The 567149-nt window shown below is 40.1% G+C and overlaps 71 protein-coding genes across 117 annotated transcripts; 37 read left to right on the top strand and 34 right to left on the bottom strand.

Moving 5' to 3' along the window:
• Positions 1–23079: 23079 nt before the first annotated feature.
• On the top strand, positions 23080–24314 carry ac (achaete). The gene has a single exon (XM_018111224.3). The coding sequence runs from the start codon at positions 23166–23168 to the stop codon at positions 23949–23951; it is 786 nt and encodes a 261-aa protein (XP_017966713.1). The 5' UTR covers positions 23080–23165; the 3' UTR covers positions 23952–24314.
• A 47633-nt stretch (positions 24315–71947) lies between these two features.
• sc (achaete-scute family bHLH transcription factor scute) lies at positions 71948–73680 on the top strand. The gene has a single exon (XM_018107847.3). It carries the CDS (start codon positions 72368–72370, stop codon positions 73445–73447), a length of 1080 nt encoding a protein of 359 aa, XP_017963336.1. The 5' UTR covers positions 71948–72367; the 3' UTR covers positions 73448–73680.
• A 23878-nt stretch (positions 73681–97558) lies between these two features.
• l(1)sc (lethal of scute) lies at positions 97559–99012 on the top strand. Its single transcript, XM_018107867.3, has one exon. The coding sequence runs from the start codon at positions 97744–97746 to the stop codon at positions 98611–98613; it is 870 nt and encodes a 289-aa protein (XP_017963356.1). The 5' UTR covers positions 97559–97743; the 3' UTR covers positions 98614–99012.
• A 35366-nt stretch (positions 99013–134378) lies between these two features.
• On the bottom strand, positions 134379–135864 carry LOC108655984 (pepsin A). The gene has a single exon (XM_018107834.3). It carries the CDS (start codon positions 135812–135814, stop codon positions 134531–134533), a length of 1284 nt encoding a protein of 427 aa, XP_017963323.1. The 5' UTR covers positions 135815–135864; the 3' UTR covers positions 134379–134530.
• Positions 135865–137644: 1780 nt separating this feature from the next.
• LOC108657879 (lysosomal aspartic protease) lies at positions 137645–138904 on the bottom strand. Its single transcript, XM_018110531.3, has one exon. It carries the CDS (start codon positions 138860–138862, stop codon positions 137747–137749), a length of 1116 nt encoding a protein of 371 aa, XP_017966020.2. The 5' UTR covers positions 138863–138904; the 3' UTR covers positions 137645–137746.
• A 1516-nt stretch (positions 138905–140420) lies between these two features.
• On the bottom strand, positions 140421–141626 carry LOC108657880 (lysosomal aspartic protease). Its single transcript, XM_018110532.3, has one exon. It carries the CDS (start codon positions 141577–141579, stop codon positions 140458–140460), a length of 1122 nt encoding a protein of 373 aa, XP_017966021.1. The 5' UTR covers positions 141580–141626; the 3' UTR covers positions 140421–140457.
• A 53343-nt stretch (positions 141627–194969) lies between these two features.
• ase (achaete-scute-like protein asense) lies at positions 194970–197242 on the top strand. Its single transcript, XM_018107845.3, has one exon. The coding sequence runs from the start codon at positions 195061–195063 to the stop codon at positions 197011–197013; it is 1953 nt and encodes a 650-aa protein (XP_017963334.1). The 5' UTR covers positions 194970–195060; the 3' UTR covers positions 197014–197242.
• Positions 197243–205248: 8006 nt separating this feature from the next.
• Cyp4g1 (Cytochrome P450 4g1) lies at positions 205249–207179 on the bottom strand. Its single transcript, XM_018110163.3, has one exon. It carries the CDS (start codon positions 207043–207045, stop codon positions 205387–205389), a length of 1659 nt encoding a protein of 552 aa, XP_017965652.1. The 5' UTR covers positions 207046–207179; the 3' UTR covers positions 205249–205386.
• Positions 207180–209652: 2473 nt separating this feature from the next.
• Positions 209653–218625, bottom strand: ebo (exportin ellipsoid body open). Its single transcript, XM_018108820.3, has 11 exons — positions 218404–218625; positions 217645–218168; positions 217373–217528; positions 216195–216577; positions 215890–216089; positions 214535–214965; positions 213912–214461; positions 212040–212209; positions 211731–211940; positions 211188–211638; positions 209653–210465 (listed from the first exon to the last, which is right to left on the bottom strand). Exons 1-11 carry the CDS (start codon positions 218404–218406, stop codon positions 210388–210390), a joined length of 3156 nt encoding a protein of 1051 aa, XP_017964309.1. The 5' UTR covers positions 218407–218625; the 3' UTR covers positions 209653–210387.
• Positions 218626–218921: 296 nt separating this feature from the next.
• Positions 218922–225483, top strand: UbcE2H (ubiquitin conjugating enzyme E2H). Of its 2 annotated transcripts, none has more exons than XM_018108839.3 (2): positions 218922–219223; positions 224370–225483. In XM_018108839.3, exon 2 carries the CDS (start codon positions 224651–224653, stop codon positions 225200–225202), a length of 552 nt encoding a protein of 183 aa, XP_017964328.1. In that variant the 5' UTR covers positions 218922–219223; positions 224370–224650; the 3' UTR covers positions 225203–225483. The 2 variants fall into 2 exon arrangements, with proteins under 2 accessions (XP_017964328.1, XP_089119094.1); XM_089262968.1 differs by lacking the exon at positions 218922–219223 and adding an exon at positions 221623–221852.
• A 3651-nt stretch (positions 225484–229134) lies between these two features.
• Positions 229135–232571, top strand: yellow-h (L-dopachrome tautomerase yellow-h). Its single transcript, XM_018108825.3, has 3 exons — positions 229135–229518; positions 231294–231966; positions 232025–232571. Exons 1-3 carry the CDS (start codon positions 229274–229276, stop codon positions 232517–232519), a joined length of 1413 nt encoding a protein of 470 aa, XP_017964314.1. The 5' UTR covers positions 229135–229273; the 3' UTR covers positions 232520–232571.
• A 1836-nt stretch (positions 232572–234407) lies between these two features.
• On the top strand, positions 234408–240405 carry LOC108657988 (calaxin). Its single transcript, XM_089264752.1, has 5 exons — positions 234408–234536; positions 238043–238455; positions 239639–239762; positions 239827–240186; positions 240252–240405. Exons 1-5 carry the CDS (start codon positions 234528–234530, stop codon positions 240369–240371), a joined length of 1026 nt encoding a protein of 341 aa, XP_089120878.1. The 5' UTR covers positions 234408–234527; the 3' UTR covers positions 240372–240405.
• A 5454-nt stretch (positions 240406–245859) lies between these two features.
• Positions 245860–250920, top strand: Ldsdh1 (Lipid droplet subset dehydrogenase 1). The gene is made up of 4 exons (XM_018108832.3): positions 245860–246015; positions 249543–250053; positions 250163–250345; positions 250401–250920. Exons 1-4 carry the CDS (start codon positions 246002–246004, stop codon positions 250662–250664), a joined length of 972 nt encoding a protein of 323 aa, XP_017964321.1. The 5' UTR covers positions 245860–246001; the 3' UTR covers positions 250665–250920.
• On the bottom strand, positions 247919–339107 carry LOC115565071 (solute carrier family 7 member 14). Of its 2 annotated transcripts, XM_089263107.1 has the most exons (15): positions 338772–339107; positions 337677–338206; positions 332600–332725; positions 331059–331212; positions 330857–330988; positions 330692–330790; positions 330265–330473; positions 330007–330178; positions 329279–329462; positions 328636–329219; positions 328134–328299; positions 327543–327759; positions 327373–327469; positions 325877–326610; positions 247919–247940 (listed from the first exon to the last, which is right to left on the bottom strand). In XM_089263107.1, exons 2-14 carry the CDS (start codon positions 337710–337712, stop codon positions 326363–326365), a joined length of 2424 nt encoding a protein of 807 aa, XP_089119233.1. In that variant the 5' UTR covers positions 337713–338206; positions 338772–339107; the 3' UTR covers positions 247919–247940; positions 325877–326362. The 2 variants fall into 2 exon arrangements, with proteins under 2 accessions (XP_089119233.1, XP_089119234.1); XM_089263108.1 differs by lacking the exon at positions 338772–339107 and having other exon boundaries at positions 337677–338578.
• LOC108656623 (dynein intermediate chain 3, ciliary) lies at positions 251997–254356 on the bottom strand. Its single transcript, XM_018108824.3, has 2 exons — positions 252623–254356; positions 251997–252542 (listed from the first exon to the last, which is right to left on the bottom strand). The coding sequence occupies exons 1-2, from the start codon at positions 254153–254155 to the stop codon at positions 252078–252080; spliced, it is 1998 nt and encodes a 665-aa protein (XP_017964313.1). The 5' UTR covers positions 254156–254356; the 3' UTR covers positions 251997–252077.
• LOC108656632 (N(G),N(G)-dimethylarginine dimethylaminohydrolase 1) lies at positions 254649–256637 on the top strand. Its single transcript, XM_018108834.3, has 5 exons — positions 254649–254835; positions 255103–255425; positions 255499–255596; positions 255664–255888; positions 255953–256637. The coding sequence occupies exons 1-5, from the start codon at positions 254801–254803 to the stop codon at positions 256076–256078; spliced, it is 807 nt and encodes a 268-aa protein (XP_017964323.1). The 5' UTR covers positions 254649–254800; the 3' UTR covers positions 256079–256637.
• On the bottom strand, positions 257234–263368 carry Remo (Remoulade). Its single transcript, XM_030388271.2, has 4 exons — positions 263005–263368; positions 262726–262944; positions 262445–262658; positions 257234–262377 (listed from the first exon to the last, which is right to left on the bottom strand). The coding sequence occupies exons 1-4, from the start codon at positions 263208–263210 to the stop codon at positions 257626–257628; spliced, it is 5391 nt and encodes a 1796-aa protein (XP_030244131.1). The 5' UTR covers positions 263211–263368; the 3' UTR covers positions 257234–257625.
• p115 (General vesicular transport factor p115) lies at positions 263687–266802 on the top strand. Its single transcript, XM_018108821.3, has one exon. It carries the CDS (start codon positions 263926–263928, stop codon positions 266428–266430), a length of 2505 nt encoding a protein of 834 aa, XP_017964310.1. The 5' UTR covers positions 263687–263925; the 3' UTR covers positions 266431–266802.
• On the bottom strand, positions 267589–268903 carry RpS6 (ribosomal protein S6). The gene is made up of 3 exons (XM_018108835.3): positions 268744–268903; positions 268321–268525; positions 267589–268247 (listed from the first exon to the last, which is right to left on the bottom strand). The coding sequence occupies exons 1-3, from the start codon at positions 268747–268749 to the stop codon at positions 267712–267714; spliced, it is 747 nt and encodes a 248-aa protein (XP_017964324.1). The 5' UTR covers positions 268750–268903; the 3' UTR covers positions 267589–267711.
• Positions 269114–270897, top strand: bys (Bystin). Its single transcript, XM_018108826.3, has 5 exons — positions 269114–269350; positions 269414–269531; positions 269587–270385; positions 270447–270566; positions 270633–270897. Exons 1-5 carry the CDS (start codon positions 269222–269224, stop codon positions 270781–270783), a joined length of 1317 nt encoding a protein of 438 aa, XP_017964315.1. The 5' UTR covers positions 269114–269221; the 3' UTR covers positions 270784–270897.
• Positions 271163–271920, top strand: Tim9b (Translocase of inner membrane 9b). Its single transcript, XM_018108842.3, has 3 exons — positions 271163–271353; positions 271424–271519; positions 271580–271920. The coding sequence occupies exons 1-3, from the start codon at positions 271333–271335 to the stop codon at positions 271817–271819; spliced, it is 357 nt and encodes a 118-aa protein (XP_017964331.1). The 5' UTR covers positions 271163–271332; the 3' UTR covers positions 271820–271920.
• Pstk (Phosphoseryl tRNA kinase) lies at positions 271956–272919 on the top strand. The gene has a single exon (XM_018108833.3). The coding sequence runs from the start codon at positions 271956–271958 to the stop codon at positions 272829–272831; it is 876 nt and encodes a 291-aa protein (XP_017964322.1). The 3' UTR covers positions 272832–272919.
• Positions 273271–274026, bottom strand: LOC108656634 (coiled-coil domain-containing protein 86). 3 transcript variants are annotated; one of them, XM_089264564.1, is made up of 3 exons: positions 273945–274026; positions 273695–273824; positions 273271–273634 (listed from the first exon to the last, which is right to left on the bottom strand). In XM_089264564.1, exons 1-3 carry the CDS (start codon positions 274024–274026, stop codon positions 273343–273345), a joined length of 504 nt encoding a protein of 167 aa, XP_089120690.1. In that variant the 3' UTR covers positions 273271–273342. The 3 variants fall into 3 exon arrangements, with proteins under 3 accessions (XP_089120690.1, XP_089120691.1, XP_017964325.1); XM_089264565.1 differs by having other exon boundaries at positions 273695–273818; XM_018108836.3 differs by having other exon boundaries at positions 273695–274026.
• Shawn (shawn) lies at positions 274358–276298 on the bottom strand. 2 transcript variants are annotated; one of them, XM_018108829.3, is made up of 5 exons: positions 275967–276298; positions 275656–275858; positions 275088–275591; positions 274966–275026; positions 274358–274820 (listed from the first exon to the last, which is right to left on the bottom strand). In XM_018108829.3, the coding sequence occupies exons 1-5, from the start codon at positions 276091–276093 to the stop codon at positions 274519–274521; spliced, it is 1197 nt and encodes a 398-aa protein (XP_017964318.1). In that variant the 5' UTR covers positions 276094–276298; the 3' UTR covers positions 274358–274518. The 2 variants fall into 2 exon arrangements, with proteins under 2 accessions (XP_017964318.1, XP_017964317.1); XM_018108828.3 differs by having other exon boundaries at positions 274945–275026; positions 275967–276132.
• Tyler (tyler) lies at positions 276095–278108 on the bottom strand. The gene is made up of 5 exons (XM_018108827.3): positions 277879–278108; positions 277621–277820; positions 276967–277512; positions 276587–276908; positions 276095–276134 (listed from the first exon to the last, which is right to left on the bottom strand). The coding sequence occupies exons 1-5, from the start codon at positions 278039–278041 to the stop codon at positions 276115–276117; spliced, it is 1251 nt and encodes a 416-aa protein (XP_017964316.1). The 5' UTR covers positions 278042–278108; the 3' UTR covers positions 276095–276114.
• Positions 279051–286213, bottom strand: LOC108656636 (heat shock protein beta-1). 3 transcript variants are annotated; one of them, XM_030388272.2, is made up of 5 exons: positions 285684–286213; positions 281835–281864; positions 280308–280389; positions 280139–280234; positions 279051–279562 (listed from the first exon to the last, which is right to left on the bottom strand). In XM_030388272.2, exons 1-5 carry the CDS (start codon positions 285860–285862, stop codon positions 279368–279370), a joined length of 582 nt encoding a protein of 193 aa, XP_030244132.1. In that variant the 5' UTR covers positions 285863–286213; the 3' UTR covers positions 279051–279367. The 3 variants fall into 3 exon arrangements, with proteins under 3 accessions (XP_030244132.1, XP_017964327.1, XP_089119688.1); XM_018108838.3 differs by lacking the exon at positions 281835–281864 and having other exon boundaries at positions 285684–286211; XM_089263562.1 differs by lacking the exons at positions 281835–281864; positions 285684–286213 and adding an exon at positions 280492–280645.
• Positions 290158–292022, top strand: LOC108656629 (sin3 histone deacetylase corepressor complex component SDS3). The gene is made up of 4 exons (XM_018108831.2): positions 290158–290389; positions 290491–290683; positions 290843–291590; positions 291809–292022. Exons 1-4 carry the CDS (start codon positions 290314–290316, stop codon positions 291893–291895), a joined length of 1104 nt encoding a protein of 367 aa, XP_017964320.1. The 5' UTR covers positions 290158–290313; the 3' UTR covers positions 291896–292022.
• On the bottom strand, positions 293422–294477 carry RpS10b (Ribosomal protein S10b). The gene is made up of 2 exons (XM_018108840.3): positions 294320–294477; positions 293422–294076 (listed from the first exon to the last, which is right to left on the bottom strand). The coding sequence occupies exon 2, from the start codon at positions 294073–294075 to the stop codon at positions 293593–293595; it is 483 nt and encodes a 160-aa protein (XP_017964329.1). The 5' UTR covers position 294076; positions 294320–294477; the 3' UTR covers positions 293422–293592.
• On the top strand, positions 296398–299911 carry LOC108656622 (nose resistant to fluoxetine protein 6). Its single transcript, XM_018108823.3, has 9 exons — positions 296398–296714; positions 296782–297139; positions 297217–297290; positions 297352–297554; positions 297639–297751; positions 297987–298203; positions 298266–298438; positions 299057–299519; positions 299594–299911. The coding sequence occupies exons 1-9, from the start codon at positions 296441–296443 to the stop codon at positions 299822–299824; spliced, it is 2106 nt and encodes a 701-aa protein (XP_017964312.1). The 5' UTR covers positions 296398–296440; the 3' UTR covers positions 299825–299911.
• LOC115564218 (uncharacterized) lies at positions 301158–301740 on the bottom strand. Its single transcript, XM_030388270.2, has 2 exons — positions 301428–301740; positions 301158–301369 (listed from the first exon to the last, which is right to left on the bottom strand). The coding sequence occupies exons 1-2, from the start codon at positions 301720–301722 to the stop codon at positions 301158–301160; spliced, it is 507 nt and encodes a 168-aa protein (XP_030244130.1). The 5' UTR covers positions 301723–301740.
• LOC115565480 (nose resistant to fluoxetine protein 6) lies at positions 304201–307047 on the bottom strand. Its single transcript, XM_030390672.2, has 9 exons — positions 306668–307047; positions 306248–306602; positions 306118–306191; positions 305846–306048; positions 305662–305774; positions 305390–305603; positions 305148–305329; positions 304585–305047; positions 304201–304516 (listed from the first exon to the last, which is right to left on the bottom strand). The coding sequence occupies exons 1-9, from the start codon at positions 306960–306962 to the stop codon at positions 304241–304243; spliced, it is 2175 nt and encodes a 724-aa protein (XP_030246532.2). The 5' UTR covers positions 306963–307047; the 3' UTR covers positions 304201–304240.
• On the top strand, positions 313244–316680 carry LOC115565072 (nose resistant to fluoxetine protein 6). The gene is made up of 8 exons (XM_089264561.1): positions 313244–313539; positions 313602–313977; positions 314057–314118; positions 314755–315061; positions 315147–315363; positions 315612–315799; positions 315875–316346; positions 316413–316680. The coding sequence occupies exons 1-8, from the start codon at positions 313269–313271 to the stop codon at positions 316635–316637; spliced, it is 2118 nt and encodes a 705-aa protein (XP_089120687.1). The 5' UTR covers positions 313244–313268; the 3' UTR covers positions 316638–316680.
• LOC115565073 (uncharacterized) lies at positions 319217–320869 on the top strand. Its single transcript, XM_089264801.1, has 2 exons — positions 319217–320252; positions 320314–320869. Exons 1-2 carry the CDS (start codon positions 319592–319594, stop codon positions 320742–320744), a joined length of 1092 nt encoding a protein of 363 aa, XP_089120927.1. The 5' UTR covers positions 319217–319591; the 3' UTR covers positions 320745–320869.
• A 6573-nt stretch (positions 339108–345680) lies between the features above and the next one.
• meso18E (Myb/SANT-like DNA-binding domain-containg protein meso18E) lies at positions 345681–352538 on the top strand. 3 transcript variants are annotated; one of them, XM_089263884.1, is made up of 7 exons: positions 345681–345956; positions 345992–346199; positions 346825–346852; positions 347252–347427; positions 349250–350343; positions 351164–351232; positions 351301–352538. In XM_089263884.1, exons 4-7 carry the CDS (start codon positions 347425–347427, stop codon positions 351869–351871), a joined length of 1737 nt encoding a protein of 578 aa, XP_089120010.1. In that variant the 5' UTR covers positions 345681–345956; positions 345992–346199; positions 346825–346852; positions 347252–347424; the 3' UTR covers positions 351872–352538. The 3 variants fall into 3 exon arrangements, with proteins under 3 accessions (XP_089120010.1, XP_089120009.1, XP_089120008.1); XM_089263883.1 differs by lacking the exon at positions 346825–346852 and having other exon boundaries at positions 347255–347427; XM_089263882.1 differs by lacking the exon at positions 346825–346852.
• Positions 352539–352935: 397 nt separating this feature from the next.
• On the bottom strand, positions 352936–354981 carry LOC115564290 (putative RNA-binding protein CG14230). Its single transcript, XM_030388458.2, has 4 exons — positions 354679–354981; positions 354329–354615; positions 353166–354264; positions 352936–353109 (listed from the first exon to the last, which is right to left on the bottom strand). The coding sequence occupies exons 1-4, from the start codon at positions 354869–354871 to the stop codon at positions 352940–352942; spliced, it is 1749 nt and encodes a 582-aa protein (XP_030244318.1). The 5' UTR covers positions 354872–354981; the 3' UTR covers positions 352936–352939.
• Positions 354982–355270: 289 nt separating this feature from the next.
• Positions 355271–357907, top strand: LOC115564293 (Golgi resident protein GCP60). The gene is made up of 4 exons (XM_030388462.2): positions 355271–355507; positions 355583–356010; positions 356558–357115; positions 357183–357907. The coding sequence occupies exons 1-4, from the start codon at positions 355414–355416 to the stop codon at positions 357606–357608; spliced, it is 1506 nt and encodes a 501-aa protein (XP_030244322.1). The 5' UTR covers positions 355271–355413; the 3' UTR covers positions 357609–357907.
• Positions 357908–358196: 289 nt separating this feature from the next.
• Positions 358197–361782, top strand: Tcs4 (Threonyl-carbamoyl synthesis 4). Its single transcript, XM_030388463.2, has 2 exons — positions 358197–358440; positions 358499–361782. The coding sequence occupies exons 1-2, from the start codon at positions 358259–358261 to the stop codon at positions 359532–359534; spliced, it is 1218 nt and encodes a 405-aa protein (XP_030244323.1). The 5' UTR covers positions 358197–358258; the 3' UTR covers positions 359535–361782.
• On the bottom strand, positions 360832–364154 carry Cdc42 (Cell division cycle 42). The gene is made up of 3 exons (XM_030388464.2): positions 363997–364154; positions 362173–362488; positions 360832–362096 (listed from the first exon to the last, which is right to left on the bottom strand). Exons 2-3 carry the CDS (start codon positions 362458–362460, stop codon positions 361809–361811), a joined length of 576 nt encoding a protein of 191 aa, XP_030244324.1. The 5' UTR covers positions 362461–362488; positions 363997–364154; the 3' UTR covers positions 360832–361808.
• Positions 364155–364228: 74 nt separating this feature from the next.
• Positions 364229–365407, top strand: LOC115564296 (uncharacterized). Its single transcript, XM_030388465.2, has 2 exons — positions 364229–364392; positions 364602–365407. Exons 1-2 carry the CDS (start codon positions 364370–364372, stop codon positions 364915–364917), a joined length of 339 nt encoding a protein of 112 aa, XP_030244325.1. The 5' UTR covers positions 364229–364369; the 3' UTR covers positions 364918–365407.
• A 472-nt stretch (positions 365408–365879) lies between these two features.
• Positions 365880–369731, top strand: Mer (ezrin/radixin/moesin family protein merlin). The gene is made up of 5 exons (XM_030388456.2): positions 365880–366879; positions 366946–367048; positions 367415–367624; positions 367689–367925; positions 368003–369731. The coding sequence occupies exons 1-5, from the start codon at positions 366326–366328 to the stop codon at positions 368810–368812; spliced, it is 1914 nt and encodes a 637-aa protein (XP_030244316.1). The 5' UTR covers positions 365880–366325; the 3' UTR covers positions 368813–369731.
• A 1529-nt stretch (positions 369732–371260) lies between these two features.
• Ubqn (ubiquilin) lies at positions 371261–375061 on the bottom strand. The gene is made up of 3 exons (XM_030388459.2): positions 374743–375061; positions 372873–374373; positions 371261–371929 (listed from the first exon to the last, which is right to left on the bottom strand). Exons 1-3 carry the CDS (start codon positions 374836–374838, stop codon positions 371853–371855), a joined length of 1674 nt encoding a protein of 557 aa, XP_030244319.1. The 5' UTR covers positions 374839–375061; the 3' UTR covers positions 371261–371852.
• A 317-nt stretch (positions 375062–375378) lies between these two features.
• On the top strand, positions 375379–383974 carry LOC115564288 (cytokine receptor domeless). The gene is made up of 4 exons (XM_030388453.2): positions 375379–375746; positions 375873–377050; positions 380097–381154; positions 381504–383974. Exons 2-4 carry the CDS (start codon positions 375873–375875, stop codon positions 383021–383023), a joined length of 3756 nt encoding a protein of 1251 aa, XP_030244313.1. The 5' UTR covers positions 375379–375746; the 3' UTR covers positions 383024–383974.
• Positions 383975–386356: 2382 nt separating this feature from the next.
• et (eye transformer) lies at positions 386357–390218 on the top strand. The gene is made up of 2 exons (XM_089264418.1): positions 386357–387628; positions 388730–390218. Exons 1-2 carry the CDS (start codon positions 386439–386441, stop codon positions 389634–389636), a joined length of 2097 nt encoding a protein of 698 aa, XP_089120544.1. The 5' UTR covers positions 386357–386438; the 3' UTR covers positions 389637–390218.
• A 379-nt stretch (positions 390219–390597) lies between these two features.
• On the bottom strand, positions 390598–395019 carry Zw (glucose-6-phosphate 1-dehydrogenase Zw). The gene is made up of 5 exons (XM_030388461.2): positions 394569–395019; positions 392691–392821; positions 392470–392616; positions 391993–392210; positions 390598–391924 (listed from the first exon to the last, which is right to left on the bottom strand). Exons 1-5 carry the CDS (start codon positions 394570–394572, stop codon positions 390847–390849), a joined length of 1578 nt encoding a protein of 525 aa, XP_030244321.1. The 5' UTR covers positions 394573–395019; the 3' UTR covers positions 390598–390846.
• Positions 395020–396003: 984 nt separating this feature from the next.
• Ssu72 (Ssu72 CTD phosphatase) lies at positions 396004–397605 on the bottom strand. Its single transcript, XM_030390019.2, has 3 exons — positions 397245–397605; positions 396900–397158; positions 396004–396820 (listed from the first exon to the last, which is right to left on the bottom strand). Exons 1-3 carry the CDS (start codon positions 397469–397471, stop codon positions 396719–396721), a joined length of 588 nt encoding a protein of 195 aa, XP_030245879.1. The 5' UTR covers positions 397472–397605; the 3' UTR covers positions 396004–396718.
• Positions 397606–398629: 1024 nt separating this feature from the next.
• Positions 398630–404025, top strand: LOC115565053 (uncharacterized). Of its 4 annotated transcripts, none has more exons than XM_089263891.1 (3): positions 398630–399172; positions 401594–402627; positions 402902–404025. In XM_089263891.1, the coding sequence occupies exons 2-3, from the start codon at positions 401802–401804 to the stop codon at positions 403768–403770; spliced, it is 1695 nt and encodes a 564-aa protein (XP_089120017.1). In that variant the 5' UTR covers positions 398630–399172; positions 401594–401801; the 3' UTR covers positions 403771–404025. The 4 variants fall into 4 exon arrangements, with proteins under 4 accessions (XP_089120017.1, XP_030245878.1, XP_089120018.1 ...); XM_030390018.2 differs by having other exon boundaries at positions 401586–402627; XM_089263892.1 differs by lacking the exon at positions 398630–399172 and adding an exon at positions 399290–399314.
• A 454-nt stretch (positions 404026–404479) lies between these two features.
• On the bottom strand, positions 404480–412342 carry Elys (AT hook containing transcription factor 1 homolog). The gene is made up of 7 exons (XM_089264806.1): positions 412049–412342; positions 411848–411975; positions 410505–411773; positions 409712–409902; positions 408820–409650; positions 404728–408751; positions 404480–404661 (listed from the first exon to the last, which is right to left on the bottom strand). The coding sequence occupies exons 2-7, from the start codon at positions 411960–411962 to the stop codon at positions 404612–404614; spliced, it is 6480 nt and encodes a 2159-aa protein (XP_089120932.1). The 5' UTR covers positions 411963–411975; positions 412049–412342; the 3' UTR covers positions 404480–404611.
• A 152-nt stretch (positions 412343–412494) lies between these two features.
• Positions 412495–420209, top strand: Ranbp21 (exportin-5-like protein Ranbp21). The gene is made up of 2 exons (XM_030389293.2): positions 412495–412957; positions 413665–420209. Exon 2 carries the CDS (start codon positions 413703–413705, stop codon positions 417420–417422), a length of 3720 nt encoding a protein of 1239 aa, XP_030245153.1. The 5' UTR covers positions 412495–412957; positions 413665–413702; the 3' UTR covers positions 417423–420209.
• Arp10 (Actin-related protein 10) lies at positions 418999–420720 on the bottom strand. The gene is made up of 3 exons (XM_030389297.2): positions 420501–420720; positions 420269–420421; positions 418999–420206 (listed from the first exon to the last, which is right to left on the bottom strand). The coding sequence occupies exons 1-3, from the start codon at positions 420569–420571 to the stop codon at positions 419315–419317; spliced, it is 1116 nt and encodes a 371-aa protein (XP_030245157.1). The 5' UTR covers positions 420572–420720; the 3' UTR covers positions 418999–419314.
• A 206-nt stretch (positions 420721–420926) lies between these two features.
• On the top strand, positions 420927–423241 carry LOC115564690 (pre-mRNA splicing factor CG9213). Its single transcript, XM_030389294.2, has 4 exons — positions 420927–421091; positions 421147–422196; positions 422265–422987; positions 423055–423241. Exons 1-4 carry the CDS (start codon positions 421053–421055, stop codon positions 423181–423183), a joined length of 1941 nt encoding a protein of 646 aa, XP_030245154.1. The 5' UTR covers positions 420927–421052; the 3' UTR covers positions 423184–423241.
• Positions 423242–423378: 137 nt separating this feature from the next.
• On the top strand, positions 423379–424536 carry RpS19a (Ribosomal protein S19a). Its single transcript, XM_030389300.2, has 3 exons — positions 423379–423487; positions 423806–423876; positions 424006–424536. Exons 2-3 carry the CDS (start codon positions 423806–423808, stop codon positions 424403–424405), a joined length of 471 nt encoding a protein of 156 aa, XP_030245160.1. The 5' UTR covers positions 423379–423487; the 3' UTR covers positions 424406–424536.
• Positions 424537–425264: 728 nt separating this feature from the next.
• Positions 425265–425943, bottom strand: SNRPG (small nuclear ribonucleoprotein G). Its single transcript, XM_030389301.2, has 3 exons — positions 425785–425943; positions 425565–425712; positions 425265–425503 (listed from the first exon to the last, which is right to left on the bottom strand). The coding sequence occupies exons 1-3, from the start codon at positions 425814–425816 to the stop codon at positions 425453–425455; spliced, it is 231 nt and encodes a 76-aa protein (XP_030245161.1). The 5' UTR covers positions 425817–425943; the 3' UTR covers positions 425265–425452.
• A 474-nt stretch (positions 425944–426417) lies between these two features.
• Positions 426418–431047, top strand: mbt (serine/threonine-protein kinase PAK mbt). Its single transcript, XM_030389296.2, has 3 exons — positions 426418–427588; positions 427677–427948; positions 429274–431047. The coding sequence occupies exons 1-3, from the start codon at positions 426505–426507 to the stop codon at positions 429748–429750; spliced, it is 1833 nt and encodes a 610-aa protein (XP_030245156.1). The 5' UTR covers positions 426418–426504; the 3' UTR covers positions 429751–431047.
• Positions 431048–431392: 345 nt separating this feature from the next.
• On the bottom strand, positions 431393–439103 carry LOC115564693 (uncharacterized). The gene is made up of 3 exons (XM_030389298.2): positions 438765–439103; positions 432239–432759; positions 431393–432180 (listed from the first exon to the last, which is right to left on the bottom strand). The coding sequence occupies exons 1-3, from the start codon at positions 438779–438781 to the stop codon at positions 432035–432037; spliced, it is 684 nt and encodes a 227-aa protein (XP_030245158.1). The 5' UTR covers positions 438782–439103; the 3' UTR covers positions 431393–432034.
• A 2879-nt stretch (positions 439104–441982) lies between these two features.
• Rok (Rho associated coiled-coil containing protein kinase) lies at positions 441983–458134 on the bottom strand. Of its 2 annotated transcripts, none has more exons than XM_089263187.1 (11): positions 457246–458134; positions 457093–457145; positions 456427–456565; positions 450153–450298; positions 447185–450067; positions 446837–447111; positions 446602–446768; positions 446354–446538; positions 445862–445967; positions 445560–445784; positions 441983–442331 (listed from the first exon to the last, which is right to left on the bottom strand). In XM_089263187.1, exons 3-11 carry the CDS (start codon positions 456447–456449, stop codon positions 442214–442216), a joined length of 4128 nt encoding a protein of 1375 aa, XP_089119313.1. In that variant the 5' UTR covers positions 456450–456565; positions 457093–457145; positions 457246–458134; the 3' UTR covers positions 441983–442213. The 2 variants fall into 2 exon arrangements, with proteins under 2 accessions (XP_089119313.1, XP_089119314.1); XM_089263188.1 differs by lacking the exon at positions 441983–442331 and adding an exon at positions 443150–445158 and having other exon boundaries at positions 457246–458133.
• Positions 458135–459258: 1124 nt separating this feature from the next.
• Positions 459259–467014, top strand: LOC108656273 (CKLF-like MARVEL transmembrane domain-containing protein 4). Of its 4 annotated transcripts, none has more exons than XM_089264833.1 (4): positions 459259–459413; positions 459737–459923; positions 465992–466159; positions 466256–467014. In XM_089264833.1, exons 2-4 carry the CDS (start codon positions 459765–459767, stop codon positions 466451–466453), a joined length of 525 nt encoding a protein of 174 aa, XP_089120959.1. In that variant the 5' UTR covers positions 459259–459413; positions 459737–459764; the 3' UTR covers positions 466454–467014. The 4 variants fall into 4 exon arrangements, with proteins under 4 accessions (XP_089120959.1, XP_089120957.1, XP_017963783.1 ...); XM_089264831.1 differs by having other exon boundaries at positions 459259–459446; positions 459714–459923; XM_018108294.3 differs by having other exon boundaries at positions 459263–459413; positions 459714–459923.
• A 698-nt stretch (positions 467015–467712) lies between these two features.
• On the bottom strand, positions 467713–469362 carry Ant2 (Adenine nucleotide translocase 2). Its single transcript, XM_018108281.3, has 3 exons — positions 468787–469362; positions 468539–468666; positions 467713–468293 (listed from the first exon to the last, which is right to left on the bottom strand). Exons 1-3 carry the CDS (start codon positions 469102–469104, stop codon positions 467819–467821), a joined length of 921 nt encoding a protein of 306 aa, XP_017963770.1. The 5' UTR covers positions 469105–469362; the 3' UTR covers positions 467713–467818.
• An 850-nt stretch (positions 469363–470212) lies between these two features.
• On the bottom strand, positions 470213–476531 carry sesB (stress-sensitive B). Of its 2 annotated transcripts, none has more exons than XM_018108282.3 (4): positions 476370–476531; positions 471082–471382; positions 470862–470989; positions 470213–470793 (listed from the first exon to the last, which is right to left on the bottom strand). In XM_018108282.3, the coding sequence occupies exons 2-4, from the start codon at positions 471376–471378 to the stop codon at positions 470319–470321; spliced, it is 900 nt and encodes a 299-aa protein (XP_017963771.1). In that variant the 5' UTR covers positions 471379–471382; positions 476370–476531; the 3' UTR covers positions 470213–470318. The 2 variants fall into 2 exon arrangements, with proteins under 2 accessions (XP_017963771.1, XP_017963772.1); XM_018108283.3 differs by lacking the exon at positions 476370–476531 and adding an exon at positions 473643–473798.
• A 135-nt stretch (positions 476532–476666) lies between these two features.
• LOC108656278 (translation machinery-associated protein 7 homolog) lies at positions 476667–477326 on the top strand. The gene is made up of 2 exons (XM_018108299.3): positions 476667–476827; positions 476889–477326. The coding sequence occupies exon 2, from the start codon at positions 476892–476894 to the stop codon at positions 477084–477086; it is 195 nt and encodes a 64-aa protein (XP_017963788.1). The 5' UTR covers positions 476667–476827; positions 476889–476891; the 3' UTR covers positions 477087–477326.
• A 155-nt stretch (positions 477327–477481) lies between these two features.
• LOC108656281 (ribokinase) lies at positions 477482–478791 on the bottom strand. The gene is made up of 3 exons (XM_018108302.3): positions 478604–478791; positions 477999–478544; positions 477482–477926 (listed from the first exon to the last, which is right to left on the bottom strand). Exons 1-3 carry the CDS (start codon positions 478657–478659, stop codon positions 477614–477616), a joined length of 915 nt encoding a protein of 304 aa, XP_017963791.1. The 5' UTR covers positions 478660–478791; the 3' UTR covers positions 477482–477613.
• Positions 478792–478976: 185 nt separating this feature from the next.
• LOC108656263 (delta(3,5)-Delta(2,4)-dienoyl-CoA isomerase, mitochondrial) lies at positions 478977–480458 on the top strand. 2 transcript variants are annotated; one of them, XM_018108280.3, is made up of 4 exons: positions 478977–479148; positions 479292–479448; positions 479517–480141; positions 480202–480458. In XM_018108280.3, exons 1-4 carry the CDS (start codon positions 479097–479099, stop codon positions 480298–480300), a joined length of 933 nt encoding a protein of 310 aa, XP_017963769.1. In that variant the 5' UTR covers positions 478977–479096; the 3' UTR covers positions 480301–480458. The 2 variants fall into 2 exon arrangements, with proteins under 2 accessions (XP_017963769.1, XP_089120955.1); XM_089264829.1 differs by having other exon boundaries at positions 478984–479148; positions 479223–479448.
• Positions 480339–482459, bottom strand: LOC108656256 (xaa-Pro aminopeptidase 3). The gene is made up of 3 exons (XM_018108272.3): positions 481886–482459; positions 481015–481825; positions 480339–480950 (listed from the first exon to the last, which is right to left on the bottom strand). Exons 1-3 carry the CDS (start codon positions 482216–482218, stop codon positions 480538–480540), a joined length of 1557 nt encoding a protein of 518 aa, XP_017963761.1. The 5' UTR covers positions 482219–482459; the 3' UTR covers positions 480339–480537.
• A 132-nt stretch (positions 482460–482591) lies between these two features.
• On the top strand, positions 482592–484560 carry LOC108656266 (TIP41-like protein). 2 transcript variants are annotated; one of them, XM_018108284.3, is made up of 5 exons: positions 482592–483052; positions 483124–483343; positions 483623–483781; positions 483864–483952; positions 484298–484560. In XM_018108284.3, coding segments are annotated over exons 1-5 (813 nt in total). In that variant the 5' UTR covers positions 482592–482708; the 3' UTR covers positions 484299–484560. The 2 variants fall into 2 exon arrangements, with proteins under 2 accessions (XP_017963773.1, XP_017963774.1); XM_018108285.3 differs by lacking the exon at positions 484298–484560 and having other exon boundaries at positions 483864–483953.
• On the bottom strand, positions 483991–487288 carry AnxB10 (Annexin B10). The gene is made up of 5 exons (XM_018108278.3): positions 486985–487288; positions 486608–486668; positions 485780–486491; positions 485495–485676; positions 483991–484360 (listed from the first exon to the last, which is right to left on the bottom strand). Exons 2-5 carry the CDS (start codon positions 486617–486619, stop codon positions 484304–484306), a joined length of 963 nt encoding a protein of 320 aa, XP_017963767.1. The 5' UTR covers positions 486620–486668; positions 486985–487288; the 3' UTR covers positions 483991–484303.
• A 143-nt stretch (positions 487289–487431) lies between these two features.
• Positions 487432–495736, bottom strand: LOC108656247 (cytoplasmic dynein 1 intermediate chain). Of its 28 annotated transcripts, none has more exons than XM_089264807.1 (10): positions 495579–495736; positions 494868–495157; positions 494647–494793; positions 494434–494561; positions 493800–493925; positions 493422–493442; positions 491609–491656; positions 489636–489812; positions 488529–489451; positions 487432–488468 (listed from the first exon to the last, which is right to left on the bottom strand). In XM_089264807.1, the coding sequence occupies exons 2-10, from the start codon at positions 495020–495022 to the stop codon at positions 488115–488117; spliced, it is 2079 nt and encodes a 692-aa protein (XP_089120933.1). In that variant the 5' UTR covers positions 495023–495157; positions 495579–495736; the 3' UTR covers positions 487432–488114. The 28 variants fall into 28 exon arrangements, with proteins under 28 accessions (XP_089120933.1, XP_089120934.1, XP_089120935.1 ...); XM_089264808.1 differs by having other exon boundaries at positions 489636–489791; XM_089264809.1 differs by having other exon boundaries at positions 489636–489788.
• Positions 495737–498724: 2988 nt separating this feature from the next.
• Positions 498725–501162, top strand: obst-A (obstructor-A). The gene is made up of 4 exons (XM_018108286.3): positions 498725–498945; positions 499692–499892; positions 499983–500186; positions 500291–501162. Exons 1-4 carry the CDS (start codon positions 498894–498896, stop codon positions 500575–500577), a joined length of 744 nt encoding a protein of 247 aa, XP_017963775.1. The 5' UTR covers positions 498725–498893; the 3' UTR covers positions 500578–501162.
• Positions 501163–504210: 3048 nt separating this feature from the next.
• Positions 504211–508693, top strand: Peritrophin-A (Peritrophin A). The gene is made up of 4 exons (XM_018108288.3): positions 504211–504523; positions 507119–507334; positions 507416–507610; positions 508031–508693. Exons 1-4 carry the CDS (start codon positions 504472–504474, stop codon positions 508258–508260), a joined length of 693 nt encoding a protein of 230 aa, XP_017963777.1. The 5' UTR covers positions 504211–504471; the 3' UTR covers positions 508261–508693.
• A 1458-nt stretch (positions 508694–510151) lies between these two features.
• LOC108656246 (uncharacterized) lies at positions 510152–512700 on the bottom strand. Its single transcript, XM_018108242.3, has 2 exons — positions 510911–512700; positions 510152–510838 (listed from the first exon to the last, which is right to left on the bottom strand). Exons 1-2 carry the CDS (start codon positions 512618–512620, stop codon positions 510419–510421), a joined length of 2130 nt encoding a protein of 709 aa, XP_017963731.1. The 5' UTR covers positions 512621–512700; the 3' UTR covers positions 510152–510418.
• A 274-nt stretch (positions 512701–512974) lies between these two features.
• On the top strand, positions 512975–515512 carry Rab10 (RAS oncogene family member Rab10). The gene is made up of 4 exons (XM_018108290.3): positions 512975–513418; positions 514152–514351; positions 514434–514523; positions 514616–515512. The coding sequence occupies exons 1-4, from the start codon at positions 513292–513294 to the stop codon at positions 514811–514813; spliced, it is 615 nt and encodes a 204-aa protein (XP_017963779.1). The 5' UTR covers positions 512975–513291; the 3' UTR covers positions 514814–515512.
• Positions 514996–518793, bottom strand: LOC108656260 (N-acetylglucosamine-6-phosphate deacetylase). Its single transcript, XM_089264827.1, has 5 exons — positions 518692–518793; positions 518319–518546; positions 517623–517891; positions 516849–517389; positions 514996–516784 (listed from the first exon to the last, which is right to left on the bottom strand). The coding sequence occupies exons 2-5, from the start codon at positions 518530–518532 to the stop codon at positions 516603–516605; spliced, it is 1206 nt and encodes a 401-aa protein (XP_089120953.1). The 5' UTR covers positions 518533–518546; positions 518692–518793; the 3' UTR covers positions 514996–516602.
• Positions 518794–527323: 8530 nt separating this feature from the next.
• Positions 527324–529516, top strand: LOC108657861 (microtubule-associated protein Jupiter). Its single transcript, XM_018110516.3, has 3 exons — positions 527324–527548; positions 527607–528032; positions 528724–529516. The coding sequence occupies exons 1-3, from the start codon at positions 527542–527544 to the stop codon at positions 528852–528854; spliced, it is 564 nt and encodes a 187-aa protein (XP_017966005.1). The 5' UTR covers positions 527324–527541; the 3' UTR covers positions 528855–529516.
• The last annotated feature ends 37633 nt before the right edge of the window (positions 529517–567149 follow it).

The following is a 567149-nucleotide window of genomic DNA, read 5'->3' as shown; positions in this document are numbered from 1 at the left end:
ATGGCTCACAACGAATGCTGAATGCACTGCAAAAAATCGAAGTTAAATATATGGAAAAATAAACCAGAGATGGATGATTCAATTTAATTTATACTACGAACCGAACTGAAAAATACTTTTATGCCTTGTTCTCAGGGGGAATAAAGTATATTGGTTGTGTAGACTGTCCGTCTTGCAGTCCATATGTTCGTCTGTCTTTCTGTCCGTTTGCCCATTGAAGTTAGAGACTTGAAGTATGGAACATATGCTTGTCTATATTCTATATATATTGACTGTTTGACTGACTATTGTCGAGGTTTATCTGATCTGCCCACTTGGGGCGTGGTAAACAGTTAATTTTCCTGTATCTCAGAAAACATGGAATTTCTTAGAGAGAGATGAAACTCGGAATATATGTATACTTGGGTTGAGAGAAAAAAATCAAGAAAGTATTAATGCTCATTTGGGACTCTGGCGAATTGGGTAAAATTTTATCATCTAAAATTTGTTGAGCTATAAACTAAATTACTTTTAACATTCTACATTAATATGCAGAAGATATATAATACACAAGTATTCCCATTTGGGGCGTGGCTTATTGAATAATATAGCTGAATGCATCCAAACTTTGAATGGGTATGCTGCAGTCGCCTGCGCTCGAGTTCCATATTTCTAGAGAATGAGTTTTGTATAAGCCCAAGTTTTGTATAGCTAATATGCCCACAATGCAAAGTGTATTAATCATCATTGACGGCAGCGGCGGCGAAAGATCAAACAGATTCTGGGGTGCTAATAAAGTTGCCGTGGCAACAGAGCGGCTATTGTTGTAGCTGTTTGTTGTTGTTGTTGTTGCTGGTTGCTCTGTGTGTGTATTACTCTGTGTGTGCGTGTGTGTGTGTGTGTGTAGGTGCTAATTTAGCGACCCCCCGCACAAATTCACAGCGACGCGACGCGACGCGACGGCAGCGGCGACGCCCAGCGTCGACTTGGGGCTGGCTAAGAGTTTTGCATTTTCAAAAGAAATAAACTTCAGATAAGAAACTAAATGTCAAAATTATCTACACACATGAATTGAACGCATTAAAAGAAGGACGCGACTGTCAATGTGTACGGACCTATGCGCGCGGCAGTGGGACGCGGCTGTGCGGAGGCCGAGCAGCCGCCTTTCAAGAGCAACCGCCTGACGGAGGATGGGTAAGTTGGGTTAGAGCGCTGCCTTATGCCTTATGAGTCGCATCGAGGCAGCGGCAGCAGCAGCAGCGGCCAGCCAAAGTGCAAATATGTGTAGGCACCACAAAAACCACAAAAAGCCAACCAGACAGCAAAAGCAACAACAACAACAACGAGAGCAGCAAGAAATGAACGAATGACTGCCTCGCCTTACCTCGAGATGCCAAAGTGCATCAGGCAGTAAAATGCAGAAAATTGAAACTGGCTTTTAATGAAACGAAAGCGCCGCACAGGATCGTAGGGGAGCAGCCGCTGGAGCAGCAGCAGCAGCAGCAGAGCCACAAGGAACAAACACAAAGAGTCAATTAATTAGTAGATGGAGCCATGATTATCGCTATATTAACATTGCAGTGCAGTGCAGTGCAGTGCGCGAGAAGAGCTCAAGCCAGACAGAGAAAGACAGACAGACAAGCAGACAGACTGTAAGCCCCCAAAGGCTGCCATTTACTTAAGATAAAGGCAAACGTGTGGCACTGCGGCACTGCGGCACTGGCAGCGGGCCAGCTGCATCATCAAATGGGAAACGACGCAGAGCTCAAGATTAAGCTGCAAGTTGAGGCTGCTATCGCGGCTGGGGCGTTCATTAAATGATAAGAACGGGCGGCGGCAACTGCCAAATGCAAATGCAATTGTTGCCACAATGATAACGGTAGAGCGGCAGACACACAGAGAGAGGGAGAGAAAGAGAGGGAGAGGTAGAGAGAGATTGAGTGAGAGTAGTGGAACTCCTTTGAGCCGCCGCTTCAGCATTGCTACGCGAGGCAGTAGTTCAAGCAAGGCTATATCAATTTTATTGAAATGGTTGCTGATGTGAGGAAAGACAGGGAAAACCAGGCAGAGAGAGAATGAGAGAGAGAGAGGAAAGGAGAGTGAGAGTGAGAGAGAGAGAAAGCGAGAGAGTGAGAAAGAAAGGAAGGGCGAGGGATAGAGAGTGAGAGAAAGATAGAGAGGGAGAGGAAGGGATAGTGAGAGACAGAGAGAAAGAGGGTGAGAGACGCAGGAAGAGAAAGGAAGAGAGAGAGGAGAAAGATAAAGGGCGAGAGAATGAGCATGAGAGAAAGGGAGAGAGAGAAATGAAGTTGATGAGAGATAGGCAGAGAGAGAAGAGAAAGCAGAAAGAAAGAGACATGGAGAGAGAGAGAGAGAGAAAGAAAAAAAGAGGTATATGAGAGAGAGAGAGAGAAAGAGAGAGAGAGAGGAGAGAAAGACAGAGAAAGAGAGACATGGTGAGTGAGAAAGAAAGAGAGAGAGATAAATGAGAGAGAGGGGAGAGAGAGAGAACGCAAGAGAAATGCGTAGAGGCAAATGGACGGTCCTATGTTGACCACAAGCGGCTGTCAATGGATGAAAGCTTGCCTAGCTTTTAAATTGTCAGTTGAATATAATATATATGTATATTAATATGTAGCTACAACTTTTAAAGGGCAGCTGGAATTTTTATTTTATGCTGCATAGTAATAAAAGAATATTAAAAAAAAAAAAACAATTTTGTAGATTTAGTTTCTTGATTTTTAAGATTTTTACAGTGCTTAAAGTTTTGCCAATTAATTCATATTTGATATTTATTTATTTTATTTTTAATTTTTAATATAAACTGTACATTAATATAATAAATTTCTAGCACATTTGGTTTAATTCTCTTCAGTCCAAACCTCTTCATTTAGAGAGGATTTTTATATCTATTGTCTCATGGCCTCTTGCCGAATAGGAAGTAAGCTCCTTCGTACTTGATATTTCGCATAACAAAAGCTGTCAAACACGAGGTTTTTACTTCGTAACTTTTTAAGAATGGGAAAGTTGAACCAATTTTGTAATCTTTGTGGCTTATTAAAGAGATTTTACAGCTAAAAATTTGGGCACATTAAATTTTGAAATAGCTCTAAGATTTCAAAGAGGAGTTTCAGGCCACGCATTAGGTTGTTGGCCCAGAATGAAGAGGGATTGATGCACTGCAAATGAATTATATATATATATATATATATATATATATATATATATATATAAAAGAAAAAATAATAATAATGATAATAATATCCAAATCTAAAATCTAGTTGGAAGTGCTCGACTAGAGTACACCCTGTCCCCAAACCGATTTGCACTTTCAGCTCCTATAACCTATATATGCATGTATGTAGCATACACGTATGAATATTAAATATTGAAGCTTTTATTAAGCTCTTCAAAATGTTACTCTGAAATTGTAAGACAAAGGTTTATCGATCATTCGGAGCAAACTCGACATACACCTATACAAATATTTATACTATAATATGAATAAATCGACCCAGCTCCCTGCTTCTTCAGCCACTTCTTCTTGTTAAGTTCATTTTGAGAAGACAATTATGCCCGCCACTCCCATTTTCAATTCTAATAACGCCAAAGGATACGCCTTTCGAATAGCTACAAATATGTGAAGCCTGCTTTACAGCGAAAATCAATTCTATGCTGCAAATCAATATCAAATAATTAATAGCTACTTTAGTTGGTTCTTAATGTTTTAAATGAAGTTCCTAAAGAAATTATCGGTCCGTAATCATGACAGCCATACATTTATATATTAATTCATTACCCCAACTGGAGTCATATGACTTGTGTGGAAACGTCCAAAGATATGCTTTGAGTTTACAATTTCGAATAGAGAAAAATTTGCAAAGCCTGCCTTACAGCGGTAGGTAATTCAACGGACGGACGGACGGACGGACGGACAGACCGATATGGCTAGATCAGCTCTGCTAGTCATCCTGATCAATAATATATATACTTTATGGGGCCTGCTAGGTCTCCTTCAACCTGTTACATACATTATCATAAATTCTAATTTTTCAGGGTAAAAAAAAAATAAAAATAAAACTTGTTCCCAGGACTTAATCCAGCTCGATCTCCACAGGCTAAAGCATAATTTTCAGTGTATCTGCTAAGCGAGCAAAGTAGGTGCCACAAATGAACACTAGAGGGCGTCCACACTGCGCAGACACAAATTTTGTTGCATACTTTTAGGCACACGGAAAAAAGGTTTTTAAATGCAGCAAGTCTCACACGCTTGCTGTTCAATAAAACTGTATCTATTATTAATAGATTAACATTTAAAATATTTAAATATATGTACTTGCTTTATAAACCATTTCCATTCATTCATGCAGCAGAGAGAATAAAAATAAAGTAAAGGAAAATGCAAATCAAACTTTGGAAACTTGTTTCGTCTGCGTTTGGGTCCATTCATTTGCATGCACACGACGCTCGTCAATCTTGTGAGTGGACGGGGAGGGGAGTGGGTGGGGCCCGGGTATTCAAAAATGATGGCTGTGCCAAAATTCACACATAATTACAAAGTGAGATCGAGGCTGGGAATATGAGATGGGCTGCTGCCATTCGCCCCTTGCAGTTTATGCGCATGATTTATATGTGCAGCCAGGGCCTGCGCCAGGACGCCAGGCCCTTGTTGGCTGTCCGCTTGTGGGCGTGGCAAGCAGACCGCTTGTGACTTTCGCAACGAAAAAACAACAAAAAACAACAACAACAACAGGCAAACGAGGCGAAAGCAAGAGGCCAGGACGCAGCAATCGTTGACGGCCGGCATTTATTTACTTTTTGATTACGAATACACGTAGCTCCCCCTCCCTTCCGTTCTTTGCCCTCCGCCCGCCGTCCGCCGCAGCTGCTGGCTCCTTGACTGCTGCTGTGCGAAACACTTAACGCCAAAAGTGAGCAAAACAACACTTGCTCTATTAACGCGTCTGCGTGGACCAGTTCGCCGAGCGGTAACCGCGCGAGCGCGCGACCGTCTGAAAATTTATTGAAAAGCATTAAGAGGAAGCCGCCGCAGTTGCCGCCGTTGCTGCCGTTAACGAGAAACGACGTCAGCAATCGCCGTTGCCGTTGCCAGCTTAGCCCAATGCATACGTGTGGCTAATTTGCGGTTGCCCGAATGATGATTTACATAGGAGCAGCAACTCGCACTGAAAGCGAGAGCTACCAACAGAACCCAAAATCAAACCAAAAAAACAACAAAAAACAAAAGTTGAAGAAGAAGCAGCAGCAGCTTGAACTTTGCACATGCAAATTATAGAAATTTCATCGCGGCGCTGGCAGCTTAAACAAATATTGAGATAGTCTCGCGATATCTGGCCCGTACACTATCATTAGGTCAGCTGCCTCGCATATTCAAATGCAATAAATCGCTAAAGGTTTTCAGCTTATTTCAGCCTCTTTTTTCAATCAAAAATAAATAAAAATGCCAAAGCCACAAATGCTGGTTGGGCATTATTGAATCACAGCTGGCAAATATTGAATACACTTTCAAAATGGGCGAAATTTTTCGTACTATTCGATATGCTAGATATCATCTGAATTGTGGGTTCGGTAGAAAAAAGAAAATCGTTCTCGATAATTTTTGATAATTTCTGTATAAATCGAAAAATAAAAACTAATTTCCTTAACACTCCGATATATTGGGACTCGACTTTATATAGATTTTGATACACCTATGTATATATTTTATATGGCAATCCCTCGATTCATCTGAAATACTTAGGTAGCCTATGCCAATTGGTCGATTTAATTGATCGGATGAGCTCTACTTCAGCGACTTCTTCTATCGGCTATACTGTCTATGCTTTCATCATCCTCGTTTACATCTTGGCTCACCGACTAAAAGTATCTAATGATAATCAAATTTCAAGCATATTACCCCTATACGATCGATTTCAGCTTGCTTAACCAAAACTAAAATGTTTCTAACCCAAAGTAAGTATTTTTTTCTTATTTTCTCTCAAGATATTCTTAAGGCATAGATCAAAATTCTTTGCTTTTTGTCTAATTAATATGTAAATATTAAAAATATTTTGATAAAATCTAAAAAATATTCTAAATTGAAACAAAAAAGATTGTAAACAAAAATAATAATAATTAAACCATATTGAAGTTTTGGGTAAAATTCTAAAAAAAAATTCATTCGCTGCAGCTAATAATATTTTCCAGACGATGAAAATTAAGTTTTCTAGATTTTGTTGGCATGTTGCGAGAAGAGATTATATTATAGGTATTTAAAACATATGTTTCATAAGGAAGATTTTCACTAAGGCGTATGCCTCGCAGAATAATATTCTATATGATTCCGAATATTGTTTTATAAGGTATAAGGCAGCTATAAGCTATAATATATAAAATATATATGCATATATAATATGATATGTAGACTGATTTGTCCGTATATTATAATTAATTTCTATAAGTTTCATATATAGAAACAGACAAAAGTCGTTTTTAGCATACGCCAGCTGATGGTACTCTCTTAGCTAGTGTATTGTAAATCCTAAAAGGGCTTTACGTGTTTTTTTCGAACGCATGGAATGCAACAGGAAGACGAAGGGAACACAAAAAATCGCGAACACTTTGCTAATTTTATGCTAGACGGCGTTAATATCAAGCTGCCATTTATGGCTTCCGTTTTGGCAGTCCAGCAGTCGCATTTAGCTGATGAGCCAAACAACAGCTAGTTCAAGGGACAGACAGACAGCAAGAGAGAGAGAGATAGAGAAAGAGAGAGAGAGAGAGCGCGTCAGATTGGGGCTGCCTGCAAATAGAGCTACTTAATTGAGGGCGCCAATAAGCAGCGGGCGGTGGTATTTGGGGCGTGTGGGCGTGGCACTGGTTAAAGTCTATATTGCAATTGCTGACCTGCTGTGCAGCTGTCGGCTGTTAACAAGGCGAGCAGACGATGAAAAAAAAAATTGAATTGAGACGATCACAAGTTCGAGTTTGTTGCTTAAGTCATTCGCCGGTGAAGTTCGTTGCTTAAGTCTTTCGTGGCGAACTTTTTGCTTCATTCGTTAGCGCGTTTTCAATTAAAAGCGACGCTAATTTTATCGAACAATGCAGCAAATTTTATGCGCATTTAACAAAGTCGTAATTGATTGTACAAAAGTGAAGGCGTGAAATGCCGCCAGCAGGCAGTCCGCCAGACGGACAGACGGACAGCTGGACAGCTGGACCAGTTGGCCAGTCGAGCAGCTAAATTGACAACGAGTACGAATGCGAGTACATGTAAGAGTACGAATGCGAATGCGAATGAGTACTTTACTCATTGCAGTACTCTCCGCGCATAATTCGCATTATCCCAGACGCTGCGGCACAAAAAGAAAGTGCAGGTTAATCGCTCAATTCACGCGACAAACGGCGAAGCAGACGATGAAGATGAAGCGGATGACAAAAAAAATGGCAACAAGCAAATGTTTTAAATATTTTTGGTGCATTTCGTTTTGGCCCCAGCCAGAGAGCGAGAGAGTGAGCGAGTGAGAGAGGAAGCTGCGAAATTATCTTGATTGACATTTTATGTCTTTTTAATGAAAGCCAACTTCAAAAGGACAACACGAAATCGTTCGCATCGCACAGCCCACTTTTGCCCCGCGGCCGCATTGTTGGTGGGCGCGCATAAAAATTGTTAACAGTCAAGACAATCAGACAGACAGAGAGAGACAGCGAGTAAGAGAGAGAGAGAGAGAGAGTGAGAGAGAGAGAGAGAGCGGGCACAAGAACAAGTGTGTAGCGTGCGTAGAGCCACACAAAGAGCCCACGAGATACAATTGTATCTTGCGCTATCTTTGCGGCCAGGTAGAGCTGACAACGCAGCTGTGCAACTAATGTACTTGTCCAGCCACAGAGATGAACCAACTGCAGAGAGAAGGACTAGCTAGCATATACCACGCAAAATAAGCGAGAGTTGTTAGGTAGTTCATATGTGGGAATATAATATGCTTCATGAGTAAACATATTAGATTTTAATGGAGTAAAAAGATGCTCTGGTGCCTCCTAATAAAAATTAAAAATAGAAATCATATTAGACTCTTCTCTTTTCTGTTCTTCTTTTCTAGACTTGCCAACTCTCAAAGAAATTCCTTAATTTCCATATTCTTTGAACCATTATAGAGCTCACCTTCACTCAAGATGCATTTGACAGAAGAGTTAATGGATCCTCAAGTATTTGCTCGTGAGTTACTTGATACAAAATGTTGGCCTTAACTAGTTCATTAATACAAAATGTTGGCTTAAATTAGTTCATTGATTCTATTCCATAAAATACCTAATTTGCTGTTGAGTCACTTGTGAACCATCTGTGAACCATTTATGAAACACTTTTTGTATAGCTTGAATAAAATAAAATGAAATAAAATAAAATAAAATAATAAACCATTTATGAACCACTTTTTGTATAGCTTGAACAAAATAAAATGAAATAAAAAAAAAATAAAATAAAATAAAATAATAAACCATTTATGAACCACTTTTTGTATAGCTTGAAAAAAAAAATAAAATAAAATAAAATAAAGTAAAATAAAATAAAAAAAATAACATAAAATAAAATAATATAAAACAATAAAATAAAATAAAATGAAATGAAATAAAATAAAATAAAATGTTTTTTTTTTCTCTTCTTCTTATTAAGAGTTTTGTCATATAATGAAACTAGATCTCAGCTGAACTGCGAGTTCAATTTGAATTTATTATAAATAAATGTGCCATAAGATTAAACAGATTTTTTTTTTCACAGCAATCCTTTAGCACTTTATGCATTTTCTGAGCTAGTTCATTGGCATTCGAACTGCTAAGTCCGGGTTAAAACTATGTTATTCAAAAACTACTTAAGTTGAGATGCTGCGCCATTTGTGAACCATTGAGCGAACCACTTGTGATTCAATGGAACATTTATTAGTTCTTTGCGCCATTTGTGAACCATTGAGCGAACCACTTGTGAACCAATGGAATATTTATTAGTTCCATTCAAATTATCTTCATTATACGTCTTTGGTATGCCATATTATATTTATAATTCAACGAATGCTGCTAGTCAAAATCTACGACCACACAAGCATACCTATTTCTAATGCCCGCTGGCACAGGGTATGCAGTCAAATGCAGCCAATCTAATCGTTGCTGCATTGGCAAATGTCAAATGACCGCAGTCTCATTCATGAGAGAATCGAGCTCGGGTTCTGCCTTGGCGAGTTTCATTGATAAATAATAAAAAAAAAAACGACAAGAAGAAGAGGAGGGAGGGAAAAAGAGCTGCAGACGCTGCGTGCGAGCGATAAGGCGTGGCCAGTTGGCCGACTCGGATACGGATGCGGATAGCATTTGGGTACGTACGACGATTATCGTGTACGGGTTCGGGCTTGGGTTTGGGCTTGAGTTTGGGTTTGAGTTTGGGTTTTTGCGATATGACGAAACACGCGTGAAGAGCGATGAGTGTGGAGCGTCAAACGATTTTGTTATCGTTGTCGCCAGTAACAGTTGCATGGTTTAATTAAAAGGTTATTCGTGTATGTCGCCGTGCGACTGGACTCTAACCCGGATAACCATGTAGATAACACCTGAACAGCAGAGGGACTACCAAGAGATAGACAAAGAGGGAGAGAGAGGCAGAGAGAGAGAGAGAGAGCGAGAGGGCACACACATGCATTCAACTCATTTGATTGAGTTGTTTACAGGCAGCGATTGCTGGCTTATCTTAAAGACTTTTTTTTTTGTTGAGCTCGTATTAAGAGCCGCGCTCCCTTCGCCTCCCTGCCGTCCAGCAGCGACCTTGACTGTGGGCTGGCAGTTGATCAAAACTGAAAGTTAGCCGCAAAGAAAAAGCTCATCATCCACGCTTTGGGGTCAGACCACAAAAATGTGCCCACGTTCGTCAGTTGGCCAGTCGGCCGGGCAGCCGCCAGGTAATTGTTGCTCCACTCCGGCCAGGTGAGAATTGACAAATTTCCATTTCGTCAATATAATCAATAAAGCAACTACCGCAGCGGCGGCAGCAACATCAACTCGTGTATTAAAAACAAGTAAAATGAAGCTAATTGCCAGTGCATGGCTCACAGATACCCTAGAATTAACGTCGCTGGCTTTGATTTGCAGTGGAGAAATTCGAAGTTGAATTTATATCTTCAATCAAGTTTAACTCCTTGTCAGATCTTCAGAGCTTGAACAGTTTCATCAAGAATGTTTCGTGTGGTTTTTCAAGAATGTTTCATCGATATTTATCGTTTTTTCATTAAATTTCTCAGACAAACTAATAATTAAATAGATCCATTAGTGAGCTCATTGTTAGTATACGTACATATGAAAATATATTATAAGTCCATGGGAACTGGGCATGGTTTCTCTCGCTCGATTTGTCTCTCTGTCTCTATATCTCGAAATATGTCGATGTCTCTCAGTATCTCTCTATATATCTCTCTCGATATCTCTTTCTATAGCTGTATATATCTTTTCCGATCTTTATTGATATCTCCCTCGATATATCTCTAAATATTTCCTGATAACTCTCTCGATATCTGTCGATACCTTTCCCGATATCTATCAATATCTTTCCCAATATCTATCAATATATTTCCCGATATCTGTCGATATCTCTCCCGAAATCCGCCGATAGCTCCCTGGTTAAGTGACGATATATCTCTCCCGAAATCCGGCGATAGCTCTCTGGATAACTGGCGATATATGTCGATAGCTCTCTCGAAAATATATCTCTCGATATTTATCGATATCTGTAGACATCTCTCCTTAGCTCACCTTAGCTCTATAGATATTTTGGAGCTTCCGATTTAGAGTAAACAGTATCTGAAACCGTAAGTATTTAAAATCTCTATATTTTATATTAATATAGGTATTTAAACGAAAAGTAGCTATAATCGATGTCTCAGATTAACCTAGAAATGACTCCGGAGTCAACATAGATAACATATTTTGACAATCTACCATAGTAATACTCCTATCACTGCTTAATTAAGTACAGGGTATGCCAGCGATTCGTACATTTAAAACAAGTGCAGCCTCTGATATAGAGCTCACACCTCGAAGCATGCACAGTTATTGTTGTAGTAGTAGTAGTAGTAGTAGTTGTTGTTGTTGGCATCAAGGCCGTTACTTGAAAACCGCTTTCAATTAAACTGGAGCACACTTTTGCCTGCGGTCGAATATAATTATGATCAAAGCAGATCATCATGAGGATCCCTTGCGGCTGCGCCCAGAGTGAAAATGAATTTCCAATGTGGCTCGCGGCACCAAACCGATTCGATTCGAATCGCATCGCATCGCATCGCATCGAAGCACTTGCTCATCCCAAACGAAGCGAAACAAAATGCAAAAAAAAAGCAAAAAAAAAAAAAAAAAAAAAAAACAGGTAGTTATTCACTTTTACCCAGATCGCTGCAATCGTCCAATTGCCACTGTCGCAGCGCAGCGTTTTAATATTGAAATTGAAACTCTTCTTAATGGAAAGTTATGGCCCCAACAGCATTTATGAATATTGGCACAGAGCGGCTACTGCTGCTGCTGTCGATGATGATGATGATGATGATGATGTTGATGTTGATGTTGATGTTGATGGTTGCAGATTATGGGTCCACCGGCCTAGCCATTGATAACATACTTACAGCCAACCTATAGGCGCTCAATTAGCGCAAAGCCTAAAGAGCTGAAAGCATCAAAAAAAAAAACGAGAGCAAGAAAGCCAAAGGGGTAGCTGCGTATGAAAACAATCAGCTGCTTGGGTAACATAAAATACGATTTTTGGGTAGTAGAGCAACAAATTTCGATTTAGTGTACTTGGATGGATATGAAGGGCAGCTGCTGGAATGATAGAGACGTGCAGGAAGTGGAGAAACTCAGATAGACATTCATTTGTCATACATATCAAGTGATTTATAATACTTGAATAATCTATCAAACAGATCTTCAAACAAGCATAGACTATCTTAGTAAAAGCAAATACTTAATGTTTGTTCTATTATTAATAATGTTTATTAAAGCCATACGAGGCACTCCAGTAACCCCTTCATGAGCTTATTGTTTGTTTTGTTCAGGGAATACTTTTTATAGACACTACTTTCTTCAAGTCGACGAGTTCTACTGACTTTATAATATATATACTCTATTGATATCTACATGTATTGGATTAAATTTGAAAGGATTCTTTGGTTCAAAATGCTTTAAATGAACTAGAGTTATTAGCTGACATTCTTTAATTAAAATTCAATGAATAAATCTTATTGTTATTGAATTTAAGGAACAAATCGTATTTTGAACTTCTATACATTACATTGTGAGCGATTCTCTATTAAAGATCAAAACTTGTTCTAGCTTATGATCACATAAAGCTTCAACTCTACTCATATTACTAGAGGATCATGAACTCATAGAGCTATCAATTCTATTAATAAGAAAATTCAATTTCCTATCTCAGTTTGTCTCAAAGCCTTTTTCCAACACAAATGAGACTTCAGATTTATATTAAATTCTGATTCATATCATTGATGATTTAGAGACATAAATCCAACAATTCGAATTTGAATCCTAAATTAAATTATTATTCATAATAGTTCATAAACGCATTTCTAAAAAATCAAGTTCTAACTCAAATTTACATTACTATTCATATCATTCATAATTAATTAAAAAAAATAATTTATATTTATTTTTAATTTACCTTCAGCTAGTCTTAGAGCTCTACATAGCTCTACGCTCAGCTCTAAATTAGAAGTTATTCATTATTCATATTCATTCATTTATGATTCATTCATGATATGTGTATATATCTCTCCTGCCACTCTCTTTCACTGTATAACTATAACTATATATACTTATATATTTCTCTATCGTCCTTTTTATAAGCCCTATTTCACTGTCTCTCTCTCTCCCAATTTCTTGTCCTCTCGATTGCTTTTGGTTTTTCTCATGATTGTAATTCATTATTCAAACTCATTCATAATTGTAATTCACTCTTCAAACTCATTCACTTACCAATAGTTCCCACGCGCTTTGTAGACTCGACTGCAAGAGTGCTAGCGAAGACGGTTTCAGATAATGTTTTACACGTGGCCTCTACCCTCTGAAGGCTTTTTATATCTTTGAATTGCAATTGAGGCAACTTTGTTGTTGTTGTTGGGGTAGAGGGCAGGGGGCAGCGGGCTGGGCAGGAGCATCTAATAAAAGCCAGCAAGCCGCCAGCAAATTGGCCAAGATTGCAAACGTCTCTGGCCCTGCTCTGCTTTGGGCTACTGTGCAGGGATTCATTTTTTTTCAGTTTTTTGCCAGCTGCAGTTGCTGCGTGTCGTGACCCGAAGAGTCTTGTATTGTAATGGATTTTCAGTTACGCGCGGATTGCGTGTGCACCAAGTTTTTGAGGCTCCGAGGCTCTGGTTACAGTTTGCGTGTCGTTGGCATTGCCAATGCCATTTGACTTGGTAGCTGGACAGCGGACAGGGGGCAGGGGGCAGGCTCGTTTCACTTGCAGTTGGCCAACAATTTGTTAACAATTAGCGCGCCAGCCCCACAGGTTCTCCTGCATCGACTGCTCCTGCTCCTGCTCCTCCTGCTGCTCCTCCTGCTGCTGCGGCTGCTGCTCCTGCTTTAACTCTAAGCACGCTGCTACACTTGTTGCCCTTTTATGGAGCCCAAACATTAAGAGCCGCATTCCACACAATGGCGCACAATAACAACGCCGGTGGTCGAGCCAGCTTTTGGTTACTGCCATATCATATCATATCATATCAATCATACGCCGTCGTTTCCATATGCTAATGATGGCAATTAATCAATGGGAATCAGTTAAGACGACTCACGCAATCAGCTCATTGAGTGGAAGAGTCAATGTCAGCAGCTCAGTTCTGTTCCTTGCTCCTCGACTTCGACTTTGACTTCGATTTCGATTTCGATTTCGCCTTCAACTTCCACTTCCACTTCAGTTCTTCTGCTTCTTCTTCGACATCTTCTAGTTCTAATGATGTGCTAAGCTGCAAATATTACGGCTCGTTGCAATGAAAACTAATTGCATTTCGAGAGCCGCATCTAATTGCCAGTTGCCAACGCCTCGCAGCGGCAATTCGAGTTTTGTGCATTGACCAGCACCTGAAACTATTTTTAATGCCAACTATTTAGCTGTCTGGCCTGATCTTTCCTTTTTTTTTTGGTCTAATTAACTTGGCTGCCCCACCCACGGCCGTGCTATTTGGCCGTGCACGTGGCACCGCGTCTCGGACGAAACCAGTTCCTGAGTTTTTGCGACCCGTCGCCAGACTCGTGGCCAGAGTCATGCAAATAATATATAAGTTACTGTGTCAGCAACAGGTGAAATTGTCGCCGTGTGCCCCAAAGACACCGCCCCTCGCCCCTCGCCCCTCGCACTTGCCATCCCCAGTCACCGCCATGCCATATAGGTAGCTGCCCAGCCACTGCGCAAGTCCAAGTCAATGTCAAAGTGTTGCCTGCTTGCCTTACAACAAAGTTAATTGCGCTGCACGCGCACGCCAAGATCCAGCTCTCAGCTCTCAGCTCCCAGGGCTCGACTCGACTTGACTCGACTTGGCTTGGCTTGGCTTGACTCGACTCGTGTGTGCCATATCAAGTTTCCCCCGTGTCAATTGTGGAGCCCAGTCGCACAGTGGAACGAGTGTGAGAGCAGAAAGGCATTCATATAACTCTTTGAAGTGGGCATCGATTAGTGAGATAGTTTTAGATTTCACAGAAAGTTGATCTTATGCAAGGCGCTTTCTATTCTATATTCCACTAGGGCTGAGTTCTTATTGAGGAATCAAAAGTTATGAAGTGCAGTATAGTTCAGACATACATAGCTTTCATTTTTCTACCAAACCCCAACAAATGGCAAGCATTAATCTGCTGTAATTATTATAATTTGTTGAGATTGGTCTGGCATTTTATTAGAGAGAGACTTTGAGAAAAGAAATGTTTGCAAGTTGGTTGAGCTTGTTAGAGTGAGTTGTCAATTGAAGACAAATCAAAGTCAAAATTTAGGAAAATCATTTTTTAATTAATCTCATAAAATAGATATATATATTATAATATAATATAATATAAAATATATATTATAATATAATATAATATAATATAATATAATATTATATAATATAATATATAGTCATATATAATAATATGTATAATACATTCATATTTATGTTGCTTGAAATGCATCTTAAATTGGTAAATTATCTAAAAAATTTTCACATATAACTTACCTATAAAATGTACTAAAACTTAACGCAAGATCGATTGCATTTATCATATGAGCTCCTGTTCTCTCTCCAACCCAAAATTTCTTTACTTTTTTATTTGAGTTAACTTTTTCAGCACATTTCTAAGATAATCTGAAATAAGATATAAACTCAGTCAATAAAAAATATTTTGCTAATTTTTAAAATAAACTAAAATAAAGCATAATTAGTCTATATAAAACTCTCAAAATGTTTTAAAATATTTTTACATGATTTTGAAAAATATTTTGGAATATATGTATGGATGTATTGGTATATGGAAAAAGCAAAAAAAAAAAAAAAAATTTTTTTAAGACTTTTGGAGGGTTTTTGAAGAAATTGCTGACAAAAAATTAATATCAAAAAAATTGTAAAATATTTAGAATATTAATCATAAATGTATAGGGTAATTGTCATAAACAGGAAATTCCCAAATATTGACTTAAATTTTGTTAATATTCAGTCAGAAAAAAAAACACGGAAGGCAACTTATGTTGATGTCTTGTCATATTGAATATTTCAACAGCTGATATTCAGCTATTTCACATCAGCTCTTTAAGCTATCGCTAATAAATCGATAACATATCGATCACTTAAATAGCTGCTGTGGTGTAGATATCGGAAATGGTACAACTGTTCTTTCATCAATTGAATGCCCTGACTTTATCTAGGAGATTCGATGGGCACAGAGATCATTTATTGGCAATACTTGTCAATCGATAATTCTATAAATTCAGTGACAATTTGCATGTGGCTTGCACCACTGTGCGCCTGTGACTGCCACCGTCGTTGTGGTTGTCATTAGTCCGCTGCACTTGCTGTTGTAATTGTGACAGGAGCAACGAGCACGGATCGCCGAGAGGGCCAAGAGACAGTGGGCAGCTGAGGGCAACTGAGGGCAGCTGAGGGCAACTGGGGGCAACTGGGGGGCACTGGCAGCAGCAGCAGTGCACGGCTGGCAGCGCGATCGTCGTGAGTGCCAGAAGCTGATTTCAGCGGCGGCGGCTACCGATAAGCGGCAACTGCAGCGACTGACAGACGCGTTGATTGGTTTTGCTGGCAGAAGCGTGCAGCGAGACATGCAGAGCGAACGTGTGGGGAGGTGGCAGGGGAGCAGGCAAGGAGAGATGGATAGCTGTGGTGCACAGCGACATGTAAATTGCACGCGAGTGCAATACACTAAAAAAATAAAAACTGGTACAATTTTCGGTATTTTTTTTTGAGTTAATTTTTGTAGCTCAGTTGTCAGCTCCCGCTCCTGCCCCAGCTCCTGCATCATCTTCATTGCTGTTGCTGCTGCTGCTGTTGTTGTTGTTGTTGTTGATTATATTTTGTTGATAGTTACAGCATGGTAACGCCCCGTGCTGCGCGCTTGTTTGTAGCCGCATTTGACAACTTTTTGCATAATTACAGTGCCTGGCGGCAGTGCTCGGCTCGATTGCTTAATGGATTTGGGGGCCATTCATAAATTGTTGGCCCAAGTATCGATACTGGCGATGTATCGATATAGCAGCAGCAACAGCAATAACAATGGAAGGTGTTGGCCAATTCAATCACACGAGATATGAAGAGCAGGAGAGGCAGAGGAAGACAGCAAGCTTTTTTTAAGTGCTGCTGCACACTGATTTAATGCAATGCGAAAACAAATTGTTATGTTTTGGCTGCCGCAACACGGCCGCAATTAATCAAAAGCTCTCGCATTACAATTAATCAAAAATGCACTGCAAATATGTTGGTACGGCTCCAGCTCCTGCTGCTGCTGCTCCTGCTGCTCCTGCTGCTACTGCTTGTGTTGGCCATAAATATCACTGCGAATGTGGCCAATAGAATTGACGGCGGCGTCAAAATGCGCACCTTAGAAGTCCAACAGCCGCTGACAGCCGCCCATAAATCAGTGAAGCGAACCAACACACAGCGAACCAGACGCAGAGCCAAAGAGAGAGACTGAGAGAGAGAGAGAGAGAGAGAGAGAGAGCGAGCGATCGAGCTTGATCTTCATCAGAGTGGGTGTCGAATGGTTCAGCTTGCGAACGGGAGCCGAAACGTGACCTGGATGGAGCTGAGACTTGAGATGGACGCGGCTTTTAGGCTTTTATGTGCACATCAGGCGGCAATTTGATGGCCATGAACGATTGACAGTTGCTGTCAAAACAATTGATGATAGCCAGCGAGAGAGGGGGAGGGAGAGAGTGGGAGAGAAAGGGGTGAGTGAAATGAGAAGAACAAACAGAAGCATGTGAAGCGATCTATAATCATCAAAGTTTCATATATAATAATCAATTTATATATATCCATACATAGAGAGATAAATGTAGGAAAGGGACATGATGTAGAGATTCAATGAAAAGGATGCAAACAGAGATATACTTGAAGAGAAGGAAAGATGCTGAGAGAGGGGTATAGAGGGAAGGGAAAGGGAGAGTAGAGAAACGGAAAGAGAAAGGGATATACTTGAAGAGAAGGAAAGATGCTGAGAGAGGGGTATAGAGGGAAGGGAAAGGGAGAGTAGAGAAACGGAAAGAGAAAGGGCTGGCTGACGGCCTGAGACACAGAGAAACTAAGACAAGGAGAAAGGTGAGATATATAGTGAAAGAGAGAGAGAGAGAGAGAGAGAGAGACAGAGAGAGGCAGACAAGGAGAGTTAGATAGAGACAGAAAGAGACAAGGAGGGATAGAGAGAGAGAGAGAGAGAGAGAGAGAAAGACACAAGGAGAGAGATATATATAGAGAGAGACAAGGAACGATAGATAGAGAGAGAAAGAGACAAGGAGAAATAAATTGAGAGGAAATGAGAGAGATAGAGAGAGAGAGAAGGAAAGGTGAGGGAATAGTGAAACAGAGAGAGATAGATAGAGAGCAGGTGACAAGGAGAGATAGAGAGAGAAGGAACAATAGATAGAGAGAGAAAGATACAAGGAGACAAAGATTGAGAGAAAATGAGAGAGATACAGATAGAGAAGGGGAGAAACTAAGGAAGAGAAGCTGAAAAAGGAAACCTCAGAGAATCAAATAAAAAGGTAGATGACCAGAAAGTCAAATAGCGGAAATGCAGAAAGTGAAACAGGGAAGGGTAATGAGACAGAGAGAGAGAGAGAGAGAGAGAGAGAGAGAGAGAGAGAGAGAGAGAGAGTGCGATAGACGAAGAAAGAGAGGACTGCTTATAGAAATATAGAAGGCTTACACGGTTTTGCGAGAAAAATGTCAAATGAATTACATAAAAAGACAGAGATGATATGAGCAGAAGAAGCCCAACAAATAAGTATAAGTAGTACTACTAACGATTGCAGCTTTATAATACGCGCTAAATAGCAAGAGGCTATGCTAAGAGAATTATACAAAATTCGACCAACACTATTTATGAACATTGAGGATCCGGGATCAGCACCCAATGATGATTATTATTAGGCATTTTTGCAGGCAGTTGTAGTTGCTAAAAGCTCTACATATTTATTTATGATGAGTACTCTAAGACTTCTGTTCAATCTATGTTCAGACTTTACCTGATTAGCTTAGCATCATCTAGATACAATGCTATCAAATGTAAATATTCCTGATACATATATAAAATGCATGTATGTATGTATATAATACTTTTAATTCGCAGACAATACAACATGCTAGACATATCCTTTAGAAATACCATCCTCAGCAATGAAGACAATAATATAGTCTAAACTGAATAAGAATTACAATAGCATTTATATGATATCAGCATACCATATATATATCTACAGGATATTACAGCTTCTTTATTTTTTGCCCAAATATTTTGGTAACTCTCAAGTTCACTCTGGTTCTCAGTAAATAACTTTCGCCTTTACCCTCAACGTTATTAAGCAGCGAAAAAAAAAGACATCAAGATGACACCGTCGAATTTTGATTAACATTAAACTTATGCAAAGTGCAAGAGCAATAATGAAAATGACAACAACAACAGCTACAACATTAAGGGTTAAAAAAAGAGGCCTGGACAACAACAAATACCTGGAAGCTCGACCTTGGCTTGGGGCGCGTCAAAAATCGTAACGCCAAGTGTCTGAAAGTTGGCAAGCTAAAAAAAAAAAGCGACAACAGCAACAACAAAGTGGAACTGCGAATATTCGAATGATCGTCGCCGTCTGACCGAAAAGGAGTTCCAGGAGCTGCGCGAAAAAAAACACAAACACACACACACACACACACACACAGAGTAAAAATAATAATAATAAAAAAAAAAGGTAGACGCTGGCGATGGCGAAATGATGATGCGATGTCAAGTTATTGACAGGCCAGAGTCGATATTAATGACGACTTCATCTCGCGATTCTGGCACCGTTCCGCCCTGTGCGAATGCATTTCGGATTGCCATTGCGGATTCGGGCGGGATTCATATTTCGTATTTTGTATTTCGCATTTCGCATTTGGGATTGTGAATTCGTTTTGTTGCTCAACGTGTCTTACTAGCAATTATGAGAGCGGGCACAAATATTATTCAACTAGGCTGCATCTCTCTCTCCTTCTCCTTCTCTCTCTCTCCCTCTCTCTCTCTCTCTCTCTCTCTCTCTCTCTCTCTCTCTCTCTCTCTCTCTCTCTCTCTCTCTCTCTCTCTCTCTCTCTCTGCCTGTCTCCCTCGCTCGCATATTTATAAGCCAACATGTCAACATAATTTATATTAAATTTTTGTGTCAGATAATGATAGCGCCTGCTGCCGATCGCTAAATATATCTGCATGCTGCATACATACATATATATGTAGATATATATGTGAATATATACATACATATATGTTGTTGCTCGACCTGTCTCCAGCTCAGTCTCACCTGAGCCACCGAAAAAGGCTTAAAGCCCCGCAACAACAGCAACAAGAGGCTTTGCCAACGGTGGCGGCGTCCACAGAGCTGGCTGCTCTTAATGCCAGCTTTGGGAACTGTGGAGTCCAACACCTAAGTGAGCAGCTTTGTCTACGTAATCATATTATTCATATATTATTTAGAAAACTCTCAAATGCAATTCTTCGTATTAGGTGCTAGGCTAAGGAACACTGCTTAGAGAGCATAACTAATGATAACGATATTTTAAATCTATAAATTCCGAGTTCAAAGGCCTAACAAAAATAAGTAGTTCAAATTATTATTTAAATAAATATTAATCTCAAACATGGAAAGTTTTAGGCCTTTTTGAAGAATCTATCTCAAGCTATACTCAAATCTAGCCCTTTTCTATTATAAACGAAATTAATTTTGCAGTCCATATCATATCATCTGTTTACTTTGTTTCAGAACCACTTAATTCCTAAAAGATGATATCAAAATGATTCCAAAATGATTTCATAAAATCTACTATCAGAAGTAAATACATTGTATAGTACTTATCCATTTCTGTATGTTTCGTTTCGGCACCAATAATAAACTAGTTCATTACGCATGCCCAGAATTATTTAATGGAATCCACACTCGGAAGTAATTTTCTTGTATATGTGTAGAACATTTATGCATGGCTGCTTACTTCGTGTCGGAACCACTAATGAACTAGTTCATTACGCATGCTCAGAATCCACAATCGGAAGTAATTTTCTTGTATATATGTAAAACGTTTATGCATGTCTGCTTACTTTGTTTCGGAACCACAAATGAGCTAGTTCATAACGTATGCCTAAATTGTTTTTCATAAAATGTACAATTGGAAGTAGTCATCTTGTATACTACTAAACTTATGCATTTCTGATTAGTTCGCTCCGGAACCACTAATGAACTAGTTCGTAATGTATGCCCAAATTAATTTTCATTCATATCATATTTAGGCTTATATAGTGTCGGAACCACTTGTGAACTTGTTCATATTGTATCATTCAAAAGATACATATAGATATTAACTGCTTTTTGCTGCTCATGGCGTTAAACTTTCAACTAAACTATCAGATGTATACTTGGGATCGGAATCTGGTATAATACTTATGAACAAAACCCGAAAGCTAGAGCTTTTGAGCTCTGTCTGATCTTACTTCATACAATTTGATGAATTGAGCTTGATTAGAATTAAATAATATACATAAAATATAATAATATAAACAAATATAATTCGATTCAGAACCATTTACATATATAAACTAGTTCAATTGATTTAAATCTTTGCTCAGTTTTATAAATATTGCATATGATTATATGATTAACTGAACTAGTTCACATAAATTGTTCACCTGGCGACTTAGGAATTTCTAGATATTAGAATCTTATTCAGCATTTAACACATATTAGCTCATGTAAATTCACTTTCAATAGATGGGAAATTCGAACTGTAGAGCATTTGCTGATCGGTCTTGTCCGGTTAACCGTTATTGTGGCCTGTTCAGGCGGCATTAAGCGTGCCGAAACGCCGCGAACCGGGGCCGGTTAACGTTCGAATGGAACGCGAGCAAGCAAAAAAAAACAACAATAAACCAAAAACAACGTTAAAAATAATTCACAATTTATATATGAACGATGCGAGCACGCAAACCGTCTCAAGAAGCGGAAGAAGAGGAAAACCAATGCAGGCAGGCTAACTAAAAATTGTGCAAAACGAATTTCTATTGCGCCAACAGAGGAGCCGATGCGAATCAAATGTTGAGCAAAACAGTTTAACCAAAGCGAAATGCAATACGAATTGAATTCGGCCCTCGGACTGGGCCTCAACTTTGACCAGATGTTCGACTGAATGCAATCCTATGCAATATCCCGCTGCTGCGGCTGCTGAAGTGCTAAATGAGGCACAGCGTGGTCAGCGCTGTCCGCTCTGGTACGGCACGGTATGGCACGGTATGGCACGGTGCGGTAAGGTTCGGCTCGCTATTGGGCCATTGAGGTGCGAATGTCAAACGCTTTGACACGGTTGCGGCCTGGCGTGCAGCCAGAGTTGACTCCGGCTGCGTCAATGGCCAACAATGGCCGAGAATGGCCAAGATTGCCAAATGCCAAATGCTAAATGCTTTCGAGTGCGCGCCGACCTTCGTTGACAACGGGACGTTGGCCATAAAGGACTAACGGGCATTAGCAGTGGAAGTGTTAATAGTTAAATGCAACCGGGCGGGGTGTTAATGTGAGCTGACCCTGACAGCTTGCCGAGCTAGCAGCAAGCAGGCAGCCGGGCGCAATCGGCCAACATTTGTCTCCTAGGCAAGGCAGCTCACAGGCAAATGGGAGCAGATGGGAGCAACTGCTCCAAAAAGCAAGGCACACGAATGGCCAAGCAACCGGTTCGCAGCCGGCACGCGACAGCGGCCAAAGCAACAGACAAAGAGAGAGAGAGAGAGCGAGAGAGAGGGAGCGAGAGAGAGAGTGGGAGAGGGACAGCGGGCGTCAGGGAGTGAGAGATAAAGCTGAAGAGCGGCAGCCAGTCAATGGACACAGACATATAATCAAAAGCAGCTGCCCGAACAGCAACAACAACAACAACAACAAGAAACCAAGAAGAAGAAGCAGCAGCAGCAGCAGCAGCCGCCGCAAAGGAAGCTGAAAAACAACTCGAATGAAGCAAGCAGGAAAACAAAAAACTCTTCCCAGTCTCAGACTCACTCAAGACTCTTCCCAGCTCAAAGAGAGCGAGTGAGTGCGTGAGTGAGTGTGAGAGTGAGTGCGTAAGTGAGTGAGTCGTTTGACTTTGAGTTCATCTTCACATTTGTTTAGTTTGAGCGCAATGTGATCCTTGAGCGGATGCTGTCTGGTTGGCTGCGCTGCGCTGCGACGTTTGCACCTTTTGTCTGGAACACAGGTAGCTGCTGCCACTGCTGCCGCTGCCACTGCTGTAGCTGCTGCGGCAGGTGAGAATTGCGGCTGCGCGCTGCCCTATAAATAGCGCGCACGGCGCAGGGAAGGGCATCAGAACAGCGACAGAGCTCGCAGAGCCAACTACCAAACAGATCAGCTCAAACAACTAAAACTAAAGAACTACAACTAAACCAAAATCAAGATGGCATTAGGCAGCGAGAATCAAAGCCAGAGTCTCTCTCTCTACCATCAGCAGCAGCAGAAGCAACAGCAGCAGCGGCAGCAGCAGCAACGGATGGCGCCCTATGCCAAGCCGAGCAGCTATGTGCAGCAGCCGTTCGATGACGACGATGAGCCGCTGCAGCTGCTGGGCGGCGGTTCGGTGGTGCGTCGCAATGCTAGAGAGCGCAATCGCGTCAAGCAGGTGAACAATGGCTTTAGCCAGCTGCGCCAGCACATACCCGTTGCCATCATAGCCGATCTGAGCAATGGCAGGCGCGGCATTGGACCCGGTGCCAACAAGAAGCTGAGCAAGGTCAGCACCTTGCGCATGGCCGTCGAGTATATTAGGCGGCTGCAGCGCGTCATCGATGACAATGATCGGCAGCATCAGCAGCAGCAGCAGCAACAACTGTTGCTGCCACAACAGCAGCAGCAGCAGCAACACCACCAACAGCAACAGTTTGCCCAACAGCAGCAACACTTTAGCTACCAGCAGCAACAGTTGCAGCAACAGCAACAGCAACTCTATGCGCTGCAACAGCAGCTGCAGCTCATCTCGCCCAGCTCCAGCACGTGCTCATCATCGGCCGGCTCGACCAGCAGCTCCAGCTTCGATTCATCCTATTTCGCTTGCGCTCCGGCTCAACTGAAGCAGGAGGAGACGAGCGCCGGCGGCTACGAAGATTATCCAAATAACTCCTGCAGCTCGGGTGCCGAGGATGACGACATACTCGACTATATATCGCTCTGGCAGGACGATATGTAAGCAATAGAGATACAATACCCTACAACAACAACAACAACAATAACTAGTCAAGTTTTAACCACCTCAAGTATTACCTCAGCCAACGCTCAAGTATTTATTCTATTATTAAGCACAATTTTTTTTTTCAAACCTTTTTTTTTTTTTTGTTTTACAAACACTTTGTACAAATTAGTTTTAAGTGCGCTGAATGTGCCTGTTCTTTATATAGTTTATAAGACTGCCTACTCCTAAGAACTAGCTTAATATGGAAGACAATTAGTTGTAAGAAATTCACCATTTTTTTTCCTTAAGCCTAAGCAAACACATGGAGGACACTAAACTGATATTTATAGTAAAAAAAAGTTATTATAAAAAAAAAAACAATCTTTATCTATTTATTTTTGGGAAGGGAAAAACATGGGAAATGTTGCCAAGAATTTAGCTGATTTTTGATATTGGCTTCGAATATATGAATGAACTCAGTTGGGGACTCGAATAGTGAATATTTAATTATGAAACTCGATTAAAAGAAATGATAAATTTAATTGAATTTGACTTTAGACTCAAATTTAAGAAATGAATCCTAATGAGGATAATTATAATAACTGGCAAACAAAACTAAGCTAATATTATAGAGTCCTTTTGACTAGTATTGTAGAGCTATATGCTAGAGCTAGCTATATCAGTTGATGAAACTACCTATGATATGGTAAAGAAATTAGCACTACCGGATTCTCCAGTCAGATATTCCAGGACAGTACTCAAAAAATGGAGCTAAAATGAATCAGAGACCAGACCTAATTATTACAAAATTATTCAGTCTTAGACAGACTACGCTATTTCATTGAACACCAAATCTATTTGCCTGACCGAGTAGAGGGCTCTGCGAGGTATATATTTCTGAGATAAATGTATTAATATTTTTGATGTTGCCAAAAAAAAAAAAGTAGAAAAGAAAAAATAAATTAAAAAAAAAAAAATTAAATAAATAAATAAATAAAAAAAATTAATAATAATAATAATAAACAAATATATATAATAAAATTAAAAATATTTTTTTATATTGTAAATAGTAATGTTACTGTACTTTTTGTTATTATAGAAAACATGAAATTTCATATAGCTTTACGGATTAAATTAATATTACTGATACTGAAACTTAGGTTAAAAATAAATATTAAAAAAAAAAAACAATTACTATATCTTTATTTGGAAAAGAAAAACTATATAATGTTACTAGTTGCAAGAAATTGTATATTGCTTTAGGATAAAATTAATATTTCAATGTGAAAAGCTTTATTTATGCTGCTTTCCCAAAATAATTGCTAAGCAATATTAAGACATTTCATATAACTTTATACATAGTAAAAACTTTAATATTTGAATATGGAAATTTTTTTTTTTTTTATTTTTGATTATATTTCAATAAAATTAAGTCAGAGAACTTATATGCCCTATGGATTGCGAAAAAAAAGTAAACTTTATTTAAGGGCACTCAATGAATATTGACCGCAAAATAAACACCCTTCGATTACCGTTACGCTGCGTTCTACTGGCGACAAATTGTGCCGAAACGAAAAAAAAAAAAAAAAAATTACTGCGCAGATTATGCAAACGATTTGGCCCAACTAAAAGAGCTGAAAGAAGCGCAACGGAGCAGTTAAATTACTTGTTGCATTTTTGCATATGCGAAGGTTAAACAAGCAAATTGTTTATATGCCGCCAATTCCAGAAGATCGATCGATCGCTCGCTCGATCGATGCTTTCAATTGAACTAATTTTGAGATATGCGCAAAATGCAGCAACAATTTAGCATACGGTGAGGTATACATATGAGGTACATATATGAGCATAAGTGTATATATGTATGTGTATATGTATATATATATATATGTGTGTGTGTGTGTGAAAGATCGCCCCCGACAAGCGAGCCAAGCAATTGTCTTTGGAGCTGAGCTGTTTTGGGGAGCAGAGCTTGGAACGGAAGCTGGCTTTTACCATTCGCGATGCTTCAAAGCAGATAAGCAGCAAAGCAAAGCCGACAAGCTGGCATACATACACACGTATATATATATATATATATATACTTAAGGGTATGTACATACATATATTTGCACAGATCCGGGCTAAGCGGATGCGTCTGTTCTAGTCAAGAACTTTTGTGCTTAAGCAACAAAAGACTCCCACGCGCATTTCCGTTGCAGCTCTTCCTATCTCCCTCACTTACACACACATACACTGTCTCTCTCTATCTCCGCCTCTCTCTCCCTTTGTCGCCATCTCTGTCTCTGTTTACGGCTGCCATTAATAGATAAATGAATTGGCTTACGCATTTCCGTCACTTGCCGTGGGGTCAATTGTGGGTCAAGCAGGGCGCAGGGAACGCATTGTTTTTTAATGCCAATTTCGAGAGTTGTTGCCGTTGTTGTTGCTGTTGTTGGGGTCTCGTTGCAATCAATTCGCAACACAGCCAGCAGCTAAACGAACGGTTTCCCAGTTCATGCAGCACAGCTTCAGTTTTCAGCCTCAGCCCCAGCCTCAGCCTCAGCTTTTGCTTCGGTTTCAGTTTCTGTTTTTCATTTTTTTGGGGCCGCATCTTCATGGCGCATTTATCGAATTGTTATTTCCGGTTTTTATACCCTGAACCCATTGAAAATGGGAAATCAGGGTATAATGGTTTTGTTAAAAGTATGTAACAGGCAGAAGGAGGCGTGGCAGACCCCACAAAGTATATATATTCTTGATCAGGACGACAAGCTGAGTCGATTTGGCCCTGTCCGTCTGTCTGTCCGTCCGTCCGTCCGTCCGTCCGTCCGTCCGTCCGTCCGTCCGTCCGTATGTATGAACACGTCGATTTCAGAAGATATAAGAGCTAGAGACTTCAACTTTTTTTTAAAATGTCCGTATATATCACGCGCAGATCGAGTTTATCACTAAAAAACGATAACTCATTCCGATATTTTTTTATCGATAAAAACCTTATCGAAGATCACTTAAATAATTATATCTCCTACATCTTTCAAGCTAGAGTCTCCAAATTTAAAATGTGTATTAAGATGAATTTTATACAATTTCGGTTTTAGTTAAAATTTACCCCCCACACCTAAATCCACCCCCTCACCCTCATCTTTGTAAAAGTCGTATATCAAATACTAGAGACTTGAGCTTCGGTATACACATACATTTTAACATTATGATTACGTTCTGAAAGTTTCATTACGATCGTACGTTTAGAAATTAAATTATTAAATAAGTTTTCATTATATTGCCAATACTGCAGCGCAACCCAAGCGCAATCGCCTGTATATGTGAGTGTGTGTATGCGTGTGTTTGTTTGTATGCGTGTGTGTGTGCGTGTATTTGTATGTATGCGTGTGTGTGTGCGTGTATTTGTATGTATGCGTGTGTGTGTGTGTGTGCGTGTGTGTTTGCTAATTATTTTTGAAATATCAGTTGCTTGTAGGGTTCAGGGGATCTCGTAGTCGAGCAGTCTCGACTAGAGCTTTCTTACTTGTTGTTTTTGCTTTTCTTTTCATATACCCTGTGCATATACGAAAATCTTCACTATAGTCAAACAACACAAAATGCATATGGATTATAGAGAATATTAGGCAATTTTATCTGTCTCTATAGTCTTCCAATTGGTATGCACTTCACGAGTTTCAAAAAGAATGGAAATATAGAGTAAAGTATCGATTATTTGTACCTCGGCTAACCGAATAAAAAAAATTTAAAAATTTCTATCCCCTTGAAAAAATCGATCTCGATAATTATCGATAATTTGAATTTCTGTGTAAATCGAAATACGTTGATGGCTTTGCTTTTTGAATTATCGAGACTCGACGGTTTTATAATATATGTGGATTATTTTAATACAATAATCAATTGGTGTAACTTGAAAATTTTGCATTCAATTCGAAAAGAGCAACAAAATGTTAAATATCTTCCTGTTAAAGATTTTTGTTACCATCGGAAAGATTAATTTTAGTTAGTTTGTGTATAGTTGTTGTACACCAAACAATAACAGGTTGCTAATCTATAAATCTATAAGACTTAAAATGTTTAAATATAAACAACGAAATTTACATAATTTTTTAAACTTAGCTTGAGAGCTTAAGGAGCAAAAATATAAAAAAAAAAATTCACAAACAGCAATTTTAAATATTTTTTAATATATACAAAAAATATTGTTTTAAGGAATTTTTATTTTAAATCCAACCAGACTTTAAATAATTTTATAATTTATAATGAATAACAGTTTTCCTGCATACCGAAATCAGAGAGGTTCAAAGCGGAACCTAGATGTCTAGCCGCAACATTATGACTCGACTCGACCCTTGTTGTACCCTGTATCGTAGACATGTAAAACCTTCTCAGATAGACCAATCATATACTTCAATTTTCACTAACATTGGCACAATTTGAATTTAGTTCTTTCATAACAAAATATGCATAAAAAATTTCACAAAATTTCCATACAAATGCCAATAGAAAATTCCCATACCACAACTCTACAGGGTAACTGCTAGTCATGCCGATATGAGCACAACTATATGCAACACTTGTTGCACTTGTGCTGCAAATAATGTATGCAGCAAAGGCACAAAATCCGAGCCCAAAGATGAGATACAACAACATCAGCAATAAGCTGACCAAGGGTTTAAGGCCGAGGCCAGCGGCCAGAGAGAGGGAGGGAGGCAGAGGCGGGGAGGAAACGGATTTGGGTCTCTGGTGGCGGTCGCATTGGGCGACATACGACAAAACTGGTGCAAAATCGAACGCTCTTTGTGTGAACTTCATAAAATGTTTGACAACGAGCGAGTCGAGCACGAATGTACATGCATACATCTATATATATATATATGTATATATATGTATATGTGTATGTATAATGTATATGTATGTATGCATGCAGAATTGCAGGCAAACAAATGCAAGAGGCCCTGCCTGCGAATCTTTACATGCGCCTGCAAGAGACCCCGAATAAATTTATGATTTATTAAGGATGCTCTGATTACAACACGCCAGCCAGCCAGCCAGCCAGCAGCGGCAGCCCAGAGAGCAGAGAGTGGCAGGGGGGGGATGCAAGCTTTGGGTGCCTGCAAAAAGGCAGCCTGACTGATGTCTCGTAAATAACAGTCGCATAAACAACAACATGAAGAAGAAGCAGCAGCAGCAGCAGCAGCGGCAGCAGCTGAGGCAGCAGCAGCAGGAGTTGAGGCAGCAGCAACAAGTGAGTTATTTGTTTAACATGAACAGCGAACACGTTTTTGACTCACAAATGTTGACAAAGAATAATGTAATTTATGTTCAAGCCCTATATGCTGACATTTTCTTACCCCCTCTCTCTCTCTCTCTCACTCTTGCAGCTCAAGATTTCACCCATAGCCAAAGACAGGCAGAGAGACACGCAGAGAGAAGGGGAGAGGTGGAGTGCGAGCACTTGTGTCACCTAGATTCAACCGCATTGCAATTACAGATATTTTGCACCGATAGCTGGCCACGGCCACGCCTACCACCCCAGCACTTGTACGGGCGGCAAGATCTGAGCAGCGATCTGAGTTTCTCAACAGTTTCGCCCGAACAAGTGCATTTGCACTTGTCGCTCTGCTCGTGCTCGTAAATTAAACGCTTTGCGTTTTATCTGTCTGGCTGCATCCATTGTTACAATTTTCCACATTTTCCAGCCATTTCCAAATCGAACAACACAAAAAAGGAAAAAACGAACGCCCACAAAATGAACATGAAATAATCAAAGGAAATAAGATGAAATTGTTAAGGACAATTGCGTGTTGCGTATATTGCGTGATCTCTCACTCATTCTATGTGTGTGTGTGTGTGTGTGTGCGTGTGTGAATTTCATAGTTAGGTTAGGATAGTTTAGGTCCTTCGATATCTTGGGACAGTATAAACTATAAAGTTGCTCTTCTTCTTCGTCGTTCTTCTCGCAGTTAAGCTGATTAATTTTTAGTTTTTTTTTTACATTTTTCTTTTCCAGCTGAAATGTTAATAACAGGAGGGCGATTGTCGTTGTTCCAATTGTGAATGAAGTGAGCGTAGCTAAGTGCAATTAAATTTACTTAACGATGCCTCCTTGGGGGATTAGACGAGCGATTCGAGCGATTCGGGCGCAGTGAGCGAGAATTGTTTAGGGCACGATTTCTTAGTAGTGTGACAATCAAATTAGAGAATGATGAGCATTAGTTGAGGTCTTCAGAGAGTGCTTGGGCGGTAGGGAATTAGAGACAAGTGGAAAGTGAGATTATAAAAGTTGGAGAGGGGCTAGGTGGTCAAGAAGAGAGGGAGAGTGGTATGTGTGAAGATCTACAAACAGAGAAAGGTGGAGATAAATCAAGATAGATGGCAATATAGTGAGATAGAGAGAGGAGAGAGACAAAATAAGAGAGATAGCAAGAGGAGGAAGGAGGAAGAAAGAGAGAGAGAGAGCGAGAGTACTAGACAGAAAAAAAGAGAGAGGGAGAGCGAGATGGAAAGAGAGGGAGAGATTGAGAAGGAGGGAGATAGAAAGATTGATTGAGAGAATGAGATTGATATAGAGATAGAGAGAAAAGATATGGACAGAGCTAGAAAGCGAGGTACAGAAAAAGAGAACTATCAATCTATCCATCTATCCATCTCTCTATCCATCTATCTATCTATCTCTCTCCATATATCCATATATGGACATACATAAAAGAGATAAGGAAAGATATGTAGAGAGATAGAGATATAGGAATATCTATATTCTTAAGAAGTGAGTTGATAGTAGAGGAAGAATTAGGCATAGAGAGAAGCAGAGTAACAAAACTGGAAACAGACAAGGAGAACGACTGAGAGTTTGCTCCCCATTCTTTCGTTTACCTCCTCTTTCACTTTCATAATTCTTGCAAGTCCCGTTATATCCTTCCTTGCAGCTCACCTTCTCTTGCACTCATCTTAATCTCATTTGTTTAATTGCATTCAGCTCTGCCTTAAAATTCCCTTTTACATTCCTTCTTCACACTTGCTAAAACATGACAAATATCATTCTAATTCCCCCTTCTGTCCCGCTCTTCATCTTCTCTATTGAATGCAACGCAGCGAATTTAGTTCTGTGCTTCAGTCGCTTAATTACCGAAAGGGCCGAGGCAAATGTCTCAATTTGCTTGGGGCACTTTCTCTTGCGCCTTCTTTCATTCTGAAACAATTTGGGCCAAGCAAATTATTTTAAATAATTACGGCAAAAATAAAAAAAACTGAATGTTTTATTTAATTTCATTTGTTCTCTCTCTTTTAATTGTAGACTGAGCAAGTGAATGTTTAATTGCGACTTCAGACATCGCCTGGGCAGATACATTGTATTACTCGAGTGAAATTTAGTTCAAGCGAGCTAAAGGAGAGATATGAGAAATGTTCCTATCCTAGGCAGGGATATAATAGCAGAAGAGAAGAAGAGAGAGAGAGAGAGAAATAGTCTTAGTCAGGAACATGATAGCAGAAGAGAAGAGGAGATAGAGAGAGAAATAGTCGTAGTCAGGAACATGATAGCAGAAGAAAGTGGGAGAGCGAAATAATCCTAGGCAGGGATATGATAGCAGAAGCGAAGAAGGAAGAGCGAAAGAGGGAAAGAGAGAGAGAGAGAATTTGCAGTTACTGGAATTCTTTGGGCACATCAGACAGAGCTAAAATATTTTATGAATAGAGTTCTGAATCGTGCTCTCAGCTATGATTAATATATAAATATTATAATTGAGAGCAATTCATGACACATGGGCTGACGCAAAGCAAGCGAAGATATTCATTGGCTCAGGCTAAATGTTAATTCTCTCTGTTTGTGTGTGGCACTGCCCGTTGAGTGTTTCTAGTGCGTGTTGATTTCGCAGCTTTGAGCTTCAGTTTTTTGTTTTTAAAGGATTTTATAATGAAATTTACAATATTTAATTGCCAGAGACTGAGTGCCGCGTTGCCCGCAAGGCAGCAAATTCCAAAAGAACAGAAGCAGAAGCAGCAGCGGCAGCAGCAGCCTAGAAAATGACGTGTGTCATCAAGGCACAGTCTGGCCATCATCATTCCATTATATATATTGAGAGAGAGAGAGAGAGAGAGAGAGAGAGAGACTGACTATAAATGTAAGAGACTGCAATGCGCTGCGTGACTGTCCCAATTAGTCGTCTTTCGGACTCTCCCAGTTGCTGGCGATCTGTCGTAATTCACTTTTGATTTCATATGCATTTCATCAAATTGCCGCTGCGCACGCGCAGTTCGCCTCGAGTGCCACGGACAGTGCCAGACCTTGGTTTGATTTGAAAATTACTTTAAAATAAAACTTAAAAAACAAAAAATATAAAGCAAAAATAAGCAAAAATATTTACAAACTGCGCAACGGCCGCAATGAGCAGCAACTCTCCTAAACTGGTTCATTGTGGCACACACAATACCAAATCCGCATCCGAATTCGAATCCAAATCTGAAACTGTAACTGAATCCAAGAGTCAAAACTCAAATCTTAACAACAACAATGCTGTAGAGCTACCTCTATCCTCTCAACCCCCTCTACTCTCTTTGCCTCCTCGTCCTCTGCGCTAGCCCCTTCGTTTAGCTTTTGCCATTCTCCTCCAGTCAGGTTGTCATTGCCGCGCATCGTCCATTTGAAGTGAGCCGCGGCGCGCGCGCTCTCAACTCCAGCGCCAAAATTGCAATCTTTTTGAAAATTTATGATGAGCAAGTATGAGGCGGCAATAGTCGATGATTGCTCGACTAGCTAGTTACCCATTGTACCGACGGCTGACGGAGAAAACATCAGCTTCTAGTATCTATACATGATATATGCCACTTTAGCTACATTCATATATCTATCTATATCTTAGCTATCTATATCTATCTATCTATATCTACATATATCTGATCTTTCCAATCTATTTGATATATTTATCTCTCTGTTGTAAATATGTCTCTAGGTAGATAAAAGAATAATAACAATGTTCTGGTGTTTCTTGATAAAAATATAATTTATAAAAAAAAGAATGTATAGAATATATAAAAATATTATTAAAAATCTATCGTATTTATCCAACCTATCTTATATATTTTGTCTATCTCATCTATTTTAACTCTTGTAGACTTCTTGTAACAGAAATATCATAAGTATTTGGATTTATCTATCATATTTTTCTTATATATCTTATATATTCTGACTATCTCATCTATTTTAACTCATGTATGTATATATCATATTTATAATATCTAGCAAAACTATCATAACTATTTGAATTTTTCTATCACATATTTCTTATAAATATGTATATCTTACATATTTTGTCCATCGCAATTCTATTAACTATCCTATCTAAAATATCTAACTAATGTATCATACTTAATTGAACTACTTGATTTATGTGATCTATATTATCTATTTTGCTTATACCTTCTATCTCATCTCTGTCCCTTCTGTCGCATCTCTATATAACTTTCAATCAAATAGTTCAATTATATTTACATACTTCCCAATCTATCTAGATCTTTCACTTTCATCGATTGTATGGCAATCTATTATATTTATTCTTTATATTTTTTCAAATCAGAATCACACTAGGCAAAGTCTTCGCTATCTTCACTCATATTGAATGCACAAATCTTTTGCTCTTTGTTTAGCTTCAGTCCAAGTCCAGCTACCCCTTCAGCTACCTTTGCTACAGGATATAAAAAATGAACACTGTCGCTTTTTTGAACATTTTAATTATACACAGCAAGCCGCAGCGAGTCGCCCAGTTCCAGCGATTTCCACAGACGATACAAACAAACGGCGCCCCGTTTCCATTCGGAACCGGTAGCCCAAAGCAACGGCTACATACAATATATATCAGAAAATATATATATGTATTTATACACATTTTTTGTTGGTGGGGTAATTAATAAATTCGAAACGCTGCCACAGGATATTTGCATAAGAAATGATGGCAATGAAATGCTATGACCACACCGCGCCGTATGACAGACGATGACGAGCAACTCAAACTGGAACTGGCACTGGAACTGGCACTGGAACGGCAACGGGAACGGAAACGGCAACAGCGAACTGGTAGCCAATTTCCATGGAACACAAGGTCAGGGCAGAGTCTCTGTCTGTCGGTGTTTAGTGCTTTGAAGGCGCTTCCGTCGAATCGAGATCCTTTGAAGGCTCCGCATTGCATAAGGCAAACATTTCTGATTCAATACTCCACATCTAGTTCCAGCTGTGGTCAACATTTATGCATATAATTTAACGCCTGCGGGTGACAAAATGCAAACAAATAGTAGCATGGGCCAAAACAAAATCGAATGCGAAACAAAATACCCAAAAAGAGAGAAGAAGAAGAAAATATACAAATACAAATACAAATACATATACAAATTTTGGACGCAGCGTGTGGCAAATGTCCGAGAAACCGATTCGAACAAAACACCGTGGGCACATCCTTTTGCCAGGATGAGGATCCTTAGGACGTGCTGCGGTGCACGTGTGTCTGGCAAAGCTAAACTACTACAATGGGCATTGGGCCCAAAATCAGGAATCATGGCCCATTGTCCATTGTGACAAACTGACAATTGACAATGATGATAATGAAAAGTAGTCGACGTAAATTGCATAAGGATCGTCCTCGCCTTTTCATTCTTTTCATTATTCCAGCAAATGCACCTACCTTCTAGTGCAAAACGGCTAAGAATGTAAGGCGTTTGTAAGCCTCTTCAGAGGTTGCGCCCAGAAATGTGTTTCTAATTGACCCAGGAGCTACCAGCGCTGGTACTCGCTGCTCTCCTCTAGCCCCGGGACTGACACGCGGCAGGCGCAGTAGCCGTAGTCCTGTCACCAAGCGCAATACCCGAAAGGAAACCTTTCAAGTTTGGCGCGCATCTTACATGGAAGCCAGTGGGTCGCCCCTCAAATACAATTGCCGTTTGGCAATTCGCTTTAGCCACCCTAATGAACGGCACGATAAAAATCCACATCCACTTGATGACGACAGAATGGATTTTGAGAAATGATCCTGTGTTGGGGCAGACCTTAGTTGGCGGATAATGGCTATAATGATTCCATGATACCTACTCCCAGTAATGGTTCCTTACTTTTAGCCATTGTCAAGCGATTTACGTCTGGAAAAGTGACCAAGGGGACAGAGATTGTTCCAATAACTACGGCTAAGTGTTCTTTTGTGCAGCTCCTCTGTGAACTACTCAGCTCTTACAGTTTGAAGTAGTCGCCGATCATCAATCATTCAGTTTTATGATTACTTGTTTCTGCATGAAGTTTGTTGTATTCAATTCTAGCTAATCTTGCATGCATTCAATCAGTTGATCAATCATTAAGCTAGCGATAGTCAACTGCCAACAACGAACTCCTATGTTATATAATTTATTCAATCCTTACTAGTCCATCAGTCGTAGAATCGGAGTTAAGATAATCAGATATTCATTCAATCAGTCAATCAATCACCATCAATCAAAGCCTATGGTAGTCTTTTATCAGTACTTTACTCCATGTCAATCAGTCATACTTTCAATCAATCTTATGCCTATTTATTCAATCTGTCAATCAAACAAAAAAGCTATATAGCTGCATATTTAATTAACCAATCAACCATTCAATCTTCATTTTCTTCTATCAGAAATTTATTCATATATGCCATTAATCAATCAGTCAGCAATAATCAAAGTTAGCTACATTATTGTTCAATCAATATCAATCATACAGTTGAACTCTCTCAGTCAGTCAAACAATCGTGAATATATAGAATCATAACTGATCAATCACTCACATCTGACCATCAACCATCATCAATCAAGGCTTGTGTTAACCTCAACACATTTACTAGTTAGTCAATCATTCAGTCTATATATCAATCACTCAGTCATCATCTAACTTATCTTTACCTTACTAAAATCATTCAGTCTACCTCTAAGATCTTCAAAGATCTCTAGCAAATCCATTACTAACCTAAACTATTCGAAAGAATCTCATTTCTACTATCCATATGCAATTTCCAATCTCATTTTAGGATTTTTTTCAGCTCTGGAACCTTCTGATCTATGCTACATATGAGAGTAGATCAAATGAGATTCAAGTATACAGTTCTGTAAATAAAATCTGCCCCTCTTGCAGCATCCCTCAACATTCCTGTTGCTGTTGGCTGATCCGTGTGGCGTGCGTGTGAATCTATTTAGAAGGCAGCCGCCCTCGATCGATGCATGGATCGAACCTCTAAAACGAAATTCAATTAAGCAAATCGAACACATCCGAATCGATTTGTTTTTGTTGTTGCTATTTTGTTTTTCTGATGCTGATGCGTTTCTACGAAAAACGTTCGGCTGCGACTTAACGAGGCTGAGCCTAGTCCGTATGCGAGGCACCTGTGCGGCATCCACTATCGATCGGGTGTGAAAAATGGAAGCGAAGCGCAAAAAACGATTCCATGTGAAAGAGCGGGAAGTGGCTAAAGGGCTGCCACTGCGTGTCTCGATTGTTATGCTGATGAGTGGAAGAGGTTTTATAGCGAGGCGAGGGCGTTCAAATCAATTTCCAGTCACTCAGTCAGTCAGTCAGTCAGTCAGTCAATCAGAGAGCGGCAAGAAGGGTAAGCGGAAGCCGCATCGATATGAGAATCTGTTGATTTTATTGATTTTGAATTTGATGTGGGTTGTCGTTGGTTTGCCTTTTAGTTGGCCTTTTTATCGGCTCAGGCCGCAAATGTGTCGTGCGGTACTTTGCGTGTTTGTTTAGCTGTTTTACAGCTAAAAACGGGATTTTTCATGTGTGGGAAAATCTAGGCATTCTAGCGTTTTCCGGTTTCCGTTGCGTTCCGTTCCGTTCGCCGTTTTTTGCCGCATGCAAATATTTGGCCAGCATTTCGCTACGGCCTGTACGCACATCCTGGCCAAGGATGGAAAGCAATTGCCCAAACGATTAATGGACATTTGATCGGAGCGTGAAGACAGCCGGCAAGAGAGTGTGTGAGAGCGTGAGAAGTTGTGGATGCTGCGCAATCATTAGTAGAAAGTGGGGCGTGCTGTGTTGCAATACAAAAGAATCGTAACGCATCGCATCGAATCGAATCGAATTGAGTTTCTTTTATTTCAATTCACTTGATCTAATAATAAGGCGGCTGATCAAAGGGCCATGCCGCGTGCACCTGATCGACACACTGAAAGGTGCTAAATGGGGCGTACTAATGAGATCAGTGCACACAGGACAAAGCCAGGATGCAGCGATTAGAAAGCGATTTATGACAATTCACCACATACCACCACTAGCTGAACAATCGCCTACAAATTTCCAATTGTCTAACAAGGATCTCCTTTATCAAAGGACTCGCGCTGCAACTATCACGTTTTATTAGCCACGAACAATGCCGGCAACAATACAATTGTACATCTTGAATAATGACTTTTATTAAAGCTGACTTACTTTCCAATGGAAAGTCAAGGTGAAATGATCTATGATGTAAATTTAGATAGAGTCATAGCCGAAGACTGTGCCATGGCATTGCCTTGGCATGGGAGTACAGGGATATACTCTAGCACGTAGAAGGCGATGGGATCGACGCTGATGTTATCGATAAGAGTGATAAGTATAGGAGGATAGGTTAATCCGGGTTCCAATGATAATGATATGATACGATGTCTATATCTAACTATTTCCTCATCATCCCTCGGTTTATCTGTGTTTCTGTCTGTCTGTCTATTTATTTATCCGTCTAAATGTCCGTCTGTTCGTCTATCTATGCTTGCTTGATCGATTCAACAAGTGGAGTCGATCTAGCTCTAACTCCACGTCTATCTGTTGGTACATCTATCCCTCCATCGATCTGGTCGTCTAACATTCCCTTCATATAGAAATTTCGTTCTTATAAGCTAAAGTTTTTAATATATATGTACATGTTTTATAAACAGTAGAGGTTTATCATATATTTTCGCATTTTCTAGTTATCGATTATTATCGATTTCTTTAGCCTAACCATAACATAAATAAAGCACAACAAAACAAATACATCAAAATTAAGCTGAACGCTCTACTAACATCATACATATCAGAAGTATGATCGATTACAAATAGTTGTCCCAGAAATCGAAAGAATACAAATATTTCAAATAATGAATTTTCCAAGTACTCTTGGCAAATGGAATGTGAAATATTATAGATTAAATATACAGAAATTCATATATGTAAAATGAAAGTTATTAAATTACTCAGTTCATATAGTGATAGTAAGCTGTATTCCCATTTTAGCCAAGGAATAATTTCAGGCCACAACCATGTACCAGATACTTAGCCTAGTCGTTCACTCCCCACAGGAATACACTCACACAGCTCAACTCTACAGCTGTGGACGCTTCGCCACTTGTCACTTTTGGCCACTCAGCGCGACTCGATGCGATGCTGTCAGTAATCGGATCTGTTCAGGATTAGTGTCGCTCACTTCTCAACGTTGTAAGCCGCACGCATTTTGGAGCCAGCCGATACACTTTGGCTGCGCTGAGCATGGCCACCACCCAGGCAGGCAGTGCAATAAACTGCGAATGCCATGCAAATGTCTGCTAAAATAATTTAAATACTAAATTCTGACAAAGGCGCACCGATACCCACATGCAAAAATACACAAACACACACACACACACACACAGGCGCACTGAGTGCATTACAATGTCAATCCCCCAACTTAGGAGTCGAAAGCATATCGACTTTACGCTGCTGTCAACCAACATGTTGGCAACTGCTCAAGCGGGATTAATTGCCATTGTTGTACTTAGATGTGTTTGAGGCAAAGCTTTCATGTGCTGGCAGAGGTTATATCATATACATATATCTTGTAGATATGTCAGTGGATTAGAGACACGATGAAAAGTTCTACTAGAGCTTGGCAATTGTGGATTTTAGAGATAAAACTAAAGTTGATTAAATATCATTTTAAAATATTACTATAAAAATATTTTTAAATAAGTTTGGAAGGTTCTAAAGAAGAAAGATCCATATGTTAATTTTACAGAGCTTAAAACACTCATATCTGAATTTTTCTGACTCTTGCAAAGAGCAGGCTAAGAGTTGGTATTAAGAAAAAAAAGCAGAAGGCATATCATCTATAAAGATTCTTGCTTCATACTCATTCACGTCAATGAAATGAGCATATTGGTTTTGTGCAATGCCCTTGCTCTTGCTGTCCCCCCGTTCATCTATCTATATGAATGTAAAGCGTTTCGTATCTATTGCACATAGAGACTAGAAATTAGGAGTTATATAGCATATAGTCTCTCCCGCTAGGGGGCGTGGCAAATCCGAAAATCATTCTGGATGCGTTTGAGCCTTGAATGAGTATTCTGTTGTTGGTAATACCCGATTGTATTGCTCCTACTTGTTGAAGCCTGAATTTGCTCGCATTTATATATTATTACAACGATATATTATTATATTTATATATCGTTGCTTCATGTAGTATAGTAATCCTATAAGATCTTAACTTACATAGACGTATATAGCTATACGCTCGATTCAATGTGAGCTCTATTCGTATTTTTCAAGTACCTCAAAAGCCAATCAATTGCATAGAGTGAACTTCACTTGGGATCAACTCCTGAGACGACAAACATCAGACAAATTCTTCATATATAGATACTATAGTCCACAGTCAATCGTCTATATCCATTACAAATTGAATGGAAAAAACAGTCCTAGACTCGACTCTCTTTCAGAATTGCTGGCAAAGTCAGGAAGCAGTTGCAGCATCGACCGGAGGCCGGAGTTAGTATTTACAGAGGGCGCGCAAACGTTTGTTGAATTTGAGGTCGAGTTTTGAGACGGCTCTCGAGTATGTTTTACTTTTGCGTCGAGTCATCGATGGAGGTGCTAGAACGTTTAACGCCCAGACGGCTAGAGTTTTGTAGTTGTTAGCTCGACTTCGCGTTAATTGGGCAATGTTTGTGCCCGAGACACGGACGGCTGCAAACGATTCGTTAGCACATTTGCGGTTGCGCTGGCCAGGATAACAAGGATACAAAAACAACAGTGCAAGAGGAAGACAAACTAAAACTCGCGACTGGCCAGTGGCGACGCCACAACTCCTACTACTCCTACTCCTGCACTCCAATTTGTAGTCCTGCTGCTGTCCAGCCACGTACTGTCGGCACGCTACAAAGACGCATTTCGGCGATCTCTCGGAATTTGAACATTTTTGGAAAAAAAATGCAATATAATTGCGCTGATTATGAGATGCCGCCACAGCAACAAGGCCTTCCAGGAAAACCGCAGAGAAAACCCTTTCGAAAGTCTACAACTAGAGATCGACTAGAGATCGTGATCACAGCGTGTGCTGTGACTTGTTTAATACATGTTTACCAAATGTTTTCTTTTGTTTCTCTTTACTCTTATCACACACAGACACACAGATCATCTCTATATAGGTTTGGTGGGCGTGTGACTATTTTTATTGTGATTTGATTGGATCGAAACACTTTCACCCAAATAGAGCAATAAATTCTGTTTGCCGCAACGCCCCCTCGACACAATTTATGATTTAATTATTGTCTTTGTGACTGTGTCGTGCTGTGCGCTAATCGTTGGCCTAATGCATTGCGACATTTATCAGTCTTTGATCGCGGTTTGACAAAAACCCTAAATAGAGCCGCTCAGCTTGCCGATGCCTAGCCAAAGTCAGGCGGCCAGGCGGCCAGGCGGATGCATAAATCGATATGAAAATCACCAATTATCTTATGCAATGCAACAGATCAGACACAGGCCAGAGTGACAGAGACAGAGTGAGAGAGATGGAGAGAGACAGGACGGAAGAGACACGCACACAACTCATAAGCATTGGCAACTTGTTAAGCGCCCCGCAAAACCAGGCCGCAGCACCGGCTCAAATATGAGGGGAACGTCTTGGCAACGTCTGCAGCATGATGATATACAATAATCGAGCAGAGCTCGCGATCAGAACATTGCCACAAACGAACCAGGCGACCACTAGAGTACAACTACAAATGGTCGAACTACAAATGCGCTTTAAGATATATAAGAGATACGTAAACTGCTCTTAGACTTAGTTAAATAGAAGAAATAGATTATGCAAACAGCATAGGTATACCAAAAGCCTGAGCTCTTCTTGAAATTGGGTAAACTTAACATACAACAATTTATATTTATTATAAAGGAGAGTGTTTTAGCTAAAGTGAATTTCATTTCCTTAAGGTTTTATATATTTGAAAAGTTGAAGTTTTTTCAGTTGTAATTCGTGTACAAATCTCAGAAAAATCTTAGACCTATGCATATCCAGCTAGACCTTTAAAAGTTAATGAAGAGAACTAGTTTTCGGATATCTATTTGTATAGGAAGTTTTTCTGTACTTAAAACTTAATATAATATAGGATTTTTATATGATAAACAAAGAGTGAACTGCTTTGCCTGTTCTAAGATCCTAATTTATGTGCTTATATATTTATATAAAGAAAAACTTAAGATTGTTAGACTTAAGTAGTAAAAGTTTATTAGAGCAATAGAAAACCTGTAGTGGTTCCTCTTTTGCTCCCATTTTAGACTTATATCTATTTAATATACATAATTCATTTTCAAAATCTAAAGCAGCTTAGACTTATTTTTAGCATAGTCCTCGTGACTTTACATACAAATTAATTTTCATATTTTTTAATATTTATTTTTGAGAAAGATTTGAGAAAGATTTGAGAAAGATCGAAGATTTGGACTTGGATTTTTATTCGATTTTAAATGAAAATCCAATCGAATTAAAAGTGAAAGCTTTTTACTCATTTACTCTTCTTGGTATATAGCTTATAGAATAAGTCTACCTTTATCATATGATCTCTAATCTAACAGTAAACAAACTGTATGCATTTTTCTATGGACTCTCTTAGTTCATTCAGTTGATTTGAGCTCAGCTCTGGCAATGATGCAAATGCTGCCAAGCTCAAGTCCAAGTCCAAGTCAAAGATGATGACCGACGCTAACGACGACTCCTACAAGAGCTTGTTAGTATGTGTGTGTGTGTGTGTGTGCTGGAGCTGTGGCTCTGTTTGGATGCTGGTTCAGCGCCCTTTGTGTCGGTCAGCGAAGGCAGCAACAAATGCGTTCATTTCCCTCTCAAGTCAAATATACAATGATATAATAAATTGAATGACATTCATAAATAAACAATATATAAGAGCAACAGCAGCAGCAGCAGCAACAACAACAACAACATGGATGATGATGACAACGTTGGCCCAGGCGTAGGCTGAGGGTCTTCAATGCAACTGCTGTTGCTGCTGCTGCTGCTGCTGCTGTTGCTGTTGTTGTCGAGTCTTTGGGGAAGCAGCGTAATGAAGACATTAAACGACTTGCAAAAGTCTGCAAAATGAACCGCTTTCTCACAGCACAGCACAGCACGACAACGACAACGTGAGAGGGAGAGTGGGAGCGGAGGTGTTACATGCAACAACAACCAATACAACAACATCATTATTAACAATAACAACAACATATCGAATGGCAAGTGCATGGCGATCAGCTAAAAAGAAAGAAAAAAAAAACCGCTAACCGGTAGCTGATCTCTGTTAGCTGGAAGATTCAATGCCAAAGCCAGGGCCAACGCCAAATGAACACATATATATATATATGCAAAGATCTCGTCATCAATGTTGATGTCTCATTTAACTAAGCAGCGGGGCAGCAGACGTCACAGCATCCAGAACGAGCATTTGCCCAAAATGCAATCATAATAAATGCGCTGCTTGGGTGGTTAAAGTGGACGATCCCAACGATCGCTGCACGGCTCATCGTCATCATCAGCATCATCAGCATCATGATGATGTTCATCAGCATAGAGGCGAAGCAATGCTACAGTTGCAGCATCTCCATTTGATTACTCGGGCGGCCACACACATTAACATACATACATAACACACAAAGGCGTGCGGCCAGGGGGAGGTTGCCTTTTGATGAACCTAATTGACAACTTTTTGTCAGCACTGTGTGGGTATTATGATTGCTTTTATGTTAAACTTGCGAATCGAACAGACGAGCTCCCCCTTAAATAAAGTTTCTGCTCGATATGAAATGGTCCCCTCTCATCGACTGCTGCTGCTGCTGCTGCTTTGTTAGTTAAATATTTTAATGCCGTTTCGGGTGCATTCGTTATATGTCGTTGATCTGTCCATCAAAGCGCATCACTTTGATTGATTTGATGTAGAGCAAGTCGCATCGCAGAGGGCGGGACACAGACAAACAGGACGGTGCTGAATGCAAAATTAAGGCAATGTCTGCGAGCAGAAAGCCAAATGACTGAGGCAACAAACTGGATTGTGCAAACAAATGACTTAGGCAACGAACTTGATTGTTGAAACAAATGACTTAGGCAACGAACTTGATTGCTATAAGCATAGCTTTCAGGCAGCCAACTTCATCTAGAGCTGGTGCAACGCAACCTTTTGAATCACGAAAATGACTTAGACAACGAACTTGATTGCTTCAAGCAAAGGACTTAGGCAACGAACTGGGGAAGAAGATTTGCGAATAATTTTGGTCAGATTTTGACAAAATGAAACTGGATTGGAAAAGCTAAGGAAAGGAAAGAAGATTAGGCAAGAGAAACTAACTTGCATATTTGGCAAAAAAGACTTAAGCGACAAACTTGATTACGCAAGAAAATATATGTAAATACAAAAGACTTAAGCAGCAAACTTGGCCAGCTTAACAAATGACTTCGACAACAAACTTGCTCGCTCAACAAAATGACTTGGGCAAAAAACTCTAGCAAATCCTACATTGTTCGTATAGCTGCTGCTGATTAACTTTGACCCTTCGAACACCCGAGAAACTAAACCGATTTCAACAAGCATCAAGCAGACCAAGCGGCTTGCGATTCACACATGCCATGGTGACAAAGTCAAGCAAAGATCTGGATCTAGATCAGTAGATTGTGAAGATTGTGAAGATTTCGTAGATGCTGACAAAGATGATGTTGACAAACCACGCCGAAGGCTGACAATGAGTGACAATTCGGTCCATAAATTGGCTCAATTTCTCTGCTGCTAACTAGAGCGATGCAGTGGTGCGACGCAGATTAAAAAAGATAACCACAACCACAATGACAGCGACAGCCACACACTCACACTCACACTCACATACGCAGCATTCGCAGCGTGTGCCGCCGACACAAAGCGTTTTGCACGCCTCCAACACACACAATGGTCATCTTAATTGCCTTTGACAAACTAGAAGAGAGTTAAGACGATTTGCTCGGTGTCCGCCCCTCGAGCAACGCCCACAGAAACGCACGCGAGCCTCGAGACTCGAGTCTGGGCTGCCTGCTTGCCGGCTGCCTCTCAAGTGTCGCCTGGACAATGGTCGCCCAAGGCAAACAAAGGACAATGCAACAGCAAACACACATGCGACAATTTCTACCTAATGCACAATTGAAACGACTCTCCTCTTGTTTTTAGTGCGAAATATAAAAGTAATCGAAGGCGTGCGAATCGATTAGAAGAACAATTCAGAGTAGAAATATTCCGAAAAAAATTTGTTGTAAAATCTATATAAAATTATGATACAGAAATGAAAGCACTTAGAGTTTAATATGGAGCTCCTATGTGCGCATAATCCAAGTAAATATATATAAATATAATTCGTATATGGTCAGATCGGCAGCAGAGTTGCACATGCACCGCTGTCTCCACTCAGTTGCCCGAGGCAGTTGGGGCTCTCAGCTGTGCGACAGCTCCTGGAATTCGCATGCGCACAAATTCAGCGGCAAAAAAACTCAAATGAAATGCAATAAAAAGAATTTAAAAAATAAAATAAAATAAAATAAAAATAAAATACAATTGTAATTATGTGCGCGCCCCAAAAAGTGGGCGTTGCACAGTAGTCCCCGGCTGCCAACGCCGTCAAGCCGCAGCGACAGACGCAGACGGACAACAGTGAAAGCCACATGCCAAGTGCAGCGCCTGCCGCCAGGACAGTGGGACAAAAGTTGATCGAAAAGTTTAAATTCTTCCTTTCTTTCTCTCGTTTCCTGTCTCTAACATTCTATAGCAATTTATCGCTTACTCTAGCACTCTGTCTCTCTCACTCAATTAGATTCTCTTGCATTTGTTCTCTCTCACTCTCTCTCTGTATCTCTGCATTGATCTCTCTAGTATTCTCTCCGTCACTCCCTCTCTCTCTCTCTTTTACTCAATTTGATTCTCTTGCATTCTCTCTCTCACTCCTTCTCTCTCTCTCTCACTCAATTAGATTATCTTGCATTCTATCTCTCACTCCCTTTCTCTCTCTCTCACTTAATTAGATTCTCTTGTATTCTCTCTTTCACATCTCTCTCTCTCTCTCTCTTTCAATTGATCTCTCCTGCATTCTCTACCTCGCTCTTTCTCCCTCCTTATTGCTCTCTCTCTCTCATTATACCTCTTTATCTGTTCTTATCTCTCTCCCACTCTCTGGAATTCGCTCATTCACTCTGTTTTTTCTTATTCTGTAACTTACTCTCTCTATAATTCTCGCTCGCCTTCATTTTGGTTTTCCTCTCTCTCTCTCTCTCTCGCTCTCTCTCTCTCTCTCCCTCTCCCTCTCTCTCTCTCTCTCTCTCTCTCTCTCTCTCTCTCTCTCTCTCTCTTCCTCTATCATGACTTCCTCTTCTCTCTCTTTTTCTCTTTCTTTTCTCTCTCGCTGTATCTCATTCTCCTTCTTCTATTACCTCTACATATCCCTCTTTTTCAGTCCTTTTCTCTCTATATATCTATCTCATGTACGCTTCTCTCAACTTTTTTGTTGCACTCAAATTGCTTTTGTTGCACTGTGCGAGCGTGTCGCATGATGAATGCCCAGCTTCAGCTTTGGGACAGTATTTGATGCTTTTCTCACGCTGTGTGTGTTTGAGGCGTCGTCTCGTATGTTAAACTGTCGCTCGCAGCAAAAATGGCAATTAAACAAATTGCGTGCCACTAAATAAGTAGCAGCAGCAGCCGCAGCAGCAGCCGCAGCCGCAGCAGCAGCAGCAGTAGCAGCAGCAGCAGTAGCAGCAGCAGCAGTAGCAGTTGAAGCTCCTGCAGAACATTTCAAGTAAAAGTATTCAGAATTATTTAATTGTTGGCGAAACGACTTAATTATTTTGGCAGCCGGCCCCAGAACTAACTGCAGGCATTATATATGAATATATATAGCTGGCAGACATGCCACAGAGATGGATTCAATATGCATGTGTCTGTGTGTGTGCTTGTGTGTGTGTTTGCAGTTGGCAGCTTATATTTGCCCTGGGGGCTTGCCTGCTAAGTTCTGACTTTTTGCTTTAAGCCGATGTTTATCGCCTGCTGCTGCTGCTGCTGCTGCGACTCGTGTCGACGGCTCAGGTTACACACAAGTTACACATATGCACACACATATGCATACACATACACTTGCATAAAGTACACATTACACACGCTCTTATTTTGCATGTAAACAAATCCTAACATATCCTGGCAGCAGCCCTAAAACTAACTCATTGTTCCTTTGTGTGTGTGTGTGTGTGCCTTGCGTGCATTTTTCCCATTTCACTAGAAAATTTTCAGTGGAAAAACATAAAATTGTATTTGAAATTTTGCCGACAACAAATCTCACGCCTAACAAGGCTCTAAAGCCGCATTTAGCTACGGCTAAGCCACAGGCTCAGCAGCATCTCTCTCCCTCCCTCTCTCTCTCTCATGCTCTCTGCCTTTCTCTCTCTCTCTCTCTCTCTCTGCTGCTTTCTCTTTCACCTCTCTAATCTAAGCGGCATATCTTTAAGAACATTTTGCATAATTTGCGGCTAGCGTAATGCAAATCCCATTTGCATTGCCACCACAAGCAACAACAACAACAACAACAACAACAACTGTACCCACCCAATTATGACATCTAGCAACCGAAATGATAATATAGTTTGCATCGCAGATCTTAACTCATAATAGGTAAGAACCTGTAATACCTGAAGAAAGAGAATTGAGACATCAGACATCCTCTGCTACTGTGTTGGCTCTGCACTGTTTCCTAATCCATTTGTCATCTAGATCATCTATTTCTGCATAGGATTGCACTGGACCACAGAGAAGCTTCCATTCTATCTTGTACGTAGTAGTGGTAGGATCTGGTATTTGCATATTATTTAGTATTTAGTTCTATTCAGTTTGATTTGAAAATTTTCAAGATTCAAATAAGATTTGTGGTCTTAATCTCATCTGAAAACAAACGGTAAAAGGCTTTTCAGGTGAAAGTTTCACCATATATCTTAATTTAATTTTATTTAATATTAAATATATTTTAATTTTTCATATATACGAATTTTTTTATGGTAATCTTTTTATTGAAATTTTAATCTATTTTTCATTTTTCTATTATTCAAGTTTTCATGGTGCTCTTGATTTCCAACTCGTTCTATATTTTTGTCGGTAAAATCATGTAGACAATTTGTTTATATGATATGGTATTCGAACTTTTGATTAAGAATAAGCTCCTATCTATTGCTCTGGAGGTAGTTTGATCTTACGTATTATAGATAATCATCTATTGAATGATTGATCAACATATTACATACCGATATTTATCAAATCTAAGTCCACTTCTATTATATCATTATCTACTATTATATTCTGTAATGAAAATTCAAAATATGTTCTTCTAGAGTATGTGGATATACTGACTCTATACATATCGAGGTTTACATTCGTCACGCCAGCATCATTTCGTTTATTTTAAGGAACCCTAAGGACCCAAAATTGGAACTGACAAAATATTCGAAAGATCTAGAGTATTCCAGACATAGCTAAGAGCTAAGGCTTCTAAATTAAGCCAAAGAGTAAAGTAGAGATGAAATACGTGGACTTAGCAGCTAATAGGAATACTAAAAGACCAAAACTAAATCCTTCCAGATCTAAAAGACTTTGACTAGTCCATAGCCTAGTAGTATTTCTACGCCTAGTGCTAGCCAGCTTCTATTGTAAAACTCTTGCGGTTGCCGTGCAATTAAGTCAACTTAATGTCACGACATTTACAAGAACTACTAAACTAGTTCCGTCTTATGGCTGCGACTAATTGGCTAATGTTCGAGCAGACTTCAGATGCAAAACTCTTCGAGCGGTTTTATGTCTCTGGCAACAATGTTGCGGAACAACATGTTGCCAGCGGCTGATTGTGTGCGTTCACTATGTGCATATCCGTATGTGCCTGTGGCATAATCATAATAATCATCAATGATCCAAGCTGCAAATGTGTTGCACATGTCGGGGGCGTCGCTTGTCAACTGCATTCATTTTGGTTGTATTTGATTTCGTTCTTGATTCCATGAGGCAAGGTGTTCGCGGCGCTTCCATGTATGTGTGTGTGTTTGTGTGTGGTGTGTGCGATGGGGTTAGCCGAGTGTCGTATTTGCCTGGCACAGGACGTGGACGTGCCTTAGCTGCAGATGCACCTTGATTGTCTGGCGCGCAATCCTTGCAGCCCTTTTTTTCTTGTTGTTTCCAAGCAGCTGATACATTCAGCTACAGCAACAACAACAACAAATCGTGTAAATTAATATTTTCTTGGTGTCGCACAGTCCTTTTTCTCCCCCACTCCCCTACGGTTTCTTATCACTTGAAACGAGGACCTCAACGCACGCGTTTGCACATTTGCTCGAACGTCTTCCTGCCCCTGCCACAGTCCGTGCCCGGCGTAACGGCTCTTGCTTCATATTTTGCAGCTTGTCTATGGCCTATGGGCTATAGCCTAGAGCTGTGGCGGGCTGGCGCGTGTGCGTCGTCCTGTGTGCTCGTCCGCCTGTCTGTTTCCTTATAAATATTTATTTATTTGTTTGCATATCCTTCAGGTTCCTCGCGCGCGCTCCTCCACGCTGTTTGCACAGCTTTCAATTGACATTTGGCTTGATGCGTTCCACGTTGCGGCGAGGATTTACATATGAATTGATCGAATGGGAAAGAGCAAGAAGGCAATGTGGAAATAAAAATAGGGCAATGTTGGAGAGGTCTACCCACTATGGATATAGAAATTGATCGGAATAATTGAGCTATTATTATAATGATGACTGATGAGTTATGACTGATGACTTGTGACTGATGACTGATGAACGATGAGCGGGGACTGATGACTGATGTCTGATGGACTGATGACTGATGATTGATGACTAATGATTGATGACTGATGACTGATGACTGGTGACTGATGACTGATGACTGATGACTGATGACTGATGACTGATGACTGATGACTGATGACTGATGACTGATGACTGATAACTCATTGACTGATGACTGATGACCGATGACTGATGACTGATGATTCATGACTGATGACTGATGACTGATGACTGATGACTGATGACTGATGACTGATGACTGATGACTGATGACTGATGACTGATGACTGATGACTGATGACTGATGACTGATGACTGATGACTGATGACTGATAACTCATTGACTGATGACTGATGACCGATGACTGATTGACTGATGGGCTGATGAACTGATGGACTGACGACTGATGACTGATGACTGATGACTCATGACTGATGGACTGATGACTAATAGCTGATGACTGATGACTAATGACTAATTGACTGATGGACTGATGGGCTGATGGACTGATGACTGATTGACTGATGGACTGATGACTGATAATGAAATTTAATAATCACGCGCAATTCAACGAACTGTAAACTCTCAAACATAACTTCTCATTACTCCACATTTCTAGTCTAGTATTATCCTTTACAATTTGCATTCATATTATAGAAAGACAAAACCAAAGAACTTATATAATTAGATAGCGTCATAAGCGACACCCGAGACAAGCTTTCCGTCAAGTATTTAGTGCCTCTTCAGCCAGTTATTTCGGACACACTATGCATATGTGATAGTTACGACCTTGTGACTCGCTAATGATGCTGTTGATAATGAGCGTGATCTTCATAATGATAATGGATATGCTGATGGTATCGCGAGAAGCTTGATTGATATGCGGCTAGGCTGACTGGCTGACTTTAGTATTTAATTTTCTGTTGCTTAAATATTGAAAATTGATAACGTTCATTAAAATCAATAAATTTATAATTGAGTATTTAGTGGTGGACGCGGGGAGCGGGCAACAGACACGGGGCATGGATGGATGCGTACGTACGTACGTACGTACGAACTGGCCCAGTGACAGGCCAATTACACGCTAATCAAACAAGCCTGACAACAATTCCCATTGCCAGGGAGTGGTGCTCCTTGGATGCTGTATGTAGAAGATGAACATGATGAAGAAGCAGCAGCAGCAGCAGCAGCAGCAGCAGCAGCACCTAATTGCAGTCAGTTATGTGTCCTTGCGCTTGACAAATTCCGCCTGGCTGCCAGAGGCCACAGGCCGAATGCGGGCTACAAAATTAAGTGCACTTCAAGAAATGTTATAGCTAGAGTTGACTTGTACTTCGTAAGGAGTTTCTTTCAATTTATAGGTAACTAAATTTATGAAATTTTGTATGCATTGAATTCTGTGAATCCATATACCAAAATGTTCAGCTCTACCATAAATAGTATTTGAGTTCACATGGATAGAACTCGAGTACTCTTAACGCTATAGCTAAAAGTTTAGGCATGTGAATCCTTTAAACTAAAAAATATTTAAATACTAAATCGATTTGCTATACTCTATTCTTATTTTTCATCAAAGATTCATAGAGCTTCACATGTTTAGATCTCGAGTACTATTAATGGTGAAGCTAAAAATTTGGGCATGTGGATTCCTTAAATTAAAACATATACGAATATTAAATCGATTTCCTATACTCTATTCATATTTTTCATTAGAGCTTCTAGAACTCCATAGAAAATATTTCAATTCTTCGTAGCTCTTAAGTATCCTGAAACTGAAATTACTGTTTTGAAATTACTCTCAGTGTACAGTTAGTAGCTATAAAATAGCTAAATAGACGCGCAAAAGAACCCCGTGGACATTGTTGGGAGTCGGTAAAATGCTTTTGTACTGCTGCATTGGGTGGGACGACAAGTGTTTAATCGTTGCTAATTATACCAACTAGGCAGGAGTCAGGCCAGGCCGACTGTCGGCTTCAAGCTGGCGGCGACTGCGCGTGTCACAGTCACAGCCCCACTGGCTCCACTCCAACTGGAATGAGCTACAGGTGGGGCAGCAGTCTGGGGGCAGCACTCTGTGCTCTCTGAGCACCGGAATGCCAAGCGTCAATTTAATTATGCGAACAATACAAATTGCGGCGCACAAAAGAAATGTTTATGTCCGACGCAACTGGCTCAATGCAACAAATTGCAGCAACCGCTTGCCACAACTTGCCCTCGAAAATAATTACAGCTAGCAAAAAGTCGGCAGAAGCACAATAAGGAAACAGTTAACTGAGAGAGCTACTTACACATTGAATACTCTAGAAGCTAGACAAGGAAGCTTCAAGAAGCGAGTGATAAATTGTTCCATTGATAATGGATATAGTCTGATGAGACATGGTCTTATAATGATCTGGCTTATGGTAATGGTAAAGAGGAACACATATAATTCTTAGTCGAGCTTTCATATCTATAAAATGTAATGTAAAGAAACGTTTCTTGTGATTAGATATTAGGTATATAATATATATAAGTATATTAGGCCTTAAGAAGGTTTCAAAAGAGCAAAGTATGTTTTATAAATATATATAAAATATATGGGCTTAGATAAGAAATTTTCATTGCTCACAACTGAAATGTAAAGCTCAATCAATTACCAAAAGCTTTCTGTGTTTAGCTCCTTTTACAAATATCAAATTTTATAGTTAGAGAAAGTCCTCTGTAAAAGTATCTGTATTTACTGGTCTATTAAGTCCCCAATAATGCATTATTCAATTTATAGCTCTGTCCATTAGATGTCTTGGCAGTGATTTGTCACGCTGTTGTCTTTAGCTTATGGATTCTACTTGTTTATATATTACACTCTGTATTTAACTATAAACAAAATATAGATCGAAAGATCATAGGCATACATATATAAATCCATGGTTTTTAAATAGGTTTTATAATCAATCCAGAAATACAAGTGTTGTCTTCTTATTTTCCCTCTTACTTTTACATCTTGTTATATATCTGCAATATTCTCTATATCGATCTTTCTATCTTCCTTCCTACTAACTATTTTATATGACAATAAATCAAGTAGGGATTCTGATCAGTGAAGTTTTCTGAATTACAAATGACTATTAAATCAACCAAAGCAAACTAAAGCATATACATATACATATACATAAACTCGAATCCAAATTCTCAATATCTCTAACCAAACGTCTCATCTTTCATATCATATGCAAGCAACTCATTCCGTTTCAGGGCATTCAAAAATAAATCAACAACTCTTGGCGGCGCGACAAATTAACACATAAATTCTAGCGCATTTATGAATCCAGACTCAGATATAGACTACATATGCTGCTCAGCTTCTTGCCCAACCGCCCCTGACCCCTGCGCCAGCTGTTGCTTCCCTCAGTGCTTCCCCCATTTCTATGGGGCAGCCAATTAATAATATGCGAGGCAACTGACACGATGACAACGCCAGATATGCGTAATGCATGGCGCATTACATGCCGCTTATAGCAGTAACTGCCCAAGCACCCTCTCCCTCTCGCTCTCTCTCTCTCTCTCTCTCTCTGTGTGTGTATAGCTGTGATCTTGATCACGTGTCGGCGTCGGCGCTGCGATCATTGATCATCGTCAGCAAACAAGAGAGGGGGAGGGGAGAGGCGACTACGAAACGCATTGGCTTTTTTTTTACCTTCAGCTTTGACTTTGGCCGCTCATCTACCTCCCTCCCCCCCGCCATCTCGCCAATCCACCATCCCTCATCCTGCTCTGATCTACACTCTTTGGAGCTTTGCAATCGGGCAAGATCAGTTGCGGCAGCAGTTGCCATTGCATTGCTTGGCATTGCAGTCCCCTTCAGAGATTCGAAAATTTCATTTTAATTAAATTGTTGAATGCTCAAGTGCAACACTAAGTTGCCATTTAGCTGCACTCTATATCCCTCTGCCCCTCTCTTCCGCTCTCTCTGTCTCCCTCTCTCTGTTGAGGACGCGATCATATCAATGCAACGGTTTATTACTCGCTCGCTTAAAAAATAAAACAACAAAAAATAAAATTTAAGCCAAAAAAAAGGCCGCAAAACGCAAAACATTTCGCGCCTCAAATTACATTTTAATGAGCTGTGAAAAATATTTGGAGCAATACGTGAAAAAAATATGAAAAAAAGTAACCAGCCGAAGTGAGAAAACAGAAGATAACCTCAAAGCGATTACAGATTTGGGATTTGCTGCTAAGTGGAGGCAAATTGCAGCCAGCCGAAAAAGGGGAAAGTGCAGAAAATGCAGCTTTCAAGTATTTATTATTGGACGAAATTTAATATGTTGTAATTGGACTGCTTATCGGACATCAGAAGTCCCAAGGAACTGGGGAGCTGTATGTGGTACAGACCTAAGATTCATTAAGTTGCGTTAGCTAGGTGTGTAATGAGATTTAAAGTTGGTATGTTGGCTCTAGTATAGGGGAAACCCTTAAATAACTCTAGATCTTTAGGTTGAACTGGAATTATAATTTAATTGATAAATATTTGACATTAAATGCTTAAGAAACTTGTGCACTATGTATGTGGCAGCGAAGGTTTAAGGCTTTGTATAAATTTCTTATTCAATTGATATAGTTAAATAACCTATAAATATCATTCATCTCAAGTAACTCGGGAATGGCATGCTTAAAAGCTATCAAATTTTATATGTAGCTTTTGGTAGATGCAAATTTGTGACTTCTATATTGCAAACTATGTTGCTTCAGAACTATGAAGAGTCTCAAGGAACTCGGTAACTATACACGCTAGAGCTATCTAATTTTGGTGTTTCGTTTGTGCTAGTTAGTCATATAAATATATTATTTAATATTGTCAATAAGTTCTCATTTCACACAAGAAATCTCAAAGAACTCTGGGATTTTGCACAAAATATCAAACTTAGTATATAGATCTCTAGTATATATATTCTAGGATGACTAGATATCCCAGCATATTATACATATTTTGGAGTATCTATTAGACTAGATCAAATTGATCTTAGAGTTATCTTCATAATCTAGGGCATCTTTACAGCGAGTTTTTATGAATTCCATATATATGTATTTAGGTTCTAGGGCATTGCAATGACTAGCTCTCATAGTTTTACAGCCAACTTGCGGTTGATGAGTGTTTAATGGACTTCATGTCAGTTCGATTGGTTCCCAAGGAATGCAGTTTCAGTTCTGTTGTCTTGCAAATGGAAGGATGATCATCAAAAGGATGCCACAAAGGATCAAACAATAAGCTGATGAGCCCCAAGGCAGAGAACAAAGCACAAAGCACTTGACTTGGCCGCCAAAAAGCACACACACACACACACATACACACACACACGCACACACACACAGAAATTGTAGACTGGCGTTTTTCATACAATGCCACTTGTTGCGCCAACAACGGCAGCAGCCACAACACTCGAACTTGCCACTTGGCATGATTGACTTATCAAAAGGAGTAGTTGACTGAGCAACAACAACAACAACATCAGCAGCAGTAACAGCAACAGCAACAGCAACGACAACGAAATGAAGTGTTGACAAGTGGCAAGCAAAAGGAATGTGTGTGCCCCGTGAATCAATGAGCCAAAAACTGGCTGGCAACGTTTGGGTAGGCGGGCAGGGGGCTGCTTGTCAGTTATTGCATGAATGAATGAGCGCGCTTCAAGCAACAGCAGCACCAGCAGCCAGAGTCGCATCATGGGGCGGCGTGTTGCATGCAACACACAGCAAAAGCTGGCAACAGACTGAATTATGCGCACGCATTGTGCGCACGTCATGCAGCCAAACCAAGCCGTAGCCGTAGCCTTAGCCTGGCCAGGCCAAGTCGGGCACAGCCTGGCAGCCGTTGCAACATCAACAGCAGCAGCAGCCGCAGCAGCAGCAGCAGGAGCCGGAGCCGGTGGCAACGGTGGCCGCAACACTTGTCCGCTCTGCGTTTTCTGACGAAATTTACAACAAGTGCGCGCGCGCGCGCTCGCTCGCACGCTCGCAAAATGCTAAAGAGATGTTGACGTTGACGTTAACTTTGACGTCGACTTCGACGTGCGCGCTGACGTTGACTTAAACTTCAACTATGCTTCGATCTCTCTCACTCAACTTGCGCTCTCCATATGTGTATGTATGTGCGTGTGTGTGTGTGTGATTTATGATGTGCTTCAAGCAGCAGCCCGCAATTCGATGGGCCGGCGAAATGGCATTGATTGCCGCTAAAAATGCTTTTGTGACAAGTTCAACCGGCAGTCGACTCGACACTCTCTCTCTCTCTCTCTCTTTCGCTCAATCGCCCTTTGGCTGTTTTTTAATTAAAATGTGAAGCGCAGTCATGTAAAGCAGCAAAACGCAATTACATAACTCAATCAATTTGTAAGCAAAGTTGTCCCCAAGCACCCTGACCCTCCCTGCAAGAGGATGCCTGCAGCAAATAAGCAACATGAACATGCAACATGAACATGCTCTAGCTGAGCGCATGCGACTAGGCATATACCCTGTAGCTAGCAGAGTTTAAAGATGATAATCTGCGGCTTACCTAGATGTAAAATATTATTGCAAAGCAATAATTCAGATCATGATGATGCTAAAGCACAAGTCTCTAGTCTTAGAGGGATATGGAGGATGCGGTGATTTATATTGAAAATCGAAATTCTATAAAATTCGCATGAATCTGTATTTAAGATTTGGAGCCTTTAGCTCTAAAGATGTAGGAAAAAAAATTTTACAATTAATTTTCAATAAGAATTTTAATCGATAGCACAATAACGGTAGAGTTAGAGAGTTTTTGGAATAAACTCGATATGCTGGTAATACACACGGACCTAGGTAAGCAAATTTCAATTCTCTAGCTCTTATCCCTTCAGAGATCGTCGCGTTCAAGCATACGGACAGACAGACAGGCGGACAGGGCTAATTAAACTCAACCGCGTCGGCCAGATCAAGAATATACATACTATATGGTGTCTGCCACGCCTCCTTCTGCCTGATACAGCCTACGTAACCATAATACCCTAATATTCCATATCCGATGGGTTGAGGGTATAAAAATCCGTGCTTATTAAATAAATTCCTTATGCGAATAGGATTAGTAATTCATTTTCCATGTTTTAAATTTCATTTCCTAGTTTCATGATGCTCTACAACTTGTACTACAATCAATTCAGTTACAATTCATGAATTTATTTGGACGCTCAACCTTTGAGTGCTGGGTATATGTATGTGTACATATATACAAAACCAAAATCAATATCAACGACCCATAAAACTTTGCCAATCACTTAATCTGAACTAAAAAACATATAGCTATACATGAAAAAACAAAAAAAAAAAACGAGAGAGACAAGCCAAAACTGATCGCTTTTAAATGATTTTGGCTGCTGTAGCTGCGGCGATAAACGAATTTATTGCAACAACGCACACAATAATTGGCTGAACTCTACAAGCCAAGTCAGTGAGAGAGAGAGAGAGAGAGAGAGAGAGAGAGAGAGGGGGTGAGAGACAAGCACTGCAAGCGAGTGAGAGAGAAAGAGATCCTTAAAGTTTATTATTGCCGACTGCCCGCTGCTGTTGAGCCGCTTTTAGCTGCTCCTTGGGTGTGCTCGACTGCTGCTGCTGCTGCTGCCCCCATTGTTTTGTAGCCAGGCAGCTATAACAATAAGCCAGGCAAGCGATTGAAATTAAGTTGCTCCATTGGCCACCCAAACGAACGAACAGATCGCTTCATTTCCGATGAGGCCACGATGCAGGACGATGGGAGGGGGAGTGCAGCTGCGGCACCGACCCCTCTCAGCCCATTTCACCAGTCCAATTTCCAAGACTTTGTGCGCAATTTATCACGTTCTTTATTAGCGACAAAATAAGGTAGCCTTCGCTACCAGTTCGATGCACAAATAAGACAAAAGTGCACAGCTTCCACCACGGCTTAATCGATTAACGATCGTTGGCGATCTTACAAAACCATGAGATCCTTCTGCGAGTCCTGCGTGTTTCGTAAATTAGTCCATTGTCAAATGGCTGACAGGCGCAGATCTGAAAAGCCCCCACGAAAAACAAAAAACACGCAGATACACACACACACACACGCACGTGAATACATCAAGTGTAGTACATGCATAGCTGCTAGGCTGATCGTAAAATATGCCAACAACATAATCATCGATCGGCCCAGCGATGCCACCAATTGATCGCCTATCGCGACAATGTGGCTGCCTATTAAAATCGGCAAAGTTTTCACAAAAGCCCAAAAGTCGCAGGTTATATACACTATGTATTGATTGGTTGTACGGTTGATCAGTTGATCATGATAGATGGTAGCTGCTCGAGTTACTCACTGGAATACTAAACACTATTTAGTATATACTAAATCAATATACTGTTCATAGATAAGCGAATTGATCGTAGCTGTTGCGATCAGTACTGAGATTTATTCAAGCTTTGGTAGCTGATGATTGTTGAGTATACATACATACATATATACATGTATATCATTAGCATATAGCGAGCATCTTGAACTCTATGCAATAGAACGAAAATGCATGATCGTAGAGTCCACATGTAAAGTCCATTGTTGAAGATCACCGATGATCAATTGAAAACTTATAAATTTGGATTTTGGATTGTGTGAAACTCTCAAGGGAAGTGATGAATGCTGAAGAGGCAAAAGCAGGGAAGGAGTACCATCACTTGTCGTGTGATCACCATCAATATCGCTGATCAGTAAGCAAAGTTGGCATTTATAGGTGCGTTAGGAATAACCAATGATCGTATTCTTCCAGAAATCCCCAATTCTCATTCATGCTGAGGCAGGACATAAGCTTATCACAAAACCCATTCTGCATGAGCGCAGCAAAAACTTTCTCTGAGGAGGACTTACTCAGTTCACAGGAGAAGAGCTGACTACAGCTCCATCAATTTCGTTAACCTGTTCAAATAGTGTTAAGGCTTCATTGTAGAGCATACAAAATAAAACCCAGTATCAATATAATGAAGCTCATAAACTGACACTCGCTGCACTGCAAGAGTTAGCCAAAGGGAGTTGAGGCTGTAGCTGATGCCGCTGCTGCCGCTGCTGCTGCTGCTGCTGCTGCTGCTGCTGCTGCTGCTGCTGCTGCTGTAGCTGTGCTTAAGCGCCGAAAGCCATGATCAAAGTCATGATCGGCGACGACAAGCGGCGCATATAAAATTCATCAAAACATTATTAAAATGTTGGCAAAAAAAAAAGCAGCAAAAAAAAAAAGTTGTAAATTTTTTAAATACAAATACAAGGCAGACGACGGCAGTGGACGTTGAGCGAACGCATCGATCGACGCGTCGATAATCTGGCCAAGGATCGGGCTGAGCTGTTGCCTGACCCTGGCATACTTATTGGCTAACGCTAATTTAAACGATCCGACCAGGCGACGTTTCGTTGGAAACAACAACAGCAACAACAACAACAACAACAACAACAAAATGCCCCATCGTCCGACAGACAGGGCTGGCATAATTTGCATATCAGCTTAATGTAAGGCGTTGGTGATCCGCTGCGAGCCAGGGTTTGTAAAGCGCATCTTATCGCAATCGGCGATCGTGTACCGATGCTCGACTACAAAACTGTCCACGCAGCGATGGTCAAACTTTAATTTTCATTGCTGTTGTTGTTGTTGTTGCTGTTGTTGCTGTTGCATTTTTGGCTTAAAGGCGTGCCCACAGTTTTGTGGCTGTTGCATTAATGAATGCCACAGGCTGACACTTTAATTTTCAATTACAACAAATTGCCTATAATGTCTATGCTTATCGCCCCGCACACCACAAAGATCTCGCTGTGTGTGCCTGCGCTTAATTGCGATGATCGCGTGGCGCGGCCTGGCGAGGATCAACGGCGTTGGGGCGGTGTTCTAATGACAGCTTACAAACACACGGACAACGTTTGCAGTGCGTCTCTTATCAATATCTACGCAATCTCAAATCAATTCATCAAACTCAAAGATTACAATTGATTTCGTTTCTCTTGCAGCGTGCAGGCTGGCCCGACGAGCCAGCCAGCGAGCCAGCGAGCGATCGGCAGGCGGATCCATAAATAAATGTAGTGCATTTCAGCTTGTGCGTGTGCAGCATATCCGGTCCCTGCTTTCAGCCAGCTTCAGATACAGTTTCTGTTCCGTCAAATGCGCAAAAAAAAAAAAACGAGAGCAGCAAAGCGACGATCAGCAACGATCTGCTGCTGCCCTATAGTAATGAAATGCTCTGGCAGCGGAGACCTCTTCAACGATCTCTGTGTCTCCGACTGCGACTCGGACGCTGTGTGTCTCTGCCCAGTGATCGATGTGGCAATAATTTTTAAATAAATGATCGCCGCTGCCGCTGTAAATGATCGTCTCAGTGGCAGCTTCCCTCTCTCCGTCTCACTCACTCATGCTGCGCCAGACAGCTACCTAAGTGCCCAGCAGAGCTAGACTCTGTTGCTTGCTGCGATCAAAAGTGTTCTTCTGGTTTTTTGTTTTTGCCATCATTTCGATCTGCTTCTTGTAGGTGTTGTCATTAACTTCTTGGTTAAGTAATTTGCCATGTACACCAAAAACCATTAAACAAAAAAAAAAACAGCGAGGATACAAATAGGCAATCGAAATAGTGGGCAGTTCACGTTGTTGATGGATGTTCGAAAGGAAGTCGGGCAGTCATTAGAAATGCAATTTAAGTAGAGCTGAGAAGCGAACAGAGCAGAGTCTTTACAACTGTAAAAGTGTTAATTCGATTCATAGAGAGAATAAAGTTTAGTTCGAAGAGGCCCAAAGATCCCTTGTTTTAAAGGTGTTGCATACGAATTTACTAGAGCTACTAAACATAATCAACAATTTCATATTATTCAACAGCTCGTATACCCTCTATGAGCCCACGGAGAACAGGGCAACAAATAAATGAAAGGCCATGCAAAATGTAAACAAAGTATTTGTGGCATCTCAACGTTTTCATTTCTTTCTTTTTTTTTCACACCTTGAAACTTGAAAGCCTGAGGCGCTTGGACCAACTCAACGACGCCTCCGCAACTTCACGGGGACTGTGAAACCGCAAGGCGGCAGGGCGCGGGTGTATTGGCTTTACCACATAATCCAATTTAAGCATATAAATTATGAGCACGAAACTGAAATAACAAATCGCTTTATTAACCAACGCAAACATTTATCGCAAAAAGTATAAATATTTGTTATTGCATTAGTCCACCAAGAGCCACAAAACAAACGCATCCTGTCTGCCGTCCCACCATACCAGAACACAAAGGACGCACAGAGTGATGAGAGGGGGAGAAAGAGAGAGAGAGAGAGAGAGAGAGAGCGAGAGAGAAATATAGGTAGAGTCTGTGCAGAGCTACCAAGTCGCGTTTCGCTGGTGCTGATGATGACAATCTCAAGTGCAGACAGCTAAACGGAATTGTGGACCAAAGCGGGGGCGTCAGAGACTGCAGCTGTAGCGGGTGCAAAGAGGCAGAGGCATTGCGTGCTGCCATTTGCTTGCATTTGAATAAAGTGCCCAATGGCCAATGGGATGGGATGATAGAGGCAGAATTATTGAGAGTGAAGACTGAATTGGGAGAATTATTGCGAACCCAAATGGTTTTAGAAAAATGCTTAATATTCTATAAAAATTTTATATAATAAGGAAAAGACGGACTAAACATTATTATTGTGCAGAAATTTTCTTTTAAAAATAAATATATATTTTTTTTAATTTTTTCATGATTTTATTTTATAAAATGATGAAGATCGACATACGAATCCGGTTATAGCGACGTTATAGGTAGTCATTTAACTTCTTCCATTCTATCTACGCTATAGGTCGTTATAACCAGATTCTACTGTATGTTAATTAGTAAAAAATATTATTATTATTGTTGAGAAATTTTCTTTTAAATATAAATAACTTTACTTAATTTTCTTTAAGGATTTTGTTTTATAAAATTAAAAAAAGCTGATATAGTATAGTAAATTGAATGATAAATATTTTCTTGTTCAGAATTTTTTTTTTATTTATTATAGATATATAGGCCCTTGTAGACAGTAGCTTATTCAATCCTTTACCCTAGCTGGTCGTATAATGGAATACACAGAAATCTAATCTAGATTGATATCTTTCTCATCATGTTCTACTTTACAATATTTTAAGCTAATTTAAATTCCATCAAGTTCAGCTGGATGCTCCACTCTCTTGGTGTTTCTCAAGCTCTGTCGACCATGAGTTCTGAGACTACAGGAATCGCTAGATCTTCTTTACACAGAACTGTGTCAGTCTACTGCATTTGAATGTTGCTCTTTCACGATACTAAATATCAGTTACAGAAGTCTACGATATACAAAATTTGGGCTGCCTTTTCTTACTAAAATGTTATACAAGATATACTCCACTTGGGAATTCACCTGAATATATATACAAACAATTTATTATAATTTTACATAGAGCAGAGATTGATCACATAATTATATGCAATATTATTAGAGCCAGAACTAGTCTATAATAATTAATCTATTATAATTCATAAGCTAATGCCTTTGTCGCATTTTTCTAGAGCCTCGACACTCTATTTCGCATTGGGCACTTCAGTTGTGAATCCCAACTAACGCCTTAATTATATATGCAAGAAACGCAATGGTAGATATATCACCACAGTGCGAGAATGAGATTGAGAGAGAGAGAGAGAGTGAGAGAGTGAGAGAGGGGGAGAGGGAGGTTTCTACAGCAGTCAAGTCTCCATTGATCAGGTTCAACTGTTGCTATAGCGCTAATCAGAAACAATTTAAAGGCAGCCAGACGAGGAGAAGCCAACGCTGGAATTCAACCGAGCCCGCCATAAAGATTTGAAAATCTGTTGCGAAGGTGTTGAAAGTTTTATATTACGAGACGCTACACCCGCGGGCAACAGTTCTGTGTCTTATTGCCCACCGATTCACACACACACACACACACACACAGTCGATGGTCTGTGTCGTAATGCTGTGCCTCATCCAAGTCGCGGGGGCTGCTGTAGCTGAATAATGCTTTGCATATAATTCATGCAATTTTATTAGTAACAACTAAGTGTGAAATGAGCAGAAATGATGTGCTAGGAAATACCCTAGAAACGCTAATATAAATATTTAGCCATTTAGACTAAATCTGGCTATAAATTGAGGGAAATTATCGAATATATTAAATAAATTGGACTTTAACATTTTTCAAGTAGATTATAAAATCAACATTCGCATGAATACGAGTTTCGAATACATGAAATTATCGATTATATACAACTATGGGTTATGAATAAGGCTATCGCAAAGTTACAGTTATGATATAAATACAGTTCCTAAAGAAAAAAATCCATTTGCTTGAAGCTATATTGTATATCCTATGGACCGAATTCAACCATCGAATATTATGCGATAACTTATCGAAAGAATGAGTATGTCAGAGAAGTAAAACTATGATATATCATTAGTTATTGAATGCATGAAGTTAGGCATTGAGATCTTGTATAGATACTTTATAAACAAGATGAAGGTGCCTTAGGTATGCAGCTCTCTAGTATCCATACCTTAACTACCTAAGCTAAAGCTATATACCTATATCATTTCATAAGTCAGAAACTATTTGATTTATTACTAATGTATTTCCGAAACAGAAGATTTATATTTGGAATGCAATGAAGCTGTCTCTGAATATCTACATTCTTATACAAAACCATGCTCCAATATATGATATATATCCTATATATACTCATATATGCCCCACATTCTCAGCAGCTATGCTACCCACACACTTTGAACCATTTTTAATGGTTTCTAGGGTATCAAAAATATTGCAAGAATTGCATTTTTGGCCTTCGAATTTTGATTGCTGGACTTGATGCTGTTGTTGCTGTTGTCTGTGATTGATGGTCAGCCGCTGTGGGGAGGGCATACGTATATCTGGAGGGAGCAGGAGACAGGCAGGCAGGAAGAGCGCTCTTTGAAGGATCCTCGGCTATATAGCCAATCACTTAAAACTATAAAAAGGCGAACCGCATGTCAACATCGTTTTGGGCATTGCGTCAACGAGCGTAACGTTTTAATTTCTCGGCAATCAAACGCAGCAGCAGACACCCCAGAGACCCGATACCTCCAACGGCATCGCACCGTCCCCCTCCCATTCACGGCCAGACTATGAGCAGGGCATCAAGTGCTTCTTCTTTTTGTTTTTTTGCTCTGTGAGTTCGCCTCACAGACACAGAAATTGGCAGAGAAGTAAATCACCCAGGACTTTGACATTTTGTGACAAAAGTTTGTCTCGTTTTTTTACTCTCTCTCTTGTTCTCTCTCTCTGTCCTTCACACTGTACCTCTGCTTAGGTACGATGCTGTTCTTGTCTGTATTTTTATGAGACTGAGGTCTGCTGTCTTAAAATTTATAATGTGTGGTCGTTGAATAATTTGAAAGGCGTCTAAATTGGTGCATGTCTAGATTTAATGGCTTAATTGGAACCCAACAAAAACCTAACTAAAACAGAAACAAAAGACCGACAGTTCCTCAGGGCAAGACAAACTAAACTCAAGGCTGACTAGAGTCTGTTACGAATCAGATGTGATACAATATAAAATATAATGCGAACTCTAGTTAGAGTCGGGCATAAGTTAATTGGATCTATTGTAAATGTTTCATATCCATACATATATAAATAAACATATATAATTTGCCAATAAAAAAATTATTAAAAAAAAACTGAATGATATAATAAAACATTTAGAAGCCAAAGATCTAAAAACTATTTGGATGCAGAGCTAAAGCGAGCAGAGAGAAACAGTGAGGAGAAATGAGGGCTGTAAGGAAGAAGGGAGAAGAAAGAAATGCAAAAATAGCAGCTAAACTATTTGAGAGGAACAGGAAGATATCATATATGACAGATAACAGAAAAATGAAAAGATAGAGAAGACAAAAAGAAGATAGAAACGAGAATAAAATATAGAGTAGTTATAGATAAAGGATAATTGAGGGCGATAACAGGAAAAGGAGGAAATTGAACTTAGTATATGAGAAAAAAGAGGGATATAGTAAAAGGAACAAAAATTAGTATGTGGGGGAAACGAAAAGTGAAGGGAGAAAAGATAATTAATATATGTGAAAAATGTAAAATTGAATGAAGGAAAGAATTCAAAGTGTGTGAGAGAAAAACGAATAGAAAGAGGTGAGAAACAGAATATAAGAGGAGAAAATAGAGCACAGCATCTTAAGAAAGATGAGTGACGCAATGTCAAATATTAGAGGTGAGATGAGATGAGAATGAAGAGAATAGAGGAAAGTTAGATAAACTTACTTCCCACAACTACTAGAGGGAATTCAGAAAGCAGAATACTCTCTCTATTGCAAGTGCAAGGCGTGAGCATTCTCAACCTCATTCTAAGGCTAAGCCATCTATGTATATCCATATATATCAAACGTTCCCAAAGGCAAAGTACAGAGTATGATCTATAGCACGATATTAAAAGACTATGCTAAAAATCCAAATTAATCTCTGTCCATGCGCTAAAGGAAGCTTTTCAACATGTTTGGTAATGGAATTGAAGAGCAGCTGGATTTTTTGTTTTATGGCCGTTTCCGAGTCCTTGGATGAGTGGTTAGGCCTGGCTCTACGACTGATGTATGATCCATTAAGTTGGCGCCGCGCCATGAACAGGAACAGGAACAGCAATAAGGCGCAGACAATTTTGTTTTTTGTTTTTTGGTTTTTTTTCGTTAAAGGTAGGCGTGAAATTCATAGAAAAACACGAAACGGCAACTTGGGCTGGGCTCGAGGGCTCGACTTAAGCGTCTGTCGCTGCAGGACGAGTTGCGGTCAAGCCTCGAACTGGGCAGGGCCAAAAGGCAGATACTTAACGCTAAGCAAAAGGGACTTTTGCCACGTCGAAGGTGCAAATTGGTTTGCACCTTTTTTTTTTTTTTGCGCTCGCAATATTTGAAATCGATCTTGTTAAGGCGACGACTGCGACGGCGACGGCGAATGCGATTCGTGGGCTCAGGGGCATAGTTAAGCGTGTGATTAATGAGTTTTTAAAAGGCTCACTTGGCATTTTAGAGAACTTTAATTGGAACATGCTGATGCCAGCGTAAATCAGACTGAAAATTGCCACTAATAGGCGCACGGCACTTCGATCTGTTAACGACTGATTCACAAAAAGAAAAAATTATAAGAAACGAAGCAGCAAAAGGTGTCGATTTTGGCACTTGCAGCAAATTAGAATGCCGATCAGTCAGTTTGATTGATGATTTGTTGTCTTTCACCTTGCCAAATATTTGGCTAGACAGGATGTGCCCTAGAAGAAGAAGCCGAAGAAGAGATACGCACACACACACACACATACACTTATATATATGTGTGTATGACTTGTGCTATATAGATAGTCTCGTATGCTACTGCTGCCGCTGCCGCTGCAGATCTCTTTCGGGTTTCTGGATCACATCAAAAGTGATCGTTGCTTCGTTCGCTTCATTAAAAATCAATAAACGGCTGCCGATCGGACAGATCGCACAGTCGCATTCGCAGCCATTCGCCCAGTTGCAGTGGCGACGGGGCGTGGCAGCGGCTAGTAGGGCGCATAAACAAGTTTCAGCCTGAATACCCAGCAATCATTCCCGAACTTTGGGTAGCTTGATCAAATGATCTGAAATTTCTATATGTGCGCATTTCGATCTACTATATATGAGATAGAGATTAGAATATCCTAGTTTAAATTTGATAACTGATAAAAATATAATATTCTATTGTGTTGCAATTTGATTTATATAAGAGAGAATCTATACCAAGTTTCGATATACCAATAAGTGTAGATATTTCTAGAAATAAGTCGAGAACTATAAGAACTATAGCTAAGAAATTAAGTATGCTTCTAAGCAACAAGTACAACAGGCTAGACGAAATAAAGTTGCTTAGAGACTCTCTTAAAATTTTCTAGAACTAGAAATTAGTCTTAGAAGTACATAGACTTCAAGTTAACACTAGCTTCAGCTCAAGTGCAGCTCAGCCTCAATTTACAGGGTATCTTCAAGTCAAATGCTTGACAGCAATTCAGCCCTTATTGGCTTCCCATGCGGTTTTTGCAAGTCCTTTTTTTTTTCGCTTATCTGGCGTCGTTAAAAGGCGCAAAATGTTGAACGCTGGGCGCATCTTTCTAGGCCGATCGCATTCGCATTCGCGTTCAGCACCGTCTGCCTTGGCGGAGAGCGAGAGACATTGTTACAAAAATTTTATGCGTTTTTAAAATTAAACGTTATATGCGCTAATCCCGAACTAAACTGCGATTTACGATCGCGCCACGCAACGAAAAATTGATTAAAATTTAATGAGCCGCAACTGTGTTGGCCATCAATTTTAGTGGGACACAGCAAATGGCTTCATTTGCATCCAGTTCGCTTTTCGTGTTGCCAACTTGATTTGCCCGTCTCATCTGTGGCGATATTATTATCATTTGTGTCTTATTCTTCTTCTTCTTGTTGTTGTTGTTCTGCTTCGTTTACGCTTCAAAAACACTTTTCCTGTGGTTCTTGGAAAATGGCGTGCGCCACGTTTCACTGCAAGCCAAAGATACGTCTAGCTATTGACCCCAAAAAGACTCTGGCATATAATGCACACACAGACAAAGAGAGAGAGAGAGAGAGAGAGGGAGATAGATGGAGAGTTTTGTGCGAGAGAGCTGGCATAGAGCAGATGTTTTCATGTTGACCGCATCTAATGGTGCGTGCTACTGCCGTTTGTTCTTGCAACTTGCCCCTTGCCCCTTGCCCCGTGCCCCGTGACTGTTGCCTGTTGCCGTTTGCCTTTGCCTTTGCAGCACATCAAAATGGATGATGATCAGACGAGGCAGGCTCATGTTCAGACCGCAGAATTGTAGCCAAATACAAAAACAAAAGCCAAACACACACACACACACACACACACACATTGTCGCTGCGGGTAATGATAGTTATCAGCTGTGTCTGTCTTTGTGGGTTTGTCCCTCTGGCCCGCGACTACTCATAAAGCAAACCTCCAAAAAAAGCAAAAGCAAAAGCAAAAACAAACCAAGAAATAAAACAAAACTAAATTTATTCCAAAACTTTTTTCTATGCCAAGCGAAAGCGCAACTTTGATGCTCTTTCTAAGTCAGATTCATTTCATAGTTGTTCACTTAAACTATAAAGCTCCGAACTAGTTCAATAATTAATAGTTCATAGAGCGCACTCAAGGTTTATGTGAACTTATTTTGCACAATTTTTAATATATACAATATATAATACATATGAAATTGCAAAATTATCAGTTCATATGAACTATTTCTTTTTGTAAGTAGCATGAACTAGTTCCACAATTTACACATTTCCTCCAGGGCCTCAATTAATTACTAAATAATTGTAAAACATTAAAAGTCAGCTTCAGTTCTCTTTAAACACTATTTGTTCGCTCTTATGAACTAGTTCATCAACTGAACTTTCTCAAAATCGAACATACTTTTAAGGCTTTTAAGTAGTTTACAGAAAAAATATGATATATGTATACCTTTTAAGCACCATTGGTTCTTATGAACCAGTTCCGTAAGTTTAATACACGCCTAACATAATTTGTGGAACAGAATTACGTCATATTAGGTGAACTATGCACACACTCAAAACAAATTATTGATATACCGACTTGCTGTATATATCATGAACTAGTTCCACTACCAGTTCACAGCATTTGCACACGGCAGATCGGCAGTTTCCAGTGTCCTGCCCTAGCCAAGCGACTGGCATTTGCCAGGGCAGCAAAAAGAATCAGAAAGCTGAACGTCGATCTCAGCTTGGCAAAGTTTGGATTTGGGCGTCGTGAACTTTTGCGCTGGCTGCGCACACAAAGTTCAATGAGCCGCTCGCACGGTCGCGTGGACGCTCCGAGGGCTCAGCTCAGCTCCCCTATTTAGTGTGGCTGTTTCTGTGTGTTGTTGTTTTTTATTTCATTCCCCTGTGTTATATTTTTTTTTGGATACGAGACAGGCAACCCCTAGCCAAATGGATTTGTGTGCGTTCATTTTCAGCTGCAGCCGTAGACAGAGATAGAGCGACAGAACGAGAGAGCGAGAGGGCTGTCTCTAAGCCCGTGCCCCGTTGCCAGCGATCGCGCAGCGATTCGTGATGTTTGGTCGCGTAAATACACCTGCCACGCGTCAGCTCGCATTCGAGTCGGCCGAGTCCTGTGCCTGCATTTAATTAAAATATTAACTACGAAAATGACTGAGGGATAAACAACAGCAACAACTACGAGTCGGTTGCCTGGACTACGCCGGAGCACTAAGCATAGAGAGAGAGAGAGAGAGCCCAATAAAGAACAGGAGCTGGCGCAACGGGCAGAGACAGGAGCAGGGGCAGGGGCAAGGGCAAAGGCGTGGCATGGCCAGCAAGGCTCAACGGCAGGTCCTGACGGAAACTTGTTTCAATTAACATTCATTTTTTGTATTTTTTTTTTTTGCTTTTTGCATTTCCAGTTTCATTGGAAAAACGCGCCCCAGTTTCAGTGCAGGATATGCCAGTCCAGCTCAGCCTATCGCTCTATCTCCCTCTCTCACACTGTCTATCCAACTCGCTCGCTTGCAATTAACGCACGCGCCCTGCCACTGCAGTTGCCCGGTTCTCGCGTCTCCCGGAACTATGCATCATATCAAAATAATTATGCATTTAAATCTTCCAAGCGTTGCAAAAGGATATGACGTTATGGCCAAGGCGGAGGCTATTATTGTTGTTGTTGTTGTTGTTGTTGCTTTCAAATGCCAGAGGCTAGCAGAGCCAAGTCAAAGTCTGCCAAGTCATATGATCTGCAGCTCAACATTTTGGCCAAAGATCAGTTTGATCGGCCATAGATCATAGCTGTTCAGTTATGATAAGTTATCCTGTTTCCTTTCGGCCACAATCATATTTGTGCTCGCACCAGCATGCAGGTAGAGCTGACATACGATCAGCGATCAGCGATCAGTCCAGAGGTCAAGTCTTTCGTTTTTTTTCTCATATGTAAAAGATTTAACTTCTTGATCGCCGAGTGTTTCTTTGATCTGCCGGCAAAATATGAGCGCACAAGGATATAAGCTTGACCATACGATCTCTCGATCTGTGGCATAAGCTGTATGTAAGATCAGGCCTGCCAAGAGGCATTCTTTTTGGTTTGCCTGTTGAGTTTAGGATCTTGCAGAGATTTAGCTAGTTGGCTAAGTATAGCAACGTTAGTCTGAGCTCTTCGTACAATATATAAAACTCTCTGGTATGTACATGAGTTTCATATACGAAACAAATCAAGGGATATCCAATTGTTCCTTAGAATTAATGTGGATCACTAAAACTACAATTTCACCTTGAACCTTCAGTAGTTACAGTACTAGCATATTTTGCTAATGATCAAATCCTATTAGATGATATATCCGATTCAGAATCTCTCTCTCACAATAGTCACAGACCAATGCTCATCCATATGGACACGCTTTATATTTGAGGCATAAGCCGATCCTCTGTCGATCCCTCAGTTGTGTATGTAAACAATTGTCGCACTTTGGCTAACCATTAGGCGATCTATTGACACGATCTATTCTCTGGCATTGACAATCATTACGCAAATGCACTTGAAACCCAACAAGGTAACATATGCCGCAAATGCTATATTGAAATTCTCTCTCGCTGAGCTACAACAATGGGCGCCATCATCAGCGAGCCAGGCAGCTAGACAGCCCGAAAGCATTCTACGGGCTAGACAAAAGCCAAGCCAAGCCGCACAAACAAACGAGAATCGGCAAAACTATTCTGAACATTTCAGCAGGAATTTCAGATGTCAAGGGTGGAGAGAGTTTTGCATTTATCAAAATCAATTTGAATAGCGGCAAGCGGAAAGGAAAGGAAAGTAAAGTAAAGGATATGTCAAAGGACATGCGAAAAGTGAAAAGAGAATGTCGAACAATGCAAGTGTTAATGATGCCAAAATAATGGAGCTCCCTTCGGCATTACAATGCAGAAAAATGGGAGAGAAAATAGAAGAATTGAATCCGCCGCATGCAAACAAGAAGCGAACGCTACGCAAATTGTCAAAGTAAACAACGACGGTCGGAGGATCACTCGATCGCTCGATCGGTCATGGCTGTCAAAAAGGGTTTTTCGGTTTTTGGCAAATGGAAAATGGGAAAATGGGAAAATTGACACGGCTACCGTTTCGATCGATGATGGTTCAGCACAAAATTGTGGCCAAAATAAACAATGGGAACGAGTTGAAAGAGTGAAAAACAATGCCAGAATAAAACCAAATCGACGGCAGCAGCAGCACCTGGCCACAGATCGCACTGATCAAACGTTCGATGAGCAGGCAAAAAGAAATAGCGACAGACAGAGAGAGAGAGAGAGAGAGAGGGAGTGTGTGTGTGAGAGGGGGAGGTAGGTATGGCATGGCCGGTAGGTAGGTAGAGTGTCAAACGGAAGTTTGCAGCATGCAGGGAAAAACTTGTGATCTTGTTGATCGTTTAATTAGAGGGGCATATGTGAAATTGTTCGAACACCTAACTCAAGCCTCACTCTGCATAGCTAATAAGCAAGGCGAGCCAGACAGTCCTGGTGACACGCGCATGCCAAAGCGTTTTGGGGGCGAGTTGACTTGGCTTCTTTGCAGTACGTCTGTTCTGTTCTGCTGATTCTGCTTCGGGTTCTGTTGCTGCTGCTTCTTCTTCCTCATCTTCTTGCACTGGCGGCGCTAATGAATAGGGGCGTGTGCGTGAGCTGCACATGAAATGGGCTGCTAAAAACGGAGTGAAGACGACGACGAGGACGGCTACGATGACGACGATCGCGAGTTTTGCTAAGTTAATTAACACGGAAATCAAATTGCTGGCATGCCAACTCAGCCTCGGCCTCAGTCTCAGTCTGAGTCTCCGTCAAAAAGCCATAAAGACACACGGCGCAGGACAGCCAGCTGCCAGCTCAATTCACAATTGCTCAAACGCAAGCTACTTGATCCTCGCAGCAGCTCAAAATCAAATTGAGCTCAATCACTGGCACTGGGAACAGTTTTTGTCAGCTCGAAATCAAAGCCAGCAGCTCGAGCCATTGAAACAATCAGACCGTCAAGAAAACACACTCAAAGCATTCAATTAATATGCACAAACACATGAGGTGGTGCTTGAGGCTTTGAGTCACTTGATCCTGGCAGCTCAAGCGGCAGTGAAAATGCTCCAAAGCTCTGAGAGCAACAGCCAGAGCTGAGTGACTGACCTGAGCTTGAGCTGATCGTTGAGTTTTTGGCAACTCTGCTCTGTACGATCTGAGGATCACTGTGAGCAGAATGCTTTAAATACGGTTTAAGAAAGTCATATATGCATGATCTATGATCCTCGCTTTGTGATCACCAGTGAGAGAGATGGAGCTACTGATCATTTAGTCATGCGAAGTCAGCTCAAATATGCTTCACATATAGTTCAATAAAGTCATATAAAGTGATCAGAGTCCCGACCTCAATAAGAATAGAGCTAGCATTCCTTACGCTCGCTTGTGGCACTTAAAGTTATTGTCAGATCTTATTACAGATCTACCATGATCAACCTCATGTAATCATATGATATATTTTCAAGTGATCCTCGCCTCGTTCTCAATCAGAAAAGTTTTAGCAATGCCCGAAAATTTGCTTCAGATAAAGCTGCATAAAGTTTCGTAGGCGCGCATAATGATCCTCTCTTTCTCTCTCTCGCTCTGTTCCTCTCTCGAAACCACTCAAATGATCCTCAATCAGAAAATGAAAAGATAAAACGCGCTCAAATCGTAGCCCTGAGTGCAATTGTTGCTTATTGCCCGAGTGGGAACAGTTCGAGTGCCTTATCAACGACTCAGGCCAAAGCAGGAGCGAGCAGGCAGCCAGGCAGATGATCGACAGAGAGCAAGCGAGAGAGAGAGAGAGAGAGTGAGAGTTGAGTTTGGGAGAGCTCAATGCGCAGCGCTGTTGCTCTTGCTCTCTGCTGCGTCTACCTGTGGCTCAACGACGCCGACTCAATCGCCAGGTGGTTGCAGTCGCTGCACAGGTAAGCGACCGAGAGAGCAAACGAATGCGAACGCGAACGCGAACGCGAACGCGAGCGCGAGCGCATGAGCGACGCTTGAGTGAATACGCGGTGCGCCGTTTGCTTAATGCGAAAGGTACAAAACATGAAGGTTTAGGACGAAGGGACTCATTCTTGTGCAAGGTGTCAAACGATCAACTTGAGCTACGCTGAGCAAACAAAAATAACAACAAATTTTACGTTGCCAACGAAAGAATTGCACTAAGGACAAAAACAGTTTAAGAAACATATAATAAAACAGCAGAATATTTATTTTTTTTAAACGTGTGTGTGTGTGTGTTCGAGAGAGAGAGTGAGAGAAAGAGAGAGCGCAATGTCAAGTGTGGTATTCAATGCAAGCGCCGTCGGCAAAAACGCCGCCGAACTATTCCCCACAACGATCGGAGGCGCAACAAAAATGTTTCGCTATCAGCACATAATGCCCGCACCGGAGCTGAAGACGAGCAACGGCGGCGGTGGTGGTGGTGGTGGCGCTGCGCTGATCAAGACACGCAAATACACGCCGCGTGGCATGGCACTGGCGAACGCCTCATCCAGCAATAGCAGCAACAGCTCCTCCTCATCCTCCAGCTGCTCGTCGCCCTACAATGTCGATCAGTCGCAGTCGGTGCAGCGTCGCAATGCCCGGGAACGGAATCGCGTCAAGCAGGTGAACAACAGCTTCGCCCGCCTGCGTCAGCACATACCGCAGTCGATAATCGCGGATCTGACCAAGGGCGGCGGTCGGGGACCGCACAAGAAAATCTCCAAGGTGGACACACTGCGCATCGCTGTCGAGTATATACGCCGGCTGCAGGATCTTGTCGACGATCTGAACGGTGGACCGAGCACGAACAGCAGCTGCACACCCACGGCAGCCCAGTTCAATTTGTGCCTGGACGAGACCAGCAGCCAGAGCTCCAATTCGAGCAGCAGCTCCACGGCCAGCTCCAGCGCCAGCCAGCAGCTCGCCCAGCAGCTCTACTACAGCAGTGCCCTGTTGACGCAAGCCACGCCCACAGCGCTGCAACAGCAACAGCAACTGCAGCGCCAGCAGTATCCCAATCATCCGCTAACGCCCATCACACTGAACGCCAACAATGCACAGACAGCAATTGCAGCGACAACAGCAACGACGACAACGTCAACGTCATCGATGATGAGCTCGTCGACGGCCACAACAAATATCGCCGGTGGCTGCCATTCGCCCACATCCTCGTTCAACTCGAGCATGTCCTTCGACTCGGGCACCTACGAGGCGCAGCCGCAGCAATTGTCGCCACCAGTGGCCGCCATGGATGCCCAGCTGCAGCTCAAGTTCGAGCCGTACGAGCACTTTCAGCTCGACGAGGAGGACTGCACGCCCGACGACGAGGAAATTCTCGACTATATATCGCTCTGGCAGGAGCAGTAGAAAAAAAAACTGCAAAAAAAAAAAAACAAACACATAAATTTCAAAACTTCAATTAATTCCTGCTGTTTTGCTATCTAGTCAAATATTTTGAGTTGAACCAAGTGCCTCAAATTGTAAATAGACTCAGTTCTTAGACCTAAGCCACAACAATTTTTTTTTTCGTCTTCAGTTAAGTTTATATTAAAAAATATATTATTTTAAAAAATATTAAACAATTTATGCGTATAAAATTATCTTAAATATTTTTTTTTTTCTTAGCTTAAGCACAATTTTTTTTTTTTTAGTTTAAGTTGAAAATATTTTAAGCAACGCGAGACCAGTTCATAAAATATAAGATACAATTTTTTTCTATTATTACTAATTATTAAATGTTAATTAGTTGTTGTAAATGAAATAAAAATAACAAATTCGTAAGCATAAAGGAAAACCTTTTTATTTTTAATCCATATATATAGGCACCATTCCAGACCTGCTCTATGGCTAACCGAAGCGAAGCTCTTAACCCTTTTCAGCTCGACACGCGCCTCATTATCAGCAGGAAAACATCATCAGGTAGCCAGGGATTAGGCCAAAGTAAAAGTAAAAGCCCCTAAAATGTGGCGCGTGGTTGAAAACGAAAAATACAAATTCAAATTAAACGTATAAAAAAAACTCAGACACTCTCTGCGAGGGGGAGAAAAAGCGCAGGTAGTATATCTTCCAGGTTCAGAGGCCATAAGAGCTGATAAGTAAAAAAAAAAATAAAAATAAATGACGCCCTTGACGCGTGCTCTTGAAACACTTGAGCGAGACGGCGTCTAAGACAGAGTTAGATATATGTATGTATATATAGAGCATGAGAGTTAGGGAGAGCGAGAGAGGGAGTGGGAGAAAGACAGTACGGAGAACTCTTATCGCCAGCAAATTCAAATAAATTCCACACAGATATGCTATTTCGATTGAAATTCGAGCATTTCGCAAAGCGGAAATAGGCGGCAGCCACTTCAAAGACTATATCATAACCATAATCAGATAAAATCAGTCAAAATATATGTACACACATACATATGTATGTAGTAGTGAAAAAAGGCAAACATTTTGAACATTTTCTGTATTTCAATCGAAATGATTTTGACTCAATGCTATTTCATATGCAAATTGAACTTTAGAAATACTTTGGGATATATACCCTAGCTATGGAGTTTGCCGAAATATATGTAACAGGCAGCAGGAAACGTGATAGAACTACAAAGAATACATCTATGAATCTATAAATATAATAGAAATCTATATATAATCTAAATATAGAAATGTGGTAATATCCTAGGGTCTATGATAATTGCTTTTATAAATCTTTGTATATAATATATATATATATATATATATATGTATATGTAGTTATATTTTTATATGTACGTATTCCTGATTAGTATCAACAGGAACTTTTCGGTGTTATACTCCTTCAAAATGTGGAATTTCTGAAGTCTTCATCTATCCGTCTGTCGCATAAAATATAAAGTCCATTAATCTCAATACGTGCAGCAAGAGAATTACCAACGTCAAATCCAGTCAACTGCATCAACTTTATGCGAAAAATATATATAATGCACTTCTTCAACTGAACAGGAGGCTAAGTCCTACTCGTAGATCAGTTCAGAAATAAGTCTCAAATGATATCAGTATATATTATCATAATAGAACTCAATTTCAACTTTTAGATTATCTCGAATGAAATGTAAATCTCATAGAATTAACATCCATGGTTTGAACTTGAAATATATTCGAGATCACTCTTGATTTTTGTTCCACTTTTCCAACTCTGCAAAGCGCATCCACTCTAGCTCATATTGAAAAACTATTTATTTAACATTTTCCCTGCTCTCAACGTTTTCAGTTTGCATTTCAATTCAAATCCTTTTTGATTTTCCATCTAGAGAGAGGAGAGAGAGAGTTGATTGTTCAAGCGATTGTTCGCTCCCACGCCCCGCACAATAAATCACTTTTGCATTACAAAAAAACACTCGCTCTTGGACTATATTTTGACACATTAAAGAGCAGCAGAACAATGGATAGATACTTTTATAAATAGAAACTGAAAGAAACAGTTTGTAAAAAAAAAACCTTTGTCACCCTTTGGATGCCCATTTCCCATAGAGCTGGCCCTCGCCTAGCCCTACTTTTCCACTTTTATGCCATTCTTTCAATGTCAACGCTGACACTTGACAACTCAATGCGATTGTCTTGGAGTTAGGGTATTTGGGGCTGCATTTGTATTAGAATAGTAGGCAAGGATTATTATTATATGATAGAGATACAGCGCCGGAAGAACTTTCACCTTTGTAGGAGCATAAGAAATGGGCATTTGATAAACAGCAACTGTCAGACGGCAGCTGTTCAGCTGCTCCTTAAATACATATGTATATTTGTACATACATATACACACACACACACGCATATATTTGTATTTTAAGTGCATTGAAGGAGTTGTTGTTTAATAGATTTTTTGGCGCGCCGCTTTCTTGGTCAACTTTGTGGCAAGACAAAACGCGCCGCCGTCGCATCAATCAGTCCAACAAATTTGTACAAATTATAGGCTAAGGCTCGAGCCAAGGCGCTGTCTCTCTGCTCCTCCCTCTCTCTGTCTGTCTTTCTCTCTAAGGATGCACATATTGATGGCGACTCTCAAGTTATGCGGGGGCTCAGCACTCGCTCGCATGTGGCCCATAATTCAGCTCTTTAAGAAGTTGTTACTTTAAACATTTATTTTTACACCTAAGGCGTGATGCGAACACCGCGATAGTCCCGAAAAAAAAAGAAAGGATTTAAAATAATAATAAAAACAACAAAAACACAGCAAACTGGGTATGGGCAGAGCTTGGTTGACTATTGAATGCTCTGTCGATCGAAGGAGTTTTCTGAACGAACTGAAGCTGATGCTGCTCAGAAAATGCCAGCAAAGAATGCTGGAAAAACTCAAGTAATATTACTGTGATTTGATTATGTATATATACATATATAAACTCAAGTAATATTAGTATAATTTCATTATATATATAAGAATTGATCCATATGAATCGAATGCTGGTTTTGAAGGGTTCTCTTAAAGGGCTCTAAAGGGCTCTAAAATGAACGAAAAGACTAGTTAAAGTCATTATTGACTTCCTTGAATTATATTATATTATTTGTGAGGTTTTCGGAGTTTGCATTCAGTTTTTATTTAGGCTATATATAATATATAGTTTAGCTTAGGTTAGCTTAGAGCTAATTCTCATCTTGTCCAGGATCCTTTAATACAAGCAAGTTTAGTTATATAAGAAATGTTCCATAGTATTAAATATTTTGTGTTTTCTAAAAATCTTAGATCTCAACATGATGCCCTAGGCAAAAAATGTATTTCCGTAGAACATTTCTTATATACATACTTATATATTGTAATATAGGTGTCACATAAAATAGATCATAAACAGAACTAGAGCAAAGACAGATATATGTACATACATATACACATGTATATTCATATACATATACCTACACATCCATAGCATATATATATAAACTCTTTTACCCATTACATCCTTCACAACAAACCCGAAATACTCTTCGCTCCACAAACCAAATCTCGAGTAGTGAAAATCCCCCACAAACTAAAAGTTAAAGCTGAACGCAATCAAAAAACTCCTTCGAAACACTGAGAGAGGAAGCAAAAGGAAGAAGATGGAAACGAGGTTTATTTGAATTTCAATAAGGCATTGGGCATTGGGCAATGGGCAATGGCAGCAGGGTGATGCACGGGGGTCCCAGTGTGGGCGTGGTGTCTCGAGTTCATTATCCTGTTATGTGCATAGGGCGGCATTTTTGGCTTTCATCTTTTGGCTCGCTGCGTTCAGCTCTTGTTTGGGGCACGCAACATTTGAAACGGGGCGTTATTAATTAGCGTTATGAATTATTGATGCGCTTCTCGCAACGGCAGGAAGAGAGGGGGGAGTGGGCAGGGGCATCTACAGCTGTACCCCCCAGGCAAGACTACGAATTTCGATAGTCCCAACTATTTGCACTTGCGACAAAGAGAGCGGCCTCGAATATATTTATATATCGTCTGATATCTTCATTCGGCTGCAGAAGGATGCATAAATCCCAAACTGAGTGCGCGTACATCATGCCGTAGATCCCCAGGCCGGGGCCAGCTCAACTGTTGCTGCTGATGCAGCAAAATATGTTCCAATTAGCGAAACTCAAATGCTTGGACAGCTACAGATACCACAAGGCACAGCAAGAGAGGCGAGAGAGGCAAGAGTTGTCAAGACAACATCGCAAGGATGATGGCCGTTGGGCAGGTGCTGCGGGGTAGCGGGCTTAGTCCCGGGCAAAAGTTATTCGACTTGTCATATTAGGTTGTGATAAATGTAGTTACATACTCAATGTGATAACTTTGCTCGCCGTTTGCTGCCGCCGGCGCTTAGGTAGAGCCACATGCGAGTCGGCCCTAACGCCAAGTGCCAACTCCCAGCCTCATCATCATGATGATGATCTTCTTTGCCTTCTTTTCCCAGATTTTGGAATCATTCAAAATGCTTTTACAACACTCGGGAAATTCCGAGAGCTGCATTTTTTTCTGCCACGTCTCTTTGTACTTTTATGACTTTAACGACCTTCGCCTTTGACCCTGACTTTACAATTGAGACTCAAATACATCGTGTAGAAAATCCCGAATCCAGATCCAGCTCGCTGATCTACCTGTCGAAGCTGACCTGTTTAGGCTGCTTAAGATTCCACCTGCCCAGAGGGCGGCTGAGCTGGTCAAAGCAAAGGATTAAAGCTCTACCTGTGCTCATTAGCAGGCCTATTCGCACATAATCTGGACAATTGGCACGAGTCCCTCAAACGTTTTGTTGAGGATTGGGAAATCAATAACATGTCGAGCACATAGAGATGATGAAATTCCAGTACCTACTACATATACTAAGTATGCTAGTTATATTACATATACTCTATATACTAGATTTATGTATTGGGGTACATCATATTATTTCCTGAGACTTCCTTAATCGCTGCTTCGACCACCCGTGCTGCCTTGCCTTAATTAAAGACCTGAGTGTGTTTATTTTATGGATTATTATTGCAACGGCCAGAGTCAAGTAGACTTTAATCTCAAATATCAACAACAACAGCTTCGCCTAGTGCTACTGGGCGTCTCCACTTTCGCACTGCAATAACAAATTGTCAATTTCTCACTTCCAATTTCCAATTCCCAATTTCTCTAATATATTGTTTTCGCTCTTGAGCATATTTTGGCCCTCTAATTGCCCAGCACTTGAGAGATTTTTACTATGAACCATGACAACGGGAACAAAACATCAACAACATTTGCCAACACGTGCCCCAGTGCCCGTTACCAGAGACGCAAGAGCTGGCACGTAGCACAGGGGAATATATAAAAATATATATATAAGACAGACTCTATACACACACACATATATGTATATGTATATAAATGCATGTCTGTGTTGTTGTTCCTGTTTTTTTGCCAGAGATCTCGCATTGAAATTCCATAACACGTACTGCGAACGTCTGAGATGTTCTTTGATGGATTATATGGATTTTGCTCATAAAGTTGAAGTAAGGCAAAAATTAATATCGCAAAAGCGGCAAATAGTTTTTGAAGTAGACAGCGAATAAAATGCATATCATTAAATGGGGTATACCAAGCTGGAAGAGTGTGTATGTGACAGACAAATGGCATATAGTTTTAGATAGATAATTTATATGAATATGGACTTTCAAATGAATCTGGGCTCATTGAGCGATTATCCGATTGTAGTATATTATGGATATGGTGGGAGTTATATCAAGACTTAGACTGCATAAATATTTATCATATTTATTCTAGTATTACATATGTATAGTATAGTATTCTTTATGACTAACTCTATGTGCTATCAAGAAGTTCCTTCCTTTTAAACTGTATAGTTAGTAACTAACGTAGTATGAGAAGAAGAGTTACGTCAGACTAAAATATGTTTTCAGCGTGTAACACTCAACAGCTTTATTCGAATGCAACATGTATTGAAATATACAGCCTAATTGAACTGAGGAACTGTAAGACCTGTCAAGAAAATATTTGTTTTAAATACATTTCTGTAGTGAACTCTATATATTTTTAATTTGTATACAAAATAGTATAGTAAATATATATATTTTCAAACCATGTGAACTCAGGAACTATGAAAGTTAGCTTGAAAAAATTTTATATTTAGCTCCTACTAAGTTTTTCAATACTTCAAGTGTATTACATATTTATAAAATTTGTTTGGGTTTCTTGTTATGAACTGGTTTGCCTATGTGAACTCGGTCACTACTGAAGCTATTTATAGATTTGGCATATTGCTGGTTCATACTATGCATATATTACATATATTACTATTAGTAACTATAATGAATATGCTATTGACTGAGACCTACTTAGGAATCTAAATATAATACGAAAAAATACTACGTAATTGATCTATAATTATATCTGTATTATTTTTATCTACATGAGATAATATGTATATACATATATCATCCTCTAGATGCTACAATATCTATCTATAATATAGCTCTCTCTAAATATATAGTTTTAATAGATATATGTATATATTTCTGGACCCTAACTTGTCTACAGAGTAGCTGCACTTCGAGCATATGCAACTAGAATTCATATTTTTGCTAGTCTTCAGTGTTTCGTATTTGTGTCTAGACTGCGATTCTCATCTCATTCATATCTCTCTCTCTCTCTCTCTCTCTTCTCTCTCTCTCTCTCTCTCTCCTCTCTCTGTCTCTTGCTCTCTCCTGTCAGCTTCTCTCGCTTCTTTGTCTGTGCTGGATGTCATCAATCTGCGGTGGCGGTTGACGCTTTGCAGCGAGTTTGTCAAACACTCGGCAAAAATTTCACACAGGGCAAGGGCAGCGGGGAAGCTGCGCTGCGTTGCGCTGGGGGGCGGAGGGGTAACGCGTGTATTTGCATAAAAATCACCAAGACGCATCTGCAATGCGTTTTATTGTTGGTGATTTTATTTTTGTTATTTTTTGGAGCTGGCCAAGTGAGCGCCCAAAGGGGCCAAAATGGGCGGACAGAGCTGAACTGATCGATCGATTGTTGTTGTTGTTGCTTGCTTGCTCAGTCTGCGGCTTGGCCAAGTTGTTCGAGCCGTTGCCCGTTGCCCGTTGCCCCATAAATCATGCGCTGTAATTACCCGTTGGCGCAGGATGCAACGCATAAGCCACGCGCAGCACCAGTTCAAGAGTTTATCGCGTAATCCTTTTAACTGCTGCCCTCTCTCTCTCTCTCTCTCTCTCTCTCTCTCTACCACAGCTGCCCCTCAGAGCGCACACAAGTAAACACACAAGCGAAGAAGAGTAAAAAAGGATTGCGCCACGCAATGATCAAACATTTAAGCAGAATCCCTTTGAAGTGCGCCCACACAATAAATATATATACATACATATATACATACATATATGGTTGTATGTCTGTCCTATGTCCATATTTGTTTTGATATGCATGCAAGTGCCACAACTCATCTCACTTATGTATATCTCGCACTATAATGTGACTCTACCCATATAAAGATGTCCTTTATCCTTTGGCCCTCATATTGCATTGTGATTGTATCCTTTCATCGTGGTCAAACACTTGAGCGCCGCAAATATTATGAAATGCAACCTCATATCATGCATCAAGGCACCGACCGGCACTCACACAAATCCATCGCCATAGATGCAATATAGATGCACCGTCTCTTGGACAGTTCTCGGAATACGTCTATTGACCTCTTCTCTAACTGATTCTTTACGCACTTGAAGTGCCTTGCCTAGACCGCGCCTTGCCTAGCCTTGCCTTGCCTTCTGCCAAGCTGGGCAATCAGCGCAACGCAACCGCAAAACCTCAGCGATAAACTGTCAAATGAAATCAAGTCGCTGCACTACCTCTGTCAGCATTCTGGTTGGGGTCTCTTGGCTAGGTCTCTCAGTCTGTCTATTTATTGATGCTTAGCTAAATATGGATTAGACTACATAGCTACTTTTTTTACTTCGTAGAAATATTTTTGTAAAAAGAAAACTTTCTAGGAGCTAGAACTTTCTGTTAGATCATATAGTATCTAAAATTTTAGTATCTATAAATGACTTTTAGTTAAGAGCACGAAGAAATACCTCTTAATTGATCTATAATTATATTTGTATTGTTTTCATCTACATGAGATAATATGTGGTACTCCTTCTGAAACATATGCCTATACATATATCATCCTCCAGTTGCTACAATATCTATCTGTAATATAGCTCTATATTAAATTTTTCTATACATATTTTTATTTTGTATCTATAAATCCATTTTCATCAACATCTATATGTACATAAAATGTCATCTTTGTATCTGTATATATTCATTTATTTAGTTCCTTAACTATTTCTCTATCTATTTACCCACTGCAAAGATAACAGAGTTATATATGTGGATATGTTTATATATGTATATGTGTATATGTATGCATAGTCGATTTACTTATCGAAAAAAAATCTATCATCTTTTGATCTATCCATCAGATGACTCATATATATGTTATCTATCTACATATCTATCAAATTATATATCTTTCCTAATCTTTTTATACTCATTTTTATCATCTACTATATATATATCTATCTCATGATATATCATCATATATATGGTTCCATCTATTTGTCATCTCTCAATATTTCTATACATCAACATATCGATATCTATAATATATAGATACATCTATTCATATATCAATACATCTATAGTCACATACTTATATATTTTTCTACTTCTCTTTTGATCTTTCAATTCATATCATAGTATTCACGTAGCTCTACCTCATACATTCATCTATTACTCTATCTATTCAGTTCGTTACCCTATCCACAACAACTCTTTTACTTCTCTTTGCAGTGTATACAATGTAGACTTGTTATTTTATAGCACTGGCATTATTTTATTCCTGTTTTAATTTTTCCACTTCCCATACGGGTTTGACCAAAAATAAAAATAAAGAAAAAACTCTCCAGCAAAAACGAAAAAAAAAAAAAAAAAACGTGAAAGAAGATGTTGATGATGATGCCTGGGCTCGAGTGCTGTCAGGTTTTGTCAATTATCAGGTGCAGCAGTTGCTGCAGCAGCAGCCGCAGTCCTCCAAGCTCCACTGCACAGAGCTGGCAGCTTGAAGCGTGCGAAATTTTCATTCATAAATGTTGCATTCAACTTGTTGCAGTTGCTGCACTGTATCTCTCGCTCCCTTCCTCCCTCTCACTCGCTCACTCTCTCGCTCTCTCTCGCTCTCGTTCTCTCCTTCTGTATGTGGAGCTAAACGGGGCAACACTGAGTGCATTCAAATGAGTTTCGAATGAGTCTTTCATGAGTCTTGGATGAGACTTAGATGAGCCTCTGCACTGTGCCAATGCCTTGTGGCGCCATGCAGCGCAACTGATGCAACTGCAACTGCAACTGCCACTGCCACTGTTATTCATGCTCAACTGTAGCCAAATTAATTTCACATTTTGCATTTGTTTTGTGTCAATATTTGGACTAGCCATGAAATTTAATGACCACATCGAAATTCCTTTGCAACTGAATTGCATTTAGTTCTGGTCGCAAGGTCAAGTTTTGTCCCCGAGTTGACATCTGCAGCCATCTGGCCGAGAAAATCTCTCTTTCTTTACTACTTTTTTTCTTTTTGCTTGGCTCTAGCTGGCCAGCTGTTTGACTACTGCACTCGCATTCGTTGCACAGTAGCCCGACCACCGCGTGCTGCTACCGACTCGACTCGCTCGTCTCCTATTGCCCTATGTGCCGTGCCGAATTTGTAGGGTAATCGATGCCAATGCCAAATGGCATGTGCCTCCGTGCAGCTCATCTTACGCATTGTCTCCTTGCAAATGCACTTGCGAAAAAAAGCGAGGAGAAAACCCAGACATATAAATGGGAAATCCAACATTAAAAACATGTTTATACATATATATATTATACTTAGAAAACCTGAGATCATTAGAAATCTTACAAGTAGCAACGCAGGCTCTCGCATTTATAAGAGTACATACCTATCGAACTTCTATATACCAAAATGTTTGGTATTTAGTTATATATCGAGCCTGAAAAATATGAAGATAATAAAATTAGGAAATTATCTCAGTTATCTATCTATCAAGCACAGCTATACAGCTGCTCAAGTTTTCTGTAGCTCAAATAGTTCAAAAGTTAGAAAGGAAAACAAATGTTTCATATAGATAAAAGTGATATTGAAACAAGTAATAATGTGACAATCGGGCGTTATCGGGTGCAGAATACGCGATGCGAGTTGACATGATCCATATTTAATATATGTAATTTAGCTTAAGTTAATAGTGAATGAACAGATTTTAGCTCTAAAACTGTAAGATATATAATTTTGGCGGATTTATCACACCGTAATATCTTATTGATTTTAGACTGTCAGCCCATGTATATATTCCAAACTTCAGCTCTCTAGCACTGACAATGAAATCAAATATATCCAGTCGATGCTCGATAATTTGTATCCCGCTAAATCAAAAATCGCGATATATCGAAAAAAAAAATTCGATCCCCTTGAAAAGACTAGTTCTCCATAAATCTCGATAACTTGAATGTCTGTGTAAATCGAATCATAAATCCAGTTAAAGTGGACAACAAACAAGTAAACCAAAAACTCATCAATTTTTGGCTATTTTCTATTCAGCTATTTCTCATAGAGAATATCGCTAAGTGTATCATACTTTTGCACTTGTCCTATCGAATTTCCATTAGCGAAAACTGCTGCCCGACCCTCGCTGTTAATATTTGCGTGATATAATGTTTAATCTCACTGTTGTTGTTGTTGTTGGATTGGAATTTTAGCTGCATTGTTGCTGGCCCATAGCCATGATGCGAGTTAATTGAAATCCAGCACCGAAATCAATTGGCCACCCAAAAACCAAATTGCTGGCATAATTTTGATTTGAATTTAATGACTTTATTTACCAACGATGCAGAGCGAAGAAGATGAACGACGAAGATGAATCTCTTCCATGATGGCGCATCGATGAGTTGTGGATTTCTGCAGCTGTTCCAGGAGCTGGACATTGGGTGCGTGTCTTGGCTGCGGCGCAGCAACAATTGAAAATTTTGCCTGTTTTTCGAAAATTGCATTTTAATCAAGTCTAATTAAAATGAGTTTAGCGCATTTCCTGTGAGGTCTGCCAGATCAGAGGGATCATTTAAGGCTGTCTGTCTTCTTGGCTTGTTCGGTACGAGATCTTAATAAGATTTTAACTAGCCAGTTCCGTCGCACAGCATTGGCAAATCGTGAGAGTTGAAATAAAGCTATCAACACTTGGCCAGAATTGACCCGCAATCGCCAACGCATATTGGCCAGCTCTCGCCATCTCTCTCTTCCCCTCTCTCTCCCTCTCTCTCTCTGTCTCTGTTTCTCGTCACGCGTGTCCAGTCAATCAACAATCGCGCGCGGGCATTCAAAATAGCAGCCATGCACGCAAATTGCGGCCACAGTGAAAGTTTAACACGCGTCAAGCAGATGTCTGCCGAACAGAAAGAGATGAAGGGGCTTGAGGTAGAGAGAGAAAGAGAGAGAGAGAGAGGAGAGGAAAACAAGAGGCACCCAGCAGCACGGCTTTTATAAAAAGTTACTTAAGCCGATGCTTAACAACTTCCTGCACTTCCGCTGCAATATATCTTGAGATCTTGCCGCAAGAAATATACAGGGAAGAAAAAGATTTCTGCCTGAGACTGAAATATGATTATATGAATTATATGAATTTATATAATATATAATATATAATTATGGTATATACATATATAGAGCTTTCTGCCTATGCGAATTAGATCAAGTGTAGTACTCAGTTCAAGTGTTCTCTCTAGGACTTACTCAGCTTAGCTCTCTAGCAACGAAATATCGTCCAGGCAGTCTTTGAACTAAGCATGTCAACAGGACTATCAACTGAGATCGATAGTCTGATGAGATCGATAGTTAGATGAGATCTATATAATGATTTGGCCAGCTTAGTGCCCAATTCCAGATTCGACGAAAAACCTATAGAAACTTCGACAAAAGCAGCTATTGAGCTAAGCAAAGCTCTTAAACTATTTACAGAGGCGTGCCACCATATTCCACTGAGCTAAACAGAGAACTTCATGTGAAAAATGATGATATTTTGAATTTAATAAAAATTATAAGTAAAGTATAAAATTTGATTAAATTTGTTTATTTTTATGAACAATTAAAAGCTGGTAATTGTTTTATAATTTAAAATATATAATTTATAATGTTTTATAATTTTTTTTCTGCTAAAAAGATTTTTCCTAATTAATAGCTATTTCAAATTTCTTTCAAATTATTGCGTCTATCACTCAATATCGTTGGCCTGTGGCACTACGATATTTCGGAGCCCAACTCTATCTCATGTATATTTTGCACTCTGCCTTATCTAAATCCCATTTTTAGCTTTCCAAAATGCACTTAAAGCAGGGCCCAAATTGGATAATTCTTAGATCATGAGATCATTAGAACGCTTAAATGACAATTTAAAGAGCTAAGCGACACGTTCCAGCACTTTGCTAACCGCTGATCTATCACGCGGAGGAACCGAGAGAGGGCGAGTGGAGTGGAGATGGCGGGTCATAAAGATCATAGTTGCGATAGAGTCTGGTGTAAATTTCCACAAAATGCGATGACCAAACACAAAAGGCACAACGCCAACAATGAAATATGAAAATTATTAAAACTACACCGCAGGATAACGATGCCTCCTGCCAGATACCAGAGAGATAGGCAACACGAAATGAAACGCGAAAGGAAAAACTAAATGGAGAAATAATAATAAAGAATAAAACACTAGTAAAAAAAAAAAAACTATATTTTCTGTTTTCTCTGTGTTCTCTTGAAGGAAATTAATGCGCTATTAACGACCGCAGGATCCTGGGGGTAAGGCATCGAGCCAACCCTCAGGATCTCTCCGAGGAGCGCGCACACAAAATGCTTTGTCATTCGGCTTAGGTAAAAGTAGCTAGCCGAACATGAAGTTGTTAGAAGTCCGAGTGCTATTTGTGCCGCGGCGCGTTAAGTAAGTCATAAATTTCATTGACTTTATCCAGCGCAAGCAATCAAATATATATAAGATATATATATGTATTTCATATTTAATTCTATTGTTCGATTTTAAGCCTTTCTCGAGTAAGGAAAAATCATGCGGGGCATATTACTTACACATTTCAACTGCCCCAACTCTTGCTCAATTTCATTTGCAATTGTCAGATTCTTCTCTACTTCTTCTGCTTCTCATTTTTTCGATGGAATTATGTGACATAAATCGTGTTGACTTAGACAACCCAATCGATACTTATCAGTGGAGTAGTTTTGGAGTACATTAGTTGAACTTTGTACTTGTGTTGTGTGGTCTTATGTGGGTGTCCTGACCGTGAATTGTCCTGCATGAGGTCTTATAGCCTAAGACGCTTATGATCTTACAACTCAATTGTCAGCTGTGCAGGGGCGAGGTAACTGCTGCTGCAGCTACTTAGGGCCGCTCTTTAGCTGGCAATTGAACTGAAGTTGGAGCAGAATATAATCGATAGTAAGAGTCTTTTACTGACTAGGCTCTTAACTCTTAAATGATTGAGATTTATAGAGTCATCAGGCTTAAAGGACAGATTTTCTGCTTATGGTATATTTGAAGAGACAGTTTGTAGGACATGCCTCCCTTATCGACTTTAAGCATTTATCTTCAAAGGGACTAAGCTCATATTACTTTTGTTAAGTATACTATTCAGATAGAGTAATTCAATTGAAATAGCTTCACTGAGCATTAGAGTACAAGCACATATCATATAGTACTTTATCATATAGTACTTTATCATATAGTACTTTTCCAATGTAAGACTCTTAGGTTATATCCTAAGCCTATTCAATGGTTGATTTCGAGCTAGAACGACTATGCAATAGACAGAAAGAAGCGTTTCATGTCGCCAAAAGATCGCCAGCTTATGAGTAGATAGAACTGTAATACGAGACAATCTAGTCCTGTCCGTCAGTTAACCAATCTATCCGTGCGTCTGTTCAATTATCCGCCCGCGTATAGTTCCTTAGTCTATTTACCAGTACGTCCGTTTATCCGTTCGTGCGTGCGTCCGCTCATCCTCTATTCAGTTCATCCGCCTATCTCTGGTTCCGTCTGTCCATCCGTATAAGCTCAACGATCTCTGGAACCACAAAAGCTAAAGGCTTGATATTTGATACATGTATTAAGCTATAACATACAGTACGAGTTAACCAAATTTGCACTCATTACATCCATAAATAAGCGCATGAATTCAGTTGTTAATCTTTAACTCTCTAATAAAAAGATACCCAAAATCTGATTATGGTTTATGGTTTGATTATAGAGCTCAGTTACTCACAAAAAAAGTCTTTTGATTAATATAAATTTTAAAATTCTTTAAAGAGTTTTCGTTTAAGATTTCTTATATTCTTCCCTTTTGATAACTCTTTAAGGAATTATAAAACTATATCTATTAAAAGACTTGCTCTCTGAATAACTCAATTGCTAATCAAAGTTCCTTAATGAAATTTCTAACACTATTCTACAAATACTTATTAATAATAATATATAATATTTACTATTGCTTAAGCTTAACTAACATTAGTCCTACGGTGCTAAGAAAGACCTAAGATGTTCCCGCCTATTTAACTATGTATCTTAAGCAACTACACTTTAACTAAGTACCCTCAACCAATGCGAAATGAGCTCGATTTCAGTTTGAAGTCAGTTGGCTTTGAGCTCGATTCAAACATCGCGCAGAGCGTCCATTGCGTCCATGCCTGGAGGACGGCTGCCCGGTCAGTCAGATCAGGTAATATGGCTCAACACCAATTTAGACACTTCATGCATCTTGTTAGCCCCGCTGCACAGCCGTAATGTGATATGCTGCCCAAAGGGCAAAGCCCAGTCGAGAGGATGGAGCCGAGTCCATGAAGGAAGTGCTAAGGGAGCTGCAAAACAAAAGGCTGTTAAGCGTATTGATTTCAATATTAATCGGCTGCACATTGGCGTATATCACCAGCCAAAAGATGCAGCTCAAGATACAGATGCAGCTACGGCTACAACAACAGCTACAACAACAGCTACAGATACGGATACAGTCTAAAGACTTTTTGCTCTGTGTGTAATGGTCCTTGCTGCGCTTTGTCTTATAATTGGATTTAGATTAATTGCATCTGCTTCGCATCGACAGAGAATGAAACGAAGAAAAAAAAAAGCAACGCGCATGAAAAATTACATCAAAAAAAGGCAAACAGAAACAGATAGCAGAAAAAAAAAAATGAAAGAAAAAACAAAATAAAAATAAATTTCGCTTTGTTTTCTAAAGAAAATTGAAATTGTAACAGTGAGCCGCACAGTGGGCTATACATATACCACAATTTGTGTTATATATTTTTCAGCGGAATTCGATATTTGTGCGCTGGCGTGTGCTACTCGTCTTCCACCCGCTGCGCCTGTCGCTCCATCACCACGAACCGCAAATTCATTAACTTTGTTTGTTTTCCACCAAAGCAACGCAAATCCCTGGAGCTATCTTTATTTATTTATTTTCGTTTGGTTCCTTGGTTTTCTCTCATTTATTTTGCATAATTTTGCGGGTCCAAAGCCATGGGGGCACCTATCATTAATTAGGCACAGATCAATCTGAAGTGAATAGATTTTCACTAGCTCTCACTCGTGCTGCCCTCTCTCCAACTCTCTCTCTTTCTCGCTCTCTCTCTCTGTCTGTGCTCTGCGGCACTTGAGCTGTCATGTTACTTTTAATGATAATTGCTGCCTCACAACTCATTTCTCACTGTGATAAATATGCTTCGCGCTTCAGCCAAGATCAACCAAACAGCAACAGCAACAAGCAGATCTTGATCATAATCATGATCACAATCGCGTTGACATTCATGTCGTCCAACTGGCTTCCTCTCTCATTTGTCTGCACACCAAAAGACTGTCAACACGCATGAGCTTTAAGCACTCCAGCAAGGTATGCCAATGCACTGCTCCAGATATATATACCCTATATACTCCCTATATATGTCGCCTATATACCACATACTGTACAGCTCATACATGACCTAGCCCATAAAAGAAATCTCTCTCCCTCTATATACATATACATATATGTATATATGTCACATACATGTGGATCGTCACGTTTGTCAGTTCCCCAAAAAGATCTCGCCCAGCTTTATGTCCAGCCAGTCTCGCTGCACTGAAGCTGCCACAATTTGTCTTTATGGCAAAGGCCCAAAGCGCTCACAGCATCAACTCTGTGGCCATCTCCATCCTGCCTTGCAGCCAGCCAGCCATAAAGCATTTAAACATTTTGCGACTTGTTAGCAATTAATTAAATAGATCGCCGCAGCCAGCAGCCAGCGCAGCAGCCTGTGGCAAGCACTTGAGCTGCGTCTAAAGACGCATCTTGTCATTACTCTTCGGTCAGGGCACTCACAAAATGTCCCCATCGATACATGAGGGGGCAGAGCAGACACAAAACACCTCCTTGATGCTGCCCAGGCTTAATTACCGCAACACCGCATTCAATTTTTATGGAGGACACACGCCCCATACGGCGGCATTTGCATGCCAAACGTAACGATCTGGCAACGCTTCAGGAGCTTCGGCAGCCGCTGCCGCTGCTTCTTCTTCTTGAGCGCGCTTCAAACGTGACCGCTGAATAAAGTTTTTGTTCAATACTTTTGAATACGCTGCATGGAGGTATTCAACTTTTTTCATCGATTCTGAAAGTTGTTCGAGTGCTTATAAAATTTTATAAAAATTCTTTAATAGGAAACTAAGCTCTGTTCTTCTTAGATATCCTCATAAAACGTTTTTGAGATTGTAGCTATAAGAAAGGCTAAAAGAAAGAATCTTAGACAATCTTTTGGAGAACCTAATCCCCTTGGTAGATCGTCTTATGGAAGAGCTTTAACAACAAAATATGCTGAGGAATAGAAATCATGGATTGTATTCTTTAAAAGGTTCTCTCCAGGGTATGATCTTTGATGATAATTGATTGGGAAAGGAAACCATGAGAAGCCGAGGGAATTATCTTTAAGGATTCATTATTAGAGAGGATCCTTAGGAAAACATTTAATTTTATAAATTTACTAAGGATAGATAGATAGATAAGGATAAATTGTTTTAGCAAAGTAACTTTGAGTACACCTCCAAATGATGATTGGATAGCTCCTTGGCAATGAATTCTTTAAAGATTATGAAGGATACGAAAAGTAATGCCTTAAGCATAAGCTTTTGGATAGAACGGTGGAAAATATACTTCAAGTATAAACAATTTGTTGGTATCTATTTGATATTTTGTATCTTACTTTCAAGGTAGTAAGCTCTCAACGGAATCATAGTCCTCATAGTACAGTCTCTAGCATAAATCCCTCAGCAGATGAAACTAAAATATGGCAAATGCATGAGTGTATTTCAAGTTCGGCTTGCAGTTGCTAAGTTCCTGATCTCTCGCTCACTCTCTCTCTCTCTCTCTCTCTCTCTCATTCAACTCCCTTTGCCTTTGAAAGAACGGAGAGAGAATGGGGGGGGGGGGGGGGGGGGGCACACGTACCTCTAGCTATCGTAACTCGGCTCTGGGCAGCGCTGTCTCTGGCAGTTTGAAAATTTATTTCGCTGTTTTTGCAATTTAAGGTAATTATTATGTACCTTTGGGGTAATTTTAACACCTCGGACACCATCGACAAATATCATCTTCGTTCTGTGGTGTGGGGAGCCGCTGCTTACCGCATCGATGCCGTACTACAGAAGTAACGCGCCGCTTCTCATATCAACCAGCCGAAATCACAACAACAACAACAACAACAGCAGCAGCAGCAGCCGCAGCAACAACGACAAACGTTTCTTAGAAGCGCAAAGCTTTCAACACCTTCGATGCGTGCCCAGGAACAGGCTTCAGGCCCGGCCTCCCTCACCTGAACCCCTCCCCCCAGTGGCTGGACTTGTTGTTGCTGGCTTGGCTACCTGTGCCCAGTTATTTTTCACACCTCGACAACATTTTTTAAAGCTGCGATTTTGCCGCTGTTGTTGTTGTAGTTGTTGCTGTTGTTACTGCTGCTGTTGCTGTTTTTTTTTTTTTTCGCACTTGGCGGCGTATTCGGTTACTGCAACGGCAGCGCGTAGAGGCAGCTCAAACATCGCCGCCACCGCCGCCGCCGCCGTAGCGTTTTTAATAACTGCTGCGGCACTGTTATCTCACTCAACTCATCAGCAGCGCTCATGGGAGCACTTCAGGCCGGATAACTCTCTTTGACTTTTTTTCCGTAGTTTTTTCGTTTGTCTCTTTTTTTTTTTTTTTGTTTAAGCTAAGCCTGGCATATCCTGTGCCCTCGCAATTATCGCACGACGAGTGGCGTGCGTGTAAATTACCGTTATTAGGTGTGATCGTGCGAATCGCAAATCCAATGCTCCCCAGTTCAGCGAGCACACACACACACACATACATACACTCCTGCGCACAGTATCCAAATCCCTTTTAAGGCAAATCTCTCGCCACACGCTCAAAACTTCTTCCTTTTCCTCTTTCTCTTCGTCTTAATTTTTGTTTTTTTTTTCACTTTTACATCGCACTACACTAACAATTTCCGCTTGATGTTTCTTTCATTTGATTCCGACTCAATAACAGCCATAAAAACTCAAATTAATGTGTTGACAATCGACACGAAGACGAAGAGGCAGAAGGGCAAAAAAAAAATAACAGAAAACGCTGAGCATAAGATTTGCGATAAGCCAGAAACACCCTTAACACCCTACATATGGTTAGAAAGTCGTGCTGAACTGGTAGCTACCCTGTAGTTGATTAGTTATCGATAGTATGTATATCGATCAAATGATCGATATTGACAAATTCCATTCAGTAAGCTTATATTATCGCAAAGATCTGCATTTTTATAGCTATAGTTATATTCTATATGCAGAAAAGAAATTATTTTCAATCAGCTTAATCGATAAACAATTATATGACAAAAGTATGGTATCTCTGTCCTTTCTAGATCTCGAGAAGTGCTGAAAATATCAAAATGATGTTACGAATATATATTTAGTAAGTATAGGATATAAGAATATATCTTATCTAAATGTATGTGGAGTATCTATGGTATATATGTATGCATACATCATGCCTCTAGGGGCTAGATCTAATAGGGTAAGGCCTTTTATATATGTATGTATGTATATACATATATAGAAGATACTACTTATAAAATACATCCTATATCCCATCCATTCCATACTCCTACCATCTTTCCATACGCATTATTTGTCGCAGTCTATAATACCCACTCAATACCTGTTTGAATGGGTATCCAAGGGGCGACAGATTTCACGCTCATGATATCGTTATCATGCGAATTGACCAACATCGAAACCGAAACTGAAACCAAGATCAGAGAACAAAATCATGTCAAACTGTAAATGTCTGTAAATATGCTGACCTACTCCATCACGTCTTGCACTTGTTCGATGCGTACGTGCTGCCAGCGGTTTCTTAGAGTTGGGCTCCGTCCGTGGCTGCTGTACGGAATCTCAATTAGCCTTAATGAACTGAACTGTCACATAAAGTGCGTAATTAATTGTCATATCGATATCGTTAGATAGCTACGATAGCTCGCCAGAGCGCCTACAGAAGCGAAAGTGTTGACACATAACGTGTGCTTCCGTTCTACGTGCAGTAAGTAAAAGTGACTCGGAACAGATGTAAAGGCGCTTGCCAGAGTTCTCAGAAGGCAAGAGGGAAAATACGAATGAAAGGCAGCTGTAAAAATCGAAGTTAAACAAGGCTGTCGATAACAAATCAATCAAGTTAAGTACATATTCTAAAAGCAAAATATGTAATATTAAACTAATATTTTGATATATATCATACAAATTAAATGCCTAAAAATTAGAGAAAAAAATCTGTATATATTTTATATAAAAAATATTAAAGTTCGAATTGAAGAAAAAAGGAATCACCTAGGATAGATTATCAGTACCAGAATGAGGACTGTGAAATGAAGAAAACTAATACATCTTTTGATCTAGAATCTAGAAACTACTCAAACATACATGATACAATCTGGAATACCCGAAAAAAAAAATATACAAAAATTAAACTAATATTTTGGTTTATATCATAAAAATTAAATACCTAAGACTTGAATTAAAAAATATTGAAGTTTAAATGGAAAATTTTAGGAATGAACTAGGACTTGATGCTGAGATTGAGGACTGTGAAATGAAGAAAAATAATACAATTTTAACATATTTTGATTTAGAATCTTGAAATTTCTTAAAATATAATGTAACTTAAAGGAGCTGCTCTTCATATATGCATAAGTATGTATATGTCCTTGAATTATATTAAAAGTATGGCGAAAATCTTTTCTTATACCTTCTATATCCCTATCCTCATACTTCCCTTAAGCTTTATTTAAACAAAAATAATTCACTTACTCAAATTTCTCTTACCTTCTCATAGCCCTTCCACACATTTCTCCCAACCAGCCACCAATTGGATTTACAACATTCCAATTGCTGGCCAAATCAAACGCTAGAGGGCGCTGCAGCAAATACCAGCGACTCCCATTACATCCAATTGGAATGCAACCGAAATGGGAATGTGTCATAGATGCCGCCAGCTGGCAGTCGAAATGGATCAGCCTGACAACCCTGGCAATTGATCCTGTTGACTCCTGGCATACCTAAAGGAACCCGAGAGCTACCTGTTCTCGTTCACACAACCCTTAGGCATTACATGCACTTTAATTAATCAAAAAAGAACATAAATGATGTAATCGAAATGCAGAAGCTAATTAAAATGCTACCAAAACATCAGTTTTTGTGGGTGTGTTGTGGAAAATGGAAAATAAAAGAGTTGAAAATGGATTTTCATATACAATTTTGGGAGAGAATGCTATGCTCGCTGGGCGTGTAGGCGATGACGCAAAGCATTTGCCTCTGCAGTATATTAGAAATGCATTAATGGAGAACAAAACAGCAGCACGAAGAAGAAGAAACAAAATCGAATCGATGGCAGCTTTTAAAAAACGATTAAACAAACCGCGCAGAGCGAACGCTGAAGCGGCCGAGACCCGCTGAACCTGAAAAAAAAAACCCTTGAAACAAATTGCATTCGTTGAGGCAGCTGCCTGCTTAAGGTTAATCAACGTTGTTATTCACATTTATGCATTTATTGGGGGGGCGCAATCTTGTTACCCCTGCGAGTGCGGTTGCAACAACTGTAACGGTATTTGAAAATCAACCTAAACTGACGAAGCTGTAGCCGTGGCCCTACTGGGCCTGATTCTGATCCTCGTCGATCGGCAACATTGTTGCTGCCCATAACAAATTTATGAGTGTGCTTTATGACGGGGGGGCTTCACTTCACTTGTTGCGGGCGTATAAATAGCCAGCGAGACGCACGTGGCCACGTCTCTGGCTAGCGCCAAGAGCTTAAGCATGACCAGAGGCCCGAGAATCAAGAATCAACTCGAACAAACTGTGAAATCCAACTGCAAAGATACTCTGTAAGATGAGGCAAAGCGGCATATTGAATGAAAAACTTTACTATCGGGTATACACAATGTTACGGTCACGGTTATAGTTATTTGATCGTATATATATCATATATTACATATATCGTTTGTATATCATATCATATATATCATACTTATGTATGAATGGATTTTGCTAACGATTTTTGTTAATGGATCGGTTATGAACTATGCTATAGATTATTACTTATGCAATGGGCTCTTAAATATAAGAAAGTTCTTATAGCAAAAATAGCTTATATCTCTTATATGCTCTCATAGTTCCATGGTTCTTAATAAAGACTGAGTCAGGTAGGCAAGCTTAGACTGCGTCTGAAATTTTGTTAAACTAGGTATATAATAAACAATCTAGTGTTCATATTCATGGATTAGTATAAACATTAGCTTGATAACTAATTTTTACATATATAAACGTAATAATTATACTTTGAAATAAAAATATAAATATATAAAATAATAAAAATATATTCAATCTCAAAATGAACTTGTAAATATAAAATTTTATAAAAAGTCGTAATCGAAACACTAAAGATTAAACAAAATATTAATAAGAATAGTAATAGAATACATATGTATCTTCAGCAAATATCTGTCAGCTCAATTCAGTCCAATATAATATATAGCAACTATACCTTAAGATCCAGAGCTTTATAAATAAGCTAAAATAAACATAAAGGTTTCACTAAACCTTATAAGTAAAAGTATGGGAAAATTGGAAACTTACTATCTATCACAAGCATAGGTTAGGTGCATAGGTTATTATTATTCAAAATTATGATCAATGAGAATCTCTAAAAGTATGGGAATATTGGAAACTTACTATCTAGGTGCATAGCTTATTTTTATCCAAAATTATGATCAATGAGAATCTCTAAAAGTATGGGAATATTGGAAACTTACTATCTAGGTGCATCGCTTATAATTATTCAAAATTATGATCAATGAGAATATCTTACCAATTTGCTCTAGCTCTAGAAACTAGTAGAGCTAGTTTCTGAGTTCTTTGAGATTAGAGTGGTCTATGACCTGTATACTTTGCATACAAATAAATTTTTTAATTGAATTTCAATTTCGTACCACTAAGATTACAATGTTTAAAAATTTTAAGAATTATAAATTTCTCAATATGTAAATTTAGTGAGGTTATAAGATGAAAGTAATAGATTTTTTATAGTTCTATATACTTCAATATATACTTCTATATACTATCTATATACTTCCGAAGTTTAGTGAGCTAGGTAAAGATCTAAAAGGTTTATAGCTATCCTACGAATATGAAGAATCTAAAGTTACGCTAAAAGGGAATAAATATATCAACTGTTTCACATGCATATATCCATGGCACATATCATATCAGAACATCAGAACATATCAGTTCTAATTAGGCCAGTGACTGACCTCACATAGTTTAGTCCAGCCTATATGCCCTTGCCATATGCTCCCACTGTCTTATATAGAGTATTGCAAATTCAACAACAAGCGTTGTCCACATCTCAGACAGTGTCGTGGCTTACGTGGCTGTCCGGCTGCCCGGCTGTCCGGCTGTCCGACTGTCAAGCACGTCAAGTTGCAGCTTCGTGACAAAGCTTTAAGCAAATGAGTTGCAAATGCAGCCAAGGGCAGACGCCCCTTTCGCACTTGATATGCATGAGAGGGCAAACACTTGTGGGATTTGTTGTAGTTACCGTTGTTGTTGTTGCTGTTGTTGTTGTTGTTGTAACTTTATGTTAATCAGCCTCGAATCGGAAGCACGTGTCAAATGCGGCAATGCGGCAAATGCTTAATGCTAAAGAACAGTTGCCCCCGTCTGCTGTCCAAGGCCAACAGCCTAAACAGATCACCGAGTGCCTGCTCCCAACTCTCTAGCCAGGCAGCGAAAGTGCCAGCCAGTGGCGCACACATGATGGATCACATCGCGACACAGATAGAAAGAGTGAGAGAGAGGGCGTCTGTATGAGAGAGAGCGAGCCGGCGCATAGTGCGCAGTAAATTTTCTTATTTATTTCTTTTAGCCTGACAAAAAAAAAAAAAAGTGGAAGTGCATTGAAAAGCGAGTTCGCTTCTTTCTCATTTCTTACATACATATATTTCTTCTCTTGTGTGTACTCTGTGACAAGGATCAGCAGTTAGGATCATTGTGCATAAGATTTAAGTCTCGATTTCGATGCAGTTTTTCCCAAAAGAAAAAAGGGAATTGTGACACACACACACACACGCACACAAAAGCAGACAAGTTGAATGGGCTGAGCGAGAGACAGAGCGGGAGCGAGAGCGAGAGCGAGAGCGAGAGGCAGAGGGAGAGTGAGTTAGCACCCACACGGGTGTAAGAGCAACCCCTACAGTCGCAACCCCTATTGATTGAGCGAGAGAGAGCGAGAGAGCGAGATAGGACAAGCTAAGGGCAGGCCGAGAGAGCAGGCATGATCACTTGTGCTCGCTGGCTCTGACTGTGTGTGTGTGTGTGTGTGTGTGCCTGTGCCCTCGGGCAGGTAGCCTCAGAGATCAGTTCATGTTCGCGCAGTCGTCGCGCAGTCGACAGCGCTGCCGCCGGCAGCTACTTAAGGGCGAGCGTGCAGGACGAGGTTTATCATTGCGGAATTTGATTCCACACAGTCAACAACTCAGCTCAACTCCAGCATTCGCATACAGTTCAGGATAAACATGACGACCGTCTGCAGCAGCTATTCGCACTTCCAGCTGAGCACTGGCAACATTATGTTGCAGCAATTGCAACAGCAGCAACAACAGTTGCAGCAACAGCTACAGCAGCAGCAACAACAACAACAACAGCAGCAGCAGCAGCACCAACATCAGCTGATTGCACCCAAGCCACAGCCGCTGGGCAACAGCCAACTGCAGAATATGCAACAGCAAACAACACTCGGCCCGATGCTCTCTAAGAAGAAGTATCAAACCTTTGGCCATCTGCCATACGGCGTAGGAGCCGGTGGCGAGCAGCAGATGCCATCGGTGGCACGTCGCAATGCCAGGGAGCGCAATCGTGTCAAGCAGGTGAACAACGGATTTGTCAATTTGCGCCAGCATTTGCCACAGACCGTGATCAACACGCTGTCGAACGGGGGACGCGGCGCCAGCAAGAAACTCTCCAAGGTGGATACGTTGCGCATTGCCGTCGAATACATCCGTGGCCTGCAGGACATGCTCGACGATGGACAGCCGCGGCATCAGCTCTTCAGCAGCAGCAGCCTCAACGACGACATCAGCAATGATGGCAGCTACGATAGTCTCGACAGCAGCAGCTCGCCGGGACCGCAGGGCATGCAGTACGCCGGACACTCGTATCACTCGAGCAGCTCGCCCACGCACTCCTACAGCGATGCCTCCGATCTATCGGCCAGCTATGTGAAGCAGGAGCTGCCCGATCAGGACCAACAGCAGCAGCAGCAACAACAGCAACAGCAGCAACAGTTGCAGCATCAATTCAAATTCGAATCGTTCGACAGCTTCAGCGATGAACAGCCCGACGATGAGGAGCTGCTCGACTATATCTCCTCGTGGCAGGAACAGTGAGTGAGATATAGGAGCAATCAAGATCCAGTCAAGCCAAAAACAAAACATTCATCAGGATGCTGTACAAAGTGTAAAAAAAAAAACAAAACAAACAACTGTTGCCTTAGTGAAAACAAATGGAAAACAAAAACCAATCAAGTCCCAGATTCTAGAAGTTTCTTAGTCGTAAGCCCCACCTTTTTTTTTTGGAAGACAATGATTTAAAAATTCTAGGCTAAATACTTTTTTTTCATAATCTAAGTTTTTGTTATAAGCATGGAAGACACTAAACTAGCTACTAAGTATTATTATTATTATTATATTATTATTATTATTGAAATGCAATAATAACAAAGAATTAAAACAAAATCAATTTAAAAAACAAACTCAAACATTTTCTTATTGAAAAAAAAAAAAACAACAATTTCTTAAATATTTCAGCAAATGTTCTTGATTAAGAATGAAAAGCAAAAGGGTGAGAGAGCAAAAGAAGCAGAGAGCGAGAGAGAGAGAGAGTGTGTGTGAATTACAAATAAATATATAAATAATTTTTCCAAAAAAAAAGAATATTTATATATTTAAAATTTAAGAAATATCTGTAATAAAATTTGAAATGTATTAAGGCAAGCACGATAAGAGTTAAGGATCTAAGTTAGAACAATAGAGTGGAAAGAGCTAAGAGCTGGAAAGATATCGAAAAAGAGACCTAGAGAGGCAGAGAGTGAAAGAGACAGAGAACAGGCTAATTCTTCAAAAAATTCTTTATTTAAATATATACAGTCAATCCTTAAAAAACATAATATATTTTCAAATAGTAACCAAAGACTATGGACTATTGACTATGGACCGCATATGAAACTAGTCCAGTATTGAAAACTACATTTTGACTATTCAACGAGCTCTTTAGTTAACAGTAAATATGTTTAAGGAGATTACACAAAACATTTAAGAATACTCAAGCATGAATAAATTGCTCATTGAATATTTGAATAGTTCAACTATCTTATCCACATTATGATTTATGGAAGTTCTACACATTCAAGTGCCTTGAAGTATTACAATAGATGAAAAAATAAACTTCCATAAATAGATGTGAAGAGCTCTAGATTCAAGGACGGTTGCAAAGAGTCCTTCAAACATATCTAAGATATGCATCTAGCTAGCTATACTGGGTAACTGCATAAGCAATATTTTACAATTATTATATGGAAGAATCTTCTTAGAGAGTAGAGATTACATCCAAAAGTAGAAGCGAGCCAAATACAAAGCAAATTAACTCTATTAATTAAATTTAGAAAATGTAGAAATGAAGTAAATAAGTAATACCGAAATGTAATACAATTTTCAGTGATTTCTTTTATGCATATAGGAAATATTTTAAAGGTATCTCCATTAAGCATCCCTTTGCGACTCCGGTGAATTGCTCATGAAATGTTTTTCAGCAAGAATTCGCTATAGAAATGATCGACATGTGCTTTATGGATAATGAGTCATCAGGACTTTGGGCACTTCCTGGCTGCCGGCCTGAGCTTGCCTAGGGCGACCATGGCAACCCACTCATGACGCGCACTAATCAAATGCTCGACCGGAAGTAACAGCAAATACATTTCTTGATATATAATACGAATATACGGTCTGCTTTTGCTGTAGTAGTTGTTGTTGTTGTTGTTGTTGTGTTGTTTAACGAGTTTTAACAATTTTTGGTCTTTGGCATTGTTAATGGCGCATAAATTGCCCGACTGGGCCGCCAGCGGAAATAGGCAGTCACGCCTGAGAGACTGAAGCAGGACCAAACGCAACAGCGACGCAACTAGGCGCTGCTAGGCAGGCACTCACGTGTCTGGCGCACCCCAGCGAGGAAAAAGCTGGACGTAATCATATGGCATAAAATGCACTTCCGGGGTAAGAACTTGCGCCGCGCCGCGCCGCGCCTCACCTCGACTACCCCTAAATAATTGACGCGTTGCCAGGCCAGACGATGAAATTGAGTAAAGGATGAGCTTGCATGCTCCTAGGCGTGTGCCAAGACGCAGGACATTCCAAATATTGAGAAATAATTATGTTAAATGCCCAGGTGGTGGGCCGTGTGTGTGTGTGTGTGTGTGTGTGTGTGTCTGGGTTTGGGTATGCGATCTAGGGAAATGCAAATTGCGACACGCCCACAAAATATAGTTGATGCAAATGTGTCCACAGCGGACACGTGCAGGAATCAAAGGAAGTGCTGCTGGCTGAGAGGAGCGTCTGTAGGGTGTTGCTCCGCATATCTGACCCGCCCAGCCAGCGGGCCGAGAGGACAGGAAACCGAAGGAAACGCCGAGCCAACTTAAATATTTTTTCAGATTTTTTCTTTTTTTTTCAGCTAGAATTTGCCTCAAAAGACGCTGCACAACAAAGGACGGAAGGAAGGAAGGAAGCTGCTGCTGCTGCTGCTGCTGAAGAGCGAGCGAAAAAGGGAGGCAGTGCCAAATGCTAGGTAGTTAGAGAATGCGCGAGCAGTACGTACGGTAGCTATATGGCAAGGCAAGGGCAAAGGCAAAGGCAAAGCAATGCAAAAAAAAAAAAAAAATCATAAGAAAAGGACAATGCGAAATATGATTGTATGTCAGCTTAAGATGCGACCAGGAAACGAGCGAGGGCGATGACTGAAATCCGTGCATTGTTAAGCGCATATCGAGAGGAAGCTTAGACCTGCGCCCGGCTCGGCTCGGCTCGGCTCGGACAAGGACTTGCTGCTAGGTGTCAAAATACGAGACTAAGCCAATGTCCCTTAATAGGACTCCGGCTGAGCTGACGTGCGCGCTGTCCATTCCGTTTGAGTTTTTATGCAATTTTAGCTAAGATTTCCGATTTCAGCTTAGCCAATGCTCAAATAACTGAACATGGACGGACGGACAGACAGCAATTGCAATAAATTCATTTGAGCTGGTCCTTTTCATCTTCAATGTTTTCCCTCTCTCTTCTGCTTCTTCTTCTTTTGCTGCTGCTGCTGCTTCTTTTAGCCAGGAAGTAACTTCTTTTGTGCGCCACTTTAGATCGAGACATGTCCGCCGTTTCGAACGTCGCAGGAAGTGCGTATTTGTTTTGCATCCAGAGACGCAGACACACGAGTCCTTGGCTCCCATATACACACACACACACACATGTACATCTATAGACATTGTCCTGCGCGGCCCTCAAGTGCTTGTCGTTTATTTATTTTTATAATGCGCCTGTGTTTTTCTACATACATTCATATCATCCATATACATACGTCTGTCTGTCTGTCTGGGCATGCATATTGCTAGCATTGTTGGAAATTTGAGTCTCATGTTATTTTATCGTGTCGCAATTCAAAGGAAAACTGGGCGCAGCCCCGTCTTAGCTCCTTAAGGACACTTGTCCTGCCCGCTTGCACGAGTAGAGTCGACTTCCATGGGTTATGTGAGTTATGTGACTTTATGACGGGCAACGCATCGCTGGACAAGATTTATGAGCCATGTGTCAAAATACGAGAGCGCTTGTTGCGCGCTCCACGCGCTGACTCCTTTCTTGCCCATTTCCATTTCCAGAGCAGTTCAAACTCGAGAGTCCAGCATCGATTGTAGCCATCGATCAATGGCCACTCGAACTTATTCTTGTCAGATTTCGCACTTAGCGCAGGCGTCAAGTGCCAGTCGGACAGTTGTCCACTTTCCTAGTAGCTCGTTAATAAGGCGACGCCGAGTGCTACCAGACTGGTCTCAGGCCAGAGCCATAGCCTGGGCCAATCCAATTGAGTTGTAGCCGCGATCAGCTCTAGACGTGGCGATCGTTTTGTCAAGACTACCAAGAAAACTCATTAAAGTACCAACAACACTCTAAAGTATTTAGATATTTGAAGAACAGAACTGTTGAACTAATTGAGATCAAAAAATATTTAATTTCAAGCTGAGATCAGTTTATTGAGAAAAGAAATCGAAGTAGTTAAGCAAATTAAAATGAGATTAGTTAAAGATAATTGCCAGTTGGGATCAGCTTAGAGAGTATCAATACATAAGACAATCAAATATTTCTCGATCTCCCACTCAGTGCAGTCATAGACAAGATCAGTTCATCAATATAATCGAATCCCTACAATCTAGGCTTATAATTTCAGATGTCAAGAAACTTTCTTACAGTTGACTCAATTTAGTGATCAGGTCAAGTCGCGATCAGTTGAGCGAGCGTAAATAAAATCAAAATCAAATAAAATCAAAATGATAACGAAAGAAATATATACAATATAAATGCATATATACAAGATAAATGCTATCGATCGACAACCACAAAGCCTTCATTGCACGATCAGCTGACCAGATGGAACCCTGTATTCTTCTATATAAAACATCTTCTCGAACAAGATATCAAGCAGAGCTGAACAAAAATTCCCTACATATTCTCAAAGAAGATATCGAACAGAGCTGACATTTCATCGTCTGCTTGTTTCAGTTGATCTGTATCTACTCAGACTTTACTTTGATCCGCTAATCTGCAGCGCTGATCATTTGCTAATCATCTTGGGCGAGTTCAACTTTGTCAAGATTAAACGAAAATTTCCACTGAAATCGCAAAAATATCTGGTGCAAGCGATTGCTGGAACAGCATGACAGGATCGTTGGGCTCGATCATTAGAGTCGCTATCGCAAACGGCACAGCAAGAGCCACCCCCGAACCGTAGTACTATCTATGCCAGCAGCAGCAGCAGCAGCTAAAAGGTAATCTATGATATTGCATTTCACTTTGGTATCACATTTTTTTTTCTCTGCTATTTTATTGAGGCTCAACACACGCTACATTTAGCACAGTGTGAACTGTCGGTAGTTAAATGACTTTACAGTGCGTACAACCCTTCACAAAAGGCAGTCAGAGCAGAGAATGATAGATAGATAGATAGATAGAGAGGGGGAGGGAGAGAGTGAGATAGAGAGACTAGATGCGGGCTCTACTTTGACTTGATTGTTGACATGATGAAAACTAACCGCAGTTAGACTACAAAAGCGCCCAAGCACAATGCCAGGATCAATCAATGTGTAAACGTGAAACGCAGTTGCATTCAACACACTCACACACACACACACACACACGTGTTCAACTCCTGGCCATGCAGGTTCTCATCGTGGCAGGACTCCACAATAAGAAAACATAACACAGGCAATCAATGTCAGCTAGTTTTTATTTTATTTTATTTTTTTTTTTTTTTTCGAGCAGAAGCAAAAGCCATATCGAGCCATAACCATCCCGGGCTAGACAATGGGGCCAAAGGCGAAAAAAAAGAAACGTAAAATCGAAAAGCAAAATCCCATTGAAAACAATTTCACTGGAATATCCTGAACGAGCATTGTCTATGCGCGCTCTCATCGCTTCAATCGCATGAAAAGTGATTTCTATTTTCCTTTCGATTTTTATATTCCTTTTTTTTGATCACGACATTCTCGTTCTCATTTACGAAATTGTTCATTGATGCGTGCCTCTCGCTCTGGCTCCGTCTCGGGCTCTTGACAACCCCCGCAACTCCAAGCGAGCTCCCATTGTGCTCAAGGAATTTCGTTTCATCCATCAAAAGGTCAACTTCAGAGGTTAAACTTAAAGGGCTGCGCAACTTGATCGCTGAGCTCAGCGAATTGCGCAGCATTTGCAACAGTTCGAGGCGACAAACTGTCTTAGGGTTTCCCAATTTCACAAAATTTTGCCAGACGGCGGGGCGGCTCTCTATGTCTGGTCATTAGCATTACGAATAGCATGCATGCCCTCTACATAAAGGGCATTCGTCACGACACTGAAGCGTATCTAAATGCATAGCAGTCGCTGTCATTTCGTTACTACCTGTTCCGCCCATGTTCTAGCCGTGCAATCCTCGGGGTTTCCCTGTCGCTGCGTTTTTGGCAAGTGAATTTTCAGCATTGGCAAGTGGAACCGGAACCAGTCAGAAATTAACCAAAATTCCCGAACGGCGCACACATGTGTTTCGCTATTCACAAAAGGCGCGACAATGTCACGGGCCACGGCTCAGATCAGCTAGCGCACTCTGTGCCGTGGCCCGCCAAACAATGAGGAAAACAAATATTACAATAGGTCGCCATAAGCATGAATCCTTGCACACAGATCATGAGCCAGAACTAAACAAATTTAGCGAATTTTTTTTACAATATTTTTAGCTCAAGATATGATAGTTTCTTTAAAGATAAATTTCGAGATTTTTTTATAAAATTTTTTAAAGTATTTCATATGTAGTACCTTTTGAAACAGTAGCTTTCATATACAAAAGTATCTCAACATGAATTATTTGAATAAAGTTTTGATGCCACAATTAAATTTAGCTAACTTAAGTTAAGCTACTGCATCAAAAGGTACTACATATGAAATACTTAAAAAAATTTTATAAAAAAAAAATCTCGAAATTTATCTTTAAATTTATTATTCAACAAAAAGATACAAAAGTAGCTCAAAAATATTTATTGTCGTTGACGAGGATCATTATCCGATATGCATAGATACAGCTATAGCCCACAGATACGAATGTATCTGCAAAAGCATACAGATACAAATATAACTCTTCTCAGTCTGAGTTCTCAGCTATTTTTAAATGTGTATTGTATGTAGGTACATATATGTGTAAATATAGTATTTTAATAATAGTTCAATGCTATAGATACAAATGTATCTCATAAATGCATTTCTTCATGGATACATACATACATACCACAAATATTTCCCATACTACAAAATATAAAATATAGATTGCAATCCAAAAGATACAAATGTATCTTGTATTCTCTTATTTGTTGGCTAGTAAATTTCTATATATATTTCAATCATTATATTGTAGAATCCCAATATTTTGAAATGGCAAGGGGTTCCTTTTTTTTCGATTTACACAGAAATTTAAACTATTGAGAATTTTCGAAAATGAATTTCATTGAAGTGGCTAGAATTTTGTTCGATTACTCGCTATCTGCGACTTAGTTGGGTTCACAATCTCGAGACTCGACTGTATAAGAAATACTTATGCAACAAATTTAACTGCAATTTCAACATTTCTGACCAATAATTTTCCGTTGTTATACGAAATGAATGTATTCATCTAGATAAATGTATCTCATAGATACAAATGCTATAGATTGAAATATTTCATATATATATGTGACTGAGATATGTGATGGATATGAGAAGGCAGCAACGAATCATACGTGATTTAAAGCGAAGCTTATGATTCAAGACATAGATATCTATAAGATACAAGAACTATACATATGTATGTGTATTCAAGATGCCAAGAAATCAAGATTGCTCAAACAAGAAAACATATAATAGCTAGCAAAAGTATCTGCCGTGTGTATGCCTTGTATCTAGAGATACAAAAACTATCTCACAGATATGCATAGATACAAATGTATCTGAAGGCAGTGCAGCTACATAGATCCACGCATATCCCTCACGTATGCACGTGTGAAATACTTGAAGGCGGCAAAAAAACAAGAATTGATAGTAAAACTCGTGCAGAGCTGCGTTGACGCCCACTAGATGGATTTTTGCTCTTTCAACTTCTTCTTCAGTTTGCCTGTGGCCACAAGTGGGCGTGGCAAGCAGGGCAAAAAGTAGTTGTCGGCGAGCTGAATAGACGGCGAATCCTCTATGCGAATGCAGTCGAAAGATTTTTGGTTTCTATCTCCCTTTGCTACAGTATAGTGTATATATGTATGTATATGTATATGTGTATGACATTCTATTCACATGACTTTTAATGCTGTCAACGCGCAGACCGCCGACTGATGCTCTCTTTGCTGTCGCATGTGGGCCGTTGCATGCAGCACAATGCTCAGGACAATGATGACAATTTCACATCTTAATGCACATGAATGCGCGTTAAAAATTTGCCGCCCTCTTTGACCAAGCCGAGTCACACAGCAAAACAGCGGCGGCTACTTTTGCTTTTCCTTTCATATATTTATATATATATATATATAGAGCGATTTGTGTTGTTGCTGTAGATTTTTTGGCAAAGCGTATTTTGCTTTTTTGATAAATCGATTATCGCATCGTAGGAGGCAGTCACAAAAACAATGCGATGCGCAAAATAGAAAAGGTAACCCCGAATCGATTCACAATGCAATCAGAATGGCCATCGACAACTTCTCAACCTCAGACTGAACCACAGCCGCAGCCGTAGCCTCAGTCTTAACCTCAACCTCAACCTCATTATCGAGCTGATCATCATCATGGAGTTCAGTCTTTGTGGTCGCTGAATGCAGATCCATCGATCGATGTCTCGTTGCCGCCGTTTTGTGGTTGACATTTTCTTCTTTCTATTTTTATTTTTTTTTTTTTAGATTTTAGTTTCTTAGTGTGGGTTACGGTCGGTGACTTTGCTTTGATGCCCGGCATGGGGCAAATGTCTATAGTGCTATATATGTGTGGCCGACCCCAGCCCAATTTTGACTACGACGCGGGCTAATGCCGTTGCCTCGCTTTGTTTTGCTTTCGCTTTTCTCATTGTCTACTTTTTTTTTTGTCTGATTGCTCGATGCGATTTTTAACTAAATCTTTCTGTTTCTGTTTTTTGTCATGCTCTGATTTTTGGCCATAGAACTCGCCGATATTCCCATGGGCCATGGCCCAAACAACAAACCGCTTAGACTGGTCAAGCGTTGAGAGCTCTAATGCTTAATGAACGCAACATTGATGAAAATCTGTGGCTATAGTAAAGGTATTAATCTAAGATTGGCTTAATTCATGTGGAGTCTGAGAATTTTCGAGGGAAACTGGAAATTCTTATAAAGTAGTTGTCATATGAATGAGTGAAGAACGAAATATTCTACGTATATATTAATATCTTACATTGTTTTGATTTTTATTCTACTTCATAGTGGAAGCTATAGATGTAAAGATCATTAGATCTTCAAAGTTTGATTTAAATTTGTCTTTTCTGTCAGGTGTAGATTGAACCTATTGCATTTGCATATTTTCCTTAACAATTAACAATTCTCTATCACATATTTATAATTCATCTGCTCACTTTTTGCCAATCGCAGCTCGAGAACAATTCGTATACATATGTGAAGCTTTTGAGATACATTTGTATCTTTCGCTTAATATTAACAGAAACTCTGATCAAGTTAATCATATATCATAGATCCCATGCAGATCCCACAAACGCTACTAATAAATGCCATCAAAACTGTCCTCCGCAAGTGCAGGCTAAAAGATTCATTTGTATCTTCAGAGCGTACTGCATATAATTTAGACATCATCTCATAATTGTTCCCTCAGCATGAGTTATATATGTACGTATTTGTATCTTATTTTTCTGCATATCTCTGAAACATGCAGAATCGCTGTTCTGACACTTTGAACAAACCTTTAACTAATCAAAATTTGTATCTCGTTTGCCGCTCAGCACGTGCAATCCAGCAGATACATTTGTATCTGCACAATATACATCGTCTTCGTGTCCTTATCATATGTAAACAGTTTTTCGTTTGACACTCGAGAGACAAACCTTTAGCTAATCAAAATCAGGAATCACAATCCCCACAGCACGTGCGTGTCCCAGCAGATACATTTGTATCTTTGACCGAATGCGGGCCAATCTTATCTCTGTGAATGTTGTCCACGCTGGTTTTTCGCCAAAAGGCCACAGCTCTGACCTTTGGCTAGGTGCAGCTACAGATACCGAGTATCAATTTCATTTGCTAACTGCAATTAAGTACAAACAGCGTGCAGCATGCAGCGTGCAACCTCGACCCTGTGTGTCGCTGCGGCTCTCAAACTGAACGCCGAAGCCCGTCCGACCCTGTCCGCCTCGCTCAGCGGGCCCTCAATTTATGTTTTTCTAGGGAAATCAACCCACGCCCGTCGTTTACCTTCTGCGCTTCATCTATTCTCTGCTCTCTCCGATTGCAATTCGGCGCCCGATTTCCGATCAGGACGCACGCTTCAGCGTTTAGCGTCGCTTTGCATAGGAGCCACACAGCGCAGGCAGCCAGAGGCCGGGCAGGATGTGTGTGCGAGAGCAATTAATGTAGGCCAAGAACGCCGGCGCATCAAAGTGTCTCTATTGCGCGGCCAAGGCGTGAACAATTATGGCCTAAACACTTGCCTCAAACACGGGCAACACCCCCAACTAGACGAAAACAGAGAGCGAGAGAGACAAGGAGAGATAGAGAGACAGAGTGTGTGTGTTGCATTGAATAGTTTTCATTCTGAATCATTTTGCTTCCGCCAATTTAATGAAATTCAGTGCAAGCACAGCAGGATCTCCTTTTAATTGAGGCAGCAGCAGCAGCAGCAGCAGCACATCTTTTTCTATTCGAACAAGTGCCAAGCGGTTTCATTGACCATACCGAAAACGCCCACAAAATATAGGTAGGGGCGTACTTGTAGTCGAGCAATAACATCAAAGGAAACTAGCAAAAAAAAAAATAAAATACTTTGCATAGAAAAATTTGGAAAATGATTAACTATTAAATATTTATAATTTGAGCATTTGAATAAATGGAAGAATATAACATTTTAGTATAGGGTATAATATCATATAGAATATAATTAACTTAACACAATGCTTCTAGTGCAAAAGTATTGATTAGAATATGATTCAAGATTGTTTTTGTAACACATTCAATTCCCTTTTATACTCGACTAAATACTCCTTTTATACAGACTAAAATTTGGTATACACACTCGTCGGTACCCTTGCCTTGTAGTACTTGTATCCTACGGATATGACACCTATGAGTGTGAAAAATATATGTATATAATTTAGCAGAGATGCTTTGATTGAAGCCCTTAAGACCACGAAATTTAGAATATTTATACTCGTATTCACAGTTTTTAATGAATTATTTATATAAAAGATATATCTATGCCCACTGTTAGTATGATAAGTCGCCTCAGATTACATGCTTTACAGTTACAGCACTAAAATATAGTACTTTTTTATTAAAATAGGTTTATTTATATCTATATACAGTCGCGTCTCGATAATTTGTACACCGCAAAAACGAAAATGACCATAAATCGAAAAAATTTGGTACTCCTGAAACAAATTCGATCTAGATAAGTCTTGATCATTTTCATTTCTGTGTAAATCGAAGAACAACTGATCCACTTGCCGTTTCGAATTATCGGGAATGACTGTATGGAAATATTGGAATGGAAATTCAATAAATATTGAGCAAAATTTTGTGAAAAACACCTTGAAATTTGAATTTACTTTTAAAAAGTCGCATAGCAGGCGTGGCATGCATTAGCTGTTATGGTTTTACATGGTTATGGTTTATCAGGAGACATTAATGTAGTCAATATTGCATTCTAATATTTTAATATAATAGCAATATCAAGTGAGAGTCTGAAAAAAAAATTGGAAATACTGAAAGATAAGAAAGAAACTGGCTTTTAAGATCAAGCAGAGTGAAAGTATTCATAATAGAGATCTAATAAAAGAACTCATATTAAGTATCAATAAAATTGATTACTTACATAATTGTGATATGCTTAAATCCAAATCATAAGTAGAGTAAGATATTCAGTAAGTAAGATAGAACACGGTTAGAACGACTCCGCTTATAGCATCCGTATGGTCATTGCGACGAAAATTCTGGTCCTCAAGCAAACTTATATGAGCAAACTTATATAGAGTCTTCTATAAAGACGGTTCCTTGAGCGTCGCTAAAAATAGCTTATAGCTTCAAGTCTCACTCTTTTGCTGCATTTACTGCGATAGAGTCAAAAGCCTTATCTCAGTTACTTCCTAAACCAACTTAGTTATTGTATATAATATAATAACCAAACTTATAAACTGTCTCAGAGGAGTCAGAGAGTAAAAACAAAACAGTTTTAAATACTCGAAGCAAGTGCATGTGCCACATAACGTAATGAAAGATATCGAAGCGTTGACTGACGCACTTGTAGATACTCGCTGGCTGGATCGATCCACACACATACACACACATACACGCGTGCATACAGAAGCAGTGCCTTAGGTATATCGGCGGCAGCTGAGCGTGTGACGCGTGTCTGGCGTTTTGGGTTGTGAAAGAGTTTTTGAGCTGTGGTGCATATCGTGACGTGTAATTGACAGGCAACAGGCGTTTAAATCCAGAGACTCGCCAGCCTGTCATCGCCTCGAGAGCGCAAACAAATTTAGATATCTCCATGGACACTCGACTGACAGCCAAATGGAGGGCAGACGAAGTAGAGGCGGAACAAGAAGAAATAGCAGCAGAGCAACAGAGCAGCTACCAGTCGCTCTCTAAAGTGGATCAGCCAGGCACTAAGTGCGAACAAACTACTTTAGATAGAGATAAGGAGAAAACTACGTAGTTTTAATTGACGTTTGAAATTACAAGCAAAACGGAAGGAAATGCGACAAAAAAAAAACCTATATAGAAAAAGAAGAAGAAAACTGTGAAAAATGATGAGAAAAACCACAAAAAAATAACATCGATAAATGGATAGAATACTGATAGAGAGACACCTCGAACAGGATATGCGTACAACAACAACAACAAACACAAATTGAGATGTTTCCTGTCACGGCTTTGAATTGCAAACTCACCTCGAATGGCGAGAAAAACTGGCGTGGCGTGGCGTGGCAAATATGATTATGATAAGGAAAATTGTGCCGGACGAATTGGAAATAGTAGAAAAAGAAGAAGAAAAACTGACATATACTCGCATTACACATCATGCTGTCTTAAATTACCAGCGTAATCAGAGATTTCCAACACCTTTTCGTCGAGGATTTTAGCTAATTAATTTTCACCAAGAGCCACAGCGAGAGAAATGGGAAATTGGGAAACGGGAAAAATGGGCAAAGGACGTGGGCGGCATGCGCGTCGAATGCGCTTAACAGCTTTGCGTGCAGCTCTGCCTCCACCCAGCACCAGAGCGAAAGTGGGTGAGCGAGTGACTGAGTGAGAGAGCGAGATAGAGAGAGAGAGGGCAGAATGAGTGCTGATCCGTCTGCTAGTTAAAATCTCTTGCCTGAGCATGGATATGCTTGACGCTTGGATTAGGCTGACGTAATGAGTTCTGAGCCAGGGGCCAGCACGCGCTCACGTTGTGGGCGTGACAGCTTCGTAAAAGGCAACGAGAGTTTTACAAAAATTTCTATTTCTAAATAGTAATGTAGATATCCCAAAGATACTTTGCTATCTGTCAGCTTAAAGACGAAAATTTCATAATTATCTAAACGACTCCATGGATTTGAGGATATAGAAATATGTTTGACTGAAGTTTTTTTCTGGGGTAAAGTAATTCACTATGGTATATAGTGAAACTAATAGCATAATTTTATTCTCCCCCCCTAGATTTTGTTCAAATTTGATTAGGATTCGCACGGAAAATTGGTTTTAAAGCCAAAAAATTTTTTTTGATTGATCATATCATATCATATATCATATAAAACCCGTTCTTATAATTGATCTAATGCATACATATGTTTATTTTGCTGCCAAAAAATGTAGTTTAGCCAAGTTCCAGAAGTATATTGCAATTGAGAGCTGGGTTCACATAGAACATTTATGATATTTCATACAGAGCCACTGAAATTTTTGTTATTTTGATTGAAAATGATTTAAATATATCTAAAATACTTGAAATTTTGACAAACAGTTTGAAAAATAAGAATTAAAGCTTCGCTTTTAAGACAAGAGTTCATAGTTCAATATATGTTTATTTCTCTATATATCTTAATCCAACATAGAACACCCAAAAACATTTATTTGACGACTGCAATTAAATGGCATTTGTATGAGCTAGTTGAGCGTGGGGCTCTTTTTTGTTGTACGAATAAAGAAAGATTCGCTGGAAGAGTCCGTTCCATCAATATATCCCTCGAGGCCCAAAAGAAAACAAACAATTGCAAATGGGAACAATGCGGAGAAAAATGAATTTGCGGTCGTTAAAGGGAAATCAGCTACCGCACACAACGCCTCAAATCACGCCTCAATTGTCCATGGGCCAAGTTAATGCAATTTGCAGTAGCAGATGCACAAATCACACTCAGTGCCAAGAATAAGAAGAAGAAGACGAATACGACGACGACGATGATGTTGAGAATGTTATCGCTGGAATCGAATCTCGATCTGCTAGCCGAATGACAGCGAAAGAAAACAATTGACAATTGCCAAGGCTCGGCTCGGTTTGGCTCGGTTTGGCTTGGCTCAATTCAATTCAATTCAATTCAATAACAATTGACAAACGCCCACCACAAATGAGTTTGAAACTCGCCAAGAGCCCTGCGCCATAATAGAGACAGATAGCAGATGAACAAGAAGAAGATGTTGTAGAAGAAGACCGAGTCTAGCTGTTATATAGAGATGTCACGCATATAAAAACGCGTTTTCATGTGACACAAACACCAAAGCCGGGTGAGAAACAAAAGAGCATCGAATTAAGGACCACCACAGAGTTGAGATTTTATGGCCCTTTTTTGTCAGTGGACAAACGAATATCTCTCTCTCTATATATATACATACATATATATACATATATATATCTGTAATATATATGTATGCATGTAACTATTTTGGTATTTGGCAAATGCGGTCAAAACATTGTCTATGAAAACAATGCTGGCTAAGACCGCACAGCGCGCAGCAGTTCGCTAAAAATACCTTGAAATGAGCATTTGGGCTCTTAACTGTTATTAGCATGCTGAGCCGAGCACACACACAGACACACACTGGCTCAGACTCTCTCACTCACTCTCAGTGTGCTGAACAAAGCTAAGCAGTTTCTAATTGTCACAACATGAATAGAGATTTGTGTCATCTCTCTATCTCTCTCTCTGTCTCTCTCTTTCTATCGTTCTGTTTGACTATAATAGAGTTGCTCATTTGGGTCAACTGTGCCTCGACTCTGGTCAAAATATTTACACACAATTAGCGCAAATGGCACGAGAGAACTGAACCCGTACAGCCAGCCGTACAGCTGTGCAGCCTTGACAGCGACAGACAGAGCCACACCACAGCACCACCACCAGCACCACCTGGCTGATATTTAATTTCTCTATTGGGACTTGTTGCGGTTGCAACGGCCTCGGCCTCCTACCAGCATTTTGGCAACAAACAACACGCGCCAGACACAAGCCAGACCAACTTGCATTTATGCTGGTCTATGCACACAGTCAACATACATATATATGTATATGTATATATGTATATTTTAAATTCCTGCTAAGACGCCAGTAATACTATAGCAGCTATACATACTTCCTGCTCCTTACTTGGAACTCTCTGGAGACATCAATCTCTAGCCCTCTATCTCTATCTAGCGTGTGCTCAACTCTTCCGTTTTCTATTGAAATATTATTCATAAATATACATACATATACATATATTTGAGTTTTTGTGGTCAGCTTCTGTTCCGCCCTCAATACTCGCCTTAAGCAAATAAACAACAGACTTGAAACCCTTTTTCCCATCTTTTTTTTTTGGTTTCTGTCTTTCTATGGAACTGCTTGGACAAAATGCTTTGCTGTGTTTGCCTGGGCTGTGACCACTTAAGTGGATTTGCATTGTACTTCCCCACACACACATACACACACACACTCACACACAGACATACATTCATATACATGTATAGAGCCCTCTCACACACTCGCACTCAACTCAAATTCCAATTCTCGCGCCGCCTTCATATAAAATTTAAGGCCCAACTCCAACTGTCGCCCCAATAAAAATTTACGCCTAATTTTCTGCGATTGCTTCCGCGCATGCGCAGACACTGCCCCTTGGCTGTCCTCGCTCCTCCCCGGACTCAGGGAGCTGCCACGTTTTAACTACGCTCTACTCGTCGTCTGCCTGCTGCAGCGTTCCATTTGGCTCGTTAGCTTTTGCGATTGCCGATTTCATTTTTGATTTGTGCCGGCATATTTTGCATACAGTTAAGGAATGCGTGCAGCAAGTGGCTAATGCGAGGTGCGCCACAAAAGTTCAGAGAACTGATCTGGCCTTGGCCGAAGTAGGAGATTTCACTCAACAGAAGATGTTGAGTGATATATAAAAATTATCTAGTTCCATATTAATTTGTTTGACTATATATCCAAATATATATATATTTTTTTTTAAGGATATTTGTAGAATTTTTTTAGGCTTTACCTATAATTCTTCTTCTCTTTCTTTAGAAACAAATAATTTTTTGATAAAAAAAAGCACTAATAATATTTCTATGCGCTACAATTGTACAGACATATGTTTATATCCTTAAATATATTCACATAGACGACGAATGTCTCAATTTGACAGAGAAAGATATCATATTATATTTATATATCAATTATAATTGGAACTATCTTTTGTTATTTTCATACTGCATTCATTTTGAGGTTCAATTCCCGAATCCAGTATAAAAAAAAACATGAATCTATAGTTGAGAATATTTTATGCATGCACAGAAGGTTCTTCCACATTTAATTGTAAATTTAAACATATTCAAGTTAAATTCTTCCCAGTCATATTTCCACTTTTACCTTAAAAATAGAAAAAAGATATATACTTCTTGCTAGGTGTAAATGGAATCCACTTAATATTGATATTTGTATTACTTTGCTGTACTATATTCCCATTGAGGATCAGCTAGAATCGACTTTACTTAAACCTAAAAACTATATTAGATATTTCGCATTCCATAAAACCAAATCTCATTCAGATGACTTCCATTTCATATTATTTTAAATTAAATACTATGCCTTTTCTCTTTCAGTATTACTCTTTTACTTCACTCTCGCATATATTCAAAACTTCTTTCAATTTTTTGCTAATAAACAATTTGCAATCACCTCGTTGCACAGCTGCTCTACTTCCCTGTCACCATTTCTCTCTCTCTCTCTCTCTCTCTCTCTATCACACTCTCATTGTCATCTTCTCTCAGTTTAAAAGTCGCCGACCATGTGAGTTGGAGCCAATCAGTTGGGTACCCGCAAAGGTGGCACAAGAAAATTATTTAACAATCAATTTCAATTTCAATTTCTTGCAGCGGCATTTTGCCATCTAATTATAAAGAGTCCCAGACACAGCCAAAAGAAATATCAAAGGAAATGCACCGACTTGACTAACTAAAATTTAAATTACCAAAAAGGAAAACTAGAAAAATCCGAGTTAACCTTAGGAAAAAAAATGAACGAAAAAAGAAAATTGAGAGAAAAATTCCAAGCCAAACGTTGCTCTAATAAAAATTGAAATGAACTGTTCGGCATGCGAACGGGCAATAAGAAGGTCCTTTCACACACACACACACACACGCACACAGGGACCTTCTCCTGGCTGTTCTGGGCAGCAATAAATTTTGGTATCTGGGCACGCGGTTCTTAAGGGTGGTCTCTTGACTCTCTGCTTAGTGCGGGATCTCATCTTGGTTTTTTTTTTTTTTTTTTTTTTGCTTGGCACGTTCGTTATTTAGGCTCTCGACTTTTACATAGATCTGCTTCTCTTTGCTTTTTTTTCTTTTTTTGAATGTCGAGCAATATTACAATAAAAAACGCATTTGTATACCCTGCATTTATGATGTATGCCGAGAGGTAGGTTCGATGAGTGAAGCTGTAGGATTATGGAAATTCAAGAGAGTTTTTTTTTGCTGAAGGGCATTGAGCGACTGCATAGAGACTAGATTTGACAAATTTCCAAACTCTTGCACTTCTGAGCTTTCTCATAAGCCCCTCTACTTTGTTTTTTCATTCAAACTCTTTGCTTTAAAGCATAAGAAAAGAAAAATGCAGTCGCTTAATACTCTCTCACTGTTTCTAGAACTTTAAAGTAAGTAAAGGAATAAAGAAAAGAAAAGAAAAATTGTGCAATGGAGAATTAGAAAGGATTCTCTAGTAACTAAACTGAAGCAGCTCCAGCTCGAAAATATTGGAATTGTTAAAGTCACATGAGTATGATCTCAAATGCAAAGGAGTTGGAAGTCTAGTTGGAAGCTCCATTAAAAAAAAAAACATTGGAAAATTGTAACTTTTCCTCGATAAATTTTTACTTTTCCTCAATAATTTTCCACATTTTCCACAGTATTTTCTAGTTCAGCCACACAGCTAAGCTAGCCTGTAAATATTTATATTTTTTCATATTTTTGGTTTTTTTGTTTTTCTTTTGATGCGTGTGATCTTCTTTTTGATGCTCGTTGCATTCGTTTCATGGCGAAATGCATCAGAAAAAAAACAAAATTAATCCAACGCTGGCGCAGCCCACACACGTCTCAAAAACGAATGCAAAGGATTAGCATGCAGCATTCCATTCGAATGCCCTTTGGAATGGGTTTGCTCTCAGCTTCTCCCTTTCTCTCTCCATATATATATATAAAGTATTCTTATTATTATTGCCATGGCGAATCGCCGCAGCACAATGGGCGACACAATGGGCCAAGTGTGAGGGCCCGAAGGATTAGTGTGCGAGACCTGAGGACTGCAGACAATCGAAAACAATCGAGCAATGCGCCACATTTGCCATTCAAATGCAATTGTGCGCATTAATCGATTCAGTTTCAACTTGAGAAACTTTTTCTTTGTTGTTGTTTTCCTCCAGTGAAAACTAATTTCATGCCTGCTTATATCACACAATGAAGAAGAGGCGAGCACCTACCGGTTGTTGCATTACTATTATCATTATTATTATTATTATTACAGCTGCGATTAATTAAGCAAACAAATCGAGAAGCAACTATTAAATACGGTAGCTGTAAAAACAAATCATCCCCAAAGGCGGGCCAAGCAACAATCGTGTTGCATCAGAGCCAATGCTCAACGATTCAACGATTCAACGTTCATTGGACTCACTCGATCGCATTTCGTGGCCTAATTAATTGCCAATCATAAAGGCGAGTGCAATGGGCTCGTAAAACGAATCACTTTTAAATGCCCAATGCGCCAATGCAGCAATTATTCAAGTTTGCGCCTAAAGTGATGATCGCCAACTTGGAGTCTTCATTTTAGTTGTTTCACTGTCTTCTGTGTTCCTGGTCTTCCTGGACAGTGAAACATTTTATGGGAAATCTTCTCTGTGTGTTTGGCAATTAATTAAATTAAGTTTTCAGCGAAATGCCAAAGGCGTGAAGCAAACAAGCGAACGCAATGCAAATCAATAAAACACCGAACTAGCAGATACACTCAACAGATCATTGAGTTAAATAAATACAGCAGCAGATGAACTACTAGTTCATGGAGTGAATCATTCTTACAGCTAAGTCATTGGTTCAGCGATCTTTTCTTGTTAACTATTCACAGCTTTATAGATCATTGAAATAAATATTACAGCAGATGAGCTACTAGTTCATGGAATCATTCTTAAAGTAAATCATTAGTCAGCAAAATTTTTTTGTTTAACATTTATACAGCTTTTACGTACTTGAACTGGTTCACAGAACGGTCTACACTTCAGATTCACAGCTCTTAGAAACTCCAAACATTAACGTTTATCTATTTTCCCTATCAGAATAACTAAAGATGAATAATGAAGCACTTAATGAACTAGTTCATTTACACTTTAAAGGCTAACCTTGTCAATATATAAGTTGCAGTCGTATGCCCTTCTTATATATTCATATAACACCTTCTTTGTCAATAAAGAACTGCCTCATAATTGCTTTTGATCTGGTTCCCGAAGAGTATGAGCATACAAAGAGCTAACAAACTGAACAAATAAAGATAACTTTTCAATGATCTGCAGTTCTTATCATAGATGTACAATATTATAAATAAGCATCTGCTGAAAATTTGACTAATTTAAGATCTAATTGAGTAAAACTTCTACAAACCTCAAAAGATTTGACAATTCGAAATAGAAATGCATACAAAGCACTAAGTAAAAGTATCTTAGACTCCATCAATATATTATCTATGCTTCAACAGTAATTCTAGCACTTTTCACTTATTGCAAGTGCAAGACCCAGTGGACAATTCCCTAATTGGGTGAGTGTATCCAGCGGCAGTGGGCATACAGGAAGTCGAGGCAACTCGCTGATCGCCGACATCATCAGCATTAACAACAAACAGCGATAACAATTTTAATTGCGCTGATCTCTGCTGATCGGACGCTGATCAGAGATCTGATCTGTTCTGTACTGTTCTGTTCTGTTCTGTTTGGTTCTGCTCAGCTCAGCTCAGTTCAGTTCTTTAGCTGCGCGTTGCCGGCAGTTTTGTTAATGTCTTTTGGCAGCAACAGCAACAGCTTCGGCTTAAGATGCGGCTATCAATTGGCAATCGTGTTAAGAGGCTCTAATAAAGTTGCACTCCACTCGCCGAGCGTTCAACGATCAACGATCAACGAATCGATCTGTTTCTGGCACTGTTATTTATCTCTTAATATATCTTACATCAACTTATGGGCCCCGGCCGCTGATATGGAAATCAACTTTGCCACTTGGCTAATCTTAAAGTTTGCCGTTTTATTGCCTCCATTCCTTGCTGCCACCCTGGCCCCCGTTCGTCTGTCCGACTGTCACCGCGATCGATAAGCGCGGCAACATAAGAAATCGATTTAAGCCAATTCTCTATAGGTAGCTGCCTGGCTGCCTCTATATCATTGGCCCCCATCTGCCAGTTACATGGAAGCTTATCATCTCACAATGCCTGCTTACAATCGCGCTTGTGCTTAACTCAACCAGATAGCCAGATGCAGCCATAGATAATTTGCACACAGCATGCGGGATACTTAAAATATCAACAGCATCTCACATTAGCGTAAGTTGTAGTTGTAGTTGAATGTACTAATATGCTAGTAGCACTAATCAGGGTTCAACCAGAGAGCAGTCAAGAACGGAGCTTGAGCTGAATTAATTTCGGAATTCGCGGACTGCTTAAAAGTTAATTAACGTCTTCAACAGAGACTTTACATATGTAAAAGTGTCTATTATATTACATATGTTATTCATGAATCTACAATAATTATCAACCTTACTCTTCTCTCTTTTCTCTTAGATATCCAAGACTAGAGTAAATAATATTAAGCCTTTTATTGAATATTTTTTCTAATATTTTGCATTCATTGCTATTAGATACTATAGCTTTCAGAGCTATAGATCCTTTAAGCCTTGGACACTCAGTATTTAGGTTCATCATATCTGAATTTTTTGATAGTTTAATAGTTTGTTTTCTAAGGTTTGTTAGATAAGTTACTAGATATCTAAAAAACACTCACAGCTGCATTGAATTTTGCATTCTCAGCTCTCTTAATCTTTATAGCTAAAATTCCTTTTAATTTCATCTTTTTAAAAATTTGAGAATCACTGTGAACTCTTTGATTTTGAAAATATCTGCTCTTTTGATGATCATATGATATCATCTCCTCATGATATATCTTCAAATTATCAAATCGTTTGGCACACTTTGCATATGTCTATAGATTTTCATATGCTAGAAGCCCTAGATCATCTGATCCAAAAATCTAATATTAAGTGTTTAGATCATTTTATAAATGTTTAGCATTTAGTCTTAGACTTTTAAATCTCTTTATCTCTACAGTCTTGTGTTTAATGCAACATCTTGCTACAATGTAAGTAATATATGATCTTCAACAAGTTCGTTATGTTAGTAGTAGTAGATCTTTTGTTAACAGTACAACCATTAAAGCGCTCTCCAATAATCTAAACTCCAACTAAGACGAACGAACTCGCCTGCTCGCTCTCTCATTACCATTCAAAGAACTCTGATGCAATCATCGGCCTAGTCTAGGCACAATCTGTGCCCAACCTCACATACGAGTTGCAAATCTTCAGGTACCTGCTGCTTATAGCTATTCCCTAGAGCATAGCACGTGCAGAAACTTCCTTCAAAGATGCTCGCTGACAAAGATCCAGCATGCAGTGATCTCCAAAGATACGTGGCAACATATTCTTGGCATAAACATTAAGGCACATTAGTTTACATGGACAGCGGGTCTTAGGACACTTCATTAAATAGCTATTTTGCATGTCTCTCCTCTCCCTCTTTCTCTCTCTGTCTATGCTACCTGCATATGAATAGCAAAACAATGCGTGTATGACCGAAGATCGATGATGGATGATCAGATGCACTGAGATGACTCAATCATTGTGCAATGCAAAAGCGAATGCGAAACGTGCGATCGCCTCGCTGATTATGTGAGATCTATGCATGCAGATAGTTTGCGCTAAAGGAAACTGGACACACATGTCTAGATCTGAGATCGTGTCCCATATGCACACGTGTGCTAATTACCTTGAAGAGAGTATGTCCAAAACTACAAAATACGAAAATCGATCGCAGCTGTTGATGCAACAGTTTCGTTATAACAGTAAATGCAAACGTACCGGAACCCAAAATCGAACAGCCAAAAACAAAAGACTGCAAATATATTCATATGTGACTAATAATATGCATGCATAAAGCTAAAAGCAATCAAAAATCAATTCATAATCATTTGCAAGGTGCAGACAAAGACAAGACACACTGAATGACGTTGGCTGGCTGACTACCATCGATCGAGGCAACCGGGTAGGCAGGCAGCCAGGCAATTCAATCAAATTTGTTATAAAACTGTGAAAGTCTGCGACAGCGATCGGAAACAGGACTCAAAGTCACATAAAGGAGCCGTTCAGTCAGCAGTCAGCGAACAACCTAGAGAGAGAGAAAGAGATTTGCATGCCAAGTTTCAGAGTCGAGAGAAGAGTCAACCATTATGCAAAGCGCTGATCGTTTTGAATACCAAAGCAGAGACGATCCGTTCCATGCATACACACAGCCATGCATCAATATCAATGCAGCAATATCAATGTCTGGCGATCAGAGGACGGGCGACTCACCGTGCTCCGTCTGGCCAACTCACGCACTGCACTGCACTGCACTGCATTGCATTGATCGACAGCAAGACACAATTCAATCATTTCAGCATTTTGGTACGTAGGACGACGATCCTGGTCTGATCTTTAGCGCTAGATTAAACGATCACAGCGCGCAGACAGTCGAAGCTTCAGAGAGCTCCAGCTACAAGTTGTACTTGATTTTTTTCTGCCTTCTTCTTCTTCTTTTAGTTTTTGTTGTGGCAGCTACTGCAATGTAAGTGTGTGTGCGTGTGTGTGTGGGTCGATCGGCTTGCTGATGATCGTGCATCTCTTTGAACCCCGTCTTCCAGCAAATTATTTCACTTGCGCCAATCGCCTGGTGGTCTCCAAGTACAACTTGATTTCTGTTTCCTCTGCTGCACTGGCAGTTTGATTTGTTTAAATTTAATTATGCATCAATATCAACGATTGCCGATCATTCGATCGTAGCAGCAAGTCGCATTGCGCGTAGGTAGCTACAAACTGAAAGACCCAAAAAAAAAACAAAAACAAAAAACAACGAGAGATCCAAAAAGACAAGACGCACACACACACACGCACACACACAGGTGAAGGTTGAAGTTATGATGGTTTGCTCCTTGGCCCTGCATCGAGTACACAATCACAATTTCTCGATCTGCCTTTGATTTGATTATCAACAACATTTGTTGACGTTCGCTGAGAAGCTGCGATCATTCAAAAAAAATACAAAGACCACAAATATGCACCGCCAAATGATGATCGATGCCAATGATCCTGCCTTATATATATACACATTTATATATATTTAACTTTCTGTGGTTTGCTGCATTTACATTTTGTACTCTCATTCCTTTTGCTGGTACGGTATAAAGCGATCAATCAAAAATGCAAACAGATCACAGAATGAAAATCACCGAGAGAATGAGAGAGAGAAAACCTCAACAACAAATTCAGAGAAGTTCAATGTTTCTTTCTTATTTTTTTTTACCTTTGACAGCAGACAAAATAGTTTACGATCGCTGTGTGTATATGGTATGTATATATTTGTATAAATCTATATGTATATCGCCAATGATCCTTGCTCGATCCTCAACAACAACAAGACTGTCACTTAGATGATGAACAGTTTGTTAGAATTTGAATTGTGCGGGGCGCATCGTAAATTGTCGCTGACTCGGCCAAAATAAACGCGGCTTTTACATAGAATATGCGCAACCAACTTATGATCGCTTGATATTGTGTTTCCCTTCCACACAAGAGATCCCAAAAGCCTTTGAACAAACATGCGATTCAATACATGTATATTGCAATATATGAGCATCATTATTTGGTGCATGAATTGATTTTCCAATTGATGGAGGAGAAGAGACTTTAAACATATATCATTGGGAATAATATTTAAATCGTACGTATATAGAATTAAATATCGCAATATGCCGATCGATCGATTTGAAGTATCGTACACTTTTTTATCTGTAATGAGAATTTTAGCAATATGTATTTAGGGTTATCCAGCTATAGATCAATTGAAGATTATAGATTATATAACTTTGTATGGCCCCGAACACTTCTGAAGAAGTTGCGCAACCTTCATATATGTTATGTTTGTTTCTTCAATAATTTCCGCTATGTAGATCACACTTTTCTCTAGAATAACACTCTTTAACACGCTCTATCTCTCTTTCTCTCTCTGTCTCTCTCTCTCTCTCTCTTTCTCTCTCTCTTTCTCTCAGTTCAACAAAATGACACAGTTTTATGCGTTTGCCTGGTTATCTGTCATTTCCGTGTGCTAAAACCCAGAGTAATGTAAATCACTTGGTTATGCAAATAAATATGAACCGGCTATAGATAGATACATATATATGATTAGAGATATGCACACATACATATATAAGGAGAGCAACAACGATATATGTAAGTGCCAATAGATTATAGATTCCTATATAGACGCATAGATAATCACTCCTACACATTCACAATTCACTTGAACAAAGTCAAGACTGAAAGAGAGGGGGGATTCTTAGATATGCATACAAATCTATATAGATATATACACATATATAGTTATATACATGTTTATATGACGCTCGTTTATTTAAGAAAGATTTTGGCGCGCGTTATTTGCTTTTTCCCTTCGGTTCGTTTTCTTTTTTTCCCTGCTTCTTCTTCTTCTCATTTATGATTTTCAACTGATATCGCTTGGTTATTTTATTTTTTTTTTTTTTTCAGGGGAATTGTTTGCACACAAATTGGTTCGTTGTCGGTTTCTTTGTTATGTAAATATCAAATATATCGCAAACGAATCGATTCGAATCGAATTGAGCCGGTTAAGGTAGTGCCCCGAGCACTTATTTCTTCCTTTCAACTGGCTGTAATGGATTGCGTGGGTGTTGTGTGTGAACAACTTGCATAACTGTGTCAGGCGTCCTCAGTCAGACAGTGACGATTACGGTACGTTCAACCACAACAACAACAACAACCACTCAAAACAGTCAAACAGTCAACCAGGTAAGCAACCCACCGGGCGCTGTGTCAACATTTGCCGAGTGTGTCAAACGCGCGTCGTCCAATAAGCCGCAGCACAATTTAAATCAATAAATACTCGCATAACATATATCTACATATAGTATATTTACATACATACATATACATACATATATGCATATATTGTAGATATACATGTGTACAATATATCGAAAAGGAACTCTCTGTGATAAGCTGCTCAACTCTATATCCTCACTCTTTCGCTCGCCGTCTCTGTTTGCCCACCTACAACAGCACGTCATTATCATTAGGACACTGCGGCCATATATCACATTGAGCGACAGACAGGGCCGAGCGGACTGAACTGACCAGACTGGGCCAAAAAGTCAGTGCCAAGTCTCGTAGCTGTCCCGTCAAGCGAGCCAGTGCCAGTTGATATATGGCTCACCCGCGCCTAAATTATGGCCCAAACTGTGCAAATAGCCGCCAGCAGCTCGAGGCTATAGACAGACGCAATTGCAATGCGGGGGCGAGACGGCGATTGAGATGGCAGCATACGGTTCTCTTTCCGAGAAGGTGTCTAGATGCAAACGCTTCCAGTCTTCTGAAACACTGCAGATCGATCAATTAAGCGATCGTTGGCATCGTTCGCCTTATTTGGCTGATCCGCAGATATATCGCCATAATGACGCAACTTCATCTAATGCAGTTCGCCCCTGCTGCGACTGATCGTAATTGAAATGATGATCGCCAAGCAGACAGCCACAGAGAGAGAGTGAGAGAGAGAGAGAGAGAGAGAGTGCGAGATCAAGCCATGTGGCACAGTGGAGCCAATATCATATCATATCATAGCTCAGGATATCATTTAAGGATACAGATCAGCAGATTTACAACTATACACGATCAATTATTTGTCTGTAAAAACTAGACCTCCAGGGATCCACGAAACTTTTTGAAGATCGACTTAAGGACCTAAGAAAATAAAAACTTTTAGTCTTAGTTTAATTTTCCTTAAGAAGTTATTCTTTTTAGACCATGGCTATATATCCATAGATCCATGAAACTTCGTAAAGATCTACTTAAGAACTTAAGAAACTAATTATCGAATATTCTGCTTTTTTACATAAAAGTAAAACTTTTGTCTTAGTTAGATTTTCCTTAAGAAGTTATCCTTTTTAGATCATGGCTATAGATCCATGTATCCATGAAACTTTGTAAAGATCGACTTAAGAGCCTAAGAACCTATTAAGCGAATATTCAGCTTTTCTTACAGAAAAGTAAAACTCTTAGTTTGATTTTTCTTAAGAAGTTATTCTCCTTAGATCATGGCTAAGAGTTATAATCAGTGATTATAAGCTGTTCATATAAACATCGCTTATCAGAAGAGAACCTGCTTTTTCATATCAATAGAGCTCCCAAACCCATCTACTCTCACTTCAATCGTTTCTCTTTAGGTTTCATGATTACTTAGCTAAGCTTAAAGCAAAATCTTTCACAGTCGAGGCTCATGGCGAGTATCTGGTGCACATCATCTTAATTAAAGCGATCTGTAAGAGTTTGTGATCATTTGTTACTTGCAATCAACTCAGACCTCAATCGCTTTTTAGTTAACACCATTTCTAAGCGCGATCGATCTCTCGATTCACATCTCACTTGTAATCAATTTATAGCTAAAGCGAAACGTGCACGATCCATCGATCGATCACTGAGCATTGGCAACGCAGTTTCCACTAGCTTCACAAAAATAGATCATATGCGAACGGTGTGCGTCGATCGCTAGGGATTAAATTTATAATTAGTTTGACAAAGTACGGACTTAGCAGCAGCCCGATTGATCCGCAGCCATTGTATTGAGAGAACCTGTTGTCCTCTTTGGCTTGCGTGCAGCCAAGTGTATGCTATTTATTCCAGATCACTTGATCGTGCACTACAATAGTTTTTGTTGTTCATCTTGCTGATGTTCTTGTTGTTGTTGTTGTTGCTGTTGAACTTTGTTTAAGCTTATGCCTTATGATATTCATTATGGTTATATTATTGTTTTAAGCGCTCATTCTCTGTGTGTTTGCTTTGTACGCCCACTGTGCCGCCCTTTTGGCAAGAGAGAGGGCGAGGGCGAGGCGAAGAAGACAGTGGACTGACAGACACAGCGTGTCGTCGCCTGAAGCTAGTACAACAACAGAGCCATTCGTCTGCCGTCCATGGCTTGTCCTCCTGCAAAGAGATCTATCATCAGAGCATTGGCATCGGGGCATCGGGGCATCGGCTTGACGGCATAAAGGTATATATGTATGCATGCTGCACCGATCGACGTCGGCGACATCAACCGTCCGATCGAGAGAGCCAAAACGGCAGTCAAAACTCTGTCAGACAGTTTGTAAACAGTTTTCAAAGTCGAGCACATCACATGGGGGCAACACAACACATAACATCGCGATAAAGATGCGCGTTTTTGCTTTAAGCCTAAGACGCGTCGACTTAGATCAACAGCCAGATCAGTAGGCAGACACAGGCACAGACTCTGCGCTGGCCAGTTCAAGTAGAAGGAAACGGAATGAAAACTGTGTCCAACATTTGCGCCATTATAACTTTATCGCTTTTGGACAGATTGTTGGCCATGACGGCGGCCTATGTCCACATCTCACCGCAGTCTGCAAGTGAGTGATGTACCTGCTGCCAGCCAGCCAGCCAGACAGACAGACAGTCAGACAGACAGCCAGCGAGCCATATTGCCAGCCTGTTGCTTTCCTGATGCCTGATGATCATGAAGGCTTAATAGCATTAGCCTTCTTGTAGCTTTTGTGTCTGCAGCAAGCGCGCTATGCTCTGGCTAAGCGCACAGCGGGCATTGTCAATAAAATTTGAAATACCCTGTAAGCAATTGTAGTGCTTAGACAAAATGATCGACTAGCGAGCTATATATAGAGAGAATATCGTTTAAAATATGTACATTTACAGAGACAGGGACTTCTATGTTGAGTAATTATAGGCGCTAGAGTTGACCAATGAAATATGGGAACTTTAAGCGCTAGACTTTATAGAACTGATGAACATGCATATGTACTTGGTATGGATATAAAAGAGATATATAGACCCACTATAATTGAACATGATATCTACTACTAATAGAAACGAAATTTTCACAACATAGTAATAATAATTCATTGTTGATTAGTAATAAGAGTTATTCCTATTTTATAAAAAAATAAAAATAAAATAAAATATTAAAACAAATGAAAATCTTATGAAATTTAATTTATAGCTTTTTTTAAGCCATTGAAAAATCTAAAAAAAAAAATTGTATACATCAGCATATATATGCTTGATATAAAAACTATGAGCGCTATGTGTTAGACTTTTTATTAACTCTTCATTTCACATCAGTCTATGCCATATAACTCCATTCCAATAATCCTCTCCCTTTACAGGATAGCTAGCTAGTCCAACTCCACTCGTAGCTAGCGCCGTTTTGGCTCATCTGTGTTGGGGTTTGTTTCTTTTTTCTCTTTTCTTATTTTTGTATTACACTGTGCAGCCTTTTGTCAGGTTTCCATCAACAGTTTTCAATCTTAGGGAGCTACTTGTAATTGCTGCCGTTGCTGCTGTTGCGGCTGCTGTGCAGAGATTATTAACAGTGGCTTTTAGACTGTGGCTCAAGCAGCGGCAGCTCTTTAAAAACCCATTTAAGCTTACAAGCTTGTTAAGCTTGCCCCAAATCTTCCCAGGCAGCAGGAAGTGGCAGCAGCAAAAGCAGCAGCAGCAGCAGCAGCAGGAGGAGCACAAATGCTTTGGCTGCTGTTTAATGCAATTTCACGTTCGGCTTTTTATCGCCGGCTAAGTAGCCACTAAACGGCAGCTCTTTAATCTCAACGAGTTGGCGCACGTAAAGAGCCACAAGCTTTGAAAGAAAGGCTCACTTTCTTTACAGAAATATGAGCAATATCGCCTTCATTTAATTTTTTTTTTTTTTTTTGTGTTTTTTGTGTTTTTTTTTTTTTTTTGCCCTTTTGGCTGCGTTGCGCCTACCTTGTTAAGAACTGGTCCACTGGTTGGCAATGAGTGGTGCAGCGGTGCGTGCCGCCAATCGAACATGCCCACAACCTGCTGCCTGGGATGCGGCTGCCGCTTAACAAGGTGAGATTCCAGCATCCATTGAGCTTTATTTTTAGTTTAACGCTAAATTAAACCATAGCCCCGCCGTTCGAGCACGGCCAATCAACTGAGCACCTAAACCCCCCTCCCGGTTCCCGGATAATTGTGGATTAAATGCATCGAACGCTGCGAAACCAAAATCTGATTAAGAATATTTCAATTAGCAGCGTTGCCTTTGGCTGCACCCAACCCCCCAAGCCCCAATCCGCTACCATAAGCATGAGACTACTCCTCTCATTATGGAGGCTGGCTGGAAGAAAGTTGAGCCCGATTCCGCACAAAATGTTCGTCTCATATAATTTCGTTGTTAACTCTTCGCTTATAACCTACATATGCATGCATACACACACACACATACTCATACATATATACATATATTTTTTGATTGATTCCCAATGCATTTTTGCATGCTAATTAAGTCACTAAGATGAATCCCTTTTTTGTGCTCACTGAGCTGCCCCAAATGAGTTTATTTGATAAATTGCTAATTTATGTTGGAAATTTCTTATGAACATCGATCTAGATCTTGGCTTAATAGATTTTGTTTTTAGTTAGCCGAAAGAATCGATAATATCTTGAGAAAATGATCGAAAAAAAAAATAAAACAGAAATATGAGATATTCGCAGAGATAAGATGGGTTGAGGAATTAAAGAACTTACCGGTTGTAGAGAGAAAGAGCGCATTAGACTGCAAATTACAGGAAAAAAGAAACAGAGAGACATAAATGACTGGCAGATGCTCTATAAAATAGTCAGTATATATATCATATATATATTTTTCAAATATTTATTTAAATAAATGAATATGAACATATTTTTGATAAGGCAACTTGACTGAGTCAAAGACGATTCATCGATTTATCTTGTAAGCTAGAAGCTTTAGATAGAGACGAAATATTTGAAATATTTTAAACAAAGCAGTAAACATACTATAATTGATAAAATTTTGGTTCAATTGCGCACATGCTGCCATATTCCAGATTATAGCTAAGTTAGATTATATTTACTTTTGAGGATGTTACTGTATTTTTACATTTATTCTACAGCGCCCAACTCTAGCTTACAGACTTTAAATTAGTGTCAAATCATATCATAATATTATCTTAAAATTATAAAGAATTTGACGGAAACAAATTGAAATTATACCTCAACTTTATCTCAGATTTGGTTTTAAAAGAATATTATGTAAAATATATTTTAGCGCTTTATTCAAGACAAATCGATTTCATAATACTCAACAGTTATGAGCTATATAATCAAATATATATATACATATATATATATATATCAAATTTCCTGTGTCTTATTAAGGCTAGACTCAATGTTTTTAATTCCTAGTTATATCTGATACATATTATACACATACACATATAAAAACGATTCGAAATAGAAATCCAAACTTTCCCTTAAATTAAAATGGTCCTCCGCATGGGTTTTTATCATTTCCATTGCATTGGACCCTTGGGGCTGACTTCTGACAGGGCAGCCGCAGCAGCTACTGTTGCCTGCCCATGCCAGCTACTATATGTATATATATGCATATATATATAATCAAGCTGATCATCGTGATCATTATCATCGTGACTTGTCCAAATGATGACCAAAATTATGCCATAAATGCCAAGGCGAAATATAAGACCCAACAAAAAATATAAATAAACACAACCAAAAATGTAAAACTTCAACAAAATCATGAATCCTCGTCGCTTTCAACGCGCTTTCGAGGTTACAGGAGTACCGAATGAAAAAAAGACTCGTAATCGTAGTCGTAATCGTAAACGTCATCAAAATCGCGCACTGATCTCTCAACTATATCATAATCCCAGTGTCTGGCAATCAAGCCATCAAATTCCGAGCAACGAAAAAGAAAAAAAAAAAAAAACATTAAAGAAAAAACACTTTCATTAAACTAAATTTTTATTGTGCCACCAAAGGCAAGTTTATTTAGCTCCATTATAAATTTGCAAACGGGTATGCTGTTTTTGTGGAAGTCTATGCAACAAGCGAAGAGTCTCCTAATTTCTCATTAAAAATATATAAAAATCCTTCTTATATTGCAGTGAACTGAAAGTGCGATATATATAAACTCATAATTTCCCAAAAATCGATTAATATCGATTTTTTTTGTTCGTAGTATAACATGACTATTCGAGGTAAAGATAATATATTTGAAGATTTAGATTTTTCGATCAGTTTTTCCGTGTTCAGGGTATCTCGTAGTCCGGCACTCACGACTAGAGTCGCTCTGTGAGTTGTGCATCTTTTTGGCATATTTTTGGAGTTCAGATGGCGGCTACCATTTATGGCGGTCAACTATAAAAGTTTGACCCAGTTTCGGACGGGACAAAATTGCTACAAATTACACATTTTTTCGGGGCGCAAAAGTGTGCCGCACACACGCGCGACAAGGCAGGGGAGACGAGCAGACAGAGACGAGCAGAGCGCGAGGTAGAGGTTTAAGGCAGCGACAGAGGGAAGTGCTGGGGGGACATACACTTTTACTCATTCCAATTAAGTTGCAGCGCGATGCAGCAGATTAAAGTAAATAATATCAATAATAATTACAGCAGCGGCAGCAGGCAACAGACAACAGCAGCAACAGCAACAACAACAACAGCAGCAACAACAACTTCAGTAACAGCAACAATAAGTCATAAAGTGTAATCACTTAAAGACGAAGAGGAAGACAAATGAAACGTGTTATCGTTTATCGAAATGCTACAGTCGGGAAAGCTCTGTCCAATTCGCGTCGCTCCTTATCGCTGTTATCCCTTTGATTTATCTCCCCACTCACACGCCGCACTAATTGCATTCATAATAAACAATTTCACAATTATTACAGCTACAACAACCGTAGCGAGACAAGTTGGCAGCACTGGCCCGCAATTTATCGATTGTTCCTCCCCTTTATCAGATGCTACGTGCTTCTTATTAGCTTTTCGGGTATACGCTTCGCACGAGTCTCTAGATTATGACAAGGAATGTAAAACACCTGGAATAGGCGTGTATCCCATATCGCGTATCCCATATTCCATATTCCATATTCCGTATTCCGTATCCTATATCCTTTATCCTATATCCTATATCCTATATCCGAGAGCCTATATCCTAGATCCGATCTATAGCCGATCCGAGAGCCGAGATCCGAGAGCCGATGAGCCGATGAGCCGAGAGCCGAGAGCCGATGAGCCGAGATCCGAGAGCCTAGAGCCTAGAGCCGATAGCCGATAGCCGATCCGATAGCCGATAGCCGATATGCCGAGAGCCGATATCCGAGATAGCCTAGAGCCGAGAGCCTATATCCTATATCTATAGATCCTTTCCTATATCCTATATCCTATATCCTATATCCTATATCCTATATCCTATATCCTATATCCTATATCCTATATCCTATATCCTATATCCTATATCCTAAATCCTATATCCTTATCCTATATCCTCTATCCTATATTCCACCTTATCCTATATCCTATATCCTATTATCCTATAGCCTATATTCCTAGATCCGAGATCCTATATCCTATATCCTATATCCTATATCCTATATCCTATATCCTATATCCTATATCCTATATCCTATATCCCATATCCTATATCCTATATCCTATATTCCACATTTAATCAGTTTCCAGCCCTATATCCGGAAGACTATATCCTCTTTGTCTCTTCTCTAGATCTGTCTTCTCTTCTCTTGTTGCCCCTATTCTGGCTGCTTCTTTTTTTCATCCCTCTGTTTTCGTAGGCCAAGTGGATGAGGCGACTCTTATCTGTCCACTGAGAACTGCGAAATTTTACAATACAAAAAGTGCAACAAACAAGTTGGTAACCTTATCAAGGCATTAACATCTGACAACACAGACGAAGACGTACGTTCTGACCGACTGAATGGATGATGCCAAAGAGCTTTGCCGAATAGTTGCAAGCTTATTTACATTTAATTTGCATATTTTAAAGGGTATCAAGAGAAACACACACACAGAGAGTAAGATAGGGAGTGAGAGAGGGTGACATGAGTGAGAGAGAGCAGGATATCGTTTAAGGATTTTGCATATTTAGCTGCCAATATTCGAATATATTAAAGTCGAAGCTGCGTTGCCAAAGATTTGCCAAGTGCCTAAATGCAATGTATACCAGTTGCAAAATGTTAGTTAAGAATTCTAAATAGATATATGTACATATGTATCATTAGAAACGAAAATGAGAATCGTTATAGAACAGCTTTAAATCATTTCGTGTGTGATTAATGAAATTATGAAGAGAACAACTATAAATTATGTAGCACTTCTCTATTATACTAGTGTTATACATGTGCTGTACTATTATACTACCATTGAAGATAAGTTGTATTACTTTTATACTATTACAGTACTATTATACAACTGTTATACTACTTTTATATTAGACTACTGTTGTAAAACAATTTTAGGCTAACTACTATTACTAATATAATACTGTTATATTATTATTTGTTATACTGTTATATTATTATAGAACTTTTAAGCCATCATTTTATTGCAGTTATACTCCTAATAGTGATCTTTTATTATACTAAGCAATTACTAAAGAAAATACTATACTACTGTGCTAATACTTTACAGCGACTTTTACTCCCCATCTTCTTGCATTACATCTTTGTTAATAACTATTATTTCCAGCTATAGATTATAGCACTTATGTATACTAACATTTTTGCCAATGGCTATTGCGTAGCCCAAGAACTAACGAACTATGCAAATACGCACAATTTGCAGATCAAGCAAAGCGACAAAGCCGTTATCAAAGATGTTTTCATTTGTTGCACGTGTGTGTGTATGTGTGTGTGTTTATGTCCATGTATGTGTGTTTATATCTGTGTTTGATTGCTGCAGATCTTTTGTGGTCTCGCGGCAAAAAGTTGTTGCATTCGCTTATCGAAAATGTTGTTCTTGGATGTTTCTGTTGTTGCTGGCTGTTGTCCTGCTGTTGTTGTTGCTGTTGTTGTTGCTGTTGTTGTTGTTGCTTAAGCACACATTGATAATCATTAGTTAAGTTGTTAACTGATTTCGTTTAGAGATTTGTCAAGACCAAAAGAACCAGCCAAACGGTGTCTGGCTCAGCTCTTCTTCTCCACTTAACTTTTTCGCTTTTAGCAAATATTTTAATGTGATTTATCGACAACAGCTACAACAACAACTGAGCCGAACAACAATAAATCAAGCACTCTGGCAACTCTAATGAGACAGATTGCTCCAAGAAAGAGACAAGAGAAGAGAGAGAGAGAGAGGGTAAGAGCGACAGATCATAATCTCAGATCCATGCTACAGAGCTCAACTCGATCTTCTGCTAAAGCTCGGCAGATATAGGGCCGCCTGGTGGTCCCCTCAAATTACAACAAATGATATTTTATTGCTATTTGATGAGCTTCGAACTGTGCAATTGCTTGGCCAATAAATTTTCCAACAAGCTGACCGAGCATCCAGCCAGCTAACCAGACCGGCAATTGCACTTATTAAAACCCCCAACGCTCATTAAAGTTTTGCTCGTTTGTTCTTTGGCCCACCAACAACGTTTTTCGATCCATAAGATATATATGTATATATATATGTATATATTGCATTTTTTGTTGGGTGTGGGAGCTGCGAGTGTAGTTCCTAATCCCTGACAACAGTAAAAAGTGAGCTTAAATGCGCAGAGTGCACGACTAGACTATACCCTGGATGCAATATGCTGAAAACGTTTGCAGCATCTTTTAGTTGAAGCTTTTACAATCTTTGAAAGAACTTTAAAATAAAGTTCGATTAATCGACATTGTTATCGAAATATCAAAATGGTACTAGATTAAATACAAATGTATTATATTATATTTATTTATCTATAATCGAATTGCTATCTGCTATCACACATTCTCAGTGAACTATCGAACCGTTGCCAACTGACAATATAGGGTATCCAAATAACAACACATAAATAATGCGTACATTTCGAAGTTCAGCAACTGCAAAAATTCATCTCTTACTTTGCTCTTCTTTTTTTTTTACAATAAATCACGCTCAACGGCGGCCCAATTAAGCGCCACAAGAAGATGAAAAGAATCTGCAGTCCTCAATTTGTTCTGGCTTCAGTTTCTTTTTTTCGCCCTCTTCATTCGTGTGCAACGGTTCCCGTTTCCAGATGCAACTCAATCAGCTGACGATTCAAGAGCAGATCATCCCAAAAGCCAACAAAAAGTGATAAAAATTATGGCAATAACTCAAGCAATAAAAGTAGCTCTAGATATTATTTAAAAAAAATATTGATTTTTTGCAGACTAAGCTTTTAGATCTTTGAGGTCTTTTGTATCTAATGATTCTACATAAGATTTTACGCAAAGATCAATTGATCTTAAGGTTCATCTCCTCATACAAGTCATCAATGCCCATAAGCGTCTATTGATATCTTTCATTTCATTTGCTTAGCATATGTAAATACTTTATTTCAGATCGATATTACTGCATATTAGATCAGTACAGAGATTTATGATAATATTTTAACAAAAAAAAAAGAAAAAAAGTCGAATAATTAGATACGTAATACTCTTTCAGTTGATGCAGTCCAAGACCTTCCAGAGCACAGCTAACAAAGCAGCGAATTCGAGGAGACGCAACTGCTTCAGGCTCGACGCCCCACCGCCCATAGTATAGTTCATTCCATTGACTGAAGCGAATCCAATGCGATTTTTGCCCAAATCAAATTCCGAGTAATATTGCCCCAGAAATACATCGCCCAGAATCCAAAACTGTGTCTCCATGCCGCTAATGCCGAGTAGACAGCCGTCCTCCATTGGAACGATATACGCCGAGTTGGGCACACCAAATACCTTTCCGCCAATGCTAAACAGAAGAGTTGGCATATTCGATGTATTTGAGCAATCAATGGTATCATCCGAATTGACACCCAGCAAAACTTTAATCCGTTTATAGATATCCATGGGTGCCATTAACAGTGAGGTGCCCGTATCGGCAATAGCCGCACAATTGGTGCACAAAATTTGACCATTTATTGAAGCACTATCCACATTGAATTGCCAGTAATTCTGTTCGGTAATATCCGCATAGGACATGCTGCCTTTATATAGTGATGGATCCGATCCACCAAATATCAATTCACCGCCCTGCTGTGAGGTGCCGTTCCTTGCCAAATAGAACGAGAATACGGGATTTGTGATCAGACCCTGTGTCAACATATTGTAAAACGGCGGCACCACATTATTGATGGCCAAGCTCGCATAGGCCAAACCAAAAATGCCATCGAAGCCGTCATACAGAAATGTATTATTCTGTTCAGTGGTGGCTAGGCCAAATGTCTGATTCGTTACCACCAGGCCACTCACATTGATCACATCGATTCCCAGAAAGCCGGACATGCCACCTTTACCGTATTTCAATGTTATCATCTCATTGGTATACGTATAGGTGGTCGACAATGTCGGATTGAAGCTCATGTGATCCTGGCAAGCTGGGCTCGCGCATTGAATCGACGGCACCCACAGATTCGATGAGCCCGTATCGAATAGTACATTAAAGGTCTGCGGTGGTGTTCCAATTGTTATAACGCCATAATACTCCATATTCATGTCGTTCACTAGCTGCTCCTTTGGCGCACTCGTCGTGCTCGTCGTTGAGTTCGCTGAGCTCCCACCATTTGCGGGTGCCGTGGAAATAGCTGACACTGCACTGTATTTGGTACGCACATACGCCACCTCGGCCCTAATGTTGCCTCGTGTCTTCACAAAATTCTTTTGCCTATAGATGGGTATACGATGCAGGTGGGCGCCGGCTTGCACCAGCACCAGGGCGTACAACAGGAGCATTAGCTTCAGCATGCTGTTCCAATTACTATTTTATTTGCTATACTAAAGTTGGAATGCCAGATACCACGCACTTTTATATGACCGGCGCTTGTTTGCTTATCGCACCGGGCAAATCAATCAAATCGCTGAAAATCTGTGACATAGATAAGATTGCCTATATCGTAAAAACTTAAAAGAGAAACTCGTTGATGGCATTTTAAGCGCCCCAACAAAGTCCCCCAAAAATGAACTAAGAGAGTTGGAGAGAAAGAGAGAGAGAGAGAGTGTCAAAACAAGTGACTCGCATAGATACCGCGTGCCTAGGCTATGAGTGGATATAAGAAGCTAGATACTATAAACTTCATTTATGAATATAGTCAGGCAAATTTATGATTGACTGAAGGCCAATCTGCTGCTTTTATAGCTAATAGGAGTAGGTAGACTGTCTATGTGACTGTATTTCGATTGAGTGATTGATTAGTTAAGTGATTGACCGATCCATTTATTGACGGACTGAATTACAGAGTAATTGAATTTGTGTTTAAGCAGTAAATGAGTAATTGATTGATGTTTGATCGATGATTGACCGGTGACTGATTAATGATTGATTGATGATTGATTGATGATTGATTGATGATTGATTGATGATTGATTGATTAACGATTGATTAACGATTGATTGATGATTGATTGATGATTGATTAACGATAGATTGATGATTGATTGATTATTGATTGACGATTGATTGATGATTGATTGATGATTGATTGATTATTGGTTGATCGTTGATTGATGATTGATGGATGATTGATTGTTGAGTGGTTGATGATTGATTGATGATTTATTGATTATTGGTTGATGGTTGATTGATGATTGATGGATGAGTGGTTGATGATCAATTGTTGATCGATTGATGATTTATTGATGATTGATTAGTGATTAATCAATGATTGATTGATGATTGATCGAGAATTGGTTAATGATTGATTGATAATAAATTGCAAATTGACTTATGATTGATTGTTTATTGATTGATGCTTGATTGAGCAGCCTAAAACTGACTGATTGATGGATTTAATTATTCATAAATGATCTTTAGACAGGATTGATTGACTGATTGAAAACTGTATTGTCTACATGATATTACTTTTTATCCGATTGAACAATAAACTGACTCATTGAATGGATGAAAAACTAAATTACTAATTGTTCATATAGATTTAAAAAATTTGATTTACATTTACATACACAAGTGTAGCTCTAATACACCCTTCATCTGGGCCGCTCACAATACAGGGTATCTTTCATATCTAGTAGCAAAGCAATTAGACAACGGCACTGCAAACGGTCAATTCAAACTGTGTTTGTCATCATTGATGACGTGGCACTAGAGGCACAAGACACTGCAGGGAGAGCTTACTCAGAAGTCTTCATAAAACTGAAAACGTTACAAAAGTTACCAAGGGGAAATCATTTGGCACGGAAGCCAAAAAAGTTTTTTGCAGTTTTATGTTAAATGCTCAATAAATAATTTATTTCCGATCACAAATATCATATAGCAATGCAAAATTTGATAAGGATGAATCGCATTCGATTTGGTTAGCGAAAAGGCTGAGTCGGAAGGCTATAATAAAAAATTAGATAGCATTAGGCCTACAAAATTAGAGACCAAAGCCAACATTAAAAGATAGCTGGGTAGGAAAACTCGTATAGATCAACTTATATTTTCATAGATAGAAAATTATCTATAAAAAAAATAAACCTGCTTGATTCACGAACAGCAAAACGAAATACAGATTAAAGCAACATTTTTTTGGTTTTTTTTTTTTATAAATTAAACGAAAAAAAAAAATAGAAACAAAAATTGATATTACAAAATATTATAGATACACGTTAGTCCAGACTAACTGAATATAATGCTCTATGATATCACTTTATTTGCTTTCACGGAAGGTTCGTTTACTGTTTAAGCGACTGGGGCGAAGCCAATGCGGTTGTTGCCCAAATCGAACTCGGTGTAGTACTGTCCAATGAAGACATCGCCCAAGATCCAGAAGTCGGTGCCCATGTACTGGAAGCTCGACATGCACTGGCCGTCGGTCTGGATGATGTAGGCCGAGGGGCTCAGGTCGAAGTTAGTGCCGCCAATGTTGAAGGTGATCACGGGCAATGAGCTGACGGTGGAGCAATCGACAAGACCCTCATCATTGACATTGAGGACAGCATTCAGCAGCTCGTAGGCGTTGGCTGGAGCCACCAGCAGAGAGGTACCGGTATCGGCAATAGCCTGGCAGTCGTCGCACAATGAGTAGCCCTCAACGGAGGCACTGTCCATGGTGAATTGCCAATAGCCCTCCTGGGAGATGGGCACATAGGTGAAGTCGCCGCTGTACAGAGAGGAGTCGGAGCCGCCGAAGATCAGCTCACCGCCCTGGCTGGAGGTGCCATCGCGAGCCAGATAGAACGAGAACACAGACTGATCAACCAGACCCTGGGAGACCATGTTGTAGAAGGGTGGCACAACATTGTCCTGAGCAATGGACTGATAGCCCATGCCCAAAATACCATCGAAGTTGGCATTGTTGAAGTTGGTGCCTGGCTCATTGGTGGCCTCGGCAAAGGTCTGCTTCTTGATGGACAGTCCATTCACATCGACAGTATCGATGGACAGGAAACCGGAGAGGCTGCCGGAGCCGTATTGGATGGAGAAGGTTTCGCCATTCGACTCGTAGGTGGAGGAGGCGCTGGAGTCATACTGGTTGTGCACCTCGCAGGCATAGCTGGGGCAGTTCTTGGATGGCACCCACAGATTGGAGGAGCCCGAATCGAACAGTACCTTGAAACTCTGTGGGGGAGTGCCGATGGTGATGGCACCATAGTAGGCCATGTTCAACGAGTTGGAGAGCTCCTCCTCGACAGCGCGACCCACTGGCAGGCCATACTTGGCACGCAGATGGGAGAGCTCAGCCTTGATGTTGCCACGTGTCTTCACGAAGTTCTCCTGCTTGAGAACGGGCACGCGGTGGAGCTCGGCGCTGGCCACGGCCAGGACCACAGCAAGGACTGTGATGGATTTCAGCATATTTTCAATTGGTGTCTACTAAATTTCGACTAATTCTAGACGGGTGCTTAGTCGGGTATTTATAGCAAAACGAATTTACTATCTATCCCACGATAAGATTGTTAATATCTTTAAGCTGACGAATTGCAAATACCAGCAAACAACAAAATTTAATAAAATCGATTGCCTTCACTATCTACCAGATTGCTCACTCAACAAATGACACTCGATAGCTTCTGCGGCTCTCTGTATCACAAAATATATATTTGTTCTAAGAGGGCATTAGTTAAAGGTCTCGGCATTATCGCAGGGTCTTTCTAGCACTCGAATGATGGAAACTCCGCGGCACTTGAGCCTACACACGTCCATGGACTACCACCAATCGTTCTAGTATAACTTGTCAAACTCTTCATTTAGTTTTCGCAGACAGTCTAATCTGATTTCTCACATAAATGATAGTCTATTCTGATTTAACGTGCCAAAAATTATATTATTGATTTGTATGTGTAAGAAAATATGTAGTTAGTTACATTTAAAACTATATAGAAATTTACCCATTATTAAAATTTGCTTACATAATAAACAAAAAATAATTTCTATACTTTTTCTTGTCTAAAATAAAGATCAAAATTATAGATCAAAATTATAGAATGATTTTATACAATAATTTTTCTGCATGGAAATATTTGAGTGAACAAAACACTCATGAAAGAGAGAGAGACATAACCTGAAAATAAATACTTATATAATAGTTGGACTGAAGAATTCATTGTCTAAATTAAATTTTTTTTTTTTGCATAGCCCTCAAAGCCCTTTTCTTTTCTCTTAAGATTAGCAAACTATTGATTTTTCTGATACAATGCTCAAATAATGTTTATCAAGACAGAAATTGCTGCAGAGCTAGGAAGGATAAAAAAAAATTATGGCCTACAAGCTTGCATCTTAGCGCTCCCCCATTACTCCACTACAATTCTCCACGTATATTGAAATTAAATAACTCGTAATGGGGAGCTCTACCAAGAAGTGTTGAGTTCCATTTGAATTCAGATCTTTTTCGAAAAATTCAAATTCAATTCAGTAAATGAACGCCCCAAAAGTTATGTGAGGTATTTTTTTTAATACTCTGTTATGGAGAAACATTTATAGTAAAGTTTAATGGAAATTTTTTTACTCAATTGAAATCATTTTAATGTATATACCATTTTACAAGTGTAAGCTCTTCTAATTAATAGATTCATATATTATAAATATAAAATAATAAAAATAAAAAATTTTACATAGACCAAAAATGGCTTTTTATAAGCAACTTCTTCCATGAACTGTTCACAAACATTCCCAGACTTACTACAAATGAGGGCTCTCCTTTTCTTTAACCCCATTCAGAACACTCTAATCTTACAAAATATACGACGCAGTATATGATAGAAATATAAACAGAAATTCAAGTTGTTTTCAATCACGTCTAATATAATTTTGCAATATTAATAACACATATTTACAGACAATATAATTTCTTCCATTAGTTTTTTCTATTTACTAAATCAAGTCAAAAAAAAAAAAGTGTACACATTTAAAAATGTTTTTTTTTGCATTTCGGGATTCGTTTATTTCAATTCTTAGGCAACTGGGGCGAAACCAATGCGGTTGTTGCCCAAATCGAACTCGGTGTAGTACTTGCCAATGAAGACATCGCCCAAGATCCAGAAGTCGGTGCCCATGTACTCGAAGCCGGACTGGCACTCGCCATCGGACTGGATGATATATTGAGCTGGCTCCAGGGTGAACTTGGTGCCACCAATGTTGAGGTTGAGCACGGGCATTGAATCGACAGCGGCGCAATCGACAAGACCATCCTCATCAACGTTGAGCAGATTGTTCAGGATATCGTAGGCATCGCCAGACACAACCAGGAGAGAGGTGCCGGTGTCAGCAATAGCCTGGCAGTTTTCGCACAAGGTCTGGCCATCAATGGAAACGCTGTCCACAGCGAACTGCCAGTAGCCCTGCTGGGAGATGGGCACGTAGGTCAGTTCACCGGTGTACAGAGAGGAGTCGGAGCCACCAAAGATCAGCTCACCGCCCTCGTTGGAGGTGCCATCGCGAGCCAGATAGAACGAGAACACAGACTGATCAACCAGACCCTGGGAGACCATGTTGTAGAAGGGTGGCACAACATTGTCCACGGCAAGGGATTGGTAGGCCATGCCCAAAATACCATCGAATTTGGCGTTGGTGAAGCTGTTGCCTGGCTCAGAGGTGGCCTCGGCAAAGGTCTGCTTCTTGATCACCAGGCCATTGACGTCGACAGTATCGGTGGACAGGAAGCCGGAGAGGCTGCCGGAGCCGTACTGGATGGAGAAGCTCTCGCCGTTCGCTTCGTAGGTGGAGGACTTGTCGTGATCGTACTGGTTGTGATTCATGCAGGCCACATCGAAGAACCAGCAAGTGCTCGATGGCACCCACAGGTTGGAGGAGCCCGAATCGAACAGAACCTTGAAGCTCTGTGGGGGCGTACCGATGCTGATGGCGCCATAGTAGGCCATGTTGATCGAGTTGGAGAGCTCCTCCTCGTTCAGGCGAGCATTGGGCACATTGTATTTGGCGCGCAGGTAGGCCTTCTCGGCCTTGACATTCTCACGGGTCTTCACGAAGTTCTCGTGCTTGAGAATGGGCACGCGATGGAGCTCGGCGCTGGCCACGGCCAGGACCACAGCAAGGACTATGATTGATTTCAGCATATTTTCAATTGGTGTCTACTAAATTTCGACTAATTTGAGAGAGCTACTTAGGCTGATATTTATACTAAAATCGGTTATCAATATTGGCCTAGGCACTGTACAATCAAATCACACCACAGATCTGTCTATGATACTGTCTCAACAATTTCGATTGACTACTTATCACAGTTTGCTTGAGCTGATATCCCTCAATTGTATTATATATATACATACCTGATTACATATATATGTATTATATATATTGTACATTTTCAATTGCCTTTCTATTAAGCGTCATTGCATAAATCTAACCCAACTCTCGGGAAACTCAAGAACCCTCCAGTACAATTGGTACTCCAAAGCCGATTCTGATAACCCTAGTGATATTTATGTCTGACTTGTCTATAGATTATAGCATTCCTGTTCTATTATTACGCATTATTGTTTATTAGTTTGATTTTCAATTGTTTATGTTTTTCCCAGATTACTTAACTTAGCTAAGTCAAGTTACTTTGAAGTAATCTATAGATCTTTAGTTATAGAAAATCCTTTATTTAGTGGAAGTTACTTTGAAATTATCAAGAACGCTTTCCAGTTTCATCATTTGACTCATTTGTGTTACGCGTTTGCATTAGATTTCCTATCAAGTCAATATAAATTAGTCATATTACAATTATTAGTTGGTGTCTCATAGCCACAGGAAATATGGATATTAAAGTTAATGCACCTCTATTTCTTTGATTATTTGTGTAGAAATTTATTAAATAATTTAGTTAATATACATATTTATTTATTGTATAAATAAATTAGTAACTTATTAGAGTTGAGTGACATAAATAGTTCGATGTAAATGTATGTATATATATAGCCTAAAAAATAAACAACCTTACTCCAATTTTTCTCTCTTCCATTGTTTCGTTCTCTCTTTCTCTAGCCTCTCTCACTCTCTCTGTTTCATTCAAAATATCTTCCTCTCTCTGTATCTCTCTTTCCTTTTCTTTTTTTCCTTGCCTACCTCTCTTTCCTTATTTCTCCTTCTTTTCGTACAATCTTTCTCTATCCTATCCTTTCTTTCTCTATCTTTGTCTCTTTTATTACTCACACTATCTGTTTCACACTGCTCTTTCTCCCTTTCTCCATCTGCCCTTTCTCCATCTTGATTTCCTTCTCACTCTCTCACTCCTTTTTTGCTCTTTCTTTCTTTCTCTTCCTCTTCTCATTCGATGTTCATTGCATACATTTTATCTATTCTAGTCTTCCTCCAGTCTCTTCGGTCGGCATTTCAAAAAGTCTTGGCTTAGTTCAATACCTCAACAAGTGTAAGATTAATTTAGTAAGTGCGTCTATCAGACACACTGTAAGTGTTTGCTTGATTCAATTCCTTTAACTTTTTTCGTGCTAGCACAATTCATGGAATTCATTAACAAATTGTTTACCCAAAGCTTTGCTAACCTACTTTAGCACATTTGGTGACCGCCTCGTGCCTCCATGCCTTATCTCGAATTGTAAAAGTTAACACTATTATCTTCTTCTTCATGAAATGAATTAATGTGATTTTTTTTATCGGTAGTTGACAATTTGTGTAAATGACAAATCATTGTTTTGATGGCTTACAAAGTGCAATTACTGATTACAAAATCCAAGGTATCAGTGGATATTTTTGCTAGGGACGCAAAACTAAAAACAAACGTTTACATTATCAGCACTATCAAAAAAAAGTTGAGCATTTATTTTTATCAAATTATGCTATATATTTTATATGATTTCCTAGAGTTATAGAAGAGCAAAAAACTTAAATTTAATCGATTAAATCACTAAATCGATTCATCGCAAATTCACACAAAACTTTATATAAACAGTTAATCCGAAATATCATTCATATGATGAAAAAAAAAAAACATAAATATCTCAACATCCAATGTGTTATCGATAACTTAAGCAAGTGCTCTCATATGGTTATCGAAAATAGTAGCACGCTTGCTTGGTCATTTGCCCTATTTAAAGAAAAACAATCTATGGGGAGCTTAACCAATATCAGTTACCTAACCTACGTGCCTAAACTTTGCTCGTATGGCCAACTAATCATAGTCTGAACTCAGATCTTGCCTGATATACGAGATGTTTTTCATTCTTATTAAAGTTAGAAAAGTTTATCGGCCCATGACACGTTTCTTTCGTAGCCAAACCAAAAAAAAAATGCTATTTATACAAAATACGCACTTGAGAGATATGGTGCTATCTATCAAGGGAGAGATATAAAATATGGGCGCATGGCACAAGGCGATTCAAATTCGAACAGATAAACAAATAAATAAAGGCCGAAAAAGTGCAGGTCGGGTATACACAATTGCGTAATACACGTTCGATTTAATTTCAATTTATTGAAAGCATTTTATGTTAGTTTTGAATAGTTATTGAGCCAAGATCATAAACATATTCTCTGATAAGAGTAAGATATATAAGTTTATCAAGAGAAAGCTAGAGCAACCGCAAGCCAATATACTCTACTTGTAGAAAGCCGTTGAAAATATATTCCCAGAATAACGATTATAATAATCACTATTTATTTTAATTTCTATATAAGAAAAACTTGAAGTGCGATTCGATGAGGGGATCGCATCACAGTATCATATGACTTCTACATAATTGTAATTAAGATAAAGCACTCCAACTTAAGAAAGCAATTGAGATTATTTAAAGTGCAAATGCTCGAATAGAAGATATCCTAACTGTAGTTTAAAGTTTACAATCAACAGCAAAGGTAAAGCACATGAAGAGTAATAATGAGAGTCGAACTCTAAACAATTAGAATGCTAATAACTTTCATAGTTTTTTGATAATTGTTATCGATTTTGATCGATATGCGGCTTGTAATATGACAAGTAAACAAATATTTGAATTTTTCTAAAATAAACTAATAATGTATAATACATATATATATAACGAATCTTAAGACTTTGACTTTTACATTTTATATATTTTACGTTCAAAATAGGATGGACAATATACCCCCTATGTCTAAATATTTAAAATCTAGTTTAATTCAGTTTAAATTTGATTTAAACTTAATAATTTGATCAAATAGCTAATGCACAAAAATATATACAGCTGCGAAAAATAAAATAGCACCACTTGCATATTCAGAGTTTGAGGAGTTCTCCTGGACACATTTATCAATGTATTGATGTAATTTTTTCACTCACGTATGCAGAAATTAATTAGTTATTACGGCAAAAAAGAATTACCACAAAAATATTCATAGTTTTTATATAATTCAAAAAATTCTCAAAAAAGCCGAAAAATTGACGAAAAAAATAATAGCACCACTACTCCTTTTCGAGTGAAAACCTGTATTTTTAGCAGAGTTACATATCTTCAAAAGCACCACTTATTGATGAGATTTGTTGTTTATATACCTATTTTAATTAAAAAATTTACAAAATTTGTAAAAATTTGCAAAAAATGGGTCGTGGAAAGTATTGCACCCCCGAACAACGCAATCTAATCAAAAAGTTGATTTCGGCTCGAAATTTTCACAGGAAAGTTGGTCGTTTGATGGGTTATTCACATAAAAAGATCCACCATGCATTAATCCATAAAAAAAAATTATGAAAAATGCGGACAGCGTTGAGTTCTGACCTAGCAACAGATGACTTGACTCATTCGCGTGAGTAAAAAAGATCCTTTTAAGTCGGCTACTCAACTGAAAAAGGACCTAAACATATCAGCAATAGACCAAACAGTACGGAAATACTTAAAACATTACGATTTAAATGTTTTCCGTTCAAGAAAAGTACCACATTTGAATAGAAAAAACATTTATAAACGGATGGCATTGGCAAAGGATCACAAATATTGGTCTGCGCAGGAATAGAGCAACATTCTTTGGCTTGATGAAAGTAAGATGATAATGTTTGGTGGAAAGGGATCGCGGTCCAACGTTAGAAGTCCACAGAACTTGCAATTTAACCCTAAACGTACAACAAAAACCATTAAAGGTGGAGGATCAAATTTAAGGGTATGGGGTTGCTTTTTGTACTATGATGTAGGCCCAATTCATTGGATCAAAACCATAACTGACCGACATGTTTATGTTGATATATTGGAATAAGTGATGCTGGATACAATATACCACTAAAATGGGTCTTCCAGGAAGACAATGACCCCAAAAACACCGGAAATAAAGCGAAGGAATGGTTCCAGGAGAACTCAATCGACTAACCTGCATAGCCGGCGGACCTAAATCTAATTGAAAATTTGTGGGCAGATGACAGAAAATAGTTTCTGAATGTAATACAAGCAATGCAAAGAAGTTTTGGGAAGTCGTTCAGGAGTCCTGAGCTAAAATTCCCTTTAAACGATGTCAGGGCTTGGTTGAATCCATGTCTGGGCGTTGAGCAGCCTTAATTGCTAACAAAGGCGAAACAAACAAATGCTAAACTTAAGGGAGTATATTTATTTTCATTTGTCATTAACAATAAATTAAAAGTTTTTACTCATTTTAATGTTTTAAATAATTTTTAGCGCAAAATGAAAAAGTGGTGCTATTATTTTTTTCGGCATTTTTTCGGCTTTTTTGAGAATTTTTTGAATTATATAAAAACTATGAATATTTTTGTGGTAATTCTTTTTTGCCGTAATAACTAATTAATTTCTGCATACGTGAGTGAAAAAATTACATCAATGCATTGATAAATGTGTCCAAGAGAACTCTTCAAACTCTGAATATGCAAGTGGTGCTATTTTATTTTTCGCAGCTGTATATTTGTTTAGATTATGAAACTCGTGCCAATGTGATTAAATTCTTTAAGATATATATACATATATATATATATATATATAGAATAATATAAACATCAAATAAAGACGGGCAAATATTGTCTAGCTATTGTAATAGATTAAAGAACTCTAAGAATATAAGTGGCATATTATGTTTATATATTTAAATAAATATAATATAGTCTTTCAATTATTTAATCTGATGAGAGTTTTCAAAGCTCTCATCGCAAACAAAGCCAATATGCTCGCTCCAACTTCCAACGCAACAGCATTCGAATGCCGCACACACACCTTCTCCAATAGCTGCAATCTTGGATTGAAGAGGCTCGTTTGCTGTTTGGAGGCTGCAGAAATCCATTGCACAAAGCAAATAAAATTATCTCATTACAAATTATGCCCCCAATGCCATATTCGAGCGCATTCGCGCTGTTGCTTGTGTGTGCGTGTTGCTGCAGTTGCACCGAGCCGAGTTGGCTAAATAGATTATGTCAAATGATCGAAATCACGTCATAAATTCATAAAGAGCCAAGCCCGAAACCCGAAATCCGAAACCCAATTGCCGGGCATCGCAAGAGCTCCAAAAAGCCAGCCGCAAGCGGTGCGATGAACGCGTCTAAAATCAAATAAGCCAAGGCGGCACAACGTGGGCGTGTGTAAAAGGGGCCAAGCGGGGGGGACAACGTGCGGGCGACAGGCAACGTAGCATTGCCCGGACTCAAGCTTGAGCTGCCTCTTTAACACGTTTTTAAATGGAATGGCAATGGCAAGGCGGCATTGATTATTGTTTTGCATGTGAAGTTGCCTTCAATCCCCACCTCCTGCTCTGCCTCCTCCTGCTCCTCCTCCTCCTCCCACACTCAGGTCTGAAATATAAGATACGATCCACACGGCAGGTCGGTAGCCAAGGGCGCTTTGTAGGTGGAGCCAATGCGCGATAACGCACCGACGGACACCACCAACTGCAGCTGAATGTGGTGGGCAGCTAGGGGCGGGGCAGGCGAGCGAGGGAGGTGCGATTCCAGCTGAGGTGCAGAAGTTGCCTTGTTTGTCCGCCAACAACAACAACAACAACAACAATGAGCGCAATAATATATTGAGATTGGCCTTAACAATAAATTCAATGCCTAACTACGAAATGGTCAAAATGCACAGAGGCGTGGCAGGAGGCAGTGGCGGCAGCGAAGGCAAGGGGCGAACTGGGGCAGGCGTATTGAATGACTCCCTCACACTTTGCGTGCAAAAATCGATCAGCGCGAAATGAAATAAAAATTGAAGTTAAGAACTTGATGCGCACAGAGTGCGAGAGAGAGAGAGAGAGTAAGGGAGAGAGGGAGGGAAAGCCTTTGGCGCTTTGATACGATTTACTGGTAGTACAAAAGTGCAATCGCCTTCTTATGTATATGTATGTATATGTATTCATGCAGCTGAGATAATGTTAAGTATATGGATATAATATGATATTAAAATATATATATATTTTTTATTTAACTAAAATGCTTCTTCTTCTTCTTAAACATGAATTCAGTATGTTATTCAAACATTTTCGTCATTTGACTTTTACTTGCTTTTGTTTATAGATTCCTTACATTTCCTACAATTTACTATTTCAACTATTGTCTCTGGCTTAACTCATTATCTATTTTTGTAGTTCACATTCAATTCAGCCACACATACATACATACGCGTATATATACATACAATATTTATAACACTGCCATTGACTTTGCTGTCTGTCGGCATTTGCGTGTGAATTCACTTTGATATTGAATCCGGAGTCGTCTAGTCTATGGAGTTTGCTCTGGATTTTGGCACAGTTCGATTCGGCTCATCATGAGGCAGTTGAAATCAATTTGCGAATGCTTCACGCACTGCACACATACTGACACACACACACGCTCGCACACCGACACACCTACATACAGTGAACACTCGGCCGCGCTCACTACAGTGTAAAAAATGCATTTGATTTGGCATCAGAAGTCATCATCTTCGGGTGATAAATTTTCAATTTGTTTGACTTGAGCGAGCTGACACCCACATATATTCTCTTGCTCTCTCTCTCTCGCTCTCTTTCTCTCTCTGTTTCACTTGCTATTCATTGAGCTGGCTGCTGGTAGCGCAACGAATCCGAGTTGACACGGCCAGGCGACACAGTCTGTGCCCTTTCTTGTGTGTAGCGCAACATTAGGTCATGCCACATCACTTGCCACAGCTATGTATGTGCATCTCTTTCACTCCCGCTATATGTCGCACTGTTCCCATCTGCATACATTAGGGACAATAACTCTTTTGTCTGGCTGCTGCTGGTCGGCTGCGCCCTGCCAGCCACTTGGTAGGTCCACAGAGAACTGACCTTTGTCCATTCGGGCCCGTAAAACTAGAAAAGGTGACAAGTCCATTGGCCATGCTTGGCAAGTTAATTAACATTTATGAGTAGCTTACAAAAGTCAACTAAACGGCGGCTACTTTATGTTCGGCTGCTCTTTGGCCATTTGCATTTGAATGCAACTTTGGCTTGATATCCGCTAATGCATCAAATCCTTTGAGGTGCTATCCCTTTTTCCCACGAAACGGAAGGCAAAGGATTTGGTTTTTTCTTCTTTTGAATGGAAGAAAAAGCATATCCTGACTATTCCTAGATATTATGGAACTAGAGTTGGGAATATATTTATATGTATGTTTCCGTATACAGAGTTGGGATATAATCTATGATAATTCATTCCAATATCTCATATCTTATCTATCTATTCTATCAAATCCTGTCTATTCTTAGATATTATGGAACTAGAGGTGGGAATTTAGTTATATGTATGTTTCCTTATACAGAGTTGGGATATAATCTATAATCATTCATTCCAATATCTCATTTCCTATCTATCTATTCTACCAGATCCTGACTATTCCTAGATATTATGGAACTAGAGTTGGGAATATAGATATACATATGTATGTATGTTTCCTTATACAGAGTTGGGGTATAATCTATCATCCTTCTTTCCAATATCTCATATCATTTCCTATGTCTTTGTATATCTAATAACTTTTATTTATCCATGGACTAGCATGAAAAATATAGATCGTTATCTTAAAAATTGAAATGCATGCATGTGACAAAGCACAAGTCTCTAGTATTTGAAATACTTGTAAAAGTTTGAGGGTGAGGAGGTGTATATAGGGGTGGGTATTGAATTACAATAAAAATCGAAATTATATAAAAATACATATAAATCTACGTTTAAGGTTTGGAGACTGTTGCTCTTAAGATATAGGAGATATAATTAATTAACTAGTTTTCGATAAGGTTTTTAATCGATAACAAAATATCGGACCTATTTATTGATTTTTTTAAAGCTAGACAAAGTTTCAAGTCCCTAGTCTTATATCTTCATACATACGGACGGACAGTGCTGAATTACCTCAGCTCGTTGCCCTGATCAAGAATATATACCCTTTATGGGGTCTGCGATGCTTCCTTCTGTCTGTTATATACATTTAATAAAACCATTATACCCCGATTTCCCATCTTCAATGGGAACAGGGTTTAATAACCTGGCAATAAAGTATACATTGAACTGAATCCAAATATTTATATTATAGTCAAAGTTCGCTCTAAGCTGAGCCCTTTCTTTACACTGCCCGCATATCAACAAAAGTCGAGGCAGCACAAAAACTAAATTCACTCTTTGGCAAACTGATAATTTTTGATGAAACGGAAATTGCTCTTTAAGTAGTTAGTTCGTGGAATATATTCTTATTTTATTATTCTTTTTTCTTTTCGTAATTGCTATTACAAACAGCAACAAAAAAATCTGCAAGTGCCGAAGTTGATGTTCTTTGCAATTATCTCACATTGTTGCCGTTCGACCAACTAGCCCAGAGGTATATACATATACATAAATATATATGTATGTACATGCAGTATGTATATATGGTGGAGCCTGTAGCTTGAGTCCAATTTATGCCGCCCCAAATGATCATCCATTAGCTTTTATTGATTTTCGTGCAACATTTTTCTAATTTGCAGCCCGAAATGAATGCAAAAGATGCCATACGAACGGGCGAGGTGGTGCTGTGGTGTGGTGGTGCTGCATTGCAACGTTGCTGCCGTTGGCCAACCTTGGTGGTAAATATCGACTGCCTGGGTGGTCCGCAGCGAGCGTACAAAGCGGACAAGCTCTCATGATGAGGCTGGCGACGCCGGCGCTGAACACTTTTTAAAAAATCAACTCAACTTTTGTGGCATGTAAAGCAAATGAGGCGCGTTTTATGCAAAAAGAAAAAGACATAAGTGAAAAAGCCGAGACCACAGCAGCTCGACCAACAGTTACTGTGTAATCAGCGAGGCTATATATAGGACCTAGACGACAATATATAGTTACGATATATAGTCTATGTATTCTTAGATATATGTATATACATTTGCTCTATGACACCAGGTTCCTTTCTTCCTTTTGCTCCACTCCGTTTCCACTTCTCATATTCATATTTCTATTTCTATATTCTAGTCAAGATCTATTCTATGATATCAAACTAGAATCCGAAACGCTTCTTTGCTTCCATTTCCTTCCAGCTCCAGCTCTCAGTTGCTTCTCAACTTCCCACACTCAAATACTCCCATTTTAGGCCGTCTCATTTGCTTACAGGGTATATCAGGCAGAGAACAAAGCGAAAAACAAAACTTAACAGAAAACGAGTTGCAGCAACGATCGCCGGTCCATCAGGTGAGTTGTGATGGCTATCGATCAACGCGCTCCAGCTCCAGTTCCAACTCTCAGCTGAACCAAGATTACAATCAATGCGTGCGCATAATCCCAAAAAAAAAAAAAAGAAAAAACTCCCCAATACCGTTGAAAACGATCAACAACAAACAAAAAAGCCAAGTGAAGCAAAATAAAATAAAAAAAAAACTGAAACAGTTAAAGAACCGTAGCGCGCGCTAATAACAAACAATTAGTAACCTATATCCGAGCACAGGGCGCACTGGCATTAACCAACTGCCAGCCACAGGCTGACCCAAAAAGCAAAAACAATGTAATGAGCGCCTGAGAACATTGCAGTCGAGCTTAATCAAGTGCTTAATGCTCGTTCAAGTTACAAAAATAAATATTTAAAAAAATTTTTACATAGTAAGTATGACATATTAAATTACTATATATACCATACTAAAATATATTCTATAATATAATGTATAGTATATTTTAGATACTACATATTTTCTCATTTGATATGTATAGCTGTCTGTAGGATTAGCAGTAGTCTGGATAGTTCTGACTAAGGCCTGCCATTACCTATCTATAAACCGACTCGAAGAAGTATATCAAAGAATTTTAAGACTATGGCGAAAATGAAATAATAATTTAAGTTAAGAACTTTATGCGCATAGAGAGCGAAAGAGAGAGAGAGAGAGAGAGAGAGAGAGAGAGAGAGAGAGAGAGAGAGAGAGAAAGCGAGAGAGAAAGCCTTTGGCGCTTTGATACGATTTACTGGTAGTACGAAAGTCCAATCGCCTCCTGATATATATTATACATATATGTATACAAGCAGCTAAGGCAATGTTAATAAGAACTCCAAGACTATGCATCCACAAAAGGGTAGATTTGAATATACAGCAGAGGCCGTTTAGGGACCCTCGTTATATCCAGAAGACGCTATAACTATATCACTTTATCACTTATATGTACAAGCTAATATAAGAACCAGAATCTTCGTCGCAATAGCCGTAAGAACGCTCTAAAACCAGACTCTACTACATATCCTAGCTTTCAAAGTGCCATCAAAGCCAATATACTCTTTTATACTCACTTAAAGCAGTGCATAATCAATAAGCACGCGCTATGAGTTGCCGTACCAAAACTCGACAACCCAAAACTTTTTCAGCGGCTTAATTAACGTCAGTCTTATTAAGAAAGCAGCCAAGTGCCAGGATGCGGGCTCAAGGATAAGGGTTAATCGAGAGCTAGTCGCCTCTGCTGTGGGTCCTGCCTAATTTCTAATTAACAAATCTGTCTCTCACTCTTGCTCGCTCGCTCACTCTCACTCTCGCACTTTCTCTACCTCTGTCCACTCTCACTCTCTCTCTCTCTCTCTGTGGCCATAATAAACGATAGAGATCGAGGACGCGCACCTTTGGCTACCGTTCACTATCTTAACCAATGTCTCTCACTGTCATTTGTCCCTCGCTAATTGCCAGCCGCAAGGGGTTAACAGTGTCCTGCGGTAGGTGAAAGTCGTAAAACGAAAACCAAAGAGAAAAACGAAAAATATTGAGTAGAAAATAAAAGGATAACCAAAAATTTGTTATGCTCGTAAAAGATGTGTCGTCGTGTCGTCGTGTCACATATGAAAGTTATCCAGTAGCCAAATTGGGATGCTGTCTTCCTCACAGCCGCCCGATTCCAGTGACCAGATAAGTGAAGGGAAATGTGACATCAGCCAGCGAAACGGGCATTTCCTCTCTGGCCGCCTAAACGCACTTGACTCACGACCTTTTTGATTTTGGGGTGGCCCACGAGCAGAGATCATTAAGTGGACTGCATCTTCTCCTTTCCTTTACTTTGTGACAAGGAAATTTGTAAATTTCCAATTTCTTAGCTGATGACTCATTGGAAAAACAAATTAGAAGCGTGTACAAGCTCAGTAGCTAAAGGATCTATGGTAGATCTATGTAGTCTTAGACTCCATTTAAGGTTCTTTGAGACTATATGGGACTACATTAAACTATATCTTATGGTTAAGATTAGTCTAGCTTTGTCCACAGTAATTAACGTGACTTTAGCATTTCTTATTTTCTTATCATCTTTTATCATCGTCTTATCAACTTTAACTTAAACTCTCAGAACTTCTCTCTGGCCCTCTCTCTACATATATGCATACCTTAATTGAAACTTACGTCTTCATAACCGGCTGGCGTTATAATAATTTGTGGCATTCAAAAAGTGATTCGTGCAATGCACATTTCAATCATGATAAAAATTCTAAAAATACGCAACAACAAAAAATTCCTATGGAAAAATTCTAAAATTGTAAATTCAATTAAAATTGACAAATTTTTATGTACTGCAGCGGAGCACTGAGATTGCTGCAAGTTGCAAACTGGAAACTGGAACGTGGAAGCTGGCATAAATCAGAGTCGAGTCGAGTCGCGTCGAGTTGAGGCGAATCTCGTTGACAACTCAAAGAGGAAACTCAAACTGATTCCGTCTGATGCGATTCGTGCGCCAGCAGTTCGAGACGCAAACGATTAAAATACAAAACAAAAACAAAAATGATGATAAAAAAAAAAAAGCAAAATTCGTATTAATTTTTATGTGCGAAACGAGCGAAAACGCGATTGCCGTGTTTTAGCTGTTGCTGCCGCAGTCCACAGACATTGATGGACTAAAAATAAAGATGCATTTTAGCAAGAAAAGTTAAGTTTTATATTATGAAGCTGAGCAGACATGTTAATTAACTAGCGTGTGTGCAAAGGTGTGCTATAGAAGAAGAGTTGTTTATATATACTTATAGATAGCTAAGAGAGGAGTTTAATTAATCTATATTTACTTATAGATAGATAGAAGAATGAGTGGATGAATAAATAGACAGACAGCAGATAGATGGAATGGAATTTAGAGATGGCAAATGTGGCATATATGGATAGATGGATGAATATATGTATAGCTCTCTCATATATATATTTGGACGGTTAGACAGTAGAGCGAACGAACGCAGAGACGGATAGACATGGTCCATGTCGACTCCGCTCGTTTTCTAAATCAAATAAAACTGCCTAAAAAATAAAAAATATTTGTTCAATAATTTGAAAAAAAAATATTTATAAATATAAAATATATATATTTATAATATATATATATTTTTTTTTCCTAATATAATATAACTTATATTTTTATTTTTTTATTATTATACTTTCATTAAAATATTATATACTGATTTTTCATTTTCTATAGATTCAGGCTATACAAAAAATATGGATTCATAAAAAGACATAAAAAGTATGAAAAGAACAGAAAGTATGGTGAAATTTTCTTAATATATTTTCTATTCATATACTAAAATCGATAGAATAAATGATTAAAATAAAATAAAATATACAATAAAATTAAAAAATAAAAATCATAAATTTCCGATTTCTTTATAAATCAAAAGTTTAGCAAATCAGGCTATACAAAAAATAATGATTCATATATAGAGTGTGTGAAAAGAAGTTCAGAAATAAAATTTTCTTAATATATTTGCTATTCATATATAATAGATAGAAGATACATAATAAAAATAAAACCAAAATTGATTTTAAGAAAATAAAAAAAAAATACAATTGAATATAAACAAAATTTCAATTCCTTTAAAAATCAAAATCAATAAAAAATATAATAAAAGTTGTTAAAAAAAATTCCAATTTCTTTAAAGATCAAAAATTTAGAAAATGGAAAAAAGATTATTTATATAAAAACTGCGCACAGCAACGATACATGACGCACCTCAAGACTATTCAAAAGAAAAACAAAAATGCTATTAGCCCAGCTGCACAGAGAGGGAGAGAGGGAGAGTGGGAGCGAGAGAAAGAGAGAGCATCAACCATGCCTAGACAAAGTGTCTTCGCACACAGCTTGACATCAAATGAAGAATTTATGCAGTTTATGGGCGCGTTCGACATATTTGCGCACAATTCGTGGCAAATTCTAATGATGAGCCAAAAAGTGAATCGAATTCGAATTCGAAATAGATTAGCAGTGACAATGGTGCCGCGTCAAAGCTTTGGCCGACTTTTGGCCTAGGTGGCAAGTCCGAAATCAATTTGATATGCAGTGCGCACAGTTTGCTTTGTTTGTTGTATGCCCAGGGCAGGCGGCACAAAGGGACATGCGACAGGGGACAATGCAGTGAGCTGCATCGTCGTAAATTTCTAATTGAAAACGTATTTGGCCAACGGTTTTGGCCATTGTCTGCACGAGACAATGGCCAGCAAAATCGTATTGAATTGAGTCGAATGAAAACCGAACAGAATTCCTTTATATTTGATATTGATTTTCGAGTTTTTCTCGAGAAAATTCGCGCGTGTCACATCGTCAAATAGTCCTTCGATAGAGTTTATGGCCCGATTTCGTTGATCTGCTCATAAATTTGGTAAAACTGTGAAACTGTCAGCGCTATAGCACGATTTGCTGGCCCCTACGTTCCATTTCAGTTCAGTTCAGTTTGGTTCTCTTTAATGCAATGCGAAGGGAGCGCCGGACATCCGTCCAAAAAGGGGGATTTCAATCAAGTTCACTTTTTTTTTTTTGGTTTTTGGATGCGAAAGATCGAGTGGGAAGTTCACTTACCTTCGACAATTCTGCATTGGTCCAGCTGTCCACAGTGTGCGCGTTCGTGTGTGGGTTCCTTTAGCGTCCTTGTGGCTCCTTTCATCCTGCTGCTCATCATTTACTTGATTCTTCTTATTCATTGCTGACAATTCAATTTGGCCGGAAATTCGGGCAGACAGCGCTTCCCGCTTGCTTCCTACTTATGCATCCCTCTCTACCTCACTCTCTCTCTCTCTCTCTCTCTCTTTCTCTCTTTCTGACTGTCTAGCACTCAGTTGCTCTATTCTATCTTTAGTTAATTGAGCTGTACACTTCTCTCAGTTCTCAAGTTGACTCGGGTTCATTACTTTTTATGCAATTCATGGACATTGTGCATTGTGCCGCATTCTGCGTTTGCATCCTGTTGTTGTCCTGCTTGGACCACACACTCCACAATACCGATTGCCTGGTCAGCCTGCTGTGCCCACTGTCCAAGGTGGTCCTTAACCTTTTCTTCTATTCAACTAATGCTAGGGTCTGCTATGCTACGCTACGCTACTCTACATATACATACTCCATATATACATGTGTATATATCTATCTATTCTCATTAGAAAAAATATTCGAAAAATTCTGGGACTGCAAATAAACAATTTTAAAATGTATTATATTAATATTAATATTTAATTATAATTTTAATTTATTTTATTTATTTCACAATTGTGTAAATAAATAAATATAAATTAAATAAAAAAAAATAACGATCCTATAAATTCGATTTAAGTTGGAAAAATTTAAATAGTAAATATAAAATATTGAAAAATAAAATAAAATATAAATTTAAAAAAAAATATGTATAATTATATATATATATATATATATATATATATATATATATATATATATATATATATATATATATATATATATATATATATATATATATATATAAATAGTAAATATAATATATAAATGGAAAATATATATAAAATATAAATAATAAAACCTCATTGAATCCCATACAAATGTCACACGCTTTATCGATTACTTAAACACTGCTTAACACTCGACAACTTATCGCTATCGCTATCGTTTGATCATTATCGAACGCTGTGCTAGTTAGTTAATCGCAGTTGTTGGCTGCGGGCAACTACAATTTGGTTATCGTTTTGCTTGCAGCAGCTAATCAATAGCTTAACAACTTTATCCAATCATCGACTGACACCCCCCGTTGCTACTACACTCCTACCCCCCTCCCCCCACTATCCCCCTCTGGCTGATGTTGCTCTACCTGATCGAGTTGCACAAGATTGTCGTGCTGTGCACGCATCAATTAAAGCCGCACCAATGTTTTCGCACCCGGTACGCAAATCGATTAATTCCGCGCCTAAATGCGATAAGCCTTCCTTCATCCTGCCCAAAGCTTAACCAAACATTGGCTCCATCTCTGTCTCGCTCTCACTCGCAGTCTTTGCCACTGTCTCTGTCGCTGTTTGGTCGCCCAGAGCCGAGCCAATATTTAACTTTGAACTAATTATTTCAATGGAAAGGCAAATAAGTTGATTTCGTTGCTTGGCCTTGTTCCCCTGCGTCTGCCCCTCCCCTTAGCTTTAGCTGCAGCTACTGCTGACTCCTGCAGCTCCTACTCCTCTTGGCATGTTTTTTTTAATTACAAGCAACACGCAGGCGGCCCAGGCCGTTGACTGAGCATGCGCGTGGTCACATACCACTCAGCCACACTCGCATTCGCATTCGCATTCGGATTCACATTCACATTCACATTCACATCCACGGAATCCACCTCAACTCATCCACTCATCCAGTTGATGCGCGCGCGATTTTTGCCACTTAATAGCGCTTAAGCACGAACATTTTGAATCCTTGGCCAAAAGCCAAAAGCAAAGGGAATCAAAGTGCAGCGCGTAATTGCGCGGCCAGTTCCCCATTTTCCACAAAACAAAACAAAAAAAAGTAAATAAATAAATAAAAAACGGGAGCCCAATACCCAGTCTGTTGGCAAAGTCAAAGCCAAAGCCATGAAACAAACAAACAAACAAACGCAGATCCCCAGCACAAATTGTGGTGTGAACCAGTTGAAATGCTTAGCCAAAGTGCACGACTAGCCATATGCCCTGTAAAATTCTAGTTATTCTTTCTCTAGAGTTACCCAAGTGCAGCTAAACAATAGCTCATGCTCTATAACATCCTTCCCTTCGTCCTTTGCTCTAGTGTCGCCATCTGTCGCAGAATGAACGCAACATTGCTAACGCTAGATGGCGCTGGCAACAACAGCAGAGCTAACGCATCGACCCCACATACAAAAACTTGAACAGCATTTGAAGCGCTGCGCACAGCGCACATAAATTAATTTGTGCACATAATGCGCCTTAGAATCCTTGGCCAACTGCTGCTCCAGCAACTCCTTCACATGTGCGTGGCTGCAGAGCATTCATCACCAGCCATTCGCATTTGTTTGCTGACAATGAATTGCGCACAGAAGTTCGAGTAGATCGCAAAGAGGCGCAGAAATTGAGGAAGCAACAGACCAAGATGGAGAGCGGGAGAGAGCGAGAAAGAGAGCGAGAGAGATGGGCAGTTCGTAGCTCCTTGGCTGCAGCTCAAATTAAAATTCTTCTGCGCTGGCCGCATAATTAAAAGTCGGCCGCCTCGCTTAATGAAGTAATGCGGCATTAGACAACGACAAACGCAAACCCAGACCATATATCAATTGCCCATTGACAACAGATACACACACACACGCACACAAATGAACCAAATGAACAAAAACTAAATAAAATCGAGCAAGCTTCAGATGGAGCCACGCGAAGCCCACACTCCAAAGCAAATGCCCAAACACTCAGAGAAAAAATTTAGAGAAATTTCGGAATTTACTTTTAAATAAATAATATAATATACTTTATATAATATATACTTTATATATAATATAATTGCTATAGCAAATTTAGTATAAATAATATTGTAGCTCTTGCAGAAATTAATTGGCATGCTATAGTTGGGGAGTATGCAACTAATAGATACCATACAAAGTATACCATATGGAAACATTTGATGCACGAGCTTATATATGATGGATAAATCTGCAAATTATCAATTTTAAAAAATTTTTAAATATATAAATTGATCATATTAGAGAACGCACTAAAGTTATTGTTAATTTTAAATGACATGAGAAAGTAAAAAAGAACTACAATTATTTTTTTATTTTTTAATAAATGAATTATTGTAGCAATTATTTTTATTTTAAAATTGTGAATATTGAAATAAATAAATAACATTAAGGAAAAATTGATCTATTTAAATAATTAAAGTCAATTTATTTATTTAATATTTTTTAATAATATTTTTATTTTAAATTTTTTTTATTTATATACTTTTTTTTTAGTTCATTATTTTTAATTTTTTTTTTTAAATTGTGAATATTAAAAATAATAAATAAAATTGTTTTAAATGTATACATTTAAATAATTAAATTCAACTTATTGATTAAATTTATGTATATATTAATTTTTTATTTTACTTTTTATTTTATTTTATTTTTATTTTTTATTTTATTTATTTTTTTTTGGTTCAGTTACCTTTTTCGTTATATTCCCAATAAAAAATAGTTCATTTACTATTAAGTATCATACGTTTTGAAGAGTCTCACTGAGCCTATTTCTCTTTTACTATATAATTGTTAATATTATCAATCTATAGCTTTTTCACTATATAATTGTTAATTATATTAATTTTAAATGACTTGAGAAAGTAAAAGAGAAATTTAAATATTTTTGGTTTTTTATTAATTTTAAATAAATTTTTGTAACTATCATTAATAATATATGATTAAATATAATTTTAAAAAATATTAATGGAAAAATTCATCAAGTACATATATACATATATTCCCTATCCACATCTTTATCGGCTCATGGCATTTTCTTCAAGTGTAACGTCTAGACTCTCTGCTCGCAAGCGCTTCAAATCTTTTAGTTAATGTTCTTTTCACTTCTTGTTGGTTTTTGGTATTTGTGAAAGGGGGCTTACTCTCTATATAATTGGCCATCATTATCGCTGATGAGCGCGCGCAACACCGACATTCTCGACGCACTTCCTCCACACACGTGCAGCAGTGGCAAAAATCAAAAAATCAAATCGCTCACAAATCAAATACAGCGCAGCCGCTCCTGCTGCTGCTCCAGCTCCTGCTCCAGCCACAGATGATGAGCCAGAAATCCACAAAAATCCGCACCGCAAAGATTGGCGGTTGGGTAAAAGTTGCGGCCCAGAGTCAAAATTGTGTTTAATGAGTGACTTTAGCACTGGCTGATGGCCCCAAAAATCAGGTCTCCACCTCTCCAACTCCCTCTCTCTCTCTCTCCTCCTCTTTCACTCAGTCCATTCTGTGCTGGCTGCTGAGGTAGCTTAGCCCATTATTCAAGCTTTATTTATTTTGCCTCATCCGCGCAAAATTAAAAGTTTTGTGTGTGCGTCCCGAGTCAAAAGTGCAAATTTTCGCAGCCCCAGCCACAGAGATTGTAGAACAAGAGAAACAGAGAGAGAGCGAGGGAGAGAGAGCGAGAGAGAGAGAGGGAGAATGGCAACAGCAGCCGCATCAGACGTCATATTAGCGAATCAACTGACAAAGCATATGAATATCAACAGCGTTTGAACAAGTGGATTAAGATCCAGACGCGGCTGCAGTCTGCGTCTCCAACTCCTACTGAGAGCTCTGGACGAGCCAACGCGCCACGACTTGGTCCCAGGCTCAGTTTGCACTGGTGCGAATTTAGCTGCTGCTCCTCATAATTAATATTGCAGGCGCAGTAACGAACTCCACAATTCGCCATAAGCCGAATTGCATGTGCTCTATCATTTGTATTCGAACTCTAAGAGCGACAAATAAGGAAACTGGACTAGAGAGTCTAGAATGATATGATTCTGCAGCGAGTGTAGGATTCCATAACTGATATTAATATTTATGATCAAATATCTGTATATCTGTTGACTAGATTTTATAGTAGTTCTATATGGCTCCATGAATCTTAAGCCAGGTTGAACTTGGGCAAATTGAAAAATCACAGAATTTTTCGTGGCTATCTTAGTTAGTTTAGCTTAAGCAAAAGGTAATTAGATTAAATATTTATATATCATGTTTTTAATACATACATAGTAAATGATATATATAGCGTAATTCAATGATTTATTTTATACGTATAAAAAATACCAAATGTTTCAGTAGTATGGCCCAGTTTAAGTAATATTTTTTAGATCATAGATCTACATAATATATGTATGTATATAAAATATGTTAACTATATACATAATACAGTAGAGTTCCGATAATTCGAAATGCCCATTGCCATCAATTTTATTGATTTTTTTTATTTACACAGAAATTCAAACTATCGAGAATTATTGAAAACGAATTTCATTGAAGGGGATAGAATTTGTTTTTCGCTTTATCGCAATTCCCGATTTATCCGGTTATAAATGATCGAAACTCGACTGTACTTTCTATATAAAGTATTTTAATCTACCTGTAATTGAAGTATTTTTGATTCTATAACAACAGAACCAATTCAAGGCACTTCTGCCGGAAAAACTGATTTATTTTTCTAGCCCTGACTAAGGCACTTTGAAGCCCCCATTTCTATAGCTATAGATTTGATTACATTTATTAGGCACATATAAACAGATACTAGAACTTTAAAGGCCTGAGCCAACAAACGAAGCAAACTGCTAAAAATAGTTGCTATGCTCCAAATAACAGATAGTCAGACAAACAGACAGACAGACCGACAGACACTTGAGCTAAAAAGCCTGTAGACAGACACACAACAAATGCTGGGCTTAAATTCCAGTTCCATTTTAGACGATCACAGCGCGAGGATTAAAGAGAAGCAGCAGCAGCAAATGGCAAGTGCCTGAGAAGGAGCACGACGAGCGACGTTCGCTGACCTGTTGGCCACGAATCGAGTTTGGTAGCGCATTGAGGGACTCGATTCAAAGGCGGGGGGTGTTGGGGCGTGCGGCCATTGGATTGGGGTTATTGGGTTTGAGTTTGGGTTTGGGTATGGGTATTCATTCATAAGACGCCTTGCTGTGCGTAAGCCGCTTAAGTTCTCGGCGCAACTTATTTATTTTAAACTTCATTTTCGAATACTCTGTACGCGTGCAGCTCCGAAATGGGCAGGAGTATGTTGAGGCAATGGGTATGGGCGAACAGAAGAAGGCATATAGGAAGTTGCGTGATAGCCTATCGATAATACTTAGACATCGATATCGATAATACTTAGACATCGATATCGATAGTTATACGCATTAGATATCGCATCACTATATGAATAACAGAGTTAATAGTAATAGATTCTAGAAAAACCAATTTTGCGAAGTATGTATGTGTCAAGTTATCGATAAATCAACACCAATTTCATCAAATCGATCTACAAGGGCTGGCAGCAGCACGATTTTTGATATTTCAAGTATATGATAAACATGTCATACGCAGAACATAATAAGCATAGAGAATCGATCATTGATAATAATCGACAATCGATAAAAATCGATACTCGATATTTTCATATTCCTATTATCTAAACGTAGCCTAGCATAGCACAGCATATATAACTACATCTAAGATTCAGAGACTTTAATAAGTCATCGAATTGTTAGTTGGAGTTATCGATAACAACTGCCACTTTTAGCAAATCCATTAAAATGTACACGTATGTATATATACATATACATATTTGTATATGTGTATGTATACAATATGAATCCATTGAGTGAAAACGAAGATTGCGACATTGATATAATCTAATATATGATATTTACTATATTATATTAGTATTATATAGCCCGCATAGTCTTAAAGCTTTATTCCACTTCACTTGCAGTTGAATTTACAGAGTATCTAGCTAGTTGGGCAGTCTGTCTTAGGTAGGCATTTCGCTGTAGCTGCTTTTTTGACTAATGTGCAGCTTACACTTGACTGGCGCACAATCAACACCATCAACAATCGCAGCAGCAGCAGCAGCAGCAGCAGCAACAGTTGAAGCAGAAGCCTTCTACTGGCCGTCGCCCTCATCATCATCATCAAGAATCAGAGAGCTGTTGTTGGCTCGGGCAACTCATCACATTGCCACTTGCCCGTTTGCCCGTTTGCCAGTTGCCCCATTGAGCTGCTCGTCGATCCCCAGCGATTACTCGCATTAAGCTGCGGCGCGCTGCTTCCAGCCAGCGTCAAAATTCACAAATTTGCTGATGCGCTGCTGTCGATAGTAGCGGAACCTTCCGGGCGCCTGCCACTTGGCCATTTGCCAGTGGCGCATGTACCGTTCCTTTCTTATATATCTTCTTTCATTTTATTTGACTCTCTGCAACGCCTCCCCATGGGCAACGCCTAACGGCGCTTCAGATTTGCCATCAAATCATGATTTTTCCATGGAAAGCATCTGAAAGCCATTTGTGTTACAGCCAGCCAGAGTTGCAACAGTTGCTACCGTGTTTTTTTTTTTATATATATTATTATTATTATTTTTGCCTCAGCTGCATGAATGATGCAACACTCGGCACAGAAATGGAGCACAGTTTGAGCTCTACGTGCAAGCATTTGTCAAGGCGCTCAAGTTGAGCTTCAACTCGGTTTGCTCTACTTGAGAATTTGAGTAAATGCAGTTCATAAAATTATTCAGCTTTTTTTTTCCAATAAATTCCAATCGAATTCAAACTGGTAAAAGTATATGAGCAGGCATGTAATATACATATGTATGTATGTATGTATGTACATATGTATGTGATTCATATATAGACTAGCCTCAGTTAGCTGTTTTGATTAAGCTCTTCGATGAATTGACTGTCTAGTATGTCTAGCACTTGCACTTGCAATTTATGGGCGGAATCAGGCAAAATATAAATATATACATACGTACATATATATGTATGTATACATAGGTATATTAGGGTGGCTGTTAAGGCTGTGGTTGTGTCTATTCAGTCAGCCCCAATCGGCTCCTTCTATTATCTACTATGAATACATTTGCTATATTTTTATCTCTCTCTCTCTCTCTCTCTTTCTTTCTGTCTCTCTATCTGTCTCTCCCTCTTTAATTTCCTATCTCTCCGTCTATCTCTCTCTCTCTGTCTATCTCTCTCTCTCTCTGTGTATCTCTCTCTCTCTCTCTCTCTATCTATCGCTCTCTCTCTCTCTATCTATCGTTCTCTCTCTCTCGCTCTCGCTCTCTGTCTCTCATTTTCTGTATCTTTCTCTCTGTCTCTCCCTCTCTCTTTCTCTATCTCTTTCTCTATCTCTTCATCTATTTCTCTGTCTATCTCTCTGTCTCTCTGTCTATCTCTCTCTCTCGCTCTATCTCTCTCTCTCTCTCTCACTCCCTCTATCTCTCAATTGCAGCATACAAAATTTGGTTGGGCCAGCGTCTGTTCTTAGCCGGTGCACCGCTGCAATTTATAGCCCATTAACTAAATGACACTGAATGCTCCCCGGGGGGTTAGGCGGTCGTGGAGGTGGAGATGAAGGCAGCGCCAGCCATTTGGAGCACATTGATCATGGCTGGCAAAGCGAGCAATTCCGATTCCGGTGCCAGCCCCAAATTTGCGGCACATAAATTAAAACATTATTGACAAACGAACAGAAAAAAAATAAAAAGAAAAGAGAACTTGGTTAAATGCAAATGCGAAATGGGCTCTAATAACTAAGGATGGGGACAGCATAAAGGGGCCGAGGGGGCGGCGCAGCCAAAAACAAGGTGGGGAAAGGATATTGACAGCACTTAGTTAGTTAAATATTCGCCCGCAGTAGCTATTTAAATGATGCCAAGGACCCAGGCAATTACTGAGGCACCAGCATAAAAATCCATTTCAGTCCAAGACCATGGGGGCTCCCTCTCTCTCTCTCTCTCTCTCTCTCTTACTGAAGGCACAAGCCTGAGAGGTAGACGGTGAGACAGAGAGAGAGAGAGACGGAGAGAGAAAGCGAAGCAAAGAGCTAGTGCAAGTGGCTGGACCAATTCCTGTGACTCGCGTTGAGAACGTCGTGTGCCGACGATGACGACGGAACGTGGGCCGCATGCAAAAAACGCATATGCCATGCCACTCATTATACACTTAACCACAGGGTATGCCCATATAGTCAGCCACTTGAACTTGTCATTCAGCTAGAATATGTTGTTTTCTTGCCTTTGTATATACAGGAGCTAGAGTAGATGCATATAAGCAAAGCTCCTCCTAGATATCAGATATCCTAGATATCCCTGCAGTTACCCCCTTGGAGTGGCTATGCTCCCTTAGTTTGAAGAGACCAAGGATCAACCATGATCCTCGCCCTCATCAAGAGAGTATTTTCACTTCGTTGTAGTTGGCTGAAGTTGGATTCTTTCTTGTTTTTAATTTGCTGGAGCAGCCAAGCAAATACGACAGCGTTGATGATCATGTTAATGAGGGGCTGGGCCAGTAGTAGCTGGCGAGACGGGAGACGGGAGACGGAAGACTGGGGCAACTGCCGCTGATCGTGCCACAAGTCGCTGCTGGTGTTTCATATATAGTTTTTTTTATTTTCTCATCCACATTTTTTCACTTTTTTTTTTTAGTTTTGCTTCGTTGAGTATGCAAAAAAAAAAAAAAAAAAAAAAAAGCAACCATCAGCGTTGACGCAAAATCAAAAGATCACACAGGATCAATTACAACTAATGATATGGAGACGAGAGACTTGAAAGTTGAGAGCTGGCGACTTGGCGACTTGAACTGATTCTGACTGAGCTTCAATTCCGCCTCGTATATTTTTTTTGTTCCTTTTCTTATATTTTGTATTATTTTTTATTTCTTTTTTACTTTGATTTTGAAGGCTTGACTTGCGACGTCAACGCTCTGACAGGCGGTTCGCTGCATATGCGGGACCCGGTGCTAACAAGTTGCACAGCTAAAATTACCCAATTGATGATGTTGATGGTGCTGGTGCTGGTGCTGGTGCTGGTGGTGGTGGCTACCCCACCGTTGCCCCCCTGCGCCAACTACCTCCTCGCCCATAGGATGGAGCATAGGCAGACAGCTGCCAGAGGCACGCAGAGAGCGAACAGCAACCACGAGCTGCTGCTCTTCATCATCATGTCGCATCGTTGTCACCTCATGCCCGAAAATTGGCCTACGTGGGGTTTTTTTTTTGTTTTTTTTTTTTTTTTTGCTTACTCTTTTTGTTATTCTCTCAACATAATTAAACTAATTGTTCGCGAATCCTGCGTTTTGCTTGATGTTGATGAGTGCCTCGTGTGCTCAGCGCTCATCCTGTGCTGGCTCCATCACTGGGAGCCCGCTTGCCCGTGTCGCATTTTTCTGTTTGATCTTCATTTCGGTCAATGATCTTGAAGAATCCCCAGCGTCCAATTCGCAACTTTTCGGCACTTGCACTTTAAATGTAGAAATTAGGCGTATTTTTACGAATTCCCAAAAACCAAAATTGAAATGAAAATGAAAAGGGCGAAAATAAAAGAGAGTTATGTCATCAATGTGATCAGCGCATTCCGCAGGGGGCAAAAGTTGAAATTGTAAGCAAAATGTTGGATTGAACTTCAGCTCAAAGTCAGAGAGAGGGAGAGAGAGAGAGAGAGGGAGAGAGAGAGAGAGAGTCAGGCTCTGTCCCTTCTCCTCTTTGTCTTATAAGCATTCACTCTCTCCATCTTCTCTACTTCTCTCTCTCTCTCTCTCTCTTTCTTTCTCTCGCTCTCTATCTCTTTCTGTTCGCTTTTGAATGATAATAAATAAATATGCCGAAACACTAATAACACGCTTAAAGATTGGCGCAAGTTGGCGCTTCCTGTGCAGCTCTTATTCCTGCGTTTGCGTTTCGATTTTGATCGTACGTCGAACTTTCAAACTTGAAATTCAAGCGTTGTCTTCTTCTTCTACTACGACTACTACTACTACTACTACTGCTACCTCGACTGCTGTTGTTGCTGCGGCTGCGGCTGCTGTTGCTGCCGCTTCTTCCTCATCGCCGTTGCCGTCGTGTGTCGGATGCGATTTAATACAATAAAATATCACAATAGTCCTCAGGTCATTTAGTTAGACTTGCAGTTTATCATACACACACACACACACATACACACGCCAGCACACACACACACATGTTTAGACCCATACTATGGTTATCCACTTCATATCCCTTTGGCTCTACATTGGGGTCGTCTCTTATAGCTTCAGCTTCAGATCTTCAAGATTGATGTTAACGGAAAACGTCGTTTCTCTCGCTCTTCCTCTTCTTTCTGCTTGATCTCCCCTTAGCCCGTCCACTCCTCCATCACCTCTACCATCACTTTATACTCCTCCAACAATGCTCTCGGCTGCAATCGATGTCCATTTCGATGTCGATGTCGATGTGAATTGTCTGTCTGTCTCCGTTTGGAGCGACAGCACTCCACCTAAAGCCAAACGGGCGACAAGAAAACTTCGGCCAACTGAACTCAATAGGACTTTAGCTAGCCATGATATATAAAAAATAATATATATATATATAACATATAATATATAAAAAAAAATAAATAATAAAACATTTTTTAAGGAAAAGGAATATAGAAAGTAAATCAAAGATTTCAATATAAGATCATATATAAATATAAAAGTTGAAAACGCAAATAAAATTCATAGAACCTAGTTGTAGAATATCTATGATATTATCATATACAATAGTATAGCCGAAAATTATGTTATATGCCCTTGAATAAATGGAATGGAAGAGAAATGAATGGGAATTTCCTTGAATAAACCCTATATAGTAGTATATGCAGGTAAATTCTCTAAAAACTTCTTGAATACACCTTATATATGTATGTATATGATATCTCTGATATAAATCATATGTATATACTTATCTATAACTATATATGTATCTATGCATATACATATATGTATATATATATATTCCTTGAATAAACCTTATATAGTATATACAGGTAAACCTTTTAAAAACTTCTTGAATACACCAAATACATATATGTATATGATATATCTGATATAAATCATATGTATATATCTATAACTATATATATGTATATATGATGATTAAGCTGCTCACTCCAAATCACTTTCGACACTTTTGTGTGGTGCACCTACGTGTGTTGGGCTATGCACAACTTGTTGCATTGTCCGCTGATCGCCGTCGATCGCTTCTGCCGCTTTACCATGTAGTTAACATAAATGCAGGGCCTAGGCCCAGTCGGCCCAGTTGGCCAAGTGCATTGTAATTGTTGTTGCTGTTGCAAGTGTAAATTTTATTGCATTTCAATTTGGCAACAAGATTTCCCCCTTTTCTTTTGTCTGTCTGTCCGACTGTCTGTCTGTCTATCTCTCTGCCTGACTGGTCAACCGGAAAGCGAACTCATTTTTGTCATTTCCGTTCGTCATTTGGGGGGCAGGAAGTTTCATAATAATAAAGACGAGACACAACGAATCAGCCATGTGGAGGGGTCATATGGATAATGCAGTTAATATTGCTCCAATGCCCTTTGCCCTTCAGCTAGCTCCAACACGCTTTCTCTATCTCCACTCTTTCTTTCTTCCATTCTTTCTTTCTGCCTGGCTGCCTGCCTGTCGTTATTTTGACGTCTTTGCATTTGTTTCTTGTGGATGGATCCTGGGCACGCGCACCTGTATGAAGGCAAAGCAGCTGCCTGCCTGCATTGCAGGATGCGTTGTCGTAAGGATCGCGCAGGTGCAACATTTACCGTTTGCCTCGACCAACTGCAACAGCAGCAACAACTATAAGCGCTGCTGCCCCTCGCAGTGGACACACTCCACACTCCACCGACTCCATTCAGATCCTTCTTCTTCTTCTTTCTTTTTTTTTTTGTAAACATCCTTTATGATCTGTCTGTCTGTTTGTCTGGCTTTTGTCATTGCTCAACGTTTATTTTTTGTTGTTTTTTTTAGCTCCATTCAACATGGAAATATTTATAATTTATGTTACAAAATATTTTCATGATTATGTTGCTGGTCGTCAAGAATAAGAAGATGGGGTATATTACATGATCATCAAAATAATACTCAGAGCCACACGTCGACGACTAAATACTCTTTAAGGCAAAGCTCTTGTTCTGTAGGAGATATATATGTCACATATATCTATATTATATTAACAGCAATATTTTAACAATCTCTAATTAATATTTATTATGTACCACACATATTATATATAATATTATGTAATTCCAACCACATTCTCCAATGCATATCCAGATCGTTAGACATAAACTCCCTATATAGCCCGCTGGCTCCTTTAGTAACATTCAAAATGTCACAATTTATGACTTTGCTCGTTTCTAATTAACCCAAAAGTGATGTCAGTTACAGATAGTTAGTTGGGAGAGCTCAACGATACCTAAAGCCTTTCAGGTAGCAGGTAGAGCTACTGTTTTATTGCTGCAGTTGCTGTTGCTGTTGCTGCTCCTGTTGTTGTTGTCTCTTCTATTTGCAGGTGGATAAACATGACATAAACATACGACAGGGAGCCGTAGGTGGCACCGCTCGCGCCTCCCGCTCCACATTTTTTGATTTATTAAGCAAACGAATCGAAACATTTAAGAGTTCTTGACAATTTGATCTTGTAATGTGGGCGTTTTATTATGCAATCAGTAGCCCAAAACATTAGATCAAGATCAGATACGACAAGAGAAAAGGAAAAAAAAAACTAAAGCAAGCCAAATAGGCAAAATAAAATCAAAGACCCAGATACGATTTCACTTTCATGCCTCTTCCTCTTCGTCTTCTACATTTATTGTGTTGACAATTTCCTATGAAAATTGAATTTGAAATTGATATGTTGACATTGATATGCCCTATCTATAAAAAAAAAAAACGAGACAGAATTTGTTGCTACTCGGGGCGTGCCTTGGCTTGGCCCAGCAATATAAAAGAAGTTCAAGTCCTTCGTCTGCTTCTTCTTGTTGGCTGTGTGTCGCAATGCCTTTCGATTTCATTTGAAATATCGCGGCAGTTAAATTCCTCGAGCATTGAGAAAATTCTTATCAAGCTGATTTATGATTCCTCCATATACTAGAAAATGAAAGAATTCCCATATAATAACTAGCAATGCTTTGATAGCTAAGATTTATGCTTTGTCAATAGAGTCGGGATTGGAGATATTTTGAATTGAATTAAAAATTTCAAAGGACTTGAATTTATACTGCACAAACCAGTTAGAATATAAATAAAATAAAGAAATAAATATATAATATAAATTTTTATAGATTTTCAAAGCAATGAATGAGTGTAAAAAAAATAAAATAAATAAAATAAAAAAAAAAAAAATTTATATAAAATTATAAACTTATCTCCATTCCTTCATGAGGAAAATATTTATATAAAATCTAACTCGCTCTTCCCGAGCTCAGTGGGCTCATACACTCATACTTTGGTTTAGACAAACTTCTGTGATCTGTTAGACAAACATTATCTAAGGCTTTGCTCGTTGTGCCCCGGGACCTGCATCTTGTGCATCATGTTTGTCCTGGCCCAGATGTTTACTCTCGCCTAATCCTTTTCCCAAACAGCAGCAGCCAAAAACATTTTCTTAGCTGCGCAGCTCAAGAATATTGCGCAAATATAAACTGTGCTGAAAACAGACAGAACGAGTGAGAGATAGAGATAGAGAGAGAGAGAGAGAGAGAGAGAGCAATCGCTCTCGTCTTCAGAGCTGTTCAATGCCATTGTTGATCGATCTCGTCTACTGGCAGGCTGTATCAATAAGATATATATACGCATCTATCATTGTCTTTGGCTGTAACCACAAAAATTGGCACAAAACGCTGTTATTCCACAGGCTGCTATTTCTCGGAATGTCTCTGCACCTCCACCTTGTCTCACACGTATCTTTCTCTGGGAAAATTCTCAGCCGTTGTGTGCGTGATGTTTTGTGCAATGTTGCGATTTTCCGTTTGGTTTTCTCTGCTTTTCTCTGCGATTCCATTTTCAATTTCAGTTTTTTATGCAATTCTCTGCGCCTTCCTGGAACTGGTTAAGGATTAATCACGTTGTTTCCATTGCCAGCGCATGTAAAGGGTTCGCCTCCTATTTAATATTTTTCGCTAAGCTGCTTGCTTGACAGATGTCCAGAGCAGGAACACTTTAGAGTTTTCCTGTCACGTGTTTTTCATCTTTTTTATAGGCAGATAGATAAAAATAGAGTTTCAACCTGCCTATAGCCTAGCTAAGCTGCTTCTTTTATTGCTTCTCTCTTTTGTTGTCAATTTTATTGGCCAATTTTTGATTTCCTTAAGTGTTTTTGAACTAACACTATTGAGAAAGAGTTTTCTTTTCTCTCTCTCTCTCTCTCTCTCTCTCTCTCTATCTCTATCGCTTTTTCTCTCTCTTTATACGCATAATACTTTCCTAGGCTACCATATTGATTCGTATAACTTTGCAAAAATTTGAAATACATTTAATTGAAGAAAAACTTTCTTAAACTTCTTTAAATCATGTTTCTTATCTATATAATTCTCCACTTCTCACTTCTTGTATCAACTAAAATTGAACTATGGTTTCATCTTGTAGCTTCTCTATATGCATCCATGCTTCTCACTTCTGCTATCAACTGAAATTTATATTAAATTCATCAACAATCTCAGCTCATTTTAATTTTAGAGTAACTTTGCTTCTTTATGAAGCTTTCTCCGATTTCCAATTTCATATAGTACAACTCCTCCGATTTTCTTCTTCTTTGCTTCTCTCTGCTGACGTTGGCTTCTCGAACTTTGCCATCTCTTAAGCATTTTTCTCATACCATTACTTCCATTCCATTTAGTTTAGCTCCTTTAATTTGCTTCTCTCGGCTGCTCTCTACTTCCGATTTCCTTTTATATATTCTGTACATATTTCTGCTCTAATTTCTCTGGCCTTTTTTCTTGCCTCTGGGCCTGTTGGTCGCGTGGTCTCAGCGACACTTGAGACTCTTGTCTCTTATCGAAACGGCGGCATGTAACAAAAACTAAAATTCGCCCTCAGATGTTGCCGCAGCCAAGGAGCAAGTCAAGTGTCTGCTCCTGCGGCGGCTGCTGCTTCGGCTGCTTCGGCTGCTGCTGCAGCAATCCTTGAGTTGTTTGTTTATTTAACAGTGCACAAATTAGACGACAAGCGAGTCAGCTACAGACGGCCGACTGTAGAGACTGTAGACTTCAACTGGCTATCTATCCACTTGACCATTTGTTTTTTGGGACGCGCCTATTTAGATAAGAGCCCTTAAGCCAGCCAGGACTAGACCAAGCACCGGGCACACAGCATGCCTCATGCTGATGTTGTTGTTACTGTCTCAGTTGTTGCCGCCCCGCTGCCAAACTTAATTGTTAATGCTGATACATTTTGGTATCTAGAGCATGCCAACCAACCTGCTGTAGCTGCAGCTATATCTGTAGCCTCATAAACATATTGGCCAGCAAATTTTGCGCATCAGCGGCTAATTAAGTCATTTAGCCAGCTCGTTAGCTGAGCTCTTGGGTCGTCTTCATCGTTGTCGTTGCCGTTGTCGTCGTCATGAATTCTAGACAACAAAAATTCCGCATAAATTCCAAGCTCACAAATCACTTTTATAATGGGCTCTGGCTTTAGGAAGCAGTTCCGTGCTTCTCCAGCTTCAACGTCGTCCTCATTCTTGACTTCTTCGCCCTCATTTCCATTTCCAGCTTCAACTGCAGTCGCTTTCGCTTTTTTGTCTTCGTTTGATGCCCAGCGCTATCTGCTGGCGACATGGCGATAAACAGTGGCAAAGAAATCGCTGCACCATTTTATTCACTATATATATATATATATACATGTATGTGTTTGTATGTATGTGTGTTTAGAGTGTATCTGCTAATGAAGGACGGGGCGTAAAGTGCTTGATTGGCATAGACCACACAGCGCATTTGAGAAATTCATTTGATAGCAGCCAAAGAGACGAACGGACAGACAGACAGAGAGACAGACAGACAGACAGAGCGATCTACAGGTAGCTCTCTGCGGTTTTTGGTTAGACCAAAAGGCTAAAGCGGCTAAAAAGGCTAAGAACTCGCTGCTCATTTTTTGGCTGCTTGTCTTGTTAGGCTAATTGACTTCTTCGTGGCCCGATTTGGCCATTGAGTTCCCTGGGGACCACCTTGAACGCGTGTTTATAAGTTGTTTGCCTCAGCGGATGACAAGCAGCCGACAAATGGCCAAATGGCTAACTGCTGCCCAGGCCGCATTGCCAATTGGCCAACTGTCTGAGCAACGCTTTAGCAGCTCAATTAATCAGCTTTAAGGGGTACTTAGCTACAGGTGTGTCCAGGGTGTGGGAATTTATCTGTATTTCTTTGCTGTGCCTTTGCGGCACTCTCTAAAACAAATGCTGCAACGCCAGACAACTTAATTTGCGATAAACGTTCGTTTATCGTATATAATAAGGCTGTGGAAGCCCAGGTTAGCCATGGCTGATACTTCACATATATACGATACCAATGTGGTTGGATGATAAAAGTGACTAAAATAAGATATATACATATGCTCATGAGAGATCTTAGATAGGAGTATTATGGCTTGTATTAGATCTCTCTTTATAGTTACATCTCTCCTTTTCTTGGTTTATGCGAAAAGAGCGAAAGGCCTTTCTCTCTCTCAATCGGTCTCTCACTATCGGTCTCCCCCTATCGGTCTCTCACTATCGGTCTCCCCCTATCGGTCTCTCACTATCGGTCTCCCTCTATCGGTCTATCCCTATCAAACTCTCCCTATCGGTCTCTCATTATGGGTCTTTCTCTATCGCATTTTCCCTCTCTTTCTTTCCCAACTGGAATTTATATTTTATTAGTATAACATCTATTAATTTTACTCATAGTGCGTTTTCACATCTTTCATTCCATATTTCCCCTTTCTCTCTCTCTCCCTCTCTCCATGGATCTACCTTTCTTTCGCATTTTTCCTCTCTTTCTATCTTGATCTTTCCCAACTGGAATTCATATTTTTCTAGTATAACATCTATTATAATCTCTCTCTCTCTCCCCATGGATCTCTCTCTCTCTCTCTCTCTCTCTCTCTCTCATTTTGCCTCTCTTTCTATCTTGATCTTTCCCAACTGGAATTCATATTTTTCTAGTATAACATCTATACATATTACTCATATACCTTAGAGAATAGCCAACAATAGCAAAAAAAATAAATGCAATTTGTCAAATCAAACTAAAAATTGAATGAAAAACTGGGTATAAAAAACAAGATGAATCGTTGCAATTCACATAGATATGGTACGCATGTACGTACGTATAAATATGTCATACTATATCTAGTTGATTTTTGTTAAATACCATTCGTAATTTCCGTGGAAAATGCAACAAGAGTGCATAGAAAATCGGTCAATTGAACAATTGTTTACACAATGTTCGACAAACGCACAGCATGTGGGCACATTGAAGGGCAAATGGATTCCCAAAAGGTAACCCAAAAGTCACAATGCAAAGATAGCAAACCAGGAGCAGACGAACGAAATAAAGAAACGAAAATAAAGGGAGAAGCAAAAATCACGCAATTTAAACAAAGGGAAAACTGTAAGAAAATCCTGAGAGAAAAAATGCTGAAAGGGAACTTTTTTAATTGAGCAAAAATACAAACAAGTGCAAAAATATATAAATCCACAAAAGGGAAATAGATAATACATACGAGGAGAATGCGTGAAAAGAATGGAAATAGAAGAAAAATGTTGATATAGGGGCGTTTCGCCTGTTGTTCGGCGAGGGCATGTTTTGAGTAAACATTGCCATGTGCATGGAGAAGAACCCGGGCTACAAGAGAATAGGGTCACACGACTGGGGAGTGATTCCATTCATAGGTGAGATATGGTGTCTGGTCAGTTGATTGTTTTTTGACCAAACAAGAAGCAAGAACATAAATATATAAGTTAACACAATCGACCAGCAAAACATAAATGTTCAGATTGATCACGCGCCGTCAGCATGAATGTAGCCGTTCCCAGCGGATATTGCACAACAGCAGCAGTGGCTCCAACGCGCAACAATGTTGTTGCCCGAAGTAATGCGATGCCTCGCGTAAATATGCAATGTCAGCATAATCAGGGTTTAGGGCTAGCTTTGGATATAAGAATTTATGTCACTGTACTTTAGTTGATTTTTGATAATAAAGAACGTCGGTCGTCGCCACGGGATTATTGAAGTCTACTCATTTTGTGCAACACCGCACACTAACATCTAACACTTACAGCAAAAAAGCTTAATTGGCGCCCAACCGAAACGAACCCAAAAACGAAAAAAAAAAAAAAAAAAAAAAAAAAAAAAAAAAAAAAAAAAAAAAAAAAAAAAAAAAACGAAATTAAAACTTCGATTAAAACAAGCATTCAGTGAGATAAATACCCCACAAGTGCAAAAAAAACAGCAAGACAACTAAAACGCATAACCAAACGAAAAAAGAAAAAAGAAAGCAGCATTAGACGAAACAGTACGCAGCGAAGACACCCACCACGAAGCGGCTCATCAGCGAAGAAACACACAACATACAGTCTACTAACATAATATAAGAACATGTGAGTAGAGTGTTCATTGCAAAAAAAGAAATTAAGGAGTAAAAACAAATAAAAATACAATTTCAACCTTTAAATATTAATTATTAATAACAAAAAACGCAGCACGCAAAATTCCCTGTCTTTACTTGCCCTATGAGTGATAGTGAAATACAAGATTTAATAACAAATTTTCGAAAAATTTACAACACAGAAAATTTAAAAATGGCTTTGAATTCAGATCAATTAAAAGCTATAGTAGAAGGCGCAGTCGCAAGCGCTTTAGCTGCTCAAAAAGATAGCTTTGATAGAAAATTAAACGAAATTGAACAACGTATAAATTCAGTACAGGTTAGCGCACCCGAGGTAGAAACTTTCAAGGAGGCAGAAATCAAAATAGGTGTTATTTGCAACGAAACCCTTGACATCATGAAGTCCCTCCCGGACTTTGAAGGAAAAAGCGAAACTTATGTATCTTGGAGAAAGGCTGCGCATATCGCATACAAGGTATATGAGAAATACGATGGTAGCTCAAAGCATTATCAAGCTTTGGGAATATTAAGAAACAAAATTAAGAACGCTGCTGATATGGTACTCTCTTCTTTCGACACTCCTCTAAATTTTAAGGCCATTATAAATCGGTTAGATTTCACGTACTCCGACAAACGACCGATATACTTAATTGAACAGGAGATGTCAACACTCCGCCAAGGAAATTTGACACTACTGCAGTACTACGAAGAGGTAGAAAAGAAACTGACTTTACTTATAAATAAGACAATCATGACCTACGACACCACCGTTGCCTCTTCGCTAAATGAGAAATATAGAGCAGACGCCCTGCGAGTATTCATCTCAGGAACCAGGAAGGCCCTAAGTGATGTCCTATTCTCAGCTAGACCAATTGATCTTCCCTCTGCATTGGCATTGGCTCAAGAAGTTGAGTCAAATCATGAACGTTATATGTTCGCCACAAATTTCGCCCGCAGTATAGAAGAAAAAGCGCAGAAGATCGAACAAAGACAGCAAGTCAGAGACAAGACTCTAGCTCAAGACCCAAAACACAACCAACCAGGAAAAAGCCCACACTACAAAAGACCAGAATTCTCACCACGACAAGAACAGGTAGAACCAATGGACGTTGACTCATCTTCTCGCTTCAGACAGGCTACGCAACACCAACAAAACGCGACCTTCTCGAAACAGACTCAGTGGCCAAATCAACAACGACGCACTCAATACGAAAACTACAATAACCAGGGACAGGCAAACAAACGACCAAACAGCGGTAGCGCACGGTTCACAGGACCGAAACAGCAAAGAGTTAACCACCTAGGAACAGAAGATACAGAATACGAGCAGGACAATAGCGAATACCAAGCGATCGCAGAAACCGAGACAGAAGACGTTGACAATGAATTGGACGAATACGACCAGGTCAATTTTTTAGGAATAAATCCCTGCTCCCGTTCATAGAGAGAACGATAGCAGGGAAAACCATAAAGTTGCTAATAGATACCGGAGCCTCAAAGAATTACGTGAGACCATTAAAAGAACTAAAAAATATTACGCCGGTAGAAAAACCCTTTCGATTAAAATCAATCCATGGCCACAACGTAGTTGACAAGAAATGCATAATGCACCTTTTTAATACCAAGACAACATTTTTCTTATTACCAAACCTCACGACATTCGATGGTATAATCGGACTTGACCTACTAAACCAAACCAACGTTTTATTAGACTTCAAAAATAAGAAACTAACAACAAACTATGGTTCTGAGACCATTAACTTTCTAAAATGCCCAGCCGTAAATTTCACAAGTGTCAAAGAAATAGAAGCCCCTCAGGCTATAACAACGGAATTTCAAACAATGCTCAAAGCCCGAGCAGGAGTATTTGCGGAACCAAATGAAGCGCTTCCGTATAATACAAATGTCATTGCAACTATTAGAACAGAGGACGAGAATCCCATTTATTCAAAATTATATCCATACCCAATGGGCGTATCAGAATTCGTAAACACAGAAACTCAAGATCTGTTAGAAAACGGTATAATACGTCCGTCCCAGTCACCATACAACAACCCCGTGTGGGTTGTAGATAAAAAAGGTACCGACGAGCAGGGAAGAAAAAAGAAACGTTTAGTTATAGACTTCAGAAAACTAAACAAAAAGACAATAGATGACAAATACCCCATTCCCAATATAGCCTCCATTTTATCCAACTTAGGCACAGCAAAGTACTTTACAACACTAGATTTAAAATCCGGATTCCACCAGATTTTACTTGCCGAAAAAGATAGAGAAAAAACAGCCTTTTCTGTAGGAAGCGGAAAGTATGAGTTCTGCAGGCTCCCTTTTGGCTTGAAAAATGCACCTAGTATTTTTCAGAGAGCCATTGACGATGTGCTCAGAGAGCAAATTGGAAAATCTTGTTATGTTTACGTAGACGACGTAATCATTTTTTCTGAAAATATGGAAAGCCATGTCAAGCATATCGCCTGGGTCCTAGATAAACTATACGAGGCCAACATGAGAGTTTCACCAGAAAAGTCGCACTTTTTCAAAGAAAGTGTAGAATACCTAGGTTTCGTAGTCTCAAGTAATGGTATAAAGACATGTCCAAGTAAAGTTGAAGCGATTCGTAACTATGAAGTACCAACAACTTTGTTTAACGTCAGATCATTCCTTGGGTTGGCAAGCTACTATAGGTGTTTCATCAAGGACTTCGCGTCTATAGCAAAACCTATAAGCGACATCTTAAAAGGCCAAAATGGCAAAGTGAGCGCCGGACAATCCAAAAAAATTCCAGTAAAATTTGACGAGAGTCAACATGCGGCATTCGAGAAGCTAAAAGAGGTTCTTGCATCCGAAAATGTAATGTTGCTCTACCCTGACTACAAGAAGCCGTTTGATTTAACAACGGACGCTTCATCCTCTGGTCTTGGGGCAGTTCTGTCACAAGGTGGAAAACCAATCACCATGATATCAAGAACATTAAAGGATAGAGAGCTTATCTTTGCAACAAATGAGAGGGAACTACTTGCAATAGTTTGGGCTTTAAAAAACCTCCGAAATTATCTATATGGGGTAAAAAATTTAAATATCTTTACGGACCATCAGCCTCTGACGTTTGCAGTATCCGACCGAAACCCGAACGCAAAAATCAGGCGTTGGAAAGCTTTTATAGATGAATATAACGCAAACATCTATTACAAGCCAGGGAAGGAGAACTACGTTGCGGACGCACTGTCACGGCATAATATTCATGCCCTAGAGGACGATGTACAGTCAGACAGAGCCACAATTCACAGCGAAATATCGCTCACATACACCATAGACACAACAGACAAACCAATCAACTGTTTCCAAAACCAAATTATAATAGAAGAAAATAATATAGCCTCTGATCGTACAGTTATCCTATTTGGTAAGAAAATCCGACATACAATTCATTTCTCAAACAGAGACTCGTTAATCAAAAGAGTTTGCGATGTAGTCAAAAAAGATGTCGTAAATGCAATCCATTGCGAGTTACCAATATTAGCATTCATACAACATAAACTAATAGAAACTTTTCCAACAACAACATTTCGATATACAAAGTACATAGTAAATGACATTTTTGATAAAAACGAACAGAAAGAAATAATTGCAACAGAACACAATCGGGCTCACAGAGCAGCCCAAGAAAATGTGAAGCAGATTTTACAAGACTATTTTTTTCCGAAAATGACAAAATTAACGAACGAAGTTGTTTCAAATTGTAAAATTTGTAAAACAGCTAAGTACAATCGTCACCCACAAAAACAAATACTTGGAGAAACACCCATACCTTCCTATGTGGGCGAAATACTACACATAGACATATACTCAACCAATAAAAAATACTTCCTTACGTGCATAGATAAATTTTCAAAATTTGCAATTGTTCAACCCATCGCTTCAAGGACAATAATTGACATACAATCAGCAATTTTACAACTTGTAAATTTTTACCGGCATACCAAGACGATCTATTGCGATAACGAGCCCTCCATAAAGTCCGAAACAATAAAATCTCTGCTAAACAATCAATATAACATTCAAATCGTAAATGCCCCACCACTCCATAGTACATCAAACGGACAAGTCGAGAGATTCCATAGCACCCTCGGTGACATTGCAAGATGCCTAACAGCTCAAAGAAAAATTACTGACACTGTTGAAACGATACTTCAAGCAACTATCGAATATAACAATACAATTCACTCAGTAACGGACAAACGACCAATCGATATAATCCACTCATCCTCCCCAGAACTCGAAATAGAGATAGGAAATAAAATTCAAAAGGCACAACAACTCCTAACAAATAGAGTAAACGAAACAAGACACAATAGACAATTCCAAATAGGCGACACAGTTTTGGAAAAAACAAACAGACGCTTAGGGAACAAACTGACACCACTATACAACGAAGGCAAAATTGACGCAGACTTGGGGACAACAGTCTTAATAAAAGGGAGGGTGGTCCACAAGGACAATCTAAGATAGGCAAAACATTAAATTCCCTTTTTTATCTTTTTAGGATTTGGACTATACTTCTTTTTGCTACAACGATAACAGCGAAATTGACTGACTATACTAACATGGACTACATACCGATCTTGGACGGATACGTAACCATTTGGACGGATTTCCAATACTTGAAGCACTCAACCAACCTTACCCTATACTCAGAAATAGTAAAAAATACGAAAGAATTAGCAAACCATTTCCCCCGATCACATATGAGAATGTTATTAGACGCAGACATACAACATATAGAAACATTAATAGCTACAGTAAATGTCCACCATAGACATGCTAGGAGTATCAATATGCTAGGCACCGTTCTAAAGGTCGTAGCTGGCACGCCAGACCATGATGATTTCGAGAAACTAAAATTTACACAGAATGAACTTGTAGAGTCAGAAAATAGGCAGATAACCATAAACACAAAATGCAGGAACAAATTAATAAGCTAACTGACACCGTAAACCTCCTAGTAAAAAACACAAAAGTAAAACAAGTAGACACAGAGCATTTATATGAAACGCTGCTAACAAGAAATAGAATAATTATCTCAGAGTTAAAAACCTTAATACTATCAGTAACACTTGCAAAGGTTGGAATTGTAAACCCCTCCATTTTGGATTCCACTGATTTAAAAAACATTGTTAATGAACACTCTATAAATATCACTATTACTGACTTAATGGAAGTATCTCAAATTAAAGTTTTGTTAAGCGAAAATTTTCTACATTTCATTATAAGATATCCTAAGCCTAGCATAGTATGTAAAAAATTAACCGTATACCCTGTCCAACACAACGGCATCATAATAAATTTCGCCGAAGACTACAATTTAGCTGACTGTGGAAATCATGTAATATCAATAGGAAATTGTAGTACAGCCCTCACAATAACGTTCTGCAAGAAGTCACCCTACACAACATGCGCTCAACAGCTACACTCAGGGGACACCGCACATTGTTCAACTCGGCCCAGCCACCTCGAACCTCTAACCATAGTCGACGATGGAGTAATCATCATCAACGACGGAGCAGCTACAGTCAACGAGCAGATGGTAAAAGGGACGTTCCTCCTTACCTTTGACGACAAGATAAAGGTAAACAACACCGTATACCAAAACCAAAAAACTACGTGAGGAAATCCCCGGGACCAGCGGTATCTGCGCTTTTAAATATAACAGACCACCAAGAGATACCAAGCCTGCCATACCTGCAGAAGATAAGCATAAAAAATCTGCGGGATATTGCTCAACTAGAGGAAGGGCTAGTAAGAAGGCCAATAGTATCTGGGCTAACCGTGGCCATCCTTTTACTCTCCTGCTACGCTTCGATGAAACTCTATCAAAGACATCAGAGGAACAAACGTCAACGTGATCTTCAAACATTAATTAACAGTTTCAAGAAAGCCGAGGACGTCATTCATCTAAGTGGGGGAGGAGTTAACACAATCGACCAGCAAAACATAAATGTTCAGATTGATCACGCGCCGTCAGCATGAATGTAGCCGTTCCCAGCGGATATTGCACAACAGCAGCAGTGGCTCCAACGCGCAACAATGTTGTTGCCCGAAGTAATGCGATGCCTCGCGTAAATATGCAATGTCAGCATAATCAGGGTTTAGGGCTAGCTTTGGATATAAGAATTTATGTCACTGTACTTTAGTTGATTTTTGATAATAAAGAACGTCGGTCGTCGCCACGGGATTATTGAAGTCTACTCATTTTGTGCAACACCGCACACTAACATCTAACACTTACAGCAAAAAAGCTTAATTTATATACGAAATGCACAAATCATTTAATCAAACAAGCAACAAGGGCTTCCGTCTGTCTGCAGCTAAACGAACAATTGATTCCATGAAATTCCGTAAAATTGCACAAGAGTTGGCAAGCCAAGGGGGAGAGCCAAAAAATACGTCTGAGATATCTTACAGACAGCATGCCTATCTCTATGTAAGAGCAGAGAAAGAGAGGGGGAGTGAGAAAGACAGACATGCATCTCCTTTTCGTATAGCCCCAAATACCTCAAAGATACTCTATAGATCAAGCTGAACTTACATGTGTAGAGTAAGAGAGTGAGAGAGAGTGAGAGAGAGAGTGAGAGTGAAAGAGAGAGAGAGAGAAAGATAGAGGCAGAGTGAAGAAGAATCATAGTGAGGAAGAGAGAAAGAGAGAGATGGATAGATGAAGAGTGGGGAAGAAGCAGAGGATGAGAGAGAGAGAGAGAGAGAGAGTGAGCTAGATAGAGGCAGATTGAGGAAGAACCGGAGTGATTGAGAGAGAGTTAGATAGAGACAGAGTAGGGAAGAAGCAAAGTGAGAGAAAGAGTTGGAGAGAGTGAAGAAGAATCAGTGGGAAGAATCAGAGTGAAAGAGATAGTGAGTTAGAAAGAGGTAAAGCCAGGAAGAGCCGGAGCCAGAGAGAGAGTGAGATTGAGAGAGGCAAATTGAGGAAGAACTAGAGTGAAAAAGATCAAGTGGATCCACGTGCCTTCAATTAGATCCACTTTCTTATTAAATCTTTTCTGGTAAAGCTGTATATTTCAAAGAAACCCCATGAATCTATCTATATCTATGAATAACGAATATCAAGAGTATCAACTTTTATGAAGGAACCAATCAATATTTCAATTTGTATTCATTATTCATTACAGAAAATCAATATGAATATATGTAAAATTTCAGTTTCATAGTTCAAGCATTCCATGTAAGCATGCTGCTTACTCGACTCAAGTGCTACCAGATAGATCATAGTTTATGAGTTCAGTCAATTTCAACATTCACTTACACTGCACTCGCTTCAATAATTACAGAACATAAATTAAAAACAACTTATGATTAATCCAGAGCAAAAACCAAGTAAAGAGAGTAATAAAACAAGAGCAATTCTACCAGCTGCTGCTGCTGTAGCTGCTGTGTGCTAATCTTATCAACAGGACCATAATTTGCTGTGCGCAGACACAGAGAGAGAGAGAGACAGTCGATGCTGGCATATCTTATCGGACGGGAGTACCAACTGCCGGGCAGCAAGTGCCAGAACAGCGATTAGAGGTTAATTGCACGACTCTGTCTTAGAGCAGAGGCCCCTCCGGCTCTTGTCTAATTACAAGTGGCGCAGCATGCGCAGCTCGAGATAAGGCTGGAGGACACGGGACACGAGACACAGGACACACAGTTGCTGGCGACAGCAAGTAGTCGTCGGCGGCATAGTTCAGTAGCTGCAAATCCTTGAGCTACAATTCACTTTTGACGCATTCAGGACTCGAGGGATCGACTCGATGCGACTCGATCAAGCGATCATTCAAGTGCATTTAGATCCTCGTTCCTTCGGGTAACAGGAGACGAGCGCGCTGCCTAACCGCATCATCTAAATGCAACGGCCCGTAAATATTTCTAAGCCGAAAGCAAAAAAAAAAGAAAACCCAAAACCTTTTGCCAATTCTCCTGGATGCAGTTAAGCGTATCTCTCACTGAAAAAAAAACGGGTTGTGGTAATTACACCAAATGCATATGCCACAAAAGAATACCAAAAAGAAGGAAAAAAAAAAAAAAAACATCATCACAGGAAATCAACGCTTGACATAGAAATCATATCAAAAAGAGTTAATCACAAAAGAGTTGAGCCGGGCGATTTGCTCTGAAAAGGGGGTTTGCTATAAAGTGCCTGAGCATCATTCACAATAGCGAAAAAAAAATCAATTCAACATATAATTCGTGCTCTATTAGAAATCAATATATATGTATACATATGAAATTGATTAAAGAGTTTACTATAGACTGAGGGAGGCTCGATATACAATATATATATATATTTATTTATGGAGCTGACTAGAGAGGTAAAGAGGCATAGATGTTTAGGGCTTAAGCTACTGTTGAGCTTACCAATTCATAGAAAAGTCTGAAAGAATTTAAACCATATTAGAGACGATAACTATTTCAATTTTTAGGCCATCATCCTTACATCTAAAGTATATGTATTTCGCGTTTACTTTGCTTGATAACTGATCAACAAATAATATACATATACATACTTAATTTCAACTCCCGAATATAAATCACGTTATCTGACCTTCTCCATCTTTGATAATATTTCTCATTCTTAATTGTTAAGCGCGTACTACCTCAATAAAGCTTAAAGACTACCGTCAAGGCCACAGCCAAGGCATTACTATAAAGCTACATAAAAATATATATAAATATATAAAAACAGAAATCACAAAATAACATAAAAAAAAAACAGCAGAGTAAATTGGAAAATACACGAAATTTCTGGTCGAAATCGTTGCAATCTCGTCCAGGAATCAGAGATGCGTGCACTAATTAAGATCCATCAATGCGAAACAATTTCGAGTGTCCTCTACGTTGCGACATGTAAAAATTATGCTAAAAGTGAAGCGAGCCGAGCCGAGCTGCTGCTGCTGTTGTTGTTGTTGTTGCTGCTGCTGTTACTTCGCGGCGACTTCTTCCGAGTCCTGGACTCGAACTTCATTTAAATGGTGGGGACCATCCTGCATACTGGCTAGATGATATATAAGGCGTAACGCAACCAGTTCATTCAACACCTGCAGCGGTGCGACTTCAAAACGCGCGTGCGCACAGTGGCAAAGGACAGCGCAGGAGAAGTGGCAGGAGTAGGGGTAGGGGTACGTGCAATGGTAAGGGACAGGGGACAGTAGTAGCCAGGGTAGGTGCTAGATGCGATATAGGGGAATGGACACGCGGGCAGAAAAAGTCATTGATTTCATTTGTGTGCATATGTGTGTGTGTGTGTGTGTGTCGTCCGTTGTGCCACACGCGGCTCATTAATATGTAAACCTTCAGTCCGGCAGCGACTTCTCCCTTTCTCTCTCTCCCTCTCTCTCTCTCTCGCTCTCTCTGTCTCTTTGCCTCTTTCCCCGTTCCTATTCTTGTCTCTCAGCAAGGTCATTCTGTTCTACAAATTAAAGTGGTTGCATTTTTGTGCATATACACTAGCAATAGGGCATAGAGCATATCACATGACTTTTGTTCACATGAGAGCGTATATATAGCTACGGACTATATCAAGTTATATCTTGAAAATGCAAAACTTTTAGAATCAATTAAGAGAGAGAGAGAGAGAGAGAGAGAGAGAGAGAGAGAGAGAGAGAGAGAGAGAGAGAGAGAGAGAGAGATAGAGAGAGAGAGCGAGGAGAGGGATAGAGAGGTGGAGTTAGACAGAGGGCCTTCTCCCCTCGTATAGTGCAGTTACTTTTAATCATAAACATTTTCTTGTCAAATCTGTATGATTCTATATACACTTCTATTCCATTCAGAGAAGTCTCGCATCTTTGTTATAGAAAAATTATTCATAAAGAGTATTATGAATAATTTGGAATCCTGTAAATTGATGTATACTTATATACTTCTCTGATCAGAAAGAAGAAACCTCATATTACATTGATGTATAAGTGTATTTACTTCAGCTATTTACTTCTACTAGATTCTGTTAGCCTTATAGCTGGCTTGCCAACATGATTTATATTAATCCAAGTTTATCCAAGTTTATCCAAGTTTATCCAAGTTTACTACACAAGTTTTCATTTAAGGTATATTTATTAAGATTTTCACTTGCCTTTTAAGAGTATTCATGCTTCGTTTCTCTGCCCATTTTCATGCATTTAATTTAGTTTTCCGTCTACCTTTCTTTTTTTGCTTTTGTTATTTAATTTCCCAACTCTTTTGTATATTTTATTTTTGTGTCGTGCCTAAAGTTTCATTTTAATTACCGGCCGCAGTCTTTTATGCGAAATTTGCATAATTCCGCCTGCTGTTGCCGATCGCTGATTAAATCCTTTATGAAGGACCCTCGTTGCGCGTGCGCGTTGCGCACCATTCACTCATTTGCTCACCCCTAACCCCGTTCCCCCCGTACCCTTCGCCGCATTTTGTCGCTCTTCAGCCAGCGGCAACAAGTTTGCACCCGAAAGCTTTATTTTACCCCATTTTAATCAGTTATTCAAATAGATTTCATTCCATTTTCAATTGTTAGCGCATTAATTTCGCGCATTGTTCCCCTACCCATGCGCCCACCTCCTGCACCACACATCACTTCACCTATCTCACCCTCCTGCTCGGCTCTCGGCTCTCGGCCCACAAATACATACAAAAAAGTTGCAATTACACAAGCCCAGAGCCATCTAGATCCCATTCTTTTGGGGTGGGTAGGCTGGTATACAAAAACATCGACAAATAAATATATATATATTTGTGTGTGTGAGTGTGTATGTGCATATATGTATATTCATTCAGGCTTCGGCTATAGCGACTATTAGCTCGGAGCTATGTCTAGAAAGTTTTGAAGCATGATCAGAGTGTATTTAGTTTCGTTTGATAGTATAGAAATTGTGAAATGAATTTTCATATTTCATCTACTTTTCACCTCTATTAATTTAACATTGGGATGTCAAAAATAGGAAATTGAAAAATTGGAATATGAAATTGAGAGAACTCTAATCCATACTGGTATGTTCCTGAATATTTATACTCTGAACCCATTGAAAATGGGAAATCCGGGTATAATAGTCTTAATATTTATATATATATATTTTTATAATCACATTTTTTAGATACAAGAATATATTTTTATGGATAAAATAAAAAATTAAATATTAAATATATAAATTATTTATATGACGAAGTCCACCCATATCTTACAGAGATAAAAACTTAATAAGCTACCTAGAAATACTCTCAAAAAATATTATCGTAAGATACAATAAATAATTTATTTTTTATTTTATTTTACAAAGTTAGCTATAATACACAAGAATATTAAAGCTAAGTATATACTAAGAGCGCTAGCGACCAGGCCTTCGGCTCTGTAATTTATTTTTAATTGCTCATTATTACTACAAATTATCTATAATTGCGAAAAAAAAAAAAAAATTGTGCTTGGTTAGCCTCACAGCAAAATACCTTCTAATATATACAGCCGCATCTCGATAATTCGTACCACAAAATCACGATAAATCGAAAAAAAAAAAATTCTATCCCCTTGAATTAAATATGTTCTCTAAAATTTCTATAATTGAAATTTTTGTCATTTCGAATTATAGAGATTCTACTGCATTAAGAATTTCTTGATTTAAAAGAGTGTTTATTTATAATATTTTTTTTTTAAATACATATACATAAACATACGTTTCATTTGTAGCGCACAATAAGGACACCAAAACAAAAAGCTTAATACAAAAGTTGCTGCCGCCCCGGCAACAGCAGCAGCAACTTCAACAGCCGAATATATACACACAAACATACATATATGTCTGAATATACATATATACATACATACACAAATATGCATAGTCATAGACAAAGCGTCACTAATCCTGTTAGAACTTAATGTGCAGCAGCAGCGTAGGTTGACAAGCGATCAGGCTGATGGCGCGCGCGCACACTCACACACGCACCCAATACACACACACACACGCACAGTCCTTTAAAATTACCTCGTGGACATTTGTTGTTGACAAAATGCCAGAGCAACAGCAGCAAACTCCAATAGGGGTTGCTGCACGTACCATTTGCTGATAGCTCTGCGATTGCCCGAGCTGAGAACGTGGCCTGGACTGACTGTGTGCTCCTGGCTTTGGCTTTGGCTGTGGCTGTGGCTGTGCCTGTGGCTGTGGCTGTGCCTGTAGATGGATAATAAGGAGCACACTTTGAGCGATTGCAGCAGGAGCAGATGTTTTTCGCGGCTGCCAATGGCCGAAGAGCACGGGACACGCGGGACATGCCAACAATGGGCATTAGGCAGGCTGGCAAACCCAAAAGCCGAGAGACCCCGACCGACCCCGAGCGACAGCAACAAAACATTAAAAACAACAACAAACAAGCAATAAATGGGCAGCTCGAGCATGAACGACTGCAGAATACCCGCTCTCAGAGCTATTTAAATGGATGGAGCGGAAATTACTTATTAGGAATGGGTTTCTATATGAGTAGAGCGGAGCTGAGCAGGGCGTAGAAAGAGACTGAGTTGACTCTAGAACAGTCTTTGCATTTATTCAGCATACAGTGTTGTTGACAAAATCAAATGCGCTTTTTTATAAGCCACTCTCACTACTATTTACTAGAATACTTTACTAAAATATTCTACTACTATTTATATGAACTTTATATGAGCTATACTACTATTAATTTTATCAACTTTAATTAAATATTCCACTACAATTTATATAAACTTTACTAAGGTATTCTACTACTATTTATATGAGCTATACTACTATTTTTATGTACTCTACTAAAATATTCCAACTCTATACGAGCTATACTACTATTTTTATTAACTTTAGTAAAATATTCCACTACTATTTATATGAACTTTACTAAAGTATTCTACTACTATTTATATAAGCTATACTACTATTTTTATGTACTCTACTAAAATATTCCAACCCTATTTATACGAGCTATACTACTATTTTTATTTACTTTAGTTAAATATTCCACTACAATTTATATAAACTTTACTAAAGTATTCTACTACTATTTATACGAGCTATACTACTACTTTTATGAACTTTACTAAAATATTCCAACTCTATTTATATAAACTTTAGTAAAATATTCCACTAATATTTGTATAAACTGTATTTAAATATTCTACTTCTATTTATATGAACTTTACGACTATTTTTATAAACTCTACTAAAATATTCAAACTCTATTTATATGAACTTTAATAAAATATTCCACATTTGTATAAACTTTATATTAATATTCGACTTCTATTTATATAACTTTACTACTATTTTTATAAATTTAACATAAATATTCCACTACTATTTTTATGAAATTTTTTAATATAGTAGTGAAATTTTTATGAACACTACTACAAAATTTCACTACTATTTTCATGAGCCCAACCACCAAATTCATTACGATTCGTATTTTAGCAAATCACAAAAACTTTTCCTGTGGAAATCCAGCTTCAATAACAGCAGCTAATATACCCAACTCTATACGCGGTGAACGAGCATGACTACCAAAAAAAATAAGCAAAAACCCTGGTGCCACCATTCGCAGTGGTTGTTGTTGGCGTCAAACCGGTCGCTCGATTGGTCCCTCTCATGGGCCGATCAGGATCGCGTTGTCCTGTAGCGAAATGCAATGCTTTTTCCACCAAAAAAAAAAAAGTCATATAGATTCATTTGTTGATTTTACTCGGATTGAGGGTGAGCCAGGCATATGTATTATACGAAACACACACACACACATACATATATATATTTATATGTACATAGTTTGATTTCATGCTAACTGTCCCGTCAACCCCCAACGCCCATTGGCATGCCGCCTAATGGTGTACCTGGCAGACTTTCATACCTTTGCACGTGCACGTGCAGCCCCTGTTTATGCTGTTGAATGTAGTTTGTTGTGTATGTGTGTGTTTGTTTTTTTTTTCTAGAGTTTTCAATTTGAATTCCTATGGCAAATTTCAATTTTTCGCTCTTCACATTTGTTCATTGTTGCATTTCTCTCAAAACTCACATGCAAATCTCTTTCCATGCGAATGCACACTTTAGGCGCATGCCGTTCTTCATATCAATGCCTCAAGACCTATGGGAATCAAGGGCATGTGAAATGCAGCAAAAAAAAAAGTAATAAAGTTGATTAAGCATCTGCAGCTATTCGAAGACTTTTCATATTCCATTTCTCTAATCCACGCCATGGATGTCTTGTGATATCTTATGAGCATCTAGCTTTGCATTATACTGAAGTATCGTAGATCATATCTACATATATATACTACTTTCTTGCATGTACAGAACTTTAGTTCAAGTTTGTTAGATTCAATCAAATGATAATAATAAGATGGATTACATATAACGCCATATGTCCAACATCATAATGAATCGATCTGCACCAACTTATATATATAACTATAAAATCACATAAGACTCAAGTGAAAATCAATCAACTCAACTCAATAGCTGACAATTGAATTGATTAAACAAAAACAATAGGTACAGCATATATTATTCATGTTATTCGACTTATATAACTTTTTCTTTCACAGCAACCGTGCTCAAGCAACAGCTCCGAAAACCCCTTTGCGAAGCTCACTCAATCTCCGTTAACATTCCATGCCATGCACTGCCCCACTTGACATTTATTTCGGCATTCCCAAGGGCTTTTACAATATTTTTCAGACACTTTTCCGCTGCTGTAAAGGGATTTCCGTTGAAGTTTCCTTAATCGAATGCGTTCGCTCACTCATAAATTCATAATTCCACACACACACACACACAATGCACTCAAACTGAGTACACACACATATATGTATGTGTATATATATAGAAACTGAAATTTATGTGCGCACAGATGCCCAAAGAAAGCAAGAAGCAAATCAGCAGGACACTAAAGTACAAGGACACTTGAGTTGACGACAAGTAGAAGATGTGAAGTAGGAGCATACATGGAGCTACTATATATAACACATGTACATGCTTACTATATATACACATATGTATATATGTGTATATTCAACAACACGATCAGCTAATTTTATGTAAAAAATATTTTCGAAAGTGTTTGCCTGATTGATTTAGGGCCCGGCGGCTGTGACAGACATATCGACAGAGAGAGATAGAGAGAGTGAGAGAGAGAGAGAGCACTCTGCTTTCACTCCAATTTCGAATGCAGCTCACACGCACGCACACACATGTAAACACACACGCATTCACATATTCATATTCATATTCATTGATCTATGGCCAGTTCCCAGTGAAATCGATGCCAGCGAATGCAAATAAACCGAACCCTAGACAAATCTTAGCAGAGTTCCTTTCATTTTGTGCCTTTAATTTCTATTTACACAAACTGTTGTACTTTCTCAAAGAAGGCCAAGCAGGATGTGAGCCACATCGAATTCGAAAGTTAAATGATGCCAAAAATGCATAAAGAACAATTAAGAATCTGACAGAATACTCATTCCTCTTCAGATCTATTTTCGGATTCTTCTCCAATGGCAACTTGTATTTTCAGCCCGAGTCTATATTCCAAATTTCATACGCACACAAATTTAGACGAACCAAATTTATTCCCAAGGCTACTCTCAGCCATCAGTCGAGCAAATAGAACTAGTTCAAATCGGTTCTAGTTCATGTAGATCAAGGCATCTATAAGCTAGCAAATTCTAAGGGTTGATAACCACAATAAATTTCAACATATTTTCGATCTGACACTTTATTTTTTTTCAACTATAAAAACTCTCTATATATATATATATAATAATAATTATTATAATGCTTAAAATAATCGCTCAGCTCGACTTTCAACCCTGCTAAAAAACAGAACTAGTTCACATTTAAATGAAAAAAATAAAATAAAATAAAATACTTTCAAGGGGTTGCTTCACTCACTCTGCTAGCATCATCATCATGATTGTCAGCATTGTCATCATCATCTTCATGATCTTTAGCTTTATTTATTTATGATTATAATTTGATGATAGTGCCGAGAGGCGAAACACTACTTGACTCGTTCGCTCGCATAAAGCACAGCACATAATATACATATATGCAAATATACATATAGATATGTTTATATGTACTCTACTCCTTTGGCTTAAGGATATACATAAGCTCCTTCACATACGCTCAACAGCAAGGCAAAGCCACAGGCGTGTCGTGACGGCAAAGTGGGACGCTACCAAGTCAAAGCCTACTCAACAACAAAAGCGATCCGGAACACACACACACACACGACACACACAGTCACAACTGTTAACTCCTTGTTAAGGAGAAAAAAAAAAAACAAGAAATAACAAGAAAAAAACGAGCTTAATTTGAAATGAACGAACTTTGAATGTCCTTACAAAGGCTTTCGGTGCACATACGGAAAAAGCTCGTGTAATGAATCAGCTAAGATTTGAAATTTTGTTTATCTGTCTACGTACTTCCTATATACCCATTTTATATTCTATACTATCACTTACAATCCTTCTAAATGCTTAAGAAATATAAATTTGATTAAGAATCCTTACTGAAGGATATTTCATATGTACACTCAGTTTTCTACAGATCATATATATGTACATATATAGATAGATAGATAGATAGATCTAGTTATAAGACTTTATCAGCAACATATATCTATTTTGTCTATATCTATATGTCTATTTTTCCCCTCGCTCTCTCTCTCTCTCTCTTTCTCTCTCTTTAATACATGCCATATTAAGATCATATCTTAAGATAGAGATCATATCATCATATATAATATGTACATATATAAATCCTATATTTATACTTCTCATGCTCCTACACTGAGCTAAAGCCCTCCACTTCATATACACTACTCTCGAAAATAAAAGGACCTCAGTGCGCTACAGAGTTCCTTCAGTCTGTTCAAACCGGTCGACCTCATCCTCAGCCTTAGCTACGTAAGACGTTTCCTTGAACTTTTCAAGTGAACTCAAGTTTATAAAATGTGTAGCAAGTACACACACACACACACATACAAACATATATACACGCACACATAGGCTGTGTGTTTCAGGTCTAGGCTCAACTACCTGAAAGGCGCAATTGTAGCATGCATGTCCTTGCCTTTGGCTCAGACTCCAGGCAAGGCATAGATCACAGAGAAAAGTAACCAAAAAAAAAAAATATATATATATATATATATGTATGTACATATTTATATGTATTAAAATTTAAACTAGTTTCGGAAACTTTTTCGTATTTTTGTATTTTCCCACAGGCACCCTAATTGTCCAAGGCAATATTCAATAGCTACAATTTGAGCTCTGTCAATTTTAATTACAATTTATAGAGCATACAAATTGAAGATTCGCAATTTCACTTCTTCTGCTTCTGCTTCTTCTTCTTTTTTCTTGGTCTCTTTTAATTAGCTCAACAATTGGCAAATGATTTCAGAAGAAGACAAATGTCTGCATTGATTAAGAATTATGATCGTGCACACCTCTGCCCAGTTAGGGGTTAGAAAGTGCAAACAGCAACAACAACCCGCAGTTTCCTTTCAGAGCTCATATGGGAATGCCAATTTGGTAGGTGACAAGCGTTAAAGTCTCACAGAATCACACGAACAATGCCAAATGCACCAAAGTGATTAAGTGGAAAAGTTATATCGACTTGACGTCTTCAATGAGCTGAAGAAGAGGAAGACGTGAAAGATGAAAACAGCCACTCAAGCTGCTTATTGTTGATGGGAAAATGCTTTTAATGAAAACAAAAAAATTGAATGTAAGCAACTGACAAAAAAAAATAAAAGAAAAGAACAAAAATGCTAAAAAAAACTTGATCTGAAACATTTATGGATATCTTTAAGACAAAGAGCTTTCATTACAAAGAAACATCTCAGTTTCTTCACGAAAACCTTTGAGCATAAGCTATTGAAAACCAGCCTAAAAAAAAAACTTACAGCACCTGGTAGAAGTATGAAAAGCCATTGCATATTTGAAGCATTTTAAAAACAATTTATTATAATATTATTAATTTCGAAAGCTGAAATATTGCTCCAGAAGAAGACATTAATTAAATATTAAAAATAAATATGTATTTTAAAAAATATTAAAAATAAATATGTATTTTAAAAAATATTAAAAATAAATATGTATTTTAAAAAATATTAAAAATAAATATGTATTTTAAAAGAGTATACAATCTCAAACGAGCTAGAGAAAATAGAAACTAAAGAAATAAAATTTATTTATTGATTATACAAAACCAAAAATAAAATTTTTTTAAATTTAAATATTTAAAAAAATTAATATTAATGTAAATGTTATAGAAAATATTAATAAAAAAAAGATTAATCATTGTTGGAGTTAATGAAAAAAAAAAATATTTTTAATTAATACAAATTTAATTAATAAAAATAAATATTATAGAAAACTTAAAAAATAAATTGAAATTTTTTAGTTTTCTTAAAAGTCAAATATTTACAATAATTAAAATTCAATATATAACGAAAAATTAAAAAGTATTTATAAAAAAAAAAAAACAGTGAAATGAAAAAATAAAACAATATTCTAATAGGTATAATAATAAAAATATTATTGGATAAATTAAAATGTTATAAAATAAAAAATTCATATATATACATATATATACATATTTATAAATATATTCATATTATGAATACAAATTTATAAAAATGCAATATTTAAGCTTAAGCCGAACAAAACTTGAGCTAATATACAATGACTTGGCTTGTGTGTGTGTGTGTGTGTGCGTGTATTTTTATGGGTATATAAGTATATATATATATACATATATATTTAAGTTATATATGCATAATCTGATCTGCTTGCTAGCATATAGAATGTTACCCTATGTATATAATTATGTATATAAACATAAGGTGATCTATGCCTCTGTGTGTGGGAACCAAGGTGCTCCTCGGCACTGTTACCTTTCGACTGCTGCTGCTGCTGCTGCTGCTATCGCTGCTGCTGTCGCTATTGCTATCTCTGTCTTTGACTCCCTAGCCTTGTCTGGCCAGGGCCGAAGCCAAAGCTTATGGTAAGGGGCGGTATATAAACACACGCATACACACACGCACATAGGGACAGAATTGTATATTCGGGTGTTCTGGCTTATGTAAAGGCACAAAACTTGGGCCGCAGCAATTCCACCCTTAAAACTGGCTGAGCAGATCTTTCACATGAGTTCGTTACGATCAGATGTTAGTTTTCCCAAAAGCCGAAACGAACGGAACAACTGACTGAGGTGTAAGCGACTATGTGTGTGCGTGTGTGTGGATCGAGGGAACAGCACAGGGACACCCTATAGGGGATGAAAAGTCATGCATGCGTGTGAGTGTGTGTGTGTGTGTGTGAAATAAATGCCGTTTGTTGTTTTCATTTCATTATGTTTTACATAAGCAGAGCCGAAGGATACGTTATAATTTTTTTTTTCTTTTTTTTTTTTTCGTGTGCGCCATCAGTCAACGAAGTCATTTCCGTTGGCAGCGCTGCCTACGACGCCGCTACGTCGACGGCGACGTCAACGTTACTGCAGACGCCCCATGACATTCTGGTCTGGGCACGCGACACAGAACGCTAGCAGCTGTCCTGCCGTAAGGACCTATACCAAAAAGCCAGCAGCTCTCAAAGAACAAAATCGAACTGAACACAATTGCGCCAGGAATACTTCAGCTAGAGGAGATCAGGCCAAGCCAGAGCTACTACAGTCGGAGCCAGCCGTATCAACCACCTCTGCCAGAGGCTTCCAGCTCAGATCTCAGGAACAGCAGCCTGTCTAGTCCAGTCTAGTCCAGCAAGGGGAAGCGGATATTTTGCAGATCAGCTCAGGATAGGCGCAGCGCAGTCATCTTCAGCTTCAGCATATTCGGCAGCCGTGTGCAGCTCTCCCAAATGGCTGCACTAAGCTTTAGTCCATCGCCGCCGCCGCCGCTGCCCAAAAACGGAGCTCGAAATGAAAACGCCAGCAAGGAGAATCCCAATCCCAATTCCAATTCCAATCCCAATACCAACTCCACCTCCCGCTCGGCAGTTACCCCGCTCGGCGCCAGCAAATCCTTTGGCAAGATCACCGTGCACAATGTGCTCAGTGAGAGCGGCGCCAATACGCTGCTGCAGCAGCACATTAACAATCAGAATACAATTATACGCAAGATCAAGGATTTTGGCATGCTCGGCGCTGCAGCGGCTGCAACGGCGGCCACAACAACAACGGCGACCACACTCAACACAGCAACAGCAATCAATCGAAAGCGTCCACTGAACGCCAGCAAGTCGCCAAATGAGGAGAACAAACAGCAGCAAGCGGTGGGCCAGCTCAAGCGCAGCAAGCTCAGCAAGAAGACTTCCAAGTCTAGTCAGCAGCTAGAGAAGAAGCAGCAGCAGCAGCAGCAACAACAACAGCAGCAGCAACAACAGCAACAGCAGCAGCAACTGGAGCTGGAGCTAGTGCATCGCGTGACGGGCACACCGGGTCGCAAAGGCTTGCCACTGCCACAGGCGGTGGCGCGACGCAATGCCCGGGAACGCAATCGTGTCAAGCAGGTGAACAATGGCTTTGCCGCGCTCCGCGAACGCATTCCGGACGAAGTGTCCGAGGCATTCGAGGCACAGGGCGCCGGACGTGGCGCCAGCAAGAAGCTATCCAAGGTGGAAACATTGCGCATGGCTGTCGAATATATACGCAGCCTGGAGAAATTGCTCGGCTTTGACTTTCCGCCGCTCGGCTGCCATTCGAATAGCTCGTCGAGTGGCGATGATAGCTTCATGTTCATCAAGGACGAATTCGATGGACTTGACGAGCATTTCGATGATTCGTTGAGCAACTATGAACTGGAGGAACCGCAACAGCAACAACAACAACTGTCACAGCAGCAGCAACTACTGCCACAACAGCAGCAATTATTGTTGCAGCAACAACAAGAACAACAACAACAACAACAAGAACAAGAAGAACAACAACAACTGCTGCTATTGCCAAATGTGACCACATTGAATGGCCTGCAGTATATACGTATAGCCGGCACGAGCACCTATCAGCTGCTTACGCCGGATATGCTGCCGGATAGCTCAAGTCTGGCGGATGAGGATGAGGAGCAGTTCAATGCATTAATTGACGACAGCAATAATTGCCCGGCAGCAATTGCTGCTGATGGTGTTGCAGCTGCTGCCACGGCTGCCACGGCCAGCAACGGTGAATGTGTAAAATTCAGTTTGAATTTATCGCGATCGCCCGTGCCACAGACAGCAACTGCAACAACAACAGCAACAACAACCAGTCGCTGCTCCTCACCAGCAACAACAGCAACAACAACAACAACACGAGGCAGTTCATCAATGCATCAACCACCAAGCGACGCCGCTGCTGCTGCAGTTTCACCTGTCGCCGTTGCCGTTGCTAATGAACTCTTGTTGCAGGCGTGTGCCGCACAACAACAACAACAACAACAGCAACAGCAGAGACAACAACAACTGATCAAACAGGAATACAGCGAGGGCGATTTTGTGCATGTCACCAGCAACAACAACAACAACAACAACAACAGCAACTCTCCGCCAGCAATTAACAACAACAACAACAACAACAACAGCTACCAACAACAATTGCTCTGCTCTAGTATATTGCCCCCATTCTATGATCAGGAGACCGTCTCCATCTATGACAATATCGTCGCCGGCCTGCCCAGTTTCAAAAAGGAATTCAACGATGTCCTGCAGGATCACTCGACATCCACAGCGCACAATGTCAGCGTTTGCCTGTCCGATGAGAGCATGATCGATGCCATCGACTGGTGGGAGGCAGCCCACACACCCAAATCGGATGCCGGCACTGTTGCGGGCATCTGAACGGGCACCGAGCAAGGATGCTGCCTTTGTATATATAGCTCAACTATCGCTTAGATCGACACCAAAACAATCCACCACCCCCAAATCCACCTAGTGATCTAAACCAAAACTAAACGAAAAATTCAACGAATTAACACAACCAAACTTTTTTTTCTATATCTTTTTTTTTTTTTGTATTCTTTAAGTAAAGTTAAGATTTTTTTTGCATAGCTTAAGTTGAGATGTTGATTTGCAGTTGATAAGTGAAATATACATATTATATATAGTATGGATGTATATTTAACAAATTAAATATATGTTTGAACAAAAACTTACTTAAATGAATTAATTATTCTTTTCTCTAACTTTTTTTGGGAGATTTTCTCGATGCTTTATTTATTTATTTATTTTTTTTTTTTTTATTTCAGAGTTTTATGGGGAAAAATAGTTAACAATTCTATTTTCGTCTTAAAGTAGAGATCGACAAAAAAAAACAAGATTCCACATACATATGTATGTATATATATAAGAAGTTAACACTAAATATCGAGTATAACCAAGAACTTTTAGAGATATTCTATATGCTGGACCTTTCAAGTGGATAAATAGAGATAGGTAGAGAGTATAGGGAGCAAATAGATAGAAAATGGATAGATAGAGTATGCGAATAGTAGCTAGATTTTGGATAAGTATGTATTAGATAGGCAATTATATGAAAAATAATAAATAATAAAAAAAATTTTAGACTAAGAATATTTTTGAACTCTTCAGTTAGCCAAAATTTCGAATTCCTTAAGCCATAATTTTATTAGTAAATTTACTTTTTTTTTTTAATTTCACAAAGCCCTATTTATATTATTTCTATTTTTATTGTATTCCTGCTAAACTGTTTTTAGTTTACATTTTAAACAAATATTCTAACGGTTTTTTTTCATTTCCACTTCCATTTGCATTTTATGCCGCGCCTAATGACAATGAAACATGCAATGTCATTAGCATTAAACACTCACAGAGAAACAGTGAGAGAATGAGAGTGTGAGAGGGGCCATATGTGCACTATGGACCAAGGGTCTTAGTCAGTCAGGACCGTCCCGTCACAATGGACAGGCCATATACGCATATACCCTACTCTATATACATGTATGTTATATGTTTAGAAGGAGAAAAAAACGGAATTAAATCAGCATATCATGTTCATTTTCATAAGCGACGAAGCATGCAAGGACATGGGCACACACACACACACAGGACTCTAGATAGACAGACAAAAATATGGCAACATTTGCATAAGGCAACGAAGGATCGGGTAGTTGTTGTTGTTGTGTGTGTGTGTGTGTGTGTGTGTGTGTTCCATGAGCTGGTAAGGCACCGCACCGCACCGCGCCTCGCTTGCTTTTTATTCAAATGAGACCTCGAACCGTCCTAACAGCACTTCGAGCTGCAAAACCCAACGTGGGAATAAAAAAAAAAAAAAAAAAACTTTATACACATTGCAAGTGTTTTGCCATGGGATTTTCATTTTCAGTCTACATTTTCACATTAAAACTTTAACGACAACTCGCATATTGATGAGAGGGGCCAAACCACAAAGTATTTTCATTTAGAGTTTCTAATTTCAACCAACACCAATTCATCAGCTCAGGTCAAGGTGAAAAGACAGGATCAAAGGGTTAAAGATTCTCTAATTGATGAGCGAGAGCGCTACATTTAAAAATATTTCCCTTTCATTGTCTAGATGGAAGCTGTTGAGATGTACGCATAATGATATTATAAATATAATAAAATATCATAAAGTATTTTATTACCATATTTTATACAATATTTAAGATCTCGAATCGTATGCCATATTAGGGGAGTAATTTGCAGTGTTTCCCGCTCTGGAAGATTCCCTTAGAAAATAACACCAAATAATTCACTGCTTAAGCCTGGTTATGCATCATTAAAACCTATTGCTCCCTCTCCCTAACTATCCCTCTCGCTCTCTCTTGCTATAAATTGTCATTATCTACTGTGTCCTGTGCCTGCGCCCGCGCAGCTGTCCATGTCTTGTCCTGCTTCAGAGCCTGGCGCTCGAGGCACAAGACAAAGCGCGCCCAAAAGCCGAAATGATGCAAAATTATTTACACTCACACACACACACACACACACACGCACTTATATATAATATGGAGAGAGAAATGTGAGGAAAAACAAAGTCGAATAATAGAAGATGAGCCCAGGAGAGACGGAGACGGAGGGAGGGGCAAAAGGTGCTGTGGCATAACAATGCGGCAGTTGCATCAATGCATCTGCATCTGCATCTGCAGCGCGCTGCTACTTGGACGCTTCGGGTAATACGAGCGAGCCCCAGGGCCAGGGCCAGAGCCAGGGCCAGGGCCAGGGCCAGAGCCAGAGCCAAGGCAAGATCCAGAGCCAGTTTTTTAAAGGCTCGAGTCGACTCGATTCGACTTCGGCTTCGGCTTCGTTTATCAACTGTCGGCTTCCCGTTTCCAGGTGTGTTTGTCTAGGCTACCCTTGTGGGTGCCCCGAGCACGGTTTTCCATCATTCATCTAGGATAACTGTTCATCTGGCTAAATCCAGATATGGCGCACCGTTATGCTTATTAATATTGGGCCAGGTAATGCGACACGCCCTCTTTGGATAGTGAGCGAGAGAGGAAGAGGGAGAGCAATACGGCATTCCCCTTATTTCCCTCATTGAGTCGCTCCTATTACACCTTCGATTTCGTGAGATCTCAAATTACTTCACATTTTCGAATTCCCGTTGGCAAATTTTTCCCGTTGCTTGTCAAAAATCAATTTGATTGCCCCGTTATAGCAGCGCTGCCTTTTTGTTCTTTCCTCTGTCAATAACAGAAGGCTTAGCAGATGAATATTCATACAGGAGTTTTCCCTACTGGGCTATTACCCTTTGGCTTGATCAGGAGATCGAAGCGACCTTCTGCCGCTGTATTTGGTTACAGAGGTTTTGGTGTTCTTCTGCTGTTTCTCCGTCTGTACAGTTATGCGCCACGCCCCCAACTCTCTCTCTCTCTCTGTCTATCTCTCTCTCTCCCGCTGGTTAACAACAAGCACATGTCACCCATTGAATATTCATAAATCATTGCAATGTAATAACTCATTATTCATTGGCGTGTGGCAAAGAGTCCGAAGGAAGGCTCCGCATATAACGTTACCAGCCGCCAGGTGCTACGTCTTGTCTTGATCCCTGCCAAAGGAGGCGAAACACGCGCTTTCAATTTACTGTTGGATAAGGCGACATTCGGAAGGAGTGCTCCCTGACAATAGCATGTGCTCGGCATGGAAATGCGCGGGAGGGTCTTATCTCAAGCAAATATTAACATAGCGTAAACCCAAGAGAAGTATACCAAACTAAGGTCGGGTGTGCCGCACTAGATGATGATTGGAGTCTTACACAAAAATACTGATTCTTAGTCAATTTTCAACAATTTAATTATGCCATCGATTATTATCGCTAGAAAGAGATATGTCTAATTTATTTCCAATATTCAATGGAATTTCTGACATGTTATTAACTTTGCAATAGCATTCATAGCAATAAATCGCCTTTCAGAGTTCATCATCGACTTAGGCGCATCCTTTTATGTTTCATTTGTACTCTTCAGCAGCCTTTCTATAGATCGGTTTTCATTCATAAAACTTGCAGGACGAAGATAACTTATGGTAGATGCCTGAATTTGGGACTGGGTTAAGCAACTGATCTTGGTTTTGAAGGATTTGCGGTGTCAATTAAACGATTTCATTTGGCTTAGACATTAGTCCGTCTCTAAGCTGAGCCGCGTGCCTGGCTAAGCCACCTTGGCCACAATCTGCCTCGAGTGGCTGCACTTCAGCCGGGACAATAAGGCACTTCAGTGTGCGCTTTATGCCTAAGTCCTTAAGCGGTTAAGCAGCCAGCAGAACAAGAGGACAACATCTTGACCCGGTTTACTTAACACTTTGATAAACCGCTTAGCAAGTAGCTGCGGTCGACCTAAGCCCTGCCTGTGCATAATCAGATCGTTTCTATAAAGATAGTTCCCAATAGATATGTATCTGTAAATATATGTTTGTATGTATGTAAATGAAGATATTCATTCATTCATAAGCCTCATCTGTGTGTGCTCTCGAAGGCTGCTCCCATAAGGATAACACATGTTTCCATTTGCTGCTGTTTCAATTTTAGCTACAACTCCCCCCATCCCCCAACCAACAAGGTCTGGCTGCATACGTTTCCCTGGAAATACATATACTGTTACTTTCTCCACGTGTTCACTCGCTCTACTTCTCTCTCTCACTCTCTCACTCTGCTCCTGCTGATCTCAGCCTGCTTAGCCAGCTCCTTCAACTCCTGCTGTTACATGTTTTGACTACAGCACACATTGAGACATCAACTGACAATTGTCGCATCGACAATTTTGACAGTTCTTCGCAGTTGTTTCCAGTTGTTCCCACTTGTTGTTGTTCGATGAATGTGCAACTCGCCAGGCAGCAATTTTTTTTTTTTTTTTTTTTCCATTGATTGAGTTGTCCTTCGCTTCTCGTTCATCCTTATTCAGCAGTTTCTCAGCACTGTCGCACTATATGCATTCCTCGTAGTGCCTTTGTGGCTTTCTTTAGTTGGCCAACTTCAATTTGATAATGGGCCAAAACATAGACAAATCTGCTCAAGATTTGCTTACACAATTCAAAGTGTGAGGTCCCAGCTCTCTGAAAGACCTATAAAACGACAATTGCTACAATGACAGCCCGGAAACAGCTCAATCAATAGCCCAAGAAGATCGAACACAAACTATTTTCATACAATGTGCAACTATTAAAAGATACTATGGAATCAGTATATATGTGTATATGAATAAGATATATGAGCTATAGTTATTGATGAGTTTCCAAACAATAGTAGAGAACCCATCATGACATATTCATTTTGTCGGCCATAAAATTTGGTTCGATTTTTTTATATTTAAGTTCAAACACATTAAAATTTCCCATAATTATTTATTATAGATCAAATATTTCACTGCATCCCATTTTGCTTCCATTTATTTAATCAGCACCACAATTCATAACCTATTTTCGTTTATTTATAACATAATCCACAACACGTTCCAATGCCCATCTTCCCCTTCCAGTCACTTAGCAGTAAAGCAGCTAAATCGCAAACGCTAACTATCGCCTTTCCCATTAGCATATCAACCTGTCTCCTCTCTACTCTAATTTCAGCAGCAGCGGCTTCCAAGATCCAAAAATCACAACAAATCCTCATTGACTTTTGGCAACAAAATCCACAGTGTAGCTATCTCTCTCCTTCCCCATTCCAGTCAATCACTAGCAGCAGTTGCATTCCAGCTGTTAAGCTCCACATAAAACGCCATATTTATTTGGCTTTTATGTTCTATTCTGTGTGTGTGTTAACAGCCGTTTTCTTTCTTACTCTTTACTCCATCTCCATCGCACGCAGAACAAAATATAGCCTCTCTCCCCTGCCCTTTCTATAACCCATGCATCACACGGCAGCATATTCCCATTACTTTTTACAGCTTATTCCCCTACCCCTGCCCACTCTCTTCAGGCTTTACAGTTAGCCTAAATCTTCATTTAAATCAAATTAATATTTGGCAACAATTATATAAATAGAAAATTTTTCATGTACATAAATATGTTTGTATAATGTATGATTGTTAAAATTGGAATGCAACTCACACAATGTTAGCCACGCACACACATAGACTGGATGCCCACGCTTCGAATTTAATTCGCTTTTATTCACTGCATCACTTTATATCACAGCATAAAACACTATTTAATTATTGGCACTACACTATCTACACATATTGCACTATATATTTGTACACAAACACTTTAATTTAATACACACACTCAACAAAAAAATAAAATAAAATTACGCACGCCATTATTACGACCCACGCACAATAGACAAACTAATTAGCGATGCCAAAGGATTCGATAGTTAAGCAACAGCGATTAATCGATCTGCATTTGCATATCCCATTGTCACGTGCACTCGCCCCCACGAATGGAAACACTTGTGGAATGCTGCCCTGGCGATATTTGCATTTAATGTCGCCGCAATGTCAAAATATTGTTGTCCTTGATCCCTATTCGAGTGCAACATTTGTTAGTATTATGTTGCGCTTACCTTTCACTAACTTAAGTTGACACCTCATTTCGCTTCTTTACGTTCTTCGTTCTTCTTTTTGGGGGCTTAATGCGATTAATCGGCGACGATTGCTACGATTGTGACAAATGCAAATGCCATTGTTTGAATAACGACAGCATTTAATCAGCCTGTTGGTTGCTTGGAAGGGTATGATGTAACTGTAGGGGGGAGGGGAGGGGGAGGTGTTCCGCATGAAACTGTTGTGCGGCATAGCGATGGGAGCACTGGGCTGAGTGTGTGCATAAAACGGGCAAACCTTAAGCGGGTAGCGTTAGCTGTGTGTACGAGTGAGTAAGATGTGTATGATGCAAAGCGCATAAGCTGTATGCGCATGTGTGTGGGTACTATGTATGCATGTGTGTGAAATTAGTTTGGCAACTTATTAGGACTCTTAGCTGCCGACGCATGTGCAATAGGTGTGTGTGTGTGTATGTAAGAATGGAAGTGGGCAGACTACATACATATGTACATATGTATGTATATTAAGCTGTAGCTCAATCGGGTATGATTCGTGTGAAGCGGCTGAAACGGTTGCATGCAAAAAAAAAAGCATTTGCTATATGCATACATATGGATACGTGTGAAGCAGCTAAATCGGTAAAAGCAAACCGATGAGCGTTTGTTAGCAGCAGACGCATATACATATACATATGTATGTATATACGTATGTAATATAATTGTATGGGAAGCTGAAACGGGTAAACTATAATATCAAGCTGCAACTCAATCGGGCAAAGCTAAGCGGTTTGCAATAACACTGGCAGCGCAGTAATAGATGAGCATGAATGAGAGAGATGGAGCTAATAACTGCTTGAGCGTCTGTGTATGTGTGTGAAGCAATTGAATCGAGTGCAGCTTGAGCTAAGCTGCGACCTTGTGCATGTGTGTGGAGTAAATTTAGTGATGGAACTATTAGCAGCATAAGTCTGACTGTGTATGAGCGTAAACTGTGTGTGTAGAGCAAACTTGTAGATGCAATATTCGCTGTATGGGCGCAATTGAAACGGGTGCAATTGTATGTGCGTGCGTGTGTGAGTGTGTGTGCGTGTGCTGTCGGCTTTCACTTTTAAGCCTTAAGCCAGTTTTCTTATCCAATTTTCCAGCTACAGTTCGAGCATCGCATTACGTAGCGGAAATCCTTTCGGTTTCTTCCGCTCTTCCCTTTCTAGACGCCGTAACGCGATGCTAACAAGATTAATGAAGGGGGTGCAGACGGCCAAAAGGACAAGCAGGTCCTGCGCACAGGCGCACACACACGCACACGCACACGCACACGTGTATTCTGCTTGGTCATTGTCCTTTTTTGCGCTAGGCAAATAGCGTCCCGTCTACAATTACAAATTTGTTGTATTTCTATCATTTCGTCCTTTATTTTTAATGGCCTTTACCTGTTTGGACGGGAAATTCGATGCATTGCAGCCCAGCCGGAAGTTTGATCATTCGTTTTGCTTTTTATTGCAATTGTTGAAAACCTAACCTCAAACCCTTTTCGCTTGACATCCTTGAAGCATATCGAAAATGTCGCGTGCACAACTGCCAAAATAAACAACAGCAACTAATGATCATTAGCAAGCAGCTCTAGACGGATATTTTTGAAATCGGCAAGGATCAAACGTAAAATGGTTTGAGGTTATGTTCGTGGATCGATCATTGGATGGGCTAGCAGAGAACGTGACTGATTATAACTGTTGCATTTTTATTTTAGTTTTATTTTTTACATATAATATGATATATATACATTATTATATATATCATAAATAAATAAAAACGTTACAATTTATATTTTCTGCAGCTCTTTTAACTGCCTTTGCTTTATTTCGATATATATTTTTCATGATTTTTGGGTTTCGTACAAACCATGTGACTTAATAAATATTAAAAAAAAAAAATAAAAAAAAAATAGAATCACAATACAGACTAAAATAAAAGAAGCATATATAAAGAATTGAAAGAAAGAGTGAAAAAAGATATATAGAAAGATTACAGATAAAGAGACACCAAAAAAATAAAAAAAAAATTATGTGACTTCCTCTATGAAAATATTTCGGTTTTTTTTTTTTTAGAATTTTTTGTTGTTTTCAATAGCGCTTAACTCATTGTCTCTGAGGCTGTGTTGGAGTTGGGAGAAACATACATATATATATATTTGCATATAGATATAGAAGTTAGGGTGCGTCGGGTTCCATCGGTTCGAAGTAATCATCGTATCGTATCTACGCAGCTGTCGGATATTGGCGTGGCTCCAGCGAAATATTGAAGCCGTTCTCCAGCTTCAGAATGATGTCCGCCTGCAGCTTGAAGTCGGCCTCCGTGTCGGTCGAGTGGATGATGAAGTTGCGGACGATGGTCGAGAGCAGGACCTTCAGCTTCAGCATGGCGTACTTGCGACCGACACAGCTGCGCGGTCCGGCGCTGAACGGAATGAAGCTGTAGTAGTGCCGCTTGGCGGCCCGCTCCGGCAGGAAGTTGTCGGGATCGAACTTCGTTGGATTCTCATAGATGTCGGGACGACGATGCACACAGTACTGGAGTACAACGCATGTAGTGCCCTTGGGCACCGTGTACGGGCCGCTCGCGAGCTTCACATCGTGATCGAGGCGTCGGGCAATCAACGGCACTGGCGGATACATGCGCAGCGTTTCGAGAATGACACGCTCCAGATACTTCATCTCCATGGTGTCGGCGAAGGTGCAGTCGCGCAGCATATTGTCACCGAAGATGGCCTTCTGTTCGGCAAAGACACGCTCCTGGACATCCTTGTGTATGCCCATCATGCAGAGCGCAAAGCTGGAGCCCGCCGAGGTGGTGTCGTGCCCCTCGAACATGATCGTGTTCACCTCGTCCATGATGTCCTTCTCGTTCCATTCGATGTCCGGATTCTTGGCCATTTCCACCATCGCATCGAGCAGGGCCAGGCGACGCTTGGCGCCCACATCGTTCTCATCGATGTCATCGAGATCATCGCGCAGTCCCTCCGTCTTGGTCGTCTGCTTGGCGGGCGTCGGCTCGGCGACATCCTCGATGATGGCCCGCGACTCGGGCGAGTAGTTCTCGTTGCGATCCTTGACCACCTTGCGCGTCATGCCCAGAATGATGTTCATCATGCGATCGCCCTTCTCGCGCAGCTTCGTGAACTTGTAGATCGAGTCGAGGCGATAGAGCAGCTTCACCTGACGCGTGTGGATAATGTCGCACATGTCGACCACGGCCTGGGCATACTCGAAACTCTTGTTGCCCTCGGGCAGCTTCTTGACGCCCATCGCTGTCGTCAGCAGAATGTCGACCGTCGTCTGGGACATGTAGTCGTGCACGTCGAACGACTTGCCCGCCTCCTTGGCCATGCGGGCGGACACCGCCTTCGAGTGGGCGACGAACGTGGGCACGAAGCTCTTCAGGATGCTCTGATGGAAGGTGGGGGCTATCATCTTGCGATGATGGCGCCAATGGTGACCGTTGCTAATCAGCAGACCATCACCGAACCAGGGCTTAAAGTATCTATATTCCTCGGCCTTGGTCAAGTGCTGGTGTCCGCTCAGGATCAGCTCGATGTCATTGGGATTGGTGAGGAAGACGAGCAGTACGTTGCCCAGCCAACCCTTCATCGTCTCGCCATACTTGTTCAGGTAGCCCAGGCCGACGGACAGAATCTCAGCGTTGCTCAGGCCGGCGGCCAAGTGGGCCATGCCGATCAGCGGCAGCGACGGCGGCGACGGTATATTGGCCACCATGCGGTATTCCCTGGTATTCCGATGCCAGTACTCGTACAGGGCCATCACAATGATCGTGCCCAGCAAGCCCGTCAATATGGGCGAGAAGCCGCCGCTCGACTTCGCCGCCTGTTGCAGCGTCTCCTGCACCGTTTCCACAGACATCCTTGAGCTGTTGACGTTCCTTTCTGGGTTCTGGTTGTCCTCCTGGTTCCTTGTCTTTGGCTGTTTCTGAGGCGCTCACTTCTCAACTGTTCGGTTGCGCTGCGAGTGCTCAACTGTATGGGATCCCTCGCTGGGTTTGGTTAGTTATACTCGTCCATCGATAGATGGACTATGCGCGCTGTCAACTTGACCTGCCCGCTTGATCCCGTGCAGTCTAGAGTCTAGCCTTCCCCCCAGCTCGAATTAAGCGTATGCCAATTACGCTCCATTTGCAAATCAAATGCGTAAGCGCATCCCTTGCGCTCCCCTCCCCCGCTCATTTGTCGCTGTCGCTTAAACACTTGTTTCTTATTGCCCTTCCTTCTTGCTCTACTCTTTCGCTTTCAGCTTTTCGCCGAGCCTACGTGATCGCAGACATCGCGTGTGGCTGGGAACGATGTTTTGCTCACAGCTAGAGATGAGCCCAAAACGTGCAAGTAAGCTGTAGGTTTATCGGTTCTATCGATCAATTTATCGATCTTCAAATTTGTCTAAGCTGCATTGTTCAAATGTTTTTCGCTTAGTATATTCGGAGTACAATTAATGTGATGCAATTTTAAGCCAATTTAATGTGTACATCAAATCGATAATATTATCGATTTTTATCGAGAAGGTAATTTTAATAGCCAAGTGCATTTCAGTTCCAAAAAACTCTCAGTGAGAAGAGAGGCAGCCTCACATAAATGTCTAAAGGCCATATACAACGTATCGATAAGTTATCGATAGCTCAAAGGCTAACGAAATTATTTATTTTTATAAGTTGAATGTCTCAAGTTTTTCATTAAAACACAGACTGTACTGACTTTACTTTTTATATGAGGATCTAATAAAAATCGATAAATATATCGATTGCATTTTTTGATAAATTATTTGTAGGTGAAACATCGGATATTATACAGACAGAAGAGGATCTCCACAAAGAGTAAGAGCAAAACACCGATAGTTAAATTGAGAATATCGATAATATATCGATCGCATTGCTGCTAAATCGACTTGGTTTGTTGAAATCAACTGTAATGATGACCTTTAAAGAGCTAAATAACAATGACAAATGGAGTTAGATTGGGTATATACAGGGTATCTATGTATATACAGGGTATTGATGCCACATTCAATTGTCGCGTGTCCTGAAGGACTCGCACACGTTCCATCTCTAGTTTCATACATTTCCGCAGGATGCGCTCGAGATCCCTCTCTCTCTCTCGCTCTCTGTTGCTCTCATATGCAAAGCAGGGATTACCTGTGCAAAAATCTACCTGCAACGGAAGTGGGTGATATACATATATATATACACATATATATATATATATATATATTTTTTTTTTGTTCGTCTAAATTTCCTTGTTTATTATGATTTGTTCTTTCTATTGTTCACGAATTTTTGCTTTCGCTTTTCAGACAAATTCAATTTCAGCTTATTTTTCACATATTTATTTATATATACATATGCATCTGTATGTGTGTGTGTGTGTGTGTGTTTGTATTTATTTTATTCGCTTTTGTTTTCAATGTAAACGGAACAATGCAGAGGAAGCTGTCGCTTTTAAGGGACTTGCTCCCTTGTTTACCTTTCGAGCACCCCCTCCCTCCGCCCTCGTCCCCTCTCTCACGCTCTCGAGCTGTGTCTGTCTGTCTGCCTGAAGTGCTCTTCAGCTCTATTTATAGAAATTTTCGCTTATTTACATCTCCAGCCCAGCCTCAGCTCTTCCCTATCTCTGAAGATCTTGAGCCTAGAAATATGCTTTGATTTGGCTTTGTTGTTGCACAGCTGAACGCCAATTGGATTCTGATTTGATTTATTTCATTTCAATTGGGCTCCCGTTAGATTAGATTAGATATGTTCTATCTGTAGTGCCTATTAATAGACTCTGTTCGAGTGAAACAAACAAAAACATTTCAAAGTTCAGAAAAAATTCTAGCTTGACTTGTGAAATACTTGGAATTAATATATGTATATATAATTGGAATTTATATATATGTATATATACTTGGAATTTATATATATACTTGAAATATATATATATGTAAGATCTAACTGAAATTTTCGGATCAGCAAATTCTCTTTCTCTCATGGAGATCCAGCACTTAACAGCTCTATATAAGCTCTCAGCCTCACACTAATACAAATGCAACAGCAGCAGGAGCAATTAGCACAGAATTAGGATGCTTTAAGAACAGAATATATCATACCACATATCATATAACAGAGATACATCATTCATTCTTCGAACTACTATAGACATATATACATATATACCCTTCCGATACCATTTACAATGTATATATATATGTATATATATTAGCTAAATATCTATTTCTATATAAATATTTTAAAAAAAAATTGAAACACTTTATTTTATTTGATAATTTTTATTTCACACAAAAAAATGCATTTGAGAAAATATTAAAAAAAAAAAAAAAAAAAACAAGAAAACAAAAAGAAAAGCGAACAGAAAATAAAATAAAATTGCGTCAGTTTTTCCGTAGTTTCCACGGCTCAGTTGAATGCGATGCAAAGGTCGAGGTCTTAAAGTTAAATCGTGTTCTTTGTGTGTTGTGTTTCTGGATTTGTTTTTGTTTTCTTTTGATTCTGTTTTCATTCATTTTATGGACTTCACATACATAGAAGATAATAAATTAGGTAAATGAATGCATTTAAATATTGTGAACGCGATTTGGATTTGTATTTGGATTAATGCTAATTTCATGTACTCCCTATAACACACACATTTTTAGTTGGGTATTATATATAGTCTAGTATACATACACATATATGACTTTTTGTTTTCGTTCTTGTTTAAAAAATGTTGGACACAGAAGCATGTGATTATGTCGTTATCATAATAATAATTATCATAGATATTCAATATATATGCATATATACACATATATATATATATATATATACCAGGCCATTATTATATATGGTTAATCTCCAACCTGATCTTCTATATCTGTTTTTTTTTAAACGGAATTTCATTACAAGCTAAAATTGTCTTTTATGAATTGTGTTGCGAATTTCTCTCGAGGACGTAAAACCACAGAAGTTGCAGAATATATCGATATCGATAATGATCGATATACACACGTATATATAGGTATCTTATGCATCTACTTAATGGAACACACAGCATGGGGCAACATTATCTCGTGTACATATTATATACAAAACAACATAAATTTAAAATAGGCACAAAATATACTGAAAGGGACAGACTATGTGTGTGTGTGTGTGTGTGTGTGTATTCGTGTGTGTGTGAATGCGTATTTGCTCCGTGCTGTGTCTCCATTTGTCGCACTCCTCTACGTGGTCTCATTTAGATGCGCACAATGTGCATCTTGGGTGAGCTGCGTCAGTTTCTGTGTAAACGTTGGAATGTCCTGCAAAACATAGAGAATTTGATAAGAATATTAGATGAAGACAAAGTCGAGAAGATATAGCTAGATTAGACATAGCTAAAATCTACATAATTTCTATATATTCTAACTAATATTCTAACTAATTAAACTTGAAATAAATATATTAAGATCTTCAGTAAACTCTATAAGATTCTATAACCTCTTAGCTAGTTAGCTTTTCTAGTTTTGGTTTTTTTGTCAAGTATACCTACTATAATAGGGTACTATAAAAGCTCTACTTTCTAGACACATTTACATAAAACAATGTTATGAGAAATTTCAGCTATCTATCTACTCCACCTATCTTTCAGTATTGCCTAAAAAGCGAGCTTCACATGATATTCAAAGATCTAGTATAGATTATATACATGTACTCAATGGTATCTAATGATATAGCTATAGATACTATATGTAGTGCCAGGATATTATCTATAATTATAGCTTACAGAATTTCTAGAAATATTAAATAAATATATCTCTTTAGCTATATCATTGAGAATGAATCAGGCACTCGACAATACTTATATATATGACAAATATCAGATAGAGAGCATTATATATCTATGACAAATATGAGCAAGATAGCTAGATAGAATATCTATAGCAGTTAACTATTCTGTAGCATATAAAACATATATGCCTATTGCTCAATCTAAATCGAATCTGAACTCGATATCCATAAACTTAAACTTGATCCAACGTACAGTTGTCTGGCATATATCCTCGAGCGTTGATTGCGCCACGGGCAGCGTCGCATTGACAAAACTCTCGAGCAGCTGGCGACGATCCACCTGGCCCATGGCGAACAGTGCCTGGGCAATCAGATCAAAGTGTAGTGCACCCTCGCCGCTCAACAGCAGATTGAGCAGGGCTCGCTGGAAGGAGGCCAACAGCTGCTCCTTGAACAGGGCACGCTGATACAGGCGACTGCGCTCGTTCACATTCTGCATGGAAAGGAGCACGCTGCGCACATTGCTGGGATCTGTGCCGCTGACCAGCATCTGGCCGTACGCATTCATGATGGCCATAAAGTGTTCCGGATGCAGATTGTCACTGCAATTGAAATTGTTCGGCTGCTGGCCATTCGCATGGCCGTTGCCATGGCCATTGCTCAGCTGATTCTTATAGAAGAATTGCCATTTGCAGGTGAGCACGCTAAGGTTGGGATGAGACCGAGAACGAAATCATACATGAAGAACATTACAGAGAGAGAGAGAGAGAGAGAGAGAGGGAGAGGGTAAGCTCACCTGTCGAAGAGCGCAAAGAGCAGGCTGGTTATCTCGCTGCTATCGGTGGCTACGTTCTGCTGCTGCAGCAGCGGAAGTATTTGCTGTGTGCTAAAGCCCAAAATGCTGGGCATCAGCGATAGGGAAGCGCTGCCCGGCTGCTCGACGACCAATTGAAACATCTGCAACACCTTCTCCATGACGGCCAAGCGGCTGAGCGTTAGTTGCTCCCTGCAACGGACAGAGAACATTATTTAGAGAGAGATGGCTATAGCTTGGTGTATATCCATATGGATGTGTGTGTGTGTGTGTGTGTGTGTGTGTGTGTACCTGCTGCTGACATCGATAAACAGCGTGATCATCTCCTTGATGAACTGTGCTCCCAAGTGCATGGGCAGAGTGCGCAGCATACTCAGGCTGAACTCGGCCACGGTGATGGCCATGGCGATGCTGCTCAGGCCGTAGCTATTGAAGATCACCAGCGCTTTGTTCAATATGGGCTGCAGGCAGACAGAGAGAGAAAGAGAGAGAGAGTTGGATATATTATTTAAATGAAAAGATTAATAATAAAAGAAAGATTAGAATTTTTAAAATTAAGGCAACTTATGGTAATTGCTTTATCAAGACTATGTAATCCATAGAGATCGTTAGAGAAAGCGAGAGAGGGAGAGCGAAGGAGATAGATAGACAGAGAGAGAGAGAGAGAGAGAGCTATTCTGGGTAAAAGTTAGACGCTTTCTATTTCTATTTTCTAGGCTAAGCTAATTCTACTCAGCGAACAAAATCCAAATTAAAATCTCTTGGATTCTGGCTCTATAGATAATACAGATCTATATGACAATGAATAGAATTTATGATCGATATAGCACACATGAATATATAGATGTAACTGCAAATATTTGAAAACATATAAAGTGGAAGAGGAAAGCGGGAAAGTGGGAATACATGTGTAACAATATAAAACTAGATCGATTTTTTATAGACATACAGGTAATAGAAGATGGCTTCCGAGAGGTATATCTAAGAGGTGTACATATATCTAATGAATAAATAAACCCTCTAATAGTTATAAACGTGGAAACTTGAAGATGAGATAAAAATTTACAACAAGACAAAAACAAATATAAAATGGAAGAGGGATGGAGCATATATATAAGGGAGTATAAATATAAGAATATATAGATAATGCTACATGGCTTTAGCGACGTATATCTAATACATAAATAAACCCTATGGAAACCTGGAGCTAAGACAAAACTTTACACACGACAACCACAAATATGAAATGGAAGAAGGAAGTGGGAATATAAATGTAAGAATATAAAAGTAGATTCATTTTTTCTAAACCTATAGATAATACTATAGAGACGTATATCTAATACATAAATAAACCCTATGGAAACCTCGAGCTAAGACCAAACTTTACAGCTAAAGTAGAACAAATATAAAATAGGTAAAGAAAGTGGGTGGTAATATAAATGTAAGAATATAAAATTAAATACATTTTTTGTATACCTATAGATAATACTACAGAGACGTATATCTAATACATAAAAAAGCCCTATGGAAAACTGAAGCTAAGACAAAACTTTACAGCAAAAGTAGAACTAATATAAAATGGAAGAAGGAAGTGGGAATACAAATTTAAGAATATAAATTTAGATACATTTTTTGTAGACCTATAGATAATACTACAGAGACGTATATCTAATACTTAAATAAACCCTATTGAAACCTAAGACAAAACTTTAAAGCAAAAGAAGAACAAATATAAAATGGGAAAAGAAAGTGGGTAATATAAATGTAAGAATATAAAATTAAATACATTTTTTGTACACCTATAGATAATACTACAGAGACGTATATCTAATACATAAATAAACCCTATGGAAACCTGAAAAACTTTGCAGCAAATCAACAACAAATCGATAAAGAAACTGAACTTGTTTCCACACACTTATCAAGAAAAATATGTATACAAGAATTTTCTTTATCTATATATAAAAACTATGTCTAGCTTTATCTATACATAAACCCTATATCTATATATAAAACTTGGCAGCAAATCAACAACAAGTTGATAAAGGCACTAGGCGTGTTTCCACACACTCATCATCTCCATATCCATATATAGATATATCTATATTCTGGCTATCATCTGTCATATCTATCATATCTGGCTGTAGCCCTTCGTGTGCTCACCTTGAAGGTGCTCGCAAGTATGTCCTTGGCCGTTGCACCCGTCGCCTTGAAGTAGTCGATGAGCGCCGTGAATGTGCCCAACAGGCTGAGCGTGGTGGCCGCCACTTTGCTCTCGCCGGCAGCCGGTAGATCGAGTTCCTGGAAATTCCTGGATAGGGCACCGATGTACTCGCGCAGCATCCATTGGCGACGCGGATAGTCCTGCTGCTGTTCGGGCACGTTCTTCCACGGCATCACCATGTAGCTGACCAGACTGATGTGCACATTGATGCACACCTGGCGTGGCAGCTGGCCGCCGAGCCGCGGCCCCGCCTGCATTAGACTCTGGATCTCGGGTATATCCAATAGACATTTGGGTCGTATCACAGTCGCTATGAAGAGCAGCACCTCGCTCGCCGCCTGCTGCACAATGGGCGAGGCAGCCGACGGCGAGGCGTTCCCCGCAAATATGCTGCCCAATATGGCAAACAAGCGATGCAGCAGCTGCTCGCTGTTCAGGGACTTGGACATCGGAAAGATGCTGCGTATGGCCAGTAGAACTTGTGCATAGCTAGCGGAATATCAAAGGTACGGGTATATATATTAGATTTGGTATTCCATTGGACCGTCTCTGGCTAACCTACAGATTATCCAAGTCCATTTGAAAGCTCGCCTTCTCCGAGTCGCTGCCGCCGACTCGATTGCTCGCCAGCAGCTGCAGCGTCTGCAGCAAACGCTCGGAGAGCACCTGCAACTGCCGCTCCATCTCGTCGACAACATCCGCGGGCGCCTGGGCCGTGTCCATTAGTGGAGCCAATCGCACCACCGCCTGGCAAACGGTGGCAAAGTCTCTCAATATCTCACCCACATTGGCGAGCTTCAGTTTGCGTGCCGCCTCGTAGCACCGGCCGCTGCCATGATCCAGCGCCAGCTCCAGCGACAGCAGATACGTCTGTGGGCGTGACCAGTGGGCGAAGACCTGAGCGAAGACGATGTGGGCGCCGCGTGTTGTCGCCAACAGGGCCAGGCACTCGAAGCACTGGTCCAGAAACTGTTGCCATTCCGTTGTGGGCGTCTGCGAAGGCAAAATGAATCAATTAATCGATTAATGTATATCGATAAAGGCTTGAATCTAAACATATTTACAAGTGAGTCGCGTCTGTGAAAGGTTCAATCTAACGCTTCTTCAGCTAACGAGTTTTCGATAACTTGATATCGAAATGTACCGCTTAAGACACATAATCGATAAAAGCGCTTCAAAAGCTTATTTGAGTCATGAACTAAAGAGATAGATTTAGGCATTATCTATCTATTTCAAGAAATTTTAGACTATGTTGCTTAACTAATGGGGGAATAAGCTATCGATTACTATTGATCGATATACATTTAAGTATTTGAATTTCATATACAGGAAATGTTGCTTATAGCTAAGCCTATTTTGCGGTAAGATGATGGAATTTTATATTTCCAGGCTCTAATAACTGAATTTCAATTGGAATCTATAAGATTTTTCTTGACTGGCTCAAAAATAGTTCACGAGTTACTAGAAAGTTGTGAGCTACATGAAATTGGATTGAAAATAAACTCCATATATTACGTAGAACACTATCTATTCCTATTTGAAAGCTTTGCCTCTTATGATATAAAATTCTATTTCCATTTAAAACTAGATTCTAAATCTGTTGATCTAACCTCAATCGTAAACCACTTCGTAAACAGTATAAGACTTTACTCACTATTGCGAATTACATGACTCAGATTTGAGTAAGCAATGAGCAAATATATAGAGCTATATATATGTAGCCCTTATATATACCATACTATACTATACTATACTATATATATAACAGTTCAAAATTGTGGTTCATACACAATGCACAATTGTTGCTTGACCTCTCACACTATTGCTCATTGAAGCTATTGACTCTCAACTAAATCTCTCCTAGCTGCATCTCTCCTGTATATATATATACTCTATATAATTGCATTAATTACGCACATCATCCTCCATTAGCTCATTGTCGAGTAGCTCCAGTTCGGTCTTATTGATTTCGAACTGTGTACGCCGCATTATCTCATCGACTAGCTTCGTCATAATCTCGCCATGATGAGCACTCAATTGCGTTGGCTGCTCGGCAATGCCCTTGATGATGGGCGTCCAGATGTCCAGTTTTTCGGTAAAGTCCAGAGCGCCATGCACTGTCAAAGCAGACAAAAGAGAAAGTACAAATAAGAAGCTAATCAGGAGAGACAGAGTGGGCGTGGGCGTGGGCGTGGGCATGGGCGTGTTTGATATTCACTCACATTTGGTGGTGCACCGATAGAGCTGATCGAGAAATGAGTCAAGCATTTCCGGTTCCTGCATCATTTTGCCCGCATATTTGGTGCTATACAGACGCAACAGTTCACGGAACTTATCGCTATACATTTCGCTCTGATGCTTGACGCTATTGTGCTGCTCCAGCAGACCGCTGACTCCGTTCATTAGGGTGAACGCGAAGGGCAGCGGCTTCTGCAGATAGAGCAGCTCATTCAGCACTGAGAGTGCGCCCAGCGAGATGTTCTCATTCGCCTGGCGCCACTGCGATAGATCGATTATGCTCATTAGGAAGTATTCAGAGATCAGATCGGTGCGTATCCAGGAGACCAAATGCTGCACACAGCTCAGCAGCTCCAGCACTGAGGAACTGCAAGAACCAAACAAAAGATGGCACAGGATATTATTGATGGTATTTCAAATAGGGGTATTCCTTTGAGTTGTTGGGTGTAAAATATTGTGATTGCCTTAGGGGCATTCCTTAAGCTTATTATCTATCTTCCGATTGTTGCCTTTCAAAAGCTTATTGGCTTGCCAAACACATCTTCATTTCATTAGATATCTTAGCTATTCATATCTATTGTCACAGAATGTGGCCTTCGTTATATTTTTGCGTAAAATCATAGATTTTCTATTATCTATATTATTATATTATTATTATACATTATTATTTTCTATTCATAGTCTGAACTCTTTTATATAAGGATTTCGGGTTAGCTTTGAGGGATAATCGTGGGTTATCGATAGCTTTGTGTAACTCCCTAGAAATTAGCTTACTAAATGAGAAGCAAGAGATCTACTAATATAATTATTAAAGTCAATTTTAAACCAAATATTGTATGAAATATTACTTAATACACTCAATCGATAGCTTTGGGTGAGCTAGACACCTGTTGCTTATCGATAACTTTTGAAGGAGAAATTCTTAGAAAGATTCATATAAACCTAAGCTTATTTGCGAATATTTTTGAGCTCAAATCTATGGCAAATCGTTTAAAAACCAGCGATACCTGAGTTATCAATAACGTAAAGCTCTTTATAGCTGAATTGATATAGAAGTACACCGACATTAATTGCTGCAGAAAAGTCTTCTCTTAAGGATAACAGATCGAATTGAAATGGCGGCAGGATCCTTAATTAGTTGCTAATCACATATTGAACATACCTTAGTTGATTATCATTTGGCAGCGCTGCAGTCAGACTGTAGTCCATGAATGTGCTTGGTATGGTCGTATGAATGTCTTTGCCATTGATGTAACAAACGGCGATTAACAGATATTTGGTGAGCAGGTCCAAAACATCGGGTATACACATGGAAATGCTGCACAGAGCGAGCATGGGATAGGCCACCACACAAAGAGAGAGGGGGAAACGTTCAACAGTTATTGAGTCACATGCAAAATTTGAGCACAGTATTTATAGAGCTGTGGGGCTTACCACGAGTGAAAGTATTGCTTCCATTCGCTGGTGAGGTCGCCGCGATTGCTGACCACCTCCTCGGAGGTGACGCGCAACAGATTGATGCCAAGACTGAATCGTGTCTTGGTTAGCTCCATGCAGTGTTGCATATAGTTCGGATCCTGTTCGGGGAATTCCCTTTTGCCAAGCAGCGCAATCAGTTGGGCGAGCGTATCGCGATGCCGGCGTGCGCCGTTGAGCACCATAAGCTGGGCATAGTGCTGCCAGAGGGTCTCCCTCAATAGTGTGCGATCCGCCGCCGTTAGTTGTGTCCAGCGACGCGTTATCGTGTGCTCCAGCGTCGAGGTGCTGAAGAACCAAAGGAATTGATTCTCTGTAAAACTATTGGTGGCGGTCGCAACGCGCAGGCACAGCTGCCAGGCCTCCGGCTGTGACTTGAATGCCAGCAAATTGGTCTCGATCTCGCGCTTGCGGGCATTGCTCGTCGTCGGCTGGTAGAACTCATTAAGCAGCACCTCCACCGACGTCATCGATGCGGCATGCTGCACGGATGACGCATTGCATTAGTATCGCGCCTATTATGTATTGCACATTGAGGACAGCCAATCCGTTGAATTTTCCCCATTTTATTCATTCTTTGGTCTAATTTTTTACATTGTTTCTTGCATATTTTTTCAAATGCGTTTTTTTTTTACTACTTTTTTCGCAAATACTTTTTTTTCTTTTTTGGTGGGGTACTTTCATCGGAGTGGTTGGCCTTAGCGGACGGAGACTTACCATTTTGCAGGCGATTGCTGAGTGTGCGTGCAATGTGTGAATTTAGATTTTGTGCTTGGTGCTAGCCTTGATATGTGTTTGGTGTGCATTAGCAATTGTTTGACGTAAAGTTCATGATTTTCAATTCAAATTTATGTTTGACTGTTTTATCAATTTTCTTTGTGTATATACGACTTGCACATATCGGCAGCGTTGCCAGTGCAATGAGAGCGTTGCCACATAGCCAATATGTCATGCACTTAACAGAGCTGCTCCCAGTTCAAATAACGTATGTTGGTAAGTCGCCTAACGGTGCGATAACCATACTATAAATTAATTAAAACATCAATAAATGTGTTCTGGCGAAAGAGAATGTACCACTTAACTCATACTAAGAAATCTCTGCGTTTATTCATCTGTTTATTTCAAACATATGTTGTGAGCTGCGTACCAGTTTTGCCAGCAGGGACGATTTTTAGTTGGGCTAATTTGAAATTTAACAGCTATCGAATATCACTTTCGTATCGATTAATATTTACAGTTCGAGTAGAGCATAACAGCTGGAAAGCCGAAGGCGACAGCCAGCTAACCAGAAACGGGAGAAACTGAAAGAAAACGGATGGAGCGATAGCAAACGCAGTGAATTTAATAGATAATTAGATAATAATTAAACAGTTGTCGCTGTCGAATAAATAACCGAAAAAACCAACAGCAACCATAAGAAAATGCATAGGCGTTTGGTGCATAAAACAATGTGGAGACGTATCGAAGCGTAAAAATCAAAGGCGGCGCCAGCCACACGAACAACACAACAATAAAAACGGAGAAATCATAATAAAAGGTATCCCCCTCATGGCCAAACGAAATGTAACTATTTATTAACTAAAGGTCGTGCAATTAAATATAATATATGTACGTCTTTGTGTCTGGGTGCGTGAGTATGTGCTGTTTGGGGTGCCACACACAGACTTCAACAACATACATTAATTGGGAAAACAGCCGTTAAAGGTTGCAGAGATCGCTGCGCTCCTTTGTGACAAATTCTAACTGTAATTGTTACTATTGGTGAGCTGCCTGCCTACTGTCTTCAAAAGTTTGGTCATCGTACGCCCAATATTGCTCTTACGTATGCACATTGTTCACAAGTATATGTGCATATAAATGCATACATATATATATTTGTGTGTGTGTGTAGGCAGCCCTTGCAATTTTGTTGTGCCTTCTGACTGTGTTGCTCTCCACTCGCGCTCTTTAACTATGTATATATATCATTCTGTCTCTCTCGCTCGCTTGCTCCAAGTGTGTTTAGCACAACGCCAAAATAGCCGTTGCAATTTGATTTAGCATTTGTTATTTTCGCTTTTTCCTTTATTTTGTTGCTTTTGGCGTTTCTATACTCAATAATTGCAGTCCCATCAGTCGACATGTTGGGCCTACAGTTCAAAGAGTGTGTATGTATGCGTGTATGTGTATCCTTGCTATTATCTTTATTGTGCCTACTCGGATTTCGATAATTATTCAGAGGCTAGAGATAATGTTAAATTAAAACTGACTTATAGAGCTGCAGAGTCAGACATTCGGCTTCAGGTTTCTGATATGCTGCTGCGAATTCTTTGCGAGCAATTTGATTACAGCCATAATTGTTATTAAAAGCTGTATACAGAAAGTGTCATTTCTCTTCGGTTGCTTATTTACATTATGTATGTTTGTATGCATGAGTGTGTGTGTCTGTCTATGTTTTCTTGTTTTTGTCTGCTCTCCTTCTACTACGCACTTTGCTTTTCGCATGCTTATTGCGTTGTGTTTATGATTTCTTTTCATTTGCCTTTGCTTTTGCGTTTTAAATCTTATCAGCAGCAACGGAAATGTTACACACACCAATACATGCGCAGAAACATGCACACACACTGGTGTATGTGTGCATGTACAAGTGTATGTGTGCAGGCTTTGGCGTCTGAAAGCTTTTACAAACATTTTGTTTATTTACATATTTTAATTTTATTTTTCTTCACCATTTTTTAATTGTCGTTGGCCTTAGCCCATATTGGCCAACCCACCGTTAGCCCATATTATGCCTCTACACTCCTTCCCCTCCCTGCCCGCCCCTTCTTTATTTTCGCTTGCCTCATTATGCACTTGGGTAGACTTTAATGCGCAGTCAATGACCGTGTGGCCCGAGGGCTGCTTTGTATGTGCCTGGAGAGGGGGAGTGTGAAGAGAGAAAGAGATAGAGTAAATGTGTGAGGGGAGAGCGGAGATTTCTAAAGAGAGTGGTTAGTGTATAGGAGCAAACACCTTCTTGAAAATTCACAAATTGCTGTGCGCTTAGAAGAACTTTGTTTGGTATAAAACTGTGTGCACAGGCACACATATGCATGCATGTACATACATACATGCATGCGTTTGACCCCGTTAGTTTCACACTTAAATCAATTTCCCTTTACAGTTGGGTTGCCTAGCTTCAAATGTGAAGTCCATACTTGAGCTGGACTGGAACTGTGCTTTGGAAGGGCTTTTATTTTTTTTTTTTGTATGTATGTATATGTGGGTGTCGATATCGGTGTGTGTGTGTGTGTATGTCGAGGCAGAGAATTAGTGGAAAGCCAGGGCACACACTGACTTGTGCGTCATAGCGAATAAGCACGAAACGTTTGTTGGCAAATGAAGGGCATTGAAAGCTTCGGCGTTGTCCGACCGTCTCATGCGCTTCATAACTATGAGAGTGTGTGTGTGTGTGAGTGTGTCTGTGTTGCATTTAGCGTCGTGTGTGCTTTACAGCTGCTGTCCTTGATTATAGCTTTTCTTTGCTTGGCAGAATTGTTGGGACTGGTTGCTGTTGTTGTTATTGTTGCTTCCTCTGCTTCGACTGGCTCTTTCGCCTAATATTGTTTGCACAGTTTTGTTATTGCTGTCGTTGTTGTTGTTGTTGTTGCTGGTTGGCTTTGGCTCTCGCTTTGTTAGTATGATTTTCTTTGTACATGTGCTTTGTGGGAGCCTCTCTCGTACGCGCTCTCCCTCTCTTGGCCGCTCTGTCTGCTCGCTAGCAGGTTAGCGCGTTACGTTCGCTCTCGCTCTGACGTTCGCATTAGCCTCGGCTGCTCTGTTTTATCTGCACTCTTTTTTTCTACTCTCTCTCCCTGTCTGTCTGTTGCTGTGGCTCTGTGGTGCGCGAGTTCTCTCCCTCGCAGTCGCTGCCTCTGCCGCAGCCGCTGCTGCTGCCTCTGCTTTTGCTGCTGCTTCTTATGCTGCTTTCAGATGTTCGTGCGCTGCTCGCTGGGGGCTTCCAAACTCTGTTGCCAGTTAATTTTCAGTAACTAGTTGAAGTAGACAACACAAAACAAAAAATATACATCTATCTAAATCCAAAACAAGAGCAAAATCAAATCAAGGGCCAAAGGCGCACAAAGAGAAAAAACGCAGACAATAACAAATACGACCACAAAACAACAACAAAACGGCAGCAAACAAAAGTAAAGCAATACCACAAAATATAAATAAATAAAACAAAAGACAAAGCGAAGCAAATGAAAGAGTCAAATAACAACACGAGTCTGTTATCTATTTACATGTGTGCGTGTTTTTTGTTGAAATTGTTTTCAAAAAGTTTCGTAATTATCTGAAAATGCAATACAACAAGAAAAAAAGCAGTCAGCTGCGTGTGTTTATGAGTGTGCGTGCGTATGTGTGTGTCTATCAGTTGTTGGTGTGTTGTTCACAGAATATTGAGAGAAAGCATGCACACAACAATTTAATTTTCATTTCATTTCCACATTTGCTTTCTTTGCTATTCTTCTTTGCTTTGAGTTTTGCGTGATTTTAAATGTATTAATATATAATCAAAAATATCTACATACATACATACATATGTATATCTGCATATACAAAAGTATTTGTGTGCGTATACACATACAAACGTGCGTACATATGTATATGCCAACATTATTAGACAGCGAACAATAAGCAAAGCAAAAGAAGAAAGAGAAATAAAAACAACAATAACGTGCACATATGTATGGCTGCTGTTGTTGTTGTCTTGAACGAAAATTGCAGCTGAGTGTCATTTGGTTAGTCAACACTGCGTTGTTGTTATTGTTGTTGATCTTCCAGAGGTAGAGAGAGAGAGCGAGAGCGAGAGCGAGAGCGTGGGCTTTACACTCACAGGCTCACGCGCGCTCTCCCGCGCACTCACACACGTATACAGGAACACATGCATGCACAGCACTCAGCTGAGAGCAGCAACAACAAACAAAACGCTGAAAACTAACGCAAATAACAACAGTGAACTCCTCTCCCTGCTCCGTGTGCATGTTTGTATGCATGTATTTGTGTGTCTAATAGTATTTAGGTATAAGTGTGTATATATCAACAACAAACCCGTACAGTGAAACTTGGCAAAACTCAATAGCAAAGCAAAAAGTGACCAAAAGCCATTTCCAATTGATGAGCTTCACTGTAGCCAGTGTGTACACAAACATCACACCAGCAAAAGGGAGACGGAAATAACGACACAGGGCCAGCTGGCGAGCCAGAGTAGACGAGCACGAATTGAATTAGCTCATCCAAAAGAGAGCAGCTGTTGACCAGTGAACAGTGTGTGTTGACAGTTAATCGTCCGTTGAACACATTTGTGTTTTGAGCAGTTGGGGAAAACGGAGAAACAAATTGATAAATCTCTAACCAGATGAATTCGTCTGCAATGAAATACAAAAGCCAATTACTTGCAATTGCAAATATCTGATTTGGTAAATGACGCATTAATCCCATCAAAAATAATATGCATATTCAAATTCCATCTAATAACTTCGGAATTGGTGATAAGCAAACCTTTTGTGCATCTGTTAGGTGATATAGAATATATAACTAATGGCATCGTCATAGCGAAAGCTATTCTATAAATATTACTCATACGCAGTTGGTTGACTCAACGCGCTTAAGAAAAGAAACAAAAATTAGAAATACGAAATGGACATATATGTATGAATATATACACATACGCCATACTGAACACAAATGTTGCGTTTTACAATGGTAGTGCGCACTGTATGCTCTTTACGGGGGTTGCTGCTAACACTTCACTCTCTTTTTTTTTTATGTTGTCTGTTCATTTTTTTTTCTTTTTTTTTTTTGTTATATTCTCATTCGCTCGCTCCCGTTTGTCAGCCAGCCAATAACATTAAACAGCTGAGCTTGTTTGGAAACAACAGTCGCCCGCCCAACCAAGTGAGGCGCGCCATCAACAAAATAGCCTGCAAGCAGGAGGAAGAGTGAGACAGATGACAAAACAATCATAGCAAAACAGTTTCAATTGTTGCAAAGAGCTGTGGGTGCGGGAATCAGTTGAGTATTTATTGGAAGGGCAAACAGTTAGCGAGCACGCAATAACAGTTGTAGAATTGAAGAGCTTCCAATATCATTCCACATTCACTCAGGCTCTGGAAAGTATGCAAAAAAAAACAAGAAGGAAGAAAAATAGTACCGTTAATGCATGCTTGTCCTTGTACTGGTGTTGCTTATGGCAACTGCAGCGCTCTCACCAACCGCAGCCCCTTTCTCACAGAAGTGATGATGTGTAAATAGAGTGTAGATGTGTGTGTGTGTGTGTGTGCGCGAGTGTGCGTGCTTGAGAAAGTAAGCAGGCAGGCAGGCAGACAGGAGAGCCAAATGGCGCGACGTCACAGTTTACTGTTGTTGTTGGTGTTGCTGTTGCTTCTAGTGCTGCAACTGCGCTGCTAACTGCGCCGTTGACATAGTTTCATTTGAATTTAGGCTGTGCGAGCGAGATAGCCAACAAGTTTGCCATACTGGCCCCAGTTGACCTACATTTGGGCAAAGATGTGGCTGCAGCAGCAACAGTGGCAGCAGCATCATCTCTCATGGTCAATCCCATGTTGATAGCATTGATAAGGATAGCAGACCCATGCGCATACATACATACATACATACATACGTAAATAACGCTGATAATTGATATTCGATTTCATTTGCAGATAGACAGCAGACAGCTGCAGCTGGAGCTATTGGTGGATCGCCGCAACTCCGGATTATTGTTCTATTGATGTGTGCCTTGGCCAGGGGAGCAGCAATACAGTCAAATAGCAATAGTTATAATAACAATATTAGCAATAATATCAACGTCAACCACTGCAACAACAAATAGCAACAACAATCACCGCTTCAGCCTTAGCGTATACAACGAGCGCACCGTGTCCTCAGTGTTATAGAAATCCACATCTAAAACAACAACAACAACAACAACAAAAGAATAACAATGTCATCTCCCAGCGCTGGTAAACGACGCATGGACAATGACGTCATCAAACTAATCGAATCCAAACACGAGGTCACGATCCTTGGCGGCCTTAACGAATTCCATGTGAAGTTCTTTGGCCCAACTGGCACACCCTACGAGGGCGGCGTTTGGAAGGTGCGCGTCTATCTGCCCGACAACTATCCATTCAAATCACCAAGTATTGGATTTGTCAATAAGATCTATCATCCCAATATTGACGAATCATCGGGCACCGTTTGCCTGGATGTGATCAATCAAGCCTGGACGGCATTGTACGATCTATCGAATATATTTGAATCGTTCTTGCCACAACTGCTCACATATCCAAATCCAGTCGATCCATTGAATCGAGATGCGGCCGCCCTCTATCTGCACGAGCCCGAGGAATATCATCGCAAGGTCGCCGACTATGTGCAGCGGTATGCGACCGAGGATGCGCTGCGAGCGGCGCAACAGGAGCGCGAGAGCAGCGACAGCGAGTCGAGCATGTCCGACTACAGTGAGGACGAGGCCCGTGATATGGAATTATAATATCGGTTTAAATATATTATCGAAACAACTAAAACAATAGTAGCAGCAGCTCTACTAGCTGCTGTCTAAAAAACAAAAAAGAAAAAAAACAATGCCTCGATTTGAACTAGATCAGATCGCCACGATATACAAAAAACAAAAAATACAATTGAACAACACACACAAACACACACATACACATATATGTATCAATCTCTAGATATATATATATACACATAACAAATGAACGTGATTCGATGGACATACTTATAAATATGATATATATATGATCTAAAACCTTATATATGTATATTAATGTGTAAGCAAGAAAAAGTTTGAAACAATTCTTAGTAATATAGCAATTATATAGTAGCTGACAAATCGAGTATAAAAACAAAAAAAAAAAAAACAAAAAACAAGAGAGAAGGGCAGACCGAAAGCAAGAGACGATAATAATTTTGGATGGACAAGAGTTACCGATTGCATTGCAAATCCAATAAACATAACTTAGAGAAATCAGATACACAATATATATGTATATATATATATATGTATTTATATATGTGTGCCGTCATGACTATATAGTTAGCTGTATATACCCCAAAATAAATATATATGTATCCACAAGCATATATATATATATATATATATATATATATATATATATATATATATATATATATATATATATATATATATATACATAAACATGGACAACTGTTTTCTTTGTCAGCTGCTTGGACTACTGACACATTTGAGCAGAATTACCACAGCACATCCCACTTCCGCCCCCACCTATCACACGCCCCTACGACCCCGCGCCCTCGCACACTCTTGGACTATGTTGAGCCGCAGACCGCCCGCCAATGCATTCAATCAAACTTGACGTGAATTTTCTTGTTTTTCATTTTTATTACATTTGTTTGTTTTTAGTTGTAATTTTAATTTCTTAACTATGACGCAGCTCTTAATTGTTAAATGCTTAAATATAAACAAACAAAATGAAACTAATCTTAAGTTACAAAGTTGTTAATGTAAAACTTTTATATATATATACACACAGCCTCACACACACACACACACACCCATACACACACATGTACATACAGCTGCGGTCGCAAGAATAGTAGCACTAAATGTTTGACCATATATCGAAATGAATAACGGTATTTCATTTCATTTCAAATTGTTTTTGGTTACAGCATTTCGTATGCAGTAGTACTATTCGAATGACCGCGGCTGTATATTATCTATATATGTACATCTCTATATATATATAAATATACATACAACTAGGTTGCCAATTAATCGTGTGTTTCAACCAGAGCAAATTCTATTAAATATTTATTACAAAAAAAAAAAGCAAAACGAAAATTACAAATTTTTAAATTCTTTGTTTAAGCTAGCTAAACATTTCATTTTGAAAATTCGTGTGTCTTGTCCAGTTTTTTATTCGTGTTTTTTTTTTTTTTTAAGTTTTAAAGTTGGAACAGAAAAAATGCTATATTAAGTCTTAAAGAGATAATACAGAAACGAAACAAAACATAATAATAATAAATATAAATATAAATATATATATATATATACAAAAAGAAAAAATGAAAAACTAAAAACAATTAATTAATGTTTAATGAAAAGCGTAGAGTTGTGTATTCTAGTTAACTTAGAGAGTTCAATAATATAAAATAATAATAATAATAAAAACAACAAACTAAACAAAACTAAATACAGCAAATTCACGATTTTGTCTAAATGATATATTAGGTTTTACGCATTTCTTATACTCATTCATAAAGTCAAAAGGATGTACGCCTCAACTGGATGTACTTCCTAGGGTCCGCTGTTTCATCTGAATTTCGCCACATTGGAAAATTCAAGAATTTTGGGATATTTACGCTCGCCTTAAGAAGTGTTAAGTCGCTAGCTGTCCAGTAGAGGCGTGGCAAATACCATATCTGCATTAGGTTTACTTGATTTGTTGCCCTCTTCTTGTTTTCCTATTCCCATCTGTGATCTCTACAATCTAAAGCTACAGCTCGATAGAAGAACCGTTTGTTTATGTCGATATCTTGAGTAGTGCAAGGGTTCGGTTCTCGTCAAGATAGCGCCCCCACATGCAATTGTGAGTATATAGCAATCAGAGTTACCAAAGACTACAAAGCTCATCATCTATAGGAAAGAGGTTCTATGAAGGAAAATGCAGATCCATCTCTGGATAACAAAGATTGAGGCTTTAACTTCATTCTGAACCATTTGTGAAAAAAAAGTTGCGAAATATGCCGACAGACATTGAGCAACAATGATTTACTTTCTGTTGAAAACACTTCATTGGCAATAACAGGTACGACAGAAAATCGATCCATGTTGAAAAAAGCATTCAATGCGCACTAATTGTGTTGAGGAATCAAAGAAAAAACTGGTTTTATTCCTAGTTTTTTTTTTTTTTAATGACTTAAAAGTTTATTTGTAGCCAAAGACAGAATGAAAGACACTCAAGCCAATCAAAAATTCCTTATGACTTGATCTACCCAGTCCTTATCCATTCATTTTCCCACTCTTATTTGCACCGACTCCATAGAGAGGAACATTATTTGGACCACTTAAACAGATGGATTAGCCGTAAGATGTTGGTTTTTCGCACTTTGAATATCAACTGGCATTTCCAGCTCCAGCTCCAGACTCGGACCTGAAATGTAGAGTTCATTGAATGGCCCCTACACTACCCTGACCTTAATATCATAGAGAATGTCTGGTTATAGTTGGTTAGGCTCGGTGTACGAATGCAAAACAAGTAAGAAAACTTTAGTCGGGACTGCTCGAATAGGCGATACCCTGCAACTCGACCGATCTGCGCCTATAGCATAGCCAAATATTCGACTAATAAAAACACGTTGCTCGCAACGTAAATATTTGTCAACAAGAAATGGATAGAAAATATCGTGAGGAAGTTGGCGTCGCTTTCACGTTTATAAAAAAGAAAAATAATTGCGACAGGAAGTGAGCCCACACCGAATCGACGACGCTCATCGCCTCTACCAGCGCCGTCAGTTTACAACACGAATTGCGAAAATTGAAGGCTCTAGCTCATTTAGCTGCTGAGATGGATGGGCGAAGGGGCAGGCGAATGGATGGACGGACAGACAGACAGACTGATGGACGTATGAATGTAGGGGACAGATGGACAGACGGTTGGACGAGCAGATGGATAAGCGGATAGACAGACAGGCGGACGAATGGATGAACGGATAAATGGACACACGGACGGACGGACTGACGGACATAAAAGTACGTACATTCAGATAGAGTGATGGACAGGCAGACGGACATATGGACAGATAGAGTGATGGACGGACAGACGGATGTATGGACGAACGCACGGACTGACGTATGGATGGACGTATGGATGGATGGATGGACGGATGGACGGACGGATGGACGGACCGATGGACGTATGGATGGGCGGACGGACGTATGGATGGACGGACGGACGGACGGATGGATGGACGGACGGACGGATGGATGGACGGACGCATGGACGGACGGACAGATGGACGGCCAGACGGTCAAATGGACGAATGGACGGATAAACAGATAGAAGCACGATAGAATGAGGAAACCACTGGGCATACGGAAAAATTAACTGATTGATGGATGGACAGGTGGACAGACTGAAGGACGAAAAAATAGAGTCAGGTCTAGATCGATCCAGACCATCATCCTGACCAAGAGCATATATGCACCATATAGGGTTAGCCACGCCTCCTTCTGTCTGTTACAAACATTTCGACACAACTATGATACCCCGATTTTCCATTTTCAATCGTTTCAGGGTATCATAAAAAAGCGGGCGCTAATCTAATGACGTAGTAGATACATATATCTATATATATTTATATATGTATGGACATTTATAAGCTGTAAGCTGTAAACTTGGCTTACAGTACTTAATGACCACAAGACATTCACTTCGTTTCAGTTGTTTTTCGTGCGTGAGCGAGATTGGTTGTTGCTGTTGGAGGCATTGTAGCAGAAAGCGAAAACCGACTCGTACATCTAACACAACAGGCAGCCAACCAGTTTCGCATATAAGCTATGAATTCGAGTTACTTACCAATTATTATTTTGCTTTCGATCGTTGGCCTTCGATACAATTCGATTTGTGTCAATGCTGCAAACTCGGATCAAGCTCGCCCAGGCACGCGTTTCAAGCTCCAAAGCCCACCCGGAGAGCCAGATGCTAAACGAAATAGTAATCTATTTCAAGTCGTCAACGAGTGGAAATATATCGATTTCGAATATCCGACATTTGTCGAAAGACAATTGGCGATCAAAAATGGGTAAACGAAGATTGTTATGAAACATTTGTAATTAGCCGGAGTTCCTCAATAATACATACATATATGTATGTATTGCTGTGATTGATTGATCAAATTGGTCTTGCGCACTCTCCAAAAACAAGTGAACACATTGGATTGCGATCGTGGAGTTGTGAAGTCAGTCTATGGGAGATTTGTTGCATTGTGAGATCAGTTTGCGGAAAAGCTCCATAGTTGAGGTAGCTTTGAGTGCGAGTTATCATCATGAACGTAACAATTATCCTTAGGATGAGAGTTGGGTACTTGATTGAACCTTTATATGGGGGTCTTGAGGCAATTATGCCTTGCAGAGCAACGAAATTCGGATTCGTGCACGTTCCAGAGGAATATTCTCAAACATGACTGAGTAGGAATAACAATTCGTAAGTCAGATTGACTTCTATGGATCTAACCAGTGAGGCTTATATCAGCTTTACAGACTGAAAGTAAGGATGTTAGGAGTTGTTGAACGACATATGTTGCCAAAGATCCTAAGCTTCAGATCAAGACGAAATGCTAGACCTAGCCAATTGATTATATGATAATTTGTTACGTACACTCATACAAAAGTTCGATGAGGAAATAGAAACGAAAGAACCAAGATCTCCACTTAGAATAGGGTGGATCGAAGTCTTTATAGCGAACATTAGGATATAGCTTGTAGCAACGTCATCAGGATTTGAATCCTTACAAGTAGATAAAAGTAGAGTAAGGTTTCTTTCTACTATACTCTAATCTACATGGAGCGAGAATTCTGGGTGGTCAGTTTACGCAGTTACATGACTTACAAAAGCCCTCAGTGAGATTTACGTAACATACCAAAGCTCTAGGCGACTCGGTTGCGCAATAGCCCCACTTCTAAAGCTCTAGGTAGCATGATTCTGCTGCCACTTTAAAGTTCTGAATGGCAGAGAGGGAGCGAGAGAGAGAGGGAGAGGGAGAGTAAGATAAAGCCGCAATGTGACTTAATCTTTGTATTATAGCGTTGTTAAGGTTATGACCATATAACTCTTTGTGCTACAAAATATTAAGAGTTATGTCTATATAAGATTAAGTCACTCTGCAGCTTCGTCTCACTCTTACGACACAAAAACCTTATTGACTTGAGTATACATTCTCTAGAATATTTACATCTATTGAATATTTACATCTATTGAATTGCTGTGACTGTAACTCAATATAACTCTCACTGCCTACTTCAATCTATCGATCAGAAGGATCACAGTTTCTGTTTCTAGATGGCTCCTTTTGTCAAATATAGTATAGCAACAGTGATCTATTCTGTAATCATACTCTTAAGCTACAGCTAAGAGTCCAGAGAACAATGCTATTTATGTGAAACTCTTAAATAATATGAATATTATTCTTCCTCATATGACCTTGAGGGTGACCATATAAAGCCCATGCTTGAACATCTTGCCGAAGATCAAAAATCACTCCAATCTTATCTGCTTCCGTTCGATCCTTTCTTTCATTGCGTAGAGCCTACAAATTCATGTTTGATACAGATGAAGTCCTTAGAATATACATATAGTTAAGAAGATCCTCAATTTGGAAACTACATAAGCTCCTTTAGGAACTATTTGCTACCGAGGAAAGTTCTCATTATTAAAATCTTGATGAACAGATTAAATCTACAGTAAAAGCTCCAAGTGATATTCTCAGAATTCACATTCGCAGTACAATGTGCTTACATACATCCATATACATATATATGTATATCTGTTATATAAATTTTTATTTCCATTCCATTCCAGCGACTTTGTGATAAAAAATAATTTGCCCTTGGGCATTGATGTGTTCAATAACCGTCTGTTTATAACAACGCCACGCTGGAAGGACGGTGTTCCGGCCAGCTTGGTCACCGTGCCCTATCCGACCAAGGAGATAAGTCCCCCGGTCCGGCCCTATCCATCGTGGCAGGCACACAGCAGCCCCTACAATCCGGACTGCTCCAAGCTAATATCCGTCTATCGCACCGCAGTCGATGTCCAATGCAATCGACTGTGGGCCATCGACTCGGGCATCGTGAACGCTACGGTCAGACTGAATCAGATCTGTCCACCGAAAATCGTGGCCTTCGATTTGAGCAGCGATGAGATGATTGTGCGCTATCCACTGCCCGAATCGCAGGTCAAACAGGACTCGCTGCATTCGAATATTGCGGTGGATATACGGAATGGCGACTGTCTGGATGCCCATGTCTTTGTCACGGATGTCTGGAGATTCGGCATCGTTGTCTATAGCTTGGCAAAGAACCGAAGCTGGCGCGTGACCAACTACAATTTCTCGCCCAATCCGGTGGCATCCGATTTCAATGTCTACGGCTTGAACTTTCAGTGGCTGGACGGCGTGTTCGGCATGAGTCTATCGAATGGACCCAGAAGCTCAGATCGAGTGCTCTATTTCCATCCGATGGCCAGCTATAAGGTGCGTACTTGATATTACATTTTAATTGCCATTTAATTGATCTGCGTTTCTTTGCCAGGAATTCATGGTGTCCACAGATCTATTACTGAACGAATCCCTTTGGACTGACGGCACTCTGGACACATCGAAGCTGTTTGTTCCGATCGGCGATCGGGGCTTCAATGGCCAATCCTCCACTTCTGGCATCGCTCGCAATGGAGTTATGTTCTTCACCCAAGTCCATCGCGATAATGTTGGCTGTTGGGATACAAGCAAGCCATATACCAGATCCAACCTGGGCATGCTTCTGGACCCTGCTGAAAACTCCACACTGATTCAGTTCCCCAACGATCTAAAGGTTGATCACGAGCCGCGCCAAGGTGTTTGGGTCATGAGCAATCGTTTGCCCATTTACCTGTACAGTCAGCTCGACTACAGTGATATCAATTTTCGTATCCTAAGAGCCGATGTCGATGGCATCATTGCGTCGTCAATATGTAATCCAATGCTCGAATCAGTCACAAAGTCGGAAAAACTCGCCATTGTCTCCATTGAAGAGGGTCAGTGCTATTAGCAGATAATATATGGAATGAATGGATATCAAAATAAATAACAAACATATGAAATACAATTGAATTTATCAAGGTAACAATTTAAACAGAAGAACGAGTTCTATGTATCAGTAAAACTATTAAGACAGTTGTAGACCTATATAGACCTATAGACCTATAGACCTATAGACCTATAGACCTATAGACCTATAGACCTATAGACCTATAGACCTATAGACCTATAGACCTATAGACCTATAGACCTATAGACCTATAGACCTATATAGACCTATAGACCTATATAGACCTATAGACCTATAGACCTATAAATTTATATACCTATATAGACCTATAGACCTATAGACCTATAGACCTACAGACCTATAGACCTATAGACCTATTGACCTATAGACCTCAATGTGTGTATATAGACCAACAACAACCTTGACCCAACCTCAATAGCACATACTATAGTTTCGATCTAACCTCATAAACATCTACATATATTACTTAACTGACTTGAATGAACTGATCGATAGCATTGAAAACGTAATAGTTATCGATTACTTAAAATTACCCTGAGACAAGCTTACATATACATACTATATGTATATAGGGGCTCTAGCTCCTATTGATTCATAGATTCTTATTGAGAATATTCTGATGTGCGGAGGGACGGATGTATGTACATACAGTAGAATCCGGTTATAACGTATCCGCTTATAGTGTCTACACGGTTATTGCGACGAAAATTCTGGTCTCCAGACAAACCGGATATAATATAACCAGATTCTACTGTATATACATATATAATATGTGTTGTGCTAAAATGTACCGTATATTATGTGTAAGTGTAACAATAGTATTTTTTTGTTTATTTAAAAATAAATTGAAGTAAACGAGTTGGTAAAGTCTGCATGATTAGGTGCAAATTATTCAATTGGATTTACTTTGGAATTTCTTATTTGGAAATCGATATTTTCTACCTTCTAGACACTTCTAAGAGAATGTGAGTAACTTCTTCAATTTAGCAAGAGCTAACTTTAATTAGTAGCAACTAATAAGCGGCTTGGCTTAAGAGCACCCTCTTCTCAACCCAACCTATATATTGACCTCAATCGGATTAGAGTTGCGAGAGACGTCGCAAACCCCAGACCCCCTGCGATGTTTTGTCAATAAAAAACAAGTTAACGCTTTGCAAGCGAACGCCACTGACTGCATAATACTCGCTCGTGAGCCAAGTGCTAAAGTGGGTTATGCCTGCCTACCAATATGATGTAAGCCACAGTGAGGCTAGAGCTGTGCGTACGGAAATAATAGAACGATTGAGCAAGAGATTTTGACTTTAAAATATAGTCGAAATGTCAATGGACTAGAGTACACTGGGATATAGGCACTGTTTTTACCAATATATTTCGATATACATATATAAATGATGCCTTAGTACGATATTATTTTATATTAGCTGGAACCGAAGTTCTTTCTATTTATAAATGGAAGCGAAGTTCTCTCTCTCTATATATAAATGGTACACCGATATCTCTATGTCAAGAACTAAGGAAAGCAAATAGCAAACTCGAATTCTAAGGCTTCTAATGCAAAGATTGTTTAATACCGATTTGCCACGCCCACAGTGGGTGTTACGACAAAAATCCGAAAAGGTCATCAAGCGAACATGCTGCCTCTACTCAACTTATCTCAACCAGAGAGAAGAGCAGCAACTGCAACTGATATGCCCATATTCATCTTGCTGGAGGAGCATGGGGACCCGGGTGAAAAGCGGCCTACCTTATGGCTAACTGACAATGTGGTTTTGTCAACACATTTCAGCGTTTCGCCTTGGAAACTTGAGTTTGTTGATTGCCTCAAGAAGTTTTTGTTTCCTTCTCCCAAGGCTTTTGTTCTTGTTGTTGTAGTTGTTGTTGTTGTATTCTGAGTATTTTGACTATTGTTTCGCGTCTCAAGGAACTCGAGGAATTCGCAAGTTTTTTAACAAGCAGCAGCAGCAGCGGCAACAGGACAGCAACTGCGATGGGTAACGTAAACTTTAGAGCTCTATTTAAAAAAAAAAAAAAAAGAGAAAATAAATAAATCAAAATAAAAACGAAGTAAACTCTAATTAAGTGTGACAGTGCAAAAAAGTTTTGAAAACAAACGGAAACTTTGCCCAAAGTGCATTTTGTGAGGTTATGTAGAAAAGCAAATATATGTATGTATATATAGCAGGGCTCTATCATATAGACACAACGCACCTCAGATTCATCTTTTTGTACTCCCATGTGGCAAGTGCGAGCAATCAAGTTCCCGTTATCGCAGGAGCATTACGAAAGGGTTGCCCCCGACCCGCAAGTTGATAGATAATAAAGTGTTTATACATATATACATATATGCTGCTGTGTGCGTGTGTCTCTCTCTCTATGTGTGTACGCGTGTGTGTTAGAGATGAGCGCGTGTCGAACTGTAAGTAGGTCCTACACACGATTACTATGCAAATCTCATGCGTTTCGATTTGTGATTTACATATTGGTTCGACTAAATTTTGGTTTGATACGAATTGGGCTTCCATTGGGCTTCTATTGGGGTTCGATTGGGACCTTCATTTACATGTCGGGTCGGGCCTAATAAAGTTCTTAGTTCGTGTTTCGATTAAGGTCAGAAATTGAATCAGATTTCGAGTTTATTTCGATTTTTATCTCGACTTAAGGATAGTTTTGCTTCGACTCGGGTTCAGTACCTGAACTCTGCATGGGCTCGGCTTAGGTACAGAATTCTTATCAGATTTTCATTCACAATTTAGGCTTAGTAAAACTCTTTTTTCATTTCAGACACTATTCGATGTTCATATGACTTTTAATTTCTGCCTCGTTTCGATTTATTTCGATCCATGTGGCTAATTTTTTCCTGGTAATCCCTCTAAGCTATCGAGTTACGTTTCGCGTTTAAACTCTATCTATGTATTCATTCAAAGCAGATCCGAATCAATATCTGAGTAGTGCTGTATTCGAGTTTAGATCATGTTTTTGCTTTTATGCCTTAGCTCGAATTTGATCTCCGGTTCTAATCTATTCAAGTTTCGTTTCGGTTCAGGTTCACTTTATCATTTAGATCTTTAAACGATTTAAGCTTTTGATACGAGCTTTTATGACCTCGTTTCTGGTTTTCAATTGAATCCGTTTCGAATATTATGCGCACTTCGATTCATGTTTTGTTTCGATTTTTGGTTCGTGTGAAAGCTTATTAAAGCTTTACATTTGGATTTACATTGGATTTCGATTTTGAGGTTAAATTCGTGTTCATTCAAGTAACAGCTCAGCTTGGAGCTTATCGTGGAGTTCAGTTCAGTTAGCCTTTACCTCTAGATCTTATGGCAAGAGCTGTTTCTCATTTACTTACACTCATTGTTCGTGTCACGCGTCGAAAACACGACACTTGACCAGCTCTAGAGCCAATATATGGTTGTTACAGTACATAGAAGTATGTTTGTATATGTGCCTTTGGGTCTATGTACACTCACTTGGCTTTCGGCTTGCCCCATTTTGTTTGATTGTTGTTTGGGGCAACGGCGAAATGCAGAAATTACGTGGGAATTACGTGCTAGGCTGACGACGGCATGTCAACTGCCCCAAGCTCCGCTACGAACGGCCCCTCACCGCCCACTTGGCCCATTTCGTTGCATACTTTTATGGGCCTGCGAACATATGCACATTCATATATATGTATTTGTATGTCTCTCTATAGACATGTTTTCGCAATTGTACGTAGCACTAATAAAATTAAAGTACCCAACAAAGCGACATGAAAAACAAACACGAAACTAAAAGAAGCTAATAGCAATTGGGCACCGAGTAGGGGCCAAAGGTTGACGGGGTCGAGCGAGGGGTCGACTGAGACAGAACGTAACGCTTCAAATAGACATCTACTTTATAAACACCAAGCTGTGTATGTGTGTGTGTGTGTCTGTGTGTCTTTAATAGACATCTAGCTATCTGGCCCGTTCAATTGCCGTCTTCCATGTGCAAACAAACTGCATTCGCAATGGGTTAACTTTGGATTGGGGCAAAAAGGTTGCATTGACTACACTGAGAGAAATATTTGTCAGGAAGTTAATAAGTGTAAATCATAATACTTGCTCACAAGCTGCAAATTTATTCCACTGAGCTCTTCCTGTTCTACTCTAGTTTTATTTAGATACATATACTCAAATGAATGTTCACCTAAGATATTGTAGAGGTTTTTTTTCATTTATTCATTCTATAGAGCTCAAGAGTTTTACATACGTGGTTACATACGTGAAATTTCCATTACTTCTTCTGTAGTCCCTTTGGACGCTTGAAAAAATCGGGTGTTACTTTTTGAAAGTTTATATTTTTCTTCTGTTTCACCAAATTTAATAAGTCTTCAAATGGACAGATCTTAAATACACTAAAAAAAAAAAAAAAAATAAAATAAAAATAAATAAATAATAATAATAAAAAAAAATAAAAAATTATCTTGTGTACAGTAAATATATATATACACTCATGATGAAAATAATAGGTGCTCTTCTTGAAATTGAGTTTGGTTTAGAAAAATATTTTTTCATATATCAAATAGAAACACCCTGTTCACTTTTTAGAAGCTTGACAGATTGGTCACAAAATAATTTTTTTAATATTGATCGACCAAAGAAAATGCATTTATCTACGTCCACTCAAGCCATAGCAAAACACAAAATATACTACGATGCTTAGAAGCGAGATCCAATAGGCGTTACAATTATAGACAGTATGCATGACAAAATTAAATAGTTGACTCACTGTTGAGCTACATAACAGATCGATTCATATAGATGTGATAGATATAGATAGATATGCAGGTATAGATAAAATCTAGATCCATATCGATATCCAGAAATATTCATATACATATATCCATATCATCGTCATATGATATATAATGAATCGTATGAAGTCTCTTGAAGATTATTATGCAATCTGCTTAAATTTTCCCTCATTTTTCTAGCTCTTAAGGCAAATTTGGGACAATATTGAACTAAATATGTATTTTAATTATAATTTATAGATATATCTCCATTTAGGAGTTTACATTTCCCTTTAGCCCATATAGGAAGCTCTTCACACATTCACTTGTCTCTGCTTTTCATGATTATACTCGACATTTTGTCGCAGTGTATATTTGTATTGTAGTTGATTTATGAGCGTTATGCGAACATCAAATATTTTTATACAGTTCTGGTGGCAATTTATATGCATATTGGCCTTTTCTTAGTCGCTGCCCAACTCCAATCGAATAATTGAAAGGAAGCAAGCGGGAGGTTTGCATTTGGGGCTTTGGGCTTAGCAGGGTGTTTCTATCTCTGCGTGTCGATGGCGTCGACTGTCAAGGATTGATTTGACTTTGACACATGAAACACAAACAGCAAAAAAAAAAGCACTCCCACACAAAAGCAGAGAGAAAGAGAGAGAGTAGGAGAGAGAGAGGGAGAGAGTGAGTTCGGTGTGCGCCCTAATGACATGTGCTAGCAAATATGTTGTTTGGCAGGCAAGGCGGGTGCCGCGAAGGGTCGCTCCCCAACACCGACACCCAAGAATGGAACCGGAGCTGGGGTAACAAATGGCACGCAGCCAACAAATGCAGCGGCGCCAGCAGCAGCAGGAGCAGGAGCAGGAGCAGCAACAACAACAGTAGCGGCGGTAGCAGCAGCAGCAGCAGCAACTGGAGCTGGAGGTGGGTCAGGTGGTGGGGCCTGCAGATCCACGCTACATGCGAACAAAACGATTCTGAAAACAGTTTCGGTATTCCTCGCCAGCGGCAAACGAAACTCGAACAACCAGTCGAAGGCCGCAGCGGCTGCCCTGCAGAACAAACGGCTACAGCGACAGCGTAAAATGGACGAGTTGAGCGGCAAAATCAATCCCAAGCTGTTGGACAGCCTGCGCAAGAAGACACGGTTCACCAAGTGAGTAGTCGCATCGCAGCTAGGATGCTGCAATAATGATGGAAGCAACCAGAATGTAGCTAGAGAGGGAGATATACTACTGAGAGCAGGGTTAGTTGGTCAAGTCTACAGCTCTTGTAGCTCAAGGTCTCGCTTACAGTGAGGCCAACAGGTAAAGTAGTTCAAGGTCTAATGGACACATCCTATACGGAACGTTGACAGAACTATCACAAGCAGGAATATGTGAGAGAAGAATAAAAAGACCTGAGATCTAGAGTGTGTTTATGGAACTATCAGAAGCAGGGATATGTCAAGGTAGAGTACTAAGACCCGAGATCTAGGGAGTGTTTCAAAAACTATCTCTAGCTGGGATATGTGGTAGAAGAATAATCAGATCTGAGATCAGAACCACCTCAAGCAGGGATATGTGAAGGAAGAGTCCCTCTAAGTATCGAGATCTAGGGGGTGTTTAAGGAACTATCGTAAGTAGGGATATGAGGGAGAAGAATAATAAGAGCTCAAAACTTGAGTATGTTTACAGAACTATCTAAAGCAAAGATATGTAAGGAAAACGTCCGAGATCTAAGAGGTGTTACCAGAAGTATATATGCAAGAAAGATTACTAAGGATCTGATTTGAAGATAAATTTGAGGAAGTAAAATCTAGACTCTACAGTAGCTTACAGCTAATAGGACCCATCGGACTTCCACCAATCATCTCACTCAAGAGAGTTACTTCAGCTTATTTTATAAACGGCTTATTAGGCTTCAAGAACATACAGACAAAGTAAAGTCTGGTGCTCTGTTGAGAGAATTTTTACTAAATTGTAGTTAGTATAGTCCAGAAAGACAGACCCAAGAACTTGAAACCCCTTGATCAAGCTATCACCAGGTTGTTAGTGCAATCTAATCAAGAATGGCTCACCTCCTAGGTAAACGAGATTGCTTGAAACTGCTCAAGTAAATAGATTAGAATGTTAAATATAGCTGAAGCACAGGAGGAAATTCTGTGAGCCAACAGTCATAAAACGGAGAGATTTTGCTTCGAAAGTGCGTAACGGACCTTAGACCCTAAGACACTGCAGAATGACTAGAAATAGAATGGGTACATAGCTGGATGCCTGCTAGAACTTCTCAATAAATATAGATTCATAACAGACTAGAAGTTATGTTCACATCAAAATATTTCTTCACATTCTCCACAGGGACGAGTTGGATGCGCTGTGTCGGATCTATCGCAAGCTGGTGTCGAATTGCCAGTATGCGGCCAAGACACTCGCCTCGAGCTCCTCCAGCGCAGCCATAGCCAAGCCGCACGCAGCTGTCGAGGTGGGCTAGCCATTCATAGAGCGACTGGCCATAGCAATCTCTAATTTGAACTCTTTGACCGCAGGGCATTGATCGCATCGTATTCCGTGAACTGTTGCACAGCACCTTCGACATAGTCACCGAGGAGATACTGATGGAGCGCATCTTCTGCAGCTGGGACAAGGCACATGAGGGCTTGCCGCTGCGACTCGAGGGCTGGCTCATTGGACTCTCGACCTTTCTGCGCGGCACTCCGGCGGAACGTGCGGCGTTTTGCTTTCGAGTCTACGACCTGAATACGGATGGCTTTATAACCAAGGATGAAATGTTTACGCTGCTGCGCAACTGCTTGATCAAACAGCCGCAAGACGAGGATCCCGACGAGGGTGTCAAAGATCTAGTGGAAATTGTGCTTAAGAAATTTGATGTCGATAAGGATGGCAAGGTGAGTAAGGGATCTTAATCCAGGCTCATGATGCAATTGTTTAGCTACTTCATCTCTTTCAACAGGTCTCTCTAGATGACTTCATGGCCACAGTTACGGCTGAGCCGTTGCTCATCGAGGCCTTTGGACAGTGCCTGCCCACCGACAGCGCCATCGTCTCTTTCTTTTCCACACTTCAGGTCTAGACATCTAGACATGCATAAACTAAAATCAACATACATATATTTATAGACATATCTTGTTTGAGTGAATAAAATCGTTGAGACTTTTATTTCTGTGTATATGTATTTATAATTGAACGTGATTCGAACTAATTTTCGACAAAACGTAGGTTGGTAGATTAACTTTTGAACTTGATCTTGAGCTCGAAACTGATCAGTCATGCTGAATATGAAATAATTGGTGAAGTCTAAATCGATATCTGCCGCACAAATGGCGATTAAAATAGAGCCCGGTAGTTAATCTATGTCAATTGAACAGTGCCCGTCATAAGATTAGATACAGCGATAAGTCTACGACTCTTAATGCTTGGTATAAGAGTTCACTAGTCACACAATCTTTCAGTCAATCCATCAATTGTTCAGTCTGTCACTAATCAATCAAGCTGTTTATCAATTAAAATAGGCTATCAATCAGTCCGATGTTTTCAATCAGGCATTATCAATCATTCCGGTATGTCGATCAATCAATCCATCAGTCTATAAAACACTTCAGTCACTCAATCAAGCGTTATCTTAAGAAGTCTACCAGTCGCTTAGTCAAAAATTTTTCCACTTAGAAATTGAATCAATCAATCATTTTAGCCGTCGACTGACCTTCAGTCAATCTGTCAATCAGTCTGTAAGTTATCTAACTGAATTGCTTAGCTAGATATCAGAAACTCGTAAAATTCATCAATCCCTCCCATCATACTTAATCAATCAATGAATCAGTCAGTCAGTAAATTAACCTTTCAATAAAAGTACAATTCAATCCATCAATTAATCATTGTGTTTGTGGGTCTGTCAATCAATTGATCAATCATTTGTTCAGTCAATCAGTCATTCAATCGTTTAGGCAAGCAGTCATTGAATCAGTAATTCAATAATCGCAATCCTCCATTTACTCTCACGCGCGCTTCTAATCGTGTGACCCGCACTGTCCGCAAGCAAAAACACGGACACAAGTGGCGCGGCTTTGCCTTGACAGTCACGACGATAATGCGCGGTCATGTCGAATCTAATACGAGCTGACCGTTAGAACTAGTCAATCAAGCATTGCGATTAGCTGTTAGCAAAGGTCGTCAACATTGTCTGTGCTCCTGACCCAAAAAACCAGATGCTAGAAGCCCGACTCGAATTGTAATGTGCCGATCCGCCCACTAGTTGTAGAGCGAGTTAATACGCGGAAATGTATCTATATGTATCTATGTATCTATGTATCTATGTATCTATGTATCTATGTATCTATGTATCTATGTATCTATGTATCTATGTATCTATGTATCTATGTATGTATCTATGTATCTATGTATCTATGTATATATATATGTATCTATGTATCTATGTATCTATGTATCTATGTATCTATGTATCTATGTATCTATGTATCTATGTATCTATGTATCTATGTATCTATGTATCTATGTATCTATGTATCTATGTATCTATGTATCTATGTATCTATGTATCTATGTATCTATGTATCTATGTATCTATGTATCTATGTATCTATGTATCTATGTATCTATGTATCTATGTATCTATGTATCTATGTATCTATGTATCTATGTATCTATGTATCTATGTATCTATGTATCTATGTATCTATGTATCTATGTATCTATGTATCTATGTATCTATGTATCTATGTATCTATGTATCTATGTATCTATGTATCTATGTATCTATGTATCTATGTATATCTATGTATCTATGTATCTATGTATCTATGTATCTATGTATGTATCTATGTATCTATGTATCTATGTATCTATGTATCTATGTATCTATGTATCTATGTATCTATGTATCTATGTATCTATGTATCTATGTATCTATGTATCTATGTATCTATGTATCTATGTATCTATGTATCTATGTATCTATGTATCTATGTATCTATGTATCTATGTATCTATGTATCTATGTATCTATGTATCTATGTATCTATGTATCTATGTATCTATGTATCTATGTATCTATGTATCTATGTATCTATGTATCTATGTATCTATGTATCTATGTATCTATGTATCTATGTATCTATGTATCTATGTATCTATGTATCTATATGTGTATCTATGTATCTATGTATCTATATGTATGTATATGTATCTATGTATCTATGTATCTATGTATCTATGTATCTATGTATCTATGTATCTATGTATCTATGTATCTATGTATCTATGTATCTATGTATCTATGTATCTATGTATCTATGTATCTATGTATCTATGTATCTATGTATCTATATGTATCTATATGTATCTATATGTATCTATATGTATCTATATGTATCTATATGTATCTATATGTATCTATATGTATCTATGTATCTATGTATCTATGTATCTATGTATCTATATATCTATGTATCTATATGTATCTATGTATCTATGTATCTATGTATCTATGTATATGTATCTATGTATCTATATGTATCCATATGTATCTATATGTATCTATATATCCATGTGTATATATCTATAAGTATTAATTTTTCTATGTGCGAATCTATGTTTCTATGTATTGTCAGTGATATATGTAGATGTTAAATGCCAAGTAAAAACAATATAGTGCTGTTAACATTCCAAGTGTTCAATTGATCAATTGTGCTGACAAAGGCGACGCTTTTACAGTTTAAGCTAAATTATTCGATTAGCTGTACTCATAAACAGACGGACTGTCAGCCAGCGAGGCAGACAGATGGACACCCCCCCAGATGTAGCTGACACCCAGTATAAACGGTTGACAAGCGGTTGCCAACTGTTAGCTGCCCGTTTCGGTTGCACTTGGATTGAGATCGAGATTACGATTGTAAATTGCAAATTGCACTAACGAATGCAACAACAACAGCAAGAAAACAAAAACAAAAGATCTGAAGCTTTGGCGAACCGGAATGGGAATCAGACTGAGTGCAACATATGTATATATGTATGTACAATAATATCTAATCATACTCATATGCTCATTCGCTGGCGTACACGTAACTTGACACACATTGAGTCTCTCGTGCAAGGCCGTCTAACATCCAGTTTTTGTTTTCAGTATTCAATTCGAAAATCTCGTTTTCATCATTCCAAGTATTTTATAATACTATCAAATACAATTCGAGCAGCTATTGTATGGCATCTAACTCGCGCCTAAACTCATTGCTAGCTAGATCTTATTTATATAATGCCAGATAACATTCCAGATATACATCTACTTGGAGCTTGGCCGTTCTAAGCATTCCTTTCGTTCAGTCACGCACTCCTCTCTAGGCGATAGTTCTGTAATTGTCAGCCAAGCGTGACTGGAAAGCCAACGCTTATCACACTTTATGCATCATATCAGTTGACTCAAAGTCGGTTTTCCATATTGATTTACCGTGACGACTACGTAATGCCCCAATACACATCGTGTTTAGTTGATGGACGCCCCATGGGGGATATTTATGAGGGGTTATCTAGCAGCTTCCCACAGATTCTCAAAGCGGTGACATCTTAGCAATCGTTTTTCAATTTGATAAATTCAGCGAGGAACAACGGAGAAATACCCTGTAATATGGCAAACTGAAGAGCAGCATTGAAAACTTAGCTTCAATTTGGTAGCTGTAAAGCAATTAAATAAGAGTATATATAGAGTGACCAGCAAACACCCCCTAATTCAAGAAATTAAGGTGAAAGCGGCTTGGTTAACTAAGAAATACCCTTTAATATAGAATAGTATTCGTCCCGTACTTATGTAGGTAATAACTTATAGTAAATATTATTCTGAAAAGAAAGTACAGATCATAAAATATAGATATAGATACTATATATTGGATTCGAATTAAAACAGTTGCCAGTAACATACCCTGTACTTAAAATAGACAATGCCTGGTATACCCCGTAGTATTAAAAATTTACTACAATCTATTGCTTTCAAATGAAGATAAATTGAGATTATGCAAAAGTTAATACCCTGTAATTGATGAAATATACCCTTTAATGAAATGCAAAATAAAAAATTGTTTTAGATTAGCTATCATTGGGGTGAAATACCGTGTGGAACATAAATTAACAATTGATTATTTCTAATAAATATAAACAGAAAATATTAGATATATAATATAACTGAAAAATACCCTACACTTAAGTTCAAACATATTAATAAGACCTAGGAGATAATATGAATGAGATCGATTGAGAAAAATAGAAATTCAAACAATTTCTATACCATATGTATTCGCTGTATTTCTACCCCACACCCTCTCCTCCAGCTATCAGCTTGTTTATTTCTATCCAATTCTGAAACGAGCCGTCAATTGAAGCTAAAGAAGATAATAGCTAAATATATCTGTTTGTCTAGGTATACTTTTATCTTTAATTGCTCATGACACATGTCGCTAAACGCTTATCAATATTAGGTAGGTAGAATTCAATTTTGTCATGTTGATCTTGGATATCTATATCTTTAGCGGTCTTTATATATTTGAATACCTAAGTAGTTTTTGTAGCTGTAAAAGTTATTCAATATTTTGTACTCATACACGTAGGGAAATGAGTATATTGGCTTTGTGCAATGTCCGTATTGCTATTCATGCGCCTGTCCGTCCGTCCGTCCGTCAGTTACTCTATTCGTATGCACGCATATCATTTCGCCCCTATTACAGTTAGAGACTAGAAATATGAAATATATACTTGTTGCTAGCCTCGTGCTCTAAACTGCTAAGATTTGTTTGATACGCCCACTAGGGGCGTGGCAAATCGATTAATGCTATTTCCGTCATCTCAGAAACGCTAACATAATGAATGGGTATGGTACAATCGATAACGCTCGATTGCAGTATTATTTATTTGTATATTGAAATTCATATCTGGAATTCTTCTGTTTGTGTTTTCAGTGATAAAAATGCACAATAATCTAGATAAAGGGCCCAGAAACATTTGTGATTTCCACCAAAACCAAACAGTGTGTGTGTGTGTGTGCCTGTGTGTGTGTGCCTGTGTGTGTGTGTGTGTGTGTGTCTGTCTGTCTCTCTCCTATAGACATATACATATGTGTATGTATATGCAGCTAATAATACGAGTCAAATCCAAAATATAGACCCTCGTTGTTTATAAATATTACTGCATGCATGTAATCATCGGACGTTGATTAACGAACACACACACAAACACACACACACACTCACATTACACTCTCTACACTCACTGGGGGCACTCATATTCACACTCATTCAGCAGCGATCTGCCCAGCTTTCCACTCAACACTCAAGTCGCTTGCTCTCGCTCTCGCTCACATGGCCGCACTCGTCTCTCTCTCTCTCTCTCTCTCTCTGTCTCGCACACCAGTTCTATATAGATCAAAACTATGTAGGGGTAGGGGCACGAGGGCGGCGTAGTGAAATGCTTATAGCACTAGCTCTCCATGCTGGCCGCATGAGTGTATGTATGTGTATATGTGTGTGTTTGTGTGAGTGAGTGTTTTTTCTTTTTTGAAAATAAATAATCACTCATACGACCTGCCGGCATGTCGCATTGCGTACTGTTTACTTCTGTGGGAATTCAGTTTGAATTCGTTAACAGGCGCTAACGGTTTGGGTGTCCGAAAAGAAAGAGAACTAAACACCCAAGAGATCCTTCAAAATGTCCATTCAAAGGTTAGTAAGAAAAGCAAAAAAATAAATGAAAACAAAAACAAAACAAATCAAGATGAGCAGCTATACGAAGTGTGAGTGAAAATAAAATCGCGATCAAAACATAAAAAATAAAAAATGAATTTAATGAGAAATTACATGAATAATAGATTTCTGAATTGTGGAATTCGACGCTCGCTAGCAACAACTGATGCAGCTTGACAAAAACAAGAAGTCGTAATCTTATCGACATGCGCTACACTCATCTATATATAAAACATACAAATAATAAAAATAAAACATTTGTATGCTCATTCATGAAACTGAAGCGAGTATATTTGGTTCTGTGAAATGTTCGTCTTGATGTTCATTAAGAACTTGGAATTTCGGAACATATGCCCGAATTCTAGAACTTCAAGAATTTTCAAGAATTTTCCGATGCGCCTATTTTTGGGCGTGAAGCCTAAAAACTACTAAAATATGATATATATACATACATATATCCCATTTGTGTGGCACATCCGTAAATGGAAATGGATAAGTAATTTGTGAATAGGTATTTCGCAGTCAGTAACACCCGATTATTTCTATTTTTTTTTGTAAATTATTTTCTTTTTCTTAATATTGCTCGTATAACACGTACTGTATGTGTGGTCTATTAGTTTTTTCTTTCCTTTCTTTTTTTTAGTGTGTGTGTAGATAAGGTCCATTTGGTACTCTGACCCCAGCAATCGAAACTTAAGTTTTTTTTTTATTTTTGTTATCTTTGAAGTGTAGCAGTAGCTAGCGATTATTATTGTAACAAAATAGTCGAGCAATTAGCCGACTCTTAGCTAGAACCTAAAAACAATGCACTTTGTACGATTTGGAAAATAGAAAACAAAAATCCTATCGAACCGGCTTTCGTTACAATTTACACGGAAATTTTATTGTAACACTGTTATTAGGCTTAACCTTTCTAGCATGGCCCTCTTACAATGTTGTAGCCGTTAAGCCTCCCATTTGACAAGTAATTGTATTGTAATTATTGAGCTTGTTTAGAAGGGTACAATTATATAATTGATGGATTGATTTATTGACTGATTCTGATGATTATTCCATTAACATAAATTAACGCAGAAGGAAAACTGCATTCGGCATTCATTTATCATTTCCTTATATCTATATGCTGTATATGTAGATCAGAGCTAGAAAGGAGGTGTATGTTAAATTACTTACAGACATCATTCAATTTTTGCTACTATATATCGAGTGTCAGACAGTACTATGTATATATTATTAAAAGATTTCTTTCTTTTTCAATCATTGAAATTGTAGAAAAAAAGGACTTCAAAACATATCGGTCTAGAAAATTCCTTATATTTCCATCATATTGCCATAGTGTTTATTTTTTGTATATATTTTTCTAATATCATATTTATGTTAAAAACGACTTATTCAAACTATGTAGCTGCGATTTTATTTGATAAATCTCCTGTGTAGCTAAAACGCTATCTTAGACATCAGCTAGATAATATAATATAATAATATAAAATTATTTTTGATATACTGGTATATAACTATTACTTTATGTCTAGCATATACTTATTTTCAGAGATTCTATTTATTAAATTATTATTTTAAATTATATGTGCATGATATAATTTTCAACTTGAATTCATGAACGTTGATCTTTTGTCGAATAACAGAGTTCCAAATGTTAACAATATTATATAATATATATGTACATACATATAATATAATGTATGCTTCAAGTCGAAAGTTCTATTGCTGCTTCCAAGAAGTTTCATGTAAGAACATGAAACTAAGGATAAATATCGTGACATTGAACGTATAACTGAATATCATTAGACTTAACGTGATTCTATTGTAATGAACATTGTAAATTCTACAGAATAGATAGATATAGTGTGATTGGGGTGTGACTATGTTGTGGGTGTTGCTTGATGCTCCGAACGAGTTAAAGTCAAAGTCAAAGCTAAAAAGCCAGGGTCGGACTGAGAGTTTCGTTATGAACTGTATGCGAAGGTTTGGCTTGAGGTCAGGGTTCATGGCAGCTGACCAACTCATATTATACAATGGCTGAATTCAATGCGCTTTTGTTGCTGTTCTGCTTTCGTAATTAGCTGGTTGGCCATTTATGTATATATTTGTACTATTTATACAAGCTATATGGGCTAGCGACAGCGCCAAAAAAAACAATAAATTTGCTGACAGTAGCTGCAACAGCCGCAGCTCTCTTTCCCCACTGCTCTGTCTCACGCTTTATTGAATATGAAGCTGAGCTGAAAATAAAACAAACCAAACAAAAAGAACAGAATTACAAACGTTCTGTCAGAGGTCGCATGGTCAGCAGCTGGTCAGAGATAAAGATAAAAGCGAAAGCGAATGCGAATGAGTATTTGGTGTTGCGGATGCTCAGAAGTGTAAATCGTCCGTTGGAGCTCGACCTACAGACCCATGGATATGTTAACGTACAGATCTACATACATACACTTACACGTACACATGCGCGCGCGTGTACACGCACACACATTTAGCCTATTCGAGGGCTGCCTCTAAAATAACAATGTTGTGCGTCTGGTGAAAAATTATGAAAACTAAATTATTTGAATATTTTATTTATATTTGTGTGACAAGGACAACTAAAGTGTGACCAGCTAGACTTTGTATTTTCAAAGTTTGGCATTATTTGCATATTCGTATGTAAACAAGGCTCGTGTTGCTCTCTGGTGCGGGCAGGATTGTACAATGTGACCAGCACATGTTTAAATGTGAATAGTTGGCGTTTTTTTACACCAACTACATTTAAAATTTAAATCCAGGATAAATAGCTTTGATGTACATATATTGCAAAGCATTATGAAGTGCGCTCATTAATTGCTTGAACTTTTAATCAAAAATTGTCGCAAAATTAATAATAATGTATATTTCAAAGCGAAATAAAGACAAGCTAAGTAAATTAAAAAAAAAAACTTAATACAAAAATAATAGAAATGGTTACTTTATTATTCAAAATAAACACAGCTAAGAAAATTATAAAAAAGCATAATACAAAAATAATAGAAATGGTTATTTTATTATTCAATTCAACAAAATACTTTGATAAATACTCAAAAAAAACCTGCTATAGCCGTTTAGTTATTTTGTTAACTCTGGCAACGCTTCCATTCAATTAGCGGTGAAATTCAGTGCAATATGTAAGTAAGTTTAAACGGTAAACTCAAAAGTTGACAATAAATTCCATTACTTTATTATATACTAAATGAGTTTCAAATAATTTGCCATAATATTTATGCATACCTTAACAGTAAACTGTAAAACATTGGCAGCCGAAAATTTTGTTCATTAATATTTAAGAGTAAACAAAATAATGGGTATTCGCTAGTTCAACTGACGCACATTATTAAGGGCAGACCTCGCAGAGCAGCCACACATGCTCAATATTGGCTTAGATCTCGCTATAATTAACCATTGTCACGCACTTTCCACAATTATGACATCCCCCTTTTCCCCTTAAGCACACAACTGATTAATTTACTACTTTACAGCAACAACAACAAGCCCAATGGTGGCGGAATCGAGATTGGCCAGAACACCATTTATAATATTGTGCTGCTGATCGTGGACATTGTGCTGTTGGTGTTCAAATTCTGGCTGACGATTATACAGGAGATCATCAAGCTGTTCACTACCCGGCCGTTGGAGCATGTCAACGGCAAGTTGGTGCTGATCACTGGCGCCGGCCATGGCATGGGCAAGGAGATGGCATTGCAATATGCTCGCCTTGGCGCCAAGGTGCTCTGCTGGGACGTCAACGAGCAGACCAACACACAGACAGTCAAAGAGATCAAGCAGGCGGGCGGCACAGCCCACGGCTATATTTGCAATGTGGTCCGCCGCGAAGAGGTTCTGGAGTTGGCTACCAAAATACAAAAGGAACATGGCTTCGTTAGCATTGTGATCAACAATGCTGGCATTATGCCATGCCATCCACTGCTCGAGCATACCGAACAGGAGATACGTCTCATGTACGACGTCAATGTGGTTGCTCACTTTTGGGTATGTCTCTACTCTCGCTTACACACAGCCTCCACTCTTCTGGCTTTGTATTTATTCGTTTCTTCTCTAACTCTCTCTCTCTCTCTCTCTCTCACTCTTTCTCTTGCAGATCATCCAGGCCTTCCTACCCGCCATGATTGAGCGCAACGAGGGTAACATTGTGGCTCTATCCTCCTGCGCCGGTCTCTTTGGCCTGCCCAATTTGGTGCCCTATTGCGGCACAAAGTTCGCCGTGCGTGGCTACATGGCAGCCCTGGCTGAGGAGCTGCGCAAGCAGAATCCACTGTCCAAAGTAAGACTTCTTGCTGTCCACTGAGCTATCGTGTTAATTACCTGTCTCCTTTCAGATCAAATTGACCACCATCTATCCGTATATGATCGATACGGGTCTGTGCAAGAATCCGCGCTATCGTTTCCCCAATCTGATGAAACTCATTTCGCCCAAGGACGCGGCCGCTTCCATCATCGAGGCCCAGCGTCAGGGTCTGGAGGAGGCGGCTATACCTCGCCATTTTGTGGGCGTTGAGAAGCTGGGTCGCATAATACCCAGAAAAGCGATGCGATTGGTCAACGATTTCCTCGATACGGGCGTCGATACCGACAAGATTTAAGCCAAAATTTCAAATTGAAAATAATGAAAGAAACCAAAAAGAAAAACTAAAGGTAGAACGCGAAACTTCCAATGATAATTTTAAGTCTCAACAGCTTTATCGATATTCCTTCTAAATTTTTTTTTTTTTTTTTACTTTTTTAAATTTTTTTAGTGGATTTTATACATATTCTTATATTTATCTACTTATACAAGATGTGAATTTAGTGAGCTTAAAGGTTGTTACTTAATAAACAGTTAATTATATCGATTATGAATTTAATTGGAATTTCTTTTGTAATTATAAAAATTGTAAAGATATGAATGATATATATCAATATATAATATACAATCTTTTTGAGGATAATTTTGATGGTGAATAAGATAATGATGATGATGATACTGTCGAGACTGATAAGGATGATTTTTGGTCAAAATATCGATGATAATAGTCATCATTGCGCTACTAAAAATATTGATGATGACGGAGTGTGATTGTAATGCTGATAAAGATGATAATAATAATTATCAACTATGATAATACTGATACATTTTTACATTAATAATACATAGTTGAAATATACCCAAAAAGGTCAATAATTCAACCTTTTTTCGAATTACCTTTAAGATCTCAACTATGCTTTAAGCCTAGCCGTAACTTCGCATACCAATGGAAATCATTGTTGACTTGATTGCGACCTAGAGCTATTATCAATTCCAGATTGTGCCATTAAGCTGAGTCAGACTGAAATCATTTTGAAAACACTTAAGTTTATAGAACATTAAACGAAAGATTGCTAATTGCAGTCTCAATTAAGATCACACCTATTTGAAAGGGGATTTCCTAGGAAACACGAGCAGGTTAATTGGGCCATATTTCAGACAAAGTGGCAAACGTCTAATGAGACTACATGTTCATAAATATATGCTGATATAGAGCTTATTTTCTGGAGTGTTTGACTGACTGTTCGATTTATTGAGTTAAGGTTCTTAACTGAAAGCTTGGGAAAATTAGAAATTTTCTAAGCAATTGGCAAATATGGATACGAGACCTTATAAAACATTCAGAGGTTATTACTGGAGCAACTATTAGATATACTTTCCCCTGATGTGCCTTAGAAATCTATCTATACTTAAAGCAAAGCTTAAGACTATATTGTATATATATAATATAGATACTATGTATATGAATATTAATGATCAATATGTAATACCTTCGCATATGGAGCGTCAATTAAAATTTATATGTACAAGTTTTTCCCAAAGATCATTTCAGGACATCATGCCTTCCCCATATGTGTAAGATCTATGGCTATATACTTCCCAATTCAATATATGCTTATCAGCCAAATAGTTCTACATAGATACTATATATTTTTGATATCGTTTGTTTTTCAACGTGAACAGCGAACAGAGAGAACAGGGATTTGGTGGATTATTTTTTGGCTTTGGTCGCTGCTGCTTTGGCCGCTGCTGCCTTGGCCTTGGCCTTGGCCGCACGCATCTCTCTGGCCTCCTTGGAGGTTATGGAGCCGGGACGCTTCTTGCGCGCCTCCTCGATCTTGGCCTGCTCGGCCAGATTGTCCAAGTAGAGTTGCTCGAAGTCGGTGCGCTCCATGACTTTCTTTTCGGTGGCCCGCTTGCGATCGACAGCCTCGAGAGTCTCATGGAAAGTGGCCAGAGCCAGGCGAAATTGTTCGTCGGACTCGATCATCTTGATGAACTGATCGGGATTATCGGGATCCAGCTCTAGATCGGGCACCACTGGCGGTGCCTCCTCAACGATGGCGGCCTTCGACTGGCGTTCCTCCTCCTCCATAATGAGTGTGCGGCGACGCAGCTTGATCTCATCAACGCGTGCCTCCAGCAACTTGCTGCGCGTAATCTCACGCTCGAACATCTGGATGGGAAAGCGGGAGGAAGGGCAGAGGAAAACAGAGGTGAGATTAGAAGAGATTAGGATTAGCATCGTCAGCTTACTGCCGCCATGAGTGCCTTCTCCTTGCTGGTGGTCTTCTTCATGGCCTCATCCATATTCATGATATGCGTATCGCCATTCGATAGGGAAATGGCCAAGTGCTGTCCGCCCGGCTGAAAGACAACGGCCGTGATGGTTGAACCGAAATTGATGCTATAGATGGGCTTGCGTTGACTCAATAGAAAGTCCCAGAAGTCAACAACGCCATCGATGTCCCCAGTGACAAACAACGAGGCGCGTGCACTGCTCCAGGCGCCGCACATTAGCTGCGAACGCTTCTTCACGTACATGGTGCTCGGACGATTCTTGACCTCCTCGCACCAGATGCGTGCACGCCAGTCCCCGACAATGACGAAATTCTTCACGAAGAACGGGTTGCGATGGATCGTGCGAATCGGCCCGGCACAGATCATGAAACTACCAACGAGCATCTCAACGGGATTCAGACCCTTGCGATTGCCCACGAAAACGCTGCCCAAGTCGGTGCCAGCTATAAAACGAACCGGAATGGTATATTCAAACTCCAGAACGGTGCAGCCGTGGGCATTCTGACGGTTTTGACGATTGCGCGTATACGGCTCCAGAACGATCTCATTGGCTGGCATCTTGAGATCTCGAATGTCCCAGAACTTAACCGAACCATCCAACGAGGCCGAGTAGAATTCTGTATTCGATTTCGAATAGACCCAAGTTAGGGAAGAAGTTTGTTCACGATGTGCCGCCTCCATGGGGCACGTGCTGATGCACATGCCACTCTCGAAGGTCTCCCAAATGCAGACCTTGCCCGTATATGTGCCGGCTGCCATATTGTTCTCCTCCTTGGGACATATCTTGGCGCAAGATATAATCTCCGGGCTGTCATAGTAATACAAGGGCTTGATTGGGTTCTTAACATCCCAGACGTAGAAGGCATTGGTGCCGCCATTGCTATCATCATTGATGACCATGCGACGGTTCTCGCCCTTCAATTCATACAGATTGCTATACTGGGTCATAATCTGTCTGTTGTTATTGGGCATCCAATTGATCACGGACATGTAACGCTGTGGCTGCCACAAGTCGTGAATGATGTTGATGGTGCGCGACTTGAACGGCATGCAAATGGTGCGACCCAAATCGTGTGGCAGATCATCAAAGAAATGATCATATATGTTAATGGCATTGTTTTGGCGAGCTGTATTCATTGTGGTCCTTATGAGCTCCTTAACCTCTTCGCCCCAAGCATCATCACGTTCGACTTTCTTGCGATGACGCAGCGTTTGCTCCTCGTCGTTCATGTTGACCTCCTTGGGCCAGCCGCCCTCGTAGTGAAACATACCATGATCATCGTAGGTTGCATTCTCTGTTTCCACCTCACTCAATGCCATCACGGAGCTCAGTTGCATGGCACGTGTCTGCGGATTACCCATGATATATTTGAGGCGTAGACGGCTGCTCGGATGTACGCTGACCATTAGCTCGTTGCGATCCTCGAAGACGCATTGGCGACCAAAGCGGCGACGCTCGCGCGTCACTACCACCTGATTCTGAAACATGATTATAAATATATGCTAACGAATTATAACTGTTAAGTTCTTGTTTATTTGTATTTGCACTTCATAAATATCAGTTTACGATTGTATGTTACTTATATTATATAGAAATTCTACAAATTTCTCGCACAGATATGAACATGAATTTTGTTGAGCTGTAACTGCTATAGAGTTGAATTTTTTTCAAATTTCAATTGAGCTTTTTGAAATAACTGTCAACGTGAATGGCTTGACAGTCTACTCTAATAACATGTATATCAAGTGCTGAGCAGTTATGTTCGCTGTGGAGCAAAACTGTTAAATGAGCTGCAGGTAAACTCTATGGAAGCCTTAATTTATGAATGATTGTACATAATTATTTTCGACTAATATATGGTATATAATGCCATTTAACTGCTCAACTATATTGAACCAAAGTGCGCCCTCAATTTGTACCGCCATCTTCACTTAACATTAACAGATCAATTGGGCGGCAATGTTAAGTGTACAGAGTGATTTCGGCAAAGTGAATGTCAGCGTGGTTGCGGTCATACGTGAATGGCGCTCTATGGCGAGTACACAAATTCAACAACTGAAATTCGGTTTTGTGTCTCCTCCTGGTGCTGTCCAGATATAAACCGCACACCGCTGGATTAACCAGTGTCCAAGATGTCACCCAAATATACACACGCAATCGTTGCCAGGTGAGTGAATGGAAGTCGCCTGGCTAAGCTGCGCAGTGCAGCGCTCACCTGGACGGGGAAATTAGGTCATGTTGCCTAGGCAATGGCTCAGTGGTTGGCTTTGGGTGGGGCCAGGTTTAAGGGTTGGGGCAAACCAGCAAACATAGTCACCCACGCATTGACCCCGTGCTAAGGCGTAAATTACTTCATTCATTCATTCATGCACTCGCTTATTCACAGTTGATTGTTGTTAATTCGTTTAATTCATAATTTGCGTGTGATCTTCAGAATCTCCAATGCCTTGCTCGAAACGGGCGACTTTGATGTACAATTGGCGAAGCAACAACACGAACAATATTGCACTCTATTGCGTGAAATTGGCTTGGATGTGATCGAGCTGCCGCCGGATGATGCTCTGCCCGAAGGCGTCTTCGTTGAGAGCTGCGCCGTGGTCTGCAATGGAGTTGCGCTTATTGGCAGATCGGAAAATCCGAAACGCCGCCGCGAAGCGGAGAGCATGGCCATCATTTTGAAAAAGGAGCTGGATATACCGGTTATCGAAATCGATGATCCTCATGCCCAATTGGATGGCGGTGATGTGCTCTTTACGGGTAGGTGAATAAATTCAAGCAAATTAATCAATATATTCGCAATTACTGTAATAATCACGGTAATCGCTTACAGGGCGCGAGTTTTTCATTGGCATTTCTAGTTTCACAAACGAGGAGGGCGCCCGCGCCGTTGCCATGGCATATCCCGAATATCCAGTGACTCCTATAAGAGTGAGTTAGGCAAAGACTTGATTTATATTTAGTTCTAATCGAAAGAAATTTGATTATTTCTGAATAGGTGAATGGTTGCAAGCGCTTAAAGTACTACGTCACTATGGCTGGGCCGGATGTGCTGTGTGTGAGCACAAGTGCCACCTGCCAAGAGATTGTGAAGCGCATGGAGCGAGAGGCGAGCTTCACCTATCAGAAGCTCACGTTGCCCGAGGAGAGTGCGGCAAATATGTTGTATATCAATGGCACAATTGTGCACAGATCACCCGCTGAGATTCCAGAAGCCTACAAGGTATTTCCCCCCCACTGTTATACGACTGTTCTACATGCACTACATTCTTCGATTTTATTTACAGACTTTAAAAGAGAAAATCGACATTCCAACACGTAACATAAACATTAGCGAATTTAGCCAATTTTCCAGTGGATTGACATCGGCGTGCCTTTTGCTGCGACGCTGGAAGTCCATACGCAGCATTTGAATATGCAAATCGTTGCATCGATCCTACATCCAACTATCCATCTATATAAATCGAATAATGTTATTTTGTATCTAAAGAGAACAAAACACGCACAAGCGCTAGTTTTCATTGTTAATGGCGCAGCAATATCAATATGTCAACTAATTAGTAATATATCATAAATATTTGTATTTAGCGTGCATCTATTGCAACATTTTTGAAACCGTTATTTGTTAAACTTTAAGTAATATAATGTTAAAGTATTTATACATATACACAAAAACCTAACACAAACACACACACACACACTGACACAGCCTTCGCACACATTCTCTAAACCTTGTTTATTTTTTGTACATTTAAATAGTTATTTAATTTATGACAATATGCAAAAAAAAATTATATATATATATATCTTATATATTACAAATTTTATCATTGGACTCTCAGTTGTGCGACTACGTTGTCTAGCTAACGAATTGTATCTACTTTACAAGTAGCTGTTAAATGTGTTCACTGTACCGTAAAATATAAATAAACGCTAAACATTTGTAATTTCTTTACAAAACAATTTGTATAAGTATTTCTTGTTACTTGTATATTGATACAGTGTATAATTATATATATTTAAAAATCTATATTCATAATATCGTGTTTACGACATGAAAGATATTACATCTTTCAGAATTTAACGTTATATCGAAATTCTTTCCCTATTTATTTCGCAAACTGCCCTTACCCAAATACCGAATACCCAAGTACTTTTCCTTAGATATTTCCCTCCCATAGTACTTATTCGCAATTACCCCAAAAGCCTTCCCAGGATATTCCCCAAAAATATCCTTTTTCCCTTGGAAAACTTAACCAAGTCTCCGAGTATCTCTAGGTAGATATTTGTTTAAAATTTAACTTTAAACTTTAAATTCCATATTTCCACTTTTTTTTAATGAAATAAAAAACAATTTGTTTTTAAAATTGCATTATTCGCACTTCATTTTTGTGAAATATACAAAATACATAATACACAAAAGTTTAGTTACTAAAATTTAACATTTTAAAAACTGTTTTAATCTTTAGATGAGTTCAGCTTACAGTTGACTTATTTACTCGATGTTTCATGAAGTTATATATATGTATATACTATGTAAATTTGTTGTTGTGTTTGTTTTCATAATCTCTTTTTTTTTTTTTTTTTGTTGTTCTTGTTGTAAGCGATTTCTTAGGGCCTATATATAGACATAATAAATAGATGTTGTAGGAGTCAAGTGAGTTGTGTGAAGTATGTAATGCCAAATGAGTTACGCTAGCCAAGTATATATATGTCTACTTATATGTATATATATATATATGGTATATATGAAGCATATAAAAGTACAAATGCAATATACAGTAAATATATATAGTTAAAAAAATGCTTAGGCTCTATTGAGGAGAGGAATACTTTGGCATTGGCCTAGCAGCCAAGCACGGAGGGTTTGTCGTATCGTCTCTATAACTATGCCTACATCTAGTTATAGATGCAGAAATATCTGTGTAGTCTATATAGTCTATATAGGCTAGTGTATAAGCTAACTAGGATTGTTTGCTCTAGGATCGATATAGGAAATGACGCTGCTTTGGCTGCTATCGTCTTCCACAGTTTCATTGAGATGATCTTGATTGCTGCTCGAGTTGGGATTGGGATTCGAATTGGAATTGGAAGTGCTGGAGGACGGATGCTGCAGCTGTGTCTCAGTCTTACGCAATCTCTCGGCCGCTGTTGGCGAGCTGTGCGCCTCCTGCAGCAGCTGCTTGCAGGCCCTGAGCGGACTGCGGCACTTGATGGCCTCGTATAGCTCGTCAATGGAGTTATTCATGGCCACCTCGTCATCCTCATCATCGTCGACGCCACCAGCACCAGCGCCACCACCACCAACAATCTCATCCTCCTCGGTGGCTTCCGCTGTGGCCTCGCGGCCACCAGCTCCGCTATTGCCCACGTGCAGCTGGTTCTGATGCAGTGCATAGACGGCATCACCATTGGCCACAAACTCATCGTCGAACTCATTGAGCACATCCACATCCGCGTCGCTGGCATTCGAGGACTGGTAGCAACGGAAATCGTCCGTTAATGTCAAATTCAAATCGTTGTCCGTCTGCGGCGCATACAGTCCGTGGCTGCGTATGCTGATCTCAGAGTTCTGGTAGTTCAGATCGCTCTCATTGGTCGGGCTGGCGGAGAGCAGCCGCGTGCTGCTCGGAAGATTAAAGTGATCCACACCGCCGACGCCAGCGCAGGGCCGGCTGCGTGCATTGTGCGTGGCTTGCAACTGGGGCAGATTGCTGCTGGAGCAGGAGTACATCATCTGGGTGACCAGCGAATTGCCGCTGCTGCCAGCCAGGGAGCCCAGATTGTTGCCCTCCAGAGCAGCTGTTGCCGCACTGCCAGCGGCCTCCTTGGTGGCAGCGCCCGCGACGAGCATGTCGTGTATATTGTTCAAGGACTTGGACTGCTGCTGCTGGCTGTAGCGGATGAGCACGCTGGGAAAGTCATCCTCCAGGCGTATGCTATTGGTCACCTGCAGCGAGTTGGACACATAGATCTCGTGCTTCTGCAGCAGCGGCTCCTCGGCAGCGGCCGCCTCGCTGCTCGCCGCCTCCGGCAGACCCAAGCTATTCATGGCCTCCAGGCTGGGTCGCTTCACGGGCGTGGAGCTCAGCGGCGCTGCTCGCTCCCGAAAGACCTGCGCGTTAAGATCGCTCTGCGGTGTGCCGGGCATTGTGTTGGCATACAGCGGCGCATGCTCATCCAAGGAGCTGCCGTCGTCATCCTCGTGCGTGGTCAACAGCTCGTCGTCGTGCTCGTGCAGCGTCTCGTCCAGCAAGGATGGAGTGCGCAGCTTGATCACCTCATGCTGCGGCGTCAGTGTCTCCGGTATATTCGTGTAGATGTTCGCCTGCAATATCTTGGAGGCGGGCACAAATCGCTTGTGCTGCTGCTGCTCCACCGGCGACTTGTAGTGCAGATTCGTGTTGTTCACCTTGCTGCCGCCAGCGAGTAGGGTCATCGCATTGTGATGCCGTGCATACAACTGCTCGGAGCTGGCGTCGCTCAAGCTGTGCTGGCTGTGCAGCTGTTGGGGCAGCGCCTGGCGCTGCAGCTCGAAATTGTTGCGCTTGGCCAGACGCTTCTGTTTCTTGAAGAACTTGCGCGCCACATTGATCTGATTCGGATTGTAGAAGATTTCGGCGCTGGGTATGCACTCCTGCCCGTTGCCCACATGGAGTAGATGATGTTGTCCCGTCTGCTGGGAGACAGCGGAGGCTCCGCTCAGCGTCTGCTGGCCATGATTGTTGTTGATGATGGTTATGGACGTGGCCGAGTTGCCTCCCATGCCGCCTACGCCTCCACCAGCGCCGCCGCCACCGCCGCCGCCAACTCCGCCAGCCAACAGCTGCTGTGTGGTGCAGTCCAAATGGCCATTGCTGCGATTCTGGCTGCGCATGCTCCGGGCACTGCTGCTGCGTTGCTTGTTGGAGCACTGGCTATTCGAGCGCGAGCCGGCCGAGTTGTTCGGCTCGTAGAGGCTGCCCGGACCCGCTTTGTAGGCGACAATTGAGTTGCTTATCATGGCAGCGCCCTGGCCAGCCTTGGCGTTCGATGTGCCAGCGGCCGCTGCAGCTCGCGCTTGACTGCTGCCATTCCGGGCATTATTGTAGGCCACCAGGCGACTGGATCTGGCCAGGCGATGCTGTGCCCAGGCCTGGCGTGCATCGTTCCGGGTCAGATTGTAGAAGAGCAGCACAAACAGAGCCAAGGCCACACAGCTGGCGACAAAGCTCAGCACGTAGAGCTCCTCCTCGCTGTGCACATAGAAGGCGGCCGATAGCCAGGCGCAAACGTAGAGCACCAGGAAGATCAGGTGTCCACGCAGATGTGACATATTGGAGCGCTCGTAGTCATCCACGATGCTGCTCAACGGATTGCTCAGTGTGCTATACTGCTCCTGCAGCTGCAGGGCCGAGCTGCTCGCCTCCTGCTTGACGGTCGCACAGCCATTGGAGTCCAGCCAATCCAGATCAATGTGCTCCGTTGCCTGGGTATTATTGTCCGAGTATTGACGCTGGCCGAGATGCTGTTGCTGCTGCAGCACATTCACCGCCTGCTGGCTGAGCTGATAGTAAATGCAGAGCGCCAGGAAGCCACTGAAGATCAGCAGAATGCCGGCGGGCACCACCAGCGCATTCAGCGTCGTCGAGTTGTGCAGGAAGCAGAAGCTGTAGGCGGCATACTCCGACATGTTGACGGCGCTGCTGATGCCACAGATGAGCAGCGCAATGCCCCAGCCAACCAGATAGATGCCCAGTATGGGCTTGCGCTGGTGCGGCTCCTGCGGCAGTTGCATGGGCAGCGACTGCTGTCCGTTCAGTGGCAGCGATGTGGCGGTCGTTGATTTGCTCAGCCGCTTGTACATGCTGCTCAGGCTGACGCACAGCCAGAGCAGCACACAGAGGCTGAGGTAGTGCAGCAGCAGTCCAAACAGGCGGCAGTGCAGCAAATTCGTTGTCTGATAGATGCCCAGCATGAAGGTCAGGCAGAGTGTGGACAGGGCCAGCCAGGTGTTGACCAGGGCGTGACGCTGCACCCGATTGATGCGTATGGCACAGCCGAAGACCACGAATGTGACGATGTTGAACCAGGCGCAGCCGAACAACAGACCGCAGCCCACATAGATGGGCAGTGGGGCGTGCCGGAAGCGGGCGCCCGCCTGCTCGCTGCGATAGTCGTTCAAATAGGCGGCCCGCTGCAGCAGTCCGAAGTAGCCGCTGCGACTGCTGCAGCTGAACATGAGCAGAGTGCGATGCTGATAGTGCTGCTGGCAGACGCGGGTATTCCATTCCTGTTGCTGCTCATCCCACCAGGCGGGCAGCGGGGCACTGCGCTCGTCATGATACGGATGGGCGCGCAGCATTATGGTTATGCGCTGCTGATAGACGTCGTCCTGCTCCAGATTCAGCTCCTCCTCGACGGCTGGCAGTGGATTATCGATGGGCTCGCCCTCGCTGTAGAGACGCGCTCCGATAACCACGGAAGACAGCGTTTCATTCTGCTTGCTCATCAGGTTGGGCAGCAGCTTGGCGTTGCGATGCAGCGTAATCATAAGCCGCAAATTTCGCTGCTGGCTGCTGGAGCTGTTGGCCGATGTCAGCTGATCGCTGAGCACCTGGTAGGGCACCTGTATGGCTGCATCGATGTCGCCGTGCTCGTACATGGGTATCGTATCGTTGGCGCTGTTGCACTGCAGCCCACGCTGGCTGCCGTCGAGCCACACGCAGGACATGCTCAGAAATTGCTCCAGGCTGATATTGAAGAACTCCACGAAGATGTTGCGCTGCAGCATCTGGCGCCGCCAATCGCTCGTCTCGCCATCGCCGGCGGCCATGGTGCTGCTGGTGGCCAGTCGCAGGGCGGCGGCCTCGACAATGTGGAGCAGCTTGTGGCTAGTGCCCTGCTCCAGCTGGGCGGCCTCGAAGATCTTGACCGGCAGCGTGAGCAGCTGGGAGACAATGTCCATTAGCAAGTAGCTTATCTCCTGCTGATGTGCGTCCAGTTGCTCGAGATATTTGAGCAACGTTCGTGCTATATACTCCAGGTCCATGGGATCCCTAATCTTGTGCAGCTGCGTCTGTATGTGTGTAAAGTTGTGCAAGCGCCTCGCAATTTCCAGCGCATTTTTGCCCTTCGTCAGCGTTAGATTCACCTTCGCGAACTGCTCGAAAATGCGCGTCGTCTCGCTGACATAGACACAGCTCTCGACATTCAGGCGATGCCATTGACCGTCGTTGCCGCACTCATGCGAAGCCCTTCGCTGCAAGCTCATATCGCTGGGCTCCTCGACGCAGGCCTGCAGCACCGTCTCACCTCGCATTGTGCGCGGCCAGTGGTAGCTGCCCTTGTTCGTATGCGTGATCATAGCATCGCAGTAGAGCGTGCCCTTGGCCACCACATGCAGGACAATGGATTGGGACAGATTCGCTTGCTGGCTGCGCAGCGTGCAGTCCCACATGCCCGTATGATTCTGTGTTAGGCTGCTAATGCGTAGGATCGAATTCAATATGCCCGAATCGTTGGAATGGCGCGTTTCCAAGTGCACATCGTTGAACACCTTGGTGGGATCCCGATAGATGATGTCATCTGTGGAGTTTTGGTGTCTGATCTTATCCGACCAGCCCCAGAAGACGTAGGCACGCGTGGGCAAGTCCTCAGACTCTCGCGGGGCGCCAATTGCCACGCGTGGAGCGAAGCACTTCAGCTGCAGCTCATCGCCCTCAAAGGCAATCTGAAGCAAAGTATTAAGAAATTAATAAATGTTTCTGTTTGCTTGGAAATTGCTGCACTTCATTTACCTGATTCTGTTTGGGTACAAGCTCCAGGAGTGGCTGAAGCAGCGATTCGCAACGAAAGTCAATGCCCACTTTTAGCTTCTTCAGTGGCATGCCACGAAAATTGACGGGTGAATCACATTTGGGCGCCGGCAATAGCCGTATGTCGCGTGCATTGGACCAGGCAATCAACCAAATCAAACCGCAATCACAGGCCAACGGATTGTTCGATAAGTCCCTAAGAAATGCATATGTCAGATATTTCAGTTTCATATAGATAGGGGGAAATAATGAAGAGAACTCACAGCTGCTTTAGCTTCGGCATTTGATCGAATGTTCCTTCATATATATGACTTATAGAATTGTTACCCAGACGCAAGCGCTCTACATTGGGCAGACTGTTGCCAAAGCTGCGCTTGTCCAGTTCGGTGAGCAAATTTGATGATAGATCCAATCGTTTAAGTTCCGTAAAACTTTTGAAATCGTCTTCGCTTATGTGTGCAATTGCATTTTTACTGGCATTGCTGCAAGGTAACTCATAAATAACAATTGATTTATGGCCAAATGTATAAAACAATGCTTACATGCTGACTATGTTGTGGACATCGTCGCCAAAATTTAACTCCCTCCAATTAACAATATGCAGCTCGTCGCAGCGAACGCGCAACGATTGAATATTCTCTGAAATATTCTTGCAGCTACATTTACTGGGGCACATTGCCTGCACAACAAAGGTCGTTTGCGTGCAGAGCGCGACCAGGGCCCATAGCCACATTTGTGCAACGTTCATTTTGTTGCTTATTTATGTAGTTGCATTTGTGGCGTCCATTTAATTAACAACACATTTGCAAACAAATGCATAATAAACAAAAACAGCAAAAGTTACAACAAAAAAATTCAACCAGTATTGCTCTATGCACAGAATTTTCTATAATGCGGCGGTCTAATACTAAAAATACCAAAGAATACTAACATATGTTATCGATAGTCGCTTTAAATATATTAAGTATTTTAACTGATTTTTATGTGGCAAACATTATCTATACGACTTTCAAACGACAGCTGGGAGAAATCCTCTAGATAATCATGTTTTATTGTCAGTTTAAGTGATTTTGTAGTCATGGTTTCTTGACATATTTTTTTCAAGCCGAGGTGTAATCACTCACTTTATACAGTAAACAATGATGTACTATCAAAACAAAAACATCAAATCCCATTCGAATTATTTACGTTTGGGCTATTTAATTATTTTATTCATATCTATAAGAAACAGCAAAATTTAAAATGTGCAACGGACCCAACCGCAATTCAAATAAATAACTATACAAACATATTCAATTGAAGGCACCAAATATTGCCCGCATATACAATTATCTGTGTCTTGGGTGTGCACACACTTGTATCGTATATTGTTTTTATAAAAATTGACGTGTCAGATATAAGAGTGGTCAGCTTTATATACATCATACCATATTGAACACGTCGTTTAGTTAAGCATAAAGTGGATGGAGTTCTTGAAGAGTGGTATCAAGACCGTGCTGGGCAGCACTGAGCCGGGCCAGCAGCCCAGTGCAGCCGAAACAGTTGAAAAGCTCGTCGATCGAGTTTATTCGTCGACCCTGCTCGAGGATCGCCGTGATGCTTGCCGGGCCTTGAAAGCGCTCTCACGGAAATATCGTATAGAGGTGGGTGCTCAGGGCATGCCACCTCTAGTGCAGGTACTGCAAAACGATGGCCAGGACGCTGAAATCATAAGCTATGCCCTAGACACGCTGTGCAACATTGTCACCAGCGAGGAGTTCGACGAGGAAGCTGACAATCCGGCTGTATCCGTGAATGTGGGCGAACAGTTCACCGAAATGTTCATCAAGAATCCGGAGCATGTCACTCTCGTCATGGGCTATCTCGATGAATACGATTTTCGTGTCCGTCGAGGCGCCATCCAGTTGATCACGTCTCTGATTGCGAATAAGACACGCGAACTGCAGGAACTGGTGCTGGTCAGTCCGATGGGCGTGTCCAAGCTTATGGATTTGCTCACCGACAGTCGTGAAGTGATCAGAAACGATGTTCTCCTGCTGCTCATCGAGCTGACCAAAGGCAATTCCAACATACAGAAGATTGTGGCATTCGAGAATGCGTTCGATCGTCTGTTCGATATTGTGCGCGAGGAGGGCTGCTCGGACGGCGGCATTGTGGTCGAGGATTGTCTTATATTGCTGCTGAATCTACTCAAAAACAATTCCAGCAATCAGCAGTTCTTCAAGGAGGGCTCCTACATACAGCGACTGGCCCCAATGTTCTTGTTGAACAGCTCCAATGGCAGCTCGGATGCGGACGAGAGCAACTGGACACCGCAAAAGGTCTCCAATTTCCATTGCATGTTGCAGGTGGTGCGAGCCCTGGTGACGCCCAGCAACCAGCAGCAGGTGGTCAGCGCGTGCCAGCGTGTAATGCAAAAATCACAATTGCTGCAGGCGCTCTGCGACATCCTCATGAGCAGCGGAGTGCCAGCGGACATACTGACGGAGACGATCAATACTGTGGCGGAGGTGGTGCGCGGCGATCGCGAAAATCAGGACGAACTGAGCCGCGTTCAGGCGCCCAGTCAGCCACCGCGTCCGGCCATTGTGGTCCTGCTCATGTCCATGATCAATGAGAAGCAGCTGCTGGCGTTGCGCTGTGCGGTGCTCTATTGCTTCGAGTGTTATCTCTATCGCAACTCGGATGGTCAGCGTGCAGTGGTGCAGACGCTGCTGCCATCTAGTGCCACGGACGTGAGCTCGCTCTCCACCGGGCAGCTGCTGTGCACGGGTCTCTTCTCGACAGACACGCTGGCCAATTGGTTCGCTGCTGTGGCCCTGATGCATACGCTCGTCGAGAACGTTGCCCAGAAGGAGGAGCTGCTGCGAGTGCTCCTGGCCACGCCTGGCGGACAGCGACCCATCACACTGCTGGAACAGTGCACAAGTCTGATGCAGCAGGAGCGCTACCGCTTGCAGAGCAAGGTGGGTCTGCTCATGCTGCTCAGCGTTTGGCTGGCCCACTGTCCGGGCGCGGTCAAGGCCTTGCTGGAGACCCAGGGCACCATGGCCTATCTGACTGCCCAGCTGTGCGCCAATGAGCACGACGAGCGTGAGTATCTGGTGCAGGGCATGTGCGCCTTTCTCATGGGCCTCTGCATACAATTCAACGACAATTCGCTGGCCAACCAGCGCCGGGAGGACATCAGCCAGCTGATCATCAAGCGCATCGGCCAGGAGACCTTCTGCAACAAGCTGAGCGAAGTGTCGCGCCACGAGGCCTACAGTCGGGCGTGCAAGCAGGCACAGATACGAGCCAAGGGCGCCAGCGAGCTGCTGCTCGATTACGAGTACTGCAAGCTGTACAAGGGTCTGGAGGCGTTGATAGCCAAGCTGGTCAGCGGCTTCGATGTGGATGGCATTGAGCTAACCGAGCTCACTCTCAGCTCAGAGGCCTCCGCTCTGGTGGCCCAATATAAGGGCATCATACGCGGCATGGACGCGCAAATACAGACTCTGGAGCAGTCCAGCAAGCAGCTGGAGCAGCAGAACGCTGAGCTAAAGGAGCAGCTGAGCCAGGAGCAAACGATCAGGGCCCAGCTGACCGATCAGAATACGCTGCTCAAGGCACAGCTGGCGGCGCAGCCAACAGCAGCTGCAGCTGCAACTCCAACGACAACTCCAACTCCAATTGCCACGGCAACCGCGGAGCAACAGACCACAGAAACTGCCAACGATGAGCAGCTGAATGCAGCTCGGTATCAAGCGAACATGTATTTTGCGGAGAACATACGATTGACCAAGGAGCTGGAGACGCTGCGTCAGCAATTGGCAGCGGAGAAACAGCGAGCGGACGCCGCCCAGGAGTCATTGCTAGCTACACAAAAGGATCAGGACGATTTGCTCGAGCTCCTCGCCGATCAGGAGGCCAAACTGGCGCGCTACGAGTCGCCGACGAATGAAGCCAACGACACAAACGGCAGATAACTTGTGGCAAGCGAATCTTTCTATACGAATGTGGATTGTATTAGCACAGCACTTGATGTGTTCTACAAGGATGTGGACTGTATTAACATATACACACACAGGCACTCGCGGGCGCTGCTGTGTGTGTGTGGATGCTCGACTCAATGCCAACTGCCCCTCTCCTTATGCATTCTTATTGTTTTTACATATATACATACCATTACATAGATAAACTCACACACACTTACGTATATGATTATACACATAAATATGTACCCACAACTAATGTATTTGATTTGTTTCACAAATTAGACGAGTCCTTCTATTTGTGTATGGCCCCTTTAAATGTGAAATAAATAGTGAATGCAATATTATACAAGTATATATAAAGAATTTTAGTTTTACTACCACAACATTTTAGATGATCCAAGGTAAATGGATCAAGGAACCAGCCATATCGTCACATTAATCATGGACCCATAACGTTTACGTGATCAATGCTAGATTTCTCATCAATCGTTCGTGGATTCCTTCAGTTTTATATAAATTATTAAACACTGTCTCTTCTCTCTTACTCTCTCTCTCCCCCTCTAACTCATTTCCGATTAAGAAAATTTGACTAAATTCAAGCTCGTAACAATCTTGAAATGTGGCGTCATGACTGAAGCGATTCACAATAGTTTAAAATTCGAGATACTCTTCTATCATGATACGCTAAGCCAGTATATCGTTAATTAGCGTGGGATGCTTAAATGTCAATGTTTAGATTTGCAAACGGATTCTATCTTCAGGTTCAATTATATTGGGATTCGCTGGCATTTGATTTTTTGAAATCCTTCAGCTGGGTCTTGAAATACTATAGGGTCGTTAGCTCAATTAGATTCAAATATAATAAAAAAGTTATATAGAAAGATAGGGATATATTTTAGGAATAGACCCTAGAACCTTATTATCATCATGACACTTGCTAAGCGACATAGAATTACTTCAGAACTCCCATATTTCTTAAGCTTCACTTTAGTATATAGACATTTAGATCTATCTATATAGCTGCACTTTGAGAGATCTCTACATAATCCATAGAAGATTAATCAACATTCACTGGAACACATTTTCGATGGGTTTTGCCTTTTAGGTTAGCGCACAGATATAGTTCACAAGAAAAAAAAATAAGGTGTGTTAACTTAGGTATATCTTTTGACCATTCACATTTATTAACGAGATGGCTACAAAAATTTGTTTCTTATTTTCGTGGATAGATGTTTGTAGATGGTTGGTTAGCAATTGTTGGCCACTTCACATTTACTTCTTGTCACTTGAAACAGAGCTCTTCGATTCACGGATCGAGGCGGAACGGCGGCGCTTGGCCTCCTCACGCTTGGCCTTCGACTCCTTCTTACGCTGCACCAGGAGCTTGGCGTAATCAGCGGCAGCTTCCTTGGAAGCCTGCTGGCGCTTCTTCTTCAATGCAATGCGTCTGTGTTTGCGCTGCAGGACCACTGGGGTGATCAGACGCTGAATTTTGGGTGCCTTGGAGGTGGCCTTCTTGCCCTCCTTGGCGGGCAATGGGCGACGCACAACATAGGGACGAACATCATCCTCCTTGGACAAGTTGTACAGCTTGCGGATCTTGCTGGCACGCTTGGGTCCCAGACGACGTGGAATTGTGGTGTCTGTAAGACCGGCAATATCTTGTTCGCCCTTCTTGATGACAACGAGCGCCAACACGGACATGTTGGAGTCCACAATGCAGCCGCGCACAGACTTACGCTTGCGCTCGCCAGTGCGGCGTGGGCGGTAGCAGGAGTGTCCCTTCTTCAACAGAAGACGCACACGACCTATAAAGCGGCAAGTAATTCAATTGTAATTAAATAATTCTTAGTCATGAGCTGATTCGATTAATTTACTCACCGTGCGAGAGAACACCTTGCTTCATGGGGAAACCCTGCTTGTCGTTGCCGCCAGAGATACGCAGCTGATAGCCCTTCCATTCATCACCCAGAATATCGGCTTCCACAACTTGGCCCATACGCTTCTCGTAGAACACACGTAGTTTGTGCTCATCGACAACCTCGAACAGCTTTTGGCATCCCGTTGCGGGATAAGAAACGTTGAGCTGCAAGTAAACACATACATTTGTTGTTTAGTTCACATACACATCCATATATACAAATTTGCCGCAATCGTTATCTTCAATTTTAAAGGCAATCACTTTAGTTTTTCAAGTTACACTAAATTTGTGCACAAGTTTAATGTTAATGCTAGCTGTTTTTCGCAATATTTCATTATGTTTACAGCGTTTGTTATATTATTTTTCACAAAATTTTTGCACACCTTCATTATGTTGGTCTTGCTGCAATCAACACAGAAAAAAAAAGAAACGCTCTTGTCAAATACCAACTAGGTAAGGGAAAGGAAATAGGGATGCAGCAACCAAACTTATATCGAACTTATCGATATGATAAAAACAAGCTATCGATTAAATTTAAATACGCTTCAAACGCCGAATGCTGAATCTAAATTATGCACGCGAAATTGAATTGTAGACTATTCAAAGTAACTTCAATTCTGAATGTGAAAATGTCTTAAAGACAGAAGGTATTAAAAAATGTTGCTAATTCAATCGCTCATCCCTAATAAACTAGGTTCATCGATATTGTCCAATGCAAACATACCCATAACAGCTGTCAAAAAATGGAGTGACCATGGTACTGAATTGGAAAACAGGGTGCCTCCACACGATAAACAACGATTACAACACGTGTTGTGCTTGAGTTTGTTATTAAAAAGTTGGATTTCATTGTGCACCAAAATGGGTAAACCAAAGAAGTCTAATGTGGCAACAATAAAAAATGTGAGCTTGGAAAAGCAAATAACAGAGGGTAAGGTACAGAAAGCTAAATCCAAGGAAAAAGTTAAGCTACGTGCAGAAGAGTCACCGGTAGGTACATCCTTGACAGATGCAATTTCATATAAATAATACAGGTGCTTTATTAATTGACAGAATATAGATGCGAAAAGCAGTCAAAAGATATTGGCAGCAGCTAGACAACAGCAACTTGAGCTCGACGAGGAGAACTTTCCAAGCTTAACAGCACCAAGGACTGTGAAACTTAACTTGAGTATGTAAACAAATATTTGTAAATCAATTTATTTTTAACACCATAAATCCTTTAGATGATGGCATGGATCAAGACGAACAGGAAGATGTTAACGAAAACGATTTCATGGCGGATTTGGGTATGGACGAAGACGATGTCGCTGCCTTCGAACGTTTCCAACAGCCGCCTGCAAAAGAGGGCAAACGCACTTTGCATCTGTCTGAGATTATAATGCAAAAGATTCAGGAGAAGGGCGCCGATATACACACCAAAATCTCGGATGAGGGTTCATTGAGAATTGAGGAAATCGATCCGAAAGTAAAGGAAATGTATGAAGGAGTCCGAGAAGTGCTCAAACGCTATCGTAGTGGCAAAATACCGAAGGCCTTTAAAATTATACCCAAACTAAGGAACTGGGAACAAATATTGTTCATAACGGAGCCACACAATTGGAGTGCTGCTGCCATGTTCCAAGGTACTCGTATCTTCTGTTCGGTGCTCTCCCAGGCGATGGCTCAGCGTTTCTATAATTTGGTTTTATTGCCACGCATTCGTGACGATCTTTGCGAATACAAGAAGCTCAATATGCATTTGTACAATGCGCTTAAGCGTGCGCTCTTTAAGCCGGCTGCCTTCATGAAGGGTATCATATTGCCATTGCTCGAATCGGGCGACTGCACCTTGAGGGAGGCAATTATATTTGGCAGCGTCGTGGCGCGTAGCTCCATACCTGTGCTGCACTCGTCTGCATGCCTGCTGAAGATCTGTGAGATGAACTATTCAGGTGCCAATTCGATATTTATTCGTTATTTCTTGGACAAACGTTATGCACTGCCATATCGTGTTATAGATGCAGCGGTCTTTCATTTTCTGAGGTAAGCACTAGGGGATGATCCAAGAAATATCCATTCTCAATCACTTTTTCTACCACTACAGATTTGAGCAGGATAAGCGTGAATTGCCTGTACTATGGCATCAAAGCCTGCTGACTTTTGCGCAACGTTATAAGAATGATATTTCATCCGAGCAAAAGGAGGCGCTGCTGCAGCTTTTAAAGTAAATATCAATTTTATAGGTTATGCAATCTAACATTCAAATATATTTAACCCTTTCCAATTGCAGAAAGAAATCTCATCCGAAGATCACGCCGGATATTCGACGTGAATTGCAGGCGGCCCAATGCCGTGATGTTGAAATGATGGAGACAATGAACGAAACCGCTGGTCAGCCGATTAAGATGTACACAGATGAAGATGTCGGCTACGAGGGCTAACAAATTATACTATATAGGCATTATTTTTAGTTAATAGTTTTTGAACTATTTTATATTTTGAAAACAATCAAAAGCATTGATTATGTTTATGTAAATATATAGTATATATACACATGCGTGACTGAAATTTACAATTTATGAATTCCTTAAGAACATTTAAATTTTGATTATTTTACTATCGGCGCATTTTAATATATTTATCGGCTAATCGTAACGTATATCGATTCATTCATAACATAGCACATGGATCTTTCAATTTGAAGACATAATCCGTCGACAGTCGTGCAACTCTCAACTAATTGTCAACTATCTCAGTGATACATCTTGGAGTTTTTTAACAGAAATTAAATATTTACACCACATTGGGGTGCCACCGATTGTTTATTTTATAATTGAATTGCTTATCGATAGTTAAAGCGTAAAGAAGCACTTGTCAGATACAATAAGTAAATCAGCTGTTGGCTTTTGTCGGTTATCACAAAAAAAAAAAAACATTACAAATTAATTTTAGTTAACATTTTGAGAGTAACTAGAAATTTCATTCAACAAATGGATTCGAATTTGCGTAACGTATGCTTGGCTTACCTAACTGCTACATTTTTAATTCATAAATCCATTATATGTATGTACTCAATTGCAGCTGAAAGATTTTCTTACATTATACAACAAAGTCACTGAATTGTGCTTCAATCGCTGCATCGATAATCTCAGCCAACGTGAACTATTCGAGCAAGAGGTAGGCATGCATAATTATCTGTTTCTCTAGAATTGATTAAACATTACTTCGTATAAATAGACCACTTGCGTGGATCGATGTGTGACAAAGTTTGCACGCTTTAATCAAAATATGATGAAGTCCTATGTGGATGTGCAAACGAAAATCAATGCCAAGCGGATGGAAGAAGTTGAGCAACAGAACGCTAAACAATTGGAGCAGCAGCAGCAGGAGGAACGCATCAAAGAGCAGCTTAAGGAAAAAGAAGTTTCTGTCGCAGTACTAACGCCAGCTACATCGCCGGCTAAATTGGCCATGTAGCAGCAGCAGAACCAAATGGATTGGAATGCCATGCCCCAGCTTTTATTTACAATACTAGACAGTTAAGCAGCAACAACAAAAATCACACATACATACATACATACACACATATATATATACACTATACACCATAGAAATGCCGCGCATTTGTCTGCTTGCATTGATCGGCCTGCCGGGTGCTGGCAAAACAACTCTTAGCAAGTGGCTAATGCAGCAGCAGCCGGACTTACTGGCTGGCTGGCATTTGTTGCACTTGTGCTACGATGATTACTTCGATATACAACCTACAAACAAGATAGAATACAAAGAGCAACGACAGTTTATATACAATTTGCTTGAGCAACTCATTGTGGCTCTACAAGCAGGCAAGGCCGATCTGCCAGGACAGGTACGAGAATCAGCCACAACAACTGGCAACAGCAATCATCTAATAATATGCGATGATAATCACTATTATCGCAGTATGCGCTATAAACTGTATCAACTAAGTCGCAATCAGAATTGCCTATATGCCCAACTTCATCTGGCTAGCAGCTTGGATGACGCTCTGCTTGCGAATGAGAAACGTGGAGCCAATGGAGCATTGCCACCAGCAGTAGTACAACAAATGGGAACGAGACTCGAGCCACCAAGTGAAACTTTGGCTTGGGAGCAACTTACATTAACACTTAATAGCACAATAGATTTTAATGCAGTAGCAGAAGAAATTCACAACTTTTTACAAACATTACTCAATAGCCCACTAATTGTTACGCCTGCACAGCAGGAAAAGCAACCGCAATTGCAATCGCTGACCCATCAATTGGATTTAAAGTTGCGGGCCCGCATTCAGAACCAAATGAAGTCCAACAAAGTCGAGGAAATGCAACAGCAGCCAGAGCTACGTCTACGAAGTCTTGCTCTAAACGAACAACGCAAACAGATTTTAGCACAATTTCGTTTTGATATGCGCAGCGGGCAGATGGAATTTTCTAATGATAAATTGGAATACTATGTTAATATGTTAAAGTAGACTAAAGAAATAAGCGTTAACTGTTTAAACATTGTACATATAAACATAATTGCTATAGTCTAGTGCATTAAATAACAAACAAACGAAACGATCAGAAGTTTCATATTAAGGAGTGTAAATTTCTCTCTCATTCTCTCTGATTGTGTGGCTCTTTCTTTCTGATGTTTACCTGTGTAATACATCTCTCTCTCTCTCTCTCTCTCTCTTTCTAATATAGGAAATATAGATATAGACCAAATGTATTATAATGCACTTAGTCATTCTCTATATAGATAATAATACCTATAATCCCCCACAAAGCATTTCCCCAATAGTAATTCCTTTTCCATCTGTCCAATATTACAAGGGCTTATTCTGGTGCCTCTATAGTCCTTACAGAAGGAAGCAAAACACATATATGTATGTACACATCCCTATTGTATATACTGTACACAATAGCTCGCATATAAAACTAGATTTATTTATGAAAAGTACATTTTAACCTATAATCTAATATTTATATATTTGATGTTTACACCACCTTCACTTGACTAAGATCACGCTTCTCGATCATGCGCATCTGCTTCTTCTTCATGCGCTTCAGCTTAGCAGGATTCTTGATCACTTGCACGACCTCTGATCGTCGCTCGTTGGCCAAACGTCGCTCGGCATTCTCGACGCGTCGCTGATGACGCTGTACAGCAGCTTCCTTTCGCTGATCCTTGATCTCCTTGGACTTCTCTTTGATGTAACGCATTTCATTCCGCAGGGCGACTTTCTTCTCAAATGATAAGCGATTTACTGTTTTCTTAATGCTGCTGAATCTGTGAATGAAGAGTATTCGTGAGTATGTGATGCATTTGTGTGTTTTTGAATTCTTTTACTTCTGCTTGGGTGTCTTCCAGGGTCGATTGGATTTTGGCTGACCGCGGGGTATTTTTGATTCGGGTTTCACCACCTTTTTGGATTTTGGTTTGGGTTTGGGTTTGGCTTTGGATTCGGGTTCAGGTTCGGGTTTGGCTATAGGCTCAGCCTCTGGTTGTATTTCGAGACTTGAAGCATTACTATCCGGAAGGTCAGGATCATCGACCGCAGATGATTCGGGCGTCGGTTCGGCTTTGAACTTAGATTCAGCCCTTGGTTTTACTGTGGGACTTGAAGTATTACTGCTCGGAGAGTCAGAATCATCGACCGCAGTTGTATATACTCTAACCATGTTTTTGTCGCTATTTAGAATACACAAACTAAAACAAAACACGGCAGACTGTGCACGTGTTTATGGTGCTATCGATACTAGCATTTGGTCAATTATCGATACTGCAACTAGCAATACAACAGTGCTGTAAAAGATTAGTATTCTTTTAAATAAACACTAAATAAACCTTTTGTCATTTACTAAACTTTTTTTCCTTTATTAATTTAAGCATTATTTTAAACGCTATTGAAAGCGTTAAAAACACGTATCATATAAACGCATATTCAGCCTAAACATTAATACGTTATCGACTTGGCGCCAAACTTTGGAAATTTGAATAAAACGACATATATAAAAAAAAAAATTTATTTCACTCAGCAATTTTACAAAGTCATACAAAATCGCAAACTGTGCAATTTGTTGTTTCCCAGCGATATTGTTTCTTTTTTTCAACTTTGGTATTAATTTACATATTTACAGGCACATGGGAGAGCAACTTAAATAGCTCCAAATTCAATTCTTCCTTCTCGAATCGTAAGTTGGGGCCGTATTCTCCTCTGATGAATCTGTGCTGTTGTCACGAGTAGCCACCGGCTGACTCAGAGATTGATTGTGTTGATTCACATTATAGTGATAGAAGAACGCCTTGCTATATTCGAATGTCGATATCATGATCGCACAGGCTGGTGCCACTTTGAATAGACGTGGACCAAGTCCCGCAAAGACCCCACGCAAGCCATTTAAACGATAAATACTCGCCAGACGGTCTATAACTGATTTGTTGCTCGTTATTGGCACATTCTTGGGCGGATTATCTATCAGAAGTCAAAGATAAAAATAAATAGAACTGTAAAACAAGATACAGCACGTGTGTTGGGGCTATCGCTGACTGCTATCGATGCAGCCAGTGCTGTTTAGTACAGCAAATGACAGGCCTACCTGTAAATATGAATTTCTCACCAAATTCGATCTGTTCATGCGTCTTTATGACATCAAAAGGTGTTGTGACCGTTGCAGCTACCTACAGGCGCAGGGCAAAGGTTCTTTAGTTACGAATCTTGTCAGCACTTAGTACTACTTACCGATCCCGAAATAGCACCCGCTATAAAACTAAAGCCAAACGTAGGTTCGACAACGTTAAAACTACTCTTTAAATATTCGTAACATGTCCAATAGATGCCAGAGAAAGGAACATCCCTCAAGATAGTGGGCGGCAGACCTCGCCACAGTCCGAGCACACCTTGCGACTGCAGGACCTGCCGTATGGAGCCCAACATCTCGGCATTTGTCATTTTCTGGGACTGCATCTTAGTGCGTATCATTTCGACGGGGCTGACAACGGTTACCGCCAATATGCGAGCTGTAACGCCCGCCATCATTGGAACCAGCATTGGAATGTTCCGGGTATAGGCTGTTGTTTGTACAGGGGACAGGTACTTGTAGTGCATATCGATAAAGCGTGCTTTGAGTTGCTCATATGCAACAAAATAGATAATGGTCGAAGGTAGCGCAGAGATAAGAGTTGGACTAAGGCCTGACCAGAGTGATCCAATGCCTTCAGCGCGACTGATTTTGATGAATGCATCCTGAGCAGGGAATAATAACTAGTAATTAGGCAAATGGAAATACATATATGTTATTTCGACTCACTATGGTGCCTGTAAAGTGCAAGGATGAGGAGGCGGAGGAAGGTGATAGTTTATTAAATGCAGTCGCTGCCGTCGGCGTAGGCGTATTGGGGCCACAGGGACAAATGTGATCCATCAGGCCATTGCAATAGAGAAAGCATTTATTGGATAGCAGCGCCGACTGCTGGGCCTGCAATCGGGTCTTGATGACGTCCAAAGGTGTCACTGCAATTAACAACAATTATGATGAAATTATCAGGTAAACACGTACATTCACATGCACATATGTATGTATGCATGTAATTATAGTATATGTGCATATTCATAACTTACTGAAGCAGGCGGTAATCATGGCACCCGTGCATGCGGATATAACCTGCTGCATTGGACGTATACGAAATCTGGGATCTGTCATCTTGAATTGCGACGGATTTGCCGGTTTTCCACTTTTAGCCTCCATCGAAACTTTTGCTTCACCGCTCTAATTAGTACGTCGACAATCTAAGTTTGTAAATGATATATGTTACAGTGTGCGTAGTTGTTTCCGCGTTACTTTTGTCATTCAAAAGCCCTCGATAAACGTAACAACCAAACAAACAACAAAATGTATCCACATAGATCCCCACGTTTGTGTATAGTTTCAGAACTATCGACAGTTAAACAGCTGTGGTGTTATGTGCACTATCAGTGCAACAGCTGTAGCTGTCAGTGTTGACAATTTAGCTTTAACATGCCTTAACATGCTATTGCTTGATGGCATAATTTACAAACGGAATTTGCTTAATTATGTTACATTAAATTAGTATCGAATGTATTACTCTTTAATACATAATTATGCAATTCTGTCATTTTTGAGTACTTAGTGCTGGAAATCACCCAACGAATAAACTATCGATATTAAGTCGATTGTCGGCATGTTTGTGTTTTGAACATTATACAGTTATGCTACATACCGGTATGCTTCACATCGAGATTGTACCGAAAGAAGAATGATTTACTATACTCAAATGCCGATATCATGATAGCACAAGCTGGTACCACGCGTAGCATACGTGGTAGAATTCCTACATAAAGGCCTCGTACACCCTGCTTCTGATATATGGCCCTTATACGTGCAAATACTGACGTCTTGGCCATGGATGGTGAAGCATTTGCCTTTGTGCCTGTATTGCCCTTATCCGCACTCTTTGAATCCGGGTACAGTACATCCTGTCCCAGCTCAATTTGCGTATGAGTGGTAATTAGATCAAAAGGCATTGTAACGAACGTGGCCAACTAAAAGCGAAGAATAGTTAATCAATTGCAAATTTTGTAGATGGTGGCAGGGACAGACCGCTCCGGATGATGCGCCAGCCATAAAGCTAAACCAAAACGTTGGCTCTGTCACATTGCACGCCCGCTTTATTGACTCATATGCAGCCCAATAGGTGCCCGAGAAGGGGGCATCCCGCATCACGGTCGGCGGCCAGCCACGCCACAATACAAGCATGCCGTGCGTTTTGATCAGTGAGCGGAGCACCACCCATAGCTCCTTATACGTCACATAACCAGATTGCATTTTAATGCGAATCATCTCCAACGGCGTTATGGCCGTCACGACAACCGTGCGAGCGCATATACCCGATGCCATTGGTACCACCGAGGGTATATTTACACTCAAGTCCGTCGATGTTTTCACAATCTTTCCTTTGCCGCTATTATTGTTGCTGAGGCGGTCCACAGGATACCAAAAATAATAGAAGCTCGAAAAACTATGTTTCAAGTACTCATAGGTGAGAAAGTAGATAATGGTGGACGGCAGTGCTGAGATCAGCGTGGGACTCAATCCCGACCACAAGCCCAAGATGCCGTGACCGCAAATTATCTTGACAAAGGCATCCTAAAAGGCAGAATGAGCGAGCAAAAGAAAGAATTATAGAAAGAGAGGGAGTGAGTGAGAGAGAGAGAGGAAAATCCATACCCAGGGGACCCTATATGGACTACCTACCATTGCTCCGCGCAGAGGGCGCATGCTGGTCGCATCGGCCGCTGCGCTCTTGGGTAAGCAATCGGTACTATTGGGCTTGCAGACGTGCGTCATTAGGCCATTGTGAAAGACATAGCAGAGCTTGGAGACAACTGGACGATATCGGGCTTTAGTCTGCGCCTGAGTTTGTACCCGCGTCTTGACTACTTCCATGGGAGTCACTGTAGAAGGCGCTCTCCTTAATCTGCATCGTACGAGGATCTTCGCATTCCCACTTACCCACAAATGTTGTGATCAATCCACCAACAAGAGCCGATATCACCTGCTGCATGGGCCGAATGCGGTAGCGCGGATCATCGGCCAGTAGTGCTGCTGGCAAACGCAATGGCTCTCCATCAATCTCCGCTGGATCAGGTGGCGTCCGGTCTCGTTCTGGATGCATATTACCTTAGTTCAGTACTTCCTGCTTAGCAATTCTTTTGATATCCCTAGCTGTCATGCAATGCAATAACAGAAGAGTCTAATCATAACTATTGTTTGGTGGCCAAAATACTATTACCCAGGCGTGCGAATCGGATGTGACAACTATCTATGTATTTATATATATATATGTATATATTATTTTATATGCATATGCATATGCATGCAGTATTTATTTCGATATCTATATATATACATATACATGTATATATTTCTGCAATTTATGAAATGCGGCCCCAAGCTTTGATTTAGAGCAGCTTCAATTGGCTTATCAACATGCTCCACCACGCCCCACGTCGTCTGAATTACCATATGTACATAACAATATCTATATCTGAATCTTGTCTGTCTAACATTACGATCTACTGAAATTACCCAAAAATATGAAATGTGTATATATTTTTATTTATATACATATTGAATTTGTGCTTGGCAGTGTACAATGAATTATATATCCAGATCATACGATTACGAATAATTTCTAACGGCCCATAGGATCACTTGACACTAGAAACAGGGATAAATTGTTTATCGCAGAGTGACTGAATTAAATATAATATCAATAGTGAAAAGTTTTTATATATCTTAGCAATCGATATTTAGACCAACTACTAAAAGTACAGATAGAGTTCGAAATTATCTATATATTTGCATAATTGAAATTCGGATTGTGTAGTATTTGATCTATCCAGTCAAAGCTTTTGGCTTATTATATAGTATAACCACAATATAGTTGAGCTCAGTTAGCAATGGAGTCTATTAAATATAGCCTTGATACAGCATGGCTTACCGCTGACCGCCTATGGCAGCCCCTTAAAAATATGTTCGAACATCCTCACATCAAAAAGCTAAAAATTTTCAACTTTTTGATTATTGAAAACAGCTTGATCGACTGTTGTCAATCAGTATAGTAAATATATTTATATATATTATGCTAAAAGCCCCCCATTCAAACAGTTATAAAAACAAAGTTTACTACGACAAGAAAATAATAACATTTAATTGCGTGAATTATAAATATGAATTAAATTAATCAAATTTAATAATAATTTGCATTACACTTAAGTTATTACAGTTAAGTATGAGTAGTAAGTCAGTTATTTCATTTATATTTTAGCAAAACGAAAAAAAAAAAAACAAATTTTGATGTAATTTAGGCCAATTGTGAATTCTATTTTCGACTTTATATTTTTAGTAGGGATTTGTTGCTGTTGTTGTTGTTGTGTTGTGTTGTGGTAAATAGCTGGCCTGTGGATAGGTAGGACTACGAATTACTGGTGCCTCCATCTCACTTGTGCGCAATGGGTATTAAAGTTTCACCGGCAGTGAGCGCTGGCAGCGGTGCATCCACGGTCAGGACACCATCCTTGCTCAGGGACGAGCGAATCGATTCGGGATTCACGCCCTTCGGCAACAGAAACTCGCGATTGTATTCCCTGTAAACGCTCTTTGTATCTGATTTCTCTTCGTGCTTGGCATGCACCTGAAATGGGGAAAAAAAACCGAAAATTTTAATAGACTGAAGTGTACGAATGGAAACAACATTGGATCTGAAGCTTATGTGGATTACACTAACATTGCTAAGTAAGTTCTTCTTCTGTCTCTATGCATATGTTTTATACTCTTCTATCACATATTACTGCACGGTCTAGTTCTACATCCTATCCTAGCTTCCTCCTTCATACCATATATTTCCTTTGATCCACTGTGCTGTTATATATCATATGTATGTATCACATACCGTATAACAAAAGCCATGTATCATATATCTATATATCACATATCAGGCATCACATACATACATACGACTCTATCATATATAAATATAACTTACTATCATTTACCTTAAGTCCCATCATATACTAACTTTTCTAATATCATATATTAATATTTCATAAGCCATATATCATACACAACCGTTCATATATTTATATATTATAAAACTTAAACTTTCTATTCTGTAATAACATATTCTTAATTCCTTCATATGTCATTATATATGTACTCATAGATATTTCAATAATTGTCAATTCAAATACATAGATATTCATGATCTTACCAGCAACTTCTGATCGACAGTTTTCACAACAATCTCCTCGGGTGCGTATTGGCTGACATCGAAGCGCAGCTTTAGCACTTTGTTATCGCCCTCGTCCTGCAAATGATAAGGAATACAAAATATAGAATTACCGACGATCTATATAAATGAGAGCTCCGCTTTAACATACCTGTATCAATGGCGAGCTGATATCGGACACATAGTTCTGTGGCTTGGGCACTCGGGAAGGCAGTGCCGAGTTTGTTGTTGAGCTGCAAGAAAAACGTTCCCAATTCAGTATTCAAATTTAGTTGAAATTTATGAGCAAGTAGAAAATCATAAATGAATGAGTTATACACAATTGTTAGAAACACCTTGAGCTAGTTTTTGTGGTTTTTGTTGTGGTGGAAGTTGTGCGAAAAGTTTTGTGAAAAGTGCGTGTAAAGGCTTCCATTTCGAAGAAGTGTTTTTTGTCTTTGGGAAATCGGTTTTTGGAAACCGCTGGCAAACTCGCATCAAATGCAACTGAATTCGAAACTGAGCCTGGCATTCCTTCTCAGCTTCTGCTTCTTCTCCTTCTTCACATTTCTAACCTAACATATTTTATAAATAGCTCGGATTTCCGCTCTAGAGCAGAGTTTTATTTTAGGAATATGTGCGAGCAGCTGTCGAGCTGAATAAGGGGAGCTGGGCTCATGGGACGCATTTAAGTCAGCAGAGATGGGGATAAGTGTATATGTATATACATATGACTATATGGATGCATATAGAAAGATACATATGTATATGAAATTTATAGATATATGCATGTAATTGAAGAAGAATATCTTCTCTGTCTGGCTTACTTTATGATCTTTAGTGTGTCTCCGTAGATGGAGAGACTATTTTTATACATGCGTATAAATCTGCCTATAGGTCTGTCCTCATCACTGCCCTTATAGCAGACATTTCATATATGTATTTATATCAATTAACAAATCCGGGCTTATACATAACTGATTGCCTGTTCTTAGAAATCAGTTTTGACTTTACCCTGTATATGGATTAACTTTATTTGAGAATATTCTAGTAGTTGAGCATATTTCTTTCTAGAACTCAAGTGTTTTCCGTTGTTTTTTCTATGAAACAATGGGCACAAAATGTTGGCAAAGCTGCCAAAATTTTTGATTTTATTTATTTAGAAAAAGAAAAGAAAGAGAGGGAAAACGAGTGAGATAGAAAGAGATATACATGTAGTCAAAGCACGGGGCAGGTGCGAGGGAATATATAAACACTTTTTAATAGTACTGGAAATGTTACGCAATACAAAGACCTAGCCAAGTTGATTGAACTGTCTGCATATGGCATGGGCTATAAAAACCACCGATAAATATAAAATTTGAAACATCTGTCAAATCTTCAACATATGTATATATGCATACACATAAGTACATACATATATACATACTGTATTTATACATGCATTTAGATTATTTGTGTGAAATTTTTGAAAAATGAAAGAATTTTGAAGACTTTTTAAAGTGACAACACATGAAACTGTCTGTCAACAGTGTGCTAAAGTACATACTGAAAATAGTACAGAAATAGGTGTTTACCAACACAGCTGTATGTGTAAGTGAGTGTGTGTTATTAACATTTGAGAGTAAACAAGAATTCAACACAAAATAATTGTAAACGAAAAGTTTGTAGTCCATATTTTGTAGAGAGCATTGAATACCTGGTTGTAGTTGTTGTTTTTTTAGTAGAGCTTTTTTTTTCGTGAGGAAAGTTATTATAGTATAGATAATAATTATAGATATATATATATGTATTTTAATAGCAGTTTTTTTTCCCAAGCAGCATGTATAGGTAATAAGAAGAAAGAAATAGAGAAAAGATTGAAATATGTTTAAATATATATTCATGAGTTTGTATTTTATATATTAATATAAACTAGAGCATTTGTTTTCTTAATTATTAAACTGTACATTTATTTTCTGAGGTGCAAAAAAATATCAAGAACACACACACATACATACGCATGCAAATAAAACTTGAATAGGCAGACCAATGAACCGTAATTACTAGCAAAAATAAGACAGAGAGAAATAGGAAGAGAGAGAGAGAGAGAGTGAGTTTTAGGAAAGACTAGCGCTGACCACTCTTGCTACACTATACAACACTAACACAAACATACACACACATACCTATTTGTATAGACACTCACGCATACACGCATGCGAAGCGCTTTTGATAAGCGTGCCACTGGCTGGCAACGGTAAGCGTGCCCGCAGTCGACCTTGCTGCCAACGTGCAACGGTTAAATGCAACCAAATGTAACAAATACACACACAGACATATACATATATTAAAAAAAAAAGTATATATAAAGCAGCGGCAACTTTTCCCTACCTACCTAAAGTTGTGTGACTAATCGTAGAAACCGTTAATTCTAACATTCGGCTATTGGGGTTACAAGTCGCTGTACATATGGAGGAAGTCGCAGCACCTGCCGGAACAGCAGTTGGCGCTTACTTGCCAAAGTCTACACACACACACAGACACACACACACAGCGATGTATTGGCCTCTCTCCACACACACACACACGCAGCCAGAGACTTGACGACGAAACATACTTAATTTCTCTCTCTCCCCAGCGCTGATGATGTCATGCATATTTTTCGTTATTCGTTATTGTTATTGAATAAAAAGAAGCTCAGCGTGTACAAATGAAATAAAAAGAGAAAGAGAAAGAGCAACGACAACAACAACAATGTATGTATGTATATCAAATGTCAGACAAGGCGACGCTGTCGTTAAGTCGGCTGCAGTTGACAAAGGAAAGCAACTTAACGAATGCTAATCGATAGCCAATTACTGCTGATCAGCAACGATTACAAGTGGCATCGAGTTGTTGCTTACGAAACATTTTCGTGCTAAAAATTTGCATGATATCATCTTTTAGCCATTTACTTATTATCGCCAGCATCATCACAGTTGCATCACACGGCTAAATAAATTGGCAGCAAACATACAAATTAACAGACAAATACATATATGCGCACACATATCCATATACTATATGTACATATGTACATGTACTGTACAGTGGTACATAATTATTTACACCCACGCAAATGTGAGAGATCGAAAAATATGGAATTCAATTCAATTATTTTTTGTTTTGTTTACAGTAGCTATTCGTATATGATATAATAAACTGAAATAGATTATATATATTTAAATGTACATATGTATATGCAAGCGTTAGACAATTATAGTTAACCACAAATCAATAGAAAAGCAAAATCGTACTTCCAATTGCAAGTAAATAGACTTATCTGCCATGTAGACTATAAAGTATCTCTATTTGCATAAACAAATGTGCCAATTCGTAACCCAAGCTCAGTGCACACTATTTACTATGTATATACAATAGGTTAAACAAATTGAACAATAAATCAACCTGGAATAGTTGAATCTACATACATAGATAGTTAAGCACTTGAGCAACGACAATTGCAATCTATTTTACAATATACACATTATTTGTGATTCTATATGTGCTGCAATATAATAGCAAAATAAACAAAATCAATTTGTTGTCTATTGTATAGGTTCGTTGAAGCCAGATGACGATGACGTGATCAGTTATTTTTAAACAATAATATTTCATTTAATTTAGCAAACAGCAGCTGTGGATTAGCCACAGCCCTACAAGAGGGTCAATATCTCAATAGCAAATGGAACAGTTGAGTCATCGCTAGACTGAATTGACCGACCGCCCAACCATCCGCCCATCTCTAGTACACTTAACGAACCTTCTGCGCGCTGTCAGTCAAATTCGGTTGCATTAACAGTGGGTTGGGTGCTAAAAACATAAACCTAGTCTCATTTCCTTCGTTAATTGCAGTTTGAGCTAAAAGTTTAGTTTTGCACGCAATCTAACGGTTAAAGTTAAAGTTAAAGTCCACAAAGTTTGCTTCGAAAGTGGTTTTGTTGCTGTTGCGCATGCAAATGCATTGATGGAAGACAACAAAGCAGCTACAACAATAACAGCAACTAACAACAACAATAACAAATCGCTTCGATTATGTCATTGCCCATGGCCGAAGCACTGAAAACCACTCGCCGCAAATGATTTTCGAATTCGCCCTCAAGTGGCGCCCACGCGACGCGAACATCGTTGCCGTGTTGTCGCCGCAAGCAGATTGGAAAGGCCAGCGAGGCGCAACCGCGACGGCGGCGTCGATGTCTGCGTTAACAGCGACGTTGGCGACGTCATTTTGCTCTTCTCAGCGATATGCATGTATGCACGATATGAACGTATGTATGTACATGCATGTATACAGACATTGGTGCATGTGTGCGTGCGCACTTCTGTATCGTATTTAGTACATATTCTTGTTTTGTTTCAATCCTTAATGGCCGCCTTCACATTGTCTGTTTATTTAGTAAATATTTGACTTATATATTCACGTCGACATAAGCGTGCGTATGGCGTATGTGTGAGTGTATCTATGTATCTGGCAACTATGCCAGAAAAAAATTCCGTTACGCCACATCTCATAAAGTGTGCTAAAATATGCTTATTTTTTCTAGCTCAAAATGCAGCCATGGGTTACCGTTACAAAGCAGGGCTGCATTCGAAGACAACAACAAATGGAAGAAATGTGTAATTTTTTCTAAATATACATACATACATACATACATATGCATGTATTTTTGTAAGGCAGAAGCAAAATTAATTATCTAGAAAATCAACTCGAAACTATATTTTGGGCAATTTTCAAATATTTCAAAAAAGAAAAAAATGATTTGCTGAAGACCAGACAAATGGAAAATGTATGTACATACATATATTTAGATGGGGTGCGAGGCAGGGGTGAAGCGGGCTGCGTGAAAAGCAAATGTGACTCATTCCCCCGACCACAAAAAAAAAGCGCTGAAGATGAAGAAGAAAAGAAAATGTGTGCTCGAGTATCTAGGGCATTCAGCGCCAAGTTTTCGGTACGTAATCCAGCTGATGATGATGGTGATGGCCAGCTCGGGCTATTTTTAAGTTGAGTGTGTTCGGGAGATCCTCAACAAAAACGTAACATTCTGATAGAATTCTATTGTTGAGTATCATTTTCATTATCTGGCATATTGTATTATTTTCTGTCTAAACATTTCGCTAATTTCAAAAAAGGAATCTATTTTGGATAGTATATTTTTCATTGTTCCATTTGCCTAAGACTTTTCTTTTGATATTTCTTAAAATACCTATTCCCTCAAGATTTGCTTCGAATTTCCCGCAAACACTTTGAATGCAAAACGTTAGGGAACACTAAAGTTATTTTTAGCTATGGCTAGCTGGTCGTTATATTCTTTATTCCGATAAGAAACTATCAGCAATAACTTGACCCTTATCTGGATAAACATTTCTAGTAAACCTGATCGCAAGTAATGTTAACAAGATAGAAACATACATACATACATACATGCAGACCCATGCACACACAGTATACAATGTACAGTGTACTTAAGAGCAACCTTAGTAGATTTTAGTTGGATATTAATATAAGATGTTATGGGCCGCTTACCTGGTTGATTCGAAGAAATTCGCCTCGCGGTTCATCAGCTCGTGACGGAACTTGGCCATCTCCTCCTCCATTTTGCGCATCTCGGAATCGAAACGTTCGCGTATGCTGCTGAACTCCGTATCGATAACGCTGAAGTCGCCCAATTTGATGGGAATATTTCTCTTATTAGCCTCGGCCATTTTTGTTTTTTGTTTGTTTGTTTGCCTGTGTGTATGTGTTAGATACAACTAAAAAACTTCTTGCGTGAGCTGCTTTATCTGCTTCTTCTCGTTTGCTTCGGTTTGTTTTCACGCGCACCGCTCTTTACTTATTGGACTTGGTCAGCTTGTGTTTAAGTGTGCGTATTTATATATGTTTGTATGTATGTTCACTTTCTAATCAGAACCAAAAAAAATCACAATATATGTATTCTTTTAATGTGTGTTTGTATATATGTATATGTGTATGTTTGCTGATTGACTCGTATCACACAATTCAACGCGTTTCAAAGTTTTCTGTTTGACTGTTTTGCATTTTCGGTGTGTTGACGCTTTTATAGCGCGGCGCCACATAGCGGCCGCAACTACACAGAGAACGAACGCAACGCAAAAGAGAGAGACACAGCGAGAGAGAGAGTGCTGCTTACCAGTGCTGCCAACTTTTTACCAGAATAAAAAGCTGTTTTTAGATGGAAGAAACGGAAAAAAAAGCTGAAAATTTTTACAAAAAAGCCTAAAAAAAAGCGGTTATTATAGTTTGATTGTTTTTTTTTTTTTTTTTTTTAATTTACAAGATTTTTAGCATGCTATCTAATTCTTTGCGACTAGCATCGGTTTCAGAATCGTACGACCTGTTAGTACCTATCATGCGAAGATAATTTGAAGGAACTTTGTATTCATAGCAGCATTTGCCCAGTCTTCGCAAACCATATCTGTGTGTTATATTAAATAAAAAAGTAATATATATATCGGTATCATCTTTTCACTCTCAATAAAATATTACCTTATGCTAAGAATACTGTTTATTGTGCTTAGGCTCATTGAGTTCCTTAACTTGGACTTTACCAAGTTAAGCTGGCTAAATACGCGTTCCACCTCCGCGTTGGACCATGGTAATGAAAACATTTGCAGGGCAACAGCTGCCAAGTCAAGGAATCGGCGGTTGCCGCCAGAATCCTTGTAATTGGAGACTTCATTCCAAAATTCGGAGCTGTCATTAACGTTTTCCCACTTAACTAGATTAATATCATAGTACTGCCGCTCAATGTCGGCTATTCTGTCTACTTGGAGGTGTTCCAACAATTCTGTAATTACTTTTTTTTTAGTTGACACAATTTTATCAACGGAAAAAACGTCAATGTTTTTTAAGATTTTAAAATTGTCGGGGAGACTGCAGATAAAATCAAAATTATTTAACGGTCGGTAGAAGAATCTGAAAAATTGGTTACCTCTGCTTTAGCTGCTTGATAAGTTCAATAACAAAAGAAGAGCAGCGAGCACGAATTTCTTGTTCGAGGCCTGCATCGATATTTAAAGACTTGATTTTCTTTTCAAAATCATACCCTTTGTACATATCGGATTCTACATGCTCTTTTCTTACAAGTGGCAACCGCCATGTTAACCATGGTGCGCGCAGAGGTTTGTGCAAGACTTAGCTTAAGTGTGTGTTAGTGCTACATATCCGAACGATATACATATTAGGCTAAGGCAATTAGCATTCGATATATACAAAAAATATATACAATATTTAATACAAAGTACATGTTTTCAGTATTAAAAAAAATCGAAGTATTAAAAAAAATCGAAAAAAGCCTAATTCATTTTCAAAAAAAGCCAGAATTCCCGCTTCCCGCAATTCTTAAATATTTCCCGCAATTTGTCTTCGGAAAAAGCCAGATTTGACGGGAAAAAAGCTGAATTGGCAGCAGTGCTGCTTACCACAAAATTAAGCCAACATGGCAGCGAGCTCACCCACACACTGAAACGACCCGCTCTCTCCATCTTTCGCGCTCGCTCTCTCACACGCCGGCAAGAAACAAGTGAATGGACAAACGTGCGAGCGTGAATGGGTTTGTGGTGAGTGCGAGTGTAGTGCGAGTGTTATACAAAGCATTATGAAGTTGAACTCTCTCGAACGCCCTACCCCAAAGTCCCTTTTTATTATTATTTATTTATTAGATAATATATAAAAAATATAAATCTAAAAATTATTAAACGTGCTAGCTACGAGGGCCATCGACGTATATACATATATTCGGCAACGCCCTATCAAATGCATAGCAATATATTGTAAATTATAGAAAAAGATCCTAACATGAATATTAAATGTTCATTTTTATACATAATTCATTATTTACATATATTTCAGCGGAAATATGAAAACCGATTGTTTATCAAACTACTTTTGAGAAGGGTATGCAGCAGTCGTATAGCGCAATTCAAAATCTTATTAGGAAAAGTGCTAGAGCAGACAGGACTTTTTATGTTGTGTTCAATCTTTAAATGCATTTACGACTATGCATATGTACGTACATTTGTATGTATGTATGTATATACATACATACTATGTGTCTCCATTTATAAATATTTATATTTGGTATATAATCAGTATCAAAGTTAATTACAAATTTGTTTATTTTATAATTTTTGGTTATTTTGTGTAATTCGCTTGGTATGAACATTGAATATGCATTCAAAAATAAATGTACTAAAAATTACTGCACGGTGCTAAAAATAGACAATAACACAGTTATGAGACTGCAGTCGCTGATTGGTTAGTTTGTTTTCCCATTTTGCACATTGATCATATATTGTGGGGGTGGTGGAAGTGTAACCGGTAACGGCAATGCTAACTGGTTTAAAGCTTAATGGACGCTTTGTCCGTTTTAGGGCAGAGAACGGCACATTTTCAAGCCACTTTGTAACTATAGCAAACTGTTCTAGAAATATTTGAGTGTGTGCGAGTGTATATGTATGTATATGAGAGTGTGAGCACGTGGGCGGCAACGTTGGCGACATTAATTTCGATTTGTTTGTAAACAAATGGGAAGCGCGATGAGTAATCGATGTTATTGAAGCGGCGACTGCATCAGCAGCAGCAGCATTACGAGCGATATCCTTTTACGGTCTGGCAACGCTATACAGCAGTCAACGGCCCTAGCAACTTAAATGTGAATATTAATTAAAAAACGTATTTCAGCAGTTGTCACGACATAAAAATACGCAAAATATACATATATACGTAGATAATAAAATAAATTCAATCATGAATTACAAAAATAAAATAACAATCATCTTGGTAGCGCCCACATGGACGTTAATACCTCTGTCCAAACAATAAACTCATTTTCATCGAAATTCGCGACCTTGAAGTCGACAAAGATCTCGATCCCAAAATCTGCTAAGATTATATATGCATATGTATATGTGTATATACGCATATATTGTGTGTGCATTTGCAATATGCGACTAAGCGTTGAAATGAAGAAAAACACAAAAAATTTTCCCATTCGCATACGTCGAGAATGTTCATCATCGGCCTTAGCTACACATTTTCGCTTCTATAGATTTATGAAGATGCTCATGTACGGTGACTACTCTCTTAGACGAACACTCATGAAAGGAAATATCACTAATTTTTTTTTATACATACCTACATGTATTCTTAATATATTCTGAGCGATAAAATAATTAAAAATTTGTTTCAATTTAATATTCGAGCTTTTACTGTAGCTGGCATATGTATATATACATATTTGTGTATATAAGTGTTGCATATGTCATGGAAATCAATCAAAATTCACCAGCGATGATTTAGCATGGAATATTTAGCTGATGTATAATACGCCAATTACTCAACTCAGGCAAATATGTAGATCTTTGTGCGTGGGCGTGAACGCTTGACGACAGCGCTCGAAATGCCGAAACTAAAAGTGTCTCGAGACTAATAATATATATTTTTAAGTATATACATATAGATTTACATATGTATATAATTGTTGCTTGTTGTTGTTGGCATATTTGTGCGTTGTCATAAACTTTGAAACATTCTTTGAAAACTTTTTGATATAGTAGAAAACATAAAACTATATATGCATAAAATTGTGGGCGCTTTTTAAAACGTGGGTAGCATAGCCCACATCAAACCACTATGATAATACATAGTATATCCATTCATAATGATATAGATACAACTATGAATCATACAATTTAGTATATTACGCAGAAAGTTCTTGAATATAAATATTTGTTTACATTTTCATAAGCGAATGTATCTTCTATTGGCTTGAAATGTTTCACTTCTATTTAATTTCATTCCTTTTTTTCTATTTTTGTACATAGTATTCAATATATTATTTTAGGTTATCTGAAACAAATTTCAAATTTACCGCCAAAGCTTAGAAATACACGGCATCATGATGACCAAAGTATTAGTGTTGCATAGCACGCAAGTATCGATTAAGACATAATAGAGTGGCCAAAGCAATAAAACTCGCGAATTTTACAGCACTGGTAGTTTGCCAACGACCGTGTGTGTATGTGTCTGCAAGTTAAAAGCGAGACGAAATATAAACAATTGTAATAAATTGAATAAAAACATTAAGCATATAAACGCATCTAACTAGCTACTAGCCAAAGTAACGTTTTTCACAATGAATGCCTACTATACGCTATACTCGGGCGACAATTACGACGACGAGTCGATTGGCGATGAACGCAGCGAAGAAGGTAAGCAAAACTAATAGTAACGAGAAAATGCATAAAAAACGTAAAGCAAATGCAAAACGAACGCAGTTGACAGTTAATCATGAAACGCTTCACAATTGCAGATACGGACGATGCAAGCGAAACTGAGTTTCGCAGTCCTCATCGCTATGGCGGCACCAATGGGAATTCGTCCTCCAACAACAACAACAGCAACAATGGCAGCAGCAACAACAACAACAATAGCAGCAACAACAACAATAACTTCATGAACAGCAACAACAACAACATTGGCAGCAATAGTGAGCTGAAGGAACAGTACGTGAATTATACTTATGATTTTTAGTAGAAGAAGATTTCAATAATTCGTAATTGAATATATAGTTTATTTATGAGTCAGTGATGTTTGCGAGAGTCCAGATTGTACTGTTTAAGCTTGTACTTTGAAATCTTGACTAATCTCTCCTTCTTTTACAGGATGTATCAACATAAGCTGATCAATCTGCACAAGCAACTGGACGACCTGAATCAACATATACATCCCGAGTATTTAAAGCGTTTGCGTAAGTTAGATAATCAGCTAAAGGAACGCCGACGTCTCAATGAGATCTACAAGGATTACATGCGTGAGTGCGTTGATCGTGACTATATACTGGAGAAGAATGCAGCACAGAAGGAATACGATGAGAAAATGATGGATCTCAAGGATAATCTGATAGCTGACTTTGAGGATCGAAAGCGCCAGATTGAGAATGAGAGATATAGCTTAGAGCTAACCAATGATTCTATGGAAATTAAGACAACAGTCACACGCAAGCTGCGACGGCGACCCAATGAACCGCTGCCGGTGATTGAGAAGCGTCGTAAACCGGCGACGGGTCAACTGCTGGTCTATCAACTGGACGATAAGGAAATCGAGTCCGATTTAAAGATGATACAGCGTGGCAAACCGATGCCGCTGCAGCAGAACGGCATGGGCTCCTACACAAACACCCAGCAACAGCAGCAACAACAGCAACAACATCAACAGCAGCAGCACCAACAACAGCAGCAGCAATCGTCGCACGGCCTGCTCTCGGATGCGAACAGCTATGTGGAGACGCGCATCGAGGACAACAAGTTGCTCTACGAACGTCGCTGGTTCTGTCGCGGCCAACAGATCTACGTTGAGGGCAAGGATACGAACAAGTTTGCAGCAACCATTACGGCCATTAGCAACGATGTGGTGAGTACAACAAAATTGATGATCTATAGGCATATAAATAGATCTACCTATTAGCCAAAGTCCATTCAAATCCTTTGGCATACATGCTGTATACAACAAACTGTATATATAGCTTCTATTTATATGAATAGTCAAATCCCAAGTTCTCATACCTCATCTTATAACACAATATTATATATCCACATGCTAATCTCTCCTTCTCTTTCTCTTCCTTTTAGATCTGGGTGAAGCGATCGAATGAGAGCAAATTCAAGATCAACATGTCGCATCTGGCTAAGGGGAAAATCGTCATAAAGCGTCGATAGCGCAAGAAGAGAAAACCCAATTAAATAATAATACAATTTTAAGTGTACATTTAACAACAAACATGAAAAAACGATTGAAAACATTTTGTATATAAATAAAATATATATAATTAGTTTTTATTGTAAATTACGAAACATGTTTGAATATATATTTAGTTTTTGTGGCAAATTAAGCCATCCTTAACTCTAATGCAAACTGTCCAATGCATTTAGATAATTCCCATAGCGAATTCCACTTTAAATTCTTATCTGTTCATCCAGCTGATCTCGTGCGTATTCAGCGTTTTCTCTCAGCTCATCTTACAAATATTTGGATAGGGTTTCGAGCTTCATTTCATATTGTTTAATGCAAACATTTGTTTATTTCTCTTTGACATCCATTTCCCATGGAGTAATTGGCTTTCAGTAGGCATCAAGATGTTTTGCTGTTGTCATGCAAAGCTGAAATTAAAGCTGAGGCATCTAGAATAGAAATGAAACTAAATCGGAGATGCGATAATAAAGTGTAGATGGCCTTTCCCTGTTTATGGAATACAGTTCAAAGAAAGCTATTTTTATAGATGAATTAAAAATTCCATTTATATAAACCAAGAATTGTTCTCTGTCTCAGGGCTATTTCTCTATGCCAAAGCTACCATGCTTGGCTCTTTAAAATAGAATTAGAAATGAATTATGACTGATGAAGAGATGAAGGAATATCATATGTGATTACTTCGAGTTCTCTCTGCTTACTCAAGGCAAGCTTTTCTGTATGATTTCGGCATTCATTTAAGTAACTAATACTGAGATCTTGTGACTTCTTCATATTTCTTTCGTTTGCTTAGTTCCAGATCTCTCTATCTCATCGACTATGTCAACTCAAATTAAGCTTTACTGCATGCTGTAACCATTCGCTTAAGTCATATTTGCTGTAAGCAACTAGTCCTAATATGGGTCAATATTTCATATATCTTTCGTAGTGCTTATAATCATATACTTTAGTGAGCTCTTACTGTGCTTCACACAAAGCCCTGATTTAGTAAACGTTGCTTCTACACGAAGACGTTTCCCTTTAAGCCAAACTCCTGTATACTAACCATATATTAGTGAGTATTGCTTTCTCTATTTTGCCTAGTGAAAAGTCATAGTCTCAGACCTGTGGACAATACCTCGAAAAGCTTGTTTTACTTTACATAACTACAGATTTAATATATTCTTGGAATATATCTTCAACTCAGAGACAAATATGTAGTATTTCAAGGCATAGGCATTCCATAATTAAACTGTTCCATATACATACATACATATGCATACATAAAATTTTCTGCCAACTGGCCTTTGCTCTACAAACGCACATGGCTATAATGAATTCAGTTGCATATACACAAGATCTCTTGGTAACAGAACATTTGCTAATGCGCTCTTCAAGCCAACAATTCAAGAGCCTCGGGCAACGCCTTTAGCGAGCGACCACTGTAGTAGGAAGCGATGCGCAGCTCAAAAGCGCGCGTAAACGGCACGGAAAAAAAAAAGACGAGTTAGACAGATTTCTAGTTTCACTTTGCGCTTGCTTTATAATTATTTTAGTCATTTTGCATTGCTGCAATTTGTTTCTGCCTCATAATACAAAACATACACACAATATATATTGTTTTCCATTTCTTGATGTTATTGGAATTCACTTTAAACTTATTTGAATAGAAAAAAAAGTGACCGTCTTAGTTGCGCGAGCCACGTCCGAAGCCGCCGCGGAACTCAACCTCACCGGCGCCGGGTCCAACGTCTCCCTTCTTGTCGACGCCGCTGCCACCAGGGGCGCGTCTGTAGGCTGAACGATCCTCGCCTGTTTTGGAGGCATCGGCTGGGCCGCGTGGTCCGCCGGCAGCGGGACGAGGACGCAACGGCTCGGAGCGCGTCGGCCTCTTCAGTGTGGAGGGCACAATTTCGGGTGGCAAGTGCAGATAGGTGCGCAGCTCCTCAATGCCCTCGTTGGTCAGATACCAATAGTAATGCCTCCAGGCGAACTGTTCCTTGACCAATCCACGAGAATGCAGTGATTGCAATGCCTTGATCACATGCAAGTTGGGAATTGATTCCAGTTCAGGATGCTTCTGTGCATGGAAATCCTTTTTGGCCACAATGACGCCCTCCTTGAAGAGGTACTCATAAATGGCGACACGATGAGCCTTTGGCATGAACATGCTGCACACAACGAAAACAAAAAGATAAAAAAAATATAAACATATTAGAATTTCTGTTATTATTGTTGTTGTTGTTTATGCTATTCTTGTTGTCAAATAATTGGCAATCTGCAATAGTTATGCACACAACACGTATATTGGCGGCCGTTGCGTTTAACATTGCTTTCAATTCATTTTCATTTAATTAAACACTTTTGCGGATTCGCAATTATTTGGCAGATTTCGTTTTATAAATTTCACGTACTTTGCGTCTTCTATGGAGCAGAGACCGGAAAGAAAGGAAAAGCGAGTTGACAGCTGTCAGCTCTCATATTCTTCTTCATAGTCGCATACATACAGAGATGCACGGTGCTCGAACATGTGAATGGCAAACCAGTCAGGGCTGCATTACAAGTAATTTGTGTGAAAATATTAAAATATTTATCAAAGCGAGTAATTGGAGTGTAAATATTTTTTATATGAGCTTATTTAATTTTAAAAATGAGTTTGGTGAACATTTTGCAGAGTGTTGGTAAACAAAACTGCCTTTATGCGATGACGTCAGAACTGACCAATATATTATTGCACTTGTTACCTAAAAACACCCCTAAATGCTTTATTTATTTATTTATTTATTTCTGACATTTTAGTTTTTGGCGTTTCACTATCTTATTTTTTTTGTTAATGTACATTTTTCTAGCGTGTTCTACGAAATAAAGAATAAAATAATTGGCGCGCATTTCAAATTGTTGAACTCAATATATCGCAGTTGAATTATAATTCAGATTTATCGATTACTCACATTGATCGCAATCAAATTTGGCGCAATAATTTAAGAAGCTGTTTTTTTTTTTTTAAATCTATACAAAACAAATATACACATGCTAGTCATTCGTTTAATGAAATAACATCAGCATCGTTACGATAATTACTCGAATGTGTACTTAAAAGTCCAAAGGTAGCAGCCACTGTTCAATAATTCATGTAATCTTATTAAAATTCTTTTATTATGGTTGTTTAATAATTTAGATATGTGCTTTATATTATTCTCAAAAACCAATCACACGTTTTCTTGTTGGCCTCGCTGAGACTGATATAAGAGGGGTCGAAAGAGGGAGACATGATAAGATTGTATAAGCCCTGATCGTTAGATGCCATATTTTATGCATACATATCTCAGAGACATACAACCACATGTGACTCACCATCCAAAAGTAATATATTATTTACGGATTAGTTGGAAATATTGCTATTCTTTTACAGTTCCAGCTTTCATCGGAACTAATAAATTTGATTCGATTAGATTGAGTGCAGCAAGGTGCTGCTGCACCCTAAACTAACTCCTACTTCATTTGTTTAATGGACTCATTATAGTTAGGTTAGGTCATACTTTTATTGTTTTTATTTCACGAGACATGTTTTGGGCAACATTTTGTATATTTTTGTTCACACCCAGAACATTGGATTAGATAAGAGCTAGACGAGACTTTATAATCGAGATCTTAATCGACCGAACGTGAACGAATGGACTTCGATCCCAAAACTTATTCCCTTTGAAAGTAAATAGTCATGAAAATAAGTTTTATTCAACTTTTTCTGCAGTTTCGTTATTTTGTTATGTAAATAAATCATCAATCAATCAACATTTAATTAATTTGATAGTCAATCAGCCATTTTGTAAGACAGCAAATGAGTCAATCTATCAGTTGATCTGGCGGCTAAATGGGCCAAAATCAATCAGTGAATAAATTTGTCAGTCAATCATTTAGGTAGGCAGATTGACAGTGAGTTGGACATCAATGAGTTAGTCAGTCAACCCGCCAATCTATCAATTAGTTAGAAATTAATCAACTGGTTGAAGTTGTTCAACTCCTTTAAATAAAAGCAAAGCTGAAATATGTACATGTAGAATGATCAGATCAGTTTGCCTACTGAAATACCTTTATTGCCGTATGTATGGCAATCCCCCTTCCAATTAGTAACTGAGTTTATATCATAAAGATATTGTTTTACTGGGCCTTTAAGAATCACTAGCACACACTTTATATCTGCAATATAATGAGTATTGCATCAAATATATATTAAATAGGGTAAGCCCATGGAGAACTCAACTGCCACTGTTCTGACTAAGAGAACACCCGTTGCTCGGGCAGTACACACGCTCGTTATCTGAGTGAGTTTACTAAAAAATAGGTAGTCGGTATGAAGGCGGGCGAACGATTCGTGATCCACCGCGGTGTCTGTCGCTGTGGTCTAATCGACGGTCAATTATTGATTAAGTTCAGACGAATAATTTAAGGCAGATCGGCAGTGTTTATCAGCTTGGTATAAAAGGGAGGCCAGCGGATAGCCATGCGATTAGAGACACCAGCCATAGTCAACGAGAATGTTGCGAATTCAGTTTTACTTTCTTGTGCTGTGCGGCGCGATCATTGCCTTGGGCCAGGCGAACGGCGAGTCGTTGGATATTGAAGGCCATCAGCGATTGCTGCAGTTGCGCCACCTGGCGGTTGAGTTCATCGACTACTATGGCAACATAACGATCCGAGATGTGCAATCGCCTGCCGCAGAGTTGCCCAACCAGCAGGATATGCAGTGTATGGCGGAAATCGCTCTGCTCAGCCAGGGCTTAAAAGATGGCAGCCTTTGGGCGCTGCGAAGTAAGTGAGGTTAAATTGAAGCAAAGGCAGCTCGAACTGCAATTCTCTCGTCTCTCTTGCTCTGCAGTGATTGACTCTTGGGGTCGACTACCTGCCGGCATACTTCATGGCAATTTGAAGGATCTGGGCAACTATGATGAGTGCGTTAGGGTGAGCCAACCCATGGCAAATACGGGCCAGAGCCTGCGCGGCAAATACTGTTTGGCGAAGTTGGCAGGAAGCGATATGGGCGGAGCGCTGACTTCGTCGGGCATTCAGACAGCTATTTGCTTGCCCGCCTCCTGCACGGTGGATCACATAGATCTGCTGCTGCGCCAGCTCTTCCAGCAACTGTTCAATCTGAACATAGCACAACAGTTGATCAATGCTGGCGAGTGCGATACTGCAGAGCCGGAACCGCTCGATGGCCTAGCCATATTTACCATGTAAGTGCCAAAATCTCTGCTGCAGTACGTCCGACTGTTGCTTATCCCCAAGTGTCTTCTTCTTCTTCTTCTTTCAGCGTTCTCTTTGGCGTCTTCGTAGTGGCCATGCTCTTGGCCACCTGCTGCGATTACTTTCTGTGCAAGGATCAGAGTGAGTAGCTGCAGTAAAATGTCCATGAAATCTATTTCACGTCCCTCTTGCACTCCTCCAGAGCACTTACCCACCTTGGTCAAGATATTTTCGGCACGTGCAAACTCACGCTCACTTTTCCGAATCGTGGATAGCAAATCGAATCCAAATGTCATCGATTGTCTGCATGGCATACGCTGCTTATCTCTCATTTGGGTTGTATACGGCCATGATACTCTGATTCAGGCTCTTGCGCCCAATATCAATCTGGTCGATATCATTCCGGTAGGTTCCACTAAAAAGTATACATATATATTGATTTATTAATCTATTGATATTCTTATGCGTTTGCTTTATCAATTTCTGCAGTGGTATAAATCGCCATACAGCGTGTTCATCATGCATGGCTTGTTTTCTGTGGATACCTTCTTCTTTCTGAGCGGGATGCTGGTGGTTATGGTTGCTCTGCGCGCCATGGAAAGGTAATTGACTTATGTATCTTCAATACATCTCACTTAACCTCTTTTAGTTTCAACTTATCTACATTGTACCTAACCTCAATTTACTTACGCTAAACTCATCTACGCTGGCCCAGATCTAATCTCAATACATTCTCAACTCATTCAATCTATTCCTATCTGCTTTGACTTATCTAAATTTGATTTTCCCAAAGTCACTTGAGAACTTTCAACCTAACCTCAATTTTCAATTTCATAGATCGAAGGGCAAGCTGAATGTCCCATTGATGTATTTGCATCGCTATCTACGCCTCACGCCCGTCTTAGCCGTGGCCATAATCTTCTATATGAGAATTCTACCCATCCTGGGCAATGGTCCATTGCACAACAGCTACGTAAAATTAGCAGGCAATAACTGCAAAGAAAACTGGTTCCTGACTCTGCTCTACGTTCAAAACTATGCCACCGAACATATGGTAGGAAATCATGGTTTACATATCATATATATAAGACTAACGTTCAGTTTTGCATTTCGTAGTGCTTGGTTCACTCCTGGTATCTGAGCGTTGACATGCAGCTGTACATCATTGCGCCAATCATGCTGTTTGGGCTCTACAAGTGGGGCAGGAAGGCGGTAGCTGGAATTGTTGTCTTCATGCTGCTGATGGTCGCTTGTCTGTTTAGCATGATGGTTATCAAAGGATATAGCCTGTAAGTATCTCACCTAACGGGTTAGCTCTCTAGGGCGTTGCCACCTAGAATATATCTCCTTCTGTGAAATGATTCGTTATGTATATTGCTTATTTGAATGCTTCTATGTAGAGCATGCCCAGTGTTGCCACCTAGCTTAATGGTATAGGTGAATAGGTTTAGGGGGCGTACCAACATATACATACTTCAAGCTTGAAGATGTATGTAAATGTCCAACAGATAGCTGACACCAAGAGTTGCCACATAGTCACGTTTTTGCTCCTAATATACAATTTGCATGATATGAGTTGAAATCTGGATAGAACTTTATATAAATATCAATTTCTCACATTAATATTTACCCTATAGTAAACAGACAGAGTTGCCACATAGTCAAGTATCTTCTCTCAGTATTGCAAGGTCATTGAATTGTAGAGCTTTCACCCGTAGAACTTTCATCTTAATGCAAAGCACTTGACAGGCTGTAAGCAGAAAAGGTTGCCACCTAGTTAAGTTTTTCCCTTCCCATAGTGCAATTGCAGAGCTGTCAACTAACTGATCATGCTGTCACTTTGCTAGGGCGTTGCCAGCTCTCACAAATTTCGCCTAGATATTTGATATGATTTCTTCTCTTTGCAGCTCCAGCTTGAATGCTGGAATAGATAAGATCTATTTCACAACCCACACGCGCACCTCGCCCTGGCTAATTGGCCTGCTCTTCGGCTACTATCTGCATGTGAATCGCACCAAGGCATTTAAGCTGAGTCGCCTAGCTGTTTGGCTGGGTTGGCTAATTTGCTTGGCGCTCATATTCACCTGCATGTTCGCCCTCTATCCCTATCAGGCGAATTTCACTCGTGTGCCCATTGTGAGCGAAGCGTTCTATGTGACGCTCACGCGCGTCGCCTGGCCCTTGGCCCTGGCCTGGCTGGTATTTGCCTGCAAATATGGCTATGGCGGCTTGGCCAACAGTTTCCTCTCCTCTCCGCTGTGGCAGCCCCTGTCGAAGCTCTCCTACTCCGCCTACATCTGGCATATATTCATTGAGATACACAATCTGAGCATCACACGCACCAGCAGCTACTTCAGCGACTATCAAGTGGTACGTATACCATATATGTATATCAAGCTATCATACCTTATATAAAATATATTCATATCTCTATATCATTTCAGATGCTCCGCTTCTGGCATGACTTTGGCTTTACGATTCTGATGTCCTATTTCATGTACATTCTGTTCGAGGCGCCATTTGCTGGCCTAGAGATGTTGCTGCTGCCCAATCGACGTCCCAGTCCGAAGCCAGCAGCAACCGCGGTGGAACCAAAGATCGCGAATGTTGAACTGGAGCCTTCAATCATAGAGACTGCTCCAGTAAACGAGCAGAAAACAGTTCCGATTAGTTAGGCCTTTACTTCTTATATATAGAAGTAGTTAAGTTTAAATATTTGTATATTATTTATTTAAGATATTTATAATTGTGATATTTAAGTATTTATACAATTTATTTTTGCCGTCAATTTGAACTAGTTCGCAGTTCTGAAAAAATTAAGTTTTAAGTAAAATACCGTATAAGAGCAAATTAAATAATAAAATAAATAATTTATACAAATCATTAAGCATCAGTACATTTTTATATATTTCTGCCAATTCACCGACATTGTATAACGGTATACCCCTGATCAAAGGCCTATGTTTAGTCAGTCATTCGTTGATCTTTGAATGGAATATTTTTTATATACAATTTGAAAATCATGCTGGAAATATTAATATTAAATATTATATTAAAGCTCAGGCAGTTTCGAATTTTACAAAATTCTATATTAGAAGCGTGCGAACGGCAATGGCGTCCATCTGGTTTATTTTTGTCAACATGTTCAAACAATCTTTGAGTTTGAGAATTTCAAAGGTTGAATACCTTTGTAGGGCACAGATGAGATATTGCTATTGAATTAAAGGCGGTATACTTTTAGGAATCACTCGGTTCTCTAGCGATCTGCAGAATAATGCTTAAGGACCTGGACCCAACTCAGAGATAATATAGCTAGGACTCGATGTACTCCATATTGCAAATAATATTATAATCAAATAGTCCTTAGTTCCTTAGATAAAGAATATATCAGCAAACAGTTATGGACTTTCAAGCCCATGCAAGATCTTCATAGATCATACTTAGATCACATATTCACATATACTTATACATCTATAGATTCACATATTCCTCGCATACCCTAGGAAAGAGTTGTAAGAGCTAACGCCAGCTGTTACTTTTAGTGATAAGCATGACGGTTAGTTTTTTGTAGATAAGGCCATAAATAATATGGAATACTCAGACTTCGTGAGAATTCGTCACTTCATTGTAGTAGCCACGCACCTTATCAAACGAGCCATTAAGTATCCAATAATCGATTAATCGCAACTGATTCATGGTTAATTGGCATCGAGGGCCTTACAAATGGCTTTGAAGGCCTGCTGCAAGGCCTTTGTAGATCCACTTGAGAGTGAAATATTCAATTGACAGGTTCATTAAAACTACCTAAAAGACATCCATTTATTTTCGCTTAAATTAGTAATAAATAGTAAATTTCTTCGATGAACATGTGCCCCATGTAGGCCGAGTAGGATAGCTTCGACAGCGGCTGCCACAGCGGCGTGGAGAGGAAACTGTTGGCCATTCCGCCCTTGCCCTGCATGCAGGCAAATATCAACCAACACAGGCCGATGGGCCAGCCAACGCGAGTCAGCGAGTAGTAGAGCGAATCGGATAGCGTCGACAAATCCCGGTCGATCCCAGCATTTGCATTATGGGTATCTCGGTAAGGCAATATTTGCCCTTGATCAAATGACCACCGCTCACTTCCTTATTGATCTTGATGCATTCACCATAGTTGCTCATGTCCAGAAGATTCAAATAGAGTATGCCCGATGGTATAGAGCCCCCGGAATCGATCACTTTTGATTGAAAGAACATTTATTTTGAGGTCAATGTAATAATTTGATATATGTATACATTTCATGGACCAGAGACGACCCGACTTGAGGTCGTTCATCCATCGACCCATGTCGGCAATGCACTGCAGATCGTCCTTGTTGAGCAGCCGTGGGCTGAACATATCCATGTCCTTCACTGTTCCATTTTGAAAATATTCGGTGAACATTAGGTTCAGCGATTGCAGCTTTCTGATCTGTTGATAGTCCATGGGCTCCACCTGAAAATGTTGTTGTTCCACATATATACCCGAGGCGTTGATGGCCGGGATCAGTGCACAGGGGGGGCACAGCAAGGCTAAGCTGGCTTTGATCATGTTTGATTTCTGTCTATTTGTGTCTAATACTACCTAGGGTCTTTATATACTTTACTGCTTACATTGATCCGGCATGTCTGGAAATAAAGTCTTTACTAGGATTGTATTGTTCAGTGATTCCCGCTGTTAATCTATATATTAGTGTTTAAAGGCTTTCGGGAATTGCAGCATTCTCCTTCTGTAACCAGTTTACAAACCCATAAACAAATGCTATAAATAGCTCAAATTTCAATGGAAACCCTTTTTCATATCAATTGCAATGCATATGTAATATGGATTCACAGAAAGGGAAAATCAACGAATCATACTCGATTAGATATAGTGGTTGCTACTACCATCTGGTAGCCACTATAATGAATCATCGGATTGGTGACTATCCACTTGAAATGGGCTTTTGCGTGCTATTCAGAAATAAATACTTTCGCTCAACCAATTATAGGCTAGTAAGAGATTAACAAATCTTTTTCGCTACTTGGGCTTTCCTTTAGTGGCCCCATTTAATCTGACTCGACCTCGATAACTAGTTAACAATGCTTTAAATAGTTTGGATTATCTGGAATTTATAAGGCAATAAAAGTGTGACCTTAGCCTAATGCGCCCCAGCGGCCGTGACTCTTTATCTACCTAATTAGCCACTTATTGGCTTATTGCTTATTGCCAAACCACAATATACTTCGAACTACTACAGCTGATAAGGCTAGCAGGCGAGCCACTTGGGCGAAACTAGTGGGCCATGAACTCATTCATTCTTTATATATGTATATGGAATGCATATCTATATGCTTTATGCTGTATTCTGTATGCTGTATGCTGTATGCTGTATGCTGTATGCTGTATGCTGTATGCTGTATGCTGTATGCTGTATGCTGTATGCTGTATGCTGTATGCTGTATGCTGTATGCTGTATGCTGTATGCTGTATGCTGTATGCTGTATGCTGTATGCTGTATGCTGTATGCTGTATGCTGTATGCTGTATGCTGTATGCTGTATGCTGTATGCTGTATGCTGTATGCTGTATGCTGTATGCTGTATGCTGTATGCTGTATGCTGTATGCTGTATGCTGTATGCTGTATGCTGTATGCTGTATGCTGTATGCTGTATGCTGTATGCTGTATGCTGTATGCTGTATGCTGTATGCTGTATGCTGTATGCTGTATGCTGTATGCTGTATGCTGTATGCTGTATGCTGTATGCTGTATGCTGTATGCTGTATGCTGTATGCTGTATGCTGTATGCTGTATGCTGTATGCTGTATGCTGTATGCTGTATGCTGTATGCTGTATGCTGTATGCTGTATGCTGTATGCTGTAACTGTATGCTGTATGCTGTATGCTGTATGCTGTATGCTGTATGCTGTATGCTGTATGCTGTATGCTGTATGCTGTATGCTGTATGCTGTATGCTGTATGCTGTATGCTGTATGCTGTATGCTGTATGCTGTATGCTGTATGCTGTATGCTGTATGCTGTATGCTGTATGCTGTATGCTGTATGCTGTATGCTGTATGCTGTATGCTGTATGCTGTATGCTGTATGCTGTATGCTGTATGCTGTATGCTGTATGCTGTATGCTGTATGCTGTATGCTGTATGCTGTATGCTGTATGCTGTATGCTGTATGCTGTATGCTGTATGCTGTATGCTGTATGCTGTATGCTGTATGCTGTATGCTGTATGCTGTATGCTGTATGCTGTATGCTGTATGCTGTATGCTGTATGCTGTATGCTGTATGCTGTATGCTGTATGCTGTATGCTGTTGCTGTATGCTGTATGCTGTATGCTGTATGCTGTATGCTGTATGCTGTATGCTGTATGCTGTATGCTGTATGCTGTATGCTGTATGCTGTATGCTGTATGCTGTATGCTGTATGCTGTATGCTGTATGCTGTATGCTGTATGCTGTATGCTGTATGCTGTATGCTGTATGCTGTATGCTGTATGCTGTATGCTGTATGCTGTATGCTGTATGCTGTATGCGTATGCTGTATGCTGTATGCTGTATGCTGTATGCTGTATGCTGTCTGCTGTATGCTGTATGCTGTATGCTGTATGCTGTATGCTGTATGCTGTATGCTGTATGCTGTATGCTGTATGCTGTATGCTGTATGCTGTATGCTGTATGCTGTATGCTGTATGCTGTATGCCATTGAAAATGGGAAATCAGGGTATGTATAATGTTTTTGTGAAAAAGTATGTAACAGGCAGAAGGAATAATCGCAGACCCCATAAGTATATATATTCTTGATCACGGCGACGAGCTGAGTCGATACAGCCCTGTCAGTCTGGCCGTCTCTAGTCTGAAGTAGCTGAGTACTACTCCCAGATAATTATAAATTGATATTCGCCGGACGATCTGATCATTGTTTACCAATAACTCATCCTTATTAAAGAGTTAGTAAAAATTAATAATGAGGATTTTCTCTCTTTCGTTTCATATAAAAATACATGTATTTACAACTTAAAAAAAAATCCCTTAATATAATTAATAAATAAAATCATTAATTTTATAGAGAATAATCATGTGTTCACAGCTGGAGCACTGGAGGGTACGTCTTGAGCTGCTTCCACATCATTCGCCAGTTGCGACAGATTCGCTTTCTCGCTGAGCTGATTGTTCTTAACAAATTCAGGGTCTTTCTTTAGCTGGGACTCTGTTTCGATCGCTGGCTTGGGGCTGGGTCGTCGATTGGGCAGTAGCAGGCCCTCCAAGCCGCCCAGCGGTGCCTCAATGATGGTGTACATCAGGTAGGCAGTAAGTAGAGTAAAGCCAAAGTCCTCCCAGAACTTGAGCATCTATTGAAAAAAGAAGAAGAGGCAGGGTTAGCTAAGACTTCACATTAAGACAAACGGATTTTAAATACCATTTCGTAGTTGGAGAAGAAGGTGTTGGTCTGATAACGCCTGCCATTAATTTCCTGGATGAATATGTGCCACACGTAGGCCGAGTAGGATAGCTTCGACAGCGGCTGCCACAGCGGCGAGGAGAGGAGACTGTTGGCCATTCCGCCGTAGCCCTGCATGCAGGCAAACGTCACCCAGCAGAGAGCGATGGGCCAGCCAATGCGAGTCAGCGAGTAGTAGAGCGAATCAGATAATGTGGACAGATCACGGCCGGTCCATTCAACATAGGGCAGCAAGGAAAATTCACAGGCAAAGAAGATGGCCAGCGCTATAATCCAGCCGGACCAGACTGTTAAGCGATTCAGCTTGAAATATTTGCCACGATTCGCATGCAGGAAGTACCCGAAGACGGCACCAACTAGCCAAGGAGTTGCGTGCATATGGGTGTAGAAATAAAGCAAGCGCTGCGATCCATCATTGTTCCTATGCAAGAAGAGAAATTGGATGAGGTTGGGTTACAATTCTAGAGAGATTCGGTAGAGTCAATTTAAGATAAAGTAAAAATCTCTCATTGAAAACTTACTTTATAAATACGGAATGCTTCTGGACCATCATGTTAGTAAAGAGATATACGGTGAGCAGCACGATGAGCACAACAGCGCCAATGGCTGCCTTCTTGCCCCACTTGTAGAGTGCAACGAGCAATATGGGCGAGAGTAGGTACATCTGCATATCTACGCTCAGATACCAGCTGTGGGGCAAGCACTAGCGATAGAAGAAAAGAAAGTGAATTTGACATGCATGTTAAGCCTAACAGCCACTTACGATTTGCTTGGTGGCATAGTTTTGCACATAGAGCAGCGTCCAGAACCAGGATCTTTCACATATCTCGTAGTTATCGAAGCCTGCGTTGGCCAAGGGCCCATCCACTAAGAGAGGGATCAATTTCATGTAGGCTAATATGGCCATGGCTAGCAGAGGAGTCAGACGCAGATAGCGATGGAGATACATAAGTGGGACATTCAGGTTGCCCTTGGATCTGAAGATAAACCAATTGTATAGAATATGAGTGGGTGACTAAGTGAGAGTGAGCTAACCTCTCCATAGCACGTAGTGCAACCATAACCACGAGCATACCACTTAAGAAGAAGAAGGTGTCCACGGAGAAGACCGCATGAATTATTGTCTGAGCGAAGGGACTTTCAGACCACTAGAAAATCAGACAATATACATTTAGGTTAGCTCCACTGATATGTAAAAAGATCTCTTAAGTCGACTTACGTGGATGAAGTTAATTTTATTGATATTCGGACCAGCCAGACCGAACATATACTCGTGTCCGAAGACCACCCAGATGAGGGACAAACAGCGCATACCATGCAGGCACTCGATTACATTCGTATTCGACTTTGGTGGGGTAATGCGGAAGAGTGAGCGGGATGTCGCCCGTATGGAGAATACCTTGATAAAAGCAGGAAATTTCGCTGCAAGTGCAATTTGTAAGAGTTGAAGGAGTTGGGTATAGCTCAAGATGTGTAACAGGAGCTACTCACCTTGATCCGTCACTAGGAAATAATCATATAAGGTGGCCAGCAGAGCAAGGGCAGCGAATATGGACAGGAGAACACTGTAAGGGCCAGAGAATTAGTGATGTCATACTCATCGCCTAGTTCTTCCACTTACATAGTCAAGATAGCAATGCCATCCAATGGTTTCCGTTCATTGGTCCGACAACTGTTTTCGTTCACTAGACTCAAAGAGCTAGTCGATCCAATCACTTGTTGAATGACCTTACCGAGAAATACGTCCATGTGTGCCGCCGAACAGCTAAAGGGAAAACAAATGCCAATCCTTAGCTTCCTGTTGATAGGGGCTCCAATCATCTTTAGAATGGGTATCTCGGCTAAGCAATATTTGCCCTTGATCGTAGGACCATCGCTTACTGCCTTATTGATCTTGATGCATTCACCATAGTTGCCCATGTCCAGAAGATTCAAATAGAGTATGCCCGATGGTATAGAGCCCCAGGAATCGATCACTGATGTATAAGAGTGAATTCATTGATAATTTATTTTGAAGTCAATGTAATAATTTCTTACATACTTTTCATTGACCAGAGACGACCCGACTTGAGGTCGTTCATCCATCGACTCATGTCGGCAATGCACTGCAGATCGTCCTTGTTGAGCAGCCGTGGGCTGAACATATCCATGTCCTTCACTGTTCCATTTTGGAAATATTCGGTGAACTTTAGGTTCAGCGATTGCAGCTTTCTGATCTGTTGATAGTCCATGGGTTCCATCTGTAAATGTTGGTGTTCCACATTTATACCCGAGGTGTTGATCGTGCTGACCAGCCCACAGAGCAGGTACAATAAGGTTGCGACTGCTTTGACCATTTTGTTGATTTAGTTTCAACGGTGGCAGCCATGGTCTTTATATACTCTGCCCACATCGGACCTATGTCTGAAGATAAGCGTTTCCTTTATCTGGTGCGCGCTGTTAAGTGGCTTCGGCTGGTAATCTGTGTATTACTGCTCTAAAGGTTTCGGGAATTACAGTCGTCTGCAAGGGATATCAAGATTTACATTTAAAGTGGCTCGAAACATATAAACAAACCTATTGATTATCAATGCTAATATATATATTGATTTTTTTCGGAAAATAGACAGATATGGGAAGAGCAGGAAAAGCACGATATACTTAGACGGAGAGACGGAGACGGATACGGAGACGGAGACGGAGACGGAGACTTAGACTGGAGAGAGGATACGGAGACGGAGACGGAGACGGAGACGGATACTTATACTTATACTTATACGGAGATACTTATACGGATACTTATACTTAGACTTAGACGGAGACGGACTTATACTTAGACGGAGACGGAGACGGAGATAGAGAGACGGAGACGGAGACGGAGACGGAGACGGAGACGGAGACGGAGACTTTACGGAGGGGACGGGAGACGGGAGACGACGGAGACGGAGACGGAGACGGAGAGAGACGGAGACGGAGACGGAGACGGAGACGGAGACGGAGACTTAGACGGGAGACGGAGAGACGGAGACGGATACGGAGACGGAGACTTTACGATACTTAGACGGAGACGGAGACGTAGACTTACGGATACTTATACGGAGACGTAGACTTGAGACGGAGACGGTATACTTATACTTAGACTTATACATTATACTTATACTTATACTGACGTATACGTATACTTAGAGATCTGATACGTAGACTTATACGTATACTTTATTCTACTTATATTATACTTATACTTATACTTATACATGAGCTATCATCAAATTTGTGAAGAGCCACTTGAAGTGTCTCTTCGCGTGTGATTCATAAATAAATATTTTCATTCGACCAATTAACGACTTAGTCACGATCTGGTTTTGCCTCTGTTATTATATTCTAAGTAAACGATAAGAAAATCCTCTTCTGGAATCATAATTGCCTTACAAAAACAAACAATGTCTGAAAGTCTTCCCAACGTTTGTTAATCTACCTTAACATGTGCAATGAAAGCTGATAGGTCTATTAAATCGTAGCCTTAGCCTAATGTACTGCAACAGCCACGACTGTTTATCTGGCCAATTAACTACTTGGGTGGCTAATTGCCTTACCACACGAACTACTACAGTCGATAAGGCTAGCAACCGATCCAATTGGGCCATAAACTGATCCATTCACTGATATTATTTGTGGCAACGTAATGTAAATATATATATTAAGAGCATGACTATCAAAAAAAGTGTAATAATAATATAATTTTTCATATGTATTAAAAATACGTGAGTTGGAAGTTTCCATCAGTTGCGGTCCTCAAGCTACTTGAAAAAGATACATTAAATTATAATAATATAAAATGCTTGATTTTAATCAATTGAACAAAAGGCAACGAAAGTCCTAAATTAACATTTGAGCAACTTGTTCAGAGTGTAAAACACGAATCCAGCATAAATAATTAATAAGTACGAATTTCCTGTACTTGGACTAGAGGTATACTTAAATAAACTTAAATAAACTGAATTTATAAGCTTAGCAATTGTTTCAATGAGTATTGGGTTAAATTGAAATCCTTCTTTTAGTCGTACTGAAAAGTGAAATTGAACTCACTTTCACCCGCCCTACGTATTAGAACTGAATCTCAATTATCAGCGTGACATATGGCTACAAATAGTAATTAAAGCTGACGCCGCACTGCTTAATTATATAAACAAGTAAGAAAACTCTAGTCGACAGTGCTCCACTAGATACTACCCTGTATTTAAAAATATAATTGAAATAAAAACTCATATAATTAAATCTAAAAATATTTTGAAACAATTAAAAGAATAAACATCAATTGCTGCGGTCTGTAGTCGAATCCGAGAATCTCCGCTAATCACGACGCCACTTCACTCTTCAAAGTTGCTATGGCAAAACTAAATAGATTCACTGCTGTAGCGCCATCTAGCAAATCTAAACCAAACTAACTGCTGGTGTAATTCTGAGAATGTGCAAAAATAACCAAACTAATAAAAACGCATATTAAGCATGGTTAGTATACAGCATACTGCATACAGCATACAGCATACAGCATACAGCATACAGCATACAGCATACAGCATACAGCATACAGCATACAGCATACAGCATACAGCATACAGCATACAGCATACAGCATACAGCATACAGCATACAGCATACAGCATACAGCATACAGCATACAGCATACACATACAGCATACAGCATACAGCATACAGCATACAGCATACAGCATACAGCATACAGCATACAGCATACAGCATACAGCATACAGCATACAGCATACAGCATACAGCATACAGCATACAGCATACAGCATACAGCATACAGCATACAGCATACAGCATACAGCATACAGCATACAGCATACAGCATACAGCATACAGCATACAGCATACAGCATACAGCATACAGCATACAGCATACAGCATACAGCATACAGCATACAGCATACAGCATACAGCATACAGCATACAGCATACAGCATACAGCATACAGCATACAGCATACAGCATACAGCATACAGCATACAGCATACAGCATACAGCATACAGCATACAGCATACAGCATACAGCATACAGCATACAGCATACAGCATACAGCATACAGCATACAGCATACAGCATACAGCATCATACAGCATACAGCATACAGCATACAGCATACAGCATACAGCATACAGCATACAGCATACAGCATACAGCATACAGCATACAGCATACAGCAGCATACAGCATACAGCATACAGCATACAGCATACAGCATACAGCATACAGCATACAGCATACAGCATACATACAGCATACAGCATACAGCATAACAACCATACCAGAACATACAGACCCATACCCATACCCATACCCATACCCACCCATACCCAGACCCCATACCCAGACCAGGACCAGACCCACCCAGAACCCCCCGACACAGAACCCGACCCATACCCCCCCCCCCCCCAGACCCCACCCCGACAGAGACCCCCCCCTACCCATACTCTCCCCCCCCCTACCCATACCCCTACCCATACCCCCCCTACCCCATACCCAATACCCATACCCCACCCATACCCCCCCCTACCCATACCCATACCCATACCCATACCCATACCCCCCCTACCCATACCCACCCATACTTATCCATACCCATACCCACCCATACCCATACCCATCCATACCCATACCAACTCAGCTCGTCGCCCTGATCAAGAATATATATACCTTATGGAGTCTGCGATAATTCCTTCTGCTCGTTACATACATTTTAACAAAACCATTATACCCTGATTTCCAATTTTCAATGAGTTCAGGGTATAACCACTCGTTCAATAAGCTGTTCAACTATCGGCCATTCAGTCAATTACGTAGCAGGGGCTGGCTTTCTTAATAGAGGGCCGAGTTGAATGAACTCTATCAACTAGAATTATTTTTTTTTTCAATTGTTTTAAAATTGTTATATATATAATTAAATGAGTTTTCTATTGAAATCGAAATTGAAATTTGAACCATACTAAATGTGCTTTTCTTTTAGTTTGGTTCAGGTTAAGCATGGTTAGTATACAGTATACAGCATACAGCATACAGCATACAGCACACAGCATACAGCATACAGCATACAGCATACAGCATACAGCATACAGCATACAGCATACAGCATACAGCATACAGCATACAGCATACAGCATACAGCATACAGCATACAGCATACAGCATACAGCATACAGCATACAGCATACAGCATACAGCATACAGCATACAGCATACAGCATACAGCATACAGCATACAGCATACAGCATACAGCATACAGCATACAGCATACAGCATACAGCATACAGCATACAGCATACAGCATACAGCATACAGCATACAGCATACAGCATACAGCATACAGCATACAGCATACAGCATACAGCATACAGCATACAGCATACAGCATACAGCATACAGCATACAGCATACAGCATACAGCATACAGCATACAGCATACAGCATACAGCATACAGCATACAGCATACAGCATACAGCATACAGCATACAGCATACAGCATACAGCATACAGCATACAGCATAGCATACAGCATCATACAGCATACAGCATACAGCATACAGCATACAGCATACAGCATACAGCATACAGCATACACCCATACCCATACCCACCCATACCCACCCATACCCATACCCATACCCACCCATACCCATACCCATACCCATACCCACCCATACCCCCCCTACACAGACCCCCCCTTCCCAGAACCCAACCCAAGACCCATACCCCTACCCATACCCCCCCCCCCCCCCCCCCCCCCCCCCCACCCCCCCCCCCTTACCCAGACCCCCCGACCCATACCCCCTACCCAGACCCTACCCAGACCCACCCTAACCCATACCCAGACCCAGACCCACCCATACCCCCATACCCATACCCATACCCACCCGACCCACCCATACCCATCCCCACCCCCATACCCAACCCATACCCACCCTCCCCCCACCCACCCACCCCCCCCCAACCCGCCCTACCCATCCCCAACCCACCCAACCCAATCCCACCCATACCCCCGACCCATACCCATACCATACCCACGCCATCCCTACCATACCCAACCATTACACCCCCCTACAATACCCCCCTTCCAATTCCCTAACCCTACCAATACCCCACCTACCCATACCCCCCTCTACCCATACCCCCACCCTACCCATACCATACCCCACTACCCATACCCATACCCACATACCCACCCATACCCCCCTACCCTATACCCAATACCCATACCCATACCCATACCCATACCCATACCCCCCATTACCCCCCCTACCCATACCCCACCCATACTTATCCATACCCATACCCACCCATACCCATACCCATCCATACCCATACCAACTCAGCTCGTCGCCCTGATCAAGAATATATATACCTTATGGAGTCTGCGATAATTCCTTCTGCTCGTTACATACATTTTAACAAAACCATTATACCCTGATTTCCAATTTTCAATGGGTTCAGGGTATAACCACTCGTTCAATAAGCTGTTCAACTATCGGCCATTCAGTCAATTACGTAGCAGGGGCTGGCTTTCTTAATAGAGGGCCGAGTTGAATGAACTCTATCAACTAGAATTATTTTTTTTTTCAATTGTTTTAAAATTGTTATATATATAATTAAATGAGTTTTCTATTGAAATCGAAATTGAAATTTGAACCATACTAAATGTGCTTTTCTTTTAGTTTGGTTCAGGGTAGTATCTAGTCGAGCGCTCTCGACTAGAGTTTTCTTACTTGTTGGGTATATTGTGTATACTTTACTTCATTGTCCCACAATAATGTAAAAAGTTTGAAACAGTTGAGCGATTTACGTATAAAAATATCGATAATTATTTGATTTTTTCGTTCAGCTTCATACTTATAGTTGTCGATTTATATTTATATATTATTATATCACTATATGCTATCATGGGTCCGGCATTATTGTCTTGCTATAATAATCACTTCAAGACCCTTGTCTTGTCTTAGATGTTATTACGTACATTTTGATCTCAAATATTGGTAACGCATTGAGCCCTATAGGTTATCAAAGGGGAAGTTCTCTATAATCTGATGACGAATGGGCTGGTTCAATCAGTTATGGATAGTAATAGAAGCTTCACTATGGGATATTCGATAATTGTCGCGTAGCAATTTGCTTAAATAATGCAAAGAGTAGAACGGGGAAAACAAGTATGTGAACTGGAGGTGGATGATGGCTCATTAGAATGCGTGACACGGGCAAATTGTTTAGATAAATCCCATTATATTCTATGCACATATAGTATATCTATATGATGGTGTGTACACAAATAGCTGAGCGGCTGATCATCGGTGCAATACTCGTGCTTTGGCTGCTATTCTAACTATCGGTCAATGCACTTCGCTGGGGTAGGGGCGGCTGACTATGGGGAAAAAGCTTTTGGCTTTCAGCTTGTAGTGCCTGCAGTGCGAGTCTCTAAGATAAACAGGGCTACAGGGAGGTGGGAGGCGGGAGGGTGAGCGGCTATCAAGAGCGGGCGATTAGAAAATACAAAAATATCAGTAGTAGTTAAAACAAAAACAACAACAACAACAACAGCTGTGTTATGGCCGTATAAATATGAATCGCATCGCCGTCAACAATCACAATTGGCCATGGCATTAGAAAAAGTTTGGTTGTTCGGCTCAGGGCTACGTCTAGACGCCGTTCAGGGTTTGCTAATCGTCTGCTTGGCGCTGGCCTTGGGCCAGCAGGAGGTGGCAGGTGCCTACAGCCAGCAAGAGCTGCTCACCTGGCTGCAGCAGAGCAACTTTGGCTACCAGGTGCTGCAGCAGGCGAACAGCTCCAGCGACGAGCTGCTCTGCGTCACAGAGGTGGCCCTACTGTTGCAGGCGGCCGAGCGACATGCTCTGCCCGCGGTGCAAGGTAAGCGAGAATAGCGAGAGGTAGCTCTGCTTAGCCCATAGCCTTACCATTCTCTCTTGCAGTGCTCGATGCGTGGGGCAAGTTTCCGCACGGCCTGCTCTACGGCCATTTCAGTGATCTCGGCAACTACGAGTCCTGCCTGAGCCAGAGCCTCAGCCAGAGCCTGGGCAACTCGGCTGCGGCTTTAGCTCCGAGCAAATACTGCTTGGCCCACATCGCCTTCGAGTCACTCTTAGCCACTGACGAGGATCCGGTTAGCATTAGCATTGGCACCTGCATTCCGGCTGCCTGCAGTGCCGATCAGCTCAATCGCTGGCTCAACAACTATCTGCAGCGCATCTTCGAGGATGCAGCGGCTCCACAGCTGCAGCTGGTGCAGGAGTCCAATTGCGCCCTGGCCGCCAGAGAGCCAATGGCGTCACTTGATTGGTTCGCAATGTAAGTGGACCGATGGATGGATATAGAGAGAGTACATATGGCATATCTTATATTCTGACTCCTATCAACTACTCCTCAGTGTGCTGCTCATCACTTTGGCCCTGCTCGTCGTTCTGTGCACGCTGTTGGACTACTTCAAAGGTGAGTGCTAGACTTGCGTAATTTACATAACCTCAATACTGATAAGCTCGATTATTGATAAGGCCGATCAAGGCAAGGAGCAAGTTCGTGTCGGTCTGTATACAGATGTGAATATATACATACATACAGCAGATCAACGAGGAGGAGGAGGAGGAGGAGGATGGAGGAGGAGGAGGAGGAGGAGGAGGAGGAGGTAGGAGGAGGAGGAGGAGGAGGAGGAGGAGGAGGAGGAGGAGGAGGAGGATAGGAGGAGGAGGAGGTAGGAGGAGGAGGAGGAGGAGGATGAGGAGGAGGAGGAGGAGGATAGGAGGATTGAGGAGGATGATAGGAGGATTGAGGAGGATTATAGGTATGATGATAGGATTATTATTAGGATAGGAGGATGATTATTATAGGATTATATATTAGGATTATTATTATTATGATTATATTAGTAGGATTAGGATTATTATTATTATTATTATTATTATTATTATTATTATTATTATTATTATTATTATTATTATTATTATTATTATTATTATTATTATTATTATTATTATTATTATTATTCTTAATTATTATTATTATTATTATTATATTCCCATATAACTATATATAATATTATTTCTTATTCCATATTATATTATTCTTTAGGATCCCAAAAACTGTTGGCTGCCTTTTCGTTGCGCCAGAATCTGCGGCAGCTGATGAAGATATCGAAGCCAAGCATTCATCTGATACCCTGCCTGCATGGCATACGCTGTCTGACCATCATCTGGATCATCTGGGGGCACGACTACATGTTCCTGCTGCTGGCGCCCAATGTGAACAGCTACGAGGTTATCGCCTGGGCGCAAACGCCATTCTCGATGATATTGCAGAGCGGCACCATAGCCGTGGACACGTTCTTCTTACTCAGCGGAATGCTGCTCGCGATGTCCACGCTGCGCGAGCTGGATCGGTGAGTTGGGGACAACATCGACCGATTGATTCCTCTGCCTCGACTTTATGATATTCCCCTCTGTTTTCCACTCTCGCTCGAGCAGTCGTGCGGGTCGCCTCCATGTGCCGCTCATGTATCTGCATCGCATCGTGCGCCTCACACCTGTGCTGGCCATCGCAGTGCTCTTCCTAATGACGCTGTTCCCTCGCCTGGACAGCGGGCCGCTCTGGCAGCAGTTCACCAGCTCCTCGCAGCTGTGCTACGAGACCTGGTGGGCGACGCTGCTCTACGTCCAGAATTATGCTGCAGCGGGTCGCATGGCAAGTAGACACTAGTTTAGTGGATTTTTCGACAAACTCTAACATGAAAAGTTTTTCGGATTTTAGCTAATACGTATATAATATCTCAGTCAATCAACAAGTCACTTAATCAATCAAAATGATAGCCATAATCTTACATAACAACTGGCTTTACTTAAAAATCTCTCACTTTATGCTTTCACCTATCCATATTAGTCAGTCAATCAATAAATCAATCAAGCTAACAATTTCTTTGGCTGCCCCTACAGTGTCTAGGTCATGCCTGGTATCTGGCCGTGGACATGCAGCTGTTTCTGCTCTCCCCCCTGCTCCTCTGGCCCCTCTACCGTTGGCGTCGTCGCGCTGTGGCTGGAATTGTCCTGCTGATTGCGCTGCTCTTCGGCTGCGTCTTCAGCATCATAATGCTGAATAAGCTCGCCGTCTTCAATCGCAAGGGGTAAGTGAATCGGCTGGCCCGAGTCCAGATTCCAGAGCCGGAATGTCAATTAATTGAGCGCATTTGCCTGGTCAGAAATCTGGGCGCCGACAGCTTGGAGATGCGCATGATCTACTATACGACCCATGCCCGTGCCATGCCCTGGCTGATCGGGCTGCTCTTTGGCTGCTTTCTGCACGGCGAGCAGGGCCGTCGGCACCGTCTCTCCACGTGGCTGATGCTGTTGCTCTGGCTGCTGGCGCTGCTCTTCATTGCGACGGCGATCTGGAGCGTCTATCCCTATACGCGGCCAGATGCCGCTGAGATCACGCCCCTGGCTGGCGCGTTCTATTTGTGCTGCAGTCGCATCGCCTGGCCCCTGGCCATCTGCTGGCTCATCTGGGCCTGCCAGAGCGGCCGTGGCGGCATGGTCAACACCCTGCTCAGCTGGTCGTTCTGGCAGCCGATATCGAAGCTCTCCTACTGCCTCTACATCTGGCATCTGCTGATCGAGATGGCCAACACGGGCCGCATCAAGAGCAGTCTGCATTTCTCCAACTATGATGCAGTGAGTGTTTTTGCCTGGCACTAATCATATCTCACTCACCCACTCTCTCCCTCTCTTTCTCTGTAGATTCTCCACTTTTGGTCAGACTTTGGCATTACGTTGCTCGTCTCTCTGCTCATGTATCTCTGCGTGGAGGCGCCGTTTGTTCAAGTGGAGCTGCACTTTATACGTACGCTACGTTCACGTGCCACGCCCACCGCGCCAAAGCCCCATCCGGTGAGGCCCACCGTGTCACTGGCCGTCATCGCCGCGCCCACGAGCATCTCACAGCAAAATCTAGTCGAGGCTTAGGCCAAAAAGTCACGCAAATCGGGGCAAATCTTGATGATATTCTCATTGCGCTGGCCTATGTACATACATATATGCACACATATACATATATCTATATATCTACACATATACATATATTCATATATGTAGGTATGCGTTGTATATAGAGTGTTTTATGTTTGGTAATAAACTGTTTTAATGTGTCTCATTGCAAATATTTATCTTAGGCAACTGCCATAACTAGTTCCAATCTGCAATTGCAATTTGCTTTGTTCGCCTTATCGCCCATATACCCTGTTTTCAACCGCAGACAGCGGGGCATATTGGTTTGACATTTAGTAAGTGATAAGAGTAAGTTGGTTTTATATCTATGTATGTATATATTATCATAATATATGATAGATAATCTACAACTAATACTATAATACTTTACTTAATAATACTTACTTTACGCCTACTAGAGGCGTGGCAAAATTTGCTGAGGTAGAACAAAGTTTTATATTCACGTCTGTGCTTAAAAGGCATTTCATTGGGCATTTCATAGGGTATTTTATAGGGTATTTCATGGGTGTTTTTATCGGGTATTTCATAGGGTATTTCATAGAATATTTAATGGGGTATTTCATGGGAGATTTTATCGGATATTTCATGGGGTATTTCATAGGGCATTTAATAATTTGTTTAGTTAGGGTATCTTTAGTTAGGGTATTTCGTAGCCTTAATCCATTTTAGTTTTTCTGAGCACAGTTTTTCGACTGATTTCTGCCAAGGCTAACTCAGGAATAGCTATAGATATATATTACATATACTCATAGTTGGGGTATTTCATAGCTTAGCTAAACTTTTGCTTTCATAAGGAAACAAATTTTCTGTAGCATTCGTCTTCTGCCAAAGCAAAGCTAATATATCATCTGTCTTTAGCTTAGGATATTTCCTAGTCGAGCACATTTTCTGTCTGCCTGCCGGAGTCGCTTTGTCATTTGTCATGCGTAAGCCTGGAGCTAGTCGAACGCATTGCGTTCAGGTCTGAGCTGGAGTCTGGAGTCGGTCGCTTAGCGATTCGCACGCAACACTTGACGAATTTCCAATTTCCACGAGGAAAATGTTAAATTGATCAATCGAAAACAAAAGCAAAGCAACGAACAAATATCTATGGCAAACGGGCCTTACACACGACTGACAGACCAGATAAACTCTCCATTTCATTTCATTTCGTTTCATTTCAGTTTTCCCCCATTTTTCCGCCACTTCTGCTCGACTTTCGATGCAATTTTCAGCTTATGCAAGCAGTTTGCCCCAAAAGTTTTTCCTCATGCACATTCAATTTAAATTGGATTTAGTTATATATCCATTATATATAACATGTATCTATAGTATATACGTATAGCTCTCTGAACGTGTGCAAATTATCAGTGGGCGCCTTTCAATCAAATTAATTTCGACTTGGAAGTCAAATTCGAATTCAGCTGTGGAAATAAACAAGATCTTTCTGACACTATAATCTGTATAAATGTACATATGTATGTTATATAGAGGTATATAGATGTATATACATATCTCTGTTCGATTCGAGTGTACCTAACAAAAAGTAAAGGCCTTTAAATGCTAAGCAAATGCATAAACATAACCTGTGTGCAAATTGCGTTCATATGCGACTGCATGAATACCCTGGAAATGCAGATAACTATGTATGATACTGTATATATCTATGATACTAACTCCAAGTCGATTTCTACATATTTTGTATATTACATACATATATTGTATATACAATAATACTTTATATATTATATGTATATACTTAATCTACTTGATATTCACACTAATTGGTCTATCATGGCACTTGTCGCACGCATTTCACAGGGTATCCAAATTAAAACTAAGTGCAACAAGTTGGCTTTAAAAAAAGTCATAATAGCTACAAGTAAATTTGATGCATATGTATCACTATAATCAGTGTGCGCACAGTGGTACCAAGTGCATGGAAATGCAATTGAAATTGAGACGGAAGCAACGGAAAATTTGTATAAAAAGGTTTCGATAAAATTTAGAGCAGAAAGTAGGGAAGCTAGAGAAAGAGCTAGAGAGAAGGGGAGAAAGAGAGTGAGCGAAAGTGCTGGAGATGCGGAAAAGGGAACAGAACAGAAACAGGGAGTAAGAGAGAGAGAGAGAGAGAGAGAGATATGGGGAGAGAGAAAGATATGGAGAGAGAAACAGAGAGAGAGAGAGAGAGTAAGAGAGGGTGATAGGGAGAGATAGTGAGAGTGAAAATGAGAGGGAGATAGGGAGAGATAAAGTGAGAGTGAGAGTGCGATAGTGAGAGTGAGTTAAAGAGAGTGTGAAAGAGAGAGATAAAGCCGGAACTAGAGAGAGTGTGAGACGTACAGAGAATGTGAGACTTAAAGAGAAAGTGTGTGAGAGCAATAAAGCCAGAAAAAGACAGATGTAACGTCCAGATAAAAAATAGAGGGAGAGAGAGATAGAGTTGAAGTCCGAGAGATAGATAGAGAAAGAGAGAGAGAGAGAAAGAGAGATTGGCACAGAGACCCAGGGTAACTATCATTCAATCACACCCCACAAATTACCTGCCCGATAACCGTTAGCAATGGTCACTGTGTGACCCACTGTGCTGAGCTTTGGTGGGGTCGCAGCTAGAGGTTTGTGCACGAATTATTCGAGTGCCACAAAAAAGTAGTGCAAAAGTAATTGTAGCCACGCACAGAACCCGTTGACAGAGAGCTCGCTGGCTGGCCTGGCTGACTGACTGGCCTGGCTGAGAGGCTGTCTGGCTGGCTGTTGAACCCGTCTAACTCGTTGGCTTTTTGGCCACTTAATCCGCAACGCCCAGGCGCGACTCAAGGCAGCCAGCGGGCAGTTCGCCAGTTCTGATTGGAACGCCACACAGCGCGGTTTAGCGAGCGCAGCCAGCGATTGACTCCACTCGACTTGAGCACACGAACGCATTGTTGGCCAGGATGCAGTGCAGCTATTGTGTAATGCTGCTCGCCCTGCTGGCCGTCTGTCCGAGCAGCTGCCAAGAGGACAGCCGGACCAAGCGCGGCACCATCACCCTCGACTTTGGCCTCCTGCTGCGCAATCTGCTCCAGAAGAGCGCCGATTTGTCCAGCGTCAAGGCGAACATTACTCGCAATGTAATCAATGCCAAGACGACTCGACGACCCGCCACGATGAGAACCACCACGACGGCGGCGCCACCGACAACAACACCACCACCACCACCACCACCACCACCGCCGCCACCGCCGCCGCGACGCCGACCACGTCCTTTCTTCCCGGGGCCTGGCTGGTGGCCACGCCCCTATGACTATGACTACGACTATGGCGATGCACCCGCACCAGCTCCACCACCACCACCAACAACAGCACCACCACCAACAACAGCACCACCACCAACAACAGCACCACCACCGCCGCCGCCGCCTCCGAGACGCGTGCGTCCTGCGCCGCGTCCTGTGGGCAATTTTTACTATGACTACGACTACGACTATGGAGCGCAGTTGCCTCGTCTGGTGCCACGCGCACGACCACGCCCACAGCCGCAGCCAGCACCAGCAGCGCGCCGTCCGCCCGCTCAGCTGGCGGATCAGTTGATCTATCAGTATGCACAACCCGCTGGTAAAATACGCAAACTTTTAACTAATTGCCGTACAATTGGATTCTCTCCAACACTTTGCAGATATCTACTCTAAGCCCAGTTTCGTCGAGGGCAGCGCTGCGGCTGCGGCTGCGGCAGAGGAGGGAGCTGAGCCAGCGACAGGCGCCGGAGCAGCGACTGATGATGGCGACGTGCGCAACGATGGTGCCGCAGCGGCAGAGCAAGATATTGATGACACGGCGCAGCCTGGCAACTCCGACCCAGAACCGAGTCCCAATCCGAATCCCAATTCGAATCCCAATCCGAATCCCTTTGCCTACCTGGAGCAGCCCAACAATTTCAAATCGAGCCCCAATGCGTTTCTGGTCAACTATCCAGACGATGAGACACTGAGCCAGCGTCAAGGCTTCAATCTGAAGCCATTCGGTTCGGTCAATCTGGATCTCAATCAGCCGTCCATCAACAGCTATACATCGCCAGGGTTGCCGTACTCCAGTTACTATTTAAAGTGAGATCTCTGCGCGTGATCTTACTCTTTTTTTTTTTGTTTTTTTTTTTTTCTATATCTCGCGTTTTTCTACTCTACTATCTCGGCTTTTGTAAATACAATTAGCATTAAAATATATGTGTCGTAGTTTCTAAATTATATCAATGTCTTCTTCCTTTTGCTTTTGGGTCATCTGGTCGGCAGTCGAATGAGTTTTTTTTAGCTATTATTCAGAATATTTGAATGAAATGTTCTTCATGGTTATTATGATTTTTTTTTTTATCTGATCTTATACAAAATATTTATGTTTTTTTTCTCTTTACCTTCTCCTGCTCTGCTGCTTAGGGCAGTTGAAATAATTTTACTCTTAACTTTTATTGAGTTCATTCGCGTTTTGGTATGTGGAATGCCATGGTCACCTTTTTTTTTTTAATCTGGTCCCCAACAAAGCTTGGACTTTAATGGTCACTTGATGACCATGGGAATTACTAAACTCATAAACTTACCTATTCATTCGCATCATATCTAGTTCTTATCGTAATGGGATTTAATACTTCTTAAAAGTTCTTCAATGTTCTCCATGTTCTCTTGAGCCATATATGTATTGCTGCAGTCTGGTTAACTGCCTTTCAGACCATGGTCAAATCAGAGATAACAGCACATGATAATGCTTTAGCAATGCCTGCTTCCGTTAATTAAGTTTAATCATGGGCTAACACATCCTCCATGATCACTTTAATAATATAGTTTCCAAACTGAACTTTTGTCGGTGGTGAAACCGGTTCAAATAGAAGCGAGACTCCAAACAAACACCAAACAATCTCTTTTCAGTACATCCGTATGTCCTCCAAGGTCACTTATATGTATAAAAATAATAAAAATTAAGCTGATATTAGTAAAAGACCGAAATTAGTTCTTAAGCCGAACAGCATTTGGTATGTGCTTCATGGTCACCTTAAAACTAATTCCCATTCCAGATGATAAGAGTTGAATGAAAATACAATTCAATCAATATTTTGAATATCCTAACAATTTTTATTTATTTTTTTCCATTTTTTTTTTTTTTTATAATATTTTCATGAAATATCATTTAATAAGTTATTAACACATAAATCAAATTAAGAGTAGTATTTGAATAAAAAATTTGTTTCATTATATTAATTTAACATCCTTTAGTTTTTTCTTTTTTTTTTTGTGGTTTATTCTGTTATCGATCCATTGAAATATATATAAATATACATATACATACATATATATATTCTATATATACATATACAATATATATATGTATTATATGTATAATAGCTTCTTCTGTAAATTCTCTTTTACTTTTACTGTTTCTTTTCTTAATTTTTTTTTTTTTTGGTTTTTTTTTATAATTTTTTTTTTAATGAGTTGAGAATATATATCTTAAAATTTTGATGCTTTATTAGCTAAAGTTGTAAAGTGGCTAAGTATGTATATATACATAAAAATAATTCAAACTGTATGTATGTATGTATATACACATATACATATACATATACATATATATATATATGTTTGTATGTATATATTTATATATATGCAAGTATAATGTATAATGTATGTATGTATATCGCTTTTAAATGCTATAAATATATTTACAATAATCATAATACATATTTATATGTATGTATGTATGTATGTATGCTTGTGTGTATGCAAGTGTGTATGTATATAATATATTCAACTAAATCATATGCAGAAATTCAGTCTTATTAAATAAATAAAAACTTAGGTACATAATACTCGTTTATAGGTGTATCCGTGTCTGTCTCTATGTGTGTATGTGTGTGTGTGTTTGGAAATGGAAACAATCATTGAACCAATCAATCAAATGTATCAAATAATTATTCTGTTGCATTTGCTACTTGGCTTCGTCTTGAGCTCTTTAGTTAACGTTCAATAAACAATCAATCATTGATTAGTCGTTAATCAATCAGCAATTAATCTACAATCAATAATCAATCAATCACTCAACCAATCATCAATCAATCAACAATTAATTATCATCAATCAGTCGTCAATCAATCTTCAATCAGTCATTAGTCAATCATCAATTGATCATCAATCAATGAATAAGTCATCATCAATCAATCAATAACTAATCACCAATCAATCATTAATTAATCATCGCTCAATCAACGATCAATCATGAATCAAATATAATTAACTATCGCTTGTTCAGTAGCACCCAAATCAATCAATCAATCAATCAATCAATCAATCGATCAGTCAATCGATCAATCAATCAATCGCTCCCTTACATCTGTCATTTAGCTTAAAGTCTCTTGCTTGCTCAGTAGTAGTACCCAAATCAATCAATCAATCAGATGTGACCCAATCTATTTCATCTATTGCTTGCTATTTGGTGACTTCCTCCTTTGAATTAAATGAAGTAGTTCATGGAGTGATTGTAAAGTTTATTGAAGAAATGTTCCCGTTTTCATATTGTTCAATCAATATTTTAGACTGTTGTCAATCTATATATAGATATAGTTATATAAATATATTGTTTGTTAAAAAAAAAGAAGAGTAAATTAAAGTAATTTAAGAAAATGCATATGTTTTTTAACGGAAGCAAGTTCTTGTATATACATATATTATATATATATATACAAAATAATGAATTGTAACTGTCGAAAATCGATGATAATCTCTATTAATATTCAATATTTCGTAATTGTTCAGTTTCATATGTATAATAACAGTTATAAACATTTTCTTTAGGTGGTATCAGAAGAACCAAATGGTGGAAGGAACAAACTTCTCGAAGAGCTCGTTTGTAGTTGGTATATTTTTGTCATTTCGTTTAGTTGTTAGTATTTTGCAGTTAGTATTTATTATTTATTCAGTTGGGCTGTTTTGTTGTCTAGAGTTACTAGATACCTTGTACGTATGATCTGTCTGGCGGAAAAACGTTTTCTTTTTTTTATGTTTTCAATTTCGTGTGTTTTAGGATATGTTACTTATTATTTCGGTAGTATTTTCATAGTTTTCCTGTTGGTATTTTCTTTGTATTGTTTCATAAAAATATATATATAGTATATAGTATATTTATATAGGTATATATGAGTTGTTTGTAGTTGTGTATGTACAAGCAATTTGTAAAAGAAAAAAGTTAAAAAACAATACAAAATAAATTATAAACTAATAATAATGATTATAAGACTCTCAACAGTTTGGTCCTAAAACCCACTCCAAATTCAAGGAATGTGCCAAATAGATTCAGAACATGTTCTGAAATTTTAGGAATGTATTTCAGTATTTTCGATTTAGTAGAATTAGTATTTTTCTTAGATGCGTGCATTTGGCACTTAAATTGATTTGAGTTGTACGCAATACAAAAGGGGGCAAGAAAACGAAATAATATCAAGTTATATAAGACTAGGATACAAATATATGTAGATATATATATTGGGTATTATCTATGTACATTTAGATCAATGAAGGATTTGTAAATTTTTTCGATTTAGTTTTCATTTTTTAATTTTTTGCTTTTAAGTATTTTTTTGATTTAGCTTTATAAGAATACATAGGAATAATAATCATGATAATAATGGCATATATAATATAAGTCGAAATACAAGTGCTTTAGATGCTGGGTATTTTTTTTTTTTTTTTGGGGCCAAACAACTTTTCCTATTGGAATATACATATGTAACATACGTAACGCGTCTTAAACTTAAGCTTAAGTGTAATAGATTTTCATCATATATATATACACACATATATATATATATATATACATATATGTATATAATCTTGTAGTATTTGTTCGGTTTGATATCTTTGATATTTGTTTAGTATTTGTTTATCGCTTGCTAGTATTTGGTTGGTTAGCTGTACCATTCTTGGGGATAGTTCCATATATACTTAGTTCATGTTACCATTAGAGTCTCTGTGTATAACTGTGTGTGCCTCTGTGTGTGTGTGTATGTACAGTATTTCTTTTTTTATATAAAGTTTTTTTTTATTTTAAGTTGAAATAAAAATATAAATGAATTAAATATTAGGTATGTTTATAAATCGTATATAGTTTAAAAAATCTTGTTTGCTTTCTTGCTTTTAGTATATAAAGTGGAAAAATGTATGCATTGTATATAAATGTTAGTAATTTTCCTTTTTTTTTATAGTTTTTTTTTTTGTTATGCATAAAGTATTTGATTTTGTTTGGTATTTTTTGTTTTGTTTTGTTTGCTTTGTTATATAAATGTTTGAATTTGAATAGTTTTGCTTGCGATTAGTAAATATGATAAATTTTATGGCTTCCTTCCAGCTCTCGTTTTTTTTTTTTTTTTTGGTATTTTATTTTATATTTTGTTATTTATTATTTTTGTTTGTGTTTGCATAGATTTAAATTGTTAAATAACAAGAAATACCGAATCAAGTTCAACGCAAGCCTCTACAATAGCCGAGAAACAATAACATCTTGTATGTATATATATATATGAGTATATATGTATGTATGTACTCGTATAATAGAGGTATTTGTAATACATATAAACCGTATCGATATCATTCATATATATTGTAACAATAACTGTATAATGGCAATGTCAATAATCATAAATATAATATACATAGAATTGATACATAACATATGTATGTATATATGTGTATGTATATGTATATACATCCATTATAACTTTAGTTCTGATTTGTTTGGCTCCTGTCGGGGCTTCCCCTTACAACTACATTCACTATATGTTTAGCCGTGCGTGTGTGTGTGTGTGCGTGCGAGTATGTGTGTGTGTGTGTGTGTGTGCATGCTGTACAGTGAACACACGCACGTACGCGCAAAACATTGAACTAGTTTGTATTGAATAACTCCGTTTGCCTCACATAAATATATGGCCACCCTAATTATTTGTGCTTAACAATCTCAAAAATATGCAGTTATTTGCCTTTTCATTTTTGCTTTCTCTTGTTACATTCACATTGGCAAATCGATAAATCGATATTCGATAACACAAATGAGGGAAATAGCGAGCTGCCAATCGAATACAATATTTTATTTTACACATATATATATTATATATATGTATATGTTTATATTTGCAGATTTATATATATATATATATATGTATATATAGGTAGTTGATGCTGAGTTGGTGGCTTGATGTATGTATGTACTATATATATTCGATAGTGAAAGGTGATCGATACAGTGGAGCCTCAATGGCACTAACAACAACCATTGAGGCTGCGCTGTATATAACGCATGTATACATATATACACATATATATGTATTATATATGTATTTATATATATACATACATATATATATTAGTATATATTTGTATAGCTAAACATATTTACAGTTGTCTTTGGGTCGCCAGCATTCTGCGCATTTAGTGTGGGTCGTCTAGATAATTGGAATATATACATACATGTATATATAGTAATATATATATATTTATATATATGTCTGTATCGCCCTTAGCTTGCGCCTCGAAGGTAGCTGCCTGGCTGTTACACGATCACAGCGAGGCGCAAACGCGAACGAAAACGGAAATGAACTTACGGAAGTGGAACTGTACGATTCTATAGCTGGAATATCGATAAATCGATATATGTTTATATGTACCTACATATATATCGAAGCTGTACGGGCTGATTTAGTCATCCCACGTGGGAAACTGACCCTCGTCCACAAACATGCTAAACTGCCCGGTATACTGATGCTCCAATGGACGGCTTCGGCCCTCCGCGCTTCGTGCACTCGACGACGGCGGCGCTGGCGCAGCTCTCGCATCTTTAGCTGAAGTCGCAGCTGAATCACCGCCAGATTTGCTGGCACCGGACGTATTCCGGCCGCCAGTCTGGCCGCCAGACGTGGCGCTCTTGCCATAGCTATAACGTTTATCTGCAAGCGAGTGAAATGACGGTACATGAAATGAACCACAATGAACCGGTGCATAAATGGCTTTCTAGCATAGTCTAGTCGTATATTAACAGCTATCGATTCATCAATAAGAATCTCAACATCTAGAGAAACAAGTTTTAAGAATGTCCTAAGAGTTTCTGAGTTGCATATGCTATAGAATATTTATTCTATTAACTATATAAGCTCTATATAATATATCTTATAAACCTTTATAGATTCAGTTTTTAAGTTTTATATACATATATTCTATTCTACATTTTGTATTTTATACATATATACTGATATATATCATCTAATCTATGCGATTATTATTCATCAGTAACAAGCTATTGTTTGTTATAGCTCTACAGTTGCGAAATATTCGTAGATCAATCTGATAATCTAACTAAAATTCGATCTAATAATTGAGTCCAAAATTTGTATGTTGTAAAAATTCGGTATAGAAACTAACTATCTCACTAGCTTTATAACATTATATGGATCATATAATAGCTATTTTAATAAAGCTCCACAGAAGGAAATTATCTAAAAATGGAGCTTAAATTTATATGAGAATCCTTTATGTATACAAAAGGATCTATAATATTACATTATCATATAAGAATTAACTAAATAAATTTTCCAATATATATCTTTTTCTTTCCATTTTTCTAGCAATAAATTTTGATTCACAAAACCCTAAATGTAAATCTATCTATCAAAAGTTCATTAATGAGTCTATGGCACTAGAACGTCACTTACTTGTGGACTGCTTGACTTCCTTGCTGGCCCAGACGGGCTCATGCGTCTGGTTATAGGATTGCTGATCCCAAACGGCTTTGTCATCCACGTTTTTGCTCTGGAATTGAAATGGAAAATGGATCAAATGGGGTTATCAATGTCGAAAGATTTGCACTTTGTGGCTAACTCACATAGTCCTTGTCGACATGCAGCTCGAGCTCGTCGCTGGTCTGCTCCATGCTGCTGTGCGTGATGCCGTAGTAGAAGTACATTATGAAGCCGAGAGTCATCCATACAGTGAACCTAATGAGGGTCAGTATGCTTAGCTTAAATATTAAATAAATGTTAACAGTTATTGCGATAGCCGGAATAAATGGAAGTCCAGGCGTTAAAAACGCGAGTGCATATCTGTGAAAGATCAAAGAGCACCGTTACAATAGAGCATTTCCAGAGAGATTATGTGGGAAGCATTTTGAAATCCGGCCGAAGCCGAAGATTCCAGATTATAACTTTGCAGAAGATATCAGGTAGAATTTCGATATCGTACAGCCCACTCATCGATGGTTATTGGTTAAGTTTTGTGCAATCAATCTGAATCGATAATTATCTATTAACTTTGGGTGAAGCAACTTCAATTCGATATTTATCGATAGTTGCGCTCGCAGACTAAGCGGACAAAACTCTTAGCATTTGAGCTTCATTCGATTTCGTGATCCAAAAATGATCTCTGCAAAGTTATCGATAGGATACACCGTTTGGTTAGTTCTTATTATTGGCTTTACCTATTCTGTGGTTGTCTCGATATAATCAATAATATCACAAATATGCCGATAAATAAAATGATATAAATGAAGATGGCGAGGCCGCCGGACCAACCGATGGCCGCGAACAAATCCAAGAAGAATATGAGACCGAACATGATTCCAACTAGTTTCGTGACATACATGCCTATGTATGCGGGGTGTATTCGAGGACGGATATTTGGATATCGAATTTCGAATTGCGGATTTCGAATTTCGAATTTCGGATGCGTAAGCAATTTCGAAGTCGCGATGTCATCGGGAGCAAAACACAAAATGGAATGAGAGAAAGCAAAAGAGCAACGAGAATATTGAATATTGAATTTCGATATCGAATACGAAAAGATAGCGGGAGACAGAGACAGAGCGGGAAAGACAGACAGAGAGATAGAGGAGGAGAGAGAGTGAGAGAGAGAGTGAGAGAGAGAGAGAGAGGGAAAGAGAGGAAGATGGGGAAACAGAGCGAGTATACAGTGTAACATACCACTTTCGGAGGTCGCCTGACCAGGATTCACCCAGGGAAAGAAACCGGGGCACAGGTACGCATAGTCATGAATCTTGCGCGTTATAAAATTAAGGCCCATCGTATCAAAGGCGGTGGCCTGTCCAGTGGGTCCGGTGGGGGCACCATGGACGCTGCCATAGAACTTGTTCTCGGAGCGATCCGATACCAAAAACTGATCGTCCCGCCCGCCCAAATAGCCCTCCGGACTGTCATCGATGAACGAATCATCCGAGTCGGACATGCCGCGCGTCACACGCTTGATCGTCAGCTTAGTCGGCTCGAGGACCTCCGACGGACGAGCATGCGGATCCGTGGCGGTGCCCGGCGCCAGCGGCGTGCGCAACTGCGCCGGCAGCAGCTCCACCAGCGACGTACTGTGCGGCTGATAGCGCAGCACCAGCACACACGTGGACACCAGGGTGTAGGCCAGCAGCGTGCCGATCGACATCATCTCCACGAGAATGTCCAGTCGCACGGTTAGGGCAACCAGCGCAGCGGCCAGTCCGCTGCCCACCGTCGCCAAGCCGGGCACGTTTGTGCGCTGCCACAGATGCGACAATTGCCTGGAATGCAGAAGCAAGTGAGAGGAGATTTCTGGCACATGCCATGGGCCACAACTCACCTGAATATCAAGCCATCCTGGGCCATGGCATAGATGACGCGCGGCATCGGAAACATCGAACCAAACATGGCCACCGAGAGACCAGCTGTGGCACCAACCGCGACCACAGCACGGCACTTGGGCGCATTCACATAGGACCACATCTGCACTAGAGCGGCGCCCACATTGATGTGATCATAGGGCACTAAGAGAGACAGAGGGAGAGAGAGACAAAGAGAGAGATAAATATATATGGTCATTGTAAGTGCGAGGAATGTTAAATATATCTGATCTAAGGCTATATATAGTTTATATATATTGAATTAGGTCTTACAAACCGATTACGATAATCGATTATTATCGAATTTATTGTGATTAAATATTTAAATAAGAATTGTTGCTCTACATAATACAAATATCGACAGATCTGGAGCTCTAGAGCTCTAGAGTTATCCCTAATGGATTTTTAATATTTGGTTTTTACTATACATCATAAAACATCATATCTAAAGCTCTAATAATCCATTATAAGATAAACAGCTTCAACAGGCTCTATGAAATTCTATAATGAATTATGATATAGATAGACTAGAGTCTACACAGTTTTATGACAGCTTTAAAGTCAGGGAGAGATTGAGATCATAAAATTCATGTCAACCCAGAATGCTTCTAGAGCGCTCGGATCACTTAATAAAACTCTATTGAATCTAAAAATGAATTTCGTTCGGCTCCTCAGCCGTTTCACTCACCGACTAAAGTAAGGACTAGACTAACGCTGACATAGGCAATGAGGACAACGATGAGGGAGCCAACGATTGCCTTCGGTATGCTCTTTTGCGGATTGTGCGCCTCCTCGCCGGTGGTTGCGATGATATCGAAACCAATAAATGCATAGAAACAGGTGGCGGCACCCGAGAAAACCTAAAGAAATTTTAAGAAATTATACATGAGTATATGCACATACATATGTGTAGAGAGAGATAGAGGAGAGATTAACTGCTACTTACGCCACTCCAGCCATAGGGCAGAAAGCCCTGATGCTCCGACCACGTTTTCGTATCAACGTAAAAGAGCCCTGCGGCCATAACGAACACCCACGTAGCCAGATTGATGGCATTTAGGGTGTGATTGAAGATAACTGATTTGCTGGCGCCCATCGCCAAAACGCTGGTCATGATGAGTGTTATGCCAAAGGCTATAAAGTCAGGTGGTTTGCCTAGAAGAAGAAATATATCAATATAGTTCAAGTACAGTATATATTGAATCAATCAATCAATCAGTTAGTTTTGTCTTTATATCAAACTATTTTTGAATATAAATAGTTAAATAACCATGAATTCAGCTTGAGCTTTGCATTAAATGGTTTTTGTTTCACTAATTGATGTCAAGTTGCTGAGCTGAGTTCGCTCAGCGGAGTATCCACTGTACACTTACCAAATATGGTGCCAATTGACTCACTCATCGCAGTCGCAATGGCATTGCCCGTCAATGAATCAAAACTTGAGCTTAATGCACATGCACAGGCACTTGTTCCTGCAAATGAATAGGGGTCGAATAACATTGATATGGCCTACTCCACGTAATGCTACTTTCGCTTACCTATTAGATATTCCAATATCATGTTCCAACCAATTATAAAAGCTACAAATTCTCCAACTGCCACATATGAATACATATAGGCTGAGCCGGAAGTGTGTGGCACTCGAACGCCAAATTCCGCATAGCAAGCGCCTGCAAGGATACAGGGGATATTGGATATATATAGTGGCATTATATAGATGGTCATATATCTGATAGTTACCTGAGAATATGCTTGCTATGGCGGCTATAATAAAACTAATCACCACACCGGGTCCAGCCATCCGTTGGGCCACCAGGCCAGCTACCAGGTACATGCCGGTGCCGCAACATGACCCAATGCCCAGGGATGTTAGATCCAGGGTATTTAAACATTTCTAGTGAATCAAGAATACAATTACGAGAAAACGGGAAGGGGAAGAGGATTAGATGAAATAGGCTTTATGTCGTATCGAGTTTCTATTATTAATATTTATTGCATACTTTTTGGTGCTGGTATTGGAGCTATCTATGTACATATATGTTATATATCTATATATATATATATTTATATCTATATCTATATCTATATCTATATCTATATCTATATCTATATCTATATCTATATCTATATCTAGAGCGCTATCGAGATCGATATCGAGAGCGATATCTATAGCGAGAGCGAGAGCGAGAGCGATAGCGATATCGAGAGCGAGATCGAGATATCGAGAGAGCGAGAGCGAGATCGAGAGCGAGATCGAGATCGAGATCTATATCGAGAGCGAGAGCGAGAGCGAGATCGATATCTATATCTATATCGAGATCGAGAGCGAGATCGAGATCTATATCTATATCGAGATCGAGAGCGATCGAGATCGATATCTATATCTATAGCGAGAGCTATATCTATATCTATATCTATATCTATATCTATATCTATATCTATATCTATATCTATATCTATATCTATATCTATATCTATATCTATATCTATATCTATATCTATAGATCTATATCTATATCTATATCTATATCTATATCTATATCTATATCTATATCTATATCTATATCTATATCTATATCTATATCTATAATCGATATCTATATCTATATCTATATCTATATCTATATCTATATCTATATCTATATCTATATCTATATCTATATCTATATCTATATCTATATCTATATCTATATCTATATCTATATCTATATCTATATCTATCTATATCTATATCTATATCTATATCTATATCTATATCTATATCTATAGCTATATCTATATCTATATCTATATCTATATCTATATCTAATAATCTATATCTATATCTATATCTATATTATATCTATATCTATATCTATATCTATATCTATATCTATATCTATATCTATATCTATATCTATATCTATATCTATATCTATATCTATATCTATATCTATATCTATATCTATATCTATATCTATATCTATATCTATATCTATATCTATATCTATATCTATATCTATATCTATATCTATATCTATATCTATATCTATATCTATATCTATATCTATATCTATATCTATATCTATATCTATATCTATATCTATAGCTATATCTATATCTATATCTATATCTATATCTATATCTATAGCTATATCTATATCTATATCTATATCTATATCTATATCTATATCTATATCTATATCTATATCTATATCTATATCTATATCTATATCTATATCTATATCTATATCTATATCTATATCTCTCTCATTAATTGTACAAATTTTCTTTGCACTTACCGTTAGCTTGGGCTTTGTGGGCTGTGCATTGCCATCCTGCAGCTGCTTCACATCCTTCGTACGTATTAGCTTCGGCAGGAGCGTTGTGGAGCTAACGCCCGGCGGCAAGGGCAGCCTGAACTTGACCTGCCCGAAATCGATGGCGCAACGACAGGAGGCGACAGAAGAGACGGCGGCACAGATACAAACGAAGGAGAGGAACAGGAAGTGGAAAGAGAAATTAGATGCTGTCGTAAAAATAGTAGCAGCAGCCGCAGCCGCAGTTGCTAACAATAATTCAATAAATTGATATCCTAGTCAAGTGGATGTCAGTCGCAATATATAAAAAGCAAATCAATATATACATATATATATCTTATATATATCTATACATATTTATATGATAAAAGATGAAAGTGGCGCTCAAGTGATGCGAGCCAATCAAATATCAAACAAAAACTACAACAAAAAATATATTAAATAGAGGAAAAAAGAAAATGCGAAAATGAAATGTGAAAGGCAAAAAGGAAGCTGTTAAAAGTCGAGTGCGCTCAATGCCAAAGCGCAAATTGAAAATGCCTGCAACAGGCCCGCAGTCACACGAAGCCCAAAAGCCCACACGTAACTCCCCCCACACCCCTCCCACGACCTTTCACCATTTGTCTGTGTGTGCAGGCTCTGCAAGGCTTTGAGCCACGGCGTGAATCGATATTTGCAACAAGTTTTCTGCGGCCTACGCAGCAGCACAACAGCAGCAGCAGCAGCAGCAGCAGCTCGGTAAAGGACATATCTATATATAGGTACACTGGCAGAAAAAGCACACATCTAAATGTATCCTATATCTATATCTGTAATATCTGCATGTCATTCATATGCATCTATAAGAGCTTGGAGGCATAGAAATATCAACTTCTTCTTCGTCTTCATCTTCTTCGAGTTGTTTTCGCTCAGTGCATCTACACATGCACAGCTCTGTGCATATTTATAGACTGAGCTCAGTGTTTTGCAGCTGTGGGCGTGGCTGCTGGCAGTACTGGTGCTGGAGCTGGTGCTGGTGCTGGTGCTCGGGGCTTGTTATATAACCACTTCATTGGTATGCTAAACAGCAACTTGCCCTATTGCCGTTTCCGTACTCCGACTTCCACATCCACTTTAACTCGCTGTGCCCCCTCTTCCACTGCCACTGTCACTCCCACTCGCACTACCGCCTCCACTCTATCTGCTCCAAATGCAACAAGCACTTGCTCTAAAGTCTCTCCTTTCAGCCCCTGGCCGTGTCGTCCTCCTGGCCCTTTGAAGTGGTTGTTATTAATGGTGCTGCAAAGCAAAAAGGTCACCAGAGCCGGAGAATTGCCATGGCTGGGGGGGGGGGGTGTCGGGGCCGGGCAGAGTGGATGGCAGCAGCGCTGTGACAACATCAACATCAACATCAACAGCAGCTACAGTCGTTGCCGTAGCCACAGCCCCAGCCCCATCACCAGAACCAGATCTGAATGGCAAACAAGAGTCGAACAGGCGCTTTGTTTGTCATCATCTGCCGGCTGCTCTTGAAGGATGACACCCATTCTCTCAGCGCACTACCCTCTGCTGCTGTCCCTGATCCTGCCTCTGCTCCTGCTGCACTTGCCCCTGCGCCACCACACTCTGCCACAAGCTGTACCCGCATTGCTGCTCATCAAATGCCATCAACTGGAAACTCAATTCAAGCCAAGCTGCCCGCCAACTGAGCTCAAGGCTAACGTGAAATGCGCTGCGAGCCCCATTCGATGACTCTGGAATACTCTATCGGCAGCGGAAAGAAGGTCAGCTGATGAAAAAAGGTTGAAAAATGAACGGTTTTGCTAAAGGCAAAGGTGAAGCCAAAAACAAAGAAATAATGAAAAGGCTGAAGGATTTTTAAGGAAATATTTTAAAGAATTTAGGAACGACTTCAACGATAACTCTTCGAGGGCAAAGGAAAAAGCCAAATATAGAACCCTCAAATCAGGCTCACATAATAAACAGCTATATAACCGATTAACGGAAAGCTCCAGGATGAAAGGGAAATTCATTTAAGCTAGAAGAAAAATTCTTAAAAATCCAAGAGCCCTGCAGGAACAAGAAATAACCACAAGGAAAACTCTTAAGGAGCTCGACATGAAAAGTGAGTAAAACTGAAAAAAAAAAAAACACCAACGAACAAAAAATAGCTAGAAACAATGGAATACCTATCAATGAATTATCATGAAAACTGGATAAGAGCAAAATTGTCAAAGGCCTCAAAAAAAATCCCTAAAGCAGTAAAAGAAAAAGCTGGACAAATGAAAAAGGAAAGCCAGAGCAACTGAAAAGAAAACCCTAGCTAATATACCAACTAATATACCCAGATCGTGCGCTCTGTGAAGCGTGCATTAAATATACAAATTTATTTTCAATGGCCTGATTATTGTTGAGTACTTAAGTAGCTAACTATTTATTCTCCGCTAGATAAAACTTGTCGCTTTTTCTCTGTTCTTTGCCGTTGTTGTTGAAGATTAAGTTGCAAGCTAATTGCGGAACGAAAGAGAGGAGGGGGAAGGAAAGAGATACAGGAGTGAGGGAGAGCAAGAACGAATGGGTTTACTGGTGCTTTTATGCATCGTCCTTGAGGAAGCTTAGTTCTACATAAGCTAGAATAATACTTGTTTAAATGATAAGCTCATTAGCAAAGCCGCGACTAAAGTTGAACGAGCAATTAAAAGCGAGAAATTTCATATTGTTGATTTTCAGGCATAGGTTAGCTGATCAGTGTTGGAAAGTGTACGAAAGTTAGTTTATAGACCATGCTTCAAAGCTACTAGAACTCCTAATGCCTTTAAAAAATGCTCAAGTTCATACGGTTTTTCTTAAAATTTTGATACTGCCCATTTCCTGCCTAATGTTGGGTGTTGGAAAGTCTCGCAGACTTCATTTTTAGGTTTGTTTAAAGGTCGTAGAAATCTTCTCATTCATAAGAAGTTTCTTTCAATTTTGACCTTGACTCGAGTAATGCAAATAGAAATCTCTGTATTTAGATACTTCAATCTCCAGTCCAAGCAAACCTGACAAATCAAATCGATATACCCGGTACCGACATACCCAGTTTGCAAATATTTTCATTTGATTTTTTTTTTTTTTTTTTTGATTTTCTCTACGAATATGCTATTCTATTTTCGATTTGTGACGGGCCAGTGGGGCGTATGAGTAATGTGCGTATGAGTGATATTTAGAGAATAGCATCGAACACATAGAAACGTATATAGACACACACACACGCACACACACACATGCATACACAGACATTTTGAACTCTTTTGTTACTTGTTGAGCCACTGTTAACAGTTTGCCAGAGTTTCCCCCAGAGCTGTTTCCTACACTGATCAAAATCAGCTGTCACTTATTGTTAAACAAACAACAGCAGAAAATGTAAGTAAACCAAGAGTAGGTCATGGAATAATATAGAAAGTGAACACAAAAGCGCAAATATGTGGATTTGAATCAATATGTGTATAAGGAATATATTGTAAATATATGTATACCTATATATATATACATATATCTAACGGATATGATAGATAGCATGCCTACCATGCTAGGTATTCTGCATTGTATATGCATCTATGAAAATCTTTCCCTTTGGCCTAGTAAATGATTGACTGAATGAGTGACTGGCTGACTAGTGAATGACTGACTGATGAGTCGTGCATAAGAGAGAGAGAGAGAGAGAGAGGGAGAGAGCGAGAGAGAGAGAGAGAGCGAGAGAGAGAGAGAGAGAGGGAGAGAGAGCTAGTTGCATTTGCTCTAGCTTTCAATAATTGACTGACTGAAGGACTCACTGATTGAGCGATCCTTATCTTATCTTCGTCTTAATTGCTTAACTGATCTGAGTAACTGATCTAAAGTAAGATTGATGCACAAAACAGTTATGCAGCTTAAATCCAAATTAGTTGCTTAAGCTCAGATTTCAAGAGAATTTAAATTTAGTTTGGCCAATGTTGCTGCAAACAATCCCAGGGTAAACTTTATCCATAATTGTGGCAAATCGTTGTAAAACTTTCCATGCAAATTGTGCAAATTTTTGGCAATAACTTACTATAGAGATATACATACATGTGCGTATATAATATTTCATTTAATTAATTTTGTAACTTGCTGAGCAACTATCAAAACTTTTTCGCTTTCCGCTCAGTAGTTTTTCACATATTCGGATACACTGCAGCGAATCGGTCAGCTCGAGCGGTGCTCCTGCTCCTGCTGTTCCTGCTGATTCTTCTACTTCATGTTGTTCTCTCTCATTGTTGTTGCTAGTAATAGCCTTCTGGAGTGGGCCATTAAAAAAAAGGGAAGTGTAAGAGCCAGCGACCTAGTGGCTGGCCAAAGTGGACATATGTACACGAGTATATAGTATACAATATACATATATATATATATATATATAGTATATATTGTATATAGTGTATACAGCAGAGGCTATATAAATATATACGCTCTGTGCGTTTGGGGGACTGTAAAAACTGGGTAACTGGGCAACTCGGTTGAGCGCAGCCATAAAGATAACACCCAGCGGAGCCAAAATGCTGAAACTCCCATACAAGCACTCAGCCAAACCCCCCCACGTTAACCGCCCACTCGCTGTTGCTCCGCATGCCCTAACCCCGAACCGCTTGCTCCCACAGGGTGTTTTTGTGTGTGTGTGTGTGTTTTTTTTTTTTGTATTTCCTTTCTTTTTTTTGTTTTTGCACTTCGGCTTTAGCGCTCGTCGTCGACGTCGTACTTGCCACGTACTGGCTTTTGTGTATGTCTGTGTGTGTGTGTGTGGGTGTTTGTGTGTGAGCAGCGAGACTTCGCAGTCAAAATGGATTTGCATAAGTCTACACACACACACACACACATGCATACACATGTAAGCCCAAGCCTGCGTGTGTGTGCGTGGGCGTTTATTATAATGCCCATTTAACATCAAATTCGCCTAGGCAAATGCTTCATTTGTCTACGCCATTTTTCGCCGCGTGACAAGTGTCACTTGTCAGCGCAATTCGCTGTGCATTTCAATTTGTAGCTGTTTTTTTGTTTTTTTTTTTCAAGTATTTTCTTTGCTTACCTTTTGCAACACCAGCAGCAAGTCCGATGGCTTCATTGTGTGTGAATGGCACTTTTTTTTGTGTGTTCGCGAATGTTTTTGTTTAACTGTTAGTGCACAGCTTTAATCAGCTCTGCTGTTGCGCTGCCTCTTCTTCAACTTCGGCTCCTGCTCGCTGTTGCGCTATGCTGCTTGTTGTTTTTGTGCACAATTTGTATTTGCTGCTCCTTTTTGCGCCCACGCAGCGCTAGGCCTAACTGCCCTGAATGTATGTGTGTGCTTGTGTGTGTCTGTGTATGTGTGTGCGTGTTTTTTATGATTGCGTGTGCTGTCTGTGTGTCTGACTGTCTGCTTTGTTTGTATGGGTGCGTGCGTGTCAACGGCGGCGCAGACGGGCGCTTATTGTTGTTTTTGTTGTTGCTATTGTTGTTATTGTTGCTGCTGTTGCTTTTATCGCTTTATATTTTACATTGATTTTTGTCTGCAACGTCATTCTATATTCAACAGTTTTAAAGCTATTTGTTGCTGTTGTTGTTGTTTGCCATTCACATCTGCAAATTTGAATTTCAATTTCAATTTCCTGCACACACACACAAGTTAGCGCACAAAATCCACTTTCACTTTCACGCACGGCGAAAAAGGCAGCAACAGAAAAGCTAGCAACGATGCCGACGCCGACGTCGACGTCGGCGCTGACGCTGACGCAGCTGCCCTACTGCCCAAATTCGGACTCCGCTTCACTTTTGTCACTTTCACAACCTTTGCCTTTGTTGTATGTGCGTGCGGGCGCATGTGTGTGTGTGTGTGCGTGTGTCGATATTTGTATATGTGTATTAGTGTTGTTGCGCGCATTTGATTCACGTGGCTCACACTCACACACACACACATACACATGCACACATACAACCACACTCCGCAGGAATGCAAATGCTGTAATTGCACATGCACACACAACTACACACATACTTGAGCGCACTGTTGCGAATAATTGATAAAAAGCATTTACGAAAAAATACCACACACTCACATATATACACAATTACACAAAAAGGGAAAAAACCAAACCAGTTACAGGTCTAAAAAAAAAAACAACAAAAAATTTCCACTTGCTCGTACAGCACAGCGCACTTTGCTCCTAATTTGATTTTATTTCTATGCGAATTTCCTTTCTCTTTGATTTTTTGTATTTTTTGCAGCACGCGCGAATTTTTTAGCTACAGTTTGAGCAGGACTCCGGACTCGAACTGTGAATGAATGATTGCAATCTTTGCCAGTGTGTATAACTTTCTTTTTCCTTTTTTTCTTCTTTTTCTACGTTTTTCGTTCGAGGAAAAAAAGATACGCGTTTCAGTTCCGTTAGAGTCGTCGTTGGCTTCTGCTGCTGCGGCGAGTGCTGCTGCTGCTGGTAGTGCTGCTGCTGCTGCTTCTTCCTATACAGTTGCTTTTGGCGTTTCACACACACGCACACACACATGCAAAAAAACAGACAAAAAGGAAGAGAGAAAGAGCGAAAAAGCTTTCGCCGCTGCCCTTTACAGCTTCAGCTGTGCGTGTGCAAGTGAGAGCGCGAAGTTTGTTGCGCGCTGCCTAACAAGTTGTTGCCAGACCTGTCGCGGTGACCACATACATGCTTTAGCGTGACCAAACGACAGGATCTGGCAACTCCAGGCTTGCAAAGCTTTTCGACTCCCATAGACATACACACTCACATTCACGCTCACCCACACACAAGCACACATATGCATGTGTGTGTATCTATAACAGAGTTGCTCGTTGTTGTTGTTTTTGATGCGGTGTGCAAACTCTCCCTCTCGCTTGCTCTCGCACATCCTGCCGCGAAAGCAGCTGCGACGCTCGAAAGTAGGCAACGCCAGATGCAGCGACCAATCGCGCAGACGCACAAGCGTCAAATTTGCGCCCTCGCTAACACAGACACACGCACTCACTTTGTGTGTACTTTCACTTTCTTTATAACGGCTCACCCCTCAAGGCTATGCAAAATAATGGCGTGTGTGTCATAAGACAGCAAACACACCTGTTATCACGTTTGGGGGCTCACCTCACTATATTCAATTCGAATATGAATCAACACATCTCTCTGTGTGTATGCGTGCATGTGTGTGCGTGTGCTTGTGTATTTTTTTACGTAGCCATTTTCAGGGTTAATCATGCGACACTTTTTGTGTCCTTGTGACCAATGCATGGGTATGCACCGTGTGTGTGTGTGTGTGTTGTCCGGCTGCTGCACGATAGATGGCGCTTTGTGTTGACCCTTCTTACATTTATTTATATCTGCATTAGAAATGCTTTAATTCTAATGGCTCTCTCTCTCTCTCTCTCACCTCTGTCTCTCTTTCTCTATCACACACACACACGCACACGGGCACTCTCACTCTCTTTTGCTCTTTATGAAGCTCTCTCATTAACTGTTTTTAGCTTTTACACACATTTTTGTGCGCATTTTCCGGGTTCATTAAACCTAACAAATTTTACAACTCTAACAATTTTGTATATACTCTACTTGCCAAAGACAAGAGGAGTGTATAGGATTTCTCAGCTTTTATTTTTGTTAGACACTTAAACAATTTAAAGAAATTGTTTTATATACATTTTGAAACTTTACTCAGATAATACTTAAATTAGCGGTAACTTTAATGGCGAAATTATTTTTTATATTATTTTCGTGAATATTTATAGGAAATATGCAAAAATGGCCAATGGGTGTGTAGGTGAACTCAGAAGGAGCTAGGAACTTGACAAAAAAAAATTCATTCTAATTAATATTTGAATATAGATAATATTTGTGAAGGCATATGTACATATATGACTGAAAAATAAATACAGAAAATTTTCTTATGGAAATATACATTAGTACTAATACTAAATATGTATATTACAAAAGCCTTTTTGAAAAATTCTAGATTGGAATTGAAATACTAATACTAATAAAATATTAACTAATACTATAATAATAAATAATAAAGAAAAATGAAAATGAATCTCTTTTATCATATTTTCTTTGCACACAGCAGCTTTCTTAACCGCAGCTATTATTACAGGTCAGCTGTGAGTCGAGCATAGCCCATCTCTTTTACACTTACTTGCTTTTGAATGCATATAGTATGCCAGCCAGCCAACTGTGTACATGCACATATCTGTGTATGTATGTGTGTTTATGTATGCATGCATGCTACTTATATATCAAGTGTACTATTTTACATATGTGTGTATGTGTGTGTGTGTGTGTGTGTGTACGCGCGATCCCTACGGTTGTTAATATGCCAGTATTTAAAAATAGCAACTATAAATCTTATTGAGCGTCTCGTTTGCACAGAACCAACGCTCGTTCACTCACTCTCTCTCTCTCTCTCTCGCTCGCTCGCTCGCTCGCTCGCTTGCACGCTCACTCTTTCTCTCTCTCTCTCTCTCTCTTTGTGTCTGTAAAGTCAACCCCTCTCTCATGCTGTAAATGGCTCCTCCAATTCGTCACACACATACATATACTTGCATAAATATGTATGTGCATGTATGTATGTACATATGTATGTATGTCTGCACATATAGAAAACTAATGTTACTTAAGCAAATCCTAAAAATCCAACTACGAGACAAACAAGCCAAAGCAGAGGCCCCCACAGATACAGTCACCAGCTACAGCAACAACAACAACAACAACAACAACAACAACAACAACAACAACAACAACAATGATGATGATGATGATGATGATGATGACAACAGCGACAACAACAACAACACGAAGAAGAAGAAGAAGAGCAACTACTACGAAATACGAAGCGTAAGGCAAATGTTAACGAGTAAAAAATCTTAAAGAAAATATATTCTAAAAATAACTCTTGTACTCATTTTCTTTCAAAACAGCAAAAAAAAAAATGAATAAAAGAAAACCAACTGAAAATAAAAAGAAAAACAACTGGGTGAAAATATAAGAAAATACAGCGCAATATAAGAAGAAGAACAAGTAGATGACGACGATGAAGAGTAGGAAAAGAAACAGCAGCAGATGCAAAGACAATAGCTATAAAGTGCAAAGATATCGATCATCAGAGCATACAGAGAGCTCTATACATCGTTACAAATATCTGTATATACTATACAAACTATATATACATTTGCATGCATATACATTCATATGTATGTATGTATGTACAAACATTTACTTTTGGCTTTGTTTGCGTTTGGTTTTTAACTACGCAACAAAATTGCAAAATTTCTTTGCTTTCTGAGAATGAAATAATTATTTTGCATATTACTTTAAGTAGATTTTCATTATAGTTTACTAAATATGTTTTCATTTCGCATCTTCATAATTATGTCAACATAGCTGTCATATTCTCGTTCACGCTGTATAAAGCGAGCATATCGGGGTTCTGTAATATCCATTTAAGTCCTCTCTTCGTCCTTTGGCCAGTCACATGTCCTTCAGTCCACACGTTTGTGAGTACTTCCGTGTGTCAGTACTCAGTCAACGTAGTATCTATTCGTACTTCCTTGCGTTTTTTGTCATTCCGTTCGTTCGCCTTTCCGATCATTCATTCTTCCATCTGTTCGTCCTTCTTCGTATAAACGCAAAACGTTTCAATTTTTATAGAGTGTGTTATATATCCAAAAGTAGACTCGTCTACTCAAAACTGAAAAGAAATCATTGACCTCACCGTTTTAGAGCTACGAACAAGCAGTTTAATCTTTAAAAGTGAATATAAAATACTTCAGATTACAAATGAAGTTTCCCTATGCAAGTAAAGAGGATGACATGTTACATAATATTGCATTCCAGTGATATATATGTACACATACATATATATATATATTTGTCTACTTATATATTTGTGTACTTGTATATGCTAGTCGATGCATGAGGGCGTAGTTGGATTTTAGTATTTTGTCTTCCGTTATTGAGTCAAAGATAACCCCGAACGCTGCTACCCAATCGTAACTAGACGAGAGACCATCCGAAGTACTCTTCACAACTCGCATTATTTTCGTCTGTCTTTTTATGTATGTGTTTGTGTGTGTGTGAGTGTGAGTGTGTATGAAGGGGCATTGAAAGCGATTTGGTTTATTTTTATACCCTGCACTCAGTGAAAATAGTTACGAGTTGGGTGTATAGGCACGTCCAGGTTTTTATGTAAGCCTCTCAGATAAGAAAGTATTCCGAATCCAAAGATCAGTAATCTCAAGATATTTTATTTTTGTATTTCTATATCTCTAAGCCTCATTTTCATTCCCATTCTCTCTCTCTCTCTCTCTCTCTCTCTCTCTCTCTCTCTCTCTCTTTCGTTCTCTCTCGCGTTCTCTCACCTAGTCTTTACAGATGCTAACAATCTTTTCTCATTCTCATTCTCATTCTCATTTAGTTTCTCTCATTTTTCCCTCTATATAAGTTGTACTATAAGTACAAAGTATCCCGCTAGTTAATCACTCCCCATCGATAGTTTCGTGTTACTTGTTTTCTTTCGTTCGCTTTGAGGCATCCGCCACGAATAAGAATAACGGCATGAAAAACATTTACAGCGCGGCTCCAGCAGCTGTACCAAAAATATCAAGAACAAAATAAAGAGCGGGAGCGACAGCTCGTAAAGTGAATCACATTCGGCTACAAATCCAGATACATTTACAGCCACATTTACAGATACAGATACATTTAAGGGTACTGGGAATGATACAGATGCAAGAACATCTGCAGTTACTGAGACAAATTCACTTAAAGATACTAATGTAAAGGCAAACTGCATCTGCATACAGATACAGATACAGATACAGATACAGATGCAGATACAGATACAGATACAGATACAGATACAGATACAGATACAGATACAGATACAGATACAGATACAGATACAGATACAGATACAGATACAGATACAGATACAGATACAGATACAGATACAGATACAGATACAGATACAGATACAGATACAGATACAGATACAGATACAGATACAGATACAGATACAGATACAGATACAGATACAGATACAGATACAGATACAGATACAGATACAGATACAGATACAGATACAGATACAGATACAGATACAGATACAGATACAGATACAGATACAGATACAGATACAGATACAGATACAGATACAGATACAGATACAGATACAGATACAGATACAGATACAGATACAGATACAGATACAGATACAGATACAGATACAGATACAGATACAGATACAGATACAGATACAGATACAGATACAGATACAGATACAGATACAGATACAGATACAGATACAGATACAGATACAGATACAGATACAGATACAGATACAGATACAGATACAGATACAGATACAGATACAGATACAGATACAGATACAGATACAGATACAGATACAGATACAGATACAGATACAGATACAGATACAGATACAGATACAGATACAGATACAGATACAGATACAGATACAGATACAGATACAGATACAGATACAGATACAGATACAGATACAGATACAGATACAGATACAGATACAGATACAGATACAGATACAGATAACGATTTTGATTTGGAATAAGCGCAAATCCAAAAATTGAAATTGAATCGAAAAGCTTCAATCGGACATTGGGTCAGAGGTCAAGCGTTTGACTGTTTGACTTAGACTTGGTTGAAGAAGTAGAAGAAAGAAAAACAAACAGAAAACAACTGTGCGCATATTTTTAGCATATTTTAAAGATGAACCTTTAAACAGCGGCTCAATTCACAGTTAGAAATAGAAATCGAAATCGAATGTACCTTAAATTATTCCAGAATTAACCAACTGGGGCTACGAATCGCAACCGAACCCCAGCAAAGCGAATCCAATAACAAATTGTAAAAGTCTTGTTTTGCATTCTTCATTCATGATTCGTGATTCTTTAATCGCGCTTGATATACTTCCTATATCATTATTCATTATTCTACATCAACTTGGCCTATGTAATTCTTTGATCTTCATTAGTGTCTTTTCTGCACTTCTGCTTATTTATTCATAATTCATCAAACATCAGCTCTTCATTCCTTATTTATTATACATCATCCAATTTTTTGGATTCTTCATTTATCTATATTTCATTGATATTCCATATTTTATTATTCAAAATTCTGTAATCATTCATTATACTTCATTCCTTATTCATCATTCATCTTTCTTCTTCATTTTTCTATTAAAATTCTTTCTTTATATTCACATTATTCACCAGAAATATGCTTCTTCATTCATCAATCTTTATTAAATACATAGTTTTCATAACTTTTTCTATGTTCTAAATAGTGTAATCTCTTATATATGTAGCTAGTAATATATGGAAGTCTATAATTAAAATGGCTTAGTAATATTCTAAAATAATAAATCATTGTTGAATTTTCATAGCACTCTTTGGTGATTCCTCAAGGATTTCTATTTGACATACTTAGCTCTTTCAACAGTTTTGATATATAAATCATTGATCATATTGTTACTAAGAGTTTTAGAGACAGCTGCTATAGTATAAACAGTTTTTCTTTAAATGATTCCCTTAAGTATTGGCTTTACTTAGTTTTAAGATAGTTAGTATAAAAGTAAAACATGTTTTTTATAAAGAGTTCTTTCATATTACATTAACAGCTTCTGTATTTTTTTTTTTTTTTTTTTTTTTTTTTTTTGTTCTGTGAGAGATCATCAACCGAGTCGCAGCTTCTTTGGGGTGCATATGCACACACAGACACGCATACACTTGTATATATAGAACATATAGTATGTACATACAGACATATATCGAGCATACTTGTATCTATTTATAGTCTACGATTTTTCCCACTCGCCGCTGCGGCTGCTGCCGTAGCTGTTGCTGTTGCACAGTAATATGCCCATAGATTCCTTTTGCCTGCGGCAGCATGCACCATGCCCCCAGAGAGTAAAACACACACACACACAAACACACACACACACTCAGATGAGCACAGTTGTTTTCATGCGTGTGTTATTCCTTGGCTCGACTATTGGATTCGAAATCGGAATCAGAATCAGAATCGCCATAGGCCGAGCGCATCAGTTAACTGTCGCTCCCGTTGCTCTGCTGCGTTGCTGCTAGCGTTGTCTTTACGTTCGATTCTATAAGTAGACATACATATGTATTTATGTATATTTACACACACACACACACACAAGCACTTGAGACATTTGAACACATGTGAAAAAGTGAGAGCGCGGCTGTCGCTACCAACACTGCCATCGCAATCTACTAAGTTAAAGCACAGGCCAACAACACAACAACAAGAGCAAGAAGAAGAAGCTGAACGAGGCATCAGTTCCGAGGAGCAGCAACAGCAACAGCAATAGCAGCAGCAGCAGCAGCAGCAGCAGCAGCAGCGACGAGCGCGAGCGTCGTCCGTCTGCCTAACGATCGTAGCAGAACTTGGCACAATGTGTGTCTGTGTCTGTGACTGCCGTTAGTATCGGCAACGGGATCGCGACGAAAAGTTCAGTTTCATTTTCGTTGTCCGTTTGTTTGCTGCTTTGCCTAACGTTTCGTTTAGTTATTTTGGTGTTGGTTAGTACTATTGCAAAGCCCACTAAAACGGATATTTGGCACGGTTGCGCCAATATAAGCATGCATGTGTGTGTGTGTGTGTGTGTGTGTGTGTGTGTGCGTGTGTGTGTGAGTGGGAGTGTGCGTACGTATGATACATAGCTGTAAACGGCAAGCCAATAAGAAAACAAGACGAGACAGTGAGCGAGAGAGGGAGAGAGAGAGAGAGAGAAGAGCGTGCGCCGAACAGAGAGCACTGGATCGCACATTGTATTGAGAAGAAAAAAAATGTGCAACAAAGTGCAAGTGCAAGAATTAACCATTGGCCAGTGACTGTGCGTGCGTGCATGCGTGAGCGTGCTCGTGCTCGTGCTTGTGCTCATGCTCATAATAATGCGCGAAGGAAACAACGGGAAAACAAAAACAAATACAAAATATGCAAAACAAAAACAAAGCAACAACTAGCGCCGCTGTCAGTTATATTCGCTTTGACTACACACACACACACACACACACACACACACATGCACACGCACATGTGCAAATTGTATCAATACACACACACACATACTGTATGTATGTGTGTATAATTTTGTGTTTTACTTTTATTTTTGTTTTTGTGTCGCGCTTTTTTTTTCAACTGTAGCCGATGAGCCGCAACGCGGGGCTAAAAGGTTAACTTCTAAATATTAATAGTCGTCGCCGTCAACGAAAAAACAAAAACCATAACAACAAAAACAAAGCAGACCATCCAACAACAAAAATTAAAAATTTAAAACAAAAACATTGAGAGAAAAGAAACCAAACGTACAAGCGATTCAAGTGTACTTTTTTTTTTGTATTTCTGCTGCCTTTGCTAAGTGCTCACACACACACATGCACACACACATGCATGTTTGCAGTGTGCATTTACATTTGTATGCGTTAGCATATGCAATACTTACAGTGTGTACACACCGATTAGAAGTGCGTTATTTTTAAACGGTTTTTCTGTTTCTCTTTTTTTTTTTTGTTTTGGTTCCTTTTACAATTTTTGTGTTTTTGTTTTTGTAATGCTAACATTGCCAATGAAGAAGAAGAAGATCGCAAAACGGATACCAAGTTAGAATAGAGAGAGAACAGCGCGAAAATCTTCGCGTAACGCTTTCTCAGCACAAAACGCTCGCTGCTGCTGCTGCAGCGTAGCAGCTGACGTCGACGCCGTCGCTTCTGTGAAATAAGCTGCTGACTCAAACAAAATATTCAAATGGTAAGTAAATCACCTAGCAAAAGAACAACAATATTAGAAGAGCAAGTCTCTTTGGAGAGAGCGAGAGAGGCAGCGCGAGCAAAAGCCTCGGCTGCGCCTGCCGCTCTCGCTCTCTCTCTCTCTCTCCCTCTCTCTCACCGTCTCTCTGCTATGCACGATTGCAATGCGAGAATGCCGAATGCAAACTCCTAGCCAAACTAGCCTGATTGTCTGCCTTCGTCTCTCGGTCTCTCTCTTTCTCTCTCGCTCCAACATGGCAAAGCTATGTAGCTACATATGTATGCAATTACAGTTACATATGTATGCATGCATAAATGCTTTATTTTGACTGCACCAATGGGGAACGCGCGCAGCAATTGGAGTTGAGGGTGCAGCAGGGGCATTCCCGAGCTCAGTTCAAATTTTGTTTTATGTCTCATGTCTCGGGGCATCAAGTAACACCTTCTGTTCCCAGCGTACATTTTCCCAAAAATATAGTTGATCTCTACATGGCATAAGTGTATGTATATAAATTAAAATACATACATACATACATATATACATATGTAAATCTTAAGTTAATGGCCCACTGCTCTCACCGCTCATCCAGGGTATATAAAAGCCAGTCGATCTGCTTTAGCTTTTTAGGGTGAGCTCTAAGCCGGTTATCAGTAGGAAGGTCTACGTTAGGGTCAAGTTGATTTCTGAGCCATGGATCATATCAATTCGTCTAGTTTACTTGTATGATTCGTATTCGAAATCTGGCAATGATCGTATTTCTTATTCAATTTCCCCGTTTCTAACTGCTGATACCCTGTTGCAATCCATATGGGGTGTTTGGGTGGCGGAAGTATATGAACACAGATAGAGATTTATCTATATATAACGGCTATACGTATTGCATTTTTATCGATGATTATGAATATGTATATACAAAATTGATTTTATATGTATGTAGAGAGAGCGAAATACAGAGGGAGAGGGAGAGGGAGAAAGAGGTGCAGATGGAGGGATAGACGAACAAACGAATAGAACATATTAATTAATTGAAATACTATAGTTAATGAACAAGAAGAAGAAGCGAGAATTTTTGTATAAGAGACTGAAAGAGATAAAGAGAAATGCAGATCCAAACATAAATAGAGAGAAGCTTAATATTTGCTTGTATTATATGCGCTTTATCACTTAATCTAGACTCTCTCTCTCTCTCTCTGCTGCTCTCCCTCTCTTTCTTTCTTTAAGTTTAGTGCTTCATGCCTGGAATTCCCAACAGAGAGAGTAGTTCTCAGTCAATGTTTTCTACAGATATTTCTCTTATTGCTCTCGCCCCTTTCTCTATCATTCTTGCTCCTCAGCTCGCCTCCATGATTCCCTCTTAATTTAGAGCATTTGGGGTTTTTTTTAGTAAGTTTACAGAGTCTTAGCCGAATATCAACTGATCTGAAACTCTCTTTGACTTTCTCTCTCTCTCCCTCTCTCGTTCTCACTCTCGCTTTCTTTTGTAGCAACTCGAATCTTGATAAGTAACTTTTTTTCCCTCTTCTCAGTTTCAGTCTATCATCCGGTCCTTAGCTTCGAATTCCCACACTCACAATAATTTTGAGACCTCTTTCCCCTTTCTCGCTCTCATTGTATAGAATCTCCTCGTCCCCTATTTTCTACCAATATTGAACTATCCCTCTTTTATCTGTTTCTACCTCTTCCTCTCTCTCTCTATCTCTCTCCCTCTCTCTCTCTCTCTCTCTCTCTCTCCCTCTCTCTCTCTCTCCATCTCTCTATTTCTCTCTTTTCTCTTAAACTCACTCACTCTCTGGCTCTCTCTCTTTCTCTGTCTGTGTTGCAGGAGACAAAGAATCCCCCGCCCACCGTGACGAGCAGCTATCACCATCAGCGTGCGCCGCGCACTCCCGAAAGCTATTTCAATGTGCCCGAGTCGGTGGCTCTGCTGAACATCGTCAAGTCGGAGAGAATCCAGAGCGCGTTCCAGTCGAATCGCAAGAATCATGCGAGCGTATGGGAAATGGTCGCCGAGGTGCTGAACCGCTTCAGCGCACGCAAGCGAACGGCCAAGCAGTGCTGCAATCGGTACGAGAACCTGAAGAAGATCTACACACAGCTGAAGAAGAATCCGGAGCGGCACGTCCGGCGCAACTGGCCGTATATGTTCCTGTTCAAGGAGATCGAGGAGCAGCGCGGCGAGTGCTGGGGCTCCAATGGGAAGCGCCTGGCGCTGATCAGCAAGAATCACAATGAGCTCTCCTACTATCAGCGGCGCCGGCAGGCCGCCGAGCTGGGCGTCCTGCTCACCAAGGACACGCTGACGCCCCATCAGCACAATTTGCTGCAGAGCCTCAGCCACGCCCACTCCACCGACTCGTCGCAGAGTGGGGCGAGTAAAATGGAGCGCGGCTTTATGCCAAATCACTTCGTGGAGACGCAGCTGAGCGAGGGTCCCTGCCCGAATGCTCCGCTGCCGGTGGGCGTGGGCCAAGTGGGCGTGCCCGGCGTGTACGATGACAATCCCTTGGCGAACGCCGTCGCAGCAGCTGCAGCAGCTGTCGCCCAACTGCAGCAGCAACAACAACAACAGCAGCAACAGCAACAACAACAGCAGCAACAACAACAGCAGCAACAGCAACAACAACAACAACAGCAGCAGCAACCAAATGGCCAGGAGCAGGATCAACAGCCACAGCACAGTCTCAGCCACAGTCTCTCTCACGGCCTCAATCAGAGTCTCAGTCACAGTCTCAATCACAGTCACAATCACAGTCACAGTCACAGTCACAGTCTCAATCACAGTGCCGCATTTAAGGATCACGGACATGGCCTGCACGACGAGCCGCCGGAAGCTTCGGATTATGATAAGGACTGCAATGGAGCGCTTAACTTGCATCACAACAACAGCAGCGGCAACGACAATAACATATCCATGAAGTGAGTAGCCTCCCTATGCGATTCTCAGTTCAATGATTTTGCGATTTTACGTTGTAATTGACTGACTGATTTGACTGATTTTTATATCCATGAGATGAGCGTCCTTACAAGGTAATTCTCATGCAACGGATTGGTTGACGTACTGATTAAAGAGCAAGTTGTAGATGCTACTAAACTGAGGGTTTTCTGTATAGAGCAAGCCTAGGAAAACTGTCTTCTGCATAGTAGCTACATTTTCTAAGCATTCAAGGAGTAGTTGACTTGCTTCACTGACTCTTACGCAACTGATTGACTGATGATACGTACTATACTTAAAAACTATAGAGGAGGAGTTGTAGATGTTAGCTCAATAGGCTTTATCAATAGTAGATTCTTTTTTTTTTACCACATATGAGGTAGATCTCCTCTCTATGTGATTCCCATTCAAATGACTGAGAGATCAACATGATTGAAGAGCAGCAAGTTGTAGATGCTAATCAACAGTATTACGTATATTAGTTTCGAAATGCTCAACATCTATAACGTCTATGACTTCTCTAATAGATTATCATTTAGCTGAAAGATTGATTGATGATGGATTGAAATGCAAGTGTAGATGTCATTTATGTCTTATAAAGTGTTTGCTTCTCTATTGGATTCCCATTTAAATAAGTGATTGATTTATTGACTGATTGAAGAACAGACATAGAGCTATTCTAGCATTCTGTTGACTGACTGTTGATTGACCATTCTGTTGATTGACCTGTGAATTTTGAATTTTATTTAGATTTTCACATAAAACACTTCAATTTACCATCTACCCAATTCTTTATGCACACAGATCCGAACCGCTCTCCGAAGGTGAATTCAATCCGGATGACATACAGCTAATGCAAACCAACTACAATGGGTAAGATTGAGCCGAACCGTTGCATTGAATGTGCATTAAGTTCCCTTACTCTCTTTTACTTTACGCAGCGCTCAGAACTTCTACTCGCCGAGCATGGATCAGAATATTCTGCATCCGGATGTGATTGTGGATACGGATAATCTATCCGATTGCAGCTCATCGGCATCGCTGAAGAGCGGCAAACGGAAGATGTCCACATCCACGGATGGGGATAGCACCAACTACGAACTGATCGAGTATCTGAAGCGGCGCGAGAAACGAGACGAGGAGCTGCTCAAGCGCATGGATGCACGCGAGGAGCGTTTCATGAATCTGCTCGAGCGCACAGTCATTGCCATCGAGCAGTTAGCAGCGGGCAAGGCTCAAACACTAGTGGCCAGCAAAGCCACCGAAACGGAAACAGCAATGAATACGGATTTGGGGGCAGTTACTCCGGCTCTAGATTCACCCGGAAAGTGCGTGGACGCAGACGGTGTAATAGATGCAGATGTTGCGGCAGAGGAGTCAGAAGTGGAATTAACGGGAGGGGAAGTAGAGGCAGAAACAGTGGGAGCAAGTACAGTGGAAACGAAAGTCGACGACATAGAAAAGGGAGTAGAAATAGGAGCAGATGGAGAGATCGCTTCGAATCAAACGTAAACCAAACAAAAACAGAAAACAATTGAATGCAGTGCCAAAGACGAGCCAATGACTCGGAATCTAAATGAGATTTTGCAACGTTTACTTAAAAAATATATATATTTATCTATATATATATATATATATATATATATATATATATATATACCCCCAAGTGCTTAAGCAAAGAGAAAATCATAAAAACTGTAAATCTTAAGGAAATGCAAATCTTAGACAAGTAATATAATATTGGCAATATTTGTGCCAGCACTATTTAATTATTAAACTAGGCTTAAGCTGCAATGAATCCTCTAGTTTTTAGACGCAACCAAGTCTTATGGATATATATTTTTCTATATAATCGAATCATTCTACATACGGTCAAAAATAATTATTATTTCTCAAATTCATTCATTCATGTCATTTATGTGCATATGCATATGTACGTATGTATATGTAATTTATATAGCTCTGTTACTTGGTCTGCGTTTTTAATCCTTTTTATTCTTGTAATTCTAAATTTATTTGTTCGCAATTCTTATTCGATTTAAGTTGGAGCTAAAATGGGGCTCAAATGCATTTGTGCAGCTACATATATTAATATGTATGTATATGTGTGTATGTTATGTATACATCGATTTTTTTTTTTAATTTAGTTAAATACACAAAACCAAATTTTTAAAGAAAAAATCCACTCTTATTGTATTGAGCAGTGATTGAGCGCAGCCGTTTTAAAATGGCTGCCATCAACAAAATCAACAACAGCGTTGCCACCTAGTAGATCGTAGATGCAAGCTTTTAGGAGTTATTGGGAACAGCTAAATCGTCAAAAAATCTGCTTTTGTTCCTTAAATTTGCAAGTTTTTTTTAGGCAAGAAGTGACTGCAGCTAGTAACCTTGGAATTACAAGTGCTCATTTCCTCTAACAGGAAACCCGAAAAACTATCGATATATGAGTTACATATGTGTCGATAGTGCTGCCACCTTGTTAATCAAATATACGAGACGGCAATGGCGCCAACATTCAATTTACTTTCAAACTGGCCTTACACGGAAAAATTTACTTCATATTAAAATTCAAAATCTTGTTTAAAACTTGTTTCGCTTTTTATTTTTGTTTTTCTTGACAATTTTACCAACCGGACCTTTCTGTGTCTTTGCGATTTTCTTGGTAATGAGGAATTTGAGACGCTTTTTAACCTGGTCATAATTTTCATTCTCCAGCTCTGCTGTACTCGACTTGAAGAACTTGGCGCCTTCTGCAAGAGATAAATAAAGCTAGATACTTTGTTCACCATATGTAGTCGATTCATACCTTTAAGTCTGACGTCGTTCTTCGGTATAAAGAAGGATTCTATAAAGATTTGCGCCTTCTTTTTCTTCTGTTTGCCTGGCTTCTCATTTTCCTTAGCCACCTGGGATTGCTCCTTTTCCTTGGCCTGCGGCTGTTCCTCATCTTCGCTGTCGGAAGAGTCGTAGCTGAATGGGTTCACCTGACCCAGACCCAGTTTATTGGACTTGTTGACCAATATCTTTTCATGGCCTAGCTTCTCCAGCTGATCCTGTCGCTGTGCAACCGCTTCCTCATGGCTGCTGCCAAACATTTCCAGCAGGCTGAAGCCTTCACCGCGCGTCTTCAGCGATTCCTTCAGCGTATCTGTGACCACGTAGAAAGAGCTTTGTGAGACGGGCGCTGGCTTGGTACCTCCTTCTTCTATCGGCTCCTTTTCATTCTTTTGCTTTGGATGCTGTTTGACGTTCTCTTTGTCTTTGTCCTTCACACGCACCATCTTCTGGTGCTCCTCTTTGGCAGGATCATAGCGCAACATTTTCTTATTTTTGGCCACCTTCGCCGCAGTCGCAGTGGCTGTGTCTATTTTGCGACCAATCACCTGCTCTAAAATGCCCATTTGCCAATCGCGTTCGTTGTCCTGGGGGTTCTCCGGGTGCTCTGGCTCATCCGCCTGCTCCTGATCGTCGTCGTCTTCACCCACAAAACTGGCTGTTATACGAAATCTGGGATCCAAGCTCTGTTTACTTTGCATTTCCACCAGACGTTCGCCCTTTTTGCCACTGTGCTGAGGTAGCACAAACTCTTCCTCCTGCTCCTCGCCATCCGCATCGTCGAACAAATCCCGTCCCTTTGACTTCTTCTGCACCTTAATCTGCTCCACCTCTTCTTCCTCTTCGGCATCGCTGAACTTGATGCGCTTCGATGTTGGCGCCTCTGCCGACGCCAATGCCTGCTGAATAAGCGACTTCTTTTGCTGATGCTGCTGCTTCATTTTATTCAGCGACTCTTTGCGCTTTGAATCTGCAATTGAGGCTTTGGCATCCAGCTGCTTGGTGCTGGGCTTCTTTTGCTGCTCGATAATGTGCAGCGGCTTCACATCATGTTCCTGTTGGATGACAATCTGCAAGAGAAGGCGGTGAGTTAAACCCATTTCAAATACCAACTATAGACCGTTAGTGACGCACTTTGCCATTGTGAATGGAGTTGGCGGCACGCTTCTTGGTTATCAACAGCTCGGGCGCCACTTCATCATCGTTGATCTCCTCGTGCTCGCCAAAAACGCGCCGTTTGTTCTGCGTATTTTGTACAAGCAGGCGGGAACTACTTTGATTTGCTTCACTAAAAGTTGGCTGCTCCTGCTGTTGCTGCTGCTCCTCACGCTCACGTTTCAGACGATCCAAAAATGATTCCTTGGCCAGTGAGACTTTCAGCTGGCAGCCATGCAAGCGCTGCCAGTTAAGCTCGTTAAGACCTGAAATTAAAATGCAACTATTTTTTATAGCTTCACTTTAAGCCCCCATCCACTTCCACATACAGTATTCGGCATCATCTGTTTGCAGCGTTACGAATGCAATAACTTTTGTAATTGTTTGTCCTGAATCATCGAATTGTTCCTTCGTTTTTAGCTCCACACGCTGCACCTGGCCATAGTCCTGGAAGAGACCACGCAGATCCTTCTCTGTTGTGCTCGAAGGCAAATCGGCAAGGAAGAAACGCGTGCCGCTCATATTTATAGTTAGCTTTTAAAAAAAAAAAAAAAAACACCAAGTATTTAAAAATACAAAAAAAAAATAAGGCGCACGTGTAGGTAAAACAACACAGCTGTTGGTGGTTAGTGCTGTAAAATGATTTTATTTTAGAGCATATCGATTATTGCACTTTTGACGTCAGCAAGTGCTGTCCTATATGTGATCTAAATGGAGATGAAGTCGTGCAAAGATATCGAACGTTAAGAGTCGATATATAATTTTATATATATATATATATTTTTTTTTTAATGTATAGAATTTTTAACTTTTTCAAATTATCTAGACCTTGATATGGGATTACTGCACAGCCAAAATGAATTGTTTGCCATGCTCGTCGCGCCGTTAATTGAACAATTGAAAAATTATCGTTACATTTCGATATGTCTTGCGCTAATACACATCTCCATATACACACACAGTCAGATTTTATTATTTATTTTTGTTTTCTACTGTGCTAAATCTTTTGGAGCGCCAAAGACTTTTTCTAAAAGCAATTTTTACAGATACAGAATACAGAGATAATGGATAAAACCAGAGCTGGCAGTGCAACGACTTTGGAAAAATGGGGATTTCCATTGCTAGAGCTCTATCGGCTCGCCTTCACCTTCTACAAACGTAAATGCAGAAATTTGTTATGGTGCCTTGCAAATTGTTGGCATTTTTATGGCTTACATACGTGTTTTTTTGCAGAAAACTCTGGCAAGGCCATACATCTGTCTTACGAGGACAATCTCAAGTTGATCGCCTTCAAACAACAGGCCGCCTTGGGACCCTTCAATAAAAATCGTGCGCCGGCTCTTGGTGTGCTCGACGTGATCGGACGTGACAGACAGCAGCACTGGCAGCTGTTGGGTGATATCACGAGAGAGCAGGCTATGGAGGGTTTCATCGATCTGTTGGACACAATGTGCAGTGCCTTTCGTCCCTATATCGAGGCGGTGCGTCAGAATCGCGATGCCAATCTGAAAGCCGACCTGCGTCGCATGGAACTGGAAAAGGAGGCGCGCGAAAAGCGCGAACGCGAGCAGCAGGAGCTGCTAGAAGAGGGCTACAAGGAGGAATTGCAGCGACGCCAGCTACAGGACGCACTCAACAAGCAAACGTATCAGCAATTTAAGGTAATCATTCAACTGTCGCGGCACACGCTATCGATTTTCTAATACCACGTACGCAATATGTGTCGACGGGCAGGGATAGCAGCCTTTGAGGCTGAGCTTGTGGCTGTTAAAGGTGTTATATAAAGATGTTATTTAATATGTAGCTAAAGAGAACTATATTCAATGTGGGATAGCTGATTCGTGTTCCAATTCAACGAGTGTAAACCAGGATATACATACATATATGATCAATATACGCTATTGTCAGCCTTCCCTTTTCCTATTGAATGTAGTTTACAGGGTATATCACAGTCGACAACACCTTGTGGGCGCAAACTGTTGCACCTGTTGTTTACCCATCCTTCTAGGCCTTGACAAACACGTCAATAATAAATACTAATTGCCGACGCTGGCGGCTCGAATGAGGTCAGAGTCATCGTTCCATTTACATTCACACACAACACTAAATTGGGTCAGACATAATCGAAAAATTCAAGAACACTCTTTTTCATTTGTAAATAAATTATCAATTCTCTTTGGTTTTTGTGGCCTATTATTTACCACACAGCTGTACGCGGAGAAGCAATTTCCTGGCAATCCTGAACAACAGGCTGTGCTCATACATCAGTTGCAGCGGGAGCATTACCATCAATACATGCAACAGTTACATTTGCAGAACCAAATGCAATCGAATCTGAGTCAAGGGGAACAGCAAGCGCTAGAAATGGACAAGGACAAGGGCACGTTGCTGCACGAGGAGCTGCAGGAACACAGCGGCAGTGGTGGTGAAAGCAACAACAATAATAATAATAACAACAACATCACCAACAGCAGCGACGGCAGCAGCAGCACAGTCAACAACAGTCCTGGCCATTCAAATCTCGTCCAGGCCATGGATGCACTGCAGCTGAACACGTTCGAGTGCCAGCAGCAAGAGGAGACCGAACAGCTGCAGGAGCAGCCCGAGGGCGACGGTGAGGGCGAGGCTAATGAGGAATACAGTGATTATGTGATGATACGTCCGGCCAAAATATGGACGCGACCCGATATCGAACAGTTCAAGACTGAAGTTTCTGCCGGCGATGGTGATGGCGTCATTACCATTGGGCACGGCGATACGGTTACAGTGCGTATATACATATAAATTTATAGCACTGATTGATTGTCTGATCTTGAATTGTTTTCTGTTCCAGGTGCGCGTGCCTACAAATATGAATGGCAAATGCATTTTTTGGGAATTTGCCACCGATAATTATGATATTGGCTTTGGAATATATTTTGAGTGGGCAAAACCAGTTACCAGCGAGGTGACGGTGCACGTCAGCGACAGCGATGAGGAAGACGAATGTTTGGACGAGGATTATCTATCGACCACCGAGGATTTGGAGTCGGGTTCCATGTCGCAGGACCGCAACATGCTGGACGCCCAAGCTGCGGCGATGGTTGCTAAGCCACCCATTTCCATTATTGTGCCAATATATCGGCGCGAGTGCTACAACGAGGTCTATGTGGGCTCGCATTCATATCCTGGCGAAGGAGTATACTTGCTGAAATTTGACAATAGCTACAGCATTTGGCGATCCAAAACGCTTTATTATCGCGTCTACTACGAACGATAATGCCAAAACAAAACGAAATGAAAGCAGTCTAGTATTAACCTACACCACTTATCAAGTGCATATACATACATACATACACATATTTGGGGGTGTATAGTCCAAAATATTAGAAATATTGCTATGAATTTCGAAAATCATATAAGCTGTTAGGGAGGATGTGCGTTGCGTCTTTTATGTTTTGGGGTGTGTATGCATAATGTGCGTATGCAACAATTTAGGAAATACACTTTTCCACTTGCAAGCTGATAAAATTATTATTTATTATATAGTTTTCAAAATAAATTAATATGTACTAAAAATATCGAACAAAGTCTGTTTAACTCCGATTAGCAGATAGAGAGAGAGAGGCTGGCCAATTGGCGCTTAGAATTTTGACGATTGCAAATTGAAAATCTCAGATTGTAGCAGCCAACATATAATTCTTTTTGTTAATTTAAGATTTATTTTCATTGGATTTTAATGCAAAAAGTAACGTTTACATGCTGTGATAAAACCAACGCTGCCAGAAGTCACCAGTTAGTGCTGCCAGATAGTTTGAATGCACCAACCGACACCAACAGCTGTTTGCCAAGGCAACGATGCCAGATGTGCACTATATTTACCATGTGCTGTTGTTGTTGTTTAATTTGAAAAGCCGGTAAATTTGTGTTATGTATGCAGCCGCATCGCAATTGCCTAAATATCCAGCTGCATGCAGTCGACTGGGCCAACGCTTGGTCAGCTATATGCTGGGCATCGAAACCTCCTGCGATGACACCGGCATTGCCATAGTGGACACAAGCGGCCGAGTGCACGCCAATGTGCTTGAGTCCCAGCAGAAGTTTCACACCCGGTAACAAATACTTCACATTGTAAATAAAAGAAATATATTTATGTATATAAATTACTAGTTACGGCGGCATTATACCACCACGTGCTCAGGATCTTCATAGAGCGCGCATTGCAGCTGCCTATGAGCGGTGCCTGGAGCAGGCGCAACTGCAGCCGGAGCAGCTGGCCGGGATTGCGGTGACCACACACCCGGGCCTACCCTTGAGCTTAATTGTGGGTCTGCGCTTTGCCCGCCATCTGGCACGCCGCCATCACAAACCTATGTTGCCCGTACACCACATGGAGGCGCATGCCTTGCAGGCGCGCATGGAGCATCCGACTGAAATAAGTTATCCATACCTATGCCTGCTCATTAGCGGTGGCCACAGCCAACTGGCGATGGTTAATGGGCCTGGTCGGCTGACGCTGCTCGGCGAAACACTGGACGACGCACCTGGCGAGGCATTCGATAAGATTGCACGACGTCTGCGGCTCTATGTGCTGCCACAGTACAGACTGTGGAATGGCGGACAGGCCATTGAACATGCTGCTCGAGATGCCAAGAACCCGACTGCATTCGAGTTTCCATTGCCTTTGGCGCAACAGCGCAATTGCAATTTCAGCTTTGCGGGCATCAAGAACAATTCCTTTCGTGCTATACGCAAGCAGGAGCGCGAGGAGCGAACACCTCCAGATGGCATCATTAGCAACTATCGGGACTTCTGTGCGGGTCTGCTAAATGCAGTCAGTCGCCATCTTATGCATCGGACGCAACGCGCTCTGGAGTACTGTTTGGAGCGGCAGCTCTTTGGAGCTGCGCCGCCCACACTTGTCATATCGGGAGGCGTGGCGAACAATGATGCCATTTTCGAGAATCTAAAGCATTTAGCTAACGCCTACAACTGCCGCTGTTATCGACCGTCAAAGCTCTACTGCTCCGACAACGGAGTCATGATTGCCTGGCATGGCATCGAGCAGCTTCTCCAAGATCCAAATCAGAGTCTGCGACTGGACATTGACAAGATCGACATCGCAGGCAGCGCTGGATTTCAGCAGTCGATGGTTGCCGATGTAGAATTGGCGGCCATCAAATGCAAGTGGATTAAACCGCTCTAGTGGAGCACGGTCTTTAAAAAAGAAATCTATGTACTATAACTGTTGTAATATAAAAGTACTATAACTGATAAGATTTTGTTAATACATGCAGACAAGGCTGATTGAGTCATCTGACGTTAATATAGCAACAGTCAAGCTATAGCAGTCGTATAATGCGCATGGACGATTCATCTAATGTCCACGCTCACTGCAATAACGTTTTAGGTACTTAACTTTTGGTAGTCATAGAGCTAAGAACAAAGGCTTTGCAGTAATCAATAAAAACAAAGAAAATGCTCTACTTTCTCAGCAGATACGTTATATAAAGTGCCGATCCGCTATATAAATTAATTGCAGCATATATATTTTAATGGTTATAGCACTAAAGTAGTTGATAATGAGTTAAGCAAACAGCTTACGATGAATCAACTTTATAATATACGATGAGTGTTGCTGTCCGATACGTATATATATGCTGATTGATTCAATGTATAGGCCTGACCTACCACAAGTTTCTAAAATAAGCGGACAATACACCTGGATAGCAAGCCTAAGTATAGCTGACAGGTGATCTATATATAGAAAGTATACTTATTGAACCCTAAAAAAAGGTTTTGGTTCTGCATCTCTTTCTAACTCATAATACCCACAAAATTCTGATATAGGGATAAATATGTAGACGCATACTAGTATAGATATATCTGCATGTTTATACAGAAGGAGACATCCTTGTATATAGATACATTCCTATTCAGACTTTGATTGATCCAACGATAGATATATCGGTCTATAGATATAGATACAGTCATTCATAGATATAAACACATCCATTTATATATATAGTTACATCTTTATTCAGATATAAATGTATCCTTCCATTAATATGGTTTCATCCCTATCTCTAAGGATAAGTCCATCTGCATCCTCACATAGATACTTTTTTTTTAACCACATAGATCTCCCCGTTTCATCGACCCAAAGTTGATTTCATTTAGTTTGTTTATACATTATATATATATATATATATTTGTTTTGTTTTTTTCTTTCTTGTTTTATTATATTATCTGAAATCAATAATGTCAAATCTCTAATGTCTAAAAAAAAAATGTAAAAATTGATAATGTATACATATAAAAATATTAAAAAATGCATTAGTTCTTTTTCCATCTGCCGACTTCGTTTCTGCTTCTTCTTCTTCTACTACATTTTTGTTTTTGTTTTTTATGCTGCACTACAATACAATTTTTGTTTTGTTTGTTTTTGTTTTTCTCTTTTGCTTCATGTTTTTGTTTGGATTACTTATATAGAGTTTAGTTGATTTTGTTTTTTTTTTTTTTGTATTTTTTTCTTGTGTTTCTAAATATGTTTTTTATTTATTTTTGTGTTGTTGTTTGCAACGTTTTACTTATATATTTCAATACTCTTAATTTTTGTTTTGTTTATTACATAATTGCGTTTTACATACATTACGCATAGCTTTTATTATTATATATATATATATTTTTTTTAGTTATATTTTGTGTACCGTTATTTATTGCGTGTGTGTGTTTGTAAACAATTGGTAGACATATTGTTTATGATTATATATATATATATATAAATATATGTATATATATATATATAAATATGGTTTGTTGTCTCTCTTTCTGCTCGCTGAGTTTACTATTGCTGTGAGCAGCTCTTCTTCTTTCACACATCTATATATGCATATATTTATATATAGTATACATATACATATATATATAGTTGAATTTATGCAAAACATGCAAATCTGCACAAGTTTTCAGTTTTGTTTACGTTTGTTTTATTTTTAATTTTTAGTTTTGCTTTTCTGTTTTTCTCTTTTGCTTCTCTTAATATAAATAATTTGTTTTTTTTTTTTGTTCACTATTTATTGTTGTTTTCTCTTTTATCTTAATATGGAGGGGACAGAGAGTGTTTAGATACGAAAAATATATATATGTTTATATATATATAGTTATATAATTTTATAATAAAAGTTAAATTAGGGTTTGGCTTAGATAGAGCACTGGTTAAAAAGCAAATTGAAGAAAGAAAAATAAACAATTTAAAAAAGAAAAAAAGGGAAAGAAACATATATATATATACACATACATATATATAAATATATATATATATACATACGCGTAAATATATATATATATATATATAGCTATATATGAGGGCTTTCTTTGATTCCTTTGAGAGCGAAGCAGAGAAAAAAAGGGAAGCAACCGAAAAAAAAAACCATTTAAAAAAAAAATACACACGAACAACGAATGGATACAAAAGAAATTAGAGGAACCTGCATTTCCTCCGCTTGGTCGGCTCTGGCGGCTCTAAGGCGGCCAGAATTGCCTCATCGAATACATTCTTCAGTCCCTTCTGCGTGAGGGCCGAGCATTCAACATATTTGACTGCCTTCAGTTCCTTGGCCAGCTTCTCGCCCTGCTCGGATGTGATTGGCTTTTGCTTGTTCTTCGCCAGTTTCTCCAACGTGCTCGTCTCGTCGCGCAAATCGATTTGTGTGCCAACCAGCAGGAACGGCGTCTTTTGGCAATGGTGCGTTATCTCGGGCACCCACTGTAACAGAAGACAATGTTATATATGTTATATTAATGCTCCTACACGCTTCCCCTCACTTTCTTTGTTTGCTTACCTTCTCTTTGACATTCTCAAAGGAACTGGGACTGACCACCGAGAAGCAGACAAGAAAGACGTCCGTTTGTGGATATGACAGTGGACGCAATCGATCGTAATCCTCTTGTCCGGCGGTATCGAAGAGTCCCAGCGTATACGGCTCACCGCCGATCATAACGGTCACCGCATAATTGTCAAATACAGTTGGCACATACTCTGATGGAAATTTGTTGGTTGTGTACGATATAAGCAGACAGGTCTTGCCCACAGCTCCATCACCAACTACCACGCACTTGATGGTTTGCATGCCGTACGAGTTATTTTTAACGCGTTTTCTGCGAATTCCAAAACATATATCAATACATGCTATTTATGATAAATCGAAGCAAGCTGTAAGCACTCAATATGCAAGGTTCATCTGTCGACACGCATCATGTCATGGGCCTAGGAGCGACGCCAGATCAATTGCTAAGCTTCACAAGTTCCACGGTAGGCCAAAGAGTCAAGTGATTCATACATCTAAGCTTGCCAAATCATGCTCCTTATAGGCTATATTCTCTTCACTGGTTTCACTGTAGCCCAAACAGTCATGTGTGTAAATATGCATACATACATATGTATGGGTGTGTGTCTGTGTGCCGTCTCATATGGCTTAATTACTTTCGCAAAGAGGCGCGTGGGCGTGGAAATAAGGGAAGGCCCTTGCCCGGCCAAGTGATTGTCAAGTTCTTCAACCGCAGGGTGGTTAAATATCAGAATGGGCGAGGGTAGGAGATGAGAGGGGATGCATTGGACTCATTTGGGAGTGCGCTTTTTTAATATCAACACACACCCAAACACAAACACTCACACATATTATTTACAAAAGAAACATGTTTGTATGTATGTACGTGCAAAAATACTTCATATCAGAGGCGAGACGCATATTGCCATTTCCTTGTAATTTTATTTTATTTTAATTTTTTGCTTAACTATTGTCTTATCTATGCGTGTGAGTGGTATTTGTGGAACTTTGTACACAGAGAATACACACATACACTTACACCCTACTATTCACACACACACATTATACAGCCGGGTATCATTGTCGTCGCAGTCGCCGTCACCGCCGGCTTCCTTTTAATGGAGCATAAAGCAGAGAGCCGCAGGCAAAGGCGATGACTCAAGCTGTGCATGTGTGCGTGCAGAATAAAAGAAAAATAAAGAGAGAAAAAACAACAACAGGCACTCACACACACATACACAAAGTGCCTAGATAAGCGCGCAGCCAGTTCTAATATGAAATATGCAGTGGCCCCTGCCATAACCAAATCACACATACACACACGTCGATAGCGTATATGCATGCATATGAATTTAAGTGCGCGCGTGTGTGCCTTAAACGTAGTTTTGCTGCAGCCAATATGCTAATTTATTTTGACACAAATGCACTTGTGTATAAATATACACACATACATGCATACAGGCACATGCATATGCGCATATTGTTTTGCATCGCCCACACACACACACACACACGTACGGGGAGTTTATAATTATTAGAAAGCCAGGCAAAACGAAATGCACAAATTATGTTCACATTTCGAAAATTTTGCCAGCAGCAAGAATAAAATTGAGCCAATCGTTTGCAGCAACACACACTGACGTACTCATACACACACACACGCACACTGACGTATAGAGCAGACACTAGCAGCTAAAGCAGTCATCGTTAACATTTTTCGTCACTTTTCACTCGACAGAATTTTCTCTTTATTGGCACACCAGATGTATTGGTTTATTTTTTTTTTTTGCTCAGTTAATAAAAACATGCCCTTGCGTTGGCCTACACAATTTTACTTACAACTGATCTAAATTGAAATCGGCAGATATATTTGTTTAGTTTTCGCTATTTTTTGGGCTGGGTTGGGCGTCGATTCGTATAGAAAACTACTATTTTTCTTTTGTGTGTTCGTTCTCTGCAGCAATAGTAATCTGTATGCGTGCGAATGACGAAGCACAGGGTTGCCACTGCGACAATCGCTATCGTAATTTTGACGTTTATAAATGGCAGCACTATGATACAATGTTGCCACTCCGATTAAATGCAACTCTCTCATCTGTCATTTAGAACAAGAATAAGAGAGGAATAGGACCAGCGACAACAAAGTAGGCGACCAATATTTCAATCGCCAGGCACTGATCAAAAAATTTGTAAACGACCGAATGACATAAAAATGGCTGGGTTTTTAAAAAACAGGTATGTAATTTATTAAGCCATATTTAAGAAAATCAACCAATCGAGTAATGTCAATTGCGACTTAATGCAGTCATGCGCATGCATAAATTGAGAAACGTACATATGCATGAACACCATTACAGTGACCTGCAGTTTATTTAATTCATGGCCAAATATTTTTCACTTGAATTTTATTTATGTACATATTAATATAACTAAACTATTTTCAGAAAACGAAGTCGGGAAGATGATCTACCTTGCGAATCGACCCCCCTTTCCAAGCGTATCAACAATTTGCATTTAAACTACGACGATGGGAATAGCAGCAGCAGTAGCAACTGCAGCATACCAAATCTAATTAATGATAATAATAATTACATATTACCAACGATCCAAAATGGAGGAATCAGTCCAGCAGAAGTGGTCGGCGGTGGCATATATGATTACAATCCCGAGTTGAATGCTGATCAAAATCCATACTATTATGAGAAGAACAAAATGTTATATGACTTACACGTTGAACGTGTTAAGCGACACAATCACTAAGATTTTATAGGACACAAATGGATTCAACTTAATGCTCTAAGACAAACAAATATAATAAGAATAAATGCGCATACAACACGCTTCAGTCAAGGTGATACAAAAGAAAAACAAGAAATCAATTCAAATCTCATATAAACATAATAGATAACGCTATACACAAAAATGAACAAGGAATAATCAAATCGCTTGCCTTAACCATTCGTTAACAGAATAAATAGCAATATGATAGCTGATAGTGCCAATAATTCAAAGAAATAAACTCAGATGGATTACTTAGCCGATCTTCTATCTTTAAAGGTTCATTTATAAGAAGCTACAAACAAAACAGTTTAAATATGTTAAGTATTCAAATTTCTGCGAATTGAGACAAAATGTGTTCGAAACGTATACAAATGTATATTTGTGTATGTATGTAGAATTAAAAGTAAGCTTTAGCTAACGATAACTACTGTTGAATACAAACCTCTACAAGCAAAACAGAACAACAAGATGAGAGTCGTAAAATATATACATATAGTTAGTAATTTTTAAATATCTACGTACACATAAATACCATAAGACTTTTCAAATTTTTTTCTGCACACACGCAACATTTGTTAAATCTGGTAACTATGTTTAATAGACGTTACAATTGTTCTAGAGTTGTGTGCTGGAGTCCTTAACTTCAATATAATATACTTAAGTTAAGTTAGACAAGCCATGTATGAAGCAGCAATACTGTTAATAAAGTATTATAGGTTTTTTTCTAAAAAAAAAATTGAAAAAATTCGTTCACGTATTTCTTTGTTGAATTTACACTTAGGACTGTTTTTGGGACTGCGCACCACTGTGCTTTGGCGTATTAAACGTTACTGTTGGCTTCTTCAATTGCGATAGTGCAATAAGCGTTCGCTCGCTCTTCTACCATCAACTGAACGCTCTCTTGCTCGCTGTCGCTCTCTCTCTCATTCACATTGGTACGCATTCACGTCCGACATACACATACATACACACGATCGCACACATGCATGCAGCCACACTCATTCTTTGTTGTTGCTATTTATACGCTCGCAATTTATTTTTGACAAAGTAAAAATGTTGTAATATATTGTTAAAAATTTAGTTATAACATATTCAATTAAGTGCCTTCGCTGTGCCAGTCCAGTATTTACACAAACAAAAAGTCAAATACATAAATGCAATATGTGCGAATGCGAACGAAGTGGAAAATGTTTGACAAGTGCAACAAGTAAACACAATAGCCTCACATAATAGCCAATTATATGTAAATATATATATATATATATACATATATATATTTATGTACATATACATACATACATATGTATGCGCAAATAGTTAATAGCTGAACAATAATACATCACAATCGATATTGAAATCGGAATCACAATCACCGTCGCTGTAGAGGATGAGCCCATTCGGTTCGAAGAAGAACCGTTCATTGCCGGTGCGCGTGAGCACCTTCGATTCGGAGCTGGAGTTCGAATTGGAGACGCGCGCCACCGGCCAAGAGTTATTCGATCTGGTTTGTCGTACGATTGGGCTGCGTGAATCATGGTATTTTGGACTGCAGTATGTCGATACGCGCAACAATGTCTCCTGGCTCAAAATGGACAAAAAGGTCAAAGATCAGCGCGTCGAATTGCATGCAAACAATAACATTTACGTCTTCAGTTTCTATGCGAAATTCTTTCCGGAAAACGTCAGCGAAGAGCTGATACAAGAGATAACGCAGCATTTGTTCTTCTTGCAAGTGAAACAGAGCATTCTATCGATGGACATCTATTGTCGGCCTGAGGCATCGGTTTTGCTTGCCTCGTATGCGGTCCATGTTCAATATGGGCCCTACGACTATGAGACCTACAAGGATGGCATGCTAGCCGGCGGTGAACTGCTGCCCAAGGGCGTCACTGATCAGTATCAAATGACACCCGAAATGTGGGAGGAGCGCATCAAGACCTGGTGGGTATCGAAAAAATAGACATACCTCAAAAGCCTCTACAGCTAGATTTCGAATAAAATTTCTAGGTATATGGATCATGAGCCCATGACTCGAGATGAAGTGGAAATGGAGTATCTAAAAATTGCACAAGATCTGGACATGTATGGTGTTAACTACTTTCCTATTACGGTGTGTAATCTAACCACAAATAGAGTTCGAAAATGTATCTAACCTCACACGTTACTCAACCAAACAAAGAAGTAAAACATCAGATTAATTCGAATTCGATATCGTAAACCTAAACTAATACTCTCCTTCCTAGCGTCAATCTTAGCTGAAACTAACCCAAGGGTATGGTTAGAAACGAATATAACCTCATATTGAAATGATCGTATTACCTTAACTTGAGCTCAAAATCGAACCTAATGTTGATCTTAACTAAAACAAGGCAGGATTCGAGTCCAGAAACGTACATAACTCTACATTTATCTAATCTTAACCTAACCTCATATACTTTACATCTGATTTGACCTAATTTTATACTCCTAACCTTAGAATAAGAACAAAACCAAATTGTGGCTGGGCGTTACGGCCGTGGGTCTGAACATCTATGATGAACGCGACAAGCTAACCCCAAAGACAACGTTCCAATGGAACGAGATACGACACGTTAGTTTCGATGACAAGAAATTCACGATACGTTTAGTGGATGCCAAAGTGTCGAACTTTATATTTTACTCGCAGGACTTGCACATTAACAAAATGGTGAGTGAATAACATCAACTTCATTGAATGTTCTGTCTTAACATAACCTCAAATCCGTTTGCAGATACTTGACTTGTGCAAGGGCAATCACGATCTCTATATGAGACGCCGCAAGCCGGACACCATGGAGATCCAGCAGATGAAAGCGCAGGCCAAGGAGGAAAAACAGCGACGCCAAATCGAACGGAAGAAGTTTATAAGAGAAAAGCAGCTTCGCGAGAAGGCGGAACACGAGCGCTACGAACTGGAAAAGCGGCTCGAGCATCTGCAGGACGAGATGCGTATGGCTAGCGATGCGTTGGTAAGCTAAACGATTCTATATTTAATATATATATATATATATTTGTATATCTATCATGATCATAATTTCCTCTGTAGCGTCGGTCCGAGGAGACAAAGGAGCTGTACTTCGAGAAGAGTCGCGTGAACGAGGAGCAAATGCAGCTAACCGAATGCAAGGCGAATCACTTTAAGACAGAAATGGATCGTTTGCGTGAGCGTCAAATGAAGGTGGAGCGCGAGAAGCACGATTTGGAGAAGAAGATCAGAGATGCCGACTTCTATATGCTCCAGCTGACTGTGGAGAATGACAAACGCGAGGCCGAAACAGAGAAGCTCAAAAAGGAGCTGATCTGTGCCAAAATGGCCGAGAGAGAAGCCACCGCACGTCTGCTGAACTTCCTCAACAGTGGGCGCAAATCGTCGACGGACAGTCTGCTAACAGCATCGACGGTCTCTCAGGCCAATGTTAATAATCCATCAAGCATTGCGGCAATCAGTACACCCTCGCTGACCACGAGCAGCTCCACAAATGATCTGGAAACCGCCGGGGGAGCGGAGCTAACCAACTCTGCCTCCCACTATATTGTGATGGGCGATAACTCTAGCGGCATTTCCGACGACTTTGAACCCAAGAAATTTATCCTAACCGACAATGAAATGGAACAGATCGCCAACGAGATGGAGCGCAGCCATTTGGAATACCTGCGCAAGTCCAAGAAACAGGTGCAAAATCAATTGCAAACGCTGCGCAGCGAAATCGCACCACATAAAATTGAACAGAATCAAAGTAATCTGGATATACTCAGCGAGGCGCAGATAAAGGCGGGCGAGAATAAATATTCAACGCTTAAGAAACTCAAATCCGGTTCGACCAAGGCGCGTGTCGCCTTCTTTGAGGAGCTCTAATAGCAGCGGAAGATACACTGCAAAAAACAAAGAGAGAAACAGAAACTACCTAATCAAGACTCATACAGCGTCAACTTTTAAGCAATATTCTAGTTATTTTTGTCAATTTTGTGAACATTCATTTGCTTGCGTGTGTGTGTGTGTGCACATCTATTTATCTCAGTGTATATCATGTGAATCACTGTATTACTGTATCTATGTTTCACTGTACTTTGTATAGACAAACAATTTGTATCAATGTATGTATGTTGTCTAATTTGTCACTCAATTCAACTTATTGTATAGCTTTTACTTCAGTGTATAGTCAGTCCAACAATTTGTTTCAATGTGCGTCATCTAATTTGTCACCAAATTCAACTTTCTGTACCGTTTTTGTTTCAGTGCATAGTCAAGCAATTTGTATCAATGTGCGTCATCTAATTTATCACTAAATTCAACTTTCTGTAAAGTTTTTGTGTCGGTGTATAGACAATTAATGTGTCAATCTAATTTATCACTTAATGTAACTTACTGTACAGCTTTTACTTCAGTTTATAGAAAAACCATTTGTATCAATTTATGTTTTCTGATTTGTCACTCAATTCAACTTACTGTATAGTTTTTGGCTCAGTGTAAACCGTGATATGTCGTCTCACCGTATATACGTAGCTATTTATTTCAATGTATATCATGGTAATTCAATTCTCTGCTTGTAATTTGCAATTTGTCTCCAGTGTATTTTGTATATATTTATATTTGATGCGTTTGAATATCATTGTACGAGTTTGTCACTGTATTCGTTTTCTCTCAGTGTATCAATGTAATACCATGTCAATAGCTCTAAGCCCTTAACGTTGGCATTATACTAAGATTTGTTGCCGAATTCAATAAAACCTTTTATATCAGGGCGTACAATAAATATACATATATAAATGACTCAGACTCGTTTTTTTTTTATTATGGTAAGGTATTTTTTGAGTTGGAAAAACGGTAAGGTTTAAAGAAGGCAAAGGATTGGAATCTCCATGATGCACAATATTACTAACTACGATTAACTAGATCAACCCGATACGTCTGGACCATATACAATTTTGTTTACGTGCTGTTTGAGGTAAGCTGTGGGGCACTGTAGACAACCAGCCTCATTTATATACATATGTATATTACTTTTTACTGATAGACCTAATTATTTAAAAGGCTATCCTTAGTATCGAACAGTAAGTACCATTAATGTACATTTACATACAAATACTCATACGTATTTTCGTTGTCAGCCTTGCTTGTAGTTTTTAAAATGGCATAACTACTTCCTTCCTGCTCTAATCTATTTTGATGCATAGCTGTTGCTTCTTTTATATTGCTATGCTCCTTACACTCGAGTGTTTAGTGAATGGCAGCTGGGCACATTTCTAACGTATTTATTTTTTCCCTTCAAAAGTCCTAAGGACATTTTGATGTGGCAGCGCTGCTTTTGAAGTTAACTAAGCAGCTTTTGATTCGAGAATCACGCATTTATCGAACCAGATCCAAGAAGCCCACCACAGTAGGAACAGGAACATGGCCGCCTATCGATTAAAATTGTAGGCAGCTGACTTTTCCAACTGTTGAAAAACATTTTACCATTTACATTTATTTTATTTTACTCTTTTAGGTTTTCACACAGAAACACGTAAACGTAGTTTTCCTAACGAATAGGTTTTTTTGTCGTTTTCTTTTTTTTTAATTTTTTTTTTTAATATTTTATTTTTCTTTTTAACTTATGTAGTGGCGTGTCCTTTGCCAACTTTTGCACACATATATATTATATATGTTATATTGCATATAAATTTTTAATGTTAAATTTGGAACACGCACCTTTAAGCTTTCCTCGGAAAAAAATAGATATATTTTTATATATAGCTCCCCCCCTTGCTACCATCAACCCGCAAATTATGACAAAAAGTTTCATTCTTTCGTACTAAGGAATTTCAAATATTTACGTCTTTTTGTTGGTTTTCTTGTTTTGTTTTTTGTTTTTTTTTTTTTAACACCGTGGAATATTTGATATATATATGTATATATATCTTGTTTTTTTTTTTTTTTTAGAAAATGTACATCAACAAATAAAAACAGAAGAAAGTTTGTTAAAATTATTTAAAAAAAATTGTATATATATATTTATATATATATAATTGTTGACTATATATTAAACAATTTGAATTAGAAACTTGTTTGTAGCTTCTGATTTCCTTGGCCCTCCTTGAAATCCTATATATATATATAGCCACACATCAATTGTTATTAACAATATCGCTGCCCCATATCTGTCCCAGACTTTGGCTTGTTCTTATTTTTGTTTCTTTTCATTCATTGTAAATATAATTATTACATATACATATATATATGTATATATATGGATATATATATATAGTACAGACTTATATATATATATATATATATATATATATTTTCTGAATTTTTTTGTAAGCATTTTTGTTTTTTTGTATTTTCTTTTTGTAGTTGGTTTATGTTTTTCTCTTTTTTATCCTGTGTAATGTGGAAATTTTGAAGCCTAATTATGTGTGTGTGTGTGTGTATTTAATTTATAGGCTTCCAGGCGTAAATGTTTTTCTTCATCTGCATCTCAATTGCTTACGCTAGATGTGTGTGTGTGTGTGCTGTGTATTGTGTGTTTGTTATATATTTATATATAGGTATTTCTTTTTTTTCTGTATATATATGAGGGTGTATATGTGTGTCAAGGTTTATCAGCAAACACAACAGCTCTGCTGTTAGCCTCTTTCTGTGGGGGCGTGGCATCTCATTTTATTCCCCGTCAAACAATTCGCGATGTAGCAATTACTATTCTATATGCACACACACCACAGCCGCACACACACACACCCAATCAATGCGACACACACACACACATATTTATAGATGTATATATTTATATAACTTTATATATATATATATATATATATATACAAGCATATATATATATATATACGTATATAAATATATAGACATAGATACAAAGAGACGATATTGGCGTGTACAGAAGGCATTCGCCTTAACAATGTTAACTCAGGGACAACTGATTCAGCGACAACAAACGCTCCACGGCTGCATTGATATCCCCAAACGTTGCAATAAGAGCTGTTGTGGATAAAGAGAAAGAGAGAGAGAGAGAGATCGGATGAGTATATATAGAATAGATATGGATATCAATTTCAATATATATAGCTTGTTATTTGTGTGACAGTTGATATGCTCTTGTAGCAGAGAATCGGCTAGCTTCAAATATACTTTATATCTAATATAGATCAGTCTATAAATTTAGTTATATGATATTATACTACAATTAAGTATAATCAATCATCTATAAAGCACACTCTATTTCCTCTTCTACAAGAAGATTTCCTGACTAGTTTGCTTAAAGTAGATTATACTCCTCTATAAAGCACACATCCTCTTCTATAAATAGATTTACTGACTCGTTCGTTTACATGAGTTTAGATTAGATTATAATGCACTCAATTTATTTCAAAGATTATTCATAGAACAAATATATATATATATATATATATATATATATACTAGCTCGATCTGAGGGAACTTACAAAGTTATACGAGAGATAAATACATATAGTATAGACATTGTTGAGCTATTAGGCTAAGGATCGACTAGTAAGAGTTGACATGACTCAAGTTTATATAGTTATATAGTTTAACCATTAGATAACCAATTGCACTGGACTGGAACATACGTGGCTTAGCTGAAAAATTAATCGACTAACTAGTACACTCAAATGTGGAATTTTAATTTGATTTATATGATCCGTTTGATTTTTCACTGCCCAAATACATATGAGTACAAAGAGATTAACTGTCTATCAACACATGGATCAACTTTCTATATGGGACATGATTGGTATATAACTAAATATATACGTCTGCCTCTACAACCTATATATTTAGTAAGACTGTCTTAAACTAATCTACACTCCGGTCGATTATTATCAAATATCATCTTATATAGATATACATCTATATATGCACTCAACTAGCTATATATATTTAAATAATCTAGTCAGCCTACCCTGCAAATTGGCATCACGGTTGACAAAACCCATTGAATTGAGCTGCTCCAGTTGGGATTGGTAGCGCACCTCTGGTGGCTGCGTGCTGTCTGCATTATTGGACATGCCGTTGAGCATGCGCATCATGAATTCATTAAAGAGCTGGGCATTGGGTCCGCCGCCGGGTGCCAATGGTGGATTCGCGGCACTAGCATTGTTTGGTGTTGTTGAATTAATGCTGCTGGCATTGGTGGCGCTATTAGTGGAATTGTTGGTTGTGTTGCCATCGCCGCTAGCCGGGTCAGTGGGATTGATGCCAGGTGGAGGTGGTGGTATGCCCAGTGTACCAACTAGATTCGGTGCAGCGCTACGCAGCTGTTCCATGCCCTGTTGAATCTGCAGGATGGCATTGATTGCCTCCGGATTGGTTAGCATGTTCATCACATCCGGATTCTGCATCTGTGCCATAAACTGAGGCATCATTTGTCGCACCTGATCCTGCAGCTGTGGATTGTTTGCCAACAGGGGGCTGGTGCTTAGCAAACGTGACGCCATATCTGGATCCTGTGACATCGATTCCATCATCGAACGTGTATAGGGGGCGTTCAATAGATTTTGCATCAATGCTGGATTATCGGCCATCTGTTGAAGCAGGCTACGCATTGCCGGTGTATTGAGTACATTGTTTGGTGGCAGATCCCCGCCACGTTGATTGTTTGGGCCCGAATTGTTGCTTTGGGAGTTGGAATTGGTGCCACTTCGATTGCCGCTTCCAGTGCCCCATGGATTTGGCAACGGATTGCGATTCTCCGTGCCCTGCTGTGGATTAACTCCGGTAGTACCGCCACCGCCGCCCTCAACAAGTCCGGCAAACGGATTGCGTCCAAAGGATTCGGTTGCCGCATTCATCATCGGCTCCTGTATATCACGATAGATGCGCTGCAGTGCGCTATAGCCACCTGGCACCGATTCCAAATTCGACATAGCACGATCATGCGAACGCATTAGCTCCTGCAACATCGACGGATTGCGTGCCAACTCCATTGTCTGACGCAACAGATCAGGATTGTTAAGCATATGCGAAATTTCTGGATTACGCTGCATTAAATCCTGCATTTGTGGATTCGACGTGATCAGCTGACGCATAGTCTCGGGATTGTTCATCATTTGCTGCACCAGCGGATTATCCATCAGTGTGCGCAACATATCCCCATTATTTAACAATTCATTCTGCATGCGTGCCTGCAAATCCATAAAAGTATTCGACCCGGCTCCTAGTGCTTCCATACCAGCCAATCCACCAAAATGGTTCAGGCCAAACGGTGTTTGACGTACATCGGCCGGTGCACGTGCCGGCGCTTCATTCGTACGTGTGGGCGCTTTGATAACGAGATGTACTGTCAAATTGTCCTTGATGTTATGCATTTTAAGGGTGTCGGTGTCCTTCATGATTTTACCAGCAAAGATTAGCACCAATTGCTCGGGTTCAGCCTCAAATTTTTGTGCCACCAAAATTTTGAACTAATTGAAAGAAAGAATTTTATAAATCAACACTAATAAAAACAATTCAATTTTAATTGCAAAATGTAAAGAAAAACAACGAACAATGTTGCCCCATCATCATCAATATTTACATACAATGACACACTAGCATACACACATACACATGCATATACATTATTTGCACTTTGCCATCCTTTCTAGAAAAAATGCACTGTACCTTCAATTATAGGCATGCACGCACACATGCACACACATACGTGGTGCACAGAAGACAAGTGTGCCCACCCTCCGGACAGTGCTTAGCCGCAATAATTATGTTTTATTAGACTGCCTCTGCCCTCGCCGTTGACCATGTACCATCACATACTCCCAAATACAAGTACTCACATCTTTTATTCCAGAATCTTCATCGACTTCAACAGTTTTCTTGTCCTTTGGCGTTTTAACTACCACGTTGATGCGCTTACTACCGCCTTCGGCCATTTTGATATTGTTTTTTTCGCGCTAGTTTGATGCGTTTAATATAATGCTGTTTTCACAATGTTTTTTTGCAGTTTTTTTATTTTCTATATTTTTTTGTGATCGCCTATTGAAATTTATATGTGCTTTCAAAATAAATTATTTTCCATTTGATGAAAAGTAATTCGTCACTTTCTCACATACGACACACACACACATATAAATATATGTCACATACAGAGCTAGTGTGACCAACACCGCACAATCAAAAATGATCACTAAAATGCTTTTAGTGTGGTCACACACAAATTCCGATTTATGTCATTTGAGTGGCGCAGTTGAGGAATATATTCTATTTAAAACTCAAAGCACAGAAATCGACATGTTAACATTTAAAATATGTAAAATGTTGCTACAAAATAATTTTATTGTTATTATAAATGTAATAGATTGAAAATGAAGTGCTCAAATATTTGAATTTAATTACCGAAATAATTTAAATTTATTTCTACGTATATTATGTATTTTTTGTCGTTAAAATACCAGTGTCGCGTCAATGCTGTCCGGCCACACTGGTTGAAGCAAACGACAAGCAAAAGGCAACGCATAAGGCAAAGCAAACGGTTGAGTAGTGAGATCGTGTGCATGTGTTTATTAAAACGCAACAATAAACAACGAAAAAACAAAATACGTTGATTATAGTTATTCAAATATAGAATCTAAACGTTCGTTAAAAACTAATTTTTGCCTTGGGCATAGAAAAGAAGAGCTGTATTTGGTACAAGCATACGAATCAAAATGCCATAAAAATCAGTTCTTGGAATTTTTGGGTAACATATATAAAACGGTTTTTCTGAGAATTACCAATACCAGTGCCAACAAGTGCCTCGTACCCGTGCCCCAGGTATTTTCTTGTCTATCGAATAGAAAAGGTGTGTACTTACTTCAAGTAAATGATTGTGTTTGTGTGTACAATGTGTGGACCTATTTAAATAAATTGATAAATAAATATGGATATTTATATTAAAAAGCATGTAAATTTTGGTATATAATTGCAGATGCAAATCAATGATTGCAAAGAAACAAAAATGCAACAAATAACATTTGTGCTCGCTGTTATTGTAGCCTGCTGTATTGTGGGCATAAATGGACAGCCTCCGTCACCCGGCTGGGTGGTGCCGGAGAAGGCGGAGGTGCCCGTTGGCAGCGATCTAAATATCACCTGTACCATCAATCAGGCCTTCTTCGATTCGTCGAAAACAAATGAGACCTGCAGGGTGAACGATTTGTATTTCAAAGCGAATATCAATGATGCTGTGCGTTACTTCAATGGCAGCGATCTGCAAATTATCAACGAGACCACCATAATGATGTCCTTTAAGAATATGTCCGATCAGGAGGGCGAATATCTGTGCATGTGCAAAGAGATGGGCATGTTCTCATCGAAGGTGGATGTGGGCACCAAGCCGTTGCCGGTCCAAGATTTCAATTGCACCAGCTACGATTGGGACTATATGTTTTGCAATTTCACCGAGCCAAGGAATAGCATTAATACTAAATACAATATCAGCTTTACAACGGACAAGAATACGAATTATCGCTACTATGTTGATTGCAACTTTGATGCGGCGCCTGTGGTCAATTGCAATATAACTAGCGAACAGTATAAGAAGTTTTCGCAAATCTATTTCTTTCGCTTGGACATTGCCAACACGTTGGGCAATGCCAGCCAGGATATCGAGGTGAATAATGTGGAGCGCATGGTCCTCGCACGTCCTGGCCAAAACTTGAAGCTGCTCAATCGGACAAAGGACTCGATCTGTTTATCGTGGGAGATGCCGCGGCGCAGCAATTTCGTTGGCGGCGTTCTCTGGCGTGTCCTCGTCACACCTGAAAACTTTCCCACCTTGATGCGTCCCATGTGGCGCAATAACTCATCGGCTGCCAAGGATACGCTCTGTCTCACTGAACTGCCATATCCCGGCTACAACTATCTATTGGAGCTGCGCGTGCGCAATAATAAAACCAAATCCCGTTGGAGTCCGCCGCTCAACTATGAATTTCGCACAGCTGCCGAGCGACCGGCGCGGCCGCCGCGCGTAACCAACGGCAGCTTCTATGTCTATTCGTCGGAGTCATCGCTCACCCTCTACTGGGAGCAGCTGCAAAAGCATGAGATGAATGGTGACAACTTTACCTATGTAATTAGCGAGATTCGATGCAATGATACTATCAGGTGAGTAAAACAATCAAATCGTTTACACGATGAACTTTAAAGTTAAACTTGATTGGGTGTCTAAACATTGAACGTGATTAGCTGATAAATGCCTTCAATCGCCGAAGAAACTTTCTTAAAACTAAAGTAGTAAAATTATTTTGAAGTACGTTTACACGATCATTAAATATTTACATATGTATAAATATAAATGATGTATCAATATATAATCTATGATCAATATATGATATGGTTACAGCACTACAAGTGCAAGGGCTGTTCTAGGCTTGACTTAAACCATTTATGTCGAATATTGCGTTTATACGATACCATATTGTCTCTAAACTCCCACCATAACCATGGACTGGCATTTAGCTTATCATTATATTTAAATACGTTTATTTACACACATATATACCAGTCATAAAGCTTGTCATGATAATTAGAATTACACGAGGTAACGAAATCATGATAAGCTTTCACCATTTCGATTGAAAGTACAAAGTTTACACGATTAACCCCAAGAATGAGCAATTAAAACATTCTCTTAGCTTTCATTAACACTTAAACCGATTTCGTTTACCTTTTTTGCGATTAGCTAGTAAATACTTTCATATAATAGTTCCAGGTATTAATGAGTTTTAGGAATAATAAATATGATAAGCATTTGTGAAGTTTATCATTATTAGCCAATACATATACAGAGGCACACACACACATGAATGCATCAATGTTTGGTTTTATTGAACACAAAAATAAATATTCTCAATAGTATGGTCATGAATTGTTATTTTATTGTTGTTTTCTCGCAAATTAATATCCAAATGGTATGTTTATTTTCAATTATGAACTACATACATACATATACACATTTGTATATACGGCTATAAAAATGATTAACGCGAAAAGCTCGTTTTTCAAGCATTTCCTATTTCTAGAGAATTGTTTGTTTCTACTTCCATTTAATTGATAATTAATCACGACTAAATGCATCGTGTAAACTTATATTTCTTGCCAACAACTGCCACAGTGCAAAATACAAAAGTCTGGCAACGCTCTGCTTCTTTACCTCATTGTAACGATTACAAAGTTCAATTTAAATTTTGTTTTATTTTGTGTGTGTGAATTTAATGAAATTTTGTATTATTGTTTACAATAGCTGCGCACAGCGTTGCCACCTTGTCAATATAATGAAAATGTGCAATTTTTTGATATGTTAGTAAAGATTTTATATACCCTGTAAATATAAATTAAAAAAAAAAAAAAAAAACACTTCAAGCTAAACGTTGCTTAGCTACAAATCTTAATTTGGGGCAATTTTAATAATTGCTCGCTTCAATTAGCGAGCAACAGCTATAAATACTTACATATGTATATGTATACATATGTATATACTTAGGTGTATTAGTATATATGGGCATATGTATGTATGTACATACTCCGATTCTCAAATTGCAGCAAAGCGTCGTTATTTAAGTCGAATTAAAACTATAAACATGCATGTACATACATACATATATGTATGAACCCACATACATACACATACATATGTACATAAATACCTACATTTGTATTTATACGAATACATCTGGTCGCATGCCTGATGCGGAACTGCACTGAAACATTGAGAAATTTCCATTAATTTTCATCTAGCTGAAGCAATCATATGCTATACCCTAACAATGTTGCATAACGGTACAGTTATCAAATGTGTTACAAATATATACATATATATAAAAGTTCGCTAAGAATCAAAATTTTATACATACCCACATGAGTTTTGATTCTGGTTAGGAATATATGTATATATATATAATTGATCTAATATAGAAGTGCTCTGAGAATAATTCCTTTTTTATCTAGTTATATCTTCAGTTCAATGAAGATTCTGCGGATTGAGCGTAAAATCCGACATACATATATTAAATAGGCATAACTTTTGATTCATTTATATTTATATGTATGTATATATGTTTCTCATATCATATCATGTGTTCAGCTAGGGTATCGACTCGTCGACTTGCCTTCAATTTGCTGCTCCTCCACTTGCTTGTTTTTACATTATAAAAGCGCATTTCTTATTAAACGGCACATACCCATTGCAGGAACGTAATGAATGCTCAACCAAACATACGAAAATTCAAAGAATTTTTAAAAATAAACAATTTTCAAGAAAATTTCAACGTGCTACGTATACATACAGACACATGTCTGTATGTACAAATGTATGTATGTATCTATAGATGTCTGTATGTAGGTATAGCATAAGTCGCTTTGTCCGACCGTCTGTCTGTCTGTCAGTATCTCTCGTTAATATTCGAAAAATAGTTGCGTTATCGCAATTACTTAGAACAGAAGTTGAATTTGAAAAGATTTTCGCTTGAAGAGCTCTGCATTGATATCAAAAATTTTATAAGAAAGAAATACATAGAAAATAATTAGTTCTGGAATTTCCTAATTAATTATCTGAGCTACATATAACAGACAAATAAATGGATTTATACTCATTCACACAGTGAAATGGGGTATATCAGAGTTGTCTGTTGCACGTCTAGAGACGTGAACTTTGGAATACATTTACATTTGTATATGTGTATGTATATGTATTCATATATACATACATTTGTATGTATGCATATGATTACGCCTGATATAAGCATATGAAATGCTGTACAGACATAATAAGATTTATCAAATGGTTTTCTTTTAAACATAAGATTGAAAATCTGGCTTCTAAATCTACCGTAGAACACCTTTCTTCATCTCGGATAAATGCCTATAACTGATCTGAAAAGTTACCTTATAAATGCAAATGTGATCATGAATGAGTATTATGAAGTCTTATTTTCATATATTATTTTGCTATTTTATTTTCCTTTTTTCGAAATCAATTATAAAACTAAATTCTTTGTTATCGATAAAAATCGATAATTTGATATAATTTCCAAGAGCTAGATTCATATAACATATATTATATACATCAGGTGAATTGACTGAAACATAAGCTGAAATTTCTGTCACATTGACCTTTGTTGACCTTTGTCTCTCGGCTCTTTCTCATTGCTAGCGATGCCTCCAAGATTAAAGTGGATACGAACTCGGCGACGATTGATAATTGGAAACGGGATGCACACTACGAGGTCTTCATACGGAGCAGCAACATCATGGGCACTTCTTTGGAGGCGAGTCGCCTCTATATACCCAGCATCAGCAGCGAGGATAGGCGGCTGCGTATGCCTTTGAAGATACAGGGTGTCTATCATTCGAGCAATTCTAGCTACACGCTTGGTTGGAAGCCACCGAAGAACACCTCGGAATTGATCGATTATACAGTGTTCTGGTGCAATGCAAAGCCGGCCCTTCTGTCCAAGTGCAATGGCACCATTCACTTCGAGCATGTGTCTCCGGATCGCTTGGAGTATAGCACGGCAAGTGGTCAATCGCCATCGCTGAATATGGCCGTATCGGCAAACTTTGTTGGCCGGAATACGGGCATGCATTGGGTGACCTGTACGGGCGATGGTAACGATGATCTGGCCAAGATGGATCCAGCTATTGGTGAACTGACCGACACATCCATAACCGTTAAATGGGGCACCGAAGGTGTCTGTGCGGCGATCTTAAGTGGCTACAATCTGACCTATTGCAAGCGATCGGACGGCAAGCCGGATAACTGTACAACCATGGAGCTGCCCAAAGATGCGACATCCTATAAAATAATGAATCTAGAGCCCTATACCTTCTACACAATCAAGATGTCTATGTATTCGCCGAAGCGTGCCAGCAAATACAGCGATGAGCTGTTCCAGCGTACAGCCCAGGGTGCACCCACTCCGCCGCGCCAGCTATCGTATTTGAATGTGACCAACTCGAGTGTGCATCTCGCGTGGAAGCAACCGATCAAGGCGAATGGCATGCTGGTCGAATACCGGGGCAGCATAACCCATGACAATACTACCAATTACTTTGATGTGCCCACTCTCACCGCCGAGCTGGTCAACAATGAGAAACACTATGTATTAAACAACTTGACTGCCTACACGGAATATGAGATCAGTTTGCGCGCTAAGACCATACACTACTCGGAGCCAAGCAATACGATACGCTTTAGAACTGCGGTCGGATGTAAGTGCTCAATAGAATATTTTCTTCAAGTTTAATTTGCAAATTCATTTCGAAATGAATTGAAGTTATCTATAATTTTTGTAACTACTTAAACAATTTAACATAAAGTTTCGTTTCAGAATAGTTGAACCGATATATCGTGCTGTTGAGTCGTTCATTAACATTAATCAGCGAACCTCATGAACGGTTCGCGTATGTTAACAGCAGCTCAACAGAACGAATCGTTCACTATCGATAAAAATGATTGCGAACATATCGTTCACTGATCGTTGAACGGCTCAGTGGCTCAGTTAATTTAAATAAAATGATACAAATGTACATAAAATTAATTGTTATTTAATATTTGCAGTGCCCTCGCCGCCGACTAAGCTACATGTGGAGAATTCGCCGTGGAGCACGGTGCTGGAGTGGAAGCCGCCGTCGTTTCCGGCTGGACGATTGGAGTTCTATGAGGTGGTCATAATTGAGAGGAATGCTAATAACACAATAATTGGCCAACCATTCAGTTATGTGAGCGCACGTCCAAATCTCACCTGTGTAATGAAGACGCCGGTTTGTACGGCGTTGCACCGTTTCAATTACAAGGTGCGAGCTGTGAATGCGGAACTATTGGATCCAATGCTATCAACGCATGTGGACAAGACGCACATTCGTCAATCAATACAAAGCCAAAAATGTGATGCTCAACCTCCATTGACGGATAAGGAATGGAGCGACATACAAAACTATCTCAATTCGAGTCTCTATCGTTTGCACAAGTCCGCATGGACCACCCATGATGTGAGCTGCTCGCCGGGTCAGAACAACTTCAAGGTGTTTGTTACCTCCGTAGAGGTGGCTACCTCCATCATCTTCTTTTGTGCATTCGCATACATGGCCTATCGCAAGCTATTGAAGATGTCCGACATCGATCTAGTGCTTCCACCGGGCATTGATGAGACCCTCAAGAAACCCATCGACCCTGGCTCCAATGGTGGTGGCACTGGTGGCAGTGCCGGCGGCGGTGGCGGTATCGGCATCATTGCAACACGAATCGATCTACCGCACTATTCGCAACACGATTTGCCACAAGACTTTAGCAGCGGCAACGAGAGCTCCAAGCTGCTTTTAGCCAACAGCTCAAGCGGCGGCATGCTCGAGCAACGGGATGCGTATGAGGAGCGGACGTTGACAACGTTGCCACCGTCCAGCTACATGTCGATGGGCCACAGACTGCTGCTTGACGACGACAGCCAAATGGCCGCCACGGAGCTGCAGTCAAGCAGCCAAACGAATCCAAATCTAAATGCAAACACAAATGTAAATCCAAATCCAAATCCAAATGCTGGTGGCTATATAAAGCCCACGCAAATGAAGAACTGGTCAACGCCGAGCAGCATGGCCAACACATTGCCCAGCACAGCCCATGTACCGTTGAGCATGCCCTTAAGTGGCTACGTCCCTGTTCAGGTGCTGCAGTCGCGGCCAACAAATGCGCCCGCTGCTACGGCTGCGGCAGCAGCTGCCGCTGCAGCAACCACGGCGGCAACACAAGCGCCGATGCACCTGCTCAATACGAGCAACTATGTGCAGGCGTCTGATCTACACAAGCTGAAGCCGCTGGCGCCAATGAGTGGAGTGACTGGACCAGCTATGCCGACAACGCCAGCTGCCACGCCGCTGATGATGCCCAACGGCTTTGGCTATACGGCCATGGAGCAATTGCAGCGGAATGGCTTGATCAAGCCAACGGTTGCAACGGCTGCTGCGGCAGCTGCGGCAACGGCACAGCAGTCGCAGCAAACGCCGCAAAGATTGCAGCCAAATATTGGTGGATATGTGACTCCGCAGGATCTGAATGCATTGGCGCACAATCGTCATATGCTCTAAAGCTCTAAAAGGATCACGCACAGAGAGAGCGAGCGAAAGAGAGAGAGTAACACATACACACAGACTCACACTCAGAGAGAGAGAGAGAGAGAGAAAGAGAGAGATTTTTGTGGATTAGCTGCATATGAAACATGCAGCCAGCTAGCAGCTACTATTGCCTTCCGTTGACACACACACACACACACTTACGAATACTTTGAGAGATGGAGATGTAGAACAAGCAACACTCATCATATAAATCAGCTCATTTAGCATACATACACATTCACATCCACATCCACACACGCACACACTTAGCCCGGCCACTTGTATTTAATGAACTATTTGTATACTCTTCCCTTTTGTATACCCTGTAAAGTTGTAACTTGTACGTTTCAATCGCATATCGAACATTGTACTTTAAACATTTTCTCTTTTTTTTTTATTATTTATTTTTACATTTATTATTAAACACATTTTTTAATTTTCGTTTTGTCATCTGTTCGTTGCTAGTTTTTTCTTCGAGGTTTTAATGATTAATAACGTTCTAGTATTGTTTATGAGCTACATTATATATAAATCTATAGATATATATATGTTTATATATATAATTAACTTTACATGACTACCTACTATATATACAGAAATGCATACATATATATGTATGTACTTATATTATATGTAATACGAATTGGCAAACGCCAATGCGCCAATTTAATTTAAGATTATAAACTATATATATATACTATATATATATTATATACTATCTACTTTAAAAGGAAAATGTAAAGAAAACTAAACTAAAACTGGCATTTTTATTCTCTTTGTCGACTTGTCTTCCACTAGAAATTAATCAAATAAGAAGAAAATAGATAAACTCTTTTTTTAAGTTATCCTTAATCCACGCAATGTTTATAATTTCAATTGATTAAATTAACTAGAATATAATATAAATATATAATTTTTTAGCAAGTTTTTCTTTTTTTTAACTATTCAAAATTATCAATTTTTTTTATATTCGTATGTGTTTCTCAACTATTGATAAATTATCGATCAAGTTGTTACACTAATCATATGGTTAGTGGTTGCTATTAAGCAATACACATATAGAGTCCTCATCATGATATTTTTATACTTTCCCCATTTTAGAGTACAAGGTATGTGCTAGTCGGGCACTTTTGGCCAATCAGCAGCTCGTTGTTCCAGTTAAAGCGTTATCGTGCCAAGGACCTATCAATCAAGCCATCAATCAATCACATTGACTGACTGCGTCTATCTATCAGGGATTTATTTACTAAAAAATTCTGCGTAATTCGATTAATTCTCTGGAACTTATTCAGTTCTTTAGTGTTTTTATTTTTTGTTTTCAAGTAATTCCCAATGTTTAATGGGAGTCTGTGAAAATTCCATTTAAAGAGATAAGGAATACAACAGAAGCGAAGTCTTTAGCGCATAAATACATATATGAACTTTTATTTCCGTTGAATTTATAAATATGGTATGAATTCACATTAGACGGCTTAGCAATCAATAAACTGAATCATATAAGAGAGAGGGAGAAAGAGTGAAAATGAAAGTGAGAGAAAAGTAGGCATTGTATCACAGATAACAAATCCGATTTTGGATGCCGATAAACCTAATGTTTTCAATTTGAATTAATGAGCATAGAGTAACTCCTGGGCTAGAGTGGGCGTTTGCCATTTTTACTGTGTGGTGACCATTACGAAAAACAAAAACAGAAAAATCACATTTACGTTCGGAGAATCCCAGTCCGAACTACATATTTCTACGCATCAAATTTTATGATAACAAATAATAAATACATATATATATATTATATATATAGAAAATTCCGTAAATATGTCTATATATATATATTTACGGGATTTTTTAAAGGAAGCCAGAAGCCATTGAAATACCTAAATAGACATACATGCGTAAGTATAAAAGAAATTATTTAACATATTCAATGAAAACTATTAAAACAAGTAAGAAAGCTCTAGTCGAGACTGCTCGACTACGAGATCCCCTGAACCCTTCGAGCAATATTTTGAGAATTTATTTGTTGAATAATTTAATATCTAGACGTACGATCTTAATGAAACTTTCAGAACGGTATCATAATGTTCATATGTATGTATGTATATACCAAGCACAAGTCTCTAGTATTTGAAATACGCATTTTACAAATATGAGGGTGGCGGGTAAATTTTGACAAAAATTATAATAAAATTTGGAGACTCTAGCTTTAAAGATGTAGGAGATATAATTTTATAACTGATTTTCGAAAAGGTTTTTTTTATCGATAATAAAATATCGGGAGTAGTTATCGATTTTTAGTGATAAAGTCTCTAGCTTTTATATCTTCTGAAATCGACGCGTTCAAACATACGGACGGACGGACAGGGCCAAATCGACTCAGCTCGTCGCCCTGATCCAGAATATATATACTTTGTAGGGTCTGCCACGCCTCCTTCTGCCTGTTACATACTTTGTAACAAAACCATTATACCCTGATTTTGCCATTTTCAATTTTTCTGGGTATAAATCTATATATGTATAAACAATATCGAACCAATAAAATATTCACATAAGGAGAGAGAAAATAATAACAATAAAGAACGTTGTAGTCGGGCGTCACCGACTGCGGAATACTCATTCACATCCCATCAGCAATTTAGTAGCTAAGTTTTGCTCTAATACTGTAGAAAATTCTCGATTTTTATCGATTTCCCACGCTCCTCGTGGAACAAGCTAACGGTAACCTAACTGCTCCAAAAATGCGAAAATTACAGGGTATTTTTTGAGGTGTAACAATATTTTTTTTGGGAGGAGGTTACTATTAACTTAACTATCCAAATTTGAAGCTTTTAGCTCTTATACTTTAAGAGATATCAACTTTTGAGGCTTGCCGCACCCCCTATGGGCGGACATACATATATCCACTACAACTTTTTGGTCTTGGAAGTGATCTCCCGAGTATATGTATATACCAAATCTTCCGGTTCGATTTGTCACGCCCCTGGTGGGCGTAGACAAAGAAGTTCTTCATAAGTCTCTATAGAAGCATAACATTAGCTCATGTGCAACACTTGAACGTTCTAGCTTAAAAACTCTAGGCGATACAGTTTGATCCGATTTCTCACGCCCCCCAAATGGACGTAAATATGTCCATTGAAATACATACATTGTACGATTTGTTCGATACTAGGATGAGGGAGCGGCTTATCAATTATTTCATTTAAGAGCCGATTGCTGTGTATTTAAAATTCTTCGAGAGACCCCAGCCCAGGCAATCAAAACTGATTACGAGCGCCGCTTGTAGAGTAGTTTGAAAGCTGCTTCCATGAGGCGAGGTACGAGTAGAGCCGCACTTCCAGCGATAGCCACGCATAATTATAAATAAAATATACACACACAACATACATACATACATATGCACATATGTACTATATATGACGACAATCGAAATATGGATTTCAGACTGCGACGCACTGTTTTCGTTAGCGTATTCGTGGCTAGCTTCTGCTGCACAATGTGCCTCACCGTCCATGAGGCTCTCGATCAGTTCCATATTGAGCCATCGCGGGATAATTTGCGCGAGGGCGACTCATACAATGTGACCTGCTGGTCGGACACTCTGGCCGCCCTCGACAAACTGTGCGGCGCCGGGGGAGCTCAGCGATTGTATATGCAGGCGAGCCGATCGAATCTGACGGTGAGCATCCTTAATGGCACGGCTATTTACCACGAGGTGCGATCGGCTCGGCCGAAGCACGGTCGTGCGTTTGGCTATGAGTGCCTGTGCGATGGCGCAGCGATAGTCTCCTCGTTCTTTCCGGTGGGCGTGCGATTGCAGGTCGACGACTTCAGCTGCCGATTCGAGGACGTCGAGTCTCCGGCGCCATTCAACTGCAGCTTCAGCAGGCCGACCAAGAGCGATGCGGTGGACGCCACGGCGAACTACACGCTGCAGCATGGCGATCGGACTGTCGCCTGCCAGCCGGCTGGTCCAGGCCTACGGATGCAGTGCATCGGCCGGCTGAACAATTTCCAAAGGGCATTCAACTTCACATTGAGACTGCACGATCGATTGGGTGAGCATTCGCAGCGATTCCAGCTGCGGCGCGAACAGATGATCGTGCTGGAGCGTCCGGGTGCCGATCTCAATGTGACGAGCCTAAACAGCTCATCGATCTGCCTGGAGTGGAGCGCCAAGCGGTCCACAAACCACATTGGCTACAAAATCAAGTGGTCGACGCTGCTGCTGAACGACAACATCAACAACAAAAGTATCCTGTGGTCAGATGTGAAGCAGGTGACAAACAGGGAGAGCGTCTGCCTCTACCGACTGCCCCATCCGTATGTGAACTATACGATTGAGCTGAAACGTCGCTACAACTATTCAGGAGCCCATTCAAGTCCCAGCTTTGTCTATAGCTTCTACACGCTTCCAGAGCGGCCGGCACGTCCACCGCGCGTCTGGCCAGGCAGCTACTACATCGATCCCAGGCGGCCGAACAAGCTGGACATTTACTGGCAGCCGTTGTCCCAACTGGAGCACAATGGCCCACAGTTCACCTACAACGTGACCGTACAAAGGTCCAGCGATCCGAGCCAAGTCATGTGAGTCAGCTCTTTAATTGCCTTGAATTAACGCTAGCTTTATCGCTAGCTCCAGCACTGTTGGAGTTTCGCTTCACTTCGCTTCACATCACTTCACTTTACTGATTGTGCATTGCATCTGGAACTCTGTGGGTTAATCCCTCTGACGCATCTTCAGACACTTTGGAGATTGTGCGATGAAGGCTCATCAATAATAATGGGATTCGCTTCAATTGTAAATGGTCTATTAATCGATTAGTCATTAGTCAGTCAATCTTTCATTCAGTCAGTCGCTCAATCACCATTTCAATTAGTTAGTCTGCCAGTGAGTCAATAGATCAATTAGTCAGTTCCTCAATCAGTTGGTAGTTCAATTAGTCAAGCATTTCATCAATCAGTCAATCACTCAATCAATTGATTGGTCATTCAATCATTCAATCAGTTAATTGATCAATCAGTCCATCATTCAGTATGTCAGTTTTTCAATCAGTTCGACAATCATTCACCATACCATTTACCATGTTAAGCTGAAGCTGAAAATGTAATTCCCTATAATCGTTATCAGCTTACTTCTCTATTGTAATACCGAAAACGTGGTACATTTGTGCCTTTGTACGTATTTCGTAGAATTTTGAGTTCATTATACAAAATTAATGCCATAATCACTTAAATGGAAATGTGGTGATCGCATTTAAATATGTACACTCGGATACATACATACAAATGTATACCCTAAACAGTTGGCAAGCCCGATGCGAAAATACCCTGAAAATCCGATATCGATTTGCCTTTTTTGCTAGTGACATCTGTTAGTCGACTTATCCACTTAGTTTTGGCATAAGCACTAACCACTGTGGTTAGTGGTATAAGCTATTTAAAGTCCAAGGTTTAAATTCCATTAATAGACTTATCGATTAATCTATTTCTGAATTTATCGAAGGTATACAAACATGATCATCCATTGAATATACCATGTATTCCCTTTGTAATGAATTAACCTTCGATTCATCCATTGAGCGAATAATCTTCATGCAGATATACACATATATACACTTATCGATCATTCAAGTTATCGATTTGCATAACTTATTTTCTTTCTCTTCTTCGACTTTTTGTTGACAGTCCTGCCAAAGTGGCCGTCGGTACGAATAGAGCCGTTATCACCGATCTGAAGCTGAACACCGATAACTTTACGATAGTCGTGCGCAGTCAGAACTCGTTGGGCAGCTCGGTTCAGAGCAGTTGGATACGAATACCGTGGCTGAACGCGCCGGAGCGAGCGCGGCGCGTGCCCAAAAAGTTGAACATGTTCGGGGTGATGGGGGCTAGGGAGAAGCAGGAGCAGCTCACCTGGGATCCCCCGGAGGAACAGGCGCTGCTGCGAGGCTACACGGTCTGCTGGTGCAGCTGGAACACAACGGACCGCAGCCACTGTGAGTTCGCTGAGGTGAAGCCCTGCAGCCAGTGCCAATACGAGCCGCCGGCTGGCCTGCTCGTCGGCTCCTGGGCCGTTTCGGCCAATTACGATGGCCGCGATGCGCTTGGCAGTGGCGGCATGAGCTGGCTGGAACCGAACCAATTGTCACCGATGGCGCCGGTCGTCCACTCGGATCATATGCACAATATACAGGGCATCATTGCGCTCATCATACTCGGCAGCTTCCTATATTTCTTTGTGCGCAAGGTGCGCCATATGTCCAACATTAAAGTGGATCTGCCAGAGGGTCTGCAGAGTGTGGCGCCGGCGCTGGAGCTTTCGCTTCTAGCCACCACAGATATGCAGCAGGAGGTGCTGCAGCGGGAGCAGCGAGAGGAGCAGCACGAACAGCAGAGAAGTTTGGACGCCAGCATTCATTATCCGCCGGTGCTCTATGGAAATTTTCGACCTCCAGACATACTGGTGCCCGCTCAGCCACTGGACTATGTGAGCATATCAAATCGAGCTGCGGATCTGACCAATCCCTCGGGCTACATTTCCATGCAGCCCACACAGCTGGACAAAGTCACAGGCTATGTGAGCCTACCATGATGCATCTGGATCAAATCTCTTGCTCTCCCTTCTCTCTTTCAGTCTATATATATGTACATATATATATGTATGTATGTATGTATGTATGTTGAGGTCGGAGGCAACTCATATTCCATTACATCATTTAAAATTCGTTTATGTAACTCTTTTGATTAAGCAGAGAGATAAAGACAAATGCTGACTCGTTCACAAATATCGATAGGCAAATGCATGTGGCCTATCGATAACTGTGCTCGAGGCTGTATGTACATACATATGTATGTATGTATGCTAAATTAGATGTAAATATAAATCTTTCTATTCTTAAATATTAATGTGTATATGTCTAAGAATCGACTCCGAAACCTGAATTGTAATAATGCAATATTGAAAGATTACAAGAGTTCAACTCCGAATTTCGAAAATCGACCCTACTCCGAATTAAGTTATTTTATAAACTTTCCGATGCTTAAAGATTATGTACATATATAAAATTAAAAATGAGTATATCAAATATACATATATTATTTATAGAAATTTAAAAGATTTTTGTTGTTAATATTAAGAAATTTACTTCAAGTAAATATAATCTATAGTGTAAATAAGTGGACTCAAATATATGTATGTATGTATATATGATCTTTGTATATTATGTGTATATATCTGTATATGTGTACATATGTGTATGTATATAAATAAACTCAAATATATGATATGAACTCCGAATAGAGTGACATACTATTCTCATAATGAGTATTACTTGATCAAATTTTATTCGATTTCCCTAAATTTAAGCTTTACAATTATAATTTGAATTATATCTGAGAAGCCTCTCTCTCCACTTTAACCGAAAAAGTTGAAATTACTCCGAAAATAGTTCTTTCCTGAATTTAAATAAAATTTCAGCTTCAGTGTGTGTCTTAGTATAGCCCATTCCCCACCCAAAGCAAATGAATGCACTCCAAAAAACATGTATCAGATATATGAGGTATGTACATATGTACATCAAATCCATTTAATACAACAAAAATTTATAATAGTAAGTAAAAAAACAAAACCATTATAGAGTTAACCGTGGGTAAAGTTTAAAAAAAAAATCGCCTATTATATGCATATATACATAGGGATATATGCATACAGAGTATATATATATGTATATATAAATGTCGCTAGAGTTAGTTAATGATCAACATAAACACCGAAAAGTCAATGAATCCCATGGAGTCCCGCATCAAAGATGAGATGCATCGGCCTTGTGGCCATGCCATTTGTAGGACGCCGAGTAGATAAAGTTGTTCTCGACGCACTTGCGATCGGCCTCAGTGGGGCCGCGGGAGCCGTACGCATAGGGAATGGGCGGGATGCGCTCATGCTCGATCTTGTGCAGAATGGGCGTGAAGATGCGCCACGCCTCGCGCAGCTCGTCGGAGCGCACGAAATGCATCTGGGAGCCGCAGAAGACGTCCAGAATGAGACGCTCGTAGGCGTCCGGCAGCACGGAATGTTTATAGCGATGCTCATAGGTTAGATCCAGTTCGGTCTCCTCAATGTCGAACGTAATGCCCGGACTCTTGGTCATCATCTTGAAGTAGAGCGCCTCGCCCGGCTGCACCCGTATCACCAGCTCGTTGCGCTTCGAGTTGCCCTCGAAGATGTCGCCGGGCACATCCTGATATTGGATGCGCACCTCGGCCTTGCGCTCGTTCAATGCCTTGCCGCAGCGCAGTATGAAGGGCACGCCCTGCCAGCGCTCGTTGTTGATCTGAATGACGGCCATGGCATAGGTGGGCGTGTTCGATGTCTTGCTCACGGTGGGATCATCCAGGTAGCCGCACTGCTCCTCCGCCGTGCTGCCATCGGGATTGCCCACATACTGGCCGAGTACCATGTCGCTCAGCTCCAATGGCTTGATGCACTTCAGCACCTTGACCTTCTCATCGCGAATGTCGTCCGGATGGCAGCTGCATGGCTTCTCCATGGCCACCAGCGATAGGATCTGGAGCAGATGATTCTGCATCACATCTCGTATGATGCCGAATTCGTCAAAGTAGCCGCCACGTCCCTGCGTACCGAAGGGCTCCTTGAACGTGATCAGGACGCAGGCGATATTCTCGCGATTCCATGTTGAGCTCAGAATCTTGTTGCCGAACCGTATGGTCATCAGATTTTGCACCATCTCCTTGCCCAAATAGTGATCGATGCGATACAGTTGCTCCTCCTCGAACAGGCCGGCCAGATGATCGCTCAGCGCCTTCGAGGTGACATCATCCCGCCCGAAGGGCTTCTCGACGATCACCCGATTCCAGCCGCTAACGAAAGATCAATGCAGACCTTAGGCACGATCCACTTAAGGATTAACGATAAATGATTCACTCACCCCTTGGACATGCAGTAGTGCTTGATGTGGAATGTCACCTGGTTGTAGACTGTGGGCGGCAGTGCCAAGTAGAAGATGCGATTCGCATTAAGTCGATTCTCGATCGATTCCAGGTGCTGCTTGAGCAACTGGTAGCCCCGGGCGTCATCGTATGGTCCGAAAACATAGTTATTCAAGCGCCAGAATTCATGATATTTCAATTGTTCATGCGGTTGCACCTGTCAAAGGCAGAGAAGTCGAATTCCATTAAATTGAGAACCGCATAGAAGAGCACAGCAAACAATTTGAGCAAATATTGTTCTCGAAAACTTGAAAGCTTTGCTTGAGAATCGCATAGAAGCGAGAGAGCAACTATAGAGCCAATTTCTATACTCGTTCACGGTGTGAAAGGGAGAGAGTATATGGTGAATCTGTCCGACATATTCCCGGATTGTAGAGTTTCTGCTAGACAGAGAACTTAAGGGCTTCCAACTTTACCTTCATATACGGTTCACATAGACTCTTCAATTGGTCTATTGTCATCTTGGAGCGGGCATAGCCACAAATTTTTGTAGGCTTCGGGAGCAGATCGTCCCGATATAGCCACCATAGTGTTGGATATATCTTCTTCTTAGCCAGATCGCCCTGTAAATGCAGGTGTTTATAGCAGTTTTCCTTCATTGTGATCAATTATGCTCCTCTGAACGAAGATCTCTTACCGATGCACCAAACACCACAAAAGTGTGTGGAATTTGACCGTCAAAGTGTGTGCCCTCGCATATCATAGTTGAGCACTTCAGAGTATTGATGATGCGATCCAAGGTGCCCGAGGGCTCTGAGCATTTGCACTCTAGGCAAAACGAAAGAAACGATAGTTTTATAAAATATATTTCTGGAATGGAAATTCTAGGACTCCTTTAACTGTATGTAACTGTATCTCTAATCTAAGGATCGGCAGAGCCGCGCGTAACGTTCGATCCGATGACCGGAGACGTAATAAATAAAATCTGTCAAATGCTCTTAGCTTGACTTTCAAACGCTGACTATATCTTAGTCCCCAGCTCATTCATACCTGTATGCCAGATAAGTGCATATTACTAGAGAGGGGTTATGTACACATATACATATGTATGTCTGTGCCTGTGTGCGTGTGTTTGTGATCTATAGGGCAATAACAGCTGAAAGTCAGAGACGGCAATCGATTGGTCATGCACTCGCAAGGCATTTCCACTAGACTATCTATTTTCTTATGGAGTCAAATAGCATAGAAGGTAGATATATAGACATACATATATATAGAATACAAGATTATAGAGTTAATTTACAAATTATATATGTATATTTATATGTGTATATCTTTGTAACTACCTTTCTTCCGAGCTTTTGCAAGCACGTTTCTTGACTAGGTCATATTTAATTATACATACATATATGTATGTAATAGAGAGATATAGTTTACTTTATTATCATATATAATAAAGATATGATATATAAAGTTATATTTGACTAACTTAAAAACGTGCTTGCAAAAGTTTACATATATACATTAGTCAAAATTTGAGTTAGATTAGATTTAGATCGTTCCAGCTCAATCTTTTAAATTAAACTCTAATACAGTTATATTTTGAATAATCAACATATATATTTATCAGTTAAATACAAATAAATGAGTAAGCTTATATACATACATATATTATGGTAAATTTTGCAGTTTAAATTCTTTTTTCTCATAGCGTGCATTCACTGTAGTTGCAATGCTGATATAGCAAAAAGGAATGCGAACGCAGCAAATCACGCAATAAACAAGAAGAAACTACTTGTTTTGTTTTTCAATTATTGTATTTCTTTAACTGTTTTTTAACTGACTTCTCATATTTGTGTGCGTGTGTGTGTGTGTACTTTTTTTTTTTTGACGCCTACAAGATGATTCAGCATCGTGTTTAGCATTGCTTTTGACAAGGCATTGAAATACATTTTGAAAGGCTTTTTATGCACGCACACACACACACACAAACACAGCAACACACGCGCACACCGACACGCGCACACGCACAGACATCGTGAGGTATGTAAACCATTCATACATGTGTAATTATTTACGTGTACATTTTCAATGTCATTAACATTGGCTAATTCTCAATGCCAATGCACGCTCTCTAATTCGCTCTCCTCCTCTCTCACACTCGCTCTCTGCTGCTCAACTTTAACGTGAAAAGGTTAACATTTAGTGCATTAATCTTGAAGTGAATGCAAATAGCGAAAACAGATTGGAGAATGAGGTAAAGTGATTGGAAATGCGATAAGCCGACGGCAAAGCTTTGTAGGTGACCCTTTTACCTAAAGAACACAATTTGAAGGGCATTCTTTTGCGCGCGCTCTTCGTCGCCGTATCTCTGCGTCACCGTCTCTCTGTCTCTCTCTCCCTCACTTCTGATACACGGCTCATAGCGCGCCACCTGTTGCGTTTCCCAACACCAACACCAGAGACATTCACCATCCCCCAACTCCCTTCGTGCAATCTCTAACTGTTGCATTCATTGAGCTTTCGTGCATATCGTATGCGTAAATCGTAAATCGTAAATCGTTAATGAACTTACCCATGTCTATTTTTCGTTGTGTATGTGTGCTAACTGTTATTTATTTACTTAATTCTCACTGACAGTCTTTTTTGATGCCAATTTTTGAAGCCAACTTTGCTAATGATTTCCTTGCGGCAATTAATCACACTCTTGGCCAATAATTTGAATAAAGGTCAAGTGCAGAAGATATTATGATTTTTGCTGCGGATGGCAACACACACGCACACTCACACAGGCGCACACACACACACACACACACGGCTGCACTTGCACGCAAGCGCAACGTGAACAAAGCTTTTGTTTAATCGTCTTTTCCTCTTTATTTATTTTATTGTGGTATGCAAGCTTGGTAGTTTGGCAAGAAGGTTTAGTTTTTTGTGCCTCTTGGTTTTCAGTGAGCCCTCAAATATTAACGATATGTAGCTTGAGACGATCGCTGCGCGAATGCGCCAAAGCAAATGTGCAAAGCGAACATAAGGGGAACGCCAACAAGCAGCAACAGCAAGCGCACGCTACATATTATGTGTAAAATAACAACAATAAAGAGAGTGAGTGAGTGCGAGAGAGTGAGAGTTGAGAGAGCTTGTGATATTTTCAGCTTGAACGTGGTCAATGTGCCGGGCTCTCTGTTGTGCATAGGCACACACAAACGCATACAACTCTTGCTCATAACAGGCGTTGCCAGTGTTGAGCAACAACAACAACAACGAGAAATGCGCTTAAAAAGTTTGTAAACTGCGCGCAATCCGCAGTGTCACGATTTCAATTAAATTTATATAGAGCCAGAAGCAATGTAAATATTAATATGTGCTTATACAATAAACATGCCATCAAAAAGCTCTTTTTGGCACACTTAATACATACAAAATAATTATCTTATATGTATGTACATACATATATTAGATAATAATGTATAAGGGACATGTAATAAATAATAATTTAAAAACATGTCTGATTAGATAAAAACTAAATTAATAAAAATAAAGGAAAATAAAATTTATGAAAGAATTGAACAAATTTACAATTAATATTTGAATTAAAAACAATGTATTTTAATTTTTCCCAGTTTCCCTGGAAACAGTTTTTATTTAGCCTTCGGTAATTTATAGTTCGCAATACAAACAGTTTTTGATGTTTTCGTTAGTAAAAATACCTAGTTAAAAGCCATTGCTCTTAGAACACTGTTCATTTTTATTTATTACCGTTCCACAAATTTTTCAAATCTTTCGGCGCATATAAATTGCCTAGCAGCTAGATTAAAATCATTTAGATTGGACAGACATATAGAATCATACCACCAACAGAGGATTTTTAAAGGTCTTCAATGATTCAGCCAGATAGAAGTATGTATGTGTGTGTGGTTAAGAGCTTATCAGTTGCCTCAACAGGTTGTCCAAAGCCGCAAATCCATTGACAGGTGAATGGAATCATCAAATAAAGCACTTAATAAATGTATTACACAAATAGTTTCAGATATATACAAATTTACATGTATATATATTTATTGATGCATATACAGTGAACACTCTATTGATGTCCCGCTACTTTTCAATCTCTCTCAACATATTTGTATGCAAAATAGAAAAAATTTCATTCGTTGAGAAAGACGAGGCAGTGTTCGTTCAAGAGAGCTTTCACTGTACATTGGTGTTTCTCTATATTTGTGTATAAATGCCAATAATCGAAATAGATCACTGTTTTATATTTACAATCGAACTAGAAATAAACGTTGAGAACATCATATAAAAAAATACAAACAATTAGTTTTTGCACGTGTTTTGTGTAGGATAACAGTCTAAAACAGCATCGAATATAAATATGTATATATATATTGCTACATACATATCTTCCATATATATATGTATTATGAATGTATGCATAGAACATGCAGTAAACACATATTACAATTTTATTGCATAATTATTTTTGCTGGTTGTTTTTTTTTTTGTTTTTGGTTTTTTTTTTTTTTTTGAAATTCGACATTCTTGTTGTGAGTGTGTTTGTCGTTTGTCCTAGTTGTTTGTAGGCATGTAGTGTGGACATTTCTGTTCGATCCGCTCATCATATTTACAATTCTTAACGTATCGATAAGCGCATCGATTGCGCTGATCGAGTGTGGAGCGCGGGTGATTGTTTGGACAAGTACCGTTACCAAACGTCTTCGGCTGTCAGTAAAAAAGCACAGAATGGAGAATCACACGATTTCTGCGCTCCTCAAATTCTTGTATCATTTCATCGATATCATTATCGATATCGTTCGATTTCGCCAACTGCAAATTCAGCAAATTAGCCAACACTCGAAATGCAAATGATAATAAATAAATAAAACACGCCTAAAAATCAAATTACCAAATTAAGCATGTCCGTTATTAAAAAGGCACCCATCAACGCATCCTCCGCATTGTCAACGACATCGACATTTAGCACATGAACGGGACGATTATCAACCGACTCCATCGATTCCATGTGCATCACAACCAAATCGTAAACACGCTCCTCCACCGTAATTATAATATCAAATTGTTCTTTGGTTTCTTGAAAGCGTTCGGGGCACTTTTTGATGCGACGATTGCGGTCGAGCATATGCAGCAGACCATTCTGCGTGTAACTGCAATAGCAAAATCGACCAGTTGAAAGTTGACCAATTGAAAATTGATTATGAATGATTCATAGGTACAAATTCGGGCTACTTACAATTCCTTGTCCTTGGCCTCTAGATCGCGATATATTTCCTCGTAGCTGGTACCAAATTCATAAACATTGGGTTTATCAAACGCGATGCCGGGCAGCTTAACCCGTTCACCGGTGCCGTAGGAGCGCACGTTGAAGCCCTTTTTGGCTAAGAAATTGTGCGCTTCCATGGAACGATTCATATTCGATGAACAGACGACAGCAACGGATAGCTTGCCCGGCGCAGTCATGTCTGTTTTGGCAGTGTATGGAATCGCGTTAAAAACCACTATAAAACACGACTTTCAGATTATCAACGGAATGACGATGGCCTTCGTCAATAATATTACAATGCGTGAGGTAAGGCGATAGACAGCGACCGACAAAATAAATAATGGCGGCCGGCCGATAAGCAACAGTGCTGCCCAACAAATTGATATTATTGACAGTGACACTGAGTGTGACCATATAATAAAAATATCATCTTCTTCAAAATTTCTGGCAACGACTGCTGACGGTTTTGACTGACTGTTAAAAAAGCGTTACAATTATGAATATGAAAGCCTATAAATTATTTACGTCCATTTGCAAATGATTTAATGTTAATCAACATTTTTATAGCATATAAATTGATACTTTAAGTATAGTAGAATATGTAGTTTCAGTTGCACAAATTTTATAGGCATAAATAGGAATGTGTATGTATGAACTATACATGTGATATGAATGTTTGGTATGCACGTTGAAGTAGACACAGAATGTTGTTATGTGGCAAGTTACGAGCAGCAAGCAGACGCCAAGCTCCCGGTAATGCAAAAGAGTGCACGCCCTGAGTCCCATCCAGATCCAGTCGGAACTCGAGGAATGTGGCTTAGCAAGTTGAAGCTGTTGCTGTTGTTTTTGCTGTGGTCGGTGGCACACCAACACGCGCTCGATTTGCCTATACCCTATACGCACACACACAGATGCAAATGCAGATGTGCAACATAGACAGAGCGCCGATCAGGTTCAGGTTATTTGCTTGCTGCACAGTGGATTCACATTTATATATTCGGGATGATACAAAATATATCATTTGCTGTTCCACAAGGACAATTAAATCTTAATGTTAATTAATACTATGTTTGAATTTGAATGAATTACCAGCTTTAAGTAAACATTCTCATTATTCTGGCTAATACATTGCTACCACTGTGCCGCGGTGTTGTTTGTTATTTTAGCGTCAGCCTTGTGTCCAGCGCGCTCGCTGACTCGTTGGCTCGCTCTATCTCTTCCCTACGCACACAAACTCGCGGCCGTGTGTATGCTTGTATGTGTGTTGCCTTGTTAACTGGTTATGCGAATAGTGGAAGCAGCAACATCAACATCAACAGCAGCAGTGGCAGCGGCAACGGCAGCAGCAGTAGCCCCTGCGGCTAGAACCAACGGCTGATGCCGACTGCGGTTCGGCTTCGTGTTCGGGAATAGTCGTTGATAGTCGTTGTTTGTCACTTGATCGCTCATCGTTCACTTGTCGCCCGCTCTATTCACACACACACACACACACGTATAGCCATAGCATGCACATGCACGCACCCATACATATGCATATATGTTGGGCAGCCTGTCTCTTCGCTTGACTCCGTTTTGTTTTGCTCGTGCTCGTCCAGTTGCTGCTTGTGCCTCAAGCTCGCCGCGTCGCGTTTTCGCTCCACGTTCTCTCGCGCTCACTCTCTCAGAAAAATGCCGCTGGTGAGGCACAGCCAGGCCTAGACCCGTCCCGTTCATCGATACACACACACGTAGCCAGCCAGCCAATTTTTCAATTAATTTCGGGTTACTCAAAATATTATTTAGCCATGGCTATGCAAATGTCACAGCCGCGCAACGGAAATTAAAGAAACAACAAAATCAAAGAACACAAAAAAAAAAAAAACAAAAAGCTTAAGAAAACAGAAAAACATAAATAAAAGGTAAACTTGTTTAACAACTCGCCAAAATGCATTACAGTGTTTACCATACATATACACACAAATATATACACATGTACATATGTACATATTATTTATTTGTTTTTTTTTTTTTCGGTGTTTTGTGCATGTGCCAAATTGCAAGGTAATCAAAATTTCGCCTCAAACCATCTGCGAAGTCAATGTAAAAAAAAACTAAATGAAATACAGCCGAAAGTACTTGGTCGAAGCTGGAATACTCTATCTGCTGTAGATATACGATATTCCACACATAGATGATGTGCAAGCTATAGTGGATTATAGGATACAAATTTGCTAAATCGAAGCTGAGAGATATACGATATTTAATAAACGATTTAATGTACTATATGCTGAATTTACGAACGTTTTTTGGCCTACCTGATTAAATAACTAAGCTGGGGGTGGATATATTATATGTTTATAATATATATATTTTAATATTGTCGGTACACGATATTCAATATATCCCATTCAATATACGATATTCAATACAGCATTCGGCTCGTGTAGAAGCAAATTAGGAAACTTACTAATGTAAACAAGATGCACAATGTAGGATTTTAATCCAACGATTCTAAATACGATATTCAAAGAAGTAATTGCGAAGACCTTAGATAGTAGGCCTCGAATCCTTAGAGAAAAGAATTCAACTCAAAACTGAAACTTGCAGTAATTGATTATACCAATAAATGATGTACCTAGAATACTATAGGCCTTCACCTACATACATATGTACATACCTATAAAATATTGAAAGGAAGAGACCATACGGTACACGCTATCCTATTGACAGAGCTATGTATATTCACTTTTATTTTCTACCTCTCTCTCTCTGGCCCTAAGAACTCGCCAGATAGACAAAGCAATTGATTTATGGTAAATGCCCTTTGCGAGAGCGTAAAAAGAGAATCAGCAAAAAAAAAAAATGTGCTTAATTAATACGAATTGTGGTTTCTACTTAATTATGCCAAGGATTTTGATCAAGAAATTTTGGGGCTGTCAAAAGAAACGTGATTTTATCAGAGTTTGGTTCTATCCGAAAGACAATATGTAAATGGAGCGGTTAAGGAACTTGACTCTACGTGTCTCTAGCCACTTAATTCTCATTTCTCTGGCGCAAACTGAGCGTGCGAATGTTTCTGCTTCTGCTTCTGGCATTCGTATCTGTATCTAAGTATCTGACTAGCTGGGTGTATCCAAGCTGTATCTGAGTGGCTCAGCTTTGGCCGTGGCATGATAAACAGCGCTGAAGAAAGCCATTAAAACGGTGCAGACCTAAATGAGTGGGGGAAATTGAAGAGCAGACAAGAGAACAGAACAGACAGAAGAGCCAGAAGAAGATAAGAGAGGAGATGAGCTGAGCAGTGAAGAAGGGGCCAACGAAATGCCGATCGTACACTTTATGGGGCCAGAATCAAGACTCGAGACTCCAGACTCCAGAGATTCAGCTAGAGAGGTAAATCTTGGGCAGCGGCTAAGAGTTTTGGGAAAGTTGTTTTCGGCACGATATATGTACATATATGTAGCATGTACCTGATGTTGTTTTGCTTCAAGAAGTTGAGATCTGCAGAGAGACAGAGAATAGAGAGGGATGAGTAAAAGAGAGACAGAGAGAGAGAAAGGACTGTTTCTTCTATTAAGCTTATTCTATACTATGACTATGGTAATTCCAGCTGACACACGGCCTCCATATATATAGTCCCAATGAATATCTTCCAATGCGAGTCCTGCTTCCAGACTTCACTATTTCCTTCACAAAACACAACATTTTCGGCGTAGTTTTAATCTATTATAGTCTCTACTTTGACTTCTCTGACAGTTTCTGCTAGGTCGATCTTTTACTCTCGGCACCTTTCGCAACAGAAGAAGAAGAACTCTGGAGTTCTTCTGAATATATTCTCAATGAAAATGAAAAGCCATAGCCAGACCACAGAGCATTTGTGTCAAATGAAAAATATTATTATGTTGTTCTTCATAATTATCATTATGATTATTTTTATCACTCTCGGAATTGTCGTTATTATTATTGTATTTAAAGTCATTATTATAAGTCATTATCATTATTTTGGGCTTATAGTACCGTCGTCGTGATTGTCATGAATTAGTATGCACTCATCGTTGTTCATTATTATTATCATTGTCATTATTAATATGCACAATTAATAATATCCTTATGTTGAAAGTTCCACCATGATATTAGTTTTCTTGTCTTAACTTTATCATCACAATCATGATTGTTATCATTATGTTTATTAATAATTTATTAATATTCTCTTCCTGATTTAAGTTCAGTTCAAGTTTTTACTATGATTTTGGCGTTCTCATCATCATAATCATCATTATTATCATTATCATTACTGTTATTACTATTATTATAATAAAAATATAATTTCAGTTGCATAGACTTCCCAGCGCACGGCATTCATTATGTGAACCATCCATGGAACATTGCGTTGCGGAGCAGACTTAGCCAGCCAGCAGCAGCAGCAGTAGCAGCAGCAGCAGGTGCCACTGGCAGCAAAGCATCATAGTCGAAGCGGAGGCAGAAGAAGCAGGCGCAAAGCAGGAGGGGGAGAGAGAGACAGAAGGCTCTCAGCTAGCTGGACAGGAAATGCTGAAGCACGCCTCAAATGCGAGCAGCGCCACAGCCGCGGCGCCTGTCAGCGGACAGCTGCTGCGTACTGCCAACAACAACAACAACAACAGCAACGGCAATGGCAATGGCAACGGTAACGGCAATGGCAACAGCAATGCCAACAACAGCAATTGCAATGGCAACAACAACAGCAACAACAACGGCGGCGGTAATCCACCCTCAGCGGCGGTGGCCGCGGCAACAGCAACCACCACCATTGCCACGAGCCCCGTGCCAAACGTAGCAGCAGCAGCAGCAGCCGCAGCAGCGGCGGCAGCGGCAGCGTCGGCGGCAGCAACTGCTGGTGCTTCCCCGACACCGGTGGCAGCTGCCGTGGCTAGCACGGCACGCAACATACACCTGCGGCCGCCACAGCCGCTGAACATATCCGCGCTGAATGCATCTAACTCTATGCTGAACGGCGGCGTCCGAAGTGTTGGAAATGCGTCGACGTTGCTCAATATTGCCACGCAGGCGCCTATGAAACCGCTGACGCCGCTCACGCCCAACGGCCATTGCAATGGCAACAGTCTGCATCATCACACCTACACGAATCAGCACATGTTGGCCAGCAGCAGCAGCAGCACGCATCAACAGCAGCAGCAGCAGCAGCAACAACAACCGCAACCACTACACCTGCCCCAGCATTCCTTCCTCAACAACAACAGCAATATGCATAATTATAGCCACTGCAACAATTTGGGCCTCAATCCAAATTCGATGCTGCAGACGACTGTAAAGCCAACCAAACATGGTCCAGGACCACGCGAAGTGTTGACCAGTTTGGGCTTGCTTTGTTTAGGTGAGTGGCAGCACTTTTCAGCTTAGTGGCAGCACTCAAAATATTTCAAACTGTCGATTTGCTGTGGCAGCATTGAGTAAATTTTGTCAGTCTATCATAGGCATTTGTTTAGTCAGTCTCATTCCGGCATAAAAAAAAAAAAAATTCTTAAATAATAACAACTTTGCCATCTTGCAGTTTTTAGTAATGGGTTCAAACGCAAAGCAGCCATCTAACGACGATGATTCAATGAACGAGACTTCTACATCAAAATTGTTCCTTATTTTCTTTTCAGTTTCATTGCTGTTGGCGCTGCTCTCACTAATCTTTCTGCTAAAGATCTCGCCGAACACACGCGAAGACACGGTGACACGCAGCATCAATGGCGACGACTTCATTATCGTATACGATGTGACTCTGGCACTGTGCGCCCTGTCGCTCTCTCTGAATCTCTGCTGTCTGCTGGTCTGTGCAATACAATTTCTCTTTGCGGTGAAGCTGCTGCGTTCGCCCATGTTCGATGGGCGCGACAACAAGTACTTGGAGAAGTCGAGTGCAAGCCGTACGTGCGCTGTGAGCGGATTCTTCATTTCCATACCTGTCTTTCTCACGGGCATCATACTGTACACCTTCAATCATTTTCACTCGACGCCGGCGATCATCACCAGCATTCTGATTGGCGTTGGCATCGTTTTCTGCGGCGGTGCGATGGTGCACAACGTGTTTGTATGGCAGAAGGAGAAGACGATCAGCTACCGTACGCCTCCTCTTAACATGTCGCTGAACTTGCCGTCAGCTCAGCCGTTCAACAGCAGCGCTTGTCCACCTGCGTTGCCGGTCTACGGGCAACAGAATCATTCCATGATGCATCCGACTTCAGTGACTCCCGTCTCTCCGAATCATTCACATGGCAGCTTCAATCCGTTGCTCAGCACCAACAACAACAATAATAATAATAATACTACTGGCGGCATTATCAACTCACCGTATCTCGTGCGTCCGGCTACAGCTACACCGCCAACTCCCAAGCCGATATCCATTGCGGCCAATGGCAGCTGCCTGATGGGACGCGAGGCTAGCGGATCGGTTAGTCCGGGAATTCCGCCAACACTGGACATGAGCAATATAACTATCTCGCTGCATGAGCTGTCGACACTGGTCTAAGCCCAGTGCCCCACTTCACAAAATACAGTTAGGCAAAATAAGGTTTAGCTATTAAGTTAAATTTAAACACACACACACATGCATATGCGTATGCATGTGCGTAGCTGTAGACGACATCCACCGTAAAGTGCTTAGCTTTAATGATGTCCCACTTGCCGCCCTGTTGCCGTTTATGTTTTAAACTGTTGTATATATTTGTATATTGTTAAAATGAATCTGAAATTTATATTTAATATATTTAAATACTGCGCTCAATTCAAGCGATTAACTCACTTCCTTCGTACATGCATCTATCGATATATCGATACTAAACTCAACCGACCAAATAGCGAAACAATATCAAGCGATTAACTCACTTCCTTCGTATATAAACCTATCGATATATCGATACTAAACACAACCGACCAAATAGCTCAGTGCTATGACACCTCCCCCAACAGTCATTGCATTTCAAAATTTGTATTTAAAACATAAATTTTTTATTTAACATTGCATAGATATTTTCAACTTCGGTATATAATTGTATATATCTATTCAAAATTCATAATTTAATAATACACTTCTGTGTTCACTTCATTGAGTTTTAGAGTCACAGGCAGTTCTATAACGATGTTATCGATATATTGTGCAAGAACAAACAATTGGACAACACAAAACGCTCAACAGTTATTCTCCTTTTTTTCATCCTTTTTCTTTGATAACATTTCAGTATATGTAACTTTGCCGCTTCCTGGCAATTTGAATTCAATGAACAAGCCAAACAAATTTAAAGAAAAGCAAAAATAATGTTTCTATCAACTATAGCAAAATATATATGGTGTTGTTGTATGGGTGGTATAGGCTACTTCTTGGACCGTCCACGTTTCTTGAGGGGCACACTGGAATCACTGACTGTAAATAAAGTGTAAAGTTTTAGTTGATCCAGGCGTGCAAATGTCCGGCAATTCGTATACTTACCAGTGGATCGAGCTGACGAAGATGTCGTAGGTTGTTCCGCGTCTGCCTCGGTAGTACTGCGTCGACTGCGCAGATTCCTTGGCGCAACATCCTTCTTCAGAGGCTCTTCTATGCTGGGTTTGACGCGACGTCTGCCTTTGACTGGAGCCGCAACAACTATTGGCGAAGGTGGCTCACTATTGCTCCGCAACTTGTTATGCGATGTTTTGCTATCCACATTCTGCTCAGCTGCTACTAAGACCGGAACGCTGGCCGTCGACTGGCCGAGCTGCCTGCGCGAGCGTGTGCGCGGTGTCGTTGACGACTGGGCTTCGGCAGTCTCGTCTATCACCTCCATTGGACGGGGTAACAGCTTCCGGCGTCGCTTAGGTGTGGACACCGGCACAGTAGAAATCGGGGGCAAGGAACCGCCGCGCAGACTACGACGTTTGGTTACTGGATATTTGGTTGGGTCAGGACTGTCCGTTGTACCACGTGAAGTTTCCGCATCGTTCTCCGGTAGCTGGTCCTCGGCGACCGTTCCAGAGCTGCTGGCGCTGCGCAAACGCGAGCGTAGAGAGGGCGATGGTGTACTGCGAGTGGATGATACACTTCTGCGATGGTTTTCATTGCGAAGGCGTATCCTGCACTGCTGCAAGGGCGGCGTGCCACTCAGGCTGCGGAGTGAGCCTCTTGTGCGCGGCAGTACCTGTCGCGAAATGTCCTGGGACTTATTTTCCTCCTCGGCGTCTACCTCCTTATCGGAATCTAGATGAATGGACTGTTCGGCGCTATCCACTTGGATGGGCTGTTGAATTTCCAAGGGCTGATCCGGTTCCTTAGTCTCAGTCTCAGTGTCAATCACAGTCACAGTCTCGACCAGCGGCTTATTATTCTTCTCGCCCTCGTCCTTCATTTCCACATCCATTTCCTCCTTATCGGAAAGCACCAGCAGGCTGGGATTCGAGTCCATGTCGGAGTCCAGATTGATGGCAATTGAATCAGCTACATCTAGAGCGCTTTGGGCAGGTGCCACTGCTTTTTCCTCAACTTCATCCACATTCATTGGCAACTCCGGCTCCTGCTCTTGTTCTTGCTGTTGATCCTGTTTGTCCTGCTGATCCTTGTGCTCGCTGAAAGCAACTGTGGCCACGGAATCATTGCTGGAGCCGCCAATGCTGGTAACCGTTGCCACTGCCGGCTGCACTTCTACGCTGTCCACGCTGTCCAAGTTGATGGTATAGGCCATTACTGAGTCACTGTTAGCCGTGGCGACCAATGAAGGACATGGCGCTTGGTTGGCCTGCTGCTCCGTTTCGTCCTGTTGCTTGAAGGCAAACAACTCGGCGCTGTTGCAAGCAGCCACAGGCTCGGCACGCGCCACATAGCCGCGCACCTCGGTGCCATCAAGCGCTATGACACACTCATCCTCCTCATCCACATCGTCGTCCTCCTCCAAGGAGCCCTTTGTGGTGTCCAGATCATCCACCGTTTCCAAACTGTTTGCACGATAGAGCGAACGATTCGAGCCGCCCTCGCCGCCCACACCATGAGCACGCGGACTGGAGTTCTGGGAGACATTCGTGTCGCTGGGCAGAAACGAGTTGGGCGTATGGGAGGCGGGCGAACGTGAGTCACTAATAGAATTGGTGGACTCCACCACAATTGAATAAACGGGCGCATCCGTGCGTGGCGAGGACAAATCGGAGAGTTCGCTGCTTACGCTATAGCTGGGCGAGCCACGATTGAAGGAGAGTGGAATAGTTGTCTGGTCAAAGCTGGACGATGTGCATTGCTCCTGCTGCTCCACATCGTCGCGGGCATCATCCTCTTCGTCCACCTGTGATTCATGTGGTTGCAATGGTGCCAACTCCTCGTGGCCCACTTCCAGCTCTTCCTCATCTACTTCCACATCATCGCCTTCGGCTTCGGCTTCGACTTCGGCTGCGACTTCAGCTTCAACTTCGGCTTCATTTTCGTCGTCTTCTAGATCTATGTAGGCCAATGGACTTGCTTGCTTACGTGATGGAATAGATTCAGCCTCTGGTTCCGGCTCCTGTTCTAGTTCTGGTTCTGGTTCCAGCTCCGGTTCTAGTTCTGGTTCTGGTTCCGCCTCTGGTTCTGCATCTGCCTCTGGTTTTGCCTCTGGCTCTGGCTCTGTCACTGGCTCCGGCTCCGGTTCTCTCTGTCCTACCCTCTCCGTCTCCTGCTCGGCCATGGCATCCATTGCTGTCATATCATAGGAGGACATGCCCAGCGTCGTGTCCAGCATTTGCAGCATTGGTCTATCAGCCGATGAACCAATGTGGACTGTTTTCCCCAGGGCGGATGGCATGGACCAACCCGTTGCCAAGCTGCTCGGCTCATCGATGTCCCCGCAAATGGTCGTTCGCTCCGACATCTTCACCTGGTACGTGCTGCTAACCACCCTCGATGTGCTCTCGAACATTTTCGAGGAGCAAACAGGCGGCTGAAATGCATTCAGCTGCAGCGATCCGGCTGTACTGCCCGTTTGTACAGTGGCGAAGCTGCCAAAGCCGCTGCTCAATGAGCTGCGTGGCTGTGGACCAGTTGGTGGTGCCATTGTGAATGATCGTGAAGGTTCTTGTTGCTGTTCATGTTGCTGTTCCGGTTGCTGCTTCGATTCCAGTTGCTGTTCCCGATTGCATCCACTGAATGAAGCAAATGAAGCATTCGCCGAGGCCACCGGCGACATGTACTCGGATTCAGTGTCCGAGCTGTTATGTTGTTGCTGCTCCGGCTCGGCTTCTGGTCTGGTGGAGCTCTCCAATTGTTGCTCAATTTCCACAAATATTTCATCTCCATCCAAGTCCGAGACCGTCTGTTCCTCCTCATCCATCTCCATCATTTCCACATCCTGCATTGTCTTGTCCAGCGGTATGGGCGGCAGGAAGCTAAAGTTTGGACGCTGCATTGGCTGGCGTCGAAGCAAACGGCTCTTCAGTATGGTGGGACGCTGCCCCTGCGTTATGCTCGTTGCCGCGTCAGCTTCGGATTTGGTTAACAGATAGCTGGGCGGATGCAGCAAATCATTGGCCACGCGCAAACTATGCAGATCCATATTCATTGCGTTATCTTCATACATCAGATCGTATTCCTCATGCGATGAGTGGGGAAAATTGGGAACTGTTTCATCTTCGACCAGTAGGCGGCGCCGCTTAGATTGCGGGCCCAACGTTCCGGGAGTGGAGCACGGATAGAGACGCTTCTCGGCGCATTGGTATGGTGTCGGACGCACATACCGGTGCAGCTGTGGCAACTCCTTAAGCGCCTTCGAAGCACTGCGCAGAAAAGGTATATTGCGGCTGTCCAATCTAAAGAAACTTGGATCGTTGGGGTGGCGCGTCGCCCAGTGGGCGCTCATAGCGGAGCTCTGGAATATGTCGCCCATGTGACCGTTGGCAAGCTGCTTAGCCAGCTGACAGCTGAATGGCTCCGGCGAGAAATTCGTAAAGTGATTCCCATTCAGCCTGTTGCGTACGCGGAAATATGAGCCCGCTATGGATTGGGTGACGGGCGCCATGGTTGTCCGGTAGGCGGTCAGGATGCCACTTGTCTCGTCGCTCAGTTCCCGCTCTGCGGCCACCTCGTCCATAAAGGAAACCGCTTCGATATACTTGCAGCGCTTGAGCAGCAGAATCAATTGAATGCAGTCGGCGGCGCGGGTCTTGCACTGTCGCAGCTGGCGATAGACGAGCTGCTCCTCATTGTCGCGCAAACAGAGAGTGGCCAGGACATTGAATTTGCCTTCCACGATGCAATGCTGAAAAAAATGCTCCAGCAACGGACGACCATCCTTGTCCATGCAGAACCGCGCATGATGGAATGCTTCCGGTATATTATTGTTGGCCAAGAGCACCTGCAGCTTAAGCTCAGAGGAAACATATCCGGGCGGCATATTCACCACTTGCAATGCCTCCGCATTCGCATTGTAATGGAGCAGCGTTTCGATCAAATGCTTTGTCTGCCATTCGGTATAGACGCCACGTCCAGTGCGTCCCCTATACAAAATATCGAGTGCCGTCTAAGGGAAGAAGCGAGAAAGCTAATGTGAGAACTCTTCAATTAGAAAGGGACAGCCAGTTAGCCTACCTCATGATCGCCCTTGTCCAGAAACCAAAAGGAGCGCACACACTTCACAAATGGCTCGGCTAGGCCAAATGACTCGGCGAAATCCTTGTACAATTCGTGCTCACCGCTCTTGTAGAACTGATCCAAATCTAAAATTAGATATAGCATAAGCTCGTGCTTCTGCTCCAAGTTGAAGTCCTGCAGCAACATTAAACGCATCAGGGTTTGCAGCGACTGGGGCGGGTAGAGTCTATCCTCATTAAGCTTCTTCAGTTCAGCCTGGAATCCATATTGGTGCATCAGCTCGTCTACGTAGAGCTTGGCATTGTGTTTTGCGGAACGTTTCAGTTGAGCTCGTCGCTTGTCATAGTCGCGTCGTATCGATGGCATCGACTGCTGCTGTTCCTGGCTACTCTCCGGCAAGATGCCGCTTTCGATAAGCCAGTGGAGTATGCGCTGATAATCATATAGAACCTTCAGGGTATTCTGTGTAAATTCCAAATCATCGACTAGCTCTAGATTCAAACGAGCCTTGGTGAGCTTTACGAGCAAGTGCTGCACTTCGGACAGCCTGAGGAGCTGATTGTTCAGATGCTGCATCTCTTTGCGTTCGCGCTCTTCCAGCGCATAGGCACCACAGTCAAAGATGCCCTCGCATAGATCCGCGCAACGTTGCTTGATATGCCTGGCGCGCCTCACAATCCAATTGGTTATCACGGACAACGACAGCTTTGTCGAGCTCATCATATTGCACAGCAAGCTGCCGTCCAAGCAGCTGCGGGCGCAGCTCTTCAGCAGCCACATACGATCCTGTTCCAGTCCCATTGACATAATCAGCTCGTACATTTCGAGCTGCAAAAGGAAGAAGGCATCATTGAGGGGCTCCACACTACTGAAGCGCCTGTCAACATACCTTGGAGAGTGACCAGTGCGGTTCGACATTATGAAATTGCGGTAACATTCGAAGTCTCACAATATCCCTGACATAGGCTTCCGGATTAAGAAATATATTTGCCTTATTGTAGTACAGGGAATTCAAGAAACTACGCTGAACGCCCATATATTCAAACTGTTGACAGCCTTTAATTGTCATCAGCATGCAATCTAAGAGAAAGAGAGAGATGAGATTGTAAAATGTCAGAGATGAAAATAGGATAGGAAGGGACAAATTAAGATATCAGATATATGCAGAAGACCAATAGAGGGGGAGAGAAAACAAGAGACAGAGAGAGAGAGAGAGAGAGAGAGAGAGAGAGAGAGAGAGAGAGAGAGGGGCATAGAGTGAAAGAGAACGAGAGGATGAACAATGAAACTATCGAACTATCGGATAGATTAAGAGAATATCTAAAATATGCTGAATACTGATAGGAAAATAGGAAGAGAAAGCGAGAGAGAGAGAGAGAGAGAGAGAGAGAGAGAGAGGGAGAGATAGGGGGGATAGTGCAGAATGTCAGTAAATATCAGACTCTTGATAACGATAAGGATGACGACAAGAACAATCAATCAAACTAACGTATAGATCAAGGCCATCTCTTCAATAAGAGAATATCTGAAATAAGCAGTAGGCTGATAGAGAGAAGGAGAGACAGACGAATATTGGTGAGCTTTCACTGTAAGTGAAGCTTTTATTTGCAAGTTAACTTTTAACAAAGAGCCCTTTCAGACGTTCCTAATTTCATGTGCTTTCCGTGCTTTTCTAGACTTACCAAACGACAGCGCTTTGGGAAAATAGTAAGCATCATGACATTGCAGGGAAATAAACGGAATAATCGAATCGGTATCGAGCTGCAAGGCCAGTCCCACGTGCTGACCACTGAGGATAAAGCCACACAGATAATTCAGATCCTCTTGTGGATTTGGGTGAGTGGGCATCTCCTCCTTGTACCATTGATTGATGTCGAATATGACTAATTTGATGCGATTATCCATTTGCGAGCGCCAGGTAATGGCAGTCAGTACGGTGCCATGCTCTCCAGAGGCAAACGTGGAAGCTGTGGTGCACCCGATGAACGAACAACTTTCAGTGTCCAATGATATACGAATGCGAGTGGTTGCGGCTTGAAAGTCACGCAAAGCGAATTCTCCATTATCCAGGGACACTGGGCTCGGGCGTCTGTAGTTGAATGAATGCATCGCGGAAATCAATTCATCGCCCTGATCATAAACGGCGCAAATATAGTAGCATGGTTGCGGATCATCCGGCGGCACAATGTAACAGAGTCCAACCACAGGTGAAGGCAAGTGCTCGTCGGGCCGACGTATCTGGGCGACCGGCTGCATACTTCTTAGATCATAGACGCAGACGCGTCCATCCTGCATGCCCGCAACGAAGCCGTAAACCAGTTTCATTGGCATTAGTTTGGATATGGGACTGGGAGTAAGCGTGGGAATCTTCACGTCAAATGCCAGGTGAATGTCCTCCTGTCGGCATCGAATGAGATTCTGATCCAGTTGACTTAGAGACTTAATGCAATGAATATCTCTATGTTCCACCTCATTATCGTACAGGCAAAGATTTACGCCCATCTTGGCAACAATTTGGCTGGCATTCACATCCATTAGATGCACATTGCCAGCGGTTGTGCCCATAGCCAAACAGCCATCGAATTGATGAAATTTCGATTTGGCACATATATGCTCATCCAGAAACGCCATGCAAGTGACATTGATCTCTGCGTTATTCAAATCTATGTAGCGCAGCACTTGGCTATTGGTGGGCGAGAAGAGAGCCAACTGTGTTCCCCCTTGCAGGACTTCAATGCATACAGCTAAGAGGACGCGATTGCCAAGGCCAGGTACTGTCAGTTCTTCCACACAGCTTATGCTGCACTTCAGATTTTGCTCGCTCAGAAACGTGTAGCTGGCAATGGGATATCCATTGCTGAGCTGATATATCGTAATGGAGGCCGTATCCACATCCCTTCGCGACATCCAACCCCAGTTGCCGCGATTTATGATGCCTCCAATATAATCAGCTGCAAATCGCAAAGTAAATAAATAGCATATATGGTAATGTAAACATGAGTTTTTGTAATTCTAAACCACTTACAGCCAATGTCGAGCTCGTTGTTCTGCTTGCTGGGCACCTCTTTATTTCCAGGTTTGGAACGTTCAGCGAAATTCACTGTCCGATTATTAGTTGCCTTTATTTCATACCACTCCATTCTTATTTGTATCCTAGCATTGAATATGGAATATATATAGTTCTATATATATTTTTATATATATGTGTGTATATTATGATATTTACTTCACTGCTAATTTTGTTTGCTTTATATTAAAGTAGATAGACTTCCAAAAGTTTATAAAATCCTAGTTATGTTGCATCGCGCTTCGCTTTGGCATTTTCGCACACATGCCGGTCGTGTTGGTGTTGTTGTTTTGTTTAGTTCCAGACGCTGCTGAGAGTTATCAGTGTTAGCTAATGTACGATATTTATATAGACTCGACATGTGAACTAGTGCCAGGCGCTATGATCAAAGCTAAGGTCTCTGTTCTATAAACATTTTTAAATTTCACAGCTTTTTTCATTATAGACAGAGTATAGACACTGATCTATTCGCACGGAGTCACGTCATTGACTGATTGATTGCGAGGCTCCTAAGAAACTAAAGCTATTCGAATCAATTTACGCAACTTTAGCGAATATCATCAGCAACACTGTAAGCAACGATGTTCTTATCGATTGGAAATGTATCGCACCAGACTGACGAGACTTGCTATCGACTCAGCATGCTGCGTTCCTTGCACAGAAACGTAGCCCCTCGAAAAAAGACATAGTATTTCAAATAGCTCAAATCATTTCAAATGTGAACACACATTAAATTTTAAATGAGACTTCTGCTTTGGCGATAAATGCGAATTTGAATGAAATACCAACTAATAGGAAATAACAGTTGGAAAGAACGCAGCCGACATACGAACTCAACGAGAGCCAAGCAAGCAACACTAATCGCAATCGCATGCGACGTCTGGGGGCCCTAACCGCATTGGCGAAAAAATTCCGCACAACAGCAACAGCAGCAACACACAAAAATCGAAAGTACACACACGCGCGCGCAACAGAGGCGGCGGCCAAGCCAAGGAGGAGCAGCAGCAGGCAGCATAAAACGATTCGGCATTAATTTATTTATTTTTGCTTTGAATACCGGCAAACCGGGTAAGACGATAAACAGTGTGTACTAACAGTGTAAACATTCCAGCAAATGGCAAATGCAAAGGATGGCAGCATTTCCGTTACTTACAGACGAAAATACGCACGCACATACACATACGCACGTACGCACGCATACCAACGAAGCAGTGTTTAAAGCTTAGCGTGAAGGAAAAACAGCTTTGCAGCTAAACGTGCGCCAATACAAGTGCAACAATTTACCAACACTCGTAAAAAGAACTCAAAGATAATTATACAAAAAAAAAAAAGAGAAACAAAATAATAAAAAGACAAAAGGTGGAAGTTAACAGGCGAGTGACGAACTTTAAATACTCTACCATCAATTTCATATAAAACTCGGAACTTCAGTTGTGTGTGTGTGTTTTTTTTTTTTTACATATTGATGCTTCCTCCGTTAGTAAATTTAAATTAGTTAATCATATGTACAAATGTTAAATACATTAAATAAGGATTAACTGGAAGAGTCATCGCTATGCTAAATTTATGTAGGTTGAGTTTCAAAGCTGAACGTTTGAAAAAATAAGCATATGTCATATGCTATTACATTCAATGTAAATAAACAAAAATGATTTATAGTGTAGGGTATGTAGCTAAAGAATTGCACATTAATTAACAAGATTGCAGCATTTATATGACGTTTTTAATATATTTCTTTATATTTGTCTGTGTGTGTGTGTAAAATATTATTTTAGGTGAAGATCGAGGGAATTAAGAAGCAAACTCGTGGAGGATGGCCCAGCATGGGGTTACGGAGGCTCTAGCCGCAGAGCTGGCGAAAGCCGTGGACCTGATAATGCATCCAATGACCGTACACCAGGCACGGCTCGAAGCTTATATGGCCTGCGAGCGTTTCAAGGAGGAGTCACCTCTGTGCGCCCAGGTGGGACTCTATTTGGCCAGCTCGGCTCAGTTCAATCAGGAGGTGCGGCACTTCGGCCTACAGCTAATCGAGTACACAATCAAATTCAAATGGAATTGCATAACACACGAGGAGAAAGTGTACATTAAGGATAATGCCATCAAGATGCTAAATTTGGGTGTTGGCCCAGCCGAGGATCGCACGCTGTTGCATTTAAAGGACGCTCTCTCGCGCATCATTGTCGAGATGATCAAGCGTGAATGGCCCCAACAGTGGTCAGATCTGTTGCCCGAACTGTCGCAGGCTTGCACCAATGGTGAGGCTCAAACGGAGCTAGTTTTGTTGGTCTTCTTGCGCTTGGTTGAGGACGTGGCGCTGCTCCAGACAATCGAATCGAATCAGCGACGCAAGGACATGTATCAGGCACTCAACAACAACATGAATGATATATTTGAGTTCTTTCTGCGTCTGATCGAACAGCATGTGACCGCATTCCGGGAAACAACCCGTTTGGGCAACTATCACAAGGCGAATGCCCACAGCCGAGTCGTTGAGACGGTGCTGCTGACGCTGAGCGGCTTTGTGGAGTGGGTCAGCATCAATCACATCATGTCGAGCAACGGAAAACTGATGCATTTCCTTTGCATACTCCTGAATGATAAAGCATTCCAATGCAATGCTGCCGAATGTCTCGCACAAATCACAAATCGTAAGGGCCAGACAAAGGAGCGCAAACCCCTGCTCCAGCTGTATGGCGAGGAGCCCTTACGGTACATCTACACGGCCACCCAAATGCAGGTGGACACCAGCAGTGCACAGGCCATCGAACAGCACCATAATTTCCTCAAGAAACTCATTCAAGTGCTGAACGGCATGGTGCAACAATTGGTTGCGCTGTGGGGCAAGGACGAGGGCACCCAGCGACCGGCACAATTGAATGTAATGTTTGAATGTCTGCTACTGCTCGCCCAGCATCCATCGCTGACTGTGGCACATGGAGCCACCCTGATTTGGCAGCTGCTGCTGAAGCACGACGGCTGCTCCAAGGACTACCTGATGGTCAACTACATTCCCAAGCTAATACAAACCATTGCGCCGCGCATTGTCAAGATATCGTATCCAAGCCAACAATCGGATGGAGTCACCCAAGTCCTGCTGCCCAACAGCACTGAGGCCTACATACGCATGGAGTACGACAGCGAGGAGGAATTTGCCATATACTTCTTTCGCTGTCGCACCGACTTCCTCGAGATCTTTCGGCAGGCAACGCTGGTGCAGCCATTGATAACGTACGGCTATTGCGAGCAGTGGCTGCAGATGCGACTGCGCAACGCTCACACGGAACAGGAAATGTCGAACATGAGTTGCAGTGTACTCGATCCCATTTACTTGGAGTGGGATGCGTTGGTCTGTGTCCTGGATGGTGTACTTAGTCGCATTTTGATGGTGTCCGAGCGGCCAGCTGTCGCGGGCGGCCTTCGTTTGCTGGAGGAGTGCCTCAAGCTGGAAACATCAAATCCATTAATCTATTCCATTTTATTATCTTGCATATCAGCGCTGTTTGTGTTCCTCAGCATGTCCTCGTGCCAACTGACGCCCAACAATTGTGTGGCCATGAGTGGTGTGACGCTCCTGCCCCGTGTCCTGGACAAGATCTTCCGCGCATTGGTTCTGAAGCCACCCAATGAGCTAGAGAAGGTGCAACAGAAGTCCGCTAAGAATTTGCGTCGACATGCTGCCTCGTTGCTGGTCAAACTGGCACACAAGTATCCACTGCTCTTGCTGCCCGTTTTCGAGCAGATCAACAATCACGTGGAGTGCCTGCTTAAGGAGCCGTCGTCGCCTCATCTGTGCCGAATGATGCGCACCACGCTGCAGGAGGCGCTCATCCTAATCTCGAATCATTTCTGTGACTTTGAGCGTCAGACGCTCTTCATCGAGCACATCATCCAGCAGAAGCGCTCGGAGTGGCTCAGCTTTGGCGATGTATTCAAATCCCCGCTGGAGTTCATGCGTTTCGTTGGATTGGACAAGCCGCCCGTCTACGATATTGACCGTGATCCCTCCGTTGTGCAACGTTCGCGGATTCTGGATGCTCTGCATGTGGTCCTGGGTGTCGTTAAACGGTGCACCTGGCCCGATGATCCGGATCGCGCCCAGCGCGGTGGCTTTGTCATTGGCTGCACAGATCTGGGCAATCCCATCTGCAGGAATCCGGCAACGAAGCATGTGGTGCCGCTGCTCTCGCACGTGCTTAGCCTGATGCGTGTTCTGAATGAGCTCTTCCGGCCGGAGGCATTGGCTGCTCTCTCCGAGGGCTATCGCAATATTCACGGCATGCTGGAGCATGAGAAGAAGCTGCTGATGGGCATATGCGCCATACCCGCTGATCCCCTGGACCCGACCATCAAATCGGAACCAACCGCCTTCGAGAAGATGCAAACCTTCATGACTGTGGTCAGCGAGGGCTGCTATCATTTGATGGGTTCGGCGGGTCCGTCTCTCGGACGTGATCTCTACCAGCTGGTGGGTTTGTCCGATGCCATAATCAGCAATGTGTTCAGCTGCTTGGACATCATACCCGATTATCGTATGCGACCCATAATCCGAGTATTCTTTAAGCCATTCGTCTACTCGTGCCCGCCCAGCTTCTATGAGTCGGTGCTGGTGCCGCTCTTCGCTCATCTGACTCCGCTCATGTGCGAGCGGCTGACACGTCGCTGGATCTACATCTCGTCACTGTACGAGTCGGGGCAGCTGAATGGCGAGGTGAACGACACACAGGAGGTGCTCGAGGATCAGCTGAATCGGACACTCACACGCGAATATCTCGATGTGCTAAAGATCGCCTTGGTGGGCGGTCAAATCGGTGCGGATCATGTGAATGCGGCTGGTGGTGCCAACGTGGTGGCAATGGAGAACGAGGAGCACTCCATGGACAGTGTACCACAGTCGCGTGCCTCGCAATCCGCCCTGCTCTCGGACACCATCAGCGATCTGGGTGGCCAGCTGCTGCGCAATGGCATGATCGGCAACTACATCCTGATGACACTGCTGAAGGCGATCGCCTGGAACGATGGCATGTGCAGCATGAAGGCTGTGAATATAGCGGCGCCCGTCATGCGCTTTCTCGCCGCCGAGCAGCTGATGGATGAGAATAAGGCCGTGAGTGCCTTTACAGCGGTGCTGCAGGGCATGCAGGTGCATGGCCAGCATGAGGCGAATCAATCCGGATTGATAACACTCGGCGTTCAGTTCTATGAACTGCTGCGTCCGAAATTCCCAGTGCTCAGCGAAGTTTTGCAGCACATTCCAAGCGTCAATGCGGCGGATGTGCAAAAGTTCGATGAAAAGGTCGCGGTGGCTCCCGTCAAGGGCAACAAGGTGGATCGCGCCAAAAAGGACATATTCAAGAAGCTGACCGCCCAGCTAGTGGGACGCAGCGTCAATCAATTGTTCCGGCACGAGGTGCAAATCGCCAACTTGCCACCGATGCAGTCAAATCAAAAGCAAATCAACTCAACCAGCGTCGACATCATGGACAGCAATCAGAATGCCAATCTGAGCAAGCTGTTCCACACCGAAAAGTGACAGGCGGCGACGACGACGACGACGACTCGATGCCGATGCCGATAATAATGATCGACGGATCGATAATCGATAATCGATGTTGCCCATGCCGTCCCGCCGCGGCGACGACTGAAAGTAAATTAATTGTAAACTAGTTAGGCAGCATTAGCTGCAGCAGTAGCAGCAGCAGAAAGCAACAACAACTGGAGGAGTAGAAGCAATACCCAAGCCAATATTGCCTGGAACGGAAGCTACCCCCCTTACACACACACACACACACACACTCACACATACACACTCACGCATACACACCCTCATTATCATTGCCATCCAAATCCTAGTTTTAAACATAGCTATAGCTATGGCTTTCACACGATTCCCACGTGAACATGGCTACAGTCTGTTGCAGTCATCAACTGCTGCGAGCGAGTGCAATACCGAACCCGAAAGCCTTGCTTTAAGTTTCAACTTTAGCTAGCTCCATTTCTAAGCCTCATCTCTAGCTGTTCCGCTCCTTGCTTTATTCTCATCTCTCCAACTGCCACAATTGCCACAAGTTTTGCTGCAACTACTTGCTACACATATAAAAAAAAGGAAAAAAAAAAAACACAAAATTGTAAACATTTTTTTGCTATTATTTATTGTATAACACTTTTAATGTTTAAGCTCCCTTAGCACCTTTTTTAACTTTTACATTTTCCAGTTATTTTTCCCACTTGTTTTGGCAGTAGCTTTTTGTTATTTATTGTTCCCCAAAATTTGTTATTTTGCACAAACGAAAATGAAAAGAAAAGAAATAGAAATAGAAATAGAAATATACACATAATAGTTAAGAACCACAACAACAACAACAATAAGAAACACCAAGTAATGCTCGAACAGTAAATTGGCCTTGCAGTAAATCAATAGTTGAGCGCCCACATTTTTATATAAATTATTTACAATTATATATATATATTTATAAATATATAACATTTTTCAAATTGTATATTCGAATTAGATGATGATGAAGAAGAATAAGAAAAGTAGAATACCCTTAATAAATATTGTATACATATTTGAAGAAAATAAAATTATTGAAATTACGCTTAGGGTTTTAGGCTAATCAAACAGGAGTTATTAATGTGTAATATCATCTTGTACACACACACAACACACTTACACACAAACACCCCCATGCCCCACACACCTACACACATTTATATTGGGATATATTTTACAATATTCAAAAACTGAAATTATATTTTTAAAAGCGAATAAAAAACGAAAAACTATAATAAAAAAAAAAAAAATAGTAACAAAAAAAAAAAGAACACAAAGTGCCGTAAAGTACAGAAAAACATTTAATAGTCGAGGATCCTAGTTATACTAATGGGCTTCACTCCGAAATAAATTCAATGAAAAACGGGTTTAAATAACACTATCAAAAATTAGCACATGCTGCTTAAAATGTTAAAATATAAACAAGAAATATATTCTAATCATAAACGAAACGCATTTCCTAATTTAAAAAAAAAAAAAATATATCCAAAAAGCCTTTTTGCATAATTAGCCAAGTTAATAAAAAAAAAAAAATAAAATAAAAATTCTTTATACATACAGATATTGAATAATTATATATATATATTTAAATATCGAGTTTCTCAATGCACAATAATCCCATAAGAAACATCTTTGTAGCTTTAAGCGCAAAAGAAACATTTTTATACTCGTATGTCATTTTCCTACTCAAAACAAAAGTTCACTTTTAGCTTACAATATAACATAATACAATTCAAATATAGATATATATATACATACTGAGACCGAGGATCGTATATATATATATATGATACAATTTGTAATAAAAATACGCGTATGCATAGATTGTTTATATAGCATATATGTATATATAGAGAGAGTTCCTTTAATCCTTAGCCACCATGCCGATTGTCGCACAGATTACTCCAGTCGGGCACATGCTCGTTCTTTAGGTACGAGTCCTTGGTTAGCGACCGCGTTTGGATGAGATCTGTGGCACCGCACAAGGAACCGCCCAGCCAGGCTGTGAAATTCTGTTTGCCAATCGCTTGATAGAACTTGAACTGCAATTGGCCATGGAAACGTGTCGCATAGTAGTCATCATTGGCCAGCAAGTGCTGCAGCTCTTGCTTGAGTCGTGCCAGCAGACCCGGCACCATGGCCCCACCTCCAATGACAAAGATGCTCTCCACCAGGGCGCGACGTACATCCATGCTGCAATCGAGTATGGCGCGCAATATCAAATGCGGCAAGCTATCCCGTTCATTATTCTGTTCGAAGAGCAGCTCGTAAACAGATTCACGCAGGCTGCCGGGAATGCTAATGACAGCATCATCATCACAGATGCCATATTCCACATCGGGTGGCGATTGCCTGTCCTCTTTGTAGGCACGTTCAAAGCTATTCACAAAGCAGGTGCGCACTTTAATATCCTCCAGGACGCTGGGCGTTAGCAATTGTTCCTTGACGCCCGTTGCTAGCAGCTGCCGTTTGATCTCCTCTTCCACTGCTCTGCTGCCATAGCTCTGGTCCTTGAATGCAGACATAATTTGGACGCCGCTAAACACAGGCATTATCGTTGTCTCACTGTAGCCAATGTCCACAACCAGGCCCGTCGGCACAGCCAACGTGGACAGAGAAATTAAATGGGCAGGCACAAAAAGCACCGAAGAGACATCAAAGTGTATGAAGAGTGCTCGGGCTAGGGTCTCCCGTATAATTGTCTGGCCAAAAATGTTCTCCACAATCACAAATTTACGCTCCTTCGGACTGACCAGCAGGTGCCTGTAATTAATGAAAGCTTAAATAACCCATTCTACAATACACAGCTCAATCTCTCTTGGTACTTGAAGAAAATGGTTTGCAGGAAGTCAACAATTTGGTCGTATAGCTCCTCCGTTGTTGCATAGTCAAAGAGCAGCTTGGTTTTCCCAGTTGTGGTCAAGACCACTTCCGTGGGTATTATTTTACGTGGATGAGACTCTGCTGCAAAGCCGAGCCTGCAAATATGGCCAAAACAATTGGGATGATATCATCATCAGAACAAAGTGGATATATTTTTGCAATCGTTGCACTTACTTGGTATACGCATTGCCAATGTCTAGGACGATTGGGGGTTTCTCTTGCATTACACTTTCGTAAAGCGGCATGATTGATATGGTATTCTGTTTAGCAGGCGACAATAATTGTTAACAAATGCAAGCCACACAAAAAGGCAACAGCTGAGTGTTTTGCATATCGCGCTATCGATAGGCATGCAAACCATTGCGGTATATGCGATACCGATAGATTTCCTCTACTTAAGAAAGAATGTCCCATTTGTTTAAAAATAAGGCAAGCTGCAACCAAAAACGAGCCCTAAAATCATGGAGAGACTAATTACAGTTTGATTTTCCAGAATACATTTTTATGTTAGTAATGAAACTTATTCAATTTTGTGTACATAAATTAACGTACTTTTCAAATGCAAATAAAAGTAGTATCGATATATTTAATGCTTGGCACAGCTGTTTCCAAAGTTCCAAATTAACATTAAAGAGTGCTTTAATTTGTTTACCTGTGCGAGGATTATCATTGTCAAGTCTCACATGAACTGCGCATTCTAAAGTCGTTATTAATTCCAAATTTGAGATGGAGCGTGACGAATCTCGCACTGCACCAGGGCAACAGGTAAACACAGTGAACGAAATCCAATATACGAAAGTAACAAACATCCTACCTACAGGCCAAGGAGTCGCAAGCAGAGAAGCAGAAAAATGATGTGAGTGGCGATACTAATTGGGTGGTGCCAACTGCAAAACCAAAAATGAGCAGAAGAGCCAAGTCGGCCACATCGAAGTCGAAGAAGTTAAAAAAAAAGACCAAAAAATCGAAGCATTCGAAAAAATCTCTTAAAAAGAAGCACAAGAAGAAACGAAAATACTCCAGCAGCAGTGACAGCGATAGCGATAGCGATAGCTCCAGCTCCACAAGTAGTTCGGAGTCTGATTCGACTAGGGAGAAAGCGAAGCGCAGTCGCAAATCCGCTGATAAAGGAGTAGCAACTGCTCCACTTCCTATTGTGCCAAAGCCTTTATTGCAGCGCGATAGCTGGATGACTGACAGCACCGATTTAAAGCTGAATACCTTCAGCAAGGAACGCAGGGAAGCAATAAAACCTAACGCAAAGCTGCAGCAAATCGACGCCTATAATCCGGCCGAAAACATAAACGAGCTGAATCCATATTGGAAGAATAACGGCACTGGTCTGCCAGCTTTTAAGAAGCCCGCTGAGGACGACGACGAACGTCCAACACAGTCCACCGCATCAAAATATGTTGGCTCATCCAACTGGAAAAAACCAACAAGAAACTTGGATGATGGTTTGGTTAATCCAAATGGCCACGAATCTCGCGATCGGTCACTTGAGTGCACGGATAACGAGATGCAGCAACGTACCAATGTACCAATACCTTTGACAGATGCGCAATTCAATGCATTGGCCGCACGGGTGGTCAAAGCTGAAATTAAGGGCGATGTGAAACTGGTTGCAGATCTCAAAAAGCAGCTCGAGATGGCACGTAAAGCTCGAGCCGAACATCTGGCTAGTGGCAAGAACCATTCCGAATCCACAAGGACCGAGCAAAAGAGTGAACACATCTTGCTTACCCGCGCCGATGCCAGCGGAAATGTACGTCCACTTCTACAGGCCAAGGCTGATCGCAAATTGGTTGACAAAATGCAAAAGATGGCGGAAACCACTTCGGATGGAAATCGCTACGATATCAAGCAAATGGTTAATCATATATATACATATATATAATTTGCAACTATATATCTAATATGATGTATTCCTTTTTTCAGTTTGAACGGGAGAAGTATGCTACTTCAGCTGAATCAAATTTACAATACGCCAATATTTTATCTAAGAATGAGAAACTGAACGATGATCTGGATGGTATTTTCGAAGATCGTGTGCGCAAAGACATGGCCGAAGGCAATAATGAGCAGCGCGAACTGAATCGGGCTGTAAAGGAACAACAAAAGATGAGCGCCACCTTGGACAATTGCGAAAGATGCTTTGACTCCCAAAAGTTAGCAAAAGAAAGGCTACTCTCAGTGGGCACTAAGGTCTATTTAACTTTGCCCTCGCATGTGGGGCTGCAGCCAGATCACTGCATTTTAACTTCCGTGCAGCATGTCTCTGCCTGCACATTGCTTGACGAGGACGTTTGGGAGGAGTTAACTACCTTTCGTAAGGCTTTAACCCAAATGTTTGCTGCCCAGAATAGGGATGTGATATTCTTTGAGATAGCCAATAAGCTGTATAGACGTCAACACTTGTCTGTCCATTGTATACCCATACCGCAGTCTAAGGGTGAGATAGCTCCATTCTATTTCAAAAAGGCCATCGAGGAGTCTGAACAGGAATGGTCCATTAATAAGCAACTAATATCTTTGGGCAAAAAATCCTTGCGAGCAGCTATACCAAAAGGCTTGCCCTATTTCTGGGTACATTTTGGTATGGATCGTGGCTTTGCTCACGTCATCGAGGATCAGGAGCGCTTCCCACCGAATTACGCACAGGTTGGCTTCACTCTAAAAAAAAAAAATTTAATAGATGTATTTCAATAATTTCTTTTTATCTATTTAGCAAATTATTGCCGGAATGCTGGACCTGGAAATGCGTCATTGGCGGAATCCGCCTAAAGGACATAACATACACATTAATGTAAAATCATTTACTGATGCTTGGAAGAATTACGATTTTACCAAATCATAAATAGGTTTAATATTATTTTTGTATTGTATCAAATTAAATGCAGCAGTTAATAAATAAATAAATAGAACAATACGTACAACAAATTTCATGGTATCGAATTAAAAAGTGAGCAAGGAAGAATAAATGCACGTTATAATTTTCAATAATGTCAAAAATCGATATTTTTCCCATCGATAAGTACTCCAGTGCTTTCATTGACAGCACCGATAAGTTCTCACGATTAGGTGGCAGCCTCTTCATCTACAATAAGCGCAGCCAACTTCGAGAGTCTTGTTCTTTTTTCCGGTTGACTTTGACTAGCAAGGTAGTGCTCGCGTTCGTTTACTCAAATATATTTTTTTTTAGTTTTGAAAATATTGCTGCAAATGCTCAGCAATAAATGAAAATGTGTGTCTCTTAAAGGGACAGAGTGAATGTTGCACTTGAATTAATTTGAAATGGCGAAAACTTCATTAAACACTTAAAAAGCAATCCAATTTGAGATTTGCACAATATTGTTGTCGTTGTTTGCATGTGTGCGTGCGAACGTGTGTGTGTGTGCGTGCTTGTTCGCGAATAGCAACGTGTTTTTTAACAAAATTTTTTTTATACAATGTTTGTTTTTGTGTTTTTTCGCATCTAGATGCCAGGTGTCACAGTGAAGGATATTGATCAACATGCCGTTACCAAGGCGGTCGCTGTTTTCCTTAAGAAGTGAGTCTCGTGTGAGCTCTACACAACACTATATTTTGTCTCTTTATATATGTGTGTGTAGACATAACCTCACAAATGTGCATCTTTGTTTGTATATATCAATGATTTATTAACTTTTGCATATTTTAGAACTGGCAAATTGAAGGTGCCCGACCAGATGGACATCATCAAGACCGCCAAATTCAAGGAACTGGCACCCTACGATCCCGACTGGTTCTATGTGCGTTGTGCCTCCATAATGCGCCATCTCTATCATCGCAGTCCAGCTGGTGTTGGCTCCATCACAAAGATCTATGGCGGACGCAAACGCAACGGTGTGCATCCATCTCATTTCTGCCGTGCCGCTGACGGTGCTGCCCGCAAGGCACTGCAGGCTCTCGAGCATGCCCGCCTTGTTGAGAAGCACCCCGAGGGTGGCCGCAAATTGAGCTCGATTGGACAGCGGGATCTGGATCGCATTGCCAATCAGATCGTCGCCAAGCAGCGAGACGCTGCCAAACAAACTGGCCCAATTGTTATTTCCAAGTAAAATTTTATATGTGGACAACGCGACGAGAAGTCTATAAAAATACAAATCTTATATTTTAGACTTGTAAGAGTTTTCTTTGCATATGCAAATGCTGGCGATAATATAAACATAAATCACTGAAGTCTATAAAACGCGCACGTCAACAAGTGCCATTTTTCATTGGGTTTCACTATGAATTTCAGAATGGTTCAATTTTGTAAAAAATATCAAACTTAGCTGCGAATCAGGGAATACAGTGAAGTCTCTTGCTAATTTAAAGAAGAGGCCTGAAGTTGTGCAAACTGATCCCAAACCCAAGTTGTATTTTATCCTATCCTCAAAAGAGTGAACCGACGAATTGGTATGACTGACGGAAGATCGGCTAATATTGCATGATAGTTCATAGAATCGGTCCTATACATTCTACTTCTGTATTGTCGAACTAGTTATTTAGCTTAGACTGTTCATGAAATGAGAATTACAATATAACTCCCAGGAGGACTATGTATACGGGATCAACTCGCGCTCGATCCCATGATGACTTAAAAGTATATGGTAAATATGAGATGCCTTAGATAGGCAATACTTCAGATGGAGTATACTTTAGATAGGTAATCATTAACGGCCTGAAGTTGTTTAGTACTAATACACTCACCCATATAAATATGATGTATATGTGTATTATCGTATTGAGAGAACATGCGCTAAAAATCCCCCGTGGGAGGATCAACTCCAATATTTATATTTCTTATAGTGTAAATATTGTTCAGTACATACATACATACATATGTATGTATATGTACATATATAGACTATAAGTGATATACATGAGCTATATAAGCTGATTGAAATTTATACAGTTTGCCAGATGTACATAATGTTGTTGTTTTATAGTACATTTATTTAAATTTTAAGAATGTATTATAGAGCCTTACGACTAGTTTGTGTTTGTTAAATAGTTTACATTTAACCTTTATCTGGCAGATAAATCTCTATTAAAGTCAGCAAATCCTAAACTATCCCAATTGGATACATCTGAGGGAATGAGGCTGCTTTAGAGATTTCGTATCAGACTCTATCCAGAGCCTCGACCATAACAATGCTGTTACCACGAATTACCTGAAAATATAAAGTTCGCATTGTAACAAATATTATGTGGTTAGTCTAGTGCTATACTTACCACCATTCCAATGCTGTTTTTGGTATTATCCTTGCACTCCTCCACCGTATCGTCGAGCACAACGTTCATGAATGGATCGAAGCCGCGCAGAATGCCGGTGACAGCGCGGCCGCCATTTAGCTTAAGCATCATGCGCTTGTCCATGTATCTGATAATAAGGAAACAAATGAGCAGTTAGCACATGCATACGCCCACTTGCCAACGCGGTAGAGATACTCACTTTTTCAGCTCTGGTGGATGTGCTTTCGACATTTTCGTTTATGGAATTTAAAAATTAATTTGTCGCGAAATCAAGTCAATGTAAATGCAAACGCGTTTCGGTGTGACCGCTTGTAAACGTTTGCTCAGTGCTGTAAAATGCAGTAAAAAGAAATGCACTAAATGTGCTATTTAACTATCGTACAAAATATACACATATTTGGGTCATGATAACGATAGTATCGCGAGCATTAAACGATAGTTTTGCAGCTCCCTCGTAGCAACAGAGTCAACGATAACTGCTAGCATCGGCAATTAATAAGTTTTTAAGTTTATTTTTATTAGGTTTCAAATTGTGTTTGTTTGTTTTTTTATTTGTTTTTTGGTGTAATGTGTATTTATGTTAACTGATAAATAAGGCCAGCGTTTAATGAAACCATGCAAATGATGCATGTGAAAGTCGATTGAAAGCGCTAAACACGAAATCCACATAAATCGCATCCGTCGCTGTATGTTTGTATGCGCCCGAGTGCGAGTGTGTGTGTTGGTTGCGCTTGTCAGTGTCTGTTTGTGTGCGTTGTGCGTGCGAATGTGTTAGTGTGGCCAAAGACTTTGTCGTCGCCTATTGACGGGCCCAGCCAAAAGGGCGGGTAAAAGAAAAGTCAACAAACGAGAGAACGAGGGAACTAACAACTCCCTGGCAATTGCAGTTGACGGCGCCATAATAACGGAACAAGCTAAAATGTTCACAAAGAAGAAGAAGAAACCGCTGATCTCGATGCCCAGCAATTTCGAGCATCGCGTGCACACGGGCTTCGACAAGCGAGAGAACAAATATGTCGGCTTGCCACTGCAATGGGCCTCCATAGTGGGCAACAATCAAATTTTGAAGTCCAGCAATCGGCCGCTGCCGCTGGTGGATCCCTCAGAGATAACGCCCACAGAAATACTGGATCTGAAGACAATTGTGCGTCCGCATCATAATAACAATAAGGCAGACACAACATCGCTCAATAGCAGCAGCAGCAGCGCCCTGATGATGAACAATCCAGCAATGTTGCAGCAGCAGCAGCAGCAACAGTTGCTGCCAAAGACATCGCATGTGGCCCGCTCCAATTCGTTGCGCAGCTCCAGTCCGCCGCGTGTGAGGCGAGTGGCGAATGTGCCGCCCGCTGTGCCTGAGGAGGAGCTGCCATCCGGCACGCCCACGCCTGGCTTCAAGCAACAGCATCTGCAACAACAGCCACAGCAACAACCAATGCCACATAATCTTTTATATACCAGTCAGCATATCCATTCACATTCACATTCGCATCCACATCCGCATCCACATTCCAATGGTGGGCTAACGGCTCCTTTGGCTGTGCGCACCGATCCGTTCCGGATGCCTCAGCAGCTGCAGCAGCAGCAACAGCAGCAGCAGCAAACGTCGCCAGTCAGCTCTGTGGCCAGCTCGCATCACAACAACAATAATAATATTAACAACAATGGTCAAAGCTATCCAATGTATCCTGCCTCCCAGCAACAACCAAATCAGAATCCACATGCCAACAAGACAGCGCCAACAACAGCAACAGGAGCAGCAGCAGCAACGGCATCGCGTGCCAGCTCCAGCTCGAGTGGTAATGCTGCCGCCGCCGCCCTGGCTGCCCAGGCCCAAGCGCAGGCGCAACCAAAGCAGGAGCAAAGGCTGACGCACGAGCAATTCCGCGCTGCCCTGCAAATGGTTGTCTCCGCCGGTGATCCGCGCGAGAATCTGGAGAATTTCAACAAAATAGGCGAAGGCTCCACGGGCACTGTGTGCATAGCCACCGACAAGTCAACAGGTGAGTGACCAATCCTTCAATAGCTGAGCATTATATATTAACTCCTCCCTCTCGCTGTCTCTCTCGTTCTCACTTGATCCCTTGGTAGGTCGTCAAGTGGCTGTTAAGAAAATGGATTTGCGTAAGCAGCAGAGACGCGAGCTGCTCTTCAACGAGGTGGTCATCATGCGTGACTATCATCATCCCAATATTGTGGAGACATACTCCAGCTTTCTGGTCAACGACGAGCTCTGGGTGGTCATGGAGTATCTGGAGGGCGGCGCACTCACCGACATTGTCACACATTCCCGCATGGATGAGGAGCAAATTGCGACCGTTTGCAAGCAATGCCTCAAAGCTTTGGCCTATTTGCATTCACAGGTGCGTGACCAGCATTTCCAGCAGACGAGTTGTCAGCCAAAAGCCTCGCCCAATGCCTTTTCACTTCTCTTCTTTGCTTTCTGTGCACTCTTTCAATGCCTTTCTATTTTCGTTCTTTTGCGCTTTCTTCTTTTGCGACGTTTTGTGGTTTGGTTTCCATTTCCAAATGTCGCCCGTCGCATAGGTAATGCGATAGCCTGTCAAGTGGGCGCTTGGGGACGGCTGGGTCGTTGGGTGGTTGAGTGGTTGGGTGTTACGTGCTTTCGACGACCATAAATTTCGCTGACCCAAACCTTTGGCTGTAAATAGAAGTTCAGTTGAATGTGAATAATAGGCTTAACCAGAATGTTCTTTAAGTATTTACAAATATAATATATATGGGTATATATATTTAGATATGTAAGTAGTGTACAATCACATATATATTTTCTGTTCATGGGGCATCTATTAGAAATAGCGATTGCTCAACAATTGGAATTGACATTTTTACTTATCAAGGAATCCGAGTTTAGAAATAAAGGAAATCAGGAGGAGAGATTAAGGAAGTGAGTTAAAGTAACAAAAGGTAGGAGAGAGATAGGGTAGGTGGGCGATACCAAGATATAAATGAAAAGAGATCAAGAGAGACAGAGAGTAAGAGTGAGGATCAGAGAGGACAGAAGACCCATTGAGAGAGAGGAAGAGAGATGCAGAGTTAGAAATAGAGAGCAAAAGAGACATGCATATACTGAGATAGAAAGATGCGGTTACAGACAAAGAGAGGGAGAGAGAGAGAGAGAGAGAGAGATTAAAAACGAGGTGGTTACAGAGAGAAAGATAGAGAATAATCGGCTTATACAGAGAGAAAGAGAGAGTAAAATCTGCTTATACACAGAGAGTGAGAAGAGGGAACACATCGAAAGTTACAGAACGAGATACATAAATAGATTTTTAGGAAGATACAGCAAAATATAAAGACAGTGAACGGAATACAGCAGCAAGAGAGAAGTATAAACATAGATAGATATATTCTTATAGAACTTCAATAAAGCTAGACAATGCTATAAGGGAAGTATATAGGACGAGTGAGTGATCAAGTACAAGTAGAGTTAGTTTAAGAATAGTTTATTATTATTTGGAGTTACTGGTTCCAGGGTATTTCTCAGTTAATTAAAAAGCGAAGGTAGTCGGGCTGCTTTTCACGGATCAAAGGTTACCATTTAATATTTCGACTCCAATTAAAATTCAAATCATTCCTATTCTCCACTCACTGCCAGGGTAACTCTTAGTTATGCATACCCATTCTGACCCTATACTAATTTGGTTTCCATTTCCACTTCAAATAGGGCGTCATCCATCGGGACATCAAATCCGATTCGATACTCTTGGCCGCTGATGGGCGGGTGAAGCTGTCGGACTTTGGTTTCTGTGCGCAAGTGTCGCAGGAGCTGCCCAAACGGAAGTCCTTGGTGGGCACACCCTACTGGATGTCGCCGGAGGTCATTTCGCGCCTGCCGTACGGCCCCGACGTGGATATCTGGTCGCTGGGCATAATGGTCATCGAAATGGTGGACGGCGAGCCGCCGTTCTTCAACGAGCCGCCATTGCAGGCGATGCGTCGCATTCGGGATATGCAGCCGCCAAATCTGAAGAATGCCCACAAGGTGTCGCCGCGTCTGCAATCGTTTTTGGACCGAATGCTCGTCCGGGATCCGGCACAGCGTGCAACGGCCGCTGAGCTGTTGGCTCATCCATTTCTGCGACAAGCGGGACCGCCGTCTCTCTTGGTGCCTCTCATGCGCAATTCGAGGCATCACACCTGATGATGATGATGACGATGATGACGATGATGACGATGATCCACTTGGGTTACATCTACTGCTCCCGCTCCAGCTGCTGTTGCCGTTGCTGCTGCCCTTGTTTCTGCATTCTAGTTTACAAGCTCCACTTAATGTAGTATTATTCCATATTTTTCGTTTGTTTGTTTTTTTTTTTTATACGGCTACACGGCAATCGCTACTTAAACTGTTAACCAGCCACGCCTCTAACATCCCACACATTCATGCATCATCCAGATCCATATCCATATCCACATTCGTATCTTCATATTTTATTTGTTTACTTTTTGTTAAGCATTTTATGTTGGCTACAGCAAATATTTTTTATATATTTATATATAGAGACCCCAAACATATTTTGATTAAAAAGCTGAAAAGTACGCTCTATAAGTCATAGCCACGCCCCCAATTTGTAATTTATAATGATAGATAACAATCTATGGCTATACCTATAACTAAATCTATGTCTACGTCTCTATAACTAAGCTCGAACGAGAATGTGCCTTGTGACTAGGAAACATTGAAATATTGAAATATTATATATATATATATATATATATATATGTCTGAAACGCCATTTGGTTAAAGCTAATACTCGATCGTTAGTGTTCTATATACATATATATATATATATACTTATATACGCATATATATTTGCAGACCAAATTCGAGCTCAAGATCTTTTCGAAATGCTAATTTTAGCTCACAAAAAGCGGGCAAAATTTCTTGTCAATACATAAAAATGCTTTTACACATTTATTAATATTATTTAACAAAAAAAAGAAGTAATATATATGTATCTATTTATACATATATACAAACAGAGTTCGAATATATTTAAAAGTAAAGCAAATATCGAAGCGAATATAGAGTACTTAATGTCTAAGTATAGAGAGACAACGAATCATGCAAATATATATATAAATTGCTCACATTCAACGAATAGCAACTTTTATATGTTTTATATATATATATATATATATATGTACAAACCTGTACTTATATATACATATACATATATATATATATATTTATATATATATATAGCCTATGTATAGCAATTATTTATATCTTACGTAAGTTTTGATTATACAAAAATTTTTACATTTTTTTAAAGTTTACCGAAAGTTTGCGGTTTCCATAATTGTGAATTGTTAAAACACAAGAAGTAATACATTCCCACGCCCCACACATAATTGGAAAAGATTCCATTTTAAGCAGATTTTTTTTACAGTGTTCTGTAATTATTAACGAATAAAATACACAAGTATTGAAACGAAAATCGTATATTTCTTTAATTTTAATGGAAACTGGGATTTTAAATTGGATAATGAACAGAAATTTGTATAAGAATAAGTTAGGGACTACCGAATCAAAATTTACAAAGCAAAGCTCGAGAGAATTCTGAAGAATAAATCAAAAATCACATTCAAAATTTTCATCCTAGAATACTTTCAAAACGGCTACATAATGGCGCGCTGAGAAGGAGAGAAAAAAAACTGTTTTACCGGCTATAACCGGTTCGGCTTACAGTGCTGCCTAGCTTCAGCTACACTGAACCGGTTCAAACCAGTGTATCAGAAGTTAACGGAAAAGTTGAAAATAAATACAAATATTTTGTTTTAAATTTTTTTTGTATATATTTTTTTATTTATTTATAATGGTTGTTTTTTGTTTGTTGTTGTTTTTGTGTTGTTGCTTTAGGTATTATTTTAGTTTGTTTATCAATTGAAATAAGTGTGTGTGTGTGTGAGTGTGCGCTGATATATGAGCTATAAATATTCCAATGCAAATATATATACACAAATACAAGCGCACAAAGGCAAGTGAGAGAAGGTTGTGGTACATGTGTGAGTGTGTAATGAGCTGTGCATGCACGTTTGTGTGTGTGTGTGAGTTTGAGCATAAAATACATAAATAAACGCACACACATAAGCATACATGCACTGGCGCCACATGTTGAAAAAAAAAATGTACTAAAAACTAAACAGGCAGAGCTTGAGCTGCCCTTAGCTAGCAATGAGTGTGAGAGAGACAGTGGGTGCGTGTGTGTGTGTGTGTCAACTGATTATGTATATTATTTGTATGTATGCATGTATGCATGCTAGCAGGCCAAGCTTGAGCTGTCCTTGGGCTAGCCGTGCATGTGAGCGAAAGGGAAAGGAAGAGAGCGAAAAACGGAGGGAATGGAACAGTGTGTAACATAACTGTTAAGCTACAGTGCCTTAAAAAAGTGTGTAGATGTATGCACGTATGCATGTAAGTTAGCTTAGTTGCGCTTCCTCAAGGCCAGGCGACTGCTGAGCGGACGCTTGAGCTTTGGCTCCTCTTCCTTCTGCTGTTGCTCCGATTCCTCGGCAGCGGTGTCCACCTCCGGTTCCGCCTTCACTGGCTTCGACAGCTTGCGACGATTGACTGCAAAAGTGAGGTTAATGTGATTGAAAAATACGATCTGGGATTCAGCATCACTTACGTGCCGAATTGCTCTTGTAGCCGCCCTTGGCGTGGCCAGCGGCGGCTGCAGCCGGTGCCGGTGCCTGGGCGCTGGCAGCCTCATCATGGTCAGCGGGCTCCTCATCGGTCTTCTTGGCAGCTGGCTTGCTGGCAGCCGGCTTCTCGTTGCGATGCTTCTTGGCGTTCTGCTGGCGGCGCTTCAGCGAATTGAGGAAATCATCGTTGGAGCGGAAGGGACGGATGACGGGGCCAACCTTTTTGGGCGGCTCCGTTGTGGTGGTCGTGGAGCTGGGGCCGCTCTCCTCCTGCTCATCGCCGTACTGGCTGCCAGCGCCGCCGGCACCCTCCTCATTGTACTCATCCTCCTCGGCGCCATCGTCGTTGACCGGCGCCGCTGTTGTCGTTGTCGTTGACTTAGCCGCCTTGCCCACGGGGCGACGCAGTGCAGCGATTCTCTTTGCCGGCGAAACGTTGCCAGCACCCTCCTCCTGGGCGGCAACCAGGCCGTAGCACAGTGCGCAGATGATGAAAAGCAGGCAGCTATTGCACAATAAAAGAGCAAAGTAAAATCAATTTTAGGTTATGTTGAAGATCTTATGCGCACTATGCGTTTTAATTAAGATAATTACTACAACTAATTACTGTGATGACAAAAATATTCCAAAAAATGTGAATTGAAGGTTTAAGGAAATAAAATATATATATACATATATATATATATAATATAATATACATAATATTAAAGCTTACGAACAAATGACAACGTTTATGTTTTGTTGACTATTAAAAACTTTAAAAAGTTTCCAAAAATTGCAATTCTCAATTGTTTGAGGCTATGTCCATACCTTGTAGTCACATTTTCAGTTCATAAAGGTCTTAAAAGCTCTCTAAACTGAAGGGGATAGGAAGAATAATAATTCCGGTTTTTTTTATAGGCCTAGAGATTTTTGCTTTTCTTATGTATGCATGCTTAGCTGCCGTAAGCCGGCTTGACTTGGCAACATCGACAGCATACGACTATCATATACCCTATCATTTATTTGATATATGATAGTTGTTTGTATATGGGTGCGATCAGAATTATATCGAAAATATGAAATAATTAATGTCTATTAATTTCATAGGAAATCCTGTACAGTCTCAAGAGAACATTTCGAAATTTTCAAGTCTTCAAATAAAAGGCTTCAAAGACAAGTATCAATATCGATACTTATCGATAAATGCGAAATGGGAGAGGGTGTAAGATATATCTTGGGTATGGACGGAGAGAGATGAATATATAATTGGATGAAGGGACGAACAACTCGTTCATACACATAAAACTCTTATGCCTAGCAATGGAAACAGAGTACATACATATATTATTCAATGAGAAATAGAGTAAAACTAAAAAAAAATTGTAAGCTCGCTGTTCGCAATCCGAAATATGTTGCTCAACGAGCACGAGGCATAATTTCAATTGAAATTCACCCATATTCAATTAGTTGCCATCTCTCACATATACATGTGTATATAATATAAAGATTATATATATATATTTACACATTATTATAGTGTATATATTGTTTATATATAAGTATATATACATACGATATATTTACAGTCTGGTTGAACGGGTTATGCTGAGAACCTGAACCGGACTTGGTTAATACAAAAAATAAAGACATACAAAATATGAACACGTCTCATACATAACTATATCTATCTACTATATATACATATATATACACATATATACACATATATACATCAGTTAGACCATAAAGATATGTATGCGTCGACGGCTGCTGCGACTGCTGCTGCTGCTGCTTCTTCCTCTTTTGGCGCCTGCGCTGTGCTAACAATTATTAATGCTTAAAGGTCAGCTAAACGGGTTTTAGCTTTTATTTTTCACATTTTGCTGTTGTTTTTGTTTTTGTTTAGTTGTTGCTCGTTTTTTTTTTTTTTCTTATTCACTTTCGATTTCAAATTCATACAGAAACAAAAGACTTAGGCAGCGAACTTGTTTTGAAATACTTCTGGCCTGGACGCACGCCCGCTTAGACATAGGCTAAGGTTAGTAGCTCTCTGTAAGCAGGCACACCCACACATACACACACACACACACAGGTACACGAACAGGTAGAGGTACAGCCAACCCCCCCCCCCCCTCCCCTCGCCTCCTTTGGGCAACAGGTGCTTATGCAAAAGGCAACAGCAACAGCGAAAGACGACGGCAGCAATGGAAACCTGTTGCTCGTAGCCAGAATAAATTGAAATGCGCGCCTGCTGGTTGGCCAATAACGGTAAAATGTGCAAGCCACATTCAAATACAGCTGCCTGAGCAGGGAGAGGCCCCAGCCACGCCCCATAGCCCACAATAGCCCAGCTAGCGAAGACAACAGCTGCAATTGCCGTTAGCTGTTGTTGTTGCTGTTGCTGTTGCTGTTGCTGTTGCTGTTGCTGTCGCCGGCGGGTTGCATCTTTTCGCATTGATTAGGGTCAACCGTGTGGCATGTGCAAGCGACTCTTTGCATTTCAATTGGACTTATGCAACCGCAGCCTCATGGAAAGGTGAAAGGCGTGTTGCTGTTGTTGTGGGTGCGTGTTGCTGGCGTGCCTGGAATCAATAACTGTTGCTGCTGTTGTTGCTGTTGCTGCTGTAATTGCTGTTGTTGCTGCTTCTGCTTACTTCTTAATCGAAATTCAAGTCAAGCCGTGTCCAAGTCTATATGACATTTGGCTTTGAGCTCAACCGGTTTTATTTTTGGCATTTTATTTAAAGCTAGATCGTTGGGGAGGGGGCAAAAAAAACTATTAGAGACAATGCTATACACACTTATACACACACACATTTCTAAGCCAAGCCTTGTTATATAAGAGCAACATTAGTTGCAAATTTATGATAAGCAAAAGCCGTCGAGAATCAATAAGTGGAAGGCGGAACCACATGCTCAATGATGCTGCATCATTATCATCATCATTGTCAACAACATCATCATCATCAGCAGCAGCAGCAGCATCATTATAGATATTATAATAATTAGACCGACTATTCACATACCCTCTAATATCAGCTGCATGCATCCCCATTGCAGTCTTATACCAACTTATACTCGCACTCTTATACGCTCACTCACTCTCTCTGTGAACCGAACTGGTTCCATTTCGTAATTAATATGATTTGAATTTTTATGCATTATGAAATATGTTATTTTAAATGCAAAAAAAAAAAAAAAAAAAAGAAAATGCAAATTATATTGAAAATTTATTTATAGAATGCGTAGCTTTCCGATCCAAAGCAATATATTAAAGTATTTAAATTTTTTGCACTCTCAGCTAAAAATTGAGCTTTGTTTAAAAATCAAGTTTTAGAGATTTTAAATTCTTAGTAAGTCTCAGAGCTGAATAAATCTAGTTTTTATTGTCATTAATGAAAGGGAAATGAATAATTTATATTGGTGTTGAGCCAAGTCTGTCACCATTTGCTCGCTATTGAAGTTAGAGACTTGAAGCTTGACTTGAACATCGTGTATACCCTCGTCTGAGAAAACGTCTAGACTTTTCCGATCCACCCTCTAGGTGCATGAAGTGCTATAGAGTTGTAATTTGCAATGCATTCTCACGTTGACAGCACAAGTTCAAAAAAAAGAGGGAATTACAAAATATCTGGCGGATATATCTAAGCATGATAAATCTAGGTGAATTGTTTCTGCTACAGCTGTAGAGCTAGGAGCTCCAATTTTGCTGTTTACATTTTCTATTAATTAAAAAAAAATATACATATATATATATATTTTTAATAATTCTTAGAATAAATTTAGTTTTTAGTCCAAAATTTTATAGAATTTTTAAGTTTTCTAAAATATTTAAGTTTTCAAAAAGATAAGAAAATATCAAAGTTAGGGCAGACTACATAGTTAGCATATACACATCTATAGTTAATGGTGTATGCATGTATCTGTTTATATTACAGGGTATATGAAGCAACAGATTAAAGCACTTGGTTCACTCAAAGTGTTTGCGTTTCAAGTCAGCGCCTCGAAGAGCTTGTTCAATAAAATGGCAAAAAACTTTTAAGACTTTAGCTTTGTTTAAACATCGGTATATGTATATAGTACATATATGTATATATATGTATATATTATATTATCACATGATTATGATTCGCATATGCGGAATTAGTTCATGGCGATGACGCCATCAACCGAAAACGAGCTAAAATAAAAAAAAAAACAGCGAATTTGATTGGCAATAGCCATGCCCTCAGCTATGCAAAACGGGTCACTATGCTAATTGCCCAACTATATCTGGAACTAGAGGCAGTCGTAGTCATAGCTAAATATATACACAGCTATTTGTATGGGTATATGGGTATATAGGTATTTATGGCATAGCGTTTCTAATAGTTCAAAACACAATTACGAACACTTGAATGACTAAAAGAAAAAAAAAAAAAAAACGTGCACACTTGTTGTCGTTGTTGTTGTCGCGTTAAGTGGGTTCAATAACGGTGCATTGTGTACGTGTTGTTGCCGCTGCTGCTGCTGGTGCTGCTGCTGCAGTTAGCCCAATCAGTTCGTCAAGTGGGCAAGCCAAGCCAAGTTCGTTGCCTGAGTCTTTTGATTTGTGTTACAGTTTCTTTATATGCTGTCGCTGTTGTTGTTGTTGTTGTTATTGCTGGCTTACATTGAATTTGGCTTATGAAATGCACACACACACATACGCACACTCATCATGTTGCCAATTCGCACAGTCCTTGAAAATCAGTTTAAAATACCAAAAGACAAAAAATTGTCTTTTTGTCTACAATTTTTTTATTTTTGGCTCGCAAAATCCACTAAAATGAGTGAGTGAGTGAGTCTGTGTGTGTATATGTGTGCATGTGTGTGTGTATTCTGGTTTGGCTTTTTGGCATGCACATGATCTGATCTCTCTTATTTAAATAATATTGCATAATGCGAGCGATTTGTGTGCGCCAAAAATGAAATGAAACGCATGTAAAACGACAGCAACAACAACAGCAGCCACAACAACAACAACAAGATACAACACCCCAAAAAGCAAGCGAAACTAAATTTAAATCCTGATCTTGCCGTCAAATTGGCGCTTGTTGCTGGCGTCTGCTGTGTTGCTGTTGCTGCGGCTGCTGTTGCTGCTGTTGCTGCTGCTGCTTTTGTTGTTGTTGCTGGCGTGATTAATTCGCGCCATGCGCTATGCGATTAACATACATATTATATATATTTATTTATATATGTATGTATGTGTCTGTCAGCTTGCATTAAGAGTGCAACCGTTAATTTATAAGACAGCAACAACAGCAGCAGCAGCCGCAGCAGCAGCAACAGTTGCAACTGCAATTGCTTGGTAATTAATCCAATATACTTGCACAGAGCCAGCTGCCCAGCAGCCAACTGTGTTGTTGCTGCTGCTGCTGCTGGCGTGCAGGCGACAATGGGTAGAGCAGCGGCAACAGCAGACGGCAACATCAGACGGCAACAGCAGCAGCAACAGCAGACGGCAGCATCAGCTGGCGACCTTGAAACATTTCATTCAATCAATGCACTGACAGCTGGACAGACAGACGCTTCTCACAGCAAGCTGATTCTGTTGCTGCTGTTGCTGGTGCTGCAATTGGCAACGGCAATCGTAGCTGGGAAATGCCATTTGCCATTTCTTTGTGCCGGCAAATGTCACAAGGCAACTGCTGCAATAGCAACGGCAACCGCAACAACGGCAACAGCAAAACAACAACGAGCAACAACAGCAACAAATGATAATCAACTTCGGCATTTTGCTCGAGACGTTGGCGTGTTAAAGTTCAGTTCAGGCATTCGGTTCACATACATTTGTTGCACCTACTTTCAAGCAACAAGTCGTGCCCAAATTATAGGAAAACAAGAAACACGTCAACAACACGACGTGCAAATACCCTGTATGTAGCTAATTTAGCTTGAAAAAGAAGTCTTCAGCTAAAATAGTTTAGTTTCTTGTTAATTTGAATGAATACCCTGTAAAAAATGAGTAAGCATAACGAAGGTAGTCAAATTAAATATGTAAAATACTATTGAAATACCAGAGTTGCTCAAATCATATAAATTACTAGGTATATATGATAGCTATAGCCACTCTATAGCTCTGCAACAGCACATATGGTTATAATAAAAAGAAACAAATCTCGCAAATTCGATATATGTATAAATATGCTCTAGATCCACTCAAGATGCTGTAGACTAAGTTTCAGACTGCTAGCTCTGGCAGTGCCCGAGTTATATGAGTCTGCTGCTGGAAACTCCACGGCTGCACTTCAGCTAACTCAAGTATTTCACCATGAATAGCTTAAGAATAGCTGGCAACACTGGCATTACCAGTTGCACAGAGTAATAGCTAAGCTTATTTCGACATAATTCGAGCAGGCTAAAAATAAATCCAAAACTGAAATCTTTTTTAAAACTTAAAACACGTCAGCAAAAAAAAAATACCAAAAAAAAAAAAAGCAAAATTAATTTGTGTTAAATATATAGAGTATATATAGATTTATATATATACATATGTTTATCACTCACATGTTGAAGTACTTCATTTTGTATGTATGTGTGCGTGAATATTTATAAAAAACTTGGAAAAAAAAGAGCTTGATTCGAATTTGAAAACGCGCGAAACGAACAAAAAATTCACGACGATTTTATTTGATTTTATTTTCGGGCTGCAGGCACTGGGGAGGACTGAGTGTGCGAGTGTGTGTGGTGTGGTGTGGTGTGTGTGTATGTGTGGAGTTTGGAGACTTTTATTGTGTGTAGAGAGATGTGTGTGGGGCACAACTGAGAGTGCTGAGCGCTGGAGTTAAGCTTAAGCCACCGATCACGATCGACTTCTAGAGGCTGACTGAACGTTACTTATGCCGTGTGCATGGAGTTAACCTACCCGGCCATCCAATATTTTTCTGGCAGCCAGCAGTGCCAGTCGATGTTGCTGTTACTTCTGTTGTTGTTGTTGTTGCTGTTGTTGTTTTCTTCTCTTTTCTGTTATCTGTTGTGTTTCTTTTTTTTCTGCCACAGCGACGCCAGCAACAGCAACAGCAACAGCGACGAACAACAGGTTGCTGCCCGCCCGCCCTAAGCCAACTAACCAACTGTAAATGACGGCAGCGGCAGCAGGGGGCGAGGCTAGGCGTGGCAGTGGCCGGGGGTGGTGGAGCTGGGATTGGGGCAGACCATGTTCGTAATTATATGCAAAGAGTGCATGGCGCACTTCTGGTTTGCCAGCCAATTTGTCATTGCTGCCGTCGTGACGCCTGCGTCGCTGTCGCTGTTGCCGTTGCTCGGCCTCTGCTCCGGCCGCTGCCCATGCTGACAGCGCTGCCGGCGCTAGTTGGTGGCTTTTGACAGGTTTTCTTTGGGCTTTCGGCGTCGCTGCTGAAGCCGAAGCTGAGCTTTTATTTTATTGTTGTAGTTACTTTTTAGTAAACACCCTGTAAACATAAAATTTGGTAAAGTGGGTAGACTGAATTAGTGTATATGTAAATAACCTAAAATAAGCCAAAAACGGATCAACATTTATAGCGGAAATTCATTCCTTGTGTTGCTGCTGAAAAAACAGTGCTGCAAACTGACCACACTCAATGCAAATTTTATGGTATTTAAATTTTTGGTATTTCTTTAAAGCTGCAGGCTGTAAATACTTAAAATTTACCATTTTGGACAAGTGGAGACTTCTCATTAGACATAATTGATTGGAGAGATTCTAAATGCTTGACAGGAAATCCGCAAGTGGCGAGCTTTTAGACTTGCAGAGGAAAATGTTTATGTACATATATATTTTCGGCATGACTGTAGGACACTACTAAATATATTTTTAGGTATTTTATAAACAAACTGCTCTACAGGGTATTTGACGGTGTGCATCTTCTCACCTCTTACATTCTTTGCGAGCATCAACTTCATTTTTCTTTTCATTTCAGTTATTTATTTCTTTTTAAAATTTTTGATTAAAAAAACTCTTTTTTTTTTTTTTACGAATGTTTATTAATTAATTTATTGATTTTTGGGGCACTTGTTGTTGTTGTTAAACACGTCGTCTGGTAAATCCCGAGTACCAAATCAAGATGCAGAGTGTAATACTAAAAAGAAGAAATATCCAGATTTACATATACATATCTAATTTATATATGTATATATCTATATCCATATATGACACATATATTTATCTATATTTATATAATTTGATTCATATGCCATGGCGTGGCCTTGAACTGATTCGCATTCGAAGTCAGAGAGAGAGAGAGAAGAAAAAAAAAACATATTTCGGGCGCGGGCGAAACTTTAATAATTAATAATTACGCTAATGACAATGTTAATTATAATGTTAATGATGGGACTAATGCCCATGATCGTGGCTTAATGAGCACTAACCAATCACATATCACTCTTGGCCAGATGTTCTTCTGGCCAAAGACTAAAAAGCAGAAAATATTATTATTTATAAAAAAAGAAGCAAATTAATTAAATTAAAATAAAAATAAAAAATCAATTAACAGCTGGCCAACTTACCTTGAACTACAAAATATCAATGCAGCCTGAGAGGGGTGGGGCAGGGCGATAGGTGTTTAAGGGCAGAGGGGGAGGGTCTCAGACATGCAGACAGCCCAGGGAAGCGCCCAGTCCATCACGTATGAAGCTAGTCACGACTACCAGCTACCCTGTCATGTCGAATTCGTAGCTTCAACTAAACCAAACTCTATGAACTCTAAGAACTATAGATGCTCAAGTAAATCTGCAATTATTATTATTTACTAAATATCTACAAGTCTTGACCTTTCCGAATCTAAGAACTTCGTCTGTCTTCATTGTCGCACAACTCAGCTACCACGTTTATATTCTTCCAGGGTAAACTAGACAGATAAAACAGTTGTTTTTTTTATCAGCCTATAAAACTATTTAAAAAAAAAAAAAGAAACAAAGAAAATCATAAACAATAAACTATAAAATAAAAACCTTGTTCAGCGAGCGATGACACTGAAATCGAATCGAATCAAGCTTAAGAAAAAAAAAATTTGAATCTGAATTTTGAATCGCATCGTATCGAATCGATTCGAATCGCATGCAAATGCAATCCGAAGCAATCAATGGAAGAAGTCATTTATCTAATCTAATATTCATATCATATCTCTCTCACCCTCTAACTATCTATGTGTCTCTGTCTCTTTTCAGATTACAACGTATTAATAATTTTTATGATATGCAAATGTCGATTCAATGGGCCAGAGCCAAACCTAAGCCAAGCCCCGATGGGAGCGCTGCGAACAGGAATGCAGCGTGGAATGGGGCACATGAAGAAGAAGAATGTGGCAATAGGTAAAAATAAATCAGGAAGGAGGAATGTGGAAAAAGCTGCGATTAGCAAGAGAACAAGGAAAGTGAAATGGTGGAAGAAGAAACGAAGAACGTAAATCGAGGAATGTGAAGAGAGTATTTGAGACCTAGAAAGAGTAATGAATACTTGGGAAAAGGATAGAAAAACTAACGGTTAACAATAGAACATGGAACCATAAACAAGGAACATGAAACGAGAAATTGAAAAAGGACGAGAAATACGTAATTTAAAACGAGGAACGAAGCATAATGAGTCTAGAAGGTAAAAAGAAAGCAAGAGTATTATGGAAGACAATTACTTTATGAGAACCCAAATAGAGAGATCAGTAGTAGCTCATGAATACATATATTTAAAGACATTTAATAGGCAGCCCGACTCAAGACTCAAGCTGAAAAGACAAAAGATTGGGGGATTTTCTGAAAATACATATGATTATCAACTATTTACTTACCCTATGAGCCTTATAAATAGAATAAAGACCACATTTTTACATTTCTTGAGATATTTAGTCAACATTTATTCGTAGTGATTGCTTCCATTTGCATTAAATCAGACTTGATAAGAGCTACGGCTAGAGTTAAGTATACAATTTGTTTTGGATACATATGGTATAGATACATGTTCTAATTATCTTAAGATAATTTCATTTATTTTCATTGAAATGCCATTCCATGGCATTGACAATACGAAAACGTTTCCGAAAGCTGTTGAAAAGCCGTTGGGACAGTCTCAAGTTGTTGCTCAGATCCAGAACCGAGCTGCTATTAGATCGAAATTAAACAAAACTCCATAGATAAAGAACAAAAAGAAAACAAACTAATTCTTACAACTAGGGAAACATAGTTGTAGCTATATTTAGGATAGAGCTGTAGCATTTAGGTCGGACAGAATCTTAATAGGTTAGATATGTATACACATATATTTATATATACTCAAGATATCTATAGGATATATAGGACATGCTTTGCATTCTTAGGGACAGACAGAATAGAATGAACTAGCCGAGGGACAGGTTAACATAGATAATTCAATGGATCTATAGGCGAAATATATATGTAGATCGATAGGTGGATAGAGGAACAGGGGAACATTTAACAGAAAGGAATTATAGCTAAATAATACAAATTGAAGATATCAAAATAAAATAAAAAATGGGTTTTGTTTTACATTTTTTACACATTACTTTATTTGCTTGTAGAGTTGCGCTTGGGCAAATCTATTCGACTTTCAGAGACATTTAATTACATACGCTTTGTTTTTTATTTATACTAGCAATAGCATTAAACATAAACGTAATACGACTAATAATAGTAATAATAATAAAATTATAATAAAAATAGAAATAAAAAATAAAGCAAAGCAGCGCTTTCGATCAAAGTTCTTTGTTTTGTTTTTGTTTTTGTTTTTTTTTTTTTAGTTTCCACTAAAGACTAAAAGAAGTCAAAATTGTATGTAGAATGTTTCTTGTATTAGCAGCGATAACATTTATCGATGATGCGATCGATTATTTTTTGCATTGCAGCATTTTGATTGCCCTTTTCGTTTCATTTGCTTTCGTTTTGTTTCGTTTCCGTTTCCGTTTTTCTTTTTTTTTTTTTTGCCAAATTTAATATTTAGAGTTTTTAGGCACACTTCGATAAGTATCTAATATATATATATATGTATATAAAATATGTTTGTTTAATATGAGAAAAATATGTCCAAGACTTCAAAAATTAATCAAATTTCGTGATAAATGCAATAATTTGCTTCTTTGTAGAAAAATTCCTTTATCCCCCCCCAATATGTCATCACTTACATTTGTTAAACAGCGCTCACATTTTATACACTTAATACATAGACACTCACACACACTCACACACACACACACACACACATACATTCACACATAATTAGAAACAGAAATAATACAGAATTTTTCGTTTTGGACAAAGATTTGTTTAGTTAACGCCTGCTGTACGCTAGGTGGCGCCAACACACTCACACAAACACAGAGAGAGACAAAATAAATAATTTGTTTATAACTTAACAACTAAAACATATTTGATATTTAATACTTAGATGTAGCCTTTACACATAAACACAAAAAAAAAAATTCTTGTGCCATGTTTTCGTTTTTTTTTTTTTTCTTTTTTTTTTTTTGTTTAATATGTTCGTTTACTGTTCATAACTCGCTAACTAGCTCCCTCTCTTGCGCTCTTAAGTAACTGCGTTATGGTTTCTTTATCGTTTATCTCTTTCGCTTACATTTTCTTTCATTTTTTTTTTATAGTTTTGGAAGTGTTATTTTTATATGGAATTCAAGTGTACGATTTGTCACTAACTTTAGCTGCCAAGCGACTTAAGTATTTGATATATATAGATGTACAGATATATATAAAAAATATATATAGTGATATATGTATATGGTGTATGCCTGTTCAACTATAACTGTTTTTCTTTTTCTTTTTTTTTTCAAAAAATAAAAATAAATTAAAAACAAACAAAAAAAAAAACATTTGGCCAATGAAATTCGCTACAACAAATATGCAAGGCACACAGATCTATATGTAAATATATATCGATAAAAATATAGAGTATATATAGCATATATATTAATATGTATATGGTATATAGAACTTTTCATTCGACTCTCGTTGCTTATAGTTTAACATAATTACAGCGCTTTGTTATCGTTATCGTTATCGATATATATATACATAGAGATATATACACATATATATATATATGTATCGCAATCGTTATCGTTCTAGTTACAAATCACTCGTTACTTTGCCTTAGCCTTAAATACTAACAGAAATGTTGGGAAATACAAAAAAAAAAATAGTTGTATATATGTATGCATATGTATATGTGTATAGAGTCTATATAGTATATGGTAGATATGATATATATGTATATAAGTACGGCTAATATTACGAACCTATTGGATTATATAATAGAGAACTCAGTTAACGTTTCAGGTTGTGGAAGTTGACGTTGCCATAGCAAAAACAATTGTTTATAGAGCATATACTTAGAGTTGTTGTTGTTGTTATTGTTTTTTTTTTTTTTTTTCTCTTTTTTTTTACTTAACTTGACATTTAAAGAGTTTTCTTGTTTTTAGTGTAAATGAATCAAAAAATATTTTATATATATGCGAATATATATACATACCGAGGGATCTATGTAGTAGTAGTATGCATTTATGTAGCGTTAAATTAAGTAGATATTTTAGTTATAAGTAGTTGGTATGAACATTAGATACAATCAGTTAGAAGACAACCTTTTGTTGATTGCTTGTTTTTTTTTTTTTTTTTTTTTTTTTTTTGTTTTTTTGTTTATCTCTCCAACATTTGAAATGAATTAGCAGCATCATCTTCCTCGCGCCACCCCATCACACATGCTCCAGTTAGTGGTATATATAAATGAGTTTATATATATGTATATATATATATATATATAAATATACATGTATAGTGTATGCATCTGTAGCTGATTTTGTATATGCCAGACGAGCTTCATTGCTTCAACGAAGAGTTGGCCGGCAGCGTGGCAGAACGTTGCACATTCGGCGCATACGGCTTGTAGGCGGAACGTGTCGATTGGCTGCAGCGACGGTGGCGAGTAGCGGGTAGCGGGTAGCGAGTGGTGATAGTAGTTGATGGATAGTTGATGATGATAATGATGGTGTAGTGGTATGCAGCAGGGCGCAACGAATAGTTGGAGGAGAAAGAGGCGCGCGTAGCGAATGGTTCGAGTGGTACGGATCGAACAAGAGTAGCGAGCGATACGAGCGAGTAGTGTGTGAAACAAGCGAGAAAAGAGAAATACGAAATCAATTAGCTTAGGATTAGATACACAAAAAGCCATATATATCAATATTAGCAGCGAGTGGGTTACGGTTCTGCCTATAATCGTTTTGGCAACGTCAATGGGATTTCGGGGATTTTGAGCCGGTTTCTTTCAAAATTTCTCGTTTTCTGATTTATTCGTCGACTCTGTTTTACCTGGGCGATATTTTGCTGCCGTCTGTGGTGTTGTTATTGGATGAATTGGCCTTGTAGCCACTCTTCTGTATACGCTTGAGCAGGCGTGCCACCCACAGAGATTGCTCCTCGGGCGTGTTGGCCAAGAGCAGCATGTCGCGTGCGCTGCGCGGATCCAAATGCAGTTTGCACGGCGCCAGTGGATCTTGTTTGTCCACATGTTCCTTGTGTATCTTATTGCGGCATCTAGATTGCAGATAAAATGGAGAATGTGAAGATGGGTATATCACGACTTTACGAAAGATATATATTATTAGGTTTACCTCTTGCATTCGTAGGCCGCCGGCGGCTTAAACACGGACCAAAGCGGCTTGGCGCAGACGTCACAGAACGAAGGCGTGTGGTACGTAATGTGAACAAACTCATGACCTAGACAGGGATGGCAATAGAGTGTGAGTGAGATGGGAGATGAAAGGCAAAGAGTTAGAGTTGAATTTAGTTAATGCTTAAATTGTTTCTTATTATGAATTCAATCAGTCAGTTGGTCAATCCGCAAAGATCATGTGCTTCTAAACAGTCAATATTAAAGTCCATTAACAGTCAATTAGAAACAATCCCTATCATCAATCAGCATCAATCATCATCAATCTTCCAGCAGTAATCTTTATAGCTCAGACTAGTAGATGTAGTCAAAAATTCGTTTCTTCTTTAATCTACAATCTAAATCAATCACGCAATCAATCGCTCAGTCAATCATAGCTTACGCCGTATCCCACTTTAAATAACTAATACTCAATAATTTATAGCTCAGTTACCCTTATGCAAAATGGTGCCTGGCCGCTCCTCATTGCTGCTGGCATGCAGAGTCACATCCAGCTGCTCATCGGGACGATGGGAGGCGCCCTCGCCGGCGTACAGCAGCTGAAAGATGCGCGGAATCTCTTTGGCATCGGCGCGTATGACGTCGCCTTGGGTAACGCTGCGCACATGATAGACTTTGCTGCAAGGCGAAGTTTTGATACGGTTAGATCTGCACCGAAACTGTTGAGGAATAAAGACTTACCTTAGATCGAGTATGAGCACGGGATCTGTCGTTTTATTCTTGTCATTTTCTGTATTGTAGAAGATGATTTTGCGGGACGAGACGATCACATATTGTCGCTTCCAGTTCTGGCCGCGGCGGCGATTCTGTTTATTTGGCACAGACAAAACGCCCTCGAAGACAGAGTCCTATATAACAGAGATGAGAAGTCGTTGAGTGCGAGCAGAAAACGGACAAGAGTAATTGAGAGACATACCTGGGTATCCTCGGGATCGTTGTCGGCCGACGAGAGCGAGGCCGTCTCGTTGAGCTTACTCTGTAGATGCTCAATTTCGGTGGCCTTGCAATCGATCTCCATGCTCATCTTCTGCTTCACCTGCTGATCCTCGACGGCCTGCTGTTGGAGATCCTGATACTTAAGCAGCATCTGGTTGTATTTCTCGCGCTCCTGCGACAGCTCCTGCTGCAAGCGACGCATCTCCTTTTCCTTTTTGCGCAGCTCGGCGGTGGAGCGAGCCTTGACCTTTTGTTCTAAAAAAGACGAAAATACAGGATTAAACTACATGCATGTGGAGCACATTGGGAATGAAGATAAGAGACTTACTTGGCCAGTCGGAGTCGCGACGATTCATGACCTCGGTCAGCTTGGCCACGGCCACCTGTTTGAGTAGCACTTCGTTCTTGCACTTCTCGCCCAGTTTGGCGATCTCTTCGTCCTTGGCGATGCGCTGTTGCTGCAGCTCCTCGAGCTGTTTCTTGTGCTGCGCAAGCATTTCGTCCAATTCGCTGCTCTTCGATTTGAGTTTCTTGTGCAGATCGGCTTCGGTTTCTTTGAGCGCGGCTATGGTCGCCTCCTTGGCATTGATCTCGTTGCGATGCTTCATTATGAAGTCCTTCAGTTCGAGCTCCTTGATGGTTTTCTCCTTCTCGAGATCGGCCACCGTCTCCTCGGCAATGGAGCGAGCAAGTGCCTCCGAATCAGCGCGTGCGACTGCCACTTGCACTTGGTGCTTCAGCGAGACGCGCTCCTCCTCGAGATCCTCGATTTTGGACAAACGCTCGGCGCTCTCTTCCCGATTCTCGTTCGCCTGCGTCTTGTACAGCCGCGAGAAGCATTGCTCAGCCTCCAGCTGGGCTTGCAGCTCCCGATTGTTGGCCAATGCCTCGTGATGTGTGGCCTTCAGCTGCGTTAGATCCTCCTCCAAGCGTCGCTTAGCCTCGCGTTGCGCCGCCAGCTCCTTCTGCAGCTGAGCCTCCCGGGAACGCAAATGCGCCACCTCCGAAGTGTGCAGACTTCTTTCGGAGAGCAGCGAGTTGCGTTTGATATGCTCCTGGTCCAGCTGGGATTGGAGTGCGGCCACCTTTTCCGACTCCTGCCGGCACTCGCCCTCCAGCTTCTGCAGACGCAGCTGGATTTGGCGATAGTCAACGGAGAGCATGCTCAGCTGTCGCTCCTTCTCCTGCGAGTTCTGATCGGCCTTGATGCGTGCGGATTTCTCCTCATTGAGCTTGGACTGTAAGGCCTTCACCTCCTGCAGATTGGCCTCCTCGCGCGAAACGAGACGCGACTTCTCCGTCTCCTGGTGCGCGCGCACCTCCTGCTGATAGCGACCCTGAGCGGCCTTGAGCTCGAAATCGAGACTCGCATGCGTTCGCTCCAGTTCGCTAATCTTCTCCAGCAGCGCACGATTGTCCTCCTGCGCCTTCTGCTCCCGCTGCAGCGAGCGCTCCAAATCATTTGCCAGCGTCTGCATCTTGTTCTCCGCCTCCTTGTGCACAACCTTCAGCTGGGAGCGCAGCGTTTTCTCTTGCGCCACCTGCGCCTGCAAGTCGGCATTCTCCTGATCGAGCTCCTCCTTCTCCTTCTGCAGCGTCTTATTCAGCTCCGCCAGGTCGCGCACCTTCTCCTCGTGCGTTTTCAGCGTGAAGCCCAGCTCGGCATTCTGTTTCTTCAGCTTCTGTGTTTGCTCCGTTTCGTTCTTAAAGCTCAGCTCCATGTCGTGCAGCTGCTTCTCGAGCGTGAGGACCTTCTCATTGATATTCAGATCACGCATGCGTGTCTTTTGCTCGTTCTCCAGCTTCCGCTGTGTCTCCACAATCAACGCCTCCGCCTTCTTGCGCAGCTCGATCTCCACCTCGACCTTCTGCATGGCCACCTTGTAGTTGTGCTGCCTCAGCGTCAAATCCATTTCATATTCGCTCGCAATGCGCTGCAAGTCGGCCTCTCGCTTGGTGATCACATCCAGTTGTTGCCTCAATCTCGTGTCCTGCTGCTCCAGTGCCTCGCAACGAGCCCGTTCCCGTTCGAGCAGCGCCTCCAGCCGCTTCAGCTCATTCGAATTTGACGGCCGATGGCGATGATTGTGTCCATGATTGTTGTTTGCATTGGTGCTGCTGTTCACCGACTGTGATTCCTTTGATTCCGCATCGACAGTGTCGCTCGAGAGCAGCTGATAGTCGCCCGTATAGGTGAAGCCAATGAAGGGCAGATGATTGCCATCGAAACTCTTGGGCACCGGAAACATCTCCTCGGGCTTCTCATCCCGTTCAATATCCTCGAAATTGCGCGTATCATCGTCGGACGTCAGCTCCGGCACCACAGGCGGCACACTCTGTCGTATATTATCGAACGACCACGTGTCGTTGCGAAAGAACGGATGCGCCTTGATGTCCTCGATGCCATAGCGACCCAAGCGCTGTGTCCGATCCGTGAGGAAGGCGCGTATCAATGACTTTGCATTCTCACTGATCTCCACCTCGGCGGGAAAGCTGAGCGAGTTCTTGTGATCCATGATTTTGCCATAGGTGCCAACGAGAGAGTCCGCATAGAAGGGCGTCTCCCCGAATAGCATCTCATATAGGAATATGCCCACCGACCACCAATCGCACTCTCTGCCATACTCGTTGTCCACGCCCTGACTCTGCAGCACTTCGGGACTGATGTAGTCGGGTGTGCCCACCGCATTGCTGGACACCACCTGACCGTTGGGGCCCATGCGCATGCAGGTGCCAAAATCGGCTAGCTTCAAATGGCCATAGCTATCCAATAGCATATTGTCGGGCTTAACGTCGCGATGCACAAACCCCATATTGTGTATGGTGTCCAAGGCGAGGACCACTTCCATCGTATAAAATATGGCCCATTTCTCAGGTATATCATAGTCGCCCATTAGCGTGACAATATCACCGCCCGGCATAAAGTCCATCACCATATACAGGTATTTGCTATCCTGGAATGCGAAATGCAATTGTACAATCCATTCGGAGTTCGCATGCGCCATTATGTGACGCTCCTCCCAAAAGAAGGCGGAATCCGGACGTTTCATCATCTCAAATTTTGATAGCCGTTTCATGGCGTACACCTGACTGGATGACTTGTGCCTGACCAGCTGCACCTCGCCAAAGGCACCAGCTCCGATCAGTTTGATGAAATCAAAATCATCCACATTCATGCGCAGCTGATTGATCTGCTCAGCCAGGGGCTTATCTAGTATTATGAAAGAATGGAAAGTGAAATACATTTGCATTATATATCATATCAAAAACAATATATCTCTGTCTATAATACTCACATTTACACGCATATTGATCGATGTTCTTGAAACGCTTCAGCGATTCGTGTGCACAATCGCTGACCAGCGCCGAAACCGTGTCCAGCAGGCAGTCCACGTTACAGCTGCTGGTCGGATCGCGCATCTCGCGCTCCAGCGCCTTCGCTCTGCAAGGGAGGAAGAACAAGAGATCATCATTAGAGTAATGCAAATCGAATTTGATACATTTATCGATAGGCGATAACATCTATTGCTTATCAATCAAGCTGAATTATTCTCGACCGATATCCGATAACGATTACGATAACTATACTTTATATTAATACAGTTTTAATACGATTATTCATCGAAAAACAGCTTGTTCAAGTTTTCTAGAGAAGATATATTGATTGAGGCTTTCTACGTATTTAATTTCCACTTAAATAATGTCTATCGATTGCGATTTGCGATCAAAATAATGCTACCTATATAGTTCCATTGAGTTCTTCAAATTGTCTGTATCTGTCTCGCAATTTATGTTCAGCTGAGCGACACTGCCCAACAAAATTGTAGTATTCGAAAACCGATCATTATATCCCTATCTACATTATGATATCGCAGTACCATGCTTATCGATAGCAATGCTGAAATACTTTATGTCTATCTATTTGCTATTCAGTTTCTATATGCTCCTCACAATTTTGCTACCCCAACAAAAACGGGCATTTTGCTTCCCCCAAAAGGTTTTCAGTGTTCGATAATGTTATTAGGTCATTGCAAAGACATGATAGCCTGCTTCCGACAACAACAATAATAAAACTGGAAGTTTTCGTAATCAGCTTCATTATTTACATGATGCGGAAAAAAAAGCGCGTTCGATTACTCACATGCTTTATTGATATAAGCGAACCGTCCCGGGGGGATCGGAGAGAATTTGTGACTCAAAAACAACAGACAAATAGGCGCTACGACCGACGATGAACCATTGGCTAGTCTGATAAATTTGTATTTTGCTTTTTAAGAGGTACAGACTGTTAATTGAAGTTTGGAACTAGTTCGTTCACACTGGTTCGTTCAAATGAACTACTGCACGTCGTATTCAGAAACTTTTGAATTAATTGTAGTAGAGTATATGAGGAACTAGTCATAGAATTAGGACCATTGAACTAGTTCATAAATTTAATTTATAGTTCAGAACTGAGCGCTCTCTTCTCCATATTCCATATACAACTTGTTACTTTAGACGTGCTTAACTACATATATGAAACAAGTAATACTAGCCCTCTCTATATATACATCAAGAGCGCTTCAACCATATACTACGAATATCGAATACCTATTCTACGACCTAGTACTAGATATATATAAAAGTATTTGCCTAAGCTTAGAGTCCTTAAAATAATCGTATACCCAGTGGGCTTCTGATAGGCATGACTTACTGTATCTAACTGATTCAGGGCATAGACTCTTCAGCTTTTAGAGCAAAGTATTTGTTTTCTTTTCTCGTTTCCCCCTTGTTTTCTTGCACTGCGAACCTTGACTTTATCGCAGAGGCAAACGATCCATATGTTGACTTTGATAAATTGTTGGAATATATAAACATATATGTATATATATTTTTTTGATATGGTTATGCATCGTGTTTTCTTGTTCGCTGCATGCGAAACAGACAAATACAAAGAATAGAAAGAATGCGTATCTCTCTCAATCGGGTATATAGGCTAGGTCTAACGACTTGACCTTTATAGCTTGAGATGTACAGCTATTTAATATGGAATTTGTTTAAATACATATAGTATATATATGATTCTTAAGACTTTGAGTTTTCAATCTATTCTATCTAGGGTATTTCATAGTCGTTGAACATGCCATAAAATATACACTCTTCCGTATGCAATGTTTTTTCTTTGAATGAACGATAGCTCAGTCATGCAGAGTGCCACGCCCACCGACTCTACAAAAGGGGGCAAATGCAATCGCTAGAAGAATGAGAAGAAGAAGAAGCAGACGCAAATCCTAAAGCTGAGCAATTTGCAAACTTAAGAAGTCTACAAGTTTCTGGTCAAAATTTAGTGATTGATTAATTGAATGACTAATTGCTAGATTAACTGACTAATTGAACAACTTTTAAGCGGCTCAGCTCTTGCGAGTAATCAAAAAAAAAAAAAAAAAAAAAAAACCACAAGCAAAAAAAGTTTCATTAACAAATTAAATTCTTATCGCGCAGAGTGTAAATATATATACATATGTATATACATCAAATACATACATATATGTATATATTTATATATATTTGTGATATTATAATTCATTCATTCATTAATCAATGCAAGGAAGCAAATGGGCAGAATTTAGATAAAAGCTCGTATAAGGAAGATATTTGGCAGCTACGTAGCGTAAGGTTTGTTACGTAACGTAAGCAATTCTTAACAAGGAAATGCTAGATAGAGGACCGATGATCAAGGTAGAGTTAAGGGTAGAGAGAGAAGAGAATAGGGAAGGAGAGAGGCAGAGAGAGAGAGAGAGAGAGAGAGAGAGAGAGAGAAAGAGAGAGAGAGAGGGACTGAATTTAAGGGAGACAAAGAGAGTGAGAGAGTTATCGAAAGGAAAGCGGAGATGGAAACATATAGGGATCGAGAAATAGAAAAGGAAGACAGATAGAGAGCGAAATAGACATAGTACAAAGCGAGCTAAAGTCATACTTAAACTAAAACTGAAAGAGAGAGAGAGTGTGTGTATGTGCTAACGGTAATTGTAGAGGAAGAACGAGAGAGACACATAAGTAGAAACAGAGATAAAGAAGTTTGCAAACGAAACGATGCAACTATTATATATATAAGAACTACTAAGCCTAAGAGATATAAAGCAAACAGGCAAAGAGAGAGAGAGAGAGAGAGAGAGAGAGAGAGAGAGAGAGAGAGAGAGAGAGAGAGACACAGAGACACAGAGACACAGAGACACCGAGACACCGAGATTGTCTTTTGAAGTGTTTTGTAGAGCCGATGACAGACGGCGCAAAATTGATACTAAAAGGTGTTTGAATTGTTGTGATTTCATCATCGCCCGATACGGCTTGACAGAAAAGCCAAATACAAATGACAACAACAACAACAACAGCAGCAGCGGCAGCAGCAGCAGCAACAACAACAACAAATAGCAACAGCCAACATGGAAAAGTGGGATTTTCAAAAATGTATTTTGAGATTTTTTTGTTTGCTTTTTTTTTGGCAATGGCTACAACAACATAATTATGAACAGCCAGAGCAGCCGCAGCCGCAGCAGCAGCAGCAGCAGCAACAACAATAATAAATACATAATAAATCACAACAACAACAACAACAACAATATGCTGCGACAACATTATCGTCACCTAGAGACAATATAATTGTAAATTTAATTTATGCACGCGCACCTAAATTTTTTAGCTCGTTTCAAGCTAGACTTTTTAGCCCAAAAAAAGCTGCATTGGCCGAGCATAGACGACTGTCTAATACGCGCACAAAGTGAAACGTAATTATGTATTATTTTAGTCAGAAACGGTACAATTATATATATATATATATATATATATATATATATATATATATATATATATATATATATATATATATATGTATAACATATATATATATGTATTCTTTAAATATTTATATTGAATAGAGTGTAAATAATTGTCTAAATGATAAGAGCTCAAGTATAACAAATTGTGTAACTTTCTAAGTGGAGTTTAGCCATGATATATGTAAACATATGTGTAGGTCTATGGGCTCTAGCTGCGATATGGACAGATGTATTTAACATCTATCTATATCTTACACAAGACTATATACATATATTTTAGATATACAGCCATTATAATAGTAATATATAATTGAAATAGTTATCAAATATCACAAAAATATTATTGAGTTTATGTATATAAATTCCAAATAAGGGATATATAAGACTATATATATATGTATGTATGTATATATATATATATGTATGTGTGTGTATATTATGTTAAGATTTTCAACTATTCAGAACCAGAACTTTCATATACAAATATAGTTACCAAGTTGATATATTGATACTTCTTGAGAACAAATTGAAGACTCGAAAAATATACATATATGTATATATGATATATGATATGATCTCTATAATGTGTAATTCCTTTGTCGTTTGTCTTTTGATTAGCTCGAAATTTCGTATATATCTCACTGTTTGCTCTCGAGTCGAAAGCTTTCGCACACAGACACAGCACACGCACGCTTAATGCAGCTGCACTTTGGTTAAGGCAGCTGTCAACGTCGCACCAATACAAAGCCAAAGGCACACACAGACACAGAGATGCACACTGATGCACACAGATATACAGAGGCTAGTCCAGGTATTCCAACAATTTGGCGTAATAATTCTTTTGCGCTTCAGTACAAGCAAAACAAAACAGGGGGAGAGAGAGAGAGAGACAGAGAGAGAGAGAGAGAGAGGAGAGAGAGAGAGAGAGAGTGAGAGGAGAAGAAAAAAGAAATTCAAATTCAAATTCATTTCCGTGCCAATGCCAATGCGAATGCGTTTAAGCTATTATTATTTTTAAGTTTATTATTATAAATTGTTTTTGTTCTTGTTGTTGTTGTTGTTGTTGTTGTAGCTTCTGCTTCTGTTGCTGTTAGTTTTTAATGGCCAAGTGCATTGCAATTGGCGTAGCTGCTTTTGCTTATGGCCAAATGTTTTTAGCACCTTTGCCGCATTTCAAATACATTTTATAGTGTGTGTGTGTGTGTCGGGTGTGCGGGTGTGTGGGTGTGCATATATGGTTTATAAAAATTGAAGAATTTCTCTCAAATTTTTTTATGATTTTCTTTAGGATACGCAACGTACCGTTCCGGCTCTAACAGATGCAGTGCAGCGGGCATCCAATACCACATATCTCTGTCCGCAAAGCACCGACTCTATAGAAAGATTTATATATATATATATATATATGTATGTATATACTCTATATATCTATATGCTATAGTTATATGTATTTATATAGATCTTTGCTCTTATAGCTTTTGCGAAACGCGTTTCACGCACTGCGATGCGCCGCCTGCAACTGAAATAACGCTCTCTGCTCGTTGGCCCAGTCGCAGCTTGTTGTTTTTTTTTCTTCTACCTATATATATATATATATACATTATATATATTATTTGTTTTTAGTTGTTGTTTTTGGTTTGGTTTGCTTACAAATTTTAATGCGAAAATGGCAAATTTATGAAAAGTCGCCCGCCCGGCCACCAGGCACGGGCATGGCCAAAATCGTTTTGCTCACTCGCTTGTCAATTTGATTGCCGCTGCCGCTTTGAACATTGATTATGCTAGGTGTTTTCAGCACTGATGTTTTTCGTATACCCTGTACACACACACAATCGGGCATGCTGGCAAAAATAGTCAAGATCAACTGTAAAATGCAAATTGAAAGCGATTTCAATTTATTCACAATACACGGAAATCGATAAATATCGATTCATGCTATAGATGTGTACGACGAGCCATGCGGAAAATAACATTACTTGACTTAGCTATTTATCAATTCCAGTCGAGACTAAAAGACCCCTCTGGCATCGGCAGTCTGATTAAGCAAAGATCGATAAACATCGATAACAATCACAGCTCAAAAGTACTTGCAGCTTGCTTCTATCTAGTGAATCAGCATATGCTAGATTAAACCATGCTCAAGGCTACCTACTATGAACTCTCATTTAGCTAGTTAAGCACAGCTCTATAACACCGATAATTATCGACACCAGTTGTTAGCCCATGTAACACAGGACATATTAATACTTTTACCTATAAATTATTTACTTGCTATATATAGCTAATCATCGTAAAATTAATCAAGCCGTTCTTCATACCGTTTACATCTTAATTGGTCCGATATCTATATAGTACTCATTGAATGTTTCAGAGGCAAATTTTATTGATATTCTTTCTGTCCTTGAGCCGCTATTTGTAGACTTAGCTCTTGCTTATATTACTTTCATGATAGAACTCTATATCTTGATATCAATTGAAAATTTGAATGAATCCAATGTATATGTCAACAGAAATAGGAAGCTCAAGGCTGAGCATAGGGTATTTACAAGTTGATCATTTCAGCTCTTCAGCACATTTACTTGTTTTGTTTTTAGCTAAATTTGTAAATCTTAAGTGAACAAATCTGAGCACTCATTCAGTTTTAGACAATTAATTGAACACTAGTCGCAATACGTGTGGAACCATGTGTGTGCGTGTTACTGTGTGTGTGTGTGTGTGTGTGTGTGCGTAACTATTAGTATATAGTATTACTCACCGACGCCGCCTTTCCACATCCATTCTAAACTAATTGGTAAACGTCCTGTCCAATCTTCCACTGCGTCTGGCTTTCAACTGCCGCATGCAATTCGCCTCGCCTTCTGCTTTGGCTTTATTGTGGATGTGTTAGAGCAGCACTGCAAATAGTTAATAGATATATATATATTTGTATTATAGCGCATACCACCAACTTAACAGACAAGAACTAAGTGCACCAATGTAGAAAAGCCCAAATTAAGATCGAACTACTGAAAACCTTTTAGCTCGTTGTCTTGTTATTGAATGAATCGAAAATTTGTATAGCTCAGCGTATTAAATACCTAAATGCCTAAATGGTAAACTTTAAATTGTACCTGCTTCTATTTAATACATGATTCATTCAAGTCATTTGGAAAATATACAAATTTGCTGAGTGTCACCAATCATAGAATTTAGAAACTTATTTTAAGTGCTTTTACACCATATGGTTTGAGCGCGGACTTGTACCTGTTGCTAATAGTGAATGTTCACTGTATTCTGACCAACGCGTGAATACACATACACACATGTATACGTAAATATATACGGTTCCTGTATGCCAATGACAACGAATATACCCCACTTTGAGTAACTAAAGGTAGAGGGCATAATTATCTACGATCACGCCGAATGCGGTGCTTCTTACCTGCTGCTAAGGTACGCCTTAAAAGCCGTTGCTCCACTGCACGAGGATTGCTGCTGCAACACCAAAAAGAAAACAAGCAACAAATATATATATATGTATCAAAATTAGTTATACATGGAAAATATTGCTAAATAAATGTTATTTGCCGCTCACCTGAAGATGAAGCCCAGCTGGGCGCAGGAAAAGCAATAACTGTTGCTGTTGTTGTTCTTGTTAGTGATGGACTGCTGATGAGGTCACGAGCGTGTTTTTTGTTGTTGCGCGTATTCCTTGTTGTTGTTGCTGTTGTTGGGTTTTTATTCGTAAACCACTTGAGGATTCAAATGGTCTGCGAAGGAGTAGTAGATGCAAATGCGTAAGCGACAGCTTCGACAGCCGTCGGTAGCCAACGCCACATGCGGGCGGGCGGGCTGGCAGAGACGTGAACGACAGCCCAGGCAGGCGCACACTTATATATGTATATTTATATATCTATATACATATAAATTTATTTAAATATAATATATAGTATATTAATATATAATATTTATTATATATAATATATTTATATATGTATATTTACTAATATATATATATGCAGATATATGTGTGTGCCAATGTCCAGGTAAATGCGTTTGTAATTCGCCTCGTCAACTGGCACTAATGTTTAAGTACTTGCACGATTGAGCCGTTCCGTTATATTTATATAGTTTATTTAATTCATCTATTTTTCGCTTTTCTCAACTTTTTTTGGCAGCAAGTTTTTTGGCGAAACAAGCAACAGCAGCAGCAGCGACAGCAACAGCAGCAGCAGCAGCGATTTCGTTGTGTTTGTAAACATGCAATGTGTGGCACATTGATTGTTGTTTGCGCTGCGCGCATGCAACAGTTGCAACAGTTCTTTTTCCTTCTTTTTTTGGTTTACTTTTGGCTGGACGCAGCCGAGAAGACTTGGTTAAACGATTTTTGTTTTGTGGATTTTTAGCAGAGCCCAAATCCAAATGGCAGCGTCACAGCAAATTGTTCACCTATTTTACGATCACACTAAATTTTGCCCCGAAATATACCAAAATGGGCATTTTCAAGCGGCAAACGGTCACGCTTTTTTTTGGTATTTTTTCCGCATATATTCACTCAATTTTTAAACTAATGATCGTGTGGTATTTTCCTATGGAATAACCGTTGACAGTTGTTGCGATTGTGCCTTACATTTATTATTGCTTATAGTAATTAAAGTAAGTATAACGTGTATATGATTGTATTTAAGCCATATGAACTTAATCGAAATAACTTGCCGAATTTATATGTCGCACATAACAATCGAATATTATTTCGATAGCCGAAAAAGCAGCTCTAACAGTGTTCGCAATTCCGATAGTTCTTCGCAAAATATATGCTGTTTAAGGTATTTTCTATCTATAGAATATGTTCACACTGTGATCGATCGGTAACCCAAACTTTATTCAAATGAATTGCGCCTTTCAAACTATTACACATAAGATTTTATATCATATTATCACTACACATATATATTAAATAAAAATAACTATATTAAAAAGTGCAACGAAGACGGTAGACTTTCGACTATACACTATACGACTTTAGTTAAAAATACGATTGTAATATGGAAACATTTCGATTTTATGACTTCCTGTGTCATTTTTGTATTTCAAGCACTTAAGATTACGTTCATACATATATAATACTATGCGATGATGATGTCCATGTGTTGAAATGCAAAATACTTAACTTGTGACGTCAGCAAAAGGCTAACACATTACTTTTTGCAATCTTTTTGACATAAAGTTTGCGTACCATGAGTGTGTGTTTGTGTGTGGCTACACGTTTGTATGTGTGCGTAGTTTGCATACCAGCACAGTGTAGCCAAGTGATCTTAAACAATGTTGCTGATTACTCAGGTTCGTGTAACATTCGGCTTTTGTCGGCATCAGAAAACCTGATTCGCTTTGTGTGTGGGGTGCAATGGGCTAACACACACACCCAAAAGCAATGTATGCCAGCAAAGGGCTGTCCAGCCGATCGGCAGAGCGCAAAGAGAGCGAGAGAAAGAGAGAGAGAGAGAGAGCATGAAGTAGAGAGCGATTTTAGTATTTGTTTTGGTATTTAGTGCTAGAAAACGACAAAATAAAACACAAGCAGCAATTATTGTGCAGTTAACCGTTATACACAAGCAGCAGGCAGAGACTGCGACAGCGACCGCAGTAATCAGAGTCAGAGTCAGAGTCAGTGTCAGTTGTGGCCGTCAGTCGTTAGACGCGTCTCGTTAGCCGTGGACACAGCAATCGCAGCGCTTGGCAGTCATTCATAAATCAAAAATAAAAGTATATATATAAATACGATTTGTTAACTAGCTGGTATAAAACGCGCGCACCAATATAGTATATATAATCTTATATATACATATTTAAATATATACATATATTTATGTATATGTGCACATGTATCTATAGCATATAGCGTAAATCCATGCATATTTTTTGTCTTGTTTTTTTGTGACAATTCTAAAGACAAGATCGCTTGTGTGATCTATACGAGTGTTGTTTACATATATACATTGTGTGTCTCTATATATGTACATATATAAATTGAATTCCAAATATCTATATACTTCTTTGAAATAGTCTTCTATTTATTAACTTTCAAGTTATATTGTTAACAACAACAACAACAAAATGGTCGAGACCGTCGTCACCGTCGAGCGCACAACAACAACAACTGGCCCACCTGGCGGCAATCCCTCAGCCGGTGACAATGGCAACTTCTGGAGCGCCATTCGCTTGAATCTCGATTATTTTCAAACTGCGCCGGGCCTCATCAAGATTGTCCAATTGGTAAGTACATAAGTAGATACGTACATATGTGACTAACTGCATATACATACATGCCTATATAGTACACCAAATGGCACTTAAGCTCGGTGACAATCCCATTCACCTTGCCTGCCCTTCCCCATTCAACTGGCCTAAATAGCCAATTAGAACAGCTTGCAGCTGCAGTTGGGCATCATAGACTGCCTAATGCTTTTCAACGATACTTCACAGTCGATTTGTAAAATCTATCAATGAATCATTAGATCAACAATTTTACTTTTCTATAGAGATCTAAGACAAAGTAATTTAAAGTTGATTCTACTTTACTCACATCTGTTGCATAATGTAGATTTTAGTTCGTAATTCCCTTAGTGAAAGTAATTCCCTCTGACTTTGCGATCCTCCAAATGACTAATTATATCCACAACGAATATACTCTCTTTGCAATTGATGGGCCCGACGCACACTAGGAAAGTAGCCACAGCACATGGAAACAGCGAACATGATACGGCATTGCGTATACGCCGCATTGCCCGTCAACCTCTACGATCGTCCGCCCGTCCGCCTCCTCGACGCTTGCCACCTACAGAGCTTATCTGTGTAAATTGAACTTTTATCTATAGATTTCTCAATGCCTTCTGTCAATTAATGCACATTTCACGCCAGCTGGCCGCCATCTTTGTCCCAAGTATATACCCTGTATGAATTAGAATCGCTTCAACACTGAGGGTATTCTATTAGAATGAAATAGATAAACAAAAATTATAAATCAGAGATCATTGTTTCATTTTATTGATTTCTTTACGGGAAAGATCAGTACAAACTATCAAGCGATTAAGATGGATGAAGATACGTTTGGGTAGACGATTTTTGATTAAATTATTAGACAAGTCTCCGAAGAGTTATATATATAATAGTAATGTTAATTGACAAACATTCAAGCTGATAACAAAATTAGTTGCTAAAATCGAATCGAATATATAGACATAGAAGGATAGACAGATAGATAGACACAAGCTTACGACTGCATCTGAAATAAACTGGTATATATGTAGTGGATTAAGCATATATCATCATTATTTCATCATCATTTCTTATATGTATAAGAAATACTTTTGATCTATGTATCAGTCAATGAATATTTACATGTAATAGAGGTACATATATACAAAGAAAACAGGGTATTTTGCCATCATGCTAGATTTTCTCCATGTGTCATTAGCTATCTATAGTTTCATGGTTGTGTGTGTGTGTGTGTGTGTGTGTGTGTGTCAGGATCTCATTAGACGGATAAGATAACCATGCCAAAAGGGCACCATGTGAGCAAGGCATGTGGTCGAAATAACTTGATTCCAATTCTATATACATAGACATACATATGTATGTGTATATACATATCTGTTAATGACTTTTAAATCGAGTATGTAATTTATAAAAGCAAATTTTCAAAACACAAAAAAAAAAAGAATCAAAAAGTAGTTAAAATTGTACAGCTGTGCAATTTCACAGCTATTTTATATATATAGAGTATGTACTTATATGGAATATGAATTTATATATGTATATGTACATATATGTGTCTTATGTACATATGTCTTATATATATCAATATTTATATATATGGTTATATGTAAACCCAATTGCGGGCGCGTGGGAAGTTGCCACCAGTTAGACATGCGAATGCCGAGAACCCACAAGAACCGCAATGAAAACATGAACTAAATTAACTGCAGCTACATGTATACAAAATATATACATATATGTACATATTTATACTATGGGCACATACCACATAATATGTGTTTGAATGCCTAAAAAAAAAATGCAAATGACGTTTTCTTCTTAATTTTGTAAATTTAAAAAAAGAAAAAAAAAATGTTACGAAAATATTCAAAAAAAAAAAAAAAAAAAAAAAAAAAAAAAAAAAAAAAAAATCCAAGCTGAGCTTCGAACCGGCAACTGCTCGTTTAACAGCCGCAGTTCTTGCCGCTAAGCTAAGGCTGAGGATCAACTGAGGAAGAGAAAGGAAGTCGAAGGAATGAAAAGAATTGAATTTCGTTTAAATAAAATTGCAAGAATGTTTGAAAATTCAAATTAAAGCAACAATAAAAAATCTGACAAAAATATCAAATGACAAGTCATATTTCTTAGTATTCTATTTTACTGTGCATATGCGGTCGCCCGCCCACAGGTGGCCGCCAACACGCGACCACAACAAGTACAGCAATAACAGCAACAACAATAATAATGTGTGACACACACACACACACAGTCACAAACACACCGCATTTGTTGCTTCAAGTTAGAAAAAAAAACGCGGTGAAAGCTAGATCAGACAGCAACTGTTTTTGTTATTGTTTTTGTTTTTGCAGCAAGCTTCACTGCCACTGCTAATACACACACACACACACACACACATAGTAGCTAACACACGTGTATTTTAGCGTTAACAAGGACACATGCGCATTAATAATGCACACCTTTTCCAATTATTAGCCACAAATTGTGGCGAACAAAATCAATAGAGAGCTACATTTCGAGAGACACACAAATCCGAGACAATTATATCATTTTCCAAATCACATTAAGGGCCTTCTTACGCTTAACCCACCTTGACCCTGCCCCTATCCATTCGCCAATTGACTATAAAATATTCACTAGCTAATTGCTCTGCCGCTCTATGCGATTCTCATGTCAGCCAATCGTAAATTGCGCCTAATTTTCGATTCTTTTAACTGTAAATTGCTCTGTTGTTGTTTTGATTAGAAAGCCCAGTTAGGCAATAAATGCATTTTTCATTCCAATCTTATCAACATTTGTTGCTTTTTCGTGTCGCTTCTCGTCGATAATATGATAGAGCAGCCTAAGCACACATGGCCTATAAAAATAAGTAGAGTGGCTAAAACGGATATATAAATTATGCATATATCGATTATACAGTATGAAATTTATTCAACTTTAGGCATATTTAGACATTTAATTATGATAAATGATATGCAAAGTATGGTTGAAAAGTATTGCTAACTTCGTGTGTGCTTTATTTTTAAAAGTTTATATAGATTTTTAGATAACATATGTAGAAAAACTTTTGTGATATAGTTGAGCAGCCTCTTCGACAACTCAACATCTTCTATGGTGAATTTCTAGCAAAACAAATTGAGCTACTTATAGTAACTCCTATTCCCCTCATATTTCAAATAGTTGCGCACTTGAACCAATGCACAACTGCAACCTGATTTGGAACTATCAGCAAATATTTGAGCTTCAATATTTGCCTATCTATTAAATGGATTATAGCTTTATTATATCATGATAACTAATTGAGTTCCAATATATATACATAGGCTTTAATCGATAAATAGATTCATAATTGGCCAATAATCCTGCATAGCCCGGTTTCATGTGACTCATTGGGGGCGCATTATTCATGCGCGCAGCGATAACAGGGCGATAATGGGCATTGTTCGAGCGAACAAAACGCTAACTAGATGATAACAATGAAATCCAGCGAACTACGACTAGCTCCCTCTTCATCTCGCCCTCCCACCATCATGCTCTCACTGTCTTGGGCCGCCAGGTGTTGAGCAAGTGTTCGTCCTTTATTGGCTTTATTACTCATGCGATCAGTGTGGCTCACTTGACGCTTAAGGTGCCTTAGTTGGCTCAGTTGAAATTCTATTTATGTGCATCTTATCGACCATCAAACAACAATAAACAAAGTGATAGGCCAGCACACCAGCCGGCCGCCGATATCAGCGGACCATGGCTAAAAGGGCGATAAGATTGTGCGACATCGGTTCCAATTCTAGTTCCAGTCAGCCAAAAGCTAACGGAAACTCTGACTAGTTTTTGTTGTTGTTGTTGTTGTTGTTGTTGTTCTTTATTAATAATGTTGGTCAAACATTTGTGCAGCATGTTGACAAACCTGTTGTTGTTGTACACACGCACACACACTTGCATACTCAAACATACATTGCTATTTATGTCGTGCCAGGGTCGTTACACAAACACACACACACACACACACATACAAAAAATATGCATGTGTGATTTAAAGCAATCTACATATATGCAAATTGCGGCTGGGCACGATAAGAACCGAAATATTTTGCCCACGATTTGTTTGACTATTTTCCAAAAATATTTTGATATAGGCATTACGTAAGATCGGCCATATACACCCGTATATGCAAAGCAGCGCTAGTTTCGCCAGCCACTTACATTGTTAAAATTATTAATGGCCCCCAACTATGAGACACACACACACACACACACACAATTTGTGTTGATCTAGGAATTTCTTGTTTCGATTCCAATTTGAGAAGAAAAAAATACTAATAAAAATATGCAAAATATGTAATTTATAGGTTATACTCAGAATGTTGACTAAGTGTCAACACATGAGCTCATCTTAAAGTACGAATTGACGCTGTCACAAACGTAAATTACGTTTTTGTTTTAACCCAGGCGCACATTTTGGCTTGGCTTGTTTTGTTTACATGCTGTTTGCTGACGTCATAAACTTGCATTGGAAGCGCGCTGAGTGTGCGCAACAAATGTAACCGTTATCTTGTGTATCGTGTACACAAGTGGGTGTGTAGGTGTGCGTGTGACCATTGAGCGGCAAAAGTAAAAAGCCGCCATAGCGCATCCTTTTTACTGAAATATGAGCATTTGAATACATGTATGTAAATACTTAGTTATCGATATTCAAAGTGTATATTTATACAAATGGCGATATGTGTAGTTACACAGCTTTTGCTGTCATGCGCCATCGATCAAGCGATTTTCATGCTTCACAGGGCAAATAAACCGTTTGATTATTTTCCAAGCAAACGTATCCAAACTGAATATGATTCTCAATCTAATTCTGAATTTGGGCCAGTGTCTGGGCTATGAAGCATTAAGTTGTCTAACATAAATACATTTTTATTGCTAAATGTATGCATAAATATATATATATATATACATACATATGTATGTATATGTATAGTGCGAGCTGTGATATATGTATATTTATATTTTAGAAAATACATAATTGCCCACATATATGAGATTTATTTTTATTTCTGAAACGTGATGACGCAAATTTTTCTAGCTGACTTTTGACAGTCAGTGTTGCCAGCATACACTAAAACAATATAAGAAGAAATAAAACCAAATGTCTGTGGTCAAGTGCACGCTGCAAGGCACATTGCAGTTCAATCAACTTTTGGGCGACAGGCGGCGCTTTTACTTCACGTTCACATATACATATTATGCGTGGGCATGTGTGTGTGTGTGTGTGTGTGTGCGTGTAGCGGCGCATAATAAAAACAAAACACAAACGAAAGACAAACAATAACATAAACAAGAACCAGTTGACTTCAGTCGCTGAGGCTGTTGTTATTAGCAACAGGTCGCCTTTGGCTTTGGCAATGTCTGCAACTTTCAGCTTTCACTTTTCGTCTGCCTTTTGTTTTAGCCAGCGCAATAACAACAACAACAACAACACAGAAAGCTGCGTGCGCACACCTGTGCTTGCGCGATTGCCGCCTAATGCTTATTGCTATTTAATTGCAAGCAAAAATACTACAACAAATCAGAAACCTAAATGGGCATGTCATCGAAATCTGTGTCGGCGCCCACACACACACACACACACATGCACACATACGCGCACAGTCAGACGAAACTGGGCGTCAAAGTGCAGCGCTACCATATTTATACTCTGTTCACGAACTGGCTTATGGAGAGTATATTGGTTCGTTTCACTGTATGTTCACCCAGAATTATAGCTGAATATGTGCATATGTAAATGTATCTGTACTGAGCGTGGCGACTACTCATTACCCTGTTTAAAGTATAGAAATTAATATGTGAAACAAGTTCGCTTCCGTGCTTAGAGCATTGCGCGGTCGGTTGAAACATTGCTTACTTTACAGGTTCTCAGCTCAGCTCGATTTAGTTATTTAGTATTTATGTATGACAATTAACTGGTTGCCATTGTTCAATTGCTTAGGGTGACATCATGTCACCCAAAAAAAAAAAAAAAAAAAAAAAATCCATTAAATGTCAATTGAGTAACTTTTGCTTGTGTTATATTGCAGATATTGGGCATCATTTGCATGGCATGCGTCTCGCCCGCACAGGCGGCAGCAACGAGCTTCTTCCTATTCGCCGTTGTCATCTCTTTCATAATTACCTTCTTGCTGATTGCCGCATATTTCCTGGGCATACGCGAGGCGCTCAACGTGGCCGTTAATTGGATATTTTCAGTAAGTCACAAAGCTGGTCACACTTGAGCTGCTATCACTTACTTTTTGTCTCTCTCTCTCTCTCTCTCTCGCCCTCATATTGTTTTCTTCCTGCAGGAACTGTTGACCACTGCTGTGCTGACCCTGCTCTACTTTATTGGATTTATTGTACAGCTAGCCAGATGGGCCGAATCAAGTGCTGTCGGACGTAATGCAAATGTAGCGGGCGGCGTTTTTGGCCTATTCAATTTCCTGGCCTATGCGGCGGGTACATATTTCCTATTCCTGGCGCATAGATCTGGAGCCACGCATTAAGAGTTTCAGCAGCAAAGCCGAGCAGCGATCTGTTCTGTTCTGTTTAGATTCGATAGCCGATAAGCGGAACAAATTTTTTAGTCATGCGCACCCAAAAAAAATTATTAAGAGAATAACGAAAAAGAAACAATGTAAACAAGCAGCAAGCAGCGCACCCACCACGAAAGCCAACATAGTGTAGTTTAAGATTTAAGTGCAATTTGTGCAGAGAGTTGTTTTTAAAATAATTTCTATTATTATTTTTTTGTTATAATTTCCATTATTTTATTCATTTAAATCTAACGGCAGTAACGAATGAAAGCTCAATCGCAAGTTCGCTCAGCTCGGTTCATGTTCAAGCTCAGTTTGGTTCATGTGCAGACTCAGCTCAATTCAAGTTCAGGCTCAGTTCGGCCCGCGCGACTTTTTTTGTTTTTAATGTTAGTTTAATGCTTAATTTAACTTAATGGCCTGCTGACATTTAAGATCAACACATACAAGGCAAACAGCAACAACATATACCATAAATAAGTTCAATAAATTATTCGTATTTTGTAACTGTAAAATAAATGCTATTAACTTGACTATTTGGTAGCTGATCTGTTGAATTACAATCTTGACTGTACTGTAAATTGGTTTGAAACTTGGTTAAAATATCTACTATAAAATGGACTTTGTATAACGTAGCTGGTACATATATTTTTCGCCGTGTACCTTTTCTTCATCGATGGTTCACAGCTTGACTACGGAAATGTACCTGCACTGAATTGATGGTTGGCAACTAAACTAACAAATGACATTGTATACGATCTCGCTTGCATGGAAGTGTGTGTACCTACGTATATTCGCCGCGAACTTGTAGATTGGACTTCACTATTGCTGCTGCTAACGATCTATTGTGCAAAAAAATGTACCTACTTATTCGCGGCTGCTTGGCGCCTTCGATAACGGTAAATGTGATATAAAGCTCAGTAGCGAAACGAAGATAACGAAGAAAATTGCACAAAATGTTTTTTTCAAATGAATTTTAATATCCTTTTTGATGTTGGCAATGTTGTTATTGCACTTTAAATTTGGTCGATTCTTTTAATTATTCAATAGTTACACAACAAAAATAAATGCTTGTCATGGAAAGTTCGACTCGATTGAGTTAAGTCCTTTTCTATCTATATTTTCTGAAATAAAGTTTGCTAGCATTTTGTGTTCCCGTTTTTTCTGTTGTGGCAGTTATTTCTTAATTATTTTTTCATTTTTTTTTAACTTTTTATTTTAGCTCGTGCGGCTTCTCTTTTGGTCTTTATTTTTTTTAGTTTCTCTGGTTTTCATTTTTTATGGCTGGGTTGATTGAGTGACGGCTAAGAAGCGGACGAGGGGTCCGCTGTGAGTCTACACATATTTCTTGAACTCATCGTAAATGGCCAGCACGAGAGCGCCTCCAGTGCCGCGAATGATATTCGAAAAGGCGCCCTTGAAGAAGGCAGCGATGCCCTCCTGTCGGGCAATCACCACCCAACAATGTGCAGTATTTTTGTAGATCATTTCCGATTTCTTGAGACCCGACTGCATCATCATGCGACGACGCACTGTATCGAACGGATAGGAAGCAATACCTGCAATGGTGGTAACCACCTGAGCAATGCCCCAACTGACGTAGAAGGGTGTGTTCTTTGGATTTGGGAGATGGTCGCGACACGTATCATAGAATCCAAAGTAGGCGGCACGATAGATAACGATGCCCTGCACGGATACAATGAAGCCGCGATACAGTCCAATTATCCCATCTGATTTCACCACTTTTCGCAGACAATCGATCAAACCGTTAAATTCGCGCTCGCCTCCCTTGCCTACATCAGCAGCCAATCTGCAAAAGACGTTAAATAGTGTATTTTGGGCAAATTTAGTAACAAGTCAATCATGTCAAGTGGCAAGGCCACAACCCTGCAAGCCAGTGACTTTATAAATGACAAGCGTATTTTTGGTCAAATTTAGTTCTAAACGAATTGTGACTATGTAACGGAAACATAATTTCTTAGCTAACTATATTGTATTAACTGTCTACAAATGACAGATTTGTATTATTTAATTGTTTTGGCCTTTTCAACTTACCGCGTACGTGCAAAATCCAGTGGATAGACAAAGCACAGAGAAGTGGCGCCGGCTGCGCCACCAGAGGCCAAATTGCCCATGAAATGGCGCCAAAACTGTTTCTTTTTATCAACACCACCCAAGAATACCTAAATAAAGCATAGAAAATATGCAAATATTGTGATTTTTCAATGTAAATGTGTAAAATATATCACCAAAATAGATGCTATTTTAAATTTAAATAGTGCTGCCAACATTCGATGACTTACCGTCTTGTACACATCCTTAAAGGCAAAGTTGAGCGCTTGCGTTGGAAAGTATCGTATCACATTGGCCAAATTACCGCGCCATAGCGATGCGAAACCCTGCTCACGCGGAATGCGCACGAAACAATCCATAATTCCCTTGTAGCGCTGATCCGATTGAATTTGTTTCGATACCTCCTGCACTTGGAGAATCAATTTGACACGCTCGATAGGCGCCACCGCCGTTTTCGCAATGGCCGCCGATACGCCGCCCATCATAAAATCAATTAGGAAGGATTTTAGATCACCTCCGGGTTTCATGCCGCCGCCTTCATCGCCCATTTTGTTGACTTTAGTTTTTTTGTGGGTTTCTTTTTGATGATACGCCGGAGTCCGGTTCTATTTTCTGTTAATTTTGTAAAAGGTTTTCGAGTCCAAGAAGAAAATAAAAAGTTTTAGTAAATTTTGGTTTTTAAATAATTTGGTTTTTTTCCGAAATAATTTTGGTCTAGAATAAAACCAGCTCCGTACGAAATGAGCCAATTTTGAATGTATATCAAACACAACCCACGACGTTAACTTTCTAGGCTACTGAGACTGAGAAAATGTTCGCTAGCGTCAAATCAAGCCTACTTTGATCAAATAATATTACATAATTCGACAAATACAGTGTTTTCCATTCGGTTTGCCGTTCCATGGGTGATTTTGCGTAGATTAATAACAAAACCGTAGCTAAAAACGATGAAAGGCCGAAAATATATTTTCGGCGATTTTCCTGCGTAAAGGAATCCTAACGGACTATTTTTATTTTTAATACATACGCATTTAATTCCATTTTCCGTTGTCACACTTTCAGCTATATGTGAGTGGGGGAAATTGATGCGAATAAAACACATTTGGTTTACTATTTTTATCAATTTTTATATTTTTAACCAACCGCAGGTTGATTTTTTTGTTGGTTTGTTGTTGTTACTGCAGAGGCTGAAGAAATGGTTCTTAATTATTTCATTTTATAATGCGCACTCTGTATATGTATATACGATCAAACATTCTCGATCGGCAAAAGGGTGGAGGAGGCGACTGTTTCGTTGAGAACAGAGACAGAGATACAGACGCACCTGTCCGCTCTGCCACAATCACCTGTCGAACTTAACAAGAATGCTACTAGCTTATAACTTAAATATATGTCTAGAATGTTCGTCTGATATTGTTGTTTGTCTCTTGTGTGTTGTGTTTGTGGCTAAGAGATTTGGCTTGTCCGTTCCGCTCCAAATATCCTGATTTCGACTCCTTTTGCTTTTCTTACTGTTCTACTGGTTGTTGTTGTTGTTGTTGTTGCTATCTGGCCATCAAATGTTTGCTATTTATGCAAGTGCAATTAAATTATATTCCAGTTATTATATATAATATAATTTTATAATTATATTGGATTATTGCAGATGTTTCGCGCTGTTGTTGAATTTATCTTTATATAATATAATTAGCTGGTAGTGGTAGTTGTTGTTTGTTTTTGTTTATGTTTTGTTGTTGGTTTTTGAATAATTTAATAATTAAATTTACAAGAACTTCTTGATCTCATCGTACAACACAAGCACGAAAGCACCGCCAGTGCCTCTGAGAACGTTGGAGAAGGCGCCCTTGAAGAAGGCACCGCTACCTTCCTGCTTGGCAATGGTGGCCCAGCAGTGCAGTGTGTTCTTGTAGATGATCTCGGTGGACTTGCGGCCAGACTGCATCATCATGCGACGACGAACAGTATCGAATGGATAGGACACAATGCCAGCAACAGTTGTAACAACCTGAGCGATGGCCCAGCTAATGTAAATGGGTGTGTTCTTAGGATCGGGCAACATGCCGCGGGCGGTATCGTAGAAGCCAAAGTATGCAGCACGATAGATGATGATGCCCTGGACAGAGACACCGAAGCCGCGATACAAGCCAACAATACCGTCACTCTTGAAGATCTTGGTCAAGCAGTTGCCCAGACCGGTGAATTCACGGGCGCCACCCTTGCCAGTATCAGCAGCCAAACTAAAGCGGAACAAGTTTCAATATAGATGTATCATATACATATGCGTATTATATATATCGTTACTTACCGAGTACGCGCAAAGTCCAATGGGTAGACAAAGCACAAAGAGGTAGCACCAGCAGCACCACCAGAGGCCAAGTTGCCCAAGAAGTAACGCCAGAACTGGGTGTTCTTGTCAACACCACCCAAGAAGACCTATGAAATAGATGCGCACAACGCAAAAAAAAAAAAAAACACAATTATAGTGGAAGACAAATGGGGATTTTAAATATATTGTGCTTGCTTACCTGCTTGTACTTGTCCTTGAAGGCAAAGTTCAGAGCCTGAGTTGGGAAATATCTAATAACGTTGGCCAAGTTACCGCGCCAGTATGAAGCAAAACCTTGTTCCTTTGGAATGCGGATAAAGCAATCAACCATACCCTTGTATTGCTTATCGGGGGAGATTTGTTTCGAGATGTGCTGAACCTGCAGAAGCAGTTTCACACGCTCGATGGGTGCGACGGCAGTCTTTGAGACAGCTGCGGAGATACCTCCGGCAGCGAAGTCCTTGACGAATCCAACAGCATCAAAATCCTTGCCCATTTTGCTATAAACAACAATGCAAAGTATCCAAAAATTTACATATAGTTCTCCAACTTCTCTTCCATATCAACATCGTGCATTATTTTTATGGATTTTTTCTTCTTCTTCTTCATCATATTCATCTTCCAATTTTGTCCGTCGTCATTTATGAGGTTAGTTTCATGATTATGATTGTGATTATGATTACGATTATGATTATTGCATTTTTGTTAATTACTTGCGATTTGTTGTGTTTTGATTATGTTATATGAGCACATTTCACTTTTTACACTATTTTAATATTTACAAACAAATTTGATAGCCACCACAACCAATAAAAATATGTTTAAAACATGCATAAATAGAAACAAAGCGTTTACAAAACGAAAACGTTTAGCGCCCAACTTAACATGCAATCGATACGACTCGTTACCCAATTAATCGTTGCAAACTGCAATCTAGTTGAGCAACTAAGGGATTGATTACATGCCAGTTGAGGGCGCTTAGCACGGATTTATCTGAATATGAGGAGGTGCAAGATATGTTAAATAAATAGATACTTACAAACTAGATTAAATGGGTTAGGCATGCACAAATGATTAAGCTTCAAATGAAATGAAGATGTTATTTCATAAAAAACAAGCAGTAAATTACAAAGAAGTACTCTATGGTATGTTGTCCAAGCATTCGATTTTTTTTTTTTTTTTTTTTAAATGTATATGTACATTTGTGAGTGTGTTAATTATATACAAAACATATACAAATGCGGGATTGACTCGATTTTATGCCGTTGTCAAGTGAATTTACAATTGTGTTTATTGTTGTATGGGTGCGTTGTCATTGTATATAAAAGAGGTTTTATATTTCTGCCTATGAATCAGTTTTTCAATTGGAAGCCTCAACTGCCACGTGTTTAAGTGGCGTATTTCTCGTATATGCAGTTGGCAAACTGGCTACCCACCAGACCGAGTTCTGTTTGAACCGGTAATAATAAAGACCAATAAACGCTTACTCTTGATTAAGAGTAAGCAAATTGAAGAGTCAAATAAATTTGACACTTTTACTCTAAGAGTCATCAGAACGTGGCACTTGCCTATATTATTGCACATTTTGGCAATGAGCACATGTTATTGTAAGAGTGGCTGTGCGTATGTGTGTGTCTGCACACATTGCATAATTTAATTGCTTGTATAACACTGTAGATGGCGCTGTCAATTCTTTTTGAAATGCTAAGAGAAAGCCAATGCCAACAGCTCTGCTTGGTGCAAAGGGGATGGCTAGCTACCATGCATATGTGCCAATACTCTTCTCGCTACTGACATTGAGACATCTTCAGAAAAAGAGAGAGAGAGAGTTCGGACGAAAGCTTTCTTTTCATGCTCTTGTATTGTTAAATTTAGATTTCAAGTGTAGGCAGCAGCAGCCAAAAAATGTTCATTCTGATTTGTTTTTGTTGCTTGAGAAATGTTGGCATAAAATTAAATTAGCAGCCACCGGCAGGCTGTCAGGCGCTCAGTCTAGGCCACTTTTCATTGACAAAAGCCGCTTTTACGTAATCACTTTTCGCGAGAGGCAGGCCAGTGCCATTTAAGAGAGTGACAGAGGGAGAGCGAGAGAGAGAGATAGTGCGCGTAGTAAAGAATTTTATTGCTGTAGGCGGCGGTGGGTGTTGTGAGCAGTAGCAAGCGACTGTAAAAAGCGTTGCCCTGTTATCTAATCTCTCCAGAGGCGCGGGTGCTGATTGAAAGAGCTTTCGCAAGGAGCACGCGCGACCGTGATGTAACAGTTTTATTCTCAACTAGCCAACAAGCAAAACAAGATTGAATAAATGCCTATTGAAAGACAGGAGTTATGGAGCCGAAGAAGACTAGACAAAAAGGCACGTGTAACTGTTTTATTGTTTATTGCATTGAACTTTGCTTTTCAGCGAAAAGTGTTGCGGCCAACCCTTTTCAGCGAGATTGCATAACTGTTTTAATCGAGCACGAGAAAAAAAAAGTTTGGAATATTGTTTAAACAATTTATCTTTCGTTGTAAGCACAAAAATGCTGGTTCTAATATCATTGCACAATTTTCAATTGCTTTAAGCCTTGGTGCACGTTTATATAACAATAAAAAAAAAAATTTATACTTGTTTTAGGCCAAGTAAGTAAAACAAACAAAAAAATTAATTCACCAATGCTTGCTAATTATTTATGCGTCAGTTATTATTGTTATTGACTTTGATCGAGTTGATTTTAATTTAGGCTTATGCATTTCAAATGCACTTAATATGTAATACGTACAATTTGTTTGTTTTTTTATCACAGCACCGAAAAAAAATTAATTTATCTTTATTCCTTGCGAAATCAAAGGTCTGCACCGGACGGCAACTAAATTGCTTATGAATAATAGGAACAGCGTACTGAACGAGCTAGCCTACGCTGCCTAGCAGCAGTCAGCTGCTCCTCTGCTCGCTGTGGCAGAAGTAGAGACAGAGGCAGCGACACTGACAGATTCAAGTTCACGCGCTCTCTCTCTCTCTCTGAAGCGTCGCAGAGGCAGAGCAACAGTTGTGAGTGAGAGAATGAGTTAGAAAGGCGTCATATAACGGTGGTAAGCATTTGAGAGACAGTTGGCAACAGAGACTAGACACACACATACAAAGCTCTTGCACGTGTGCGCAAAATCAAATGCTAAATGATCGAGAGAGAGTAGGCAAGATCTTATCTATATATATCAATGTCTGTGTATGCGAAGCAGAACAGCGATAGCAATGAATTCAATGCCAATATCATTGCATAACACCGTTAGCTAAAGCTGATAATCAGTTCACGCATACATATAGAGAGAGAGAGAGAGAGAGAGAAAGAGAGCAAACTTAAAGGCCAGAGACTTCGATAGGAAAAGGAAGTATAAGACAAATTTGGATAGAATCAAATCTATTACCTATGAATATTGACCTAAAACAATGACAAAAACAAATAACAAATAGAATAAAACAAATTAATACAATTGTTTTTCATTTACCCCTTTCGAGGTTTGCACTGCCTTCACAACAGAAAAAAAAGCTGAATGCTTGCCAAAAATGTAAACTTTTACTCAGTTGGCAATGCGCCGACGAACATAACAGCGTCGATGGCGTTGACGCCCGCGTCAATAGCGTAGCGTAGCATGTGACTGACTTATGGAAATTTTGACGCATGTGCTTCACGCTCTCTTTTGTACTCACTTGCTGCTCTCTTCGTCGCGTGAAGCTCTTAAATGGGAAGTCGTGGGCCAATTTCTCTGTATGCGGAGGCGGAAGGCAGCGTAAGTGAAATAAATGTGCGTACAGCGATTAGATTAAATACCGCTACTCATACAACTATTTTATATAATCAGCCATTTTCAAGGTCTTCTAATCGCTGACAAATTACATAAAAAAGTTTACGCACCAATTAATGAGAGCGACATGAGGCTTGTGGCAGCCTGCCAAAGATGCAAACGTAAAGTTGATGTTGGATGCGTACTAAAAATCTAATTGCGGCTATTTAAAGGCAAACAAAAAATAGATTCAAGTGCAGCTAAATCCATTAAATGGGTTAAGTACAACGGTGCATGGCATTTAAATAGGGACTTTTTCTCTTTGTCGGATGTCGGGCGTCGCATAAACAATTAGTTTTGCGTGATCAGCGATTTACAAAATGTAAAAAATTCCACAACTTCAAATGCTGACGCATCAATGAGGCCGTCGATTTGTTTATCGGTTGTCAATTCTGCTAATCCGCTCGCTTGAGCATTGACGAATATGAGAAATCACAATTTGGAGATGTTTACGTAAATGTTACACAGCATTTGCCAGGACGTTCTGCTGCTATCGTTGTCGGGCATCGGGTTAAAAAACGCCGACTGCAAAATGGCGCTAAAAAGGCCAAGCAAAAGGGCAAACAAAAAAATCACATGCGGCATATTAACATGACGCGTTTGCCCTGCTGACGTCATAACATCAGCAGCGGCAGCAGCATCTGCTTCTGTTCATAACCGGTTCTAACAATTGTAAGCAAGCAGGTAAAATGTAAAAGTATCGAAAAGCAACAATAAAACGGTCATTGGTCAATGGTAGGAGAAATGTGCTCTTAGAAATTTGAAGACACAAGAGAATAATGCGAAAAAAACCCACACTGAAATATGCGCACACACACATACAAAGGCATTTATAGTCGCTGTGAGTCTTGCGCGTGTAAATGGCGTGGCGTGTGAGTAAGGGAGAGAGCGCGATAAGCACATGGAATTCATATGAATGCTCAACTACATCTGTATGCGTGTGCCGCATTTCTACACAATTAATACAAAAGAAAATATAGTGAAAAATCTGCACATGTATATATGATACATCTACATGTAAAAAAATTTATATTCAATTAGATTCATTACAAAAGCAGCTGTTGCAAATTGTGCTCAATTGTAAACGTGTGCGTGTTCCTGGGAGTGTGTGTGCGTGTGCACGACAGTTTGCTTGTGTGGCACCGTTTTTTTTCTCTGCTCGCTTTCAACTTTTTCTTGCAAAATTTTTAGGTTAGAACTCGTGAGCGTTCTCAACACACTGCAGGTGTGTGTATGTGGGTGCATTAAAAAAGAGGACACAGAGACACGGACGACAGTTTTACCTTGTGACTTATATTAGACGCCGAAACTTTGTAGCCTTCAATTTAACGTTGCTTTCGCTTGCAAATTATTTTGTGGTTATGTAAGCACAATTTAGGCAGCGCTTTTTGCCATTTTTATATAAAAAAATAAAATCATACATTTTGTCGAAAACGCCGCACAGGTTTGGCGAAAATATAGAGTTAGATTCATACACCGGAAAATAAAACCATCACCGACACATAAAAAAAAAATTTAGCACATTACATAACTTAAATCTAGTGCAAGGTGAACGTAAAGAAAAAAATCAATGGTAAATTTTAAATGAATGCACTGTCCGATTTTCATTTTTGTAGTAGCTCGCAGCAAGATAGAATTAAGATTTGTATAAAAGAAAACCACAATACCTTCAGTTATTAAACTTCTTACAAAAGCCACAGAATAAAAACTTCTTTTGCAGAATAGAATTTCCCACTTGGCGTTGAAACTAGCCGCGTGCTCACTTAACGAACGCAATTCGTGAAGTGCTTGCAAAACGGGAGCAGTGTGGTAAACTATCGAGCGGCTTAAACTGCATTAGAAATCGATATAACCGATACCTATCGAAACTATTACGATATTTTGCATGCACATTGTGTGGACCACTGACAATGGTAATGAAAACTATTAATTTTATACCTATTATAAATATGATTTTTTTAGCATGGTTTTATAACTATAATTATAGATACGAATTGAAAATAACATTTTGTGACAAGGGTTGAAAAGAAAATAATCGATAGCAGAATTCGTTGCTGCTTTTTTGACAAGCAATAGTTTTCTGTCATTGTTAAACACTAAATAGAAAAGTTGGGAAAACGTGCGAGTGCGTGACTATTTTGCTAAGCTCTTAGAAAATTCATTTAAATTTGTACTTAAAATTCTAGAAGATGAGTGGTCGTGAAGGCGGTAAAAAGAAGCCACTGAAGGCACCCAAGAAGGAAGGCAAGGATCTCGACGAAGAAGATTTGGCATTCAAACAGAAGCAAAAGGAACAACAAAAGGCACTTGATGCCGCCAAACAGCAGGCAGCCAAGAAGGGACCCCTTGTGGGCGGTGGCATCAAGAAATCGGGCAAGAAGTGATGAGGATGATTGCAGCACATAAACATTTACTACCATTAGTGTTGGAGGAATTCGTTTGTCAACACCCAAACACAAACACATTCGTGAACACGATGCGAATTGCGTTTGCAGAAAAATTCTGTTGTCAAATGAAGGTTGACCAAAATTGAACGTTTAAACAAATAATATCACTTTTTATACTTACGATTTAACAAAAGAAGCGCATTAAATCTTTGTAATAAAAACATACAGTTAATGCCACCTTTTTTGTATGCCAATCTTAAGAAGAGCAAGGGTGGAAGAGATGTCATAAATTCTTTGGAAGTCGACTACATAAGTCTAGCAGAGACATACATATATATATATATATATATATATATATATATGTATATACATAAATAAATGTCAGTGGCATGTTACGTTTATGCATAGTCGTGTCGGGACACGTATGCTATACTAAGGCCTCGTTTATTTATTACTATTTTTACAAGTATACATATGTATGTAAATTATTTGGTTATTGGCTGTTCAATAGTTTCTTGTCACTTTTAAGCGTATGGGAAGCTTGACTGTGTGCCATGGTGCTGCACTGACTGGGCTGCCACTACATGAGCAGCTGCAATGTGATCAACGAGTTGTCTGTCTGGAAAACGAGCATAGCTGTTAGCCAAGGCACCAATGAAGGCATCTCCAGCGCCAGTTGTGTCCTTCACCAGCTCTTCTTCCACATTTGGAGCTGACACCAGTTTACAGTCATATGGAGCATCTTTCGAGGAACAGACAGCACCTATTTTACCAAGTGTGACGATTACAGTGTTGGCGCCCATTTCAATAAGGCGCGCCATTGTATTGAATGCATCGCTGTAATGCAGATAATCTCTCAATGTTATAATGCTATAAATATATATATGTATATTAGCATTTTATATATACCTAATGTTAATGATGGGCTCGCCCACCAAGCACCCAGCTTCTACTATGTTCACACACAAAATGGTGCACCGCTGTATCAGCTCCAGAGGGATGTTCTCCATGGCTGGAGCAGCATTCAAAATAGATATTCCCTTGAATCGACGCAATGCTTCCAACGTGCCATCAATGGGTGTCTCCAGCTGACAGATCAACACCTTGGCCTTCTCGAACAATTCGCAAGCATTGTCCACATCCTGCGGGCCGAGCATATTGTTGGCTCCCACAACGATTATGATATTATTTTCGCCATTTTGGGCGACTGCGATTTGAGCTACGCCTGTTGTGTGCCCTGGCAGTTGCTGGACATACTTCACATTTATTTTCTCAACTTCCAGCTGACGTATATAGTTGTGGCCAAAGCTATCGTCTCCCAGTTTGGCAATGAGCGCCGTCTTGGAGCCCAGGCGAGCAGCAGCTACGCATTGATTGGCGCCCTTGCCACCGAATCCAGTTTGAAATTTAGTACCATGCAAGGTTTCACCAGCATTGGGCAAACGGGGTGCGTAGCTGATGAGGTAAATGGTTTGTTATTAAATATGTTTGCATCTTATTTCATATGCATTTACCACACAAAATCTATAATGGCCGAGCCAAAAACGAGCACGTCCACCGATTCATTCATTTTGTTTTTCGCATCAATTTATTTAATATGCTTGTATATGTTTTTGCGCTAATCTTTGTTGTTATTTGATAATTGCAAACAGCTGAAGGTGTAGTCGACGACTGATATGAAGCACAAAATATATTTGCTGATTTGCGTTAAATTTATTTCGCCTCCTAAAAGCCGGCAAGAACTGAGCGTTAGAACGCTAGAGTCAAATGTGACAGCATCGAACTACCGATATTTTTATATTTCGTTTGCCGTATCGATAACAGACACGGTACATTGATGATTAATGTACCAATTAGGGTACATACACATGTACCAAATACTATCACTTACATTATCGATAACAGATAACGGCACTTGGTACGATTACAAATGCAACAATTGTCAACAACCGCTAAAAGTACATATACTAAAGGCTGATTTTCTAGAATTTGTTTAAATAATTAACTATGTCGCTACCAAGAATAACAAACGTTATAAGACTGGCTCCACGTTTAGTTGGTGAGTGTGACCAGCTGCCAATTTATTGCTTTGGATAATCTATTAGTCCCCGAGTCCAATTGTCCGGTGCAAAGTCCAAATCTGTGGCACCAACAACAGTTATAATAGTCTTTTTAAATCATGCACCATTTTATCATTGCTAGCCATGCAACCGTGCCGAAATAACAGCAGCGCTCAGGCTGCCATCGAAGTGGCTGCACAGTTCAAAACATTGGCCATCAGCTCGCCGAAACCTTTTGTATTTCATGTGGAGTTGAATCGACCCAAAAAGCTGAATGCCATCAACAGGGATATGTGGCTGTAAGAACATGCCTATACACAGGTGCATGTATTACTACAACCTTCCCCCTCCTTCTCTCTCTCTTTAGCGAGATCAGAGCCTGCTTTGAAACGCTGGCCGTCAATCCGGATTGTCGTGCCATTGTACTCTCTGCTGCCGGCAAACATTTCTGTGCCGGCATTGATCTGTCTTCCATGATGGCCTTGGGTCAGCAGCTGGCTGACTATGATGATGTGGCGCGCAAGGGCGTTGTTTTAGAGCGCACCATTAAGATATATCAGGACTCGATTACCGCCGTGGAGCTGTGCCCCAAGCCTGTTATTATGGCCGTGCATCAGGCATGCATTGGTGCTGGCGTTGATTTGATTACCGCCGCGGACATACGCTACAGCACACAGGATGCATTTTTCCAGGTGAAAGAGGTGGACATTGGCATGGCCGCCGATGTTGGCTCACTGCAACGCCTGCCCAAGGTAATTGGCAGCCAATCACTGGCACGCGAACTCTGCTTCACGGGTCGCCGATTCGAGTCCGCCGAGGCGGAGCGTTGCGGCTTGGTCAGTCGTGTATATCCGGACAAGGAGTCACTGCTGGCGGGCGCCATAGCACTGGCCGAGGAGATTGCCAGTAAGAGTCCCATAGCCGTGCAGACGACCAAGGAAAGCATGGTTTATTCCCTGGACCACACCAATCAAGAGGGACTCGATCACATTGTAAGATAGTAATGTATATCTATGTATGTATATAATATAAACTTTTCTTTCTGCTTTCAGCGTATTATCAACAAACTGAATCTTCAGTCAGAGGACTTTGCCCAGTCGGTGGCCGCGCAGCTGACCAAGGATGAGAAACCCGTGTTTGCCAAGCTTTAACGATCGAATAGTCTATAATTGATGTACGTGAACAATAATATATATGTATTCTCTGTATTACTTTATATACTCTGTACATTGAACACTTGGCGTATACGCAATATCTGCTTACAACTTAAGTAAATATCTTTAAATATATATATATACATTGATCTGCATGTGTACATATACATATGGGTTCTATAACAACTAAATTATGACTAGGAATTTTGTGGCAGTCTATTTTGGGTATGAAAATTATTTGAACAGATCCTCCAATGCACGTCGCTCCTTGACACAGCTGGCGGTCAACACCTCCACCTGACCCTTTTCATTGATCAAGACATCATCCTCGATCCGTATGCCAATGCCACGGAATTCGGCTGGCACATCGGTGCGCTTCTCATCAATGTAGATGCCCGGCTCAACAGTGAACACCATGCCCGGCTGGATGCGTGTATTGCGCGGCACATGGGGAGTATCATGGACATCCATGCCTAGATAATGGGATACATGATGCGGACAGAACTTATAGCCCTGCGTCGCCAGCTCCTTGTGGTCCGTCAGATTCTTGGGAACCAAACCGATTTCCTGCAGATATTTGCCCAATTTATAGCACGCCGTCTCGAATAGTTGATCCAAAGTCTCGCCGCCTGGCTGCATGATCAGCTCTGTAAGTGCGAAACGAAATATATTAAGCAATTATCAATGAAGTCTGTAGATATATTTAGATACCGATAATCTCCTTTTGCAGCTGTTCCATCATGTCGTAGAGCGTTCGCTGTGGCTCCGTAAATTGACCGCTGACCGGCCAAGTGCGTGTTATATCGCTCGTATAGCCGCCATATTCACAGCCTGCATCCATTAGCAGCAGCTCCTGCGGCTGCAGAATCTGTGTGTTGTTCACATAGTGTATCACGGTGGCATTTCGGCCAGCTGCCACAACTGGTGGATAGGCCAAGTAGCTGGCGCTGCGCATGCGGCATTTAAAGTCAACGGCTGCATATAGCTGATGCTCCGATTGGCCGGGACGCGTCTCAGCCATGACCTCATTAAACGCACTTGATGCTATTGAGCAGGTGCTACGCATTAGCTCCATTTCGGCAGGTGATTTGATTAGACGCATATTCTCCACGAATGTGCAAACGGGCAGCAGTTGGGTGCGTTGGTTATTGCACACTTGAAGCATTGCATCGGTGACATTCGACTGCTCCGATTGGCTCAGATCGAACCACAAATGCGGCTTCAGTTGACTGTAACGGGCAATCAAAGTTTGTTGAAATTTCTCAATGGGCAGTGCTTCCTGTACGCCAAACAGCTGTACCGCATAGTCGGGACCAGTGCGCGGGCCATCCCACAGCTCGGCATGGGGATCCTTGGGACGCATAAACAATACTGATTGCACAGTACTTGATTCGTCAATAGTCAGTAGAAGCACTGAGTCCGGCTCTAAACAGCCAGTTAGATAATAAAAGTCCGAATTTTGACGAAACACATAGGGTATCTTGCCACTCATATACTTTTTGCAAGCGGCTCCAATGACCAGCTGACGGATGGATAGATAACACGTAAATATAAAGAGTGTCTGGATAGATGACAGCCTTACCATGTGCGCTCTAGAGGTGCGTCCATTGAACTCGTTCCCAAAGCCTTCCGCATACGTTTGAATGCCTTCCATTAGCCTTATGCGTCTCGTTTGAAATTCCGCCTGCTCCACGCCGGGCACCAATTCGTGCGGCTTGATGAGATGTGGATGTGTGGCATTTGTTGGCTGGCCCAAAGCACGTAGACCATTTTTGAGTGCATCAGCCAGGCTGCGTACTTCCTGAGCAGTAATTTGAGCCTTGCACATTCGAGTGGTTGAATATGTGGAAAATTTTGGTTGGTTGCCAAGTGCGCGTAGCAGACAAAAACGTGGCAGGCGCTTTAATGCAATCATATCGTTAATAAGGCAAATTAAGCGAATCGAGTTGTATATGCGTGCGATAGGCTTATCTTTTTTTTTATAATTTTAAATACAAAATATGCACAGAATTTGTAAATCTACGACAACCTAGGAAATAGAATATCTGACAAAAACAAAAACATTTGCCGCTTCACTTCGGAGATGTCAAACGAACGATTAATCGATAAGTAACGCGATATATTAGAATACAAAATTTAAGATAATTTATTTAGTGGATACTAAGGTACAATCATTAACAAATTATGCCTCCTCAAGTAAAATGGCAGTTAGATATAATAATAAAAATGTACTTTTGGCTAATCATCCTGGTTGCATAATTTCTATACATCGATGACAAATTTTGCAAGGATTTAAAAACAAATATATCGATATAAATTTCTATAACTACACTGCCGCATAATTTTCGCTTTTAATTGTATATGAAAGTATTATTTATTTCACACATCTTACGGAAACTAACATTATGCAGAGCGCTGTGCTGCGTTTGCCGGTCGACTACGAGACGATAAGATTTAATGATTGGACCATTAGCTATGAGAAGTCACACATTTTAAAGAGTATGTGCCACTTGGGCAGCGACAAGTGCTGCGACAAGGATGATGTCAATCGATGTGAGCTCTGCCACTATCAACATACGCTCGAGCTGCCCCACCTACCAGACATGGTGTTCCACAAAAACAAGCTCGTCCTCCAGCACAAAGATGGCGCCCTGATGGAGTTCAAACCCATAGACGCACTCGCTCTGGTCGCTAATGGCAAAGAGGCAGCCGTCGAGGTGGCCTGCGCTCAGGAATGGCGAGAAACACGGTAACAGCCACTAGAAATTGGATTTCCTTTGCTCTCAAACATTCTCATTTAAACGACTTTCGCTCTTGCAGCGCCGAACAGAACATGGAGCATAAATACAAACCCTTCGACTGGACATTCACATCCACCTATCAGGGCACATTGAATGAACACTTTCGTTCGGAGGTCACAGAACAAACGCTCAACAAAATGAAACTGATGCAGCGTGAGAATATTCTCTTCTATCACGATCTCACACTATACGAGGATGAGCTGCACGATCACGGCATCTCCGCGATGAGTGTGCGCATTGTGAGTTGACGAATGTGTATACATATATACTCTGTCCCCAGAGAGTACCCAAGCATTGTCATATATTGTGTATATTTGGGCTATAGCCTGAGATTGTAACTCTATCTTATATAAAAAAAAATTATGCCTAGCTATAATACCAAATGCGAGCTTAGCTTCATCTGCCTAACTGTTTATCTCATTAGTCGCCACAGTTCCATCTATATGGCAGGCAGTCTCATCCTACTTATTTGCTTATTTGTAGATCTCTTATATCTTTATCGCTTTCTTATTTATCAGCGTGTAATGCCCTCTGGTTTCTTTGTGCTGTTGCGTCACTTTCTGCGAATCGACGATGTGCTCATACGAATGCATGATACGCGCTTCCACTATGAGATCGAGAATGATTATATACTCAAGGAGTACATACATCGTGAGGCGCCATGTTCTGAGCTGCAGGTAAGCACACACACACACACACACACACACCTGTAATATTATAGTCAACTAGCTAATACAATTTCTTTCCCTCTTTCCGCAGTCGTCCATTAGTTTTTGGACGAATCCTGATGAAATGCAAAACTTTCTGCCCGTCAAGACCAAGGAGCTGCACAAATTATATTTTAAATAGTTTAGTAATCTCTTTATTTTTCCAATTTGTTTAAAAATTACTTTTTTCTCATATCGATGCGCGGGCAACTTTGAAAATGGATTAATCAGTAGGTTCCTTGCCGCCGCAAAATTCCATGGTTAAGAATATTTAAGTTCAATTCATTTTGTTAACTAAATGAATATATATGTATATCTGTATATATATATATATAGTATACATATATATACATTTATTTATTGTGCGACATTAAGAGCGCGTCTACAACTAGTAATTGATTTAAGCGCATATAGCATACGTACACATACATATGTATATATATGTTTATAATTTTAATTTAATTTCATTTGTATTTTGCGTTTCAGGCCAAGTTAAGCGCCGCCCAGCAATGCAGTTAAGGCGCGCTTATAATCGCCCGATGTTTCCGACTGCAAAGAGATATGTAGAAATTAGTTAAAGTTATGAACTGTTTAAATCGAACTATATATATATATACATATATATATATGTTCATATTATATATATATGGGCATATCCAGCCGAAATTTTGTTTAAGTTTAAGTTGAAATTGTTTGGATGGTAAAAATTACTTTGATTTTAATTAAAATTATAAATAAAGTTGATTTTATTTTAATATATGAAAAAAGGGGCTTAATTTATATATAGACATTTACATATATACCTGATCAGTATGAACTATGTGTCTATTGACAATGAAATGAGAGTTGTAAGTCTTTGGTAAGGACTAAAGAATCGCCCTATATGTATGTACATACACATAGAGCTCTAAATCAACTTTCTTGATTACTTAAGGAATTATACTAGTCTGGCATTACGATATTTTATCCCACCATTTCTTAATAGGATATGTCCTGCTCTAGTCCTTAGTTATAGGAGCTAACTGAAGGAATTTATTTCTGATTAGTCTATTGAATTAGCTCTGACAAATCAGTTCTTAACGCTAAAAAAGAGCCATGAATTAGAGTGGGATTTGAGCCTAGTACCTCTTTTTTAGACCAACTACTTCTTATACCAGAAAAGCATATTGAAAGCTTAACAGCTACCAAACCAATTGCCCATATATCCGTGGAACTATTAAAGTCCTAACCAAAGCATAAAGCAATAGAAAGTAATTTAGAAAAAAAAGGAAATTTTGGTTTTCTTTAGCTGGAGCTGCCCATATACATAGTTCGCTAATTGGTAATACCATAAACCAAGCAGATTTATCTGAGATACATTATAGTATATGCGAATGCGAGGTTGGTTTGAAAAGTTGCCGAATTCGATAGGTTTTGGTTTAGAAATTTTGTCAGACCAGCTTCAAGTATATCATATACATATAAGTAGAGCTCTACCAGGCAACCAATACTTACATCCTAGCACCAAGTACAAGTACAAAAGGAACAACAACATGAACAATTAGGAAATGTGCAAGACGGGAGTACAAAAAGCAAAATTGAAAAAATGCAATACATTAATTAATAACTATAATTTAGATATATACATATATATACATACATATATATGTTATATAATAAATCTATGTATGTAGATAGACCTACCTCAATGGCGCTGTGCAGCGTGCGATTGTAGATGCGTTCGAACTCCTTCTTGATGGTGGCTAGATCGATCTCCGATCGACTGACAATGATGCGTATTAGAGTGTCATCATCGGTGCCAGCTCCATCCATGGCCTTGTACAAGCGGTTGGCAAAGAAGGCTGCCGGGGACTGGACGCACTCCACTGCAAGATGGAGAAGAGGGCGTTAAATCAATAGCCGAAATTTAAAGAAAGAGAGAGGAAGATAAAGAAAAAGAGGGAGAGAGCGAGGGAGAGTTACACCGACCTATGGCCATCATAGCCTCATGCAACTCATCGGACATCTCGTGCTTGATGGCCTGCTCGATGGTCTGGCCGGTCAGCTCCTTGTATTCCTCGAAGACCAGACGCAGCTGGGGGAAGCTAGCGTGGGACATGATGCGATTGAAGACCTCCTCGTCTGTGCCCAATTTGGCCTCGCCGGCTGCATATAGCTGTGAGGCCTGATCCTTGGCCAGCTCAGGGTCCACCGGCGTATTCACTGGGTCACGCACACCGGTCACAATCAGTGTGAGCAATCGTCGAAAGAATCCCGATGTCTCGCTGCACATTTGCTCGGCCAAGGGGCGACCCCATTTCTCCTCATAGGTGGCAACAATTTCCTGCATTTCCTCGTTCGTCTTGGTGCACAGAATCTCGACAAGCGTTGCCTCCTCGGTGCCGATGCCGGCCATTGCCGAGTGCAGCTGCTGACACAAATACTCCACCGGCGGCGTCATCAGTGCCACAATCACATTTTCAAATTTGCCGCCCAGCTCGCTCTTCAGATCGTCGACCAGATCTCTGTCGAATTCCGCCGCATAGGTGGCGCTAATCAGCTGGCGCTGTGCGTTGTTGCGTTTGGTCAGGATGTCGATGATTTGCTGCTCGTCTGTGCCCAGGCCACGCATAGCGCTGCGCAGCTCCTGGCTGTCACTCGCCGCATCGAACGGGCTATACGCCGTAACACAGGGCTCCGCCTACAAACATACATAAATGATGGATGAGTCAGCAATTTGTTTTTAGACCCACCCAAAAAAAAAAAGGAAGAAAAACTATGAGAATCGATTCAATCGCATACCAAATTTTCACTCACCTTGTAATCCATTTGTTAATTTATTTTCTTTTTTGTTGTGCTTGCAGTGTGTTTGCTGTGACTGCAAATAAAATGTTTCGATAAATTTTAAGTTGATTAATTGATGCAATTTAAATGCTTTGCAGCCAATTCGCTATTATTGCAAATTGGACGCAAGCTCGTTGAGTCTTAGCGGCTGTTGTTGTTGCTATTCGTTAGGTCTTAACGGCTGTTGTTGTTGCTATTCGTTAAGTCTTAGCGGGCGTTGTTGTTGCTATTCAAATGCAAGTGTGACGTAGGCTCGTTAAGTCTTAGCCGCAACTGTTGTTGCTGCTGTGCTCTGTTTTGTTAGGATATTGCATTTGTTTTTGTGTTTTTGTTTTTCTATTTCTCTTTACCTTTGCGCTGCTGCCGCTGTCTTGCACCAGTCGCTCGGCTTCACCGTTTGCTACTGACACGCAAACACAAAAGCGAAATTCTCTGCCCGTTCGTGGCGCGAAGCTTTTTTCACTGCTTTTTATAAGATAGAAAAGCTTTTAATTTCGCTTTAACTACGGCTTCGACATACAAATGGCAATGCATTTGGCTTGCTTACATAATACGCATTCCGCTCGCATGATTCATGCAGATAATTAAGATATTATATGTATATATGTATGTGTGTATGAATAGATAGTATTTTTTACTGTATGTATATTCATTTTATCTTTATTTAATCTCGTTTAGTTTAGCTTTTCTCTTAATTTTTTTGTTTTGTTTATTATACAATTCAAATACAATTTTCATCGTTTGTCTAATTCCCAACTTGTTCGTTTCATATATAATATATGTATATATAAATATAATTTGTAATTTTTTTTTTATGTAAAGAAAAGCATACATAGGTTTTGTTTGCCATTTTAATAATTTACTTTCTTATTTTTTTCTTCTTCATATAGTTTTCATCTTATTTTTTACACAGCTCGTGGGGAGAAAAGTTGGAATAGCAAACGAATTGAAATCAGTTCTAAACATATTATTAATATGTATATCAAATAAATTACAAAAAAAAGTACAAAGAATACCAAAATCAGAGCAAAACGTTTCGTCGTAGTAATATCAACTCAAAATCGTTTCAATTATGTTATGCAATCGTAATATGATTTGAATATTTTGTAGTCAAGTGTAAATTCATTTGATGAACTTTTCACTTGTAGGCGAGTTTAAGCAACGATTAGGCTTAGAGCTCGCAATTGTGGAATATGGGTGGAAATCGGTATAAAACTTGTTATTTTACTTGAGTTCCGATACACTCAAGCGTATAAATAAATATTTCATATTTATGGGGTAGGGAGAACAAATTGCATTATGATAAAGCATATAAATAAGATATTTCCCCAACATGCTTGGGCGATGCATAATAACGATTTTTTGTTTGTATCGAAACGAAACGTTTTTTTTTGTTGTTGTGTTTGTTGTTGTTGATCATTATTATAAAACTAATGCCTGGGTTAGTTGTTGTTGTTGTTGTTATTGTTGTTGCTGGTGCTTAGACCTCATCGTTCTGATTCATTTTGAGCTCATTGAGTGTCGCATTGAATCGCGACCATTCATCGCGCGATGGCAACGCCAAGTGCTCAGCCACATCATAGACATAGAGCTTGCCAGCCTCGTCCCCGATGGTGACATGGAGGCCCGATGGCGTCCAGGAGACGCGATTGAGCGCTGGCGCACCATCGACGACGATTGATGCTGTTGGTACTTCGGTATCCTGATTGAGATTCCATAAATCAAGGCGACCGCTACCATCGACAGCAGCAAATAAAGCGGGATGAACGGGCGACCAGGCGACATCCATCACATAATCCGAATTATCCTCAAATGAATACAAAGGCTTTGTGTCCTGCAAAATATATATAAATATGATCTCTCCTTCTCACTCTCTTCTTTTCTCCATATTTACCTTCAGCGACCACAGCTTGATCGTCCAATCGATTGATGAGGTCAAAAACAGATGACCAAAATCGGGCGATGATTGATTATAATGTGTCGAGATGCCCGTTATGGGACCCAAATGTCTTTCAAACACCTCATTGACGCCCGAGCGCAATCCGTGCCTTGATGCCGAATATACATAGCCATCCTCACTGCCCATGACCAGGCTGTTGATCTCGTTGGCCGGGAAGGCCATGCATGTGATTGCGATCGCCTTTGACTGGCGCTGCTGCAGCTCCAGCGTATCCTGCGGCTGCGACAACATATCCAACGACCACGAACACAATTTGCCATCCGATGATATGGAGATGACATTGTGAGCATTCTGTGTGCCAACCATTTGCAGACAGTAAACAGGATGTGTATGGGCAGCTGCACTCAATGGTGTACGCTGTATGGGCGTACGTTTCTGCACACGGTTATCCCAGAGCACAATCTGACCCGAATATGTGCCGCCGAGAATTAGATTGGGATTGAATTTGGCAAAGCAGGTGGACATCACGGCGCTCTGACAATGGAAAACATCTTCGGGCGTTTGCTTCTTGAATTTGGTGTTCCAGACCATAACGACACCGTCCGGTTCATTGGGGCTCTCCTCGTTGTTGTGATAGGAGGCAACAACCAGTTCCGGAAAGTGGGTCGACCAATCCATGCTGGTGATGCAGCGATTCTTGGACCAGCGCTCATCGTAAAAGACACGATTCAGCGAGAGACGAGCATGCGACCGTTCATCGTTGGCCTCCTCATTGTCGCCGCAGCCAATATAATCGGTGTATATGTCCACATTTTCCGAGAGAGCACGCTCAATGATACGACCTGCACGCAATACGAACCTTTGAAAATCCTCCGATAAGATGATCATTTGCTTTTGCTCCTCCGATAGTTCCTTGACTGCAATTAATCGATATGTATTTTCAAAAAATAACAACTGCTGCCATCTGCAAAAAGACGAGCTTTCAATTTAGAGATGTGCGCGCCAAAGAGAAGCTTCGTTCAATTGACGATACTTATATAGTCTTGTGCACATCTCCAATTGCAGATCTGCTCGTTGTTGTTGTTGATTAGAGTCACTCACCCTCCTTCTTCTCCTCCTGTTCCTTCTTTTGTTCGAGGGGTGTTATGGCTGGGGCCACATCCTTCACCGTGGGCAGACCGTGAGTGAGGTAGCCGGGCGGCAGCTTGGAACTAAAGCCATGATCCAGATGTGGCAGCGAGCTCTCTTCGTCATCTCCTTGGGCATCAAATGCAAGCACTGTTTAATGTATAAAACTAACACAGCTAAAGGAACATGACACTCGACAGAACAGGAACAATTCTACTTGTATTTGGATTGTTTCGTTTTCTTTATCTCTTTTTTGGTGTTAATCAGCTGCTCTTCATAATTTTTTTTTTTTTTTACATTAATTTGCATTGTTGTCTCTGTCTTGCTTGCAAAATTTGTTATTGATTTTCAACTTTATTTGAATATATTTGTTTTGGCTTTATTACAGGGCTTCTGTGTGTTAGTGTGTGTGTGTGTGTTGTGAGATTGTGAAATTGGGAGTAGAGCGAAGGGCGAAACGTTTAAGAGAGCGCACAATTGGGAATCTTCTGCATGTGCTGATCGCCTCCACACAACTGTGTGTGTGAGTGTGAGTGGGCAAGAGCGAGGAGGACGTACGAAGCTCCTCAAGTGCATGACGGAGCGAGAGACAGAGAGAGAGAGAGAGAGGGAAAGATAAACAGACAACACGCACACACGCAGGCGCTCTCGCTTTTACTTGTGTTAAATGAAGGAGTAAGTTTTTTTTTACACAAGTACAAAATTGTACAAGAGATGTGCGTGAGTGCGTACATGTGTGTGTGTTGTGTATAGATGCTGTTAGTTGTGCTATACGCTGGACACCGTACAACTTAATACACAAAGCCAATTAATAATAAAAAAATAAATAAATTAAAATATATGAATAATTGAAAAATGTACAATTTCCGTTAAACTGATACGCCGTTAATATATATGTATGTGTATTTATATAAATATATGTTTATATATATTTATGGAGTGTGGCAGCATAAGAGAAATATAATAGATACAGAGAGGGAAAGAGATAGAGAGATATAAGGAGGCATATTTGAGGTATCATTATGTATTACGTATTTGGTTTTACACTCTATGGACACTTCTTGCCTGCTTCACTAATTCGTATTATTAAATATTTAATCAATTGTATTTGCTTATTATTTTTGCTTCTCCACCCAGTTTATAAATTTTTGCACTTAAAATTATTTATTTATGCTAATTATATATTACATATATATAAATATTTCTTTTCTATTTCATTTTCATTGCGTTCGTTTAACATTTAACATAAACAGCCGATAGAGGTCGCTTTTGGTTGTGTGTGCTGTGTGTTATTGGTTAAAACACACTTAACGGTACATTTAAGAGCCGCCTACAACGCGCTTCGCTTGCTGTGCTTTGTAAAGAGAGTGAACGAGACAAACAGATCGAGAGAGAGAGAGGGCGAGAGAACGAGAGGTCTGTGTGTTTATGTATGTGTATATGTATGTATCGACAGGATCGAGTGACAGGGACAAGAAAAAAAGCGCTAGACAGTTCCCCACAGAAAGAACAAGAGTATTTTTCTCTTTAAAGGTATTTTTTAAGACTTTTTGTTAGCAAAATTTTTGTTGTTGATTAACAAAGGCTTAGTCGCACGCAATTAGCATAGATGAATGAAAATGAATTGAGGTTAAAATTGAACTTGAGTTTTGGCACATACAAAATGGAAGATCATGCATGCAGGCAGGAGTTTTATTAACTGTACAAACAGATAGAGCGAGAGGGAGAGAGAGAAAGAGGCATAGAGAGAAAACGCGAGCGTAGAGAGGGAGACAGTGTATTCAGCTCAGTGTGTTTGTGTGTGTGTGTGTGTGTCAGCCAGCGCGAAGTTTACTTTGATTTGTTTTTGGATTTAGTTAGAATTTGTTTACGTTCCTATTTTGCTTCATGTCACGATTCCCGTCACTGTTTCTCTTTTTCTTGCCTTTTGTTTGGGATGTACCTACCTGTGAATTCATCCTCCCACTCTAAACCCGGATTAAGATTGTATTCATCTTGAAGAAATATAAAGAAACAAAATATATTGTACATATACACATTTAAGTTGTTCATTTTAGTTCATTTGTTGTTGTTGTTGTTGTTGTTTTGGTTTATCTCAACTTATTTTCGAGGCTCCAAACTGGAGCCAAACCGCCCTTTAAATTGTAATTTTGAACAAAAGGCATTGGAATGATGAACAAAACGATAAAAGCAACCGATTACATGGCATATATATGTTTCGAGATGTGTTATATGATATATCTGTAGCATATAGATAAAACATAAATCATGATACGATTTCAATAATTTAAAAAAAAAACACATTAAAAATTTAAATACAATTAGCACACAAGTCGACCGAGAGCGGCGACATTTATAAATTATAATACAATGTTAAGTTTGACAACTGTTATAAATACTAAAATTCAAATATACTATATATATTAATCATATATATGTATGTATATATAGAGTATATTATTATATAGTACATGATATTTTCTTTGTGCTTTTACATGCATACGTGTTCGTTGTGTGTGTGTGTGTGTGTGTGTGTGTGTGTGTATGTGTATGTGGGCGTGGCTTACATTTTGTGTGTAGACTTAAGCTTAGTTAATCAATTATTATTTTGTTGATATGTATGTATAAATGAATATATAGATACACTCGATACTTGGGCTGAAAAATTTGTTGACTATACATATATAAATTTATAATCAGGCAGATCTCTTCTAATAAAATTATAAGATCCTCGTAAAGTAGTCAAACTTGTATACTGTATAACGTTGTAAAGTTATACCTGGTATAACAGTATAACACTTTAATAACATATTGCATAATACTTTAAATATTATACCATATACCAGTTAAAGTGATATATATTGTACAAGCTTAACTTTTGGATTGTATGACATACTTTACGCTGTTTGGTTGCTTAAATATTCCGCTGTATGACAGTTGAAATGTACTGTATAACAGTGAGAGTTTTGAACTGCACAGCAGTTAAAACATACTGTACAACAGTTGAAATATTCAAGTGTATAACAGTTAGTCATTCACTGTATAACAGTTGGAACATACTACGCGCTTTTATATGCAAAATAATAACGGAAAGCTAAATATTCTTTGCTTCCTACTTAAAAGAAAAAAAAAACATGTTTATGTATAAAATAATATAGAATCATAATAATAAAAATAATTAAATAGAAAACTTAAGAAATTTCAGCTACTTAAACAAATTAAAAACGAAAAAAAAAACTTATAAATTGGGTGGAGTTGAACAATTTGATTCGTTAAGATCGATATATATATATATGGAATATATATATCTATATATAATGCTGATACAAACTGAAACTTTATAGTTTTTATGTTCTCTACTAAAGTAGTTAAATATATAGAATATAAATCGCAATAAAATGCAAATAGTTTAAACATAATTAAATGGATATAGTGGAGGGGGAATAGCAAAAGCAAAATTTAAATAAATAATTAAATATATATTAAGTTCTGTTTAGTATATGTTTAACAGGCACTATGGATAGATCTACTACATAAACACACACAAAATAACTAACGAGAGCTAAGAGAGAGATAGATATACAATATGTATTTAAACAGAACGAGTAAGCTACAAAGAGCGAGCGAGCAAGAGAGAGATATACATAGAGAGAGAGAGAGAAAAGTCGTTGGTATGCTATATAGATAGGAATTTTTTCATTTTTTCGTTTTATAATATTTTTGGATAGTTTACATAGAGAAAAGTCAACAACTACTCACCATAATAATCCGTTGCATGAGCTGCAGTTTTTTTTTTTGTTATAGTTATTTTTATATTTTATTGTTTTATTTTTTGCGTGCGTACCAAGGAACAGATAAAAAAGTTGGAAGAAAAATGTAAATAGACAAATTATTAATATCAAATTGCGCTCAAAACAAATTGCCTAAAATACAAATACAAAAACAAAAAATATTTAGCGTATGCAATAAAAAAAAAACTATACAAATTTATATGAAGAGTAATGTGTATAAACGAGAGACAGAGAGAGAGAGAGAGAGAGAGAGAGATAGACAGAGCGAGTGTATAGTGTATATATCTAAATATTTTGTATGTGTACATAACTAGCATATCTGTTATAGGCAGAAATAGGAGGTTACCATTATGTATTGTGTGCTGTGGTCTAAATTGTTTATTTGGCTGCTTAAGACTATGTTTAATACCTTTACGTGGACGCCACCAATCCTCCATATATCCTGACAGAGGCGATGAGTGGCAAGAAAGAACTGTATTTGTTATTGAATTTCACTTAAATGTTAAATGCTTGCTTGCTCTCTATATCTTAAATATATATATATATATATATGTATTTATGTATATATATCTACTATATGTATATACATATATATAGAGGAAAGCTATCTGAATCGAGTATTTGAAGCGCAATACAAGTAATGGGAAAAGGATATTCGTAGGTAGGGTTTACAGGCGTCGCACATAGCGAATACATACTGTAGTTTCGGCACAGGCATACAGACAACTTTTCAGTTAGACAAACATATAGATAATAACTAACAAATCAAATCAACAAACAAAAAAAAAAAAAACTTGTAGAAAACAAACTATGGAAAGTGTTTACACAGGAGCTATACAAATATATATATATATACTTTTTGATATACATATATATATTTCTATATATGGTATAAGACATTGTTATGGATATTAAATACTAGCTAGCATGGTTAATAATTGGTAAACATATATAGTGTATATAGGGTATACATATCATACCGTCACGTTCATGTCCGCCGGTGCTTGTGGTCTGTGTTTGTTTCGTATAGACGAGCGTCTCCTTTGGTGGAATGTTTGTGGCCTGCACATTGTATACGCTTAGATTCAAAGGTTGCTTCTTGCCGGCGCTAGAATAGAACAGAATAACAATTAGATTATATTGAAGGATTTTATATATAATACAATATAGAAGCAGCTGCATTTAATATATACCCTTGTCCATTCACATTGGCCTGCAAGCTAACGTCGGGCGTTTGTGTGTTGGAATTATCCGAGGTTAGCGAATTGGCTGATGACAGCGAGGACAGCACCTCCGAAACGGGCGCAACGCCTAGCGACGAAAGCATCTCATCTAGATCTCTGCAAGCAAATTGTATAATTGAGATTTATATATTTTCGAATACTATATTTTATATGTATATGGGTTAACTGACTTGCGTTGATCCTTGTCGATGCCGGTGCCGGTGCCAATGCGTCCGGCTGCCTCTTCCATGTCTTTGATCTCCTTTTCACGGCGCCGGCGATCCTTCTCCTCGCGCAGTGCGGCCAATTTGGCCTTTTTGCGCTCCAGCTCAGCCTTTCGATCCATTTTTGAGGTGTGGCAACGCTCGACACTTTGCACAGCTGCTGCTCTTCGATTAGGAGTTGGGGGTGGGCGAGTTTTTCAGGCGAATCCGGTGCTACAACAACAACAACTACAACTACAGCAAGTGCAGTTCGAAAGCTGCGGCACAAAAGAAACAAAAATTTATAGAAAAAGCCAAACTATGAATCAGTTGTAAGCAATATTGGTAAGCGCAGCTGGCTTTGATGATGTCACCACTAACAGCAACAAGAACAACAACATTAACTGCCCAAAAGTTAACTCTGCCTGCGTGTGAGTGTGCAAATTGTACTGCAGCCAATATAACTTCCAACGCACACACACACACACAAGCACCCACTCACACACAAAAAAAATCAATACTCAAAGATGAGCAGCAGCAGTGGCAGCATTTGCTGTGGCAGCGACAGCGCTGTCGCCGTTGTGACGTCGTTTTCCACTTTTTCGCTGCTGTGCCCATTTTTCTTTTCACAGCCATCGCATAAAATAATACATCACAGCACACAGTAGTTGGACTCAACACTCTTTTTTAATAACGCACCTTGAAATGTTGTTTGCAAACTAATTAGTATATATTCCAATTGTAATTAATATAACATTTTATTCCAATTGAAAATGCGACTGCAATGTTTTGCGAATAGGTCTAGTGTGACCGCAATGGGCAATGAAAAATTACTAAATAATCGATGCACAAAAAATACTGCACTTTATTTTAGTTGGCTGAATAGTGTGGCAGCACTTTTCTCAATAGTTTAATTTGCGTAATTATTGCATGTTTAGAATTTAAATTATGCAAGCGAAGGTGCTAAAATATTTACTTAAGTTATTAACCTTTATTTATACATACAAATAGTTTCAATACATATAAAATACATGTATGCGTTCAATAATGTAAATGGCAGCAACTAAGAACATGCCCATATTTTATGCTGGCAGTGCCTGTGAGAGCGCGCCTAATTTAAAAAAAATAACTGGTACATATTATTTTAGTTAGCAACGCGCGTAAATTCAAATATACATTTGTTAAAAGCTATTGAATACATGCATAAATTTGTTGTTGGCTTTCGGAAAAGAAAATGTTGTTGGTTTGTTAAACTATCAAACTGACATTAATTAATACTCAAGACATTTGGTCGTCAAGTGAAATCGTAAGAATGGAAATAGAAAGCTAAACGAGAGAACTTGTTGGCATTGTCATTGTCATTTTCAATGCGATTGTCATTCAATGCAACATAACGGGACAATCGTTTGCAATTGGCATATTAAGTGACCCTTTTTATATACATGTATGTATATGTATGAATGTATGTATGTATGCAATTAACTGCTAATTGTGTTTAGCTGACCTGATGGCAACAAATGCCATGTGAAAGAGAGTTAATAGCTCTAGCTCTACCTTATGGCACCCACACACACACGAACACACATACACATACTCTGACTTTGACATAGTTGGCGGTTCGTTCACTTTTGACTGGCAGCACGCCCTGCCTTTTAATTCGTTTATATTATTTGTGTTTTTCTTTAGCTTTTTATTCATATGCATATTTATTCGATATTTTGGTTATCTCTGATCCTCTTCCTCTTCATCAATTAGCTTGATATTTGGGTTGGCGCATCTTGATTTTGTAAAAGCAACAAAGAGAAGAAACAACCAAAAAACTGGATGGCCTATAAATTGCATATGCATCGATTTCGTAACTCCCTTTAAAAATTAACTCATCTGTGTGAATCGCCAAAGCTGATGATGGCCAATACCCTGTACCAGAGATGGATAAAATCGGGTATGCTGTGTAGTTTTTATCTAGATTAAATATGTTTAGCTAAAGCTCTAAAAACTCCATTAAAATTAATTTATTTCTGTGATGGGAAATACCCTGTAAAAGCTAAATCATCGTAGATGATATGAAAAGTCTAACGAAAATTGATGAAAACCGATTCATTATAATGTTAAGCAGCTTGATTTTCCGATTGGGTCAACTATGATCAGTGTGTTTGGGATGATTCGAAGCTGTAGGGTATCTGGTAGTCGTTCTTTTGATGTCCTGTAAGCAAACATGTATTTTGGGAGCAAAATGAATGTTGAAGCTTTTTCTTTTTCTCTTAAAACAAACATAAAGAAAACCTTGAATTACAAAATCTTACCAAGTTGCAACCTGATAATGATACCGATAATGATAATGCTAATAATGATGATAATGTTGATGATAATGCTGCTGTTGCTCATGATAAATCAGCGCATCTGTCTGTGGTTACAGCAACAAAGTGATTTAACAGTTGTTTTTTAGATAATTGCAAAAGCTGTTTGTATGTATGTATGTATGTATATTTGTATAACTGTCTATGTCTGTCTGTCGCTATAGGGAAACGCTTTATAATGATAGATATACATAGATATCTACAATTCGATACGCGCATAATTTGCAATTAAATTGCTCACTTAAAATTGTTTGTTGTTGTTGCTTTTTCTTCTTAGAAGTCGCTGGAAGTTGCCAGACTGCCATTTTGTTGTTGGTGTCTTTATTTTTTTTTCGTTTTGCTGTTTTTGAACGAGAGTAAAAGTTATGTATGTTTGTGTGTGGGTTTTTATTATTTTAAATTAACTTTAACTAGTTGCTAACTGCTTTATAGGTTGGGTTAGCCTGTTTTTCATTTTGATTTTGTTTTCGTTTTTGTTTTTGAACATACTCGCGCTGTTTTGCCGGCCTGTCCAAGGACAACGGGTTTCGTGTTGTTGTCTTTTCGGGGCATTGCGTGTGCGTCACATTTAGCATATAATCGCATTTACATACACATACAGTGTATAAATGTATGCGTATTTGTGTACATATATTATGCATATTTCGTTAATCATCAGATACATTTATCAGCATGGCTGGCCACACATGCATTCACACATGCATACATACATACATACATACATGTAGTTCTCGCCATTTTGGTTTCCTGCTTCAAGGCGAATTTGTCCTGGCATCTGGCAAGGCTGGCCATGTAAGAGAAAGGCTGCAGTGTAATTTGCTTATTTATAAAGTGTGCCCACTTGTGCATGCAGAAACAGAAGCAAATACACATACACACATGTGTACACATACATATGTATGTCTATATGTATGTATGTGTATAGCTGCACTTTTGTTATGGCTGCGATTTGAAAGGTTTTGTGACTTTTGTCTTCCAATTGCGTCTGCCTTTTGTCGTCGCTGTTGTTATTTTTGGTTATTTTGTACTTTTTTATTGCTGTAAATTGTCGAAGCATTTGCATGCGCGTCGTTAACCCGGCGAAGTTTCGGCTAAAGCGTTGGCGCATATGAATTTTGTTATTTGTTTTTGTTAGCTCTTTGATTTTTATTTTCTCATCAGGCACATACAAATTGAATATATGTACGTGCAAACATACAGATACGCTCATGTACATATGTACAGACAAACATCTGTAAGTATGTATGTACATACATATGTATTTACTTGCTTCATTACAGCTTTGCTTTGCCTTTGCCTTACCTTGCCTTTCTTCGCTGTGTCGCTTTGCGCGAACTGCGCTGCCGCCGCCATCTTCCAGGCTATGGCTTAGCGCCTGCGCCCAAGCATCATCGTCGCCAACGTTGCGACGCCAACGGCGCTGCTGGCGTCGCCGCATTGCCGCGTTTGCCGTTGCGCTGTTACCGGTAAAAAAGTCTTGAAAAGTGCGCCTCTTTGGCGTTCCGTTGTTAGTTTAAGTTTAACCATCGCACGCTTAAGTCGCGATTTAGTTGGTCGCAGAGAAGAAAACAGAATTTTTTCCAACTCTTGCTTAAAGGAGCACATATCGTACTATTTTTTTTTTTATGTAAATCTAGTTGTAAATCAAAGATACAAAATGAAATTATTTTTATGTGCCATTGCTGTGATGCTTTGTGTGGCGGCGACAAGTGAGTGACAAAATATGCATTAATTTTATTTAACCACAAAAAAAAATCATATAAAATAAATAAGTTAAAATCTCGTATTGGCAACTTTGTGCTAATCAGTTTGGCATTGGCTACGCATGTGTATGTGCGTGTGTGTGTGTGTGCTTATGCTTGTCTGTGTGCATTGATGTACGCAGCTGCGCTCGCTACAGCCATTAGCTGGTGTCCGTTAGCTAACGGTATATGCAGGCTTTGCAATCGATTAGCCACATACACACACACAGACATACGCACACGTATTGCATTGCGTTCTTTTATATGCCATGGGTCGACCCTGTCTGACATTTCAGTTGCCATTTGCATGGGCGTGTGGGTGTGTGTGTGTGTGTGTGAGAGAAGCAGATAGCAGTGTGGGGAGGGGTGGGGGAGCGCGAAACGGGTAAACGATAAACCGGCTGGCGCTGGAATGAAAAACTGGAACTGGAACTGGCAACTGATCAAACTGTTAACTGGAACTGGGACTGGGACTGGGACTGGCCGTGCGCTTATGCAACCGCAAACAGGAAAAATGAGATAAAAAAAGAAAAAAAAATATGTATATATGAAAGAAAAAAAGCCAAATTGATCAATCGATCAGTTATTTATTGATTTGATTTTTCCAAGCGTTACACTTTTCCCAAACAGGAAACCGAGGTCTGGGTGAAAGCAAGGCAATAAGTTTAATGAACTCTCTTTCTCTTTCTCTCTCTCTCCATTTCTCTGCGCAGTCGCCGCTGTCGACTTTGAGTGCCCCAAACCCACTGGCCAATTCGCCGACGAAGAGCAATGCGACAAATATTATGAATGCGTGGACGGTGTGGCCAAAGCAAAACTTTGCCCCGATGGCCTTGTCTTCGATCCATTGAATCGCAAGATCAACAAATGCGATCAGCCCTTCAATGTGGACTGCGAGGATCGCACGCTCTTGCGTAAGTAAATCCCCCAAGTACCCAATAAAAACTATGTTATTTTTTATGTCTATATCTAAAATCGATGTTTATCTATTTGAATTCCTATAGAGGAGCCCAAGTCCACTAAGTATTGTCCGCGCAAAAATGGTTTCTTTGCTCATCCGGAGCCGAATATTTGCAACATCTTTTACAACTGCATTGAGGGCGATGCTTTGGAAATGAAGTGTACCGTTGGCCTGCACTTCGACGAGTATTCCGGCACCTGTGTCTGGCCGGATACGGCCAAGCGTGAGGGCTGCGATGATCCAGAGAGTGAGTGCTGAATTCTTGAAAGTCCAAAGACAAGCAAAACTAACTCATTGATCCTTGATTTCCGATCTCTCCCTTTTTTCTTTCATCTCTTCTCACATTTGTAGAAAAAACTGAGAGCGGCTTCTCGTGCCCCAAGAATCAGCCAAAAATGGATGCGAACGGCCAGGTTGTCGCCCATCCCAAATATCCCCATCCCACCGATTGCCAAAAGTTCTATGTCTGCCTGGGCGGCGTGGATCCCAGAGATTTGGGCTGCCAGCTGGGCGAGGTCTACAACGACGTGACTGAGATGTGCGATGCGCCCGAAAATGTGCCCGGCTGCGAGGACTGGTACAAGGATACCAGTGACGATGACGACGGCACCAACAAGAAGCCTTCGTCCAGGAGCTGAGCTTCAACCCATTCCCTGATATCATAAAAAAAAAAAAATACAAGAAGAAACAACAAAACAAAACAAAATACCATATACGCCCATTCTTGCGCGCGTCTAAGGCACACACACACACACATTAAGTTAGACTTGGACGGACTGTCAGGACGGCGGAAGGACGCGCGTGTTAGTCAGCTAAACTAAAAGTCGTTGCTAGCCTCTTTATGAAGCGTTACTCTCAACTAGTTACTTTTGACTCGCTACTCGTTACTTTTGACTAGATACTCGTTACTCTCTCGACTCGCTATTCGTGACTTTTGACTCGTTACTCGTTGTACTCGTTACCTTAATCGTTACTTTCGATAAGCTACTCGTTAATTTCGACTCGCTATCTGTTCTTCTTTCCCCTATGCACAAACACACACACTTTCTCACTCTCTCTCTCTTTTGTTTCCTCCTTCTCTTTCATATACTGTATTTCCACTTTCTGTACTCTTTAACTGATCTATCGTTGTGTACATATTTCCTCTTTGTTTAAACACAAAAAGAAAAAAGAATTACAAAAAACAAGAATAATAAAAAATAATAAACTTTTTCTATACACTATCTGCACTCTTTTACATTCTTTTCTACAACCTTCTTTTTCTCTACTATCGACTATCGTATATATCTATCGAGCACATACTATAATTATTTCCTTCTTAACTTTCAGCTGCCTAATTTCGATTTTCTTTTGAATAATGTCTCATTTCTACTTAATCTATTTTAATCTTTGGCCTTTCATCTTATATATACCACCTTGGACCTTTGATTATTAATTGTTCTTTCATCTTTGCTCTTTCATCTTTGATTTTTTATCATCACTTAAACTCGTATTTCCTTTACTTCCTTCATCTATGGCTGAGCTTTTTATAAAAGTCTTTTAATATTTCAATTCCTATCTCTCTCTTTCATAAGCTATTCTGATATTTCTTTTTCTCTTCCAAACGAATCCTTACTTTTCTATTTTCTTATTATCTATTTTATTTCTTATCAATAATTTTCAAGCAAAATTATAATAAATAATTTTCTTGAAGCCTTCCTGAACACTCATGATATAATTACATCTAATATTACTTAAAATTTATATGCATATGTATATAATATTTACTATATATACATATACTATATATAAATACTTTCAGTATTTGCTCTTTGTGCTATCTTTAATTATTCACTAATTTTTCTGTTGTCTCAGAGATATATGTATATTTCCTTAACTCTCCTCTTTTCTCTCTCTCTCTATCTATATTTGCCTCTCTCTCTCTCTCTCTCTCTCTCTCTCTCTATGTCACTCTCTCTCTCTAAATTCTGTTGCTACTTACTTGATATCAGTCTTATTTCTCAACTTTTCTCTATATGTATTTATTTTTCTGGAAAAGAGAGAGAGAGAGAGAGAGAGAGCGATTTTGTCTCATCTCTCTCTCACTGTCTCTTTATTTGTTTATCTCAATATATCGCTACTAATATTGATATATGTATCTCGATCTTTTTAAAAGTCTCTATCTCTTCCGGCTTGTTCTCTCTCCGGCTTTCTCTCTAATTTTTCTTCATTTATTTCTCTCTATTCCTTATATTTTTATCTTCCTACCTGTCTCTCTATCTCTTTTTCTTTCTATCCCAAACATTCCATTGCTCTGGCTCTCTCTTTCTCTCTCTCTCTCTCTCTCTCTCTCTCTCGCTCTGTGTGTGCTGTTCCCTACTATATTTCTTTTATATGCCCTTATTTTCTTTCCACCTTTCTCTTTCTCTGCTGCCCCATTTTCGATTGTAAATCCCTTTCCCGATCACAGATCAATCGTAATATTTACAACAATATCTATGACAGCAACAACAACAACAACATCAACAAACAAAACAGTTCATTTACATTTGCCAACTCATTCGATTAAATAACAAGACTTGAAATAATGCCAATTGTTTTTTTTTTTTGTTTTGCCTTTATTTATTGGTTTGTTATTTTCCCTACTATTGGCTATCTTGCAAATGCTGAAGATGTATTGGGTATACATACATACATACATACATACTTACATATTTATATACATACATATGTGCAAATTATGAACAAATCGAGGGCAAGTCGATATAATAATAAATCCACAATTCGCTAGCTCAATCTATTCGCATCTTATTATGAAATTGATATTCCATTCCCTTCCCCTTGCTCAGGCCCTCCTCCTTCCTCTTCCCTGCTCCTCCTCCTCCTGCCCTACTCTTGCTGCCATGCAAGCTGAGCACACCTTATTAACCCTTTGTCAACAGCAACATAATAACCGTTAATTGCACTAACGGGCACTAACGGGTTAACACTGGGAAAATGCATTCAAAGGTCTACTGACTTTTGAATATCCTTACTTAAATGTGAAGTAAATAAATATGTATAATTATATACGAAAGTGTGTGTGTATGTAACTGAGAAGAAATATGTGGCTGTATATGCCCTTTATAAATATCTGGCTTACACATACATATACACATACAGCATACAGTCAACAGCTCTGCCTGTCAATCAAAGTGCACATACATACATACATACATACAGCGGTGGTCATAAAATAACAGTAAACTTAATGATTCTCTCAACACATAATAATTACTATTATTATTATTTACTTATTAGATAAAATACATAATAATTAAATAATAATAATACATGACAATCTGAATATTCGTTTAAAATTATTCTCAAAATATTTACTTTGTTGCCTACTGTACTTGGAAGACCGCTGCTGTAAGTCTGCATGGGCAAACACGACAATGTAACTGTTATGCTCGGCACCTAAACCGAAGTGCAGCGCACTAAGTTATGTTACGCAATTCTCGCTGGCCACACAGACAGCAACACCAACAGCAACAGCAACACCAAAACCAACAACAACAGCAGCAACGGCAAACAGTGTTGCAATAGTTAACAATGTAACGGTAATCGGCAAGACGAAGGCAAGCACAATGCAGACAACAACAAACACGACGACGATGACGACGTAGCTTAGCCGAGACACGAAGCCCGCGGCCCGAATGCAATCAATGAATGGTAAGCTTACGAGCAGCTTGAGCTTTGCCTTTTACTTTCAATCACACATGTTGCCAGCAGCAGCAGCAGCAAAAGCCCAAATCTTGTTTTGCATTTTTGTTTTTGTACCAAATATTGTTCAATCAAACGCTGCGCGCGCGCGCCTTCGCTGTGACAACAGAAACACACATACATACACACACGCATGCTTTGCCTTGCTTAAGTACCTGCGCGCACACACACGCATGCTTTGGTTTGCCTGCGCACATGCACATACACACACGCATGACTTGCCTAAGTACCTGCGCACACATACACATGTATTAGCCGTCCGCATAGCCTCTGCCCCTGTCGACCCCTTTTTATTGCACAGCTACCCACCCACCGCACATTGCTAATACTTCCCCTCCCCCTGCGCTATATACCCTCCGCTGCTCGGCAACGGCAATTCAAATACGAAACGCCAAAAAAATAAAGCTTTGCAAAACTTTTGTTATTGCTGTCGCCGCGATCGCTGCTGCGGGCGGCGCTGCTGCCGCTGCGCTACGGCCAATGTTGGTGGTGGTGGTGCTGCTGCTGCTTCTTCTTCTTGAGCGCGGTATAAATCTTTTCAGTTGAGTTTGGAACGCGTAACCGTTAAAACGTGCAGCGGAATTTCAAGTGTCGCGCTGTTGAATTCAAATTGAAACGTTGTCGTAGCCGTTGCCGTTGTCATTGCCATTGTTGTTTTTGTTGTTGTTATAATTTTTGTTTATTTTTTTCCCAAATCAATTGATTATTTTTTTTATCGCCTGCTTGCCATTTTCGGCTGTTACTGTTACCGTTACCGTTTGTTACGTGTTTTCGTCTTCGCCGCCAACATGCAACGCGCACAATTGAGCTGCGTCCTGATCCTGGCATTCATTGCTTACGGTAAGTGGAAGCCATATTGTTTATCGTTACAGTTATAGCTACTGTGCAACCTGTGCAGTTGTCGCTGGAATGCGAGCTGGCATGCGCATATTTGGCATTAGCGCAACCCCCTTCCATGGCGTGCTAAGCCCTGAGCTGAGCTTTTACTTTCAAAAACGAATTGTACGCCAATTGGAATGGCAGCATTTTCTAATTGGGTTATTGGCCTGTTGTTCTCGAATTGGATTGGGTCTACTGTCTACTGTCTACTCTCGGTTGGACAGCTTCAAGGCTATGCCAAAGACTTGCCTCCCATTCGCCTTTCTGCTCCAATTAGCTAGCCAGCAGCGGCAGCTCGTTGTCATTTAACCCTGAACAGCTTGGCGTACTGCTAGCAGGGGAACAGGGGGAGGTGCGGTCAAATACGCCCCATTACAGCTACGATAGCTACCTAGAATTCTCAAGCTCATTTGGCATGCAGATCCAGTATTCCAATAGCTGATCGTTTATAACTTTTGCTTTTGTTGAGCCAGTCGCTGTCTGCTGCGGCTAGCTGACTGTTGTCGTACACTGAGAGAAATAAAAATAAATAATGCATTACGTAAATAATATATTTCCAGTTATAGCTGCTTAAATACAATATACAATTAAAGCTCTTCAAGTTGATGCCAATTATTGCTCAAGTTGCAAAATTATGTAGGCAATTTGAGCGCAGCTCAGTTCAATTATTTATAATTTGGCATTAAATAAATAAACAAAGCATTATACACTGAGAGAAAATAGCTAATAAGTAAATTCTAATTTATTGCATATCATTTCATTTTTAATTTCCAAATTCTAAATTTACACTGCAAAAACGGAAAAAATATATATTTTAAAAATAGGAGAGATTAAATTTTTAGTTTAAGCAACTTTAAAGATTTTTTCTTGGAACACTGAACGAAAAAATCGTAACAATTAAGGGAAAAGCCTAACACAAAGTAAGGTTTTTAACTTGAATATTAATATTGACAATTTATAAAAAGAAAAAAATAATAAAAATTAATTAATCAATTAGATATAGATCAGAAATAAAAATAATATAAAATAAAATAAAATAATAAATAATAATATAATATAAATACTAATAAATATGATATTAATACATATAAATACACTGAAAAAAATATAAATATTTTTTATAAATACTTAACACTAGATAGAGTATGTTAAGTATATTTTGGTATTTTCCAGAACTGCTGTCAAATTTTTTAAATATATTAGGCATTCATTAACTTTTCTTAAACACATGTAAACCTTTTATAGCTTCGCTTAGCACACGCACTTGCTTTTCGTGCAGTGTATTTGTGTGTTTCGTCTACGTATTCGAACCCTAATTAAAACAAATGCCAAACATTTAAAAGCCACAAAGTCAAAGCAGAACTCGGCCCGTCAAACCAGTTCACCATTAGACCTAATCACATTGGATATTATAAAATTTCGATCTAAAATATAAATACAAAGCTGAAAAAAAACGTCTGGAAATGTTGACGGCCCAACGAGTTTCTGTGCGACTTCAAAAGGTGAAGAAATTGAACAAAAATTAACACAAAAAAAAAAAAACAGATTTCGCTTTTTTTTTGCGAAACGTTAAACGTTTTATTTTCGGACAGAAAATTATCGATAAGTGTTGGTAAATTAATTGCCGGAAATCTTTAGCAGTGTTAAGCAAATGCATAAACAGTTGCAAATGCCGTACGAAATTCACAGCGAGCACTTAAAATGAAAATGAAAATGAAAACAGTTTGCGGTGCTTTAACCCGTTGCCCGAGGCAAGTCGCAAATCTCTGGGCCTCGGTTACATCATCCAAAGCCGGCGCTAGACGCGAAGATGCTCGAAAGCCGAAAGCTTGTCACATTCACACTCGCACTCACACTCACACGCATACACTGACAGGCACTTACAACACTTGCACTTGCAACACTGACAGCAGCACACTTAGCGAAACCAGTTGACAGTCGCTGGGTAGGAAGGAAGTGTGCGCTTTCAAGTTTAATAATGGCCATTGGCATCAGTGGGGAATGGTGATGAGGGCGACACTTCCTCGACATGCGAGACAGCGGCGATAACGATAACGATAGCGATAACGATAACGATAGCGATACAGATAACGATAGCGATAACAATAATACACAGCGACCAATAGCAAAGTACTTCATTTGCAAATGACATACCTATAAATTGGCACATAAATCGATTACTTATCGATAACGATAACGTCCATTTAACTGCACCAACGTGTGTAATCATGTTTGGAATGTAATAGGCGGAATGGGAGCTAGTTAGATGACGAAAGTAGTTTCGATAAGTAATCGATTATTTTAGTATTGGCACTATCGATGACAATATAGATAGCACTGCAAGATGTATGTATGAAAATGAGCAGATTACTAAGTGATTGTTATATCGATAACTATGTCGCTATCGATAGTACCCAATAATTTATTTTCATATAGATATATGCATGCAATGAAATTCAAAACTCGAGCATTATATTAAAATCGATAACAATTACGACCGATAACAATATCGATATCGATAACAATCGCTAACTATCTATGTTTGTTGCATTACAGCAAATGCTTTGGCTGTTGGCACACCCGAATGCCCCGAGAAGCATGGCGTTCAGGCCTATGCCCATACCGAGAACTGTGATCAGTTCTTCCTCTGCACCAACGGCACCTTGACCCTGGAGACCTGCGAGAACGGTCTGCTCTTCGATGGCAAGGGCGCCGTGCACAATCACTGCAACTACAACTGGGCCGTCGACTGCAAAGGCCGTCAATGGGATCGTAAGTATAGAAATCGAGATATATGAAATGCGATATTAATTTCTCTCTCTCTCTTCTGTTCATTCTCATGCTCTGCCTTAGCCACGCCCATTTCGACACCTGGCTGTGAGTATCAGTTTGGTCTGTACGCCGTCTCGAAGGAATGCTCCACCACCTACATCAAATGCGCCCACGGCGAGCCCCACGAACAGGACTGCGATGCGGGTCTGGCGTACGATGAACGCATCCATGGCTGCAACTGGCCCGATCAGCTGCTCGATCACTGCAATCCCGAGGGTGAGTGTCTGAGATAACAGATCACCTAATGGCTTACGAGAAAATTCAATTGAACATCTCATTCAAATGAACTAGTTCAGCTCTTTCAGTGATCAGTTTAGCGATAAAGATCACTGATCAGTACTCTAGTTAATTTACCCACACAGCGTTTCTTATTCAGCTTTTCTTAAATACTCTATCATGAGCGATTTTCGTCAATTGTTCATGAACTAGAAGTTCTACTAGTTCTAGTCTGATCAAGTTCTAGATCAGTAATCTTCAATAGCTGAAACCTTGTGAATCGAATTCGTAAATGAGTTTAGTATAATTTCTTAAGCTACTTTAACGGAATTGAATAATACACATCGATTAATCGATAAATCGATTAGTCATTCGGTTAACGCCCAGTTCTATTCTAATATCTCTTGATTTCTCTTTCAGCTGTTGTTGGCTTCAAGTGCCCCACTAAAGTCGATCCCAATTCGGTGGCCGCTCGCTTCTGGCCCTTCCCCCGTTTCCCCGTGCAGGGCGATTGCCATCGCTTGATCACCTGCGTGGAGGGCTATCCGCGTCTGATTAGCTGCGGCGAGGACAAGGTCTTCGACGAGCATACGCTCACCTGCGAGGATCCCGAATATGCCAGCGGCAGTTGTGCCAACTATGGCAAATAGTGTGAGCTAGACGAAGAAGAAGAAGAAGAAGAAGAAGACGAAGATGATGAAACTGTTGAACACCAAGCAGCTCACACTCAACTGTACATATGTAAAGCTTCGCTGTCTCGCTTTCACTCTCTCTCTCTCACTCTCTCTCTCTCTCTCTCTCTCTCTCTCTGACTCTCTCTATATCTTTCTGTATGTCTGTCTGTCTCTCTCTGACTCGCTCTCTGTCTCTTGTGCACCTGCTCTGTGGCTATCCCGCTCGCACTTTGCTCTCATTTCCTAGCATCAAATATTGCAATAATTATCGAATCATTTAATTTAACTTTTTTTTTTTTTTCTTCCAATTTTTGTATATTTTTTTCATATATATTTTTTGTTACTTTCCAATTGAGCTCTATATGCAATAAAGTTTAAATTTATTTATTGTAATATTTTTGAAACAAAATTTTGTTTTATTTGGAGTCAAATTATCGTTTATTATTTGTGGCCTATAAAGGTATATTTATAGAGTATGTATATACATATGAAGGTATACATATAATGAATATACATATGTATATAAAAAAGGTATATATGTACATATACATATGTATATAAAAAAGGTATATACATATATATATATATAATGTATGTTATTTATTATTTGTGTATCTTTTCATATATTAATGAAGAGTTCCAATATATTCCATTCATTTATAGCAACTATATATGTATATATATATAAGGCCAGGCAGCAGCCTTAGGTAAGGTATATATTATATTATTCTATATTATATTATTCTTATACTTCGATAATTAGAAATTGCCTTAAGAAACTAACTGCATAATGGTGCTTTGCTTGATTCCTAATACTATTTTTAGCAGAATTTCAGAGTTTTTTATACCCTGAACCCATTGAGAATGGGAAACCAGGGTATAATGGTTTTGTGTAAAAGTATGTAACGGGCAGAAGGAATCATCGCAGACCCCACAAAGTATATTTTTATATGTATGTATAAATATATAATCTTCAATAGTTCCAAATAAGTGTGAATGTGTGTGCATTTCTTGCCTGTGTGTGTGCATAAGAGAAGCAATTCTTTGATGGATTTAAGGGATCTCCTAGGATCTAAATCTCCTCACAATATCTATTAACTAACCGGATAATTTATGAGGTCTATCTATTTGCTATTTATTATGTGTCTATCTACTTTCTTTCTATCTTCTATCTATCTATCTACTTCCTGTTTATCTACTATCTATCTATATACTTTCGATCTATCTTCTATTTGTCTATTTACTTCCTTCCTATCTACTGTCTATCTTTCTATTTACATACATATATATCAATTACCATATCTGTCTATCTATATATGGACTGCCTGTCTATATGTATACTACCTATCTATCCATCTATCTACTTCCTTTCTATCTACTATATACATATGTATCTACTTCCTTTTCATCTAATACTTATGTAGATCTAGATATATAGATCTATCCATCTACTTATCTGTCTATTTATATGTATACTGCCTGTCTATCTATATATATACTACCTGTCTATCCATATATACTACCTGGCTATCTATATATATACTACCTGTCTATATATATATATACTACCTGTCTATCTATATATACTACCTGTCTATCTATATATACTATCTGACTATCTATATATATACTACCTGTCTATCTATATATACTACCTATCTATCCATCTATCTACCATATATGTATCTACTTCCTTTATATCTAATACTTATCTATTATTCTATCCTACTACCTACGTATATACTGCCTATTTGTGGTCTAGGATGTGAAATCTCATTAAAAGCCTTCGTTTATATTATATCACTTACAAAAATAAAAAACATTTTTCTCTTAAACTCTTCCTCAATTAATAAGGAATTTCCAAAAATTTCGTTTGTTTTAAATATATTTATTAATAAAGCAAAAGTTGACTTAAAAAACTAGAAAAAAGAATAGGGAAGAGAAAAATGCTGTAAAGTCGTCCGTCAATGCCAGATTTCACTGTGCTGCCGAAAAAATAATAATTCTGGAACAGTGGAAAGACAGAAAGCTAGAAAATTGGGATCCAAACAAAAATCTATCACATCTCAAATTCGTTGATCGCATTTGTTGTTGTTGTTGTTGTTGTTGTTGCTATTCGTCAATTTTTGGTCGATCAATCGATCAGATGACGCGCATGATCCTGCGGCGTCGAGAATATAATTGCATAGATGAGACCGTCGCGCACCGATTCCGTCGGATTGCCCACATTGAACATGAATTTGACGCGCTGCCGCACCGTATCCGGCACACACGAATACATCGGATACCAGCCCATTTTATTGAATACCACATAGATCTTGTAGATCTGATTGCGATAGATGTAGACGGGCCGATCGAATGTGATGTCCAAATGCGAATCGTATCGCACCCGGGCCGTACAGTGCGTATACGTGATGCGCGAGCCATGCATGTCCTGTATGTGAGCGTAGAGCACCTCCGTGTACCGCTCCGCAAAGCCAGCCGAATTCATCAGCTCACCGCAAAGCACCTGCGTGGGCACCTGCACGCCCAGGATCCAAATGTTTGTGTCCACCTGGCACGAGATCAATTCAAATTAGAGATTCGCTTCAAGATCGATTCATTCGCATGCGATCTATCCACATACCTGAAAGGTGACGCCACAGTCAGTGACGCTGGTGTTGCGATAATCGAACTGCCTGGCTATGGAGCGCATGCAGTAGGAGCGTGTCATATCGTGATGCGAATTGCTGGCCACAATGACATCGTTATCGCTGCCGGGCGGCGGTGCCGCTGGCGCTGCAACTGCTGCAGCTGCGGCTGCTGCTGCTGCTCCGGCTGCAGCGACTGGCGGCGGTGGACCGTCGTAGGCATCGCCAAAGGCGCCGGCATTGGGCATCGGCAGCGGCTCATCCTCAAAGCTAAAGCCATATGCGGGTATATGATCGACGGTGGCGGCCGCCGCTGCGCCCGCATTGGCGCCCAGGTTGAGCGGTACGCTGATGCGTTGACGCGTGAAGAGCGGCTGGTTGGTGCGCGTGGCGGGGCCCGGGAAGCCGTTGGCTGCATTCGCCGGATTGTTGGCACTCCGATAGGAGGAGCTGAGCTCCCGCTGCCTGTGCGCCGACTCGTAAAAGTTGCGCGTGCTCCGCGACACGCAGAATCCCTCCGGCATATTGCAATCGTTCAGTGTGGGACTGGAGATTTTGATGAGTATGGCGAGGGCCTCGTGCTGCTTGAGCAGCTTGGAGCGTGCCGGACCCTCGGCAAACTGTTGCGGCGTCATGGTGAGGAAGCGTATCTTCTTGACGGCCTGCCGCAGCATTGCACCGTCCATGATCGTCCTTTGTGCGTCCATCATGTTGATCATATTGGCGGCTGCCTCCGCTGCGTTCATCTCCTCCTCGTTGGCATTGCCGGATGCATCGCTGTCAATGATCACCACATCGTCATTGACAATGGCAGCGCTGGCATTCGCATTTGCATTTGCATTCGATGTCGATGAGGAGCAGCTGCTGCCGGCTGGATGAACGGGTGAGTTGCCGGCGGAGCCATTGCCAGTGGGCTGCTTGTAGCTCTCAACGTCCTCGTCCTGGTGCATATGCTGCACCATGGCCGCCACATCTGGTTCCATTTTGATCTCCTCGATCATGTCGTTGGCGGCTGCGGCTGCTTGTTCCGCACAAGCAGAGGATTTGCCACTGCCACTAGCCGCCTCCTCGTTACCGTTCTCGTTCAGAATGCCGCGTTCGCTGGCAAATTTCAGCAGACAATTGAACAAATCTAGCTCAGAGTCAATGTTCAAGCGATGCTGATCCAATATGGCCATCAGAGTGGAGACCTCAATGTCCAGGAAACTGGGATCGGAGAGCACCTCCCTGGTATTGGCCGCGATCAGATCCATGCTGCTCTGCATGAGACGCGGCTCGTCGAACAGCTTGGCGAACTCGTAGGCACGACAGGCGTTCTTTGGACTCAGATCGGCCCATAGGAAATGGGTGCAGCGCGTCACCACATGTGGAAGCATATATTTCTTGGCCACGTAGCACAACTCACAGGCCTTGTCGAACGAGCCGATTGTAATGCGATCCGTGTATATGTACTCGAGCATTGCTTCAAATGCCTCCGGCTGTACATCGGGTATTATGATGGGATCCGTTTTGTCCGGTAAATTGCCATAGAACATTCGTTCAAAAACAGGCGAAGCCATGGCCAAAAGGAGCTTGTGACCCGATATAATGCGTTGGTTAGGTGGTGTGCCGACGAGAAACCGGCAATCGGCCCATTTCTCTGAGTGTAAGAGATATTGGCCACGATCTTTGATCTCTGTAAGACTGTTTTGCCAGTCCAGATCCATGTTGTGCACAAATCGAAACGTTTACAATTTATATTTATTTATTGTGTACCCTTGTTTATATGTATGTCGCGGTTGCAGTGCTGTGCAACGGCACCACACAGAGTTGCATGATGCACGAAAATTGTTGCTAGCATGATTAGCATCCAAAAATCTAGCATACGATATTGTATATGCTTATAGAAACTCTATTTTATTGTATTTTGCATGTATATAGACCGAATTCAGTTTATAGTAAAAAGTAAATTTCCGATATATATTGATGTAGGTCGCGAGCTTAGCAGAGTTGCATTTGCGTTTCACACCAAGTGTGGGTAATTTTCTCATTTCGCGCTGCGGTCACACTAAAAGCGAACAGCAACAATTGCATTGCGTAGAAAAATAAAGTGCTTAAAACGTATAAAAGTTCTGTACCAATTTTTTTTTGATTGGACACTTAAGTAAGACGCGAATTGCATCAAATAAAAGAAACCATACCAAAGGCGAATAGCAATCGATATAATTGTTTTTGTATCCTACACTCTGTATATGTTCTTTGTTCTATAAAGAACCTGTGAGTGCAAGTGCCACTGTGTGTGTGTGTGTGTGCGTGGTGAGCGAGCGTGTTTGTGCGTGTGCGTGTAGGTGCGTGCGTTTGTGTGTGTGCGTGTGTTGTGCGAGTGCCGTAACGTGAAATGGCAAAGAAAACGTACGATTTACTTTTTAAACTTCTGCTAATTGGCGATTCCGGCGTTGGAAAGACCTGCATACTATTCCGTTTCTCGGATGATGCATTCACATCCACATTTATATCGACCATAGGTAAGCAAATGGCGCAGTCCACACTAAACATAGCTTCACACATGCATACCTATATGTATGTGAAGATATACACATGTGTGCATGTACCTGCAGACTTTCTGTGTGTGTGTGTGTGTGTGTGTGTATGTTTTGGTGAGCGGCATCGTCAATCGCCAATGCTTATGTATGTGTGTGTGTGTGTAGATTTTGTAGGCGGCGCCCAAAAACAAGGACACGGCCACTTGCCCGTGCGTATTGGGCGTGGCCAGTCGGCCCTAGAATGCTCAAGTAAATAATGCATATACTGATATATCCAGGTACATACATACATATACATATATTTTGGTATGTACGTGCGATAGCCTTTGGACTTGATGAATCGCATTCGATGCCTGCATAAGGCGTGCTGTTGTTGTTGTTGGCTGTAGTTAGGCGCTGCTGTGGTATTTAATGTACACAGTGTTGGTAAACTGGATTAAAAATAATGACGCATACATATATATATATATACATCTATATAAATACTTGAGTGCATGTGTGTGTGTTATGATTCACACATACATATGTACAAGGTTACGCATTTTTATATTGTATTATTCAAACTTCCAACTAAATAAATTTATTATCAAATGTTCATTCAATACGATAAACCAGTTCAACTTGTGACGTCATTGCTGTAATTGGACTATGCGAAACGATCTCTCGCCATTTCTATTTATTTGTTGATTGATTGTTATTGTTGCTTGCCTTGCAGGAATCGATTTCAAAATCAAAACAGTCGAACTCAGGGGCAAAAAAATTAAACTACAAATATGGGACACAGCCGGACAGGAGAGATTTCACACAATCACCACATCCTATTACCGAGGCGCGATGGGCATAATGCTCGTCTATGACATAACAAATGAGAAAAGTTTCGAGAATATAGTCAAATGGTTACGGAACATAGACGAGGTAAGCAAATCCAATCAAATTCCAAACGATCTCATTCACTCATCCCCTTTCTGTCTCTCTCTCTCTCTCTATCTTGTTTTAGCACGCAAATGAGGATGTGGAGAAGATGATATTGGGCAACAAGTGCGATATGTCGGACAAGCGTGTTGTCAGCAAAGAGCGCGGCGAAGCGGTAAATTATACATACATAAACAAAAGTTCTTAGAATTACGCTCATAATCACTCACCCACTCTCTATCTCTCGCTCTCCTTCTTTCTCTGTAGATTGCAAGGGAGCACAGCATACGGTTTATGGAAACATCCGCCAAAGCAAATATAAACATTGAGCGCGCATTTTGTGAACTTGCCGAGGCCATATTAGATAAAACATCGGGCCGAGAATCGTCCGAAAATCCCGAAAGGGTTGTCATCGATCGCGGCAATAGCGATAAGGCGACGAGCTACAGCAAATGTTGTGCGTAATGGGGTTATGACACCTGTTAGTTTAACGTTCACGGTTGGTTTTGTGATCTACATACATACATGCATACATATACATACATACATACACACACATACCTACACATAATATATATATATATATACATATATAACAAACTTGGCAAAAACCTAGTGCTTTTCTTAACTGTGTGCGTGCAACTGCATGTGTGTGTGTGTGATGAGTGTGTGTTTTATAACTTTTTGATAGCTCCTTTACTATTACTATATGAACAAAAAAAAAAAAAAAAACAAGAAAAGCAACAAAGAAACAAACAAAAAAATCAAACCAATGTGTTTTCTACTGGGTGGCAGCCCTGAAATCTAACTGGTACTCATGCGCATCCTGTCTCGCTTCCACACACATGACATTTCCTATGCTGCGCAAAAAAGTAAATTAGTTAAAATAGAAATATAAAAAAAGAGCCAACTTTAAGCAAAACTAACAAGTGTCATAACCCCATCAAGTGGCGGGCCAGCAGTATATAATTGTTATACTGCTAACTGTTATACAAAGCAAGCAATCAACTGGCAAACACACACATAGGCACACGCGCGTACACACACACTAATAGCAGTTACAACCGCGAAAGAACCTACCTAAAGTTTTATAATATTGTATAAATGTAATTTGGAGTAATTTTACAAGAACAAAAAAAAAAAAAAACAAACAAAGAACAACAATACAGCGTACGTTTGTAAACGCACAACGAACCGAACCAAGTGTAAAACGAAACAGCGATAGCTGCAAATTGATAAGCAGCAACAACAAGAACAACAACAAATTGAACTGCATTTTTGCATGTCACGCGCATTTGTGGCATGCGGCCCTATTTAGCGAACAGTGGAACAGACGGAACTGAAACGGACGCACATGCGACTTAAACACTATTTCCCTATCCCTCACACACATACAAGCACACACACACACACACACAGTGTAACACACTTGATATTGTATATGTATATGATAATTATTTAAAAAACACAAAAAAAGAAAAAAATCACTTAAAATATGCCAACAATTATGTACGCGTTTTTTTTTAAATTGTCGGGCACACTTGTAACATGTAACTGTAACTATAATTATTTGTCATATATACATTTGCAAGGCACAGCCAGACACACACACACACAAACACAGACAGACACATATGTACATGTATGTAATGCTACAACAAATACTTGCGAGTACTTCATTCTGATTGGCTGCCTGCTTATTTGCGTTTAACCGTTAGTTAGCTTAGCTGCAACTTGCTTTCCGTTTTGTTATTGGTTAGGAAAGAGTTTATGTATGAAAGTGAGGAGGGAAACGATTCGCCTGCATATTGTAATGATTAATTGTATTTCGATTTTTGTATTTTCTTTTTTTTTTTTTTGGCAAATGTAATTGTCTAGCAGAGCAAAAAGAAACGAAAAAATGGCGGAGAAACATTTCGTAGCTTACGCCAAAGCGCCTAAACCATGCACACATATTCACACATAAATACGTACATATATATATGCTCGTATATATGTATGTATGCATGTGCATATGCGTGTGTGCGTGTATTTATATAAATATAAAATGTGTTTTTTTTTTTTTCGTAATACTTATTATTTGTACATGTATATGGATTTAGCGTAGTTGTCCACACCAAATGATTTAATAATTAAATATTAAAGAACAATTTAAAGCGTCATCTAATCCAAATAAAACAAGTGACAAAATAAAAATACAAAAGTAAAGAAGCAAAATAGACAACAAAGAGAATGTTTGTAGCGTGGGCAGGGTTCAGTTGCTGGATTTGTAAACCCGCTCGCCTGCTATCCAGGTGGATAGCACCTGTAAATCATCGTTCAGCACTATGAAATCAGCATCGGAGCCAAAGTCCAGTGTTCCTTTATCACGCTCAATGCCCAAACAGCGCGCCGGATGCAATGTGGCAGCCTCAATGGCAAAGACCTTGGAGCAGCCTGAGCAAAGGGGGGAAACGGTTGAAGACAGAACGAAAGGGACAGCTCTTCGAGATGGACTCACCCGTGGCCCTGTGGAAGATGCGCACACACTCGTCCATGGGCGCTATACTGCCACAGAGCGTATCGGTGCCAGCTATGAAAGCTCGGCCCTGCTTCACCTCCAGCGGCAGCTGGCCAATGTGATGGATGCCATCCTCCAGGCCGAGGGCTGAGATCGCATCTGTGACCAAGATCAGGCCATCGGGATGCGTCCGATAGGCGATGCGCAGGGCAGCCGAATGCGTGTGCACCCCATCGGCAATGATGCCGAAGTAGACAATACGTCCCGGCGGTATTTGATCGGAGGCCAGCAGGCCGACCAGGCCCGGATCACGATGATGAAATGGCAGCATCGCATTGAACAGGTGCGTAATGAGCGTCGCTCCATGGCGAACGGCTCGCTCGCCATCGCTGAGGCTGGCCATCGAATGGCCCAGCGAGACGGTAATGCCCGCCTTCACCAGCTCATCGATAACGTTCGCATCGCTCACCTGCTCAGGTGCCAGCGTTATTATCTTAATGCGGTCTAGATCGCCATACGTCGAACGCAGCGTTTCCATGCCCTGAAAGAAGCGAAGAGAGAAGTTTGAGCAACGTGAAGGGAGAAGCATATGTATAAGCCATTGGCTAACGGGAAACAATAGAAATATTTTCCAAAACTAATCTACCCTATATTCCCATAGCACTGCTAAATATACAACGGGTACTTAGTTTTGATTGGCTGCTGGCTCTCGTACTTAACCGTTAATTAGCTCTGCTGCTTCTGTGGTTAATTTCGTTCGGCACATTCACTCACATTGTCAATAGTTTGAATGCAGTTGGCTGGATGTGCGCCTTTCTTTTGTGGATTGATAAAGGGTCCTTCGGCATGGACGCCCAAAATGCCGGCGCCGCCCTCGATGTGTCGCGGCATACGCGGTAATATCGTATGGTAGCTGTCATTGGGTGAGGTCACGAGTGTGGGACAGAATGAGGTAACGCCGCTGGCCACCAGACCGACGGCTACCTTGCGCACGCCCGCCTCAATGGTGTCCTTGTCGTAGGAGAAGTCAACGCCATAGCCACCTGCGGGACAAAGAGGGAGAGAGCTTGATCATGTATGCGAATGGTTAATGAATTGCAGCTATCTGTGCTGCTCTAACACTTAAATACATATGTGCCATGCAAATCTAACTCTATGCACTGCTCTAACACTCTTCAAGAAACGTAATGAGTGCATAACGGGCTCAGCATGCATAGCTTTGCTTGCTAGCTACACTGCTCTAACACTCGTTAGTGCGCTTACGCAGCTCATTTTGTTGTTTACCGTTGTTGTTTGCAATTCGGCCATTATCGCTTTATATGCATCCTCCCTTTGTTTATGATTGCTGTGCTTAAAGCACAGTGGGGCAAATCGGCGATTAGATTAATATACGCAAGTTATGTGACCTTGTCAGCGTATTAAAAGTGAAATATCAGTTGCTTTTGGTGTAATTGTTTCGCTGTTGTTTACCATTGATTTGTAAATCGATGTAGCCGGGCGCGATGATCGCACCGCCGCAGTCGATGCGCTGGTTCGCCGTCGCACGCTCATCGTAGAAAACTGGCTCCGGATTAATGATTTTGCCATCTCGCACCCACAAATCGTCAACGATCAGCTGATGATTTCGCACCAAGCGGCAATTGACGAACTGAATCAACTGTTGTGGGTTGCAATTCTGTGACATTCCGTTAGGTGTGGCTAATTGCAAGCAACAAATGAAAGTGAAAACAAAACAAACAAAAAATAAAAGTGAATTAATCTCTCACACACACACAGACAGTAAGTAGCTCTATTTATAAGCGAATAGGAAAAACAAAAAGAAAGAAAAATCTACAGCACGCACTGGCACGACGCCCGCGTCGCTGTCGGCAACAGAATGTTGAGTGCTTTGCGAATTGGCGCAGTGCGCGGCTAAATAGTCGACCAGGCAGGCAAGTACGCAACTAACGCACACAGCTGCTGTTCATATCAAACGCACATATCAACAGCTGTGCGCAGCGTACTGAACATAAAAAAGAAGAAAAAGGAAAAAAACAATTGCAACTGCCATACAACGCGGTTTCATAGCCCACAGTTTGGTGATAGCTGCGCGGTAAACCGATAAATCGTTTACTATAGCAGTTAGCTTTTGCCTGAGTGCATTGTATGCTAATTTGTGCATAGCAATCAGCATTCGTCTGTTGACGGTTTGAATTAAAATTTGAATTTGAATTTGAAAATCGATGAATAATTAAATTGACTGCTGCTTTTCTTAAAATTTATTTATTTATTTTTTTTTTAGTGCGCAGTGTGTGAATAACCCTGCTGCTTGCTTATCAGTTCTAACTATGTAATCATTTATTATTGTTATCCCCCCAGCTGCTGCGGTTGCTACAGATAAGTATTTGTACGCATACATTTATATAAAAACGTATATGTCTGAGTATATATGAATATAGCATGCGTAAAGTGAACACTTGAGACTGTGTTTAATGCGGTCAAAGCGCGTTTATTCGCTTTATCTCTCGTCCACTCCTCAAGCCAACTTTTCTCTCGCTCTGTTTCGGTGCCTCTCTCTCTCTCTCTCTCTCTCTCGCACGCTAACTGATAACGCTAATCTTTGCAGTCCGCCATGAAGTTTTTGCAGCTTGCAACGGTAATTTGCCCGACCACCGTTAGCCGCACATTGTTTGTTATCTCTTCTTCACTCTTGTTCGTTTACTTTGAAACTTTTCCATAGGCGCAACGTTTGCCGGACTCCAGGGGGGGGCCCAAGATACTTGATAACTTGCATTGGCTGCGTAAATTGCCTTTGCCTTGGCCACAGCCGCCTTCGGCCTCGCCCATTTGGCATGCACTCATTTAGTTTATCTGCATTTGGGCACTTAATAAACTTAATGACTGCCTTTTTCTTGCACTTGAATGTATATATCTGTAGATAGCTAGAGGATAGAGAGCAAGTGAGAGAGATGAAGAGGGAGAACGAGAGAGTGCTATGTATATGCATATCTCGGCTAAAAGGCTTTCAAGTTTTCTTTATTCATTCCAGCGATAAGCCAAATATCCACTGACTCGACCCTTAAGCCAGGCGACTAACCACGCCCCCACACTGCCCGCCCTCCACCCATCGCGTGGGATGGAAGGCACCAAAACAAAAAAAAGGGCCAAAGCGTTGTCATTGGCAACTACTTTGATGAGTTATGATAAGAAATTTTCATACGCAGAAAAATCTAAATTACAAAATTAAAAAAATACGATCTGAAACAAAAACAGAGACCTAAATCTAAAATGGAAAACAGTTACATTCAAGTATTAATTGCTAAAATTGCCGAGGGAGATTAAAGCTGATTTTGGTTGAATACTATGAAACTTTGATGTGATCTAACCTCACTTTTTATAATCAAATCTAAAATTGGAGCTACACAACCGAACAGGAGTCGACTGAAACATGCTCAAGCCATTATTAACGATGGTTCTAACAGTTTAATTACAGTTCAATTGACTTAACTCTCGATTTTGGAATAGAAGTGCTAACCTAACCTCACAAATATTTATATATTACTGATTATTATAAAGAAATCAAACTAGTTGGCTTGTTTAGTTAACGTAGCTAAATTAATTTCACTAAAATTCTTAGGCTTTATCTAATTTCTGGCTTAATCCATGCAACATAACCTCATTGCAAACAAATCTTTAAAATGTAAATTAGAAAAGTAATACAATTTTTTGTATAACGACAGCCCTTGCCACTGCCACGCCCTAAAGGACAGACCATATGCATTAAGTAGTCGTTCATAGTTGAGCTTCTCCAAAGATAGAAAATTTTTGGAGAATTTCCAAGTTAGAAAATCTTTGGAGAAGTTCAACTATGAACAAGTACTACAACTAAGTACGCCAGGGGTATAGCGTTCGATTTGAAAGGCATTAATGACAGCTAGGAAAATATGATGTGAAAAACTAAAATACTCCAAGTAAGAACACAAAGTCATCTCCCTCACTCAAAGAGGAGCGCAAAACACTTTACGAAAGAAATTAAATAAAGTTTAACCTAAGCCTTTTTCACATTTCAGTGTATTTACAGGGTATTGCTGGTTGTTGTTGTTGCTTGTCTTTTATTTGGTTAAAGTGTTTGTCGCATTATTTATTTACAAGTTGTACAAGCAAGACGAGGCAAAAGAGAGAGAGAGAGAGAGAGAGAGAGAGAGAGAGAGAGAGAGGGAGAGATTTGAGAATAGGATTTTTGGATTTGAGTTGAATTTTTGCTTTAGTTTTTTACTGTTGTGCGATCCCAGCCGAGCGCCACATGTTGCACGGCAAAACCAATTGCCGCATGATGTCCGCAGAGTGCCTCGCATTGTGAAATGTTTTATTGCATTGCTGGCAACAAGCAGCAACAGTAAGAGCAACAGCAACTGCAGTAGCTTGCGGGTGGCCTATGATTGAGCCTTGAATGCAGCCAGGTACACTGAGAAAAAAAGGGTTTAGATAAAGGAAATATCAAAGCGAAGAGAGTGGGAGGGGAGGAAGAGAATGTAGTAAGAAAGTGAGAGATGAGAGATTGAAGAAAACGGAACGAGAAGAGCCACATCGCTATAAGAAGAAAGAGACAGACAGAAGAAAATAGAGAAGCAAACACAGGGCAAGAGATATTTAGAGATAAATTCTGAGATAGAGGCAAATTTAATAGAGAGTGTCAGAGACAGAAAGAGAGAGAGAGGGAGAGAGAGAGAGAGAGAGAGAGAGAGAGAGAGAGAGAGAGAGAGAGAGAGAGAGAAAGAGAGAAGCTAAATTAATATAAACAGATAAAGACATAAAATGAGAAATGGGATAGAACTGAAATAGAGAACTTGAGAGACAGAGAACTTGAGAGACAGAGAACTTGAGAGACAGAGATATTTCTGTTCAATAAATACCAGGCAGACAGAGGTAATGCTTTTAATTTCGGCTCAAATCTGCAAAGAGGCAGATAAAATGCGAAGAGAGAGAGAGAGGGAGGGAGAGACAGATAGAGAGAGAGAGAGAGAGAGAGAGAGAGAGAGAGAGAGAGAGAGAGAGATAGAGAGATAGAGAGAGAGAGAGAGAGAGAGAGAGAGAGAGAGAGAGAGAGAGAGAGAGAGAGAGATAGAGATAGAGATAGAGAGAGACGGAGAGAGAGAGGGGGAGTAGGAGAGACTGAGATTTATTTATGAAAGATATGAACAAGTCTTGCCGATAGGCTTAAATCTATGTATCTCTTTCTCTGGTCCTCTCTCTTTCATCTTAATCTCTCTTTTACCTTGTCCACCTCTATATTTTTCCCTCTCGCGCTCTCTCCCTCTCTTTCTGCCTCTCTCTCTCTCTCTCCATATATATCTTCCTCTCTCCCTCTACCTATCTGACTCTCATTCTCCCTCTCTCTTCGTCTATCGCTCAATTCAATAGCTTCTTCTTCAATTCAAACAAAATAGACGCCTCAATCTCGACTAATTATTTTCGCTTAGTGTATGCAGGTGTATCCCTGTGTGTGTGTGCCTGTGTGTGTGTGTGTGTTTGTGTGTATTTGTGCCTTGTTTTTGTGGCTTGTTGGAAAATGCCGCTACATTTTATTATGGCTAAGCACGCATTCATTATGCTCCGGAGCGAAAACCGACAAAACCGACAAAACAAAGGGGGGGGGCTGGCTGGGTGGGTGGGCGTGGCAGGGCGGTTCGAGGTGGTTGGCGCTGGTATAGAGTCTCTCTCTCTCTCTCTCTCTCTCTTAGCAAGACAAATGATTGCCAAGACATAAGAAATTCCCACACCCTCGATTGCTCTATGACTACGTGGCTCATTTGGCTCGTTCGGCTAATCGCAAATAACGCACATCGATTAGCAGCTAAGAGAGTGAGTGAGAGAGAGAGAGAGAGAAACAATTAGCACGGTCTGGACATAATTGGCGTGCAGTTAGTTGCTCTGATTAAAGAAGCAATCATAAAATTAAGACCCATAATCCTCTGCAATTTAAGCGCACGCATGACAACTCTCTCACTCTCTCCCCCCCTCTCACTCTCTCTCTCTCTGTCTCTCACTGACAAAGGTGGTCTCTGGTCTGTGGCAAACAAAGCCAAAGCTGGCCACAAGCTAATATGTGTAATAACTAAACTGAAGCACAGCACAAACCGCAACAATAATAAGTTGAGAATGTTTTCTGACGCGCTGCGCAAACAGAACGACCAGGCGATACCCTGTAAAGCAAAAAAATAAACAGCAAATATTTATATACAATATATATTAGCTATAATTAACATATATATTATATATATGTATATTATATATACCTTTTCTATTATATATATATTTTAAAGCTCATTTACTGCATGCAAAAGCCCTTATATGCGCTTCTCATAATGCAAACTTTTGTTTGTCTTGTGAATGTTGCTAATGAAACTAAAGTTATTGGCTATACATATACAATACAAATTTACATATATGTAAATTTCCATATTCTCTTAAGAGACAACATCTATCTACATCATAGTCGAGCATACCCGCTTTCGTGTTTGCCTAATATGAGTGATAGGGTATAATATATCACTTTACACGCTTTGTCCAATACACTGCAATGCATGCTAGAGTATTTGTGCTTACACACACACACACATACACACACACACACATACACACACACACATATAGCCAATTGCATTTGGGCGCGTGGCCTCTTTGGTCAGGCAGAAGCCGAATGCGGAATTGGACTCATTGGCTACGTGCTATGGCCAAGAGCAACAAGGAGCTGGCCAGCTGAATGCAAAGTGTTGCATTGATGTGCTAACAGATGCCCTGTAAAACAAAAGCTGTGCAAAATATTAAAAACAAGTAAAATTCCATTCAGCTTAGGCATAAGACAAGCCAAAACTGAATATAAATATTAGAAAATAAAGTTAAATGATGTACTAGCACATATCCTGCAAGTAAAGATGGACTAACTGATATCCTATACCAAGTAATTAGAGTAAATGTAGAGAATGGGAGTCATAAGAGAAAATTAATGGAAAATATTCGAAAAGTAGGGATGAAATTATTGACTAGCAGATATCCTGTAAGTGATAGGAAGAGTAAATGCAGACAAAGATTATCTAGTCTATATTAAACAAGTATTCTGGCCGTACTGTATTAGTGATGTACACGCAGATACCCTACATATAAGCAAAACAAAGAGTTATTTACTTATTTTGGTCGACGGAAATAGAAATATCGTTTAAATAGGGGTAAATGCTTAATTAGTGGACCATCAAACACTCTATATATAGGATATACGCAGTACAACCAGATGAAAATAGAGTCAAGTAGGCTTTTTACGAGTCACAAATGCAAGATTCAATCGAAAATGTCTGCCAATGTGTAAAACAGAAAATATTGAATACCCTGTAATTGCTATGAGGAGTTCTGCTCAAAGAAACATATTAGTTTGCAAAAGCAAACAAATCAGGGCAAATTGTGCACACGTCCATCACGCCCAGCTGCGGTTAGCTTCAAGTACAGGGTATAGCAAGGGCAGCAGATGCAGCAATATGAAACCTTCATTAGCGAGCAGCTAGTTGTGGAGATATGAGGAAGAGGAGACAGGAACTTAGCTGTATTGGCCAAGGATTGCAGCCGACCAAAGAGAGAGAGGGAGAGAATGGGAGAGAGAGAGAGGCAGGAGTCAGGCTTGAAAACGCTTCCGGTCATACAAATTGTACGTGAAACGTGAGAAATTAATTTTCAAGGTGTTCAGCAATGAAATAGAGGCGGCGGGTGGGGCGGGGCTGGTGCTTCCATCTGGCCATATGACCAGTGGGCATCAAAGTTAGACTCTGTTCGATCCGGCGTTAATCAAACACACACCCATACACCCACACACTCACCCACATAAATTTGTTTTCTCTTTAATCAACAAAAATTGAAATTTTGCACACTAAAGCAAAATATGTATGTATGTATTTTTGCCTCTTCTGCATTTTGCTTAGGTTCAAATTGAATTTGAAACTTTGATATTGTTGCTTAAAGATGCAATGAATACAAGCTTGTTGAGCTTTAATTAATCGAATCAATCATAATTTGTTATTTCATTAGTCAGTTTGCCAATTGATGTCTCGAGTGCAAACTAAAACTCATAAAGCGAGCTGGTCAAAGGATATAACAACAGAGTGTGAGAGATGGCGAGAGGGAGAGTGTGTGTGAGAGAGAGAGAGAGAGGGAGAGAGAAACTGAGTGTGCCTGTAGCTTTTTGCCAGTGGCTTAGCTTAAATGTGACAAAATACACGCGTATATGTGTAAATGACAGTGTGTGTGTGCATGTGCATGTGTGTGTGTGTGTCTACTTCGCATATGCAAAGAAATGTCAAAATTCAATTTAATGCTGCCGTAACGAAAATCTGTCAGCTCGCAGCACAAATAATGTCAAAGCCACACACACTCGCACGCTGTCATAGCTACAAAGTATTGAACACTCACATACACATATAGTCAGTCACACACAAATGCACACACACTGGCGCACAAAGGCAAAAAGAGCTTGCGTCTGTCAGAGGCAATTGTGGCTGATTTGCGCTTTTTCTTGCACGACTTTAACTGAGAATAACTAGAAGAAGGAAGGGCAGAAATAACGGCAACCGCAACAACAGCAGCAACAACAGCAACAACAACAACAGCAGCAGCACATGCGGGCGCCGTTTTGATAAACGGGCAATGCTCTCGCTTACACCTCAACCATTATGTGGTTTCGTTGCTCTATAGTATGTGTGTGTTGGAGTGAGCGAGCGCATCTGATTCGCTTTTTCTGTGCTGGCACGCGAAGGGGATCGACGCGTCGACTGCGCGACGTTGACATGTCAAATGATTTTACAAAAGCAGCGCAGTCAGCTGCCAGCTAAACTGAAGCAAGAGTGCGAGACGTTGCGACAAAAGCGACAGCTACAGCTGCAGCAGCGACAAAGCGACAGCTGCAATTGAAGTTCCTGATGCCCGCGGCACGTCGACTGTAGCGCAGCGGAGTGTACCGTTGCTTTGCGGTGGTGTGGTGTGGTGGGATCAGACATTTGCGCTTATGCAAAGTATGCGCTCTGATCTTTTTGGCAGCTGAGTTGGGTGCGCGAAAGCTTTACTGAAGCGTGAGCTTTGAAGGCGATAGACTGATTGAAGAACTTATAATACAGTTAATTGAATTCTCTCTTTCTTTCTTTTCTCTTTCGGTCTGTTTATTTGCATAAGCCATATAAGTATGCTATATGCATGTGTGAATGTTAAAGCACTGCGCCCACTGGCCTTAATTGTGCTTGTTATTGCTCTTTGCTTCTTTCCTCTCGCTGTTGTGTGTGTGTGTTTGTGTGTATGTGTCATATTTTTAAATGAGACGATTGCATGCAGAGAGGCGTAGCTGCAGCAATGGGGTGAGGGAACGCTGAGTGAGCGAGGTTTTGTCTCTGTTTATTTAACTGTTATGAGCGAAAATGCGAGTGTTTTGACTTTGGAGAATTAGCTTTTGAGATAACAGTTATGAGCGAGAGAGTGTGAGTGAGGGAGAGAGTGTATGTGTGCATGGGTGTGTGTGCTTCAACGCATTTAATTGGGCAAGCGATTGCCTGACTTGCTTACAAATGCGCGTGAAAACGTGCGAGCGTCTCTAAAGCAGCGGCACAACAGCAAAGCCCGGCGCGTGTGTGTGAGTGCGTGCGTGAATATTGCATGCGATAAATTATTTTAAAGAGCCCGCTTCTTCACCCGCCGCCCAATCGTTCTGTTACGCCTTTGCATCAGTTTTAATATTGTTGCGAATTTTATTTACGCGCAGACAACAAATTTATAAACGTTTATGACAAGAGACAGACGCCCCCGACCGCTGACAGTGCCCCCACTCTCATCCTTCTCCCTCCCTCTCTCATGACAAGCGCTACTTGCAAAGCGCCCATTTCTCTCTCGCTCTCGCTCCCACTCTCATTAATAATTGTTGCCTTTGTTTTTGGCATTTGTTGTCGGCGGTTTTGGCGACTACTCAAATAAAATTTATTGTTTCTGATATTTCTTTAGTCATTATTATTACGCACATTTATTATTTATTATTTATTTATTAATTTGTTTTACATGCGGATTATGCGGGTCATGACAAAGCACACACACACACACGCACACACACACACGGTCACATCAATTGAGCTGCGTGCACAGTGGAGCAAACGCTTCCAATATCATTCAATGTATTTACTTAAGTTTTTACAAAGTTTTCTGTTTGAAAAATAAATAAATAACATATATTTATGTTTTTATGTGTATTAGTTTCATTATTAATTAGTTTTAGTTAATTATATTACATATACATACATATATCATATAAAATTGCTTTTCATAAATTTTTTCCTCTCCTATGCTTAGCGTTACCTGTCAAACTTAAACTGGTAGTCAGAAAATTTGACACGCACTTTAACACTTGAACAAGTTTGTGTATTTATCAGTAGGCGGCGCTTCTAAATTCGTTGGATTTTTCGAGGCACCTACCCCAAATTCATGAAATCGTCAGTCCTGGTCCAGATATTGAGCTGAACACAGCCAAAAACTAAAAATCGTAAAAAAAAATAAAATAATATATTTATATATTTTGTAAAAGTAAATCGGGAAAGCTTGTAAATTCAAATTCTGTAAAAAGTTTGGAAAATTCATTTTTTTTTTGTTTTCGTAAAAATATTTAGTGTTCACCGTGTGCAAATAGAAGTTATCCAACATGAGCAGTAAGTATCTGTGTAGATGAAAAGAATCGAACCGTACTTATTTGAGCCGCAACACCAGACAAGGCTCCCGAACCACAGGCCTTCGAGCGGGATGAGGCTTGCCCCGTTAGCCCCGTGCCCAGCGCTGAAGAGCAACGTCCAGTCGATACGTTGAACGTCGATCTTCCATGCACTACCCACGCTGTCGGGCCGGTGCCGGCTGAGAACGCTTCGTTCGTTGAGTCCGACAATCACGACGCATATCAACAATGTCGTCGCGATTCGAGCACAAATCCCGAACCTACGTACTCGCTGAACAATATGGCCCCGGAGCCCGATCTGAAGGAACCGATGGGAGTCTGCGGCGACTACGTGGAGCAGTCAACACCGCCGTGTGTCAAGCTCGACAACAAGGATATCTTTTATTCGCGCAATCCGATTACCGGCTCTGGTCTGAATGGCGATGGCGTAGGTGGTCTAAAGCCCAGGAAGATCAAGAACCGAGGTTAGTTTGCTAAAAACACATATACACATATATATATCGATTGATCGTAGAATAGGAATGTGCGCAAGTTTGTCGGGAGTCCACACAATGCAGAGCATGTATGAAATAAGCGCAAAATTTTGATCATGGCTAGGCAAACATTTAGATTATTCATATGAAATATTTCGATTTAGTTTATTTTGCTATAAATTTCTCGGGTAACCTGATCTGGTATTTGAAACACTTGTGATTTTTGTTCTCTATTACATGATGGAAATGTGAACAAGTGTTTCAAATACCAGATCAGATTACCCGAGAAATTTATAGCAAAGTCAAACTAAATCGAAATATTTCATATGAATAATCTAACTGGTATGGTGGATATTTAGGCGCAGTATGGAAAGTATATTCGGCACTTCCACTTGCTTCGCTGGCATTTCATATTACCATCATCCACTTAGAATATATATGGGAAACATTTAGAGCATTGAAAGTATTTACCGCATGATAAGTTTTAGATTTAAAAGTTCTAAAGAAGATATTTAGATCTAGTATGGGCAATATTTCCAGCATTCCGACTATTCCATTCTTTGCTATCCTGTCATCTTTGCGTAATTTATGTAGATCTTTTATGGAAGTCCATCCTCCATCCATCACATCATTATCTAAAATTTATACATTTCTCATCTATTTGCATGGCGCTCGATAATAGAGGGCAATCCAGTCACCGGTGAGGGCTACAAGCCGGGCGCTACTGACTTTATACAACCACATAGCCAGCCGATGCAATCCAATTCGAATAGTCGAGTCCCACCCGGCGGTTATTCGTCGGGCCTCTGGTAAACTCCATATTCAGAGCAATGACCAGCCCTGCATCTCTGCGAAGGACACTGAAAGAAAGAGAACAAAAAAGACAAGAACAAGAACCAAACGCATTAAGGAGGGTATACAGATCGCAAGGCCCGATTTAACGCCAAAAAAAAAAAACAACTATAAAATGTAACTACAGAAAAGCAAAAACACAAAAAAAAAAAACTAAAAAGAAACACAGAAAAACAAACAAAAAAACAAACAGAAAAACAAACAGAAAAACAACCAGAAAAACAAACAAAGAAACAAACAGAAAAAAAAAAAAAAAAAAACAGCTATTGGACAACTGTGACACGTCATAAGAAAAACAAATTCAAAAATTGCAAACACAAACATCTCCGAGGCAACGACAGGCTGCAGATCACACACCCATATATACGTTCTTTATATTTTTCACAAGAAAAAACTGTACTGACTCAAGAAATACTGGAAATGTCCTATACGAATATCACGGATTGATCGCTTACACTCAAAAAAAGAAACTGAGTAAAATGAGATGAAATGATGAAATTTCGCTTTCTAGGCCAAGGAAAGTGAAAAGAAGAAGACACAACAAACCTAACAAGAGACTGCATTCGAACCAATAAACACTGAACCGAACCCACGAAAGAATAGAACCAAGCACTAAGGAATAATTAGGGACACTAAGCACACAGTTAGGAATACTTAGGAATAGTTAGGAACACTTAGGAACACTTGAAAAATTTATATCAAATACTGCAAAGACCAACAAATTTTTACCACAAAGCTGAATAACAATTGAAAGAATAATCTACCAAATACGTATAATAATAATAATATCAAATTTAACTTTTAATCAAGCCACAAAGCGAATTTACACAACAAGAGTAACAAACCTGGATAAAACACACTTTGTCCACAATTCTAGCAGCTGTACATACATACATATATATTTCATAATATGTGTATATGAATAAATATATTCACATACTACATAGTCATACATCTATGTATACCTTTATATACACACATATACATGTATATCCATATATATCTATATATATTAACATATATACATATCCTATATATATATATATGTATAAAGCAGGCACGTCACAATATTTAGGCACATAAATACAAATTCACAGTTCCTCTATATATATAGTTTATAATGACATCCATATATATATTTATGTCTTATAACGTTTTAATGTTTGGAAAATAAAATTGAGATCTGTACAAGGAAAATACCAAACTTGTATTCATTTGTATGCGGTCTTGATAATAAAGGTAATAGAGGAGTGGTAACTCTACTATTTGGAGCTTAAGATCCGAGAGCTCCTATATATACATATATTAGTTTATTTATTGCATATGTATTGCAGCTGAAGTCTTGTTCTTAATACCCTGTACATTTTATTTTGTAATATAGCTAATAATGTGGCTTATATGATTTCCCATTTTCAATGGGTTTGGGGTTTCATGGTTTTCTTAAAGAATATGTAAAAGGCGGAAGGAGGCGTGGCAGACCCCATTAAGTATATTTAATCTTGTTCAGATTGGAAAGCTTAGGTGAAATGAACTTTTCTGTTCGTCCATCTATCCATCGGTTCATCTGTCCGTTCGCCCATCTGTTCGTACGTATGAACGCAGATATCTCGTAACTCACAAAACCTGGAGACATATGCTTAACACATATGCTCCTGTATACCATTCGCAGTATGGCTATAAATATTTTTTTCCGATATCTCAATTCAGATTGATAATAATCGATAATCTCAATTCGTTTTCAGTATAATTTGAGTACTGTAGTGTCTAGAATTTCACAAATTTATTGCGTAGGTACGTAAATAATGAAAACAAATAATATGCAATATAAAGATTTTGGATACCACGGACTTTGTAAACCATATTTGTACATCAAATATTAGACCTTTTTTTTTATCAAATACATCAATTGATCAATATTTATTATTCTGAGCACTTTCTGCAGGACTATCTAACACATTGTACCACTGTGCGAACGCCTTGTCAACATCAGCGTCGATGGCCGAGGCCGACGTCGACGTCGACGTCGCGACGCCTGTCGATAGGCAGAGCAAAAATGTTCGTTTGATTTGTTATCAGGTGGCATTTTTGTTGTTGTTGTTGTTGTTGCTGTTGTTGTTGTCAGCGTTGATGGCGTTTGTAATTTCGTTTACGGCATTATGTAATTTATTAACTTTTCATTGAAAGTTATGTTGCGGGCGCCGGCTTCAACGGCTGCGTTGACGACATCTTTAATTAATTACATTTTAACATGATAATTAATAGTGCCGCCGCCTCGGACGACAGCCGGCCTGGCTGGGGGACGGGGGAGGGGGTGGCGACTGGTGGTGGGCGTGGCCAGAGCGAGACCAATTGATCGCCTGACATAACATGACAAGACATATATACACACACACACACACACACACACACACACACACACACACACGCACAATTTTAGAGAAATTGCAAGTCATATATGCAACGGTCACACTTTTTATCGATAACTATTGACAATTTTAATGCACAGCACAACAGTGTTGTAAAATGCAATTAGCAGTGCTCTAAAATCACGGAAAAACAATATTTACATAGGGTTTAGATAAAAGTAAAGACAATCGACTAACTAAGGAGGCTGGAGAGTCCAGTCAAACATTAAAGGGGCGAGTCCAACCAGTAGAGCTGATAAGGTTCACTTCATAAAGGGATGAGTGAGAGCTTAGAACCATTGTTACTAAATTATATGCAAAATATTTCTGCTTTGAGCATAACTCAGCGTCTCCAGTCACTAGTACTCTGGTATGGGAGCGCTTAACTTATATAATATAATATAATATATGATTAGTGTATATAAAGTAATGTAAGTTTACTGAAATTTTCCAGCACTAGAAAATTTAATTTCTTATTATGTATATAAATTTATTAGATTCCTAGATCATCTTAAGGGTTTGGCAAAGCTATTAACACTCACACACGCACACACACACACATGCATCTATACTTGAATTTTGGTTGGGGTTTTGCATTGCGCATAGACCCGTAAAGTCAATCAATCATTTGGCTAAACGTTGTTAATTGGAATTCAATGGACATCGCGTGTATCTGAAGATGTCCTCTCATGCCCAATGTGTACACGCTGCGGGAAGGTGCCGTGGCACGACTTGCCGCATACCCTACGATTGGAATGGGACCGACGGATGGAGGCTATCAATATGCAGCGAGCAATGGGGGGAATTGAGATTTGCATTCAATTAAAATGGAAATAATTAAATGCTATAAGAGTTGTTGAAAGCTCAAGATAAGGGTTGGCTATCAGAGCTCAACTAGAAGATACCCTGTAAAATATTCGTAAGTTGAAGAAAATTTATGTTTACTCAAGATGAACTACTAAAAGAAGTGAGAGAACGAGCTAAAGAGGAGCCAAATTAAAGAGCTGCTGGACTGCGGCATACCCTGTAATCGGCTGCAGTTCAGAAAAGTGTTACTTCACTCAAGTATATTTGCGATAAAGTAAGTTTCAATTTTGAGTAGAGACACAACATAGGATTCTATAGGTTAAATAGGAACGGCTCGACTATAGGATATCCTATAATTAGCTCAGTCAATAGCTAAAGTGATCCATAGATGGGGTCTGCAGTCGAAATGCCTACTGAAAACTCATAAAAACCAGCGCAATGGGCTTTAAAACCCATGCTGGCCAGCCATAAAAATAACAAACACACACACACACCCAGAGATAGAGTTTGCAATTTATATATGTATCTATACCCATATCTATATGATGGAGCGATATATGCATCGGTTCGGCGTCAGCTGGCGAGTCGCTGAGCACATCGATGATGACTATAATGATACACAAACAATTGCCCGACCATTTCAATTCAATTCCCTTCAATATATAGCTGTTGCCCCGCACCTCTTGCCCTCTCTCTCTCTCTCTCAGGCCCTTCCCTTTGCTCATTCTGTCTGTGTTTGTTTGTTGCTTTTTCTTTCTTTTTTTTCGTGTGCCTCTTCCAATCTTCTCGTTGTTTTTTTTTTTTTGTTTTTTCTTATCTTTCCGCCTCGTGCTGCGGTGTCCGGTTGCCAGGACTACCCCAATCGACCCCGAGCCCAGCCAGGGAAAAGTTGTTTTGACAGTAGCCAAGATTGAGTTCTTATTCAATTTGTACGGATTTGTAGCGTTACCCCTTAAAACCCACTTCGTAGCCATATCTACCCCGCCCTGCCGTGCTGGCAGCCTCTATTGGAATTTATTTCATATTATTGCCCTTCTTCTTCTTCGGCTTGCTGTTGTTGCTGTTGTTGTTGTTGTTGTTGTTGTTTGCGTCACAAGTTGGCCTTGTTTTGGCAACTCACAAAACTTCTTGGCTGGCTTAGTCCAAGTGCTGCGGCCTCAGCTGCAGTTAACTTGACCCTAGCCGAACCCACGTCGACCCCAGCCCCCCCCTCCTCCCCCCTCCCCTCGGTCACTGTTGCCTTGGAGCGGCAACAATTGACTCCAGCGACTGGACACTCGGCTGCCAATTGGCTGCCAGCTGCCCGCAAAAGTATGCTACAAATTTGTAGCGAGCACTTGAAGAACTCGCCACGGTGAGCACACGCTAATGGCGACCGGATCGAGTATGCAAAATGCTCAGATATGACAAAATACAGTCGAGTCTCGATAATTTGTATCTCTAAATGTGAAGGTCGTGGTGGATCTAACAAAATTTATCTCCTTGAAAAAAAAATTCTTATTCGATAAATCTAAATATTTTGAATTTCTGTGTAAATCGAAAGAATTTCGAATTATTGGGACTCAACTGTATCTCTATGTATAAGACGTAGTCTTTCTTGAAGTAAGTACGGCTAATATATACGCTTTCGGTAAACTTTGTATTACCCGACCATTGATTTTATATCGTATAGCTCAAGAAATAGCAAGCTAATCGATAGCATGTATATCGATATATGGCATTTAAAATATATGCATAATATATTAATCGATAACGATAACAGGCCATTTATCATTTCCTAATAATAAAAGATGCTATAAATGACCATAAATGACCTTAAATGTGTTATTTTTTATCGATAACAGCTATTAGCTTAACATTTATGTATTATCTCCCATAACAGCTTCATCAATGACATACCTATCGGTAGCAATATACATAAGGCAAAGCTGCATATATACAAACTTTATTGACAACTGTCCATATCTCTTTAATAATACTGTTATCGATAAGTACTGTTATCGATTATATTATATTGCTTATTGCAAGTTGTTGGATACGAAATTTCAGCACCTATATCGATACCAGTTAATGAATACAATCGACGACAAATCTATCGATGTTTGCCTTTGCGATATATCATTTATTTGCATTTATTTATCGAACTGCCGGCCGCTTTAGCGAGTGCCCACCGTACATTTCGAGCATGCAAATGCACATGAGCTGCTCTGCTGACACTCAGTTCGTGACGACTTCGACAATTGCCCTTTGTGAAAGTGGGTTAAGGGGAGCCGCCCTGCAATGCAGCGCCATTTCTTGGTAACTCTAGTTTTTGATTTAGTTTTTTGTTTGTTTTGCTTGGTTTTGTTTTGCTTTGTTGATTTTTGTTATTTTTGGTCTAATAATGGGGTAAATTGTGTTGTTGTGCCGAAGTTGGCTTTTATTTTCATGTTTGTAATTGGTACTTTGTCGCTGTTATCGATAAAAACAACAAGCGAGCTCGCCAGCCAGTGTTGCCAAACGAAAAAAATCAAAATTAATCAAGCATTGTTTACATTTGATTCCGAACATAAATATTATTTAGTTTTAGTAATTTAGACCTTTATTGGTTATCGAAAATTTGATAACTTTTTTATTTAATCTCACAGTCTAAACACGGTGCAGCTACACAAAATTAAGTACATAAAAAGTGTTTTACGTACTTAAACTGTTATCGATAGACGGTAAAATGAATCGATAAATAATTATACTCAATTAATTTAAATTTTATACAATAAGAAATTAAATTTGTGTCGCAAATTATTGTATTTTGAAGAATTAAAACTTGTTAGATGTTATCGATAACAGCGTTAGTCGATATAGTCTAATGAAAATCCACTTAAAGCAAAGACAAAATTTGTTGAATGCATATTATAGGGTTTTGTGAAATGTCTGAAAATATATATTTTTTTATTTTTGACCATTGTCAATTGTTATCGATAATTGTTAATTCGATCAAAAATAAATCAAAGCACAATTTTTTTTTCATATCTTTTAACTAACTTTTTGATTGCCTTTTAATATTTTTTAGTTTTCCCTTAGTTGCTGCTCTACAACTATTATCGATAACAGTGCCGCACCGATAGCTCGCGGTATTCTTCAGATTTGGCTTTATAGCCGTTGTTTGTCGTTGCTGTTGCAGTTGCTTTGCTCTTGTTGTTATTTATGAACTGGTCAGCTCCTGTGGCCCATCATCTGTCCCTCATGCTACCTTCCCGTTCCTCTAAGTTTTCTCGGCTGCGGCTGTTGCTTCTGCTTCTTCTTTTCCATCTTCTTCTTCTTCTTCTGCTACAGCTGCATGAACTACATTATTTTTTTTTTTGCTGGTCTTTCGGCTGTGGGTTTTCGCGACTCCAAATTGCCAACTTAGTTGTTATTTGCTGGCTGTCTGGCCCACCAGCTCCTTCTCTCTCTCTCTCTCTCTATGTGTGTGTGTGTGTGTGTGTGTGTGTGCTGATGGCTCTCACGTCACCACTTCTGCAAATTGCGGCAATAATGCAACAAAGGTTTCTTGGGAAACACACACCAAATTGCATTGCCCCTACCCGCTCTCGCTCCTCTCTCTCTCTCTCTCCCTCTCTGTCTTGCTCCAAAGTAGAGTGTATGTGTGTGTGTGTGTGTGTGACTGGCGACTCGAAGACGGCGCCGCCAAGTCAGTCACTCACTCGCTGCTTCTGCTGCTTGCCCTTTGCTGCATTTCATTTTCATTTTTAGTATTTTTCATTGGCTTGCATACCCTAACCGCAGCAGATCTGAACGAATTCTCATCAAGTTGGAGCTTCGCTTATATTTATCGTAAAGTAATACAGCTTACGAGCCTTACTAGCCGTCCTTTTGAAGGCCTGAGTGCTTCACTGTTTGATCAAGCAGACGCATCAGTTTTTGGCTTTTGCCTATGATGAAAGTTTGATATGGACTAGTTGATTGATTGATTGATTGAGTATCAAAAGAGCTTCATTTATTTGATTTTATGTGAGTTTTGATGCATTGAATGACTGACTATTTCATAGCTGAGCGTAGGAACACTTCAATTTTATTATATTCTACATAGATAAGTGTAATACTCCTTGATTGATGGCCTCATTGATGGATTGATGTATGCTTTAGTAAGAGTATCAGCTCATTAAATTTGATTCTAGTCTAATTAATGATTGAGTGATTGACTAACTGGTTGTATGAGTGAATGACTGAATGATTGATCGACAGATTGGTTTGATGAAAATAGAGAAAGAGAGAGAGAGAGATAGTGTTTAAGTATTATTGGTTATTGTTCTCTTCTACTGGTAGTCATAGCTGGCAATCGATTGACTAGTTGATTGATTGATTGATTGATTGAATCTAAAGACCAAGGTCCACTTTGTCTCTGTCGATAAGTTTGTTCAGGAATAATTTTGGAACTGCTTGATTGATGCATTGTCCCACTAATTTGCTTTACTTACTTTCGATTTTTAGCCCCCCTTTCTCTCTCTCTCTCTCTCCCTCTCTCCTCATGCCCGAAAGAGCATTTAGCCTTCGTATATTTTCCAAATGTTCGCGTAGATTTTTGTACTTGAATTTTTTTTTTGTTCGTTGGTTTTTTGTGGTTTTCGTTTTGATTTTTTTTCTATTTACATTTTCAGCTGCTGCTGTTGCGGTTTTCGCTTTGGTTTTCATGTTGCAAGCAACATTTTTGTTTGTAATTTAGTTTGGAATGCCTTCGCGCTGTCGCTGCCTCAGCCGCTGTCCCAGCCTCTGCCTTAGCCGTTGCTGCAGGCGCTGCCTTAGTCGCGGCGGCGCTTTTCTAAGAAAAATCTTTCTTGGCCAACATCTTAACGGTGTGTGGGGAATTCGCGTAATTGCAACAACGCGAGCGTACACTCTACCTTCCCTCTGGCTACCTCACTTCCTCTCTGTCGCCCCTTCTCGCCGTATCTCTTAATCTGCTGTGCGTCCTTTAAGAGACTGTTGACTGACGGCAGGCAAATCAACTGACAATGCAACTGATGGCAAATAATGCCCAAGGCAGGCATGTCGGACTGCCACATACCCTGCACTGAGCGTTTGTCATTGTCATTGTCATTGTCATTGTCATTGTCATTGTCATTGTCATTGTCATTGTCATTGTCATTGTCATTGTCATTGTCATTGTCATTGTCATTGTCATTGTCATTGTCATTATCATTGTCATTGTCATTGTCATTGTCATTGTCATTGTCATTGTCATTGTCATTGTCATTGTCATTGTCATTGTCATTGTCATTGTCATTGTCATTGTCATTGTCATTGTCATTGTCATTGTCATTGTCATTGTCATTGTCATTGTCATTGTCATTGTCATTGTCATTGTCATTGTCATTGTCATTGTCATTGTCATTGTCATTGTCATTGTCATTGTCATTGTCATTGTCATTGTCATTGTCATTGTCATTGTCATTGTCATTGTCATTGTCATTGTCATTGTCATTGTCATTGTCATTGTCATTGTCAAACTCAGCTTAAAAAAGCTTACAAAAAGTTGGAATTAAATTTAGGAAAAATGGAGCACGCTTCTTAAAATTCTTTAAAGAAAATTTAATGGTAAACAGAAGTCTGATCCATAAAAACTTCATTGAACAGGGCCCCGAACAAAGAGACAAAGAACGTCCAGGTGGGGCAGCTCTGGCAGGCAGGTTTAAATGAATGGGCATGTGGGGAGGGGTGGAGGAGTGAAACACCTACTGGTAACACCTATTTTCAAACAATTTGCGACGCATGCTGTGCACAGCACTCGCATTGATTCGCACCGTGTTCCCTCCTGCTCGCTCGCCCCTCCTCTCGCTTTTCCACAAGCTTCCGTTTGTTGCTAATTTTTTTTTTTCATCGATTCGATACGTTTTTTTTTTTTTTTTATCTTTGATTTGGACTTTTGGCAAACATTGAACCGAATTCAAGTTTAACCTCAGCGACGCCTCTTGAACCCATCGCAGCTCTCGCAGTCGGTTGCCGTTGCAATTAATTCAGAATATTCACATCACGTTCGAGATTCCATCACCAAACAATTTCATACGTATTAACGCGATGTCGAAAGTGAAAACAGGCCAAAAGACATTCGAAGAGTCAGCCCACCACCCCACCACCACTCCGCCGCACCGCCACGCCCCCATGATCCCAGGACCCCATGACCTCCACGCTACCACCCGCCCACCCTCCATTGCCCTCAACACGAGCAACTGGCGAGCTTTCGTTTCATTTCATTTCATTTATTAGCTGAGTTGAATGCGTGACTCGTGACTGGGCGTCCTCTCTACAGCTCCTCTATATAGGGTATACTCGATAAATGTACTACTTGAATAGCTTTTGTAGGTCTCTCTTGCAAGAGTTTGATTTATAACTGGCAAGCGCTGATTGCAATCGGGCGTAACCAACTGCATAATACTCTGTCACAGCGTATGCCTAATATTATTTATCTATTTATTATACTTGCTATATATGCTGTTATATAACTTATTAATCTATGTTCTAGTCAGACTGGATGATTTCGTAAGTCTTTAAGAAGTAAGTAGGGAGGGAAGTCCTTATACAATGACCCTTATCAATACCTATAGAAGGCGTATGGACTATATATAGCTGCCAAAGGACCTCTAAAGAACTCTGCAAGCTTGATATCATAATAATCATTTATAAATATCAGATATATCAATAATAAATATCATATGTATCAATAATAAATATCAGCCAATCATCTCGTATTACTATGTTTGTTCATCCTTCCCTCGGGCCTGACACGAGCTCATCTCTAGCTTGAGATGTAAGCTCCACAGATCTGTTCACACTGATATGCATACAATGCTCGCCCACCCCCCCCTTCACATGGCAAGTGTGTGAAAAGGTAAGATGATTCGGGCAGGTGGCTTACCAAAGAGCAGGAGACGGGGGGTAGAGGCATTAGAGTCGAGGCGTAGAGGCATTGGAAGTGCGACGCTGTGTTGCCTTAGGGTCAAGATTTGGGCCATTAAAATGAAGCCGATTTAATTTCATTAATTTGCAGGCATAGCTGAGGCGGTGTGGTTTGGGGTAGTACCATTGAGGAAAATGTGCTCTTAATTTTGGTAATTTCTTTGTAAAGCCTTCGATCTAAACATGAATTGGGGCTAAGAGCAGCGGCCATACTGCATGACATCAGGGAAATTCGGCAAATCAGAAAATCGTATGCGAGCAGACAAAGAGCGAGGGCGGGAGGGAGCGAAACAGAGAGGGAGAGAGAGAGACAGAGAGAAAAAGGAATGTAAGAGAGGTAGCTGAGGTTTTTTTCTCCACATACTCTGCTCGCTGAGTGAAGCGGAGCATATGGATTCATTGAGAGAACTGAAATAGCTACAAATATGACGGTGTCCGGTAGAGTTAAAGGCGGAAGATGATGAGGTATACTCTAGGGAGATCATTTGATCTTGTGCAGCTAGAAAGAGTGAAACTTGTTTCGAATATGGTGGACGGTGTCCGGTAGAGTAAAAGGCAGAAGGTAATGAATGAAGGTATACTTTAGAGAGAGTCTTTAATCTTTGGTAGCTGGTCGCTGAGGTTCTTTCCACATACTCTGTTCGCTGAGTGACGTGGAGCATATTGATCTATTGAGAGAACTGAACTTGAGCCATAGCGATCCGGTAGAGCTACCTAGTCAGCTCTACCCAACCCTGAGCTCGATTCACTGCTCGAACAGTGTATTCTGCAGTCTATAGCATGCCATTTGGGGCATTGGTAATGTGTCTTCCTATTGATGTGGCAAAATGTTTGCCCGATGACTGCGCAAAAATAAAAGAGAAGGAGGGGAGGGGAGAGAGAGAGGGAGAGAGAAGAAAAAAAGCAAGAAATACATAAAAAACCAAACAAACAAAAAGCGATGCCACTCGACTGAGAAGCAATGAATAACAAGCCCCGAAACAGCGGGCTTGCGTACCGCCCCTTGGAGCCCACAGTCCCGCCCACAGGCACGCCTCCCTGTGGCCGTCTACCTTTCCATGTGGGCTTCTGGCCAAGTGTTTGCATGAGAACCTGTCAAAATGTTCGCAACGAAATTAATTTTGACATATGCCAAAATACGTGAAGGCTTCAGCTCATGATGAGTGAGTGAGAGAGAAAGCGCGTGCATGTGTGTGAGTGATGTGTGTGTGTGTGTGAGAGAGAGTGAGTGTGTATTTATTAAATTAAAATTAGCAGAGCGAAATGCGTTGAAAATTTTATTTACTGTGTGATTGATGCTGTGGAGAGGGCAAACCAAATCTGAATGAATGAGTGAGAGTATTGAGAGAGGGGGAGGGAGGGGGAGAGAAAGGCAGCGGAAGTGAGTGAGTAAGAGACAGATGGAAGAAAGAGGATAAATAGACAGAGCCAGAGTTACGTAGATAGGGAAAGAGAGAGAAAATGGAGAAAAAGTAAAACAAAGAGAGACACTGAGTGAATGAGAGAGAGAGAGAGAGAGAGGGAGAGAGAGAGAGGTAGGTAGATAGATAGATATATATATAGATAGATAGATAGATAGATAGATAGATAGATAGATAGATAGATAGATAGATAGATAGATAGATAGATAGATAGATAGATAGATAGATAGATAGATAGATAGATAGATAGATAGATAGATAGATAGATAGAGCGAGATAGAGAGATAGATAGATAGAGAGAGAGACATATAGAGAGAGATAGATAGAGGGAGATAAAGAAATAGCTAGAGACATAGAGAGAAAGAGATAGATAGAGAGAGAAATAGAGAGAGAGATAGAGAGAGAGAGAGAGAAACAAAGCAAAATAGATTAACTGTAAGGCAAATAGAAACGAAGATAGAGTAAGAGGAAGGAAGACAGAGATTGATTTGGAAAACAAGAATCAGAGAGAGAGAGAGAGAGAGACAATTAGGGAGCGACAGTGAGAGGTAGTGAGGCAGAGAAAGCGAGGGAAGGTAAAGATATAGCGAGATATAGAGCTAGAGAGATATATAGACAGATAGAAAGAGAGAGAGAGAGAGAAAGAGCGTTTGATAAAGAGAAGGCAAGACAGGAAAAATTGAGATCAAGTATCGATACTTTCAAACATTTATTTATAGATTTTATCATGTATCAATGAATCAATAAATAACAAGTAAGAAAGCTCTAGTCGAGACTGCTCGACTACGAGATCCCCTGAACCCTACAAGCAACTGATATTTCAAAAATAATTAGCAAACACACACGCACACACACGCATACATACAAATACACGCACACACACACTCATACAAACAAACACACGCATACACACACTCACATATACAGGCGATTGCGCTTGGGTTGCGCTGCAGTGTGGCAATATTATGAGAACTTATTTGTTGAATAATTTAATTTCTAGACGTACGATCGTAATGAAACTTTCAGAACGTAATCATAATGTTAAAATGTATGTGTATACCGAAGCACAAGTCTCTAGTATTTGATATACGACTTTTACAAAGATGAGGGTGAGGGGGTGGATTTAGGGGTGGGGGGTAAATTTTAACAAAAACCGAAATTGTATAAAATTCATCTTAATATACATTTTAAATTTGGAGACTCTAGCTTGAAAGATGTAGGAGATATAATTATTTAAGTGATCTTCGATAAGGTTTTTTATCGATAAAAAAATATCGGAATGAGTTATCGTTTTTTAGTGATAAACTCGATCTGCGCGTGATATATACGGACATTTTAAAAAAAAGTTGAAGTCTCTAGCTCTTATATCTTCTGAAATCGACGCGTTCATACATACGGACGGACGGACGGACGGACGGACGGACGGACGGACGGACGGACGGACGGACGGACGGACGGACAGACAGACGGACAGGGCCAAATCGACTCAGCTTGTCGTCCTGATCAAGAATATATATACTTTGTGGGGTCTGCCACGCCTCCTTCTGCCTGTTACATACTTTTAACAAAACCATTATACCCTGATTTCCCATTTTCAATGGGTTCAGGGTATAAAAACTGCAGTCTCTTCTTTTTGAGAATCAATTAGAGAGGCGACAAACAGCAGCTGGCAGTTGGATAAAAAAAAAAAAAACAAACAAAACAAAATGCGAAAGGAAAATGGAAGAAAGTTGCGTGTCGCTGGCTTTGCCAATTACTCAATGGGATGAATGACACCCAAATGGCCAATGAGCTGCCAAAGGTTGCCATATGCAGTATGTTACACACACACACACACACACAGTCACACACACACACAAACACACACAGATGCATTCAGTTTAATGGCTGCCAGGTAACAGGTGAGCCGCAAGAGTTAAACAAGGCAAGGATTATGAGAAGCTGGCTAACGGTAGCGCTATCTCTGTGTGTGTGTGTGTGTGTGTGTGTGTGAGTGTGGCCAGATATGCATATACAGCAGGCATGCTCAAACAGTGCACAAACACAAGTCAAAACTGCAAGGCGCCATCTCTCTCTCTCTCTATCTCTCCCTCTCTCTCTTTTGCTTCGACTATTGCCATCTCTGTCTGGGCTAAAGTGCTCGCAAGTAAATTTGGAAGAAACAATTTTCAGGAATGACTTAACTTTTGCGTTTATGTGAAAACTTTTGGTAACGTGATGCTATGCGAAACGCCAAAAGGCGAGGCAGGACACCAACGCAAGCAGTTTAAAGCAATATGTACGAATATATATGTACACACATACATATATATGCATATAAACAGAGAGAGGTAGAGATAGAGAAAGGGAGAGAGAGATATATGTACTTATAGGCTAGTGCAGCTGTGCTAAGCAAAAGGGGGGAGGAGCTCTGATCGAGTCTGCCAAAGCTCTCCTTGTGATGCGCCTTTCCATCACTCTTTCTCTCTCTCTCTCTCCCTCTCTTTCTCTCTCTCTCTCTCTGTCTCCATTTGTCATTCTTCGTTCTACATATTCATAGCGTTCTTTGTCTGTTCCGTAGTATTTTATTCGAGGTAACTCTCTCTCTCTCTCTCCTATTCATACTCATACTTTTCCTCGTTGTCTCCCTCTCTCTCTTACACTCTCTACATATATTTATATGTATATACATATATATTATATGAATTTTTATATGTATTTCACACTCTCTGAGGCTTCACTTTTTCACACTCTCCCTCTTCTATATTCTACATTTCAACATCTAATTTTTTCTTCTGCAGTCTAACTGTCTAGTTCTCGCTCTATCAATCTCTCTATTTCTATCTATCTCACTATCTCTATCTCTCTCTCTCTCTCTCTCTCTCTCCATCTCTCTCTATCTATCTTTCTATCTATCTCTCTCTCACTCTTCATCTGTCAAACTCTTTCTACTCCTTGCAAACGTTTTCCATTTTCTCTTCTCTCTCCTGTTCTTATTTCTCAATCGCTTCCTCTCTTTCCACCATTCTATGTCTTGCTTTTCATTTTTCGCCCTTTTTCGCCTTCTATAGTTGATACAACTCTGCCTCTTACCACTTCTCTCCCACGCTTTCCCCCCTCTCTCCACATCTTTCATCTAAAGCCTGCCTTCCCTCGCATTCCCTCTCTCTCTGCCTTCCTCCACCCCCCAACTAGTTCACCTTCCATTAAGCTCTTATTGCTCCACCCTGCCAACGTCTCGATTGATACTGCAAAATCATAAAAAATAGATATATATACATATATATATAGATAATTGGTATAGGAAAAGCTTTTACGCGCTATTTTACGAGCGGCCCACGAGCTTTAGAGCCACACACTTGGCTTTATTCAGAAATGGAAATTAAGTCGTAAGTGCAATTCGCGTAACTAGATAAGTGGGAGGCGCATAGGCGTACCTCCGCTAGTTTCGCTCCACCATCCGACTCCTGCCAGCACTTCATCGCGCTCTACCTACCGTCTGCTGCTCTCCCACTCTGTCCGTCCTCTGCTTGCATTGTCTTCCTGAATTCTGTCGCGCGTTTTTTGTCTGTTTCACTTTGCTGGTTTTTGCGACTGATTGCATTTTTATCCCTTTACACACGAAATCCATGAAATATGCACACTAACTCATGCGTATTTTATAATAATAAAAGCGCACGGCGAGCAGCCACACACACACACACACACACACACACTACGATGGTGGGGGAGGGCGGTAGAGGCGCGGTAGTGCAGTGAGAAAGAGAGAGAAGGGGGGCTGGCTGGAAATGGGGAATGTCTAAAACAAAAGTAAAACCAACTACGAAACAGGGTGTACTCCATGCCAACTACCTAGATTAACTCTGGGTCTATTCGGAATGGTACCCTCGAACAACAGTTTAGATGTGTAGCATGCTACTCGCTGGGCTTCTAACTGGGCTACGTGAAGTGTTACGCTATCTCTCTATTTATTTAGTGAATTGGCTGAATTGTAGTCTAATGGGTGATGCTATAGAAGCCATTTGATGCTCATTAAGGGGTAATTGCTTCGGTTAGCTTGGGTCGCTGCTATGCTACCTTTACCAGATCGTAGACGACTACCTCCTAGTCTACTATATCCTACTTAACTAGATCCTAGCCTACTGATCTACTACCTCCTATTATACTCGATCCTCGTCTACTACCTCATACTATGCTACCTCTTAAGCAACTACCTCATAGTCTATTACTTCCTAGTCTACTAGATTCCACTACCTCTTACTATTCATTCACTTACTGTACTATCTTTTAATCTACTTCCTTTTACTGTACTACCTCTTAGTGTACTACTTTGAACTATATCACCTCCTAATCTACTACCTACTAGTCTACTAGATTCTTCTCTACTAGATTCTAGTCTATAGCCTCCTACTCTACTACCTCCAATTATACTTGATTCTATTTTACTACCTCCTAGACTACTACCTAATACTATGCTACCTCCTAATCAACTACCTCTTAGTCTACTAGATCCTAATCAACTACCTCTTAGTCTACTAGATCCTAATCAACTACCTCTTAGTCTATTAGATCCTAATCTACTACCCCTTACTATTCGGCAGACTTACTGAACTATCTCTTAGTCTACTTCCTTCTACTGTAGTACCTCTTAGTCTTCTTCTTTAGTCTACTTCCTATCTTTTACTGTACTACTTCCTAGTGTACTACCTTTTCCTATACCACCTCTTAGGCTACTACCTACTCCTGTATTACATCCTTATCAACCGCCTCCTAGGTGACATGTTAGAACGACGAAATATCAGCATATGTGGGCTGTCTTCTGTAATATCAACTACTGATCTAAATTAAGGTATTATGCAGGTCTATATATTCCCATTTAAGCTAGTTCCGTAGTGCTATTCAGTTACCCCATATACGACACATTGTGGAATCTCTTTTAATCATGCAGTTTATTTATTTATTTTTCACATTGGAATTATCGCCCACTCTAGCTAGTATTTGACTATCTTATAGACTAGACTAGACTAGATTTTACTGGACTTCGCATTGGATTCTCTGAGCTTGTATCCTCCTTACCCCTGCCAAGAATGATGTCCTCTAGAAAACTGACCAGAATTGATCCTTACTCGATGGGACTTTCAACTCCCACAAACGTCCAATAATGCGTTAACCCGTACCTCACTACCCCACTGTACCCTCGGAGCTGCCCCCTCTACTATTTATTTAGCTACCCTGTATGCTAACATATTGCTAACCACTACGCGAAATGCTATGGCACCCACTTGCCGCACCGCCTCCACAAACCACTTGACTAGCGGATAGACTACCCACAGCCGTACCCAAGTTCAGTTTCCTGCTGACTTCTATGCTCGTTCGCTGTCTGTACAACTGCTCAATTCTACACACCTGTCCGACTGCTTACCTGTTAGCCTGCTCTGGTGGGCAGGGTTGTCACAGCTGCTGCCTGGCTGTCAAATCTCTTCACACGTGTCGGCTAAGACACCCACACACAAACACACACACACACACACGCACACACCTTTGCCGTCTAACAAATCTCTGTCGAGTCGTTGCTTAGCGGGGCAGCTTATCCACTTTGCTGGCTGCTTGACAGCCCTGGCCAAAGCACCTGCCGAATCGAATCGCTTGGCATGCATAAGCGGGCCACTTGACAATTTGCTTAATATTTAACGCGTCGCAAAGTGCATCTAAAGCCGATCCTGGGGCACAGCTGCGGCAGCTGCTCCTGCTGTTCCTGATCCGGCATCACTGATTGCCACTGCATCAGCGATCCGGGCATCGTTATGGCCACAAAGCAACGCTATGACAGTCGTAACTCAATCTAGCCAAGCTACCCATAATTTCAGACTATGCTAAACCAAATTTTGCGCTCTTTTCTTAAAAAAAAAATACTCTCATCGAGAGCGGGCATATCAATTCGTACTTGAGGCAAAAGCAATATGAAGATATATGCATAGAGCTGATTCTATAAGATATGGATTGATTGAATGATTTGGTGATAGATTGATGGCATGATTGGATGATTGAAATGAATCTGATTTATCAATGATTGTTTGACTGACTCATAAGCTGATCGATTGATTGATTATTCCCATCATTGAATGTTTACTTGGTTGATTGACTGATTGAGTGTTTGATGTACAGGATTTCAATTGAAGACCTTTGACTGATTGACGATTGATGGTTTGATTGATAGATTGATAAATCCTTCAGAAAAAAGAAAAGCTTGGTAAAACTTCTTTAATTGTTTGATGGATGATTGACGGATTGAAGGATTACTGCCTAGCGACTTGCTCAATGTGCGATTGATTGATTGATTGACTGATTGGTGTTCCACTTTCAGCTTTATCTAGAATGCCTTAATTGTTGGTAATTGTTTGATTGACTGACTGACTGATTGACCGATTGCTTTAGCAAGCCTATTGAATGTGTTCAATGAGCTCCTTGGGAGATCATGGAGAGCATTTGGTAGTCGATTGGATTGCGAGAGCAACGGACCTGCTTGTCTTCCTGATTGTTTCTTCTCGTTTTTTGTCACGCTTCCTTTTTGCATCTTTTGTTCCATTGGTCGTCGTCCTTTGCTTCTATTCGCACATCCTTTCCTTTTTTGTTCTTTTTGCATTATTGCTTTTCATGCATTTGCAGCAGCTGCTTAAACGTGTTCCAAATACGCAATAGACGCCTGACTACGCTCCCCCTCGTCCACGCTCGACCACGCCCCCGAACTGTCCCGTAAAAAATATATACATATATACAGAGAGGGATAGAGAGAGAGAGAGTGAGAGATAGGGCGACAGTGAGAGGGGAAGATGAAGAGAGAGAGAGAGAGGCCGAGACGCCCATGCGAATTTGGTATGCGAAATTGGCATTCGCTAGCGTCCTATTTGGTGCATACGAATGAACATTCGCCTAGCTGCCTAGCTGTTTTATTAGCCGTCATATAAACCAGGCCATACACGCCTTTTCCTTCGAGCTGCCCGCCTCTTCCTGTCCCATTGGCCTGAGATACAGTTATGAATAGCTGCAGCTGACAGACTGACATTGCACAGATTTTTCGTGTGCTAATTTGACCAAATGCTGTTCCTGTAGCTCGATGATGGTAATGCTGATGCTAATTATTATATTAATGCTAATGATAATGCCAATGCTAATGCTAATGATAATGCTAATGTTAAACTAATGCCGATGACAATGCTAATGTTAATGCTAATGCTAATGACAATGCTAATGCTAATGTTAAACTAATGCCGATGACAATGCTAATGTTAATGCTAATGCTAATGACAATGCTAATGCTAATTATAATGCTAATGCTAATGCTAATGACAATGCTAATGCTAATTATAATGCTAATGCTAATGCTAATGTCAATGCTAATATTAATGCTAATGCTGATGCTAATGCTAATGTCAATGACAATGCTGATGTAAAGGCTAATGCTAATACCCAATGCTAATGCTAATGCTAAAGTTATTGCTGATGCTAATGCTAATGCTAGTGCTAGTGCTAATGCTAATGCTCTAATGTTAATGTTAATGCCAATGACAATGCTAATGTTAGTGCTTATGCTAGTACTAATACTAATGATAATGCTAATGCAAATGCCTATGCTAATGCTAATGACAATGCTAATGCTAATGCTTATGACAATGGTTATGCTAATGCCAATGCAAATGCTGATGCTCCTGCTCATGCCAATGCTAATGATAATGCTAATGTTAGTGCCAATGCTAATGATAATGGTAATGCAAATGCATATGCTAATTCCAATGACAAAGCTAAGCTAATTATAATACTATTGCTAATGCTAATGGCAATGCTAATGCTAATTATAATATTAATGCTAATGCTATTGCTAATAGCCATTATAATTATAGTAATTATAAATATGAGCACTCTCTCGCCCCGTCGCTCTATTTCTCTCTCCCTCTCCCGCGCTCTGTCTGCCTCTATATACGCCTAAGTTACTTGCAATATTTGGGGCTGGCTCTCATCTCGGCTAATTGGGGAATTTGAGCGTTGTTGTTGTTGTTCTTGGGCAGTCGAGGCACTGCACGGCCGGAAGGGGGGGGCGAACGTGTTGGCAGTCTTGTTGCCTCGGCTCACGCGGCTTCTCAACTATATTTATTATCATGTCGAAGTGTTATCCTAGTTGTTATCCTATCTGCCTGGCTATGCTGTCTGGCTGAACGAAAGTTGTTACTGTTGTTGCAATTGTCGTTGTTGCAATTGTTGTTGTTGCTGTTGTTGCTGTTGTTCCTGCTCATGTTAACATGTGTTCAAATCGTTAAGGCGAGAACTTTGTGCAAAATTATTTGCTACAAAACACTCGACGTGTTTGCGCCTGGCTGACTGTGTGTAGTCCCTGTCCCTTCCAGCTGTCCCTTAACCCTATGTCTGTCTGCAATTTAGTCTCCTCTCTCTCTCCCTCTCTCTCTCTCTCTCTCTTCCTCTCTCTCTCTGTCTCTCTCTCTCTTGCAAGCAACTACACAAACAACAGCTCATTGAGTTTTAGAAAAGTTGTTAACATGAACATTTGATGTCACAACATAGCCTCCCCTCTCATCCTTCCTCTCTCTCCCTCTTTCCCTGTGCTGTGTTTGCATGCATGCGTGTGTGTGTGTGGCCTCCATATGGTTATATTGCCATTGACCATTTGGCAACGACGACGACGACACAAGACGCAGCAAGCGTAAACATTTTTCCACCAACCAAAGCTCAAACTACCCCTTACACCCCTCTCCCCTCCCATGTTCCAGTCCCTAACCCTTTTAGCTGACAAACACTACAAAAAATAGACAAAGTTTTACACTTAGCAGCAGAAAATTGTCTACAAATTTTGTTAATTTATGTTATTTATTTAGTTAGTTATTGTTTTTGTTTTCACTAGCCTTTTTTTTAGCCTTTTTTTGTTTTTTGCTTGGCCTCCAGCTGCGACCAGGCTGGCTTTGGCCTGTTGCTTTTGCGGTCAACTCCATTATTGGCCCTATTAAAGAGACGACGAAACTGCCTTTCAGCTAGTCCCGTTTCATGTTTCACGTTTCTCGCTTCTCGTTTTCCGTGCTCGCATTTTCCATTTTCCATTTTCGACTCTCGACTTTCCTCGTGGCGCAGGCTGCGCTTTTTGCCAACTACAACAATAACAGCCAAGCCGCAAACAAGCTCAACAATATTAATACAGCATGTCACAGACACACACACACACACACTCACACATGGACACACGCACACCGACACATTGCGCAATTACTTATCATATACCCTGGAACAATTGAATTCGGTTTTGTTATAAAAGTTAACTTAAATTTTACCCATATAAGCTTTCACTTAATTTCAAGCGTGAAAGCTGCTGAAAGCTGTTGCGTGGAGCTTTTAGCAGAGCATGCGGTTAATGCTTATTGAAAGCTCTGGCCATGCCTAGAAAAGCTTTACTGCTGATTTAATGAGCTTGATCAGACTGAACTGTTAGATTCAAAAAAGCTTTATATAGAAGGCTTAAAAAATCTAAAATTTAAAAACGGATTGAAAAATTCAAAGTGAAAACTCAACAGCTTGCGAAAGACTTCATTGCTTCTAGTAGGAAATGTTGAGCGAACTAGCTGAATAGCTTATGAACTAACTCGTTTCACTACTGGAAACATTTCGAGTCGAAGTTAAGACTTAATATTAAAGGAACTAGAATCTCTTGAAAAAAATAAAAAAAAACTATTTTGAAACTCCCATAACTGTAAAATGAGTCCATTGGGAAACTTGGCAAATAAATTTAGCAAAACTTTAACGATATTCCAATATCGATATATATCGATGTTGAGCTCCAACAAAGAGCAAAGTATTCTAGGGTATTTGCTATTCAGTTGCTCATATTTGTTTGTCAACATGTGTTTTTTTTTCGGGACTATGAAAACGCTGCAGACGCATTAAAATCGCCCAAGCACAACGGCTGTTTGTGGGCGTGGCAGCGCAACGGGCATAGAAGGAGCGGGAGGAGGAGAAGAAAATACAACGAGGAGACAAAACCAGAGTAAACAGCGACATAAAATCAACAAGCAAATGTGAGATGAAGGGAATATGAAATGAAAGAGATCTCGCATGCGTGTAGGACAGTGTTGTCAACATTTTAAGAATTGAAGAAGGAACGAGTTACAAAAAATATAAAACTGTTTATACAAATAAATATTTAAGAGCTTGTATGAATATTTCATTTTAGCTCAATCAAGGTAAGGAATTTGTCGATAAATGACTTCAACTGCTTTTACATAGGCGATGAGATAATGATGAGATAGATGATGGAGTTGAGAAGGTGATGGAATGGGTATAGATGGAATGGGTAAGGATATGGCTATGGGTAAGGAAAGGTGGGAAATATGAATGAAGATAAACGGATGGGCAGGTGGGTGAGGCTAATGGGTTGAGAACGGTTCGCTTTGTAGTGCTAAATGGGAATGGTTCCGAAAGAGTAAAGAGCAAGGGAAGAGTCAAGGAAAGGGAATAGAAGGCAGCTCCAAGAAAGAATAAAAAGGGAGGAGGAAATTTTAGGAATAGAAGAAAGATTTGAGAGTTGAACAAGCTGAGAATATGGAAACCGAAACTTCTAGGTAAAGCTTGCAGCTGAAGGAACAAGAAATTAAAGGTAAATACGGAAGAAACGAGGAAAGGCTGCGGAAGAATGGAATGCAAGAGAAGATGATAGGATAGGAATAGGATAGAGCAGAAAGAAAGGATAGGATGGACGATAGTAATACGAAGTAAAAGAGAAGTAAAACTGGAAGCTTCTAACTGGAGGAATAGGAAAAGAAGAAGAAAGTAAGAAAAGAATAAACAAGAAGAAAAGTAAACAAGAAGTGAGAACAGAAGATTCTTACTGAAGGAACATGGAAATAGAAGTATTTGATATGAGATGAATACGAAACGAAAAGAAATTTAAAGATTAGATGGAATGCACTACGAAAACCTAGTTATATACATATATTTATATACATAGGGGTAAAGTGGAGAGAGAGAGTAGGTAGGGCAGTAGAGTGAAGTAGTAGGAAGAAAATTTAGGAAAATATGAGATATGAAGCGAATGAGGGAACGAAAAGGTGGAATAGGATAAATAATGATAGGGAGATAGAGTAAAACCATTAGAGAATGGGTATTTAAAGTCTTTATATGGAAATGCATCGATAGTAGCACATGTATATCCATTAAATTGCAAGCCCACAAAAGGCTAAACACTTTAAAGGTTGCCAGAGGCCAGGCAAACTTTTAGTTCTGTACACAGATGATGCAGAGCAGAAAGAGTTAAATAACCCAAAGGAAAGGCTAACATTGCCCGCGCGCTATCTTTTTTTTTTCTGGTGCCCAATCGCTGTTCGTCAATGGGGAAAAAAGGCTAAAATATGACGGTAAACAAGTGCAGTTGGCAGCACTGTTAAGGCGGCGTGTGTGTGTGTGAGGAGAGGGGAGGGGTCGGTGTCGTTGCTTTCATGGCAGTGTGTTAGGTGACGGTCTGCGGGTCATAAATGCTGATGTGTGAAGCGCTTGCGGCATTCAGAGCAATTGTCTCGATTGAGACGCACACACACACACTCGCTCACACACGCACACACACACACACACGCACAGCTGTTACATGCGGCGTATGCGCAATTTTCAACAGCGTTTGATGTGGCCTTATTGCTGGTTCAGCGACTCATCGTTGGCATTGTTGGTGTTATACGCTTTATTGGTCTGCCATGGCCTCAGTTTAGTGGGCACACACCCGGGGTGGGCGTGGCTGGCGAACTGGCAGCCAGTCAGACAGACAGATGGACAGACGGACAGACTGTCGAGTCGAGCCGAAATGATTGCAGACAAATATTGGCAGGGAATCCGCGTTTATTGTACACTTGAAACTCGGCCAGTAACAGCAGCAGCAGCAACAACAACAACAACAACAACTGCAGCAGCAGCAACAACAACAACAACAATTTCAACTACTTGAACAACGGCAACAGAAAGTGCGCAACTTTAATGCAAACAGGCAAACAGTTTGGCACAAATGCGGAGCCAAATGAAAGAAAGAAACACACACACATACACAAGCACACACACAGCACACACACACACACGCACAGCACACAGTGAGACAGCGGAAGTATGGCAACACCGGCAAAAATCATCGAAACGACCGCAAAAATCAAAAATTTTCAACACTCGCAGCCAGCTGAAAGTCAATAGAGCTATTGAAATGCACGAATAGCAGTTACCCTATAGAAAATATATATGCTGTTGTAAGCCTTGTCAGCAGTTACCCTATGTCAAATATATATGCTGATAGAAGCCTGGTGATATGCTAGCCAAGAAGCAGCTTTGAAGAAGATGGAGGAAATGCCAATTCTAGCTGTAATCAATCAGTCAATCAATTAGTTTTTGAGTAAATAATTGCTTGACAATTGACTTGTTGTAGAAGTTCGTCTGTCAATCAATCATTGAGCCATCAGTCAGTAACCAGTCATGCATTCCATCAATCAGTCAATCAACCTGTGGCAGGCAAATGCAATCAGTCATCAGTCAATCATCCAAACTGTCTGTTGGTCAGTCAGTCAATCAGTCAATCAATCAATAAACCATCAATCAGTCTGCTTGTAACTTAACCAGTTATGCAGGGAGTGCCTGCATCAATCAGTCAGTCAATCACCATTCAATCAGCTAGCCTGTCTGTTAGTCAGTCAGTTAATCAATCAATCAGTTGGTAAGCCATCAATCAGCTTGCTTGTTATATAACCTGTCATGCAGTCCATTCATCAGTCAGTCAGTCAGTCAGTCAATCAGTCAATCAGTCAATCAGTCAATCAGTCAATCAGTCAATCAGTCAATCAGTCAATCAATCAATCAGTCAATCAGTCAATCAGTCATCATTTTAGCTGATTGAACTGATTGAACTGTATGTCAGTTAGTCATAAGTCTTCAATCAGTTTTCTTATCACATAACCAGTTATGCAGTAACTTATCTATAACCCATGTGTGTTTTTCCCCCTCTTCTTGGGGCTTCCTAAAGGCCTCAATTTTTTTAAATTCATAACTCTTATTTGCGGTCCCTGCCAGTAAGTCCATTCATCAGTCAGTCAATCAGTCACAAATGCAAGCGATCACCATTTAGTTACATAGGCAGTTAGCTAGTCAATCTATCAGTCAATTGGTCACTTATTCAAGTCATTCAAGCTACCAGCCAATCGTGCAATCAGTCAATCATTCTAAAATCAGTCCTATCAACTGTCAATCAAGCTGTCAGTCAATTATGCTATCCATTCCATGAATCAATCAAAGTTCTGTTACACATTAATTAAGTCCTGTCTGCGAACAAGTCAGTTTGTCAAGTATTCAATCACCAGAGTAGCTGTTCAATCGATCAATCAAAGCTCTCTTATAGATAACAATATGGGATTGATTATCGAGACACGCTATTATACCCCGCATTCACATTTCCAGGGTATGAAAAGTAAGAGCAGCAGCAACTGAAGTGGTTTATGTGTGTGCTGTGTGAGTGTGCGTGTGTGTGTGTGTGTGTGTACTGTGTGCTGTGTGTGTGTGAGTGTGTGTGTGTGTGAGTGTGTTTGTGTGCTGTGTGTGTACTTAAAGCCGACATTTATTTATGTATTTATGCATATTTTGTGCAAAAATGCCGACTATACACTCAGCTCTGTGTGTGTGTGTGTGTGTGAGGGTGTGCGTGTGTGTGTGTGTTACTTTTTGTTTGTTGTGCGCTGCATTGACCTTTGACCCCCTCGCACTCCCATCCGCTGACAGTTTGCTGCAAGTTGTCATGAAAATTGCATTGCCGGACAGTCAACAGCGGCGACAGTGATTGCCTGATTGATTGATTGATTGACTGATTGAATGAGTGACTAACAGACGGCATGAGTAACTGACAGACTGATAGACAAACTAGCCGATTATCAGGCTAATCGATTGACTGATTGACTGATGGACTGACTGCTTGATTGATTGATTGAGCTAAATATTCGCTTCGTCACCTGTGCATTAAACTTGGCCAAATGGCGATTTCATTTTCGCCAAGTCAGCCTTGTCTGGTTTCTCGATTCTCTCCTTTTTCCTCCCCCCACCCCCTTTCTTGCTCTCTTTTTCATGCTTGCCCCGAGTTTACGGTTAGCTATAAAACACTCAACCCAAAACTAAATACCGAAGCTGTAAACATTTCAGCGAACTTTCAAGCCAACAAATTTTTAAACATTACAAGAGAAAAAGTCCAGAGAGTTGAGTGCGAATCGTGTGTGAATGAGTGCAAAATACCCTGTTCTAGGTTTATTTTGAAAAGAAGTTCACAATGGAACTAGTTCTAGTATACATTTTTATTTAGCATTGGAATTTTTATATATTTTCGGATGGATAGTGAGATAATTCGATGCTTACTTAATAAAAGTTGCAAAATGTTTGAATAGTTCACAAATGAACTAGTTCGTTGACACTCTCTTTGATAATTTTGATAGAAAGGGGAGACATACAGATATCGCTTTCTTGCTAGTTCTCATAGAGGTAGAGTAGTTAGAGAACATTACAATAGTTCACAAGGGAACTAGTTCTTTTAGGAGTTGACACCTGTATGTGACGTGTATAGAGATGTATATATACATATTTCTATCATTGACAAATAGAGAAAGACAAATATATTGACATAGTTCACAAATGAACTAGTTCTTTTTGTCGTTTTTTTTTTTTTTTAACAAATGGCTGTTAAGCCGTCAGATAGATAAATTGTCTTAATTGTTAAAAAAAGCGTGAAGCTCACAAATGAACTAGTTCTTTATGGTATTGTTTATGCATTGTATTCAACAATTTTTTTTAAGCACATCTATCTTATGTATCTTAGAAATGAACTAGCTCATAGATAGATGTTATGCATACATATATCGCATTGTTTCATGTTGTAATTAATTGAATCATGTTTCAAGCGTTTGCAACACTTTTCACCCATCGAACAGTGTTGCAAAGCTGCTCTGCTGATTGTTTTCCACAAAAAACAAAAATACTGTTTCTTTTGTTGAAGCAATACTTTTGGTCAGTCGATTTAATAGAGGGAAGTAGAGCTAGCTCAGGGAGGAGTAGGACCAAGAAGAGCTGCTTGAATAGGACTACGAGGAGCATTGGGCTGGGCTGGTATGTGCGCGATTTGTACATACTTACACATTCCACATTCAGTGCGCGCTGCACTTTAATTAAATTTCTTAATTATGTTGGATTAATACGCACACACACATAGAGAGGGAGAGAGAGAGAGAGAGAGAGAGTGAGAGTCAGGCAGGTGTTTGTGTATGTCAGTCAGTCAGAGACAGCTTCCAACTAAAATTTCATAGTTCTATTCTACTTTTTCGTTTAATCAACATGCATACGCAGTCAGGCCAGAGGCGGGGAGAGAGAGAGAGAGTGTGTGTGTAAGTATGTGTGTGTGTGTGTGTGTGAGAGAGGTGGGAAGCGAGTGACGGGAAGTTTGTACAAGGTGTGGCCGACTGTGGCCTGCCCAAGTAATTGAGAAAACTTGGCAGCAAGTGCTTGAACAACTAGCTAGCACTCCCCGACCCCCCTATCCTGTGAACTGACGACGCCTCTGTACCGTGGTTGGAAATGAATATGACGTTGCAGGAAATGCACTAAGTAAGCTAAGAATATCTAGTCATAGACTGCAACTATATGGCTCTACAAGTAGTATTTAGCTCTTGGGCTTGAGTTGAGTGATCGATCTGTAAATCTACGCTATATAACTCCAAAGATCTTACCTATTCGGAACTACTATTCTACTATTCACCGGACAATATCTAGAACTACGGCTGATCAATAGGACTTACCAGTAAGGAACTAAGAAAAACGTATAAATCTAGATTTGGGATTGAGTGATTTATGAGTAAGCAATAAATGGAAGTATTTCTGAATGAAGAACTAGTTCTTTTCAGCCCTTCCAGTGTGAACAACTAAGTCCAGCTGTTAGAGCTAGCTCAACTAACGAAAATTAGCAAATGCTAGTATATACCTAAATGGAACTAGTTCTTTTCAGCTCTTGCAACAACATGTAAGGAAAACCAGCAAATGAAATTAAATATACTAGATGAACGGAGCTAGTTCCTTTCAGCTCATGCAAAACATTGTAATGAAAAGCAAAAAAATGCAATTAAATATATATGAACGGAACTAGTTCCTTTCAGCTCATGTACTGAAAAGCAAAAAATGGAATTATATATATATGATCGGAACTAGTTCTTTTTCATGAACTAATGAAAAACAAGCAATATAGCTTTTGATTCGTAAATGAACAATAGGCATTACGTATGTAAATTGTATTAAATTCTTTCAGATCTTCTTTGAACTAGCTCAATGGAACTAGTTCGTTTCAGCTAATATAAACGCCAATGTATCACTGCAGGAGCTAATGAAACTGAACGACGCAGCTATGACTCGTAAATACACAATTGAAGTGATTTATGCAAATGGAACTAGTTCTTTTCAGCTTTTCGCTTAGAGCAGCTACCGACTTGTAGCATTTTCTCGCTCAACAAGGCAGTTAACAAAATGCTATTTTGTATATGCTGACATCCGAGTTCGTTCATCAATCGGGGATTTCACTGTACTTGCTTGAATTTGATTTGAAATATAATTGTGAGCGATTCAATTAAGCTTTCACTGGCTCCACTGTACGCGCTGCAAATGAGTCGTGCTCCCCGCCCCCCTGCCCCTGCCCCCGTCCCGCAGCCCCCTCTGGTGAGCTCTCTTGCCATTTTAGTTACTTACTTGAACATTTACCTTTGCGTCTGGCATTCAACAGCCGGCGAGCAGGCAGCCAGGCAGGCAGCCAGGCAGGCAGCCAGGCAGTCGGCCAACAACAAGGATCAGGCAAAGGCGCCACAGGACTCATCTGCTGGAGGCTGCCAATGGAATGCCAGTGCGAAGGGGCGTGGCGCATTAGTTGCAGCACGTGACTGAAATGCCAAGCAACAGTGAGAGGGCGGCCAAGGGGGAGAAGGAGGAGGGGGAGGAGAAGCAAGCAGCGAGCAGCTTACTAAAAATTAAAACACATGTAAAGAAATAATTAAGATATTATGTAGTGGCACGCCCTCAACAGCAACGCCAGCGCCTCTGCTCTCAGCCACGCCCGCCCCACACAGGGGCTCTGGGAGTTGGGGGAGGGGAGAGGGGGGTGGGGGCCTGACGGGTGCAGCGGCTCGTAAACAAAGCACGATAAGAGCAAACTGTCAGTTCTGAATAGGCCACTAAATGCAGAGGGCGACACTTTTTGCACTCTCCACGAAAAATACATATTTACACTAGACAACACAATTGAGGATTGTGAGGAGCTGGGCTGCGCTTAGACCGAACGGACTGTTGATTGTTGGCTCTCTGATAAGGCAACAGCAAACAATGAGCTTGGACTGCTGATTAAAGCGTTTGGCTTATGGAAACTCAAATCGTTTGTGATTTAAGTACTTAAATAATTATGATATTTCAACAGTGAGAATGCCGATGACGATGGTCTTTCGATAAGTAGATCTGGGCGGTGTTTAAGGTTTCAGTTATTTAAAGAGAATCGTTAGATGTAATTGCCAGCAGGCTAAAAGCTCGATCATCATCAAGATATAGTCAGCCTTTAAGCTACCTGAAAGCTCCGCGAAGTCTGAGGACAGAACTGTAGCCTATAAAAAGTGATATAAGGAACTTGCCCAAACCCAAATAGAGTTTTTTTAAAGCTGACACAAAGCTCATTTAATATTTGTATCACCATAGTTTTCCCTTTGCTTGATATTCAGTGAAAATGTACCTCAAAAGCTACTAGCTATAAGCTTAAAGCTCCATTGATGTGAAGAGAACTCTAATAAAGTCAACATAAAGCATTTACTTTTAGCTCATTTCAAGTCTAGTCAGAGTTCTTCATTAATTCTAACTTAAAGCTCATCTATTAAGGTTAGCTCAAAGTTTATCTAAAGCTGTACTGCAGTACTTGGGGTTCCTACAGCGAGCTACACAATTAGGCTTTTAGCTTATATACCCATGATTGAAGTCAGCTTAAAGCATTCATGAAGCGTCTCTACCATTCGATCGAGCCATTGCTTGCTAAATCTGTTCTAAGCTTAAAGCTCAACAGAAAAATGCTCAATTCGAGCTCACCTGAAACTCGATTTCGTCTTTGGGTTCCTCAAAAGCTCTATAATAGTCTGCTTAAAGCTCATCTCATATATTGGCGTCAGCTTAAAGTTTATTGCATCAAGTGTCTATTGCCACTTGGCTCGAACATTCGACTGAGCCAGTGTCAGCTAATTCAGCATGAGCTTAAAGCTCAACTGATATTAATTCTGTTTGAGCTCAAAGCTCAACTGATATCAAATCAAATTAGAATAAAGCTCAATGGACTTCAACTTAAAGCTCACATATATATCACCTTTGGGTTATTAAGGAACACTATTAGGGTCAGCTTAAAGCTCATCTACATATATATTAAAGTTTGCTTAAAGCTCTATGGAAGTCAACTTAAAGCTCTACTGCGACTCATGGCTTAAGTCTAGTTTTCACATTCAAAGTTTATTCTGATTTTGTTGACTAGTGTTCTTATTTTGTTTTTTTTTTTGACTGCGCCTTGTTTCGCATTCATTGCCACCTGCTTGTTTTTATCGGGCACTGGGCACGTGTTTTGCTTCCTCTTCTACGAGTCCTGCTGCTGCCTCTGCTGCTTCTGCTTTTGTTTTTACCCGTTTGCCCAACTCAAGATGTGCCCGCAACACATTTCCGTATCCGCAGTTCAATTGATATATATGTACATATATATGTATATATATATATAATGTATGTGCATATACACCCCTCTGCTCGCACTCAGCCCACCTCGTCCACTTAGACGAAGGTCAGGTCGGATGCTCAGCGCAAATTGTCGGACAAAAGGAAAGAATCGCTTGAATCTGTGCACCAATTGCTGTTCTCACCTTTCCATTGTGCAATGCTCCAGTTTAATTTACTTGTTTTTTTTCTTTTTTAAGAGAAAGTGATTTCAGATATGGTATAGCTGGTATGGCATAGGGAAGTCGGTCTCTTGAGAGATATGTCCTATTCCGGATGCAGTTGTGTAAACTATCGATATACTATATCATAGAGCTCATATGGAAGTCATGCATAGCTAATTCAATAATCTGAGATTCAGCTTAGAAATTCTCTAATATATCTCCTCAATTATCTAGGTAGGGATATTCACGTTGTATTCTATTCTATTCCCTATTTCACTCTATTTTGGATCTAACAAATACTAGCCATAGTTTTATATGATATATCATATACGAAACATTTTCCACTACATATTTCCTTCTCTCTCTCTCTCTCTCTCTCTCAGTGTCTCCCTCTCTCTTTCTCCTCCCTCTTTCAAACTATAATTTGTTGGTTATTTTGTTGTTCTCTCATTTCGTTTTGTCACATTGTGCGCCTCATTACTTCTGCATTTTCATTTCGGGCCAGCAACGGGGCGATGTATCATTAAAAAGATGTCTTTTTCGCCTAAGCCTCCGAGGCGGCTGTAAGGTTGGGGCAGAGTTGCTGAGTGGGCGTGGCATAGGCTGCTTGAAAATGGTTGTTTCATCTTCATAAAGAGGAAAGTTGCTTCAGCTGCAACAGCAGCAGCAGCAGGAGCAGCAACAGCAGCTGGAGCAGGAGCAGCAGGAGCAGCTTCTTCTGCAGCTCGACAGTTTATAATTTCAGCTTGTTTTATTTACGGTACTTACGCGCACTTCCACAGTCCAGGGGCGTCGAGCTATACGTGCAGAGTGCGGGAGTGGGGGTGCGGTAGTGCTGTGTAGGAGAGGGGGCGAGGGAGAGGAGGTGTGGGAAAGACATGGTTCGTGCTCAAAACGTTTTTACATTTCATTGACTGGGCGCCAGAGCAAAAGAAAACAACGAAACAGCAGCAACAGCAGAAGCAGCAGCAGCAGTAGTAATACGCACACACACATGCCACACACACACACACACACACACAGCAGAAGAAGAAGAAGACGCAGTAGAATAAGAGACAGCGTGAGCTGCTGTGGAAAAACAGTTGCCAGCTTCTCACGAGTGCCGACAACAACATCGAACAATTAAATTTAATTGCATTCCCAATTTGTATAATTATGCCCCGACTCTCTAAATATAAATATATGTATATACTATATATATATATGTATATGGTGTGTATATCTACATTCTTAATTTGCGTCAACGATAAACGATGACAACAGAGGCAACATCTCCCTTGCTCCATCTGCTTCCAGTTTCCTGCTTAGCTCTGTCATGTCAGCGCCGCAGGCTTTGGAAATGCTTGAAATAGTTTCTAAGCAGCATAAGGCTGTTAGCAGCTCTAATTAGAGAGTTATCGATAGCAGTTGATGTTATCTAAGACCATGTTTCAGGGCAGAGAAGGGAACGACGAGTGAAGCATAAGCATCTTGGATGAGTCTAATTGGCACTAAGTAGCGGCTCAGCCAACTAGGTGCATAGTTATCGATAACATCGTCACATTGGTACATAGACGAAGAGGGTCTGTAGTAGATCGAAAAAGTAAGTTGACATAAGTGATAAGTTTCATTGAGCAACAGTTTTCGAATTGATGACCATGTTATCGATATTACTTACATATCGATAATAGCAATATTTTGAGCTTTAGGGGAGGGAAAGCGGGGTGGTATATATGAGCATTGCACTACAATGAATTTAGTAAAATATTTGGTATTCAGTTATCGATATTCCCAATAAATAACTAAATGCATTATTCAGTAATCGATTGCGCCTAACGCAATCGTTTGCTATATCTCACTGAGTTCCAGTTTTCAATACCGCCTTAGGCACTTAGTCACTTGCAATGTGGATGCACCTGCTCGAGTATCGAAATATCGGTATGAACATATTCGCTCATATGCGATGCGATAGGCTTAGCTCATCTTTGATTGGTCTAATTGGAGTTATTGACACGTCCCATCGCCTGGTGGGCTAATCAAAATTGATGGTCGGCAATGCAACAGCTGCTGACAGCTGTCAACACTGGCCGGCTAGGCAGAGTGTTGCAAAATGAAGATGGACGGAGAGAGAGAGAGAGAGGGAGACAGAGAGATAGAGTGAGAATTTCGGCAATTTAGATGATTAGCGAGTCGAGTGCTCATAATTAGCCAATGGATTGATGGGGTAAAGTCTGTTAAGACTGAGGGATGAAAAACTGTTGGGCGTGGAATGGGCAAAAAGAGGGAAGGGGTGGTGGATGGGTGGTTAGGCTTAACTGGCTCAGTAATCAGTGCGAATAACAAATAGAAATTCAATGCCTGGCGATTAATTCAATAAGTTTCTATTACTTTGATTAGGTGTTGATTATGTGTCTGGGTGTGTGGCAAAAGTTCCTGTCGACAGGTGGCGCTATGCCAAGTTCTGACTGCTAATAAAGTCATGACACACACACACACAAGCACATAGAAATATGTATGTATGTATATATAAGTGTGGAGCGGGCAGAACAAAGAAGAGACAGAGCGAGTCAAAGTCGGGGAGTTTGGGTATTATTTTTAGGTGAACTATGCGAAATACTTGTACGCAAGCAAAGCGGGAAAGATTTTTGCAATTTATTTAAGTCACGTGCCACATGCCACCCACACACACACACAGAAAGAAAGAGACAGAGAGAGAGGGAGAGAGAGAGAGTGGGGTAGACAGAGAGACAGACAGACGCACACACCTGGCTTGGCAGGCTGCCTGACTTGATTTGGAACTCAAAGTGACTGACGAACTGACTGACTGACTAAGTGACACAGAGAGAGACACAGAAGGGGAGCGAGAGGGGGGCGGGTAAGAGGCTGAGGTTGAGGCCAAGTGGCAAGTGCGAGTTGCACAAGTTCAAAGTTATGCCACAGCCAGCAAATGTAACATAAATTATATGAAGCAAAGGCGCAAAAACCTGATGCCAAAACCCAACAGCAGCAGCAGCAGCAGGAGCAGCAGCAGCAGCAGGAACAGGAGCAGTAGCTAAGGCCAGGTGTTAGGGTGCAGGTAGAGACAAGCTTTGGCTGCCTGCCTCAGCTTCTGCCTCTGCTTCTGCTTCTGCTTCAGCTTCAGCTGCGGCAACATCTTGCTGCTCATCATGAGGCAACTTACTTACTTTTTACTTCCAAGGCACTTAATTAGTGTGCGCGAATTTTGAGCACGTGAATTTTCACAAGTGTGTGCGAGACGGTTAGATAGATGGCGAGCGAGCGAGAGCGAGATGGCCAGCGAGGGTGTGGAGCAAAGCATGGCAAAAGGTTAAGCAAAGATATAGGCAGAGCGAAAGAGCACAGTGGCCCAAAACCGAAAATTTAAATGCAAAATTCTAGCAGCAGAGCTGCATATATATATATATATATATATATGGAAGATGTATATTATAGGTAAATGTAGATATATAGGTACGATCTGTAGTGCCGTAAGGAAGTTCAAGTTGCGGAATTATGAGCTGGAGCCTCATTGAATACAGGAAAGCATTCGGAATGTTTCAGCAAAGACTTGAAAAATCTTTTGCGAAGGCTGCTAAGGTAGAGCTTGATGGAGCTGTAAGGAAAAGGAGATAGCTCTAGAGTTTTAAACGTCTTGACTTCAAATCAACTCAATGGGGCCTTTAAATTTTACACGTAATAGCTTTAGCCATTAGCTCTTGCTTCATCCTAAGTGGGTGTACCAGAACACCTATGACACCCTTTCAGTTAAAGGTACTCTGGAACCGTACTTCCTACTACTAGTGATACTACTAAGTGATAAGTAAGCCAAGCGAAAAGTACAAAATTTGAATATGGTAAAAACGAATAGTTCTTACTTTAAAAATGGAACAGACAAATGCTATTTGAGCCTGACACATCGCATATGGCGTCGCATATGAAAAAAAAAATGCACTGATTGTTTTGAGTACCGATTACTGAAGTTAAGCGTCTTATAATAAAAAAAAACTTTATATATTCGTGTTTTTTTATGGATGGATAATAAATTTATTGTGGGAAAAAACGTTTAAAAAAATTAAAAAATACTGATATATCGATATTTTTAAGGTTGCATATCATATTGATATTTATCAAAATTTCAAATATCATCGATACGATATTTTAAAAATATTCTACAGTCTTACCATAAATGTAGCTGGAAATGGGGATGATGATAGGGATAGAGTCGACTACAGAACATAGATGATCAAATAATATATTCAGAATTCAAAAAGTCTCTCGATTTATATATACATATGTATAGATATATAGGTTTTAGTAGCTTCTAAGAGTAAGTCTAAATGGGGAAGGAGGGAGAAACTTGATGGCAATGGTATTTATAGATGTAAAGCTAGAGCTATAGCAGCTCAGCTAGTAAAATCTAATTAGTTTTCGAAAGAGATCTTGGTTGGGATATCTGTTAATAATAATAAAATATTCCAGAAACATAAATTCTATATCAGAAAAATAAATAAATTCGCTTAATGATAATAAATACATATATAAAAGTTTCTATGAGATATATTCAATTATTATTATTTTTATTTTTTTTTTGCATTTAATTATATTTTTCATTTATTAGTTAATATATGAAAATAAATCAAAAGTGATTTTGTTTTTCGCTTGATCTGGTGCCACTGTGCGTGTCAGACAATTCCACCTTAAAAAGTTGAAGTTGCGTTTTTCGCGTCGCGTCTCTTTTGAAACAGTTTGATTAAGTTTAATTGATGTAATTACACTCTTAAATTGGATTGGATTTGTGAATACAAAGCGCAGCGCAGGGCGTGGCAGAGCAGAGCTGGAGGGCGGTGGAAGGCGGGGAAGCAAAAGGATGAGCGGAAGTTGGCTTAGGTTTGGGTTTAGAGTTAAAGGCAGGGCTAGGGCAGGGTGGGGTGGGCAACGGTTGTTGTTGTTGTTGTTTTTGGGTCGGTGGAGGAAGGGAGGGTGGGGTGGGGGGCAGTTGGCGAGTGAGCTGGCTTAGCGCTCATTGCACGAGCTGCCAATCGAAGGCCTTTAACAACATCAAAGTACGCTGACAGGCACACACATACACACACACACACACACACACTTACACACACACACACAGACAGACACGCAAGTTTCATCAATTTGAAAATGAATTTGAAAGTGTTGTTGTTGTTGTTGTTGCCGTTGTCGCCACTGTGCGCGTTGACAACGAGCCTAGCCAGCTGGGTATGGGCTGGGCTTGGGTATGGTATTGCAACGCTTGCCAACACTGAAAACCCAGTTCTGTCCTGCCGTCCATTCCACCGTCCAGCCGTCCTGGCTGGCTGTGAATTGTGCTTTCGGTTTTGGCTGGCGCGCATATTTTGCATAATTTAAGCAATTTGTGCAACTGCATCGAGCGACGACAAGGACGAGCAGGAGCAGCAGCAGGAGGAGGAGCAAGAGCGACAAGTGAGAGATTGCACTGCTGCTGTCCTGCTGCAGGGCATAGCCCATATGCGGGGTTAAGGGTACGTTAGCAATGTCCACTGGCCAGTGGGCGTGGCCGGGCCGGCCCTGGGCATAGGCGCCCACATTATGGCATTGGAGTGCGCCCAGTGTGCCGCTCGGACACAGAGGCCAGATAATGAAGCAGCAACATTTTAACCAGCCAAATGCGCAAACACCCAGCAGCAGCCAAGCCAAAAAGAGCTGAGAGAGGGAGGGGGGCGTGTGGGGGGGGGGGGGGGTGAGAGTCACATAGGCGCTTGGTGTTGATTGCCAGACGAACGCAACGACTGACTGACTGAGTGAGTGACTGTGGCGTCTGACGTGGTCGACAGAACTGATTCATGAACTGACAACGAGCTGCTGCATAACCTGAGCTGCCAACTGTGACTCTGTGTGTGTGTGTGTTTGTGTGTGACAGTATGTGTGTGTGTGTGTGTTTGCCGCTTTAGCTCATATTTCGTGCGTCCGCAAACGTGGCCAGCAGCAACAGCTACAGCTGCTTTTTGATGCTGCTTTCTTTTTATGCCCCGAACCCATTGAAAATGGGAAATCAGGGTATACTGATTTTATTCAAGTTTATGCAACAGGCAGAAGGAGGCGTGGCAGATCCCACAAAGTATATATATTCTTGATCAGCGCGATGAGCTGAGTCGAGCTGTCCGTCTGTCCGTCTCTTCGTCCGTCCGCCAGTCCGTCTTTCCGTCCGTCTGTCCTTCCGTCTGTCCGCATGAACGTCCAGATCTCAGAAGTTATAAGACCTAGAGAGCTGAAATTTTGTATTCATACTCGTGTATACCATAGGCAGTACAAGTTTGTCTTAATTTTTCGATAACTCATCCGATAACTTTTTTATCGAAAATGAACGGAAAAGCCTCATTTGAAGATTTTTAGACCTGGAGACTTCATATTTACTGTGTGCATACATATGATGAATACAAACATTTTGTAATCAACAGATTTTGGATACCACGCCCCCTTCGCCCTCAAATAAATAAATAAATAAATAAAAAATGCATTTCACCTGAGACTTGTGCTTTGTAATCTACATACATTAGAGCATTATGATAGCATTCAAAAAGTTTCATTAAGATTGTACGTCTAAAAATGAAATTATTCAATAAATTCTCATAAGATTGCCCACACTACAGCGCAGCCCAAACGCAGTCGCTGCTTGCTGCGCAGTTAGCAGAGCGCGGGCTTATGCGTGCGTGTGTATGTATGTGTGCCTAAGAAAGCTGCAGAGTGATAAGAATATCAGATTGAAGGGTTCAGGGTAACTCCTAGTCGAGCAGTCTCAACTAGAGTCTGCTTACTTGTTGTGTGTGTGTGTATGTGTGCGTGAGTGTGTGTGTGTGTTACCATGACAGTGGATTTTACAGAGACTTAAGTGCCGACTGGCACACACTGTCCCACACTCAGCGCACTCGCTGCATGCTGTTGATATATGCAGCTGACTCATTCTGCTGACGCGCTCCAAAATTCAAACGCAAACACTGTTGCATATACGCTTACAGCTGGAGGGACAGAGACAGCGAGAGAGTGAAAGAGAGAGAGAGAGAGAGAGAGAGTGTGTGTGTGTGTGTGTGTAAGTGAGAGCGTGTGCAACGGACACATATTTTCTGATAAATTATTGCATTGTTGATTTATTTTTGGCTTTTCGCTGTCTGCGGCTTAAGATTAATTTCCTTGCGCTGTTGAATTCACACTTATGGGCGACAGAGAGAGCGAGGGAGAGCGAGGGAGAGTGAGAGAGATAGTGAGAGAGAGTGAGAATGGCCAGTGGGCGCTTTTGAAGCGCTTGTCACAGCCAGTTAAATGGCTTTTGAAGAAGCGCCAATAAAAATTAAATCAAATATATATAATTTTTAATTAAAATACCCTTTAATCTTTTTACAATTATTGCACGCACATTGAACAAGCAACAGACAACAACAGCAACAACAACAACAACAATTGCGAATATAATACCATTGAACTGGCATCCGCTTGCCACAGCCGTTATATGAGCTGCCCGTTTCCTGCCGCCTGTCAAACGTGTGTTTTTCTGCACCGTCAATCAGTCAATCAGTCAATCGGACGCTCAGGCATTTCACAATAAATATTTACGCTTAACAAGTAAACGGCAAATACAGATTAAACACTTTAAGAACTACCGAGCTTCCATATCCATTTCACGCACAGCGCCAGCTCTCTCTGTGGCTCTTTGGCCCGTTGATGCCCGTTGTTTACGGCGTAAGAGGAGTATATTGGGTTAGC

This window comes from Drosophila navojoa, chromosome X (assembly GCF_054131105.1).
Source record: "Drosophila navojoa isolate 15081-1374.11 chromosome X, UAZ_NAV_1.0, whole genome shotgun sequence".
Lineage (NCBI taxonomy): Eukaryota > Metazoa > Arthropoda > Insecta > Diptera > Drosophilidae > Drosophila > Drosophila navojoa.
Note: the sequence above shows the minus strand (reverse complement) of the source record. Positions and strands in the feature narration are given on the sequence as shown.

Bases quoted from the DNA above. Each gene is read 5' to 3' on its own strand.
- LOC108656622 (XM_018108823.3), top strand. From the start codon at position 296,441: ATGTTGCGAATTCAGTTTTACTTTCTTGTGCTGTGCGGCGCGATCATT. The intron at 297,555-297,638 runs GTAGGTTCCACT...CAATTTCTGCAG, and splicing joins ATCTGGTCGATATCATTCCG to TGGTATAAATCGCCATACAG. The intron at 297,752-297,986 runs GTAATTGACTTA...TCAATTTCATAG, and splicing joins GCTCTGCGCGCCATGGAAAG to ATCGAAGGGCAAGCTGAATG.
- meso18E (XM_089263883.1), top strand. The intron at 350,344-351,163 runs GTGAGTAGCCTC...TTATGCACACAG, and splicing joins GACAATAACATATCCATGAA to ATCCGAACCGCTCTCCGAAG. The intron at 351,233-351,300 runs GTAAGATTGAGC...TACTTTACGCAG, and splicing joins ATGCAAACCAACTACAATGG to CGCTCAGAACTTCTACTCGC.
- LOC108656256 (XM_018108272.3), bottom strand. From the start codon at position 482,218: ATGATTGCATTAAAGCGCCTGCCACGTTTTTGTCTGCTACGCGCACTT. The intron at 481,826-481,885 runs GTAAGGCTGTCA...TCCATCCGTCAG, and splicing joins GCACCTCTAGAGCGCACATG to CTGGTCATTGGAGCCGCTTG. The intron at 480,951-481,014 runs GTATCTAAATAT...TCGCACTTACAG, and splicing joins GCTGCAAAAGGAGATTATCG to AGCTGATCATGCAGCCAGGC.
- Ubqn (XM_030388459.2), bottom strand. From the start codon at position 374,838: ATGGCCGAAGGCGGTAGTAAGCGCATCAACGTGGTAGTTAAAACGCCA. The intron at 374,374-374,742 runs GTGAGTACTTGT...TCTTTCAATTAG, and splicing joins AAGATTCTGGAATAAAAGAT to TTCAAAATTTTGGTGGCACA. The intron at 371,930-372,872 runs GTAGGCTGACTA...TATCCACAACAG, and splicing joins CCGTGATGCCAATTTGCAGG to CTCTTATTGCAACGTTTGGG.
- ac (XM_018111224.3), top strand. From the start codon at position 23,166: ATGGCATTAGGCAGCGAGAATCAAAGCCAGAGTCTCTCTCTCTACCAT.
- RpS19a (XM_030389300.2), top strand. From the start codon at position 423,806: ATGCCAGGTGTCACAGTGAAGGATATTGATCAACATGCCGTTACCAAG. The intron at 423,877-424,005 runs GTGAGTCTCGTG...TGCATATTTTAG, and splicing joins GTCGCTGTTTTCCTTAAGAA to AACTGGCAAATTGAAGGTGC.
- LOC108657879 (XM_018110531.3), bottom strand. From the start codon at position 138,862: ATGCTGAAATCCATCACAGTCCTTGCTGTGGTCCTGGCCGTGGCCAGC.
- mbt (XM_030389296.2), top strand. From the start codon at position 426,505: ATGTTCACAAAGAAGAAGAAGAAACCGCTGATCTCGATGCCCAGCAAT. The intron at 427,589-427,676 runs GTGAGTGACCAA...ATCCCTTGGTAG, and splicing joins AGCCACCGACAAGTCAACAG to GTCGTCAAGTGGCTGTTAAG. The intron at 427,949-429,273 runs GTGCGTGACCAG...CACTTCAAATAG, and splicing joins TGGCCTATTTGCATTCACAG to GGCGTCATCCATCGGGACAT.
- Rok (XM_089263187.1), bottom strand. From the start codon at position 456,449: ATGGATGTGGAAAGGCGGCGTCG. The intron at 450,299-456,426 runs GTGAGTAATACT...CCTCCCTTGCAG, and splicing joins GATGTGGAAAGGCGGCGTCG to AGCGAAGGCGCTGGAGCGCG. The intron at 450,068-450,152 runs GTGAGTATTATA...TCATAATACTAG, and splicing joins CGATCAATATGCGTGTAAAT to ATAAGCCCCTGGCTGAGCAG.
- LOC108656632 (XM_018108834.3), top strand. From the start codon at position 254,801: ATGTCACCCAAATATACACACGCAATCGTTGCCAG. The intron at 254,836-255,102 runs GTGAGTGAATGG...TGTGATCTTCAG, and splicing joins ACACACGCAATCGTTGCCAG to AATCTCCAATGCCTTGCTCG. The intron at 255,889-255,952 runs GTATTTCCCCCC...TTTTATTTACAG, and splicing joins AGATTCCAGAAGCCTACAAG to ACTTTAAAAGAGAAAATCGA.
- yellow-h (XM_018108825.3), top strand. From the start codon at position 229,274: ATGAATTCGAGTTACTTACCAATTATTATTTTGCTTTCGATCGTTGGC. The intron at 229,519-231,293 runs GTAAACGAAGAT...ATTCCATTCCAG, and splicing joins CAATTGGCGATCAAAAATGG to CGACTTTGTGATAAAAAATA. The intron at 231,967-232,024 runs GTGCGTACTTGA...TTTCTTTGCCAG, and splicing joins ATCCGATGGCCAGCTATAAG to GAATTCATGGTGTCCACAGA.
- LOC108656263 (XM_089264829.1), top strand. From the start codon at position 479,097: ATGTCGCTACCAAGAATAACAAACGTTATAAGACTGGCTCCACGTTTA. The intron at 479,149-479,222 runs GTGAGTGTGACC...TCCGGTGCAAAG, and splicing joins ACTGGCTCCACGTTTAGTTG to TCCAAATCTGTGGCACCAAC. The intron at 480,142-480,201 runs GTAAGATAGTAA...TTCTGCTTTCAG, and splicing joins AAGAGGGACTCGATCACATT to CGTATTATCAACAAACTGAA.
- LOC108656636 (XM_030388272.2), bottom strand. From the start codon at position 285,862: ATGGCCGAGGCTAATAAGAGAAATATTCCCATCAAATTGGGCGACTTC. The intron at 280,390-281,834 runs GTATTCAATGCT...TTTTTCTTGCAG, and splicing joins AAAACAACAACTACAACCAG to CTCAACAACAAACTCGGCAC. The intron at 279,563-280,138 runs GTAAGATCATGA...TCCCCATTTCAG, and splicing joins CTGTCGATCAGAAGTTGCTG to GTGCATGCCAAGCACGAAGA.
- UbcE2H (XM_018108839.3), top strand. From the start codon at position 224,651: ATGTCATCTCCCAGCGCTGGTAAACGACGCATGGACAATGACGTCATC.
- Rab10 (XM_018108290.3), top strand. From the start codon at position 513,292: ATGGCAAAGAAAACGTACGATTTACTTTTTAAACTTCTGCTAATTGGC. The intron at 513,419-514,151 runs GTAAGCAAATGG...CTTGCCTTGCAG, and splicing joins CACATTTATATCGACCATAG to GAATCGATTTCAAAATCAAA. The intron at 514,524-514,615 runs GTAAATTATACA...CTTTCTCTGTAG, and splicing joins GCAAAGAGCGCGGCGAAGCG to ATTGCAAGGGAGCACAGCAT.
- Ldsdh1 (XM_018108832.3), top strand. The intron at 250,054-250,162 runs GTATGTCTCTAC...TTTCTCTTGCAG, and splicing joins ATGTGGTTGCTCACTTTTGG to ATCATCCAGGCCTTCCTACC. The intron at 250,346-250,400 runs GTAAGACTTCTT...GTCTCCTTTCAG, and splicing joins AGCAGAATCCACTGTCCAAA to ATCAAATTGACCACCATCTA.
- LOC115564290 (XM_030388458.2), bottom strand. From the start codon at position 354,871: ATGAGCGGCACGCGTTTCTTCCTTGCCGATTTGCCTTCGAGCACAACA. The intron at 354,616-354,678 runs GTATGTGGAAGT...TTTTAATTTCAG, and splicing joins AACAGATGATGCCGAATACT to GTCTTAACGAGCTTAACTGG. The intron at 354,265-354,328 runs GTGCGTCACTAA...CTTCTCTTGCAG, and splicing joins ACTCCATTCACAATGGCAAA to ATTGTCATCCAACAGGAACA.
- p115 (XM_018108821.3), top strand. From the start codon at position 263,926: ATGGAGTTCTTGAAGAGTGGTATCAAGACCGTGCTGGGCAGCACTGAG.
- obst-A (XM_018108286.3), top strand. From the start codon at position 498,894: ATGAAATTATTTTTATGTGCCATTGCTGTGATGCTTTGTGTGGCGGCG. The intron at 498,946-499,691 runs GTGAGTGACAAA...TTCTCTGCGCAG, and splicing joins GCTTTGTGTGGCGGCGACAA to TCGCCGCTGTCGACTTTGAG. The intron at 499,893-499,982 runs GTAAGTAAATCC...GAATTCCTATAG, and splicing joins CGAGGATCGCACGCTCTTGC to AGGAGCCCAAGTCCACTAAG.
- Ssu72 (XM_030390019.2), bottom strand. From the start codon at position 397,471: ATGACTGCGCCGGGCAAGCTATCCGTTGCTGTCGTCTGTTCATCGAAT. The intron at 397,159-397,244 runs GTAAGTAGCCCG...TTGCTATTGCAG, and splicing joins GAGGCCAAGGACAAGGAATT to TTACACGCAGAATGGTCTGC. The intron at 396,821-396,899 runs GTAATTTGATTT...CTGAATTTGCAG, and splicing joins TAACGGACATGCTTAATTTG to TTGGCGAAATCGAACGATAT.
- LOC108655984 (XM_018107834.3), bottom strand. From the start codon at position 135,814: ATGCTGAAGCTAATGCTCCTGTTGTACGCCCTGGTGCTGGTGCAAGCC.
- LOC108657861 (XM_018110516.3), top strand. The intron at 528,033-528,723 runs GTTAGTTTGCTA...GCTCGATAATAG, and splicing joins CAGGAAGATCAAGAACCGAG to AGGGCAATCCAGTCACCGGT.
- LOC108656247 (XM_089264807.1), bottom strand. From the start codon at position 495,022: ATGGATCGAAAGGCTGAGCTGGAGCGCAAAAAGGCCAAATTGGCCGCA. The intron at 489,813-491,608 runs GTAGGTACATCC...TACATTAAACAG, and splicing joins GTGGGAGGATGAATTCACAG to TGCTTGCATTTGATGCCCAA. The intron at 489,452-489,635 runs GTGAGTGACTCT...GATTAATTGCAG, and splicing joins ACAGGAGGAGAAGAAGGAGG to TCAAGGAACTATCGGAGGAG.
- LOC108656281 (XM_018108302.3), bottom strand. From the start codon at position 478,659: ATGAATGAATCGGTGGACGTGCTCGTTTTTGGCTCGGCCATTATAGAT. The intron at 478,545-478,603 runs GTAAATGCATAT...TTACCTCATCAG, and splicing joins GCCATTATAGATTTTGTGTG to CTACGCACCCCGTTTGCCCA. The intron at 477,927-477,998 runs GTATATATAAAA...TCTGCATTACAG, and splicing joins GAGCCCATCATTAACATTAG to CGATGCATTCAATACAATGG.
- LOC115564690 (XM_030389294.2), top strand. From the start codon at position 421,053: ATGGAGCGTGACGAATCTCGCACTGCACCAGGGCAACAG. The intron at 422,197-422,264 runs GTTAATCATATA...TCCTTTTTTCAG, and splicing joins GCTACGATATCAAGCAAATG to TTTGAACGGGAGAAGTATGC. The intron at 422,988-423,054 runs GTTGGCTTCACT...TTATCTATTTAG, and splicing joins TCCCACCGAATTACGCACAG to CAAATTATTGCCGGAATGCT.
- Tim9b (XM_018108842.3), top strand. From the start codon at position 271,333: ATGGATTCGAATTTGCGTAAC. The intron at 271,354-271,423 runs GTATGCTTGGCT...ACTCAATTGCAG, and splicing joins TGGATTCGAATTTGCGTAAC to CTGAAAGATTTTCTTACATT. The intron at 271,520-271,579 runs GTAGGCATGCAT...TCGTATAAATAG, and splicing joins GTGAACTATTCGAGCAAGAG to ACCACTTGCGTGGATCGATG.
- Shawn (XM_018108828.3), bottom strand. From the start codon at position 276,093: ATGGAGGCTAAAAGTGGAAAACCGGCAAATCCGTCGCAATTCAAGATG. The intron at 275,027-275,087 runs GTAAGTAGTACT...CTGCGCCTGTAG, and splicing joins CGGGTGCTATTTCGGGATCG to GTAGCTGCAACGGTCACAAC. The intron at 274,821-274,944 runs GTAGGCCTGTCA...GACTTCTGATAG, and splicing joins TGAGAAATTCATATTTACAG to ATAATCCGCCCAAGAATGTG.
- Ant2 (XM_018108281.3), bottom strand. From the start codon at position 469,104: ATGGGCGATGAAGGCGGCGGCATGAAACCCGGAGGTGATCTAAAATCC. The intron at 468,667-468,786 runs GTAAGTCATCGA...TGCTTTATTTAG, and splicing joins TTAAGGATGTGTACAAGACG to GTATTCTTGGGTGGTGTTGA. The intron at 468,294-468,538 runs GTAAGTTGAAAA...CGTCTTTTGCAG, and splicing joins CTGGATTTTGCACGTACGCG to ATTGGCTGCTGATGTAGGCA.
- et (XM_089264418.1), top strand. From the start codon at position 386,439: ATGCACATATGTACTATATATGACGACAATCGAAATATGGATTTCAGA. The intron at 387,629-388,729 runs GTGAGTCAGCTC...TTTTGTTGACAG, and splicing joins AGCGATCCGAGCCAAGTCAT to TCCTGCCAAAGTGGCCGTCG.
- Peritrophin-A (XM_018108288.3), top strand. From the start codon at position 504,472: ATGCAACGCGCACAATTGAGCTGCGTCCTGATCCTGGCATTCATTGCT. The intron at 504,524-507,118 runs GTAAGTGGAAGC...GTTGCATTACAG, and splicing joins CCTGGCATTCATTGCTTACG to CAAATGCTTTGGCTGTTGGC. The intron at 507,335-507,415 runs GTAAGTATAGAA...GCTCTGCCTTAG, and splicing joins CAAAGGCCGTCAATGGGATC to CCACGCCCATTTCGACACCT.
- Tyler (XM_018108827.3), bottom strand. From the start codon at position 278,041: ATGCATCCAGAACGAGACCGGACGCCACCTGATCCAGCGGAGATTGAT. The intron at 277,821-277,878 runs GTAAGTGGGAAT...CGCCTTCTACAG, and splicing joins ATTGATCACAACATTTGTGG to TGACTCCCATGGAAGTAGTC. The intron at 276,135-276,586 runs GTATGTAGCATA...TTACAAACTTAG, and splicing joins TCTCGATGTGAAGCATACCG to ATTGTCGACGTACTAATTAG.
- Pstk (XM_018108833.3), top strand. From the start codon at position 271,956: ATGCCGCGCATTTGTCTGCTTGCATTGATCGGCCTGCCGGGTGCTGGC.
- AnxB10 (XM_018108278.3), bottom strand. The intron at 485,677-485,779 runs GTCGGTGTAACT...TCCATCTTGCAG, and splicing joins TGAGGCTATGATGGCCATAG to TGGAGTGCGTCCAGTCCCCG. The intron at 484,361-485,494 runs GTAGGTCTATCT...ATCTCTTTGCAG, and splicing joins CGCTGCACAGCGCCATTGAG to TCGGAAACATCGGGCGATTA.
- LOC115564693 (XM_030389298.2), bottom strand. The intron at 432,181-432,238 runs GTAAGTGATGCT...TCACTTTTGCAG, and splicing joins CTACAAGAGCAATTCGGCAC to TCAATCGTCGCAAGCTGTCG.
- Cdc42 (XM_030388464.2), bottom strand. From the start codon at position 362,460: ATGCAAACCATCAAGTGCGTGGTAGTTGGTGATGGAGCTGTGGGCAAG. The intron at 362,097-362,172 runs GTAAGCAAACAA...CTTCTGTTACAG, and splicing joins TTGAGAATGTCAAAGAGAAG to TGGGTGCCCGAGATAACGCA.
- LOC115564288 (XM_030388453.2), top strand. From the start codon at position 375,873: ATGCAAATCAATGATTGCAAAGAAACAAAAATGCAACAAATAACATTT. The intron at 377,051-380,096 runs GTGAGTAAAACA...TCTCATTGCTAG, and splicing joins CGATGCAATGATACTATCAG to CGATGCCTCCAAGATTAAAG. The intron at 381,155-381,503 runs GTAAGTGCTCAA...TAATATTTGCAG, and splicing joins CTTTAGAACTGCGGTCGGAT to TGCCCTCGCCGCCGACTAAG.
- LOC108656266 (XM_018108284.3), top strand. From the start codon at position 482,709: ATGCAGAGCGCTGTGCTGCGTTTGCCGGTCGACTACGAGACGATAAGA. The intron at 483,344-483,622 runs GTGAGTTGACGA...CTTATTTATCAG, and splicing joins CCGCGATGAGTGTGCGCATT to CGTGTAATGCCCTCTGGTTT. The intron at 483,782-483,863 runs GTAAGCACACAC...CTCTTTCCGCAG, and splicing joins CGCCATGTTCTGAGCTGCAG to TCGTCCATTAGTTTTTGGAC.
- LOC115565480 (XM_030390672.2), bottom strand. From the start codon at position 306,962: ATGGTCAAAGCAGTCGCAACCTTATTGTACCTGCTCTGTGGGCTGGTC. The intron at 306,192-306,247 runs GTAAGTGGAAGA...TGGCCCTTACAG, and splicing joins GGCATTGCTATCTTGACTAT to TGTTCTCCTGTCCATATTCG. The intron at 305,604-305,661 runs GTTAGCTCACTC...GTTTATCTTCAG, and splicing joins GCACTACGTGCTATGGAGAG to ATCCAAGGGCAACCTGAATG.
- LOC108656260 (XM_089264827.1), bottom strand. From the start codon at position 518,532: ATGTCACAGAATTGCAACCCACAACAGTTGATTCAGTTCGTCAATTGC. The intron at 517,390-517,622 runs GTGAGTGAATGT...CGCTTCTTTCAG, and splicing joins GCATTCAAACTATTGACAAT to GGCATGGAAACGCTGCGTTC. The intron at 516,785-516,848 runs GTGAGTCCATCT...CCCTTTGCTCAG, and splicing joins CATCTTCCACAGGGCCACGG to GCTGCTCCAAGGTCTTTGCC.
- RpS10b (XM_018108840.3), bottom strand. From the start codon at position 294,075: ATGTTCATGCCAAAGGCTCATCGTGTCGCCATTTATGAGTACCTCTTC.
- Elys (XM_089264806.1), bottom strand. From the start codon at position 411,962: ATGGAGTGGTATGAAATAAAGGCAACTAATAATCGGACAGTGAATTTC. The intron at 409,651-409,711 runs GTATGTTGACAG...TTCCTTTTGCAG, and splicing joins CGCACTGGTCACTCTCCAAG to CTCGAAATGTACGAGCTGAT. The intron at 408,752-408,819 runs GTAGGCTAACTG...TTCTTCCCTTAG, and splicing joins TGGACAAGGGCGATCATGAG to ACGGCACTCGATATTTTGTA.
- ase (XM_018107845.3), top strand. From the start codon at position 195,061: ATGGCTGCACTAAGCTTTAGTCCATCGCCGCCGCCGCCGCTGCCCAAA.
- LOC115565071 (XM_089263107.1), bottom strand. From the start codon at position 337,712: ATGAAGCCATCGGACTTGCTGCTGGTGTTGCAAAAG. The intron at 330,989-331,058 runs GTAACTATCAGA...GTATCCTTGCAG, and splicing joins CATAGCAAGCATATTCTCAG to GCGCTTGCTATGCGGAATTT. The intron at 330,474-330,691 runs GTAAGTGTACAG...TTCTTCTTCTAG, and splicing joins GTCAATTGGCACCATATTTG to GCAAACCACCTGACTTTATA.
- LOC115565073 (XM_089264801.1), top strand. From the start codon at position 319,592: ATGCAGTGCAGCTATTGTGTAATGCTGCTCGCCCTGCTGGCCGTCTGT. The intron at 320,253-320,313 runs GTAAAATACGCA...AACACTTTGCAG, and splicing joins TCAGTATGCACAACCCGCTG to ATATCTACTCTAAGCCCAGT.
- Mer (XM_030388456.2), top strand. From the start codon at position 366,326: ATGAGCCCATTCGGTTCGAAGAAGAACCGTTCATTGCCGGTGCGCGTG. The intron at 367,049-367,414 runs GTGTGTAATCTA...TCCTAACCTTAG, and splicing joins TTAACTACTTTCCTATTACG to AATAAGAACAAAACCAAATT. The intron at 367,625-367,688 runs GTGAGTGAATAA...ATCCGTTTGCAG, and splicing joins ACTTGCACATTAACAAAATG to ATACTTGACTTGTGCAAGGG.
- ebo (XM_018108820.3), bottom strand. The intron at 217,529-217,644 runs GTAAGCCCCACA...CGCTCTGTGCAG, and splicing joins AAGCAATACTTTCACTCGTG to CATTTCCATGTGTATACCCG. The intron at 210,466-211,187 runs GTACGTTGGATC...TATGTTTTGCAG, and splicing joins AGGATATATGCCAGACAACT to GACATTCCAACGTTTACACA.
- LOC108656278 (XM_018108299.3), top strand. From the start codon at position 476,892: ATGAGTGGTCGTGAAGGCGGTAAAAAGAAGCCACTGAAGGCACCCAAG.
- LOC115564296 (XM_030388465.2), top strand. From the start codon at position 364,370: ATGGCTGGGTTTTTAAAAAACAG. The intron at 364,393-364,601 runs GTATGTAATTTA...AACTATTTTCAG, and splicing joins GCTGGGTTTTTAAAAAACAG to AAAACGAAGTCGGGAAGATG.
- LOC115565053 (XM_089263891.1), top strand. From the start codon at position 401,802: ATGCTGAAGCACGCCTCAAATGCGAGCAGCGCCACAGCCGCGGCGCCT. The intron at 402,628-402,901 runs GTGAGTGGCAGC...TTTTCTTTTCAG, and splicing joins TTTGGGCTTGCTTTGTTTAG to TTTCATTGCTGTTGGCGCTG.
- LOC115565072 (XM_089264561.1), top strand. From the start codon at position 313,269: ATGGCATTAGAAAAAGTTTGGTTGTTCGGCTCAGGGCTACGTCTAGAC. The intron at 315,364-315,611 runs GCAAGTAGACAC...CTGCCCCTACAG, and splicing joins ATGCTGCAGCGGGTCGCATG to TGTCTAGGTCATGCCTGGTA. The intron at 315,800-315,874 runs GTAAGTGAATCG...TTGCCTGGTCAG, and splicing joins GCCGTCTTCAATCGCAAGGG to AAATCTGGGCGCCGACAGCT.
- LOC108656246 (XM_018108242.3), bottom strand. From the start codon at position 512,620: ATGGATCTGGACTGGCAAAACAGTCTTACAGAGATCAAAGATCGTGGC. The intron at 510,839-510,910 runs GTATGTGGATAG...ATCTCGTGCCAG, and splicing joins ACTGTGGCGTCACCTTTCAG to GTGGACACAAACATTTGGAT.
- Cyp4g1 (XM_018110163.3), bottom strand. From the start codon at position 207,045: ATGTCTGTGGAAACGGTGCAGGAGACGCTGCAACAGGCGGCGAAGTCG.
- LOC108657880 (XM_018110532.3), bottom strand. From the start codon at position 141,579: ATGCTGAAATCAATCATAGTCCTTGCTGTGGTCCTGGCCGTGGCCAGC.
- LOC115564218 (XM_030388270.2), bottom strand. From the start codon at position 301,722: ATGATCAAAGCCAGCTTAGCCTTGCTGTGCCCCCCCTGTGCACTGATC. The intron at 301,370-301,427 runs GTATACATATAT...TTCAATCAAAAG, and splicing joins TCGTCTCTGGTCCATGAAAT to TGATCGATTCCGGGGGCTCT.
- Remo (XM_030388271.2), bottom strand. From the start codon at position 263,210: ATGAACGTTGCACAAATGTGGCTATGGGCCCTGGTCGCGCTCTGCACG. The intron at 262,659-262,725 runs GTGAGTTCTCTT...TGCATTTCTTAG, and splicing joins ATGCCGAAGCTAAAGCAGCT to GGACTTATCGAACAATCCGT. The intron at 262,378-262,444 runs GTAAATGAAGTG...ACTTTGCTTCAG, and splicing joins TTGTACCCAAACAGAATCAG to ATTGCCTTTGAGGGCGATGA.
- sesB (XM_018108282.3), bottom strand. From the start codon at position 471,378: ATGGGCAAGGATTTTGATGCTGTTGGATTCGTCAAGGACTTCGCTGCC. The intron at 470,990-471,081 runs GTAAGCAAGCAC...TCTATTTCATAG, and splicing joins TCAAGGACAAGTACAAGCAG to GTCTTCTTGGGTGGTGTTGA. The intron at 470,794-470,861 runs GTAAGTAACGAT...GTTCCGCTTTAG, and splicing joins TTGGACTTTGCGCGTACTCG to TTTGGCTGCTGATACTGGCA.
- Arp10 (XM_030389297.2), bottom strand. From the start codon at position 420,571: ATGCCGCTTTACGAAAGTGTAATGCAAGAGAAACCCCCAATCGTCCTA. The intron at 420,422-420,500 runs GTAAGTGCAACG...CCATATTTGCAG, and splicing joins ATTGGCAATGCGTATACCAA to GCTCGGCTTTGCAGCAGAGT. The intron at 420,207-420,268 runs GTACCAAGAGAG...CATTAATTACAG, and splicing joins CTGCAAACCATTTTCTTCAA to GCACCTGCTGGTCAGTCCGA.
- LOC115564293 (XM_030388462.2), top strand. From the start codon at position 355,414: ATGGATAAAACCAGAGCTGGCAGTGCAACGACTTTGGAAAAATGGGGA. The intron at 355,508-355,582 runs GTAAATGCAGAA...GTTTTTTTGCAG, and splicing joins CGCCTTCACCTTCTACAAAC to AAAACTCTGGCAAGGCCATA. The intron at 356,011-356,557 runs GTAATCATTCAA...TTTACCACACAG, and splicing joins AAACGTATCAGCAATTTAAG to CTGTACGCGGAGAAGCAATT.
- LOC108657988 (XM_089264752.1), top strand. The intron at 238,456-239,638 runs GTGAGTAGTCGC...CATTCTCCACAG, and splicing joins AAGAAGACACGGTTCACCAA to GGACGAGTTGGATGCGCTGT. The intron at 239,763-239,826 runs GTGGGCTAGCCA...CTTTGACCGCAG, and splicing joins AGCCGCACGCAGCTGTCGAG to GGCATTGATCGCATCGTATT.
- sc (XM_018107847.3), top strand. From the start codon at position 72,368: ATGTCAAGTGTGGTATTCAATGCAAGCGCCGTCGGCAAAAACGCCGCC.
- Ranbp21 (XM_030389293.2), top strand. From the start codon at position 413,703: ATGGCCCAGCATGGGGTTACGGAGGCTCTAGCCGCAGAGCTGGCGAAA.
- LOC108656634 (XM_018108836.3), bottom strand. From the start codon at position 274,026: ATGGTTAGAGTATATACAACTGCGGTCGATGATTCTGACTCTCCGAGC. The intron at 273,635-273,694 runs GTAAAAGAATTC...CTTCATTCACAG, and splicing joins TGGAAGACACCCAAGCAGAA to ATTCAGCAGCATTAAGAAAA.
- LOC108656629 (XM_018108831.2), top strand. From the start codon at position 290,314: ATGAATGCCTACTATACGCTATACTCGGGCGACAATTACGACGACGAG. The intron at 290,684-290,842 runs GTACGTGAATTA...CTTCTTTTACAG, and splicing joins AATAGTGAGCTGAAGGAACA to GATGTATCAACATAAGCTGA. The intron at 291,591-291,808 runs GTGAGTACAACA...TCTTCCTTTTAG, and splicing joins CGGCCATTAGCAACGATGTG to ATCTGGGTGAAGCGATCGAA.
- RpS6 (XM_018108835.3), bottom strand. The intron at 268,248-268,320 runs GTGAGTAAATTA...GCCGCTTTATAG, and splicing joins GCAAGGTGTTCTCTCGCACG to GTCGTGTGCGTCTTCTGTTG.
- LOC108656273 (XM_089264833.1), top strand. From the start codon at position 459,765: ATGGTCGAGACCGTCGTCACCGTCGAGCGCACAACAACAACAACTGGC. The intron at 459,924-465,991 runs GTAAGTACATAA...GTTATATTGCAG, and splicing joins TCATCAAGATTGTCCAATTG to ATATTGGGCATCATTTGCAT. The intron at 466,160-466,255 runs GTAAGTCACAAA...TTCTTCCTGCAG, and splicing joins CCGTTAATTGGATATTTTCA to GAACTGTTGACCACTGCTGT.
- Tcs4 (XM_030388463.2), top strand. From the start codon at position 358,259: ATGTATGCAGCCGCATCGCAATTGCCTAAATATCCAGCTGCATGCAGT. The intron at 358,441-358,498 runs GTAACAAATACT...ATAAATTACTAG, and splicing joins CAGCAGAAGTTTCACACCCG to TTACGGCGGCATTATACCAC.
- bys (XM_018108826.3), top strand. From the start codon at position 269,222: ATGGGTAAACCAAAGAAGTCTAATGTGGCAACAATAAAAAATGTGAGC. The intron at 269,532-269,586 runs GTATGTAAACAA...TAAATCCTTTAG, and splicing joins GACTGTGAAACTTAACTTGA to ATGATGGCATGGATCAAGAC. The intron at 270,567-270,632 runs GTAAATATCAAT...TTCCAATTGCAG, and splicing joins GCGCTGCTGCAGCTTTTAAA to AAAGAAATCTCATCCGAAGA.
- LOC108656623 (XM_018108824.3), bottom strand. From the start codon at position 254,155: ATGTTTCAGAATCAGGTGGTAGTGACGCGCGAGCGTCGCCGCTTTGGT. The intron at 252,543-252,622 runs GTAAGCTGACGA...TTTCCCATCCAG, and splicing joins AGAAGGCACTCATGGCGGCA to ATGTTCGAGCGTGAGATTAC.
- Zw (XM_030388461.2), bottom strand. The intron at 392,617-392,690 runs GTAAGAGATCTT...CTGCATTTACAG, and splicing joins TTGTGGTGTTTGGTGCATCG to GGCGATCTGGCTAAGAAGAA. The intron at 392,211-392,469 runs GTAAAGTTGGAA...TGCCTTTGACAG, and splicing joins TATGTGAACCGTATATGAAG to GTGCAACCGCATGAACAATT.
- SNRPG (XM_030389301.2), bottom strand. From the start codon at position 425,816: ATGTCGAAAGCACATCCACCAGAGCTGAAAAA. The intron at 425,713-425,784 runs GTGAGTATCTCT...CCTTATTATCAG, and splicing joins CATCCACCAGAGCTGAAAAA to ATACATGGACAAGCGCATGA. The intron at 425,504-425,564 runs GTAAGTATAGCA...TTATATTTTCAG, and splicing joins AAAACAGCATTGGAATGGTG to GTAATTCGTGGTAACAGCAT.